Source organism: Accipiter gentilis, chromosome W (genome assembly GCF_929443795.1).
Source record: "Accipiter gentilis chromosome W, bAccGen1.1, whole genome shotgun sequence".
Classification (NCBI taxonomy): domain Eukaryota; kingdom Metazoa; phylum Chordata; class Aves; order Accipitriformes; family Accipitridae; genus Astur; species Astur gentilis.
The window spans coordinates 28,886,098-29,462,813 of NC_064918.1; the positions used below are offsets into that span (position 1 = coordinate 28,886,098).

A 576,716-nucleotide genomic window follows, 5' to 3' on the forward strand; every position below is an offset into this window, starting at 1 on the left:
TCAGAGAAAGGGAAGAGAAGGAAGATTGCCAGTTTTCTCCTCTTCCTTTTAATTTACCTAGTTCCTTCTTAGAATAAACTTTCTTTGCTGCTCCCTGGTTTCAATTATTATAAATTGCTGTAACCTAAAGCATCAACTTGCTAATGGTGAGGTATAAACCCAGGTGAGGTGCAGAGCATACCTGGTTGTTGTGGTTTAACCCCAGCCAGCAACCAAGCACCATGCAGCTGCTCACTCACTTCCCCCCCACACCCAGGTGGATGGGGGAAAGAATTGGGAAAAAGAAGTAAAACTTGTGGGTTGAGATACAAAAAGTTTAATAGAACAGAAAAGAAGAAACTAATAATGATAATGATAACACTAATTAAAAGACAACAGTAGTAATAAAAGGATTGGAATGTACAAATGATGCACAGGGCAATTGCTCACCACCCGCTGACCGACACCCAGCTAGTCCCCAAGCAGCGATCCCCCCACCCCCACTCCCCCCAGTTTATATACTAGATGTGACGTCACATGGTATCGAATACCCCTTTGGCCACTTTGGTTCAGCCATCCTGGCTGTGTCCCCTCCCACCTTCTTGTGCCCCTCCAGCCTTCTTGCTTGCTGGGCATGAGAAGCTGAAAAGTCCTTGACTTTAGACTAAACACTACTTAGCAACAACTGAAAACATCAGTGTGTTATCAACATTCTTCTCATACTGAATCCAAAACATAACACTATACCAGCTACTAGTAAGACAATTAACTCTATCCCAGCTGAAACCAGGATACTGGTGAAGCTGTCTTGGCCCTGAAGAAGCAGTCAGGGTGTCTGTATTGGGTCTGTGTGGCAAGGTTTTGAAGGAATAATTATTAGAAGGGTTACATTTAAGAATAGACATAGTATGCATTTTTATGTAAATTAATATAGATGATGGTGAGAATCATACTGTGCAGAATCACCTAAGAGAGGTCAAGAACCGGACAAGTGAGGAAGACTATGGAAGACCACCAGAGGGCTTCTGAAGACCACCAGAGACCTTCACTGCGCCTGAGTGAAGATACATTTACATATGCTAATGATTTATCGGAAAGTTAATGATTATGTATAACATTTTCCAGAAATTTGGTATAACAGGTCTGTATTTAACCTGCACAGTTAGACTAGCCAGGTGCACACAATACGTGGAGCAATCCCCTGTGTGCCCAGTGCTGCAATAAACGAAGTGCCTGCTTCTTAACTTCTCATTGCTGTTAAGGAGTTTTATTCCGGATTTTGGCAACAGTTTTGGCACCCCAGATGGGACCTTGCAAGTGAGACTGGACGAGATCGAGTGTTGATCGAACTCCATCCGGCACCACGGTATTCTTGGGGAAAACCATCACTCTTGACTCACAAAGCTCCTTGCAATGTTCCCTGGAAAAAAGGTAAGGCACTTCTGTGGAACTTGTTTGGATAGCCTGCCCCTAAGGCGCGGCGAAAGCTTTGCAGGGTTGGGGCTCAGAGGGTACCCATTTGCATTGGAAGCCTAGGCATCTGCCTGTAAGTCATAAGCGAAAGCTATTGCTGGGTTGGACATTTGTGTATTTGGGACAATTGTAATTTGGATTTGTTTGGTATTTGATATTTGGTATTTAAATGTATATAAGTATAATGACATTAGCAAAATTGTTTAAGAATAAGAGTGCAGGAAATATAACTGCTGATGAAAAGTTACCAAAAACATCACCGTTGGGATGTTTCTTGGCACATTGGGGTGAATTGCAGGAAAAATGGTAAACAAACAGAACTTTGAGTTATAATACTATATTGCAATTAATGTTGTTTTGTAGGAGAGAGAGTAAATGGAATAAAGTGCCATATGTAGATTTGTTTCTTTTAAGTGAAAGTGTCTGACGAAGACTGGAGGGGAGTCTCCCAGTAGAACCTCTGGTTACAGCTAAACTGGGAGAACAGAAAATTGAATTTGAATTGACACTAGAGTCACCTTTTCAGTTTTAAATACCTTAGAGGGAGAGTTAAGTTTTGAAGAAATTGGTGGTGTTGGTGCAACAAGTGAATGAGAAACTAGACCCTGTTTTAAAATTTTTAACAATGACATTAAGAAAGCAATGGGTCATTCAGCAGTTTTTGTATGTGCCAAATTCTTTTAAACTCCTGCTAAGGAGAGATTTATTTGAGAACTTAGAGGCAGAAATTAAATTTAAAAATGGAGAGATTAAAATTTTAATTCCAGAAACTAAACATATCGAAGCAGTGGCTTTGTTGTTACAGGACGGTTACTGAAAGCAGAAGATTATACGAGTCAAAGTAAATAATGCTGTAATTCCAATTGTCTGGACTGAGAAGTTCCTAGTGAATCCAAAAAGCAGAGCCTGTGAGAATTGATTTAAAGCCAGGATCGAATCTGGTAAGAATTAAACAATACCCCCTAAAACTGGAAAGTCGGAAAGGGTTAGTATCGATAATATAAAAATTACTAAGATATAAATTGTTGATAGAATGTGAATCCAAATATAATACCCCTATCTTGCCTGTTAAAAAGGCTAATGAAAAAGATTATAGATTAGTTCAAGACCTCAGAGCAATGAATCAAATAGTACAAGATATTCACCCGGTAGTAGCAGATACTTATACTTTGTTAAAAACCCTAACAGAGAAACAAGAATGGTTCACAGTGTTAGACTTAAAAGATGCCTTTTTCTGTATTCCCTTGGATCCCAATAGTCAAGAGCTTTTTGCTTTTGAATGGGAAAATCCTGAGACTGGGAGAAAATCACAATATACATGGACAGTCTTGCCTCAAGGCTTTAAGAACAGCCCTACCATTTTTGGAAATCAATTGGCACGAGAATTAGAGATCTGGAAGAAAGAAAATAATCAAGAAATCTTGTTGAAATATATGGATGATCTATTAATTGTAGCTGAGATGGAAGAACAATGCACAAAGTTAACTATTAGCCTTTTGAACTTTTGGGGAATCAGTGGATATCAAGTGTCAAAAGAGAAAACCCAAATAACCCAGAAAGAAGAAACTTATTTGAGTTTTGAAATCCTAAAAGGACAGAGACAATTAGGAACTGAGAGAAAAGAGACAATTTGTCATCTCCCCGAACCTAAGACTCAAAAAAATTAATTATGAGCATTTCTGGGAATGGTTGAGTGGTGTCACCTGTAGATAATTGTTGAGGATTTCTTGGCTGGGCGAGGGCATGTGAGCAATCCAGCCGTTAGGTGGGAACGAAGCATAAGTTTACAAAGTGCTGGAGCAGACAAGGACGCTGTGTCCTTGTACGCTGGGAAAAAGGAAGATAAGAAGAGCCTGACAAGCAACTCCTGGATGCCGAAGAATGAGATAAGTAACTGCTGGACACCTTGTGAAGAAGCTTGCACAGCCAATAGAGGATAAGATAGTGTCACGTGAATCGGGGTATTATACCAATTAGAGTATTGTATAAGGCACGTGCGCAAGCACATAAGGTATATAACTGTGCTAAAAGTTGTAGTAAATGGACTTCACTTGATCACATTGGTCTGTGCGTGATTTCCCCTGTGGATCCTCCGCAACAGATAATAAATTGTGGCTTGCTGGTCTGACCTTTATGCGAGCAGCTCAAAACCTCAAACAATGGATTGGACTGATGCTGAGAAAGCTACTTTCAAAGAATTGAAACGGGCTTTAATAGGGGTGCCAGCCCTAGGCCTGCCAGATCTCAGAAAGGCATTTGAACCTTTTACTCGTGAAAGAAGAGGTATAGCTCTGGGTATCCTGGCCCAATATTTAGGGCCAAGTTGGCGAGCTGTGGCCTACTTCTCGAATCAATTAGATAACGTGAGGCTGGGATAGTCTGGTTGTCTGAGAGCTGTCACTGCAACTGTGCTACTGATCCAGGAAGCTCGCAAGTTCACCTGAGGACAAAGGATTACTGTGTATATTCCCGATATGATAACTATTGTTATAAAACAGAAAGGGGGCATTAGTTATCCCCTAGTAGAATGCTGAAATACCAAGTGGTGTTGCTGGAGCAAGATGATGTTTACTTAAAAACTACTACCATTGTTAATCCTGCTGTGTTTTTAACAACTGATCAAGTTGAAGGAGAACTGGAACATGACTGCCTGCAGACAACTGAAGAAGTCTCCTCCAGCCGACTGGATCTCCGAGATGCGCCACTGGAAGAAATGGATTGGGAACTATATACCGATGGAAGCAGTTTCATCCGTGAAAGAAAATGTTTATCAGGATATACGGTAACCACTACTGAGAAGGTAATTGAATCATGAGCTTTGCCTTTGAATGTATCTGCCCAAAAGGCTGAATTGATAGCTCTTGCTCGAGCACTGGAACTAAATCAAGAAAAACAAGTCAACATTTGGACAGACTCAAAGTGCTTTTGGAGTAGCACATGCACATGGAGCGATATGGAGAGGAAGAGGACTGTTATCTGCACAAGGAACCACCATTCAGCATGCAGAACAAATACTGAAATTGTTAGAAGCCATTCAAAAGCCAACAGCAGTTGTGATAATGCACTGTAAAGCACATCAGTCAGGTAGGACTGTCCCTGAAACAGGTAACTGATTGGCTGATAGAGCTGCTAAAGAGGCTGCAGAAAAAGGCATCCTAACACTAGTTCCAGAGAAAAGTGTACATTTACCTAAAGACGCTCCAAATTATAATGAAAAAGATGAAAAATTAATTATTAAATTGAAGGCTAATAAAAATGAAACAGGATGGGCTGTAACACCAACAGGTAAATAATAGTCCCACCCGCAATAATGAGAGAAATTGCCCGGGCTGAACATAACAAAGTACATTGGGGAACAGAAAACCTTGTTAAGCATTTACAAAAGTGTATTTTGAGTAGAGATATGACAAAGACTATTCGAACAATTACAATGGGATGTGATGACAGTCACTCAGTTGCACAGATCCTTGTCCATTAAGCAATGGATTCTTAAAACAGAGGGCTGGCTGGCGTGATAAAGCAACTGAGTGACTGTCGTGGTTTAACCCCAGCCAGCAACTAAGCACCACGCAGCCACTCACTCACTCCCCCCATCCAGTGGGATGGGGGAGAAAATCGGGAAAAAAGAAGTAAAACTCATGGGTTGAGATAAGAATGCTTTAATAGAACAGAAAAGAAGAAACTAATAATGATAATGATAACACTAATAAAATGACAACAGTAGTAATAAAAGGATTGGAATGTACAAATGATGCGCAGGGCAATTGCTCACCACCCGCCGACCAACACCCAGCTAGTCCCCGAGCGGTGATTCCCTGCCCCCACTTCCCAGTTCCTATACTAAATGGGACATCACATGGTATGGAATACACCGTTGGCCACTTTGGGTCAGGTGCCCTGGCTGTATCCTGTGCCAACTTCTTGTGCCCTGGCTGGGCATGAGAAGCTGAAAAATCCTTGACTATAGTCTAAACACTACTGAGCAACAACTGAAAACATCAGTGTTATCATCATTCTTCACATACTGAACTCAAAACATAGCACTGTACCAGCTACTAGGAAGACAGTTAACTCTATCCCAGCTGAAACCAGGACAACCTCATCCTTTTAAACATAAACCGTTGACCAAGTCTGAGACTAGGAGTGAATCTAGCTGCCCCTGAGCTCCTCTTTGAGAAGGAGTCCAGAAAGCAAGGGGGTCTGCTCTGAACCTCGTGACTCAACGGGAGGGCTCTCCTTCTGACACAGTTTCATGTTCCTTTTTCCACTTTGTTTTTCTATACTTCCCTCCTCTTCTCAAACAGCAGCTTAATGACATATTGCAAGGTTCATATTAACAAGTTCATGTGTACTTGGACAAAGTTAGCTAGGTTGAATAAATGTTGATTGTTGTTTGAACTCCCCTGGTGTCATTTCACCTTAATTCTGACAAAGGAAATCCACGAACCTGAGTCACTCCAACTTTGGGATGCGACACACCAACAAAGCAAGAGAAATAGTTAAAGTCTTGCTCAAAGAGATAATACCAAAATTTGGGGTGCCTGTAAGAATGTCATCTGACAATGGCTCTCATTTTATAGCAAAGTTTATGAGACAAGTTGAGCAAAGTATTATCTATAGATTGAGACTATCACACCCCATATAGACCACAAGCAAGAGAAAAAAAAAAAAAAGAAGGAATGAACTATACCCTTAAGCAACAGTTGAGTAAAATTTGTCAGGAAACCTAACTCACATGGGTTAAAGCCTTACCCATGGCTCTATTAAGAATCAGAGTATAGCCAAAAGGGAAAGAAAATTTAAGTCATTATGAAATGTTATATGAAAGACCATATCAAGAGTCCTATGTTCTGAGTATCTTGAGTGCCTTTGGAGATATGTTTTTTAAAGGTGTTATGATTTCTTTAAGAAATTCTTTTCAAGAACTTCGTCAGTATGTCTCCACAGCTGGACCCTTAGAATTGGACACAGCAGCGCATCCCTTCCAACCAGGATATTGAATATATATAAAATCACTGAGAAGTGGAAAGGACCGTATCAAGTCATTTTAACAACGCTTATAGCAGTAAAGGTCCTGGAAAAGAACCTTGGCTTCATTATTCAAGAATAAAGAAAGCACCAACAGGAAATTGGAAGTCTAAAGAAACTGGTCCTTTGAAATTGAAAATCTATAAATAAGTTTCATGCTATGCTCTTGGGAAAACAATTGTGTAAAGCTTATAATATTAGGGTTGCTATTAGGAATATTGTCAAGGGCAGTAATCTTTTTGTGTGTTACAGGTTTTAAGTATTTTTTTTAAGTTGTTCTAAACATAAGATAAACAAAATGAAACAATTATTGTTAGAGCTACTAATCTTGATATTAACTGTCTGTAATTTTGATTAAAAAATAATATAGTTTTGTAATTGATTCAAAGTTTTGTAAAGACACAAAAATCAACCTCAATAACAGCCTGCCTTCTGATTCCAAAGTCAGATGAAAATCCAGTTCCATGGAGAATATTGACATTGAATTTAACCAAAACTTGAGAAAAGATGTGGGACAATGAAAATCATTTTAGCAAATTAAATTGGATGGATTTAAAAGGCAATTATTTTTTTTTAAATTTGAAAGAAGGAATTATAGCATTTTGAATTATAACATTATCAAACCATCTACCTCATGGGCAAAAGAATTAATTCATCGCCCTTCAGGAGAAACTTGTACAAACACCCTTGGGGCTGCCAATTGCCAAAACCATAGAGACAAGTGCAAAAATTAACTTGAGATCATATTCAAAATATAAAATGATGTTTAGAATTTATTGGAGTTCCAGGATCCTTGTTAGATCCACCCAGAGTCAGGACCATCTATGGAAGTTTAGATTGGTTTAGACAGAGAAAATCACACATCCTAAATAGAACTGTATGAAAGTTTATACTTGTAACTCCTCTGACCCAGAAATCCAAAGACTTTATGCAGTAGCTAAAGCTCTAAGATGGAGATGTACTCATAGAAATTATAATAATATTTTAAATTATATTTGGTCCCTTTTTAATAATGGAAGGAGAATTTGGCCTGGAATTGACTGTATTAAAGGACAGGTGAAAAGTTTACAGTTAACTGTTTGGGTGAGTAGTGATGGTACATGATCCACTCATCTTTCCATGAAGGACAAAAGCAAATAATGGACTTTAGACTTAATAACTCTATACCCTCTCCGGAAGAAAAAAAAATCCAAACCACAAAACAAACAAAAAACCCCAACCCAAAACACCTCCCTTGTGGCCTTGATGGTGGAATTGGGTAAAGTGAGAAGATGATACCTTGGCAATTACCAAGTACTGGAACTAAAATAGGATGGGTATTAAAGTCTATATTTTTACCACAGTTAACAACTCTTTAAAATAAGATGACTCCTCACAATCTTTCATTCCAAGTAGAAACATTAGCTAATGTTACTCAAAGTAGGTTAAATAAACTCAATGTATAAATACAAGCTACTAGTAAAATGACATTGTAAAATCAATTAACTTTAGACTTATTACTATTAAGAAACATGGAGTATGTAGGTACATTGGACTTCTCAATTATTTATGTTATATCTACAAACCAAATGTGACAGATGATCTAAATCATCAGAGAGACAAAATAAAACATGTAGCTCAAAATAGTAGAGAATTAAGATCAAACAAAGTTTTTAGCTAAACAAAATATTTTAAAACTTTAGATCTTCTCCAACTAGATGGATGCCTGAGCTTTTATAAAATATAATTCTGATAGTTATCATCATTGTTATAATCTGTGTCACTTTTGGCTGTCTTCAATGAACTGTCACATAATCCCTGTTCAAGTGAGACTACTAAAAAAAATTAGTAGCCTCAAACAGAAAAGATGAAAGTATTGAAATGATTTTCAAAACTTTCAAAGGGGGGAAACGTCAATCTGCCAGGCTTCCCCATATTTATATTTCAGCCATCGCCCTCCATACCACAGGGGCTTTAACCGCTTTGCTTGCTTAATTGCAAGACTTCCACATACTGTAGAAGGAGATAAAGTCCCTGTAGTGCACATAAAAAATATGTTAGGGAAGACAGTCTCGGTTACTCCTGCCTCACGCAAAGGTAAACCCATTTGTGGGATTGCTTTTGCTCAAGGACCTGGGTACACTTGGTGGGTGATGCAGAAGGATGGGGAAGTTTGATGTGTACCTCAAGATTTGATTTTGGGAGAGAATAGCCAGTGAATTAGGCTGTATGATGTTAACTGCTAAATAACCTGCCAATATATGTCATTGTATCTATAGTGTCTATGTTGCAAATATTCTGGTAAAGAAATCAAAATTTAATCACACAGAAGAGTCAGGTTTGATTAAGAAGTAAGATTGTGAAGCATAATGTATAGGATTGTTAAGTTTGAAATGTAGCCATAGAAGCTTTAGGAACTGTGTTATGTGTGACTATAGGAACCTTAACATTGTTAAAGTTTGAAATAGCTAACCATAGAAACCTCACCAGGAAGTTACTGGTCTTTCTATGTTTTGTTTCAAGAAACTAAGGAAACCGTCATGGACACCAGTTTGCTGCTTGGAAACCCCCTGACCCTTCCCATCTCAATTTGAGTATCGAAGATTCCAATCAGTAGAGCTAAGTGTAACTGACCAATGATTGTTTTTTAAATAAGAATATTGATAAGGTTATATAATCAAAGGACCAATCATTATAAAGGTTAAATTTAAGAATGAGCATAGTATGCATTTTTATCTAAAGAGCTTATGTAACAATGACCTGACAGAAAAAGTCTATAAAAACTGATGGATTTTGATACTAAGTTGGACATGCCTTTGGAGGAGCGATCCCCCGTGTCCCCAGCGCTGCAATAAACAAAGTGCCTGCTTCTTAACTTCACATTGGTGTTAAGGAGTTTTATTCCGGATTTCGGTAACAATGCTCAGTATATAAAGCTGGGTGAAGAAGAAGGAAGGGGGGGACTTTTGGAGTGATGGCGTTTGTCTTCCCAAGTAACCATTACGCATGATGGAGCCCTGTTTTCCTGGAGGTGGCTGAACACCTGCCTGCTGATGGGAAGTACTGAATGAATTCCTTGTTTTGCTTTGCTTGTGTGCGTGGCTTTTGCTTTACCTATTAAACTGTCTTTATCTCAGCCCACAAGTTTTCCCACTTTTACCCTTCTGATTCTCTACCCCCATCCCACTGAGAGAGGTGAGTGAGCGGCTGCGTGGTGCTTAGTTGCTGGCTGGGGTTAAACCATGACACCTAGCAATTAAAAAGAAATAATTATGGAAGTGTCTTCTCGCAAAAGAAAGTTACATATTAAATTCTGATTTATTTTACTGCCCAATTGGAAAAGAGTTTCTTTTTGTTTCTTTAAGAGCTATGCTATTGATTTCTTTATAGATATAATTCTTCAAGACTGACTTACTGTGTTTGTCACTGTGCTATATTCCTTCTGAAAAATTAAAGTGACATATAAGTTAGAAAAAAAAATTTTTATGAACAAGAAACTGTGTTTAGGTGCAATAAGTCAGTTTAATATTTGTTTTATTCATTCCTTTGGTATGCTGAATTTTAGAACTGATGGATAGTTCAGCACAAGTAGCAATTTCCCAGAACAGAATCCATGAATGAATGATTATTGACATGCACACTGTAATGTTGCCTTGATGTTCATACAGTGTTTTGGAAATTTGTGCCATGGTAAAACATGTTACATCACCTATGTAAGGGGGTCGAAGAAAGCAGAAATGGAACTCATGGAGTAGCATGCTCTTGGGTGTTCATATGGGTGGTGGATTTTTAAGGGCTCAGTCTTGCATATTCTCACTCCTGTGAGTGAGTTTTACAAATGCAAGTTGTTCTTTTAGTTGCAATTCTATCAATTAGGACTGCCTGTGGCAGTCAGATTAGAAATTGGCACAGTAAGTGAAGAGATTACACGATCACAGTGGACCAAGAGGAACATCAGTTCTCTGTGCATTTCATCCATCAGCCTCTACAGTGAAGTTGCAAGAAGGAAGGAGAGGTTACAAAGGAAGGATGGCCACCAAAACCTGTCTGTTAGGAGTTTCAATAAATGTTTCTAAGGCAGGCAGGCAATATAAGGTGAAATGATGCAGATCAAGTAGAATAATGCAACAGTAAGAGAAGGTGAAGACAGTCCCACTAATGTTTGTTGACTCATGTTTGTTAACCTGAAGCTGCATTCATTTTGCAGATGGGGAACCTCAAGTAATACAGATTCTACTTGATGTCCATTAACCTTTAATGCATTAGAGACTACCTGTTTTGGGAGCCGTATTTGAGTGGACTAGAGCAAGATATTCTGAGCTGCTGATCACTTCTATCTTCATTTGTTTCAAGCTTGTCTAAATGAAGAATTTTGAAAATGGATGCCTTGGTGACTTGGCAGCATCACCCAGGAAGTCTTTGGGAGAGCTCCCAATCTCACTTAAATCTATCAGTTTGATACTGAAAAGCCGGTCAAAGAAACTCTCTAAGACTCGTTTTGGAGTTTTAGAAAGCAGGCATTCTGTATTGCAGCGCTGGATGCACGGGGGATAATTCCACCTAGCGTGCATACCACAGCTTTAGCACTAACAGGTTATATAGAATAACTAATTGCATATTCATCAGATTAGTATACATATACATAAAAATAATTGCAACTGATTATCTTAGTACTGCCTACATCCGATCATGCGCAATGAAGGATCCATTTGGGTCGAAGGGCTGCTTTTGCGACCACCGACCCATTTGAAGTTCTTGCTGGCTGTCCTTGAAGTCTTTGTTCTTGTCCTTGTTCTTTGATCTTGAAGCTTAACGCAGCTTCAATCACATGTGGTCAGTTACAACATTGTTCTCATCTAGCGTACAGGAACATCTAGTCATAAGAGCCAAGAACTGCCAAACTTATGAATAATTACTAGTTAATCACTTGACTAGACTTTGTAATTATCTCCCCAGTTACCCTTTGTCTATTGTTTCAACCATAATGTTAATATATGATCATTTATCAAATCTCACTTGCACAGTCACCTAGCAGCAAACCAGTTTTCATAGAAGGTACGAAATATTAAAACCATAAAAGTTTGAACAAACCATACAAAATGTATGGACATATGGTATCAGGTTCTGACACCTGTACTTTATAACCTGTATTGGTTTTGTGTGGCAAGGTTTTGGTAGCGGGGGGGGGGGGGGGGGTTATAGGGGTGGCTTCTGTAAGAAGCTGCTGGAAGCTTCCCCTGTGTTCAAGAGAGGGCGAGCCTATACCAGCCGGCTCTAAGATGGACCCGCCGCTGGCCAAGGCCGAGCCAATCAGTGATAGTGGTAACGCCTCTGTGATAACATTTTTAAGAAGGAAAAAAAAGTTGGGACAGGGAGAAACAGCTGCTGGAGAGAGGAGTGAGAACATGTAAGAGAAACAAGCCTGTGGACACCAAGGTCAGTGAAGAAGGAGGGGGAGGAGATGTTCTAGGCGCCGGAGCGAAGATTCCCCTGCAGCCCGTGGTGAAGTTCCTGGTGAGGCAGGCTGTCCCCCTGCAGTCCAGGGAGGTCCACGGTGGAGCAGATATCCACCTGCAGCCCGTAAAGGACCCCATGCTGGAGCAGGTGGGTTCCTGAAGGAGGCTGTGACCCCGTGGGAACCCCGCGCTGGAGCAGGCTCGTGGCAGGACCTGTGGATCTGTGGAGAGAGGACCCCACGGAGCAGGTTTTCTGGCAGGACTTGTGACCCCGTGGGGGACCCGTGCTAGAGCAGTGTGCTCCTGAAGGACTGCACGCCGTGGAAAGGACCCATGCTGGAGCAGTTTGTGAAGAACTGCAGCCTGTGGGAAGGACCCACGTTGGAGAAGTTCGTGGAGGACTGTCTCCCGTGGGTGGGACCCCACGCTGGAGCAGGGGAAGAGTGTGATGAGTCCTCGCCCTGAGGAGGTGAAGCGACAGAAAATAACATGTGATGACCGTAAACCCCATCCCCGTCCCCCTTGTGCCGCTGGGGGGGCTTGGTGAAGGAATCCGGGAGTGAAGTTGTGCCCAGGAAGAAGGGAGGGGTGGTGTGAAGGTGTTCTGAGATTTCATTTTATTTCTCATTACCTTACTCTGGTTGATTTGTAATAAATTGAGCTAATTTTCCCCAAGCTGAGTCTGTTTTGCCTGTGACGGTAATTAGTGAATGATCTCTCCTGTCCTTATCTCGACCTGCAAGCTTTTTGTTATATTTTTCTCTCCCCTGTCCAGCTGAGAATGGGGGAGTGATAGAACGGCTTTGGCGGGCACCTGGTGTTCAGCCAGGGTCAACCCATCACATAACCACAAAAATGAGGACTTCTCTTTCTTATCTGTCATCAGCGTTCAGCCATTGTCTTTTCTTGTTCCAGTGTTGTCCATTATTTAACAATCACCTTGCAGATGTGATTTGTGTTTACATTTTTGTTCTTCCCTTTCATTGCTGAGAGCAGTAAGAGGCATAACACTTGCATGCCATTTGTCCTTCAATGAAGGCAGTTGATGTACATTCTTCTCCCAAATAAAGAGCAGTTTAATGAGATTTGAGTGCTGACCTCTTGCTCTAACCTCCTTTTCATTCACTTCATGTTGGCATGTGTAAAGGTTAGAGCCAAATATTTAATGATGTTTCCATGATTCCATACCCAAATTTTCACTCACAAGTATCTTTATGCATACAGCAGGCTTACTAAATGTTATTTGATTTCCAAAGTTCATCACTGAAACTGAATATGCGGACATAGATGCACAGCTGTGTACAGGTCCTATGCCTCACCTTCTAGAAATTATCTTTGATTTTGCATATTTTGAAGTATCTTTAAAAATATTTCAATAGTTAAGATTAATTTGTTCACCAAGTGGTTAAACATGACTTTAAAAAAAATACTATATGTTCGGATTTTTCTTCACATGTTGGACTATACCTGTGCTGGTATTTCTCATATTTGCAAGATAAAATTCCAGAGGAATACCAGAGTCTTTTAAACTCCATGAAACTGATTTTTAGACCTGGCTTGCATTAAAGTAATGGATATAAAAGGGTTACAGCAGACTACATCTATAAAAATTCTACACTAAATCAAACTATGCTGGAATGTAACAGTTGCTGCCTTTGTGAGTGTCAATGCTATTTGCTGATGCAGCTCAGTGCGGTTAAACCATCACAAGGGAGACATTTCAAGAGCTCAGTGTTCAAGCATCTCTTGGATGAAATTCATAAAAGAGCAGACAAGAACTGAGTAATAAATCCTGGAGACATATATGCTGGTGCCATGAAATCCTATCCACAGTTACAACTAAACTATCACAGAGGAAGTCTGTTCATATTTTTCCTTTTAATAAAAACCCTAATCAATAAAGCAACAAAGAGATGATAGAAATTTTTATATAACAATGATGGTTTTTTCCAGTTATTAATATTTCATAATGGTGAAATATATGACTGCCTTTCTCCCCATAAAGGCTGAAACATAAAAAATATGCCAATAAAGGCCAGGCCCTTAGAGTTTTTATGTACAAAGAGGCAAGCCTGAAAGATTCTGCATATATACACTAAGGTACTGGCATTCTTAAATTCCATAGGAGTATCTAAGAGCTGGTTGTATATACTTGAACATCTGAAGGCAGCTTATGGCACTGCAGATTGAAGGCTCCTAACTCATTAAAATCTACAGAAGACTTCAAAGCATAAATAACTAGAACATTGCAGCCTGCTTTTTGCAAGGCCATGAGTCAGAGTTAGGACATGCTTTTCAGGGCTGGGCATAATAATGGACAAATAATTCAGAATTTTGTTACTATGCTACCATCGTGACCACTGTTACTAGTCTATTACAGAAGTAAATCCATTCTGAAGCACCTGTGATGCTCTCGGTCTCTCCCAGGACTTCCGAGGTTCCTCTGACAACTGTTGTCTTTGACAGAATATTTCCTAATGATCACATCTGAGGACATGAAAGTTATTTTGCCAAAACCAGGTAGCATGCAAATTAAAACAAATAACAGAGATAATCTTCAATGGCAGATATGTAAACATTAATTAGATTGCATTACAAATAATGAAATCCTAAATCACACATAGATAAGTTAGAAATAGCAAGTACTTATTAGGTATGCACAGAAGAGCTTTCAAATCATCTCCATCGTGATCCATTAATGTGTTTCTGTATTAACCTTGCTAACCTACAGATTCTGGGTAGCCATTATTTGGGCAGGAGAAATAAGGTTCCTTTCACATAGAGTATTTAATGATTAAGAACAGCTAGATATTATTTTTATATACTTTGCATCTCATTCCACTTTCTTTGCTTTTCTGACTGGTTCCACTGATTTCACACTTGTTTTAATGTGAATTTGACTGAACTAAATTTGACCCTTCATTTCTAAGTCAACATTTTAATTTAGTTCCTATAGTGGGCTAGGGTCCCACATTGTGCGTTCAGAGCAACACTGGCCATCTGTGTGCTTACATTTTCCTGTACATATGCTTTTAAAAGAAGTGATACTAGCAATACCATTGTAATGTGCAGCATGTTCCTGGTGAAAAGTGCAAGCAAATTTGAGACTTACATTTGAATGCGTGTTTTGATTTATTTTCCAGTCCCCCAGTCAAAGGGTAGCTTCTGTTGTGTGATAGATACAGGAAGGATTTCAATGTCTGTGTGTATAGATTTTAAGATATCTGCATGTTTGTGTGGCAGTACACAACCCCCACCCCCCCCCAACAGGAAACGAAACTTCTCCAGGAAGGGAGGAGAGGAAAAAAACCCCATACCCTAGAGGCCGCAGGTTGAAAATTGAGCTGACCAATCGAGATGCACCAGGTACACTGAAGTGACCTTTTGGCCAATAGGGATTAAAATGACCACAGATCAGATTCAACAAGGGTATAAATGGGGTCCCACTGGAGGACATGTTGGAATCAGTCCTTCTCAGAGCAGTGGGTCTGCAGTCGGGGACTCCCCCTTGGGTCGGGATGCTGCCCTAGGTAACTTCTCAAGGTTGAGAGCCTTCATCTTTTAGGTGAGTGATATGCGCATTTTGAGTCATCATTTTAGATCTTAAGAATTCTTAAGTAAATCGGCTGTGTAGTACTAATTCCCCTTACATCATTGAGCCTGTGGTTTACAAATGTTACTGGAGTTCTAACTAACTTTTTACTGAAGAAGAAATCTGACTTTTAACAGCTGTTTTATTTGATTGTGCGTGCCTCCATAACAATGTTGTGAGACTATCTCTTCTCTAAAATTTCCTAAAGTTATTTCTTCCCAAGAAATGCAGAGGGATCAGTGGGTTTTGCAGTTGCCTGCTGGTGAGTAGGTCTATATTATGTGCCATACTTTCTCTGAGAGTCCTGTGGAATGGACTTGCTTCCTCTGGTTGGAGCATGAGATCTTGCAGAAGGGGCATTTTGGTTTGCGAGAGGGAATTTAGAGGAGTCTTTTCCCTTTGCTACAGTTTTGACCCTTTGTGCTGAATTTGGTATAGCTGGGGAAACACATGGGCCTTTTTCTGCACTATATCCCAGGAATAACAAGACTGTAAATTGCCAAGTGAAAATGAAGTTGACTTTGTTAAAGCTGTTGGAGGAATGTTGGAGGAGGGGAAAGTAGTCAAGATAAAGACATATTTGAAATTCATTTGGGAGTAGACTGAGTGTAAAAGGAACTAGGCCTTAAGCCTCATTGTTTCTAAGACTATTTGTATCAGACATATAACTAATGATTAGAGATTGCTTTAGATGTGATTAATAGAATGCAGGTGCTTATAAAACAATATGCATAAGCTGCTTGTTTGTCCTATGTGTAGCCCCCACCATGGCTTGCTAAAAACCCAGTCAAGCTGAATCAACAGAAGAAGGATCAAACATCTTAGACCTAAGACATGGGAGTAAGTGATTAACTTTAGAACAAGATAAATTAATAGAATAGCCTGAGTGATTTTCAGAAATTCAAAGGTGATCTTTGATGTGTAAGAAGATAAGTGATTGTAGTGACCCAAGACCTTCTGCCTACGACCACTAACTTCAGAAGAACCCGGACATGAGAACTGATGAGATAAATTGATGAATGATAACGACATGGGAACTGAGATTGACTGGAAAATTACAAAGACTTTGGACTGGGATAATGGGTGGTAAAAGGTATATAAGACTGAGAAATTTTTGGAAGCTTGCCATTCACTGCAGTGGTGGCCCAACTCTGAGTTGTTAATAAAGCAAACCGAGAGAAACCCATGACTGAAAAATCCTTTAACACGGGGTAACAAAAACCCCCCTACACTAAGACTACTTGGTAGAGTCAGTGCAAGATATTTTTAAAGGAGTTTAAGAATTTTAGTTTTACTAGTCTTTTTGTGCTTCATTGTATTAATGATGAAATCCACACTAAAATGCATCATGAGTTAAATACATGTAGGCCAACAGTTGTTATCTTGATTTAATAATAGTTTTTGTAAAATCTGATTAATTTTTAATTTGTAACAGACCTACGTTTCACAGGGATAATTGCATAATCCTACAATAACCTGGAGATAATCTGTTGATGACCCTAACCCAGATTGCACTGTGTTCTGTACTCCTGTCTGTTCATGAAACTTTTTTAATGACATGATTAAGAAAACGGTCTTTACTATAAAAAAATAAAGGCACAGCTCCCTTTCATAATTGTAAAAAACAGATTTATACTGTTAATATATTAATGAAATAATAAATGCTCTAAGTAGCCCATCAAGAAGACCAGATGATAGCAACATAACAATATTGATGCCTTTTATTTATAATGGGGCTCCTTGTCCCATTTCATCAGTTGAAGAATGACATACTTATACAGTGTCTTTTTTTTCCTGCTTACTGGTTCTTTTACTTTTTGAGTGGGCGAAGAGAATGTTTGGCCATAGGATAAGAAATATCTTCAATTTTTTAAAGATTAACCTGTTTTAGTCCAACACATGCAAACATATTGGCTTAATTCCTTGGATAGCTTCTAGCTCCTAATAAAAGAACAGCTGACATTTACTTTTAAAAACTAACTTTTTCGTGTTTAGAGACATGATAACATATTCAATAAAAAATGTAAAGGAAGAGAAGAACCACCATTTTGTTAATGAGATGTGCATTATTTTATTGATAAAATATAAAGAGATTACAGTAAAAACTGTAATTTATCTTTTTAAGTAGTTTGCTATTTTCCTGCTAGTTGCAACAATATCTGAGTTATCAGATCTGACTGAGTGCTTCAGTAGTTTGTTTCTCTCATGGCATACTCCTTGAGAAGCTGGCAGCTCATGGCTTAGACAAGTGTACTCTTTGCTGGGTAAAAAAACTGGCTGGCTGGACGAACCCAGAGAGTTGTGGTGAATGGAGTTATATCCAGTTGGCGGCCAGTCACAAGTGGTATTCCTCAGGGGTCAGTTTTGGGGCCAGTTCTATTCAATATCTTTATCAATGATATGGACGAGCGGATCTAGTGCACCCTCAGTAAGTTTGTGGATGACACCAAGTTTGGAGGGAAGGTTGATCTGCTTGAAGGTAGGAAGGCTCTACAGAGGGATCTGGACAGGCTGGATCGATGGACGGAGGCCAATTGTATGAGGTTCAACAAGGCCAAGTGCTGGGTCCTGCACTTGGGTCACAACAACCCCATGCAGCGCTACAGGCTTGGGGAAGAGTGGCTGGAAAGCTGCCTGGTGGAAAAGGACCTGGAGGTGCTGGTTGACAGTCGGCTGAATATGAGCCAGCAGTGTGCCCAGGTGGCCAAGAAGGTCAAAAGCATCCTGGCCTGCATCAGAAATAGTGTGGCTGGAAGGACTAGGGAAGTGATTGTTCCCCTGTACTCGGCACTGGTGAGGCCGCACCTTGAGTACTGTGTTCAGTTTTGGGCCCCTCACTACAGGAAAGACATTGAGGTGCTGGAGCGTGTCCAGAGAAGGGCAACCAAGTTGGTGAGGGGCCTGGAGCACAAGTCTTATGAGGAGCAGCTGAGGGAGCTGGGGCTGTTTAGTCTGGAGAAAAAGTGGCTGAGGAGAGACCTTATTGCTCTCTACAACTACCTGAAAGGAGGTTGTAGTGAGGTGGGTGCTAGTCTCTTCTATCAAGTAACTAGTGATAGAACAAGAGGGAATGGCCTCAAGTGGCACCAGGGGAGGTTTAGATTGTATATTAGGTAAAATTTCTTTACTGAAAGGGTTGTCAGGCACTGGAACAGGCTGCCCAGGGAAGTGGTTGAGTCACCATCCCTGGAGGTATTCAAAAAGCGCGTGGACAGGGCACTTCAGGACATGGTTTAGTGGGCATGGTGGTGTTGGGTTGACGGTTGGACTCGATGATCTTCAAGGTCTTTTCCAACCTAAACGATTTTATTTTTCTATGATTGGACAAACAGTTCAACTACTTTTTAAAAAACAATCTTCCAACAGCTACTCAAGCTACTTAAAACAATGTTTATTTAGCCTGTAAATGTCTAGATATATTTTGGATATTAATATTATGGAAAACATAATAAAAAAGCAGGATTCAGTTTATCTGAATTCTGGGAAACTTTTGTGACATAAGATGATATATAATTCCAGTTATTAATTTTGGGGTAGAAAATTGCCATGCTGATAACATCATGAAATGCTGAAATTCCAAATGCTGATAAGAGTATTTTCTCTTTAGTTTATAGCTATTTGTTAATTAACATGGCAACCAAAGCAAGCCTGTATACTAAAATAACTGGTTAATTATTAAAATGATAATGTAGCATCATCTGCGGAAGTTTCTTTGGAGCATAAGAATGTAAAAACAGTTTTAGACAAATTGCTTTTACTTTATTTTCAGTTACTTTGCTTAAAAAGTTTGCACTGGCCCTGTACTAGAGGATTAATGTGAGGCTTTAGAGCAATCAAAGATGAGCAGCTGAGGTTTTGAACAGAACCAGAGTTAAAATTTTAAACTTATAAACCATTCAACTATTGAAAGTCCCATCTGAAAAGAAGTGGTTGGGAATAAATTAGACAGACCGTAAAGTGGGAATACATAGTTACCTAGACTTAATAGAACAAAAATATACATATTTGCTTTACCAGGATAATGAGCCAGCAGAGGCTGATTATTGCTACAGGTATAGTTAATTACCTAAAAAATTATTTTTTAAATTTCTTTTGTCCCATACCTATCTATTCCCTTTCTACTTCCTCCACACATATCTAACTTGTCCCTATCTTTTGAAAGTTCAAGATGCCAATTCTGAACCAGCCTACAAACAACAAAATGCTGGGGAAGCCATCCTCCTAAAAGAGTTCCCAAAGTTTCTGCCCCCTGTGATACCCAAAGAAATCAAAAACAAGTGCTGAAGAACAGAAAAAGGTCTGGTTTGTGAAAAAAAAGGAGGCGCCAATTCAGGTGCTTGGTATTTGGGAGGCTGGCTTCTGATAGTAAGGATCTCTCTGTAATAACCAGAATAGTAAATCCAAATTTTATTTCCTTATCACTGAAACACCCAAGCTAGTGAAATTCTTTCTCTGGGGATATCAACAAACAATGACACATTGATGATATATCAGATTGCCAGACAGTGTGAATTTTTTCTTCCTCTTCATGTACATATGCTTACATTATACAAGACGAGCATAAAAGGAAGACTTTCACTTTTCAGCCTTCACTCCATTCTCATCAATAAATTGCCTTGGTAAGACTCTGTTAATAAATCATAGGACCTCTGTGGGTTTATGAGCATTCCATCTGTCAATGTGCCTTGAGCATTTACAAGACACCTAACTCAGCTATTCCAAAGAAGAAAGAAAAATTCAGACTAACCCTTGCTCTAGCTGTTTATCTCATTAGTCAAGCAAATCAGCTTCATGGGTAAATGTGATTCTGAGCCCCGAAATTGTTCTGGCATTGTTATTGATTTGTTATTGATTTGTAATTAGTTAGAATTAATCATATTTAATTTTAATAGGAATGTAGAATTATAAGAAATATTTTAACAAAACTATACATATCTATTACATTCTACACATTTAACCATGGGAGTGTTAAGTCTGAAATATAGTCATAGGAACTTAGGAACTTTAGAAAATGTATTATGTGTAACCATAAGAATTCAAGTATTGTCTAAAATCATTTAAGCACAGAAACTTTGACAAAGATTTGTTGATCAGTAGTGTTTTGTTTTAAGAAACTAAGGAAACCGTTATGGACACCAGTTTGCTGCTTGGAAACCCCTTACCCTTCCCACCTCGATCTAATTATCGAGGATTCCAATCAGTAGAGTTAAGTGAGATTAACCAATGATTGTTTGAACATCAGAATATTAATGAGATGGTGTGACGGAAGGACCAATCATTAGAACGGTTATATTTAAGAATAGACATAGTATGCATTTTTATGTAAATGATGGTGAGAATCGTACTGCGCAGAATCACCTGAGAGGTCAACTATCGGACAAGTGAGGAAGACTACGGAAAACCACCAGAGGGCTTCTGAAGACCACCAGAGGCTTCACCACGCCTGCGTAGAAGGACATTTGCATATGCTAATAACTTCCCAGAAATCTAATGGATATGTATAACCTTTCTCGGAAACCTAATGAATATGAATGAATAAGTTTAATATAAGGTGTATGATTTTGGTGTTCAGGTGTGCGTGGTTTTTTGGGAGGACTTGCCCGCGCACCCGGCCGTTAATAAAGAAGTGTCTGCTTATCTACACTAAATTGGTGTTGATAAGTTCTTTATTCCGACTTTTTCGGCAACAGTTTCTGGCAACCCAGATGGGACCTTGCTGAGAGAGACCGGAGGAGTCGGGGACCTGATCGGTTCCAGCCTTCACCGAGGATTTCTCAGGGATACCCATCGATCCCCAATCCATAAGGCTCTTTAAGACGTCCCCTGGATTTTGGTAAGACACTTCTTTTCTTTGAAATATTAGGGATAGTGGGTTAGAGTCCCACTAAAGTGGGTTAGAGTCCCACGGAGTGGGTTAGAGTCCCACCGTATCGTCTGCCTGTCAGACGTGGTGAAAGCTGCGCAGGGTTGGACTGAAGGATCCTGAAGGAAGTGGAAGCCTAGGTGTCTGCCCGTAAGACATAAGCGAAAGCTATTGCTGGGTTGGACAATTTGGGAGTGGGTTAGAGTCCCACAACTTTTGAGGATTCTGGGTTAGAGTCCTAGCTTCAAAAGCATTTTGGAAACTTTGGGTTTGAGTCCCAATTCCAAGGAATCTTTAAAAGTATATGTGTATTGTTGTGAGATATTTAGTGTATTTGGATGTATCACAAATCAGAATTAAGAGTTGTGTTATAGTGTGTTATATAGCTTTGTTTAAACTAACAATTGTGGAAAGGTGTGAGTGTGAGTGTTGTAAGTGTGAGACGTGCACGAAGCGAGTGTGGAGTTTGGAAGAATGAAGTGACAGATTTGAGAAATTGTATATTGTATGGTACAGCTCTGACTGAGGCTGGAAGTTATAAAGTGTGAATATATTTTGTTGGTTAATAATTTGCCAGGGGATATTGGTTATGACTCTTGCCTAGGGAAGTCGGCGTTGTCCGTGCCCTAGTCGAGCAGGTGGACTCCATTACCTGGCAACAATTGTTATTTGTATTTATTTGATATCTGGTATTTGATGCATACATCTGGTATTTGAAATTTTGTATTTGATACTTGGCATTTGATATTTGGTTTGGCAGTTGGCATTTGATAATTGATTATTAACTTCTGATATTTGATATTTGATATATATCTAATAGATATTTGGTATTTGGTATAAACATAATGGCATTGGCCAAATTATTTAAGAGTAAGAGTATGGGAAATTTGTCCACTGATGGAAAAATCCCGAAAACTTCTCCGTTAGGATGTTTATTAGCACATTGGGGTGAATTGCATCATGATTTATGTAAAAGTCAGATGATTGAATATTGTAATCATTGCTGGCCTCTGTATACATTGGAGGATCAGGAAAGGTGGCCCATGAATGGGACACTGAATTATAACACCATTCTGCAGTTAATGTTGTTTTGTAGAAGAGAAAGGAAATGGAGTGAATTACCATATGTGGGTTTATTCTTTTACTTAAGGCAGAGACGGGATTGGCAGAATGAATGCAAGCTAACTAGTAGGCACATACAATAGCTCCCCTGCGGCAAGGAGTTGGTAACGATGGGCCGGTGTATGTAAAAGTGCCCTTTTCAGTTACGGACTTGATGGCTTGGAAGCAGGCAGCTGGAGTATATAGAGAAGATCCTGAGAGAGTAGGCAGAGTGGTGGATACTATAATTAGAACGCAGAATCCGGATTGGAGTGATTTACAGGTGATCTTGGATAATGTGTCGGATGATACAGAAAAGCAGATGGTACTAAAGACTGGCAAAGCACAGGCAGAAGTGGCTGTACTGAGTGGGACAACAGGTGGAATATTAGAGCAGAATTTTCCATCTGGGGATCCGCAGTGGGATCCAAATAATGTGGAGCATAGAGAAAGGCTGAGTCGGTATCAGAAATGGATTTTATATGGAGTTAAACATGCTATGCCTAAATCTCTGAATTGGTCTAAAATATATGAGGTGAGACAAGATAAGAATGAATCTCCCTCAGTGTTTCTGGAAAGACTGAAGGAAGCTGCTGGAAAATATACTGATTTAAGAGTGGATACAGAGGCGGCTCAGATACAGTTGGCTTTGACTTTTATGGGACAGTCAGCACCAGACATAAGAAAGAAACTTCAGAAGCTGGAGGGAGAGGATTCAAGGAGTTTGAATAAAATGCTGGAGGCAGCATGGAAAGTATATAATAACAGGGAAAAGAGGAAAGGAAAACCAGAGAACATAGATTACTGGCCATAATAACAGGAACGGCAGGCAGAGGACAAGGTGGAGGAAGAGGACGAGGTGCCTCTGGACGGGAAGGAACTATGAATTCTAGAAATCGGAATTTTAACACCCCCTTAGGAGTGAATCAGTGTGCTTTGTGTAGGGAGGAAGGACATTGGAGAAGGGATTGTCCTAAGAATGAGCAGTGTTCAGGAGGAAATATTCAGAAGGAGGTAGCCAGAATGATGGTTTTGGATGAATGAAGGGGACCGGATGGGGAACCCAGCTGAGCCTCTGGTTATAATTAAGCTGGGAGAAAAAGAAGTTAAATTTCTAGTGGATACAGGAGCGACATTTTTGGTATTAAATACTTGTAAAGGAAAAATTGGAACAAAAACAGCAAACATAATAGGAGTAACAGGGAAAGGAGAAAACAGACCATTCCCGCAACCTCTGGATTTGAAATTTGGAAATAAAATAATTACACATGAATTTTTGTATGTACCAGAATGTCCGATACCCTTGTTAGGAAGGGATTTGTTATCTAAATGAAATGCACAAATTGTTTTTGAGAAAGGAGAACTCTTTTTGAAGGTACCTGAGTCAGAAACAGGAGAAATCCTGATGATACAGGAAAAAGTGGAGGAGCAGGAAATTCCACCAGAGGTGGATTTTGCAGTGATTCCTATAGTATGGGAAACAGATACTCCTGGTAAATCAAAATTAGCAGCACCTGTAAAAATAGATTTAAAAGAAAATGCAGGTATAGTACAAATTAAACAATACCCAATCAAACCAGAAGTAAGGCCCTCGGGTGAATACAGGTTAGTGCGAGATTTGAGAGCAGTGAATCAAATAGCCAAGGATATATATATCCTGTGGTAGCAAATCCTTATATGTTGTTAACAGCGTTAAAGGAGACTCATCAGTGGTTTACAGTACATGATTTGAAAGATGCTTTCTTTTGTATACCCTTGGAAAAGGAAAGCAGAAAGTTGTTTGCTTTTGAATGGGAAAATCCACAAACTGGGCGAAAGATGCAGTTGACATGGACAAGACTACCCCAAGGATTTAAAAATAGCCCGACAATTTTTGGAAACCAGCTGGCAAAGACGCTTGACATCTGGAAACAGGACAAACCAAGGCCTGAACATTTACTTCTACAATATGTGGATGACATACTGATTGCTACAGAAGAAAGATTCACCTGCATACAGGTAAACATTGACCTCTTGAATTTTCTAGGACTAAATGGGTACAAGTGTCCTGGTTTCAGCTGGGATAGAGTTAACTGTCTTCCTAGTAGCTGGTACAGTGCTATGTTTTGAGTTCAGCATGCGAAGAATGTTGATAACACTGATGTTTTCAGTTGTTGCTCAGTAGTGTTTAGACTATAGTCAAGGATTTTTCAGCTTCTCATGCCCAGCCAGGGCACAAGAAGTTGGCACAGGACACAACCAAGGCACCTGACCCAAACTGGCCAACGGTGTATTCCATACCATGTGACGTCCCATCTAGTTTAGGAACTGGGAAGTAGGGGGGGAGGGAATCGCTGCTCGGGGACTGGCGGGGTGTCGGTCGGCGGGTGGTGAGCTATTGCCCTGTGCATCATTTGTACATTCCAATCCTTTTATTACTACTGTTGTCATTTTATTAGTGTTATCATTATCATTATAATTTCTTCTTTTATGCTCTATTAAATCGTTCTTATCTCAACCCAGAAGTTTTACCTTTTTTCCCGAGTTCCTCCCCCATCCCACTGGATGGGGGAAGTGAGTGAGCGGCTGCGTGGTACTTAGTTGCTGGCTGGAGTTAAACCACGACAGTCCATTTTGGCACCCAACGTGGGGCACGAGGGGTTGAGATAACAACAAACCTGACCAGAGCTTGTTAAAACAAATTTGTTCCAAGCGTTCATTATGTTGATTTATGAGTTCTTAGAGTTGTTGCTCTGGCTTTTAAAGCTCTGTTATGTATCACCTCGCTTGCTGTATATAGTTCCTATTCTACTGCTTATCATCCGTGGGAGGTGGATTTTTGCTTTGATGTGTGGTATAACACTGGTTTATGGTATGATAAAGTCATCGGCTGTGGGATTAATCCGGTATTTGCACTTAGCATTGTCACCTTTATACGGCAGGAGCCACCTGTGGGAAATTATTGATAATTATACCATTTACCTTTCCTCCATGGAAAACCAGTCTATGGGTGGGGTATCTTTCTTCCCCTCTCCTTTCTCCTTTAGTCCAGTTACAATGGTGTTGGAGAATTTTGGAAAATTTGAATATTCCTGGGGTGTTGGGACTAGCACAGTCCTAGCCCTACTGCTAGGAATTAGCATACTTCTGAATGTGGTTCAGCTCTCGTTTAAGGTTAAACAGCTATTTAAGAAGATCACCCAGAGATGTGCCCCAAGGCTAGATAATTATGAGTGGCAGGGTGTGTGGGGTAGTATGGGCAAGTACCTAGAAAAGTGGGCACCTCCAACGTTTTGGAAATTCACCCCTGAACAAGTGCGGGATCCAGAAGAACTAGTAAAATATTTGGAAAAGGTATGCTGTCACCCCGGCAGCTCCAGATACAAACAAATCACTGCAACATGCTGGGGCCTGGCCCATGCCTATCGAGCCCTGTTCGACACTACTCAGTACCCTCAAGGGGAAGAGAAAGTCTCTAGACCTAACAACGAAACGATGACCACCGCGGCCACCCAAACCTCAACAATGGGCGCTGCGGCCCCTCCAGGCCTAGCAAGGAGCACTGCTGCTACCCAAACCTCGGCAACAGACACTGCGGTTATCCAGAACCCGGCGAGCGATACTGCAACTGAACCAGAGGACCAACCTGGACCAGTATCGGTTGCCCCCGTACAGAAAAGGAAATATACAAAAAAATCAGTTCGCTTAGCAAAGGACAATGGTGAACCAGGGTCATCACGGGAACCGGAGGAAGAGGCAGAACCAGAGGTAATAACCCGGTCCCTATCCTTGAGTGAGCTGCGGGATTTGCGAAAAGATTTTGGCCGCCGTGTAGGTGAGCATATTATCACCTGGCTCCTCCGATGCTGGGGCAATGGGGCTAATAGCTTGGAATTAGAAGGTAGGGAAGCCAAGCAGCTGGGATCACTTGCCAGGGAAGGTGGCATTGACAAGGCACTTGGAAGAGGGACACAAGCCATCAGCCTGTAGAGAAGACTCCTGTCAAGTGTGAAGGAAAGGTACCCCTTCAAGGAAGATGTTATATGTCAATCAAGCAAGTGGACCACCATGGAAAAAGGTATTCAATATCTGAGGGAATTAGCCGTGCTAGAGGCGATTCATCATGACCCGGACAACCAACAGTTACCCAAAGATCCAGACGAAGTCCAATGCACACGACCCATGTGGCGGAAGTTTGTACGGAGCGCACCATCGTCCTATGCCAACGCATTGGCAGTAATGTCCTGGAAGGATGAAGAGGCACCAACAGTGGAGGAAGTGGCTCGCCAGCTGCGTCAATGTAGACATTCGTCTGATCACCCCGTGGGACTCGGCACAGGGTCCACCATACCCTGGGCCACAGAGCACTGACACCAATATGAGGATGCTGCAAATGGCGTTTATTCAACTGCGTCACGCCCTTATATACTGTCTGTCGGTCATCCCGCCTCCCTTAACCCTTCTCTTTCCGTACATCGCGAGATCTTCCGAGCGCCAATCCCTACAAGTCCCCCCTCACTATGGCGGATGACCGACGGTACAAACTGGCGTTACAGCTATAAGTGATCCCACCACCTCATGGTAATTCGTGTACTGGTGGGTACCCGCACTCTGTATAAAGAGTTTCCGCACGCAAACAGTCAGTGCTGGTATCCCACAACAAACCATAATAACCACCACCAAAAGGATTCCAAATAGGGTCAACGTTTTTCAGTCAATCAAAGACAGGAGCCATTGCCAGGTCGACGAGAGGAGATTGTCAAGCCACTGTCACCTGCCTCCTGTAATTGATTGGCTTTGTCTAAAAGCATATCATAGTCCCCTGCTTATGGGGTACACACAGCGGTTGCTGTAAAGTGGATCTGCGGTGTTCAAAACATCGGTCACACCATTTTGATGTTCGGCTGGTGCGTCTCCAGAGTTGTTGTCCACAGCGGTCATACTTGACAAGCACCCAAGGGTCACAACGACCACAGTGCAGGTACTCAGACGATCTTCTGAACGGCATCCTGCAAAATAACTCACAACAAATCGTTATTGACTGAGGTCTGGTTTCAACCACCGTGACGGCACCCAGCGCACACGTGAGTCTGGGTGCTCTGATGACTGTACTGCAGCATACCCTCTTCCCTGTGTCACCAAGCGCCTCCCACCTTCCCACTTTCCTGTTTCTGGGTCTTTCTTGTTGGGTCTCAACTAGTGCTGCTTGTAATCTGTTTGTCCAAGCTTCTTTCTAAATCAAGAAAAAGGTGTGAGTCAAAATCATACTGCAAAACTGTCGCGAATCCCAGGGAGTCAGTGAACCTGAAAAAACCACATCTAAAAGAGAGCCTGTCATGGGATGTCCTAAGCCGTAATCATCCACGGTCTTCTTCACTTGTTGCAAAAGCTTGCTATCTAACGGAGACCACTCCACCCCTACACCACCTGGACCAGCTCGGACTGGGCAAACTAAAGGGGGTCCTTCAAAACGTATGCCGTCCATAACACATTCCTTTGCTACAATTTTCCAGTCTGGCAACGTGACCTTCGGTGAATCGGGAACTCCTTTCTGTTCCCCAGCTGCTTGTAGCAGCTGCCGCTGTTGCTTCACCTGCTCCTGTATCTCCTCTACTACTCGCTGCAGCATCTGCAGCGGATCTGTAGCTGGGTCGGGCACAGGTATTAAAGACATAGGCGTTGCCGTTTCACTGGCTGCTGCCGACTGCGCCTTACAGCCGGAGATAGCCTTTTGTTTTACCGCTGCGTGCGGCGGACGACAGCGGTGTCCGCCCACCAGTTGCCACGCCTCCTCTAACCGTTGAGCCGACCCCTCGATTGAGTCCGGACCACTCTCTTCCTCTTCCGCTACGCGCGTAAGAGGGGGTGTCCTGACTTTCCTTCCTCCTTCCTTTGGCCGTGCTCCGCCTCTCCCGACCTCCGGAGAGACATCCGGGGAGAAGGCGGATGTCGGCGCCATCTTAGGGTGAGCTTGTGGCGCGGTTCGCAAAACACGTCCCGGCACCCAATCCTCCGGATCATACAGGGGAACCGCTCCCTCCTCTACCTGCTCCTTTTCTGATCCCTTCATCACAGCCCTCTCCGCCTCCTCTAGTCTCCGCCTCTCCTTCTCCCGTCTCCTTTGCTCAGCCACGGGTTCCTCTGCCTCCTGAATTAACTGTCGCTCTTTCTCCCGCTCCTCCTCTCTCGCCCGTTCACGCTCCCGTTCAAACTCCTCCCAAGGGTATCCCGGTGGTTCGGCCGGTGCTGACGGCTGCACTGGGAGCACCAGAGGCGTCTGCTCCGCTACCTCCGTCAGCCCTTCTGTCCGTGCCCCCCCATCCGCCTGCACGCCCCGCTCCGCCTGCGCGTGCATCAATCTCTTTGCTTCCTTCCATGTTAAGCCCTCCTCCCGCACTTTCCTGAAAATCGCCCTAATCCGCCCCCACGTCTTTAACTCCGGACCATGCTGCGTCGCCATAGCCCGTTCCGCTAAAGCCGCGGTGCATTTCGGCCAGCACTCAGGAGACAATATGTCCCCCGGGCGCTCTATCGCTTCCTCTTTCAGGAGCCGCTCTAGGCAAGCTTTCGCTTCTTTTTGTCCCATAGGGATTTTTACCTCTCTAGAGCACGAGTCCAACACCTTCAGGACTCCTTCCATGCCTGGCCAGGCCTTCGATTACGCCCCGCGTAATCCGCCGATGTCCAATCACGTCGGGGTCACCACTTGTAGACATTCGTCTGATCACCCCGTGGGACTCGGCACAGGGTCCACCATACCCTGGGCCACAGAGCACTGACACCAATATGAGGATGCTGCAAATGGCGTTTATTCAACTGCGTCACGCCCTTATATACTGTCTGTCGGTCATCCCGCCTCCCTTAACCCTTCTCTTTCCGTACATCGCGAGATCTTCCGAGCGCCAATCCCTACAGTCAATACGAAGAAAATCTCTCCTCCTCCCTACAAGCCTGCATTTCAGCTGTGGAGAAGCTGTCCGAGGATTTCCAGCAATTCAAAAAGGATATGTCCTATTCCCCACCTGGAAGGACCAATGTCTCAGCTATTAGGAGTGAGCGGTCTTCTGCCCAAGAGAGAGAATATAGAAGGTACACACCGCGAGGTGCCCTGTGGTTTTACCTATGTGATCAGGGAGAGGACATGAGGAAATGGGACGGAAAACCCACCTCGGTCCTAAATGCACGGGTACGTGAACTGCGAGGAAAAACCCCCACAAAAGGGGATTCTACCAGGAAAAATGCCGCTCCAGTTTCCAAACAGAGTAGAAGGGCTGACTTCATTTCCGATCCTCTTGAAGGGACTTCTGAGCCAATTCTACGAGAAGTGAATACTGAATACTCTAACCAGAATTAGAGGGGCCCTGCCTCCAGCCAGGTGGAGGAAAGGGATAACCGGGTCTATTGGACTGTGTGGATTCGATGGCCTGGCACGTCAGACCCACAGGAGTATAAGGCTCTAGTAGACACCGGTGCACAGTGCACTCTAATACCATCAAGTTATAACGGGACAGAATCCATCTGTATTTCTGGTGTGACAGGGGGATCTCAAGAGTTAACTGTATTGGAAGCTGAAGTAAGCCTAACTGGGAATGAATGGCAAAAACACCCCATTGTGACTGGTCCAGAGGCTCCATGTATCCTTGGCATAGACTATCTCAGGAGGGGGTATTTTAAGGACCCGAAGGGGTATCGATGGGCTTTCGGTATAGCTGCCTTGGAGACGGAGGTCACTGAACAGTTGTCTACCCTGCCTGGTCTCTCTCAAGACCCTTCGATTGTGGGGTTGCTGAAGGTTGAAGAACAACAAGTGCCAATTGCTACCACGACGGTGCACCGGCGGCAATATCGCACCAACCGAGACTCTCTGATTCCCATCCACAAGTTGATTCGCCAACTGGAGAGCCAAGGAGTGATCAGCAAAACTCGCTCACCCTTTAATAGTCCCATATGGCCAGTGCGGAAGACTAATGGGGAATGGAGATTAACCGTTGACTATCGCGGCCTGAATGAAGTTACCCCACCGCTGAGTGCTGCCGTTCCAGATATGCTAGAACTTCAATACGAGTTAGAGTCAAAGGCAGCCAAGTGGTATGCCACCATTGACATTGCTAATGCATTTTTCTCAATCCCTCTAGCAGCAGAGTGTCGTCCACAATTTGCCTTTACTTGGAGGGGTGTCCAGTACACTTGGAATCGATTGCCCCAGGGGTGGAAACACAGCCCCACCATTTGCCATGGACTAATCCAGACTGCACTGGAAAAAGGTGAAGCTCCGGAACACCTGCAATACATTGATGACATCATTGTATGGGGCAACACAGCAGAAGAAGTCTTTGAGAAAGGGAAGAAAATAATCCAAATCCTTCTGAAAGCCGGTTTCGCCATAAAGGAAAGTAAGGTCAAGGGACCTGCACAGGAGATCCACTTTTTGGGAATAAAATGGCAAGATGGACGTCGTCAGATCCCAATGGACGTAATTAACAAAATAGCAGCTATGTCTCCCCCAACTAATAAAAAGGACACACAGGCCTTCTTAGGTGTCGTGGGGTTTTGGAGAATGCATATTCCAAATTACAGTTTGATTGTAAGCCCTCTCTATCAAGTGACCAGGAAGAAGAATGATTTTAAATGTGGCCCTGAACAACAACAAGCCTTCGAACAAATTAAACGGGAGATTGTTCATGCCGTAGCTCTTGGACCAGTCCGGGCAGGACAAGATGTTAAAAATGTGCTCTACACTGCAGCTGGGGTGAATGGCCCTACCTGGAGCCTCTGGCAGAAAGCACCTGGGGAAACCCGAGGCCGACCCCTGGGGTTTTGGAGTCGAGGATATCAAGGATCCGAGGATCGCTATACTCCAACTGAAAAAGAGATACTGGCAGCGTATGAAGGAGTTCGAGCCGCCTCAGAAGTGGTTGGTACTGAGACACAGCTCCTCTTAGCACCCCGACTGCCAGTGCTGGGCTGGATGTTCAAAGGGAGGGTCTCCTCTACACATCACGCGACTGACGCCACGTGGAGTAAGTGGATCGCACTGATCACACAACGGGCTCGCATAGGAAACCCCAGTCGCCCAGGAATTTTAGAAGTGATCACGGACTGGCCAGAAGGCAAAGATTTTGGGATGTCACCAGAGGAGGAGGTGGCACGTGCTGAAGAAGCCCCGTTGTATAATAAACTGTCAGAAAATGAGAGGCAATATGCCCTGTTCACTGATGGGTCCTGTCGCATTGTGGGAAAACATCGGAGGTGGAAGGCTGCTGTATGGAGTCCTACACGACAAGTCGCAGAAACTGCTGAAGGAGAAGGCGAATCGAGTCAGTTTGCAGAGGTGAAAGCCATCCAGCTAGCGTTAGACATTGCTGAAAGAGAAAAGTGGCCAGTGCTCTATCTCTATACTGACTCATGGATGGTGGCAAATGCCCTGTGGGGGTGGCTACAGCAATGGAAGCAGAGCAACTGGCAGCGCAGAGGTAAACCCATTTGGGCTGCCGCACTCTGGCAAGATATTGCGTCCCGGCTAGAGAATCTGGTTGTAAAGGTACGTCATGTAGATGCTCACGTACCCAAGGGTCGGGCCACTGAAGAACATCGAAACAACGAACAGGTGGATCAGGCTGCCAAGATTGAAGTGGCTCAGGTGGACCTGGACTGGCAACATAAGGGTGAGCTATTTATGGCTCAGTGGGCCCATGATACTTCAGGCCATCAGGGAAGAGATGCAACATATAGATGGGCTCGAGATCGAGGGGTGGACTTGACCATGGACGCTATCGCGCAGGTTATCCATGAATGTGAAACATGTGCTGCAATTAAGCAAGCCAAGCGGTTAAAGCCCCTGTGGTATGGAGGGCGATGGCTGAAATATAAATTTGGGGAAGCCTGGCAGATTGACTATATCACCCTCCCACAAACTCGCCAAGGCAAGCGCTATGTGCTGACGATGGTGGAAGCAACCACCGGGTAGCTGGAAACATATTCTGTACCCCATGCCACTGCCCGGAACACTATCCTGGGCCTTGAGAAGCAGGTCTTGTGGCGACATGGCACCCCAGAAAGAATCGAGTCAGACAATGGGACTCATTTCCGAAACAACCTCATAGACACCTTGGCCAAAGAACATGGCATTGAGTGGGTGTATCATATTCCCTATCATGCACCAGCCTCTGGGAAAATCGAGCGATACAATGGACTGTTAAAGACTACATTGAAAGCAATGGGGGGTGGAACTTTCAAACATTGGGATACACATGTAGCAAAAGCCACCTGGTTAGTCAACACCAGAGGATCTGCCAATCGGAGTGCCCCTGCCCAATCAGAATTTTTACATACTGTAGAAGGGGATAAAGTCCCTGTAGTGCACATGAAAAATATGTTAGGGAAAACAGTCTGGGTTACTCCTGCCTCAGGCAATGGTAAACCCATTCGTGGGATTGCTTTTGCTCAAAGGGCCTGGGTGCACTTGGTGGGTGATGCGAAAAGATGGAGAAGTCCGATGTGTGCCTCAAGGGGATTTGATTTTAGGTGACAATAGCCAGAATTAAACTGTATGATATTAGTTGCTATATAACCCTGCTACTGTATGTTATCATTACTATAATTGTTATATGCTATATCCATAGTACTATAGCAAGAAAGAACTGTGATAAAACTGAGCAAAGCGCAATAGTGATGGAACCAGAACTGACTCCAGCATGCAACAATCCAACGATGCACACCATCCTCCTGCTACGTCAAATGTCAGCTGCTCGTCACACCGCACTGAAGCCCAATTCTGCTCTACCGACTGAGAGGACTTTGCACCATTCCTCCTGCCCAGACAGACTGGTATGACAGATGGAGCCCAGAGTCGGAAACTAATTGAACTCAACAAATGTTTTATGAACATAACTCATGAACTAAAGGAATAATATCTCTGTGTGTGTATATATATATATATATATATATATATCTCATTGTTCATATGTCTCAAAGGACTGGAAAGGTGGTGATGATTAATCAGGATGTAACTAAAGGTATAGGAACTGAGCATGACGTCAATGGTATAGAATAAGGGGTGGATACTGTCCTGGTTTCAGCTGGGATAGAGTTAACTGTCTTCCTAGTAGCTGGTACAGTGCTATGTTTTGAGTTCAGCATGCGAAGAATGTTGATAACACTGATGTTTTCAGTTGTTGCTCAGTAGTGTTTAGACTATAGTCAAGGATTTTTCAGCTTCTCATGCCCAGCCAGGGCACAAGAAGTTGGCACAGGACACAACCAAGGCACCTGACCCAAACTGGCCAACGGTGTATTCCATACCATGTGACGTCCCATCTAGTTTAGGAACTGGGAAGTAGGGGGGGAGGGAATCGCTGCTCGGGGACTGGCGGGGTGTCGGTCGGCGGGTGGTGAGCTATTGCCCTGTGCATCATTTGTACATTCCAATCCTTTTATTACTACTGTTGTCATTTTATTAGTGTTATCATTATCATTATAATTTCTTCTTTTCTGCTCTATTAAATCGTTCTTATCTCAACCCAGAAGTTTTACCTTTTTTCCCGAGTTCCTCCCCCATCCCACTGGATGGGGGAAGTGAGTGAGCGGCTGCGTGGTACTTAGTTGCTGGCTGGAGTTAAACCACGACAACAAGGTATCCAGGAAGAAAGCCCAAATACCATGTCAGACTGTGATATATCTGGGCTTTGAGATTTCAAAAGGGCAGTGACAATTGGGAAAAGATCGCAAAGAAACCATTTGTAGTATACCTGAGCCGAAAAATATCCATGAACTTAGAGCATTCCTGGGAATGGCAGGGTGTGTCGTCTTTGGATCATGAACTACGGTCTAATAGCTAAACCGTTGTATGAGGCCCAAAAGAACTCTCCTTTTGAGTGGGGTCCAAAACAGCAAAGGGCCTGTACAGAGTTAAAACGTGCTTTGATGTCTGCACCTGCTTTAGGCCTTCCTGATTTAACTAAAGATTTTCAGCTGTTTGTTCATGAAAGACAATGCTTGGCACTTGGTGTGTTAACCCAGAGGATGGGAAGCTGGAAACGACCGGTTGGATACGTCTCCAAACAACTGGTCACAGTGAGTAAATGGTGGCCAACATGCCTTCGTGCAGTGGCTGCAATGGTAATGATCATACAAGAAGCTCGGAATTTGACTTTGGGAAAAACAATAACAGTCTATGTCCCACACATGGTGAAAACTGTTCTAGAACAAAAGGGGGGACACTGGCTATCTCCGAGCGGAATGATGAAGTATCAGGTAATATTAACTCAACAAGATGATGTAACTTTAAAAACAACTAACCTGGTAAATCCAGCAGTGGTTTTAAGTTCCATACAGGAAGAAGGACAATTGGAACATGATTGCTTGGCTGCTATTGAGTATGTTTATTCCAGTTGTGAAGATTTGAAGGATGTACCATTGGAGCGACCGGACTGGGAATTGTATACAGATGGTAGCAGCTTTGTGGAGCAAGGAGTTCGATACGCTGGATATGCAGTAACAACAGACACCACAGTTATAGAAGCAGGAACATTGGCAAGTACCACCTCAGCTCAGAAAGCGGAACTTATTGCCCTGATTCGAGCTTTAGAACTAAGTGAAAAGAAGAAAGTAAATATCTGGACAGACTCAAAGTATGCTTTTGGGGTAGTACATGTCCATGGAGCATTGTGGAAAGAAAGAGGATTATTGTCCTCTCAGGGATCAAATATTAAACACCAAGATGAAATTTTACAATTATTACAAGCAGTTCAAAAACCAGATCAGGTAGCAATCATGCACTGTAAAGCCCACCAAATTGGAAACACAAAGGAAATTACTGGAAATAATTTAGCCGACCGAACGGCAATAAAAGTAGCAAAGGAACGAGCATTGCAAATGGCATTAATTCCCTCCAAACCAGTAACTCTTCCTAGGGAAGAACCAAAATACTCAGAAGAGGATGATAAGTTAGGTCAATTATTACATGCTAAGAAAAACCTAGCCGGATGGTGGATAACACCTAAAGGACAGGTAGTAGTTCCACCCTTTCTGATGAGAGAAATAATTCAAACAAAGCATCAGGAATGTCACTGGGGAGCAGAAGCCTTAGTAACTTCTTTGCAAAAACAAGTGGTATCGCTCAAAATGTTAGGAATGGCAAAAATAATAACTCCAAAATGTGAAGTATGTTTGAAAAATAATCCAGTAATCAGGAAAAAGGTTCAAATGGGTCGAATAAAATCTGGTACAGAGCCTGGAGATTATTGGCAAGTAGGTTTTTCAGAACTACCTAGGCAAAATGGGTATCGATACATTCTGGTGGCGGTTGATACTTTTACAGGATGGCCAGAAGCTTTTCCCTGTCGCTCCACACAAGCAAAGTAAGTAGTAAAGTGGTTGCTACAAGAAATAATTCCAAGGTTTGGGGTTCCTATTGGAATTTCTTCTGACAGAGGTCCACACTTTGTTGCAGAAGTAGTCCAAAATGTTAGCAAGATTCTGGGTATCACATGGGATTTGCATACCCCATAAAGGCCACAATCCAGTGGGAAAGTAGAAAAAAATGAATCAAACCTTAAAGAGACAAATAAGTAAAATTTGTCAAGAGACTAATTTAAAATGGCCTCAAGCACTTCCATTGGCATTATTAAGAATTAGAGTACATCCAAAGAGACGAACCTCAGTCAGTCCTTATGAATTATTGTATGGAAAACCTTATGAATCCCCAGAACCAAACCCAAACAAGCATGTAAATGGGAAACAAGATGTGTATAACTATTTGCTTTCCTTAGGAAAATCTTTGACTGTAATTCAGAGAGCAGTGGTGTGGAATAGACCATTTTCCCTGGAAGCTCCGGTGCATGACTTTCAACCAGGAGATTATGTCTATGTGAAAACATGGGCTTCCGAACCTCTGCAGGAACACTGGAAAGGACCCTTCCAGATACTGTTAACCACCTTCACGGCTATTAAGATTGCGGAATCGGATGCTTGGATACACTACACTCGAGTGAAGAAGGCACCTACTCCATGGAAGATTATTAGCCGTGATCCAAAGATTTTAAAACTGACTCTGAAACATGTTTAATTTCTCATATCAGTTTGTAATTGTTCTCTTTATACTAGTTCGGCAGATGATGTTGGTGGGGACCTGGACTGATTTGATGATTAGAAACAAAAGACAAGTAGAAACAGAACAATTGATTAGTATTCCTAAAAAAAGAATGTCTGAAGAAAAATTGATGTAGGATTGATTAAGAGATTCACCAGCTTGCAAAATGTTACCCAGATTACTGCTTGTTTGCCAATACCAAGAGCAGTAGGGGAATCTATTCCGTGGGGAATTCTAACTATGAATTTAACCACCCTGGAACATAAAAACAAAACAGCTTGTTGTAAACAAAGGCCAGTGACTCAATGGTCTGAACAGGTGAAGGTCATCAGAAAATAATGGCGACTTCTAGCATGACTCTTCAAAATAGAATGGCTTTAGACCTACTTTTACTTAAAGAACATGGAGTGTGTGGATACCTCAAGGATAGATTGGACCATTGTTGTATTCATATTCCTAATGTCACTCAGGACGTAGAACATGATTTGGAGTTATTGAGCAAAATTGAAAAAGAAACTGAAACCATTTGAGAGGATATGTCAAAAGATTGGCTGGGAAAAGTTTTTAGCGGATTAGGATGGAATCTGAGCTCTTGGTTATAATCTATAATCAAAACTCTGTTTCTGTTACTAATTGTCTTTTTGATGATCATGCTGACATATGCTTGTCTGAAGAGACAATTTACTAATAGAATTGCAGTCAATCGCATGATCATGAGAGAGGTTCCAATTATTCCACCAGAATACAGTCCACCACCAAAATATGCTGAAACAAATATTAATTCTTAAAATAGTAGTGGATAAATGTTATGTAGATAATGTGAAAATATTGAAATAATTTTTAGCACTTTCAAAGAGGAGAAATGTTATTCCATACAATAATTCATAAGGACTGACTGAGGTTCGTCTCTTTGGATGTACTCTAATTCTTAATAATGCCAATGGAAGTGCTTGAGGCCATTTTAAATTAGTCTCTTGACAAATTTTACTTATTTGTCTCTTTAAGGTTTGATTCATTTTTTTCTACTTTCCCACTGGATTGTGGCCTTTATGGGGTATGCAAATCCCATGTGATACCCAGAATCTTGCTAACATTTTGGACTACTTCTGCAACAAAGTGTGGACCTCTGTCAGAAGAAATTCCAATAGGAACCCCAAACCTTGGAATTATTTCTTGTAGCAACCACTTTACTACTTACTTTGCTTGTGTGGAGCGACAGGGAAAAGCTTCTGGCCATCCTGTAAAAGTATCAACCGCCACCAGAATGTATCGATACCCATTTTGCCTAGGTAGTTCTGAAAAACCTACTTGCCAATAATCTCCAGGCTCTGTACCAGATTTTATTCGACCCATTTGAACCTTTTTCCTGATTACTGGATTATTTTTCAAACATACTTCACATTTTGGAGTTATTATTTTTGCCATTCCTAACATTTTGAGCGATACCACTTGTTTTTGCAAAGAAGTTACTAAGGCTTCTGCTCCCCAGTGACATTCCTGATGCTTTGTTTGAATTATTTCTCTCATCAGAAAGGGTGGAACTACTACCTGTCCTTTAGGTGTTATCCACCATCCGGCTAGGTTTTTCTTAGCATGTAATAATTGACCTAACTTATCATCCTCTTCTGAGTATTTTGGTTCTTCCCTAGGAAGAGTTACTGGTTTGGAGGGAATTAATGCCATTTGCAATGCTCGTTCCTTTGCTACTTTTATTGCCGTTCGGTCGGCTAAATTATTTCCAGTAATTTCCTTTGTGTTTCCAATTTGGTGGGCTTTACAGTGCATGATTGCTACCTGATCTGGTTTTTGAACTGCTTGTAATAATTGTAAAATTTCATCTTGGTGTTTAATATTTGATCCCTGAGAGGACAATAATCCTCTTTCTTTCCACAATGCTCCATGGACATGTACTACCCCAAAAGCATACTTTGAGTCTGTCCAGATATTTACTTTCTTCTTTTCACTTAGTTCTAAAGCTCGAATCAGGGCAATAAGTTCCGCTTTCTGAGCTGAGGTGGTACTTGCCAATGTTCCTGCTTCTATAACTGTGGTGTCTGTTGTTACTGCATATCCAGCGTATCGAACTCCTTGCTCCACAAAGCTGCTACCATCTGTATACAATTCCCAGTCCGGTCGCTCCAATGGTACATCCTTCAAATCTTCACAACTGGAATAAACATACTCAATAGCAGCCAAGCAATCATGTTCCAATTGTCCTTCTTCCTGTATGGAACTTAAAACCACTGCTGGATTTACCAGGTTAGTTGTTTTTAAAGTTACATCATCTTGTTGAGTTAATATTACCTGATACTTCATCATTCCGCTCGGAGATAGCCAGTGTCCCCCCTTTTGTTCTAGAACAGTTTTCACCATGTGTGGGACATAGACTGTTATTGTTTTTCCCAAAGTCAAATTCCGAGCTTCTTGTATGATCATTACCATTGCAGCCACTGCACGAAGGCATGTTGGCCACCATTTACTCACTGTGACCAGTTGTTTGGAGACGTATCCAACCGGTCGTTTCCAGCTTCCCATCCTCTGGGTTAACACACCAAGTGCCAAGCATTGTCTTTCATGAACAAACAGCTGAAAATCTTTAGTTAAATCAGGAAGGCCTAAAGCAGGTGCAGACATCAAAGCACGTTTTAACTCTGTACAGGCCCTTTGCTGTTTTGGACCCCACTCAAAAGGAGAGTTCTTTTGGGCCTCATACAACGGTTTAGCTATTAGACCGTAGTTCATGATCCAAAGACGACACACCCTGCCATTCCCAGGAATGCTCTAAGTTCATGGATATTTTTCGGCTCAGGTATACTACAAATGGTTTCTTTGCGATCTTTTCCCAATTGTCACTGCCCTTTTGAAATCTCAAAGCCCAGATATATCACAGTCTGACATGGTATTTGGGCTTTCTTCCTGGACACCTTGTTGTCGTGGTTTAACTCCAGCCAGCAACTAAGTACCACGCAGCCGCTCACTCACTTCCCCCATCCAGTGGGATGGGGGAGGAACTCGGGAAAAAAGGTAAAACTTCTGGGTTGAGATAAGAACGATTTAATAGAGCAGAAAAGAAGAAATTATAATGATAATGATAACACTAATAAAATGACAACAGTAGTAATAAAAGGATTGGAATGTACAAATGATGCACAGGGCAATAGCTCACCACCCGCCGACCGACACCCCGCCAGTCCCCGAGCAGCGATTCCCTCCCCCCCTACTTCCCAGTTCCTAAACTAGATGGGACGTCACATGGTATGGAATACACCGTTGGCCAGTTTGGGTCAGGTGCCTTGGTTGTGTCCTGTGCCAACTTCTTGTGCCCTGGCTGGGCATGAGAAGCTGAAAAATCCTTGACTATAGTCTAAACACTACTGAGCAACAACTGAAAACATCAGTGTTATCAACATTCTTCGCATGCTGAACTCAAAACATAGCACTGTACCAGCTACTAGGAAGACAGTTAACTCTATCCCAGCTGAAACCAGGACAGTATCCACCCCTTATTCTATACCATTGACGTCATGCTCAGTTCCTATACCTTTAGTTACATCCTGATTAATCATCACCACCTTTCCAGTCCTTTGAGACATATGAACAATGAGATATATATATATATATATATACACACACAGAGATATTATTCCTTTAGTTCATGAGTTATGTTCATAAAACATTTGTTGAGTTCAATTAGTTTCCGACTCTGGGCTCCATCTGTCATACCAGTCTGTCTGGGCAGGAGGAATGGTGCAAAGTCCTCTCAGTCGGTAGAGCAGAATTGGGCTTCAGTGCGGTGTGACGAGCAGCTGACATTTGACGTAGCAGGAGGATGGTGTGCATCGTTGGATTGTTGCATGCTGGAGTCAGTTCTGGTTCCATCACTATTGCGCTTTGCTCAGTTTTATCACAGTTCTTTCTTGCTATAGTACTATGGATATAGCATATAACAATTATAGTAATGATAACATACAGTAGCAGGGTTATATAGCAACTAATATCATACAGTTTAATTCTGGCTATTGTCACCTAAAATCAAATCCCCTTGAGGCACACATCGGACTTCTCCATCTTTTCGCATCACCCACCAAGTGCACCCAGGCCCTTTGAGCAAAAGCAATCCCACGAATGGGTTTACCATTGCCTGAGGCAGGAGTAACCCAGACTGTTTTCCCTAACATATTTTTCATGTGCACTACAGGGACTTTATCCCCTTCTACAGTATGTAAAAATTCTGATTGGGCAGGGGCACTCCGATTGGCAGATCCTCTGGTGTTGACTAACCAGGTGGCTTTTGCTACATGTGTATCCCAATGTTTGAAAGTTCCACCCCCCATTGCTTTCAATGTAGTCTTTAACAGTCCATTGTATCGCTCGATTTTCCCAGAGGCTGGTGCATGATAGGGAATATGATACACCCACTCAATGCCATGTTCTTTGGCCAAGGTGTCTATGAGGTTGTTTCGGAAATGAGTCCCATTGTCTGACTCGATTCTTTCTGGGGTGCCATGTCGCCACAAGACCTGCTTCTCAAGGCCCAGGATAGTGTTCCGGGCAGTGGCATGGGGTACAGAATATGTTTCCAGCTACCCGGTGGTTGCTTCCACCATCGTCAGCACATAGCGCTTGCCTTGGCGAGTTTGTGGGAGGGTGATATAGTCAATCTGCCAGGCTTCCCCAAATTTATATTTCAGCCATCGCCCTCCATACCACAGGGGCTTTAACCGCTTGGCTTGCTTAATTGCAGCACATGTTTCACATTCATGGATAACCTGCGCGATAGCGTCCATGGTCAAGTCCACCCCTCGATCTCGAGCCCATCTATATGTTGCATCTCTTCCCTGATGGCCTGAAGTATCATGGGCCCACTGAGCCATAAATAGCTCACCCTTATGTTGCCAGTCCAGGTCCACCTGAGCCACTTCAATCTTGGCAGCCTGATCCACCTGTTCGTTGTTTCGATGTTCTTCAGTGGCCCGACCCTTGGGTACGTGAGCATCTACATGACGTACCTTTACAACCAGATTCTCTAGCCGGGACGCAATATCTTGCCAGAGTGCGGCAGCCCAAATGGGTTTACCTCTGCGCTGCCAGTTGCTCTGCTTCCATTGCTGTAGCCACCCCCACAGGGCATTTGCCACCATCCATGAGTCAGTATAGAGATAGAGCACTGGCCACTTTTCTCTTTCAGCAATGTCTAACGCTAGCTGGATGGCTTTCACCTCTGCAAACTGACTCGATTCGCCTTCTCCTTCAGCAGTTTCTGCGACTTGTCGTGTAGGACTCCATACAGCAGCCTTCCACCTCCGATGTTTTCCCACAATGCGACAGGACCCATCAGTGAACAGGGCATATTGCCTCTCATTTTCTGACAGTTTATTATACAACGGGGCTTCTTCAGCACGTGCCACCTCCTCCTCTGGTGACATCCCAAAATCTTTGCCTTCTGGCCAGTCCGTGATCACTTCTAAAATTCCTGGGCGACTGGGGTTTCCTATGCGAGCCCGTTGTGTGATCAGTGCGATCCACTTACTCCACGTGGCGTCAGTCGCGTGATGTGTAGAGGAGACCCTCCCTTTGAACATCCAGCCCAGCACTGGCAGTCGGGGTGCTAAGAGGAGCTGTGTCTCAGTACCAACCACTTCTGAGGCGGCTCGAACTCCTTCATACGCTGCCAGTATCTCTTTTTCAGTTGGAGTATAGCGATCCTCGGATCCTTGATATCCTCGACTCCAAAACCCCAGGGGTCGGCCTCGGGTTTCCCCAGGTGCTTTCTGCCAGAGGCTCCAGGTAGGGCCATTCACCCCAGCTGCAGTGTAGAGCACATTTTTAACATCTTGTCCTGCCCGGACTGGTCCAAGAGCTACGGCATGAACAATCTCCCGTTTAATTTGTTCGAAGGCTTGTTGTTGTTCAGGGCCACATTTAAAATCATTCTTCTTCCTGGTCACTTGATAGAGAGGGCTTACAATCAAACTGTAATTTGGAATATGCATTCTCCAAAACCCCACGACACCTAAGAAGGCCTGTGTGTCCTTTTTATTAGTTGGGGGAGACATAGCTGCTATTTTGTTAATTACGTCCATTGGGATCTGACGACGTCCATCTTGCCATTTTATTCCCAAAAAGTGGATCTCCTGTGCAGGTCCCTTGACCTTACTTTCCTTTATGGCGAAACCGGCTTTCAGAAGGATTTGGATTATTTTCTTCCCTTTCTCAAAGACTTCTTCTGCTGTGTTGCCCCATACAATGATGTCATCAATGTATTGCAGGTGTTCCGGAGCTTCACCTTTTTCCAGTGCAGTCTGGATTAGTCCATGGCAAATGGTGGGGCTGTGTTTCCACCCCTGGGGCAATCGATTCCAAGTGTACTGGACACCCCTCCAAGTAAAGGCAAATTGTGGACGACACTCTGCTGCTAGAGGGATTGAGAAAAATGCATTAGCAATGTCAATGGTGGCATACCACTTGGCTGCCTTTGACTCTAACTCGTATTGAAGTTCTAGCATATCTGGAACGGCAGCACTCAGCGGTGGGGTAACTTCATTCAGGCCGCGATAGTCAACGGTTAATCTCCATTCCCCATTAGTCTTCCGCACTGGCCATATGGGACTATTAAAGGGTGAGCGAGTTTTGCTGATCACTCCTTGGCTCTCCAGTTGGCGAATCAACTTGTGGATGGGAATCAGAGAGTCTCGGTTGGTGCGATATTGCCGCCGGTGCACCGTCGTGGTAGCAATTGGCACTTGTTGTTCTTCAACCTTCAGCAACCCCACAATCGAAGGGTCTTGAGAGAGACCAGGCAGGGTAGACAACTGTTCAGTGCCCTCCGTCTCCAAGGCAGCTATACCGAAAGCCCATCGATACCCCTTCGGGTCCTTAAAATACCCCCTCCTGAGATAGTCTATGCCAAGGATACATGGAGCCTCTGGACCAGTCACAATGGGGTGTTTTTGCCATTCATTCCCAGTTAGGCTTACTTCAGCTTCCAATACAGTTAACTCTTGAGATCCCCCTGTCACACCAGAAATACAGATGGATTCTGTCCCGTTATAACTTGATGGTATTAGAGTGCACTGTGCACCGGTGTCTACTAGAGCCTTATACTCCTGTGGGTCTGACGTGCCAGGCCATCGAATCCACACAGTCCAATAGACCCGGTTATCCCTTTCCTCCACCTGGCTGGAGGCAGGGCCCCTCTAATTCTGGTTAGAGTATTCAGTATTCACTTCTCGTAGAATTGGCTCAGAAGTCCCTTCAAGAGGATCGGAAATGAAGTCAGCCCTTCTACTCTGTTTGGAAACTGGAGCGGCATTTTTCCTGGTAGAATCCCCTTTTGTGGGGGTTTTTCCTCGCAGTTCACGTACCCGTGCATTTAGGACCGAGGTGGGTTTTCCGTCCCATTTCCTCATGTCCTCTCCCTGATCACATAGGTAAAACCACAGGGCACCTCGCGGTGTGTACCTTCTATATTCTCTCTCTTGGGCAGAAGACCGCTCACTCCTAATAGCTGAGACATTGGTCCTTCCAGGTGGGGAATAGGACATATCCTTTTTGAATTGCTGGAAATCCTCGGACAGCTTCTCCACAGCTGAAATGCAGGCTTGTAGGGAGGAGGAGAGATTTTCTTCGTATTGACTGTAGGGATTGGCGCTCGGAAGATCTCGCGATGTACGGAAAGAGAAGGGTTAAGGGAGGCGGGATGACCGACAGACAGTATATAAGGGCGTGACGCAGTTGAATAAACGCCATTTGCAGCATCCTCATATTGGTGTCAGTGCTCTGTGGCCCAGGGTATGGTGGACCCTGTGCCGAGTCCCACGGGGTGATCAGACGAATGTCTACAAGTGGTGACCCCGACGTGATTGGACATCGGCGGATTACGCGGGGCGTAATCGAAGGCCTGGCCAGGCATGGAAGGAGTCCTGAAGGTGTTGGACTCGTGCTCTAGAGAGGTAAAAATCCCTATGGGACAAAAAGAAGCGAAAGCTTGCCTAGAGCGGCTCCTGAAAGAGGAAGCGATAGAGCGCCCGGGGGACATATTGTCTCCTGAGTGCTGGCCGAAATGCACCGCGGCTTTAGCGGAACGGGCTATGGCGACGCAGCATGGTCCGGAGTTAAAGACGTGGGGGCGGATTAGGGCGATTTTCAGGAAAGTGCGGGAGGAGGGCTTAACATGGAAGGAAGCAAAGAGATTGATGCACGCGCAGGCGGAGCGGGGCGTGCAGGCGGATGGGGGGGCACGGACAGAAGGGCTGACGGAGGTAGCGGAGCAGACGCCTCTGGTGCTCCCAGTGCAGCCGTCAGCACCGGCCGAACCACCGGGATACCCTTGGGAGGAGTTTGAACGGGAGCGTGAACGGGCGAGAGAGGAGGAGCGGGAGAAAGAGCGACAGTTAATTCAGGAGGCAGAGGAACCCGTGGCTGAGCAAAGGAGACGGGAGAAGGAGAGGCAGAGACTAGAGGAGGCGGAGAGGGCTGTGATGAAGGGATCAGAAAAGGAGCAGGTAGAGGAGGGAGCGGTTCCCCTGTATGATCCGGAGGATTGGGTGCCGGGACGTGTTTTGCGAACCGCGCCACAAGCTCACCCTAAGATGGCGCCGACATCCGCCTTCTCCCCGGATGTCTCTCCGGAGGTCGGGAGAGGCGGAGCACGGCCAAAGGAAGGAGGAAGGAAAGTCAGGACACCCCCTCTTACGCGCGTAGCGGAAGAGGAAGAGAGTGGTCCGGACTCAATCGAGGGGTCGGCTCAACGGTTAGAGGAGGCGTGGCAACTGGTGGGCGGACACCGCTGTCGTCCGCCGCACGCAGCGGTAAAACAAAAGGCTATCTCCGGCTGTAAGGCGCAGTCGGCAGCAGCCAGTGAAACGGCAACGCCTATGTCTTTAATACCTGTGCCCGACCCAGCTACAGATCCGCTGCAGATGCTGCAGCGAGTAGTAGAGGAGATACAGGAGCAGGTGAAGCAACAGCGGCAGCTGCTACAAGCAGCTGGGGAACAGAAAGGAGTTCCCGATTCACCGAAGGTCACGTTGCCAGACTGGAAAATTGTAGCAAAGGAATGTGTTATGGACGGCATACGTTTTGAAGGACCCCCTTTAGTTTGCCCAGTCCGAGCTGGTCCAGGTGGTGTAGGGGTGGAGTGGTCTCCGTTAGATAGCAAGCTTTTGCAACAAGTGAAGAAGACCGTGGATGATTACGGCTTAGGACATCCCATGACAGGCTCTCTTTTAGATGTGGTTTTTTCAGGTTCACTGACTCCCTGGGATTCGCAACAGTTTTGCAGTATGATTTTGACTCACACCTTTTTCTTGATTTAGAAAGAAGCTTGGACAAACAGATTACAAGCAGCACTAGTTGAGACCCAACAAGAAAGACCCAGAAACAGGAAAGTGGGAAGGTGGGAGGCGCTTGGTGACACAGGGAAGAGGGTATGCTGCAGTACAGTCATCAGAGCACCCAGACTCACGTGTGCGCTGGGTGCCGTCACGGTGGTTGAAACCAGACCTCAGTCAATAACGATTTGTTGTGAGTTATTTTGCAGGATGCCGTTCAGAAGATCGTCTGAGTACCTGCACTGTGGTCGTTGTGACCCTTGGGTGCTTGTCAAGTATGACCGCTGTGGACAACAACTCTGGAGACGCACCAGCCGAACATCAAAATGGTGTGACCGATGTTTTGAACACCGCAGATCCACTTTACAGCAACCGCTGTGTGTACCCCATAAGCAGGGGACTATGATATGCTTTTAGACAAAGCCAATCAATTACAGGAGGCAGGTGACAGTGGCTTGACAATCTCCTCTCGTCGACCTGGCAATGGCTCCTGTCTTTGATTGACTGAAAAACGTTGACCCTATTTGGAATCCTTTTGGTGGTGGTTATTATGGTTTGTTGTGGGATACCAGCACTGACTGTTTGCGTGCGGAAACTCTTTATACAGAGTGCGGGTACCCACCAGTACACGAATTACCATGAGGTGGTGGGATCACTTATAGCTGTAACGCCAGTTTGTACCGTCGGTCATCCGCCATAGTGAGGGGGGACTTGTAGGGATTGGCGCTCGGAAGATCTCGCGATGTACGGAAAGAGAAGGGTTAAGGGAGGCGGGATGACCGACAGACAGTATATAAGGGCGTGACGCAGTTGAATAAACGCCATTTGCAGCATCCTCATATTGGTGTCAGTGCTCTGTGGCCCAGGGTATGGTGGACCCTGTGCCGAGTCCCACGGGGTGATCAGACGAATGTCTACATTGACGCAGCTGGCGAGCCACTTCCTCCACTGTTGGTGCCTCTTCATCCTTCCAGGACATTACTGCCAATGCGTTGGCATAGGACGATGGTGCGCTCCGTACAAACTTCCGCCACATGGGTCGTGTGCATTGGACTTCGTCTGGATCTTTGGGTAACTGTTGGTTGTCCGGGTCATGATGAATTGCCTCTAGCACGGCTAATTCCCTCAGATATTGAATACCTTTTTCCATGGTGGTCCACTTGCTTGATTGACATATAACATCTTCCTTGAAGGGGTACCTTTCCTTCACACTTGACAGGAGTCTTCTCTACAGGCTGATGGCTTGTGTCCCTCTTCCAAGTGCCTTGTCAATGCCACCTTCCCTGGCAAGTGATCCCAGCTGCTTGGCTTCCCTACCTTCTAATTCCAAGCTATTAGCCCCATTGCCCCAGCATCGGAGGAGCCAGGTGATAATATGCTCACCTACACGGCGGCCAAAATCTTTTCGCAAATCCCGCAGCTCACTCAAGGATAGGGACCGGGTTATTACCTCTGGTTCTGCCTCTTCCTCCGGTTCCCGTGATGACCCTGGTTCACCATTGTCCTTTGCTAAGCGAACTGATTTTTTTGTATATTTCCTTTTCTGTACGGGGGCAACCGATACTGGTCCAGGTTGGTCCTCTGGTTCAGTTGCAGTATCGCTCGCCGGGTTCTGGATAACCGCAGTGTCTGTTGCCGAGGTTTGGGTAGCAGCAGTGCTCCTTGCTAGGCCTGGAGGGGCCGCAGCGCCCATTGTTGAGGTTTGGGTGGCCGCGGTGGTCATCGTTTCGTTGTTAGGTCTAGAGACTTTCTCTTCCCCTTGAGGGTACTGAGTAGTGTCGAACAGGGCTCGATAGGCATGGGCCAGGCCTCAGCATGTTGCAGTGATTTGTTTGTATCTGGAGCTGCCGGGGTGACAGCATACCTTTTCCAAATATTTTACTAGTTCTTCTGGATCCCGCACTTGTTCAGGGGTGAATTTCCAAAACGTTGGAGGTGCCCACTTTTCTAGGTACTTGCCCATACTACCCCACACACCCTGCCACTCATAATTATCTAGCCTTGGGGCACATCTCTGGGTGATCTTCTTAAATAGCTGTTTAACCTTAAACGAGAGCTGAACCACATTCAGAAGTATGCTAATTCCTAGCAGTAGGGCTAGGACTGTGCTAGTCCCAACACCCCAGGAATATTCAAATTTTCCAAAATTCTCCAACACCATTGTAACTGGACTAAAGGAGAAAGGAGAGGGGAAGAAAGATACCCCACCCATAGACTGGTTTTCCATGGAGGAAAGGTAAATGGTATAATTATCAATAATTTCCCACAGGTGGCTCCTGCCGTATAAAGGTGACAATGCTAAGTGCAAATACCGGATTAATCCCACAGCCGATGACTTTATCATACCATAAACCAGTGTTATACCACACATCAAAGCAAAAATCCACCTCCCACGGATGATAAGCAGTAGAATAGGAACTATATACAGCAAGCGAGGTGATACATAACAGAGCTTTAAAAGCCAGAGCAACAACTCTAAGAACTCATAAATCAACATAATGAACGCTTGGAACAAATTTGTTTTAACAAGCTCTGGTCAGGTTTGTTGTTATCTCAACCCCTCGTGCCCCACGTTGGGTGCCAAAATGGACTGTCGTGGTTTAACTCCAGCCAGCAACTAAGTACCACGCAGCCGCTCACTCACTTCCCCCATCCAGTGGGATGGGGGAGGAACTCGGGAAAAAAGGTAAAACTTCTGGGTTGAGATAAGAACGATTTAATAGAGCAGAAAAGAAGAAATTATAATGATAATGATAACACTAATAAAATGACAACAGTAGTAATAAAAGGATTGGAATGTACAAATGATGCACAGGGCAATAGCTCACCACCCGCCGACCGACACCCCGCCAGTCCCCGAGCAGCGATTCCCTCCCCCCCTACTTCCCAGTTCCTAAACTAGATGGGACGTCACATGGTATGGAATACACCGTTGGCCAGTTTGGGTCAGGTGCCTTGGTTGTGTCCTGTGCCAACTTCTTGTGCCCTGGCTGGGCATGAGAAGCTGAAAAATCCTTGACTATAGTCTAAACACTACTGAGCAACAACTGAAAACATCAGTGTTATCAACATTCTTCGCATGCTGAACTCAAAACATAGCACTGTACCAGCTACTAGGAAGACAGTTAACTCTATCCCAGCTGAAACCAGGACACTTGTACCCATTTAGTCCTAGAAAATTCAAGAGGTCAATGTTTACCTGTATGCAGGTGAATCTTTCTTCTGTAGCAATCAGTATGTCATCCACATATTGTAGAAGTAAATGTTCAGGCCTTGGTTTGTCCTGTTTCCAGATGTCAAGCGTCTTTGCCAGCTGGTTTCCAAAAATTGTCGGGCTATTTTTAAATCCTTGGGGTAGTCTTGTCCATGTCAACTGCATCTTTCGCCCAGTTTGTGGATTTTCCCATTCAAAAGCAAACAACTTTCTGCTTTCCTTTTCCAAGGGTATACAAAAGAAAGCATCTTTCAAATCATGTACTGTAAACCACTGATGAGTCTCCTTTAACGCTGTTAACAACATATAAGGATTTGCTACCACAGGATATATATATCCTTGGCTATTTGATTCACTGCTCTCAAATCTCGCACTAACCTGTATTCACCCGAGGGCCTTACTTCTGGTTTGATTGGGTATTGTTTAATTTGTACTATACCTGCATTTTCTTTTAAATCTATTTTTACAGGTGCTGCTAATTTTGATTTACCAGGAGTATCTGTTTCCCATACTATAGGAATCACTGCAAAATCCACCTCTGGTGGAATTTCCTGCTCCTCCACTTTTTCCTGTATCATCAGGATTTCTCCTGTTTCTGACTCAGGTACCTTCAAAAAGAGTTCTCCTTTCTCAAAAACAATTTGTGCATTTCATTTAGATAACAAATCCCTTCCTAACAAGGGTATCGGACATTCTGGTACATACAAAAATTCATGTGTAATTATTTTATTTCCAAATTTCAAATCCAGAGGTTGCGGGAATGGTCTGTTTTCTCCTTTCCCTGTTACTCCTATTATGTTTGCTGTTTTTGTTCCAATTTTTCCTTTACAAGTATTTAATACCAAAAATGTCGCTCCTGTATCCACTAGAAATTTAACTTCTTTTTCTCCCAGCTTAATTATAACCAGAGGCTCAGCTGGGTTCCCCATCCGGTCCCCTTCATTCATCCAAAACCATCATTCTGGCTACCTCCTTCTGAATATTTCCTCCTGAACACTGCTCATTCTTAGGACAATCCCTTCTCCAATGTCCTTCCTCCCTACACAAAGCACACTGATTCACTCCTAAGGGGGTGTTAAAATTCCGATTTCTAGAATTCATAGTTCCTTCCCGTCCAGAGGCACCTCGTCCTCTTCCTCCACCTTGTCCTCTGCCTGCCGTTCCTGTTATTATGGCCAGTAATCTATGTTCTCTGGTTTTCCTTTCCTCTTTTCCCTGTTATTATATACTTTCCATGCTGCCTCCAGCATTTTATTCAAACTCCTTGAATCCTCTCCCTCCAGCTTCTGAAGTTTCTTTCTTATGTCTGGTGCTGACTGTCCCATAAAAGTCAAAGCCAACTGTATCTGAGCCGCCTCTGTATCCACTCTTAAATCAGTATATTTTCCAGCAGCTTCCTTCAGTCTTTCCAGAAACACTGAGGGAGATTCATTCTTATCTTGTCTCACCTCATATATTTTAGACCAATTCAGAGATTTAGGCATAGCATGTTTAACTCCATATAAAATCCATTTCTGATACCGACTCAGCCTTTCTCTATGCTCCACATTATTTGGATCCCACTGCGGATCCCCAGATGGAAAATTCTGCTCTAATATTCCACCTGTTGTCCCACTCAGTACAGCCACTTCTGCCTGTGCTTTGCCAGTCTTTAGTACCATCTGCTTTTCTGTATCATACTCCAGCTGCCTGCTTCCAAGCCATCAAGTCTGTAACGGAAAGGGCACTTTTACATACACCGGCCCATCGTTACCAACTCCTTGCCGCAGGGGAGCTATTGTATGTGCCTACTAGTTAGCTTGCATTCATTCTGCCAATCCCGTCTCTGCCTTAAGTAAAAGAATAAACCCATATATGGTAATTCACTCCATTTCCTTTCTCTTCTACAAAACAACATTAACTGTAGAATGGTGTTATAATTCAGTGTCCCATTCATGGGCCACCTTTCCTGATCCTCCAATGTATACAAAGGCCAGCAATGATTACAGTATTCAATCATCTGACTTTCACGTAAATCATCATGCGATTCACCCCAATGTGCTAATAAACATCCTAACGGAGAAGTTTTCGGGATTTTTCCATCAGTGGACAAATTTCCCATACTCTTACTCTTAAATAATTTGGCCAATGCCATTATGTTTATACCCAATACCAAATATCTATTAGATATATATCAAATATCAAATATCAGAAGTTAATAATCAATTATCAAATGCCAACTGCCGAACCAAATATCAAATGCCATATATCTAGTATAAAACTTTAAATACCAAATATATATATATCAAATACCAGATATTAAATAAATGCAAATTACAATTGTTGCCAGGTAATGGAGTGCACCTGCTCGACTAGGGCACGGACAACGCCGACTTCCCTAGGCAAGAGTCATAACCAATATCCCCTGGCAAATTATTAACCAACAAAATATATTCACTCTTTATAACTTCCAGCTTCAGTCAAAGCTGTACCATATAATATACAATTTCTCAAATCTGTCTCTTCATTCTTTCTAACTCCACACTCGCTTTGTGCACGTCTCACATTTACAGCAGTCACACTCACACCTTTCTCACAAAAATACACATATATTCTTAAAGATTCCTTAAAATTGGGACTCAAACCCAAAGTTTCCAAAATACTTTTGAAGCTGGGACTCTAACCCAGAATCCTCAAAAGTTGTGGGACTCTAACCCACTCCAAAATGCTTTTGAAGCTGGGACTCTAACCCAGAATCCTCAAAAGTTGTGGGACTCTAACCCACTCTGAAATGCTTTTGAAGCTAGGACTCTAACCCAGAATCCTCAAAAGTTGTGGGACTCTAATCCACTCCCAAATTGTCCAACCCAGCAATAGCTTTCGCTTATGTCTTACGGGCAGACACCTAGGCTTCCACTTCAGGATCCTTCAGTCCAACCCTGCGCAGCTTTCGCCGCGTCTGACAGGCAGACGATACGGTGGGACTCTAACCCACTCCGTGGGACTCTAACCCACTTTAGTGGGACTCTAACCCACTATCCCTAATATTTCAGAAAAGAAGTGTCTTACCAAAATCCAGGGGACGTCTTAAAGAGCCTTATGGATCCGGGATCGATGGGTATCCCTGAGAAATCCTCGGTGAAGGCTGGAACCGATCAGGTCCCCGACTCCTCCGGTCTCTCTCAGCGAGGTCCCATCTGGGTCGCCAGAAACTGTTGCCAAAAAAGTCAGAATAAAGAACTTATCAACACCAATTTAGTGTAGATAAGCAGACAGTTCTTTATTAACGGCCGGGTGAGTGGGTGAGTCCTCTCAAAAGACCACGCACACCTGAGCACCAAAATCATGTACCTTATATTAAACTTATTCATTCATATTCATTAGATTTCCAAGAAGGGTTATACATATACATTAGATTTCTGGGAAGTTATTAACATATGCAAATGTCCTTCCGCGGAGGCGTGGTGATGTCTCTGGTGGTCTTCAGTAGCCCTCTGGTGGTCTTCCGTAGTCTTCCTCACTGTGTCTGATAGTTGACATTTCTTATGTCATTCTGCGCAGTACGATTTTACCATCATATATTAGATTTACATAAAAGTACATTCAATGTTAATTCTTAAATTTAGTGTTTCTAGTGATTGGTCCTCAGTCTCACTATCTTATTAATATTCTTATGTTCAAACAATCATTGGTTAATCTCGCTTAACTCTACTGATTGGAATTCTTGATAATTAGATCGAGGTGGGAAGGGTAAGGGGTTTCCAAGCAGCAAACTGGTGTCCATAACGGTTTCCTTAGTTCCTTAAAACAAAACACTACCAATCTACTAATCTCTGTCCAAGTTTCTGTGGTTAAATGATTTTGGACAATACTCTGAAGTTCCTTTGTTCCTATGACTACATCTCTAACTTAACATTCTCATGGCTAAATAAAAAATAGATATGTATCGTTTTGTTAAAATTCTTATAATTCTATATTCTTATTAAAATTAAATATGATTAATTCTGATAAATCAATAACAAATCAGTAACATTGTGGTTTAACCCCAGCCAGCAACTAAGCACCACGCAGCCACTCACTCACTCCCCCCCACCCAGTGGGATGGGGGAGAAAATCAGGAAAAGAAGTAAAACTCATGGGTTGAGATAAGAACGGTTTAGTAGAACAGAAAAGAAGAAACTAATAATGATAATGATAACACTAATAAAATGACAACAGTAATAATAAAAGGATTGGAATGTACAAATGATGTGCAGGGCAATTGCTCACTACCCACCGACCGACACCCAGCTAGTCCCGGAGCGGTGATCCCCCCCACTCCCCCTAGTTTATATACTAGATGGGACGTCCCATGGTATGGAATACACCGTTGGCCACTTTGGGTCAGCTGCCCTGGCTGTGTCCTGTGCCAACTTCTTGTGCCCCCCCATCTTTCTCGCTGGCTGGGCATGAGAAGCTGAAAAATCCTTGACTTTAGACTAAACACTACTTAGCAACAACTAAAAACATCAGTGTTATCAACATTCTTTGAATACTGAACTCAAAACATAGCACTGTACCAGCTACTAGGAAGACAGTTAACTCTATCCCAGCTGAAAAACGGACAAAAACCATTACCCCTTGTCCTATGGCTACATGCCTGTCATGTCCCTGTGAGAGACTGAAAGACTTAATGCCTCAAACATTGTGGTGGGACCAGTTCTGCTTAAAGACAAACTCTGCATAACAAGGAACCCTGCACAGCAAGGAACCATTGGTGAAAAGCAGCTGCTGAGCACCCATGAGCAACAGAGTGGGGAGGCCATGCTGGAGAGTGAGCAGCTCCCTGTTATATGCTGTTCTGATAAGCTGTTCGGATACAAAGATCAAACAATGGCCATGTCTGCAGGGAAGGGGAAGTTACTCCCCAAACGACCCCCAAGTCCCAAAGGCTCACAAACCACTTATGATGCCTAATTGGCCTAATAAGTTCGAGTGCCCGCCTGAAGGAGGGGTGTAGTGCTTTCAGCCCAGCTGGTAACAAAGGACCACGCAGCTGCTCGCTCACTCCTCCTGCCCCCTCCGGTGGGATGGGGAGGAGAATCAGAAATGAGAAAAGAAAAAAAAACCCAAAACGTGGAGGGTTGAGATAAGGACAATTTACTGGGACAACACAAAAAGAGAAGTTACAACAACAACAACAACAACAACAACGGTACTAATAAAAGAATATACAAAACGAGCAATGCACAGTGTAACTGCTCACCACCCAGAACCCCATGCTCCACCACTTCCCCCACCGAAAGCCGAGAAGGCACCCCCCATCCCGCTCCCCATTTATATATTGGGCATGATGCCACATGGTATTGAATAGCTCCTTGGCTAGTTCAGGTCAGCTGTCCTGGCTGTGCCCCCCCATCCCAGGTTCCTGTGAAAATTAACTCTATCCCAGCTGAACACATGACATTATCCACCCCTTATTCTGTAAAATCTACATCATGCCCAGATCCTACATTTCCCAATTAATCACCACCACTTTAGTTGTCTTATATACATATATATATGTATATAAACACCCCCCCACACACACACAAATAGCATTCCCTTAGTATATGGGCTATCCCTCTAATGTGTCCACCAATTTTATTTAGTCCATGACTTTGGGGCTCCATCTGTTGTAACAGTCCTTCAGGATAGGAGAGATGGTGTGAGGTGTTGGACTGTTGCATGCTGCCTCTGGAGCTTGCGGCTGGTACATTTAGTGCAACCCATGCCCTTGCTCTGCAGGTCGAAGATGTTGATCTTGAGGAAATCGCTGGGCGCCAGTTCAAGTTCTATCACTGTTGTACTTGGCTTGGTTTCAAAGTTCAACCTTCAGTCATTTGGGTAATTCTTACAGTAATACCCTTGTGTCCTGGTTGGACAATAGATGTTACTGAAATCCGGAATAAAACTCCTTAACACCAATGTGAAGTTAAGAAGCAGGCACTTTGTTTATTGCAGCGCTGGGGACACGGGGGATCGCTCCTCCAAAGGCATGTCCAACTTAGTATCAAAATCCATCAGTTTTTATAGACTTTTTCTGTCAGGTCATTGTTACATAAGCTCTTTAGATAAAAATGCATACTATGCTCATTCTTAAATTTAACCTTTATAATGATTGGTCCTTTGATTATATAACCTTATCAATATTCTTATTTAAAAAACAATCATTGGTCAGTTACACTTAGCTCTACTGATTGGAATCTTCGATACTCAAATTGAGATGGGAAGGGTCAGGGGGTTTCCAAGCAGCAAACTGGTGTCCATGACGGTTTCCTTAGTTTCTTGAAACAAAACATAGAAAGACCAGTAACTTCCTGGTGAGGTTTCTATGGTTAGCTATTTCAAACTTTAACAATGTTAAGGTTCCTATAGTCACACATAACACAGTTCCTAAAGCTTCTATGGCTACATTTCAAACTTAACAATCCTATACATTATGCTTCACAATCTTACTTCTTAATCAAACCTGACTCTTCTGTGTGATTAAATTTTGATTTCTTTACCAGAATATTTGCAACATAGACACTATAGATACAATGACATATATTGGCAGGTTATTTAGCAGTTAACATCATACAGCCTAATTCACTGGCTATTCTCTCCCAAAATCAAATCTTGAGGTACACATCGAACTTCCCCATCCTTCTGCATCACCCACCAAGTGTACCCAGGTCCTTGAGCAAAAGCAATCCCACAAATGGGTTTACCTTTGCGTGAGGCAGGAGTAACCGAGACTGTCTTCCCTAACATATTTTTTATGTGCACTACAGGGACTTTATCTCCTTCTACAGTATGTGGAAGTCTTGCAATTAAGCAAGCAAAGCGGTTAAAGCCCCTGTGGTATGGAGGGCGATGGCTGAAATATAAATATGGGGAAGCCTGGCAGATTGACTATATCACACTCCCACAAACTCGCCAAGGCAAGTGCTATGTGCTTACAATGGTGGAAACAGCCACTGGATGGCTGGAAACATATCCTGTGCCCCATGCCACTGCCCAGAACACTATCCTGGGCCTTGAAAAGTAGGCCTTGTGGTGTCATGGCACCCCAGAAAGAATTGAGTCAGACAAGGGGACTCACTTCCAAAACAACCTCTTAGACACCTGGGCCAAAGGACATGGCATTGAGTGGGTATATCACATCCCCTATCATGCACCAAGCTCCAGGGAAATTGAATGATACAATGGACTGTTAAAGGCCACATTGAGAGCAATGGGGGGTGGAACCTTCAAACATTGGGATACACATTTAGCAAAAGCCACCTGGTTAGGCAATACCAGAGGATCTGCCAATTGGGGTGGCCCTGCCCAGTCAGAATTTTTGCATACTGTAGAAGGGGATAAAGTCCCTGTAGTGCACATGAAAAATATGTTAGGGAAAACAGTCTGGGTTACTCCTGCCTCAGGCAAAGGTAAACCCATTCGTGGGATTGCTTTTGCTCAAGGGCCTGGGTGCACTTGGTGGGTGATGCAGAAGGATGGGCAAATTGGATGTGTGCCTCAAGGGGATTTGATTTTAAGTGAGAATAGCCAATGAATTAAATTGTATGGTGTCAGTTGCTATATAACCTTGTGTCCTGGGTTCTGCTAGGATAGAGTTAATTTTTACAGGAACCTGGGATGTGGGGGCATAGCTGGTGCATCTGACCTGAACTAGCCAAGGAGGTATTCCATACCATGTGACATCATGCTCAGTATGTAAATGGGGAGTGGGCCGGGGGGTGGTCTCTGTTTTCAGTGGGGGAAGTGGTGGAGCATCAGGTCCCAGGTGGTGAGCAGTTGCACTGTGCATCACTCTTTTTGTATACTTTTTCATTAGTACCGTTGTTGTTGTTGTTGTAATTTCTTTGTGTTTGTCCCAGTAAACTGCCTTTATCTCAACCCTCGAGGTTCCAGTTTCTTTTTCTTTTCTCTCCTCCTCTCCTCCATCTCCTCCCTATCCCACCGGAGGGGGGCGGAGGAGTGAGCGAGCGGCTGCGTGGTCCTTTGTTAGCGGCTGGGCTGAAACCACAACACCTTGCCACTGTAGGTCATCATTACTATAATTGTTATATGCTATATCAATAGTATTACAGTAAGAATCACTTGGATCAAGCAGGAAAGAACTGTGATAAAACTGAGCGAAGCGCAGTAGTGATGGAACCAGAACTGACTCCAGCATGCAACAATCCAACGGTACACACCATCCTCCTGCTGCGTCAAATGTCACCTGCTTGTTACACTGCACTGAAGCCCAATTCTGCTCTACCGACTGATAGGACATTGCACCATCCCTCCTGCCCAGAAAGACTGGTATGACAGATGGAGCCCAGAGTTGGAAACTAAATAAACTCAATGAACATTTAATGAACATAACCCATCAAATAAAGGAATGATATCTCTGTTTGTGTATACATATATATATCTTATTGTTCATATGTCTCAAAGGGACAGAAAAGGTGATGATGATTGATCAGGATGTAACTAATGTAACTAAAGGTATGGGAACTGAGCATGGCGTCAATGGTATAGAATAAGGGGTGGATACTGTCCTGGTTTCAGCTGGGATAGAGCTAACTGTATTCCTAGTAGCTGGTACAGTGCTATGTTTTGAGTTCAGTATGAGAAGAATATTGATAACACTGATGTTTTCAGTTGTTGCTAAGTAATGTTTAGTCTAAAGTCAAGGATTTTTCAGCTTCTCATGCTCAGCCAGCAAGAAAGATGGGGGGGCACAAGAAGTTGGGAGGGGACACAGCCAGGGCAGCTGACCCAAAGTGGCTACAGGGTATTCCATACCATGTGGTGTCCCATCTAGTATAGGAACTGGGAAGTGGGGGCAAGGAATCACGGCTCCGGGGACAAGCTGGGTGTCGGTCGGTGGGTGGTTGTCGTGGTTTCAGCCCAGCCGGTAACAAAGGACCACGCAGCCGCTCGCTCACTCCTCCGCCCCCCTCCGGTGGGATGGGGAGGAGACGGGGGAGAAAAAAGAAAAAAACCTGGAACCTCGAGGGTTGAGATAAAGGCAGTTTACTGGGACAAACACAAAGAAATTACAACAACGGTACTAATGAAAAAGTATACAAAAAGAGAGATGCACAGTGCAACTGCTCACCACCCAGGACGCGACGCTCCGACGCTTCCCCCCACCGAAAGTCGAGAGACACACACACACCCCGGCCTGCTCCCCATTTATGTACTGAGCATGATGTCACATGGTATGGAATAGCTCCTTGGCTAGTTCAGGTCAGCTGCCCCAGCTATGCCCCCCCACATCCCAGGTTCCTGTAAAAATTAACTCTGTCCCAGCTGAACCCAGGACATTATCCACCCCTTATTCTATACCATCTACATCATGCCCAGATCTTACATTTTGCCCCACTAATGTGTCCATTGATTTTGGGGCTCCATCTGTTGTAACAGTTCTTCAGGATAAGAGAGATGGTGTGAGATGTTGGGTTGTTGTATGCTGCCTCTGGAACTTGTGGCTAGTACAGTTGGTGCAACCCACGCCATTGGTCTGCAGGTCAAGGATGTTGCTCTTGAGGAAATTGCTGGGTGCCAGTTCAAGTTCTATCGCTGTTGTACTTGGCTAAGTTTCAAAAGTCCATCCTGCAGTCATTTGGGTAATTCTTACAGTAATACCCTTGATATGGCATATAGACACTATAGATACAATGTCATGCATTGGCAGGTTATTTAGCAGTTAAATATCATACAGCCCAAATCACTGGCTATTCTCTCCCAAAATCAAATCTCCCTGAGGTACACATCGAACTTCCCCATCCTTCTGCATCACCCACCAGGTGTACCCAGGTCCTTGAGCAAAAACAACCCCTTGAATGGGTTTGCCTCTGCTTGAGGGAGGACTAACCCAGACTGTCTTTCCTAACATGCTCCTCATGCGCACTACAGGGACTTTATCCCCTTCTACAGTATGTGGAACTCTTGGTTGGGCGGGGCCAGCCCGATTGGCAGATCCTCTAGTATTAACTAACCAGGTGGCTTTTGTTAAATGTGTATCCCAATGCTTGAAAGTTCCACCCCCCATTGCTCTCAATGTAGTTTTCAGCAGTCCATTGTATTGTTTGAATTTTCTGGATGCCAGTGCGTGATAAGGGATGTGATATACCCACTCAATGCCATGTTCTTTGGCCCAGGTATCTATGAGGTTGTTTCAGAAGTGAGTCCCGTTGTCCGACTCGATTCTTTCTGGGGTGCCGTGTTGCCATAAAATTTTCTCTTCCAGGCCCATGATACTGTTCTGGGCAGTGGCATGGGGCACAGGGTATGTTTCCAGCCATCCAGTGGTTTCTTCCACCATTGTAAGCACATGGCAATTGCCTTGGCATGTTCGTGGGAGCGTGATATAGTCAGTCTGCCAGGCCTCCCACTGTTTATATTTCAGCCATCGCCCTCCATGCGACAGGGGATTTTGCCGCTTGGCTTGATTAATTGCAGCACATGTTTCACATTCATGGATGACCTGTCTGATAGTGTCCATGGTCAAGTCCACCCCTCGATCTTGAGCCCATCTATATGTTGCATCTCTTCCTTGATGGCCTGAGGTATCATGGGCCCACTGAGCCATAAATAGCTCACCCTTATGTTGCCACTCCAGGTCCACCTGAGAGACTTCAATCTTGGCGGCCTGTCCCTACACGATGATGTCATCAATGCATTGCAGGTGGTCTGGAGCTTCATCTTTTTCTAGCGCAGCCTGGATCAGTCCATGGCAAATGGTGGGGCTGTGTTTCCACCCCTGGGGCAGTCAATTCCAGGTGTACTGGACGCCCCTCCAAGTGAAAGCAAACTGAGGCCTGCACTCCGCTGCCAAAGGAATGGAGAAAAATGCATTAGCAATGTCAATTGTGGCATACCACTTAGCTGCCTTTGATTCCAGTTCATATTGAAGCTCTAACATATCTGGTACAGCAGCGCTCAGCGGTGGCGTGACTTCATTCAGCCCATGATAATCTACTGTTAGTCTCCATTCCCCATTAGATTTCTGCACGGGCCATATGGGACTATTAAAGGGTGAGTGAGTCTTGCTGATCACTCCTTGGCTCTCCAATTGGCAAATCAGCTTATGGATGGGGATCAGGGAGTCTCAGTTGGTGCGATATTGCCGCCGGTGCACCGACGTGGTAGCAATTGGCACCTGTTGTTCTTCAACCTTCAGCAACCCCACAACCGAAGGGTCTTGGGAGAGACCCGGCAGGGTAGACAGCTGTTCAATCTCCTCCGTCTCCAAGGCAGCTATACCAAAGGCCCAACAGTACCCTTTTGGGTCCTTGAAATACCCCCTCCGGAGATAATCTATACCAAGGATGCACGGGGCCTCTGGGCCAGTCACAATAGGGTGTTTATGCCATTCATTCCTGGTTAGACTCATTTCAGCTTCCAATACGGTTAGCTCTTGGGATCCCCCTGTCACACCAGAGATACAGATGGGTTCTGCCCCTTTATAACTTGAGGGCATGAGAGTACATTGTGCACCAGTGTCCACTAGTGCCTTATATTCCTGTGGGTCTGATGTGCCAGGCCATCGAATCCACACTGTCCAGTAGACTCGGTTGTCCCTCTCCTCTACCTGTCTGGAGGCAGGGCCCCTCTAATCCTGGTTAGAATATCCGTTACTCACTTTTCACACACGTGAATCAGAAGTCCCTTCAAGGGGATCAGAAATGAGATCAGCCCATCTACTGCATCTGGGGGACTGCTCACGGGAAACTGGAGCAGCAGTTTTCCAAGAAGAATCCTCTTTTCTGGTTGCTTTTTCTCACAGCTCCTGTACCCGTGCATCCAAGACTGAGGTAGGTTTTCCATCCCACTTCCTCATGTCCTCTCCATGGTCACGCAGGTAAAACCACAGGTTAGCCCATCATGTGTACTTTCTCTCTCCTCTCTCTTGGGCAGAGGAACGCTTACTCCCAATAACTGCGATGCGGGCCTGTACAGGTGAGGAGGAGGACATATCCGCTTTGAATTGCTGGAACTCTCAGGACAATTCCTCTACAGCTGAGACACAGGCCCGTAGGGAGTAAGAGAGACCTCCTTCGTATTGCAGGAGTTGGACAGCCAATTCATCCACCGTTTGTCCATAGCCTTCTCTTCAGGACATTACTGCCAATGAGTTGGCATAGGTTGGTGGTGCACTTCGTAGAAACTTCCACCACATGGGTTGTGTGCATTGGACTTCATCTGGATCTGTGGGTGACTGCGCATTTTCTGGATCATTATAAATCACCTCCAGCACGGCTAATTCTCTCAGGTACTGGATACCTCTCTCCATGGTGGTCCACTTGCCTTGGTGACATGTAACTTCATCCCTGAAGGGGTATCTTTCCTTCACACCTAACAGAAGTCGCCTCCAGAGGCTGAGGACTTGTGTTTTTCTCCCAATCGCCTTGTCGATGCCCCCTTCCCTAGACAGAGATCCTAACTGCTTAGCTTCCTTACCCTCTAATTCCACACTACTAGCCCCACTATCCTAGCATCGGAGCAGCCAGGTAACAACGTGCTCACCTGGGTGGCGGCTAAAATCTTTTCGCATGTCACGCAACTCACTCAGGGATAGAGATCATGTAATTATTTCAGGTTCTGCCTCTACCTCCTGTTCTCGCGATGACCCTGGTTCATCTTCATCTCTCACTAAGCGAACTGATTTCTTTGTGTGTTTCTTTTTCTGTACAGGGGCGACTGATACTGGCACAGGTTGGTTCTCTGGTTTAGCTGCAGTATCTGTCACCGGGGTAGGGGCAGCCATGGTACCTGTTGTTGTGGTAGGGGCAGCCACAGTGTCTGTTGTCGGGGTTTGGGTAGCCACGGTGCACGTTGTCCTGTTTTCCATCTTTTCCCCCTTTTCCCCCTGAGGGTGCTGACTAATATCAAGCAGTGTTTAGTAGATACTGGCCAGGGCCCAGCACAGTGTAGTGAGTTGTGTGTCTCTGGGATTGCCACAGCATTTTTCTTTCAAATATTCTATCACTTCATGAGGGTTCTGTAGTTGTTTGGGAGTGAACTTCCAAGTCACTGGCGGTGAGAAGTTCTCTAGATACCTGCCCATATCCTCCCACATGCCGTGCCACCCATGAGTATCCAGCTTTGGGGGAGATCTCTGAGCGGTACTCTTAAAGAGCCTTTTTGTAGCCCTAAGCAAGACCTGAAAAATATTCAGGAGGCATAGCACTAACAGCACACTGGCTTGCGCATCCCAAGGATATTCAAAATTCTCAAAAGCTGTTGTAATTTGTCAGAAGGAGAAAAGCGGTGCGAACGGACGGGGGGAAGTGTCCCCCCCTAATTTCCCCATGGATTGGGTGTAATTACCAATAAAATCCGACAGAAGGTGCCCGAAGTATGGAAATGATATCACTGCCTCATACAGATACCAGCTTAACCTCGTAACCAGTGATGTAATCATTTCACAAGTCGACATTGCCCAGTACAGCAAAATGATAATCCCAATCACTCTCCCAGAGATGAGATACGCAACTACAGGCAATACATAGAGCATATAAGAGCTTACAAAACGCCACCATGTAAACAAATGAAACAACATTGTGGCTAACATCTATTTATCTAGTATAAGAAATGTGTATGATGAATTTGTTTCAACACGCTCTGGCCAGATCTGTCATTATCTCAACCCTTCTCGCCCCACGTTGGGCGCCAAAAAAAGGACTGTCGTGGTTTCAGCCCAGCCTGTAACAAAGGACCATGCAGCCGCTCGCTCATTCTTCCGCCCCCCTCCGGTGGGATGGGGAGGAGACGGAGGAGAGAAAAGAAAAAAACCCTGGAACCTCGAGGGTTGAGGTAAAGGCAGTTTACTGGGACAAACATAAAGAAATTACAACAACAACAACGGTACTAATGAAAAAGTATACAAAAAGAGTGATGCACAGTGCAACTGCTCACCACCTGGGACCAGATGCTCCGCCACTTCCCCCACCGAAAACAGAGACCACCCCCCGGCCTGCTCCCCATTTATATACTGAGCATGATGTCACATGGTATGGAATACCTCCTTGGCTAGTTCAGGTTGTTGCTGAAAAACTCGGAATAAAGAACTTTTCAACACCAATTTAGTGTAGATAATCAGACACTTCTTTATTGACGGCCGGGTGCGCGGGTGAGTCCTCTCAAAAAACCACGCACACCTGAGCACCAAAATCATACACCTTATATTAAACTTATTCATTCATATTCATTAGATTTCCAAGAAGGTTATACATATCTATTAGATTTCTGGGAAGTTATTAGCATATGCAAATGTCCTTCTACGCAGGCGTGGTGAAGCCTCTGGTGGTCTTCAGAAGCCCTCTGGTGGTCTTCCGTAGTCTTCCTCACTTTGTCCGATAGTTGACCTCTCAGGTGATTCTGCGCAGTACGATTCTCACCATCATTTACATAAAAATGCATACTATGTCTATTCTTAAATATAACCGTTCTAATGATTGGTCCTTCCGTCACACCATCTCAGTAATATTCTGATGTTCAAACAATCATTGGTTAATCTCACTTAACTCTACTGATTGGAATCCTCGATAATTAGATCGAGGTGGGAAGGGTAAGGGGTTTCCAAGCAGCAAACTGGTGTCCATAACGGTTTCCTTAGTTTCTTAAAACAAAACACTACTGATCAACAAATCTTTGTCAAAGTTTCTGTGCTTAAATGATTTTAGACAATACTTGAATTCTTATGGTTACACATAGTACATTTTCTAAAGTTCCTAAGTTCCTATGACTATATTTCAGACTTAACACTCCCATGGTTAAATGTGTAGAATGTAATAGATATGTATAGTTTTGTTAAAATATTTCTTATAATTCTACATTCCTATTGAAATTAAATATGATTAATTCTAACTAATAACAAATCAATAATAAATCAATAACAAGGTCAGCTGCCCCGGCTATGCCCCCCACCTCCCAGGTTCCTGTAAATATTAACTCTATCTCAGCTGAACCCAGGACAGTGGTGAGTAATTGCACTGTGCATCATTTGTACATTCCAATCCTTTTATTTTTACTGTTGTCATTTTATTAGTCTTATCATTATCATTATTAGTTTCTTCTTTGCTGTTCTATTAAACCGTTCTTATCTCAACCCATGAGTTTTACTTCTTTTCCCGATTTTCTCCCCCATCCCACTGGGTGGGGGGGAGTGAGTGAGTGGCTGAGTGGTGTTTAGTTGCTGGCTGGTGTTAAACCACAACAAAGATATACACTGTCGACAGAGGGTATCTCAAGGGGAATCCTCAGGGAGGTGATGGATGGGTTGCCCACTCCCAACCTGGAAGGTCTGGTGAAAGGCTGGGACAAAATAAAAGGGGCCCTATCTCCCTCAAACTTTAAAGACCTTTCTCCCCCATCCCGGGAAGCCAGGGACATGGGCCTGTCTGCTCCTCGGGAGGCTGAATTGATTGATTTGGATATCCCCAAGTCAGGAAATTCCCCTCTGCCATCCCCAACAAGTGAGCTGGGGGGTGGCCAGTGGGTCCATTTGAGAAGACTCACAGAAAGCGATAAAGGGGACCTGTTAATTACCTTTCCCGCAGGCCCCTTTAAGACCCCAGTCACATTTTTGGTAGATACAGGTGCTCAGGTGTTCACACTCCGAATGGATGTTGCCAACCATAATGGCCTAGTTGCTGACAAGAAACAAATTTGGGTAACAGATGTTTTTGGAAACTCTCAGCCCCAGGCAACTGCCCAGGTTAAGTGCTGGTTGCCAGGAGATGAGACTGTGACAGAAACTATAATGATCTTGGGACCGCTACTAACAAACATTTTGGGGCTCAACTTATTGAAAGGGAGAGCATGGATAGACTCCAAGGGGAGAGAATGGAAGTTCTGACTCCCTGCGGCTTCCATGAGGCTTTTGCAGTCAGCACCTGCACTCCCACCTTTAAAAATAGTCAGTGTGAATCCCTATGCCTTGCCCTTAGGGGCGAGAGAGGGGATTGCCCCTGCAATAACTGAGCTATGGGAACAGGAAATAATTGTCCCAACCCACTCACCTTACAGTTCTCCAGTGTGGCCAGTCCGCAAACCAAACAGAAAATGGCAGTTAACAATTGACTATCGGTGCTTGAATGCTAATACAGGTCCCTTAACAGCTGCAGTGCCTAACATGGCCGAGCTGATCGCAACAATACAAGAATAATCCCACCAGATCCTAGCCACCACTGATGTAAAAAATATGTTCTTGGTTAAACTATGACAATTGGGACTCCAAATTCCAAACAAAAAGATAGAATTCCCATCTTCTGAAGTGAAGTTCTTGGGCATCTGGTGGAGGGGTGGGACAGCATGCATTCCCCCTGAAACTTTGATCACCCTTGAACTATTGAAAATGCCTGCAAACAAGAAAGAATTCCAACATGCCTTAGGCCTGTTGGTGTTTTGGAGGAAACACACCCCCGACTTCTCTATCATAGCCCAATCCCTGTACGATCTAACACGCAAAAGGGTCTCTGGGATTGGACATCAGTGCATGAAGAAGCCTTAAAATTGCTAATTTTCAATGCTGGGGTATACCACGCCTCAGGGCCAATCAATCCAACAGACCCACTCTGCATTGAATGGGGTTTTGTAATCCATGGGCTATCAGTACATATGTGGCAGCATGGACCTGAAGGCCCAACTTGACCTATCAGATTCTATTCACATAGCTTTAAGGATGCAGAGAAATGATTGGGACTTACACAAGTGGCAGCTGTTAGGATAGCAACTGGGGACAACAGGGTGAAAGGAGTGAAGCTATGGTTTAGTTATCTGCCTAAAGTGGAGTCAATCCAATCAGACAACAGCAGCCACTTTACTGCCGGGGTAGTGCAGCAGCCACTTTACTGCTGGGGTAGTGCAGGAATGGGCAAAGGGTGAAGGAATGCAGTGGGTATTTCACACCCCCTACTATCCTCAAGCTACTGCAATAGTGGAGAGGACAAACCGGTTGCTAAAATGTGTCCTTAGGCCCCACAATTCCAGATGGCCCTGTCGTCGGGGGGGGGGGGGGGGGGGGGGGGGGGGGGTGGGGGGGTGGGGGGGGGGGGGGTGGGGGGTGGGGGTGGGGGTGGGGAATGAAAGAGAAAAGAGTTCAGATCACTTAAAGAATCACCTCCAATTGCATTAGCAATAGAAAAATGATTTAATAGAAATTTATATAGAAGTGCAACTTCACAGAATTTGATGGCAAGGTTCACTCTATTGCTTAGTACATGGATGAAATGCACTCAGGAAAATTTAGAATCAGACTAAACTTATATAGAGAGAGACTGAAACATAATAGGGTAAAAGGAAATACTACAAAGAAAAATCGAGTTAGAATTAATTTCTTGTGATTTGTGCAAAGATCGGGAATGTGGAAAAGTAGGCAAGTCCTATCCATTGAGTCACAAGGTTCAGAGAGGACCCTCTTGCTTTCTAAACTCCTGCGGCTGAATCGACTCCTAGTCTCAGACTTGGTCAATGGTTTATATCTAAAGGGATTATGAGGATAATAGCAGCCTAAAATTCATTCACAGTTGAATAAAATTCATGACCGAAATTTAAGTATAAATTTGAAGGTATTAACTTATAATATACTTGCTATGATATAATAGACTATTCCGATTAGTACACGTGTGTGCATAAAGACACTAAGAGATATACATAAGAGAGTAAAAGAGAGAGAAAAAGAGCTATACCTGTTAAAAATTCCCCTTGAGGTCAGTGAAAATATTCATGTCGAATGCTTCAGCATCTTTCTCAATGGGTGAAGGGTCAAGCCTCAAGGAGCGAAGAGAATCAGCCCAGGTCATGTCAGCTTTTGACAACAGACCTCCGATTTTTGCAAACAGGAAAGTTTGTGAGCTCTGAGAGGCATCCCACTCAGAGGGAGATGCTGGTTAAGCACGCTGCGGTCCAGGAGAGCTCAAAGGGCCTCACTTAGTACTGCTGTTTATAGGTTCAGAAGATGATTGGCTTTCGTCATTAACAAATTTCTAGAATCCCAGCTGCGTTGGAAAATTCGCAGGCTGTTGGAGAATAACTCAAAACAGAGATACGGGATGCTCCAAGATTGTGAGGGGAGGATTGTAATGTCTCAAGGTTGTTATGAGAGAACTGGCTGCACGTTGTTGTGAGAACTGGCTATCTCTACTGCTGTCCCCTGCTTCCACTGGCAGCAGGAGTCCTTCAGATGCACAGCATATCTCCCTGTCTTAGCTGTGTAAGAGTTCCTGGCACAGTCAAGGGTCGCTTAACTGTCCGATTTGATGCCTTGAACAAAGGCAGGAGAAGGAAAATTTTACTGTATCTCTGTACTAATGAACTTTTGCTTGCTTGAAAACTTCAAAATTTTGGGATGTACTAATTAGATAAGAAAAACCTTGAGCTTTGTCAATGGTATGTGTTGGAGGCGCCAACAGGCAGGAGGCCTCGGGCCTGATGTGCCTTGGGCCCTGATGATAAGCTTTGAGTTCTGCTGAGTTTTTGTAATTAAAATTTGCCAAGGCCAGTTAACTAGGAGAAAGAGATGAACCACACTGCACGTGACCAAAGGGTGGACACTATGTAAATGATAATATGAATATGTATGACTGGAACAATATAAATTTTGCTTGCTGTAGGTAGCAGTGTGCACGATAGGTGGAGCAATCCCCCATGCACCCAGCGCTGCAATAAACAATGCCTGCTTTCTAAAACTCCAAAATCAAGTCTTAGAGAGTTTCTTTGACCAGCTTTTTCAGTAACAATATCGTCTGTCCACAGTGCAGATCTTTTATTGTCAGCAGGCTGTGACAGCCTCGTCGGAGGTGGGGGTTGAGAATTGTATGGGGGCTTAGGTTTTATTTCCCCATGCCCTTCCATCCTCCCATAATTAATCAACTCCAGTGGTACTTCTCCCCATGTGTCACGTCCCAAAGTTGGAGCGACTCAGGTTCGTGGATTTCCTTTGTCAGGATTAAGGTGAAACGACACCAGGGGAGTTCAAACAACAACCAACATTTATTCAACCTAGCTAACTTTGTCCAAGCACACATGAACTTTTTAATATGAACCTTGCAACATGTCACTAAGCCGCTATTTGAGAAGAGGAGGGAAGTACAGAAAAATGAAATGGAAAAAGGAACATGAAATGTATCAGAAGGAGAGCCCTCCCGTTGAGTCACGAGGTTCAGAGCAGACCCCCTTGCTTTCTGGACTCCTTCTCAAAGAGGAGCTCAGGGGCGGCTAGATCCACTCCTAGTCTCAGACTTGGTCAACGGTTTATGTTTCAAAGGATGATGTGTAGGGACTGTGGAAAAGAGAGAAGGAAAAGAGGGAGAGAGGGAATGAGAGAAAGAAAGAAAGAGAGAAGAGAAGGGTTTCACCAGTCCTGGGTCCAGCGTTGGTCCAGCCAGCGTAGAGATCCAGTTCTGGAGGGCGCGCACTGAGGATTCGTTCTCTCCTCTTTTATAGTGTGTTAGTTGATGATCTCAACATGCGCAGTTCCCACACCTGGGGTTCACTGGAATCAGTCAGTGAGCTTTGGGGGCGGGGGGTTCATTGTGGAGTTGCCTCTCTTTTCCTCCTGGCATGACCACTTAAGATAGAAGCACAGTCCCAACTTCCATGGGGCCTTCTTCCTCCAGGAAGGCATAAATTGTGTTCCTTCTCCTGGTCACTTAAGATAAGGAATTGGGGCTTTGGAGAAGTGCGTTCCCACCCTCTGTGGGGCCCTCTCCTCTGTCCACATTGTCCTGTTCACAAAACTCCAGCATTTTTGCAGAGGTCGTTTTGTCCACCAAAGCTCTTTTAGCAGATGTTTGAGACATTGAATTTGTCAGACCATCACACCATGTCATCTCTGGGGGGCCTCCCCTTCTTCTGGGTCAGGGTGCTCTCAAGATATCTTGTAATTGCACCACATAAAATTTCAAGGCATCGGGCAGTCCCTTTATAAGAGGATGAAACCTTTCAGGGTGTGCCACACATTGCATGGGGAAGGACTGTTGAGAACCAGGAATTGATCATGCATCAGCTGGAGACACGCAGCTTTTTGTATGGTCTCCAAAAGGTGACCTGCCATAGGCATTTTAATCAAGAAGGGTTCTCCCCTCTCCATAGGGTCCATTCCACCTACCCAATATGCTACTCTTTGGATCAGGGACCATGGCTCTCTATTGTCATTTGTAGTTAGGAAAAACCCTGGACCCCATTATCCCTTTGCCTCGTCCTCACTTATTAGGGTATGGTTGCCCCTGGTAAGGGATACTCTCCACACATACTCGGGTTCTGTTTCTCAGGGTCCCCAGGAATATTTTTCTGAATTTTAGCCAAATCAGTGGGCAATATGGGACAATGTGGGTGGTAACTTGTTGGGCTCCTCCTTGACCACCATCCACGGTCTCAGTCTTAATCAAAGGCCGCATTGTGACTTCCCCTGTCCCAAGAGAAAACATTTCCCTTATCTGTCCTAGATCTTCAAAAGCATGTAATTTTGATTAATTTTCCCCATTAGAGTGCATCCACATTTTCTACACCAATCTGGCAGTGAGTTTCATCTAATTGCTCCCTTAATACTCTTTCCCGCTCTAAAGCCTCCATCAAGGCAGTATATAGTCTCTGGTTAGTCACTCACTCAGTGGTGAGTTGATCAGAGACACTTCTTGTCTCATTTTCTGAATGCTCCTGCAAAGCCTTCACTAAATCTTGAAGGGATTTTATCATCTTCCCTTCTGCTTGTCAGGCCACACGTTTTTTCCATTGTGCTGCCACCAGAATGGCTCCTAAAACCACACAAACCAATGTTATACCAAGGGGGAAGACTTGGGTACTGTAGCCCTCTAATCCCTCCAGGAGAGAAATAGAGTCTACAGTCGGATTTCCAAGGGGGGGCATAATGGGCATCATACCAAGGGGAAAGAGCTGAGCACTGTAGACCTTTAATTTCTCCAGGAGAGAAGTAGGGTCTAGGGTCAGATGTCCCAGGTGGGCATAATGAACACACAATTACAGGGATCAGATGCTTCTAGTAGTCCCCTGAGGACTACCTCTACACATGGACCTCCCAGGCAGACCGCAAAGAAATCAGATCGAGTCCCCTGAGGACTACCTCTACACAGTCTGAAAATAAAGAAAGGCTGAGCAGGCAGGAAGGGGAATTCCCTACATTTCTATGGGCTGTGTCAAGACATGTAACAGCAAACTAGGAAGAAAGCTCAGGGCAGGGATAGACCAGTTCACTCTAAGGGAGAGAGAGGGTGCAGGGTCTTTGGCAGTCCCAGGAGCTCTCTTCACTAAAGGCAAGGGTAACCAGGACTGTCCTCAGATTAAACAGCCAAAGATACCCTGGAAGCAAAACCCTGACCTGGCAGATGCAAGGAGTACCAAGGGGGTGGGTTCACAACTGGCTTCGGCTGGTCCAAGACTACACTGCTCTTGACAGCAACGGCCCTGTGCTTTCCATCTTCTCCTTCCCTGCCACTTCCCTTGTGTCAGGCTGTAGCTGTTATTCAGGTAGGCATGACATTGCATTTAACTGCTTTGTCTTTCCTTTTCCTTTTGTAACAACGTCAAAATATAGCTGACTATTTAATCCTTGGGAGAATAAAGCAAGTGTATTCCCTCCCACTAAATGCTACACAGCAGTGCTGCGGTTTCTAAGTGACTTGGCAAACAGAGACTATTCTTTACTTTGGGACAGGTGGCAGGACTATTTACTCACAAGGTCTCTACACCTCAGCACTGCTTGTGGGACCCTTCCTGCCCTGAGGGGTGTTAGGGCCTCATGACAGGCTGTAACCAAAATCCTTCAGGTAAGTGGCAAAAGGCACATGAAAGCAGCCCAGTTGCCCTAAGTGATGCACCTGTGTCTTGGCTTTTCATTCCCTCTGCCACAGGTAGCTCATTCTTGCCCTCCTGCTTTATTCTCTAATAGGATGTGATCTGTCTTGCAACTGCAAAGTACTTCAAATCTTATCCTTTAGTGACACTGCATTTTTATGAAGCTTGTGAAAATGATGAGACACACCAGAGACTGAGGACTGTTTGCTTAGTGGATTATGGGAGCAAATTATTAGTGCTAACACAGAGAATCTTTGTGTGTTTGATCTCTCCATGTATCTGGTTTAGTGTCAGCTGTTGGCAAAGAAGATGAAAAGGGAATCTATGTTACAGGCAGCCATGGTGTAATAAAAAGAAAAGAAAAATGTCTTCATAGTCTGTGAATTGTTTTTTTATTAGTGCATTAAAGAAGTTTTAAGAGTGTGCTATTTGCTAGTCACAATAAAAATGTTGAAAGTAACTGATAGGTAGTTCAAATCCAAATTTTACTTCTCCCCAAACCAGTAAAATAAAGGTTTATAAACCTAAAGATTATTGAAATATCTTTCAGATGAATGTGTTACTAAAAGACAATTTTTGCTTTGGATTTTGTAAGAACTAGTATATGATACCAAACCTGATTTATAAGAATGACATATCTGAGTAATCTAATTTTTCTGAACTGAATGAAGACTAACACTAATCAAACATGAGAAATAATGAAAAATATATGGACTTGAAAAAATACTACTGAAATTCAAGAATCAAATGCTCCTAGATCTGCCAGTGCAGAAACAGTTAACTGAATCTGCTATGAAAATGTCTGACTTTCCCTTGCTGGGGAGCAGGGACACTCATTTGCACAGACACATGATGGCATTCCCATGACACCTGAGCACATGCCACTTTCCACCCCTGGCCATGCATGCTAAAGGAACAGTTCAGCCATTGTATGATGTAGATGCAAGGAATTGGTACAGCATGGACAGCTGTCAGTCAAAGACTATAACTGTTCATCCCCCACCCATCCTGCTCAGTGTGGTGCAGAGCTCATCAGTAATTCTAGCCACTGGGAAAAAAAAATAATCACCTTTTTGGAGTGGTTTTTTAATCCTGTGCTGAATCACATTCCTGAAAAATGCCATCCTGTGGAAAGAGATCCAAATAATGTGCTCTTACAAGGAGAGTCCCTCTTTTTTCCTGAGCTTAGCCAACCCCCCCTTGCAGAATGACTTGATGTGTGTCTGGTTTAAAGATCAAATTCTGGTATTTTTCTTTAGCTACATCGATCCTGCAGATATTCAGACAGTATTGTGGAAACTGAATTTTGATCTCCTTCACTCAGATTTAGGGCATGTTTTAAGTTGCTACATGACAATTCTGACCCATGGAGAAGCTGTTTCCTAGGTTCTGAAACAGAATCAGACCCACCCCAAACAATCTTGCCACTTATTTCTGTTGTTAGCAAAAACCTCTCACTCCTGTCCTGGGACCTTCCCTCTCCTTCATCTGGGACATCTAAGGCTGCAGGTTTATCCAGCATGACTCCAGAATCATTATGTTTACTTAGAGTGAAGAAAATCAAGACATAGCCAGAATCCAGCATTCAGTATCTGATTTGGGTTTCGTCCTGAAAGTAGACTTTAAATGAAAAACAGCCATTTCAATAAATCGAGCTAGTTTTTTCAACACAATTCTGCCTAGGCTAGCAGTTGGAAAGGCCAGGTGTACCTGTTAGTCTAACCTCCATACCTGGAGAAATTGCAGAGAAGATCATACTGGGTGCTATTGAAAGGCATTTAAAGAACAATGCAATCATCAGGAACAGTCAACATGGGTTCACAAAGGGAAAGTCCTGTCTAACTAACTTGCTATCCTTCTACAATAGGGTCACCTGTCTAGTGGATGAAGGGAAGGCGGTGGATGTAGATTTTCTGGATTTTAGTAAGGCTTTTGATACTGTCCCTCACAGCATCCTTCTGGACAAGTTGTCCAACTGTGGGATGAGCAGGTTTGTGGTGTGCTGGGTGAAGAACTGGCTGAACGGCAGGGCTCAAAGGGTTGTGGTAAATGGGGCTACATCTGGCTGGCGATCAGTCACCAGCGGTGTTCCTCAGGGCTCAATTCTAGGGCCAGTTCTGTTCAATATTTTATCAATGATCTGGATGCAGGAGTTGAATGCACCGTTAGCAAGTTTGCTGATGATACCAAACTGCAAGGTCCTGTTGACACTCTTGAGGAACGAGAGGCCTTGCAGAAGGATCTAGATAGATTAAAGCCTTGGGCAATCATCACTGTAATGAAAATTAACAAAAAAAAAAATGCTGGATTCTGCACCTGGGATGGAGTAACGCCAGGCACAAGTATAAATTTGGTGTAGAGTGGCTGGAGAGCAGCCCTGGGGAAAGGGATCTGGGGGTGCTGGTGGATAGCAGGCTCAATATGAGTCAGCAGTGTGCCCTGGCAGCCATGAGGGAAAAACGCATATTGGGGTGCACCAGACAGTATAACCAGCCCGTCAAGAGAGGTGATTATCCCTCTGTATTTAGTGTTGGTGCAGCCTCACCTTGAGTACTGTGTGCAGTTCTGGGCCCCACAATTTAAGAAGGATGTTTAGGTACTCAAATTTGTCCAGAGGAGGGCAACAAAGCTGGTGACAGGGCTGGAAGGCTGTGATGGGTTGACCCTGGCTGGACACCAGGTGCCCACCAAAGCCGTTCTATCACTCCCCCATCCTCAGATGGACAGGAGAGAGAAAAATATAGCAAAAAGCTTGCGGGTCGAGATAAGGACAGGAAAGATCATTCACTAATTACCATCACAGGCAAAACAGACTCAGCTTGGGAAAATTAGCTCAATTTATTACAAATCAACCAGAGTAAGGTAATGAGAAATAAAACCAAATCTCAGAACACATTCCCACCACCCCTCCCTTCTTCCCGGGCACAACTTCACTCCCGGATTCCTTCACCAAGCAACCCCAGCGGCACAAGGGGGATGGGGATGGGGTTTACGGTCATCACACGTTATTTTCTGCCGCTAATCCTCCTCCGGGGGAGGGCTCATCACACTCTTCCCCTGCTCCAGCGTGGGGTCCCACCCACGGGAGACAGTCCTCCATGAACTTCTCCAACATGGGCCATTCCCACGGGCTGCAGTTCTTCAAGAACTGCTCCAGCATGGGTCCCTTCCACAGTGTGCAGTCCTTCAGGAGCACACTGCTCTAGCGCGGGTCCTCCACGGGATCACAAGTCCTGCCAGAAAACCTGCTCCGTGGGGTCCTCTCTCCACAGATCCTCAGGTCCTGCCAGGAACCTGCTCCAGCGTGGGGTTCCCACGGGGTCACAGCCTCCTTGGGGAACCCACCTGCTCCAGTGGATATCTGCTCCACCGTTAACCTCCATGGGCTGGAGGGAGACAGCCTGCCTCACCATGGTCTTCACCACGGGCTGCAGGGGAATCTTCGCTCCGGCGCCTGGAGCATCTCCTCCCCCTCCTTCTTCACTGACCTTGGTGTCCGCAGGGTTTTTTCTCTTACATGTTCTCACTCCTCACTCCGGCGGCCATTTCTCTCTGTCCCAACTTTTTGTTCCTTCTTAAAAATGTTATCACAGAGGCGTTACCACTATCACTCATTGCCTCGGCCTTGGCCGGCGGTGGGTCCATCTTAGAGCCGGCTGGTATTGGGTGTCTCGAACACAGGAGAAGCTTCCAGCAGCTTCTTACAGAAGCCACCCCTGTAACCCCCCGCTGCTACCAAAACCTTGCCACACAAAACCAATACATTCCAGCCCTCGCCTCTGTGCATCACATTTTTAAGAACTATCATTAAAATCTACTTTCATCACACAAAATCTTCACTCACATCAACAAAAAGAATTCCCCACACCAAAATCAAAATAATATCATCAGAAAACTGACAAAAAGTGGACAATTTACACACACAATCCACCCCTCGTCCCTTCACCACAAATACAACAATAAAAATTCCCCACTTACCAAGCAGCTCTTAACTCTCTAGCTGCGTTCAGTCCATGTTTTGCCTGTTACCTCTCTCAATTACTAACCTTATCTCAAATTCCTCAAATTGCCCGCATTCTCCACCAAAAAGACTGTGATGGGTTGACCCTGGCTGGACGCCAGGTGCCCACCAAAGCCATTCTATCACTCCCCCATCCTCAGATGGACAGGAGAGAGAAAAATATAGCAAAAAGCTTGCGGGTCGAGATAAGGACAGGAGAGATCATTCACTAATTACCGTCACGGGCAAAACAGACTCAGCTTGCGAAAATTAGCTCAATTTATTACAAATCAACCAGAGTAAGGTAATGAGAAATAAAACCAAATCTCAGAACACATTCCCACCACCCCTCACTTCTTCCCAGGCACAACTTCACTCCCGGATTTCTTCACCAAGCCCCCCCAGCGGCACAAGGGGGACGGGGATGGGGTTTACGGTCATCACATGTTATTTTCTGCCGCTAATCCTCCTCCGGGGGAGGGCTCATCACACTCTTCCCCTGCTCCAGCGTGGGGTCCCACCCACGGGAGACAGTCCTCCATGAACTTCTCCAACATGGGCCATTCCCACGGGCTGCAGTTCTTCAAGAACTGCTCCAGCATGGGTCCCTTCCATGGCGTGCAGTCCTTCTGGAGCACACTGCTCTAGCGCGGGTCCTCCACGGGATCACAAGTCCTGCCAAAAAACCTGCTCCGTGGGGTCCTCTCTCCACAGATCCTCAGGTCCTGCCAGGAACCTGCTCCAGCGTGGGGTTCCCACGGGGTCACAGCCTCCTTGGGGAACCCACCTGCTCCGGCGCGGGGTCCTCCACAGGCTGCAGGTGGATATCTGCTCCACCGTGGACCTCCCTGGACTGCAGGGGGACAGCCTGCCTCACCAGGGTCTTCACCATGGGCTGCAGGGGAATCTCTGTTTTGGCACCTGGAGCATCTCCTCCCCCTCCTTCTTCACTGACCTTGGTGTCCGCAGGGTTGTTTCTCTTACATGTTCTCACTCCTCTCTCCGGCGGCTGTTTTCTCTGCATCCCAACTTTTTTTTCCTTCTTAAAAAAATATTATCACAGAGGCGTTACCACTATCGCTGATTGGCTCGGCCTTGGCTGGTGGTGGGTCCATCTTAGAGCTGGCTGGTATTGGCTCTCTCGAACACAGGAGAAGCTTCCAGCAGCTTCTTACAGAAGCCACCCCTGTAACTCCCCCCGCTACCAAAATCTTGCCACAAAAAACCAATACAAAGGCATGTCCTATGAGGAGTGGCTGAGCACTTTGGGTTTGTCTAGTTTGGAGAAAAGGAGGCTGAGGGGCTACCTCATTGCTCTCTACAGCTTCCTGAGGAGGGGAAGTGGAGAGGGAGGTGCTGATCTCTCCTCCCTGATATCCAGTGATAGGATGTGTAGGAATGGTTCAAAGCTGTGCCAGGGGAGGTTTAGACTAGAATTTTCTTTGCCGGGAGGGTGGTCAAACACTGGAACAGGCTTCCTGAAGAGGTGGTTGATGCCCCATGCCTGTCAGTGTTTAAGAGGCCTTTGGACAATGCCCTGTAAACATACTTCAACTTCTGTTCAGCCCTGAAGTGGTCAGGCAGTTGGACTAGATGAGTGTTGTAGGTCCCTTCCAACTGAAAATATTCTATTCTATTCTATTCTATTCTATTCTATTCTATTCCATTCCATTCCATTCCATTCCATTCCATTCCTCTGAGTTCCTACTGCACACACAAACTGGTATATACTCATAATAGCACAGAGCTTTTCAGTGAGCTCAGTCACCGTGAAAAATAAACAGCCAGACTGGCTAAGCAGAGATGTGTCATGATGCTGAATATACATTCCTCTTGCACACAAAATCAGAACTCAGGCTGTTGGTTGGGAATGCACATAATATAGAGATGAAGACTGTATAAGAACCCTGAATTTTTAGCACTTTAAGTTTTAGCAATTTAAGTTTAAACTTTCACTCATCTTAGACTTAAAGACAAAAATAATAAAAAGGAACAATTTCATAAGTGATCTAACAACTTTCTATTAAAAAGCAATTTTACTGGGTTTATGTGGCAAGGTTTTGGTAGTGGGGGGGGCTGCAGGGGTGGCTTCTGTGAGAAGCTGCTAGAAATTGCCCTCATGTCAGACAGAGCCAATTCCAGCCAGCTCTAAGATGGACCCGCTGCTGGCCAAGGCCGAGCCAGTCAACTATGGTGGCAGTGCCTCTGGGATAACATATTTAAGAGGGGGGAAAAACTGCTGCGCAACAGCAGCCATGAGAGAGGAGTGAGAATATGTAAGGGAAACAACTCTGCAGACACCAAGGTCAGTGAAGAAGGGGTGGGAGGAGGTGCTCCAGGCGCCGGAGCAGACATTTCCCTGCAGTCCATGGTGAAGACCATGGTGAGGCAGGCTGTCCCCCTGCAGCCCATGGAGGTCCACGGTGGAGCAGATATCCACCTGCAGCCTGTGGAGGACCCCACGCTGGAGCAGGTGGATGTGCTCTGAAGGAAGCTGTGACCCCATGGGAACCCCACGCTGGAGCAGGTGGATGTGCCCTGAAGGAAGCTGTGACCCCATGGGAACCCCGCGCTGGAGCAGGCTCCTGGCAGGATCTGCGGATCTGTGGAGAGTAGCCCACACTGGTGCAGGTTTTCTGGCAGGACTTGTGACCCTGTGGGGGACCCACGCTGGAGCAGTGTGCTCCTGAAGGACTGCACGCTATGAAAGGGACCCATGCTGGAGCAGTTCATGAAGAACTGCAGCCTGTGGGAAGGACCCACGTTGGAGAAGTTTGTGAAAGACTGTCTCCCGTGGGAGGGACCCCACGCTGGAGCAGGGTATGAGTGTGATGAGTCCTGCCCCTGAAGAGGATGAAGCAGCAGAAACAACGTGTGATGAACTGACCGCAACCCCCATTCCCCGTCCCCCTGCACTGCTTGGGGGGAGGAGGTAGAAGAGTAGGGAGTGAAGTTGAGCCTGGGAAGAAGGGAGGGGTGGGGGGAAGGTGTTTTAAGATTTGTTTTTATTTCTCATTATCCTACTGCGATTTGATCGTCATTAAATTAAATTAATTTCCCGGAGTTGAGTCTGTTTTGCCCATGATTGTAATTTCTGAGTGATCTCCCTGTCTTTATCTTGACCCATATGCTTTTCATCATATTTTGTCCCCCTGTCCTGTTGAGGAGGAGCAGTAATAGAGCAGCTTGGTGGGCACCTTGGTGGCCAGACAAGGTCAACCCACCACAGCAATCGATTCAGGACACAAATAAAACCTGGATTTATTGTTATGTCATTTTGCAGTTGTCATGGTTTAACCACAGCCAGCAACTAAGCACCATGCAGCTGCTCACTCACTTCCCCCCTGCACCCAGTGGGATGGGGAGAGAATTGGAAAAATAAAAAAGTAAAACAAATGGTTTGAGATAAGAATAATTTAATAGAACAGAAAGGAAGAAACTAATAAAGATAATGATAACACTAATAAAATGACAACAGTAATAATAAAAGGATTGGAATGTACAAATGATGCACAGTGCAATTGCTCACCGCCCACTGACCGACACCCAATTTGTTCCCGAGCGGCGATCCCCCCAGCCCCACTCCCCCCAGTTTATATACTAGACATGACATCTCATGGTATGGAATACCCCATTGGCCACTTTGGGTCAGGTGCCCTGGCTGTGTCTCCTCCCAACTTCTTGTGCCCCTCCAGCTGTCTTGCTGGCTAGGCATGAGAAGCTGAAAAATCCTTGACTTTAGACTAAACATTACCTAGCAACAACTGAAAACATCAGTGTGTTATCAACATTCTTCTCATACTGAATTCAAAACATAGCACTTTGCCAGCTTCTAGAAAGAAAATTAACTCTATCCCAGCTGAAACTGGGGCAGCAGTTTAAAATGGGTTTCTAATATCCATATTTTTTTTCTTGAAATGTGGAGGAAAACAAAGGTTATAGGAAAAACAACTGATGTTTTTTGCAATGCTCTTAGCAGCACAATATATCAAAACATAGTAAATCCAAAATACATTTCTCTGTCCCAACTTTTTGTTCCTTCTTAAAAATGTTATCACAGAGGCGTTACCACTATCACTCACTGGCTTGGCCTTGGCCAGCAGTGGGTCCGTCTTAGAGCCGGCTGGTATTGGGTGTCTCGAACACAGGAGAAGCTTCCAGCAGCTTCTTACAGAAGCCACCCCTGAAACCCCCCGCTGTCGGGGGATGCAACGAGTCTATGGAATTCCTGACAGGTCGAGAACAGCGTGACCTTGAGCAGCTTGTAGTATATCCTTGAGAAGTCTGGAAAGATCCGAGAAGACCAGTACGAAAACAAGATAGTGATAAGAAGAACCGTCCTGACAAAATCACCAATCATGAATTGTTAGTTACTAACTAAGCCAATCATATACTAACACATACTCTGAAGAAGGGGATAAAAAGGTGTGTTAGAACAATAAAGTAGCCATTTTGCGTGATCTATTACTTGTCGTCTCCGTCTCTACCGTGACAAATGGTGACCCTGATGCGCCTGAGCAAACAGATCATCTAACGGTGATAAATCCAGCACTAGCGAGAAGTATACCAGCGGCGACGAGAGCTGCGAAAGAGTATACCGGCAGCGAGAAAAGCTGCGGAGACGGAGCCCGGTGAAGTTGAGAGCAGTGGAATCTGCCTGGTCTGGACCTGAGCCTAGACACCTAATAAGGTGAGCCACCGGGGACTAAACTGTTAGAATGGGGCAGCAATTAAGAAAAGAAAAGGAGACGATTTTGTCTACCTGGAAAGCCCTGTTAAAAAGAAAAGGGGTTAAAACCCCAGAACAAAGCCTGAAATGGATTTTAATACGGTTTAAGGTGCAAGGCTTTACAGCCACAACAGTTACTGCATTCAGTGTGGATGCGTGGCAAGCAGTGGGCTGGAAAATGTTTGATGAGATCTCTAAAGGACAGAAAGAGCTCTGTAAGTTGGTGATCGTATGGCGTCTATTACGTGAGACCCTGAAGGAATGGAAAGCAGAATGTGATGCGAAAGATCAGCAAAAGAAAGATGAGAAATCAGAAAATGTTATCAATGAAAAAGTTTCTGCTCAAGTAACAGCTGCGGCCGATGCTGCAATATCAGCAGTTGCGGGCAGAAAACCCCTCACGAGCAAAATCAGATCATACCCTTATTCACCTCCTCCTCCTACGCCATTAATTACTTTACCGGGCGATGAGGGGCCCTCCTCACCTACTGGTGTGTCAGCAGAAGGGGTGACTCCATCAGCCCCCCCCCGAGGAGAAAAATGCGGTGACTAACATTGAGCTGGAAAGTGTGGGCTGTAATGAAATTGAGGGCCGAAAGGACGGTGAGAGTCAAACCTAATGTGAGGGCCGAACGGAAAGTGAGAGCCAAAATGAAACTGAGGCAGAAAAAGCTCTAATTGACGCTATGTGATCCCTGCAGCTCGCAGATAAAACCATACTGAAAGAACCCCTGCCATGGACTCTCCCTCCGTCCACAGTAACTGTGGTCCCGAGATCCCCTGATCAATTTTGGGAGGGAGTTAGAAGATATGCTGCCGACTCTGGCAACTGGGATCTAGTAGAACGCCTGAGCCCGTGCTCTCTAACACCAGCATTTCTAAAGCCTCTAGATAACGCAGCAGAGGCTCCTGTTACATTTCCTGTTTTCAAAGCTGCTGCGGGCACAAACCGGCAAGATGAGCACAATCCAATCGGCTGGAGAGTAGTGCAGGATTTGCAGAATAAAGTACAAAAATGTGGAATCAATTCTCCTGAGGTGATGCAACTTCTTCGTATAATTAGCACAGATCTGCTGTGTCCATATGACATTATGCATCTGGCGCAAGTGCTGTTTCAGCCCGTACAATTGCAAGTATTTCAATCCACCTGGAGGCAGATGGCACGCGCGGCGGCGCTGCATAATTCACGACTGCCACAGGACGACCCGAGATTAGGCCTGGGAGAGGATGCCTTGCTTGGTGAAGGGCAGTATAGTAACCCTCAGCTACAGGCTACATGGCCTCCGCTGGCTCTCAAACAAGCCCAAAATATAGGCCTTATGGCAATAAAGCGAACCATGGATATGGCAGCTCCGAAGCAAAAATATGCCACTATCCGCCAAGGCCCCACAGAACCCTTTTTACAGTTTGTAGAAAAAATATCTGCTGCCCTGGAAAAACAGGTAGAAGATGAGGTCTTAAGACAAATGCTATGCAAACAGTTGGCAAAAGATAATGCTAATGAGGACTGTCAAAAGATCATACAGGCTTTACCAGGAGATCCTTCTGTTCCCGACATGGTAGCTGCATGTTCTAAAGTTGGGACACTGGAACACACGGTGGCCACCCTAGCCAATACTATGAGAAATTCTGGAAAGTGCTCTGGGTGTGGCAGTGAAGGACACATCATGGTAACTTCTCCACACAAAACATCACCAGGTAAACAACTGGTGCACCACTCACTGGAGATTACTTGCAAGAAATGTGGGAAATGAGGACATTTTGCAAAACAATGTCGTTCCAAATTTCATGCTAATGGACAGCCGCTACAGGAAAACCACAAAACGAGTGCGAGAGGGCGCGCAAGGAGAACAAATCCCCTCCCGACAGCCGGCCAATTCCTCTCTGCGAACAATTGTCAGCTGCAACAGCTGGCTCAGCAGGGTTGGATGTATCCACCGCCGACACAGTAACTCTAGTCACGAAAGACATCGTTAAGGTCCCTTTTAATGCAAGGGGTCCTATAGGACGGGGACTGAGTGCATTGCTACCGGGAAGATCAGGTAGCACGTTGAATGGAAAAATCGTGCATGTGGGAGTTATTGATGCTGATTTTACAGGTCAAATTTGCGTGATGATTTCGACCCCCTACCCACCAGTACCAATCCCTAAAGGTACTCGCATTGCTCAACTTGTTCCTTTTTCGAGTTCTATTTCAAAAGCAGAACAGCGACTGCGATGCGCTGGAGGCTTCGGCTCCACGGGACCCCCTCAGGTCTGCTGGTCTCAGACTGTCTCATCATCCTGACCACATATGATGTGCACACTGTCAAATCACGGAAGATCTCCAACTACAGTAAAGGCTTGCGGGGCTCCTGGACACCGGAGCTGATGTGATTATTATTGCCGATTATCTGTGGCCGTCTACCTGGCCAACAGAGGAGGCTGGTATGGGAGTAGTGGGGCTGGGAGGATCCACACGTGCAAAGATAGCAGCCACTCCAGTTCCGATTGCCAATCCTGAGGGCCAACAGGCAGTTATTAAACCATATGTGGTGGCAGCTCCCCTCAATTTATGGGGGAGGGATTGCTTGTCGCAGTGGGGGGTGAGAATTATCACAGATTTTTAACGGGGGCCACTGTGCTGCAGGATGTTAGACAACCCATGCTTGTTTTAACTTGGTTAACAAATAACCCTGTGTGGGTGGATCAGTGGCCCCTACCACTTGAAAAAATTAAAGGCCCTGCAAGAATTGGTAGCAGAACAACTAGCTGCTGGACACATTGAACCATCTCACAGTCTGTGGAATGCTCCAGTGTTTGTGAAAAAAAAAAAAAAAATCAAGAAAATGGCGATTTTTGCATGACCTGTGGCAAGTCAATGCTGTCATGGCCATGATGGGGGCTCTGCAACCAGGCATGCCTTCACCTGCCATGATCCCTCAAGATTGGGAAATCATTGTCATGGACCTTAAGGGTTGGGGTTTTTTTACAATTCCACTAGCTTCCCAAGAAAAAAAAAAAAAAAAAAATTAAAAAATTTTTGCATTCTCTGTGCCTTCTATCAATCATGCAGAACCAGCAAAAAGATATCAATGGAGAGTTCTGCCGCAGGGCATGAAAAATTCACCAACCACTTGTCAATCGTTTGTTGCACAAGCTCTGTCACCTGTACGGGAAAAATTCCCTACTAGTTATAGTTATCACTATATGGATGACATTCTGTTAGCGTCAGACAACAAGGAGCAGTTCAATGGCATGAACAATTTGGCCACGAATTTGCTACAACAATATGAGTTAGTTATTGCCCCTGAAAAAGAGCAAAAAATAGCACCCTGGAAATATTTGGGAATGACAATTACAAATAAGCAGGTTGTGCCCCAACCTGTGAAACTTAACCCTGCAGTTAAGACACTCAGTGATGTACAGAAATTAATGGGATCCTTGAACTGGATCAGGCCCTATCTTGGACTGACCAATTCGCAGTTACAACCTCTATTAGACTTATTAAAAAATTCCAATGATCCAACAGAACCCAGAATATTGAATAAGGAAGCGTTAAATGTAATTCACAGGGTGGAACAATGTATACACAAGAAATTTGTTTCTCAAATTGATCTGTCTCAATTGGTACAATTCTTTGTACTAATTGACAAAACTGTGCCATTTGGTGCTTTGGTGCAGTGGAATTCTGAGTGGGATGACCCATTACATATTTTAGAATGGATGTTTTTGTCATTTCTGGCCACAAAAAACTGCTCCTGGCTTGTTTGAACTTATTGCTGATGTAATCATAAAAGCCAGAAAACGATGTGTAGAACTAACAGGACGTGATCCAGCTACTATTGTTTTACCTGTTCAAAATTGGTACTTTGAATGGTGTCTGGCAAACAATTACAAGCTGCAAGTGGCTATGGCGGGTTTTCAAGGACAGATCTCGTATCATCTACCGTCGCACCCGCTCCTGAAATTTGCTCGAGAAATACCATTTGGTCAGAAAAGCTTAAGCCAGCCGGAACCTGTGAAAGGCCCTACTGTCTTCACAGATGGTTCTGGAAAAACAGGTAAAGCAGCAGTAGTATGGTATGAAAACAACAACTGGAACAGCAAAGTAGTGTATCAAAATGGTTCTCCACAAATAGTAGAGCTGCGTGCACATGGCACACTGAAGCAGCAGCTTCAAAAACAAAAAGGGGGAATGATTGGGGAACCACCACAGGCATGTTTAGATAACGTGGTTTATGTTCTTAGCTTTCTCTATGTGATGGGTTGACCCTTGCTCAACACCAGGTGCCCACCAAAGCCGTTCTATCACTCCCCCATCCTCAGCTGGATAGGGGAGAGAAAATATAACAAAAGGCTCGCGGGTCGAGATAAGGACAGGAGAGATCATTCACTATTACCGTCACGGGCAAAACAGACTCAATTTGCAAAATTAACTCAATTTATTACAAATCAACCAGAGCAAGGTAATGAGAAGTAAAATGAAATCTCAGAACACCTTCCCACCACCCCTCCGTTCTTCCCGGGCACAACTACACTCCCGGATTTCACCACCAAGCCCCCCCAGCGGCACAGGGGGACAGGGATGGGGTTTATGGTCATCACACGTTATTTTCTGCCGCTTCACCTCCTCAGGACGAGGGCTGATCACACTCTTCCCCTGCTCCAGCGTGGGGTCCCACCCACGGGAGACAGTCCTCCACGAACTCCTCCAACGTGGGCCATTCCCACGGGCTGCAGTTCTTCACGAACTGCTCCAGCATGGGTCCATTCCACGGTGTGCAGTCCTTCAGGAGCACACTGCTCCAGCACGGGTCCCCCACGGGGTCACAAGTCCTACCAGAAAACCTGCTCCGTGGGCTCCTCTCTCCACAGATCCGCAGGTCCTGCCAGGAGCCTGCTCCAGCGCGGGGTTCCCACGGGGTCACAGCCTCCTTCGGGAACCCACCTGCTCCGGCGTGGGGTCCTCCACGGGCTACAGGTGGATATCTGCCCCACCGTGGACCTCCCTGGACTGCAGGGGGACAGCCTGCCTCACCAGGGTCTTCACCACGGGCTGCAGGGGAATCTTTGCTCCGGCGCCTGGAGCATCTCCTCCCCCTCCTTCTTCACTGACCTTGGTGTCCGCAGGCTTGTTTCTCTTACATGTTCTCACTCCTCACTCCGGCGGCAGTTTCTCCCCGTCCCAACTTTTTTCCTTCTTAAAAATGTTATCACTGAGGCGTTACCACTATCACTGATTGGCTCGGCCTTGGCCGGCGGCGGGTCCGTCTCAGAGCCGGCTAATATGGGCTCGCTCTCTCTCGAACACAGGGGAAGCTTCCAGCAGTTTCTTACAGAAGCCACCCCTGTAACCACCCCCCCCCCCCCGGCTACCAAAACCTTGCCAAACAAAACCAATACACTCTATTATGGGGATAATTCTTCTCTACCTCCTTTTTTCAACACTTCTCTTTTTTCAACACAGAATTTACAAAGAGGCATCAAAGTACATGTTAAAGATTTAGTTACTGGTCAGTGGAGTGGACCATGTGAGCTGTTAACCTGGGGGCGAGGTTATGCTTGTGTTTCTACAGATACAGGCCCACAATGGACTCCCGCTTGATTTGTACGACCATCATCATCTGGAACATCCCAGAGGGCGCGGCAATATGAATACCACCTCAACCAAAAACTAAGTGTAGGTCACCTTGACCTGTTATATTGGTCAAGATTCTCTGTGCATTGCAACCGCATCACAAAGTCCATGAACCAATAGAGAGGATGACTATGACTCATGCAGCGCGCCTGGCCAGCGAGCGCATGCATCATAGGTTGCAAATGAGGCGGATTTTTGGCACCCGCTGGCCACGTGTGCTGAAATCCGTTCCTCTACAAATGTATAAATACCGGGATTTTTCCGAAGAGCATCGGACTGGTGTACGGCAAGGCCATCGTTGCCTCCGTGGGGACGCCCACATAAAGCTGGCAACTACCGATTGCTGGGCTGAATTCGCGGAGCAAGACAGCACGAGAATGTACAGATGGTTCATCTACCTCACAGTCCTCAGATGGACGTAGGCATGGATACCACCGCAAACCAAAGAAAACATCTGGATGACCCTGGCTGACGTGACTGGACAAGATTTCTTATACCTTAGTACAACACCACCAAGCTATCCCTTTTTCACAGGTTTAATAGGGGGTTACACTGACATCGACAAAGTTTAAGAACTTATTGATGGAGACCCCTGTGCAGCAGGTCATGGACTCAATGGATGGGAATGCCTGGTTTTCACGGATCGGGCATTAACCCTCATTGCCACCCCAGGAATCACAAATTCTGGGGTCCCTGAATACAGACTGGTGTAGTATTATCAGATTTACTGCTAGACATTGATACTGTCAGACATGCTACGCTATAAAATAGAGCTGGAATTGATTTCTTGCTTTTAGAACAAGGACAAAGATATTTGAGGTTTGGGGATTGTCTGGATGGTTGATATCTCTGCTCAAGACTGTGGGGGTAGTGATCTTGATTGTGATAACTATGCTTCTAATGTTGCCCTGTCTTTTCAGCCTTCTGCAAAGGGCCCTGCAGAGGGCAGCCGGGATGATATTTTTAGCACAAATACAAAAAGGGGGAATTGTCAGGGGATGCAACAAGTCTACGGAATTCCTGACAGTTCGAGAACAGCGCGACCTCGAGCAGCTTGTAGTATATCCTTGAGAAGTCTGGAAAGATCCGAGAAGACCAGTACGAAAACAAGATAGTGATAAGAAGAACCGTCCTGACAAACTCACCAATCATGAATTGTTAGTTACTAACTAAGCCAATCATATACTAACACATACTCTGAAGAAGGGGATAAAAAGGTGTGTTAGAACAATAAAGTAGCCATTTTGCGTGATCTATTACTTGTCGTGTCCGTCTCTACCGCGACACCCCGCTGCTACCAAAACCTTGCCATACAAAACCAATACAGTATGGTAGTTTGACCTTGGTTGAATGCCAGGTGTCCACCAAGCCATTCTATCATTCCCCCTCCTTAGCTGGCCAGGGGAAAGAAAATATAACGAAAGACTTGTGGGTCAAGGTAAGGACAGGGAGATCACTCACAGGCAAACCAGTCTCAACTCAGGAAAATTAATTTAATTTGTTACCAATCAAATCAGAGGAGGATAATGTGAAATAAAAACTCTCTTCTGGCTGCTGTTGTTGCACAGTTCCCCCCCCCCCCCCCCCCTTAAATATGTTATCACAGAGGTGCTACCACCATCACTGATTGGCTCTGCCTTGGCCAGTGGTGGGTCTGTCATGTAGCTGGCTGGCATTGGGTCTATTGGACATAGGGGAAGCTTCTAGCAGCTTCTCACAGAAACCACCCCTGTAGCCCCCCTGCTACCAAAACCTTGCCACACAAACCCAGTACAATAGCACATAGGGTTTTTTTGGATAAATCAGGTTGCCTTCTATATTGCAGGTCTTTAAGATAAATTACTCGTTACTGCAACGCCAATTTTCAAGCTACGATCCTTACCATATTTGTGATCCCCTCTATCACCCTTTTCATTTGACAGCATTATGTAAATATCCAATCTGCCATTTTCTTGTGATCACAGTAAAGAGGGGTTTTAGGAATTTTTTTTCCTATATCACCATGGAAACAAGATATGTATATACATGTATAATTGCTCCTTGTCTAGAGTAAAAGCCTGCATTAGCTGTACAAGCTTATGGCTAACTGTTCTGTGTAAGATATGGGTGTCTTATTCCTTGTCACTACATGGGAAATTCAACTGCATTAATGTAGTTGCACTGTAAAGTAGGTTTTATGAAGCCAATAATGCATATATAATACTTGAGGAATTCCTTTTAGTTTGGTTATATTTATTTTTCCAAACATTTTGTTTGAGAGAAAATGAGATTGCTATCTGTTGTTTCCTTATTTTTTGCAGGAAAGCAAAGAGTTGTTGACTTCCTCTCCCCTCCCTTCCTTCCTTCTTTCTGAAGGTACTGTACTCATCTGAAAAAAAGAGAACAAAATGATTGTTCCTGTTCTCTTTCTCAAGTAATTTGAAACAGTGTCTGTGCTAGTTTTCTAAGTTTCCTGCAATCTCTGCACAGGGGGGGAGGGGAGAGAAAGAGATCCATTAGCAACATGAGAGCAGGTAGAGAGTTTAAGGCAATACTCATTCCAGCTTCAATAACTGGTAAGTTAAGTAAAAATGCTTTTATGATTAACTCTTTAGAAGCGCAATATATATGTTTTTTAATTTAGAAAAGGCATTTATCAGATACACATTTAACTGATAAAATATAATAACCATATGCATTGACAAGCAGTACATTTATGCTATAGATATCTATAGCCTGGTTTTTAGATACTGGTGTTAATAGCACATGGTTTAACCAATGTAGACAAGAAAATGTTTTCCAGTGAGGCTGATAATATTAATAACATAATCTGCTGTGAATTTTGCATATAGGGCTTCTCCTAACAGAATCTTGTTACAGGCTTCGCTAATTTTATCCTGAATGTTTCAGCAAGCGTCACTGGGTCATTGCTCAAATAAAGAGAGCAGCTGTGTCACGTGCAAATTGATATATTTCATATGCTACTGCTGAAGTCTCCACCAACCTGTGCTATAGTGGGAGAAAAATTACTAGTTTTTTTTCTTCCTTAAATCGATATTGTGTTTATGATTACCTGTGTTTACTCATCCGTGTATACAATTAGTCTAGGAAAAGTGACATTTAAGACATGCTAAGACAGTTCCAGGTTCTCGCTTGAAAAAAAAAGAAAAAGAAGTTCATGTTGCATAGTATGTAACAACACCAAGGTTGATCACCATCATCAGTAATAGGATGGACTCAAATGTTGTCTATTTATTTGTCATTTACATTACTGTAGATTCCAATAATATTTTTCATGTTGGGCGTAAAGTATCAGAACGATCAGAAGTGGTGAATAAAATGAGTGATTGAATGTAAGAGTATGTTTCAAATACTGAAAGAGAAAATTCCCCCCCCCCCCCCCCCCCGGCTTTTATAAAAGCAGAATGTAGAGGTGGGAGGAAGAATTAGGTAGGACAGGTGATCATTTCTCTGCAGAAGGAGAGCTTGGTCATCTTTTGACCCAGTATTTCTTCAAGCCATGGCTCTCTGAAGTTTAAGGTCCTCTACAGGATGCATGGATCCCAGACAGAGCAGCTCCAAACAGCAGGCAGGCATTGCAGAGAGCTGGCAGGCAGCTTGAGCTGCCCCTTTCCCACTCTCACCAGGGCAGCTGGGCTGCGCTTCCGCCCTGGGACAGCCCTCTGCTCCCACCCCTTGCTGAACCAACTAGTAGAATGGATTTTCTTCCCCCTCTATTTGGTGCCCTTCTGCAAGTTTTTCCATAGAAAGGAGTGATCTATCCCAAATTCAGCACGATTTCTGGGTAAGTTGCAAATTCCCTTCACTTTAAGAGCGGCACATGGGTTCTGCCAAAGGAGGTGGAAATAACTTGTTTCTCGAACTCCGTAGCTTAATGTTGCAGCTTGGTCCAGTTTGGTACCAATTATTAAGTTCACTTGGTGATACTTAACCCACAAAGAATTCTCTGCTAATAGCAAGAAAATTCCAGATGTTGCTGTGAAAACTACTTGCCACATCTTTCATTCGGGATACCTGGGTTTATGTTTTACATGACTAAATACTGATTCAAATTAAGTAGATGATTTGGACAGCTATTTTGACAGTTATGTGTCAAACATCTGGAAAAACACTTTTTACTTCAAGTGAGAAGTAGAGGAGTCTCCTAAACATTCAGAAATATTTAAGCTCTATATTTGTTGTGGTATTTTGCTCAAATTGCAGAGTGTTTGGATTGCAGTCACCTGGAATTTTTGATCTGTTTAGTTGAGAAGTTCAGTTTACCATGTAGGTAAGAGCCAGTTGCAGCATTTAGGTACAGATTTTATTTTTGAAGATACTAAACATTAATGTATTATTGATTTAGGCCATGTATACGATAAATTCTTTCTCTGAGAGATTGTCTGAAAAACATAAGAATATATGTGGTCATATTCATAGTAGGTGATCAAAAGCACTAAATGCTATTTTTAAACCCATTCCCCAATAATGAGCACACAGAAAGAGAATTTTTAAAGGAATGCTTAATAATTTGATGGTAAAAAATAGACTTTGAGTTTTGAACTTCATTCTTAGATTTTACCTTTCAGGTTTATTTTTCCTTCAAATAATACATTTTTGCAGTCATTTGGAGTTTGTTTTCACATTGTATATTTTATTGCTAGGATAACTGTAACATGATTTAGTATAACGGTCATTTGTTAACACAACTAATATCTTTCTCCAGGAGTCAGGAAGAGGAGATTTTTGGCTGGTGTGTTATCCTTATCCCACATTGCTGAGATATTTATAAGCAGAGAATGGTATAGTCTGAGGCCAGACTGAGTACAGATCCACTACCAGCTTATGGCACAGATTAAATGTTTGTGAAATGAGTTTTCAGTTATTCACCTCAACGTTATTAAAAAAAAATTAATTGAAGTAATAAACCAAGAATAAAAAACCAAGAATGAAAAGAGAGATGCTCTGTTTATTTTGCTTAAAGTCTTATTGCTGCTATTGCTAGGAGCCATATTTATGTATATAGCATACATAAGTAAAAGGTCAGTCAATTCCTACATAATTATTCAAATCTGTTATTTCCATTTGATTTCTCAATTATAACGAAAATACAGACAGATTTTGCTTTTGTTCTGAAAAATAAAAACAAAACTACACCAATGATGGCAAAGATGATATGGAAACAAGTTGCATGGAAATCCCAAGTTAACAGGTCTTATTCAAAAAGCACAGAAACTAATAGAAGTCGTTCTGTAAATGTCAGTTGTCTTTTTATACTTACAACCAGGTTCTTTAATGGTGAAAACTACTGAAAATCTGAATTTTGGATGCAGAATACTAGCACTGAGTTATGTTCCCAGTAACATTTTGGAGTCTATAATATAGATTTTTGACCAGGAAAGAATTTGAATCTTTGAATTTTAAGGAGTTTTTATTGTTTTCTCATTCTTTCAAACAAGCACATTGATAAGAGCCTTGCCTTAGGACTGTCTGGATGTAGAGCAAATACTGGTGGACTGAGAGGCACCATGTGCATCTCGGAGATGCACATATTGGCATGTCTTTTAGGTGCCATTTCTAGTAGTGCCAGATAGATATGCAGTATTTAGAATGGAAGAAGCACAGAGGGATGAATAATGGTAGAATACAGTTTACCCCAGATAGCACTTATATTGTTTCCAATCTTTGATATTGCAAAGCCTTGATGATGCAGAAAGACATCTATCTGAATGGACCATGCCACTCACCCAGATATGTCAGCAGACTATTACCCTGAGAAACAAAAGCAGTAAATGCTGCATAAGATAATAGGGCTTTTGTGCGCTGATGGTTTAAAGATACAAGTGAGGCAAAGGTGTGTAGGGATAGTTAGCCTCTTACTAGTTGATGAGAAATAATCCATAGCTTCTGAGCACTAATGAATGTTCCCCAGTAGTAACTGATCTAATGAAATAAACTGTTCCTTCAAACAGACCTTGCAAGTGCTTTGTAGACTGCTACAGATAGCTGTAAAATTATTCATTTGTTTGATGGACTAATTTTATACCCCAACCAATTTTTTAAAATAGACCAACTGTTAAAACCAAATTAACATTTTCTTCTTAAATGCAGTAGTTTTCTCCATTCTAGTTTACCATCCCAGAAGACCAATGCAAAGGACGGAATGTCAGCTTAGACAAGAAAGAATTATAGAGAGAGACAAATAATGTGAAGCCTTTAAAAAGAAACAAGTCTGAAAAAAGATGACTTACAGCTGTCCTCTTTCTTGCTTAAAAGCTAATATTCTGAAACTGAGACTGCAGCTCTCCACTGCTGTAAAAATTTCAATGGAATTTTATAGATTATATTCAGATTTTCATCCAGTAAAGAGGTCTAAGTTAATACTTATTGGATATTTAAAACATGCACTGAACTGAATGCTGGATATCTGTTTTTTCTTTATATCTATCTGGCAGGGACCAGTCCTTCTTGCCTGGTTTCTAAAATCCTAATGATCCAATGAAAAATATTATTTAATCGTTGTTTTAGTTCCTTCCAAACTTAATACCTTTGTGACTTGTTTTTGTAAAACAAATGGTTTTATATTAGTGTTACCTTGATCTTGATAAGCAAAACACAGCATTTTCCTTCTAAACCAACAATGCTTAATATATTGTAAAGACTTCCACTGACACTGGAAGCAATTAATCTATGTAATCAAATGTTAAAAGAAAATATTTTCATGCTCTGGAGGTTACAGGAAGAAATTATGTATTTGCTTTTTTTTTTTTCTTTCACTCCTTATTTCCTGCTTCATATGTTAGAAAGACATTAATTATTTGAGTGAAGGATGAAAAAATTATTATTTTTGCTTTCTCTCCCCTCCCTCTTCTACTGTGAAAGCTAAAACACTGGCACATTTTACTTCTACTTTGTGGATGTGTATGAATTTTGCGTTTGATTTAAAAGAAAAAACTTAGAGGTTTGATTTAAAAGAAAAAGCTTAGGATAAAAAGTGTGTTTCCTGAAAACCTATTTTCCCCTTGCCCGTATTCATAAAAAGTAAACCTGAAAACATCCAACTTTCCAGCTGCTTCTGCTTATTAGAAACACCAGAATTTTGGGAACACTGAAAAACACAAATGTTCATTGAATCTGAAGGTTCATTTAATTACAAAAAGCTAAAAGGTAAACTGAGTCTCATACATTGATAACATCACTTTTCTCTAATAAATTAGAGAAAAGTGCAACTGATTTGAAATTGAAAGCAAGACTATGAGAAGGGTCATACATTTTTAGTTGTTATTCTTAGACAATGATGTACTACAAGGAATACTAATGCATGGCAAACAGGCATTAACCATGCGATCCTCTGTAGGCCTGATGAAGAATAGAAACCACCTGATTTCTCTGCATAGAAATAATTTCATGGGGTGGTGTTCCCAGAGTGGAGGAGCAGGTGTGACAGCTCTCAGATGGGAGCACGTGGCTTTACCCCTTCTCAGGGAGCAGCTCATTCTGACACCAGGTGCTCTGATAAGCCACAAGTGTGTCAGCTGGGAGTGACAAGATGTCTTCCAGTCTTCCTCTTTCTCGACTGTGCAAAAGCCACTTATGCTTTAGCCTTCTCTGATCAGGGTTGCAGTGTTACTGTTAGACTCTTTTTGCAGCGATGAAAGACCTTTTGTTTTGTGGAGGGCTCTATGCTGGATCTGCTACTGCCCCTCTAGAAATGGTTAAAATTCAAAGGTTTTCTAAGGTCTTTGTAAATTGGAACGAGTCTGTCTCTTACTAACATCTAATACACTAGATTTAAACCAAATTTAAATATACTAATTCTAAAGATATCAGGGAAGAACACAATGTGGAATGTAGTCACTATTTCAGGTTTAGTCCTTTCTCTGAAGTGCTTTCTAAAGCAAGTAGCTCCTTGGTGTTTCAACTCCAGATAAAATTATTTGAAAGCATTATTTGAAAAGGGGGTGTCTTTCATATAGTACTTCCAGGTAGCAGGATATTTTTCTACCTGTCTAATTTTTCTTGAAAGTATTTAGAATATATGTGTAATGAAAATAATATCAGGAGGTGAACAGGAAAGGGATGACCTGTTTTTAGAGCATCAGTCAGCTTCTAAGGAACAGCAGAACTTGTTTGAACCATCTGGTAGGTACCAGCCCACACTGGGTTGGTTCTCTAGTGCAGGTTTCTGAAGTCATGAAGAGCATCCTGTATTAGTCCAAAACTATTGTCCTGTGATAGGAATTACAGAAAACTGTAGAGAACCTCCTGGAAGAGCAAGTTGACAACAGGGTGCTTGTAGGTTTACTAGAAACTAAAACCATCCTTTTATAAAGGTACAGGATTATTTTTTTTTCTGCAGCACCTGTGGCAGTACACACACACACACACACACCCCCATCCTGCCAGCAGGAAACACCATAGCAAGGAATCACACCAGCATGAATGTTTGTGGTGGGTTGACCCTGGCTGGATGCCAGGTGCCCACCAAAGCCGCTCTATCACTCCCCCTCCTCAGCTGGACGGGGGAGAGAAAAATATAACGAAAGGCTCGTGGGTCAAGATAAGGGCAGTTTAATAAAATGATAGCAAAGGTTGCGCGCGAAAGCAAAGAAAAAACAAATGATGTTACTCTCTACTTCCCATCAGCAGGCGATGTCTGGCCACTTCCTGGGAAGCAGGGCTCCAGTACGCGTAGTGCTTGCTCCGGAAGACAAAAATGCCCCCCCCTCCGTCTCCCTTCATTTAGCTTTTATATCTGAGCTGACGTCATATGGTATGGAATATCTGTTTGGTTAGTTTAGGTCAGCTGTCCTGGTTATGTCCCGTCCCAAGATCTTGCCCTGCCCCAGCCTGCCATTGAGGGGAGGGCAAAAATGTTGGAGAGACAGCCTTGATGCTGTGCCAGCACTGCTCAGCAGTAGCCAAAACACTGGTGTGCTATCAACACCTTTCTAGCTACAGAGCTGCAGAGCACAGTGCTATGAGGGCTGCTATAGGGAGTACTAACTCCATCTCAGCCAGACCCAATACAATCTCCACCCCTTATTCCATACCATTTGCGTCCTGCTCAGGTCCCACATAATTTAATACAGATATCTTCTAACCATACTATTGTATTTAATTCTCATTACTGAAATCCTTTCTTACCAACACTTACAACTGAAACTACATACTTAAACAACTTTTATACCGAACGTACAGATTTATACATTCTTATTAATTACTATCCCTTGTCCTTTAAGAGATAGATATTCCATGGGCTTCTTCCACTCCTTCAGATGTTCACACACAGGTTATGACTTGGGCCCCATCCATCAAGATGAGTGGTCAGGACAGGAGAAGCAGTACGTTCAATCGTTGGGCACCAACGTCGGCTTGGTTTGGGTCACCGATGCACTTGTCTGGTTCCTTGCGAAGTTCACTCCTCTGCAGTTCAGGTCATTCCTGCTACATTACTTCCTGCAACATACAACTCACATCACAGATTATTTTTCCCCCAAAGTTAAATGTCCTTGAGGCACACACTGGGTCTCCCCATCCTTCCGCATTACCCACCAAGTACACCCAGGTCCCTGAGCAAAGACAATCCCACAAATGGGTTTGCCTTTTCCCATGGGAGGTGCAATCCACACTGCCTTCCCCAGCCACTTCCCCATGTGCACCACGGGGACCTTATCTCCTTCCACAGTATGTAGGGGTTTTGTTTGGGCAGGACCAGGACGGTTAGCAGATCCTCTGGTGTTAACTAGCCAAGTGGCTTCTGCTAAATTTGCATCCCAATGCTTCCATGTACATTGCCTAGCGCTCTCAACATACTCTTCAACAGTCCATTATATCTCTCAATTTTTCCAGATGCCTGCGGGTGATAGGGTATGTGGTATACCCACTCAATGCCATGTTTCTTTGCCCAGGAGCTTATGAGGTTATTTCGGAAATGAGTCCCATTGTCTGATTCAATTCTTTCTGGGGTACCGTGTCACCATAAAATTTGCCTTTCAAGGCCTAAGATGGTGTTTCGGGCAGTGGCATGGTTTACAGGATATGTTTCTAGCCAACCAGTAGTTGCTTCCACCATGGTGAGTACGTAGCACTTGCCTTGGCGTGTTCGTGGCAGTGGTCCAATGTAGTCAATTTGCCAGGCCTCCTCATATTGAAAGCCCAACCACCGCCCTCTGTTCCAGGGAGACTTTACTCTGGTGGCTCTTTTGATTGCAGCACATGTTTCACATTCATGAGTGACCTGTGTGATGGCCTCCATGGTCAGGTCCACCCCTCGATCACGAGACCACCTATATGTTGCATCTCTCCCTAGATGTCCCGATGTCTCATGGGCCCATCAAGCTACAAATAGCTCACCCTTACGCTCCCAGTCCAGGTCCACCTGAGCTATATCTATTTTGGCAGCCTTGTCTACCTGTTCATTATTTCGATGTTCTTCAGTGGCACGGCTTTTGGGCACGTGAGCATCTACATGACATACCTTTAGAGTCATGTGTTCTACACGGGCAGCAATGTCCTGCCACAATGCTGCTGCCCAGATGGGTTTACCCTTGCGTTGCCAATTGGTGTTTTTCCACTGCTGTAGCCACCCCCATAGGGCATTAGCCACCATCCAGGAGTCGGTATAGAGGTAGAGTACTGGCCACTTTTCTCGTTCAGCAATGTCTAGAGCTAGTTGGATGGCTTTCACTTCTGCAAACTGACTTGACTCGCCTTCTCCTTCAGTGGCCTCAATGACTTGTCGTGTGGGACTCCACACAGCAGCTTTCCACTTCCGATGGTTCCCTACCACACGACAGGATCCATCAGTAAACAAAGCATAACACCTTTCATCTTCTGATAACTCATTATATGGTGGTGCCTCTTGGGCACGAGTCACCTCCTCAGGTAATGCTCCAAAATCTCTGCCTTCTGGCCATTCCATGATCTCTTCCAGAATTCCTGGGCGGTTAGATTTCCCCAGTCGAGCCCATTGCGTGATCAATGCTATCCACTTACTCCATGTAGCGCTGGTTGCATGATGTGTAGAGGGGATGTTTCCTTTGAACATCCAGTGTAGCACGGGCAATCGTGGTGCCAAGAGGAGATATGTTTCTGTACCAACAACTTCTGAAGCGGCTCGAACCCCCTCATATGCTGCTAATATCTCTTTTTCAGTCGGGGTATAGTGAGCTTCTGATCCTCGGTACCCCCGACTCCAAAACCCTAATGGTCGACCTCGGGTTTCTCCTGGTGTTTTCTGCCACTGGCGCCAGGTGAGACCATGCTCCCCAGCTGCAGTGTAGAGTACATTTTGTACATCTGGTCCTGGTCGGACGGGCCCAAGAGCTACTGCACGAGCTATTTCCTGTCTGATATGCTCAAAGGCTTGTTGTTGTTCAGGGCCCCATTCAAAATAGTTCTTTTTCCGCGTTACTCGATAGAGAGGGCTCACAAGCTGACTATAACCTGGAATATGCATTCTCCAGAACCCCACAAGGCCTAGGAAAGCTTGTGTTTCTTTCTTGTTAGCTGGTGGAGACATAGTTTCTATCTTGTTAACCACATCCATAGGGACATGACGGCGACCATCCTGCCATTTTATTCCCAAGAAGTGAATCTCCTGTGCAGGTCCCTTGACCTTGCTTTTCTTTATGGCGAAACCAGCTTTCAGAAGAATCTGAATTATTCTTTTTCCCTTCTCAAACACTTCTTCTGCCTTGTTGCCCCATACGATGATGTCATCTATGTATTGTAAATGTTCAGGGGCATCGCCTTGTTCCAGTGCCATTTGGATTAATCCGTGACAAATGGTAGGGCTGTGCTTCCACCCCTGGGGCAGCCGATTCCAGGTGTATTGGACACCTCTCCATGTGAAAGCAAACTGTGGCCTGCACTCTGCTGCCAAAGGAATGGAGAAAAATGCATTGGCATTATCAATTGTAGCATACCATGTGGCTGCCTTTGATGCCAGTTCATATTGAAGCTCTAACATGTCTGGTACAGCAGCACTCAATGGCGGTGTCACTTCATTCAGGCCGCGATAATCTACTGTTAACCTCCATCCTCCATCAGACTTCTGCACTGGCCATATAGGACTATTAAAAGGTGAATGAGTCTTGCTGATGACTCCTTGGCTCTCTAGGTGATGAATCAGCTCATGGATGGGAGCCAGGGAGTCTCGGTTTGTCCGGTATTGCCGACGGTGCACTGTCCTGGTAGCGATAGGCACCTGCTGTTCTTCAACTTGCAGCAATCCCACAGTGAAGGGATCTTCCGAGAGGCCAGGCAGGGTAGATAGCTGTTTGATCTTCTCTGCATTTACAGTGGCTACACCAAAAGCCCACCGGCACCCCTTTGGGTCCTTGAAGTACCCTTCTTGAGGTAGTCTATGCCAAGGGTACAAGGGGCCTCTGGACCGGTCACAATGGGGTGCTTTTCCCACTTGTCCCCTGTCAAGCTCACTTCAGCCTCCAGTATAGTCAATTCTTGGCATCCCCCTGTCACTCCAGAGATCCAGATGGATTCTGTGCCCCTGTATCCTGATGGCATCAGTGTACACTGTGCACCAGTGTCTACCAAAGCCTTATACTTCTGTGGGTCTGATGTGCCAGGCCATCGAATCCACACAGTCCAGTATATCCGATCATCCCTTTCCTTCTCCTGGCCGAAGGCAGGGACCCTCTATTGCTGTTCCTCATCAGAATATTCACTGTCCGATCCTTGCGGTACCAGACCAGAAGTCCCCTCACCAGAATCAAGGGAGGTGGTTTCAGTTCTTCTATGCCTGGAGGATCGCTGAGTGCCTTCTTGGGCCTCTACAGCAACTACGCTGACAGCCTTCTTCTTGGGTGACCCCTTCTTAACAGCTGTCTTCCCTCTCAGTTCACGTACGCGGGCTTCCAGCTTAAAGGTGGGTTCACCATCCCACTTCCTCATGTCCTCCCCTTGGTCACGCAGGAAGAACCAGAGTGTACCACGTGGCATACGCCTTGGGCTCCCTTTCCCTCTGACCGGGGCAGGGGAGGACTGATTTCTTGGAGCATCCCTAACAGCCAAGGCACTGTCCTGTAGGGATGAGGAGACACAGAGATTTTCCTCAAAGTTTTGGAGCCAAGACGACACTTTCTCCACAGTTGGTGTTTCCCTATCTGGACAATACATTGCTGCCAAGCTGTTAGAATACGACGCTGGGGCACCTTGAATCACCTTTCGCCACATGGCTCGTGTGCACAGGACATCCTCTGGGTCTTTGGAAACTTCCTCGTCATCTAGATCACTGTAGATGACTTCCAGCACTGCTAACTCTCTCAGGTACTGAATGCCTTCATCTGCAGTAGTCCACTTTTCTGATGAATTTACAAGATCTTCCTTGAATGGATATCTTGCCCTCACACTTGAGAGGAGCCGGCTCCAGAGACTGCAAATTGCTGCCTCTTTCCCAATTCCTCTTTCAATTCCCTGGTTTCTAGCGGGGGATCCCAGCTGTTGCGCTTCCTTGCCTTCCAGTAGCTGACTATCAGCCCCGTTATCCCAGCATCAGAGCAGCCAGGCAGCAATCTGCTCACCTGGCTGGCGGCTGTAATCTTTCTGCAAGTCCCGAAGTTCTGAGGATGTCAGGGACCGGGTAGTTTCTGCTTCTTGTTTAAGTTCCCTCACTCCTTCCTCCAATTTCTTTATCGAAGGACCAGCTTCTAAATCAAGCCTTTCCTCTTCTTCTTCTTCCCTCACTAATCGATGGTATGGACCCGTTGATCTCCTTGTCCACTGTTTCCGTTTCACTATTGGGGCAATTACTGTAGTTGTTGTTTGGGTCCCTATCTCGAGCATCGTGTCCTTAGATGCAGTCTGGGTCCCTGCCTCAACCATGGTCCTCTGAGAGTGTTGAACTGTGGCTCGGTAGGCATAGGCCAGGCCCCAGTACAGTGCGAGAAGCTGCTGGTTTTCATTGGGGTAGGCAAGGCACCCTTCTATCAGGTGACGTGTCAGTTTGCCAGGGTTACTTGCCTGTTCGGATGTAAAATCCCAGATTATGGGAGGTGATAACCGTCCTAGGAATCTGCCCAAATCCTTCCATATACCCTGCCACCCAGGGACTGGTCGCTTGAGGGCACATTTCAATATTGCCTCACCTAAAACTTGCCTCCTCTTATACCAGGAAGAGACCAGGTTCCACAATACCCATAATATGCCACCAGTATTAATTATTAGTATTAAACAGCTCACGTAAGGGTGAACAAGGACCTCGGGAGCCTGCATAATAAAACCATTCACATCAATGCCTGGTAGGGAGAGGGAGATGTGTTCCCTCATCTCCTCCACAAGATAGCTCCCACAACACAGCAAAGCCATCACTGCCAGGACAAAGCACATAGACACTATTTGTATTAGCACATTCCCACGTTCCTTCATTCTCCACACAAGATAGCTCCCACAGCACAACAAAGCCATCAGTGCCAGGACAAAGCACACAGCCATTATTTGCATTAACATGTTCCCAAACTCAGCAAGCTAGAGATAAGCAAGCAGCTAACAAGCTCTGTGACCTGCACAGGAACTTGCCACTTAATAACTAGCTATAGAACGCTTAATGCAAAACTGCCGTTGTCGTGCCCCACGTTGGGCGCCAAAAAAGGACTGTGGTGGGTTGACCCTGGCTGGATGCCAGGTGCCCACCAAAGCCGCTCTATCACTCCCCCTCCTCAGCTGGACGGGGGAGAGAAAAATATAACGAAAGGCTCGTGGGTCAAGATAAGGGCAGTTTAATAAAATGATAGCAAAGGTTGCGCGCGAAAGCAAAGAAAAAACAAATGATGTTACTCTCTACTTCCCATCAGCAGGCGATGTCTGGCCACTTCCTGGGAAGCAGGGCTCCAGTACGCATAGTGCTTGCTCCGGAAGACAAAAATGCCCCCCCCTCCGTCTCCCTTCATTTAGCTTTTATATCTGAGCTGACGTCATATGGTATGGAATATCTGTTTGGTTAGTTTAGGTCAGCTGTCCTGGTTATGTCCCGTCCCAAGATCTTGCCCTGCCCCAGCCTGCCATTGAGGGGAGGGCAAAAATGTTGGAGAGACAGCCTTGATGCTGTGCCAGCACTGCTCAGCAGTAGCCAAAACACTGGTGTGTTATCAACACCTTTCTAGCTACAGAGCTGCAGAGCACAGTGCTATGAGGGCTGCTATAGGGAGTACTAACTCCATCTCAGCCAGACCCAATACAATGTTATATCAAACAGTTTTTCTGCATAATGCTCCACTCACAGTATGAAGTCACCAAGGTTTCCAGAACCATTTTATATGTCTGTAGGTAGCATTTTGTCAAGATACTATGGAAGCAGTCACATGCATCAGAGAAATGGTGCTGACTGATGACTCCTCCATATCTCCTCTTCTCTCTGCCAGAGAAATCAAAATACTAATTAAAGTCTTTTAATCCCAAATACATTAATTTCTTTTTTACTATCCTACAAACACAACACCCCACCCCACCCCACCCCCCCAAGCTTAAGCCACAGGTAAAGAAATGTGATTGAATAGATGTCACTGGATTCTGTAGGCAAATGGTCAGGACTCAGGATTCCCTCTAATGGCTGCAGCGAAGATTTTCACTAGCTCGTTCACTACTAGACTCAGAAAAAGAACCATGAACAAGCACCCAGTGGAAGGCACTGAACGTGGTTAGGCCAGTAAATCAGAACAGAATTCACACGACAGTTTATCCTTGGGTATTATCCCCCTGTCCATAGCACATCCTCGCCTGCCATTCCTCCCAAAACACAGCAGTAAGTTCTATCAAATCTTCTAGGTTTTTGTACGTGGCACTTGGCATTTTTCCCAGAAAAAAAGCTCTGAATAGAATAATTTATTTATTTAGTTATGCATTGGGGGATTGAGAGAAAGAGTTATATTAATATATAAGGTGTTTTTTACAAAACTTCATTTTATATTGCTGGTTGGCCATTAGACATGGGGTAGAGTCACAGTGGTATGATGTTTTTTTGGTTTCCTTTTTCTTGTGATGAAAATCTGAATTGAGTTAGTATCCAGAACAAGCCTTTGGCACCACTAACGGTGAAGGATTAGTACTAGACTGGTTTGGGAAACATTCAGAATTTCAGATTTCAAACTATTTTCAGTTTCTTCTCTCTTTTTTTTTTGGGGGGGGAGAAGTAATTTCTTATTTGTTCGTAGCTCTAGTCTCTATTCCAGTATCTGATGATCTGCTATGCCCACTCTGTATGCTAGTTTATTGAATTCTGTAAAACTGGCATTTTTAAATCTGTTTTGGTTTAAAATAATTTCAGGAATGTCTCCCTGTTAGTTGATTTACATAGAGGTTTGTTTTCCAAGTGATCAAAATCACAGAAGCAATATAAAATTTGTTTTAAATTTCAGATTTCCTTTAGTTACTGCAACAAACTAATGCTTATTTTTAAAACTTTTTAGAAGTTAACAGAATAATTAATTGCTATATACAGGATGCATTTTGGGGATCAGAGAGGGAAAGAATTTGCTTCTTGCTGTTCAGTCAATGAGAAGATTCAAGTTTGGCATCAGAGATGAAAGGCAAAGCCAGAGAGGAAGTTACCTTAAATTACTTCCTTGCAGGCACTTCATATGATCAGTCAAAAAAATACCATTTTATGCTGGAACTGAAGAACCAAGCACATTGCTCTTAAAATTTTTTTTTTTTTTTTTTTTTTAAAATGAACCCTCATTTGAATGCAACTGTGAGATGTATGTGAAGGTGATCTTTTTTCTGAACAATAAACATATATTTTAGTTCAGCATGGTTTGAATGCTTTAAGACACATTTTATGCTGTGGTGGTCTGGAAAGCAGAGCTCCCTAATCATGGTGCAGACATATCAAAAGTAGTTTTCTCCCAATGCCCCAGTAATTTGCCTTAAGAACCATTTTTAACTCTGTCTCATTTCCCATGATTCTTAGTTTTTTCTACTCTTGTTTGGGTATCAACGGGATAAACACAGTGGTGTCCTAGGAATGGCACTGACATCTCTAATTCTTTTGTTGTGTTTCCTATTGAACTTCTGTTCAGAGGGAAATGACTAAGTCACTACTGGGACAGCTTAATTGCAAATGAGTAATAGAGGTTAATAGGGACTAATTAAATTAGTCTTTTCAGCCAAGCAGCTTTTTCAGTAAGAAGTCTGCTCAAACTTCAGCTGAAACCAAATTTATTCATCTTTCCGAAATGACTAGGAAAGCATCATCTGGTAATTCATTTTAAGGAACTGGACACCAAGAAAAGTGTTCAGTAGCAGATACATTTTTCCTAATTCTGTCAATTTCTGGATGAAATCCTCTTCTTTCAGTTCTTGTAGGATATAGCATCTCTTACTGGAACACAATACCTACTACTTCAGCAACCTTCAGTTTCACTATGAGTTTTGAACTATGTGAAACAAAGAATTGAAAGCAAAATAAACACAGAAAGCAAAATCTTGGTCCTGCTGAAGACTAACAATACTCCCCATGTTTAAGTAAAACTAGACTTTCATTAAAAAATTAATCTGTTTTTGGAGACATATGAAAACTCTCCCATAAAATCCTCTTCTTCTCCACCCTTCTTCAAGCATATGCACACATTTTACCTGGTACTTACCTGTTGCTTTACATGTACAATGCTCAAAAGGTGCAATTGCTTTCCCATATATTAACTGCTAATGGTGTGGGAGCATGTCAGTGAGCTTGCCAGTGAGGGCTTGAAGAACCAAGGCTGAAGGTGGTCCTCAGCTACCCTTTAAGATAACAAAGAGGTGGGAGGAGACCAGACCATCTCTCTGGCCTCCATAGAGGTGATAATGACACTGGGACTACAGTAGGAAGGAAAGCTAATCTATTTCCTTTTTAAAGGTCATGAATGCCAGTGAAAGGCTTACTTTCAAAACAACACCCCAAGCAGGACAGCATGAGGGTCATGGAAGGGCATGCTTTTTTTGATCATTCTAATTCTAGGTGTTCTGCATAGCTCCATTATTTGTTTTAAAATAATACTACTGCAGAGCTCAAAACCCCTCTGTCTCCACTTCACTCTCTAGTGTTTAATTATTGTGCTTTGTAGGTAGAAAGATTCTGTTGAAAGTGTTCTTTCAAGGACTTCAATATTACTATTTTACCACCAGATCCCTTCTTATATTTATATTATTTATTTGTTCTTCAGTTCACCCTGTCTCTTATAATATCTGAATGGTGAGGAAAAAAACCAACTAAAACTGTGTTAATGTAATTTTTTAATATTCCAGAGGAAAAATTGTTTAATACATCAGATGATTGCCAAAAATGCACTATTTTAATTTGCAGTGGCAGATATGGAAATAGACAGGAAACAGGGATGGAGCGATAGGACTTCTATCAACAGTGATTAAAGTGACTCCACATACTTTATAAAGGCGGGGGAGATCCATGGTTCCAGCCTCTGACATGAGAGCTCTTTATCCACTTAAGAAAAGGAAGAAATTTGTCTTATTGGCATCACCTCATAACAGCCAAATCCTAAATCTTGTTCTCAGCTACACCCCAGATTTTCCATAATGATTTCAGTACAATGTGGATGATGCCAGGGAGAGAGTTAGGACAGTTACTTAGGATGAATTACTGCCATTGTTTAATTGAGTAATTAACCAAGCTTGCCAATCCATTCTTGATTCTAATAAGTAGGGAGGGCAGGATCAAATTGCATTTCCACCCAGTCTCCTGGCACCAGTTAAGCTTTGCACATTTGAAGTTCTGCTACTGTATGTACTCCTGATGTCACCATCCTGGCCAATCTGACCTTGTCAGCCCTGAAGTCTGGGCAGGGTCTGGAAACTCAGTATACCTATGCCCAAATGGGGACTCAGTCCTGTAAGAATATTTATATGAAAGAGAATATACATTAACAGCATCAAATTCAGTGCAAATTCACTTCAGCCATGAAGTGGGAGACTGATTCATTTCCCTCTTCCCACCCTGAGGGATTTGGACCCCCCTCTCTAGCCTCTTAAGGGACTGCCTTAATGTTGCGGTAGAGACGGACACGACAAGTAATAGATCACGCAAAATGGCTACTTTATTGTTCTAACACACCTTTTTATCCCCTTCTTCAGAGTATGTGTTAGTATATGATTGGCTTAGTTAGTAACTAACAATTCATGATTGGTGAGTTTGTCAGGACGGTTCTTCTTATCACTATCTTGTTTTCGTACTGGTCTTTGAGGATCTTTCCAGACTTCTCAAGGATATACTACAAGCTGCTCAAGGTCGCGCTGTTCTCGAACTGTCAGGAATTCCGTAGACTTGTTGCATCCCCTGACAATTCCCCCTTTTTGTATTTGTGCTAAAAATATCATCCCGGCTGCCCTCTGCAGGGCCCTTTGCAGAAGGCTGAAAAGACAGGGCAACATTAGAAGCATAGTTATCACAATCAAGATCACTACCCCCACAGTCTTGAGCAGAGATATCAACCATCCAGACAATCCCCAAACCTCAAATATCTTTGTCCTTGTGCTAAAAGCAAGAAATCAATTCCAGCTCTATTTTATAGCGTAGCATGTCTGACAGTATCAATGTCTAGCAGTAAATCTGATAATACTACACCAGTCTGTATTCAGGGACCCCAGAATTTGTGATTCCTGGGGTGGCAATGAGGGTTAATGCCCGATCCGTGAAAACCAGGCATTCCCATCCATTGAGTCCATGACCTGCTGCACAGGGGTCTCCATCAATAAGTTCTTAAACTTTGTCGATGTCAGTGTAACCCCCTATTAAACCTGTGAAAAAGGGATAGCTTGGTGGTGTTGTACTAAGGTATAAGAAATCTTGTCCAGTCACGTCAGCCAGGGTCATCCAGATGTTTTCTTTGGTTTGCGGTGGTATCCATGCCTACGTCCATCTGAGGACTGTGAGGTAGATGAACCATCTGTACATTCTCGTGCTGTCTTGCTCCGCGAATTCAGCCCAGCAATCGGTAGTTGCCAGCTTTATGTGGGCGTCCCCACGGAGGCAACGATGGCCTTGCCGTACACCAGTCCGATGCTCTTCGGAAAAATCCCGGTATTTATACATTTGTAGAGGAACGGATTTCAGCACACGTGGCCAGCGGGTGCCAAAAATCCGCCTCATTTGCAACCTATGACGCATGCGCTCGCTGGCCAGGCGCGCTGCATGAGTCATAGTCATCCTGTCTATTGGTTCATGGACTTTGTGATGCGGTTGCAATGCACAGAGAATCTTGACCAATATAACAGGTCAAGATGACCTACACTTAGTTTTTGGTTGAGGTGGTATTCATATTGCCGCGCCCTCTGGGATGTTCCAGATGATGATGGTCGTACAAATCAAGCGGGAGTCCATTGTGGGCCTGTATCTGTAGAAACACAAGCATAACCTCGCCCCCAGGTTAACAGCTCACATGGTCCACTCCACTGACCAGTAACTAAATCTTTAACATGTACTTTGATGCCTCTTTGTAAATTCTGTGTTGAAAAAAGAGAAGTGTTGAAAAAAGGAGGTAGAGAAGAATTATCCCCATAATAGAGTGTATTGGTTTTGTTTGGCAAGGTTTTGGTAGCCGGGGGGGGGGGGTGGTTACAGGGGTGGCTTCTGTAAGAAACTGCTGGAAGCTTCCCCTGTGTTCGAGAGAGAGCGAGCCCATATTAGCCGGCTCTGAGACGGACCCGCCGCCGGCCAAGGCCGAGCCAATCAGTGATAGTGGTAACGCCTCAGTGATAACATTTTTAAGAAGGAAAAAAGTTGGGACGGGGAGAAACTGCCGCCGGAGTGAGGAGTGAGAACATGTAAGAGAAACAAGCCTGCGGACACCAAGGTCAGTGAAGAAGGAGGGGGAGGAGATGCTCCAGGCGCCGGAGCGAAGATTCCCCTGCAGCCCGTGGTGAAGACCCTGGTGAGGCAGGCTGTCCCCCTGCAGTCCAGGGAGGTCCACGGTGGGGCAGATATCCACCTGTAGCCCGTGGAGGACCCCACGCCGGAGCAGGTGGGTTCCCGAAGGAGGCTGTGACCCCGTGGGAACCCCGCGCTGGAGCAGGCTCCTGGCAGGACCTGCGGATCTGTGGAGAGAGGAGCCCACGGAGCAGGTTTTCTGGTAGGACTTGTGACCCCATGGGGGACCCGCGCTGGAGCAGTGTGCTCCTGAAGGACTGCACACCGTGGAATGGACCCATGCTGGAGCAGTTCGTGAAGAACTGCAGCCCGTGGGAATGGCCCACGTTGGAGGAGTTCGTGGAGGACTGTCTCCCGTGGGTGGGACCCCACGCTGGAGCAGGGGAAGAGTGTGATCAGCCCTCGTCCTGAGGAGGTGAAGCGGCAGAAAATAACGTGTGATGACCATAAACCCCATCCCTGTCCCCCTGTGCCGCTGGGGGGGCTTGGTGGTGAAATCCGGGAGTGTAGTTGTGCCCGGGAAGAATGGAGGGGTGGTGGGAAGGTGTTCTGAGATTTCATTTTACTTCTCATTACCTTGCTCTGGTTGATTTGTAATAAATTGAGTTAATTTTGCAAATTGAGTCTGTTTTGCCCGTGACGGTAATAGTGAATGATCTCTCCTGTCCTTATCTCGACCCGCGAGCCTTTTGTTATATTTTCTCTCCCCTATCCAGCTGAGGATGGGGGAGTGATAGAACGGCTTTGGTGGGCACCTGGTGTTGAGCAAGGGTCAACCCATCACATAGAGAAAGCTAAGAACATAAACCACGTTATCTAAACATGCCTGTGGTGGTTCCCCAATCATTCCCCCTTTTTGTTTTTGAAGCTGCTGCTTCAGTGTGCCATGTGCACGCAGCTCTACTATTTGTGGAGAACCATTTTGATACACTACTTTGCTGTTCCAGTTGTTGTTTTCATACCATACTACTGCTGCTTTACCTGTTTTTCCAGAACCATCTGTGAAGACAGTAGGGCCTTTCACAGGTTCCGGCTGGCTTAAGCTTTTCTGACCAAATGGTATTTCTCGAGCAAATTTCAGGAGCGGGTGCGACGGTAGATGATACGAGATCTGTCCTTGAAAACCCGCCATAGCCACTTGCAGCTTGTAATTGTTTGCCAGACACCATTCAAAGTACCAATTTTGAACAGGTAAAACAATAGTAGCTGGATCACGTCCTGTTAGTTCTACACATCGTTTTCTGGCTTTTATGATTACATCAGCAATAAGTTCAAACAAGCCAGGAGCAGTTTTTCGTGGCCAGAAATGACAAAAACATCCATTCTAAAATATGTAATGGGTCATCCCACTCAGAATTCCACTGCAACAAAGCACCAAATGGCACAGTTTTGTCAATTAGTACAAAGAATTGTACCAATTGAGACAGATCAATTTGAGAAACAAATTTCTTGTGTATACATTGTTCCACCCTGTGAATTACATTTAACACTTCCTTATTCAATATTCTGGGTTCTGTTGGATCATTGGAATTTTTTAATAAGTCTAATAGAGGTTGTAACTGCGAATTGGTCAGTCCAAGATAGGGCCTGATCCAATTCAAGGATCCCATTAATTTCTGTACATCACTGAGTGTCTTAACTGCAGGGTTAAGTTTCACAGGTTGGGGCACAACCTGCTTATTTGTAATTGTCATTCCCAAATATTTCCAGGGTGCTATTTTTTGCTCTTTTTCAGGGGCAATAACTAACTCATATTGTTGTAGCAAATTCGTGGCCAAATTGTTCATGCCATTGAACTGCTCCTTGTTGTCTGACGCTAACAGAATGTCATCCATATAGTGATAACTATAACTAGTAGGGAATTTTTCCCGTACAGGTGACAGAGCTTGTGCAACAAACGATTGACAAGTGGTTGGTGAATTTTTCATGCCCTGCGGCAGAACTCTCCATTGATATCTTTTTGCTGGTTCTGCATGATTGATAGAAGGCACAGAGAATGCAAAAATTTTTTAATTTTTTTTTTTTTTTTTTTCTTGGGAAGCTAGTGGAATTGTAAAAAAAACCCAACCCTTAAGGTCCATGACAATGATTTCCCAATCTTGAGGGATCATGGCAGGTGAAGGCATGCCTGGTTGCAGAGCCCCCATCATGGCCATGACAGCATTGACTTGCCACAGGTCATGCAAAAATCGCCATTTTCTTGATTTTTTTTTTTTTTTTTTTTCACAAACACTGGAGCATTCCACAGACTGTGAGATGGTTCAATGTGTCCAGCAGCTAGTTGTTCTGCTACCAATTCTTGCAGGGCCTTTAATTTTTTCAAGTGGTAGGGGCCACTGATCCACCCACACAGGGTTATTTGTTAACCAAGTTAAAACAAGCATGGGTTGTCTAACATCCTGCAGCACAGTGGCCCCCGTTAAAAATCTGTGATAATTCTCACCCCCCACTGCGACAAGCAATCCCTCCCCCATAAATTGAGGGGAGCTGCCACCACATATGGTTTAATAACTGCCTGTTGGCCCTCAGGATTGGCAATCGGAACTGGAGTGGCTGCTATCTTTGCACGTGTGGATCCTCCCAGCCCCACTACTCCCATACCAGCCTCCTCTGTTGGCCAGGTAGACGGCCACAGATAATCGGCAATAATAGTCACATCAGCTCCGGTGTCCAGGAGCCCCGCAAGCCTTTACTGTAGTTGGAGATCTTCCGTGATTTGACAGTGTGCACGTCATATGTGGTCAGGATGATGAGACAGTCTGAGATCAGCAGACCTGAGGGGGTCCCGTGGAGCCGAAGCCTCCAGCGCATCGCAGTCGCTGTTCTGCTTTTGAAATAGAACTCGAAAAAGGAACAAGTTGAGCAATGCGAGTACCTTTAGGGATTGGTACTGGTGGGTAGGGGGTCGAAATCATCACGCAAATTTGACCTGTAAAATCAGCATCAATAACTCCCACATGCACGATTTTTCCATTCAACGTGCTACCTGATCTTCCCGGTAGCAATGCACTCAGTCCCCGTCCTATAGGACCCCTTGCATTAAGAGGGACCTTAACGATGTCTTTCGTGGCTAGAGTTACTGTGTCGGCGGTGGATACATCCAACCCTGCTGAGCCAGCTGTTGCAGCTGACAATTGTTCGCAGAGAGGAATTGGCCGGCTGTCGGGAGGGGATATGTTCTCCTTGCACGCCCTCTCGCACTCGTTTTGTGGTTTTCCTGTAGCGGCTGTCCATTAGCATGAAATTTGGAACGACATTGTTTTGCAAAATGTCCTCATTTCCCACATTTCTTGCAAGTAATCTCCAGTGAGTGGTGCACCAGTTGTTTACCTGGTGATGTTTTGTGTGGAGAAGTTACCATGATGTGTCCTTCACTGCCACACCCAGAGCACTTTCCAGAATTTCTCATAGTATTGGCTAGGGTGGCCACCGTGTGTTCCAGTGTCCCAACTTTAGAACATGCAGCTACCATGTCGGGAACAGAAGGATCTCCTGGTAAAGCCTGTATGATCTTTTGACAGTCCTCATTAGCATTATCTTTTGCCAACTGTTTGCATAGCATTTGTCTTAAGACCTCATCTTCTACCTGTTTTTCCAGGGCAGCAGATATTTTTTCTACAAACTGTAAAAAGGGTTCTGTGGGGCCTTGGCGGATAGTGGCATATTTTTGCTTCGGAGCTGCCATATCCATGGTTCGCTTTATTGCCATAAGGCCTATATTTTGGGCTTGTTTGAGAGCCAGCGGAGGCCATGTAGCCTGTAGCTGAGGGTTACTATACTGCCCTTCACCAAGCAAGGCATCCTCTCCCAGGCCTAATCTCGGGTCGTCCTGTGGCAGTCGTGAATTATGCAGCGCCGCCGCGCGTGCCATCTGCCTCCAGGTGGATTGAAATACTTGCAATTGTACGGGCTGAAACAGCACTTGCGCCAGATGCATAATGTCATATGGACACAGCAGATCTGTGCTAATTATACGAAGAAGTTGCATCACCTCAGGAGAATTGATTCCACATTTTTGTACTTTATTCTGCAAGTCCTGCACTACTCTCCAGCCGATTGGATTGTGCTCATCTTGCCAGTTTGTGCCCGCAGCAGCTTTGAAAACAGGAAATGTAACAGGAGCCTCTGCTGCGTTATCTAGAGGCTTTAGAAATGCTGGTGTTAGAGAGCACGGGCTCAGGCGTTCTACTAGATCCCAGTTGCCGGAGTCGGCAGCATATCTTCTAACTCCCTCCCAAAATTGATCAGGGGATCTCGGGACCACAGTTACTGTGGACGGAGGGAGAGTCCATGGCAGGGGTTCTTTCAGTATGGTTTTATCTGCGAGCTGCAGGGATCACATAGCGTCAATTAGAGCTTTTTCTGCCTCAGTTTCATTTTGGCTCTCACTTTCCGTTCGGCCCTCACATTAGGTTTGACTCTCACCGTCCTTTCGGCCCTCAATTTCATTACAGCCCACACTTTCCAGCTCAGTGTTAGTCACCGCATTTTTCTCCTCGGGGGGGGGCTGATGGAGTCACCCCTTCTGCTGACACACCAGTAGGTGAGGAGGGCCCCTCATCGCCCGGTAAAGTAATTAATGGCGTAGGAGGAGGAGGTGAATAAGGGTATGATCTGATTTTGCTCGTGAGGGGTTTTCTGCCCGCAACTGCTGATATTGCAGCATCGGCCGCAGCTGTTACTTGAGCAGAAACTTTTTCATTGATAACATTTTCTGATTTCTCATCTTTCTTTTGCTGATCTTTCGCATCACATTCTGCTTTCCATTCCTTCAGGGTCTCACGTAATAGACGCCATACGATCGCCAACTTACAGAGCTCTTTCTGTCCTTTAGACATCTCATCAAACATTTTCCAGCCCACTGCTTGCCACGCATCCACACTGAATGCAGTAACTGTTGTGGCTGTAAAGCCTTGCACCTTACACCGTATTAAAATCCATTTCAGGCTTTGTTCTGGGGTTTTAACCCCTTTTCTTTTTAACAGGGCTTTCCAGGTAGACAAAATCGTCTCCTTTTCTTTTCTTAATTGCTGCCCCATTCTAACAGTTTAGTCCCCGGTGGCTCACCTTATTAGGTGTCTAGTCTCAGGTCCAGACCAGGCAGATTCCACTGCTCTCAACTTCACCGGGCTCCGTCTCCGCAGCTTTTCTCGCTGCCGGTATACTCTTTCGCAGCTCTCGTCGCCGCTGGTATACTTCTCGCTAGTGCTGGATTTATCGCCGTTAGATGATCTGTTCGCTCAGGCGCATCGGGGTCACCATTTGTCACGGTAGAGACGGAGACGACAAGTAATAGATCACGCAAAATGGCTACTTTATTGTTCTAACACACCTTTTTATCCCCTTCTTCAGAGTATGTGTTAGTATATGATTGGCTTAGTTAGTAACTAACAATTCATGATTGGTGATTTTGTCAGGACGGTTCTTCTTATCACTATCTTGTTTTCGTACTGGTCTTCTCGGATCTTTCCAGACTTCTCAAGGATATACTACAAGCTGCTCAAGGTCGCGCTGTTCTCGAACTGTCAGGAATTCCGTAGACTTGTTGCATCCCCCGACACCTTAACTAGAGCCCTGGGCTGTGACAGTAACCATGCTCTCCTTTGGCTGGAGCTGGGCCATTATGCAGCCAAAAATGCAAGTGCCAAGGGGCAGGAAGCAGAGAAATCAGACAGGGTAGTTAGGGGCTGCAGACTCCATCTTCTCTAGAGATAGGTCTGGGCCCCACTTCAGGTGTCACTTCTGCAGGCTTATTGAACAGTCACAAGTTAAAGGTACTTCACCCTCCTGTGTGATTGTACTTATGGATTGGCTATGAAGTCAGGCTCCTTTCAGTTCATTCTTCCCGATAACCCTTTGTCTGCAGTGCCAAAGCTCCAGAAGAAGGGACTCAGAGTCCAGTATGGGTGAGTGCAATTTTTTAAGGTACTTTTCTAGGCCTGGAACATCCTCAGCCTAAACTCAGACCTATACTCACTTCCTGGACAAAAGCTCTCAGAACTCAGCCTTGCTTTTTTGTTTTCTTTTTAAAACAGATGAAACTAATCTGGGGTACCTAAGATAATTTCATCTTGACATGAACATAGGAATGCCTTCAAAAACAGCTGAGTGCCACACACTGGTTAGCCTGCTTGTACATTAAAAAAAAAAAAAAAAGTAACCAATTAAGACTATGCAGTTCAAGGGTTATCAGAAAAAAATGATGCACCTTTGCAGTGGCAAAAGATCAGTTTCAAAAGCTGGGAGAAATTGAAGCAGGACTGCATCAGCTGTTGGGGGAGTGGTGGGGAGATGGAAAACAGGGCATAAGTGAAATAACTTACAGTACACGTGGGTTTCGGGGTACTTTAAGAAGAAACACCCAACTGTCTTGTTAGGCAAGAAAAAGGTAATGAGAATGATAGGACAGGTTTTGCTAAACTAAGGACAGAGCACACATAAAAGCAATGAGAGGCATAGCAAAACATTATGCTAAACTGAGAAAAGAGCACTCATATTGGAGAGAAGAAAAATATCTACAGCTACCTCACTACAGCACCAGGCAATTTTTTTTAAACTAATAAATGCCACCATTGAAAAGCAAATTATGCCATAACCCACTCTATAAGCACATCTGATGCCACCAACAGTGCCCCAGCTTTGGCAGCATAGGTGGTAGGACTGCTCCAGATTTTCAGCACAGGAAATCTCAGAATCTAGTTTAACATTTTTAATAACTAACAAAACAAAAATTATCTGTAAATTATGGAAAAGTGAATGTGTATTCATTTTTATATTATTTTAAGCATTTTCTCTATTACAAGAAATACCAAGGTAACTATACTCCTGTAAAAGTGCTTACAGTGTCTTGCTCCCTGAAAATAGAGTAGAAAAAGGAGTTACACATCTATTCAAGATGATTCCAAAAGCTTCTCTATAAGCAGTGCAGGCAAATGGGTATGTTTCCTAAACATCTGTATATCCCAGCTAAAATAAAACAAAAATTATGTAACTTAACATGTTAAAATTTGGGAATAACAAAGACAATGCAGGGAAGGTATTTCTCTTGCACAGCTTTTTGAGAGAAGACCCATTTCTTCATATTGGTATCATCCCCTAGACAATATGAATGCAGCTACACTGCATAGGAAGCCCTTAAAACAGACAGAATATCTAAAATGATCAAACCTCAAACATGAAGCAAGGGAAAAAAAAGGATTATTTAATATATGAGATATCTTTGAAAGTTCATTGCTTGTTGCATGTCTACTGTGTCATGTTAAGCTGTTTAAATATTTCAGATTTTTTAATCAATTAAGCTTCTTAGGTGTGTGTATGATTTCCATTAAGTTTGTCTGCAAAGGTTACCATCTGTTAACATATTGTCTCAGGATATAAGGGGTTTTTTTTCCATAGTTATACAACAAATTTGTCAAAAGTATCACATATCGGTCATGGCTTAGATGGGATCATATCTCATTGGACAACAGAACCCATAACAAATTCACTCCCATGACTGGAGTGCTGCAATGGATGACTATCAGCTCTTCAGAAGGGATAGGCAAGGAAGGAGAGGTGGTGGGGTGACTCTCTATGTTAGGGAGTGTTTTGATTGTACAGAGCTCCACGACTGTGATGATAAGGTTGAGTGCTTATGGGTGAGGATGAGAGGGAAGGCCAACAAGGCAGATATTGTGCTGGGAGTCTGTTACAGACCACCCAACCAGGTTTAAGAGACGGATGAATCATTCTACAAGCAGCTGGCAGTAGTCTCACAATCGTCTGCCCTTGTTCTCGTGGGGGACTTCAACTTTCCAGACGTCTGCTGGAAATACAACACGGCAGAGAGTAAGCAGTCTAGGAGGTTCCTGGAGTGTGTGGAAGATAACTTCCTGACACAGCTGGTAGGTGAACCTACCAGGGGAGGAGCCTCGCTAGACCTACTGTTTACAAACAGAGAAGGACTGGTGGGGGGTAAGATTGTCAGAGGCCGTCTTGGGCTTAGCGACCATGAAATGATAGAATTCTCAATTTTTGGTGAGGCAAGGAAGGTGGTCAGCAAATCCACCACTATGGACTTCTGAAGGGCAAACTTTGGCCTTTTCCAGACACTGGTTGAGAGAGTCCCTAAGGAGACAGTCCTGAAGGGAAAAGGGGTCCAGGAGGGATAGACATTCTTCAAGAAGGAAATCTTAATGGCTCAGGACCAGGCTATTCCCATGCGCCTCAAGATGAACTGTCGGGGAAGACGATTGGCCTGTCTGAACAGGGAGCTTTTGCTGGGACTCAGGAAAAAAAAGGAGAGTTTACCATCTCTGGAAGAAAGGGCAGGCAACTCTGGAGGAGTACAGGGATCTTGTTAGGTCATGCAGAGAGGAAATTAGAAAGGCAAAAACTCAGCTAGAACTCAATCTGGCCACTATTATAAAGAGACAACAAAAAATGTTTTTACAAATATGTTAACAACAAAAAGAGAGCCAAGGAGAATATTTATCCTTTAATGGATGCAGACGGGAACATTGCCACCAGAGATGAGGAAAAGGCTGAGGTACTTAATGCCTTCATTCCCTCAGTCTTTAATAGGGAGACCAGTTATCCTCAGGATACTCCATCCCCTGAGCTGGAAGACAGGGACGGAGAGCAGAATATACCCCCCATAATCCTGGAGGAAATAGTTAGTGACCTACTACGCCATCTGGACACTCAAAAATCTATGGGGCCAGACGGGATCCATCCAAGAGTACTGAGGGAGCTGGCAGAGGTGCTTGCCAAGCCACTCTCCATCATTTACCAGCAATCCTGGTCATCGGAGGAGGTCCCAGACGACTGGAGGCTTGCCAAAGTGATGCCCATTTAGAAGAAGGGTCAGAGGGAGGATCCAGGGAACTACAGGCCTGTCAGCCTGACCTCGGTGCCAGGGAAGATTATTGAACAGTTCGTCCGGAGTGTGCTCACATGGCATGTGCAGGACAACCAGGGGATCAGGCCCAGCCAGCATGGGTTCATGAAAGGCAGGCTCTGCTTGACCAACCTGATCTCCTTCTATAACCAGGTGACCCGCCTAGTGGATAAGGGAAAGGCTGTGGATGTTGTCTACCTTGACTTCAGCAAGGCCTTTGACACTGTCTCTCATGGCATACTCCTTGAGAAGTTGGTGTCTCATGGCTTGGACAAGTGTACTCTTCGCTGGGTGAAAAAACTGGCTGGATGGACGAGCCCAGAGAGTTGTGGTGAATGGAGTTAAATCCAGTTGGCAGTGGGTCACAAGTGGTGTTCCCCAGGGCTCAGTACTGGGGCCAGTTCTGTTCAATATCTTTATCAATGATCTGGATGAGGGGATCTAGTGCACCCTCAGTAAGTTTGCAGACGACACCAAGTTGGGAGGGAGGGTTGATCTGCTCGAGGGTAGGAAGGCTCTACGGAGGGATCTGGACAGGCTGGATCAATGGGCTGAGGCCAATTGTATGAGGTTCAACAAGGCTAAAGTGCCGGGTCCTGCACTTTGGTCACAACAACCCCATGCAGCGCTACAGACTTGGGGAAGAGTGGCTGGAAAGCTGCCTGGCAGAAAAGGACCTGGGGGTGCTGGTTGACAGCCAGCTGAATATGAGCCAGCAGTGTGCCCAGGTGGCCAAGAAGGCCAATGGCATCCTGGCCTGCATTAGAAATAGTGTGGCCAGCAGGAGCAGTGAAGTGATTGTTCCCCTGTACTCGGCACTGGTGAGGCCGCACCTTGAGTACTGTGTTCAGTTTTGGGCCCCTCACTACAGGAAAGACATTGAGGTGCTGGAGCGTGTCCAGAGAAGGGCAACCAAGTTGGTGAGGGGCCTGGAGCACAAGTCTTATGAGGAGTGGCTGAGGGAGCTGGGGCTGTTTAGTCTGGAGAAAAGGAGGCTGAGGGGAGACCTTATCGCTCTCTACAACTACCTGAAAGGAGGTTGTAGTGAGGTGGGCGCTGGTCTCTTCTGTCAGGTGGCTGGAGATAGGACGAGAGGAAATGGCCTCAAGTTGCACCAGGGGAGGTTTAGGTTGGATATTAGGAAAAATTTCTTTACTGAAAGGGTTGTCAGGCATTGTAACAGGCTGCCCAGGGAAGTGGTTGAGTCACCATCCCTGGAGGTATTTAAAAGACGTGGCACTTAAGGACATGATTTAGTGGGCATGGTTGTTGGTTGGACTTGATGATCTTCAAGGTCTTTTCCAACCTAAATGTTACTATGATTCTGATTCTATGAATTCAGCATAGTGAAGCCCCTTTGGTTAGATCCCGAGACTGATGCAAGTTTTGCATAAATAGTGACTGAGTGAAAACTAAGTAAAGACTTTGGTGCTTAGTTCAACAGCTGTATGACTGGATACATTTAAAACCAAAAACTATACTGAAGGGTGTACTGAATGAAGGAGATCCCTTCAAACCTATTAAGACAAGCATAACCACCTCTATAATAAGAGTTTACAGAAGTCAGTGACTGAAAAAAAAGCTGGTTGTTCAATAAGACTGGAGCTCTCCAGCTGTTCAACTTTAGCTTAAGAAATGTAATAGTGTGTCATTTGTCACTGATCCTCACCACATCCTATGCAGAAACAGCTGTTAGATTTCATTCTTTCCTTATAGATGCCAGTATGTCAGGCCTCAAGAGGAGAGCAGAAATGTAGTCTTAGAGTGCACAGTTTCTACAGTTATAGATGTTCATTTAAACATGGAATTTCTCTTCCAGCTAAGAGCAGCTGTTCAGCCTATTCAGCCTTTAGCCTTCCTACACTTTCCTCTGTTTCATCTTCTTTTGAAATAGAAAACAGAAGTGGAAACCTCATAATAAATAAGTAGCCTGTTTGTCAGAGGTTACATATCATTTTCACTTGTCTTGGTCTCATTTCAGTTTTTACCACTGTGTTGCCCACGAGCAAAATCAGAACAGTAGTAGTCAGTGTTTAAGTTGGAGCAACTTCATAACCTCCCATTTTTATTGCTGAGCTTATATTTATTCTATAGATAGAAGGCACTTTCATACTGGAAGCAGAACCTTGGTTCTATTGAAGTCTAAAGAAAATTTGCTGTTGACATCAGTATGGAATATTAACTGGGGACTATAACAATGTGTATGCTTGTAGAGTGAATAGCATGATTTACATACTTTTTAAAAAACCCTTTGTCTGTAGAAATATGATGAGTGGAAATGAGAAAGTAAATGGTGTTTCATATTCTGTGTTAAAATCTCTTCCCCTTTCATGGAAGCTAACTCAACAACATTATTAGCTACTGCATAGATATTCTATTTTGGAAATACCTCAGCAACTATCTGAACTCACTATAGCCTTTCTTTTCTTTTTTAAAAGGGCAGGGAGAGAGATTATTTGTGGTTCTATTTTTCAAAATAGTGTATTTCCAAATATACTTATTTACATAAAGAAAGAAACTGTGAGGATGCTTGTCTGTTCTAAAGAAATTAACTATTTTATAAGCTCTGGAGTGCTAGGTTTAGGGTTTTTTTATGTTTAAGTGCCAACATAGCATGGAAACATCTGTCTCAGTGAGGTTTCCAGACCAAGTTTTCAAAACTGAAAAGCTGAAATACTGCTGATAAAAGCTAGAATTTTTAATGTCTATTCAGGTTTAAACTAAATGTTTAGAATCACACACTACTGCACTAGATAGCATTCCATGTTAAATAACTAGGTGCTGGAGAAAGAAAGAAGTTTTAAAGTGCTTATATAGGAAAGACAAAAGGTCCCTAGGAGATATTTAATACAAAAATCCTTCACTTCACCCCCCCCCTTATTTATTGTTGAGTAATAAAATGAGATCAGCTACTCCAGAGTCAGAACAAAATTAATGGGGAACTGTGATATTAAATGCTTTAAAGTTATCTACTGAAGTTATTTAAAGAAGGGATTGCTCCTTAACTATTTATCGCATGGTGGTCAAATCTGCAGTCTCTTCTATGGTTTCCTCAGGACTCACGTTTTTATGGATTAAGTTCTGATTAATGTGAAGATCATGCCTCCATTCAAATTAGCAAGGGTTTTCTACCAACATGAAAGGAGATGAGAAGAGAGGCTAGATTTAATCTTTCCTTGATGAATTTCTACATCATGGGGCTTGGCAGTTTGAAGGGAAAAAAAAGCAGCAAGGTGATCCATATTTAGACTGTAAATCTGTACTTTCCCTCCCCTTTTAGGTGCTCTTCTGTCAGATTATACAGCACCTCTCTGACTGATCTGGTCACTGACTGATTAAACATTTTCCCTTGTAGGCTTGGTCCTGTGATGTGTGTGACCGTGGACAGTGGAATAAAACTATATGCTCAGTGAAAGCAACCAAAGGTCAGTAGTGCAAGGAAATTATTTGTTTCTAGTAATTTCAAGCAGTTCTAGAGCCTCTGCCATAACTCCATGTTCCAGATATAGACTGAAATTTTGCATAAAACAGGCTGTGGAAGAAGGGAGGAACCAGCAGCCAAGAGACAAGAGAGTAATTAGACACAACTCACTGTCACTTCTATGTATTTTTGGCAGCATTTCAATAATCTAACAAAGCCAGTAAAGAACATAGCTGGGTTCTCAATTGCTATGGGCATTCTGAAGCATTTTATACTCATTTTGCTGGGAAAGAATCAGATACACAAGATAAAAGACATTTGAAGGACAGGTCCATACTTTGAAGGGGAGATTTTGGTCTACAGGCATATTTTATGTTCAAATTGTGTGATTTTAACATTGCTCAAGATGAATTTTGAAAAACTTTTTTTCCCTTTTGGAAAGAAGTAAAGTCTTTTTTGGTATTCAGAGGATTCCCTTCCCCTTCTCCCTTTTTAATAAGTCAATCCTTTGTACCCAAAGAGTCTTCAAGATCTAACTGTTCCTCATTTTGTCCAGGGAGTTAGGGTGACAAGGAAACATAACAAAATGCATACTCCCTAACAATCCTCTCTGACAGAACACACACATGCTCATATATATATATATATACATGCATGCACACACATATATATTTGTATATATATTGTGTGTGTGTGTGTGTATATATATATACACACACACACTCTACTGCCAATCAATGAGCTAGGGACTGAAAGTCACATCCTGGTATAATTATTAGATACTTATCCCAGTTTTAAGCAAATTTTTTTTTTAGGCTTTTGCCCTATCACGGGTGTTTTTAAAATCATCATTTTAGAGATCCTACAATTTTCACTTCAATTACCATTCCTTCTTTGTGCATTGATTGATCCCTTTGTCTAAAGTTTCCATCTTAAAGTTTTGTCACTGAGCCTTTGGCTTCACACAGTATCTCAAAGATAATTCCACAATCTACTCTATTAGAAGGAAGTAATCTGTTTGCAAGCAGGTTTTTAAGATGCCTTCTCTTGTCCACAGCCTAACTAGGTCAGAGATGTGCTTTTATCTATCCTTAGAAACAGATTTGTCCAGCATGGATCTTCCTGAAACAAAACAGGAGTGTCTTTAGTACTCTAACCACCTTCATGCTCTCCACCCAATATTTCCAAGAATGGTTTTATAAATAGCATCAACATATGCATGTACACAGACATACACACATACACACACACACACACTTTCAGATAAGTGCATCCCTAGAGAGCCAAGGCAAAAGGTAGAAGCCTTATTTAAGATGAACCAAAATTCATAATCAGGATTTTAGATGAACCCCAAATTCAGGAGAAGCTCCCTGTACAATCAGTAGAATATAAAATTTTGCCAGAGGACAATTATTAATCTGCCTTGTCACACTGTACCATAGAAAGGATTAGAGCATTCTTAGTTGCCAATTACTCTGGAGACCTGAGGGGTTGTTGACATTAGTTCTATATTTAGTTTTAAAGTGGGGTTTTTGCCCACCTGTTTAGAAACAAACACCACCACCCCCCACCCCCCACCCCCGATTATGTCTGTAAAACTGAAAGTAATTCAGAGAGTGGTCAAAGGTCTTTCCTCCCCCAAATCTGCCAATTCTAGAGCCTGTGCATGCACAGCCAATGACAGGATTTTGCCCACAAATAGCCTGGCTGAATTAAATTAAGCAGAAACATTGCCATACAGATTCATCTACTAAGTAGTATGGGTCAAACTTGATTTAAACCACCAATTCTACCACAGGAAGACCAAAGCTGCTTTGTTCTCCACTAGCCAATTTAATTCTGCTTTAAAAGGCATTTTTCTTATATGGGCCTAAGACATCCTTAGTTGCATTTAATTAAAAACCCCAACAACCTATAAACTAATAAACTAGACAATAAAATGTTAACCCCAGGAGAACAGGAAGAAAAAAAGATATTTGGGGTTTTTTTTTGTTTGTTTTAAGGAATTTTGGCAACACAGAAAAAATTAAATATGATGAAGAATGAAGAAACGAGTTTTAATGTGGACAGTACACGAGCCTCTCCCTTTTCCTGCTGCCTGCAGCCCCTGAGCCCTGTTACAAAGCCACAAAGAATGACTCCATTTGGTGAAGAATTCAGACCACACCTCTCACATTTCCACTATGGACATCCTCCTCTTGGAGACATGGAAACTTTCCAGGGGTCCTTGGAAGGAAGGTCTCGGAAACGCAAGAGCATGCCAACAAAAATTCCACCTTCTATCACTCTTGAGGGTTCCTCATCACCACCAGACAGACCTGAAGATCACAATGATATAGGCCCTTCCAGTCTCCCCATGGTGTTTCAACAGCCAGCACAGCCCAAATACAGTTCTCAGATGATCGACCTCTGCAACTTTGGTTTTCAGTTCTACAGAACTCTGGAGCACTTTGGAGCCAAGCCCATTAAGCAAGAACCAGTGAAGCCTAAGATGGCATGGCCCAGTAGCCCAGCATTCATGCAGGCTCCTTACCCTTATTATCCTAAAGTCCATCCTGGCTTGATGTTTCCTTTTATTGTGCCCCCAAACTTTCATTTCAGGAACCCCTTTCAAATGAAAAGGCCTCCAGAGCCACCCTTCAGGAGGGCTGAAGTAAGAGGATGTGGTGAAAATAAACAGAAAGTGGAAAGAGTAGATGTCAACCTTCAGATAGACGACAGCTACTATGTTGATGTGGGGGGTGAACAGAAACGCTGGCAATGTCCCATGTGTGAGAAGTCCTATACATCCAAGTACAATTTGGTCACCCATATCTTGGGGCACAGTGGCATTAAGCCACATGCTTGCATCCGATGTGGCAAACTTTTCAAGCAGCTGAGCCACTTGCACACGCATATGTTGACACACCAGGGCACTAGGCCACATAAGTGCCAGGTGTGCCACAAGGCTTTCACTCAAACCAGTCATCTTAAGAGACACATGATGCAACACAGTGACATCAAGCCTTACAACTGCAAGATCTGTGGCAGAGGTTTTGCCTATCCCAGTGAGCTGAAAGCACACGAGTCTAAGCACGAGAATGGCCGAGAGAACATTTGCGTGGAGTGTGGTCTGGACTTCCCAACCTTGGCCCAGCTGAAAAGACACTTAACAACCCACCGTGGCCCCATACAGTACAATTGCACTGAATGCGATAAGACCTTCCAGTACCCGAGTCAGCTGCAAAACCACATGATGAAGCACAAAGACATCCGTCCATATATCTGCACTGAATGTGGCATGGAGTTTGTGCAGCCTCACCATCTCAAACAACACTCCCTAACTCACAAGGTAAGCCATCACGAGTTGCACTGTCACCTTACATCAGAAGGTAGCACAAGGATTACAGACTACTAGATACATGTACCTCCTTGGAAAGAAGGTAATCAGTCTATAGAGCCTCATGCTGGCCCTTTGCCAGTGGGAGAATTTTATGCAGAGCAAAAGCCCCAGAAGCACTGGCAATACTAGAAGCCAGATGTCTCTGTCAGTCTTAAGAAAGTACATGCAAAAATGTTTTGCTATAAACAGGAGTTAAATTTAAACACCTGTATTACTTCCCAAAATTGTATTCACATCTCTCTGTTTCTGGGTTTTATCTTCAGAATGACCTTCTGTAAAATAATATAATTTTGTAGAGCTGTCTAACCCCCCTGAAATTTTAACAGAAATTGTCTACTGAAAAACAGATCTATTGCTTTGCTTCCCTTAACTGGGAAGTAGGTGGATATGCAGTAGGCTGTATGTATGCAGCAAAAGAAAGTATATTATTACTCATCAGAATTTGAAGAATCATTATAATGAGACATTTAGGGAAAAAAAATCCAACCTAAGAAAAATTCCCCTTTGTGCATAAGTTATCCAGAATGCCAGTTAATAAAAGTGGACAAGCAGGACCATAATCCCAAGCAATTTGTATCAAGTGGCAGTCTTGACAGCAGTGTCAGTAATGACAGCAGTGTCAGTCAGACTAGGAGCAGGCTTTGGAACACATCCAAAAGGATCACTTTAAAAAATAGGAAAAATATAAGTGTTCCATTCAACAATATCTGAAATTAGTTTATCCACCTTTACAACAATGTTATTAAGACAAGTCAAAAAATCCACACATTTTATAAAAATTTGCTTCCAGTCTTGCATTTTTTTTTCCTTTGACACTTGAGTTTTGGCTTTTATATGAAAAATGGAAAGCTACAGCATTTTAGTCTAATAGACAGATTTTCTTTTAAAAAACAACCATCTCTACTTCCACATTTGCTTGTTCTTCCCTACTACACTATTATAATTTCTGTTCTTTCTGGAAATTCCCTGGCCTTTGGATTTACCAAACAAAATTCTACTAATTCAATACTCGATAATTTTTTGTCATAGGAAATGCAATGCCCTTGAGCCTTTAGAGAGCTTCTGCTTCTTTGTCCACAGCTGCAGCTGTGAACATAATTAACAGTACTTAGCTGCCCAAATGTAGCCTCACAGCAGATAAGCAGTTGCTGTTGGTGTTCACAGTTTTAGCTTTGCAATTAACTATGAAAACCACTTACTGGTACAAAAGTAGAGATTGTTTCAAGTCATCTTTGTAATGGGGGCCTGCAGGAGGAGTAATTGCTCTTGGCACTTCACTAGTAAATCCTCATTACCTTCAGCAAGTTATACTCAAACTCTGAAAGTGTTTAGTGGTAAATTCATTGATTTTCATAGGATCTAAATGACTTTTTGAGGAGCTGGCAGTTAGACCACATGGTGTGACCAAGAATATTGAATTATGCATTAGTAAATTGGCATACAGGGTACGAGAAATGCTCTGTAAACACCAGATAAAATGGGGTCACTCTATTAGAGTTAGTGCAAGTCCTACTAAGAGTAAATAGTTTTTTCTCTTCCTTGAATGTAACATGTACATCCTTATTTGGTGGCATTGCTTGAATACTTCTCGGTTATTTCAGATTATTTTCTATAGCTTTCTTCAAAAGAGGGACAGGTCTTTTTTTAGAAGCTAATGACACTCAATTACCATAGGCAGGCACTACTTTAGTCTCTTAACTGGTTAGCTTTTATTCTTGCTCAATAAGTGTACACATTTGACCAATATTTTACATAAGCAGCAGAGTAGAACAGAGAAGCTCTGCTACTATGTCTCACTGATTTGTAAACTTACTGATGGAAACAAAATTCATTATTTCATTAAGCTTACATGTTGTTTTCCCTCTCTGCTTCTCAGTTCTTGTAAGAATTTGCCAAGAAAAAATACATAAGTATACGTTACTTTAGTAAATTATGTTAAAAGCAAAATAATTTATTACCTGCTTTGCTATTGAAGAATGAATAATTAATATATTGCTGTACTGAAGATGAAGTTATCTAGAAAATATTCCATCTACAGAATTTTCTGATTTTTTTCTTTTCTTACAGGGTGTGAAAGAGCACAAATGTGGAATTTGTGGCCGGGAATTTACTCTGCTGGCCAACATGAAGCGACATGTCCTGATCCACACCAATATCAGAGCCTATCAATGCCATTTGTGCTTCAAGAGCTTTGTGCAAAAGCAGACTCTCAAGGCTCACATGATTGTTCACTCTGATGTTAAACCCTTTAAATGCAAGGTAAGTGTATCTCCTTTGGTGGCAGAGGCATAAACCCACTGGATATTTCTGTGATGTTATCACCTGGTGATATGGTAGAATTAGAAAAACAAGACTTGCTAACACATTCTACAGTTGTATTTAAATTAGCATAAACAGTCTAGTTTCCTTTCTTGGTCTGGGTTCTGCTTAGGTTGCACAAAATAATGGAGGTAAATATCTGTGATTTACTCCCTTCCCCTTCGATATCAGTAACTGTCATCCTCAAATTTCTTTTTCTACTTGCATTTAAATGCCACTGTGGTTTGAGGACAATAAACATACCTGACATTTGCTCTAGTACAGCCATCCAAACAGAAGTCTAAGTGCTTAATAGCTTGAAACACTGACTAAACACATAGATCAACTTGTGCACCCTGCAGAGGACCATGAAAAAGCAGCAGCCATGACTTCACACAGTGATGCTATGCAACAGACCAGGGAAGGACTCAAAGAAAGCTACAGCAAAATTGAACTGCAGAAGGGATTTGAATGGGCCAAATGGAATTACCAGACTGAAATTCAGGGCAGGACATCAGTATCCTAATGAAATGGCCTTTGAGACCATCTGGCCTTTTTAGGATCCTCTGGGAATTCCAGTTTGCTACCTCCCTCCAGCACATTGGAGGCTGACATTCCCTTTCCATCCCCTCTTCTCCCCCCTCCCCATAAACTTTTGAATTTGAGCTTTCTTGACTGTGCTCATCTCTAATTTCTTCCTTATGAATGTTTATATTCTTATTCAGTATCGGACACTACATCTATTCCTTTTGCTGCCTATATGGTTCATTATTGTAGCCATACCTTGTGAAGTCAAAGGCTGTAGGTTTTATTCCCACTTTGATCTGCTCTAAGAGGGCTATAAATATGGAATGGAGCATATTACCCAGTTTATGCCTAAGTAACTGAAGACTGATCTGGAAGCAATTTCTAGAACTCTTTCAACCAACATCTTTATGGAATTAAATATTTTCTTAAAAGGAGTCATTCATTGAGAAGCAAAGCTGGATGAATGTTCTGGTTTTAGCTGGGATAGAGTTAATTTTCTTTGTAGTAGCTGGTATAGTGCTATGTTTTGGGTTCAATATGAGAAGAATGTTGATAACACACTGATGTTTTCAGTTGTTGCCAAGTAGCGTTTAGTCTAAAGTCAAGAATTTCTCAGCTTGTCATGCCCAGCCAACAAGAAGGCTGGAGGGATGCAAGGAGTTGGGAGGGGAGACAGCCAGGGCAGCTGACCCAAAGTGGCCAAAGGGGTATTCCATACCATGTGATGTCACATCTAGTATATAAGCTGGGGGGAGTGGGGCTGGGGGGGTTGCTGCTCGGGAACTAACTGGGCATTGGTCGGCAAGTGGTGAGCAATTGCATTGTGTATCACTTGTTTTGTATATTCCAATCCTTTTATTATTATTATTGTAATTTTATTATTGTTGTTATTATCATTATTAGTTTCTTCCTTTCTGTCCTATTAAACTGTCCTTATCTCAATCCACTAGTGTTACCTTTTTCCTTCTGATACCCTCCCCCATCCCACTGGGTGGGGGGGAAGTGAGTGAGCGGCTGCATGGTGCTTTGTTGCTGGCTGGGGTTAAACCACAACAATGAAAAATTTTAAATGGAATTATTTTCTCTTGAAAACTGTAGAACTTCAAAACGTCATAGGAAAATATGGCTTTCAGTGATAATTTTAATAGGAAAATGTCAAAATGAATTTTTTTACTTCCTCATTTTGCTTTGATAACTTTGAAACATTTAACTTTGAAAAAATAAAAGCAAAGACAGCCAGGAACTGGAGTACCAACAGTATGTTTTCCAGCCAGTAACAAAAGCTCTACAGGAACACCTGTTTTTCTTATTTATTTTTTTACTTCTCTGTCCCCACACAATGTTCCTAGGAGGAAAGAAACAAGTAAGCACAGTGAACCAGTTTCTCCTATGGCTGAAGGGGTATGAATCAACATCAATGCCCCTGAACAGAGTGGAGATCCTAACTATAAGCAAAGGGAGAATCAGGAATTGCTCTTTGGCATTACGAACATCCCTTGCCTCTCTGGCAGAGCCCTTGCAAGATTTGAGCAAGTATTTCTGGCTGGTATTCAGAGGGTTAAGGCAATGACCAGATAGCAACCTTTTGGCACCAAGCTCCTCCTCAGCAGAAGGAAGGATATAGCTGTATGAACAGCCTGCTTAACAATGGCTCACATGTCCCCCCAGGAACTGCCTGCAAATAGATTTCATCTTGCTTTCTCTTGTACTTTTCAAAGCTTCCTGTTTTCTCACGGTCCTTTTGTACAGTTTACAGTCTTTCTCCCTCTCCTTTGAGGAAAGGAACACCCTTCTTATGACAAAAAAAAAAAGAAAAAATGAGAAGAATGCAGAGGAAAGAGCACAGCAGTACCCTTTCTACTTCACCACATGCAATGGTTTTCTTTACCTTTTTCTCACAGCAAAAAAACCCATGAGGCTTTCCTATGTGTCTAATCACAGCTAAGCATAGACTATCTGAAGTAAGGGTGTAGCAGTTGTCCTTTCTGTTTCCTCATCCAGCTGCAGCCTGGATCTCTGATTTTTCTCTGGAGTGAACTTCTCTAGCTTTTAAAGGCCTGAGCCCATGCTTCCTTGTTTATTTCTGTTTTAAACAAAAACATTGGAGTTCTGAAGGAGTTGCACCAACTGAAACCAGGACATACACCTTCCTAGTTTGGTCTGCAGATTCAGGCTGTTGTTTAAGCACTAGCTATGAACCCCAGGTAGCTCTGAGTTGCCGTCTTTCAGCACATGAGCCTGAAACCTGCTCCCTTCGCCCTCTGAATCATTGACATTCATCTGAAACTCATCTTGTGCCTTTTGAAGGGGACATCTTACCCAGATACCATGCCACACAGAACCATGGTTCTGAAAAACAATTTTCATATCTGCATTTCTTTCATTTTCCTGCCACACCTCTCTACTCTGGTACCTTTTTCTCATATCCCCAGAGGAGATTTCAGGACAGGAACATATTACACATCCCTAAGACTGTGCATGACTTTGGGAAATGGAAAACCTACCCCCTTCATTCAGAGACACAAAACTTCTATGCTGTAAGGATCCTCTAGGAAGTCCTCTCTCTTTTCAATACGAAGAGAAATAAATGTTGCCTTCACAGAAAAAAAATGCTCCTACCAGACCCATTTTACTACTCAATACCTTATAAAGATATAGATTTGCATGAAGTACTCTAGCCATTCACCTGTTAAACCTGATTTTCCTTGATTACCAGTTTAGATAGAGAAATAAAGACCTAGCTATCAGAAAGCAAAAGCTGGTGAGAACACAGATCAGCCAAGCAGAAAACCAGAAGCCTTCTGCTAAGATGTATTAGAGAGGTATTATTGGCATTCTTGTAGCCAGAAAAAATACTGACACATCACAGATCGTTCCAGCAGCTGTCAAGATATAATCAGCTGGCATTCTTCCTTGTGAATTTTCTGTGCTCATCAGTGCTTCTTCTCTTTGTTTCCCCCCAGCACTTTCAGAATGTTTTTTGGTGCATTCATTTCACTGAATATGTCATCCAGCAGATTAGCTTTCTTTGAATGCAAAAGAGAGACAGTTCTCTTTCCTAAGTGGATGGATGGCCCTTGGAATCTGATACCTTACTTTTACAAATTAATAACTCATTTTCAGTGATTTTTTTTCTTTTTTTTTACTTTGCTGATAAATTTATTTGCTAGAATGTTCATTTTAGTAAAATCACAGCAACCAAATCACAGAACTAATGCAGCTGAAGTAAATATTTTTTTAAAAGCAAGTAAATATTTCTAGACTTTTCCTTTTTGCAACATTAACTCAGCTCTAGTTTTTATTTAAAAACAATACCACTGCAAAATTTTATATTAATGAACTGCTTCCATTTTCCCTGAAGAGATGGTTTAAAAAGCAAAGGATATAGTACTACTTCACCGAGGATCATTCCACTACCTACATTTCCTCCAGATATTCCAGGTGATGGCTTTGTTAATTTGAATCAAAAAGTACTGCAGCAGACCATCTGTACTACCAAAATAAATTAAATCAGAAGTCAGATTGGATCAAAAATTTGGTGGTATCTCAGTAACTGCTTTTTAATAATTTTCTTCCAGATGAGTACACTGATTGATATAAGTTTCAGTTACTCAGTAATGGTGATTCTGTCTCATATAGTAATAAAGATTGTAAAAAAAATTTCTGATGGTAAAAGTATTTCTCTAAAAACATTCCAAAAAAAGAGCTTAGTTAGAAAGCAAACACAGAAGTTTGCAGTGGATGGAAATAGCCACTTGAATGTGAATAAAATTATAAATCATGGTAGGGAAAGACCAGAAGACAAGTAAGACTAGAAGCTTGTAATAGTGATGCCAAACTCTCATGTCTTGAATCATAGAATCATTTAGGTTGGAAAAGACCTTTAAGATCATCAAATCCAACCATTAACCTAACACTGCCAAGTCCACCACTAAACCATGTCCCTAAGTGCCACATCTACACATCTTTTAAATACCTCCAGGGATGATGACTCCACCACTTCCCTGGGCAGCCTGTTCCAATGCTTGACAACCCTTTCGGTGAAGACATTTTTCCTAATATGCAATCTAAACCTCCCCTGCCACAACTTGATGCCATTTCCTCTCATCCTATCACTTGTTACCTGGGAAAAGAGACTGACACCTACCTCACTACAACCTCCTTTCAGGTAGTTGTAGAGGGTGGTAAGGTCTCCCCTCAGCCTCCTTTCCTCCAGACTAAACAACCCCAGTTCCCTCAGCTGCACCTCATAAGACTTGTTCTCTAGACCTTTCACCAGCTTCATTGCTCTTCTATGGACGGGAGAATATATTTGATTTATAAGGGACCAGAGTACAAAAGGACCCATTTAGATAAACAACAACAATGAAAAAAACCCCTTATTGTTTCATCAAATGGAAACCTGCACAATCAATGGCTCAAGCTGTCAGGAACACCCTTCAGGGAAAACTGAGTCATTCTTGCAGCCCCATGATTGTTTAAGTTCCAGCTTACTCACCAGAGACACTGAAACACAGAAGCTGGTAAACAGAAGATAAGAGGATCAGAGAAAAATGGGGGAGCAAGAAAAACAAGAAAAAAATGAATTTCTTTTTCTAGCTTTATGCAAAATGTGCAGCCATTTCATTTCCACTTAAGGAGAAGTAATATTCTGCTTGACTGTTTCACAGAAATCCTTCATTGGTTTTATCTTGTATCTCCGTCTCTGCCTGACATTGTTTTTGATTAAAGGTTAGATTTATAAACTACAAATGAAATGGTTCACCAGGGCAGAAAGTTATACTTTGAATTTCATTCAAGTTAAGAGCCTTTCAGGTTACGTACTTAAGCCTCTCCCCTCCTTACAACAACATTCCCTGATTTTGGGGAATCCTTGACTGTGTGTCTCTCCTAGTCATCAAATTAAAAAAAAATGGCAGCAGTGCAGAAGGCCCTAGATAGATCAAACTTAACCACATATTCTTGTCTGTGGGGTTTTTGTCTGTATCTTTGAAAAACAAATTGCAGCCAGAAGCTGCCAGGGTTCAAGTTGAGAAGGGTAGGTTCTATTTCCTTTTAAAATGTTTTCCTTGGGAGCACTCCTACAAACAAATAATTTTCATTTTTACTGTTTTTGACAGGTGTGTGGAAAGGAATTTAACAGAATGCACAATTTAATGGGACACATGCACTTGCACTCAGACAGTAAACCTTTCAAATGCCTCTACTGTCCCAGCAAATTCACCTTGAAGGGGAACCTAACCAGGCACATGAAAGTCAAACATAGCATCATGGAAAGAGGATTTCATTCTCAAGGTAATATTTTTCAGTTATTCTCTGAGATGTTTGAAGGTGCATATCAGTAAATCCAAATGGGCTTTGTACCACAGATCTACGATCTCGTACCACAGAATCATAGAATGGTTTGGGTTGGAAGGGACCTTAAAGATCATCTAGTTCCAACACCCCTGCCATGGGCAAGAACACCTTGCACTAGACCAGGTTGCTCAAAGACCCATCTAACCTGGCCTTGAACACTTCCAGGGAGGGGGCAGCCACAACCTCTCTGGGCAACCTGTCCCAGTGCCTCACCACCCTCACAGTAAGGAATTTTTTCCTAATATCTAATCTGAATCTACCCTCTTTCAGTTTAAAACCATTACCCCTCTTCCTATCACTACACTCCCTGATAAAGAGTCCCTCTCCATCTTTCCTGTAGGCCTCCTTTAAGTACTGGAAGGCTGCTATAAGGTCTCCCCGGAGCCTTCTCTTCTCCAGGCTAAACAACCCCAACTCTCTCAGCCTATCCTCAGAGGAGAGGTGCTCCATCCCTCTCATCATCTTTGCGGCCCTCCTCTGGACTTGCTCCAACAGGTCCATGGCCTTCTTATGTTGGGGGCCCCAGAGCTGAATGCAGTACTCCAGGTGGGGTCTCATGAGAGTGGAGTAGAGAGGGAGAATCACCTCCCTCGACCTGCTGGCCATGCTTCTTTTGATGCAGCCCACGTTATGGTTGGCTTTCTGGGCTGCAAGTGCACATTGCCGGGTCATGTTGAGCTTCTCATCAACCAACACCCCCAAGTCCTTCTCCTCTGGGCTGCTCTCAATCCACTCATTGCCAGCCTGTATCTGTGCTTAGGATTGCCCCACCCAGGTGCAGGACCTTGCACTTGGCCTTGTTGAACTTCATGGGGTTGGCACGGGCCCACCTCTCAAGCCTGTCAAGGTCCCTCTGGATGGCATCCCTTCCCTCCAGCGTGTCGACCGCACCACACAGCTTGGTGTCATCAGCAAACTTGCTGAGGGTGCACTCAATCACACTGTCCATGTTGCCAACAAAGAAAGATGTTAAACAGCGCCGGTCCCAATACCAACCCTGAGGAATGCCACTCATCACTGGTCTCCACTCGGATATTGAGCCGTTGACCACAGCTCTTTGAGTGCAACCATCCAGCCAATTCCTTATCCACCAAGTAGTCCATCCATCAAATCCATGTCTCTCCAATTTAGAGACAAGAATGTCATGTGGGGACAGTGTCAAATGCTTTGCACAAGTCCAGGTAGATGACATCTGTCGCTCTTACCTTGTCCACTAATGCTATAACCCCGTCGTAGAAGGCCACCAAATGCGTCAGGCATGATTTGCCCTTAGTGAAGCCACGTTGGCTCTCACCAATCACCTCCTTATTTTACATGTGCCCTAGCATAGTTTCCAGGATGATCCACTCCATGATCTTGCCGGGCACAGAGGTAAGACTGACTGGCCTGTAGTTCCCCAGGTCTTCCTTTTTTCCCTTTTTAAAAATGGGGGTTATGTTTCCCCTTTTCCAGTCAGTGGGAACTTCCCCAGACTGCCACGACTTCCCAAATATGATGGATAGTGGCTTAGCCACTTCATCCACCAGTTCCCTCAGGACCCGCAGATGCATCTCATCAGGTCCCATGGACTTGTGCACCTTCAGGTTCCTTAGATCGTCTCAAATCTGACCTTGTCCTACGGTGGGTGGTTCTTCATTCTCCCGGTCCTTGCCTTTGCCTTCTGTGTCTTGGATGGTGTGGCTGGACCACTTGACGATGAAGACTGAGGCAAAAATGTCATTGAGTACCTCAGCCTTCTCCATGTTCCAGGTAACCAGGTCTCCCTTTTCCTTCTGGAGAGGGCCCACATTTTCCTTAGTCTTCCTTTTATCACTGACATGCCTATAGAAGCTTTTCTTGTTGCCCTTGACGACCCTGGCCAGACTCAATTCTATCAGGGCTTTGGCTTTCCTAACCTGATCCCTGGCTGCTCAGACAATTTCTCTATATTCCTCCCAGGCTACCTGTCCTTGCTTTCACCCTCTGTAGGCTTCCTTTTCATGTTTGAGTTTGTCCAGGAGCTCCTAGTTCATCCATGCAGGCCTCCTGGCGTTTTTGCCTGACTTCCTCTTTCTTGGGATGCATCACTCCTGAGCTTGGAGGAGGTGATCCTTGAATATTAACCAGCTTTCTTGGGCCCCTCTTCCCTCCAGGGCTGTAACCCATGGTACTCCACCAAGCAGATCCCTGAAGAGGCCAAAGTCTGCTCTCCTGAAGTCCAAGGTAGCAAGCTTGCTGTGCGCCCTCCTCACTGCCCTAAGGATCCTGAGCTCCAGTCTTTCATGGTCACTGCAGCCAAGGCTGCCCTTGAGCTTCACATTCCCCACCAGCCCCTCCTTGTTGGTGAGAACAAGGTCCAGCATAGCACCTCTCCTCATTGGCTCCTCTATCACTTGGAGAAGGAAGTTGTCATCAACGCATTCCAGGAACCTCCTGGATTGCTTATGCCCTGCCATGTTGTCCCTCCAGCAGATATTGGGGTGGTTGAAGTCCCCCATGAGGACCAGGGCTTGTGAACATGAGGCTGCTCCTATCTGTCTATAGAGATTGGAAGAGACTGAATCCCATAAGCCTGGGCGGTTGTTATTAACTATCTATATTACTCCAGTGCTATAGTTCAGAGATCCCCAAGGTAGTGACCCTTGTCTCAGAGACCTTTCAGACTAGATATCTGATGACACAGAGGTACAGACCGAGACAGAGTAATAGATGGAGACAAAATGAGACAGTACTTGTGAGCACAAAGGAAATAATTTTAGTACACTAAGTTGCTGTTGCCAGGTGTTAGGGAAAATATAGTCGGTAGTGTTAGAGCAGAGGATTTATCAAGCCATACCAAACATTATTGTACTTAAGCCCAGGGCTGCCCATTACTGTGGGGAAGGTGCAATATCCACATCACCACAGAGCTTCTCCCAGCATGTGGGTACCCCTGAGACACAAACAGGAGTGAGCTGGTGGAGGCTCAGCCTTAATGAGACTCTGGCATGTGTAGTTGGCCAGGAGAATGATTGAAGGAGATGGCTGAAATTGCATTGATCTTCCTGAGGATGTAGTTCCATTATTTTTTAATAAATTTTACAGGTTGGGGGGGTTGATTCCCAGATGCTGACAAGACCACAACCTAGCGGCCATGAACAAGCAGACATTTTTCCCCAGACACATCTGGTTAAGAGTTTTTAGTTTTTCTCTCATGTTTGAGGTACATCCCCATGGTTTTAAACATGGGGATAAATTGTAAATACATTCAAAGCTGACAAACAAAAAATCTAGAAGATTTCACGGGTCTTGTTCACTGCTTATTCGATTCTAGTCTGGAATGGGAATGGAAGCCCAAATGGCTCTACATCCAAGAACCTTTCTGCTTAAGATATGTTTATTCTGTAATGTATTGACATAGCTGATGTTAGATAAAGGCCATAAGCTCAGACCCAGTTTACAAAGAAGCATGTGGACAGGAGGAGACACTCCTCCCTCATCTCAAAGTATATGGATTTTTGACCACTCAGGGTATCCTGCAAAGCATTTCCTACCTCCCGCCCACCACATACACTTCCTAAAATCACCCTCATGTGTGCACACACGCCAGTGCTATCTAAAGAAGTAGGGGAATTGGGGGGATTGTTTTGAGAGTTTGAGTATCCAAGATATTTTGTTTATTAAGACTTTCTGGATAAACAACTCCTTCATGGGTAAGATTTCTTGGTGTTCCTCAAATTCAGGCTTTAAGGCAGCCTAGCACATATGGAAAACATATAATCTAATGACATTTGGGATAAAATTTACAAAGATCCTAACAGATAATAATATAAATGGCTCTTTTTTCCCTGTAAATCTCCTACAGCACCATGCTAGTTAGACAATTACTTGTAATTGAAGACAGACTAAGTGCTTTTCAGTATACAGAGATTCTTCAGCCCTTGAGGCTTATCAGACATAAGACAGTTTGTGAAGGCTGCCACCTGCTCATGAACCATTTTAACAAATACAACCTGTTGCAAAGTAGCAGCTGTATCTAGTGAGGCTGCATAAATCCTGCAGAAACTGGATTAAATTACTGAGGAAAAAAACCAACCCCAAACTATGAAGTAAAATAGTGGATTTCATAGATTTTTGCTATTGGGTGAAATCCTCAACCCAGTACTGTCATCTTTCTTTTAATTAAGATGGACTATACCTGCAGTGTCTGAATCTTCTGTGCATCCTGATGGTCAGAGCACATTTAAGTCCACAGATACCTCCTGGGTAACATCTGGGTTTCCAGCAAGAGGAACAGAAAGGAGACGCTCTGACAAATATTAAGACAAACTAGATCCAGGACCACACTCAGATTTATACTGCACAACTCAAAATCATCATTTGATTATAATGATTTTTTCAAGCTGAAGCACTATCTAGTGCATATAGCTTTTCAATGGTACTAGATGAGAGAGGAAAAATCAAGGAGAGCAGAGGTCATAGACTGATGAGACATGATTGTGTTTTCATTTTTAAAGTAGTAACTTTGAACCAGAGGGTCCATAGAACAAATATGTTAACATGTTTTTAATCTCTTCCATTCCTCTGGAAAAAGATGTACAAAAATGGGGACTTTGATTATGGCATGTGATGGTTTAGATCAAAGTGTTCCTTTAAAAAAAAAAATAGGAAGAAGGAAGTGGGTAGGTTCACTGGCAAAAATAGTTTACAAGAGGCCAGGACACTTCACTTTTATTCCTAGCTCTCTCATCAAGTGTCTGGCATGTACAGCACAAAGTTTTGTGTGTCCTGACCTGGCTGTGAAGTGGATACAATAGTACTTCTTTTAACAGCATCTCAAAGGAGATGCCATGAGATGTAAACAGTAAAGTAGTTAGTGATAGCTGGGTGGAAGACAAAGGTAAAATATTAAATAGAAGGCCATCTCATGTTTTTTAACCACATATCACATATTAAAATTTGCTATATATAAATTGTTCCTTTTCTCCCCCCTCAAACCACTACAAGGTTTTAGAAGAAGAATTTCTCTGTCCCAGACAGATGTCTTGAGAAGCTTGGAACAGGAAGAACCCTTTGATCTTTCCCAGAAAAGCCAAGGGAAGGGAATCTCATTTCATTTGGATGGCGAGAGTGCCAAGGGAAGCTCATGCCAGGAAGAGGAAGACAACTGCTATGAGACAAAGCATTACAGCCCTGGCATGTACCATCATGACAACAAGCTGTACGTGGCTCAAGATCTTTCTGGCAAACCTGAGTGCATGATGAACTGCAATGAGAAGGAAGAAATGCTAAGTGAGGGAGGACTGGAGAAGAGAATAGGAAATTCAGACAAACAGGAGAGCCAAGGAGAGAGAGACCTTGTAAACAACAAAGAACACCTCAGCTTTAGATCCTTTGAAAAGGCCAGACTTAGCCATTCTCTCTCTGATTACTTGTATTTCAAACACAGTAACAAGAGTTTGAAAGAATTACTGGAAAGAAAAATGGAAAAACAAACAATGTTTATAGGCATTTAAATGGACATTTTAAAACAGCTGGAAAAATGGAACCAGATAGCTTTTAGCATGAACTGTAATTTACCAAAGCCTGGAAGTTTGTAATAGTCTTTAGAAATAAACAAGCCAAATGAATAAAAATATTTTAAGGTGAAACACATACATTAGAAGAATAAAGCAGTCCAAGGTCACCAAGAAATGCAATAGATATTGAACACTAATATTTTTATACTTATCTAATTGATGTAAAAGCAGACAGTGGGGTGGGTACAGGAGTTTATTTTCCTTTATCTGGGATGGTAGACACTTATACACAATTTTCTAGTTATCAAAACCCAACATACTTTAGAGTTCGACTTATTATCTGACTAAATATATATGAACATTTCTAACCATAGGTCTCAAAAAATCTGAAAATGCTAAGTATTTCACAGTATAAGCAAGAGTACTGTTAAATATGGTGTGCATGAAAGTGCTGTCACTCCCAGAACTAAATACTTTCATTTACTGAAGTTACTGTTTTAGTTCAACCACTTACAATGAGAAATGGGAAACAAGAAGAAATGCTAACATCTTGTAAGATAGTGAAGTGCAACTCTGCAAGGCTTTGAAAGGACTGGAATTTGTTATGGTCACAGAAGCTTTTCCTCTGGCACAAGAGATGTTCATGTTTTGCTATCTTTCAGTGAGTAAGGGAATATTCAGCACTTCTTCAAGTGAAATAGCATGAACTGCATTGACATTTTGTTCTACTGTCTGCTCAGACCAATACATTTAATCATCATCAGCAGCAGCATGTAGCATTTGCAAGTCTTGCTGTAATTACACATAAAACAATGAGTCATTTCATTCAGAAAATGATGTAATCTTGCTGTTTATCTGTTCAGTTTAACTTAGCTAGCAAGGATGATTTTGAAATTCCAAGGTCTGATCAGATTTTGTTTTAGAAGGGATTTTATTTTACTTTAGAGGTCCCCAGAATGGCAATGCTATTTAGGAATAATTTGTAATGTAAATCCCTTTTCTTGCATTCTTCCTAGAAAGTGGAGAATATTTCATTACAATGAAGCCTTGAGACTGTGCTTGGTCACATAGTCACACTAAGCTAATTCACAAGCACCCATGGATAATTCATGTTAGAGTAGTAAAGAACTCATCTAAACCTGTAAGTGATCAGTCAGAGGAATTGCAAACAAAACTATTACTGAGATAAGGAGGCAGTGCCAAGTGACCCAAGCAAAAGGATTAGATGATAGTCCTCCCTACTGCAGAACATAATGCAGCTGGGTCTAAGACACTTATAAAGAGGCCCCAAGGGACAAATTAAAAGTGAAATAACAGCCTTCATTGTGAAACACCTTGCTTTCCAAACATAAGTTATTTTCACACTGTTTACATTGGCACCATTTTGGGAACAGACAGTAACAGCGTTGCTTTTGTTTTTTAATAGCTTTGAAAATGCTTTATAGAAATTTGCTCTCATAACCAAGTTATTTCCCATTTTTGAAGGATTAGCTTCCTTAATTTGCTTTGAATAGAGGCCTAGAAGTCCTGTAGAGACATTGCCTGTCCCCTGGACTTTGGGACACTAATTTTTTTTTTTTTTTCCTTCTTCCTAATCTGTCTATCTACCTTTTTCTTGCAATGGTGTGGAAAAAAAAGTATCTATCTGACTCTTCTCTGTTATTTGGGTTTTCAGCTTGTGATAAAACATTAAATTAAAGACCAGTCTCCACCACGTTCATATTAAATCACATCCATACCATTTCCCTGCATTATTACATGAAGCCTAACTTCATCCTCTTGGAGAGCATCAGAGCAAATAAGAGTGACCACAAACTCATAAAACTGAGATACTTTCCAAACCAGATGCTCAAGAAGTCTTGCTGAGGAATGGTAAATTGGCAACTCTATAATGAGTCTGGGCAAGTGAAGGCACTTGGTTTGTTAAATTAGAGGCTTTTCTGCTGTAAAGGGCAGCAGGGAGAATTCTGCAAGACACTACAGAACAGAGTAGGTGGATGAAAAGTCAAAAGTTGGGTTAATAAAATTTGAGGGTAAAGAAATATGATGTATTTACTGAGAAAGTGAAGTTGTAGGTAATCTTGGACTGAGCTGTTTTGAGTCTGGCCACCAGGACTCAGCCATCTCCTTGTGAACCTGAGTTCTCCAGGCTGCTGGACAGCCTCCTGTCTGTGAAGGCAAAGACAAGTGCTATGTGCTCAGCAGCTCAAAGGATAAAACATTTTATGATAATATTAGAATAGAAGTTTATCCTGTGCTGTGTCCTATAAAACATGTTCTTGGAAAGTTACCGGAAAGCTACCACACTCACATTTTTACAACTCTGTATTGGTTTAGTGGCTATTCTCTGATTTCTCTCTTCATACGGTGCTGCTGTACTCTGCTGTTATGAGTGTACAGTTAAGAAGTAATATATAAGTACTATATTTATTATTCCAAGGAGTTTTTAATAATTATTAACAGTTTTGAAAATGTCATGTATGCTTAGCTGAACAAGATGTAACAGAGTTAACATTTTGTACTCCTAACAGATTTTGCAAATGATGTGGTATATATTTATTTCACACAGAACACTGGGTTCCTATTTAAAGACCCAACTCAAAAAATGGACCAACTATCTGTGAATATTTAGTTTATGGCTTTCTATCTCAATAGTAAAAGTATGTATGATGTATTGTATTAATTTAAGCATATAAATATATACTGGAGATGCTGCTGTACTTTGTATTGAAATAGACCTGGAGTTCTTGGCACCCTAGCTATTTTATATAGTAAATGCATGGGGCTGGTCTGACAAGGTCATACTTCACTCAGCACCACTGAAGAGTGGTCCTTGTAAAGGGAAGCCTAAATGAATGAAAGAGGACTAGTTAGGAGACAAAGGCAGAAGGGCTACCAGGTCATCTGAGACAGAGAGATCACTTTATTATTACAGACTGCAGGGAGGACATAAAGAATGCTCTGGAATGATTGTGGTATTTGGTAACTTAGACAAGCTAAAAAAGAAAGATGTAATCCTTATCTTAAAGACATTTCAAAGATCTGCATCCTGCAAAAAGAGAAGAAAAAACCAACCAGATGTGTTATAAAATTGAAGTTAAGAAAGTAGGAATACCTGTATAATTCAATGAATAAGCAGAAGACACTAAACTCATAGTTTCTTTTTCTAATGGAAAGCATCACTTCTAAGTAAACTCTTGGATTTGTTTGTTTGTTTTAATGAGATCCTGATGGACTTGGCATCATCAGACTTCACAGAGGCAATTTTAAGCTTTTAAGTTTTTGAACACAGAGAGAAAGCAACCGGAACGCTGGCTATAAAATAAATCAGGTAATAAAATAGAGGTATTGAGTTTCTAATTCTCAGAGGTATATACCTTAAAAAGAGCAAGAAGGCTTATACAAACACTAGAAATACATGTAAGAGGCTAAATGAAACAGAACTAAGCCTTTTTTGCTTTCTTGTTTTCTTATTTTCTTATTTTTTCCTTGTTTTGATTGCAGGTAAAACCACTATGAAGATTATAAACTAGTTCTACATGAGGAGGTAGATATGTTTCTTTAGCTGGGGAGTGACCTGTTCATTTCCATGTGACTCAATATCAGTGATACTCAAAGTTTCCTCTTTGCCAGCTGCAGAAATATAATTTAGAAAAACATATGTTTGGTCATTTTAATTTTTGTTGGAAACTGAGCTATGCTCACTTATGTCTTCAAACAAGCAGAAAGGAAGTAAAAGAGAGTCTCTCAGATGTTCCTGGGGGCATTTCTATGCCTGTAGTGAAATGTGGAGAAAGACCCAGTATATCTAAAGTATTGTCATGGAGACAGCAAAATTTATACAGATGTTATGACAAAAAGAAGTGATGGAAAAGAAAAACAACCCTAGTTAGATGCTAATGAGATAGGATATCTCTGACAAGAGCAAGTCACTGTCAAGTTGCAGCATGTTAGACCTTCAACAGATCAAAATCCCAGTTTAAGTAACAAGGCTGCATACACAACCCCTTGCTAAATTGGTCCCATTAATATGCTCTATGGCTTGTGTAGTGTGATACAACTAAATGTGTTTGCCCACTGGTTCATGATGCAAAGATCTGATCTAAAAACACATGCGGGGTGTCAGTCATTTCAGCACTTGTAAATGATGAAACACTAAATAGGGATCACTGCTAAAGCTGTTCCCAGATATAGAATAGAATAGTTCAGTTGGAAGGGACCTACAATGATCATCTGTCACGACCTGGGCTGAACAGACCAGGGAGTCGTGTTGAATTCGGAATTCCCTCAGGCTAAATTAAGGTGAAACAACACCACACGATCAGTTAAACATTTTATTCATGGCAGAAGCAGCCTGAACTTGGGAGGCATAACAGCAGGTAACGTGTTTTCTCTCAACAGGAACTGGCATGAAACTACCTCAGTCAACTGTGTAACCTGTGGTAACCCTATGCATCAATTCTGGGAAGACAATTAGGAGAGCCCTCCTGTTGAGTCATGAGGTTCAGAGTAGACCCCCTTGCTTTCTAGACTCCTCAGAGAAGAGCCTAGGGGCATCTGGATCCACTCCTAGTCCCAGACTTGGTCAAAGGGTTTATGTCTAAAGGGATGAGGTGTAGGGATTATGAAAAAGGAGAGAGAAAGAGAGAGCGAGACAGAGAGAGAAAGAGGAAAAGAGAAAGATTTCACTGGTCCTGGGTCCAGCATTGGTCCAGTCAGTCTAAAGATTCAGTTCCGGTGGGTGCACATGTGTGGGGCTTCAGTTTGTGCCCTTTTATCATCTCCTTGCCCCTCCTTCAGTTGGGCACTTGAACTCATTAGCCTAACTAGGTGTCATGAGCAGTTTGTGCTTTCAGAACCTTCAGGAAATGGGTCGGTGGGCTTGGGGGTCATTTGGGGAGTAACTTCTCCCTCCCTGCAGACATGACCATTGTTTGATCTTTGGCCATACATGGTGAGCTGCCCCTCTCAGCATATCCGAACATGGTGCTGCGCATCCTCCAGCACGCCCTCCCTGTCCTGTTGCTGATGTCCTGTGCTGATCTGTGCTGTTCCGCTTCTTTTCATCTGTGGTTCATTGCTCTGCAGGGTTTGTTGTTAGGCAGAGTTCATTGTTATGCAGAAGGTGCCCCACCGCAATGTTTGAGACATTAACTCTTTCAGTCTCTCACACCACCACCTTCTTAAATATGTTATCACAGAGGCACTACCACCATCGCTGATGGGCTCAGCTTTGGATAGTGGTGGGTCCGTCTTGGAGTCGGTTGGCATTGGGTCTATCGGACATAGGGGAAGCTTCTAGCAGCTTCTCACAGAAGCCACCCCTGTAGCCCCCTGCTGCTACCAAAACCTTGCCACGCAAACCCAGTACAGTTGCTTACCCTAACAGTAGCTCATACATGCTTGTTACCATCACTCTGTGGGAGGCAGCCACCCCACAGCCAACCAGCAGAATAGATCATGACAATAGATTGTGCAAGCGTCACCCACTCCAGTGAAGTTAGTCCATTTTAATTATATCATCCTCAGGTTAAGCAAACCTGCCTAATTTCACTCTGAAGGGGATGAGGCATGCTCATGCAGCCTATTCCACCCACTCTTCTTTAACAAGCAGCTGTGGGACAAATACATTTTAAATGGCTGCAGTCATTTTACTAATGAACACCTGATGAGGACATCTACTCACATGCCTGATTTCAGCAGTGAGGTCAGTAGTCCTTCTATCTGAATTGTATTAGCAGATCCAACTCCTGTGCAGCATGAACCCACCCAACTACTTGTACTCTGTTGAATAATATAGGATTTTTCATTTCCATTTCCCCAGTAATCTCATTGTGGGAGTCTAATAAACTTGCAGATGATTTGACCTGCTTCCTCTGTTTCTTACAATCACATACTTCCAAGTTTATTTTTCCAAGGCTTTGGTTCTACATTTTTAGGTTTCCACATAGAACCAATTTTTGTGTAGATCTTATCATGCATCCTGAGGAGAGTAAATGCAAGTGATTACTTGCATGCATTTTTGACAGATGTAGCAAACTAGAAAATTATATTTTACTATGTTTCTGATTTTTTATTTTGTATTTAAAAAAATATTTCCTCTTTTTCCATTTTACTTTCTCTGATTAACTCTTTGGGAGCCTAGTGCACAGACCACTAATCAGCTTTCTAAAGGGGACCCTATGTGTTCAGGATTATCTACTCTGAGACCACTGCTGCAGTGACATTTCCATCCTTTTCTTATGAAATGCTTGAAAGAAAAAAGAATACCCTGTATGATAGACAAGCAGACAGAATGACAGACCCAGGTCTACTTAGTATCATTTCCAAGAGCCAGTACCATGAGTACAGCACATTAATCCTCACTTCTAAGCAAGATGCAATTTAAACATTTTTAGATGAATTTTAGAAAAGTATTTTAGTGTTTTGGAGTTTGCACTTTTTTTCCAGATTACGGACTGAATATGTGAGTAATAGCAGGCAGTGGGAACATATAGATTCACTCATGGTGGACAAAGATTGTTAATCTCCCTTTTATCTTTATATGTTTATATCCCATGAATTAACAGTCTAGTCAGCCAGAGTATATTTACAATGCAGCTATTTCCATACATGAGTTTTTTCAGACACATGAAAAAATCCCTTTGGATTGACAGCAACCAAAAAATCCTGCCAATCAAGATATGAAGGGTGGTCTTAGCCAGTTCATTTCATCCCAAAACAACAGCTTCATAAAGCAGCACAGTCAGAAAACCTAGACTTGCTCTTTTTGTGCAAATGTGGATTTGCAACTGCACAGTTAAAGCTCCCTTTGCTAAAAATAATCTGTCACCTTCTCTTTTCTGCAGCTCAAGCACCTCAATTACAGTATTATCAAAAGGAGAGGAACATTTGTTTTTACATCAGAAGATTTTGTGTTTTCAAATGTCTTCAACTTTTGACCTTAAAATCTCAACCTGCATTGCCATATGTCATACAAAAAAAGTTGGGGAGAGGGGAAGACAGCATAACCATTTTGGAGATCTAGGTTGATAAAAAAATAGGTCATCTTACCAATATTAAACACCTTCCAATCTGTTTATTAAACATCCCTAAAATTTCTTTCATTTCAGATCTTCTTTATGATGCTAACATGAAGACGAGGCCTAGTTGCCCAGCAAGTAGAAAGCGATCCTACACTGTTCAAACCTGAAAACTCTCCGAAAACATTTCATTAAATATGTAGTTTTTCAAGCCTTACTCTGTAGGTTTTTTGTTGTATTGTATATTCACATTACTGACCCTCTTGCAGCTTTCTGAAGCAGTTATGCAGGAGTATGCCCAGAGTGCAACAAAGAGATGGTAACAAAGCCAGCAGTGCAACCACACCTCCCTCTCCCTGCAGCCTTGTCCTCTCCACCCAAGGTGTCTTCCTGGTGGGATGGGGAAGAGAATTGGAAGGGTAAAAGCAAGAAAACTCGTGGGTTGAGATAAAGAGAGTTTAATAGGGAAAGCAAAAGACACACACAGAAGCAAAGCAAAACAAGGAATTCATTCACTACTTTCCCATTGGCAGGCAGGTGTTCAACCATCTCCAGGAAAGCAGGACTCCATCATATGTAACAGTGACTTGGGAAGACAAACACCATCACTCCAAACATCCCCCCCTTCCTTTTTTCCCCCACAGCTTTATATGCTGAGCATGATGTCATATGGTCTGGAATATCCCTTTGGTCAGTTCGGCTCAGCTATCCCAGCTGTGTCTGTCCCCTCCCAACTTCTTGTGCACCCCCAGCCTACTTGCTGGTAGGGCAGTGTGAGAAGCAGAAAAGGCCTTGACTCTGTAAGCACTGCTCAACAGTATCAAAAACATCAGTGTGTTATCAGCACTGTTTTCAGCACAAATCCAAAACATAGCCCCATACTAGCTACTATGAAGGAAATTAACTCTACTCCAGCCAAAACCAGCACACAGGACCAGCCAGCTCTGTTGAATACCAGCTCCAGAGTTGATCAGGGGAGAAAAATGCAGTCATAAACTGACACATTTCTGTCTTTCACTTCTAGCTTCTCCCTGCACTTAGCCCTACCTCCATTTTCTGAGGTCCTTCACCACTGCAGGGTAGAAGCCCTTCTCATAGCACCTCTACAAACCACTCTGACAAGGATAGCCAGTCTTTACACTTCACTTCTCATTTTTCATTACAGGTTTCCAACACTTTTAAAGCAAAGTTACATATCAAAAACCTCAGTTTTTCCTCCAAGCACTGGAGAAACAATATTTATTCTCTGCAGACCACCTGACTGCCTCTTTCCACCTCACTGCTCCCACTGACGAATCTCACTGGGTGGGTAAGCTCATGAGGGCACTTGGTTTCCATGCTGATAGAGGTGCTTGAACCCATTCCTCTCCTGGTGAGAACCCACCTCACCATGCCATCTTTACTTTTTTTTTTGCTAACCTTTGGGTGTTTGACTTTGCAACTTGAATAATGTCCTGTTAGGATATACATTTTGTTATTAGGGAGCTCTCCTTTGTGAGAGGAGGAATAGCATCACTTGCCTCAAAAGTGCTATCATATTGTGCTCTATGCCTTTTCCAGCAATCTTTTTTCCTTCTGCCCTTTCTTCCTCTGCTTGTTTATTCTTCTTTCTTCTAGACAGATGCAACTGCAACATCCTCTCTTCAGGCCATAAGCAGTATGTAGTTATGTAAGTAAGTAAGTCAGACTATAAAGCCAAACAAAAATATAGAGTAAAACTTCATGCTGCCCTAACCGTGCAGCTGAAGCACATGTTAAGGTTCACTGTGCAATAAAATAATAGTAGGTTCATATTTATGGTGGATGCAATTGCACTTTCCACCTTTAAATTAAAGTTTTAATTGTCTTGTCTTTAGCGATCTCAGGGATGTTGTTTTTAAAAGGGTAAATTTTAAAACCATGATCCACAGGAAAGTTTTTCAGATTTTACTTTCACTTTAATAGAAACCAATTGTAACACATACGAGAGTAAAAAGGACTTCATGGAGACAGTTCGGCATGCATACACAGCAGCCCAGGTCTGTTCCCTGTCTTTAACAGGCAGCAGATTGGGCCTGACAGCAAGAACAGCAGTTGCCTCATCCACTGGCAATGACAATATCAACCTGACCTATGTGCCCATAGGTAAGGAATACATGCAGAACTTACAGATCAACATAGTCCACCACATAGCTGAAATGGAAAGTGGCTTTAGCTATCAGTTCAGGCTGCTGCCTGATGCTTATGCTTTCAGCCCATTAACTGAGGAAGAGATGCACCTAAAACAGGCGTCACTAGACCTTTCAACTTTGAATGCCTGACCAGCTGCCAGTTGGTTATTTACAGTAGAAGATAAAACAAGATTTCTGACAGCCGAACTTCCTTTGCTCTCTCTTCCTCCTCCCATGGCTGAGCAGACTGATCTGAAAATGCTCCTGCACCAGTGTCTGACTAGACAGCATTACCCCAGTAAAGCGCAACTCTGACCAAGTTTGACTTGGCTGTTCAATTTTGAATGGCACACAGCCAACTTGCTACCAGTTGGGTTATTCATGCTGCAATAGGAAGCAATCTTCCTGACATGCAAACTTCCTTCTTCTTCTGCCTGAGCAGCAGTGTAGGCAAAGATACTGAGTTAGATAAAGAATAATTTGACCCTGTAAAGATATGGGTCTTGACCCAAGGCTGTATTTCAGCTTCATTGTGCTACCCAGCAGCAAAAAACATAATTACCCATGGCAAAACCTGGAAAGACAGAAAGCAGTTCTTGCAATTGCTATTACAGTTCTAATAGCAGCACTTACCCCATGTTCAGGTGCAAATGTGTGATCTGGAAAACACTGGTAAATAAAATGGGTCACTGGAGGTGGAAATCTAAATCAATTCAAGATGTCACTGCAGAGTCTGATTACATTCATCTTGCCGTCAAGAATGCTAACCTATTAGAAAGGGCTTCGTCATCTGAGGGTTAAACTCATGATGTGAGATCACTTTCCTCCTCTCCCTTTCTGTCCTCATGGAAAGTCTTCATCCTATTAAAAAAAAAGGCTACACCAGCCTGCAATGGGTTTCATTGGTCTGATCACTTGAGCTGATGCACAATATTCTTCCGGGAAAACAGTAAGTTAGAAGAATTATTTGTCCCACCTAAAAACACCAAGGCACCAATACAAGCCACGTGTTTGTATAAGTCTCTCCTTAGCTAATTCTCTGAAGGGGAAGGACAGGTTTGGAGTAGGAGGAGGAAAGCAATGGTAAGCTTATATATTAGATTCTAACTGAAACAAGGATGTTCTGTGACCTCTCATACCCTCACACTCTAATAATTTTTACTCATTATCACTATTTGTTACACCATTGTATCATGAGTGTAGCTGTGGGACTGGTTTACACTCCTGTGAGAGACTGAAAGAGTTAATGTCTCAAACATTGTGGTGGGGCAAGTTCTGCTTAAAGGCAAACTGCATAACCTCTGCATAACAAGGAACCACAGGTGAAAAGAAGCTGATCAGCACCCTTCAGCAACAGGACAGGGAGGGCAGCAACAGGACAAGGGAGGGCAGCAACAGGACAGGGAGGGAGGGCGTGCTGGAGGGTGAACAGGTCTGTGTTCTGATGTGCTGTTCTGATATGCTGAGCAGGGCAGCTCACCATGCGTGACAAAAGATCACATCTGCAGGGAAGGGGAAGTTACTCCCCAAAGGACCCCCAAGTCCCAAAGGCTCACAAACTGCTCATGACACCTAGTTAGCCTAATGAGTTCAAATGCCCATCAAAAGGAGGGGCAATGATGATAAAAGGACACAAACTGAAGCCCCAGGGGTGCAAGCCCACTGGAACTGGACCCCTCCACTGACTGGACCCCTTGACTGACTGAACCAACGCTGGACCCAGGACTGGTGAAATCTTTCTCTTCTCTCTCTGTCTTGCTCTCTCTTTCCTTTTCCATAGTCCCTACACCTCATCCCTTTAAGACATAAAACCGTTGACCAAGTCTGGGACTAAGAGTGGATCCAGCTGACCCTAGACCCCTTCTCTGAGAAGGAGTCTAGAAAGCAAGGGGGTCAGCTCTGAATCTCGTGACTCAACAGAAGGGGTCTCCTAATTGTCTTCCCTGAATTGATGTATAGGGTTACCACAGGTTACACGGTTCACTGAGGTAGTGTCATAGTTTAACCCCAGACAGCAACTAAGCACCACGCAGCTGCTCACTCACTCCCCCCCACCCAGTGGGATGGGGGAGAAAATCGGGAAAAAGAAGCAAAACCCACGGGTTGAGATAAGAACGGTTTAATAGAACAGAAAAGAAGAAACTAATAATGATAGTGATAACACTAATAAAATGACAACAGCAATAATAAAAGGATTGGAATGTACAAATGATGCACAGGGCAATTGCTCACCACCCGCCAACCAACACCCAGCTAGTCCCCGAGCGGCGATTCCCCGCCCCCACTTCCCAGTTCCTATACTAGATGTGGCGTCACATGGTATGGAATACCCCATTGGCCTCTTTGGGTCAGCTGCCCTGTCTGTGTCCCCTCCCAACTTCTTGTGCCCCTCCAGCCTCCTTGCTGGCTGGGCATGAGAAGCTGAGAAATCCTTGACTTTAGACTAAATGCTACTTGGCAACAACTGAAAACTTCAGTGTGTGATCAACATTCTTCGCATACTGAACTCAAAACATAACACTGTACCAGCTACTAGAAAGAAAATTCACTCTATCCCAGCCAAAACCAGGACACAAAGGCAGCAGATTTTAGAAAAAAAGTAGCTATGAACTGAATATCGAGTTCCCTGGGCATATAATTCTGTGTTGAGCCAACACTCTTCATGTAAAACAAGTTACATCTGGAGAGTTTGGGATTTTGGGGTGTGTTGCTCTCTATTTACAAAGAATGTACACAGAATTCTGACTCCTTGAATACAGTAGAGACAAACAACAGGAGACAGTTTCTTTGTTCAGAAAATCAAATCTGTTTTGAGTTAGCATTCTGTCCAAATTAGAACTTTCTCTCCCTCTTTGGATTTCTTTCAGGACTGTGCTGCTGGTACTTCCTTGGTTGTCCCTGGATTTTTTTGACTGCATTTTTGTTAGGTTCACTTCTCACTCACACATATGCACCTTTACAATCTAGTCTGAACCCATCATCTGCATTTTCAAAATACCTCAGAGAAAGCTTTTTGTCTGATACAATCCAGGCTTTCCTTAGGACCTTGCTGGTCTGTGAATTGGGTAGCAGTTTCTACTGTTTCATTTGTTACCAAAGAAAAGGATATTCAATTATTTTCTCAGTACAGTTATATGAAAGTCTACTAGCCAGCTATATTGCGTTTTGAGATCACCAGTATATCAAAGTTATGAACCCTTGCATATACCAGCATCCTCCAGCCTAGAAGTGTTGTATTTATTATAAGAAAACAGGTTAGGATACACAGGAATTCAACTGGCAGGTTGACAACATGATCAGAATTGAGAAGATGAATCTGATTTATATAAAGGTGCGCATTTAAAGTGGAGCATTCCTACAGCTTTAGATTGTTAGGTACTAAGGTAGCCTGAAATTGTTTTGATTCAATTCCCTTTGAATTTGAATTAAGCTACATAAATTTTAATTCTGAAAAACAGTACACAAAAAGGAATTAAATGCAATTTACCTAATCTACTTTAAAATTAATTTGATTTCACATCCTTGAGGGTCACCTTGTATGTCTAAAGCATAAATATTATCTCCCTCACTCCTTTCATGACATCCGTGAAAATGAAATATGGCTGGTCAGTGTGTGGTGGGTTGACCCTGGTTGGATGCCAGGTGCCCACCAAAGCCACTCTATCACTCCCCTTCCTCAGCTGGACGGGGGAGAGAAAATATAACAAAAGGCTCGTGGGTCAAGATAAGGACAGTTTAATAAAGTGAAAGCAAAGGTCGCACGCGAAAGCAAAGAAAAAAACCAAATTATGTTATTCTCTACTTCCCATCAGCAGGCAATGTCTAGCCGCTTCCCGGGAAGCAGGGCTTCAGTACGCGTGGTGGTTGCTCTGGAAGACAAAAATGCACCCCCCTCCCGTCTCCCTTCACTTAGCTTTTATATCTGAGCTGACGTCATATGGTATGGAATATCTGTTTGGTTAGTTTAGGTCAGCTGTCCTGGTTATGTGCCCTCCCAAGATCTTGCCCTGCCCCAGCCTGCCATTGAGGGGAGGGCAAAAATGTTGGAGAGACAGCCTTGATGCTGTGCCAGCACTGCTCAGCAGTAGCCAAAACACTGGTGTGCTATCAACACCTTTCTAGCTACTGATGCAGAGCACAGTGCTATGAGGGCTGCTATGGGGAGTATTAACTCCATCTCAGCCAGACCCAATACAATCTCCACCCCTTATTCCATACCATTTGCGTCCTGCTCAGGTCCCACATAATTTAATACAGATATCTTCTAACCATACTATTGTATTTAATTCTCATTACTGAAATCCTTTCTTACCAACACTTACAACTGAAACTACATACTTAAACCACTTTTATACCCAACGTACAGATTTATACATTCTTATTATTTACTATCCCCTGTCCTTTAAGAGATGGATATTCCACAGGCTTCTTCCACTCCTCCAGATGTTCACACACAGGTTATGACTTGGGCCCCATCCATCAAGATGAGTGGTCAGGACAGGAGAAGCAGTATGTTCGATCCTTGGGCACAAACACTGGCTTGGTTTGGGTCACCGATGCACTTGTCTGGTTCCTTGTGAAGTTCACTCCTCTGCAGTTCAGGTCATTCCTGCTACATTACTTCCTACAACATACAACTCATATCACAGATTATTTTTCCCCCAAGGTTAAATGTCCTTGAGGCACACACTGGGTCTCCCCATCCTTCCGCATTACCCACCAAGTACACCCAGGTCCCTGAGCAAAGAAAATCCCACGAATGGGTTTGCCTTTTCCCACGGGAGGTGCAATCCACACTGCCTTCCCCAGCCACTTCCCCATGTGCACCACGGGGACCTTATCTCCTCCCACAGTATGTAGGGGTTTTGTTTGGGCAGGACCAGGACGGTTAGCAGATCCTCTGGTGTTAACTAGCCAAGTGGCTTCTGCTAAATTTGTATCCCAATGCTTCCATGTCCCATTGCCTAGCGCTCTCAACATACTCTTCAACAGTCCATTATATCTCTCAATTTTTCCAGATGCCTGCGGGTGATAGGGTATGTGGTACACGCACTCAATCCCGTGTTCCTTGGCCCAGGACCTTATGAGGTTATTTCGGAAGTGAGTCCCATTGTCTGATTCAATTCTTTCTGGGGTACCGTGTCGCCATAAAATTTGCCTTTCGAGGCCTAAGATGGTGTTTCGGGCAGTGGCATGGTTTACAGGATATGTTTCTAGCCAACCAGTAGTTGCTTCCACCATGGTGAGTACGTAGCGATTGCCTTGGCGTGTTCGTGGCAGCGGTCCAATGTAGTCAATTTGCCAGGCCTCCTCATATTGAAAGCCCAACCACCACCCTCTGTTCCAGGGAGACTTTACTCTGGTGGCTCTTTTGATTGCAGCACATGTTTCACATTCATGAGTGACCTGTGTGATGGCCTCCATGGTCAGGTCCACCCCTCGATCACGAGCCCACCTATATGTTGCATCTCTCCCTAGATGTCCCGATGTCTCATGGGCCCATCGAGCTACAAATAGCTCACCCTTACGCTCCCAGTCCAGGTCCACCTGAGCTATATCTATTTTGGCAGCCTTGTCTACCTGTTCATTATTTCGATGTTCTTCAGTGGCACGGCTTTTGGGCATGTGAGCATCTACATGACGTACCTTTAGAGTCATGTGTTCTACACGGGCAGCAATGTCCTGCCACAATGCTGCTGCCCAGATGGGTTTACCCCTGTGTTGCCAATTGGTCTTCTTCCACTGCTGTAGCCACCCCCATAGGGCATTAGCCACCATCCAGCAGTCGGTATAGAGGTAGAGTACTGGCCACTTTTCTCGTTCAGCAATGTCTAGGGCTAGTTGGATGGCTTTCACTTCTGCAAACTGACTTGACTCGCCTTCTCCTTCAGTGACCTCAACGACTTGTCGTGTGGGACTCCACACAGCAGCTTTCCACTTCCGATGGTTCCCTACCACACGACAGGATCCATCAGTAAACAAAGCATAACACCTTTCGTCTTCTGATAACTCATATGGTGGTGCCTCTTGGGCACGAGCCACCTCCTCAGGTGATGCTCCAAAATCTCTGCCTTCTGGCCATTCCATGATCTCTTCCAGAATTCCTGGGCGGTTAGATTTCCCCAGTCGAGCCCGTTGCGTGATCAATGCTTTCCACTTACTCCATGTAGCGCTAGTTGCATGATGTGTAGAGGGGATGTTTCCTTTGAACATCCAGTGTAGCACGGGCAATCGTGGTGCCAAGAGGAGATATGTTTCTGTACCAACAACTTCTGAAGCAGCTTGAACCACCTCATATGATGCTAGTATCTCTTTTTCAGTCGGGGAGTAAAGAGCTTCTGATCCTCGGTACCCCCGACTCCAAAACCCTAATGGTCGACCTCGGGTTTCTCCTGGTGTTTTCTGCCACAGGCTCCAGGTGAGACCATGTTCCCCAGCTGCAGTGTAGAGTACATTTTGTACATCTGGTCCTGTTCGGACGGGCCCAAGAGCTACTGCACGAGCTATTTCCTGTCTGATATGCTCAAAGGCTTGTTGTTGTTCAGGGCACCATTCAAAATAGTTCTTTTTCCGTGTTACTCGATAGAGAGGGCTCACAAGCTGACTATAACCTGGAATATGCATTCTCCAGAACCCCACAAGGCCTAGGAAAGCTTGTGTTTCTTTCTTGTTAGCTGGTGGAGACATAGTTTCTATCTTGTTAACCACATCCATAGGGACATAACGGCGTCCATCCTGCCATTTTATTCCCAAGAACTGAATCTCCTGTGCAGGTCCCTTGACCTTACTTTTCTTTATGGCGAAACCAGCTTTCAGAAGAATCTGAATTATTCTTTTTCCCTTCTCAAACACTTCTTCTGCCTCGTTGCCCCACACGATGATGTCATCTATGTATTGTAAATGTTCAGGGGCATCGCCTTGTTCCAGTGCCGTTTGGATTAATCCGTGACAAATGGTAGGGCTGTGCTTCCACCCCTGGGGCAGTCCATTCCAGGTGTATTGGACACCTCTCCATGTGAAAGCAAACTGTGGCCTGCACTCTGCTGCCAAAGGAATGGAGAAAAATGCATTGGCAATATCAATTGTAGCATACCATGTGGCTGCCTTTGATGCCAGTTCATATTGAAGCTCTAACATGTCTGGTACAGCAGCACTCAGTGGCGGTGTCACTTCATTCAGGCCGCGATAATCTACTGTTAACCTCCATCCTCCATCAGACTTTTGCACTGGTCATATAGGACTATTAAAAGGTGAATGAGTCTTGCTGATGACTCCTTGGCTCTCTAGGTGATGAATCAGCTCATGGATGGGAGCCAGGGAGTCTCGGTTTGTCTGATATTGCCGACGGTGCACCATCCTGGTAGCGATTGGCACCTGCTGTTCTTCAACTTGCAGCAATCCCACAGTGAAGGGATCTTCCGAGAGGCCAGGCAGGGTAGATAGCTGTTTGATCTTCTCTGCATTTACAGTGGCTACACCAAAAGCCCATCGGTACCCCTTTGGGTCCTTGAAGTACCCTCTCTTGAGGTAGTCTATGCCAAGGATACAAGGGGCCTCTGGGCCGGTCACAATGGGGTGCTTTTCCCACTTGTCCCCTGTCAAGCTCACTTCAGCCTCCAGTATAGTCAATTCTTGGCATCCCCCTGTCACTCCAGAGATCCAGATGGATTCTGTGCCCCTGTACCCTGATGGCACCAGTGTACACTGTGCACCAGTGTCTACCAAAGCCTTATACTTCTGTGGGTCTGATGTGCCAGGCCATTGAATCCACACAGTCCAGTATATCCAGTCATCCCTTTCCTCCTCCTGGCCGAAGGCAGGCACCCTCTATTGCTGTTCCTCATCAGAATATTCACTCTCTGATCCTTGCGGTACCAGACCAGAAGTCCCCTCACCAGAATCAAGGGAGGTGGTTTCAGTTCTTCTATGCCTGGAGGATCGCTGAGTGCCTTCTTGGGCCTCTACAGCAACTACGCTGACAGCCTTCTTCTTGGGTAACCCCTTCTTAACAGCTGTCTTCCCTCTCAGTTCACGTACACGGGCTTCCAGCTTAAAGGTGGGTTCACCATGCCACTTCCTCATGTCCTCCCCTTTGTCACGCAGGAAGAACCAAAGTGTACCACATGGCATATGCCTTGGGCTCCCTTTCCCTCTGACTGGGGCAGGAGAGGACTGATATCTTGGAGCATCCCTAACAGCCAAGGCACTGTCCTGTAGGGATGAGGAGACACAGAGATTTTCCTCAAAGTTTTGGAGCCAAGACGACACTTTCTCCACAGTTGGTGTTTCCATATCTGGACGATACATTGCTGCCAAGCTGTTAGAATACGACGCTGGGGCACCTTGAATCACCTTTCGCCACATGGCCCGTGTGCACAGGACATCCTCTGGATCTTTGGAGACTTCCTCATCATCTAGATCACTGTAGATGACTTCCAGCACTGCTAATTCTCTCAGGTACTGGATGCCTTCATCTGCGGTAGTCCATTTTTCTGAGGAATTGACAAGATCTTCCTGGAATGGATATCTTGCCCTCATACTTGAGAGGAGCCGGCTCCAGAGACTGCAAACTGCTGCCTCTTTTCCAATTCCTCTTTCAATTCCCCGGTTTCTAGTTAGGGATCCCAGCTGTTGCGCTTCCTTGCCTTCCAGTAGCTGACTATCAGCCCCGTTATCCCAGCATCGGAGCAGCCAGGCAGCAATCCGCTCACCTGGCTGGTGGCTGTAATCTTTCCGCAAGTCCTGAAGTTCTGAGGACGTCAGGGACCGGGTAGTTTCTGCTTCCTGTTTAAGTTCCCTCACTCCTTCCTCCAATTTCTTTATCGAAGGACCAGCCTTTCCTCTTCTTCCCTCACTAATCGATGGTATGGACCCGTTGATCTCCTTGTCCACTGTTTCCATTTCACTATTGGGGCAATTACTGTAGTTGTTGTTTGGGTCCCTATCTCGAGCATGGTGTCCTTAGATGCAGTCTGGGTCCCTGCCTCAACCGTGGTCCTCTGAGAGTGTTGAACTATGGCTTGGTAAGCATAGGCCAGGCCCCAGTACAGTGCGAGAAGCTGCTGGTTTTCATTGGGATAGGCAAGGCACCCTTCTATCAGGTGACGTGTCAGTTTGCCAGGGTTACTTGCCTGTTCGGATGTAAAGTCCCAGATTATGGGAGGTGATAACCATCCTAGGAATCTGCCCAAATCCTTCCATATACCCTGCCACCCAGGGACCGGTTGCTTGAGGGCACATTTCAGTATTGCGTCACATAAAACTTGTCTTCTCTTATACCAGGACGAGACCAGATTCCACAATACCCATAATATGCCACCAGTATTAATTATTAGTATTAAACAGCTCACATAAGGGTGAACAAGGACCTCGGGAGCCTGCATAATGAAACCATTCACATCAATGCCTGGTAGGGAGAGGGAGATGTGTTCCCTCATCTCCTCCACAAGATAGCTCCCACAACACAGCAAAGCCATCACTGCCTGGACAAAGCACATAGACATTATTTGTATTAGCACGTTCCCGTGTTCCTTCATTCTCCCCACAAGATAGTTCCCGCAGCACAACAAAGCCATCAGTGCCAGGACAAAGCACGCAGCCATTATTTGCATTAACATGTTCCCAAACTCAGCAAGCTAGAGATAAGCAAGCAGCTAACAAGCTCTGTGACCTGCACAGGAGCTTGCCACTGAACAACTAGCTATAGAACACTTAATGCAAAACTGCCGTTGTCGTGCCCCACATTGGGCGCCAAAAAGGACTGTGGTGGGTTGACCCTGGTTGGATGCCAGGTGCCCACCAAAGCCACTCTATCACTCCCCTTCCTCAGCTGGACGGGGGAGAGAAAATATAACAAAAGGCTCGTGGGTCAAGATAAGGACAGTTTAATAAAGTGAAAGCAAAGGTCGCACGCGAAAGCAAAGAAAAAAACCAAATTATGTTATTCTCTACTTCCCATCAGCAGGCAATGTCTAGCCGCTTCCCGGGAAGCAGGGCTTCAGTACGCGTGGTGGTTGCTCTGGAAGACAAAAATGCACCCCCCTCCCGTCTCCCTTCACTTAGCTTTTATATCTGAGCTGACGTCATATGGTATGGAATATCTGTTTGGTTAGTTTAGGTCAGCTGTCCTGGTTATGTGCCCTCCCAAGATCTTGCCCTGCCCCAGCCTGCCATTGAGGGGAGGGCAAAAATGTTGGAGAGACAGCCTTGATGCTGTGCCAGCACTGCTCAGCAGTAGCCAAAACACTGGTGTGCTATCAACACCTTTCTAGCTACTGATGCAGAGCACAGTGCTATGAGGGCTGCTATGGGGAGTATTAACTCCATCTCAGCCAGACCCAATACACAGTGTAAGATTAATATATACTGACATGCTTGAAGCAGTATGTGATAGGCATTCAGCATTTTTCTGAAAAATAACTCCAGCTGATGATATACGAAACAGAAGGGTATAACAATGTGATCCCTGTGCCAAAATTTCTCTTAGCAGCAGTGGTTGACAGATGTGACTCACAAACACTGTGATTTAGTAAATGCTTTGCCACTTGGGAGGGTGGCATAGAATCATAGAATAGTTTGGTTTGGAAGGGACCTTTAAAGGTCATCTAGTCCAACCACCCCTGCAATGAGCAGGGACATCATCTAGCACATCTCTAGCTAGTGTGGTTTGGGAATCAAATAGGAGAGTTCACTTAAGTCATCAATGGGAAAGTGGCATGAGCAAGCTACTTGGTTGGACCTAAAGCTGGCTGAAGCTTAGAAATCCAGTTTAATAGGAATGGCAGTTTGATGTTTGTTTTATTATTAATTTAAATTTAAATTAATATCTGCAGAATTAGAAACCCTATTTCCTGAAAAAAACATTTCCAAGTTTTTCAGTTTCTGAATTTTCTGAAATTATTTCACAATTAAAAGATCTTTTTACATGTTTTTCCTTCATGGATGGTTCCATTGTCATATTTTCACATTATTTTATAATGCAATAGTGTAAATATTCTATTTTCATTCTAAAAATCAATGAGGTCTTCTCAGTACTGATATGAAACACTTTCTTCAGGGTAACAAGTCCTTTTTGTGTCACTGAAAAGTAATTTGACACATTGTCTTATAAAACCACTTTCTGAGCTCAAGCTTTTGTAGGATGCCAATTTAGCAAATGGATGGCAGTAATTTTCTCACCCTCCAAATGTACTCTTCCTGTTCTTGTGAATCACCATCCATAGACATCACAGAAAACAAATACGCTTACATCTCTGCTGGCTATGCAAGGAGAGTGGCTTCCTAATAAGCAGCCAACTTACCTGGATAAAGGTAAGTAGCATAAATACCAACTACTTTTGCCCAAAGTGTTTCAGTATAAACCAAATCTATACTTAGACGAATGAAGAGCTAGAGATGGCAAGAAACACAAGCTAGCGGGTGCCCAGAAACATTTACAAGCACAACTTATGTTACTTATGTAATATAATCTAATAACATCAAATAATAAATTATTTTTCAGAATAGATTTCAAAATGAAATCTGAATCTTTTCTGAAGGAAAACCCTTTCTGATTGCAGAAAATTTCATTGAAATCAATACAGCTTTGCAGGAAAGAAATAGGTTGATTTGAAACAGCTTTTTCTGACAGAAGTTTTTCAGAAAGTGTTTCTCAGCTGTAGGCACTCCTGACGTTATAAAAACTTCAACTATTCTCTAAAACTTGAAAGCTGTGATGGTTATATATGTGCAGTACTCTGTTCCTTTGACTTTTCCCCTTTCTTTAAAATGTAAGCCCATGACAGATACATCTATTTGTTTATCTTTCACAGTACAGTCACGCACATTTCTTGTCCTATACAAATGATTAATAATATCATGACTTTTTAGCCAATGACTATGAAGAAACACTTTGCTTCTTACTCTCTGCTTCATAATTTGAAGTCTCCCACCCCCATCCATGACACAGAGGCCTGTCATTCTTTCACTGTCATTTCCTTCTATTTTATCTAAGTGTTTCAGAGTTTTCCCCAGGAAATCCTTTTCTATTACTTTTTAGTGTTTTTAAGGGAGCAAACAAGATGAAAGCTTAAGGGAAAAAATGTTGTCTTTCTTGACATTGTAAATATAGCTGATGTTTCCCTTTTTGTAGCCATGTGGGATGCAATCTGAAAACTATTAAGATAAATAGCAGTTAGTGAAGCTTCACTTTACAGCACAGCAGACACTGCTGAAACTGGGTATCTTTCTGAATCAGTTAAGCTACACAAAGTCAGAGCAACGGGGTAAGAGATTTCAATAGATATCTAAAACTTAATTGCTCCTCTCCATAGCAAGACATTTTAAATGTTTTACTATTTGTTGGTTCTTATTAGTGGTTTTTAAACCCAGGAATATAACTTGATTGCCTTCTTATGATGAACTGGATTGCCTGCTTATGGTGAAAACCAGGAATAACTCATCTGAAGTTGTGGTGTTCTCATGTGAGAGGTTGCTAATCAGACTCTGGTAAAGCAGATGAGAGTAGTTTCCTTTTCTTTGGCTACTTCTGTGCTCTAAGCAACATGAAGAAGATTAAGTGTCTCTCCACATTTTTTACGGAAACCAACAGCCACTATGCAGACTACTTGCTGAACATTGTCTTCCAAAATCCCCATCTGACAGAGTAACAGCATGGGGAAAAAAAGATAATCCTGTAGTAATCGGGAAGTCCTCCACCTTCAGTTAGGTCTTCCTTCTTAAAATATGGTAATTAATCTAACAAGTAGGGAAAATTGAGAAAAAGGAATTCCCCTTGTTACCATGGAAATTGCAACTTGGATGACTGACAAAGGAAAATAGATTTGTTGTATTAATAACTTCAGCAGCTGAAGAGGACACCATATTTATAGAATCAGAGAATCACAGAATAAAGGTTGGAAGGGACCTCTGGAGGTCATCTAGTCCAACCTCCTGTTCAAAATGGGTCCAACTAGATCAGATTGCTCAGGATATTGACCAGTTGAGTTTTGAATATCTCCCAAGGATGGAGATTCCAGTCTCTTTGGGCAACCTGTTCCACTGCCTGACCACCAATAAGAATTGTTTCTTATTCCTGTGTTTCGACTTCTGCCTGTTGCGTCCTGTCTTGTCACTGTGCACTTCCAGGAAGAGTCTGTCTCTGTCTTCTCTATATCTTCCCATGAGACAGTTGTAGACAGCACTTAAATATTCTCTGCAAAGTTAATTTCCAACCACTCATCCCCCTCTCTGTAGTGTTGCATGAGGTTATTCCATACCAGGACTTTGGACTTGTTCTTGTTAAACGATCTGAGGTTCCTGTTACCCTATTTCTCCTGCCTGTTGAGAATTTCAGGTCCCTCTCAGCATGCCCTCCAGCATATCAGCCACTCCTCTGTCTTGGTATCATCTGCAGGCTTGCTGAGGGTGAACTTCCTATCGTCCAGGTCATTAACAAAGATGTTAAACAGTATGGGTCTCAGTATCTGTCCCTGAGGGACACAGTGATTAACCAGCCAACAGTTGGACTTTGTATCCCTGATCACACAACCCCTTGAGCCCAGCAATCCTGTCAATTCTCCACCTAATTGACCATCTGCTTATCTGGTCCATATCTCACTGATTTCAATATTAGGATACTGTGGGAGACCATGTCAAAAAGACCTTGCAAAGTGCAGTGCAGTCATCTCATCATAGGAGTTGGTCGGTTTAATGTCAGTGGCCTTTGAGCTGCTAAAGATACATATTGATTTATTGATTTTTGCCTGCTTCTTTTCATCCAGTAGTTTTGACCCTGGTATTTATACTCAGTTAAAGCTTCTGGTTTCTGTTGTTCAGTTGACCTGGTACTGTTTGACAACTTGGAGATTGTGTCGAATGAGTGAAGGGAGGAACAGGAGCCCATGAAGGGAGACCTGCACCATCTTAAGGCTCCTGATAGGTGGTACAACACAGTCGCATTTGACACAGACTTTTCAGTCAGAATGCTACTTGTCTCTACTTGCCAGGATCCCTAGCTGGCTGAAGTCTCTGGGAAGGCACTATGTCCTCTCCTCCTCTGAAAAGAAAAAATATTATGTATTGTGCTTGCATAGCCAAGATGTATGATAGAAGATGTAGTTTAGTCATTGCTGATTGATAGACAACACTTTGCAAAGGGACCATTCAGAAAAGAAGTCTTTAATTTCAGATGAAATATATTAAACTTCAACCACAAAGAAAACCTTTACTGATTTTGAAGAATTCCATGATTTGGGGGGAAAAAAAAGTTTTTTATTCTTCATGGAAAACAGAAAACCTTTGGGGAAAAAATTCATCAAAAATTCAGTTTTCTGCTGAAGAGCAGTTTAGCTAGAAAATATTTCCAATCTGTCAGCTAAGGCTTGGTGTAGTGAGTCAATGGAACCTAACTGACAAGTAAGTCCTGTCATTTAAATGTAAAGATAGAACTAATGGCATGTACACTTTGTAAAAATCTCCAAAGTCACTCTAATAATAAAATGCCTGCTTGCAAGCCTCTATTGAAACATTTGTTGAAATTATTTGAATGAACATTTCCAATATATGTTTGAAAATCCAAACTGTGCACACACCACCAACAACCTTGGTAACATAATTTATTATTCATACAAAACAAGTAGGATAATGTGGATAGTTCTCTTCCTTACAACATTCCTATAATGAAGGAAAGCCACACAGATTTAGAAATGTTAACAATAGTCGTGTGATGTTAGGGGGACCAAGTAAAATAATTGCCCAATATCTCTGATTCATCAGACCTCAGAGCTGTTTACCCTGTCCCCTACATCCATGTGACCTCATAAATGCCTGACACGCTCTAACAAATGTACATTACATTCTTTCTCAGGGTATTGTAGCTACTTCCTTGTACCTTACAGTAAAAGTGTTAGAATAGTAGCTCATGTATCATTATCCTTGCATGACATCAGTTCTTGCAAATATCTTCCTAGCATTTATCTTAGTGGTTTCCATTTGAATTTGTGTAAACATTTTGTGCTATTAAACTAGAAGTCACTTAATTTTGCACCTGTCCCTTCCTCAGTTTAAATAATACACACATATTTCTCCTTCCTGCTATTGTTCTCCCATATAGGAAAACTAAGGAGGTTTAGAGTGTGCAAATTGTAAAGGAAATTACATTAAAGTATATTGGAAAAGCACATAATAAATGAGTTAGCAAGTGCCTCAGTTTGCTATAGAAAGAATCCAACCATCAGTATGTGGTGGGTTGACCCTGGATGGATGCCAGGTGCCCACCAAAGCCGTTCTATCACTCCCCTCTTCTCAGCTGGAAAGGGGAAAGAAAATATAACAAAAGGCTCATTGATCGAGATAAGGACAGGGAGATATCATTCACTAATTACCATCACAGGCAAAACAGACTCAACTTGGGGAAAATTAACTTAATTTATTGCCAATCAACCAGAGTAGGATAATGAGAAATAAAACCAAATCTCAAAACACCTTCCCTCCACCCCTCCCTTCTTCCTGGGCACAGCTTCACTCCCAGATTCTCTATCTACCCCCTCCAGCAGCGCAGGGGGATGGGGAATGGGGGTTACTGTCACTTCATCACACATTGTCTCTGCCACTTCATCCTCCTCAGGAACAGGACTCATCACACTCTTCCCCTGCTCCAGCGTGGGGATCCTCCCATGGGAGACAGTTCTCCATGAACTTCTCCAGCATGGGTCCTTCCCACGGGCTGCAGTTCTTCACAAACCGCTCCAGCATGGGTCCCTTCCACAGGGTGCAGTCTTCAGGAGCAGACTGTTCCAGCGTGGGTTCCCCACAGGGTCACAAGTCCTGCCAGAAAACCTGCTCCAACGTGGGCTCCTGTGTCCACAGATCCACAGGTCCTGCCAGGAACCTGCTCCAGTGCGGGCTTTCCACAGGGTCACAGCCTCCTTCGGGAACCCACCTGCTCCGGCGTGGGGTCCTCCACGGGCTGCAGGTGGATATCTGCTCCACCGTTAACCTCCATGGGCTGCAGGGAGACAGCCTGCCTCACCATGGTCTTCACCACAGGCTGCAGGGGAATCTCCGCTCCGGTGCCTGGAGCATCTCCTCCCCCTCCTTCTTCCCTGACCTTGGTGTCCGCAGGGTTGTTTCCCTTACATGTTCTCACTACTCTCTCTGGCTGCAGTTTCTGTGCCCACTGCAACTTTTTTCCCTTAAATATGTTATCACAGAGGTGTTACCACTATCGCTGATTGGCTTGGCCTTGGTCAGCAGTAGGTCTGTCTTAGAGCAGGTTGGTATGGGCTCTGTCGGACACAGGGGAAGCTTCTAGCAGCTTCTCACAGAAACCACCCCTGTAACCCCCCCTGCTACCACCCCCCCCCCTTGCCACGCAAACCCAATACACAGTATCAAAGACTTTTTTCCATAAATTGCATTTATGGGGGTTTTTTTTGCATGTAGTCAACATCCAATTTCTATTTCACCCAATGGGAACAGGGTTATTTGTTTTCTTTCCCCAACACCAACAAAACCCATGAAGAGCAATGATTTATACATTCTGTTTATTCAGTGTCCCCATGTATGACATTAACCATGTGAGATTATTTAACACGTGGATGGGAGGAAGGTTAAATCAATAGTGATGGAGCTGTGGGGGCTTCAAAGGAGGAGATCTCGAGACACAAAGAAACATTTTGAGCAACACAATTGAAATGTGGCACTAACAAATGTTAAGTGCCTGACACAATGAATTGCAGAGTCTCAGTGCAGAGAGATCTTGATAAATGTAAGGTTTGGGCCAACAGGTAGGTCATGAGTTTCAATAAAGAAAAGTGGAAGAAGCCCATGCACTGGTACGACTGGGAATGGACTGGCAACAAGAGTGCTCTTGTTGCATATAAGGCAAACCTGGCTGATGTGCTGGGCTACATTATGAGGGGTACAGCTAGCAGATCAAGGAAATATATTATCACACACTATTCTGTGCTGGTGAGTCTGGCTCTGGAATATTGCCTCCAGTTTTATTCATCTCCCTTCAAGAAGGATGTGGACAAACTGGAAAGAGTCCAGCAGAGGGCTACCAACGGGGCCAGGGGCCTACAGCATATAGGCTGTGAAGAAAGGCTGAAGGATTTACTTAACCTAGTGAAGAGGAGGCTAAGGGGTGATCTAATAGCTACCTATCACTACTTGAAGGGCAATTACAATGATGACAGACAAATTCATGGTAGTGCTAGATGATATAAAAGAGGCAGTGGCCAGAAATTGTGGCTTGGGAGGTTCAGGTTGTACATTAGGGGCATTAGAAAGGATGTCTTTACTAGCAAAAACTAGTGCACCACTGGAACAGGTTGCCCAGAGTTGCACTCAGACCACGGATGATTTTCAGACTTCGCTAAAAAAGCCATGGCTGATATGTTTTAGTCTGATAAATAGTCTCACTTGAAGTAGGAGATGGGACTAAATGACCACCAGTGGCCCTTTCAGCCCACATTTCTAAGTTCCTGTGAAATAAATTGATCTGAAATTTGTCTACTTTAATGCCACCAATAAATCCAGACCTGGAAGATATATAACACAATATGTTATTCATAGAATCATAGAATGGTTTGGGTAGAATCATAGAATCATTTAGGTTGGAAAAGACCCTTAAGAACATCGAATCCAACCATTAACCTAACACTGCCAAGTCCACCACTAAACCATGTCCCTAAGTGCCACATCTACACATCTTTTAAATACCTCCAGGGATGGTGACTCAACCACTTCCCTGGGGAGCCTGTTCCAATGCCTGACAACCCTTTCAGTGAAGAACATTTTCCTAATATGCAATCTAAACCTCTCTTGGTGCAACTTGAGGCCATTTCCTTTCATCCTATTGCTTGCTACTTGGCGAAAAAGACTGACACCCACCTGGCTACAACCTCCTTTCAGGTAGTTATAGAGAGTGATAAGGTCTCCCCTCAGCCTCCTTTCCTCCAGACTAAACAACCCCAGTTCCCTCAGTGTCATGACCCGGGCTGGACAGACCAGGGAGTCGCATTGAATTCGGAATTCCCTCGGGCTAAATTAAGGTGAAACGACACCACACGATCAGTTAAACATTTTATTCATGACAGAAGGGTGGCGGGGTTTCTCACAACAGGAATTGGCATAAGACTACCTCAGTGAACCGTGTAACCTGTGGTAACCCTATACATCAATTCAGGGAAGACAATTAGGAGAGCCCTCCTGTTAAGTCACAAGGTTCAGAGTGGACCCCCTTGCTTTCTAGACTCCTTCTCAGAGAAGAGCCTAGGGGCTGCTGGATCCACTCTTTAGTCCCAGACTTGGTCAAAGGTTTTATGTCTTAAAGGGATGAGGTGTAGGGATTATGGAAAAGGAAAGAGAGAGCAAGACAGAGAGAGGAAAAGGAAGAGAGAAAGATTTCACCGGTCCTGGGTCCAGCGATGGTTCAGTCAGTCAAGGGGTCCAGTCAGTGGAGGGGTCCAGTTCCAGTGGGCTTGCACCCCTGGGGCTTCAGTTTGTGTCCTTTTATCATCATTGCCCCTCCTTCGGTTGGGCACTCAAACACATTAGGCTAACTAGGTGTCATGAGCAGTTTGTGAGCCTTTGGGCTTGGGGGTCCTTTGGGGAGTAAGTTCCCCTTCCCTGCAGATGTGATCTTTTGTCAGGCATGGTGAGCTGCCTTGCTCAGCATATCAGAACAGCACATCAGAACACAGACCTGTTCACCCTCCAGCATGCCCTCCCTGTCCTGTTGCTGATCAGCTTCTTTTCACCTGTGGTTCCTTGTTATGCAGGGTTTGTTGTTATACAGAGTTTGTCCTTAAGCAGAACTTGCCCCACCACAATGTTTTAAACATTAACTCTTTCGGTCTCACACTCAGCCACTCCTCATAAGACTTGTTCTCTAGACCCTTCAACAGATTCATTGCCCTTCCTTGGACATGCTCTAGCACCTCAATGTCTTTCCTGTAGTGAGGGGCCCAAAACCAAACACAGTATTTGAGGGGCAGTGTTGGGAAGTGGCTTGCTGAAAAAGGACATGGGCCTGTGGAAAAGTTGTGCGAGCAGAGTTCTGTGTGAAAGAATGTCAGTTTGAGCAACAAGACTAGGCCTTGGCTGAAAATAGCTGGCTTTACTGATATTGGGAGAAAAACAACAGCTGGTCTCGCTGTTATCAGGAGAAAGACAGGGACGGTGTGACCTTGGCATAACTTCACAAGTAACTTTTGAAGAAGTTCTCATGAGAAAGTTACTGAACACGCGTAGCTGCCAACCACAAGTGGGTGTGTTTTAGTAATGAATAAACATTAGCAATGTACCAATCATATTAGGACTAGTAGGCATAATTATCGCAAACTGCATAAATATGAGCTATCCGTGCAAATAAAGTTGAATCACTTCTATCACTCATATTGGGTCGACTTATGTGCATTCCTCCGCCGCTCCAACAAATGGTGCCCAACGTGGGGCCGAAGAAAGGGGAATTGGAGCGACGGACACTGAGAAGCACCGGTAGCAGCGACCGGGGGGCAAAAGATTAACCGAACGCTGATCGTCTTGGTTGGTGTGTTAACTCTCGTGCCTGGACCGTCCAAAAGGGGTTCGCCGTCAGTGAGGGCTACTGGAAAAAGGCTGCAAAGACTTTTTAACCGAGGTGCCTTAATCAAGGTAGCACCAAGGAGTATCAAGAAGCCGGCCGGCAATGGATCAAGAGGTAGCCCTAAAATTATTACAGTGCTTTTTAGAAAAGCGGGGAGTAAATTGCGTTAAGCAAGTTTTGGGATTATTTGCTTTAGGTCGTGTTAAGGGATGCTTTAAGAATCCGGATTTATTATTTAAGGAGAGTGAATGGCGTAGATTAGGAGACGTATTATGGGATATGGTAATTGACGATGATAAATCAGCTAAAAAATAATGAAGCAAGGACAGAAACCTTTCAATTAGTGTGGGTACAGCTTTTGAGCTTAGTACCTGGAATTCTATCGGAACCTCCCTATGGGATGAAATTAGTGACGGGTCTAAAGAAGTTAAAGATCTTGCAACTTTATGGAAATTGATTAAGACAACTCTGTAAAAAATGAAAGCAGATCGTAAAGCATCTGCGTCTGCTTTTGCTGCTCTCTCTCTCCAACCGCAAGCGAAAGGGAAAAGCGGGGAGAAAAACATAATGCAGCGAGAGAGACTTTTTGGAGCTTGTTTGCCTGCTCTTGTGCCCTTGACTTCTGCTCTACTCCCTGGGACTGCCGATATTAATCAGCCATCTGACAGTTCCTAAGCCTCCCTAACCATACGATTAAAGGAAACCCTACAGAATCAGGGAGTGAGTAAAAATCTGCCTACGAAAACACAGCCCCCAGATACCACCGTTCAACATGAACAAATTATACCTAGCATATACCCTGATTCAAATAATGCAAACAAGGACTTGGCTACTCTAATAATAGAACAAAAAGAGACAATGTTAGAATTGTTAAAGGAAATGCGGAAAAGAGACGGGGAAACCAACCGCACCCGTGATAGATGCGGAGTCGCTTGTAATAGCTGCTGCAGAAGAAAGGCAGAGACATTGGATTAAGCAAGCCTGGATTGCTCAAAAACAAAAAGAGGGAGAAAGATTTAAACAGAGACCTACAGTGGATTCAACCTTGTTTTGGTATTACAAATACAGACTTACAGCCGCTGCTGGATTTATTGAGGGGCAGCGATAGCTTAACTTCTACAAGACAACTAAGTGCACCGGGACGGCAAGCCTTGACAGCAATTGGACAAAAAAATCACATCATCCATGTCTGGCAGATACGTTCCTGATTTACCCATAAATTTGAAACCTTATGCTGAGATTGATATGGAACACACTGACTGTAGTAAGCAGCATGACAGTGACACCGGTGATTGATCCACATCGGTTAACGCCATGGGGCAGTAAGAATGTTTGGGTGTCACTAGCTAAAGCTATTAATCAAATCTCTTTTTGTGTGTCATTGGCATTACCTGAACAGTCTTTTATTCTTATGTATTTTATTCTTACGTATAATGTTTTTACTGTGTTTAATTAATTGTGTTCACAGATCTTTGCAAAGGGCAGTACAGCAGGTGTTAAAATTTTACCTCAATCTATACACAAACAAATAGATTGGCTGAAGAAACATACACAAAGATCCAGCAAGAAACTAGTTGGTTTGATGGGGTGTTACAGTCAATATTTGGCGGGATAACACCACGGCTAATGTCATTGATTAAGGAAGCCTTACGATGGTTGGGTATATTGATATTAATCTGTGTAATAGTTAAAATCGCATATGGGTGCATGATGAAAGGAGTCTCAAAGCTGACACACCAAGCTCTACTCGCACAAAAAGAAAAAGGGGGAATTGTTGGGAAGTGGCTTGCTGAAAAAGGACATGGGCCTGTGGAAAAGTTGTGCGAGCAGAGTTCTGTGTGAAAGAATGTCAGTTTGAGCAACAAGACTAGGCCTTGGCTGAAAATAGCTGGCTTTACTGATATTGGGAGAAAAACAACAGCTGGTCTCGCTGTTATCAGGAGAAAGACAGGGACGGTGTGACCTTGGCATAACTTCACAAGTAACTTTTGAAGAAGTTCTCATGAGAAAGTTACTGAACACGCGTAGCTGCCAACCACAAGTGGGTGTGTTTTAGTAATGAATAAACATTAGCAATGTACCAATCATATTAGGACTAGTAGGCATAATTATCGCAAACTGTATAAATATGAGCTATCCGTGCAAATAAAGTTGAATCACTTCTATCACTCATATTGGGTCGACTTATGTGCATTCCTCCGCCGCTCCAACAGGGCAGCTTCACCAGTGCCGAGTACGGGGGAACAATCACTTCACTGCTCCTGCTGGCCACACTATTTCTGATGCAGGCCAGGATGCCGTTGGCCTTCTTGGCCACCTGGGCACACTGCTGGCTCATATTCAGCCAGCTGTCAACCAGCACCCCCAGATCTTTTTCTGCCAGGCAGCTTTCCAGTCACTCTTCCCCAAGCCTGTAGTGCTGCATGGGGTTGTTGTGACCCAAGTGCAGGAAGCGGTGCTTAGCCTTTTTGAACCTCATACAGTTGGCCTCAGCCCATTGATCCAGCCTGTCCAGATCCCTCTGTAGAGCCTTTCTACCCTCAAGCAGATCAACACTCCCTCCCAACTTGGTGTCATCTGCAAACTTACTGAGGGTGCACTTGATCCCCTTGTCCAGATCATTGATAAGGATATTTAAGAGAACTGGCCCCAATACTGAGCCCTGGAGAACACCACTTGTGACCAGCCGCCAACTGGATTTAACTCCATTCACTACCACTCTTTGGCCTGGCCATCCAGACAGTTTTTTACCCAGCAAAGAATACACCAGTCCAAGCCATGGGCAGCCAGTTTCTCCAGGAGAATGCTGTTGGAAACGGTGTGAAAGGCTTTATTACAGTCCAGGTAAACAATATCCACAGCCTGTCCCTCATCCACTAAGCTGATGACCTTGTCATAGAAGATCAGGTTGGTCAAGCAGGACCCGCCTTTCATAAACCCATGCTGACTGGGTCTAATCCCCTGGTTGTCCTGTATGTGCCTTGTGATGGTATTCAAGATGATCTGCTCCATAACCTTCCCTGGCACCGAGGTCAGGCTGACAGACCTGTAGTTCCCTGGATCGTCCTTCCAGCCCTTCTTGTTCCACGGACATCAACGAAGTTTAAGAACTTATTCATGGAGACCCCTGTGCAGCAGGTCATGGACTCAATGGATGGGAATGCCTGGTTTCCACAGATTGGGCATTCACCCTCATTGCCACCCCAGTAATCACAAATTCTGGGGTCCCTGAATACAGACTGGTGTAGTATTATCTGATTTACTGTTAGACGTTGATAGTGTCAGACATGCTACGCTACGAAATAGAGCTGCAATTGATTTTTTTGCTTTTGGCACAAGGATATGGTTGTGATGAGTTTGAAGGGATGTGTTGTATGAATCTATCCGATCACTCAGAATCCATTTACAGTAGCATTCAACAATTAAAGAGGGAAGTCAGGAAGTTGACAGAAAGCGATGAGTTAGATTGGCTAACAAAGATGTTCGAGGGTAGGGGATTGTCTGGATGGTTGATATCTCTGCTCAAGACTGTGGGGGTAGTGATCTTGATTGTGATAACTGTGCTCCTAATGTTGCCCTGTCTTCTCAGCCTTCTGCAAAGGGCCCTGCAGAGGGCCGCCAGAGCAATATTTTTAGCACAAATACAAAAAGGGGGAATTGTTGGGGAATGCAGCGGGTCTGCAGAATGCCTGACGATGCATGAGCAGCGTGACCTTGAGCAGCTTGTAGTGTATCCTTGAGAGTCTGGAAAGTCCCGAGAAGAGCTGTGCAAACAAGACAATGATAAGAGGAACCGTCCTGACAACTCGGCAGGGAAACTGTTACCCAATCATGAACTGTTAGTTACTAAACCAATCATATATGAACACATACTTTGAAGAAGGTAATAAAAAGGCTTGTTAGAACAATAAAGTAGCCATTTTGCACAATCTGCTGCTTGTCGTGTCCGTCTCTACTGTGACACCACCCCTGGCCATGGACTTGTTGGAGTCAAATGAATAAGTAAGTGAGTGCATTAATTACCAATGTGAGGTATCATCACTTACAGCTTACTGTGTTTTGCTGTACTTGTATATAGTATATGCTCATTAGGAAATGTTTCTAGTTTTCTTACCTCTGTTCTTTGCGGTCATCTTGATCATCTTGATAAAACAACAGCTCTTGTAAGATCTGTTTTGCCCCTGAGGCAAAGCTCTACATTAAGATTAGCCCCAGCTGAAGCTGAACCCAGGAAGAGGGTGGCAGTCATTTGGGTGTGTCCTGGGTTCAGCTGGAATAGAGTTAATTCTTACAGGAACCTAGGAGGTGGGGGCATAGCCGGGGCAGCTGACCTGAACTAGCAAAGGAGCTATTCCATACCATGTGACATCATGCTCAGTATATAAATGGGGAGCAGGCCAGGGGGGTGGCCTCTGTTTTTGGTGGGGGAAGTGGTGGAGTGTCGGGTCCTGGGTGGTGAGCAGTTGCACTGTGCATCACTCTTTTTGTATACTTTTTCATTAGTACCGTTGTTGTTGTAATTTCTTTGTGTTTGTCCCAGTAAACTGCCTTTATCTCAACCCTCGAGGTTCCAGTTTCTTTTTTCTTTTCTCTCCTCCGTCTCCTCCCCATCCCACTGGAGGGGGGCGGAGGAGCGAGCGAGCGGCTGCATGGTCCTTTGTTACCGGCTGGGTTGAAACCATGACAGTCCTTTTTGGTGACCAACGTGGGGCATGAAGGGTTGAGATAACGACAGATCTGGCCAGAGCGTGTTGAAACAAATTTGTCAAACGCATTTCTTAGATAAATAGATGTTAGTCACAATGTTGTTTCATTTGTTTACATGGTGGCGTTTTGTAAGCTCTTATATGCTCTATGTATTGCCTGTAGTTGTGTATCTCATCTCTGGGAGAGTGATTGGGATTATCATTTTGCTGTACTGGGCAATGTCGACTTGTGAAATGATTACATCACTGGTCATGAGGTTAAGCTGGAATCTGTATGAGGCAGTAATAACATTTCCATACTTTGGGCACCTTCTGTCGGATTTTATTAGTAATTACACCCCATCCATGGGGAAATTAGGTGGGGATACTTCCCCCGTCCGTTCACCTCCCTTTTCTCCCTCCGACTAATTACAACAGCTTTTGATAATTTTGAATATCCTTGGGATGCGCAAGCCAGTGTGCTGTTAGTGCTATGCCTCCTGAATATGTTTCAGGTCTTGTTTAGGGCTACAAAAAGGCTCTTTAAGAGTACCACTCAGAGATCTCCCCCAAAGCTGGATGTTCATGGGTGGCACAGCATGTGGGAGGATATGGGCAGGTATCTAGAGAACTTCTCACCTCCAGTGGCTTGGAATTTCACTCCCAAACAACTACAGAACCCTCATGAAATGGTAGAATATTTGAAAGGAAAATGCTGTGGCTATTCCAAAGACATACAACTCGCTGCACAGTGCTGGGCCCTGGCCAGTATCTACCAAACACTGCTTGATATTATGCAGCACCCTCGGGGGGAAAAGGGGGAAAAGATGGAAAACAGGACAACAAGCACCGTAGCTGCCCCTACCACGACAACATGTACCATGACTACCCCAACCCCGGTGACAGACACTGCAGCTAAACCAGAGAACCAACCTGTGCCAGTATCAGTTGCCCCTGTACAGAAAAAGAAACACACAAAGAAATCAGTTTGCTTAGCGAGAGATGAAGATGAACCAGGGTCATCGTGTGAACAGGAGATAGAGGCAGAACCTGAAATAATTACCCGATCCCTATCCATGAGTGAGTTGCGTGACATGCGAAAAGATTTTAGCCGCCACCCAGGTGAGCACATTGTTACCTGGCTGCTCTGATGCTGGGATAGTGGGGCTAGTAGTGTGGAATTAGAGGGTAAGGAAGCCAAGCAGTTGGGATCTCTAGGGAAGGAGGCATCGACAAGGCGACTGGGAGAAAAACACAAGTCCTCAGCCTCTGGAGGCGACTTCTGTTAGGTGTAAAGGAAAGATACCCCTTCAGGGATGAAGTTACATGTCCCCAAGGCAAGTGGACCACCATGGAGAGAGGTATCCAGTACCTGAGAGAATTAGCCGTGCTGGAGGTGATTTATAATGATCCAGAAAATGCGCAGTCACCCACAGATCCAGATGAAGTCCAATGCACACAGCCCATGTGGCGGAAGTTTCTACAAAGTGCACCACCAACCTATGCCAACTCATTGGCAGTAATGTCCTGGAGAGAAGGCTATGGACAAACGGTGGATGAATTGGCTGTCCAACTCCGGCAATACGAGGGAAGTCTCTCTTCCTCCCTACGGGCCTGTGTCTCAGCTGTAGAGGAGTTGTCCCGAGAGTTCCAGCAATTCAAAGTGGATCTGTCCTCCTCCTCACCTGTACAGGCTCGCATCGCAGTTATTGGGAGTAAGCGTTCCTCTGCCCAAGAGAGAGGAGACAGAAAGTACACATGATGGGCTAACCTGTGGTTTTACCTGCGTGACCATGGAGAGGACATGAGGAAGTGGGATAGAAAACCTACCTCAGTCTTGGATGCACGGGTACAGGAGTTGCGAAAAAAAAGCAACCAGGAAAGAGGATTCTTCTTGGAAAACTGCTGCTCCAGTTTCCCGTGAGCAGTCCCCCAGACGCAGTAGATGGGCTGATCTCATTTCTGATCCCCTTGAAGGGACTTCTGATTCACGTGTGTGAAAAGTGAGTAACGGATATTCTAACCAGGTTTAGAGGGGCCCTGCCTCCAGCCAGGTGGAGGAGAGGGACAAACGAGTCTACTGGACAGTGTGGATTCGATGGCCTGGCACATCAGACCCACAGGAATATAAGGCTCTAGTGGACACTGGTGCAAAATGTACCCTAATGCCATCAAGTTATAAAGGGGCAGAACCCATCTGTATCTCTGGTGTGACAGGGGGATCCCAAGAGCTAACTGTATTGGAAGCTGAAATGAGTCTAACCAGGAATGAATGGCATAAACACCCTATTGTGACTGGCCCAGAGGCCCCGTGCATCCTTGGTATAGATTATCTCCGGAGGGGGTATTTCAAGGACCCAAAAGGGTACCTTTGGGCCTTTGGTATAGCTGCATTGGAGACGGAGGAGACTGAACATCTGTCTACCCTGCCGGGTCTCTCCCAAGACCCTTCGGTTGTGGGGTTGCTGAAGGTTGAAGAACAACAGGTGCCAGTTACAACCACGACGGTGCACTGGCAGCAATATCGCACCAACCGAGACTCCCTGATCCCCATCCATAAGCTGATTTGCCAATTGGAGAGCCAAGGAGTGATCAGCAAGACTCACTCACCCTTTAATAGTCCCATATGGCCCGTGCAGAAATCCAATGGGGAATGGCGACTAACAGTAGATTATCGTGGGCTGAATGATGTCACGCCACCGCTGAGCGCTGCTGTACCAGATATGTTAGAGCTTCAATATGAACTGGAATCAAAGGCAGCTACTGGTATGCCACAAGTGACATTGCTAATGCATTTTTCTGCATTTCTTTGGCAGCGGAGTGCAGGCCTCAGTTTGCTTTCACTTGGAGGGGCGTCCAGTACACCTGGAATCGACTGCCCCAGGGGTGGAAACACAGCCCCACCATTTGCCACGGACTGATCCAAGCTGCACTAGAAAAAGGTGAAGCTCCAGAGCACCTGCAATATATTGATGACATCATCGTATGGGGCAACACAGTAGCAGAAGTCTTTGAGAAAGGGAAGAAAATAATCCAAATCCTTTTGAAGGCTGGTTTTGCCATAAAAGAAAGTAAGGTCAAGGGACCTGCGCAGGAGATCCAGTTCTTAGGAGTAAAATGGCAAGACGGGCGTCGTCAGACCCCTGTGGACGTGATCAACAAAATAGCAGCTATGTCCTCACCGACTAATAAAAAGGAAACACAGGCTTTCTTAGGTGTTGTGGGTTTTTGGAGAATGCATATTCCACATTACAGTCAAATTGTAAGCCCTCTCTACCAAGTTACTCGGAAGAAGAATGATTTTAAATGGGGGCCTGAGCAACGACAAGCCTTTGAACAGATTAAGCAGGAGATTGTTCACGCAGTAGCTCTTAGGCCAGTCCGGCCAGGACAAGATATTAAAAATATGCTCTACACTGCAGCTGGGGAGAATGGCCCTACCTGGAGCCTTTGGCAGAAAGCACCTGGGGAGACCCGAGGCCAACCTCTGAGGTTTTGGAGTCAGGGATATCGAGGATCCGAGGCTCGCTATACTCCAACTGAAAAAGAGATCTTGGCAGCATATGAAGGAGTTCGAGCCACCTCAGAAGTGGTTGGTACTGAAACACAGCTCTTCTTAGCACCCTGACTGCCAGTGCTGGGCTGGATGTTCAAAGGGAAAGTTTCCTCTACACATCACGCAACTGACGCCACGTCGAGTAAGTGGATTGCACTGATCACACAGCAGGCTCGCATAGGAAACCCCAGTCACCCAGGAATGTTAGAAGTGATCACGGACTGGCCAGAAGGCAAAGATTTTGGAATGTCGCCAGAGGAGGAGGTGGCACGGGCTGAAGAGGCCCCGCTGTATAATAAACTCCCAGAAAATGAGAGGCAATATGCCCTGTTCACTGATGGGTCCTGTCGCACTGTGGGAAAACATCGAAGGTGGAAGGCTGCTGTATGGAGTCCTACATGACTAGTCGCAGAAACCGCTGAAGGAGAAGGTGAATCGAGTCAGTTTGCAGAGGTGAAAGCCATCCAGCTAGCGTTAGGCATTGCTGAAAGAGAAAAGTGGCCAGTGCTCTATCTCTATCCTGACTCATGGATGGTGGCAAATGCCCTATGGGGGTGGCTACAGCAATGGAAGAAGGGCAATTGGCAGCGCAGAGGTAAACCCATCTGGGCTGCCGCACTGTGGGAAGATATTGCTAGATAGAGAAGCTAGTGGTAAAAGTACGTCACGTAGATGCTCATGTACCCAAGAGTCGAGCCACTGAAGAACATCAAAACAACCAGCAGGCAGATCAAGCTGCCAAGATTGAAGTGTCTCAGGTGGACCTGGACTGGCAACGTAGGGGTGAGCTATTTATGACTCGGTGGGCCCACGATACCTCAGGCCATCAGGGAAGAGATGCAACATATAGATGGGCTCGAGATCGAGGGGTGGACTTGACCATGGACACTATCACACAGGTCATCCATGAATGTGAAACATTTGCTGCAATTAAGCAAGGCAAGCGGCAAAATCCCCTGTCGCATGGAGGGCGATGGCTGAAATATAAACAGTGGGAGGCCTGACAGATTGACTATATCACACTCCCACGAACACGCCAAGGCAATTGCCATGTGCTTACAATGGTGGAAGAAACCACTGGATGGCTGGAAACATACCCTGTGTCCCATGCCACTGCGCAGAACACTATCCTGGGCCTGGAAGAGAAAATTTTATGGCAATATGGCACCCCAGAAAGAATCGAGTCGGACAACGGGACTCACTTCCGAAACAACCTCGTAGACACCTGGGCCAAAGAACATGGCATTGAGTGGGTATATCACAGCCCTTATCACGCACCGGCCTCTGTAAAAATTGAACGATACAATGGACTGCTGAAAACTACATTGAGAGCGATGGGGGGTGGAACTTTCAAACATTGGGATACACATTTAACAAAAGCCACCTGGTTAGTTAATACTAGAGGATCCACCAATCGGGCTGGCCCCGCCCAACCAAGAGTTCCACATACTGTAGAAGGGGATAAAGTCCCTGTAGTGCACATGAGGAGTATGTTAGGAAAGACAGTCTGGGTTAGTCCTCCCTCAAGCAGAGGCAAACCCATTCAAGGGGTTGTTTTTGCTCAGGGACCTGTGTACATCTGGTGGGTGATGCAGAAGGATGGGGAAGTTCAATGTGTACGTCAGGGAGATTTGATTTTGGGAGAGAATAGCCAGTGAATTGGGCTGTATGATATTTAACTGCTAATTAACCTGCCAATGTATGTCATTTTATCTATAGTGTCTATATGCCATATCAAGGGTATTATTGTGAGAATTATCCAAATGACTACAGGATGGACTTTTGAAACTGAGCCAAGTACAACAGCGATAGAACTTGAACTGGCACCCAGCAATTTCCTCAAGATCAACATCTTCGACTTGCAGACCAAGGGCGTGGGTTGCACCAACTGTACTAGCCACAAGTTCCAGAGACAACATACAATGACCCAACATCTCACCAACTGTCTCTTATCCTGAAGAACTGTTACAACAGGTAGAGCCCCAAAATCGATGGACACATTAGAGGGATATCCCATAGGCTAAAGGAACACCGTGTGTGTGTGTGCGAGGTTGGGGGGGGGGGGGGGAGTCCATATACTTATATATAAGACAAGGAAAGTGGTAGTGGTTGAGTGGAAAAAATTGTAAGATCTGGGCATGATGTAGATGGTATAGAATAAGGGGTGGATAATGTCCTGGGTTCAGCTGGGATAGAGTTAATTTTTACAGGAACCTGGGAGGTGGGGGCATAGCCGGGGCAGCTGACCTGAACTAGCCAAGGAGCTATTCCATACCATGTGACATCCTGCCCAGTATATAAATGGGGAGCGGGGGGGGGGGGGGGGGGGGTGGGAGGGGGTGGTGGTGGTGGTCGTCTCTGTTTTCGGTGGGGGAGGTGGCGGAGCGTCGGGTCCCGAGTGGTGAGCAGTTGCACTGTGCATCACTCTTTTTGTATACTTTTTTTCATTAGTGCCGTTGTTGTTGTTGTAATCTCTTTGTGTTTGTCCCAGTAAACTGCCTTTATCTCAACCCTCGAGGTTCCAGTTTCTTTTTCTTTTTTCTCTCCTCCGTCTCCTCCCCATCCCACCGGAGGGGGGCGGAGGAGTGAGCGAGCGGCTGCGTGGTCCTTTGTTACCGGCTGAGCTGAAACCACGACAGGGTGTCATTTGGGGTCAGAGTGACTAGACTGATTAACTGCAGGAGTACCCTCTCCCCATCTTTCTTGCACAGTGGAGATTTGTGTACTTTGTTGAAGGTTTGATTTGTAAACTCTTTATTGCAAAGTTTCTTAGTGCAATGGGTGTTTTAACAAGCTGGTTACTATCCCTATGGCATGTGGTAGTTTTCTGCTCCCTGGCTGAACAAACTAACTTTTCTAAATCATTTTGTTAAGTGTTGAAGTGACCTCTGTGGTATTTTGGAAATAAGTGGTGCCTGATCTATAGCATTACTGGGGATAAGAGGAAAAGAAAACCACAGTTCTTTTGCCTTTCTGGAGGATTTTTTAGGAGACCACTGAAGATGAAACAAAGAGGTTTGTTTAATGGTGGGGCCTTGCTACCTTATCAATAGAGACCCATTCAGCCTCCTGGCTTTGATAGATGAGGGTCTGTGAGCTCAGGCAATCGTCAGGTTTCTGGCAGGAAAAGCTTGGGAGAGGAAAAACCTCTTTGTGTTAGGACTGTAAGTTGTTCAAGGCCTTTGAAGAGTCGAGTGAGAAGCAAAACAGTATTAAAATGATTGGGCCAATGTATTAAAGCTTGCTGGTGCGAATGTCCTGGCCGCTGGACAGGGCAGCTGGTGCTCTTAAGCTGCCTCTTTGGAAAGGTATACACTGCAGAGGTGTTTCTGGATGGCTGAAGGGAGAGGGAAACAATACAGACTTGCTTCAGTTGCAGATGGAAAGGGGATGCTGTAGTTGCTATTAGCTCAGTCACCGGTGCCAATGTATGCAGAAATATTCTGCACATGCAAGAATGTACAAGAAATTTGGATTTCAGCAAGATTAGCTGACAAATGTTGAAAGTGGATGTGCATTTGGAAACTGTGTAAAGCTTTAGCTCTGCAAGCCCTCTGCCCAGCTGCCCTGTCCATGTGTGAAAGGGCTTTCCGGTCTGGGCAGGAACAACCTGCCAGGCACCTGCTGGCATAGCACTTGCCAATGTGAGCAGCTGCCTGGGCCAGCCCAGGGCTGCCATGCCCCTCGCCGGAAAGGAGACGGACCTGTATTGCCTTTGCAAGGAAAAATACAACTAATTATTGAGGAGTGTGAGGATGGAAAGACCCTGATATAGGTGCAATAGGGGAACCTGGCTGTTCCTCATGCTTTCCAGCAGTCCATTGGCTGATGAAGCCAGTCTAGCCCCAAACAAATTGGAGGCAGGAAGCAAGGGCTCCCTGTGGCCAGTGATTTTCAATATGCTTGTTGTCCTTGTTGTCGTGATTTAATCCCAGTGGGCAGCTAAGCCCCACACAGCTGCTTGCTTGCTCCCCCCATGGCAGGATGGGGGAGAGAATCAGAAGGGTAAAAGAGAGAAAACTCGTGGGTTGAGATAAAGACAGTTTAATAGGGAAAGCAAAAGACGCACACAGAAGCAAAGCAAAACAAGGAATTCATTCACTACTTCCCACTGGCAGGCAGGTGTTCAACCATCTCCAGGAAAGCAGGGCTCCATCACATATAACAGTGACTCGGGAAGACAAACACCATCACTCCAAACATCCTCCCCCCCCCCCCCTTCCTTTTTTCCCCCACAGCTTTATATGCTGAGCATGATGTCATATGGTCTGGAATATCCCTTTGGTCAGTTCGGCTCAGCTGTCCCAGCTGTGTCTGTCTCCTCCCAACTTCTTGTGCACCCCCAGCCTACTTGTTGGTAGGGTGGTGTGAGAAGCAGAAAAAGCCTTGACTCTGTGTAAGCACTGCTCAGCAATAGCTAAAACATCCCTGCATTATCATCAACACTGTTTTCAGCACAAATCCAAAACATACCCCCATACAAGCCACCATGAATAAAATTAATTCTATCCCAGCCAAAACCAGTACACTTGCCCACTTGTGTGATCAGCGAAGGGCATCAAGAATGCAAATAGAAAGGCTTTGGATGACATCAGTCCCTGAAGTTGCTTAATGAGCTTTTTTATCTCCTCTTGAAAATAATGACCATTCATAATACTGCCAGGTTTTTTCCTTTTTTTTTTTTTTTTTTTTTTTCAAGAATCACAGTGGAGACATCTGAAAAAGCCGAAGGAATCTGATCTTGATGGCATTTACAACACAGACAGTAGCACATACAGCTGATGCAAAGGAGCTGCAACTCTCGTCCTTTCTAAGTTAAACGTGGGAAGATGCCTGTGTTAATAACCCAATGTTAAAATTAGTGGAATTTCTTTTGAAGGGAGGGGCTGAGCCATTGATGGCTCTGAGTGCAAGAAGAGGGGTTTTTCATATGTATCTAGTAATACAACTACCTCTTTATGAATCCCTGACAGCCTGCTTGGTACTATATGGAAAGTACATGAAAGGCAGTCTTTTCTCCAAAAGGTTGACAAATTAAGTGCACAGGTTTTTTCTTAGTGTGTTTCCACACTGAGGCATGCAAAAGCAGGACTAGGTCAGTACTGGTGTAGAAAAAGCACAAGCTGTGCTGAAAAACCCCAGAGCATGGAAGAATCCTGTTTTTCCATCTGTAATCACATCTCCTTGGCCTGGCAGCCTCATGGCGTGGCCCTGTCCCCAATGAAACACGCTATTTCCTGGGTTTGACTGAGCTGGAAGCAGCAGAGTTTTGTGCTCTGCATGTTTTGTTGCTCCTGATGTGGGCCCAAAATAGGAATTGTGGCTATAGATGAAAATAGTTGACATTTAAGATCAAACTTCCTGAAAGTCAGCAGTAATTAGAAGTTGGGGTTGAAAATGCAGGTTTAGATGAATGAAAATGTGTTTCCTCTCATCTCAGCGAGAACTTCACCTGAGTAAGCCCTCTGTAAGGGGCCAAGGGTGGGATAAAGTGTCCAAATTTGCCTCTCCTGCGTGGTGAGACTGAGAGAACAAAGTTCAGCTGGGAGGAAAAAAGACTAAAGGGGGATGTAATTGCTTTCTCCAGGTACCTAATGGGGGGTTACAGAGGAGATGGAGCCAGAGTCTTTTCCAAGATGTAAAGGTCAAGGGACACAATTTGCAACAAGGGAAATTCTGATCAGATATTAGGAAAGAGTTCCTTATCATGACAGTAGTTACACTGAAACAAGTTGTTCAGGGATGCTGTGGAGTCCTGGAGATAAACAAAACCTGACTGGGTAAGGCCATGAACAACCTCATCTAATTTTGGAGTCAAATCTGTTTTGAGCAGGGAGTTGGATTAGAGATCTTCCAATCTATGAGACTAGTGAATTAATCTATTAGGTTGTCCTGGTTTTGCCTGGGATAGAGTTAATTTTCTTTGTAGTAACTGGTATAGTGCTATGTTTTGGGTTCAGTATGAGAAGAATGTTGATAACACACTGATGTTTTCAGTTGTTGCTAGGTAATGTTTAGACTAAAATCAAGGATTTTTCAGCTTCTGATGCCCAGCCAGCAAGATGGCTGGAGGGGCACAAGAAGTTGGGAGGGGACACAGCCAGGGCAGCTGACCCAAAGTGGCCAAAGGGGTATTCCATACCATGTGACATCACATCTAGTATATAAACTGGGGGGAGTGGGCCTGGGGGGACTGCCGCTTGGGAACTAACTGGGCATCAGTCGGTGGGTGGTGAGCAATTGCATTGTGTATCACTTGTTTTGTATATTAAAATCCTTTTATTATTATTATTTTAATTTTATTATTGTTGTTATTATCATTATTAGTTTCTTCTGTTCTATTAAACTATTCTTATCTCAACCCATGAGTTTTACTTGTTTTTTGCCAATGCTCTCCCCCATCTTACTGGGTGAGGGGGAGTGAGTGAGTGAGTGGCTGCGTGGTGCTTAGTTGCTGGCTGGGATTAAACCATAACAGATGGAAATAGCAATTCTTTACAGAACTCCTCAGGTTTTATCCATGCAAGTGTGTGTCTGTGTAAATACCCTGCAGCCAATCTGCTTGAAACTCAAATCCAAGAAATACACCAAGATTTCAAATCAGTGTTTGTAATAAAAACTTCTGCTTATCAGAGGATATTAAATAACCCATCTATGGCTGATTGCTGGGAAGAGTGGCTTACAGCTACAGCAAGTGTGACAAACTTAGGGAAAAGTGGGAAAGAAAATGGTGGTGTGAAGGTAATTAGAATAAAGGGGTCCAAAAAATTTAGGAAAGAGGAGGTTGGCTCTAGGCAGTGAGACTTTAGAAAGGCTTGGGGTGAATGCTGCTTGAAATCTCCATAATGAACACAACACTGGGGTCTGGATAGAAAAGGCTAGAGGGCAGAGAGACAGAAAGAGTGCTTGGAGGGTTGTGTCTGACAGCAGGCAAGCCAGTCTTGCATGCCTGGTTAGCAGAGTGAAAAATGCTAGGGAAATAACATGCTTACTAAGAGATTCTTGCTTAAAGAACAGTACTTAAGGAAAAAGTTGCAGGTATTTTGTATTGCCATATGGAATATTTCATTTGGTAAGACAAGTACAGTTTTATTGCCTCCTCTGATTTCTTTTCAGAGAAAATATTTGTTAGAAGCATAATTTGGAAAAGACAAATGTCTGAATCGGGAAATACAGATACTTTGTGAATTCTTAATTTATTATAAAAAGCTTCCTCTCATTCCTGCTCCATTTTTTTAATTCAGTGCAAATAATAAGGTTTTGGTAAAAGAGTCGCTTCTGGTCAGATGGTCTTAAAGGTAGTGGGAACATCTTTCCTGATTCCTTGTTTGTCTTATCTGCCTCACTCATTATGACAGGGACTGCTAAATAAAATGTAGTGAGAAAATCTAAACATTTCTTTTTAGGGTATTTGGGCCAGGAAAGCCTTGGAATTGCAGTGACCAAGGGCTGCTCTGCTCCTCTCGCTGATTAGCTTTGTGAAACTGAGGCTTTAAGCCTGAAGTATCCAGACACTGAAACCCTCCAAACGAGCAACTTGAACACATGGCAGTGGTTGGCCTTGTCCAATCCTGCTTTCTCAGGCCACTGCTATTTGTATCTCAGGTGTGTGGATGCCAGAGGGAGGCATACACACAGTCCTGCTTGTCTTACACTCATCCCAGGGGGGAAATTCATAAGTAGTGACGAGGAAAACTTTTTTCAGGTTAGTGCATTCCTGCTCAATCCTTGTCAGGAGGTGTCTGTTATGGACTCACTCGAAATGTATCATTAAAACCCAAACCAACCGAACAAAAAAGAACCCCTTTCCTAAATAACGTGGATTACAAAAGCAGCCACACTTCAGCTAATAACATCAGCACCTCGGTGAAGTGTTTCAGCTGCATCAACAGAGGGCATGATTCACATAAAAATCACCTCAACTCTTTATTTAAATGGGCCCTGGGAAAATCGTAGCTGCTAATGCTCTGAGCCTTCAGGTCTTATAGACAAAAGCATCTGCTGCTGCTGCTCCCCCACCTGGGTGTCCATGAGGTTTTGGGTGGGCATTCTCTCCTTCACAAGGAGATTTGTGCATGTATTAGCATCAATGGCATTATCCAGGCTAATTTCCCACAAGCTGGTGAGGTAATAGGTCTCCATTTTTTTAAATTGGTTGTTGGAAGCTGACACCAAAAAATCCTTTTAAATGTAGCCTAGTGAAAGCATCCAGCTACCTCTTTTCTTTCCTGATGGTTGTCACCAAGCTCCCGAGGAGAAAATGGCTCTGGTGGGAGCAGAGGGGAGCACGTTGGAACAAGGGGAAAAGCTCCCTACACTGGTGCCCTCTCGGGTCTCAGACCCCATAAACATTTGCAGCTACTCATTGCCACACAAATCATGTCTTCGTCCTGGGACAGCAAGGAGGTCTGATACCTATCCCCTTCCATGGGCCTTCTCCCCAGGAGGAGCGAAGTACCATACTCGGGACCACCAGCCCCTTGTGTGCTCAGTATCTGTCCCACTTCCCTTTATCTCTGTGTTTAAGGATTTCCTGTCTCAAGGATAAAGAAAAAGGAAAGGAGAGGGAGGGGAAAGGAGAGGGAGGGGAAAAGAGAGAGGACTGTCTTCCTGCAATCTGGCCCATTGCAAAGTTTTTATGCTTAGGCTCAGCTGTAGAAGTAATTTCTGGTACTCATACCCAAGACTACAGTTGCAGATAATTGCTTGCTTTAGGCTTGGCTACTACGTCTTAATGTTCTCCCAAACTGCGTCATGCCATGGGGCCATGGTGCCTTGCATCTGTTGGCTGGACATGCCTGAGCACACACACTTTGGGAGTGTCATATTTTAAACACGCCTTTGTCTCCAGAAAGGGAAAAAGTAAATTGCCAGACATGGCAACAAATCCTCAGAAAGAAAATTTTTGCAGGCATAAGTGTCACAGGGCAGAGGGGAGGTTAATAAAATGTGAGGCAACAGAAATACTTTTCTAATTTTCCCCAGTGATAGCTGGTCATTTGCACTGAAGTGAGCAAAAAAATTCAAAATTAATAAAGCATTAGACACCAGACATTGTCAGAATTACAGTTGTGGTGGGTTGACCCTGGCTGAATGCCAGGTGCCCACCAAAGCCACTTTATCACTCCCACCCTCAGCTGGACAGGGGAGAGAAAAAATATAACAAAAGGATCATGAGTCAAGATAAGGAAAGGGAGAGATCACTCACTAATTACCATCACGGGCAAAACAGACTCAACTTGGAGAAAATTAATTTATTGCCAATCAACAAGAGTAGGGTAATGAGAAATAAAACCAAATCTCAAAACACCTTCCCTCCACCCCTCCCTTCTTCCTGGGCACAGCTTCACTCCCAGATTCTCTACCTCCTCCCCCCGAGTGGTGCAGGGGGACAGGGAATGGGGGTTGCGGTCAGTTCATCACATGTTCTCTCTGCTGCTCCTTCCTCCTCAGGGGCAGGACTCCTCACACTCTTCCCCTGCTCCAGCGTGGGGTCCCTCCCATGGGAGACAGTTCTCCATGAACTTCTCCAATGTGGGTCCTTCCCATGCAGTTCTTCATGAACTGCTCCAGCATAGGTCCCTTCCACAGGGTGCAGTCCTTCAGGAGCAGACTGTTCCAGCATGGGTCCCCTACGGGATCACAAGTCCTGCCAGAAAACCTGCTCCAACGTGGGCTCCTCTCTCCACAGGTCCACAGGTGCTGCCAGGAGCCTGCTCCAGTGTGGGCTTCCCATGGGGTCACAGCCTCCTTCGGGAACCCACCTGCTCTGGCGTGGGGTTCTCCACGGGCTGCAGGTGGATATCTGCTCCATCATGGACCTCCATGGCCTGCAGGGGGACAGCCTGCCTCACCATGGTCTTCACCATGGGCTGCAGGGGAATCTCCGCTCCGGCATCTGGAGCACCTCCTCCCCCTCCTTCTTCCCTGACCTTGGTGTCTGCAGAGTTGTTTCTCTCACTCCTCTCTCTGGCTGCAGTTTCTGTTCTGCAGCAACTTTTTTCCTTCTTAAGTATGTTATCACAGAGATGCTACCACCATTGCTGATTGGCTTGGCCTTGGTCAGCGGTGGGTCCATCTTGGAGCCAGCTGGCATTGGCTCTGTCGGACATAGGGGAAGCTTCTAGCAGAAGCCACCCCTGTAGCCCTCCTGCTACCAAAACCTTGCCACGCAAACCCAATACAGAGCAGATTTGATTGGAGAATGAAATATGACAAGTTATCCATCTGATTGCAAATAGGGCAGAACAGGGATTCCTCACAATATTTCTCTCTGCAGCACTGGCCCTTTTGTTTATGTGTTGCATAATTCAGCACTTTTATCAATGGGAAAACAGTCTCATACTCTCATTATTGTTATTTTAATGCACAGACTTGCACTCCTCTGGCAAAGGTGTGGGGGGGCAAAGAAAGCACACCTATCTATGCATAAGTAGGCATGATGCCTTCGTGCCAGCACAGGTGATGCATTGCCCCATTGGTCCTTCTTGCTGCTCATGGTTTGTGTCTCCAGTAGTGCCTATTGATTCCAAGGGCAGGTGCTGGCCAGGGAATGGCACCTGCACTAAATGTCTGGGGATAGGCCAGGCTGTGCCAGGGTATGGGAGCTGCTGCCTACCCAATGTGGGCAATGCAAGACATCTCTCCTGCCACTCGTTGCTGTAGCCCCATCATGGGCCTGTGCATTTACTGACCAGCATCAGCACCCACAGCCCAGATCCCACAGCCTGGCACAGCCAAACACTTCCAGCACATTCAAAAAGTGAGGCATATATTTAAGCACTTCACTGAACCAAGACCCACATGTCCATAGTAAATGTGGTCCCTTTTCAGCCTGCATCTCATCACAGCAGCACACCTGATCCCACATACCGCAAATTGTTTCACTTTCACAGAATTTTTTGATGTATTTAACTGGTTCAGATTACTAGCCATATAATTAGCCAATAAATTATCCTTCCTTTGTCCTGAAAGTTTGTCCATCCCAGAATGTGATTCTCTAACAAGGAAGGAGGTTATTTTCAAGCTATTAGTCAACACTGAAATATCCATTTCAACTGGAGATTTAGTAGCTTAACTAGCTAATCATATGGTAACTAATGTTATTATCAATGCAGTTGATACAAGATCTTTCCTTGTCCATGCAAATGAAAAGAATGTGTGAGAATACTCACACATGTGCTTTGAAGGGGAAATTCAAATTATAACCAAATTGTAACTGTGGAGGAGCAGGTTTCTTTTTCCCTCTCCCCATCCTATCACTCAGGGTGGTTGATGAACAGAAAGAGATGCAGGGACAGCTCAGCCCTGCTGTCTGTGTTTTGGAGAAGTTATAAAACTCTTGACACTGGTCGGCAGCTGGAAATGTGTGAGATGCTACAGTAAACGTGTGGTGGGTTGACCTTGGCTGGACACCAGATGCCCACCAAGCCCCTCACACCCCCTCCTCAACAGGACAGGGGGAGAAAATAAGATGAAAACTTGTGGGTTGAGATAAAGGCAGTTTAATAAAGAAAAGCAAAGGCTGCATGCGGAAGCAAAGGAAACAAAGATTTATTCTCTACTTCCCATCAGCAGGTGATGTTTAGCCACTTCCTGGGAAGTAAGGCCTCAGTACGTGTAGCTGTTGCTCCATAAGACAAATGCCTTAATAACAAATTCCCCCCCCCCCCCCCCTTTTCTCTTAGCTTCTATTGCTGAGCACATCATATGGTATGGAATATCTCTTTGGTCAGTTTGGGTCAGATGTCCTGGCTATGTCGCCTCCCAAGATCTTGCCCACACCCAGCCTGCCAGTGAAAGAGGGGGAAATGTTGGAGAGACAGCCTTGATGCTGTGCAAGCGCTGCTCAGCAGTAGCCAAAACACTGGTGTGTTATCAACACCTTTCTAGCTACAAATACAAAGCACAGCACTATGAGGGCTGCTAGACCCAATACAAAGCGAATCATTGCCTGCACTACCTCCTGGCAAGGAGTATGCATTATGAGAGGACTGCAGTGGCAGAGTCCTTTTTTAATGCTGCTGAGCATGATCCAAAAGGATGCAGCAGTTCTGCATACAGGCAGTGGCAAAGCATGACAGACTGGCAAACTCTGAAGAGTTCTTATCCAAAGAGACTCAGCTGGGTATTAGGGACTGAAGCCCAGCTGTGACTTTCAGCAATTGCTGCTGGCTTGGGCATCTGGCTATGGCCACTGGTAACGCGAAACAGAGGCTGGTGGAAGCCATGTGTCTCCAAGATGTGTCATGGAGGAGGTCTGAGATGAGATTCTCATTCTGAAAACATACTTCAAAAAATAAAGGAACAATCCTGTAAATGCTTTCCTCATGTTTCTGCTTTCTTTTGCTCTTTCTGGATATGTAGGGCGTTTCTCTCATTTTAGTGTTCATTACTCAAAACTCTAAGCAAAAATTAATGGCTCAAAAGACAGTGTTCTCAGTGTTATAGACTGCTCTGTACCTAGTGGGGAAACAACCATGTCTCACAGCAGGCCTCCAGTTCCTGACTTGGGTATTGCTGAAATAGAACTATCTTAAAACATAATGTTTAGACATTGAAGTACTTAGTGTTTTCAACCTAGTGCTAACTTCCCCATTCACTCCTTACACTACAGCTCTCCTTGAACAGGCAGCTGTGATGGAGAATGTCATATGCTGATCCATATCCAATCCATATGCTGTGGCCTTGAGAGCCTTTAGAAAGCAGATCCTCAGTTGGTATAGGTCAGCATGGCTTGCAGGAACTGACATTTTGAGATTCACCTTCCACTGAGACTAATTAGATACTGCATGGGAGTAAGTTCACGTTTTGCTGTGTGGGGTGAGGTCTATGCTCCTTCCGGCAGGAGGAAGCTGGGGAAGAAGCTGATAGCTGGGAACACCAGACTGGTCTGGCCAGGCACCCTCCCAGTGCATGGAAAGACTTTTGGCTTCTGCAGGGTTCTCAGAAATGAAGCTCCCAAAGTAATGCAATCATGAATATTTCCGATTCGCTCCCTTTGAGGCCTGCTATGGGCTCAGAGGTCTGTTAACCAACCTGTGAGAGGAAGGATAAACCACACACTCTGCATGAGTCCCCCCTCTCCTTGGTCACTCCTGATTTGCTAAGGTGGTCTGAGAGGGGGAAGGTTGAAACTTTCTCTCTACCTGGAAGCAATCTGAAATCAGGAAAGGGCCAAAGTCTCCGAGTTGGGAATTTCACAGAGTAGCTGATGGTCTGACCAAAACCAGGCTCAACTGAAGACTGCACATTAAAAAGCTTTTTTCTTGGGCTGGCAGGAACAATACATTGTAAAAATCAAGTGCTAATACATTTATTATCTATTTTAAGTTTGTTGTGCATATAGGAAGAAAGAAAGAAACAGTAGCATCTGAGATATTAATGTGTTCATAGCTGTTTTTATTTTAACTGCTGCAACAGTGTTGCGTTAAAGGGCCCAATTCAACACTATAAGTGCAATCGCATACAATATATTGAACTACCATGATTACGGATGCACAAATAGCACAATGTACTTTCAATCTAGTCACTTTCAACAAACTATAATGGCGAGACTTAAGAAGTTTGGTTGCGTTCAAGGAACTATCACGGCTAGATTAATGAAAAGTACAGTTGTCATGGTTTAACCCCAGCCAGCAACTAAGCACCACGCAGCCACTCACTCACTCCCCCCCACCCCCAGTGGGATGGGGGAGAAAATCGGGAAAAGAAGTAAAACTCGTGGGTTGAGATAAGAACGGTTTAATAGAACAGAAAAGAAGAAACTAATAATGATAACACTAATAAAATGACAACAGCAATAATAAAGGGATTGGAATGTACAAATGATGCACAGTGCAATTGTTCACCACCCGCCAATTGACACCCAGCTAGTCCCTGAGCGACCATCCCCCGCCCCCATTCTCCCCAGTTTATATACTAGATGTGGCGTCACATGGTATGGAATACCCTGTTGGCCTCTTTGGGTCAGGTGCCCTGGCTGTGTCCTGTGCCAACTTCTTGTGCCCCTCCAGCTTTCTCGCTGGCTGGGCATGAGAAGCTGAAAAATCCTTGACTTTGGACTAAACACTACTTAGCAACAACTGAAAACATCAGCGTTATCAAAATTCTTCACATACTGAACTCAAAACATAGCACTGTACCAGCTACTAGGAAGACAGTTAGCTCTATCCCAGCTGAAACCAGTGTAGGGTTCAATTATATGGAACTTAGTTATTGGGCCTAAAAGTAGCTCAGGGTCGCAAGAGCATTCCAGATGCCTTTAGAAGGCCTTGAACAGAATAAACAAGAAGATAGAAAAAGAAAGATCCCAATTAGAAAATCACAGGTGCACATTCCACGATAAAAGGAACTTGGCAGAAACAACCTCAATTCAGGGGCTTATCTCAACCAATTGGACTAAGACAAGTTTTGCATGCTCTAACTAACATAGCCAATTATATCCTGCGTGTATGTGCATGTATAGAGTGAGTACAACTAACTGTATCTTATGTTTATACGCGTGGACAGTATCGATGTAACCAATCACTGTTTATGCTTGTGCGCGTGGACACCAAATGCTTGCATGCAGCAGCCAATCAAAGCTTCTAAACAACTTAGAGAATTGTATAAGAATGATCAGCTATAAGCTCAATAAAGTGGCGACTTTAATCATCATATTGGTGTCCTGTCGTCCGGGCCCCGCATGGAATAACCCTAAACCCTACAAACCATGACAACAGTTTATTAAAGCATCAGAAGTACAGATTCTTTTGTATTGCTGGTGATAAATACACTGTCTGCAAAGCATGTGCACGTACCAAGAAAATGATAATACAGTCAACTACAAGCACAGTAAATTATGGAAAAAAAACTCTATAGAGATTTCTAAGTTTCCCAGGGAAGCACTCCATATAACCGAGGGTTCAAATCTTACCCAATAGGCGTCCCTATGGGGGGGAAGAGAGGTTCAGCCCATCGACTGATTCCAGAAGTCAGTGATGTCCTCCCAACTTGTCTATGATGGTGTCTTCCCTAGCATTCCTCCTCCCTTAAGCCATTTTATACTATTTCTTTATTTTTAGGTGGAGCTTGAGTGACTCTAGTCATACATACCTTTATTATGATTGGTGTAAAATCTCCTCGCTTTACTTTTAAAGGTATATGCTAGAGAAAAATCAGAGCGCATGCTCAGTGAGGGGTGGTCATACCTTGAAGGTGGGTAGCTTTTGGGATGGAGATGTGTTTTGGTATTATAATGAGCAAAGTTCACCCAGAGGACATGATTTAGCGTGTCACTACTCCAGAACTGGGCACTTATGATATAAATCAGAAGTAAGACAATAGTGTTGACAGAACCCCCCTTGTTTCACCTCTTTGCTTCAGTGGATTCAATGCAGGGACCTTCCATTCTTGTTCCAGCAGTTCCAGTTCCCCATCCCTGCAGTGATATCACAGACCCTGGCTGCGGTGTCGCCACTCTGCTCCACTCTCCATGTTGTTTCTCTCAGAGTCAGCATACCAAGCTCCCCTGGTGTTGCTAACATCTAAGGTTGCAGGTTATGTTGCTTAGGGAATTATTATGGAACAGATTTCTTGTATATCCACCGCATTCCACCCTGGAGGTTTACTTTCCCTTAAGAAGGGGACATATCAATAAATCACCTCCAGCAATTTTTCCACAAACAGCTGGTGATGGATGATGCCATTTTAATGAAGAATATCCCATAGAAACGTGGTGATTTTCTTGGATGTTTATTGTCCTTTGGGCTTTGAGTTACTTGAGGTTTACTCTTTTTTCTGCATATTATATTTTTTTCTGATTTGATTAGCATTTTTCTGAGTCACAGCTTTGTTTTTAATTTCCCAGTGACTTGGGTGCTGGCAGCAGTTGTGTGGGCATATGCACTACAGTGCTGAGCAGTAGTGCAGTTCAAAATACAAGGGGCACAGCAGCAACAAAAGCAGCAGCTTGTGCTTGGCTGTAGTGTTCAGATTTGGCTATGGTGAGCTTCTCATTACTGGGTTGTAGGGCATAACAACAGAGGACAAAAGCCCCAAACACCAAAGGCCCTCCTCCCGTTGCTCCAAAACAATCTGTAAAAATTTAATTTTTAATTAGGTGTAACAGAAACCTCTGAGGAAAACAAATTGATCTATTGATATACTTCTGCCAGGGAAGGAAGATCTTTTCTAAATTGCCACTACATCTGATGCAGAAAAGGAAGGCCTCAATTTCTGTTTTAACTTTAGAGAAAGCAAATAAAACAACTGCTACATCAGCTGTGGTCTTTGCCAAGCTGTTTGCTGTAAATGAGAGGAGATGTTCTAATGCCATGATTAAGTAAATCTCTCAAACATCATACTGTCCATGACTTTTTTTTAAGTGAAGAATTCTGTAGTAACAAGACATTGCAGACTTGCTGACTTAAGTCCTCCGTGTTCCAGGGTCAAGAAGTGAGTTGCTGAATTCAATTCTAAGCTATTTGAAGACTTCCCCTTCAGGGACATATTTTGAAAAATTCAGCCTGGGGAAGAGATGAGGGACGGTGGCTGTGATTGCTGTGGCAGTGAGCATCACTGCTGGCCCACTGAATCTCATGGAGGTGTTACTGATTTGGTGTTGATTTGTTATTAGTTAGAATTAATCATATTTAATTTCAATAGGAATGTAGAATTATAAGAAATATTTTAGCAAAAACTATACATATCTATTACATTCTACACATTTAACCATGGGAGTGTTAAGTTTGAAATATATAGTCATAGGAACTTAGGAACTTTAGAAAATGTACTATGTGTAACCATAAGAATTCAAGTATTGTCTAAAATCATTTAAGCACAGAAACTTTGACAAAGATTTGTTGATTTGTAGTGTTTTGTTTTAAGAAACTAAGGAAACCGTTATGGACACCAGTTTGCTGCTTGGAAACCCCTTACCCTTCCCACCTCAATCTAATTATCGAGGATTCCAATCAGTAGAGTTAAGTGAGATTAACCAATGATTGTTTGAACATCAGAATATTAATGAGATGGTGTGACGGAAGGACCAATCATTAGAACGGTTATATTTAAGAATAGACATAGTATGCATTTTTATGTAAATGATGGTGAGAATCGTACTGCGCAGAATCACCTGAGAGGTCAACTATCGGACAAAGTGAGGAAGACTACGGAAAACCACCAGAGGGCTTCTGAAGCCCACCAGAGGCTTCACCACGTCTGCGTAGAAGGACATTTGCATATGCTAATAACTTCCCAGAAATCTAATGGATATGTATAACTGTAAGAAACTATGAATATGATATTGTTTATTAAGATTTATGTCAAACCCAGTGTAAAGATTAAACTGCAAAAAGACATGAGATCGCTTATGTAATAAACGGGTTAAATTTGTTCAGGAAATCAAGAAGGGGGAAGAGATGTTGAGAGTTAACATATGCCTTGTGTAAATGACAATACTTGCTCGAATTATGTGTGGAGGTCCCGGAAAGAGGGCACTTGCTATAACTTACTAGATAAGGGGGAAAAAGTAATGGCTATCACTCCCTAGATAAGGAAAGGAAGAACAACAGCTGCATTCCTCCACATCAAAAGACATTCCATATCAAAGGACAGTCATCCTTGAGAAGATCTACCGAATCTGCATGATAACAGACTTACACCAGTGAAGAAAGAAAAAACAGAACAAGGCGGAGACTTACAAGAAAAGGGTACATGAAATGTATATAAGGAATGTAATTGTAACCAAAAGTTACGGCAGTTGGTGGAGCGCAGACTCCCCTGCCGTCCAGCGCTGTATTTGCTCATATTCTACTTGCTATAATTAATAAAATTTTAATTGGATTATGATCCCTTGTGGTCGCAATTTATGACAATTTTGGTGCCGTGACTCGGATAAGGAACGGTGGGCTTCTGTCCTCCGGGGAGGCGCCCCGCGGCAATCCGCGGCCCCGTGACCGACAGCCTACCTCAACCTTACCGACGAACCTAAATTCTAGAATAGTGAGCAAAGGAGAGACCGGTAAAATCCCATAAAAATTCTGTGCACGGGAGTCCGGACGAAGACGCAGGACGCGTAAGTATATTGCGAATTTGTTCGCGGGTTTGCCGTTCGGGCGGGATTGGGTTTCCTGGATTATAACAAATGAGAGGTTCGATATATTGAACCAAGCAAGTGTGGACTCTTAAGTACTGCGTTTCCCATCTCCCGCGAGGGACTGGGCCAGGAACAAGGGGAGCGAGTGAGTGTGTGTGTGTGGATAATCCAGAAGATGGGGGCGAAGGGCAGCAAGCCTTCGACTCCCATGGGAAGGGTACCCACTGTACCTAGGAATACCCCTCTGGCATATATCTTAGACAATTGGAGATATTTCCCTGCAACCCTAAGGAAAGATAAGCAGAAAATGATAGAATATTGTACTAAGATATGGGGAGGGAAGAAGATTTCTAAAAATGTCTTTTGGCCAGTCTATGGGTCAGAAGAGGATTGGGTAAAACAGCAATTAAACCTCTGGGTTAATAATAAAAAACCCCTTAACCCGGAGGAAAGTCAGTATGCGGAAGTGTGGCTAGAAAGACCGGGAGCTAGACTTTACCCACTGACTGAAATAAAAACTAAACAAAAGAAAAAGAAGGAGGAGTTAGACGAAACCCTTCTAACCCCCCCCCCCCCCCCCTTACATTCCTCCTCCTGCTCCCGCAGCCCCTCCAGAGGTCCCCAGAGCGCCCACTCCCCCACCAGAGTCGGAACAAGGGTCCCCCCCCTCCTCCTAAACGCGTGACTAGAAGTCAAAAAGGGGCAGCTCAGATGTATCCTCTGAGGGAAATGCCCATGGGGGGACCTCAACCTGTGATTGGATATATTTCTGTACCCCTAAGCTCGGTTGATCTAGGAGATTTTAAAAGAACCGAGATGGGAAACTTAATTGAGGACCCACTCGGAGTGGCAGAAAGATTAGATCAATTTTTGGGACCAAACCTTTATACTTGGGATGAGATGCAATCTATCCTTGGTCAATTATTTACTACCGAGGAAAGAGATATGATTAGACGAGCAGGAATGAGACTGTGGGATGCTCAGCATGCCCAGGGACCCCAAGCAGATATTAAATGGCCACTCCAAAGACCTAATTGGGATAATCAGGATCCGGTGCATAGAACTCATATGCAGGACCTGAGAACTATAGTAATTCAGGGGATTAGAGAAGCAGTACCCCGTGGCCAGAATATCAATAAAGCATTTAATGAAATGCAAAAGAAAGATGAGAGCCCTACTGAGTGGCTAGAACGACTGAGGAAAGCCCTTCAGCTATACTCTGGGGTAAATCCAGACGACCCTTTAGGGCAAGCACTCCTCAAAACTCAGTTTGTGGCAAAATCATGGGAAGATATCAGAAAGAAAATTGAAAAGTTAGAAGACTGGCAGGACAAAGGGTTAGATGAGTTGTTGAGAGAGACTCAGAGGGTGTATGTACGTAGAGATGAGGAAAGCCAATTGGACTGGAAAGTAAAGAAGCAGGAGTTGAATGCTATTGTTGTGAGAAGAGAGGACACTTGAAGCAGAGTTGTGGAAGGAAACAGTAGGATGAACAAATGTTTGGAGGTGAATGGGGGAGTCAGGGGCTCTGCTTATTGAGGACTGGAACATCTACGGAGCCCCGAGTGGAATTGAAGTTGAGTCCCCAACGGGAGGGAGTGCAGTGTTTGGTGGATGCAGGGGCCGAAGGATCCACCGTTCAAGGGCTGCCCTCCGGCTACACCCTTGCTGGGAACACCGTGAATATTATAGGTGCAAAAAGGAAACCTCTTGAGGCCCTTGGTGATTTACTCTGGCTCCCTGGGGCGGAATACGGTTTGTTAAGAAGGGGTTTGGTTTTGAAACTGAACTTGAGCGTTTAAGGTCAGGGAGCGGAGTCCGGCTCCGTGCGGTCGCGGTGGAGCCGGCGCTGCAGTGGCAGCGGACAACGTCCTTTGTTACAGCAGCAGAGGCAGCCCCCCCCCCCCCTCCCCCCCCGCCCCGGCAACGGCCGCCGCCTCTCCTCGCGCCGCGGGGCTGTAATGAAAGTCAACTCTGTAAACAGCCAAAGAGAGTGGGGCTTTCTGTGCGACTGCTGTATCGCTATCGATAACAACAATTCAAATGGACTGTGCTACCACAAAGGTTCACAGTCACCAAATCTATTTGGACAAACTTTAGAGAAAATTTTACAAGAATTCATTTCTACCCAGAGAAGTCAAGTTATTACATTATGTGGATGATCTATTAATAACAAGAGAAACTAAAAAAAAAGGAACCAAAAAAAAAAAAAAAAAAAAAAAAAAACCGACTATGAAATTGTAAAACCCCCACAAACTAAAAAGAAAATTCGACAAATATTGGGATTACTAAGATATTGTAAACCATGACTTAAAAACTACAGTGAAAAGGTGAAATTAACTAATAACCAACTTAAATGGTCTACAAAAAATGATTAAAAATTACAGAAAATAAAAAGGGCATTAATACAGACACCTGTATTAAGCCTCAAAAAAAAAAAAAAAAAAAAAAGAAAAAAAAAAAAAAAAAAAAAAAGACTCAGAGAAAATAATTTGTCAAATAGAGAGACCCAGAAAACAGCCCTGAGGACTCAGATCACCAAAAGTAACATAGTAATCTTCTTTATGTTCCTATATAATAGTTCTAAGAGTAAAATATGTTACTCTGCTGTAAAACTTCTGTGACAAGGAATTGTGTTTTACCTCTGAATATTTAAAGTTGCCAATAAACTATTCCTGTTAGCAGGTTAATAAGAATATAAACACTACACAGTCCTGTGTTAATACCTAATTGTGTTTATAGGCAAAATTCAAAGACTTTACTAAACTATCTGAAAAGTAATACTAATTTCAAGTTGTTAAAAATGTATAACTTTTAAACTAGTTACTTGCTTCTTACTTGATTTAAAAAAGGACTGTAAGCGATTAAGGTAAAAACCAATTCATATGACTGTTATAGGTTGTCTCACAGGTATTTATAACAGCATCTTTTTCCAAATACTTTGATAGTTGTTGTAATACATATTTTAAAAATATTTCATTAAATTTATTAACTTAAGACAAATGAAAATTTATATATACACAAAACTACTTAACTTGTCAATAATGAATGTGAAACAGTGTGTATTAAAGAGTTACTTATGGAAATATCGAGGTAATCGACTCAGAGGAACACACTTTGTGTCGAAAATTGTTAAAAATCTAACAGAAAGCTTGGATATTAAGTGAGAATACCATACGCCATGGCACCCACAAAGTTCGGGAAAAGTTGAAAGAATAAACGGAGAAATCAAAGATATTTTGACTAAATTAATGATAGAAACCAAATTATCATGGATTAAGTGCCTACCTATGACACTATTAATTCTAAGAACCAGACCCCGAACAGATTTAAGAATATCAGCATTTAAAATGGTGTATGGGATGCCCTATAGAATTGAAAGTCCACAAACAAATGTTTTGATTCAAGATTGTGTAATTAATGAATATGTTTCACAATTAGCAGAACATCATAACAAGCTTTGGGAACATGGACTGATTGTGCAACGACCTCCGTTGGACTTAAAAATTCACAATTTTAAACCTGGGGACTGGATATTGGTTAAAACGTGGAAAGAAGAAACCCTAAAACCCAATTGGGAGGGACCTTATCTTGTTTTGCTTACAACAGAAACAGCTGTCCGGACTGCTAAACGTGGATGGACTCATGCCAGTCGCATTAAAGGCCCAGTGACAAGACCCCACTGGAAAGTAATCAGTACTCCAGGTGACACCAAGATAACCTTGAAAAGATAACGTAATGATAGAGACTTTATTTGATTATTTTGCTGCATTACCTTTTAGTATAAAGTGTATATTGCTGTTTATATTTGCTATAATTACTTCTTCTTTTATCTATTATACATGGAAGCATACAAAGTGTACTAAAAGAAATTGCTAAATTTATGCAAACCACACAATATTAAATACAGAAAATGTACTAATGTAAATAATATTCTAGATATACAAATTAGGTGTAATAATTTGAACTGCAATTGTTATCCATTTGCTTGTTTCAGGTGTAAGGTATACCAGAATAAATGGTGGACACACTGTGAATATGGATACCCTCCAATAGGAGTTTGCACACAGTGTTGGAAAATCCAATGAACTCTCACTGAATGAAAACTAAAACAGTTAGAGTCTAAACAAGAAATTATTTGAGAATCCCATGAATGGTGGGAAATTTTTACCAAAAGAATAAACCTTCAATATTATTGTTACCATTCCAACGAACCAATCCCCTTTGTAGCTAAAATCTTGGCTATAAAATACAGAAGGGGAATACTAACTGTGTCTTGCTTTGCCCCATTAGTTAAAGCTGCAAAGTGGGAAGCCTATATAAACAGGCAGAAAGCCCGAAACAGCTGTTCTCCTGAAGAATTCCCTTGCTGCCGAGAAGATGGTATACCCCGTGGCTCGAAGCAACCGAGTCGACGGGCGAGGCAGAGGAGGAACAAACTGTGGAGAAAAGAACCAAAACAATGGGACGCAAAAGCAACAATGGTCGAACTTCCCCAGGACTGGTAAAAATAAACTTAAATTGATAAAATTGACAAACACCCTTTTTCCTGGTATACCATTAGCTTGGTTATTAATAATAACCCAAGCAAATGGAAACCCTCATGAACCTATGGCCTGGAAATTATATAATTTACCAGAATCAAAATTAATTCAAACTCAGATTGGTCCAGGAAAGTGGAACTTCTCCGTGCATCTATATTCCCTGATACCTATAGAAGGGGGCCCCCAAGATGCAGCAATGCTTCAAGTCCAATGCAAGGCATTTTATATATGTCCAGCAAGTAACCCTGACAAAAGTTATTGTAATTATCCAGGTCATTTTTACTGTGGCTATTGGGGTTGTGAAACTATTGCTTCAAGTTGAAAAACACAGGGAGATAAATATATAGATATAACTTGAGGACCCCCAGGCTACACTCCCTCAACACATGATTTTAGTGAAGACCCTATAAAACCCTGTGTCGAAGTGTCCTGTAAAAGAATTGAAATCACCATAAAAAAACCCCAAAATGACACATGGTTAATTGGCCGTATCTGGGGAATTAGATATTGGGAACACGGAACGGATAGGGGAAGTTATTTTAGAATACTTAAAGAAAAACTTCCTCATGATCCTTTGTCAATAGGACCAAATCTGGTCCTGAATCCACCCACTTCTTCTGAAGAAAAAGTTGCCCCCGTAATTGTTGTAATCCCTTCTCCAGACTCTCTTTCAAAAACAACTAATGATACTGTGACTGAATTCTCCTTATCCAGGGATCTAGAGTTGTCAGAATCCAAAGACCCCTTATGGAATCTAATGCAAGCCTTTTATCGTGCCCTTAATGAAAGCAAACCAAATTTAACTAAGGAATGCTGGTTATGTTATAATGTTAGACCACCATATTTTGAGACAATTGGAAAACTAGGTAAGATTCAATGGTCTAATGGTTCAAACCCACGAGAATGTCCATGGAATGACCAGAAGAATCATACACAAAGAATTACTATTCAATTAGTAACGGGTCAAGGAAAATGTATAGAAACAGTGCCCGAAAAGTATCAGCCTTTGTGCAACCGAACAATCACTAACACCGATATAGAAAAACACAAAAATCAAAATGACAAATAGGCTATCCCGACACCGGGAGCTAAATGGGTTTGTTCAGACATAGGAATAACGCCTTGCCTATCCCTAAACGTGTCTAATCAATCTCAGTTTTTGCGTACAGGTGATCTATCACCTCTGAGGAGGTGCTACGCCACTTTGAAGGAGACCTGAATAGACAAAAACGAGAACCAATTACAGTGATAACCCTAGCTACACTGCTGATAGCGGGCGAAGTTGAAATAGGTACAGGCATAGCCTCCCTAGTAAAAGGTCAGGAATTACAAAGTTTGCAAATGGCTGTAGATGAAGATTTAACAAAAATAGAACAATCTATCCAGAATTTAGCCACTTCAGTAAAGTCTTTATCAGAAGTAGTGCTACAAAATAGAAGAGGATTAAACCTATTGTTCTTAAAAGAAGGACGGTTATATATAACTCTCAATGAAGAATATTGTTCTTTTGCTGACCGTACAGGAGTAGTCCAGAACACTATGTCTGAACTCCGGAAAAGATTAGATCAACGTAAAAAGAATCGTGAAGCGGGCAGGTCATAGTATAAAAACTGGTTTAATGTTTCACCTTGGCTAACCACTTTGTTGTCTGTTTTAGCAGGACCGCTTACTATGTTAATTCTAGGACTTATATTTGGGCCTTGTATATTACGCTATATTTTACATTTTATTAAAAAACGGTTTGACATAACTAAATTGCTTATTTTTAACTACGAGGTCTGAGGTAAAAGATAAAAGTGTATCTATTAATAAAGATGAAAGTTGTTGTGAATGCGTTATACCACGTGAAAACTATGCCTATTGTAATTGTGAAGTATTACCTTGTAAATGTTATGATAAATGTTGGGATTATGAGAAAAGTTTGGCTTACAGTACCGAAAGTGAAAATAACGTCTAATAAACAATAATAGGACAAAAAGAAAAAGGGGGGATTGTAAGAAACTATGAATATGATATTGTTTATTAAGATTTATGTCAAACCCAGTGTAAAGATTAAACTGCAAAAAGACATGAGATCGCTTATGTAATAAACGGGTTAAATTTGTTCAGGAAATCAAGAAGGGGGAAGAGATGTTGAGAGTTAACATATGCCTTGTGTAAATGACAATACTTGCTCGAATTATGTGTGGAGGTCCCGGAAAGAGGGCACTTGCTATAACTTACTAGATAAGGGGGAAAAAGTAATGGCTATCACTCCCTAGATAAGGAAAGGAAGAACAACAGCTGCATTCCTCCACATCAAAAGACATTCCATATCAAAGGACAGTCATCCTTGAGAAGATCTACCGAATCTGCATGATAACAGACTTACACCAGTGAAGAAAGAAAAAACAGAACAAGGCGGAGACTTACAAGAAAAGGGTACATGAAATGTATATAAGGAATGTAATTGTAACCAAAAGTTACGGCAGTTGGTGGAGCGCAGACTCCCCTGCCGTCCAGCGCTGTATTTGCTCATATTCTACTTGCTATAATTAATAAAATTTTAATTGGATTATGATCCCTTGTGGTCGCAATTTATGACATAACCTTTCTCGGAAACCTAATGAATATGAATGAATAAGTTCAATATAAGGTGTATGATTTTGGTGCTCAGGTGTGCGTGGTTCGTGAGAGGACTCGCCTGCGCACCCGGCCGTCAATAAAGAAGTGTCTGCTTATCTACACTAAATTGGTGTTGATAAGTTCTTTATTCTGAGTTTTTCGGCAACAGAGGGGTGGGGGAAAAAAGGCTGTCATAGTAAGGTTAGCATAGGAAAATGTCCCTGTGTCTATAAAATTCACAAATGAATGAACTATGTTGAAGCATTGTCTTGTAGCCATCCTGGAATGGGAGTGCTCAGGGGCCATCTTTGGGCAGTAGATCTGGGCCGGGGGATAGACCCACTGGCCAGGCTGAGGTGCCCCATGCAACTGCTTATGGGATTGGTGCTGGTGCAAGGGAGATTTACATTTCCACTAGGTACATTATTTGCAGAGTAAAGTGATGTTTGTTCCCCTTTAATTTACCAGTTTCCCCTATAATACTCAGTTCTACTACTCAGCTCCATCAGCTTTAAATCTCTAAGATGCGGCTATTCCTTTGCAACTGTTCATTTCCCTTTTCTACCTCATCCTTCACAAATTTGGAAATTGAGTTTGTAGAGAGCTCAGCCTTAGCCTGATCGTCTCAGGTTTTCTCCTGCTTTATAGCCAATATCATTATTGATTTGATAGGTGGAAGTGATCTGCTACTTACAGGAAGTCTTGTACATACTTTGGTAAGCCTCTCTTTTCATCTCCTGAACTACAAATTCCAGTCACTAGGCCTGCAGTTTGAGCCATTTACACCTCCTGTTGTCCTTCTAATGTTCTGTAAACGTCTTTTCAATCCAATCGTTCTAATTAACCAAAGATTTACTAGCACAGGTCCCCGTAAAGTTCACAAGGTTGGTTACAAATTTAACACTGTAGGCACATTAGCAAGGGATCAGTCCCCTATCACATAAGAATTATGTAGGCATAATCTCAGGAGTACTCACAACTTGACCAAATCCTGCTGGCTACAAAACTGTTAAGGGATGTCAGAAGCATGGCTGACTTCTCCAGCAGTGATCGGTCTCCACTAATCATTGCAAAATATAGCTGTAAAAGAAGAGATGCCAATACAGTTGTTCATAGGGAAAGAGACATTTACACCCTAGCAGTTCCCTCCACCCTAATGTGATCCAAACACACAATGCTATCTTGATCAACTGTTAAGTCTTGAGCAGGGAAGATCTTTCATTTTGATTAAAACAGTCTTAAAAAGATTACTGCCTCCTGTGTTGTTTTCACTGATTAGTTCATCTTTGCTGCTGTTCAGTTCTGCAATCCCATTCTCAACAGTCCCCGAACCTTTTAGCCTGAACCATAGGGAAAAGCTCCAGCACAAAGCGCAAGGACCCCAGTGCCCCTTGTGAGTTAACTTCCAAACATTTTGGAGCAGCTGGAATATTTGACCCCTTTGGGGTTGCAGTTATTGTATGGTGCCTCGGGATGGGGCAAGAAAAGGCAATATTGGAAGCTTGCATGTGTAACTTACATTGAGGGGTTATTAGCTTTGTGGGAAGCAAACTGTAATATAGCTGTGGCATACGAATATTTGATTTCTTGACTAGGGAAAGGCTTTCTGTCTCCCAGTAATTCACTGTTTCAAAACTGGAACCCACTCACAAGTATTAAGCATGAAAGTGAAGGTGAGTGGTCATCCAGGGAGGTAACAAGGGGTTACATTGTTGCAAATATTTTGATAAAGAAATTAAAATCTAATTATATAAAAGAGTTTGGTTTGATTAAGAAGTAGAAAATTCTGAAGCATAGGTATGGGAGTGTTAAGTTTGAAATGTAGCCATAGGAACTTAGGAACTTTAGAAAATGTACTATGCGTAACCATAAGAATTCAAGTATTGTCTAAAATCAGTTAACCACAGAAACTTTGACAAAGATTTGTTGATTTGTAGTGTTTTGTTTTAGGAAACTAAGGAAACCGTTATGGACACCAGTTTACTGCTTGGAAACCCCTTACCCTTCCCACCTCGATCTAATTATCGAGGATTCTAATCAGTAGAGTTAAGTGAGATTAACCAATGATTGTTTGAACATCAGAATATTAATAAGATGGTGTGACTGAAGGACCAATTATTAGAAATGTTACATTTAAGAATAGACATAGTATGCATTTTTATGTAAACTAATATAGATGATGGTGAGAATCGTACTGCGCAGAATCACCTAAGAGAGGTCAAGAAGCGGACAAGTGAGGAAGACTATGGAAGACCACCAGAGACCTTCACTGCACCTGCGTGAAGAGACATTTACATACGCTAATGATTTATCGGAAAGCTAATGATTATGTATAACATTTTCCAGAAATTTAGTGAATATGTATAACAGGTGTGTATTTAACCTGCACAGTTAGACTAGCCAGGTGCACACGATAGGTGGAGCAATCCCCCATGTGCCCAGTGCTGCAATAAAGGAGTGCTTGCTTCTTAACTTCTCATTGCTGTTAAGGAGTTTTATTCCAGATTTCGGCAACAACGTCAGGTAGTAGAAGCTAGAGTCACCCTCAGGTTTATTTCTGAACACGTTGACTGTAAGGTATTTTAGAAAGGCGTTGGGGGGGGGTAGAGTTGCTTTTGTCTCAGCACAAACTGATTTTTACAGGATTTCTCTCCCAGGGCTGAGCATCCAAGCCAGCAGGAAGCGCTTGTGGGCTGGGCCTGTCTTATCCAGAAACAATCTTGAGCTGTGCTATGGTTTGTGCTCCCTCCAAGCGAAGCACTGAAAATTAAGCCCTTGGTGAAGCATGGTGGGGAAAATGTTTTGGGAGTGAGTGGGTCTGTAGTTGAAAGTATAGGCCATGCGTGAAAGGTTTCACCAGTAACTTGCAGGGAGCTGCTGCTGCTCCACAGTCCCCTGGTACTTCTTCTGCTCTAGTTTTAATTAGCTGTAGCATGAATTCTGCTTTTCTGACATTCGTTATGTGGGTAATAGTGTGACAGTGCACTCCCCCCAACAGGAAACGAAACTTCTCCAGGCAGGGGGAAGAGAAAAAAAAAACCCCAAACCCTAGAGGCGGCAGGTTGAAAATTGAACTGACCAATAGAGATGTGCCAGGTACACTGAGGTGACCTTTTTGGCCAATAGGGATTAAATGACCACAGATCAGATTCAACAAGAGTATAAATGGGGTCCCTCTGGAGGACATGTTGGAATCAGTCCTCCTTGGAGCAGCGGGTCTGCAGTTGGGGACTCCCCCTTGGGTCAGGGCACCACCTGAGGTAACTCCTCGAGGTTGAGAGCCCTCATCTTTAGGCGAGCGATACATGCATTTTGGAGCCAAAATTCTTAAGAATTTTTAAGTTGGCTGTGTAGTATTAATTCCCTTTACATCATTGAGCCTGTGGTTTACAAAATGTTACCAGAGTTCTAACTAACTTTTTACTGAAGAATAAATCTGAGCTTTAACACCTGTTGGATTTTTTTGTGCATGCCTCCGTAATGAATAGATACACACACAGTCTGTCCTCATACAGCAAAGATGGTGTGAAACTAATTTACAAGCACTTGCAAAAACTCCAGTGTCAGCAGGCTTATTAATCAAAAAGCCCCAAAACTGCTGGGTGCATCCCGCTGCAGTGAACCTGATTATTGCTGAGATTCACCAATTTTACTACAAACTGGCTTTTGCCTTCCTTCTTCAACATACATCTTTCTGTAAGGGAAATACTGCTATAGCAACACATGAGCACTTTCAGAATGCTTAGCCTACACTAAAATAAATATGTTCTTTATTTCAGGTTTTAACCTATTGTATTGGTTTTGTGTGGCAAGGTTTTGGTAGCGGGGGGTGGTTACAGGGGTGGCTTCTGTAAGAAGCTGCTGGAAGCTTCCCCTGTGTTCGAGAGAGAGCGAGCCCATATCAGCCAGCTCTAAGACGGACCCGCCGCCGGCCAAAGCCGAGCCAATCAGTGATAGTGGTAATGCCTCTGTGATAACATTTTTAAGAAGGAAAAAAAGTTGGGACAGGGAGAAACAGCCACCGGAGTGAGGAGTGAGAACATGTAAGAGAAACAAGCCTGCGGACACCAAGGTCAGTGAAGAAGGAGGGGGAGGAGATGCTCCCGGCGCCGGAGCAGAGATTCCCCTGCAGCCCGTGGTGAAGACCCTGGTGAAGCAGGCTGTCCCCCTGCAGTCCAGGGAGGTCCACAGTGCAGCAGATATCCACCTGCAGCCCGTGGAGGACCCCACGCCAGAGCAGGTGGGTTCCCGAAGGAGGCTGTGACCCCGTGGGAATCCTGCGCTGGAGCAGGTTCCTGGCAGGACCTGCGGATCTGTGGAGAGAGGAGCCCACGGATCAGGTTTTCTGGCAGGACTTGTGACCCCGTGGGGGACTCGCGCTGGAGCAGTGTGCTCCTGAAGGACTGCACATTGTGGAATGGACCCATGCTGGAGCAGTTCGTGAAGAACTGCAGCCCGTGGGAATGGCCCACGTTGGAGGAGTTCGTGGAGGACTGTCTCCCGTGGGTGGGACCCCACGCTGGAGCAGGGGAAGAGTGTGATGAGCCCTCGCCCTGAGGAGGTGAAACGGCAGAAAATAACGTGTGATGACCATAAACCCCATCCCTGTCCCCCTGTGCCGCTGGGGGGGCTTGGTGGTGAAATCTGGGAGTGAAGTTGTGCCCGGGAAGAAGGGAGGGGTGGTGGGAATGTGTTCTGAGATTTCGTTTTATTTCTCATTACCTTGCTCTGGTTGATTTGTAATAAATTGAGTTAATTTTCCCAAACTGAGTCTGTTTTGCCCGTGACGGTAATTAGTGAATGATCTCTCCTGTCCTTATCTCGACCCGCAAGCTTTTTGTTATATTTTTCTCTCCCCTGTCCAGCTGAGGATGGGGGAGTGATAGAACAGCTTTGGTGGGCACCTGGCGTTCAGCCAAGGTCAACCCATCTCACCTATCCTTTCATATAGTTATTTTTTCAGTCTTTGGGTATATTTTCCCCAGCGCAACACATTTATTTTGTTTCTTTCTTTCAGTAAGTGGGTTATTTGTGCTTCTGTTTTTAATTGCAAAAGTTAATACAGCAGGCCAAGTTTAACTGTATTGAATTAAACGCATTTATTTATGTGCAGCATTGCCACATTTTTATATTGCTTTTCAATGTTAAATAGTAATGCATGTACCTAGCACATTGATTTAAAGGGCACTGCAGCAGTTAAATGCTCATCTATGAGATTAAAACCATTACTGGCCATACTGGGTGATGTTGGAGAAGCATTGCTGCTCTCACCAGAATCCTTGGTAATTGTGATGCTGTTTGTCAGACTCTGGGACAAAAAAACTGCAAAACAAACCAAACTCAGCAAACAGCAGTGTGAATAAATGCAGCTTTCCTCACACTTTGGCACTTGTTATGTATGTGTGACTACCAGTAGTAATGGGGAAGGAAATCAAAACTGTGAGCCACATACGGACATGAATATATGTTTTCATACATATAATGCTATTCTTCAATGTACCTTTTTACTTTTGTTGTACTTCTCAGTACTCTACCTGATTTTATAATCTGCAGAAAAAGAATTGTATAAGTGGCCTTTTATGATATGGAGAAACCTGTGTGTTCATGATGATAGGTTTTTTTTCCCTGACCATGTGTTTAATGAAGGGCTGTGTGTAAGCTGCTTGTGCCCAACCCCTTGCTTTACTGCAGCTTTGCTGGGTGCTCACCAAACCCTGCTCCCCCAGGGAGCACACAGGTCCAAGGCCAAGCTTTCCAAGGGCTATTTTGCAGGGCCTTGTATTCGTTCTCTCTGTCTGGGTGGTAGACCCTGAGAGCTGATGTCTGCGCTGCCTGAAAGGGAAAAAAGCATTAATTCCACAGTGAAATGCTGCGGCAGTGTTGGCAGCTCTTGGAGCAGCCACCATGGGGGAGTGATGTCCCCGCCCCTAGTGCCAGCTCCAGGCTCCTGAAATATTTACTCTTGCAGACTGCGGCAATGCTAGCAAATTATTGTCAGCATGAAATATTTCTGAGATGCTTGGCAACTTTCTGATGCCGACACTCATATTAGTAATAGTGATGTTGTAATTTGCATTAGAAATTAATATCATTGTGGGCTTATTGTTTGCATTTATCAGTAAAGTGTCTGGGTGCATCTCAAGTGTTAGGGCTTAGTACAGCATTATCAACATAGTTTCCTCGGGGATTGCTGGACTGAGTACAAAAAAATTGAAGATATATTTTTCTATTTCCAGGCCTAGCAAGCTTGTGGGATAAACAGTTGGTTTAAAGCAGTCCTTTAACAGTGTTGTCAAAACATCATTTAGCACTTTACCAATATCTGTTCTGCACGAAAAAAAAATGCATGATTGCATTTGTCAGCAAAAGCTTAATTTTTTACTGACTTGCCCATGATACAGGGCTCCATTATATACCTCGGCTGTATGGGAGTGAGCTGCTGAGGCCTTGCAGCCTGTGTCACAACATCCACAGTGCCCAAATTCTGTTCTCACGGGTGGCGACATCTGGGGCTTGGGCCATTAAACCTGCATGGAACAGCTCGTGGTGGGTGGTGTTGGGAAAAGTCACTTTTGTGGCTCAAAAAGCCATGTGGTAAGCTGGCATATAACTCTATGGAGTTCCTCTCCAGTAATTTCTCCCCAGGGTTTTGTACGTGAAATATATTTGCACTGTTGAGAGGATATAAATATGCAAAATGGCCTCTGGTTGTATGCTGTGTGACATGGTAGGAAATATTTTTTTCTCCTCCCTCACACATACTTGGTAATGCTGTGCTTTTCTTTTCCCTTCTCTGCATTGCCATATTTGTCCATGTCCAGTTTCCAAAGAGAAAGAGTATATTTATATTTTTTGTTTGATGAATAAAAAACCAAAAGTCAAAACTTCTCTTCAGAGAGGCTGACCAATTAAACCAATTCTGTTGCTCTCTTTAAGGTTGCCAAGGAGACCACAGCATGTTTTACTGGCCAAATTGCTTGGGGTTCTTTAATAACATAATTTGCTATTTCCCTTTTCCGTTTTATGCTTGCATATTGTGGTATAGTTACACATAAGACATTTTTCAGCTGTTCCTCCAGGATATATGCAGCAAAGCTTATGAAACTGATAAAGACAAATAAGATATTTGCATATATGCATGTGAAAAGCTTGGTATCCAATCTGTGCTGAATGCTGTACATTCATTTACCTTGTTGCACCCATGTGCTTTTATGTGCGTGTTCAGGTACTTGCACAACACACATGTAACACACACATAAACTTCTCTGTGTGGATATAGGGCACTTCATTTTACACTGCCAGTATAGCCTCAACTTATTGCCTGGTTCATCAGAGCAGGGTATAAGTTTCATAATTTTTTAAGTATGTTTTCTGAACAGGAGTGTACAAAAAGAAACACTAGGTCGACTGCTAGGTAGGGCTTTGCTCTTTACATGTACTTTTGTTTCATCAGTTTTTAGAATGGCAATAACAGCTTTGATTACTATTAGTGGTTTCATCTGAGAGGCTCTGAGCTCATTAAAATCAATTATATTTATAAACAAATTTCACTACAGCGCTGTCGTGGTTTCAATCCAGCCGGTAACAAAGGACCACGCAGCCGCTCGCTCACTCCTCCCGGCCCCCTCCGGTGGGATAGGGAGGAGACGGAGAAGGGGAAAAAAAACAACAAAAACACGGAACCTCGAGGGCTGAGTTAAGGGCAGTTTACTGGGACAACACAAAAAAAGAGAAGTTACAACAACAACAACGGTACTAATGAAAGAGTATACAAAAAGAGTGATGCACAGTGCAACTGCTCACCACCTGGAACCCGACACTCCGCAACTTCCCCAACCGAAAGTCGAGAGAACTCCCCCTAGCCCGCTCCCCATTTATATACTGAGCATGATGTCACATGGTATGGAATAGCTCCTTGGCTAGTTCAGGTCAGCTGCCCCGGCTATGCCCCCCCCCCCCAGGTTCCTGTAAAAATTAACTCTATCCCAGCTGAACCCAGGACAATGGCATAAAACAGCTCGCAGAGGTCAGGCTCTTGCCCACAGTCTCGGATCAATGCAGTGACCCAGGGCTGAACTGAACTGAAGATTTCTGACCCTTAGGCCATTTAAACCTCTTAGTCACCATAAACTAGGACTTAAGAAAATGCTACCAGTTGGAAAACAGAGGCATTTTGAAAAGAAGGGAAGTGAGGCCTGCACCTTCAGACACCTGCAGGTTCAAACTGTTGTTTCATGACCAATTTTCTACATCACTGTGAGCAAGGCACTGATAGCAACATTTTCAAAAGCACCTGCATTTCCATTTTCCAAAGAGGTGACTTCCAATGAAACAAAGGCCTGTTTATGAAGGATGTAAATCTTTGGATTTAAATTTGGTGTCTAAAGTTGCAGCTTGGTGCATGACATTCCCTTGTATATGGCTTTTCTATGCCTCAGTTCCTCTTGTTGTATAAGAGGGCTAAGCAATAATCATCAGATGCTGTGGTGACAGTGACTGTGTATGCATCTTAGGCAGGAAAGAGAACATTGTGTAGTTTTTAGGAGACAGGTAGCTGACACGGTTCCTTGTTTTATATTGGCTGTGATGAACATACTTGACAAGAATTTCTATAATGTTGAATTACTTACAGATAATATAAGGTGAGTTGGTACAGTTTCAGCTCAGTAGTTTCTCACATAAGAGCCTAACAGGCTGAGGTTTCATCAAAGCACCGGTCCCATTCAAAGAAGCAATGCTCTCAAATGTGTTCCCAGTGGCAAATATGTGGCTTGATTTCCCACGTTCTTGTATACAGCAGGCAATAGTTACACAGGAAGCGCCTACTTCGGCCTTTGTCTTCACCTCAAATGGATGTCTTGCAACTGTTTTCTGTTGAGAGTTTCCTCCTATACATTGGTCTACCCTACTGGTCTAGTAGCATAGCAAGACCAGGGAAAGCAAGTGACTGTTTTCTATGTTGCACCTCAGCCCTTCCTGAACCACACAAAAAATCAGTGTGATTCTGTTGTCTTTTGTTGCCACTGCATTGCACAGCACATCTTCCTCAGGGCATAGAAATTTTTGAATGATCACCATGTAATGCTGAACTGGTTTTGGCTGGGATAGAGTTAAATTTTCTTCATAGTAGCTTTTATGGGGCTATGTTTTGGATTTGTGCTGAAAACAGTGTTGATAATAATGCAGGGATGTTTTAGTTATTCCTGAGAAGTGCTTACACAGCATCAAGGCCTTTTCTGCTTCTCACACAGCCCCAACAGCGAGTAGGCTGGGGGCACACAAGAAGCTGGGAGGGGGGGAAGCTGGGACAGCTGAGCCCAACTGACCAAAGGGATATTCCAGATCATATCATGCCACACTCAGCAATAAAAGCTGGGGGAAGGAGGAAGAAGAAGGGACATTGGAGTTATGGCATTTGTCTTCCCAAGTAACTGTTATGCTGTATTGGCTTTATGTGGCAAGGTTTTGGTAGCTGGGGGGGGTTACAGGGGTGGCTTCTGTAAGAAGCTGCTGGAAGCTTCCCCTGTGTCCGGCAGAGCCAATACCAGCCGGCTCTGAGATGGACCCACCGCCAGCCAAGGCCGAGCCAATCAGCGATAGTGGTAACGCCTCTGTGATAATATTTTTAAGAAGGAAAAAAAGTTGGGACAGATGGAAAACGGCAGCTGGAGAGAGGAGTGAGAACATGTAAGAGAAACAAGCCTGCGGACACCAAGGTCAGTGAAGAAGGAGGGGGAGGAGGTGCTCCAGGCACCGGAGCAGAGATTCCCCTGCAGCCCGTGGTGAAGACCATGGTGAGGCAGGCTGTCCCCCTGCAGCCCATGGAGGTCCACGGTGGAGCAGATATCCACCTGCAGCCCGTGGAGGATCCCACGCCGGAGCAGGTGGGCCCCCAAAGGAGGCTGTGACCCCATGGGAAGCCCATGCTAGAGCAGGTTCCTGGCAGGACCTGCAGATCTGTGGAGAAGAGCCCACGGATCAGGTTTTCTGGCAGGACTTGTGACCGCGTGGAGGACCCACGCTGGAGCAGTGTGCTCCTGAAGGACTGTACGCCGTGGAAAGCACCCATGCTGGAGCGGTTTGTGAAGAACTGCAGCCTGTGGGAAGGACCCACGTTGGAGAAGTTCGTGGAGGACTGTCTTCCATGGGAGGGACCCCACGCTGGAGCAGGGGAAGAGTGTGATGAGCCACCCCCTGAGGAGGATGAAGCGGCAGAAAATAACATGTGATGAACTGACCATAAACCCCATTCCCCATCCCCCTGTGCTGCTGGGGGGGCTTGGTAGAGAAATCCGGGAGTGAAGTTGTGCCCGGGAAGAAGGGAGGGGTGGAGGGAATGTGTTCTGAAGATTTGGTTTTATTTCTCATTACCCTACTCTGGCAGATTTGTAATAAATTGAGTTAATTTTCCCAAATTGAGTCTGTTTTGCCCCTGATGGTAATTAGTGAATGATCTCTCCTGTCCTTATCTTGATCCACAAGCTCTTTGTTATATTTTCTCTCCCCTGTCCAGCTGAGGAGGGGGAGTGATTGAGAGGCTTTGGTGGGCACCTGGCGTCCAGCCAGGGTCAACCCACCACATATGCATGATGGAGCCCTGCTGTCCTGGAGATGGATGAACATCTCCTATCACTGGAGTGTTGGAATGGAAGGATACAGGCTCTTTAGGAAGGACAGGCAGGGGAGACAAGGAGGGGGTGTTGCCCTCTATGTCAATGACCGGCTGGAGTGCATGGAGCTCTGCCTGGGGATGGATGAGGAGCTGACCAAGAGCCTATGAGTCAGGATTAAAGGGAGGGCAGGGACAGGTGACATTATAGTGGGGGTCTGCTACAGGCGACCTGACCAGGAAGACTGAGCGGATGAGGCCCTCTATAGACAGATAGGAGAAGTCTCACCTTCACAGGCCCTGGTCCTCATGGGGGACTTCAACCACCCCAATATCTGCTGGAGGGACAACATGGCAGGGCATAAGCAATCCAGGAGGTTCCTAGAATGCGTTGATGACAACTTCCTTCTCCAAGTGATAGAGGAGTGTCGTGGTTTCAGCCCAGCCGGTAACAAAGGACCATGCAGCCGCTTGCTCACTCCTCCGCCCCCCTCCGGTGGGATGGGGAGGAGACGGAGGAGAGAAAAGAAAAAGAAACTGGAACCTCGAGGGTTGAGATAAAGGCAGTTTACTGGGACAAACACAAAGAAAAGTTACAACAACAACAACGGTACTAATGAAAAAGTATACAAAAAAAAAGAGTGATGCACAGTGCAACTGCTCACCACCCGGGACCCGATGCTCCGCCACTTCCCCTACCGAAAAAACAGAGACCACCCCCTGGCCTGCTCCCCATTTATATACTGAGCATGATGTCACATGGTATGGAATAGCTCCTTGGCTACTTCAGGTCAGCTGCCCCAGCTATGTCCCCACCTCCCAGGTTCCTGTAAAAAATAACTCTATCCCAGCTGAACCCAGGACAAGGAGCCAATGAGGAGAGGTGCTATGCTGGACCTTGTTCTCACCAACAAGGAGGGGCTGGTGGGGAATGTGAAGCTCAAGGGCAGCCTTGGCTGCAGTGACCATGAAAGAGTGGAGCTCAGGATCCTTAGGGCAGTGAGGAGGGCACACAGCAGGCTTGCTACCTTGGACTTCAGGAGAGCAGACTTTGGCCTCTTCAGGGATCTGCTTGGTAGAGTACCATGGGATACAGCCCATGGAAGGTATAGGGGCCCAGGAAAGCTGGTTAATAGTCAAGGATCACCTCATCCAAGCTCAGGAGTGATGCATCCCAAGAAAGAGGAAGTCAGGCAAAAATGCCAGGAGGCCTGCATGGATGAACTAGGAGCTCCTGGACAAACTCAAAAATGAAAAGGAAGCCTACAGAGGGTGGAAGCAAGGACAGGTAGCCTGGGAGGAATACACAGAAATTGTCTGAGCAGCCAGGGATCAGGTTAGGAAAGCCAAAGCCCTGATAGAATTGAATCTGGCCAGCGTCATTGTAATGGTTTTGTGTGGCAAGGTTTTGGTAGCAGGGGGGGTTACAGGAGTGGCTTCTGTAAGAAGCTGCTGGAAGCTTCCCCTGTGTTCGAGAGAGCCTATACCAGCCGGCTCTAAGACGGACCCGCTGCCGGCCAAGGCCAAGCCAATCAGCAACAGCGGTATCACCTCTGTGATAACATATTTAAGAAGGGAAAAATTTGCTGAGGGACAGAAACTGAATCCTGAGAGAGGAGCGAGAACATGTAAGAGAAACAACCCTGCAGACACCAAGGTCAGTGAAGAAGGAGGGGGAGGAGGTGCTCCAGGCACCGGAGCAGAGATTCCCCTGCAGCCCGTGGTGAAGACCATGGTGAGGCAGGTTGTCCCCCTGCAGCCCATGGAGGTCCACAGTAGAGCAGATATCCACCTGCAGCCCATGGAGGACCCCACGCTGGAGCAGGTGGGTTCCCGAAGGAGGCTGTGACCCTGTAGGAAGCCCACACTGGAGCAGGCTCCTGGCAGGACCTCTGGCCCCATGGAGAAAGGAGCCCATGTTGGAGCAGGTTTTCTGGCATGACTTGTGACCCCGTGGGGGACCCACGCTGGAACAGTGTGTTCCTGAAGGACTGCACCCTGTGGAAGAGAGCCATGCTGGAGCAGTTTGTGAAGAACTGCAGCCCATGGGAAGGACCCACGTTGGAGAATTTCATGGACAACTGTCTCCCATGGGAGGGACCCCACGCTGGAGCAGGGGAAGAGTGTGAGGAGTCCTCCCACTGAGGTGGAAGGAGCGGCAGAGACAACATGATGAACTGACCACAACCCCCATTCCCCATCCCCCTGTGCCACTGGTGGGGAGGAGGTAGAGAATTCAGGAGTGAAGCTGTGCTCAGGAAGAAGGGGGGGGTGGAGGGAACGTGTTTTAAGATTTGGTTTTATTTCTTATTACCCTACTCTGGTCCATTGGTAATAAATTGTTAATTTTCCCCAAGTCAAGACTTTTTTGCCCATGACAGTAATTGGTTGAATGATCTCTCCCTGTTCTTATCTCGAGCCGTGAGCCCTTTGTTATATATTCTCTCCCCTGTCCAGCTGAGGAGGGGGAGTCACTGAGCGGCTTTGGTGGGCACCTGGCATCCAGCCAGGGTCAACCCACCACGTGCATGTGTGTGTATACTAACCTGAATATTGTAGGGCAAGTATATTACAAGTTATTGCTTTTCAAATCTATACTTAAATTACTGTCATGAACTTTATTAAACTATGAATGCATCTCAGGCTGCTATTATACTCATAATCCCTTTAGATATAAACTGTTGACCAAGTCTGGGACTAGGATTCAATCTACCCACACCTAGACTCCGACAGGAGTTTAGAAAGCAAAGGGGTCTTCTCTGAACATCGTGACTCAACGGGAGGGTCTTCCTTTACCCTTTTTACATTCCCAGTCTCTGTATAAATCACAAGAAATGAATTCTAACTCGATTTTTCTTTGTATATTTCTCTTTTTTAACCTATTGCATTTTCAGTCTCTCTATACCTACTTTTAGTCTGATTCCAACTTAATTTTTGTATGTGTATTTCATCCATGTATTAAGTAATAGAGTAAACCTTGCCATTGAATTCTGTGAAGTTGCACTTTTATATAAATTCCTATTAAATAATTTTTCTTTACTAATACCATTGGAGGTGTTGTGGTTTAACCCCAGTGAGCAACTAAGCACCACAGAGCCACTCACTCACCTCCCTCACAGTGGGGTGTGGGAGAGAATTGGAAGGGTAAAAGCAAGAAAACTCGTGGGTTGAGATGAAGACAGTTTAATAGGGAAAGCAAAAGCCGCGCACGCGAGCAAAGCAAAACAAGGAATTCATTCACCACTTCCCATCAGCAGGCAGGTGTTCAGCCATCCCCAGGAAAGCAGGGCTCCATCACATGTAATGGTTACTTGGGAAGACAAACACCATCACTCTAAACATTCCCCCCCTTTCTTCTTCTTCCCCCAGCTTTATATGCTGAGCATGATGTCATATGGTCTGGAATATCCCTTTGGTCAGTTGGGCTCAGCTGTCCTGGCTGTATCCCCTCCCAACTTCTTGTGCACCCCCAGCCTACTCACTGGTGGGGTGGGGTGAGAAGCAGAAAAGGCCTTGACTCTGTGTAAGCACTGCTCAGTAGTAACTAAAACATCCCTGTGTTATCAGCACTGTTTTCAGCACAAATCCAAAACATAACCCCATACTAGCTACTATGAAGAAAATTAACTCTATCCCAGCCACAATCAGCACACATGTTTACATGCAAGCAGTCTTTGCTCTTAAGAGCTGATGGGTTTATATATGGACAGTGCAAACATTCAGCTTCCCTGTGCTGCCTTAACTACAATGGGACACTCAGCTGTAACGTTTCCCAGGTATGTTGTGTGACCAGGTCCTTAGTTTTGGTAACTGCTACAGTCTTCTGGTCATTTACAACACCCATTTTTGTTTTATTCTAAGTCCCTCTTTCCCGCTTTGTTTGTTTGCTAAACCTTATTTTTTTTTCTCACATAACTACTTGCTTTGAAATTCAGGCTTTTTTTCTGTGCGTTTTTTTTTTTTTTTTTAACTGCTTGTCGTGGTTTAACCTCAGCCAACAACTAAGCACCACGCAGCCGCTCACTCACTCCCCCCCATCCAGTGGGATGGGGGAGAAAATCAGGAAAAAGAAGTAAAACTCGTGGGTTGAGATAAGAACGGTTTAATAGAACAGAAAACAAGAAACTAATAATGATAATGATAACACTAATAAAATGACAACAGTAGTAATAAAAGGATTGGAATGTACAAATGATGCGCAGGGCAATTGCTCACCACCCGCCAATTGACATCCAGCTAGTCCCCGAGTGCCATCCCCCACCCCCACTCCCCCCTAGTTTGTACACTAGATGTGGCGTCACATGGTATGGAATACCGTGTTGGCCACTTTGGGTCAGCTGCCCTGGTTGTGTCCCCTCCCACCTTCTTGTGCCCCTCCATCTTTCTTGCTGGCTGGGCATGAGAAGCTGAGAAATCCTTGACTTTAGGCTAAACACTACTTAGCAACAACTGAAAACATCAGTGTGTTATCAAAATTCTTCACATACTGAACTCAAAACATAGCACTGTACCATCTACTAGGAAGACAATTACCTCTATCCCAGCTGAAACCAGGACAAGCTCTAGGTAATTTCTAGTATCTTATTCCAGGCATTGACTGTACTTTCCTTTTTATTTATTTTCATGGCATTTGCTATACTAGGTTTTCAGAAGCTCTGTGCTAAGCTTCTGCCTTGTCAGATGTCCCTGCTGGGAAGACTCCTCTTGGAAACACTCCAGCTCCTTGAAGGAACATGGCTTTGTCCAGCAGGAGTCCACCTGCTCCCTGTGGCCACGCAGCAGGGACAAGTTGTGCTTAAGGATTTGCATACTGAAGCCTTCCTCGCACTTCACACCTATAAGAGGTATGGGGAAAAGGAACACAGGAAAGATAGGACAAAATGGGAAGATGAAGAAGGACAGTGATATAGAGCAGCTGGAGGCCTGATGAAGCAGAGCTGACAGGTGGTAATGACTGGTTGTCCTGGTTTCAGCTGGGATAGAGTTAACTGTCTTCCTAGTAGCTGGTACAGTGCTATGTTTTGAGTTCAGTATGCGAAGAATGTTGATAACACTGATGTTTTCAGTTGTTGCTCAGTAGCGTTTAGACTATAGTCAAGGATTTTTCAGCTTCTCATGCCCACCCAGGGCACAAGAAGTTGGCACAGGACACAGCCAGGGCACCTGACCCAAACTGGCCAATGGTGTATTCCATACCATGGGACATCCCATCTAGTATAGGAACTGGGAAGTGGGGGTGGGGAATCGCCGCTCGCTCGGGGACTAGCTGGGTGTCGGTGGGTGGGTGGTGAGCAATTGCCCTGCGCATCATTTGTACATTCCAATCCTTTTATTACTACTGTTGTCATTTTATTAGTGTTATCATTATCATTATTAGTTTCTTGTTTTCTGTTCTATTAAACCGTTCTTATCTCAACCCACGAGTTTTACTTCTTTTTCCTGATTTTCTCCCCCATCCCACTGGATGGGGGGGAGTGAGTGAGCGGCTGCGTGGTGCTTAGTTGCTGGCTGGGGTTAAACCACATGACACTGGTAGTATTAGAGCATGAATGAGGGAAGAGGTAAGAAATGAGGGAGCATCTGGAGATGGTCTGATGTCTTTGCAGCAGCTGGGTGTCTGAAGTGATGCTAGTGCTACCAGTGGGCAAGCAGAACCCAAGGGACCATGGAAGAAGCTGCTGGCCATGGGGGGCAGGTGGCTTCAGGGGAGGAGGAAAGTGGCTGATCTATGCAATGCCCTCAGGCAGGAGCCCAAGGCCCCAACAGGGAGGCAGGACAAGGTAGGCAGTCTGGATGCTTGTTCCCAGACTTTTCACTGCCTTTGGATGTCTTTCCTAAGTTTGCTGGTTTGGTTTTTCTCCTGGTGACGTTTCTGTTCACTGTCTGCACTGGTCTCCAGTAGGATGGTCACCTCACCTCTTCTTGTGGTGCAACAGAAGCTAACAGCTTGTCCCAAGGGTTGTGCAGCAATCTCCAGGCTAGTTCCTGACACTGCCAACTACAGGGACTGGGGAGCCTGTCCTGTGGAAGCATTGTGCTGTGCCCGGCTCCTCTCATAGCCCTCCCTAGGCACCTGCACTGGCCTCTTGGAGAAAGATGGGTTACATAGACCTTTAAGTCAGACCTGGAACAGCTTCTGTCATGGTTTTGTAACTAGGTCATAGGAATTAACCAAGTTATTCCTACCTCAGGAGCTTAACTCCTGACACATCTTTAGAGAAAGACAGGGAGTTTTGATTTAAAACATTGAGGTGAGAGCATTAGCCTAGAAATTTGCTCTATTGGCTAATTACATTTACTGATTTTAAGGAAGGAGCCTTTTTTTGACTATGAATTCATCCAGCTTCTGCTTCTAGCCATTTGATCTTGTTAAGTCTCTGTCTGCTGAAGAGCTCTCTGCTAGTAGTAATAGCCTCCATGTGCAGCTACTCCTAGACAGGGAGCAAGTCACCCCTTAACCTTTCCTTGGCTAAATTGACTAGACTGTGCTTCTTTGGTAAATAACTTTTCCTGGACCTCCTTGTTTTCCTCTGAGCTCTTTTCAACATTGCAATGTATCCATCGTGTGGGCTCCCAGCAGAGGTGTGGGATTCCATAATGGCTATACAAATGCCACATATAGCTGCAGGATAACACCTCCCTACTTCTTCTGGCCAATAGTCCTGTGTTTATTACTTATTTTGTTAGGCATGCTTGCAGGGCAGGGCCAGTGGGTTAACCTGCTTGACCCTGAACCTTTTTGAATCCTGGCTTTCCAAACTATGACTGTATTTGTGTGTTCTACAGCCTTCACTCCTACATGCATATCTATAGACATAATGCAACACGTTGTTAATAGGAAGTTGTCTTACTGTTATGATACAGATCTGACAGTAGTTATGACCTGATCTATACACCATTCCACCAGTTCTATCTCATCTTCCAACTTTTCCAACTGTATGTTTATCATCATCTGGAGAAAAATACATGAAATAGCAATGGACTGTGAACAGACTCCTTTGGCCCACCAGAAATGCCTCCATTTATCATCTATCTTTGTAACTTTGAGATCTAACAGCAGGCAGATATCTGAATGTGGATCTGCCAAGCTGATGCACAAAGGTGTCTTCTGGCCAAGTTTATACTGGTGGGCAGGGTTTATCCAGTATCTGACTCAAAACTGGACTGAAAACTCTGCTGAAGTAATGCTTGGTAGAGATCCAGGATCTATGTACTTCATAATTCATTTCAGTCTTCAGATTATGGCCAGTCCCCTGTGGCTGATTAACAGTGATTTTTCCGGGAGTTAAACTACAAAGTCAGTCCCATGTATGAAGGCATGCTTAAAAAAACAACAAAACAACAACAACAACAAAACAACAACAACAACAACAACAAAAACCCAAGCCCCACAAAAAGCTCAAACAAACAGAGAAACAAAAAACCCCAAAAGAGCCCTTCTTGGATTTGGTAGCAGCAGAGTAAGAGCAGTGGTGGCTCTTAAGGCAGGCATTTCTAAGGAAGAGATGAGCATAGAAATGCAAGCTTGTTAGGCTGTGTGCAGGACAGAGATGCAAATCAGTTTATGTTTCATTAGGCTGGCTGTTGCCAGCTGTGTGGGTTTTGGTTGGTTGTTTGGTTTTACACCTACTGCTTTGAGCTCCTTGCCCAGCTCCTGGGACTGCTGCAACCCAGGTAGCTGGGGCTAGGAGGGGCAGTTAGTTTTGTCCCCTCTGTCCCCCAGCCCCATGATGTGGGCACAAAGGGCCTGTCCCAGTCCCAAAACACAACAAAACCCAGCTACTTACTGTGGAGTCTTTCCTAAAGGCTGCAAAAAAATACAAATGTCTCATTAAAAAGATATTCCACATCTCAGAGGCAGCATAAATAACCATATGATGTGGCAGTTTCTATAGTGACTACTTGCTTTCATTTGAAAGCTCACTAAGCAGTCAGATAAAACCAGAGCGACTGGCTGAGGTGTTGTGTGATTATTCCCCCCCTCGCTCGCCCCCCCAAATACTGAATACACAGATTTTTCTACCCTTCAATTGGAAATGCCTCTCCCTGTGAAAGAGCCTTTGTTGCACACTAGAAAGGAGGGTGAAGGCTTCAGAAACAGCTCAACAGTAGTGTGGAGAGCAGAAAACTAGTCAACTGCTAGTTTAACTGGCTTCTGGCTTGTGGTCTGGCATTTGGCTGGCTCCAGCAGGACCCTTGGTGGGACCCTTGCCCACCAGACATGCTCATCCATGCCTCTGAGGCATCACAGCCATCTCAGACTCTGTCCTTGGAGGTAAATCACAAAGCAGAATAATGTCAAGAAAATCAACAGAAGCACAGTGTTACACTTGGGCTTCCTGAAAAATCTCTGCGCTGTGGAGCACAGTTACAGACCTTGGGAGAGAAATACATGCTGGTAATTTCAAGGAAAAAGAAAAGAAGAGCTGGGTTTTTTTTCCTTGAAGCCTTTTGTTCTCCTCCAGCATCTTTGCCCTACTTTTATTTGATAGGGGTTTAACAGCAATGCTTTTTTGCTTTGTGATATGAGCACTTTATGGCAGTGCACTGCACAAAATCATGTGCTTGATTCCTGCTGTAAGTTTTCAGCTGATTTTTATTAATGCCTTGTTGAGCACTAATTCTTAGAGAACGGAGAATAAGAAACAGGCTCAACAGAAGTTTAATTTTTTTCCCCTTGTGGCTGCTCCTCCTATGTTAGTAGTGTCCCCCTTGACATTGTCACTCAGCGCTTCAAGAGCTGCCAGACAATCCCCCGTGGCTGACTGACAAGAAGTGGGCATAAGCACTTGATTCATGGAAAAAAACACAACACCCTGTGTCCAAAGAAATATGACTCACCTGACAGCACAGGCTGCAGTAACATTGAGTTTAACCTCACCCCTAAAGCAATACTGCTCCAAATGTGTTCTGGCTAGTTCTGAGTAAATAATTCAGCGGTGTGTGATTTATTTGATTCATTTCCGCTCTCATTCTGCTTACAGAATAGTGATGAGATAATCTTAATTTCCTATTATTGAGTTTCTCAGTAAAAAATCCCCTTTCTTTCTGAACTCTGGATTTATGGCAAACATTTTGCTGTGAGAATTCAGTGCTTAAGACTGGAGGAACATTGACTAGAAGCATCAATCACATCGCATTGCTTTGTTGTGTTTTGGGTTTCATGCCTTTTCTGGATGGATACAGCTTGTGATCAAAAGCTTGGGAGATATTTCTGTTCAGAGAGGGATGTTTTGGGTATCAAACCTATAAATTTAAAATTTGCTCTCTGCAGGTACCATGGGAATAAAGTTAAATTGCACCAATAATCATGGGAAATGAGCACAAAAGGACAGAGTATATTCCAAGGAATAGTCAGAGAAAAACATGTATATACCTTTGCTAGTGGCACTTTAAAAGATAAGTTGGCACATTGACCATGAACTGTTTTGAGGTAATTAGTTTATTGTTGCTGAATGATGTTCTGATGCTAAAACTGAGTACAATTATGCTGTGTCTTTGGAAGGACAATCCTGGTTTTGATGTATTAATATTCTAACATAGACAAAAGTTTTGAAAAGGAAAAAGATGCTGCAGGGTGGATTTTTGGCAAGAGAAGCATCATCAAAATTGTTGCTGCTCTTAACATAAAATGCACTTCAATAATGCTTTAATTAAAAAAAAGTGTGATATAAAAGTAGATCTTAACTGCCTTTAAATTGATGGGATTGAGTTGTGGATGAGATTATGATCTCAGTAACTCATCTTCAGTCTGATGCATTATTTTGCTTCTGCATCTGTGACAAATCCTGCTGTTCTAGACACACTTCATAAAGAAGCATGATAAATTAATATGGTGTCCACACATAAATATAGAAGGAAGGGTGACAAGCTAGTAAATATGGTGGTTGCAGCAGTGCTCCAGAAATTAGAAGAGCTGATTTTAATATCTGACTCTGCCACAGACTTTCTCTGAGACCTTGAACAAACTGTTCAAGCCTGGTCAACATGAAGCAGTCTGTGGTACATGGTCTGAGCTGCAATACTCTCACTGATATATTAGTCCATAGGGCAGGGTCCAAAGTTATGCTGGCATAAGGTGGTTTATACTGGAATGGCTTATTGCCTTCTCAGAGGGGAATATACTTTATAGCTATGAGCAATAGTGTTCATGGCTGGGATTTTCAGTAGTTCTCAGAGTTGACCTAATTTACTTCTGTGGGATCAGAATAAAGGTAATGTAAGGTGGCTTTGAAAATGTAGCCCTACAATGTCATTTCAACATTACTGCAAGCATTAACAGGTTTAGTTGCAATAGGAACAAAAAATTCCATCCACATAATTTCCATGACTTCTGTATTGTCATTGTAAAGATGTTTGGAGAATTGAGATATGTTGACCCTGGCTGAATGCCAGGTGCCCACCAAAGCCGTTCTATCACTCCCCCATCCTCAGCTGGACAGGGGAGAGAAAATTATAACAAAAAGCTTGTGGGTCAAGATAAGGACAGGAGAGATCATTCACTAATTACCATCACGGGCAAAACAGACTCAATTTGGGAAAATTAACTCAATTTATTACAAATCAACCAGAGCAAGGTAATGAGAAATAAAATGAAATCTCAGAACACCTTCCCACCACCCCTCCCTTCTTCCCGGGCACAACTTCACTCCCAAATTTCACCACCAAGCCCCCCCAGCGGCACAGGGGGACAGGGATGGGGTTTATGGTCATCACACGTTATTTTCTGCTGCTTCACCTCCTCAGGGCGAGGGCTCATCACACTCTTCCCCTGCTCCAGCGTGGGGTCCCACCCACGGGAGACAGTCCTCCACGAACTCCTCCAACGTGGGCCATTCCCACAGGCTGCAGTTCTTCACAAACCGCTCCAGCATGGGTCCATTCCATGGTGTGCAGTCCTTCAGGAGCACACTGCTCCAGCACGAGTCCCCCACGGGGTCACAAGTCCTGCCAGAAAACCTGCTCCAACGTGGGCTCCTCTCTCCACGGGTCCACAGGTCCTGCCAGGAACCTGCTCCAGCGCGGGCTTCCCACAGGGTCACAGCCTCCTTTGGGAACCCACCTGCTCCGGCGTGGGGTCCTCCATGGGCTGCAGGTGGATATCTGCTCCACCGTGGACCTCCCTGGACTGCAGGGAGACAGCCTGCCTCACCAGGGTCTTCACCACGGGCTGCAGGGGAATCTCTGCTCCGGCACCGGGAGCATCTCCTCCCCCTCCTTCTTCACTGACCTTGGTGTCCGCAGGCTTGTTTCTCTTACATGTTCTCACTCCTCACTCCGGCGGCTGTTTCTCCCTGTCCCAACTTTTTTTCCTTCTTAAAAATGTTATCACAGAGGCGTTACCACTATCACTGATTGGCTCGGCCTTGGCCGGCGGCAGGTCCGTCTTAGAGCCGGCTGGTATGGGCTCGCTCTCTCTCGAACACAGGGGAAGCTTCCAGCAGCTTCTTACAGAAGCCACCCCTGTAACCCCTCCCCCACTACCAAAACCTTGCCACACAAAACCAATACAAGAATATAAAGAAATAATTTCACACCCAAGTTTGTTGGTTTACTACCTGCCAGGGAATGGACATGCTGAAGAAGAAATCAGCCATGTGTGTTGTGGTCGAGACGGACAAACGACAAGTACGCATTCTTACAGTACAAGCAAAGAAGGTTTTTTTTATTACTACAAGCCAGCAAATTTTTACCCATTATACTTGTTGCCTTGTATATATGTCTGTCCCTTATTGGTCAAAAAGTTGTCAGAAATTTTTTTTCTCACCCCTCATTGGGTGACTTTTTCAGGTTCCTTATCACAACTGCAAACGGTCAACACATTCCTTAAACTTAGTTTCCCGGGCATGCTTCTCATCCTTTCTTGTTCTCTCACGGGAACACTGTAATCTTGTCAAGGTCAATATCCTCCCCAGGCCCCTCGGTCCAGCCGAGGTCCTCCACAATTCCCCCTTTTTGTTTTTGTGCCAAATATGCCATGTGAATTGTCTGCTGCAGGGCCCTTTGCAGCAAGGACAGCACACATGGGAGGATGCTCAATGCAATGATAATAATTGCCAATATTAATAATCCTGTTTTCAATACTCCTTTTAACCACCCTCCAATCCCCCATTGGGAGAACAAGCCATCCAACCCAAAAAAACCCCAACATCTTCTGTCAGCTTCTGCACCTCCTTTAACAGCTGTTGGATACTCTAGGACACTGACACCAAATGACCTGAAAGGTTCATACAACGCATACCATTAAGGTTTTCACAACTGTGGCCATGGGCCAAAAATAGAAAATCAATAGCTGCTCTGTTTTATATGCCATATAGAATCTATATCTAGCAATAATCCAGAAAGAGCTTGTGAAGTGGCATTGCTTTGCGTGCTTAGCCAGCATCCCTCTTGGCCCGTAGCTTTTGCAAGTGTTACTCATACGTTCATCTTGGGCTGCGATGGTACTCATATTGCAACCGCTACTCTGAGGAGACTGCAGCAGATGATGACACTTCTAAGTAGGGTTTTACCAGTCGTGCTGGCACCCATCGCGGTCCAGTATCTGTGGAGACACAAGCATAACCTCAACACCAGGTTAATAAGTCACAAGGTGCAGACTATTGACCCATCTGCAGGTCCCGTATCTGAACCTTAACCCCGGGGTCACACCAGATATACTTGTGTATTGGGTCTGGCTGAGATGGAGTTAATACTCCCCATAGCAGCCCTCATAGCGCTGTGCTCTGCATCAGTAGCTAGAAAGGTGTTGATAGCACACCAGTGTTTTGGCTACTGCTGAGCAGTGCTGGCACAGCATCAAGGCTGTCTCTTCAACATTTTTGCTCCCCCCTCAATGGCAGGCTGGGGCAGGGCAAGATCTTGGGAGGGGACATAACCAGGACAGCTGACCTAAACTAACCAAACAGATATTCCATACCATATGACGTCAGCTCAGATATAAAAGCTAAGTGAAGAGAGATGGAAGGGGGGGCATTTTTGTCTTCCGGAGCAACAACTAGGCATACTGAAGCCCTGCTTCCCAGGAAGTGACTAGACATCGCCTGCTGATGGGAAGTAGAGAATAACATCATTTGTTTTTCTTTGCTTTCATGCACGGCCTTTGCTTTCACTTTATTAAACTGTCCTTATCTTGACCCACGAGCCTTTTGTTATATTTTCTCCCCCCTGTCCAGCTGAGAAGGGGGAGTGATAGAGCGGCTTTGGTGGGCACCTGGCATCCAGCCAGGGTCAACCCACCACAACTTGTGAATGACCCAAAATGACACAGCATTGGTGGTTGTTGAACGTCATCAGTGACCTGCAAAAAATTTAAGACATATGTGGCCTTGTTAAGTTGAGCCTCCAGGCCCTCACCCATCATTTCCCCTTTTTGTTTTTGAAGCATATGCTTTAGAGTTCCATGGGTGCACTCTACAATGCCTTGTCCTGTGGGAGAATGAGGGATACCGGTGACATGGGTAATTCCCCAAAGCTGCAAAAAGGTAGTCACCTTGGTAGAAAGATAGGCTGGACCGTTGTCAGTCTTAATCTGCTGAGGTACACCAGCCACAGAAAACACTCATTGCCAGCGTCGAATAACATCCCTGTTGGCTTCACCTGTATAAGCAGTGGCAATAACAACAGAAGAAAAAGTATCAATAGACACATGTACATATTTCAACCACCCAAAGTCAGGAATATGTGTCACGTCAGTCTGTCAGATTTGCAAGGCTCAAAGGCCTCTAGGGTTGGTTCCATAATAATGAGGTACATGGTGGCCCTGACAGTCAGGGCACGTGGCAACGATGGCACAAGCCTCAGAGTTCGACAATCGAAATTGCCGCTTTAAGGCCCAATGTCCTTTGTGAAAAAAACAATGAGCTTCGATCGCCTGTTGTCTCACATTTGGTACTGGACCTATTGCCACCCCCGATACGAGAGCATCTGCACGAGCGTTCCCTTCCACAATAAAACCAGGCATGCTTGTGTGGCTTTTAATATGCATGACATAATATGGGGAGCGGCGTTCCTGAATCTCCATCCATAACAGCTTCAACACCCCAAATAACTTTTAATATCCCACCTGACCAAGCACAGCCTTATCCAATCTTTGAACCAAACCCGCCACATAAGCTGAATTGGTGACAACGTTTACAGGATCTGGAAAATGTTGAAACACCATCACCATTGCTCAAAGTTCTACAACTTGAGGGGAGCCTTCTTGCTGTTCTATCTTCTGTTGCCATTGCTGGCCATCATGCCACACAATGGCTGCTTTTCCTGTTTTTCCTGAACCGTCAGTGAACACCGTGGGACCAATCACCGGCTCTGATTGACTTAGTTGCTTTTGTGCAGAGCGTATTTGACTTCCCATTTTAATTAACGGATGAGAGGGAAGATGATACCCAATTTGCCCAGTATAATTTGCCAAGGCTGCTTGCAATGCGGAGCTATTAGTGAAACACCATTAAAATTAATCGGTTTTAACAGGCACAGTGATACATTCCAGGTCCCTGGCTATCAATTCCATACATCGAACTCGGGTCCTCATGATAATTTGGGCTAAAAGCTCAAAAAGACCTGGGGCGGTTTTGTTTGGTCTGAATGGTAAGAAGGCCCATTCTAACACATGCAATGGATCCAGCCAATCAGAATTCCATTGTGCGATCATGGCAAAAGGTACCAATTTGTCTATTAATACAAAAACCTGAATTGAAACTGTCAGATCAATTCTCCACACATGTCTATGCATAATTGCTTGCTCTGCTTCTGTAATTACTTGTTTTGCCTCAGGGGTTAATGCCTGTGGTGCAGCAATGTCTGTATCACCCTTCAATAAATCCAAAAGTGGCTGTAATTTTGATGATGGCAACCCTAAATAGGATCAAACCCAATTGATCACTCCGGCCAATTTTTGTACATCGTTTAAAGTTTTTATCTCCAATTGTAACTGAATGGGTTGTGGTGCGACCATCTCATTTAATATTTTCATACCCAAATACAGCCATGGCTGTTGACGCTGTACCTTTTCAGGTGCAATAACTAGGCCTAATCGCTGTAGTGTATCACATGCTGTGACTTCCATTTCGCTTAACATCTGTTGAGATGGAGCGGCTAACAAAATGTCATCCATATAATGATAACAATAACATGTTGGGAATGCAGCACGAACTGGACTTAAGGCCTTTGCCACAAACCACTGACAAATGGTGGGAGATTTTTTCATTCCCTGAGGCAAAACTTTCCAATGATACCTTTTTGCCGGCTCACTGTTGTTCACTGAGGGTACAGTGAAAGCAAACTTCTCCATATCAGGTGCGGCTAAAGAGATGGTGAAAAAACACTCTTTTAAGTCCATTACAATAATTTCCCATTGCATTGGAATCATAGTTGGAGAAGGTAACCCTGGCTGCAATGCCCCCATGGTTGCTATTACCTCATTAATCTTTCGTAAATCATGCAATAGCCTCCATTTTCCAGATTTCTTTTTGATCACAAACACCGGTGTGTTCCATGGGCTATGAGAGGCCTCAATATGTCCTGCGGCCAATTGTTCTGCAACTAAAGATTTCAAGGCGAGGAGTTTTTCTTGATTGAGGGGCCACTGATCCACCCACACTGGTTTATCTGTTAACCAGGTCAGTGCCAGTGTTGGGCACTCCACGCCCTGCAGCACAGTCGCCCCTATGAAAAATCCATGGTAAGATGCACCCCCTCATTGATCCAACACATCTCGACCCCATAAATTAAGTGGCAAAGTGGTGACATATGGCCTCACAGTGGCTTTCTGTCCCTCTGGGTTGCTTATTAGCACAGGTTTTGCTGCAATAAAACTATTTGAAACTCCACCTACACCCAACACTCCTTCCGCATTTACAACCAATGGCCACGAGGAGGGCCAGGTACGCTGCGCTATGATGGTCATATGAGCCCCAGAGTCCAGAAAACCTATCAATTTTATCTGTGATGGGGATGCATTTGCCATAGTGAGGGTACAGGTAATTTCTGGCCTTCTTTCCATAATGCATTGTGACCAAAATACCTGCGGCTTTCCAGTGGACCCAAAACCTTGAGTACCATGAGTTACCTGTTCTGTCGCAGGCACGCAGCTCATAAATGGTACGAGTTGAGCAATTCGTGTGCCTCCTTTTATAGTGACTGGAGGGGTTGCAGTAGATACCATTGCACATATTTGTCCGTGAGAATCAGCATCAATAACTCCCACATGCACCATTAACCCTTGCAAAGTACTACTTGATCGTCCTATTAGTAAGGCACTTAATCCTTTACCAATCGGTCCCCAGGCTTCCAGGGGCACTTTATGCACTCCTTGGGTAGATAAAGTTACTGTGTGGGCAGTGCATACATCCATCCCGGCTGCTCCTTGGGTTTGTCCCCGTAACTTGTCACAAAGGCTTGTGGTGTTTGCGCTGGCTGTTGTACCAGAAAGGGGTTGCTGGAGTGGTAGGGCATTTGTGTCTGCACGCACCCCTTCGCGCTTTTTCTGCCATTTCCTGACTGGAGGAGTTGACCGTTAGCATGAAATTTAGATTTACATTGCTTTGCAAAGTGTCCCAGCTTTCCGCACTTAAGACATGTAGCTGCTCCCACGGCCACCTGCCCGGCTCCTCCTTTTCTATTTTTAGCAGGACAGTTAGCCTTGACATGTCCAGTCTGCCCCCAGCAGTAACATTTCTGATTAGACATACGCATTGCAGACATAGCTGTAGCTAATGCAGACATCTTGTGTTCAACAGAGCCCACCTTCCCGCAAGCCGTAATCATAGCTTCTAGGGTTGGATCCCCAGGGACCGCCTCAATCACCTTTTGACAATCTGCGTTAGCATTATCACGGGCTAACTGTTTTACCAGCATTTCTCTTATATGTGCATCAAATACCTGACACTCTATAGCCCCCATCAATTTCTCTATAAACGACAGAAACGGCTCTTTAGCCACCTGTTTAATCATGGTATATCTTGCCTTAGGCTCCGCCAGCTCTGCCGTTCAGAGCAAAGCTTCTACACCAATAGTCTTTACTTGCTCCAACACAAGCGGATGCCATTGAGCCTGATGTTGAGGATTATTAAATTGACCAGTCCCAGTCAGAACATCAGCTCCGTTACCATAATGTGGATCAGTTTGTGAAAGCTGCAAATTGTGTACTGCTTGCGCCTCTGCTCTCTGAGTCCAGATACTACAAAAAGTGGTGCATTGCACAGGTTGGAAAATAATTTGAGCAATTTGAGCAACATCATAAGGTGTCATTTCTTCCATAGTTAATAGGCGTATTAATAGGGACCATATTGTACAGTTGCCTTTTGTAAATCCTGTATAACTTTCCACGAACATGGTCTATGTTCATCCATAATTCCTTGTCCTGGATCACCCCATATCATGGGGAAAGCCATCGCCCCAGTCCCCCTTAAATTCGTTTCACCGGAGTTGCCTGCTGTTACAGGAACGTTAATTTGCTCGGATAGGTCCCAATTTCCTTCTTGCAGAGCTCGAGCTTTCACCTGCTGCCAGAATTTCAGGGGGTTGTGGGGACTGACAGTATTTCAAGCTGGCGGAAGGACCCAGGGCTGTCCTCAGCAACACGAGCCTCCCTGTAATTGTCCCTCCTTTGGTGTTCCCACAGACCCCCCAGATTCAGGATTCCCCATATTATTGTCCATGGGATCATCCCAACCCTCTGATGTTTCGGCTGGCAGAGGGGGGTACAGGCATGAGGTCCCCTGTTCCCCTCCCTGGGCTCGGGGGGGTGGGGGCTATTCATCCCTTCTCAATCCTCTGAACCAGGCGTCAAGCGGGAGGTGGACAGGTTAACCAGCGCCTCTGATGTTTCAGCGGGGCATACGTCACTACCAGGAAGCAAGTGCTGGGGCCGCTTATATGTTCTATCTTTAATAGTCCGAGGATGTCCTGAGGGCCTCTCATCATCAGAGTCATCAACGAAAGGGTTCTTTTGTCGGCCCCGTGGCTTTGGCCACCCTGCACGCTTGCCAGAGGACTGGGCAACAGAGCCCACGTCCTCTGTGGGAGAGGACTGTCCTCCCCCCACGATAGGGACGTCTGGCTCCTTCATCCTATCCCTTTGTTCTTTAATGTCTTTGACGGTTTCAAGGAGCAGGCACCACGTCGCCAGGAGGCTGGCTGCCTCCTTAGACCCTCAGGACACACTGTCAAACAACTTGTCCCCGAGTCCTTGCCACACAGGCACACTAAATGCAGTCACTGTATCTGCTTTATATCCATGTTGCTTGCCCCATAACAGCATTTTCCGCAACATCAACTCTTCTACTTGAAGTCCTCTCTTTTGCAATATTACTTTCCACCTATTTACAATTCCAGCGTCCTCTTTACTGAGGGTCCCGCCCATGTTCCCGGCAGCTCACCTGTTTATCTCCAGGTGTCAAGTATCGGTCCGGACCAGCAGCTCTTCCCACTGCTCTCAAGCTATGCCAGGCTCTGTCTCCACTGGTCTTCTCGCAGTCACAAGCATTATTTACAGCATCACTTCAGGGTCACCAATTGTCGCAGTCGAGACGGACAAATGACAAGTAAGCATTCTTATAGTACAAGCAAAGAAGGTTTTTTTTATTACTACAAGCCAGCAAATTTATACCCATTATACTTGTGTCGTGGTTTCAGCCCAGCCGGTAACAAAGGACCACGGGGGTGTTTATGCCACTCATTCCCGGTTAGACTCATTTCAGCTTCCAATACAGTTAGCTCTTGGGATCCCCCTGTCACACCAGAGATACAGATGGGTTCTTCACCTTTATAACTCCATGGCATTAGGGTACATTGTGCACCAGTGTCTACTAGAGCCTTATATTCCTGTGGGTCTGATGTGCCAGGCCATCGATTCCACACTGTCCAGTAGACTCGGTTGTCCCTCTCCTCCACCTGGCTGGAGGCAGGGCCCCTCTAATCCTGGTTAGAATATCCGTTACTCACTTTCTGCACACGTGAATCAGAAGTCCCTTCAAGGGGATCAGAAATGAGATCAGCCCATCTACTGCGTCTGGGGGACTGCTCACGGGAAACTGGAGCAGCAGTTTTCCAAGAAGAATTCTCTTTTCTGGTTGCTTTTTCTCGCAAATCCTGTACCCGTGCATCCAAGACTGAGGTAGGTTTTCTATCCCACTTCCTCATGTCCTCTCCATGGTCACGCAGGTAAAACCACAGGTTAGCCCATCATGTGTACTTTCTCTCTCCTCTCCCTTGGGCAGAGGAACGCTTACTCCCAATAACTGCGATGTGGGCCTGTACAGGTGAGGAAGAAGACAGATCCACTTTGAATTGCTGGAACTCTCGGGACAATTCCTCTACAGCTGAGACACAGGCCCGTAGGGAGGAAGAGAGACTTCCTTCGTATTGCCGGAGTTGGACAGCCAATTCATCCACCGTTTGTCCATAGCCTTCTTTCCAGGACATTACTGCCAATGAGTTGGCATAGGTTGGTGGTGCACTTTGTAGAAACTTCCGCCACATGGGCTGTGTGCATTGGACTTCATCTGGATCTGTGGGTGACTGCGCATTTTCTGGATCATTATAAATCACCTCCAGCACGGCTAATTCTCTCAGGTACCGGATACCTCTCTCCATGGTGGTCCACTTGCCTTGGTGACATGTAACTTCATCCCTGAAGGGGTATCTTTCCTTTACACCTAACAGAAGTCGCCTCCAGAGGCTGAGGACTTGTGTTTTTCTCCCAATCGCCTTGTGTAGACATTCGTCTGATCACCCCGTGGGACTCGGCACAGGGTCCACCATACCCTGGGCCACAGAGCACTGACACCAATATGAGGATGCTGCAAATGGCGTTTATTCAACTGCGTCACGCCCTTATATACTGTCTGTCGGTCATCCCGCCTCCTTTAACCCTTCTCTTTCCGTACATCGCGAGATCTTCCGAGCGCCAATCCCTACAAGTCCCCCCTCACTATGGCGGATGACCGACGGTACAAACTGGCGTTACAGCTATAAGCGATCCCACCACCTCATGGTAATTCGTGTACTGGTGGGTACCCGCACTCTGTATAAAGAGTTTCCGCACGCAAACAGTCAGTGCTGGTATCCCACAACAAACCATAATAACCACCACCAAAAAAAAGGATTCCAAGTAGGGTCAACGTTTTTCAGTCAATCAAAGACAGGAGCCATTGCCAGGTCGACGAGAGGAGATTGTCAAGCCACTGTCACCTGCCTCCTGTAATTGATTGGCTTTGTCTAAAAGCATATCATAGTCCCCCGCTTATGGGGTACACACAGCGGTTGCTGTAAAGTGGATCTGCGGTGTTCAAAACATCGGTCACACCATTTTGATGTTCGGCTGGTGCGTCTCCAGAGTTGTTGTCCACAGCGGTCATACTTGGTAAGCACCCAAGGGTCACAACGACCACAGTGCAGGTACTCAGATGATCTTCTGAACGGCATCCTGCAAAATAACTCACAACAAATCGTTATTGACTGAGGTCTGGTTTCAACCACCGTGACGGCACCCAGCGCACACGTGAGTCTGGGTGCTCTGATGATTGTACTGCAGCATACCCTCTTCCCTGTGTCACCAAGCGCCACCCGCCTTCCCACTTTCCTGTTTCTGGGTCTTTCTTGTTGGGTCTCAACTAGTGCTGCTTGTAATCTGTTTGTCCAAGCTTCTTTCTAAATCAAGAAAAAGGTGTGAGTCAAAATCATACTGCAAAACTGTCGCGAATCCCAGGGAGTCAGTGAACCTGAAAAAACCACATCTAAAAGAGAGCCTGTCATGGGATGTCCTAAGCCGTAATCATCCACGGTCTTCTTCACTTGTTGCAAAAGCTTGCTATCTAACGGAGACCACTCCACCCCTACACCACCTGGACCAGCTCGGACTGGGCAAACTAAAGGGGGTCCTTCAAAGCGTATGCCGTCCATAACACATTCCTTTGCTACAATTTTCCAGTCTGGCAACGTGACCTTCGGTGAATCGGGAACTCCTTTCTGTTCCCCAGCTGCTTGTAGCAGCTGCCGCTGTTGCTTCACCTGCTCCTGCATCTCCTCTACTACTCGCTGCAACATCTGCAGCGGATCTGTAGCTGGGTCGGGCGCAGGTATTAAAGGCATAGGCGTTGCCTTTTCACTGGCTGCTGCCGACTGCGCCTTACAGCCGGAGATAGCCTTTTGTTTTATCGCTGCGTGCGGCGGACGACAGCGGTTTCCGCCCACCAGTTGCCACGCCTCCTCTAACCGTTGAGCCGACCCCTCGATTGAGTCCGGCCCACTCTCTTCCTCTTCCGCTACGCGCGGAAGAGGGAGTGTCCTGACTTTCCTTCCTCCTTCCTTTGGCCGTGCTCCGCCTCTCCCGACCTCCGGAGAGACATCCGGGGAGAAAGCGGATGTCGGCGCCATCTTAGGGTGCGCTTGTGGCGCGGTTTGCAAAACACGTCCCGGCACCCAATCCTCCGGATCATACAGGGGAACCGCTCCCTCCTCTACCTGCTCCTTTTCTGATCCCTTCATCACAGCCCTCTCCGCCTCCTCTAGTCTCTGCCTCTCCTTCTCCCGTCTCCTTTGCTCAGCCACGGGTTCCTCTGCCTCCTGAATTAACTGTCGCTCTTTCTCCCGCTCCTCCTCTCTCGCCCGTTCACGCTCCCGTTCAAACTCCTCCCAAGGGTATCCCGGTGGTTCGGCCGGTGCCGACGGCTGCACTGGGAGCACCAGAGGCGTCTGCTCCGCTACCTCCGTCAGCCCTTCTCTCCGCGCCTCCCCATCCGCCTGCACGCCCCGATCCGCCTGCGCGTGCATCAATCTCTTTGCTTCCTTCCATGTTAAGCCCTCCTCCCGCACTTTCCTGAAAATCGCCCTAATCCGCCCCCACGTCTTTAACTCCGGACCATGCTGCGTCGCCATAGCCCGTTCCGCTAAAGCCGCGGTGCATTTCGGCCAGCACTCAGGAGACAATATGTCCCCCGGGCGCTCTATCGCTTCCTCTTTCAGGAGCTGCTCTAGGCAAGCTTTCGCTTCTTTTTGTCCCATAGGGATTTTTACCTCTCTAGAGCATGAGTCCAACACCTTCAGGACTCCTTCCATGCCTGGCCAGGCCTTCGATTACGCCCCGCGTAATCCGCCGATGTCCAATCACGTCAGGGTCACCACTTGTAGACATTCGTCTGATCACCCCGTGGGACTCGGCACAGGGTCCACCATACCCTGGGCCACAGAGCACTGACACCAATATGAGGATGCTGCAAATGGCGTTTATTCAACTGCGTCACGCCCTTATATACTGTCTGTCGGTCATCCCGCCTCCTTTAACCCTTCTCTTTCCGTACATCGCGAGATCTTCCGAGCGCCAATCCCTACACCTTGTCGATGCCTCCTTCCCTAGACAGAGATCCCAACTGCTTAGCTTCCTTACCCTCTAATTCCACACTACTAGCCCCACTATCCCAGCATCGGAGCAGCCAGGTAACAATGTGCTCACCTGGGTGGCGGCTAAAATCTTTTCACATGTCACGCAACTCACTCATGGATAGGGATCGGGTAATTATTTCAGGTTCTGCCTCTACCTCCTGTTCTCGCGATGACCCTGGTTCATCTTCATCTCTCGCTAAGCGAACTGATTTCTTTGTGTGTTTCTTTTTCTGTACAGGGGCGACTGATACTGGCACAGGTTGGTTCTCTGGTTTAGCTGCAGTATCTGTCACCGGGGTAGGCGCAGCCACAGTACCTGTTGTCATGGTAGGGGCAGCCATGCTGCCTGTTGTCGGGGTTGGGGTAGCCACGGTGCCTGTTGTCCTGTTTTCCATCTTTTCCCCCTTTTCCCCCTGAGGGTGCTGCCTAGTATCAAGCAGTGTTTGGTAGATACTGGCCAGGGCCCAGCACAATGTAGTGAGTTGTGTGTCTCTGGGATAGCCACAGCATTTTTCTTTCAAATATTCTATCACTTCATGAGGGTTCTGTAGTTGTTCGGGAGTGAACTTCCAAGACACTGGAGGTGAGAAGTTGTCTAGATACCTGCCCATATCCTCCCACATGCTGTGCCACCCATGAGCATCCAGCTTTGGGGGAGATCTCTGAGTGGTACTCATAAAAAGCCTTTTTGTAGCCCTAAAGAAGACCTGAAACATATTCAGGAGGCATAGCACTAACAGCACACTGGCTTGCGCATCCCACGGATATTCAAAATTATCAAAAGCTGTTGTAATTAGTCGGAAGGGGAAAAGGGAGGTGAACGGACAGGGGGAAGTATCCCCCCCTAATTTCCCCATGGATTGGGTGTAATTACCAATAAAATCCCACAGAAGGTGCCCAAAGTATGGAAATGTTATTACTGCCTCATACAGATTCCAGCTTAACCTCATGACCAGTGATGTAATCATTTCATAAGTCGACATTGCCCAGTACAGCAAAATGATAATCCCAATCACTCTCCCAGAGATGAGATACACAACTACAGGCAATACATAGAGCATATAAGAGCTTACAAAACGCCACCATGTAAACAAATGAAACAACATTGTGACTAACATCTATTTATCTAAGAAATGCGTTTGACAAATTTGTTTCAACACGCTCTGGCCAGATCTGTCGTTATCTCAACCCTTCTGCCCCACGTTGGGCGCCAAAAAGGACTGTCGTGGTTTCAGCCCAGCCGGTAACAAAGGACCACGCAGCCGCTCGCTCACTCCTCCGCCCCCCTCCGGTGGGATGGGGAGGAGACGGAGGAGAGAAAAGAAAAAGAAACTGGAACCTCGAGGGTTGAGATAAAGGCAGTTTACTGGGACAAACACAAAGAAAAGTTACAACAACAACAACGGTACTAATGAAAAAGTATACAAAAAAAAAGAGTGATGCACAGTGCAACTGCTCACCACCCGGGACCCGACGCTCCGCCACTTCCCCTACCGAAAAAACAGAGACCACCCCCCAGCCCACTCCCCATTTATATACTGAGCATGATGTCACATGGTATGGAATAGCTCCTTGGCTAGTTCAGGTCAGCTGCCCCGGCTATGCCCCCACTTCCCAGGTTCCTGTAAAAATTAACTCTATCCCAGCTGAACCCAGGACAACTTGTTACCTTCTACATATGTCTGTCCCTTATTGGTCAAAAAGTTGTCAGAAGCTGTTTTTCTCACCCCTCATTGGGTGACTTTTTCAGGTTCCTTATCACAACTGCAAATGGTCAACACATTCCTTAAACTTAGTTTCCCAGGCATGCTTCTCATCCTTTCTTGTTCTCTCAGGGGAACACTGTAATCTTGTCAAGGTCAATATCCTCCCCAGGCCCCTCAGTATAGCCGAAGTCCTCCACATATGTGATTTATTGAAACATTTATCACCTCAGCTGAGTTTATTTGAGCACATGGGCTAGACAGGAGCTTGGAGAAACCTTGCTTTTTTTTTCCGAGATGCACAGGCAGGCTTTTGTGTGAATCAAGTCTTCCCAGGAGACAAAAGCAGTGATGGACTTTACTTCTGTGACTCATTTGACTGCTCTGTAACCCTGTACTCTCCACTACATTGGAGCAAGCTGCTACTTCACCATTTTTTATTCCTGTAGGGAGCTGGGTTTCCTGGCTTGTTTCCTCCCTGGTCTCACACCAAGTCCCTCCCTGCACAGCATAGTGCCCTGTCATCCACCAGTGCTCAGGCAAGTAGTGGACTGGACTAGGTTTTCTCTTGCTATTTGAGCCTGGCTATGCTAATGACAAATGCATCTACACATTTCTAATGTGTAGGGGAGGAGCATTGTTGACTAAGCCCTCACATCTCCCTAGGTCTAGGATCTGCTTTGTTCCACCCCAGATAATGCCTCATCCATTGCATTTTCACATCTTGCATACTTCATTTTTCAAGTACAAGCGCTTGTTTTCAATGAAATCTCACTTGTTTCCATGTTGCAGAACTGAGATTTGAATCGTTAACAAGACTGAGTCATAAGCTCAAATCAGAAGAGGAAAAAATGATAACAGAACTTCAGCTTACTAAATGCACCTTTGCTCATTGCCCTGTGCAAATACATCACTCCATAATGGTAATAAGGTTCCAGCGACCTTATAGGCTGGTCAGATGTGATGCAAAACGGGCAGTGCTTGCTTCAGGCGAGGGCAGGACAAGGTCTCCACTGATGTATATCTGGCAGGGGGGAGGAGGGTTCATTAAGAGTACTTTCCCCAGCTGAAGGTGAGCATTGTGGCCCCTCTGAGATAATTGCTGTGCCATGTTGTATGTCACGAGGAGGAGCCAGAAGCATGAGGGTAATCAAATGATAAAGTGATAAAAGACAGGAGTCACACTCGTTGCTATGAAAGCTCCCACCTCAGCAAAATCTTATTTGTTGCAGAGAATAGCCTGAACCAAAATCTGAGATGCGAGTGCTTGTGAGTACAGAGGAAATACTTAAAGGGGGCTTAAAAGAAAGATGGGGACAGACTTTTTAGTAGGGCCTGTAGCAATAGGACAAAGGGTAATGGTTTTAAAATAAAGGAGGGTAAATTCTGTCATGACACGGGCTGTACAGACCACGGAGTCACATTGAATTCGGAATTTCCTCAGGCTAAATTAAGATGAAACGACACCAAATGATCAGTTAAACATTTTATTCATGGCAGAAGCAAACTGAACTTGGGAGGCATAACAGCAGGTGGCGGGGTTTCTCACAACAGGAATTGGCATGGAAAAAGCAGATCTACCCCCCAGATTTTTGTCAAAGCAGATCTACCCCCAGTTAATATCATGTCTAGTAGCTTGCAATGTCAGCTCATGGAGTCGCTGATAAAATCCTAAAGGGCATGGTTTTAGTGCTCTCTTACTGAAAACTGTAGTTAAAAATTCGTCAAGTAAGAGGACATAGGTACTTGAGCAAAACTTATCACTGACAATGAAAGAAACACACAAAAAGCTAACTAAGCACCTAAGAATTAATTCAGCTTAAAATCTCAAGTAGTCTGGTATGCACATTTACGGGCAACATATAAATATGATTCTACAGCTGAGACACTGATAGATGGAATAGCTATTGAGTGGAGCCATTGATCAGCAGTCCTGGCTAACCAGGGAGGTCCCAGTTGACTGGAGGTTAGCAAATGTGATGCCCATCTACAAGAAGGGCTGGAAGGAAGATCCAGGGAACTACAGGCCTGTCAGCCTGACCTCAGTGCCAGGGAAGGTTATGGAGCAGCTCTCCTTGAATACCATCACAAGGCACGTACAGGACAACCAGGGGATCAGGCCTGGTCAGCATGGGTTTATGAAAGGCAGGTCCTCCTTAACTGACCTGATCTCCTTCTATGACAAGGTGACCCACCTAGTGGATGAGGGAAAGGCTGTGGATGTTGTTTACCTGGAATTTGGTAAAGCCTTTGACACTGTTTCCCACAGCATTCTCCTGGAGAAACTGGCTGCTCGTGGCTTGGACTGGTGTGTTCTTCGCTGGGTAAAAGACTGGCTGGATGGCCGAGCCCAAAGAGTTGTGGCGAATGGAGTTAAATCCAGTTGGTGGCCGGTCACAAGTGGCGTTCCCCAGGGCTCAGTATCGGGGCCAGTTCTGTTCAATATCTTTAGCAATGATCTGGACGAGGGGATCGAGTGCACTCTCAGTAAGTTTGCAGATGACACCAAGTTGGGTGGGAGTGTTGATCTGCTTGAGGGTAGAAAGGCTCTACAGAGGGATCTGGACAGGCTGGATGGATGGGCTGAGGCCAATTGTATGAGGTTCAACAAGGCTAAGTGCTGGACCGCAGTGCCTGTTGCCGAGGTTTGGGTAGCCGCAGTGCCTGTCATCTTGTTAGATCCAGAGACCTTCTCTTCGCCTTGAGGGTACTGAGTGGTGTCGAACAGGGCTTGATAGGCATAGGCCAGGCCCCAGCACGTTGCAGCAATTTGTATCTCTGGAGTTGCCAGGGAGACAGCATACCTTCTCCAAATATTTTACTAGTTCTTCTTGATTCTGCACTTGTTCAGGGGTGAATTTCCAAAACAATGGAAGTGCCCACTGTTCTAGGTACTTGCCCATACTACCCCACACACCCTGTCACATATAATTATCCAGCCTCAGGGCAGACCTCTGTGTGATCTTCTTAAATAGTTGTTTAACCTTAAACGAGAGCTGAACCACATTCAGGAGCATGCTAATTCCTAGCAGTAGGGCTAGGACTGTGCTGGTTTCAACACCCCAAGAGTATTCACATTTTTCAAAATTCTCAAACGCCATTGTAACTGGACTGAAGGAGAAAGGAGAGGGGAAGAAAGGTACCCCACCCATAGACTGGTTTTCCATGGAGGAAAGGTAAAAGGTGTAATTATTAATAGTTTCCCACAGATGCCTCCCGCAGTATAAAGGTGACAATGCTGAGTGCAAATACCTGATTAATCCCACAGCCGATGACTTTATCATACCATAAACCAGTGTTACACAACATATCAAACCTTAATCCACCTGCCACAGATGATAAACAGCAGAAGAGGAACTACATAACAGCAAGCATGGTGATACATAGCAGAACTTTAAAAACCAGAGCAACAACTCTAAGAACACATACATCAACATAGTGACCAGCGACTATTAGACCAATATAATGAATGCTTAGAACAAATTTGTTTTAACAAGCTCTGGTCAGGTTTGTCGTTATCTCAACCCTTCGTGCCCCACGTTGGGCGCCAAAATGGACTGTCGTGGTTTAACCCCAGCCAGCAACTAAGCACCACACAGCCGCTCGCTCACTTCCCTGCCCACCCAGTGGGATGGGGGAGAAAATCGGGAAAAAGAAGCAGAACCCGTGGGTTGAGAGAAGAACGGTTTAATAGAATAGAAAAGAAGAAACTAATAATGATAATGATAACACTAATAAAATGACAACAGTAATAATAAAAGGATTGGAATGTACAAATGATGCACAGTGCAATTGCTCACCACCTGCCGATCGATACCCAGCTAGTCCCCGAGCGGCGAATCCCCCTGCCCCCACTCCCCCCAGTTTATATACTAGATGTGGCGTCACATGGTATGGAATACCGTGTTGGCCACTTTGGGTCAGGTGCCCTGGCTGTGTCCTGTGCCAACTTCTTGTGCCCCTCCAGCTTTCTCGCTGGCTGGGCATGAGAAGCTGAGAAATCCTTGACTTTAGACTAAACACTACTTAGCAACAACTGAAAACATCAGTGTTATCAACATTCTTCGCATACTGAACTCAAAACATAGCACTGTACCAGCTACTAGGAAGACAACTCTATCCCAGCTGAAACTAGGACATCTGCCCACTTTTGGATGTGCTAGCGCAGTAGGAAAACCTTGCAGATGTGCTACCATGTCACAATGAAGTATTTAAACTAGGGTTGTGTTCAACCATTGTTAATAGAAAACATCCATGGACTTTTCATAGGGATGTTGCAGCTTCTTCTGACTTTGCTACCTTTTTTATTTCCCCTTAGAATCTTGATTTATAATACCACCTGGGAGCTGGAGTCGATGATCCTTATGGGTCCCTTCCAACTTGACATATTCTATTTTTCTGTGATTCTATGAAAAAAGTTTCACTGGTATCAAAACTGAAATTTAATGAAATAATGGAAGGTTCCTCAAATGTGCAAACAATGACTGAATAATTCATTAGTGCATTAATATCTCTTCAATAATATTTTTTTCCATGAGACATACCAGCAATGCAGTTTAGTTCTTCCTGTTTTCAAGGTGGTATCTGCACCACCATTCTGTTATCTCTATGCTGCGTAGGACAACCAGAGTAGCAAGAAAAGTTACTTAAGTCTTATTTGCAGTTGGGGCAGTCAGGGAGTTGAATTGAACTCTGCAAGGGTTCCCCTGCCCTCCGTGACATTGATTATAATGGAAGGTGGGAAAGACAAGCCTTCTAACTGAGGTCTCTGATATAAATGCCTACAGTGCATATGTACTGAGCAGTATGCAAATCATGCTGGATTTCTAAAAATCCTTGCCTGGAGCATGAAAGGCAAAGTTATCCCAGTCCCAGAAGAGGAGGAGATTGTGCCATGTGTTTTTACTTTCTCAGTGAAAAAAAGCTTGATGGGAATTTACCAAGCTTTCAGCTCTCTCCAGATCTGTACAATGAACCAGTGAGTCACAGTACAAAATCTTTAATAATGCCATTATTCAGATGCTCACAAGTACTGTCCAATAAGGTGTTTGAAAGAAAAATTGATTATTTGTTCTTAATAAGTCAAGGGCCTATAAACAGTTTTTCCTTGAGTGTTGCCTCTGGAACATCATTTTGTACTACTTTTTCTACACTTCAGAATGCAAATTCAGTAAATGCATTAACACAAAATTCTATGGACCAGTTACAAACAAACAATTATAAATAAGGTTTATTTTCTTTAAAAATATTTCTAACTAAAATTTGAATGGATATGTTTTATAAATTAACAGTGTTCATGGTTAAGCAAATAGCTGCAACTCGGTTTCTTCTATCTATGATGTTATCCCTTCAGAAATCCCATCCTGCTGTTTTCCCATTTTTATGCTAATTGCTAAATAAGAGCACTGATCATCCTTAGCCAGGAGGCCTGACCTGGTCCAGTATTGATGTTATTCGCTTTGTGAGTCTGTGGCTGATGGTGAATATGGTAGATTCTTAAAATAACGTATAGATCAACTGATGATAGGAACAGAGCAGAAGAGAAGAGTAAAGCCTCTAGGTAAGCTAATTCCTGAGACAGCTTTCAAACAACAAATTTGCAAATTAGTCACTTTTTTCCTAGCAAGGTTTTGTCTTGGCATTTTCCTGCTCCTTACCCTGCAGTTCACCACCTATTTGCTGAACTTCATAGGTGGTCAAGCCAAACCCTTTGGATCACCTGTTCACTAAGTCATCTTTGAACAAATTCCCAAGAGTTTGTGGGAAGGTCTTTCACCTGCATGGTATCATTTTGCTTTGTTATTTCTTTCCTGACAGTCCTGCTGGTTTGCCCTAATATAGTTATATATTTCAAGGTCACAATACGACATTAATAAATTTCAGACTATACGTACAAAGTTTAACTCATATCCACTCTCAGGCTAATAGGGTTGTATTCAGGCACAGCCACAAACACCCAAGCAGTATGGCTGTATTTCCTGGGAATATTTCACCTGCTTTTTGTAAGGTTTTGTGTCGCGGTAGAGACAGACACGACGAGTAATAGATCACGCAAAATGGCTACTTTATTGTTCTAACACACCTTTTTATCCCCTTCTTCAGAGTATGTGTTAGTCTATGATTGGCTTAGTTAGTAACTAACAATTCATGATTGGTGAGTTTGTCAGGACGGTTCTTCTTATCACTATCTTGTTTTCGCACTGGTCTTCTCGGATCTTTCCAGACTTCTCAAGGATATACTACAAGCTGCTCAAGGTCGCGCTGTTCTCGAACTGTCAGGAATTCCGTAGACTTGTTGCATCCCCCGACAATTCCCCCTTTTTGTATTTGTGCTAAAAATATCCTGGCTGCCCTCTGCAGGGCCCTTTGCAGAAGGCTGAAAAGACAGGGCAACATTAGAAGCATAGTTATCACAATCAAGATCACTACCCCCACAGTCTTGAGCAGAGATATCAACCATCCAGATAATCCCCAACCCTCAAATATCTTTGTCCTTGTGCTAAAAGCAAGAAATCAATTCCAGCTCTATTTTATAGCGTAGCATGTCTGACACTATCAATGTCTAGCAGTAAATCTGATAATACTACACCAAGTCTGTATTCAGGGACCCCAGAATTGGTGATTCCTGGGGTGGCAATGAGGGTTAATGCCCGATCCGTGAAAACCAGGCATTCCCATCCATCGAGTCCATGACCTGCTGCACAGGGGCCTCCATCAATAAGTTCTTAAACTTTGTCGATGTCAGTGTAACCCCCTATGAAACCTGTGAAAAAGGGATAGCTTGGTGGTGTTGTACTAAGGTATAAGAAATCTTGTCCAGTCACGTCAGCCAGGGTCATCCAGATGTTTTCTTTGGTTTGCGGTGGTATCCATGCCTACGTCCATCCAAGGACTGTGAGGTAGATGAACCATCTGTACATTCTCGTGCTGTCTTGCTCCGCAAATTCAGCCCAGCAATCGGTAGGTGCCAGCTTTATGTGGGCGTCCCCACGGAGGCAACGATGGCCTTGCCGTACACCAGTCCGATGCTCTTCGGAAAATCCCGGTATTTATACATTTGTAGAGGAACGGATTTCAGCACACGTGGCCAGCGGGTGCCAAAAATCCGCCTCATTTGCAACCTATGACGCATGTGCTCACTGGCCAGGCGCGCTGCATGAGTCATAGTCATCCTCTCTATTGGTTAATGGACTTTGTGATGCGGTTGCAATGCACAGAGAATCTTGACCTGTTATATTGGCCAAGGTGACCTACACTTAGTTTTTGGTTGAGGTGGTATTAATATTGCCGCACCCTCTGGGATGTTCCAGATGATGATGGTCATTCAAATCAAGCGGGAGTCCATTGTGGGCCTGTATCTGTAGAAACACAAGCATAACCTCGCCCCCAGGTTAACAGCTCACATGGTCCACTCCACTGACCAGTAACTAAATCTTTAATGTGCACTTTGATGCCTCTTTGTAAATTCTGTGTTGAAAAAAGAGAAGTGTTGAAAAAAGGAGGTAGAGAAGAATTATCCCCATAATGGAGAAAGCTAAGAACATAAACCACGTTTTCTAAACATGCCTGTGGTGGTTCCCCAATCATTCCCCCTTTTTGTTTTTGAAGCTGCTGCTTCAGTGTGCCATGTGCACGCAGCTCTACTATTTGTGGAGAACCATTTTGATACACAACTTTGCTGTTCCAGTTGTTGTTTTCATACCATACTACTGCTGCTTTACCTGTTTTTCCAGAACCATCTGTGAAGACAGTAGGGCCTTTCACAGGTTCCGGCTGGCTTAAGCTTTTCTGACCAAATGGTATTTCTCGAGCAAATTTCAGGAGCGGGTGCGACGGTAGATGATACGAGATCTGTCCTTGAAAACCCGCCATAGCCACTTGCAGCTTGTAATTGTTTGCCAGATACCATTGAAAGTACCAATTTTGAACAGGTAAAACAATAGTAGCTGGATCACATCCTGTTAGTTCTACACATCGTTTTCTGGCTTTTATGATTACATCAGCAATAAGTTCAAACAAGCCAGGAGCAGTTTTTCGTGGCCAGAAATGACAAAAACATCCATTCTAAAATATGTAATGGGTCATCCCACTCAGAATTCCACTGCACCAAAGCACCAAATGGCACAGTTTTGTCAATTAGTACAAAGAATTGTACCAATTGAGACAGATCAATTTGAGAAACAAATTTCTTGTGTATACATTGTTCCACCCTGTGAATTACATTTAACACTTCCTTATTCAGTATTCTGGGTTCTGTTGGATCATTGGAATTTTTTAATAAGTCTAATAGATGTTGTAACTGCGAATTGGTCAGTCCAAGATAGGGCCTGATCCAGTTCAAGGATCCCATTAATTTCTGTACATCACTGAGTGTCTTAACTGCAGGGTTAAGTTTCACAGGTTGGGGCACAACCTGCTTATTTGTAATTGTCATTCCCAAATATTTCCAGGGTGCTATTTTTTGCTCTTTTTCAGGGGCAATAACTAACTCATATTGTTGTAGCAAATTCGTGGCCAAATTGTTCATGCCATTCAACTGCTCCTTGTTGTCTGACGCTAACAGAATGTCATCCATATAGTGATAACTATAACTAGTAGGGAATTTTTCCCGTACAGGTAACAGAGCTTGTGCAACAAACGATTGACAAGTGGTTGGTGAATTTTTCATGCCCTGCGGCAGAACTCTCCATTGATATCTTTTTGCTGGTTCTGCATGATTGATAGAAGGCACAGAGAATGCAAAAATTTTTTAATTTTTTTTTTTTTTTTTTTTTTGTCTTGGGAAGCTAGTGGAATTGTAAAAGAAACACCAACCCTTAAGGTCCATGACAATGATTTCCCAATCTTGAGGGATCATGGCAGGTGAAGGCATGCCTGGTTGCAGAGCCCCCATCATGGCCATGACAGCATTGACTTGCCACAGGTCATGCAAAAATCACCATTTTCCTGATTTCTTTTTTTTTTTTTTTTTTTTTTTTTTTTTTCACAAACACTGGAGCATTCCACAGACTGTGAGATGGTTCAATGTGTCCGGCAGCTAGTTGTTCTGCTACCAATTCTTGCAGGGCCTTTAATTTTTTCAAGTGGTAGGGGCCGCTGATCCACCCACACAGGGTTATTTGTTAACCAAGTTAAAACAAGCATGGGTTGTCTAACACCCTGCAGCACAGTGGCCCCCGTTAAAAATCTGTGATAATTCTCACCCCCCACTGTGACAAGCAATCCCTCCCCCATAAATTGAGGGGAGCTGCCATCACATATGGTTTAATAACTGCTTGTTGGCCTTCAGGATTGGCAATCGGAACTGGAGTGGCTGCTATCTTTGCACATGTGGATCCTCCCAGCCCCACTACTCCCATACCAGCCTCCTCTGTTGGCCAGGTAGACGGCCACAGATAATCGGCAATAATAGTCACATCAGCTCCAGTGTCCAGGAGCCCTGCAAGCCTTACTGTAGTCGGAGATCTTCCGTGATTCGACCGTGTGCACGTCATATGTGGTCAGGATGATGAGACAGTCTGAGACCAGCAGACCTGAGGGGGTCCCATGGAGCTGAAGCCTCCAGCGCATCGCAGTCGCTGTTCTGCTTTTGAAATAGAACTCGAAAAAGGAACAAGTTGAGCAATGCGAGTACCTTTAGGGATTGGTACTGGTGGGTAGGGGGTCGAAATCATTGCACAAATTTGATCTGTTAAAGCAGCATCAATAACTCCCACATGCACGATTATTCCATTCAACGTGCTACCTGATCTTCCCGGTAGCAATGCACTCAGTCCCCGTCCTATAGGACCCCTTGCATTAAGAGGGACCTTAACGATGTCTTTCGTGGCTAGGGTTACTGTGTCGGCGGTGGATACATCCAACCCTGCTAAGCCAGCTGTTGCAGCTGACAATTGTTCGCAGAGAGGAATTGGCCGGCTGTCGGGAGGGGATTTGTTCTCCTTGCGCGCCCTCTCACACTCATTTTGTGGTTTTCCTGTAGCGGCTGTCCATTAGCATGAAATTTGGAATGACACTGTTTTGCAAAGTGTCCTGATTTCCCACATTTCTTGCAAGTAATCTCCGGTGAGTGGTGCACCAGTTGTTTACCCGGTGATGTTTTGTGTGGAGAAGTTACCATGATGTGCCCTTCACTGCCACACCCAAAGCACTTTCCAGAATTTCTCATAGCATTGGCTATGGTGGTCACTGTTTGTGCCAGTGTCCCAACTTTAGAACATGCAGCTACCATGTCAGGGACAGAAGGATCTCCTGGCAGAGCCTGTATGATCTTTTGACAGTCCTCATTAGCATTATCTTTTACCAACTGTTTGCATAGCATTTGTCTTAAGACCTCATCTTCTACCCGTTTTTCCAGGGCAGCAGATATTTTTTCTACAAATTGTAAAAAGGGTTCTGTGGGGCCTTGGCGGATAGTGATGTATTTTTGCTTCGGAGCTGCCATATCAATTGTTCGCTTTATTGCCATAAGGCCTATATTTCGTGCTTGTTTGAGAGCCAGCGGAGGCCATGTAGCCTGTAGCTGAGGGTTACTATACTGCCCTTCACCAAGCAAAGCATCCTCTCCAAGGCCTAATCTCGGGTCACCCTGTGGCAGTCGTGAATTATGCAGCGCCGCCGCGCGTGCCATCTGCCTCCAGGTGGATTGAAATACTTGCAATTGTACGGGCTGAAACAGCACTTGTGCTAGATGCATAATATCATATGGACACAGCAGATCTGTGCTAATTATACGAATAAGTTGCATTACCTCAGGAGAATTGATTCCAAATTTTTGTACTTTAGTCTGCAAATCCTGCACTACTCTCCAGCCTATGGGATTGTGCTCATCGTGCCGGTTTGTGCCTGCAGTAGCTTTGAAAACAGGAAATGTACCAGGAGCCTCTGCTGCGTTATCTAGAGGCTTTAGAAATGCAGGTGTTAGAGAGCACGGGCTGAGGCGTTCTACTAGATCCCAGTTGCCGGAGTCGGCAGCATATCTTCTAACTCCCTCCCAAAATTGATCAGGGGATCTCGGGACCACAGTTACTGTGGACGGAGGGAGAGTCCATGGCAGGGGTTCTTTTGGTATGGTTTTATCTGCGAGCTGCAGAGATCGCATAGCATCAATTAGAGATTTTTCTGCTTCAGCTTCATTTTTGCTCTCATTTTCCGTGTGGCCCTCACAATCGGTTTGAGTCTCACCATCCTTTCGTCCCTCACTTTCGGTACGGCCCTGGCCTTCGGTACGGCCCTGGCTTTCCGGCTCAGTGTTAATCGCCACATTTTTCTCTTCGGGGGGGGCTGATGGAGTCACCCCTTCTGCCGCTGCACCAGTAGGTGAGAAGGGCCCCTCATAGCCCGGTAAAGTAATTAATGGCGTAGGAGGAGGAGGTGAATAAGGGTATGATCTGATTTTGCTCATGAGGGGTTTTCTGCCCGGAACTGCTGATATTGCAGCATCAGCCGCAGCTGTTACTTGAGCAGAAACTGTTTCATTGATAACATTTTCTGATTTCTCATCTTTCTTTTGCTGATCTTTCGCATCACATTCTGCTTTCCATTCCTTCAGGGTCTCACGTAATAGACGCCATACGATCGCCAACTTACAGAGCTCTTTCTGTCCTTTAGAGATCTCATCAAACATTTTCCAGCCCACTGCTTGCCATGCATCCACACTGAATGCAGTAACTGTTGTGGCTGTAAAGCCTTGCACCTTACACCGTATTAAAATCCATTTCAGGCTTTGTTCTGGGGTTTTAACCCCTTTTCTTTTTAATAGGGCTTTCCAGGTAGACAAAATCGTCTCCTTTTCTTTTCTTAATTTCTGCCCCATTCTAACAGTGTAGTCCCCGGTGGCTCACCTTATTAGGTGTCTAGGCTCAGGTCCGGACCAGGCAGATTCCACTGCTCTCAGCTTCACCGGGCTCCGTCTCCGCAGCTTCTCTCGCTGCCGGTATACTCTTTCGCAGCTCTCGTCGCCGCTGGTATACTTCTCGCTAGTGCTGGATTTATCACCGTTAGATGATCTGTTCGCTCAGGCGCATCGGGGTCACCATTTGTCGCGGTAGAGACAGACACGACGAGTAATAGATCACGCAAAATGGCTACTTTATTGTTCTAACACACCTTTTTATCCCCTTCTTCAGAGTATGTGTTAGTCTATGATTGGCTTAGTTAGTAACTAACAATTCATGATTGGTGAGTTTGTCAGGACGGTTCTTCTTATCACTATCTTGTTTTCGCACTGGTCTTCTCGGATCTTTCCAGACTTCTCAAGGATATACTACAAGCTGCTCAAGGTCGCGCTGTTCTCGAACTGTCAGGAATTCCGTAGACTTGTTGCATCCCCCGACAGTTTTGGGTTCCAGCCACAGCATCCCCAGCTCTCTCCAGCCCTGGGACCACAGTGCCAGATGGGGCCAGCCTTGCTGATCAGCCTGGTGACCCACGGATCTGCGCACACACTCCTCGATGACATGGGAGCCAGCAGCTTTGTGAAGAGATGGCTCTTGGCTGCAGCCTCAGCTTGTCACCTGCTCCTCATGGGCAGCATGTGCTTCTCTTGTCTTTGTCATTTACATTGCACATCTGTGTTGGTTCACATACTTCTCAGGATATCGAAAGGAGACAAGGGATGAGTGGAGAAGGATGAAAGTTTTGGTAACTGATTAGCACAAAAGTTTTCAACATCTTGCAGTGCTGGTGGTGCAAAGGAAGCAAAATTCCACAGCATAAAGTGAGGGACCCACTTCAGCCTTGTAGTAAGGTAAGAGAGCCAAACCTTCCCAGGGAATCTGGTTTCTTACCACTTTCCTATTTCTTTCTGAGTCACCAGGAGCTGCAGGTAGCCAGCCCTGCCATGGATTTGGCCAGTGAGGACAGATCCTTGCAAGCCACCAGACTCTGCCTAAGTGGCAGTGATTCCTCTGATAGGTGTTCAGACCTTGGGGATCCAGTTTACAAACAGGAAAGAGGCAAACACTGGAATACGTTGTTCAGAGCCAGAATTAAGACCTTTCATGATTCAGAAAGGTCTAGAATTTATTGCCGTAAAAACTTTGTAGATGTACTGGAGTTCATAATTGAAATTAACATATTGTTTAATATATTATCTGATGCTAAGATGGGCAATGAATATTTTTCTTGGAGATTAAAATGACATAAAAGAGGGTGCTATAGGGACTGTGAGTATTTACATGGATATAGAATGGCATGTATATCAAGTCTGACAATGGTGGGGTGATAAGTGCTCAGATATTTGGAGTGGATAAGGAAAATGTGGGCATATTAATGTTAGCATAGATCAATTTTCAGAGAAATGAGAATGAAGCACCATCTCATAGGTATGTTAATATATAGGAATGTTAATATATAGAAGTCAAGTGGAGGAAAAGAAGTTCTGATGTAGAATGCACAGAACTGTATCAGTGTAATTAAAACTTCAATTCAGACCTAATAATTCATAGAATCATAGAATCATAGAATGGTTTGGGTTGGAAGGGACCTTTAAAGGTCATCTAGTCCAACCGCCCCTGCAGTGAGCAGAGACATCTTTGACTAGATCAGTTTGCTCAAAGCCCCATCGAACCTGACCTTGAATGTTTCTAGGGATGGGGCATCTACTGCCTCTCTGGGCAACCTGTTCCAGTGTTTCACCACGCTCATTGTAAAAAATTTCTTCCTTACATCTATTCTGAATCTACCTTCCTTTAGTTTAAAACCATTACCCCTTGTCCTATTGCAACAGGCCCTGCTAAAAAATTTGTCCCCATCATTCTTATAAGCCCCCTTTAATTACTGAAAGGCTGCAATAAGGTGTCCCCGGAGCCTTCTCTTCTCAAAGGCTGAATAACCCCAACTGTCTCAGCCTGTCCTCATAGGAGAGGTGCTCCAGCCCTCTGATCATTTTTGTGGCCCTCCTCTGAACCCGTTCTAACAGGTCCATGTCTTTCTTGTACTGGGGACTCCAGAGCTGGATGCAGTACTCCAGGTGGGGTCTCACCAGAGCAGAGTAGAGGGGGAGAATCACCTCCCTCGACCTGCTGGCCACGCTTCTTTTGGTGCAGCCCAAGATATGGTTGGCCTTCTGGGCTGCTAGCACACTATGCCAGCTCATGTCCAGCTTTTCATCCACCAATACCCCCAAGTCCTTCTCCACAGGTCTGCTCTCAATCCATAATTGAGCATAATTGATTTTATGCTCATGAATACATCCTTCCCCAAACATAGTTTGCATCCATAACTCATGTGGCTTAAAATATGACCCATACTCTGAAGATATAAATGATCCCTTAATATTTTTAAGGACTGTCTGGTGTGACATAGTTGAATGTTATAAAGTGTTTCTGAGAGTTTAATGCATTAAATGAAATATTACAATGTCAACTGAATTCTCAGTATCCCATAGCAGATAATGAAAGCATTTTATAGCATTCAAGGGAGAGTGGCAGAGGACATTTTATAAATATATTAGAATAACAGCAAACAAACTTTGGTTTGATGATACATCTATAAAATATAAGTCCACATGCTTTGACGTGAGGGAACAGCAGAGATGTGTTTACAGTTGCATATAAAGATTTAATATTCACTAACAGCAAATAGATTAAATCTATATACAATGAGAGCTGTGCCAAGGAATTTGTGGTTTTAATTTTATAGCAACCAAGCCAAGGACAGTTTGTAAATAAAAGTGCCAATTTTCTTGGGATTCTTTGATTATTTTTTTGTTATTCTTTGGCATATGAAAGAGAAAATATTTCCCTCAATTGTAACTATCATTATGAGGGTTTTACTGTTGAAGATATGAAATATTATTGTCAGGGTTTAATATTCATACCAGACAATATCTGTGCTTAGAATATGATTGGACTCTAGCCCGTATTTCGTTGTCTTCTAAATTAAAAACAGAAGCACATGTACTGTCTCACAATATTTGGGGAAAACAGGGCAAGGAAGACCTGTTGGAAATCCTGGTATCTTGCTGAGGCCTTCAAGTTGGGATGCTAGGGAGGGGGACAGAGACATTGTTCTGACATCTAAATCTGATTTATTCCTACACTCTTGGTCATTACTTAAAGCACTGGCACACGTGGCTCTGACCCACCAGGATTTTCCTGGAAGTGATGGGGAAGCAAGTTTACCAACCTCAGCAAATCTCTGATGCTTGCACACAGCTAAGCCCAGTGCCCATCATCACAGCCCTGAGAGGTTGGGTCCTAAAACTGGGATCTAATCTCCCTGTGGGTTCCTGGTGTGAAATGTCCAGAGGTTGGTGACAAGGCCCTCTCATGTCTGGGTGATATCTGCTCTCCTAGAGGGTGACCTTGGTTTGTTTCTAAACCCCTCAAGCCTAGCAGATCAGTAAATGGGTCTTGTTCTGGTTCTCTCCTTTAACCAGATGGATATGAGCAGCTTTAGGATAAGTGCTACTGAGTCGGTAGAGATAACTACAAATATATATGTTTTTCTTTTTATCTTTCTTAGCTATATGAAAAGAATAAATAACTTCTGTATGTAAAGATACAATTGCTTACCCCATGCCTACCAGCAGTCATATACAGTTCTTTCTTAAGCATTCATAAAAAATGAATGAATTTTTTCCCAATGTCCTATTAAAAATTGAGTAGCAGCATATGGGATTTAGCCCACACTACTAGGCTTGTGTGGGTAACCAACAGCTCTTTTTATAATCACTGGGTATTTATTTTTTGCCAGGTGCTTATAAAACACTCTCAAAGGCTATTTCAGTGTTGAGCTGTGCCAGTTCTGTTTCAAATGAGGAAAGGTACACATTTCTCAGGATTGGGTAAGGTTTTCATCAGTCTAGATTGGACAGTGTGGTAATGAGGAGTGTGGTATACTGAGCACATCCTCCATCACTGTGTGGGCCACAAGCTGAATAAAAGAGTCACTTTATGTATCAGCTGGAAAAAAAATCAAATAGCAAACTGGCTGTTCTTTGAAGAGGAGGTCTCCAGAAGTTACCTTTAGTTAAGAAATGCAAGTAATATAGAATGCTTTTTTTCTTATAAGAACAAAGTGAAATCTTGCCCTTTGTGCAAACATGACGTTGCCTTGCTTTGTGCTGCATGTACAGACCTAGTGCATACTGTTCGCTGTAAGGCAGATGTGGCTTAAGAGGCATATTTAGTCTGAATTTGTACAGCACTTGACTGTCTTCATGCTACTGAACTTTTGGACTTGACTTTCTTCATTTACTCTGTAGATATCCATTCTTAGACAACACACAGCATTACACCATTGTGTCTGAATCGGGAAAATGTTTTTCTTTTGATTTTTCCAGTGGTTTTCTTCAAGCCATCTTGGAATGGCCCTCCTTTTGTGTGTGTGCCTGTCCAAGGACACACTATTAGAGTTTCTGAATATCCTCAGGGAGTCTTGCCAAATGCTATAAAATTCACATTTTTGCAGCTCTAGATTCTGCAGAACTTGTTTGGGGAAACCCTACAGGATTTTTTGAGACTAGCTAGACCAAAATGAAGATGTTGGTTATTGCTAAATGATTTATACTTACAAAATTTCAATAATAAAGTCCTTACTCTATCCACTGAATTTACCACACTCCTTTGTTCTCATCTATGTGAGAGCTGACACTTTTTTTCCCCCTGTTATTTGGATTTTCTGCATATCACCTTCTTTTAAAAAACTCCCGAGTTCTCTGGCTCTCATATCCCCCAGTTGTTTTATATGGGGAAACACAGCATGAAGATAATTTCAGCAGTATGACCCTTGGGGCTACAGCTAAGAGCCTGCAGACTTGAGGACTCCTGGAGCATGTTTCCAGGGGCAATCAGTGCACAGAGATAATGGCAAAGCCTGGAGCCTGCTGGGGAGAGGAGCCAGAGACATGAAGGGACCACCTTTATAAATGAGAACATGGGATGGCTTTCTTTAAAAATCCAAACTGTTCTAGAATCGCTGATTTAAACAGAACCTTTACATCTCTAGGATCTACCCAGTATTGCTCAAGAGCTACCACTTCAGATAAATTATCAGTGTGAATCGTTATGAAAACCCCAGACAGAATATGGATGCAACACATTTTTAAATCATACAAAATAAAACTACCGTACATTTCTTTCTTCAGTGTTTCCGCTTTAATTGGAGCCCTCATTTATCTATGTCCATATCAACACATCAGCTCTTTTAATAATAATTATTTATGAAAAGAGGTTGCTCAGTGGGTGTGTGACTGTCTTTAATTATTGGAATACTTCTTTGATTAGGAAACCAAAGATTCCTTATCATCCTAGGATAACCAATTATTCCCAATATCTAAGATTTCATATTTCTGGGGGAACTAGCCAATAACCCAACCAGTTGTTGCAGAGATAGCAGGTTTCTGGCAGCAGTCTTTGCTTTCTCATTTGATGCCTAATTGTTGCTGTAGTCAGGCATGGCTGTCTCTGAACTCTGCCACTTCTATTCTTTCATTGACCTGGGTCATTCACAATCCACATGGTGGATAAAGCTCAAATCCCGGAAGCATTGTCTACCACTATTTGTCAACACTGTAAATTCAGTGAGAGGACGACAAGCAAAAGATGTAAATCCAAACTGGCACAGCTGGAATTACGCTTTTCAAACAGGTGAGTGCAGCTTTATGACCCTACTCCAAGAAATTATCTCCTATGATTATAGGAAGGAAAAAAAAAAAGGAGTGTTTAGAGAGCAGGGCAATTTCATATCTGGGCAGAGAAGGAAGAGTGATGGCTGTTTACCAGGGGGCCATGCAATGTCCCTAGTCATGAGACCTGCCTTGTTCAATAGCATGACTGTAGTCAGTATGGCTTTGAGAAGCCAACACCTCATCCCATCCCGAGTGTCTGACATGGGCTTTCACTAACAAATCATTTACCTTAAGTCACTGTCTCCCTCAGGAATCACTGTTCCAACCTTGAAATAAAAGGATTCAGAGACAGCTAGAAGACCGCAGCACTCACCAACATGGAAATCTTCATATGCATCTGTGAGACACTGAAAGAGTTAATGTCTCAAACATTGTGGTGGGGCAAGTTCTGCCTAAGGATGAACTCTGCATAACAACGAACCCTGCATAGCAAGGAACCACAGGTGAAAAGAAGCTGATCAGCACAGAACAGGAAGGGGAAGGCTTGTGGAGGATGTGCAGCTCAGTGTTCTGATATGCTGAGCAGGGCAGCTCACCATGCATGGCCAGAGATCAAACAATGGTCATGTCTGCAGGGAGGGAGAAGTTACTCCCCAAATGACTTCCAAACCCACCGACCCATTTCCCAAAGGTTCTGGAAGCAGAAACAGTGCATGACACCTAATTAGCCTAATGAGTTTGAGTGCCCGACCGAAGGAGGGGCAAGGAGATGATAAAAGGACACAAACTGAAGCCCCATGCATACACACGCCCACTGGAACTGGACCCCTTGACTGACTGGACCAACGCTGGACCCAGGACCAGTGAAATCTTTCTCTTTTCTCTTTCTCTGTCTCTCTCCTTTTCATAAACCCTACACCTCATCCCTTTAAGACATAAAACCGTTGACCAAGTCTGGGACTAAGAGTGGATCCAGCAGCCCCTAGGCTCTTCTCTGAGAAGGAGTCTAGAAAGCAAGGGGGTCCACTGTGAACCTCGTGACTCAACGGGAGGGCTTTCCTTATTGTCTTCCCTGAATCGATGTATATGGTTACCACGGGTTACAGGGTTCACTGAGATAGTTCCATGCCAATTCCTGTTGTGAGAAACCCCGCCACCTGCTGTTATGCCTCCCAAGTTCAGGCTGCTTCTGCCATGAATAAAATGTTTAACTGATCGTGTGGTGTCTTTTCACCTTAATTTAGCCCGAGGGAATTCCCAACTCAACACGACTTCCTGTTCTGTCCAGCCCGGGTCGTGACAGCATCTTTATGACTTATTCTTCAATTGTTTTGCCCTTAAAGCCTTTTTATATGAATTGCATAGTCTTTTCCATTATTTTCAAGATGATAGGTAGAACTTACTAAATGCTCCATCTAAAAAAAATTTAGGATCTTCCTCCAAAATATTCACAGTTCGGGGTGGCTTCCTGAAATGCATATTTTAATCTTGTTTAGGAATATTTCCATATATTGGTTTTCTAGATTAGAATCCTAGAGACACTGTGATCTCTGAACAACTACTTTCAGAAAGAATTTTATCTTTAAAACACATCTGATAGGTGTGAAAGAATTTAAACCCCATAAAATAGAGATAAGCAAATGTCCTGTTTTCAGCTGGGATAGAGTTAATTGTCTTCCTAGTAGATGGTACAGTGCTATGTTTTGAATTCAGTATGCGAAGAATGTTGATAACACTCATGTTTTCAGTTGTTGCTAAGTAGTGTTTAGTCTAAAGTCAAGGATTTCTCAGCTTCTCAAGCCCAGCCAGCGAGAAAGCTGGAGGGGCACAAGAAGTTGGCACAGGACACAGCCAGGGCACCTGACCCAAAGTGGCCAACACGGTATTCCATACCATGTGACGCCACATCTAGTATATAAACTGGGGGGAGTGGGGGCAGGGGGATTCGCCGCTCGGGGACTAGCTGGGTATCGATCGGCGGGTGGTGAGCAATTGCACTGTGCATCATTTGTACATTCCAATCCTTTTATTATTACTGTTGTCATTTTATTAGTGTTATCATTATCATTATTAGTTTCTTCTTTTCTATTCTATTAAACCGTTCTTATCTCAACCCACGGGTTCTGCTTCTTTTTCCCGATTTTCTCCCCCATCCCACTGGGTGGGCAGGGAAGTGAGCGAGCGGCTGTGTGGTGCTTAGTTGCTGGCTGGGGTTAAACCACGACAGTCCATTTTGGCGCCCAACGTGGGGCACGAAGGGTTGAGATAACGACAAACCTGACCAGAGCTTGTTAAAACAAATTTGTTCTAAGCATTCATTATATTGGTCTAATAGTCGCTGGTCACTATGTTGATGTATGTGTTCTTAGAGTTGTTGCTCTGGTTTTTAAAGTTCTGCTATGTATCACCATGCTTGCTGTTATGTAGTTCCTCTTCTGCTGTTTATCATCTGTGGCAGGTGGATTAAGGTTTGATATGTTGTGTAACACTGGTTTATGGTATGATAAAGTCATCGGCTGTGGGATTAATCAGGTATTTGCACTCAGCATTGTCACCTTTATACTGCGGAGGCATCTGTGGGAAACTATTAATAATTACACCTTTTACCTTTCCTCCATGGAAAACCAGTCTATGGGTGGGGTACCTTTCTTCCCCTCTCCTTTCTCCTTCAGTCCAGTTACAATGGCGTTTGAGAATTTTGAAAAATGTGAATACTCTTGGGGTGTTGAAACCAGAACAGTCCTAGCCCTACTGCTAGGAATTAGCATGCTCCTGAATGTGGTTCAGCTCTCGTTTAAGGTTAAACAACTATTTAAGAAGATCACACAGAGGTCTGCCCCGAGGCTGGATAATTATGTGTGACAGGGTGTGTGGGGTAGTATGGGCAAGTACCTAGAACAGTGGGCACTTCCATTGTTTTGGAAATTCACCCCTGAACAAGTGCAGAATCAAGAAGAACTAGTAAAATATTTGGAGAAGGTATGCTGTCACCTCGGCAGCTCCAGAGAGATACAAATTGCTGCAACGTGCTGCGGCCTGGCCCATGCCTATCGAGCCCTGTTCGACACCACTCAGTACCCTCAAGGGGAAGAGAAGATCTCTGTACCTAACAACAAAAGTATGAGCACTGCGGTCACCCAAACCTCGGCAATGTGCACTGCAGGCCCTCCAGCCCCGACGACTAGCATTGTAGCCACCCAGACCTTGGCAATACGCACTGCGGTCCCTCCAGCCCCAGCAATGAGCACTGCTGCTACTGAAACCCCGCCAACAGGCACTGCGGTTATCCAAAACCCGGCAAGCGATACTGCAACTGAACCAGCAGACCAACCTGGACCAGTATCAGTTGCCCCCATACATAAGAAGAAACATACAAAAAAATCAGTTTGATTAGTGAAGGAGTAAGATGAGACAGGGTCATCACAGGAACAGGAGGGAGAGGCAGAACCAGAGTTAATAACCCGGTCCCTATCCTTGAGTGAGCTGCGGGATTTGCGAAAAGATTTTGGTCGCTGTATAGGTGAGCATATTATCACCTGGCTGCTCCGATGCTGGGACAATGGGGCTAATAGCTTGGAATTAGAAGGTAGGAAAGCCAAGCAGCTGGGATCGCTTTCCAGGGAAGGTGGCGTTGACAAGGCAATTGGAAAAGGGACACAAGCCATCAGCCTGTAGAGAAGACTCCTGTCAAGTGTGAAGGAAAGGTACCCCTTTAAGGAAGATGTTATATGTCAATCAAGCAAGTGGACCACCGTGGAAAAAGGTATCCAATATCTGAGGGAATTAGCTTTGCTAGAGATGATTCATCATGACCCGGACAACCCACAATTACCCAAAGATCCAGACGAAGTCCAATGCACACGACCTATGTGGCAGAAGTTTGTACGGAGTGCACCATCGTCCTATGCCAACACATTGGCAATAATGACCTGGAAAGAAGAAGAGGCACCAACAGTGGATGAAGTGGCTCACCAACTCCGTCAATACGAAGAGAATCTCTCCTCCTCCCTACAAGCCTGCATTTTGGCTGTGGAGAAGCTGTCCTAGAATTTCCAGCAATTCAAAGAGGATATGTCCTACTCCACACGTGTAAGGACCAATGTCTCAGCTATTAGGAGTGAGCGGTCTTCTGCCCAAGAGAGACAATATAGAAGATACACACCGCGAGGTGCCCTGTGGTTTTGCCTATGTGATCAGGGAGAGGACATGAGGAAATGGGATGGAAAACCTACCTCGGTCCTAAATGCACGGGTATGTCAGCTGCGAGGAAAAACCACCACAAAAGGGGATTCTACCAGGAAAAATGCCGCTCCAGTTTCCAAACAGAGTAGAAGGGCTGATCTTATTGCCGATCCTCTTGAAGGGAATTCTGAGCCAATTTTACGAGAAGTGAATACTGGATTCTCTGACCAGAATTAGAGGGGCCCTGCCTCCAGCCAGGTGGAGGAAAGGGATAACCGGGTCTATTGGACTGTGTGGATTCGATGGCCTGGCACGTCAGACCCACAGGAGTATAAGGCTCTAGTAGACACCGGTGCACAGTGCACTCTAATGCCATCAAGTTATAAAGGGGCAGAACCCATTTGTATTTCTGGTGTGACAGGGGGATCTCAAGAGTTAACTGTATTGGAGGCTGAAGTAAGCCTAACTGGAAATGAATGGCAGAAACACCCCATTGGGACTGGACCAGAGGCTCCATGTATCCTTGGCATAGACTATCTCAGGAGAGGTTATTTTAAGGACCCGAAGGGGTATTGATGTCCTTTTGGTATAGCTGCCTTGGAGAAGGAGGGCACTGAACAGCTGTCTACCCTGCCTGGTCTCTCTCAAGACCCTTCGATTGTGGGGTTGCTGAAGGTTGAAGAACAACAAGTGCCAATTGCTACCACGACGGTGCACCGGCGGCAATATCGCACCAACTGAGACTCTCTGATTCCCATCCACAAGTTGATTTGCCAACGGGAGAGCCAAGGAGTGATGAGCAAAACTCGCTCACCCTTTAACAGTCCCATATGGCCAGTGCGGAAGACTAATGGGGAATGGAGATTAACAGTTGACTATCGTGGCCTGAATGAAGTTACCCCACCGCTGAGTGCTGCCGTTCCAGATATGCTAGAACTTCAATAAGAACTAGAGTCAAAGGCAGCCAAGTGGTATGCCACCATTGACATTGCTAATGCATTTTTCTCAATCCCTCTGGCAGCAGAGCGTCATCCACAATTTGCCTTTACTTGGAGGGGTGTCCAGTACACTTGGAATCGATTGCCCCAGGGGTGGAAACACAGCCCCACCATTTCCATGGACTAATCCAGACTGCACTGGAAAAAGGTGAAGCTCCGGAACACCTGCAATACATTGATGACATCATTGTATGGGGCAACACAGCAGAAGAAGTTTTTGAGAAAGGGAAGAAAATAATCCAAATCCTTCTGAAAGCTGGTTTTGCCATAAAAGAAAGTAAGTTCAAGGGACCTGCACAGGAGATCCACTTTTTGGGAATAAAATGGCAAGATGGACGTCGTCAGATCCCAATGGACGTGATTAACAAAATAGAAGCTATGTCTCCCCCAACTAATAAAAAGGACACACAGGCCTTCTTAGGTGTCGTGGGTCTATGGAGAATGCATATTCCAAATTACAGTCTGATTGTAAGCCCTCTCTATCAAGTGACCCGGAAGAAGAATGATTTTAAATGGGGCCCTGAGCAACAACAAGCCTTTGAACAAATTATACAGGAGATTTTTCATGCACTAGCCCTTGGACCAGTCCGGCAGGACAAGATGTTAAAAATGTGCTCTATACTGCAGCTGGGGAGAAAGGCCCTACCTGGAGCCTCTGGCAGAAAGCACCTGGGGAGACCCGAGGCCGACCCCTGGGGTATTGGAGTCGGGGATATCGAGGATCCGAGGCTTGCTATACTCCAACTGAAAAAGAGATATGGGCAACATATGAAGGAGTTCGAGCCGCCTCAGAAGTGGTTGGTACTGAGACACAGCTCCTCTTAGCACCCCGACTGCCAGTGCTGGGCTGGATGTTCAAAGGAAGGGTATCCTCTACACATCACGCGACTGATGCCACGTGGAGTAAGTGGATTGCACTGATCACACAGCGGGCTCGCATAGGAAACCCCAGTCGCCCAGGAATTTTGGAAGTGATCACGAACTGGCCAGAAGGCAAAGATTTTGGAATGTCACCAGAGGAGGAGGTGGCACGTGCTGAAGAAGCCCCACTATATAATAAACTGCCAGAAAATGAGAGGCAATATGCCCTGTTCACTGATGGGTCCTGTTGCATTGTGGGCAAGCATCGAAGGTGGAAAGCTGCTGTCTGGATTCCTCCATGACAAGTTGCAGAAACCGCTGAAGGAGAAGGTGAATCGAGTCAGTTTGCAGAGGTGAAAGCCATCCAGCTAGCGTTAGATATTGCTGAAAGAGAAAAATGGCCAGTGCTCTATCTCAATACTGACTCATGGATGGTGGCAAATGCCCTGTGGGGGTGGTTATAGCAATGGAAGCAGAGAAACTGGCAGCACAGAGGTAAACCCATTTGGGCTGCCACACTCTGGCAAGATATTGCGTCCCGACTAGAGAATCTGGTTGTAAAAGTACGTCATGTACATGCTCAAGTGGCCCAAGAGTTGGGCCACTGAAGAACATCAAAACAACAAGCAGGTGGATCAGGCTGCCAAGATTGAAGTGTCTCAGGTGGACCTGGACTGGCAACGTAGGGGTGAGCTAGTTATGGCTCAGTGGGCCCACGATACCTCAGGCCATCAGGGAAGAGATGCTACATATAGATGGGCTCGAGATCGAGGGCTGGACTTGACCATGGACACTATCGCACAGGTCATCCATGAATGTGAAACATGTGCTGCAATTAATCAAGCCAAGCAGCAAAACCCCCTGTCGCATGGAGGGCGATGGCTGAAATATAAACAGTGGGAGGCCTGGCAGACTGACTATATCACACTCCCACGAACACGCCAAGGCAAGTGCCATGTGCTTACAATGGTGGAAGCAACCACTGGATGGCTGGAAACATACCCTGTGCCCCATGCCACCGCCTAGAACACTATCCTGGGCCTTGAGAAGCAGGTCTTGTGGCGACACGGCACCCCAGAAAGAATTGAGTCAGACAACGGAACTCATTTCTGAAACAACCTCATAGACACCTGGGCCAAAGAACATGGCATTGAGTGGGTGTATCATATCCTCTATCTTGCACCAGCCTCTGGGAAAATTGAGTGATACAATGGACTGTTAAAGACTACATTGAGAGCAATGGGGGGTGGGACATTCAACCATTGGTGTACACATTTAGCAAAAGCCACCTGGTTAGTCAACACCAGAGGATCTGCCAACCAGGGTGGTCCTGCCCAGTCAGAAATTTTACATGCTGTAGAAGGCGATAAAGTCCCTGTAGTGCACATGAAAAATATGTTAGGGAAAACAGTCTGGGTTACTCCTGCCTCAGGCAAAGGTAAACCCATTCGTGGGATTGCTTTTGCTCAAGGGCCTGGGTGCACTTGGTGGGTGATGCAAAAAGATGGAGAAGTCCGATGTGTCAATGGTATAGAACAAGGGGTGATTACTGTCCTGGTTTCAGCTGGGATAGAGTTAACTGTCTTCCTAGTAGCTGGTAAGGTGCTATGTTTTGAGTTCAGTATGCGAAGAATGTTGATAACACTGATGTTTTCAGTTGTTGCTAAGTAGTGTTTAGACTAAAGCCAAGGATTTCTCAGCTTCTCATGCCCAGCCAGCGAGAAAGGTGGAGGGGCACAAGAAGTTGGCACAGGACACAACCAGGGCAGCTGACCCAAACTGGCCAACGGTGTATTCCATACCATGGGACGTCCCATCTAGTATAGGAACTGGGAAGTGGGGGCAGGGAATCGCGGCTCAGGGACTAGCTGGGTGTTGATTGGTGGGTGGTGAGCAATTGCCCTGCGCATCATTTGTGCATTCCAATCCTTTTATTACTACTGTTGTCATTTTATTAGTGTTAACATTATCATTATTAGTTTCTTCTTTTCTGTTCTATTAAACCGTTCTTATCTCAACCCACGAGTTTTACTTCTTTTTCCTGATTTTCTCCCCCATCACACCTGGTGGGGGGGGAGTGAGTAAGCGGCTGCATGGTGCTTAGTTGCTGGCTGGGGTTAAACCACGACAGCAGATCTTTTGCAGGGAGCGGAATGAAGGAGCACTCTCACATCTTTACCATGACTAACCACTCCAGCCACTCCTACTGTAAAGACAGCATTTAGTCATCCTTCTCGTAACAGCTTTGAGTGTCATTTAATCCTTTTTGTTCCCCCCCTACTTCCAAACAGCACTGTCATCCATGCTGTGCTGTGCATCCAAAGGATATACATCATTGCTTCTGAATACCAAAGAACGTTTCTGGCAAGAAAAATATTCCCTTCAGAGCGGGGCACTGGGGGAGCACTGGGATTTGAAATAGCCATATTGAGCCTGTGAATATGACATCAGATTTCTTTAGATGATGGCTGGGACAGTAATAAAAAGAGTACTTTGTTTCTTAATGGACCTCTGGGTTCCTTAGTGTACCCTCAGCGTGAATAGTTAGGCATTAATCCTCCCCCAACACTTTTTCCTTTTTTTCCCCTCTCTTCAGAGTTGAGTTAGGCCTAGAAAAATCATCTTTGCAAAGCAGTGGCAGAATCAGGGTTACTATTCTACCTTCCTGTTCGGGATGAGGAATGTTCAAAGTATAGCTAGCTCCTGCAGGGGCTCATCTCATCTCTTTGCATATATCAGGACGCACTTGCAGCTGTGGTGACTCAGCTAGACACAAACCCAAGGTCCTGTCCACAAAGCATCCCTTGGCATCTTGCAGAATAGTTTGTGTGTCACAACCAAATTCCTACCCAGTTTGTATTCCACCTACTAGTATCTCCCTGGCTAATATATTTGCCAGTTTTTGTGATAATTTTCTGGGTGCTGTTAATAAAGTTGTCACACATTTTGCTCCACAGCCGCACTTCAAATAAGGCAACATCTGTTTACTGTTTGTATTTCTGTTTGTAAAATTGTTTAACAAACATTTTTGAAGGACTTGTATTTTATAAATTGCTGTGCACAGGGTCTTCATTCCAGTTCTGGATATTGTGCAGATTTGTAATAAAAATAACAGAAGTACTATGGAATATAAGATCTCTGTACATAAGTGTTGAGGATTTCTTGGCTGGGCGAGGGCATGTGAGCAATCCAGCCGTTAGGTGGGAACGAAGCATAAGTTTACAAAGTGCAGGAGCAGACAAGGACGCTGTGTCCTTGTACGCTGGGAAAAAGGAAGATAAGAAGAGACTGACAAGCAACTCCTGGATGCCGAAGAATGAGATAAGTAACTGCTGGACACCTCATGAAGAAGCTTGCACAGCCAATAGAGGATAAGATAGTGTCGCGTGAAGCGGGGTATTGGACCAATTAGAGTATTGTATAAGGCGTGTGTGCAAGCACGTAAGGTATATAACTGTGCTAAATGTTGTAGTAAATGGACTTCACTTGATCACATTGGTCTGTGCGTGATTTCCCCTGTGGATCCTCCGCAACATTTGGCGCCCGAACAGGGACCCTCAGATCAGCACTTTATCGTCTCTACGAGAATCTCTGGTGCAGCTGAACCGACGAGGGAGCGGAGGAGCCGGCCGAGAGTGTTCCTGCTGCCCCGGCAGGATGGCATGAACTTCAGCTAAGCTGGGAAGCACAACATGAGCTTCAGCTGAGCTGGGATGCGTGTAAGTTTGAATCTCGCCCTGAGCTGGGAAAACGAGGCGACGCGCGGAAGCTTGAATCTCGCCCTGATTAGGTGAGCAGTCGGAGAAGGAGATGGGGTTGGACAAAAGGCAGGAAGCAGTCCTAAAGCTCCTTCATAATTTTCTCTCTGAGAGAGGACTGAAATTCAATAATTCTGTGTTAAAGGGGTTACTTTTATGGGCCTGGGAGAAAGAACTTATCCCGAATGTAAATGTCACATTTGAAGAAGCGACCTGGGATAATATAGGCAAGGCGCTGTGGGACGCTACTAACTGCAAGGGGGGTAAGGTAAAGGAGATGAAAAAATACGCAGCGCTCGGGAAAGTAATTCGAGACATGCTGGAGACAATGAGGGCAGACCAGGAGGTATCCGCCGCTACCCACGCGGCCGTGACCCCCTCTGCTGCCTCCACGGCTGCCGTGTCAGCCTACCCCGCTGGAGTTGGGGGGACATTCTCTACACAACTATCTCCACCCCCCCGACATCCATTTCTGTTAACGCTGAGATGCCTGCACAGACGCAGCCTTTGCCTATACCCAGCCAGGCCGTTGGCGCCGAAAAAATTCCCCCATCTGTTACTCCTGTTTCTCGAAATGAGCATTCGGTGATGGAGTTAAGTATTCTTTATTGCAGCACTGGAAGCACGGGGGATCGCTCCTCCAAACGTGCTTCCTGGCTGGGACTAATTGTATAGGTTAAATACATGTCTTATATACATATTCATAAAATTTCCGAGAAATAATATACATATTCATTGATTTTCCGAGAAGTCATTAGCATATGTAAATGTACTTTACGCATGCATGTTGAAGGTCCTCGGTGGTCTTCCATAGTCTTCCTCACTTGTCCGCTGTTTGAACTTTGTTGTATGAGTTTGCGCAGTACGATCCCCTTCTGGGCCCCACAAACAACTTCTCTGCTTATCACCTAGCTTTTGGCTCAGTCATCACAAGAGACAGAACATATTTTCTTATCAAACAGAATACCTCCTCAAACAGAGCATGTTATTTTGTCTTATATTACAGACACAGGAATCTTGTGCTTTATGTCCTTGGCTTGTCTACGTAAATCAACTTATGGAGGCAGTTGTTAACCTTCTAACAAATTCCTGAGTCTTTTATTTAGCAATACACTGAGTCTAAACATACGTTCTATTTCTACATCTACTAGGCCTAGTGTCAGTCTCTGCATCAGTCCACAAGAAACAGGGGAATTAGGGGGGGCCGACTGTCGCCTGACAGATCCGAACCCGACAGACTCGGGGGTGACTAATGCGGATAAACAGATTGCGGGGGTGAGGGAACCATCTCCATCGGGTAGTGCGATGGAAGAGCTAAGGGAGGTGGTGCACCAATTACAAAAACTGACAGTACGGACGGGAGAACCAGAAGTGAGGGAGAAACGTTCATCCTCCCGAAAGGATGAACCGAGAAGGCAAGAGAATGAAGATTCTGTCCGTATACCAGTCCCGCTCCCTCTTCCCCGCTTCTCGCCACCCCCTCCAGCACCTCCCTCCTCCCCTCCCTTTCCGCCCCCGCCTCCGCCTTCTTGCAGCGGCGTGTGCGCCCCCGCCACTGCCTGTTAATCCATCCTGCCTCTCGGAACCAGAGACGGTGAAACCACTTGCGCCCGCGATAGACGAGGAGCCGCTTGTAATAGCCGCTGCAGAAGAAAGCCAGAGACATTGGAGGGGTGTAATAAAAGATGCCATTATAGAAGGGACTATGCTCCAAGCATTCCCAGTTATTGCACCAAATGGACAGAAAAAATGGGAGGTGTTTGACTGGAAGGTCATTGAGAAATTATGGAATGCTGTGAGTCAGTATGGAATCAAATCTGCGTTAACTCACCAAATACTGCAATTCATTTTTTCTGCTGATATGCTGATACCTCAAGATATTAAACAGCTAGCACAGTTGGTTTTGACACCCACCCAAATGTTAGTGTTTTTCCGGCAGTGGGAGACGTTCTGTGATACGGAACAAGCAACACCACAACAACAAACAGATCCCTTATGGGGAGTAACCATGCAGATGCCGATGGGTACTGGACCCTTCGCATCAGGGAACGCTCAGTTACAATGTATCACTGAGGTTCATCATATATCACAGATCTTGGTGTATCAAGCTTTTCTTACCATACCAGACAATATGTGCAGCCATGCTTTTACCCAGGTGAAACAGGAGAATTATGAACCTTTTGCACAGTTTATTAATAGACTGCATAGGGCAATCTATGACCACCCTGACATGAACGAGAGCATGAAAGAAAACATGTTCAAAATACTCGCTTTTGAAAATGCTACTGAAAAGACATGCAAAGCATTGTGTAATTTGACAAAAAATGCAGACATCGTTGATATGATAGAATACATGGATCGATCAGTGGACTCACAGAAAGTAGCCTATGCTGCCACAGCTCTCCAAGGAGCTACAAAGAAACACAAGGCCAGTAAGACACCCTTGGTCAAGTGTTTAACTGTTGAAAACGTGGTCACATTAGGAGCAAATGTACAGTTACTGCTAACAGTAAGTGCTGCAACAAGTGTAAGAAAGATAACCATACCACCAAGAATACAGGAAGAACGGAAACTTTACACCGACCGTGAAGGCCCCTTGCACGACGACACGAATGCAAGGGGCTTGGGCTGCCAGCACTCAGGCAGCCTCGCAACCACCAGATCCGCCACTGCAGGAAGCTCCAGAGTGGATGTGGAAACCGCAGTAGACGGTTGATGGATGCAGGGGTACACTTGGTGGATAGCAACATAAAAGGGAGTATTGGGGTTTGGGCTTAGTGCATTTTTAATGGGGCGATCTTCAACAGCTCTAAAAGGAATTTTGGTAGTCCCAGGGTTTATTGATGCAGATTATTGTGGGATTGTGAAAATTATGATTCATGTTTTAATCCCTTCTGTTTCTATTCCTAAAGGTACCAGAATAGCACAATTAGTTCCATTCAGGTCGTGTGTTCCGAACCCAGGTGAAGTACAACGTGGAGATGGTGGATTCGGCTCCACAGGGAAACCGCAGGTATACTTTGCATGGACACAACAAGAGGTAAACCAGAAAAGGTAGTGCAATTGGAAGGGCCTGACGGAGTTGTCGTCAAGAAACCAATGACATTTGATACAGGTGCTGATGTTACGATTACTTCACGACGCATTTGTCCTCCATCATGGCCAGTGATCAATCCAAATTTTGGCATTGCAGGGATAGGGGGCACACAAGCCACTTTAATACGTCAGCTACCCATTACCCATTTGTGTTCCCCGACGCTGAACACGTTACGACGCGTCCGTATATCATGACTACCCCAACTGAATTGTTTGGCGTCATAGGCTGTGATTTACTGAGCCAAATGAAGGCAATGTTAGTGACCCATCCTTTTTAGGAGCGGTCACTGAGGGGCAGCCAATCCTGAAAATTAGCTGGAAAACAGATGTGCCTGTTTGGATTGATCAGTAGCTGCTAAATTCTGAAAGGCTGCTAAAAATACAAGAGTTAGTTGAGGACCAATTGAGAGCGGGACATGTTGTTCCTTCTACTAGTCCATGGAATACACCAGTACTTACCATTCCCAAGAAAAGTGGGAAATGGAGACTGTTACATGACCTTAGAGCTGTGAATGTGGTGATGCACAGTATGGGAGCCCTGCAGCCAGGTTTGCCGTCTCCAGTTATGCTTCCAGAAGAATGGGATTTGTTAATTATAGATCTAAAGGATTATTTTTTCACCATTCCCTTGCACCCAGATGACGCTGCACGGTCGCCTTTTCGGTACCATCGATTAACAAGGCAGAGCCCTATAAGAGATACCATTGGGTCATGTTACCGCTATGAACGCGCAGTTCCCCCACGATGTGTCAGGAGTATGTGGCCTGGGCATTGGAGCCTGTAAGAAAGCAGTTTCCTCAGTCAATTATTTATCATTATATGGATGACATTTTGATAGCAGGAAGGAACTTGCCACAGGATGAAATTTTAACTCAATTGCAGGACATCTTAAGCCATCGTGGAGTAATAATCACTCCTGAAAAGGTGCAAAAGGCAGCACCTTGGAAGTATTTGGGGTGGCACGTAGATGCTAGCAATGTTAAACCTCAGAAGGTTCAAATAACATGAGAAATTTCAACATTGCATGATGTCCAGAAGCTTGTGGGAGATATCCAGTGGGTGTGCAATCTTTGCGGTATCACTAATGATGATATGGCCCCTCTGGTAGAACTCTTGGGTATGAGCGCACTGTGCAGATGAGAAACAGGAAATGACAGAGCTGACCACTGGGTTGCAGCGGCATGGGAGCCACTGATCCGACAGATTCTGACTAATAGAGTATTACACTTTAGAGGACTAGCGGACATTGAGTCCTTCAGAGAGGTTTTTAGAACAGCGTGCCTTATTGTATATAGAACTTGCTTTAGGTAAAAAGTGTGTTAAGCATAATTTGATTAAACATAGTGTGATTACGGGAAGACAGTGTGGGGTAAATGTAAAAGTTAGTTAAAGCCAAAATTAGGGGTAAGGTCTATTTCCATTAATAACCTGGGAACGAGGTTGATTGTGTTTCCACAGATACAGGCCCACGACGGACTCCTGTTGAATTTGCATGACCATCATCATCTGGAGCAGCATAGATGATGTGGCAATATGAATACCACCTCAGTCAAAAACTAACATGTAGGTCACCTTGGCTAACATAACAGGTCAAGATTCTCTGTGCATCGCAACTGTATCGTGAAGCCCATGAACCAATAGACAAGATGGCTATGACTCGTGCAGCGCGCCTGGCCAGCGAGCAAATGCGTCATAGATTGCAACCGAGGCGGACTTTTGGCACCCGCTGGCCACGTGTGCTAAAACGCGTTCCTCTGAAAATGTATAAATACCGGGATTTTCCAAAGAGCATAGGGCTGGTGTACGGTGAGGCCATCATTGCCTCTGTGGGGACGCCCACGGAGAGCTGGCACCTACCAATTGCTGGGCTGAGATCGCGGAGCAAGATGGCACAAGAATGTATGGATGGTTCATCTTCCTCATAGTCCTCATGGTCTGGGTCATTAGGGGTAATGGGTTGGCTCAAAGAATTATGGGCATTGTTGTAGTTATTGTGAGTTTAGCTATTGTAATAATTTTACCTTGTTCAGCTTGTTAAGAAAAAATGGCATCCCAAGTTATTAAGCAAGCCTAGATTGCTCAAAAACAAAAAGGGGGAATTGTTGAGGATTTCTTGGCTGGGCAAGGGCATGTGAACAATCCAGCCATTAGGTGGGAATGAAGCATATGTTTACAAAGTGCTGGAGCAGACAAGGACGCTGTGTCCTTGTACGCTGGGAAAAAGGAAGATAAGAGCCTGACAAGCAACTCCTGGATGCCAAGGAATGAGATAAGTAACTGCTGGACACCTCGTGAAGAAACTTGCACAGCCAATAGAGGATGAGATAGCGTTGTGTGAACCGGGGTATTGTACCAATTAGAGTATTGTATAAGGCGCGTGTGCAAGCACATAAGGTATACAACTGTGCTAAAAGTTGTAGTAAATGGACTTCACTTGATCACATTGGTCCGTGCGTGATTTCCCCTGTGGATCCTCCGCAACACATAAGAACAATATAATTCAACTGTTTATATTTCTCATGCACCACCTATCACAGATGCTGGAAACAGAAGAAACATCCTAAGTTACACAGAGTAAGGGCTGATCCCACTGGTCTTCAGACAAAAGAACTTTTTCCACTGACTTCAGTGGGAGTTGGATAAGCTAACTAGAGAGAAGGAGTCATTAAAAATACATCTAGAAAATATGTTTTACAAGATAAAAATACAGGTTTTTTCACACTGTCAAAAATATTTTAACTTGCTAATTGGTAATCCCATGGAAACTGCGTTGACAGATTTTCAGTGAATTAATACATTCACCATGCACCACAACCTGAATTTTCCCATGGCTTCAAGAGTAAGTTAACTATGGTTTGGTTCTTGGTCTAATATTGTGAACTCAGACATAAGTTATTCATACTCTCTCTTATAGAATCATAGAATATCTCAAGTTGGAAGGGACCCATAAGGATCATCAAGTCCAACTCCCTGCTCCTCGCAGGACTACCTAACACTAAACCATATGACTAAGAAAGAGCATCATCCAGATACTCCTTGAACTCTGACAGGCTTGGTGCCATGACCACTTCCTTGGGGAGCCTGTTCCAGTGACTGACCACCCTCTCAGTGAAGAACCTTTTCCTAATGTCCAAGCTGAACTTCCCCAGATGCAGCTTCATTCCCTTTCCTCGTGTCCTATCGCTGGTCACCAGAGAGAGGATATCAGCACTTCCCCCTCCACTGCCCCCCTTGAGGATGTTGTAGACTGCAATGAGGTCACCCCTCAGCCTTCTCTCCTCCAAGCTGAACAAGCCAAGTGACCTCAGCTGCTCCTCATAAGTCTTGCCCTCGAGACCTTTCACCATCTTGGTCGGTCTCTTCTGGACACACTCGATAGTTTGATGTCCTTCTTATATTAAGGCACTCAAAACTGCACACAGTACTTGAGGTGGGGCTGCACCAGTGCAGTGTAGAGTGGGACAATCACCTCCCTCGACCAGCTAGCTATGCTGTGCTTGATGCACCCCAGGACATGGTTGGCCCTTTTGGCTGCCAGGGCACACTGTTGACTCATATTGCCATCAACCCACACCCCCAGAGCTCTTTCTGTGGGGCTGTTCTCCAGCCTCTCATCCCCCAATTTGTACGTATACCCAGGATTACCCCATCCCAGGTGCAGAATCTGGCACTTGGTCTTGTTAAATTTCATATGGTTGGTGATTGCCCAGCTCTCTAGTCTATCCAGATCTCTCTGTAAGGCCTCTCTACCCTTGAGGGAGTCCACAGCTCCTCCTAGTTTAGTATCATCGGCAAACTTACTTAATGTACATTCAATTCCTGCGTCCAGATCATTTATAAAAACATTGAAGAGCACTGGCCCTAAAACTGAGCCTTGGGGAACCCCACTGGTGACTGGCCACCAGCCTGATGTAACCCCATTTACTACAATTCTTCGAGCCCAACCCGTCAGCCAATTGCTCACACAACGTATTTTGGACTTGTCTAGCTGTGTGCTGGACATCTTGTCCAGAAGGATACTGTGAGAGACAGTATCAAAAGCTTTGCTAAAATCCCCAAAAATCCCCCATATACTGACTTCCCTTGGTCAACTAGATGGGTGACCTTGTAATAAAAGGAAAAAAGTTGGTTAAGCAGGACTTTCCCCTCGTGAACCTGTGCTGGCTATGACCAATGACTGCATTGTCTCTCAAGTGTTTTTCAGTAATTCCCAGAATGACCTTCTCCATAATTTTACCAGGCACTGAAGTGAGACTGACAGGCCTGTAATTACCAGGGTCTTCCTTTCTTACTCTTCTTGAAAATTGGGACAACGTTTGCCAATTTCTAGTTGACTGGGACCTCTCCAGACTCCCAGGACCACTGAAAAATAATGGAGAGAGGTCCTGTGATAACATAAGCCATGATTTGATATCATGGTCTGATATCATGATTTGATAGAAAACAAACCTTTTATAGAATGACCTGCATCACAAAATGGCTGACCTGTGTGTGTTGCTAGAGAACCAGGTGATATTTGGTGATAACAAACCCAAATCAATATTATAGGATGAGGTTATGGGTCAGCTTCTACCAATATGATATGGAGGCAGAGGAAAAAAGGTAAAGTAAATGAGCTTTCTTTCATCTAAAGTATACATCAGTATTTTTTTCCCTCTGGACAGCCTGGTGATTGATGAATATTTCAAGGAGCAAAATCAGGGTGTTAATCTCCAGTCATTTCATTAGCTACCATTTTATTTGGGCATTTAAGTTTAGATGAAACTCAGCAATGAGTCCACTGAACAAGTGACAAAGCGTTCATTCACTTCAGCAGGGCTTCATATTCCACCTTTATACACCAGCAATGGTGGACATTCAGTATCTTCTAAGAATCAATGCCCTTTTGACTTGTCATCAGCTGAGCACCCAAAACTACTTTAGTCTTCATTCAAAATTGTTAACTCAGTCACTTTCCATACACGATATAAAATTTTAACATTATAAGCTTAAGTTACCACAGTTAGTTTTTTAGGCATCTAATCTAATGGCCTGAATTTAAAGGTTCATCTTCCTCAGTCCTCATTGCAATAAGTGGAGGAAAAGCAGCACTCCCGCAGATTGCTGTTCACAGCACCCCAGTTAGGTTCCTGCTCTGAACGCCATCTTGTCCTCTCCTGATGATACAGGGAGCAGACAGAGATTTCCTTCCTAAACTGGAAACCCAAGTTTGGTGTCTTAGAGAGAATGACTGTTCCCAATATTCACAGTGCGGTTTTCAAACTTAGCTTGTAATTGTTATTGTTGCAAAATCCTAATGTGATCATTATCCAATGCACATGTATGCACTGTGGATAGTAGTAAGTAATAATGCACAAGGACAGACCATTACATCATTAAGGCTGCAATGAAGATGAGATGCAGTTATTGTGGTCTGGACTAGATAAATGCTACAAATTTTAATCTGCTAGTATCCTGAAGCTGTAAAACAACCAGGCCTCAATTCTCATCCCATTAAAATAAGTCAGATTTTTGCAGTGACTTCATTAGGCCCCAGATTAGACCCAGTGTGAGCTAAAGCTTGGAAAGGTGCACAAGCAAATTTGAAAATCATGGAAATAATTGATATAAGAGGATTTAGTGTTCATATTAAGGATATCCCTTTTTTTTTTGAAATGTAACCTTTTAGGACAGGTTAAGTCAATTGAATGCAAATATATTATTTCAAACAAGAAGACTAGAAGCTACTCAGGGCAACTTACACATTATTACAACCCCTATGAAATGTTGAGCATGTAGCTCATGCACACCTTGTTCCCTAGACATACCCTACGCTTACCCAAGGATGTTGCCTTATTGTGGCCCTTCATCCAAACCTGAAATACTTGCAGTCAGTCTCAGTTTACAATAACACCCACAGCTGCATTTCAGGGGTCTGCTTGGAGACTAATGGCCTATTGCTATGCCTTGGGCCATGCGTTTATCCCTGTCAGTCATTAAACCAGCAGCAATGTTCGCTCCTGATCATTATTACTTAAGTCAATATCAGTCTAGTTACTAAGCAGATGAGCTCTTATCATGGTGGTTAGGATGAGATAACTGCATAGCTGCAAACAAATCAGATCATTCCCTACCACTATCCACATTACATATAAAAATAATTCTTCCAGGTGGTTCAAAGCAGTTGTAGGTGTGCCTAACAACTCACCTAGGCATTCTGGGATTGCATACTACTTGTCATGTCTTATTGCTTAATTATTATCAGCTTCCAGAATTTCAATAAACTCAGTGTACTGCACAATGAGGTTATACTAAGCCAGAGGCACTGTATCACAAGTACAAAGAGAGCTATACTACTATATTGTACTGGATACACTATTACCCCAACACAGTAAACTTTTCAGTCTCTTATATTTTTTCTAGGAAAAAAAAATAATCTGTTTACAGTAGACTCTTCTGCAGTGTGCCTGGATCTTAAATTCTCTGAGATACTATAAACTCCTTTTGTTAATATTATGAAAGCATGCTTAAAATGTATCTGGAGAGTAGATGAGCAGACCCCTCAGGCTAGGAGACAGCAAAAGGGAAAGCAAAAGGAGAATGATCATCCTCTCGTGTTATGAAATCTCACTTTCACTCATTAGCTTTTTAAATTAATGACATCAAGAGCATAAATGCTTAAGGTAAAAAAAAAAAAAAACAACTGAGCAACATTAGGAAAAAATTCCTTAAAAGCAAAATATACATCTAGGAAATTGAGCAGAAGAAAACAAATGTAAACAAAAATCCAGAGAAGAAATACCTCTGTTTTTGCTGTTCTCTAAGAACTGAACATCTTCTGGCAGAACATGGCCACATATGTCTTATAATTTGAAAAATTACTAATCCTTGTTATATCTACCTTTTCTCCCATGTATTTCAAACAGCTTTCCAAAGCTGAGCAAGTACTACTAAATGCAGTCTATAAATGAGAAAACAGGAGAATACTGAAGGTCAGATACATGATTTAATATAAATACATTTATGTGACAAAAACAAAATACATTGTTTCCCTTGGTAGATTGGCTCCTCTCATTCCTTCATAATTACCTAAGCTTACTTTACTCACTAAAATAAGATTTTATTAATTTTTACTGCCATTAGAAGTAGAGAACAAATTCAGCTCTTGGAAGATGAGCTGGATTTTATTCTGGTTTATTTATCATCAAAAGAATTGTTAATTAAATTCTCAGTGCAAAATATCACTGTAGATGCATCAACCCAAAATAACCTAGCTTGTCTTTCAGTGTTTATTAGATTCTAGAGTATGTTTTCCTGCTCATGCTCAGGAAAAAAATAACAAAACAAAACCCTAAAAAAAGCTTTTAAATGGAAATTTGTCTAGAAGCCACTGGAAAACAATTCTTATGGAATGAAACATTTAGTAGCTACTCCTAGTCAGACAGCAAGGCAATGCCAAGCTGGAGATAGGTTAGATGCTCCTGATTAGTCTTTGTACACTTGTTGCTGGTGCATTAGTGGATGGACAGGCCAAGCCATCACTGGCATGATGCAGAGAGAGAGGGAGGCAAGGGTCTGCAAGCAATCCTGAGAAATTTCTTCCCAAAGGAGTGGAGTTCAGAGAGGTCACAGTACACTCAGTCTGGAAAATGCTTACTCATGAGAGCATCCCATTAGCTTTCAAACTTGGAGCCAGAGTATGTTGGCACTGCTTGAAAAGAAGTTGAAGAGCAGCATGCTCTATAGCAATCCTGTGATGTGATGTTGTGCTCCTGCTTTAGACAAACAGTCCTGTTGATTACAGCAGATTTTTTTAGTGTGGTCTGTAGGTCCATGGAAATCTGTAGGCACCCTCTCAGGGGCCGTGGAAGGCAACTTGGAAAATCTAGGCTGTCGTCAATAGGTTTAAATTCTCAGTGTGGTAATCTGCATCTCCACAGGACAGTCCATACATTTAATAAAAGCTGAAATTGCATTAAAATCATAAGGAGCTGTTTGATCTTAAAATCCTGGAGGCAGTTAATGAGTGCAGTCCATACCAGTCACCTTTCATAAGTCAGAGGGGAAAATGAGAGCTGTTGCAGGGATCCTGAGAGTCAGGAGCTCACAGAAGTGCTGACTGCATGGCCAGTGCTCTGCTCCATGGGGAAAGCAGATGACTGCTGCTGCAAGAAATTATTCTGCTTTTCTGAGGGGATGAAGTGACTCTTTTGGCCAGTGACCACCTTGATTTACCTTTTGTGCAATCCCTTGGATTTTGCAGGGTTGAGGCAGAAGGGGAATTGTGCCAGAATCAACCCTCTCCCCTTTTTTTCCCCTTATTTTCCCCCAAATGATGAATTCCCACCCTGCATCTGGGACACTGATTCTCCTGAGGAGAGAGCGTGGGAAGAGAAGTGATCAGCTTTAATGTTTGTTTAGATTCTTACTACATCTGTCCAAATCTCTTTCTACAGTTTCCCATCCTTTATTTATGCAATTACATTCCAAATTCCATTCACAATGCCATGGCCCTCTTCCTATTCACCTCTTATTTTACTTTTCCCTCAGTGCCCACAGCCTAAGAGCAGGTACTAATAGATATCATCACAGAAAGATGCACACTATCTGGGCATCTTTATCAGCCAAGCTGAACATGGCTCTTTCTTGATTTCATGTTGTTCTAAGTGAGAAACTTTTCCTCTTAATAATATTTCACAATCCTTAGTGTTTACCCCTTTTCTGTGCTGACAGAACATGGGCTTTGCAGTCAGCAATGCCTTTCAGAGCCAGACCAGCATGCTAGCCACCTAACTTGACCTTCTGAAAAGACAATAGCAAGAAAGCTTATCAACCTTATCATGCTTGGATCATAAAACCAAAACCCAGACTTCAGAGAGATAAGCAAAACTTTTCATTGAATGAATTATCTAAAATTCTTTTAATGATGTTAAAAATAGAACGTGTGAATGCAGGAATATAGCAATGAACTATTTCATGGCCCATGGGTCATAAGGAATTGTTTGGGTGCTTTTTCTCAATGATGACAAAAGCTACTGTGACTGAACTTACCTAGTGCAAATCCTCCAAAGAAGACATGCAGTGCTTGTGGTAAGGATGTCCAAATAAATAACACTGTTCCCTTAATTTATTAGCAAACCTATTTCCTATTAGAGAGTTGACATATTAAGGTTTGCAGAACTGGGATTTTCTCAGTGATATGTGAAAACACAGCTCTCACCACGTGTTGCTAAAATCCAGAGCCTTTGTATTACTTAAAAATGGGGATTATATTCTACCTGTGCAATGTAATTATATGATGTTGCTTGGAAAGGATATATTTCTTCATGTCTTCACAAAACTGAGTGCAACTGCAGCATACTGTGTTTTATCCTAGAAATAGAAGCATTTCAGTGCTGGACAAAATTATTCCTGTATGTAGAAAGTTGTAGTTGCAGAATTACTGGGAGCAGAAAGAGGCTTTACATATATGATATACATCATATGTACAAATACATATTATTGTGCCACATAATGACAATATAGAATCATAGAATCATTTAGGTTGGAAAAGACCTTGAAGATGATCGAGTCCAACCAACAACCATGCCCACTAAACCATGTCCTGAAGTGCTTTGTCTACGTGCTTTTTGAATACCTCCATGGACGGTGACTCAACCACTTCCCTGGGCAGCCTGTTCCAATACCTGACAATGCTTTCAGTAAAGAAATTTTTCCTAATATCCAATGTAAACCTCCCCTGCCACAACTTCAGTCCATTTCCTCTCGTCCTATCTCCAGCCACCTGACAGAAGAGACCAGCACCCACCTCACTACAACCTCCTTTCAGGTAGTTGTAGAGAGCGATAAGGTCTCCCCTCAGCCTCCTTTCCTTCAGACTAAACAGCCCCAGCTCCCTCAGCCGCTCCTCATAAGACTTGTGCTCCAGGCCCCTCACCAACTTGGTTGCCCTTCTCTGGACACGCTCCAGCACCTCAATGTCTTTCCTGTAGTGAGGGGCCCAAAAGTGAACACAGTACTCAAGGTGTGGCCTCACCAGTGCCGAATACAGGGGAACAATCACTTCCCTAGTCCTGCTGGCCACAGTATTTCTGATGCAGGCCAGGATGCCATTGGCCTTCTTGGCCACCTGGGCACACTGCTGGCTCATATTCAGCCGGGTGTCAAACAGTACCCCCAGGTCTTTCTCTGCCGGGCAGCTTTCCAGCCACTCTTCCCCAAGCCTGTAGCGCTGCATGGGGTTGTTGTGACCCAAGTGCAGGACCCGGCACTTTAGCATTGTTGAACCTCATACAATTGTCCTTGGCCCATCGATCCAGCCTGTCCAGATCCCTCTGTAGAGCCTTAATATAATAGCTGCTATCTCAAAAGTCTGTATATAGGGTGACTGCAGTAAAATACATCATATCTGGCTAATATAAATCTTGCCTTCCTTGAGTTTTAAAGACTAAACTATGACCTTTTAAATGTGGAATTTAAAAAGTTGTTCAAACCAACATAAATAGAAGTTGGGAAAAAAAAAAACACAACAAAAAGTTCAAGCTATCTTGGGTAAAACTGTATTAAATATTTGGAGAAGAATATTAAAATAATGCTTTTTTTCTGTATTTTTGGAGCTATATTTTTGTATTAGAAATCATACTTTTCAGCCACAGCTCTAACATTGTCACTTTACTTCAATTGCAAATAACAAAGAACAAAACTTTCTGTATTTCGGAAATATGACAGCAGCACTCTGGCATTAACCAAAGAATTTCTCATGCAACATCTGGCAAACGGGATACCTATTAAAAATCAGGACAATTCTTAGGGAGAGACTGTGGAGGACCCTTGCCCATCCCCTGGCATGGTTCCAGCTCCACAAGGGCTCCTGGGGCACTGCCGTGGCAGGACCAGCAGAGACTCACATGAGCACAAGGCAAACACTGTGACCCCCTGTATATCAGAATGCACAGTGGTGATCTCTACCCACTCCCAAAATAGGGACCCTTGAGCATAATGCTCTGCTTGCTGCTCTCTCTGGGCTGCCCTGCTGCATGCCTTCTAGTTAGGCCATTGACTAAATTTTGCAATGTGACCCTTAGTCAGAAAAACCCAATCATCTACTGCAAAATAATGATGACTAGGAATGACATTAAATTAAAGAGCAGATAAAGTAGAAAAAAAAAAAAAGAAATGAGGAAAAACATCCTTAAATCATCTTTACTTTGTATGAGCCTATTGGAGTGCATGGAATAGATAAACAGACAGAAACCAAAGGGAAGCCAAAACCAAGCCAAAATGATGCTGCAAAATTGTACTGATAGTAATGTTGCTATTAAGCCACAACAGAAAGTGTAAGACTATGTGCTGGTTTTGGCTGGGATAGAGTTAAATTTTCTTCATAGTAGCTTGTATGGGGCTATGTTTTGGATTTGTGCTGGAAACAGTGTTGATAACACAGGGATGTTTTCATTACTGCTGAGCAGTGCTTACACAGAGTCAAGGCCTTTTCTGCTTCTCACCCCACCCCACCAGCAAGTAGGCTGGGGGTGCACAAGAAGTTGGGAGGGGGGACAGCTGGGACAGCTGAGCCCAACTGACCAAAGGGATATTCCAGACCATATGACATCATGCTCAGCATATAAAGCTGGGGGAAGAAGAAGGAAGGGGGGGACGTTTGGAGTGATGGCGTTTGTCTTCCCAAGTAACCGTTATGTGTGATGGAGCCCTGCTTTCCTGGAGATGTCTGAACACCTGCCTGCCAATGGGAAGTAGTGAATGAATTGCTTATTTTGCTTTGCTTGTCTGTGTAGCTTTTGCTTTATTTATTAAACTGTCTTCATCTCAACCCACAGGTTTTCTCACTTTTACTCTTCTGATTCTCTCTCCCATCCCATTGGGAGGGGGAGTGAGCGAGCAGCTGTGTGGTGCTTGGTTGCCAGCTGGGGTTAAACCATGACAGATGGAAAGGAAGCAGATGGTCACTCTTGTAGGTAGTTTGCATGAACAACTCTGGTGTTTTGTTCTGAGATATGTAAAATGAAGTTAACCATTCCTCCTCTTTATTCTGTAAGCGTATCAAGTTCTATGGAAAAAGTACAAGGTTTTTTGTGGTTGAAATGGTTAAAGAACTGGACTATTGGGGTAGTAAGACTAAAGAGTACATTCGTAGAATGACTAAAACCTGTTTAGGCAATATCAGAGTCGCAAATTATTCTCATGGGAATAGGCCACATTTCATTGTAACTTATTAAGCATCTTTAGGTGAAATCTAGATTCGCTGAAGGAGAACTAGAATGAAAGTGACGTGTGGAAAACAGACTCCACAATCAGTGAGATTGTAAAGTAGGTATGTTCATTCAGCGCTGGGCGGCACGGGGGGTAGTCCCACCAAAGTCATGCGCGCGCGACTCGGCAGTTTGCCTCAAGTTTATACAGTCAGGTATTACATATTTACAATACGCCTATACATATGCATGACCTATCCCCGCTCCATATTAAAATTAGCTCCAAGAGGTTATTTCCATAGTCCCCTCCCAACTGCGCCTGCGCAGGGCCTCTTTATGGTGGTCGTCTGGTGGTCGCAGAGATGAAGATAGATGACTCCTCTTCATCACCGCTAGTAACCTTTTTCCTTGCGCAGGCTCAGTGATTTCTTGGTATTCACCCAAGCCGCAAGACCAGCCTTAGCTGGCTCTTGGGGCCTGCTCCTGCTTCTTATCAAGGACTGTCTTTACCTCATTGGCTGGTTCTTGGGACCAGCTCTTCTTATCAAGGACTGTCTCTACCTCAGCTAATTTCAACAATGTAAGCACTAAACATCTTCTTTCACCCCCCTTTATTATGTCTACTAAGACTCTTTTGACTCCCCTTGTCTCAGTCCCCCCTTTTCTAGAAAATAGTAAATTCTTTTACTATATTTAATCCTAGTACTTCTAACACATTATTTCCCTATCTAGCATCCTCTCAAAGTATTTGTTGGTCTCAAGTTTTTGTCGTAACTGATTCTTTTTCCATTCACTGTAAGAGTCTCCTGTACTCTTACAGCACAAAAGGCCACATCGAAAGGACCACAGACAACAGAATGATGATTATTATTGTGACAAACAAATGCTTTAACCATGTCAAATTTGGCAACCAGGAGGTTAGTTTTTCTAATATGCCTGTCAAGCCCCAAGAAGTGTCATCTTGGGAAACTTCATGTAGTATTTTAGTTCTTTCCCATATCTCCTCAAGATCTGTTTCAATTCGTTGGTTTTGATTGATATAGGTACAGCAAGTTTGGTTTATAACTACACATAAGCCCCCTTCTTTTGCTAAAAGCATGTCCAATCCCATTCTATTTTGGAGCACTACTTTACTCAGGGATTGTATTTCCAGTTGCAACCCTTGAACTGCATCAATTGTAGCACTTTCTATAATCTCTAATGTAGCAGATATATTCACGATAGCTTTCTCCAACTCGCTTACCCCTAAAGAGGGGAATAGCCATCGGACAAAACTATGGTACCTAGTACCTCGAATAACTAGTGGGTTTTCAGCCTGTTTTACACGGAGCCAAGGTGTTCTCAAAAACCCTCGGGGAGGCGAAGCTCCCTCGAATATACTGGCCTGAGTTGCAAGGTATCCTCGAACAGTGTCCCTTCCAGTTCTGAGGTAAACTCTTTCTGGCCTTGCCATCCCCACAGAGCCACCAGTATCCTGGCCCTGTGTTGCATCTTGGACCAAAATGCATCTCCCTTCTGTCTTGCTCTTGCCCCTTCTTTTCTGGCCCACCCTTTGGTTTCCGGATATAATAGAAACTGATACTTAAGTTTAGCCCAAGACGTTCTAATTTTCCTTTATTGAAAGTTCCCAGATTTTCCACAAGGCTACAATTATCCATGTCTCCCCAAATATTTTCAGTAATATTTAAGCAACGGCCAGTAATTAAGATCTCTTTAGGGTTGGGCACCTCCAAATCAAAGTTGGGTCCCCGCTGGGTATTCCCTTTTCCATGAGGGCATGATCCATTCCTGTCTGGCCCGTCTTTAATGAGAGATGTCCAATTTGTGGTCGGGATTCCTAAAAAGGGGAGTTCCATGTTCCGTCGAGGAAGGGGATTACATACCCAACAATCTGATAAATTTAGTACTTTCGAGATACTCTCTGTCATATTTAAGTAAGTATTTCGATCCCAAGCCTGCCCCTTGGACAAGGTCCAACTCAGGAACATAACAATCAATGTCTCACAAATTTTAGCTTCAAAGGTCCTTTTTCTTGTGAAGTCCATTGTCCTTCGGGTGCCGCCTTCACCCTAGTGTGATGGATCCAGGTGTTCTGTTCCTTGATCTTAATTGCGGTGAAGGAGGTAAGTAATACTTGAAATGGTCCTTCCCACTGCGGCTCCAGAGTTTTTTCTGTAAGAGACTTTACATACACATAATCTCCTGGTTGTATATTATGCACAGGCCCATCCAAACCTCTCCCTCGAGTCCCTACCACATGCCTCTTGATTTTATTAAGTTGCTTACCTAATGCCACCATGTAAGAAGTCATAATTTCATCCCCTGCTTGTAGAGACACCCCTCTCTGTATCCCATAGGGTTGCCCATACAGAATTTCAAAGGGGCTCAGTCCTTCTTTCGCCCTTGGTCTTGTTCGTATACGCAGAAGGGCTAAAGGGAGAGACTGAGGCCATGTCAAATTTGCTTCTTGTCCTAATTTCACAATTTGCTGTTTGATTAAGTGGTTCATTTTCTCCACTTGACCACTCGACTGGGGGTGATATGGAGTATGAAGCTGCCAATCTATACCCAAGTGGCGGCTAATTTGTTGTACTATTTTTGAGACAAAATGTGGTCCTCTGTCAGAGGATATGGTTGCTGGAACCCCAAAACGTGGTATTATCTCTTGTACCAGTATTTTAGTTACCTCCCGAGCTTTAGCTGTTCTTGTTGGGAATGCTTCTGGCCAACCTGAAAAGGTATCAGTTAATACCAATAAATATCGATACCCCCCTTTTCTTGGAAGTTCTGTAAAATCAATTTGCCATTGTTGTCCAGGCCCATTGCCTTTTCCAATCTGGCCCATTTCCAGCTTGGGGGTATTCTTAGGATTAGTCTGGAGGCAAAGATCACATTGTTGTGTCACCTGTCTTACCGTGGTGTATAAATTTCTAGCCACAATTTCTCTTATCAAATGATTATACAGAGCTTCTGTTCCCCAATGTCTTTTTCTATGTTCCTCCCGTATCAAATGCCATAATAAGCAAGAGGGAACAATTAGCTTTCCCTGTGGGGTATGAGCCCACCCCTCTTCATTATATGACCCTTCTAAATCTGTAATGAGCTTTTGATCTTCCTTAGTGTATTCTGGCTTACCTTCTAGGCAAATCTGCCTATCGGGAATTAAGGCCCCTTCTGTTTTTACCTTTGTTTTGGCCACTTGTTTTGCTTCTCTGTCCGCCAGCTCATTCCCTTTTTCTAAATCTGAGCTCACTTTCTGGTGTGCCTTAATATGCATAATTGCTACTTTCTTAGGGAGCTGGACAGCTTCCAGTAACTTCAGAATTTCTTCTGCGTGTTTGATATTTTTCCCTTGAGAACTCAATAGTCCTCTCTCCTTCCAAATTGCTCCATGTGCGTGTACAACTCCAAAGGCATATTTTGAGTCTGTATAAATGTTCACAACTTTGCCCTGGGCCAATTCCAGGGCGCGTGTTAGAGCAATTATTTCTGCCTTCTGTGCGGAGGTGTTCGTGGGCAAAGCCCCTGATTCTATTACCTCTTGGCTGGTGGTGACGGCGTATCCCGCATGTCGATTACCATTCAGGACGTAACTGCTTCCGTCTGTGAACCAAGTTTCCCCGTTTTCCATGGGGCTGTCTTTCAGGTCTGGGCGGCTGGCGTATGTTGCTTCGATGGTTTCCAAACAGTCATGATGTACCGTTTCTCCTGTGTTCCCGCTGAGAAAAGAAGCTGGGTTGACAATGTTAGTGACTACAATCTCCACGTCATCCTGTTCTACCAATATAGCTTGATATCTCAGGAATCTTTGTGGAGAGAGCCAGTGTCCACCTTTTGCTTCCAGTACTGCTGATAATGTGTGAGACACCAAAACAGTCATTTTCTAGCCCAGAGTAAACTTTCGGGCTTCCTGTATATTCAGTATCACAGCCGCAACCGCCCGCAGGCATCCAGGCCAACCTTTTGCAGTCGTGTCTAACTGCTTAGAGAGGTAGGCAACTGCCCGTCGATATGGGCCCAGGTTTTGTGCTAATATTCCCAGGGCAATGCCCTGCTTCTCATGGGAGTAAAGAAGAAAAGGCTTACTCACATCTGGGAGTCCTAAGGCCGGGGCCGACATCAAAGCCTTTTTCAGTAGCTCAAAGGCTCGTTCGGTCTCCTTATTCCACCCAAGGTGTTTCTGCTCAGTGGCTGTCAATGCATACAGTGGTTTAACAAGCAATTCATAATTATAGATCCACAATCGGCACCACCCTGTCATTCCCAGAAAATTCCGTAACTCTTTTACTGTCTGAGGTCTCCGAGTTTGACATATTGCCTCTTTACGGGCCTGTCCCAAAGTTCTCTGTCCCGCACTAATTTCATAGCCCAAATAATTCACTTTGCGTTGCATTACCTGTGCCTTTTTCTTGGATACCCGGTACCCCTGGAGTCCCAGGAAATTCAACAGACTCGCCGCCCACGTCGTACAATCTTTCTCTGTTTTGGTGGCGATCGGGATATCATCCACATACTGCAACAGCTTCCCCTCCTCAGACGGGGCTTCCCAGGATTCTAAGTCTTTCGCAAGCTGATTGCCAAAAATGGTAGGACTATTCTTAAATCCTTGTGGCAACACCGTCCAAGTGAGCTGGGTCTTTCGACCACTCTTGGGGTTTTCCCATTCAAATGCAAATAACTTTTGGCTGGCTTCATGGAGAGGGAGGCAAAAGAAGGCATCCTTCAAATCTAAAACAGTAAACCAAGTCAATTCAGGTGTTAATACAGTTAACAGGGTATATGGATTCGCCACTACTGGGTAAAGATCTTCAGTTATCTTATTCACCACCCGTAAGTCTTGGACCACCCGATATGATCCATCAGGCTTCCGAACAGGTAATATAGGGGTATTGAATTCAGAGTCACACTCTTAATAATCCCAACTGCAAAAATTTTTCTATCACCGGCCGGATTCCTTCTCTGTCGTCTTTCTTTAGGGGATATTGTTTAATTCTTACCGGCTTTTGGCCTTCCTTGATCCTAACTTCAACAGGTGGAGCATTTTTCGCTCTTCCAGGTGCATCAGTAGCCCATACCCCCGGATACACTTGGTTTAAGATGTCCTCGTTAATGCTTCCTTCTAGGGGGAGACTCGTTAGGGTTAGGCTCAATATTTGAATATATTGCTGATCTTTTACCTCCAGAGTAATTTCTCCCTTTTTGAATACAATTTTTGCTCCCAATTGTTCCAACAAGTCCCTTCCCAAAAGTGCCTTTGGGGAGTTGGGCATATATAAAAATTTATGAATGCCCCACTGTTTTCCTAATTTATATTCTAAAGGTTTACAAAAATATGCCTTTTCACTTTGGCCAGTCACTCCTTTCACCGTGACATAATCATTTCCCAGGGGCATCAAAGCCTGATTCAAAACCGAGTATGTTGCTCCTGTATCTACCAAAAATTCTACCTCTTGTTGTGTTTTCCCTAGCTTAATTATAACCAGTGGATCCGCTAGGGTAGATTCCCCAGGTTCCCGTCAGTCTCCCTTCACAGGGGCTACCGTTCTTCCTGTTTGAGCCCTCTGATCCTCCTTGTTCCTTGGGCATTCCCTTTTCCAATGACCAAATTTCTTACACAAAGCACATTGATCCTTGCCCAGTCGGGGCAAGTCTCGTCTAGGCCCTCTTCCTCTTTCTTCCTGAATAACAGCCATTAATTTCCTCTGCCCTTGCCTATATCTTTCTTCTCTATTACTAAATACCCTCCATGCTTCATCCAACAATATTTCTAAATTCCTACTCTCTGTAGGGCGTAATTTCTGAAGTTTGCACCTTATATCCCCTGTAGACTGACCCAAAAACAGGGAGACTAATTGTTGTATTCCTACCTCTGACCCAGGATCCAGCGGTGTGCTGCGGCGCATTACATCCCTCAGTCGATCCAGGAATTCAGATGGAGACTCAGAAGGACTCTATTTGACTGCATATAAAGCTGACCAATTTATAGTTTTGGGGATCGCTCTCTCCATTCCTTTTATAATCCTCTCCTGATACCCCTGCAATCTTTCCATATGTGCAGATCTATTAGCATCCCACTTTGGGTCTTGGAGAGGGAAATATTCCTTAATGTCCCCTCCTGTAATCTTATAATGATCTTCAGCAAGGTTCCCTGCTGTTTTTAAAATCAGCTGTTTCTCTGTCTCAGTCATATATTCCAATAATAGCTGTATATCCTTCCAATCAGGGTTATGCTGTTTTACAATAAATTGGAAATGCTTAGCTACACTTATCGGATCTCTCCTATAATCTTTTGCAACCTCTTTCCATTCCCCTAGGTCAGCAGTAGAAAAGGGTACTTTAATTAACATCGTCCCACCATCTGGCCCCACCGCCTCTCGGAGAGGTGCTTGTAAAGCTGTTGAGGTAGTTTTCTTCCTAGTATGGGAAGATACAGGACTGCTCGGGGGGGTCGGAGTTCTGTCCGAGTCTGCATCCTGTTCCTGTGGTCGAGGGGGAGGCTTAAACAAATCATTTAGATCTTGTTCTGGTACCTGATGAATTTTATTTGTCTTTGTACATCTTTGTCCAATACTACATGCCGAACAACACCGCCTCAGTTTACCTCTAAGCTCCTTGTTGTTCTCTCGCTCAAGTGCAAGCACCATGGGGTCCTGTGGGGGTACCATTCCACAGTCCCTTTGCCACTCCGGATGATTTCGGAGGGTGAAAAACATGTCTGCATACGAAACCTCATCCCATTTTCCTTCTCTTCTTAAAAACAGCATTAGTTGTAATAGAGTATTGTAATCTAGTGACCCATTAAGTGGCCACTTAGCATCACTTTCTAACTTATACAACGGCCACCATTGATTGCAGTATTTAATAAGGTTCTTTTTACTTTCCGTACCTCCGGTCCCAACAAGATCTTTCCAGTGAGCAATTACACAACCCAGAGGACTTTTCCTCAATATTCCTCCTTGATTGTTTCCCATTTTATAACTCCTCCCACACGTCCCAAATTTCTGGAATTAAATTTTCCTTTACACACCAATCTCACTATTTTGGATTCTTAGTGAGCTCTTTCCCAATCATAAAAGTGTGGAATTTGGAGAAAACACTCAAGGCAATTTGGTTTCCGTCTGCTAGATGTACAGTACCAGCTTCTCCCCCAAGATTTACACTTCAACAAAACCCAAGCTGGATGCTAATTATTATATAGTCCAGTTGCAAGCCCACATACAAAGCAAGGAATCACCCCTATTGATACATAAGGACATTCACACATTAACAAACATACATACACCTATAAATTTCAACATATCATTTCCGCACACCCACACAAATTCTTTAACATAAATTTCCAAGCATTCACATCATACAAGCATCGCTCCAGTTGACAACCTTCAGCAGCTGCAAAAATAAACCAAGCACAATTGCGAGGGAGTCCACTTACCCCATAAACCGAGCGCAATTGTGAGGGTGTGCGCTTACCCTTCTCCTGCCTCTTATATACCAGTCATCGACAGGTCCGTCCTGGCTCCCGATACTGGGATGCAGCAGTCACCCCGGATTTGCTCGATCTACCCCCAAGATCGCTAGCGGCCGCTCTATCAGTCAGCAAATCCCTCCATACAGGGTACCCTCCTCCCATACGGGGACTACGCTGCACGCCAGACGTCTCTGTGCGATTTACCAGCTGCCCCGGCCCGTACTTTTACAGGGTCCCCTTGTAAAACATACCATTTGGTCCGCGGCTCCGCAGGAGGTTGTTGTCTGCTCCCGCAGTGAGCGGCTGGCAGCGGAGGCTCCTCCAAGGAAAGTGCTCGGGGCGCGCCGAGGGGCGTCCGCTCCGCAGTCGGTCCCGCAGTCGAGCAGAGAGTCTCCTGGCTGGCTCGCCAAACTGACGTGCGGAAAACAGACTCCACAATCAGTGAGATTGTAAAGTAGGTATGTTCATTCAGCGCTGGGCGGCACGGGGGGTAGTCCCACCAAAGTCGTGCGCGTGCGACTCGGCAGTTCGCCTCAAGTTTATACAGTCAGGTATTACATATTTACAATACGCCTATACATATGCATGACCTATCCCCGCTCCATATTAAAATTAGCTCCAAGAGGTTATTTCCATAGTCCCCTCCCAACTGCGCCTGCGCAGGGCCTCTTTATGGTGGTCGTCTGGTGGTCGCAGAGATGAAGATAGATGACTCCTCTTCATCACCGCTAGTAACCTTTTTCCTTGCGCAGGCTCAGTGATTTCTTGGTATTCACCCAAGCCGCAAGACCAGCCTTAGCTGGCTTTTGGGGCCTGCTCCTGCTTCTTATCAAGGACTGTCTTTACCTCATTGGCTGGTTCTTGGCACCAGCTCTTCTTATCAAGGACTGTCTCTACCTCAGCTAATTTCAACAATGTAAGCACTAAACATCTTCTTTCACCCCCCTTTATTATGTCTACTAAGACTCTTTTGACTCCCCTTGTCTCAAAAGGCTACATCAAGATCCCTGCAGGAATGTAGTTTGCATGCATAAAAAGTCCTGGGCAAGGGTGCAGAATAACACACTACCCTGGTTGCAGCTACAGATTATGTGAAATTGCTGTGGCCTTGAAGAACTGGGATGTTCCCAGTGCAGGACCATGATCTGCTGGACCTGTGCAGTAGGCAGATCCAGCAGTTCCCCAGTTTCCATGTTCACAAACCTGTCAGTGCACTCTGAAATAATGCTTGCCTGGATTTCTTTCTTCCTATTCTCTATGCAGTAGCAATATGGCATTTCTGTTGTAGTGTGCTCAAGACAACATGAGAATGGCCCTTTGTAAAATAATTAGTTTTAAATCCTACAGAACTAGCAGAGCTAGGCAACCTCTGCAAAGTATTTTAAGGCAGGTCTTAAAGCTACATGAGAATATCATGTAAAATATCTACTTGCTGTTGGGTCCCCAGAAGCAGCTTTAGATGATTCAGCCTGGGAGAAAAACCAAAAAAACGCCTTTTGCTCTGGAGCACCTCCATGTGCTTTTGCCACCCAAGTAGCTAGGATACAGTAGCGTGTGACCGAGAGCTCATAGATATTTATCTCCTTTGTGCCTGCAGTGAGTTACAAGACTAACACCTGACATACAAGACAGCTGATGATCTTCCAATGGGGCCACTAATAGGGCATGCTGCAAGGGTTTCAAGCAGCTTGTGTCCAGGCTGAATGTAGGCTGTATGGTGGCCAACACCACCTTGCAGGAACTCTCAGCTTCCAGCCACCCCCAAAATTAAGCAGATGATAGGGTAAATGTAGCCATTCAAAACCCATGGCTTGATTCATCTCCCTCTTAAGTTGTGTGAGCTCTAAAACTGGCTGGAAAGGAAGCATATGTTGAGCCTCTGCACAGCAGTGCTCCTCAGGCTGGTGTGATAGGAGAGAAATTATATTTTGTTCTTAGAAGCCAAATATAATTCTGTAACTTGTAGTCCTTTGAGAAGAATTAAAAACCAACAGAACTCACTGCCTTAAACCCAAGATATCGTAGAATCATAGAATCATTTAGGTTGGAAAAGACCTTTAAGATCATCAAGTCCAACCGTTAACCTAGCACTGCCAAGTCCACCACTAAAACATGTCCCTAATTACGATGTTTGGTTCCCACACATATTGTCTATGAAAGCGAAGATCCCCTAGAAGTATCCTGAAAAGTAATGAGCTGTAAGTATCAATACCAGAATTAATACTAGCCATGCTTTGTATTTCCTCTGCACTTACTTTGGAGAGGATTGCAAAATACCTTAGTTTCAAGCACTGTTTAGATATTATTCCATACCCAATTATCTTTTGGCACTTACAAGTATTTTACTTCTTCCAATAATTTTGAAGAATAAAAGGTATTTTGATGGCTTACATCTTCACATCTCCCTCCACACCTATTTAGTTTCCTGGTACCTCAAATCGAATTAAAAAATTATGAATAGCTCCAAATTCTATCATCCTACCTTAAGTCCCTTTAGATTAAGTTCATCAGAACTAACAGCCATATATCCCATATCAACAGACCATTATTCTCTCTCTTGTTCAGAAGGGTTATAAACTGCTCAAAGGAAACTCAAAACTACTGCCTGATGCTGTTTTACACTCTCCATTAGTTTTGTTGATGATGATGTTTTAATTATACATCCAGCTTTGCAGTACAATGGATATCATTGCAGTCAATGTCTTTATTATCATTTATCACTGGTTTTTAAGTGTCATCCCAATTAGCAAACAGGATCTAATTACTTAATACTGTTCTATTTTCTCTCCAACACTGGAGAAGAAATAATTTTATTTTCATGTAAAACTATGTGTTTTTCATACCAATTTTCAGGATAAATTTATTCAAAATCATTCATTTCTAATTCGTCTTTTTTAATAGTCTAGAGGAAATTCCTTTTTTTTCCCCTGTTTCATTCTCAGTAAAGTCAAATAAAGTATTTTTCCACTTTCCTCCTTTTTTTACTTCTAACTTCCTTTTCCACTGAACAAAAAGGGGGAAATTACTCTGAAAAAAAAAATTAAACTTTTTCCATTAGAAACTAAAGCAAAATGTTACATGGTGTTATTTTTATCTCACTTCAAGAGAGAAAGTTGAATGTGAGAGAAAATGTTATTTTTAAAAGCAATAGCATTGCTTTCCTCACTTTTTAAAAAAATATTTAACTCCCCCTTTTCTATGGGGAAAGTGGGAGGAGTGGGAAACAGCAGAAATACTGAATGAAATGGATATTTCGCCACAAGGAAATAAAAACTTTCTTGCTTTTGCTGTTTAAAAAATAGCCATTAAAATTGAAATAATATAATTTAAAATGCTTGAAATGAATGTCAGCCAAGTAATTTTTATTTAGCATGTAGTTAAACATAAAGCTTGCCATCTTAAAAAGTAAAGTAATATTTCCCTTCTTAAAATGTCTTTCCCTGAGTCTGAGTCCCTCACTGCTCACTCAGGTACAGTGCTCTCATGCCCCTGACTTTTGCTATATCACTGCTGCAGAAGCTCCTCCAGCAGTGCCAGCTTGAGGATGCTTCTGTTAGGGATGAGGATGCCTCCCTGTCTAAAAAAATGGGGGAAGGCAAGAGCAGTTGTCTCTATGAACCACACGTCCTGGTTCTTCCAGGGACATGCAGAGCTCCTGACTAATCAGGTCATGGCCAGTGGCTGCAGAATGACACATCTGCTCTGCTGAGGTCAGGGCAACGTGCTGACTGTCCCTCCATGCCTGCGCTGCTGCTGCATGCTCTGCTGAGTTGCTGTAAAGGAGCAACACAAGGAGGTGACTCTGGGAGGTAAAGGCTGAATCATGTGGGGATCATGGAGCTGCTGACTGCAGGAAATGAGGAGTGTAGGGTCATGTATGAGGGAGCGGGAGTATTGAGAGTGATGATAGGTCACACTGGGAAGACATCAGGTGAGGTACAAAATGTTATGGGTATTATTTGCTATAATATTGGTGGCATATTCTTGACTTCATCATGCATCAGGAAACACTTTTTCATTGTGAGGGTGATCAAGCACCGCACAGGTTGCCCAGAGAGGTTGTGGAGTCTCCCTCCTTGGAGATATTCAAAAGCCATCTGGACATGGTCCTGGGCAACCGGCTCTAGGTGGCCCTGCTTGAGCAGGGGGGTTGGACCAGATGACCTCCAGAGGTCCCTTCCAACCTCAGACATTCTGTGATTCTCTGATTTATGGTGTAGGCTGGCAAAGCTTCATCTCTGAAATATATTATGTCTTATTGCCTCTCCTTATGAAAACCTACCCACTTCATGAACCCAGTTCATGACTCATTGTGCAGTCTTCAGATTAACATTTCACTCAGTGAAGACAGACTATTGTTTTGGGTTTGTGTGGTGGGATTTTGGTAGCGGGGGAGGGGCCACAGGGGTGGCTCCTGTGAGAAGCTGCTAGAAGCTTCCCTGGCTCCAAGTCAGACCCGCCTCTGGCCAAAGGCAACCCAATCAGCGATGGTGGTAGTGCCTCTGGGATAACATACTTAGGAGGGGAAACCTGCAGCAGGGGAGGAGAGTGGAATGTGAGAGAAACACCTATGCAGTTACATAGGTCAGTGAAGAAGAAGGGGGAGGAGGTGCACCAGAGGAGGTGATTACCCTGCAGCCCGTGGTGAGACAGCAGGCTGTCCCCCTGCAGCCCATGGAGGTGAATGGTGGAACAGATGCCCACCTGAAGCCCGTGGAGGACCTGTTGCATTAAAGCGTAACGTTTGTCAGAGGGGCTGGGGGTGGCTAAGTTTAAATTATGAGTGATGTCCAATTCAGTGCTATAAATCCGGTCACGTTCAATATGTTGAACTATCATGATGATGGATGCACTAATAGCATACTGCACTCTCAGCTTAGCTGCATTCAACACACTAGAATTACCAGACGTAGGGAGTTTGGTCGTGTTAACGAACTATCACAGCTAGATTAATGAGCAGCACAGTTTATTAAAGCAACATTACGGGTTCTTTTGGATTGCTGGTGATAAATACACTGTCTGCAAAGCACGTGCAAATAATTATACAGTTGACTACAAGCACACTAAATTATGGAAAAAAACCCTAGAGATTTCCAAGTTTCCCGGGGAAGCACTCGGTATAACCAAGTGTTCAAATCTTACCCAATAGGCATCCCTATGGGGAGGAAGAGAGGTTCAGCCCGTCGACTGATCCCAGCAGTCAGCGATGTCCTCCCAATTTGTCTATGATGGTGTCTTCCCTAGCATTCCTCCTCTCTTAAGCCCTTTTATATTTTCTTATTTTTAGGTGGAGCTTGAGTGACTCTAGTCATACATACCTTTACTATGATTGGTGTAAAATCTCCTCGCTTTACTTTTAAAGGTATATATGCTAGAAAAAATTTAGAGCGCATGCTCAGTGAGGGGTGGTCGCAGCTTGGAGGCAGGTAGCTTTTGGGATGGAGGTGTGTTTTAGTATTGTAATGAGATTATAATGAGCAAAGTTCACCCAGAGAACATGATTTAGCGTGTCACTACTCCAGAACTGGGCACTTATGATATAAATCAGAAGTAAGACAGTAGTGTTGACAGAACCCCCATTGTTTCACCTCCTTGCTTCAGTGGATTCAATGCAGGGACCTTCCATTCTTGTTCCAGTAGTTCCAGTTCCCCATCCCTGCAGTGATATCACAGAGCCTGGCCAGGGTGTCTCCACTCTGCTCCACCCTCCTCCGTGTTGCTTCTCAGAGTCAGCATACCAAGCTCCCCTGGTGTTGCTAACATCTAAGGCTACAGGTTATGTTGCTTAGGGAATTATTATGGAACAGATTTCTTGTATATCCACTGCATTCCACCCTGGAGGTTTACCTTCCCTTAAGAGGGGGACATATCAATAAGTCACCTCCAGCAATCATTCCACAGCACCCCATGCTGGAGGAGTTGGATGCCCCCAAAGGTGGCCATGACTCCATGGGGAAGCCTGCATTGGAGCAGTCTGTGACTGAAGATCGGCCCGCAGAAAGGACCCATGCTGAAGAAGTTCATGAAGGACTGCAGCCCATGGGAAGGACTCACATAGAAGTTTGTAAAGGACTGTCTCTATGGGAGGGACTCCACACTGGAGCAGGTGTCATGGTTTAACCCCAGCCAGCAACTAAGCACCGCGCGGCCACTCACTCCCTCCCTGCCCACCCAATGGGATGGGGGAGAAAATCGGGAAAAATAAAACCCATGGGTTGAGATAAGAACAGTTTAATAGAACAGAAAAGAAGAAACTAATAATGATAATGATAACACTAATAAAATGACAACAGCAATAATGAAAGGATTGGAATGTACAAATGATGCACAGTGCAATTGCTCACCACCCACCAATCGACACCCAGCTAGTCCCCGAGCCATGATTCCCTGCCCCCACTTCCCAGTTCCTATACTAGATGAGACGTCCCATGGTATGGAATACACCGTTGGCCAGTTTGGGTCAGGTGCCCTGGCTCTGTCCTGTGCCAACTTCTTGTGCCTCTCCAGCTTTCTCGCTGGCTGGGCTTGAGAAGCTGAGAAATCCTTGGCTTTAGTCTAAACACTACTTAGCAACAACTGAAAACATCAGTGTTATCAACATTCTTCTCATACTGAACTCAAAACATAGCACTGTACCAGCTACTAGGAAGACAGTTAACTCTATCCCAGCTGAAACCAGGACAGTATCCACCCCTTGTTCTATACCATTGACATCATGCTCAGTTCCCATACCTTTAGTTACATCCTGATCAATCATCACCAGCTTTTCTATCCCTTTGAGACATATGAACAATGATATATATATATATGTATACACACACAGAGATATCATTCCTTTAGTTCATGGGTTATGTTCATAAAACATCTGTTGAGTTCAATTAGTTTCCGACTCTGGGCTCCATCTGTCATACCAGTCTGTCTGGGCAGGAGGAATGGTGCAAAGTCCTCTCAGTCGGTAGAGCAGAATTGGGCTTCAGTGCAGTGTGACGAGCAGGTGACATTTCACGCAGCAGGAGGATGGTGTGCACCGTTGGATTGTTGCATGCTGGAGTCAGTTCTGGTTCCATCACTACTGCGTTTTGCTCAGTTTTATCACAGTTCTTTCTTCCTTGATCTAAGTGATTCTTACTATAGTACTATGGATATAGCATATAGCAATTATAGTAATGATAACATACAGTAGCAGGGTTATATAGCAACTAATATCATACAGTTTAATTCTGGCTATTTTCACCTAAAATCAAATCCCCTTGAGGCACACATCAGACTTCTCCATCTTTTCGCATCACCCACCAAGTGGACCCAGGCCCTTGAGCAAAAGCAATCCCACGAACGGGTTTACCTTTGCCTGAGGCAGGAGTAACCCAGACTGTTTTCCCTAACATATTTTTTATGTGCACTACAGGGACTTTATCGCCTTCTACAGCATGTAAAATTTCTGACTGGGCAGGGCCACTGCGATTGGCAGATCCTCTGGTGTTGCCTAAACAGGTGGTGTTTGCTAAATGTGCGTCTCAAAGTTTGAAAGTTCCGCCCCCGTTGCTTTCAATGTAGCTTTTAACAGTCCATTGTATCGCTCAATTTTCCCAGAGGCTGGTGCATGATAGGGGATATGATACACCCACTCAATGCCATGCTCTTTGGCCCAGGGGTCTATCTTTAGATTCCTAAGAAATGGATCTCCCGTGCAGGTCTCTTGACCTTACTTTCTTTTATGGCAAAACTGGCTGTCAGAAGGATTTGAATTATTTTCTTGAAAACTTCTGTGTTGCTCCATACTGTAGCATTCGCTACATATCAAGGTGCCACGATTAGATCACTGGTCGGCCCGGACCAGGGAAAGAGACAGATAACACACACAGTATGAGCACCAACTTCCGCCTTTTATTGCGCGGTCAATTCCTTTTATACTAACAAGGGTAGGTTGGATTACAGATACGTCATAGGGCTGCGACTATCCCTCCATCTTTCCGTGGCATCGCGAGATCTTCCGAACACCATTCCCTACATCTCCCCCTCCCTATGACTAGCTAGCTTCTATGGTTATGAACAGTTCTACACAAAGAAATAACTGTGTAAAGTACTATGAGCATAAGAATATTTCTACAACTAAGTTGAAACACTGTATCTTAAACACACATAAATGTCCCATTTACCTTGCAGAGCAATGAGCTCCTTTACAGAGAATTCACACAAGGGGTAAATGGAAAGTTACGGCTAGGAAAGAATTACTTCTATTACTTTATAAAGTTTATCATTGGTATGCTGATGTTAAGGCTTATTGTCTGGGGCATCCAGATTCCCGGCTGTGAGCGATTTTGACTGTTCTGTTGACACTTGTTCGTACACAATATTTTCAGCTCCGTCTCTGACGACCGGATCCCATAAGGACATGTATTGATGGGCTCTGAGAGGGATGTCATCCGGATACACATCGGGCCCCCCAATTGGTTTTACATTCACTACCAGAAAATTGTAGCGGATACCCAAGGTGTCACAAGCCAGGAAAGGATGACAGCGATCTGTAAGGAAAAAACACTCAAACACTACGAGGTTAAGGCAGGATGAACCATACAACTAGGGACCCATTTCAGTAGCCCTTCAGGCGTCTGTACACAGGCATACCCTCGCCCAAGACAACACAGCTCAAACGGCCCATCCCATTGGCATGTCTGAGGGTCACGCACGCAGACCAGCGGGTAGGGACCTTTCTCTTCCATGCTCGTAAAATGTCGTTGCGTCGCTGTCTGTTCCAGGCCCCCTCGAACTGTCTGATTTAATGAAGTTAGCGCAGTTAACAGAAGACGCTGTGTACGGAGAACAGGCGTGTTATCCTGTAACCAGAAGGGCTCCTCCTGCTCCCCCTCCCTAAGCCAATCGAGCAGGGTCTTTAAGGTTCGATGTGCTCGTTCTACAATGGCCTGGCTGGTGCTATTATAAGGGATGCCATTTTTACTTAACAAGCTGAACAAGGTAAAATTATTACGATAGCTAAAATCACAATAACTACAATGCCCATAATTCTTTGAGCCAACTCGTTACTCCTAATGACCCAGACCATGAGGACTATGAGGAAGATGAACCATCCATACATTCTTGTGCCATCTTGCTCCGCGAACTCAGCCCAGCAATCGGTAGGTGCCAGCTTTCGTGGGCGTCCCCACAGAGGCAATGATGGCCTCACCGTACACCAGCCCTATGCTCTTTGGAAAATCCTGGTATTTATACATTTTCAGAGGAACGGGTTTTAGCACACGTGGCCAGCGGGTGCCAAAAGTCCGCCTCGGTTGCAATCTATGACACATGTGCTCGCTGGCCAGGCGCGCTGCACGAGTCATAGCCATCTTGTCTATTGGTTCATGGGCTTCACGATACAGTTGCGATGCACAGAGAATCTTGACCTGTTATGTTAGCCAAGGTGACCTACATGTTAGTTTTTGACTGAGGTGGTATTCATATTGCCACATCATCTATGCTGCTCCAGATGATGATGGTCATGCAAATTCAACAGGAGTCCATCGTGGGCCTGTATCTGTGGAAACACAATCAACCTCGTTCCCAGGTTATTAATGGAAATAGACCTTACCCCTAATTTTGGCTTTAACTAACTTTTACATTTACCCCACACTGTCTTCCCGTAATCACACTATGTTTAATCAAATTATGCTTAACACACTTTTTACCTAAAGCAAGTTCTATATACAATAAGGCACGCTGTTCTAAAAACCTCTCTGAAGGACTCAATGTCCGCTAGTCCTCTAAAGTGTAATACTCTATTAGTCAGAATCTGTCGGATCAGTGGCTCCCATGCCGCTGCAACCCAGTGGTCAGCTCTGTCATTTCCTGTTTCTCATCTGCACAGTGCGCTCATACCCAAGAGTTCTACCAGAGGGGCCATATCATCATTAGTGATACCGCAAAGATTGCACACCCACTGGATATCTCCCACAAGCTTCTGGACATCATGCAACGTTGAAATTTCTCATGTTATTTGAACCTTCTGAGGTTTAACATTGCTTGCATCTACGTGCCACCCCAAATACTTCCAAGGTGCTGCCTTTTGCACCTTTTCAGGAGTGATTATTACTCCACGATGGCTTAAGATGTCCTGCAATTGAGTTAAAATTTCATCCTGTGGCAAGTTCCTTCCTGCTATCAAAATGTCATCCATATAATGATAAATAATTGACTGAGGAAACTGCTTTCTTACAGGCTCTAATGCCCAGGCCACATACTCCTGACACATCGTGGGGGAACTGCGCGTTCATAGCGGTAACATGACCCAATGGTATCTCTTATAGGGCTCTGCCTTGTTAATCGATGGTACCGAAAAGGCGACTGTTCAGCGTCATCTGGGTGCAAGGGAATGGTGAAAAAACAATCCTTTAGATCTATAATTAACAAATCCCATTCTTCTGGAAGCATAACTGGAGACGGCAAACCCGGCTGCAGGGCTCCCATACTGTGCATCACCACATTCACAGCTCTAAGGTCATGTAACAGTCTCCATTTCCCACTTTTCTTGGGAATGGTAAATACTGGTGTATTCCATGGACTAGTAGAAGGAACAACATGTCCCGCTCTCAATTGGTCCTCAACTAACTCTTGTATTTTTAGCAGCCTTTCAGAATTTAGCAGCTACTGATCAATCCAAACAGGCTCATCTGTTTTCCAGCTAATTTTCAGGATTGGCTGCCCCTCAGTGACCGCTCCTAAAAAGGATGGGTCACTAACATTGCCTTCATTTGGCTCAGTAAATCACAGCCTATGAGGCCAAACAATTCAGTTGGGGTAGTCATGATATACGGACGCGTCGTAACGTGTTCAGCGTCAGGGAACACAAATGGGTAATGGGTAGCTGACGTATTAAAGTGGCTTGTGTGCCCCCTATCCCTGCAATGCCAAAATTTGGATTGATCACTGGCCATGATGGAGGACAAATGCATCGTGAAATAATCGTAACATCAGCACCTGTATCAAATGTCATTGGTTTCTTGATGACAACTCCGTCAGGCCCTTCCAATTGCACTACCTTTTCTGGTTTACCTCTTGTTGTGTCCATGCAAAGTATACCTGCGGTTTCCCTGTGGAGCCGAATCCACCATCTCCATGTTGTACTTCACCTGGGTTCGGAACACACGACCTGAATGGAACTAATTGTGCTATTCTGGTACCTTTAGGAATAGAAACAGGAGGGATTAAAACATGAATCATAATTTTCACAGTCCCACAATGATCTGCATCAATAAGCCCTGGGACTACCAAAATTCCTTTTAGAGCTGTTGAAGATCGCCCCATTAAAAATGCACTAAGCCCAAACCCCAATGGTCCCTTTATGTTGAATGTGTACTGCAGTTTCCACGTCCACTCCGGAGCTTCCTGCAGTGGCAGATCTGGTAGTTGCAAGGCTGCCTGAAGGCTGGCAGCCCAAACCCCTTGCATTTGTGTCAGCGCGCGAGGGGCCTTCGCGCTCGGTGTAAAGTTTCCCTTCTTCCTGCATTCTTGGGTGGTATGGTTAACTTTCTTACAACTGTTGCATCGTCTTTTTGTTAGCAGAAACTCTACATTGGCTTTTGATGTGTCCAAGTTTACCACAATTAAAACACTTGACCGAGGGTTTCTTACTGGCTTTATCAATAAGCCGATTCCATACTGACTCACAGCAGTCCTTAATTTCTCAAGGACTTTCCAGTGAAATGCCTCCCATCCTTTTTGTATAACAACGGGGAATGCTTGGATCATAGTCCCTTCCACAAGGGCATTTTTTATTACTCCCCTCTAATGCCTCTCCCTCTCGTCTGCAGCGGCTACTGCAAGTGACTCCGCGTCTGTCGCGAGCGCAGTTGGTTTCACCGTCTGTGGTTCCGAGAGGCGGGATGGATTAAACGGCGGTGGCGCGGAAGGATCTGTCCGGGGGACGGCCGCGGCTGGAGGCGGACATTCCATGGCCGGCTGACACACGCCGCTGCAAGTGGGCGGAGGGGAGGGCGGAAAGGGAGGGAAGGGGGCGGTGGAGGAAGTGCCGGAGGGGGGTGTAGATGACGGCTCAGCAGGCATAGGCTCAGGCAAAGGCTCAGGAGGCTCAGTCCGCTCTCCCGGCAAGGGCGCCTGATTTCCCCTGCGGGGGGTGGGTGGGGTGGGGTGGTGTGTTTCCTCCTCTGCCACAGTCTCCAACTCCCGCTGCCTCCCCGTTATCACCTCCGCGGGTGGCCGTTCCTTCCATGGATACTGCGGAGGGGGCACATCCGGCCCCGCTGGTGCCGTCCCTACAGGAAAAACTTCCGTCTCTGCCGTACCGTCCGCGTCCATGCCCTCAGTCAGAGATGGACCACTGTGAACCCCGCTCCACGGCCGCCCACCCCGTTCGAGTCTGACTCACTGTCCCTGGGGGCACTATCTCCCGCTGTTCCTGAGGCGGTGCCTCATCTGCAAACAAAGCAGCTCGCACCGACAACCAGCACGCCCCAGCCTCCCGTCCTTCCACGACCACCTTCTCCACCTTTCCCCAACTTTGCAATTGTTCAGCAGTTCCGCACTCGCCCGCGAGCGCAGATTGGAGCAAAGACTCCCGAATCTCTCCCCGCTTTGGGGGGCTTAAAACTTCTCTAGGAGATCCAATGCCTCCCCGGCGCAACATCCATTGGATGCATTCGCCCGTGGGGCCCTTCCTAATCGTTCCGCGGGCACCCACCTCATCAGCCAATACCTTCAATACCTTAATCACTTGCGCAAGTTCCATCGTCACCTGTGCGACCGATCACGTCGGGGTCACCACTATGAAGCGTTAGCTACATATCAAGGTGCCACGATTAGATCACCGGTCGGCCCGGACCAGGGAAAGAGACAGATAACACACACAGTGTGAGCGCCAACTTCCGCCTTTTATTGTGCAGTTAATTCCTTTTATACTAACAAGGGCAGGCAGGATTACAGATACATCACAGGACTGCGACTAACCCTCCATCTTTCCGTGGCATCGCGAGATTTTCCGAACACCGTTCCCTACACCACGCGATGATGTCATCAATGTATTGCAGGTGTTCTGGAGCTTCACCTTTTTCCAGTGCAGTCTGGATTAGTCCATGGCAAATGGTGGGGCTGTGTTTCCACCCCTGGGGCAATCGATTCCAAGTGTACTGGACACCCCTCCAAGTAAAGGCAAATTGTGGACGACGCTCTGCTGCCAGAGGGATTGAGAAAAATGCATTAGCAATGTCAGTTGTGGCATACCACTTGGCTGCCTTTGACTCTAGTTCGTATTGAAGTTCTAGCATAGCTGGAACGGCAGCACTCAGTGGTGGCGTAACTTCATTCAGGCCATGATAGTCAACTGTTAGTCTCCACTCCCCATTAGACTTTTGCACTGGCCATACAGGACTATTAAAGTGTGAGCGAGTTTTGCTCATCACTCCTTGGCTCTCCCGTTGGCGAATCAACTTGTGGATGGGAATCAGACAGTCTCGGTTGGTGCGATATTGCCACCGGTGCACCGTCGTGGTAGCAATTGGCACTTGTTGTTCTTCAACCTTCAGCAACCCCACAATCGAAGGGTCTTGAGAGAGACCAGGCAGGGTAGACAGCTGTTCAGTTCCCTCCGTCTCCAAGGCAGCTATACCAAAAGCCCATCAATACCCCTTTGGGTCCTTGAAATACCCCCTCCTGAGATAGTCTATGCCAAGGATACACGGAGCCTCTGGACCAGTCCCAATGGGGTCTTTCTGCCATTCATTCCCAGTTAGGCTTACTTCAGCTTCCAATACAGTTAACTCTTGGGATCCCCCTTTCACACCAGAAATACAAATGGGTTCTGCCCCTTTATAACTTGATGGCATTAGAGTGCACTGTACACCGGTGTCTACTAGAGCCTTATACTCCTGTGGGTCTGACGTGCCAGGCCATCAAATCCACACAGTCCAATAGACCCGGTTATCCCTTTCCTCCACCTGGCTGGAGGCAGGGCCCCTCTAATTCTGGTCAGAGAATCCAGTATTCACTTCTCGTAAAATTGGCTCAGAAGTCCCTTCAAGAGGATCGGCAATAAGATCAGCCCTTCTACTCTGTTTGGAAACTGGAGTGGCATTTTTCCTGGTAGAATCCCCTTTTATGGTGGTTTTTCCTCACAGCTCACGTACCCGTGCATCTAGGACCGAGGTAGGTTTTCCGTCCCATTTCCTCATATCCTCTCCATGATCACATAGGTAAAACCACAGGGCACCTCACGGTGTGTACCTTCTATATTCTCTCTCTTGGGCAGAAGAATGCTCACTCCTAATAGCTGAGACATTGGTCCTTACAATTGGGGAGTAGGACATATCCTTTTTGATTTGTTGGACATCCTGGGACAGCTTCTCCACAGCTGAAATGCAGGCTTGTAGGGAGGAGGAGAGATTTATTTTGTATTGATGGAGTTGGTGAGCCACTTCATCCACTGTTGGTGCCTCTTCGTCTTTCCAGGTCATTATTGCCAATGTGTTGGCATAGGACAATGGTGCACTCCGTACAAACTTCTGCCACATGGGTTGTGTGCATTGGGCTTTGCCTGGATCTTTGGGTAATTGTGGGTTGTCCGGATCATGATGAATCGTCTCTAGCACAGCTAATTCCCTCAGATATTGGACACCTTTTTCCATGGTGGTCCACTTGCTTGATTGACATATAACATCTTCCTTGAAGGGGTACCTTTCCTTCACACTTGACAGGAGTCGCCTCCAGAGGCTGATGGCTTTTGTCCCTTTTCCAACTGCCTTGTCAATGCCACCTTCCCTGGCAAGCGATCCCAGCTGCTTGGCTTTCCTACCTTCTAATTCCAAGCTATTAGCCCCATTGTCCCAGCATCAGAGGAGCCAGGTGATAATGTGCTCACCTATACGGCGGCCAAAATCTTTTTGCATATCCCACAGCTCACTCAAGGATAGGGACCGGGTTATTACCTCTGGTTCTGCCTCTTCCTCCTGTTCCTGTGATGACCCTGGTTCTCCTTCATCCTTTGCTAAGCCAACTGATTGTTTTGTATATTTCTTTTTCTGTACGGGGGCAACTGATACTGGTGCAGATTGGTCCACTGGTTCAGTTGCAGTATCGCTCGCCGGGTATTGGATAACCGCAGTGTCTGTCGCCAATGTTTGGGTAGCAGCAGTGCTTGTCGCTGGGGCTGGAGGGACCACAGTGCCCATTGCCAAGGTTTGGGTAGCTGCCGTGCTCTTTGCCGCAGCTGGAGGAGCTGCAGTGCCTGTTGTTGAGGTTTGGGTAGCCAGAGTTCTCATCACCGTGGCCGGAGGGGTCACGGTGCCTGTCGCCAAGGTCTGGGCGCCTGCAATGCTCGTTGCCGGGCCTGGAGGGGCCGCAGCGCCCATTGCCGAGGTTTGGGTGGCCGCGGTGCTCATGGTTTTGTAGTTGGATCCAGAAACTTTCTCTTCCCCATGAGGGTACTGAGTGGTGTCGAACAGGGCTCGATAGGCATGGGCCAGGCCCCAGCACGTTGCAGCAATTTGTATCTCTCTGGAGTTGCCAGGGAGACAGCATACCTTCTCCAAATATTTTACTAGTTCTCCCTGATTCTGCACTTGTTCAGGGGTGAATTTCCAAAACATTGGAGGTAGCCACTGTTCTAGGTACTTGCCCATACTACCCCACACACCCTGCCACTCATAATTATCCAGCCTCCCGGCACATCTCTGGGTGATCTTCTTAAATAGCTGTTTAACCTTAAACGAGAGCTGAACCACATTCTGAAGTATGCTAATTCCTAGCAGTAGGGCTAGGACCGTGCTGGTTTCAACACCCCAAGAGTATTCACATTTTTCAAAATTCTCAAACGCCATTGTAACTGGACTGAAGGAGAAAGGAGAGGGGAAGAAAGGTACCCCACCCATAGACTGGTTTTCCAAGGAGGAAAGGTAAATGGTATAATTATTATTAGTTTCCCACAGATGCCTCCCGCAGTATAAAAGTGACAATGCTGAGTGCAAATACCTGATTAATCCCACAGCCGATGACTTTATCATACCATAAACCAGTGTTACACAACATATCAAACCTTAATCCACCTGCCACAGATGATAAACAGCAGAAGAGGAACTACATAACAGCAAGCATGGTGATACATAGCAGAACTTTAAAAACCAGAGCAACAACTCTAAGAACACATACATCAACATAGTGACCAGCGACTATTAGACCAATATAATGAATGCTTGTAACAAGTTTGTTTTAACAAGCTCTGGTCAGGTTTGTCGTTATCTCAACCCTTCGTGCCCCACGTTGGGCGCCAAAATGGACTGTCGTGGTTTAACCCCAGCCAGCAACTAAGCACTACGCAGCTGCTCGCTCACTTCCCTGCCCACCCAGTGGGATGGGGGAGAAAATCGGGAAAAAGAAGCAGAACCCGTGGGTTGAGATAAGAACGGTTTAATAGAATAGAAAAGAAGAAACTAATAATGATAATGATAACACTAATAAAATGACAACAGCAATAATGAAAGGATTGGAATGTACAAATGATGCACAGTGCAATTGCTCACCACCCACCGATTGACACCCAGCTAGTCCCTGAGCCGCGATTCCTTGCCCCCACTCCCCAGTTCCTGTACTAGATGGGACGTCCCACGGTATGGAATACACCGTTGGCCAGTTTGGGTCAGGTGCCCTGGCTCTGTCCTGTGCCAACTTCTTGTGCCCCTCCAGCTTTCTCGCTGGCTGGGCGTGAGAAGGTGAGAAATCCTTGACTTTAGACTAAACACTACTTAGCAACAACTGAAAACATGAGTGTTATCAACATTGTTCGCATACTGAACTCAAAACAGCACTGTACCATCTACTAGGAAGACAGTTAACTCTATCCCAGCTGAAACCAGGACATGTGCTTGCGAGGCAAGTAATTGTTTTACTTTTATGTCCGGGAACCACTACCAGTCTATTCTGCAACCAGTTAGCAAGTCCCCTTGGAAAGCTACTTCCACACTCCAGAGACCAGATGCTTTTGTTGGTGATTGAAATAAAGGCATATTATAAAGCCACGTACTGCAGTGAGGGAAGCCAGAAGCTGCCTACCTCCAGTGGGCACCATGTGGCAAGTCTTGAGGATATCTATAATCACAATACAGACTATTAGGATGGGGGTCATATAGGACATGGCCACAGAGGAGTGGACATTTCTAGGTAGACATCTACACTATCTCATGGAAACTGCTGGGCTCAACAAAGAAACACCAAAGTTATAGCTGGGCTCATACAAATGGGGGCACCCGAAGAGCAACACTGTACCCATGAATACCTTCCCAACTTTAGAACTGCTACCAGTTCTTCTGCATCTATGCCATTGCATTTGTTCTATTAGCTGTGTCAGCTCTAGTTAAGAATGAGCACCACTGCTCTTTATTGCTGTGTCATCTCAGCCACCTGATCTGGCTGTAAAAATGCTTGTCTTCAGTCTATAACCTTCAGTGTAATGGCAGCTCAGAAAAATATTCTACTTTGGATGCACCATCCAAACACATCACACTATATTAGTCAAGGCTCTCAATGCTGTATTTATGCAGAGAAATTATTCATATTAAAAACACTAGGTGCTATAGGCAGATATAACATTATATAACATTAACTAGCACCTACAACAATGGGGTTTCAATCTTTGTGGGTTGCTCTAGGCAAATAAGACATGTTAATTAGAATGAGTGCAGTGTGCCCTGAAACAAAGTACATATTCTAAGAAAACAGGACTGATGTATTGGTTCATCCAGGCAAGTACTCTGTGTTTCAGAGGAGCAGGTAGGGAATTTGAGCAGTCAGTACTGGAAGGAGCTGCACACAGAGGAAGTGTCTTCTCAGTCAGGGACCAGAAGTTATCTTAAAAACCAGGCTATAAAAGTTTATATCCTTTCCTAGGTCACAGTGAGATTTCTTCCACATCACTTTAGCCATATAAACAAGATACTTAGTGTAAATCAGTGCCTGGCTTCTGTCAGTAAAGAGGAACACCTTAGGCTGACTTATCTCAGACTGCTCTATCCCATTTTAGGGGAGGATAAAATACTTTTAGGAGGTGATTGAATTTCTCTCTTGAGTGGGTCTCAGTATCAGGGAGCAGATATCTAAATTTTATGTGGTAATCAAGAGGAATCAAGCCTTTGTTTTGGTAATTGTAGATGTTTTCTGATACCATTGCTCCCTGGAATTGCTTGAGCCCAGTCAAAATTAGTTACCCAAAGCCCTTTGAACTTCTAGAGCCTTCAGAATATGGGTTTTAGCAGCTTGTCAAGAAACAGTGCTTTTCTGGGGTAAGTCATATATCCATGGGCCTTGAATATGTGCAGAAAACCTGTTTGAAGTATCTTAAGTGAACTGTTTTCAAACAAAAAAAAAAAAAGGTAACAAGAATATTTAGATTGCCAGTTGGGAGGGGGGGAAATATGGCTCAAATTTTGCTGCAGTGCTACAGTGAGATGCAGGAGACTGGACTCTCGGCCTTGGAGTGTGCAGCTGTGGAGCTGCTTTTTTCATCCAGCATCAGGGTGCAGCTGGAGCCCTGATGCTGGCTTTCCCAGATGAACTCACCAGGTCTGCCAGGGCATCACCTGCAGCTCCTCATGGCATGGACACCATGCTTCAAGACTGAGACCCTGGGAGGGCCTCGGGGAGCAGGAGATGGCCAGGCCAGCAGGGTGAGGCCCTGGGGGAACAAGGGATATGGGATGACCAAACCAGCAGGGTAAGACAACAGGAGGGCACAGGGAAAGGGTGTGTGTGTGAGGGACGTGGGACCTGTGCCAGCTGGGGCAGCACGGGCAGAGGGGTCACGCGGCGGACTGGGGCACACCCCGAGGCCGCCATCGCGGTGGCCCCTCGGGGCATTGTTCACACCCCGCGTCCTTCCTGCTTCCGGGGGCCGCCGCGGGGAGAATTTGCCGCAGATGACATCAGCTGTGGATGCTGGAAAAGTGGCGGTGGGGGGATGCGCCGGCTCCCCCCCCTTTTTCTTCTTCTCCTCCTCCTCCTCCTCGTCATCCTCCTCCTCCTCCTCGCCAGGTCCCTGCCCTACACCGTCTCCGTATAAAAGCGCCGCCGCCTCCCCACCCACCTTCACTCCCTGCCTCCTGCGGAGCCGCTGCCGAGCTGCCCTTTTCCCCCCGGAGCCGCGGGGCGGAGCGGGGCGCCCGCGATGGCCACCGTGGTGGTGGTGGAAGTGGGCTCGGAGCCCTCCTGTAGCATCCCCAACCCCACCTCCCTCTCGCCCAGCCTCTCTCACCGCTTCCTGGACAGCAAATTTTACCTGCTGGTGGTCATCGGCGAGCTGGTGACCGAGGAGCACCTGCGGCGGGCTATCGCCAACATCGAGCGAGGTGAGGCGGCGGGGAGCGGGGCCGCCGCAGGCAGCGCCGCAGCCCCCCGTAGCCCCCCCCCCCCCCCCCCCCCCCCGACACATGAGCTGCGAAGTCGTGGTCTCCGGTTTCTTCTTTTTATTTCACGAGGGGCTCGTCGTCCGGTCTGCGCGCACGCCCCTCCCACCCCACCGGACTCGGAGCCCCTCTGTCGGGTGCGAGCGCCGGGGAGCCGCCCGCGGCGGTCAGCGGCTGTGGGCCGGGCTCCGTGCGGCGTCCGGCGGCGGCTCCCTGCTGCCGCCCGCACAAAGATCCGCAGTCGGCTCGGCGCGTACCGCGCCCCGCTGTCCATCCCCAGGAGCGTCTGCCCCGCCGCTAGCAGCGGGCGAAGGGGCAAGTCCCATCCTCACCATTGTTGGGGCGGAGGGGCTGCGGCAGAAGCCGAGCGCTGTCGAGCCTGTCTGCCCAGAAACAGCGGCGGGTGGGCGTGGCGCGGTCCGCACTGCGGTCCCTATGGCAGCCCGGAGCGGACAAAGGGTGTCCGCGCCGCCGAAAAAAAAACGGCGTCTGGGGCTGGGGCGGCCGGGCTGCCGGGCGGCTGTTCGGCATTTCCCTCGGTTCTCCTTCAAACCCCTGTCCCCCACCGCGAAACCAAACCAGAGGGATTCGGGGAGTTTTCCTTCTCGGTGACAAAGACTCCCTGAGCAGGAATGCAGCTGTGCCTATTGTGTCTAACTTTCGGCAACAAGACTTTTCTCTTGGCTGGAGAATTTTTCAGGACCTAAGCTTTATATGCACATATATATTTCAATAAAGAAAAATATACGGGTAATAAGGCTAATACCTGAGTGCTCAGCCTCATTATTGTCCAGCTACGGGATGCTATGACTCACTGTTTATTTGTCCTTTTCTTAAGACAGCAATACAGGAAGGTATCGCAAGTGAAATGACAGTTTTATAAGTTCTCGATGTGGTTTCTGATGCAATAGATTGCAGTGTACATGGAGAAGGGAAAAAAGCTCTGTTGCCATAATAGTGGTATGAAGCACAAAGAAAATTATTGCTGGACCCTATAGTTTGTTAAACTCAATTGATACATGATTTTGTAACATATTTTTATTCTGGGCTGGTGAAAGCAGAAATATCAGAAACTTGCCATTGTTAGAAGGGAGAAAGAGACCTTGGAAAGGGGAACTGGTAGCAGCCTTGCCATGTAGGTGTGGTTCAGCAGTCCAGCTAGGGCTTAATTTGTCTCTATTGTTGTTTTCTCAACTATTGTTGCTTTAGTTGGCCATTTCTCTTGATTCTTTTTTCATGACTGTTTGTGATAAAGGGCTGCCTCGTCACAGCTAATCAGCTTCACCATGACCTGTTCATCATTTTTGCTACCATTGTCTCCTAGGGAGAACTACTGAGGCAGATGCTTTGTCATTCAAAGCCTCTTCAGCATTGCATTTTCCTAATGGTATCTAATTTTTGGTTGTGTCAGAAATAAATTGGCTGCATTTAATTCAATTATTAAAATGTATAGAGCAAATGGATAAAACTTATGCCCTTAAGACATTTGATGTCATCCTTCCTCTGAAGAAATGCTCTTCAGTCTCTTCTTGAAGCTTCTATTGTACAGTTGCTGCTGCGTAGCTCTGTTGCTGCTACCTCTTGCCACTAAGCATAACACCCACTTACAGTTTTAGATGTTCAGAAGGGATGCTTTGGCCTTTTTATTCATCATTTTGGATTAGAGGTCACCTCACTGCTCCTAGTGTCGGACAGTCTGACTGGGATTTTGCCTGCCAGGAAAAAGCCTTGATCAAATTTTGAGGTGTATTGTTCTGGACGAGTACACTGGGAGTCTGAAGCTCTATCTGTGTGAGGCAAATATGGGCTTAATTAATCTCTCATAGGAAAGTATGCTGTAGTCTGGAAAAAATGGCTTCTTCCAACTTTTATTCTAAACAGATCCTTAAATGCGTTTAGGGTTCTTGATAACTCTGCCTCGCTGTCTTCTCTGGTACATCTCCTAAGTACCATCACTGAAAAGTGTGGATTCATGCACTGAACTACAGCACAATGTGTCAAAGAAAACATCTGCTGATAACACATCAGTGGCATGATGCTATGCAACCTGGTGGAATGCAGAGTCATTTCTTAATATATCATGAAGAGGGAATGGTGTGGCAAGCTGCATTTTCAATAATTACATTTAGGATGTCACTTTGCTAAGGAGCAATCCTCCAACCCACCGTCCACCAAAAAAGAAGGTGGGATCAAAGAGAAAGCTTCAAGATTTTTCCACTGATTTGGCAGATGCCACTGGGTGTGCCCTGTCTGCTGTCTGATAAGTCCTGTGTCTAGTGGCACTGCACTCCTAAGCCTGCAGAAAGAAATAGGTCCAGTTCAGTCATACTTCCAGTAGTTACTTCCATGCTGTTAATGATATACATCATTGGATTGACCTTGAATTTTAGTTCCAGAATTACCTCCATTCTACCCAAACCTGATTTGGTTATATAATATATATAATACATTATACTACATTATAATGTATATGAACAATTTTTGCATCCAGAATGCTGAATCACGCAGCTGCAGATTTGGAATATTCTATTCAAATCCCAAATTCAGCTTCTAGGACTACTGTGTGCATGGTATGTCTAGGCTTTTTTTTTTTTTTTTGGGGGGGGGGTGTATTTATTTCACATCGAGTCCTGTATTTTGGACATTTCCTGGCTTAGCAGTCTGACTATGCCTAATCAGAATCTTATCCCTACTGCAAATTTGGATTCACAACAGAAGCAGCTAGGGATGGATGGTGGACAGATCCTATCACTAGCAGCATTGCTGAATCATAGTTCATATTGCTTAATTGACCTCCAGAAAGTTTTGTAGTTTCCCCACACAAGCTTGCTGTCAGAGGCCAGCGAGCTGTTTATCTTCTAGCTTCTTGAAGTCCAGCACTCATTCGTTCAATGTACTTCAGCTTTGTGATCAATGTCAGCTTACTAGTCATAGTTTTCATATGCACTGTACATGTGTGGTCTTATATCATGTTTACTTTCTTGCTCTCAAATATTCCAACACCTGGAAAACATTAAAGTCTGTTGAGCTGTATTTGTCTGCCAAAACTACGCTCCAAAAATGTACCATATGGCCAAGAGATTTTTGAGAAATGAAAATAAGGAGACTTACAGAAGAGACTCACTGATTATGCCTCTGAACAATGATGCATAATTCAGGAAGTGGAGGTGGCTGGTTATAGTTCAGTTATTTTTCTCCTGAGTGGTTATGAAACACACAGGTGATACTGTATTTCCAAATTTATTTAGTTTCTAATGGCAGCTACTTAATAGCTGGTAGCATATCCCAGTAAGAAGCATGCTCCTACCTTGACTGGGATGCTGACAAGGAAAAGCACTGGATGAATTCTCCCTGAAGAGGCTTCAGGCTCTTGAAATGCAGGTGTTCATATTTGCATGGAGAACCTACCCAGAGCTGCAATGGGAGACCGGCAGCACAGATCTGGTTTCTCTGCTCTTCCCCCTCTTTCTCCTCCTCATCCTTCAGCCCTACAACATGGTTTCTGCCAGCACAAGGCTTGACATTTCTGCTGCCTTGAAAGAGAATAAAGCATGAGAGAGGCAGCGTTGACAGTAAAGTTCACAGCCTGAAATCCTGACAGTTACCAGCAGAAGTGTTAGTGCTAGTCTCATGGTAAGGGCTTGGCCACACACCTCTTCAGGCATCTCCTGCACCCCAAAGGTACCAAACCCCAAAGTGATTTAACTCAACAATTTCATGCAAAGACATGGTCAGGCATGTGGAGAGGGGCCACTAGACACTTCCTCACCTGCAGTCCCTTCTGTGTTTGCCAGCTAATTTGTGTAAGTCTAATGACATTCCTTTAGGAAAAAAAACAAAAATCACTATAATGTTGGTGTTCAAAATCGCAGCATTGCCTGGACTTACCAGTAATGCAACTGCCTGCTCATTATTTTCAAAACAAAACAAGAAAACTATAGAAAAATCTTAAAACATGTCCTCCTGTTAATTTGTTGTGGGTTTTTGTGTTATTGTGTTGGTTTTTTTTTAATTTAGTCATCAAAATCTTATGGTAGGAAACTATAAATTTGTCTTTTGGCTGCAGTGATTTTTTTTTTCCTGGTCAAATTTTGATCCTTAAAAATATATTTTGGAATAATATTTTATGATCATATATGTGTCAAGTGTCTCACTTTCGAAGTAGCTGGAGGGAAAAACAGTAGGGAATAGAGATGTGATGTTTATTTTTTAAAAGAAAAAAGATCAAGCATAGCATTTTAAAATATCAAAATTAGAATTTTGATATTTCATAAATAAAAGATCACTTACATTTTAATTTAAAATATGGGATGCTTCAAAGCTTTTGAATGAAGAAGTCAGCAATTTAATAATTTGTATTTAAATATTAATTTGCAACATGCTAGGTGATGCTGTCTTTTTGTTTTTCTCGGGAGGACAAATACAATGGTCTTGCAATAGGGCTAACGTACCCCCTGAGTGATTCACTCTTTTCAGTTTTATAAATCAGTGTATTGCTATTTTAAAGTCAATTCTGCGACAAAAATAACTTGTCATAATGTGGCTACTAGGATGTGGGAACCAGCAGTCCTAAAGCAGGGGCCTTAAAGGATTGTTACCTTTTGGAAGGGCAGATTTCCTCTTGCTTGTGACTGATCCCTATCCAGAGTGCTTCTTCTGAGCACTCAGCACTTTGCAAAGGATAGCTGTGTGGTGTGAAAGGAAGAGAGGCTGGTTTTGGAATTTAGAAATATGCAAATAACATGAATGTAAATGGAGAAATAATAAATTAAAACTTCCAGTGATCATATATCAAGCTAGATGTGTTTTGCATTTTGAATTTTAGGAGTCCGATCATGGGACACAAACTTGATTGAATGCAACTTGGATCAAGAACTGAAACTTTTTGTGTCTCGCCATTCAGCTCGATTCTCTCCTGACATTCGAGGTGAGTTTTTGGAAGTGTTTGACAAAGTTTTGTTTTGTATGTTTTTTTAAGAGCAGAATTAATAAATACACTCAGGTATTGGATGGCCCACTTTCATATGATGAATACTTTTTTCTTTCTTTTAAAATATGGCTTGAAAAATATAGTATGTTTTAACTTTCTGACAACAGGAAATGTCTGAAAATTTAAAATTATCAGCCTTTTAGGTTAGCTTCATGTATCTCACCATGATTACTTTGGCAGTGGATGTTAGTTTTAGGGCCCCATTAAAGTTAAGTGAAACTCACTTTTTGACTGAACAGTTTGTTCATGTAGCACCAATCTAGTAGTCCTGGAGACTGAAGCTGTTCCTCACTGTGGTAGGTAGAGCACATACAGAAAATAACCCCCAAAAAGTTAGCTCCACAGTTTGATAGAGCCAGAAATCATCTCACAGCTGTTGTATGAGTGTGGCTCAAGCCCCATGTTTGTCCCCAAAGGGCATGGACTTTCCTCTTCATTGGTATGAAAAAGCTGAGGGGTGGAGAGTCTACCTTGAATCACAGGAACTTTCTTTGGCTTGTATGAAGAAATTAGAATTTTACAAGGCTCATGATACTAAATCTTCTCTTCTACTGCCTTTTCTTCAAGCCTGTGCTTCCTTTAGATGATTCATAAAATAAATAAAAAATCCAACAATTTTGTGAAGTGTTGTCGTGGTTTCAGCCCAGCCAGTAACAAAGGACGATGCAGCCTCTCACTCATTCCTCCTGCCCCCCTCCGGTGGGATAGGGAGGAGATGGAGGAGAGAAAAGAAAAAAAACCTGGAACCTCGAGGGTTGAGGTAAAGGCAGTTTACTGGGACAACACACAAAAAAAGGTTACAACAACAACGGTACTAATGAAAGAGTATACAAAAAGAGCGATGCACAGTGCAACTGCTCACCACCCAGAACTCGACACTCTGCCACTTCCCCCACCGAAAGTCAAGAGCACCCCCTAGCCCACTCCTCATTTATATACTGAGCATGATGTCACATGGTATGGAATAGCTTCATGGCTAGTTCAGATCAGCTGCCCCGGATATGCCTCCCCCCCCCCCACCTCCCAGGTTCCTGTAAAAAAATTAACTCTATCTCAGCTGAACCTAGGACATTATCCACTCCTTATTTTATACCATCTACATCATGCCCAGATCTTACATTTTTCCAATCAACCACTACCACTTTCCTTGTCTTATATGTATATATGGACACACACACACAAATAATGATCCCTTAGTCGATGGGCTATCCCTCTAATGTGTCCATCAATTTTATTTAGTCCATGACTTTGGGGCTTCATCTGTTGTAACAGTTCTTCAGGATAAGAGAGATGGTGTGAGGTGTTAGGTTGTTGTATGCTGCCTCTGGAACTTGTGGCTGGCACAGTTGGTGCAACCCATGCCCTTGGTCTGCAGGTCGAAGATGTTGATCTTGAGGAAATTGCTGGGTGCCAGTTCAAGTTCTATCACTGCTGTACTTGGCTCAGTTTCAAAGTCCATCCTGTAGTCATTTGGGTAATTCTTACGGTAATACCCTTGATATGGCATATAGACACTATAGATACAATGACATACATTGGCAGGTTATTTAGCAGTTAAATATCATACAGCCCAATTCACCGGCTATTCTCTCCCAAAATCAAATCTCCCTGAGGTACACATCGAACTTCCCCATCCTTCTGCATCACCCACCAGGTGTACCCAGGTCCCTGAGCAAAAACAACCCCTTGAATGGGTTTGCCCCTGCTTGAGGGAGGACTAACCCAGACTGTCTTTCCTAACATGCTCCTCATGCGCACTACAGGGACTTTATCCCCTTCTACAGTATGTGGAACTCTTGGTTGGGCGGGGCCAGCCTGATTGGCGGATCCTCTAGTATTAACTAACCAGGTGGCTTTTGTTAAATGTGTATCCCAATGTTTGAAAGTTCCACCCCCCATCGCTCTCAATGTAGTTTTCAGCAGTCCATTGTATCGTTCAATTTTTCCGGAGGCCAGTGCGTGATAAGGGATGTGATACACCCACTCAATGCCATGTTCTTTGGCCCAGGTGTCTACGAGGTTGTTTCAGAAGTGAGTCCCGTTGTCCGACTCAATTCTTTCTTGGGTGCCGTGTTGCCATAAAATTTTCTCTTCAAGGCCCAGGATAGTGTTCTGGGCAGTGGCATGGGACACAGGGTATGTTTCCAGCCATCCAGTGGTTGCTTCCACCATTGTAAGCACATGGCACTTGCCTTGGCGTGTTCGTGGGTGTGTGATATAGTCAATCTGCCAGGCCTCCCACTGTTTATATTTCAGCCATCGCCCTCCATGCGACAGGGGTTTTTGCCGCTTGGCTTCCTTAATTGCAGCAAATGTTTCACATTCATGGATGACCTGTGCGATAGTGTCCATGGTCAAGTCCACCCCTCGATCTCGAGCCCATCTATATGTAGCATCTCTTCCCTGATGGCCTGAGGTGTCATGGGCACACTGAGCCATAACTAGCTCACCCTTATGTTGCCAGTCCAGGTCCACCTGAGACACTTCAATCTTGGCGGCCTGATCTGCCTGGTGGTTGTTTTGATGTTCTTCAGTGGCCCATCTCTTGGGTATATGAGCATCTACGTGACGTAATTGTACCACTAGCTTCTCTATCCGAACAGCGATATCTTGCCACAGTGCGGCAGCCCAGATGAGTTTACCTCTGTGCTGCCAGTTGCTCTACTTCCATTGCTGTAGCCACCCCCATAGGGCATTTGCCACCATCCATGAGTCAGTATAGAGATAGAGCACTGGCCACTTCTCTCTTTCAGCAATGTCTAATGCTAGCTGGATGGCTTTCACCTCTGCAAACTGACTCGATTCGCCTTCTTCAGCAGTTTCTGCAACTTGTTGCATAGGACTCCATACAGCAGCCTTCCACCTCCGATGTTTTCCCACAATGCGACAGGACCCATCAGTGAACAGGGCATATTGCCTCTCATTTTCTGGCAGTTTATTATACAGCGGGGCTTCTTCAGCCCATGTTACCTCCTCCTCTGCAGACATTCCAAAATCTTTGCCTTCTGGCCAGTCCGTGATCACTTCCAAAATTCCTGGGCGACTGGGGTTTCCTATGCGAGCCCGCTGTGTGATCAGTGCAATCCACTTACTCCACGTGGCATCAGTCACGTGACGTGTAGAGGAGACCCTCCCTTTGAACATCCAGCCCAGCACTGGCATTCGGGGTGCTAAGAAGAGCTGTGTCTCAGTACCAGCCACTTCTGAGGCAGCTCGAACTCCTTCATATGCTGCCAAGATCTCTTTTTCAGTTGGAGTATAGCGAGCCTCGGATCCTCTGTATCCCCGACTCCAAAACCCCAGGGGTTGGCCTCAGGTCTCCCCAGGTGATTTCTGCCAAAGCCTCTAGGTAGGGCCATTCACCCCAGATGCAGTGTAGAGCACATTTTTAACGTCTTGTCCTGTCCGGACTGGCCCAAGAGCTACTGCATGAACAATCTCCCGCTTAATTTGTTCAAAGGCTTGTCATTGCTCAGGCCCCCATTTAAAATCGTTCTTCTTCCGAGTAACTTGGTAGAGAGGGCTTACAATTTGACTGTAATTTGGAATATGCATTCTCCAAGAACCCACAACACCTAAGAAAGCCTGTGTTTCCTTTTTATTAGTTAGTGGGGACATAGCTGCTATTTTGTTGATCACATCCATAGGGATCTGATGACGCCCGTCTTGCCATTTTACTCCTAAGAACTGGATCTCCTGTGCAGGTTCCTTGACCTTACTTTCTTTTATGGCAAAACCAGCCTTCAAATGGATTTGGATTGTTTTCTTCCGTTTCTCAAAAACTTCTTCTGCCATGTTGCCCTATACAATGATGTCATCAATGTATTGCAGGTGCTCTGGAGCTTCACCTTTTTCCAGTGCAGCCTGGATCAGTCCATGGCAAATGGTGGGGCTGTGTTTCCACCCCTGGGGCAATCGATTCGAGGTGTACTGGACGCCCCTCCAAGTGAAAGCAAACTGTGGCCTGAAATCTGTTGCCAAAGGAATGGAGAAAAATGCATTAGCGATGTCAATTGTGGCATACCAGTAGCTGTCTTTGATTCCATTTCATATTGAATCTCTAAGATATCTGGCACAGCAGCGCTCAGCGGTGGCGTGACTTCATTCAGCCCACGATAATCTACTGTTAGTCTCCATTCCCCATTAGATTTCCGCACGGGCCATATGGGACTATTAAAGGGTGAGTGAGTCTTGCTGATCACTCCTTGGCTCTCCAATTGGCAAATCAGCTTATGGATGGGGATCAGGGAGTCTCGATTGGTGCAATATTGCCGTCGGTGCACCGTCGTGGTAGCAATTGGCACTTGTTGTTCTTCAACCTTCAGCAACCCCACAACCGAAGGGTCTTGAGAGAGACCAGGCAGGGTAGACAGCTGCTCAATCTCCTCCATCTCCAATGCAGCTATATCAAAGCCCCAACGGTACCCTTTTGGGTTCTTGAAATAACCGTCCTGATATAATCTATACCGAGGATGCACGGGGCCTCTGTGCCAGTTGCAATGGGGTGTTTATGCCACTCATTCCCGGTTAGACTCATTTCAGCTTCCAATACGGTTAGCTCTTGGGATCCCCCTGTCACACCAGAGATACAGATGGGTTCTGCCCCTTTATAACTTGGTGGCATTAGGGTACATTGTGCACCAGTGTCTACTAGAGTCTTATATTCCTGTGGGTCTGATGTGCCAGGCCATTGAATCCACACTGTCCAGTAGACTCGGTTGTCCCTCTCCTCCACCTGGCTGGAGGCAGGGCCCCTCTAATCCTGGTTAGAGTATCCATCACTCACTTTTCGAAAATGTGAATCAGAAGTCCCTTCAAAAGGATCAGAAATGAGATCCGCCCATCTACTGCATCTGGGGGACTGCTCACAGGAAACTGGAGCAGCAGTTTTCCAAGAAGAATTCTCTTTTCTGGTTGCTTTTTCTCGCAACTCCTGTACCCGTGCATCCAAGACTGAGGTAGGTTTTCCATCCCACTTCCTCATGTCCTCTCCATGGTCACGCAGGTAAATCCACCGGTTAGCCCATCGTGTGTACTTTCTCTCTCCTCTCTCTTGGGCAGAGGAATGCTTACTCCTAATAGCTGTGATGCGGGCCTGTACAGGTGAGGAGGAGGACAGATCCACTTTGAATTGCTGGAACTCTCGGGACAATTCCTCTACAGCCGAGACACAGGCCCGTAGGGAGGAAGAGAGACTTCCTTCGTATTGCCTGAGTTGGACAGCCAATTTATCTACCATTTGTCTAGCCTTCTTTCCAGGACATTACTGCCAATGAGTTGGCATAGGTTGGTGGTGCACTTCATAGAAACTTCCACCACATGGGTTGTGTGCATTGGACTTCATCTGGATCTGTGGGTGACTGCGCATTTTCTGGATCATTATAAATCACCTCCAGCATGGCTAATTCTCTCAGGTACTGGATACCTCTCTCCACGGTGGTCCACTTGCCTTGGGGACATGTAAATTCATACTTGAAGGGGTATCTTTCCTTTACACCTAACGGAAGTCGCCTCCAGAGGCTGAGGACTTGTGTTTTTCTCCCAGTTGCCTTGTCAATGCCCCCTTCCCTAGACAGAGATCCCAACTGCTTAGCTTCCTTACCCTCTAATTCCACACTACTGGCCCCATTATCCCAGCATCGGAGCAGCCAGGTAACAATGTGCTCACCTGGGTGGTGGCTAAAATCTTTTCGCATGTCACGCAACTCACTCAGGGATAGAGATCATGTAATTATTTCAGGTTCTGGCTCTTCCTCCTGTTCTCGTGATGACCCTGGTTCATCTTCATCTCTCACTAAGCGAACTGATTTCTTTCTGTGTTTCTTTTTCTGTACAGGGGTGACTGATACTGGCACAGGTTGGTTCTCTGGTTTAGCTGCAGTATCTGTCACCGGGGTAGGGGTAGCCACGCTGTCTGTCGCCATGGTAGGGGCAGCCACGGTGCCTGTTGTCGGGGTTGGGGTAGCCACGGTACCTGTTGTCGGGGTTGCGGTAGCCATGGTGCCTGTTGTCCTGTTTTCCATCTTTTCCCCCTTTTCCCCCTGAGGGTGCTGCCTAGTATCAAGCAGTGTTTGGTAGATACTGGCCAGGGCCCAGCACAGTGCAGTGAGTTGTATGTCTTTGCAATAGCCACAGCATTTTTCTTTCACATATTCTACCACTTCATGAGGGTTCTGTAGTTGTTCGGGAGCGAACTTCCAAGTCACTGGCGGTGAGAAGTTCTCTAGATACTTGCCCACATCCTCCCACATGCCGTGCCACCCATGACTATCCAGCTTTGGGGCAGATCTCTGGGTGGTACTCTTAAAGAGCCTTTTTGTAGCCCTAAACAAGACCTGAAACATATTCAGGAGGCATAGCACTAACAGCACACTGGCTTGTGCATCCCAAGGATATTAAAAATTCTCAAAAGGTGTTGTAATTAGCCAGAAGGAGAAAAGGGAGGCGAACGGACAGGGGGAAGTGTCCCCCCCTAATTTCCCCATGGATTGGGTGTAATTACCAATAAAATCCGACAGAAGGTGCCCAAAGTATGGAAATGATATCACTGCCTCATACAGATACCAGCTTAACCTCATGACCAGTGATGTAATCATTTCATAAGTCGACATTGCCCAGTACAGCAAAATGATAATCCCAATCACTCTCCCAGAGATGAGATAGGCAACTACAGGCAATACATAGAGCATATAAGAACTTACAAAACGCCAGTATGTAAACAAATGAATCAACATTGTGACTAACATCTATTTATCTAATATAAGAAATGCGTATGACATTTGTTTCAACACACTCTGGCTAGTACTGTCGTTATCTCAACCCTTCATGCCCCACGTTGGGCACCAAAAAGGACAGTCGTGGTTTCAGCCCAGCCGGTAACAAAGGACCACGCAGCCGCTCGTTCACTCCTCCTGTCCCCTCCGGTGGGATAGGGAGGAGATGGAGGAGAGAAAAGGGAAAAAAACCCCAACAAACCAGAACCTTGAGGGTTGAGATAAGGGCAGTTTACTGGGACAACACACAAAAAAAGGTTACAACAACAACCACGGTACTAATGAAAGAATATACAAAAAGAGTGATGCACAGTGCAACTGCTCACCACCCGGAACCTGACGCTCTGCCAGTTCCCCCACCGAAAGTTGAGAGCACCCCCCCCTGCCCGCTCCCCACTTATATACTGAGCATGATGTCACATGGTATGGAATAGCTCCTTGGCTAGTTCAGGTCAGCTGTCCTGGCTGTGCCCCCCCCCCCCCCCCCCAGGTTCCTGTAAAAAATTAACTATCCCAGCTGAATCCAGGACAAGTGTAAAATTTGATTTATTCTGAGTGCATGGAAATCAAGTGTTTGGTAAGTTTTCTAACATCTCATTACTTTAACACAACTGCTGAGTGTGTGTGAAATTAATCTCTTTTTTTGTATAAAAATATATAGCCTTCTGCAAGGAGTATAGGTTGCTTTCATTGGTGAAATTATTGTGGCCATGTGCACATTGACTAGTACAACCTAATATTGATGAATGTTATAAATTCCGGCTTCAGGATCAACTCTTAAGTATGGTGAAAAGGGATATGAAATGTTGTATCATACTACTGCATCACATTCCTAAGGTCAGTTGCTATACACTGTTGACAAAGAGATCCTGACGTCTTGCTAGCATGACATCATTGACCTGATGGTCTTGAATAATGTACCAAAATGTCTTGTGTTACTAATTCTTCCTCTGGCAGCATAGATTATAGCAGATCTTGCCATATCTACCCATATCTATAGAGAGTAAAACATTGCCAGATTTAAGAAGAAAATACACCTCTATGATTCTTCCCTTGGTCTGTAAAACAACAGAACCAATACAAGAATACTCAGTGTGAAGTTTTAGGGTCAAGGCATGTAGTTTCTGAATTACACAGAAGTAAACTCAGGCCTAGAATACATCTCTTTAATTTCAATTTAAATGTCATGAGGCCAATTCAACTTCTCAGTGACATCAGTTGCCTCATATTACAGAGAGGGTATTCCAATAAGTGAAATTAGCAGAATTTATTCTTAAGGAATGCAATATGCACTGCACCTCATTTTTAACATGTACGTGTTTTATTTTAAAATGTCTGGAAAAAAAAGATCTTGTGCTTCTTGTTTAGCAAAAATATTCCAGTGTGTCTAGGGTTTTTTTGCTATCTTGTTTAGATGATACCTCTTGATAGCGTTTGTGATGGGTTGACCCTGGCTGGATGCCAGGTGCCCACCAAAGCCATTCTATCACTCCCCCATCCTCAGATGGACAGGGGAGAGAAAAATATAACAAAAAGCTTGCGGGTCGAGATAAGGACAGGAGAGATCATTCACTAATTATCGTCACGGGCAAAACAGACTCAGTTTGGGAAAATTAACTCAATTTATTACAAATCAACCAGAGTAAGGTAATGAGAAATAAAACCAAATCTCAGAACACATTCCCTCCACCCCTCCCTTCTTCCCAGGCACAACTTCACTCCCGGATTTCTTGACCAAGGCCCCCCAGCAGCACAGGGGGACGGGGATGGGGTTTACGGTCATCACACGTTATTTTCTGCTGTTAATCCTCCTCAGGGGGAGGGCTCATCACACTCTTCCCCTGCTCCAGCGTGGGGTCCCACCCACGGGAGACAGTCCTCCACGAACTTCTCCAACGTGGGCCATTCCCACGGGCTGCAGTTCTTCACAAACTGCTCCAGTATGGGTCCTTTCCACGGCGTGCAGTCCTTCAGGAGCACACTGCTCTAGCGTGGGTCCCCCACGGGGTCACAAGTCATGCCAGAAATCCTGCTCCGTGGGCTCCTCTCTCCACAGATCCACAGGTCCTGCCAGGAGCCTGCTCCAGCGCGGGCTTCCCACAGGGTCACAACCTCCTTCGGGAACCCACCTGCTCCAGCGTGGGGTCCTCCGCAGGCTGCAGGTGGAGATCTGCTCCACTGTGGACCTCCCTGGACTGCAGGGGGACAGCCTGCTTCACCAGGGTCTTCACCACGAGCTGCAGGGGAATCTTCGCTCCGGTGCCTGGAGCACCTCCTCCCCCTCCTTCTTCACTGACCTTGGTGTCTGCAGGCTTGTTTCTCTTACATGTTCTCACTCCTTGCTCTGGCGGCTGTTTCTCCCTGTCCCAACTTTTTTTTCCTTCTTAAAAATGTTATCACGGAGGTGTTACCACTATCACTGATTGGCTCGGCCTTGGCCGGCGGTGGGTCCCTCTTGGAGCCGGCTTGTATGGGCTCTCTCGAACACAGGGGAAGCTTCCAGCAGCTTCTTACAGAAGCCACCCCTGTAACCCCCCCACTACCAGAACCTTGCCACACAAAACCAATACAGTGTTGCATGAATTACAATATAGCAAATACTTGGCTTTCATATGATAAATGAAATAAGATTGTGCACCTCTTTTTTTCAACAGAAAAATTATAGAATCCTCTAGGAATTTTTCTCTAGGAATAGTATTTTTGGTTGTTTTTTCTTGTTTGTCTAGACTTGCCTATTTAGTCTGTCATTGTGTTGAATTGCAGCTTAATTGCATGTGACTGGAATTCATCAACATCTCTATGATAAGTAGTAATGAATGTGTTTTTCAGCACTTTTCAATCTTTAAACAACAAGCTGCCAAAATCTATGTTGAAAGAGCATTAAGGGAGCCTGAAACCAGGAAAGAAGGAATATCCAGAAATAAAGCTAGCCCTCTTGACCAATTTCATGTCTCAAATTTTGTGGAGAAGCCCATTGACACCTTCAGAATCCCACTCCACAGATCAGAGGACAATATTTTAGTCTCTCTAATCTCTTTGTGGTTCTCTGATGCTGAATCTGCATGAGGCTCCTTTGTGTCTTCTCTACTGTTTGATAGGAAGGAGAGTTTTTTCTTGCCATTTGTTAATAAAATTTCAGAATGTTTGATTTCTGTTCAACAAATGTTGAATTTTGAGTGTTTAGCCAGGGAAACTGGCAACATTTATACTAAAGAGGATTGTAAGTACGTATTCTCTTATGGTCCCAAACTCAGAAATTCTCTGGTATTTGGGTAACTAGGTGACCTCTTGTCCAAGGAAAGTATTCATCCAAGGTGATGGGATAGTCTGTGGGATTGAATTAAACAGCCTTTTTTTCAATCTTTTGAGACTGAACTCTTTGTGTGACTCAAACATAGGGACGGTTTACTCTTGAGGAAGGGTAGAGTCATTTAGTGTGTCTGCACAGCTCTTAGTATAGTGAGGTCTGACTACTGGCTGAAACCTTTTTGATTATAATGTTTGTTATGGTAATTGCAGTGCCAATTCAGTACACGCTTGTATGCTTCTCAAAGCAGCTTGAGGATACATGCAGCAGCAATGTAAAGGGTAGGACTCTTTTCCAAAAGGAAGCTTGGCGGAAACAGGGCCAACCCTGTCCTCATGCCATATGCCTGCACTGTCAAAGGGGAGACATGCAAGAGAATGTCTGTCAAAGCATTTGTGTGTTTTCACTTGAGGAATTTGAGGTCTCCGTGTGTAGTGAATAGCAATGTATATATTGATATTGCAGAGAGCGTGACCAGATCCCAACGCTCTCTTTGTGCTCTTATCAAGGGAATGGATTGTCACAGTGATGTTTCTGCATTGTATATTCAGCTGCTAGGCAATTTATGGATGATTTATGATTCCCTGGAAAATAGGATTCAGAATGGAAATGCCAGCAGATCTTTTCTGATCCCTTGTAAAGCAGGTGAGTTAGTAGACTCCTTAATAATAATACCAAATCTTGCGGAGATGTTGTTGTCAGGTGCTGGTGAAAAATGAGTAAGAGATCTTATTAACTGGTTGCCAAGACAACAGGCAACATGACTTAAAATGGGTACTCCAGTGCTTGCCTGTTTTCTCTGTCATGTACTGATGATAACTTCCATCTTATGTTAACTTCACAAAGACAAAAAATTCAGAGTTGTAACACATATGTGCTGGAAAAAGAACTGTGTATCTGGTAGTGAGGTGGAGCAAGTGGAGAGTCTTGGAAAGAGCTCTGTTGAAATTGCAGCTGTTGCTACCAATCTTAATTTTAAAAAAAATATTCACAGCTGCATAAAGCTGCATGAATATCCTGCTTCACAAAAGACCGAGTAAAAGGATTTTGTGTGTGGATGAAGCCACTGAGGGCCCTTCTGCAAGACTTCCACAGCTGCTGTTTTGTCCCTCAGCTTCCACCCGAGGACACTTGACTGTTTCATTGGTGTGTGTTCAAATCCTTGTATAGATTAAAACCTGGTTTATTTCAATAGCTGTGCAGTAGCTAGTTACCCCAAATCTAAGAAATACTGCTCAAGCAATTCACTGTGGCTACTTTGTATTTTGTCCTGTTGTTATGAAGAACATGTATCTGTGGAAGGCACATTTCCTATCTGAGCAGTACCAGAAGGTCTCCTATTGCCCATAAGTCAGTGGTCGGTGACTGACTTATGTCACTGACTTAAGTGAGTCCTTCTTTACCTGTGCCCAAGACTTTATTTTCACCAGCCTGCATGTGGCCAGGGAGGACCTTGGCAAAGTGCAAGACATGTTTGGTGTCCCCTTGGCAGCTCTTCCCTCGGCAGCAGTGGACTTGCCTCCTTTGGGCTTCTTAGAGAAGGCCATTGTTCTTTGAAACTGTCATTACCCCAAAAAGACTTAACAGCTTTCATTCTGAAAGTTACCATTTCAAAAGTTACAATTAAGGATTGTTAGTGTCTGGGAATTTTGGTCATCAATACCCATAACTCCATAGTTTGCCAAAATGCTGTATAGTCCTTGTCCTGTCCCACTTGGTGGGCTCGGGGGAGGTGATCTTTTAGATAGTCCATCACTGCACAGAGGAGTCACAACAATGACTCAGGAGGGACAGGGAAAATTTCAACACCCTGTTTTGCTCAGCAAATCCCAGGGCAGGAGTCATGAAAATGGCTCCTATATGCTCAAAATGTTTTATTTCACGTCGACTTATAACACAAGTGTGGCTAAATTTTGCGTAGCAGATATTTCGCATAAAAAACTTGACACCTAACAGCCATAGCAAAATATTCCTAACAACAAGGTAGGAGGAAGAGAAGAGATAGAGAGAGAGAGAAGAAAGAGAAAAAAGGCGAGGTAAATATCACCACCCTTGGATCCAATGAGGAAAGAGTCTCAGTAGTAACTGTCCGGATTCCTCAGGCAGTGGGCGCGCACCTGGGGGTTGATCTCCCCCCCCCTTTTATACCCTCGTCTGAGAGCCCTTCATGCAAGCGTTGTGGGGTTTTCTTGAAAGTTCTTGGGAGGGGGGGCGGTGTGTCGCTGATGCCCCCTTATCCCATTTAACTTGTTTACACAACTGCCGTGGTAAGGGCCTGTGGCAAAACTCCGAACCTGTGACAAAAAGTCCAAAGCGCAACCGCTAGAAAACTTCCCAGAAAGATCATTGCCAGAAAGCCTCTTTGAGGTACAACCGCTAGAAAGCCTCCCAGAAACAGTTCACTACCCCACCTCCACAGGGCACATACTGCTTCGGCTGCTTGCGGCTATCTGCTTGGTTGTTTGAGACAAAATGGTTGCCATTCTCTCACAGTCTCTCAGTCCCTCACAGTGCTATTGCATTTGTCAAAGCAGATCTACCCCCAGTTAATATCATGCCTAGTAGCTTGCAATGTCAGCTCATGGAGTCGCTGATAAAATCCTAAAGGGCATGGTTTTAGTGCTCTCTTACTGAAAACTGTAGTTAAAAATTTGTCAAGTAAGAGGACATAGGTACTTGAGCAAAACTTATCACTGACAATGAAAGAAACACACAAAAAGCTAACAAGTCAAGGCCAGATTTCTCAACCGGTATCTGAGCACCATCACTAAGCACCTAAGAATTAATTCAGCTTAAAATCTCAAGTAGTCTGGTATGCACATTTACGGGCAACATATAAATATGATTCTACAGCTGAGACACTGATAGATGGAATAGCTATTGAGTGGAGCCATTGATCAGCAGTCCTGGCTAACCAGGGAGGTCCCAGTTGACTGGAGGTTAGCAAATGTGATGCCCATCTACAAGAAGGGCTGGAAGGAAGATCCAGGGAACTACAGGCCTGTCAGCCTGACCTCAGTGCCAGGGAAGGTTATGGAGCAGCTCTCCTTGAATACCATCACAAGGCACGTACAGGACAACCAGGGGATCAGGCCTGGTCAGCATGGGTTTATGAAAGGCAGGTCCTCCTTAACTGACCTGATCTCCTTCTATGACAAGGTGACCCACCTAGTGGATGAGGGAAAGGCTGTGGATGTTGTTTACCTGGAATTTGGTAAAGCCTTTGACACTGTTTCCCACAGCATTCTCCTGGAGAAACTGGCTGCTCGTGGCTTGGACTGGTGTGTTCTTCGCTGGGTAAAAGACTGGCTGGATGGCCGAGCCCAAAGAGTTGTGGCGAATGGAGTTAAATCCAGTTGGTGGCCGGTCACAAGTGGCGTTCCCCAGGGCTCAGTATCGGGGCCAGTTCTGTTCAATATCTTTAGCAATGATCTGGACGAGGGGATCGAGTGCACTCTCAGTAAGTTTGCAGATGACACCAAGTTGGGTGGGAGTGTTGATCTGCTTGAGGGTAGAAAGGCTCTACAGAGGGATCTGGACAGGCTGGATGGATGGGCTGAGGCCAATTGTATGAGGTTCAACAAGGCTAAGTGCTGGACCGCAGTGCCTGTTGCCGAGGTTTGGGTAGCCGCAGTGCCTGTCATCTTGTTAGATCCAGAGACCTTCTCTTCGCCTTGAGGGTACTGAGTGGTGTCGAACAGGGCTTGATAGGCATAGGCCAGGCCCCAGCACGTTGCAGCAATTTGTATCTCTGGAGTTGCCAGGGAGACAGCATACCTTCTCCAAATATTTTACTAGTTCTTCTTGATTCTGCACTTGTTCAGGGGTGAATTTCCAAAACAATGGAAGTGCCCACTGTTCTAGGTACTTGCCCATACTACCCCACACACCCTGTCACATATAATTATCCAGCCTCAGGGCAGACCTCTGTGTGATCTTCTTAAATAGTTGTTTAACCTTAAACGAGAGCTGAACCACATTCAGGAGCATGCTAATTCCTAGCAGTAGGGCTAGGACTGTGCTGGTTTCAACACCCCAAGAGTATTCACATTTTTCAAAATTCTCAAACGCCATTGTAACTGGACTGAAGGAGAAAGGAGAGGGGAAGAAAGGTACCCCACCCATAGACTGGTTTTCCATGGAGGAAAGGTAAAAGGTGTAATTATTAATAGTTTCCCACAGATGCCTCCCGCAGTATAAAGGTGACAATGCTGAGTGCAAATACCTGATTAATCCCACAGCCGATGACTTTATCATACCATAAACCAGTGTTACACAACATATCAAACCTTAATCCACCTGCCACAGATGATAAACAGCAGAAGAGGAACTACATAACAGCAAGCATGGTGATACATAGCAGAACTTTAAAAACCAGAGCAACAACTCTAAGAACACATACATCAACATAGTGACCAGCGACTATTAGACCAATATAATGAATGCTTAGAACAAATTTGTTTTAACAAGCTCTGGTCAGGTTTGTTGTTATCTCAACCCTTCGTGCCCCACGTTGGGCGCCAAAATGGACTGTCGTGGTTTAACCCCAGCCAGCAACTAAGCACCACACAGCCGCTCGCTCACTTCCCTGCCCACCCAGTGGGATGGGGGAGAAAATCGGGAAAAAGAAGCAGAACCCGTGGGTTGAGATAAGAACGGTTTAATAGAATAGAAAAGAAGAAACTAATAATGATAATGATAACACTAATAAAATGACAACAGCAATAATGAAAGGATTGGAATGTACAAATGATGCACAGTGCAATTGCTCACCACCCGCCGATCGATACCCAGCTAGTCCCCGAGCGGCGAATCCCCCTGCCCCCACTCCCCCCAGTTTATATACTAGATGTGGCGTCACATGGTATGGAATACCGTGTTGGCCACTTTGGGTCAGGTGCCCTGGCTGTGTCCTGTGCCAACTTCTTGTGCCCCTCCAGCTTTCTCGCTGGCTGGGCTTGAGAAGCTGAGAAATCCTTGACTTTAGACTAAACACTACTTAGCAACAACTGAAAACATGAGTGTTATCAACATTCTTCGCATACTGAATTCAAAACATAGCACTGTACCATCTACTAGGAAGACAATTAACTCTATCCCAGCTGAAAACAGGACATTTGCTTATCTCTATTTTATGGGGTTTAAATTCTTTCACACCTATCAGATGTGTTTTAAAGATAAAATTCTTTCTGAAAGTAGTTGTTCAGAGATCACAGTGTCTCTAGGATTCTAATCTAGAAAACCAATATATGGAAATATTCCTAAACAAGATTAAAATATGCATTTCAGGAAGCCACCCCGAACTGTGAATATTTTGGAGGAAGATCCTAAATTTTTTTTAGATGGAGCATTTAGTAAGTTCTACCTATCATCTTGAAAATAATGGAAAAGACTATGCAATTCATATAAAAAGGCTTTAAGGGCAAAACAATTGAAGAATAAGTCATAAAGATGCTGTCACGACCCGGGCTGGACAGAACAGGAAGTCGTGTTGAGTTGGGAATTCCCTCGGGCTAAATTAAGGTGAAAAGACACCACACGATCAGTTAAACATTTTATTCATGGCAGAAGCAGCCTGAACTTGGGAGGCATAACAGCAGGTGGCGGGGTTTCTCACAACAGGAATTGGCATGGAACTATCTCAGTGAACCCTGTAACCCGTGGTAACCATATACATCGATTCAGGGAAGACAATAAGGAAAGCCCTCCCGTTGAGTCACGAGGTTCACAGTGGACCCCCTTGCTTTCTAGACTCCTTCTCAGAGAAGAGCCTAGGGGCTGCTGGATCCACTCTTAGTCCCAGACTTGGTCAACGGTTTTATGTCTTAAAGGGATGAGGTGTAGGGTTTATGAAAAGGAGAGAGACAGAGAAAGAGAAAAGAGAAAGATTTCACTGGTCCTGGGTCCAGCGTTGGTCCAGTCAGTCAAGGGGTCCAGTTCCAGTGGGCGTGTGTATGCATGGGGCTTCAGTTTGTGTCCTTTTATCATCTCCTTGCCCCTCCTTCGGTCGGGCACTCAAACTCATTAGGCTAATTAGGTGTCATGCACTGTTTCTGCTTCCAGAACCTTTGGGAAATGGGTCGGTGGGTTTGGAAGTCATTTGGGGAGTAACTTCTCCCTCCCTGCAGACATGACCATTGTTTGATCTCTGGCCATGCATGGTGAGCTGCCCTGCTCAGCATATCAGAACACTGAGCTGCACATCCTCCACAAGCCTTCCCCTTCCTGTTCTGTGCTGATCAGCTTCTTTTCACCTGTGGTTCCTTGCTATGCAGGGTTCGTTGTTATGCAGAGTTCATCCTTAGGCAGAACTTGCCCCACCACAATGTTTGAGACATTAACTCTTTCAGTGTCTCACAGATGCATATGAAGATTTCCATGTTGGTGAGTGCTGCGGTCTTCTAGCTGTCTCTGAATCCTTTTATTTCAAGGTTGGAACAGTGATTCCTGAGGGAGACAGTGACTTAAGGTAAATGATTTGTTAGTGAAAGCCCATGTCAGACACTCGGGATGGGATGAGGTGTTGGCTTCTCAAAGCCATACTGACTACAGTCATGCTATTGAACAAGGCAGGTCTCATGACTAGGGACATTGCATGGCCCCCTGGTAAACAGCCATCACTCTTCCTTCTCTGCCCAGATATGAAATTGCCCTGCTCTCTAAACACTCCTTTTTTTTTTTCCTTCCTATAATCATAGGAGATAATTTCTTGGAGTAGGGTCATAAAGCTGCACTCACCTGTTTGAAAAGCGTAATTCCAGCTGTGCCAGTTTGGATTTACATCTTTTGCTTGTCGTCCTCTCACTGAATTTACAGTGTTGACAAATAGTGGTAGACAATGCTTCCGGGATTTGAGCTTTATCCACCATGTGGATTGTGAATGACCCAGGTCAATGAAAGAATAGAAGTGGCAGAGTTCAGAGACAGCCATGCCTGACTACAGCAACAATTAGGCATCAAATGAGAAAGCAAAGACTGCTGCCAGAAACCTGCTATCTCTGCAACAACTGGTTGGGTTATTGGCTAGTTCCCCCAGAAATATGAAATCTTAGATATTGGGAATAATTGGTTATCCTAGGATGATAAGGAATCTTTGGTTTCCTAATCAAAGAAGTATTCCAATAATTAAAGACAGTCACACACCCACTGAGCAACCTCTTTGTCATAAATTGGTCCTTGAAATACTTAAATGTTCTTTGCCAAAAATATTGATTTAAAAAAATGACAGAAGAAAAGCTGCTTTCTTCAAGAAGAGGCTTTTCTTTTTGCCTGTTGGTAGCGCATTTGAATGCTCGATAGCAATAACTTGCAGCTGAACTCATTGAACAGATTGGTACTGTTGACTGACTACTGGATATATTTTTCCTTAAGCGAAGTCATGGGTGAACCCATTTATTAGGAGCTTTGGATTCCACTACTGTTGCAAGTGTAGTATATAAACAGGAGGTGTATTCTTGTTCTCTTTTATTTTATTGACGTTTTCAGCAATCCTGGTTTTAAATTTCACTGCTGTCCAGAGTCTCCGTGAAATCAATAATGAAATCCCTAGGAGACACGGTTTAGTTTCTGTGGCATATCCCCTTTTGGCAGATAAACCTATTTTAGTAGCTGTCCTGGTTTCAGCTGGGATAGAGCTAACTGTCTTCCTAGTAGCTGGTACAGTGCTATGTTTTGAGTTCAGCATGCAAAGAATGTTGATAACACTGATGTTTTCAGTTGTTGCTCAGTAGTGTTTAGACTATAGTCAAGGATTTTTCAGCTTCTCATGGCCAGCCAGGGCACAAGAAGTTGGCACAGGACACAACCAAGGCACCTGACCCAAACTGGCCAATGGTGTTTTCCATACCATGTGACGTCCCATCTAGTTTAGGAACTGGGAAGTGGGGGGGGGGGGGGGGGGGGGGGCAGGAAATCGCTGCTCGGGGACTGGCGGGCTGTTGGTCGGCAGGTGGTGAGCTATCGCCCTGTGCATCATTTGTACATTCCAATCCTTTTATTACTACTGTTGTCATTTTATTAGTGTTATCATTATCATTATAGTTTCTTCTTTTCTGTTCTATTAAACCGTTCTTATCTCAACCCAGGAGTTTTATTTTTTTTCCCGATTTCCTCCCCCATCCCACTGGATGGGGGAAGTGAGTGAGCGGCTGCGTGGTACTTAGTTGCTGGCTGGGGTTAAACGATGACAGTAGCCATTAAAAATATAATATATAAACTTGTATTGTTGTTGTGCTTTAGACTGATTTGCTTCAACTTTTTTTCAAGAGTACTTTTTGTAGTATTACTTTGATCAGAAGAGACTTTTAGTGCTTTAGCAGCCATTCATAGAGCCCTGAAATTGTAAAACACAAAGAATTATGTGAAAAATACTGTTTCTGAAGGTGAGGAATAAAAGCTGAGGGTAGTAATTTGCCCCCGACAATAAGAGGTGGGAGTGAAAGGCCAGCAGTTTGCTTCCACTTGAGAAATGGCTGTAGTTTCACAGCAAATTAGATGTCACATGAAGTTGGCAAATGGTGCAAGAAATATTTAGCGTGAAAAGTTGATACAATTAGCTTGTTGATCAACAGAGTGTGTGAAAAGATGATTTAATGCCTTGAATTTACTTCAGGAGATTTCAGTGAGAATGGGTCACAGAGCTGTGGAGTCCCCAGTGATTATTTGAGACAGAGGTATTTCTTGCAGCAGCTCCTGGCACATCTAAGTTCTGCGAGTATTAGTGTTGTGTCCCAAGGGTGGAGTGACTCAGGTTCATGGATTTCCTTTATCAGAATTAAGGTGAAATGACACCAGGGGAGTTCAAACAACAATCAACATTTATTCAACCTAGCTAACCTTGCCCAAGTATAAGTGAACTTATCAATATGAGCCTTGCATCATGTCATTAAGCCGCTGTTTGAAAAGAGAAGGGAGGTGTAGAAAAAGAAGCGGAAAAAGGAACATGAAACTGTGTCAGAAGGTGAGCCCTCCCATTGAGTCATGAGGTTCAGAATGGACCTCCTTGCTTTCTGGACTCCTTCTCAAAGCAGGTTTAAATAATTACAAGGAAAACAGTAACACTCTGCAGTCACACTCTTCCAAATCTTTGTCACTGTCAGAGGGCTCAGCAATGTTACTAGAGCTGACATTTTGTTCACAGCTGTCATGCCAACTCAGCATCCTAGCAGGTATTGTTGTGAATGAGATTTTGTGACACAGCTTTGGTTTAGCAGGAATTTAAGATTTATTAATATTTTTTAGATAGATCACAAGATTAGATTGTATGACTTTAACAGTACTTAATTATGAGCCAATTTAACGGACTGATTCAATGGAATTTGTTACAATCAAATTTGCAACTTAGTTAAAGATTACAAAATGGCAAGGATCACCCAAAACTTACAGCAGGGTTGCACACAGATGGAGGTTAAATCAAATCACACACACGCAGACAGATAAAACAGTTCTGAACCACAGAGACAGACAAAATAGTTCAAAATCAAATCACACAGAGATGGGCAAAATGGTTCCAAACCAAACTGCAAATGCACATGCACAGATACAACCCACATATATATACACACACACGCACACATACACATACACAGAAGTTAATCTATGATTAAAATTTCCCTCTCATGAGTTTCACGAATTACTCACTTCTGTGTGCCCGTATTCATCAACGGATGGTCAGTAAACCTCACAAAATCTGGCTTTTAAGTCCTTGTGAAATCGTCGACGGACGATCTTTCAGTCCTCCTGAAATCTACCCTGAGAGGCATCCCAGCTCAGGGGGAAGATACTGGGTCACACAACCTGCTGCAGTCCTAGAGAGCTCCAAAAGTCTCTCCTTGGATCGCAATTTATAGGGTCTTGAGATGATTGGCTTTGGTCACTGTTTTACATTCTGGCCACAATTTGTGCTGAGTCATTCTGATATAAAATTCAGGCACCAGCTGGCCCAAGTGTGGCCAAAGAATGCCTGACTCCCAAAAGTCTCTGCACTTGTAGTCAAGATAACAGCACAATGGGAGGTTTGCCCAAAGCATGCATGGCTTATCCTGAGATCTCAGACTGGCCCGGGGGTGGGGGGTGTGGCTGCACCACCACAGGTATGGATTCTATTTTCACCTAGAAATGTGTAAAGTACTCTGATATTCATACATATATATGAGTTCTTGCTGGAAAAAAAGATTTTTCTTTCTTGGCTCCCAGCTTAAATTTAAGAAGTCATTGGGCTGAATTGAGCCCTGGAGGCAATGAATCTATCTTCTCTGATGTAAATGGAGTTATGCCTGTGTTATACACTCCCCATCATGTCAGCTAGTTGCAAGACTGACTGATTAGCTTTTGCACACCCCAGCATCACCTGCAGGGCTTTCAGAGTGTGCCTAGAAGGGGCTTTCTGAAGTTTTGGTCTCATAGTCCAGTGCCTGGACATTATGCGGCCATTTCTCCATCAAGTCTGCAAATCATTTTTTTCTCACTTGCAGACAGAGAACTCCAAATTTTTACAACTTCAGAATTTGCTTTGGCAGCTGTGTAAAACCCACTACCTTGCTTAATGCTGTAACCTTACCTATTTCTCCACCTTGCAGTTTAGGTCAGCAGGAAACTTAAAAGTGCTCTGGTGGCCCCATCTCAATGGAGATGATACTGAAAAGCCAGTTGAAGAAACTCTCTAAGACTCGTTTTGGAGTTTTAGAAAGCATGCATTCTTTATTGCAGCGCTGGATGCATGGGGGATAATTCCACCTAGCGTGCATGCCACAGCTTCAGCACTAATCAGATTAGTATGCATATACATAAAAATGATTATAACTGATTATCATAGTACTGCCTACATCCAATCATGTGCAATGAAGAATTTGAGTTGAAGGGCTACTTTGACAACCACCGAGCCATTTGAGATTCTGTTGGCTGTCCTTGAAGTCCTTGTTCTTTGATCTTGAAGCTTAATGCAGTTTCAATCACATGTGGTCAGTTTCAACATTGTTCTCATCTAGCATACAGGAATATCTAGTCATAAGAGCAAGGAACTGCAAAACTTATGAATAATTACTAGTTAATCACTTGGCTACACTTTTGTAATTACCTCTACTAGCTAGTCCCCTAGCTACACTTTTGTCTATTGTTTCGATCATAATGTTAGTATATGATTTCTTATAATCATTTATCAAATCTCACTTTTACAGTTATCTAGCAGCAAACCAGTTTTCATAGCAGGTACAAAATATTAAAACCAAAAAAAATATTTAAGCAAACCATACAGAATGTATGGACATATGCTATCAGAGAAGGTGAAGGGGATGGAGTGCTCCATATAATTTACACAAGATTTCTTCGGATAATTGATAATCTGCTGTAAAGGGGGATCTTGATCCTTTCTTCTTGCTCTGGAATCATTGTTGCAATATAGTGCCTCCACGTTGACAGTGAGGAGGTTTGGGGGCTGGTCACAATGTCATGACCTGGGCTGGACAGACCAAGACTGGACAGACCAGGGAGTCGTGGTGAGTTCAGAATTCCCTCGGGCTAAATTAAGGTGAAATGACACCACACAATCAGTTAAACATTTTATTCATGATAAGCAAACTGAACTGGGGAGGTGTGGTAGTACGTGGCGGGGTTTCTCACAACAGGAATTGGCATAAGACTACTTCTGTAAACCGTGTAACCCGGGGCAACCATATACATCAATTCAAGGAATAAGGAGATCCCTCCCATCGAGTCACGAGGTTCAGAGCAGACCCCCTTGCTTTCTAGACTCCTTCTCAGAGAAGAGCCTAGGGGTGGCTGGATCCACTCTTAGTCCCAGACTTGGTCAAAGGATAAGTCTTAAAGGGATGAGGTGTAGGGATTGAGGAAAAGGAAAAGGAAAGAGCGAAGAAGAGAGAGAGAAAAAGGAAGAGAGAAAGATTTCACTGGTCCTGGGTCCAGCGTTTGTTCAGTCAGCCTAGGGGTCCAGTTCCAGTGGTCTTGTGCACCTGGGGCTTCAGTTTGTGTCCTTTTATCATCCTTGTCCCTCCTTTGGGCAGGCACCTGAACTCAGGCTAATGAGCAGTTTGTGAGCCTTTGGGCTTGGGGGTCCTTTGTGGAGTAACTTCTCCTTCCCTGCAGATGTGGTCATTGTTTGATCTTTGTATCAGAACAGCTTATCAGAACAGGGAGCTGTGCACCCTCCAGCATGCCCTCCCCCTCCTGTTGCTTTTGTCTGAGCTGATGGGCTTTTCACCTTGGATCCTTGCTGTGCAGGGTTTGTCTTTAAGCAGAACTTGCCCCACCACAATGTTTGAGACATTAACTCTTTCAGTCTCTCACACACAATTACAGCATTATTTGACAATTTATGTCCATTGATCTTTGTGTTGAAAAGAAGGAAAAATAGATTTATTCAGATAGTATAAGAAATAGCAACCATCAGATGACCAGTCATCCAGAACTCCGAATACCCCTACAAACAACCAAGCTGAACACAAGGTTAACACATCCTTTTTAGAAGCCAAATTTGAAATCCTCACTAGAAAAAGATGGTGAAACAACAAGCAGTTTGAAGTTATTTAGAATGTAAGGGTTTCTGATGGGTTAACCTTGGCTGGCTGCCAGGTACCACAAAGCTGCTCTATCACTCCCCCCCTTCAGCAGGACAGGGGGAGAAAGGAAGATGAAAAAATTCATGGGTTGAGATAAAGGCAGTTTAATAAAGAAAAGCAAAGGCCGTGTGTAGAAGTAAAGGAAACAAAAAAAAAGATTTATTCTCTACTTCCCATCAGCAGGTGATGTCCAGCCACTTTCTGGGAAATAGGGCCTCAGTATGCATAGTGGTTGCTCCAGAAGACAAACACCTTAATAACAAATGCCACCGCCCCCTCCCTCCCCCTTCCCCTCCTCTCTTAGCTTTTATTGCTGAGCATGACATCTTATGGTATGTGTCCTGGTTTCAGCTGGGATAGAGTTAACTGTCTTCCTAGTAGCTGGTACAGTGCTATGTTTTGAGTTCAGTATGCGAAGAATGTTGATAACACTGATGTTTTCAGTTGTTGCTCAGTAGTGTTTAGACTAAGTCAAGGATTTTTCAGCTTCTCATGCCCAGCCAGCAAGAAGGCTGGAGGGGCACAAGAAGGTGGGAGAGGACGCAACCAGGGCAGCTGACCCAAAGTGGCCAAAGGGGTACTCCATACCATGTGACGCCACATCTAGTATATAAACTGGGGGGAGTGGGGGTGGAGGGATCGCTGCTCAGGGACTAACTGGGTGTCGATTGGCGGGTGGTGAGCAATTGCACTGTGCATCATTTGTATATTCCAATCCTTTTATTATTACTATTGTAATTTCATTAGTGTTATCATTATCATTATTGGGGGGGGGGGGGGGGGGGTCTGTTCTATTAAACTGTTCTATCTCAACCCACGAGTTTTACTTTTTTTCCCCCGATTTTCTCCCCCATCCCACTGGGGGTGGGGGGGAGTGAGTGAGCAGCTGTGTGGTGCTTAGTTGCTGGCTGGGGTTAAACCACGACAGTATGGAATATCCCTGTGGTCAGTTTAGGTCAGCTGTCCTCACTCTTTCCCCTCCCAAACTCTTGCCCACCCCCAGCCTACTGGCCTTTGGGGTGGGGTGGGGGGTTCAAGAGACAGACCTGATGCCGTGGGAGCACTGCTCAGCAGTAACCAAAGCATTTTTGTGTTATCAACACCTTTCTAGCTACAGATACAAAGCACAACACTACAAGGGCTGCTATGGGGAAAGTTAACTCCATCCCAGCCAGACCCACTACAGGGTTATTGCACTATTGTTTACTTTAAATGGATGATGTGCAAGGTATATGATAAACTTCCAATAACCTTCATCAGGCATGATACATCTGAAAAAGATGTAGTGGAGACAATTCTTGATCAGTTATTGCTTTCTAGCATAGTGGCTGACAAACCTCGGTACTGTCTTTCAGATTCTTAGCAGCTCAAAGACTGTGCTCCATCTGACATCTTGTTCAGTGGTAAAGATCTTTGGCATATTTTCTTCTATCAAATTAATTAATGTAAAAGAGTGCCTGACTTACCCATGCCTTGACCTTTAGTGCATGGATGCATAGAAACGGAGTGTAAAAATCCTTCCTCTCTTCTCCCACCTTTCCTCCAAGCCCCTTATATACTCACATATATGTGTCGTGGTTTCAGCCCAGCCGGTAACAAAGGACCACGCAGCCGCTCGCTCACTCCTCCGCCCCCCTCCGGTGGGATGGGGAGGAGACGGAGGAGAGAAAAAAGAAAAAGGAACTGGAACCTCGAGGGTTGAGATAAAGGCAGTTTACTGGGACAAACACAAAGAGATTACAACAACAACAACGGCACTAATGAAAAAGTATACAAAAAGAGTGATGCACAGTGCAACTGCTCACCACCCGGGACCCGACGCTCTGCCACTTCCCCCACCGAAAACAGAGAGCACCCCCCCGGTCTGCTCCCCATTTATATACTGAGCATGATGTCACATGGTATGGAATAGCTCCTTGGCTAGTCCAGGTCAGCTGCCCCGGCTATGCCCCCACCTCCCAGGTTCCTGTAAAAATTAACTCTATCCCAGCTGAACCCAGGACAATATGAAATCCTTACCTGGTAATATTTTCAGTCATCTAGCTCTTGCTTACTATGGATGTAAAGGCAGTGGGAACTAATGCTTTTAAGATGTGACTATGTGTGGATACAAATAAACAGGGTATTGTCCTAAGTAGGAAATAAAATACACCAGGCCTTTCCTGCCATGTATACCCAGAAGCATGGAGGAAAAAGGTTGCACATTCCTGCTTCTCAAACACAACATTGCCCATTTGGGAAAAATTTCTTCCTCAGTGACTATTTGTTAAAAATGTCTTCTCAGAGTCGAAGAATGAACTCTAGGAATGGATGTTTTATGGTTCATTTAGAAGGATTTTTCTCCCCTCAGTGTCCAGAAATTCTTCCAAAAGACACAGGCAGCTAGGGGGCTCTGAAGCTATTTGCAAGTGCAGAACGATGAATGTTTCCAGCTGTGGAATTCACTGTCTATTCATGGCTTGTGGGAAGCTTTCTTATAAAGCCTTGCAAGCTTTGCCACCTGCTAATGACACCCAGGAGGTGACTGGCATAACAGGGCAGTCATGTCTTCTGAAACAGAAATGATACTTTAAAGTTCTTTACAATGAAAAAGAAAAGATGCTTAAAGTTGTGAAAGTGTTGTATTTGAATGTCAGCTCAGGTGCGAAACAGTCATCAGCTTGTTGGGGAATTGTTATGAGCAGGAAGAGTCGTAGACATATTGGGGTCTCCAAGCCCTGCAAATGCCAAATGCGGTAGCCCAGGTTTGCTTCCAATCGCATGGATTGATCGACAGTGAAAGTAAATTGACTTCAAGAGCACATCATATCTTAGCTCTCCATTCCTGCTCTCATAGCTTTAGGTTTTTTGTAAGCAAACGTGATGCTTTGCTATGATTTTTCAAGGCAAAACATACACCTGAATAATTCAGGCCCCACGTGTTTATTATTACGTTTCAGAATTGGCCCTATCTATATTTTTGACTGCTAATTTACACTCCATAGCACCTTTTTGGCTTCACAAGGGTCCCACAAGTTATGAGGCCATAAACGTGTTGCTTCCTTTTTTTTGGTGTTAGCTATAAGCAATTACGGATGTCCTGCCCTGACACTATTCTTTCCCCAAGGTATTCCTCCATGTCAAAAAACCAAAAAATCTCCTTTAAAAGCCAGGGTGGGAAAAAATACCAAGCTCTGAAAGACTACAGGGGACACAATACCCACACAGGCATGCATGGATTTTGGGTGAGGGGTGGGAGCTGGGCCCCTGCTCATTGCTTAACAACAGGAGAGGAGCAGAGTCCATTGCTTGCATATAAATATGTAGGTGAGCTCTGTGACAGAGTGCAGGGATACCTTCCCGTACTCCAGCAGCCTCCTAGATGTCCTCTGCCTGCAGAAAAGCCTTGGGGTTTGGGTTTGTAAATGCCACCATCCTCATCTCTGCTGCTTTCTTTTGTCTTGCTACGCTTGATTATTACTTTGTTCAATCCATCTTTCACTTTCTCTCAATGCTGTTTTCCTCTTCCCACTTTTCTTTTTCCTAACTAGACACTTCCAAGATGCATTTTTTTTAACAGCCTTAGATACTGTCTACACTGTCTTTTCCAACCTCTATTACTTTGCATGCTTACTGTCAGGAGAATGTGAGCACAAAAACTTTTGTGATGATCAGGGACTTTCAAAATTGACCAGACCACCCTCTCCTCATTTTTTAATGATTTACACCTTAATTTTCATATTCCTATTCTGCTAAATGAGATTTTTAACTTACCTTTTGCTGTCTATGCTTTCTAATGACTTTTTAATTACCAAAATTTGTAGAGGAAATTTTGTTTAATAAAGCTGATGTTTACTTGCTCAACACAAGAGGACATTTGCTAATAAGAGAGCATTTAAATAATCATCAACACAGCCCTTGGGGGCAATACAGGAAAACAGGAAACTGCAAGTCACAGTGGATTTGTAATGAAACGTTACCCACCATCTGAGCACGCCGTGCGAGAGGAGCACCTGAGCACTACAAAATCAACTAATCAGGGCAATGGAGGCCCTAGTCACATGTAATAAAATCAACAGATAAATAGATTCTCAGGACAAGCTAGGAAAACAAATTAATGAAAAGGGAAGATCTTAAGCCTGGTGCTGCAGCCTTTTCCAAGGTAAGGGCATTCATACTGTATGGCTTCAGACAAGATACTGCCCAGGCAGCTCTTGCACACTGTCTGGATGCAGTGACAAGAAGAGTCCTATTTCCTGCCCAGACCTGTAAAGTTTTCTCAGATCCTCCCCATCTCATTTCAAAAGCATTGTACTTAACTTTCAAAGTTCTGGGATCATTTTCCATCAATATATTTAGTGTCATCTACCAGAATCTTTGGAGACTCTTAGGTTTGCTCTCTTTATATTGTTGATGAGTGTTACAACTGAAGATTAATCATGGAATCATAGAATCATAGAACGGTTTGGATTGGAAGGGACCTTAAAGATCATCTAGTTCCAACCCCTCTGCCATGAGCAGGGACACCTTCCACTATATCAGTTTGCTCAAAGCCCCATCCAAGCTGGCCTTGAACACTTCCGGGGAAGGGGTATCCACAACCTCTCTGGGCAACCTGTCCCAGTGCCTCACCACCCTCACAGTAAAGAATTTCTTCCTTACCTCTAATCTAAATCTACCCTCTTTTAGTTTAAAACCGTCACCCCTTGTCCTATCACTAAACTCCCTGATAAAGAGTCCCTCTCCATCTTTCCTATAGGACCCCTTTAAGTACTGGAAGGCTACTATAAGGTCTCCCCAGAACGTTCTCTTCTCCAGGCTGAACAACCCAAAATCTCTCAGCCCGTCTTCATAGGGGAGGTGCTCCTCTGCTCATCTTCGGGGCCCTCCTCTGGACACGCTCCAACAGGTCTATATCTTTCTTACGCTGAGGGCCTGTCGTGGTTTCAGCCCAGCCGGTAACAAAGCACCACGAAGCCACTCGCTCACTCCTTCCACCCGGCCCCGGTGGGATGAGGAGAAAATACAAAGAAAAGCTCGTGGGTCGAGACAAGGACAGGGAGGGATCACTCACCACTTATGGTCACAGGCAAAAGACAGGCTCAACTTGGGGAATAAACAAAATCAATTTAATTTACTACAAATCAAATCAAAACATGGATATTGAGAAGTAAACCAAAACTTTAGAACACTTTCCCCCCACCCCTCCCTCCTTCCCAGCTCAACTCCATTCCTGGTTCTCTCTACCTCCTCCCCCCCCCCCCCCCCCCCAGGGCCATCTGACTGCTCCGGCGTGGCGTCCTCCACGGGCTGCAAGTGGGCATCTGTTCCACCATTCACCTCTATGGGCTGCAGGGGGACAGCCTGCTGTCTCACCACGGGCTGCAGGGGCATCGCCTCCTCTGGCACACCTCCTCCCCCTCCTTCTTCACTGACCTTGGTGTCTGCATAGGTGTTTCTTTCACATTCCAATCTCCTCCCCCACTGTAGGTTCCCCTTCTAAAATATGTTATCCCAGAGGCACTACCACCATCACTGATTGGGTCGGCCTTGGGCAGAGGCGGGTCCGACTTAGAGCCGGGAGAGCTTCTAGCAGCTTCTCACAGGAGCCACCCCTGCAGCCCCTCCCTGATACCAAAAACCCTGCCACACAAATCCAAAACAGGGCACCAGAGCTGAACACAGTACTCCAGGTGGGGTCTCATGAGAAAGGAGCAGAGGGGCAGAATCGCCTCCCTTGACCTGCTGGCCACGCTTCTTTTGATGCAGCCCAGGATGTGATTGGCTTTCTGCACTGCGAGTGTACATTACTGCCTCATATTCAGTTTTTCATCCACTAATACCCCCAAATCCTTCTCTGGACTGCTCTCAATCCACTCATCGCCCAGCCTGTATTTGTGCTTGGGATTGCCCTGACCCATGTGCAGGACCTTGCACTTGGCCTTGTTGAACTTCATGGGGTTGGCAAGGGCCCACCTCTCAAGCCTGTCAAGGTCCCTCTGGATGGCATCCTTTCCGTCCAGCGTGTCAACTGCACCACACAGCTTGCTGTCCTTGGAAAATTTGCTGAGGGTGCACTCAATCCCACTGTCCATGTTGCCAACAAAGATGTTAAACAGCACCCGTCCCAATACCTACCCCAGAAGAACGCCACTTATCACTGGTCTCCACATCAAGCCATTGACCACAACTCTTTGAGTGTGACTGTTACCGAAAAACTCGGAATAAAGAACTTATCAACACCAATTTAGTGCAGATAAGCAGACACTTCTTTATTGACGACCGGGTGCGCGGGTGAGTCCTCTCACGAACCACGCACCCCGAACTCCAAAACCATACACCTTATATTGTACTTATTCATTCATATTCATTATATTTCCAAGAAATCATTAGCCTTCATTAGCATATATTAATGTCCTTTACACATGCGCATTGAAGGTCTCTGGTGGTCTTCTAGAGTCCTCTAGTGGTCTTTCATAGTCTTCCTCACTTGTCCGCTTCTTGACCTTCTCCAGGTGAGTCTGCGCAGTTGGATCCTTGGTAAATCACTAACTATTATTGGCAAATTACTACAGGTCACTTTATTCGACCTTTATCAATTCCATTAATTTGTAATTTTGACATCTTCTCCATTCTTCTAGTTTGTTATTCTATACTCCCTCTGACACACACTACATCACTAGTTTGCTATACTATACTCCTGCTGACAAACACTTCATCACTAGTTTGCTATAATCTACTCCTACTGACAAACACTATGTCAAAATCATTCTTAAATCTCAAGCTTGTCAGCTAAGTTCTAAATGTTCCTTCTAAATGATTCTGACCAATTCCTTCGGCCTTGGTATCAGGTTATACAAAGGGTTTCACAGCAGCTGTCGGTTATTAATCAAATGTGCAAAATGCAATAGAGGTATCTTTACTAAACTGTTTCTTATCATTTTACGATTTTTATCATACATCAGTTATTCTAACCACTATCAAATCAGTAAGAAATTAAAGCTACCAACCAATCAATAAAAAATCAATAACTTAATCAATAATCAATCAGTAACATTTCCCCCCTTTGAAAGTGTTGAAAATTATTTCAATACTTTCACATTAACTACATAACATTTCTCTACTAGTACTTGACAAATCGGTATTTGTTTCAGCATATTGTGGTGGTGGACTGTACTCTGGTGGAACAGTTGGAACCTCTCTCATGATCATGCGATTGACTGCAATTTTATTAATAAATTGTCTTTTTAAACAGACATATGTCAGCATGATCATCAAAAAGACAATTAGTAACAGAAACAAAGTTCTAATTATGGATTTTAACCAAGAACTCAGATTCCACCCTAATCCGCTAAAAATTTTTCCCAGCCAATCTTCTGACATATCCTCTCGAATGGTCTCGGTTTCTTTCTCAATTTTGCTCAATAGCTCCAGATCATGTTCTACGTCTTGAGTAACATTAGGAATATGAATACAACAATGGTCCAATGTATCCTTGAGGTATCCACACACTCCATGTTCTTTAAGTAAGAGTAGGTCTAGGGCCATTCTATTTTGAAGAGTCATCCTAGAAGTTGCCTGCAGCTGGATATTTAATTCCTTAAACCCTTTCTTTGTAATGTTCGCCAATTTTTCTACCTGGCCTGTTAGATGATAAAGCCATTCTCTATTTCTATATAAAGCTATGGGGTTCAAAAGAGATTCAAGAGCCCAGCCAATTTTTACTCCCGATGATGGTTCGTTCCATATCTCTTCATCTGTCTCAGATCTCTTGGTCCGTTTTAACCTTAAATTCTCCAAAGGCCCTTTAAATGGTGATTTCTTCCAAATCGGACACAATGTTGGCATGCCTAAAATAATTTGTTTTACTGTACCATCCAGTGATAACTGAGTTGTCCAGGTTCCATCACTTAGTGCCCAAACTAAATGTCCTGGACTCTGAATGGTAGTTTTCCTGCAACTAAAAAAGGTTCCCCTTTTAGGTAGGAATGTTTCAGTTAATTTGAGATCATTTTTAAGTCCTCTACACAAGCAGCCATATTTCAAGGCCGCAGCCAAAGGGGGAATTCTTTCTATTGCTGGGTCTGTAGTACTACAATTATAAACTTTCTCGCATTTCCACCAAGGTACCATTTTCTCTTTTATCCGCAATGTACTCTTTCTGTCATTTATAGATGGCCAGGCTATAACAACTAATCCATCCCAAGTAATACACCAAGAAGTTTTGGCCATATATTGAAATTGAAACATTATGGCCATAGACCATATCGAATCCCAGCTAACTGTGTTTTCTGGGACGGCCTGATTAGTCTCATTACATCTCCATTCCATAATACTCCGACTTCCGTTAGTTTTGACTTGTACATCATACGAGCACCAACCCATAGGACTACCCATAGCAAACATATCTCCTAAAGGGGAGGCCGGGGTGAATTGATGATTCAATAATTTCAGACAATCTTCTTCCCTGCCCATCCATTTCCATTGTTTTCTGATGACCTTTACCTGCTCGGACCATTGTGTCACTGGCACTTGTTTACAGTGAGTGGTTTCGTTTTTGTGTTCCAGGGTGGTTAAATTCATGGTTAAAATTCCCCAAGGGATAGTTTCCCCTACTGCTCTTGGTATTGGTAAACAAGCAGTGATCTGAGTAACATTTTGTAAATAGGCAAATCCTTTAATCAATCCTAACATCAAATTTTCCTCAACCGATTTTTCTGGAATGCCAATCAATTGCTCTGTTTCTACTTGTCTCTTGTTCCTATTCATCAGTTCCGTCCAGGTTCCCACCAACACCATCTGCCAAACCACTATAAAAAGAATAATCACAAACTGATATGTATAATTAGACATGTTTTAGAGTCAGTTTCAAAGTCTTCGGGTTACGGCTGATGATCTTCCATGTAGCAGGTGCTTTCTTCACTCGAGTGTAGTGTATCCAAGCCTCTGATTCGGCAATCTTAATCGCCGTGAAGGTGGTTAACAGTACCTGGAAGGGTCCTTTCCAATGTCCTTGCAAGGGTTCAGAAGCCCACGTTTTCACGTAGACATAGTCTCCTGGTTGGAAGCCATGGACCGGAGCTTCCAAGGATAATGGTCTATTCCACACCACAATCCTCCGAATCACGGCCGAAGTTTTTCCTAGGGAAAGCAAATAGTTATACACATCTTGTTTTCCTTTTACATACATATTTGGGTTTGGTTCCGGGGACTCATAAGGTTTCCCATACAACAATTCATAAGGACTGACTGAGGTTCCACTCTTTGGTTGTACTCTGATTCGTAATAATGCCAATGGAAGTGTTTGTGGCCATTTTAAATTAGTCTCCTGACAAATTTTACTTATTTGTCTTTTTAGGGTTTGATTCATTCTTTCTACTTTCCCACTGGATTGTGGTCTCCATGGGGTATGCAAATCCCATGTTATACCCAGAATTTTACTAACATTTTGGATTACCTCTGCAACAAAGTGTGGACCTCTGTCAGAAGAAATTCCAATAGGAACTCCAAACCTTGGAATTATTTCTCGTAGTAACCACTTTACTACTTCCTTTGTTTGTGTAGAACGACAGGGAAGAGCTTCTGGCCATCCTGAAAAAGTATCAACCCCCACCAGAATGTACCGATACCCATTCTGCCTAGGTAATTCTGAAAAATCTACTTGCCAGTAATCTCCAGGCTCTGTACCAGATTTTATTCGACCCATTTGTACCTTTTTCCTGACCACTGGATTATTTTTCAAACATAATTCACATTTTGCAGTTATCATCTTTACCATTCCTAACATTCTGAGCGATACTACTTGTTTTTGTAAGGAGGTTACTAAGGCTTCTGCTCCCCAGTGACATTCCTGATGTTTCGTTTGGATTATTTCTCTCATCAGAACGGGTGGAAGTACCACCTGTCCTGTAGGTGTTACCCACCATCCGGCTTGATTTTTCTTAGCATTTAATAATTGACCCAACTTATCATCCTCTTCCGAATATCTTGGTTCCTCCCTGGGAAGAGTTACTGTTTTGGAGGGAATTAGTGCCATTTGCCATGCTCGTTCCTTGGCTACCTTTCTTGCTGCTCTACCGGCAAAATTATTTCCAGTAATTTCCTTTGTGTTTCCAATCTGGTGTGCTTTACAGTGCATGATTGCTACCTGATCTGGTTTTTGAACTGCCTGTAATAATTTTAAAATTTCACCTTGATGTTTGATATTTGATCCCTGAGAGGACAACAATCCTCTTTCTTTCCACAATGCTCCATGGACATGTACCACCCCAAAGGCATACTTTGAGTCTGTCCAAATATTCACTTTCTTGTTTTCGCTTAGTTCCAAGGCTCGAATCAAAGCAATAAGTTCCGCTTTCTGAGCTGAAGTATTACTTGCCAATGCTCCTGCTTCTATAACTGTGGTATCTGTTGTTACCGCATATCCAGCGTATCGGATTCCTTGTTCCATGTAGCTGCTACCATCAGTATACAACTCCCAGTCCGGTTGCTCCAGTGGTACATAATTCAAATCTTCACAGCTGGAATAAACATACTCAATAGCAGCCAAACAATCATGTTCCAATTGTCCTTCTTCCTGTATAGAACTTAAAAACACTGCTGGATTTACCAGGTTAGTTGTTTTCAAAATTACATCATCCTGTTGAGTTAGTACTACTTGGTATTTCATCATTCTGCTCGGAGATAACCAATGTCCCCCCTTTTGTTCTAAAACAGTTTTCACCATGTGTGGGACATAAACTATTATTGTTTTTCCCAACGTCAGTTTCCGAGCTTCTTGTATAAGCATTACTGTGGCAGCCACCGCTCGAAGGCAATTTGGCCATCCTTTACTCACTGTGTCCAATTGTTTGGAGAAGTATCCGACCGGTCGCTTCCAGCTTCCCATCTTCTGGGTTAACACACCAAGTGCCAAGCGTTGTCTTTCATGGACGAACAGCTGAAAATCCTTGGTTAAATCAGGAAGGCCTAAAGCAGGTGCAGACATTAGAGCACGTTTCAACTCCATAAAGGCCCTCTGCTGTTTTGGACCCCACACAAAAGAAGAGTTCTTTAGGGCTTCATACAACGGTTTAGCTATTAAACCGTAGTTCATGATCCAGAGACGACACCACCCGGTCATTCCCAGGAATGCTCTGAGTTCGTGGATGCTTTTCGGCTCAGGTATGTTACAAATTGTCTCTTTGCGATCTTTTCCCAATTGTCGCTGCCCTTTTGTGATCTCAAAGCCCAGATATATCACAGTCTGGCGTGCTATTTGAGCTTTCTTCCTGGATACTTTATACCCATTTAGTCCCAGAAAATTTAAGAGATCAATGGTTACCTGTATGCAGGTAAATCTTTCTTCCGTAGCAATCAGGATGTCATCCACATATTGCAAAAGTAGATGTTCAGGCCTTGGTTTGTCCTGCTTCCAAATTTCAAGCTCTTTTGCCAGTTGGTTTCCAAAGATTGTCGGGCTATTTTTAAATCCTTGGGGTAATCTTGTCCATGTCAACTGCATCTTTCGCCCTGTCTGTGGATTCTCCCATTCAAAAGCAAACAGCTTTCTGCTTTCTTTCTCCAAAGATATACAAAAGAAAGCATCCTTCAAATCAAGCACTGTAAACCACTGATGAGTCTCCTTTAACGTTGTTAGCAACGTATAAGGATTTGCTACCACAGGATATATATCCTTGACTATCCGATTCACTGCTCTCAAATCTTGCACCAACCTATATCCACCTGTGGGTTTTTTAACTGGTAAAATAGGAGTATTGTACTCCGATTCACATTCCTCCAAAATTTTGTACTCTATGAATTTATCAATCAATTTCTTCAGCTCCTGCCTAACTTTTGGTTTAATTGGATATTGTTTAATTTTTATTGTTCCTGCATCTTCCTTTAAATCTATTTTTACAGGTGCTGCCAATTTTGATTTACCAGGAATATCTGTTTCCCACACTGTAGGAATTACTGCAAATTCCACCTCCGGTGGGATTTCCTGTTCTTCCACTTTCTCTTGTATCATCAGAATTTCTCCTGTTTTTGACTCAGGTATTTTCAAAAAGAGTTCTCCTTCCTCAAACACAATTTGTGCATTTAATTTGGATAACAAATCTCTTCCTAACAAGGGTATCGGGCATTCTGGTACATACAAAAATTCATGTGTAATCATTTTATTTCCAAACTTCAAATCCAGAGGTTGCAGGAATGGTCTGTTTTCTTCCTTCCCTGTTGCTCCCACTATGTTTGCTGTTTTTGTTCCAATTTTTCCTTTACAAGTATTTAATACTGAAAATGTCGCTCCTGTATCCACTAGAAATTTAACTTCTTTTTCTCCCAGCTTAATTATAACCAGAGGCTCAGCTGGGTTCCCCTCCGGTCCCCTTCATTCATCCAAAACCATCATTCTGGCTACCTCCTTTTGAATATTTCCTCCTGAACATTGCTCATTTCTAGGACAATCCCTTTTCCAATGTCCTTCCTCCCTGCACAAAGCACACTGATTCACCCCTAAGGGGGTGTTAAAATTTCAATTACTGAAATTCCTAAATCCTTCCCGTCCACTGATACCTCGCCCTCTTCCTCTACCTCTTCCTCTGTCTGCTGTACCTGTCATCACAGCCAATAATCTATTTTCTCTGATTCTCCTTTCTTCCTTTTCCCTGTTATTATATACTTTCCATGCTGCCTCCAGCATTCTATTTAAACTCCTTGAATCCTCTCCCTCCAGCTTCTGAAGTTTCTTTCTTATGTCTGGTGCTGATTGTCCCATAAAAATCAAAGCCAACTGTATCTGGGCTGCCTCTGTATCTATCCTTAAATCTGTATATTTTCTGGCAGCTTCTTTCAGCCTCTCTAGAAACGCTGATGGAGACTCATTCTTATCTTGTCTCACCTCATATATTTTAGACCAATTCAAAGATTTAGGCATAGCATGTTTAACTCCATATAAAATCCATTTCTGATACCGACTCAGCCTTTCTCTATGTTCCACATTATTTGGATCCCACTGCGGATCCCCAAACAGAAAATTCTGCTCTAATATTCTACCTGTTGTCCCACTCAGTACAGCCACTTCTGCCTGTGCTTTGCCAGTCTTTAGTACCATCTGCTTTTCTATATCATCCAACAAATTATCCAAGATCACCTGTAAATCACTCCAGTCCGGATTTTGCGTTCTGATTATAGTATCCACCACTCTACCTACCCTCTCAGGATCTTCCCTATATACTCCAGCTGCCCGCTTCCAAGCCATCAAGTCCGTGACCGAAAAGGGCACTTTTACATACACCGGCCCGTCATTACCAACCCCCTGACGCAAGGGAGCTATTGTCTGTGCCTGCTGTCGAGTCCTCCGAGAAATGGGGGTATGAATTACAACTTCAGACGGTCCTTCCCCCAGATCTTCTATTCCACTACTTTCTGCTTCTATCTGTTCCCTATGCCCTTGATTCCAATTCCTTCCCCTCCTAGGAGGGGATATATCCAACTCCGGCCCTTCATCTTCTCTGGGGACAATTTTCTCCTTTAAACACTCTTTTCCAGTGTCACACGCCAAACAACATTTCTTCCCTTTCCTATTATCAGACGTTATAGCCATCACCAAATTGTCTCTACTAGTTAGCTTACATTCATCCTGCCAATCCCGTCTCTGTCTTAAGTAAAAGAATAAATCCACATATGGCATTTCACCCCGTTTCCCTTCCCTTTTACAAAACAACATTAATTGCAAGATAGTGTTATAATTCAGTGTCCCATTCATGGGCCACCTTTCCTGATCTTCTAATGTATACAGAGGCCTCCAATAATTTCAATATTCAATCATTTGATTTTTCCGCAAATCATCCTGAAAATCTTTCCAGTGTGCTAATAAACATCCTAACGGAGAATTTTTCGGTATCTTTCCATCAGTGGACAAAGTTCCCAAACTCTTACTTTTGAATATTCTGGCCAATGCCATTATGTTAATGCCCAATACCAGGTAACTATTATATATCAAATATCAAGTATCAATATTCAATTTTCAAATATCCGATACCAAACCAATATCAAATGCCAGATGTCAAATAAATATTGATAACAATTGTTGCCAGGTAATGGAGTCCACCTGCTCGACTAAGGCACGGACAAAGCCGACTTCCCTAGGCGAGAGTCATAACCAATATCCCCTGGCAAGTTATATATCAGATGCCAGATATACCAATTAAAATTGTTGCCAGGTAATGGAGTCCACCTACTCGACTAGGGTACGGACAAAGCCGACTTCCCTAGGTGAGAGTCATAACCAATATCCCCTGGCAAGTTATATTCACACCTTATAACTTCCAACCTTAGTCAAAGCTATACCATACAATATATAATTACTCAAACCCGACACTTTATTCTTCCACACTCCACACTCAGTTCGTGCACGTCTTACACTTACAGCACTCACACCCACACCTTTCCACAGAAATACACATATATTATTAAAGATTCCTTATAAATTGGGACTCAAACCCAAAATTTCCAGATTGCTTTTGAAGCTGGGACTTTAACCCAGAATCCTCAAAAGTTGTGGGACTCTAACCCACTCCAAAATGCTTCTGAAGCTGGGACTCTAACCCAGAATCCTCAAAAGTTGTGGGACTCTAACCCACTCCAAATTGTCCAACCCTGCAATAGCTTTCGCTTATGTCTTACGGGCAGACGCCTAGGCTTCCACTTCCTTCAGGATCCTTTAGTCCAACCCTGCGCAGCTTTCGCCGCGTCTGACAGGCAGACGATACGGTGGGACTCTAACCCACCGGTGGGACTCTAACCCACTTTAGTGGGACTCTAACCCACTATCCTTAATATAGAAAGAAAAGAAGTGTCTTACCAAAATCCAGGGGACGTCGCAAAGAGCCTTATGGATCGGGGATCGATGGGTATCCCCGAGAAATCCTCGGTGCCGGCTGGAACCGATCAGGTCCCCGACTCCTCCGGTCTCTCTCAGCGAGGTCCCATCTGGGTCGCCAAAAGCTGTTACCGAAAAACTCGGAATAAAGAACTTATCAACACCAATTTAGTGCAGATAAGCAGACACTTCTTTATTGACGACCGGGTGCGCGGGTGAGTCCTCTCACGAACCACGCACCCCGAACTCCAAAATCATACACCTTATATTGAACTTATTCATTCATATTCATTATATTTCCAAGAAATCATTAGCCTTCATTAGCATATATTAATGTCCTTTACACATGTGCATTGAAGGTCTCTGGTGGTCTTCTAGAGTCCTCTAGTGGTCTTTCATAGTCTTCCTCACTTGTCCGCTTCTTGACCTTCTCCAGGTGATTCTGCGCAGTTGGATCCTTGGTAAATCACTAACTATTATTGGCAAATTACTACAGGTCACTTAATTCGACCTTTATCAATTCCATTAATTTGTAATTTTGACATCTTCTCCATTCTTCTAGTTTGTTATTCTATACTCCCTCTGACACACACTACATCACTAGTTTGCTATACTATACTCCTGCTGACAAACACTTCATCACTAGTTTGCTATAATCTACTCCTACTGACAAACACTATGTCAAAATCATTCTTAAATCTCAAGCTTGTCAGCTAAGTTCTAAATGTTCCTTCTAAATGATTCTGACCAATTCCTTCGGCCTTGGTATCAGGTTATACAAAGGGTTTCACAGCAGCTGTCGGTTATTAATCAAATGTGCAAAATGCAATAGAGGTATCTTCGCTAAACTGTTTCTTATCATTTTACGATTTTTATCATACATCAGTTATTCTAACCACTATCAAATCAGTAAAAATTAAAGTTACCAACCAATCAATAACAAATCAATAACTTAATCAATGATCAATCAGTAACATGACCATCCAGCCAATTCCTTATCCACCGAGTGTTCCATCCATCAAATTCATGTCTCCATTTTAGAGACAAGGATGTTGTACGGGGACAGCGTCAAATGCTTTGCACAAGTCCAGGTAGATGACGTCTGTTGCTCTTACCTTGTCCACCAACACTGTAACCCTGTCGTAAAAGGCCACCAAATTTGTCAGGCACAATTTGCCCTTAGTGAAACCATGTTGGCTGTCACCAATCACCTCTCTGTTTTCCATGTGCCCTAGCATAGTTTCCAGGAGGATACACTCCATGATGTTGCTGGGCACAGAGGTAAGACTGACTGGCCTGTAGTTCCCTGGGTCTTCCTTTTTTCCCTTTTTAAAAATGGGGGTTATGTTTCCCCTTTTCCAGTCAGTGGGAACTTCCCCAGACTGCCACGACTTCCCAAATATGATGGATAGTGGCTTAGCCACTTCATCCACCAGTTCCCTCAGGACCCGCAGATGCATCTCATCAGGTCCCATGGACTTGTGCACCTTCAGGTTCCTTAGATCGTCTCAAATCTGACCTTGTCCTACGGTGGGTGGTTCTTCATTCTCCCAGTCCTTGCCTTTGCCTTCTGTGTCTTGGATGGTGTGGCTGGACCACTTGACGATGAAGACTGAGGCAAAAAAGTTGTTGAGTACCTCAGCCTTCTCCATGTCACTGGTACCGGAGGGCAGCAGAGACAACTCCTGTGTGCAGTGTGACCAGGTGGATGATCTGCTCAGCCTGGTGGCAGAGCTGAAGGAGGAAGTAGAAAAGTTAAGGAGTATCAGGGAGTGTGAAAGGGAGATAGATTGGTGAACCCACACCCTACCATCCCTGAGGCAGAGGCAGCAGATGGAGGCTCCACAAGAAGCAGAGGATCCCCTGCCCTCTTGCCACTAGGCAGGAGGGGACCTAAGAGATGGAGGGGAATGGATACCTGCTCGGGGATGCAGGTGAATCCCCTCCTGGTCTCCCTCACCTTCCCAGTTACCCCTACACAACAGGTATGGGGCTCTGGAACTTGAGGGCCAGGCCAATGAAGATCAGAATGTAGATGAAGGCCTATCCAGGGGGCTGCCTAGGTTGAGTGAGTCAGCCCCATGCATTCTGACAGCCTCTGTTAAGAGAAAAAGGAGAGTAATTGTCATAGGTGATTCTCTTCTGATGGGAACAGAGGGCCCAATATGCAGACCTGACCCATCCCACAGGGAACTCTGCTGCCTCCCTGAGGCCCGGGTAAAAGACATTACTAGGAAACTCCTTGGTTTGGTTTGGCCCTCTGATTATTACCCACTATTGGTTGTGCAGGTTGGCAGTGATGAGATTGCAGAGAGTAATCCAAAAGCAATCAAAAGGGACTTCAGGACACTGGGGCGATTAGTGGAAGGATCGGAAGCACAGGTAGTGTTTTCCTCAGTCCCTTCAGTGGCAGGGAAATACACTGAAAGTAACAGGAAAACACACCTGATTAATAAGTGGCTCAGAGGCTGGTGCCATCAGTGGAATTTTGGGGTTTTTGATCACGGGAAGCTTTACACGGCACCAGGCTTGCTGGCGACAGATGGAGTCCGGCTATCTCAAAGGGGGAAAAGGATTCTCGCTCATGAGTTGGTGGGGCTCATAGAGAGGGCTTTAAACTAGGTTTGAAGGGGGAAGGGGATAAAACTAGGCGCACCAGAGATGAGCCTGTGGGTGGCGTGCTAATGTTGGGGGTGGAATCCATAGCCCAGCTCAAGTGCATCTATGCCAATGAACGCAGCATGGGCAATAAACAGGAGGAGCTAGAAGCCATTGTGCAGCAGGATAGCTATGACTTAGTCACCATCACAGAAACATGGTGGGATGACTCCCATGACTGGAGTGCTGCAATGGATGGCTATCAGCTCTTCAGAAGGGATAGGCAAGGAAGGAGAGGTGGTGGGGTGGCTCTCTATGTTAAGGAGTGTTTTGACTGTACAGAGCTCCACGACTGTGATGATAACGTTGAGTGCTTATGGGTGAGGATGAGAGGGAAGGCCAACAAGGCAGATATTGTGCTGGGAGTCTGTTACAGACCACCCAACCAAGTTGAAGAGACGAATGAATCATTCTACAAGCGGCTGGCAGTAGTCTCACAATCATCTGCCCTTGTTCTTGTGGGGGACTTCAGCTTTCCAGACGTCTGCTGGAAATACAACACAGCAGAGAGTAAGCAGTCTAGGAGGTTCCTGGAGTGTGTGGAAGATAACTTCCTGACACAGCTGGTAGGTGAGCCTACCAGGGGAGGAGCCTCGCTAGACCTACTGTTTACAAACAGAGAAGGACTGGTGGGAGATGTGGTGATCGGAGGCCATCTCGGGCTTAGCAACCATGAAATGATAGAATTCTCGATTCTTGGTGAGTTAAGGAAGGGGGTCAGCAAAACCGCCACTATGGAGTTCTGAAGGGCAAACTTTGGCCTGTTCAGGACACTGGTTGAGAGAGTTCCTTGGGAGACAGTCCTGAAGGGCAAAGGGGTCCAGGAAGGCTGGACATTCTTCAAGAAAGAAGTCTTAAAGGCTCAGGACCAGGCTATTCCCATGCACCTCAAGACAAACCGTCAGGGAAGCCGACTGGCCTGGCTGAACAGGGAGCTTTTGCTGGGACTCAGGAAAAAAAGGAGAGTATATCATCTTTGGAAGAAAGGGCAGGCAACTCTGGAGGAGTACAGGGATCTTGTTAGGTCAAGCAGAGAGGAAATTAGAAAGGCAAAAACTCAGCTAGAACTGGCCACTGTTGTAAGTAACAACAAAAAATGTTTTTACAAATATGTTAACAACAAAAAGAGAGCCAAGGAGAATATCTATCCTTTAATGGATGCAGAAGGGAGCATTTCTACCAGAGATGAGGAAAAGGCTGAGGTACTTAATGCCTTCTTTCCCTCAGTCTTTAATAGGGAGACCAGTTATCCTCAGGGTACTCCTCCCCCTGAGCTGGAAGACAGGGATGAAGAGCAGAATATACCCCCCATAATCCAGGAGGAAATAGTTAATGACCTGCTACACCTCCTGGACACTCAAAAATCTATGGGACCAGATGGAATCCATCCAAGAGTACTGAGGGAACTGGCAGAGGAGCTTGCCAAGCCACTCTACATCATTTATCAGCAATCCTGGTCAACAGGGGAGGTCCCAGACAACTGGAGGCTTGCCGGTGTGACGCCCATTTACAAGAAGGGTCAGAGGGAGGATCCAGGGAACTACAGGCCTGTCAGCCTGACCCTGGTGCTGAGGAAGGTTATGGAGCAGCTCTTCTTGAGTGCACTCACACAGCATGTGCAGGGCAACCAGGGAATCAGGCCCAGCCAGCATGGGTTCATCAAGGGCAGGCCCTGCTTGACCAACCTTATCTCCTTCTATAACCAGGTGACCCGCCTAGTGGATGAGGGAAAGGCTGTGGATGTTGTCTACCTTGACTTCAGCAAGGCCTTTGACACTGTCTCTCATGGCATACTCCTTGAGAAGTTGGCAGCTCATGGCTTAGACAAGTGTACTCTTCGCTGGGTAAAAAACTGGCTAGATGGATAAGCCCAGAGAGTTGTGGTGAATGGAGTTAAATCCAGTTGGCAGTGGGTCACAAGTGGTGTTCCCCAGGGCTCAGTACTGGGGCCAGTTCTATTCAATATCTTTATCAATGATCTGGATGAGGGGATCTAGTGCACCCTCAGTAAGTTTGCAGATGTCACCAAGTTGGGAGGGAGGGTTGATCTGCTCGAGGGTAGGAAGGGTCTACAGGGGGATCCGGACAGGCTGGATGGATGGACCGAGGCCGATTGTATGAGGTTCAACAAGGCTAAGTGCCAGGTCCTGCACTTGGGTCACAACAACCCCATGCGGTGCTACAGGCTTGGGGAAGAGTGGCTGGAAAGCTGCCCAGTGGAAAAAGACCTGGGGGTACTGGTTGACAGCTGGCTGAATATGAGCCAGCAGTGTGCCCAGGTGGCCAAGAAGGCCAAAAGCATCCTAGCCTGTACCAGAAATTGTGTGGCCAGCAGGAGCAGGGAGGTGGTTGTTCCCCTGTACTCGGCACTGGTGAGGCTGCCCCTCAAGTACTGTGTTCGGTTTTGGGCCCCTCACTACAGGAAAGACATTGAGGTGCTGGAGCGTGTCCAGAGAAGGGCAACCAAGTTGGTGAGGGGCCTGGAGCACAAGTCTTCTGAGGAGTGGCTGAGGGAACTGGGGTTGTTTAGTCTGGAGAAAAGGAGGCTGAGGGGAGACCTTATTGCTCTCTACAACTACCTGAAAGGAGGTTGTAGTGAGGTAGTGTATTGGGTCTGGCTGAGATGGAGTTAATTCTCCCCATAGCAGCCCTCATAGCACTGTGCTCTGCATCAGTAGCTAGAAAGGTGTTGATAGCACACCAGTGTTTTGGCTACTGCTGAGCAGTGCAGGCACAGCATCAAGGCTGTCTCTCCAACATTTTTGCCTGCCCCCCCTCAACGGCAGGCTGGGGCTGGGCAAGATCTTGGGAGGGGAGATAACCAGGACAGCTGACCTAAACTAACCAAACAGATATTCCATACCATATGATGTCAGCTCAGATATAAAAACTAAGTAAAGGGGGGCATTTTTTGTCTTCTGGAGCAACCACTACGTGTACTGAAGCCCTGCTTCCCAGGAAGTGACTAGACATCGCCTGCTGATGGGAAGTAGAGAATAACATCATTTGTTTTTTCTTTGCTTTCGCGCGTGCGACCTTTGCTTTCACTTTATTAAACTGTCCTTATCTTGACCCACAAGCCTTTTGTTATATTTTCTCCCCCCTGTCCAGCTGAGGAGGGGGAGTAATAGAGCAGCTTTGGTGGGCACCTGGCGCCCAGCCAGGGTCATCCCACCACAGGTGGGTACTGGTCTCTTCTATCAAGTAATTAGTGATAGGATGAGAGGAAATGGCCTCAAGTTGCACCAGGGGAGATTTAGACTGGATATTAGAAAAAATTTCTTTACTGAAAGTGTTGTCAGGCATTGGAACAGGCTACCCAGAGAAGTGGTGGAGCCACCATCCCTGGAGGTATTAAAAAACCACATATATGAGGCACTTCAAGACATGGTTTAGTGGGCATGGTGGTGTTGAGTTGACAGTTGTACTCGATATTAAAGGTCTTTTCCAACCTAAATTATTCTATGATTCTATGTCCTGGATAACCAGGTCTCCTGTTTCCTTCCAGAGAGGGCCCACATTTTCCTTAGTCTTCCTTTTATCACCGACATACCTATAGAAGCTTTTCTTGTTGCCCTTGACACCCCTGGCCAGATTTAATTCTATGAAGGCATTGGCCTTCCTAACCTGATCCTTGGCTGCTCAGACAATTTCTCTGTATTCCTCCCAGGCTACCTGTCCTTGCTTCTGTCAGGACCCGGGGTTTTCCAGACCAGGGAGGAGTCATGGTGAGTTCGGAATTCCCTCGGGCTAAATTAAGGTGAAACGACACCACGCGATCAGTTAAACATTTTATTCATGACAGAAGCAGCCTGAACTTGGGAGGCATAACAGTAGGTGGCAGGGTTTCTCACAACAGGAATTGGCATAAGACTACCTCTGTAAACCGTGTAACCCGGGGTAACCATATACATCAATTCAGGGAATAAGGAGATCCCTCCCATTGAGTCACGAGGTTCAGAGCAGACCCCCTTGCTTTCTGGACTCCTTCTCAGAGAAGAGCCTAGGGGTGGCTAGATCCACTTCTAGTCCCAGACTTGGTCAATGGTTTTATGTCTAAAGGGATGAGGTGTACGGGTTATGAAAAAGAAGAGAGAAAGACAGAAGAAGACAGAGAGAGAATAAGGAAGAGAAAAGAAAAAGATTTCACTGGTTCTGGGTCCAGCGTTGGTCCAGTCAGCCTAGGGGTCCAGTCAGCCTAGAGGTCTGGTTCCAGTGGGCATGTGCAGGGCTTCTTGTGTCTGCGCCTTTTATAGCCCAGTTCCCACCTTTTTACACATCAGTCATGTCCCCTCTTCGTTTTCTGTGTACCGCCCCTAAGGACTTATGTAACTCTCAATCTTCTGCGCAGGTGCCATTTTGGGGGGTAGTTGTGAGCTCCTTCCCCAAATAAACTCTGGGTGACCCCTGACTATATACTGTGAGTTGTCCTGCTCAGTTCATCAGGGCGGAGGGCTGCGCATCCTCCGACACACCTCCTGCATCCTGTGTCACGTGGTGTTGCTATGCAGAACTTGCCTTTTTGCCAGATCTTGCAAGCAAGGTCCATTCCTCCCCTCAACTGCAAAAGCCAGGCCCCGGTCCCTGTCAATCACAACAGGTGTTTGAGGCATTAACCCCGTCTAGTGTCTCACATCTTCCACCCTCTGTAGGCTTCCTTTTTGTGTTTGAGTTTGTCCAGGAGCTCCTTGTTCATCCATGCAGGCCTCCTGGTGGTTTTGCCTGACTTCCTCTTTCTTGGGATGCATCGCTCGTGAGCTTGGATGAGGTGATCCTTGAATATTAACCAGCTTTCCTGGGCCCCTCTACCCTCCATGGGCTGTATCCCATGGTACTCCACCAAGCAGATCCCTGAAGAGGCCAAAGTCTGCTCTCCTGAAGTCCAAGGTAGCAAGCTTGCTGTGTGCCCTCCTCACTGCCCTAAGGATCTTGAACTCCACCATTTCATGGTCACTGCAGCCAAGGCTGCCCTTGAGCTTCACATTCCCCACCAGCCCCTCCTTGTTGGTGAGAACAAGGTCCAGCATAGCACCTCTCCTCATTGGCTCCTCTATCACTTGGAGAAGGAAGTTGTCATCAGCACATTCTAGGAACCTCCTGGATTGCTTATGCCCTCCAGCAGATATTGGGGTGGTTGAAGTCCCCCATGAGGATCAGGGCTTGTGAACGTGAGGCTGCTCCTATCTGTCTATAGAGGGCCTCATCCGCTTGGTCTTCCTGGTCAGGTGGCCTGTAGCAGACCCCCACTATAATGTCATCTGTCCCTGCCCTCCCTTTAATCCTGACTCATAGGCTCTCGATCAGCTCCTCATCCATCCCCAGGCAGAGCTCCATGCACTCCATCTGGTCATTGACATAGAGGGCAACACCCCCTCCTTGTCTCCCCTGCCTGTCCTTCCTAAAGAGCCTGTACCCTTCCATTCCAACACTCCAGTCATAGGAGCCATGCCACCAGGTCTCCATGATGCCAATAAGATCATAGCCCTGCAGGCGTTCACATGGGTCTAACTCCTCTTGTTTATTCCCCATGCTACATGCATTTGCATAGAGGCATTTAAGTTGGGCCCTGATGAAGCTGACTTACTGGCTGGAATTCCTTTGTGCTGCTCTTCAGGTGCTCTCCTGCTGACCTGTGATCCCTCTCCAGACTCTGGACATCTATCGCTGGCACTGGCATCAAACTGGTAGGAGTGGGATGGATTGAGGTTCCCCTCCCCCAGAAACTTTAGTTAAAAGCATTCTGAACTATCCTACAATATCTCTATAGTACATATCTCTATATATCTTACAGTATCTCTCAGAAAGACTCATTAACCAATAGCAGCATGATTTGAATCCCAATATGCCTAAAGTTGCTTGATAACAAAATTTTCTGATTTTCCATTTCTAATATTTTTTGGGGCACTGCCACCTGCCTTAGAGTCCTTGGCCATTTGCCATGACCCTGAAAGGGGAACTGCCACAAAAATCAGTGGGAAATTAGCATAACACTCAGTGACAGACTTGGCATGTTGCATTTCTAATACTGAATTTACTTCAAGGGTCGCAAGATTTAATCACTGTTCATAACAACCCCCTTTGGCCATGTGTCCTGGTCTCAGCTGGGATAGAGTTAACTGTCTTCCTAGTAGCTGGTACAGTGCTATGTTTTGAGTTCAGCATGCAAAGAATGTTGATAACACTGATGTTTTCACTTGTTGCTAAGTAATGTTTAGTCTAAAGTCAAGGATTTTTCAGCTTCTCATGCCCAGCCAGCAAGAAGGCTGGAGGGGCACAAGAAGTTGGCACAGGACACAGCCAGGGCACCTGACCCAAACTGGCCAACGGTGTATTCCATACCGTGGGACGTCCCATTTAGTATAGGAACTGGGAAGTGGGGGCAGGGAACCGCCGCTCGGGAACTAGCTGGGTATCGATCGGCGGGTGGTGAGCAATTGCCCTGCGCATCATTTGTACATTCCAATCCTTTCATTATTGCTGTTGTCATTTTATTAGTGTTATCATTATCATTATTAGTTTCTTCTTTTCTGTTCTATTAAACCGTTCTTATCTCAGCGCATGAGTTTTACTTCTTTTCCCGATTTTCTCCCCCATCCCACTGGGGGTGGGGGGGAGTGAGTGAGCGGCTGCGTGGTGCTTAGTTGCTGGCTGGGGTTAAACCATGACACATAGCGTTGTCCTAAAAGCGGATTCGTTACCCGGCGTGCAATAGACCAATCTCACACACTCAGGAGATATATTGCTTTATTTTGCGCAGGGTGCTCGGTGGACTTTCCACAAATCAAGCACACCAGATTTGTCAGGTGTGTTCCTTCTATACAATAGCAATTGCATCTAATTTATTAAACTACTCCTACCTAATATGTATTCAGACTGTCTAATGCATATGCATAGGATTACATAGCCATGACACATCAGGTGCCTTCTCCGCATGCGCCGGGGTCTCGGGTGGTCTTCGGTGGTCGTTTGAGGATGTATCCCCTCCTCACTTTGACCGCTAAGTCCCTCTGTATCAGGTCAGTGGTTCATTTTCCTGCCAAGAGCATTGCACCATCAATCAGGAAGAATAGAAAGGATCAGAATTGGTGCTCCAGCTGAGGCACCATTAAACAGGAAGAATAGAAAAGATCAGAATGATCTTGGCTAACTAAATTTAAAACAGGACTTTCTAATCTACCACAGGATTTTCTGTATCTGACATCAATTTCAGACAGCTAAATGCATGTTGTCTTGCCTGATGGCTCAAAAGGCCCTTCTTGTTCAGTAGCCTTTTTGGCTACTGCCGTAAAAGACAATAAAAAACGTTTCTACAACTACATTAGCAACAAAAGGAGGGCTAAGGAGAATCTCCATCCTTTATTGGATGCCGGGGACAAAGGATGAGGAAAAGGCTGAGGTACTTAATGCCTTCTTTGCCTCCATCTTTAATAGTAAGACCAATTGTTCTCAGGGTACCCAGCCCCCTGAGCTGGAAGACGGGGACAGGGAGCAGAATGAAGCCCCCATAATCCAAGGGGAAATGGTTAGCAACCTGCTACACCACTTAGACACACACAAGTCTATGGGGCTGGATGGGATCCACCCAAGGGTACTGAGGGAGCTGGTGGAAGAGCTCACCAAGCTGCTTTCAATCATTTATCAGCAGTCCTGGCTAACCAGGGGAGGTCCCACTTGAGGTTAGCAGATGTGATGCCCATCTACAAGAAGGTTCAGAGGGAGGATCTGGGGAACTACAGGCCTGTTAGCAACCAAAACCAAAAATTTACATGGGATGGGAGCCCTCGCAGTCACTCACACTGTACCAGTGCTGGGTCCCCACCCTGTAAGATAAGTAGCAACACATGTTTATGCCAAGGAGTCAAAGAGGGAGGCAGGGACACATGCAGCTCTAAACAGGCATGTGTACATGGTGTAGACCGCTACACTTGCCTCTGGAAATCAATCTCAAGTTGCATGAAACCATGCAATCACTGGAGCTGGGCACCTGGTTCACGGGAGCACAGGATGTAAGTAACCACCATCAGTGCTGGTCAGTGAGAGTTGCAACTCCACAGATCAAATCCCTCCCAGCTACACAGATACATGACTTAGAGCAGCTTCAGTAAAGTCCAAAGTCGATGTTTTGAGTCAGATGGACACTATGCATCTTTGTCTAACTTTGCATGTGGGTAATTGCATTTCTTTTCTATCTATGTTTAATGTGTTAATATCTAATCATATATGAGGCTTAGTCTGGCCTGAAGCAAAGTGTGTTCTGTGTCACCAACTATTAAGCAAGAAATTTCTGTGGCAACTGAAGGGTGATAATTTCTTTTGTTTCCTTCCCAATGCTAAAGACTAGATTCAATAAACTGCTTAATGTCTTAATTTGAGAGAAACCTGCAGCATAACTAAAATATCAGATCACAGGGCATCTTCTGAAGGAATCTGTGGTAACAGAGCCATCTGGATGTTTTATTGAATGTAGTCTTATATATGCATTCCTGTTAGGCAAGGAAGCAGAGCTATTAAATTGAATTACAAAGGGTAATGCCAGAACTGAATGCTGCAGAGGGAGACTTGCCCTCCTCCCCTTTCATAATATACAGTCTGACTCCTTTCAAGCAAGCACAGCAAAAAGAATATGTGTTAAGAAAACTAGGTTTCTTCAAATTAATTAAATTATTATCCACAAGTCTCTAGGCATTTTCACGCACAAGAGGGTAAACTACAACTCCATCTCATTTTACCTGAGAATATTCTTTTTTTCCCTCTCCTTCACTTTCTATCATTTGATTAAAAGCTCTTACTCTGCCTGGGGGAGGGCTTGCCAGGGGAAGGGCCTGGGGCAGTAGCGAGCCTGCCCCGAGGCCAGGGCATTGTGGGAAAGGCTGGTTGCCCACCCTCCCAGACTGCCTCCATGCCGCTCCTGTGTTTTCAGGAATGCAGAGCTCTTTTCACCATTGGGATTCTCATCCTTGTCCTTGTTTCTTTACAGGGGAATTTTTCTAAGTTGGCAAATAGGTGACTTGTTCTGTGTCCCTTGTACTTCCTTTTAATCATAATGAATTATTTAATTGATTAATATTACAGTTTGCTTGGAAGGGACAGTTCTTCTGGTTTTTGGACTAATTACCAGTCAGATTCCTGAATGACAATATGGCTGCTAATTAATCTCACTGCAGTTCTTACAGAAAGAGACACTGATAAGAACTTGCTAATTACCATAGGAAAAAAATCAAGAGTCCTGTTGTGTTTTTCTGGCATTCACTCCCAGTCAGATCACTATTAAATACAGAGAATACATTAACTACTAAGTATGAAAGCCAATGGACTGTGAGGCTGCTCCAAAATTGCTCAGATGTTATTCATTCAGGAGCTAGCTGCATTTTGTACATCTGTTCACTCTTGTTGCCAAACATTGCTTGCTATAGTTTTTGTAAGCAGGAGAAAGATGAAGCAGGGCAGCATGGCAAGTGTTCGACCATGCCGATAAGGAATTTCTCACAGTGTCCCAGTGTTAATCAGTATTAGTAGAAAGCTGAATGGGGAGTTTTGGCAGGGCGGGTCCCAGCTTTCGCCTGGTTTGTTTGGTGTGGCTGTGGACCTGTGGTCTGCGTGGGGTGCTGCCTGGCTTGGGAACACTCCCACAGTGTTCTGAGACTGAAAGAGTTCACGTCTCAAACATTGTTATCAGAAACAGTGTGGCCAGCAGGAGCAGGGAGGTGATTGTTCCCCTGTATTCAGCACTGGTGAGGCTGCACCTCGAGTACTGTGTTCAGTTTTGGGCCCCTCACTACAAGAAAGACATGGAGTCGCTGGAGCATGTCCAGAGAAGGGCAACCAAGTTGGTGAGGGGCCTGGAGCATAAGTCTTATGAGGAGTGGCTGAGGGAACTGGGGCTGTTTAGTCTGGAGAAAAGGAGGCTGAAGAGAGAACTTATTGCTCTCTACAACTACCTGAAGGGGGGTTGTAGTGAGGTGGGTGCTGGTCTCTTCTGTCAGGTGGCTGGAGATAGGACAAGAGGAAATGGCCTCAAGTTGTGGCAAGGGAGATTTAGGTTAGATATCAGGAAAAATTTCTTTACTGAGAGGGTTGTCAGACATTGGAATAGGCTGCCCAGGGAAGTGGTTGAGTCACCATCCCTGGAGGTATTCAAAAAGCAAGTAGATGGGGTACTTCAGGACATGGTTTAGTGAGCATGGATGATGGTTGGACTCAATGATCTTGAAGGTCTTTTCCAGCCTAAATGATTCTATGATTGTGGTGGGGCAAGTTCTGCTTAATGACGAACACCGCATAACAATGAACTCTGCCTAGCAAGGAACCACAGGTGAAAAGAAGCTGATCAGCACCCTTCAGCAACAGGAGGGGGAGGGCATGCTGGAGGGTGCACAGCTCCCTGTTCTGATATGCTGAGCAGAGCAGCTCACCATGCATGGCGAAAAATCATGTATGCAGGGCAGGGGAAGTTACTCCCCAAAGGACCCCCAAGCCCAAAGGCTCACAAACTGATCATGACACCTAATTAGCCTAATAAGTTCGACTACCCACCTGAAGGAGGGGCAAGGAGATGATAAAAGGACACAAACTGAAGCCCCAGGTGCACAAGACCACTGGAACTGGACCCCTAGGCTGACTGAATGAACGCTGGACCCAGGACCAGTGAAATCTTTCTCTCTTCCTTTTTCTCTCTCTTCTTCGCTCTTTCCTTTTCCTTTTCCTCAATCCCTACACCTCATCCCTTTAAGACTTATCCTTTGACCAAGTCTGGGACTAAGAGTGGATCCAGCCACCCCTAGGCTCTTCTCTGAGAAGGAGTCTAGAAAGCAAGGGGGTCTGCTCTGAACCTCGTGACTCGATGGGAGGGATCTCCTTATTCCTTGAATTGATGTATATGGTTACCCCGGGTTACACGGTTTACAGAAGTAGTCTTATGCCAATTCCTGTTGTGAGAAACCCCGCCACGTACTACCATACCTCCCCAGTTCAGTTTGCTTCTGTCATGAATAAAATGTTTAACTGATCATTTGGTGTCATTTCACCTTAATTTAGCCCGAGGGAATTTAGAATTCAACACAACTCCCTGGTCTGTCCAGTCTGGGTTGTGACAGGTGTGTGATGGGGAGCACGTGTGTGCCGTGCAGGATGGTGCTGGTGGTGGTAGGAAGCAGGGACATCCTTGAGCTCCTTTGCTTGCCACAAATTGTGCTTGTTAGCCATGATCGGCAGCACCGGCATACAGCCCAAGTATTCACTTCTTGCAGTGGAAATTTGCAGCCCTTGCTGACTTTCCTCCAGCTGCAGCTAAGCCACCAGTAGTTCCTGGAAAAGCTCATTTAAAACCACCTAGGTATGTTACAGGACTGTGTAACCTCAGCTGTATCTGTGGTATAGATATGTCCATGAAAATCCAGGGCCAGATGCTCAGCTGGTGATGGTTACTCCAGTCCCTGATCCACATCAGCTCAGTAGGACCAAGGTGAGTAACAGGGACTCCTCCTGCCAGGGGGAAGGGACAGGACCCATCGCTGTTGCCAGTTTTTTTTCATTACCTTGAATTTTCTGGAGTGGTGTTTCTGGCCCATAGGACCACATGCCATGGGTATTGCTGAAGACATAAGCCAGCACAGTAGTTGCTGTGGCTGGTGCGCACTGCCCTGTATAACCAGAGGGCTGTCGCACAGTGGAACGTATAACTAGCTCAGGGAAAGCACTGGTTTAAACCATGCTGGTTGAATTTAATGTCTTTTTTTTTTTTTCTCTCTGTGCTTGCAGGTCAGAAGATTCTTCACCACAGAAGTGATGTCTTAGAAACTGTAGTCCTGATTAATCCCTCAGATGAAGCAGTTAGTACTGAGGTAAGTCAGTCAGAAATACTTCACTGGATGTGTCATAAAAGCTCCATTAAGCAGACAGGTTGAGAGCAGCTCCTAACTATGGACGAAAGGACATGTTAGGAACAAATATCATCAAAAACATCAGCTATCCCTTGATTTTCTTCCTGGTTTCCCAGACTCCTGATAAAGCATCAAAGGCATATGTTGTGTTAAAGCATAACGAAGTGTGGCAGAAAACAAACCCCCTTGCATTCCAGCTTGCCCTCAGATATCAGAGGGGCTGGGGGCGGCTAGGCTTAGATTATGAGTGATGCCCAATTCAGCACTATAAGTCTGGTTGCATTCAATATATTGAACTATTGCAATGACGGATGATCTAATAGCGCACTGTACTTTCAATTTAGTTGCATTCAATGAACTATCACGGCCAGACTTAAGGAGTTTGGTCATGTTCAACAAACTATCACGGCTAGATTAATGAGCAGCAGTTTATTAAAGCAACAGTACGGGTTCTTTTGGATTGCTGGTGATAAATACACTGTCTGCAAAGCACGTGCAAATAATTATACAGTTGACTACAAGCACACTAAATTATGGAAAAAACCCCTAGAGATTTCCAAGTTTCCCGGGGAAGCACTCGGTATAACAAAGTGTTCGAATCTTACCCAATAGGCATCCCTATGGGGGGGAAGAGAGGTTCAGCCCGTCAACTGATCCCAGCAGTCAGCGATGTCCTCCCAATTTGTCTATGATGGTGTCTTCCCTAGCATTCCTCCTCTCTTAAGCCCTTTTATATTTTCTTATTTTTAGGTGGAGCTTGCGTGACTCTAGTCATACATACCTTTACTATGATTGGTGTAAAATCTCCTCGCTTTACTTTTAAAGGTATATATGCTAGAAAAAATTTACAGCGCATGCTCAGTGAGGGGTGGTCGCAGCTTGGAGGCGGGTAGCTTTTGGGATGGAGGTGTGTTTTAGTATTGTAATGAGATTATAATGAGCAAAGTTCACCCAGAGAACATGATTTAGCGTGTCACTACTCCAGAACTGGGCACTTATGATATAAATCAGAAGTAGGGCAGTAGTGTTGACAGAACCCCCATTGTTTCACCTCCTTGCTTCAGTGGATTCAATGCAGGGACCTTCCATTCTTGTTCCAGTAGTTCCAGTTCCCCATCCCTGCAGTGATATCACAGAGCCTGGCCAGGGTGTCTCCACTCTGCTCCACCCTCCGTGTTGCTTCTCAGAGTCAGCATACCAAGCTCCCCTGGTGTTGCTAACATCTAAGGTTGCAGGTTATGTTGCTTAGGGAATTATTATGGAACAGATTTCTTGTATATCCACCACATTCCACCCTGGAGGTTTACCTTCCCTTAAGAGGGGGACATATCAATAAGTCACCTCCAGCAATCATTCCACAGCATAGGACAGAAACACACCACTTATCCCAGAACTCATTTCCTCATAACAGACCAAATTCCCTTCTTGATGAAGGCAGCTGTAGTGAAACTGCATCTGCTTTTCTTCTGCTCCTCCATTGTTTGGTAGCTCTGGATGCCTATTTTACATATGAAAAAGTGCTTGAAAAGAAACCAGGTGGTCTGAGATAAAATTAGGTCTTCGAGAAGAATTACCATCTATGTGGTGGTGACTCTAGGTTGATCTACATGATCTGTCCTTCAAAAAGTATGTGACATGATCAATGGACTCTGGAGAGTGCCCAGAAAAGGACTGTCAATTCCTCATGAACTGGCTAGAGTAGAGTCAAAGCAATGAGCATGTAGCTGAAAGACAAAGTTGATAAATTTATCTAGTGAGACTGAATGTTGTAAAAAATAGGGATAATTACATTGCTAGCCAGTGCTGGGAAGCACTGACATAGTACAAGTTCTTTTGGGAAATGAAGTGGCTCTGCCACTTTGTGAAAAATCTATTTTGATACCAACTTTAAGTGATATTAAATACAAACAGGAGGAAACATGCCAAAACAAATGGAATTTCTGAAGTTTTAAAAGTTTAAAAAAGTAAGTAAGCTTAGTTAATGGCAGCTCATGCACTAAAAAATTATGTGCGAAAATCTCTTACATTGTGTTAGAGGTACTTAGTAAAGAACAAGGGTGTCAGCTGGGTAGCACCTCTTAGGTTTGTCTTTAATACGCTCAGGCTTTCAGAGTAAAAAGCTGTAAAGGATGGGGGAGGGGAAGAGCTGAAGGAACTGCCAAAAGTAGGGAAATGCTGCTTCTGTCACTGTTGCTTGTCATTCCTTTGATGGATGACCACATGGAAGAACATGGTCTGAGGTTGATTAATGCCTTCTGACCCCTGGCTTTACTCCTTTGGCTCTGGAAGATGTTTGGCTAAGTTACTGTTAATTTGCTCTTGCTAGACTGTGAAAGGCAATCTTTTCTTCACTTTCATCTTGCCAGACCGGTCACAGCCAGAAGTTACAAACTGAGGTTTACCTTGGCTGGCTAAGAGAGACTCTCACTGGACAAAAGCCAGAACATGATGATAAGAAAGAGGCAGAAGAATTAAATCAGAGGTTGGAATAGACATGCTTTGCCCATTATGGCAAATAGAAAACTTAGTTCCTACATATCAAGAGATTTCCAGGTTGCATCTGGGGAGACAGTGATATACCATGGAGCTCTGATTTTCACTAGAAGAGGAAATTGAATCTATCGGTTCAGGAAAAAACAAAGGCAAAAGATATTAAAACAAATTCCTGTTAATCTGGCTGGAAATAGCCATGCTGGTGGTAGTCAGAGCATAGTTCTGCCCAAAGCTCCTATCATATTCTGTCAGCTGCCAAATACCTCCGAACAGAAGCCCAAAGGGAGAGAGACCACAGTTACCCCAAAAAAAAAGTTTCTGAAAACCCCATGAGCAGTTACTTCCTTTTTAAGATGATCCCACTCCATTGCTCTAACACTCCTGCATCTGTACCATAAGTCTTAGAAACAGCTGATCTGCTTATGCTCCTGTCTCAGTTTGTTGCCGAAAACCTCGGAATAAAGAACTTATCAACACCAATTTAGTGCAGATAAGCAGACACTTCTTTATTAACGGCCGGGTGCGCGGGTGAGTCCTCTCACGAACCACGCACCCCGAACTCCAAAATCATACACCTTATATTGAACTTATTCATTCATATTCATTAGATTTCCAATAAATCATTAGCATATATTAATGTCCTTTACACATGCGCATTGAAGGTCTCTGGTGGTCTTCTAGAGTCCTCTAGTGGTCTTTCATAGTCTTCCTCACTTGTCCGCTTCTTGACCTTCTCCAGGTGATTCTGCGCAGTTGGATCCTTGGTAAATCACTAACTAACTATTTATTGGCAAATTACTACAGGTCACTTTATTCGACCTTTATCAATTCCATTAATTTATAATTCTGACATCTTCTCCATTCTTCTAGTTTGTTATTCTATACTCCCTCTGACACACACTACATCACTAGTTTGCTATACTATACTCCTGCTGACAAACACTACATCACTAGTTTGCTATAATCTACTCCTACTGACAAACACTATGTCAAAATCATTCTTAAATCTCAAGCTTGTCAGCTAAGTTCTAAATGTTCCTTCTAAATGATTTTGACCAATTCCTTCGGCCTTGGTATCAGGTTATACAAAGGGTTTCACAGCAGCTGTCGGTTATTAATCAAATGTGCAAAATGCAATAGAGGTATCTTTACTAAACTGTTTCTTATCATTTTACGATTTTTATCATACATCAGTTATTCTAACCACTATCAAATCAGTAAGAAATTAAAGCTACCAACCAATCAATAAAAAATCAATAACTTAATCAATAATCAATCAGTAACATTTCCCCCCTTTGAAAGTGTTGAAAATTATTTCAATACTTTCACATTAACTACATAACATTTCTCTACTAATACTTGGCAAATCGGTATTTGTTTCAGCATATTGTGGTGGTGGACTGTACTCTGGTGGAACAGTTGGAACCTCTCTCATGATCATGCGATTGACTGCAATTTTATTAATAAATTGTCTTTTTAAACAGACATATGTCAGCATGATCATTAAAAAGACAATTAGTAACAAAAACAAAGTTTTAATTATAGATTTTAACCAAGAACTCAGATTCCACCCTAATTCGCTAAAAATTTTTCCCAGCCAATCTTCTGACATATCCTCTCGAATGGTCTCGGTTTCTTTCTCAATTTTGCTCAATAGCTCCAGATCATGTTCTACGTCTTGAGTAACATTAGGAATATGAATACAACAATGGTCCAATGTATCCTTGAGGTATCCACACACTCCATGTTCTTTAAGTAAGAGTAGGTCTAGGGCCATTCTATTTTGAATAATCATCCTGGAAGTTGCCTGCAGCTGGATATTTAATTCCTTAAACCCTTTCTTTGTAATGTTCGCCAATTTTTCTACCTGGCCTGTTAGATGATAAAGCCATTCTCTATTTCTATATAAAGCTATGGGGTTCAAAAGAGATTCAAGAGCCCAGCCAATTTTTACTCCCGATGATGGTTCGTTCCATATCTCTTCATCTGTCTCAGATCTCTTGGTCCGTTTTAACCTTAAATTCTCCAAAGGCCCTTTAAATGGTGATTTCTTCCAAATCGGACACAATGTTGGCATGCCTAAAATAATTTGTTTTACTGTACCATCCAGTGATAACTGAGTTGTCCAGGTTCCATCACTTAGTGCCCAAACTAAATGTCCTGGACTCTGAATGGTAGTTTTTCTGCAACTGAAAAAGGTTCCCCTTTTAGGTAGGAATGTTTCAGTTAATTTGAGATCATTTTTAAGTCCCCTACACAAGCAGCCATATTTCAAGGCCGCAGCTAAAGGGGAGATTCTTTCTATTGCTGGGTCCATAATACTACAGTCATAAACTTTCTCACATTTCCACCAAGGTACCATTTTCTCTTTTATCCGCAATGTACTCTTTCTATCATTTATAGATGGCCAGGCTATAACAACCAATCCATCCCAAATAATACACCAAGAAGTTTTGGCCATATATTAAAATTGAAACATTATGGCCATAGACCATATCGAATCCCAACTAACTGTGTTTCCTGAGATGGTCTGATTAGTCTCATTACATTTCCATTCCATAATACTCCGACTCCCGTTAGTTTTGACTTGTACATCATACGAGCACCAACCCATAGGACTACCCATAGCAAACATATCTCCTAAAGGGGAGGCCGGGGTGAATTGATGATTCAATAATTTCAGACAATCTTCTTCCCTGCCCATCCATTTCCATTGTTTTCTGATGACCTTTACCTGCTCGGACCATTGTGTCACTGGCACTTGTTTACAGTGAGTGGTTTCGTTTTTGTGTTCCAGGGTGGTTAAATTCATGGTTAAAATTCCCCAAGGGATAGTTTCCCCTACTGCTCTTGGTATTGGTAAACAAGCAGTGATCTGAGTAACATTTTGTAAATAGGCAAATCCTTTAATCAATCCTAACATCAAATTTTCCTCAACCGATTTTTCTGGAATGCCAATCAATTGCTCTGTTTCTACTTGTCTCTTGTTCCTATTCATCAGTTCCGTCCAGGTTCCCACCAACACCATCTGCCAAACCACTATGAAAAGAACAATCACAAACTGATATGAAAAATTAGACATGTTTCAGAGTCAGTTTCAAAGTCTTCGGGTTACGGCTGATGATCTTCCATATAGCAGGTGCTTTCTTCACTCGAGTGTAGTGTATCCAAGCCTCTGATTCGGCAATCTTAATCGCCGTGAAGGTGGTTAACAGTACCTGGAAGGGTCCTTTCCAATGTCCTTGCAAGGGTTCAGAAGCCCACGTTTTCACGTAGACATAGTCTCCTGGTTGGAAGTCATGGACCGGAGCTTCCAAGGATAATGGTCTATTCCACACCACAATCCTCCGAATCACGGCCGAAGTTTTTCCTAGGGAAAGCAAATAGTTATACACATCTTGTTTTCCTTTTACATACATATTTGGGTTTGGTTCCGGGGACTCATAAGGTTTCTCATACAACAATTCATAAGGACTGACTGAGGTTCCACTCTTTGGCTGTACTCTGATTCGTAATAATGCCAATGGAAGTGCTTGTGGCCATTTTAAATTAGTCTCCTGACAAATTTTACTTATTTGTCTTTTTAGGGTTTGATTCATTCTTTCTACTTTCCCACTGGATTGTGGTCTCCATGGGGTATGCAAATCCCATGTTATACCCAGAATTTTACTAACATTTTAGATTACCTCTGCAACAAAGTGTGGACCTCTGTCAGAAAAAATTCCAATAGGAACTCCAAACCTTGGAATTATTTCTCGTAGTAACCACTTTACTACTTCCTTTGTTTGTGTGGAACGACAGGGAAGAGCTTCTGGCCATCCTGAAAAAGTATCAACCCCCACCAGAATGTACCGATATCCATTCTGCCTAGATAATTCTGAAAAATCTCCTTGCCAGTAATCTCCAGGCTCTGTACCAGATTTTATTCGACCCATTTGTACCTTTTTCCTGACCACTGGATTATTTTTCAAACATACTTCACATTTTGCAGTTATCATTTTTACCATTCCTAACATTTTGAGCGATACTACTTGTTTTTGTAAGGAGGTTACTAAGGCTTCTGCTCCCCAGTGACATTCCTGATGTTTCGTTTGGATTATTTCTCTCATCAGAACGGGTGGAAGTACCACCTGTCCTGTAGGTGTTACCCACCATCCGGCTTGATTTTTCTTAGCATTTAATAATTGACCTAACTTATCATCCTCTTCCGAATATCTTGGTTCCTCCCTGGGAAGAGTTACTGTTTTGGAGGGAATTAGTGCCATTTGCCATGCTCGTTCCTTGGCTACCTTTCTTGCTGCTCTATCGGCAAAATTATTTCCAGCAATTTCCTTTGTATTTCCAATTTGGTGTGCTTTACAGTGCATGATTGCTACCTGATCTGGTTTTTGAACTGCCTGTAATAATTTTAAAATTTCACCTTGATGTTTGATATTTGATCCCTGAGAGGACAACAGTCCTCTTTCTTTCCACAATGCTCCATGGACATGTACCACCCCAAAGGCATACTTTGAGTCTGTCCAAATATTCACTTTCTTGTTTTCGCTTAGTTCCAAAGCTCGAATCAAAGCAATAAGTTCCGCTTTCTGAGCTGAAATATTACTTGCCAATGCTCCTGCTTCTATAACTGTGGTATCTGTTGTTACCGCATATCCAGCGTATCGGATTCCTTGTTCCATGAAGCTGCTACCATCAGTATACAACTCCCAGTCCGGTTGCTCCAGTGGTACATCCTTCAAATCTTCACGACTGGAATAAACATACTCAATAGCAGCCAAACAATCATGTTCCAATTGTCCTTCTTCCTGTATGGAACTTAAAAACACTGCTGGATTTACCAGGTTAGTTGTTTTCAAAATTACATCATCCTGTTGAGTTAGTACTACTTGGTATTTCATCATTCTGCTCGGAGATAACCAATGTCCCCCCTTTTGTTCTAAAACAGTTTTCACCATGTGTGGGACATAAACTATTATTGTTTTTCCCAACGTCAGTTTCCGAGCTTCTTGTATAAGCATTACTGTTGCAGCCACGGCTCGAAGACAATTTGGCCACCCTTTACTCACTGTGTCCAATTGTTTGGAGAAGTATCCGACAGGTCGCTTCCAGCTTCCCATCTTCTGGGTTAACACACCAAGTGCCAAGCGTTGTCTTTCATGGACGAACAGCTGAAAATCCTTGGTTAAATCAGGAAGGCCTAAAGCAGGTGCAGACATTAAAGCACGTTTTAACTCCATAAAGGCCCTCTGCTGTTTTGGACCCCACACAAAAGAAAAGTTCTTTAGGGCTTCATACAACGGTTTAGCTATTAAACCGTAGTTCATGATCCAGAGACGACACCACCCGGCCATTCCCAGGAATGCTCTGAGTTCGTGGATGTTTTTTGGCTCAGGTATGCTACAAATAGTCTCTTTGCGATCTTTTCCCAATTGTCGCTGCCCTTTTGTGATCTCAAAGCCCAGATATATCACAGTCTGGCGTGCTATTTGAGCTTTCTTCCTGGATACTTTATACCCATTTAGTCCCAGAAAATTTAAGAGATCAATGGTTACCTGTATGCAGGTAAATCTTTCTTCCGTAGCAATCAGGATGTCATCCACATATTGCAAAAGTAGATGTTCAGGCCTTGGTTTGTCCTGCTTCCAAATTTCAAGCTCTTTTGCCAGTTGGTTTCCAAAGATTTTCGGGCTATTTTTAAATCCTTGGGGTAATCTTGTCCATGTCAACTGCATCTTTCGCCCTGTCTGTGGATTCTCCCATTCAAAAGCAAACAGCTTTCTGCTTTCTTTCTCCAAAGATATACAAAAGAAAGCATCCTTCAAATCAAGCACTGTAAACCACTGATGAGTCTCCTTTAACGCTGTTAGCAACGTATAAGGATTTGCTACCACAGAATATATATCCTTGGCTATCTGATTCACTGCTCTCAAATCTTGCACCAACCTATATCCACCTGAGGGTTTTTTGACCGGTAAAATAGGAGTATTATATTCCGATTCACATTCCTCCAAAATTTTGTACTCTAAAAATTTATCAATCAATTTCTTCAGCTCCTGCCTAACTTCTGGTTTAATCGGATATTGTTTAATTTTTACTGTTCCTGCATCTTCCTTTAAATCTATTTTTACAGGTGCTGCCAATTTTGATTTACCAGGAATATGTGTTTCCCACACTGTAGGAATTACTGCAAATTCCACCTCTGGTGGAATTTCCTGTTCTTCCACCTTCTCTTTTATCATCAGGATTTCTCCTGTTTTTGACTCAGGTATTTTCAAAAAGAGTTCTCCTTCCTCAAACACAATTTGTGCATTTAATTTGGATAACAAATCTCTTCCTAACAAGGGTATTGGGCATTCTGGTACATACAAAAATTCATGTGTAATCATTTTATTTCCAAACTTCAAATCCAGAGGTTGCAGGAATGGTCTGTTTTCTTCCTTCCCTGTTGCTCCCACTATGTTTGCTGTTTTTGTTCCAATTTTTCCTTTACAAGTATTTAATACCGAAAATGTCGCTCCTGTATCCACTAGAAATTTAACTTCTTTTTCTCCCAGCTTAATTATAACCAGAGGCTCAGCTGGGTTCCCCTCCGGTCCCCTTCATTCATCCAAAACCATCATTCTGGCTACCTCCTTTTGAATATTTCCTCCTGAACATTGCTCATTTCTAGGACAATCTCTTTTCCAATGTCCTTCCTCCCTACACAAAGCACACTGATTCACCCCTAAGGGGGTGTTAAAATTTCAATTACTGAAATTCCTAAATCCTTCCCGTCCACTGATACCTCGCCCTCTTCCTCTACCTCGTCCTCTGTCTGCTGTTCCTGTCATTGCGGCCAATAATCTATTTTCTCTGATTCTCCTTTCCTCCTTTTCCCTGTTATTATGTACTTTCCATGCTGCCTCCAGCATTCTATTCAAACTCCTTGAATCCTCTCCCTCCAGCTTCTGACGTTTCTTTCTTATGTCTGGTGCCGATTGTCCCATGAAAATCAAAGCCAACTGTATCTGGGCTGCCTCTGTATCTATCCTTAAATCTGTATATTTTCTGGCAGCTTCTTTCAGCCTCTCCAGGAACGCTGATGGAGATTCATTCTTATCTTGTCTCACCTCATATATTTTAGACCAATTCAGAGATTTAGGCATAACATGTTTAACTCCATGTAAAATCCATTTCTGGTACCGTCTCAGCTTTTCTCTATGTTCCTCCTTATTTGGATCCCACTGCGGATCCCCAGACGGAAAATTCTGCTCTAATGTTCCACCTGTTATTCCACTTACTACAGCCACTTCTGCCTGTGCTTTGCCAGTCTTTAGTACCATCTGCTTTTCTGTATCATCCAACAAATTGTCCAAGATCACCTATAAATCACTCCAGTCCGGATTTTGCGTTCTGATTATAGTATCCACCACTCTACCTACTCTCTCAGGATCTTCCCTATATACTCCAGCTGCCTGCTTCCAAGCCATCAAGTCCGTGACCGAAAAGGGCACTTTTACATACACCGGCCCGTCATTACCAACCCCCTGACGCAAGGGAGCTATTGTCTGTGCCTGCTGTCGAGTCCTTCGAGAAATGGGGGTATAAATTACAACTTCAGACGGTCCTTCCCCCAGATCTTCTATTCCACTACTTTCTGCTTCTATCTGTTCCCTATGCCCTTGATTCCAATTCCTTCCCCTCCTAGGAGGGGATATATCCAACTCCGGCCCTTCATCTTCTCTGGGGACAATTTTCTCCTTTAAACACTCTTTTCCAGTGTCACACGCCAAACAACATTTCTTCCCTTTCCTATTATCAGACGTTATAGCCATCACCAAATTGTCTCTACTAGTTAGCTTACATTCATCCTGCCAATCCCGTCTCTGTCTTAAGTAAAAGAATAAATCCACATATGGCATTTCACCCCGTTTCCCTTCCCTTTTACAAAACAACTAGGGCACGGACAAAGCCGACTTCCCTAGGCGAGAGTCATAACCAATATCCCCTGGCAAATTTTAACCAACAAGATATATTCACACTTTATAACTTCCAACCTTAGTCAGAGCTATACCATACAATATATAATTACTCAAACCCGACACTTCATTCTTCCACACTCCACACTCGGTTCGTACACGTCTCACACTTACAGCACTCACACTCACACCTTTCCACAAAAATACACATATATCCTTAAAAATTCTTTAAAATCGGGACTCAAACCCAAAGTTTTCAAAATGCTTTTGAAGCTGGGACTCTAACCCAGAATCCTCAAAAGTTGTGGGACTCTAACCCACTCCCAAATTGTCCAACCCTGCAATAGCTTTCGCTTATGTCTTACGGGCAGACGCCTAGGCTTCCACTTCCTTCAGGATCCTTTAGTCCAACCCTACGCAGCTTTCGCCGTGTCTGACAGGCAGACGATACGGTGGGACTCTAACCCACCGGTGGGACTCTAACCCACTTTAGTGGGACTCTAACCCACTATCCCTAATATAAAAAGAAGTGTCTTACCAAAATCCAGGGGACGTCGCAAAGAGCCTTATGGATCGGGGATCGATGGGTATCCCCGAGAAATCCTCGGCGCCAGCTGGAACCGATCTGGTCCCCGACTCCTCCGGCCTCTCTCAGTGAGGTCCCACCTGGGTCGCCAGAAACTGTTGCCGAAAACCTCGGAATAAAGAACTTATCAACACCAATTTAGTGCAGATAAGCAGACACTTCTTTATTAACGTCCGGGTGCGTGGGTGAGTCCTCTCAAAAGACCACGCACCCCGAACTCCAAAATCATACACCTTATATTGAACTTATTCATTCATATTCATTAGATTTCCAATAAATCATTAGCATATATTAATGTCCTTTACACATGCGCATTGAAGGTCTCTGGTGGTCTTCTAGAGTCCTCTAGTGGTCTTTCATAGTCTTCCTCACTTGTCCGCTTCTTGACCTTCTCCAGGTGATTCTGCGCAGTTGGATCCTTGGTAAATCACTAACTATTATTGGCAAATTACTACAGGTCACTTTATTCGACCTTTATCAATTCCATTAATTTGTAATTTTGACATCTTCTCCATTCTTCTAGTTTGTTATTCTATACTCCCTCTGACACACACTACATCACTAGTTTGCTATACTATACTCCTGCTGACAAACACTACATCACTAGTTTGCTATAATCTACTCCTACTGACAAACACTATGTCAAAATCATTCTTAAATCTCAAGCTTGTCAGCTAAGTTCTAAATGTTCCTTCTAAATGATTCTGACCAATTCCTTCGGCCTTGGTATCAGGTTATACAAAGGGTTTCACAGCAGCTGTTGGTTATTAATTAAATGTGCAAAATGCAATAGAGGTATCTTTACTAAACTGTTTCTTACCATTTTAAAATTTTTATCAAACATAATTTATTCTAACCACTATCAAATCAGTAAGAAATTAAAGCTACCAACCAATCAATAACAAATCAATAACTTAATCAATAATCAATCAGTAACAAGTTCACACTCCGTCTTTAAGTCTGTTTTGACTGAGGCTAAGTCTTGCTGTTCACTTTCTTCAAACAATTTGGAACTTCAACCAAGGGTAAAGCTGAACAGAATCATCACCTTGCAATATTTCTGTAGTGGTCTTGAAATCAGCAAAATTCTGGTAGTCCCTCAGGAAGCTTTGATTATACCCTGACACAGAATTTATGTTTCTCAAAGTTTTTTCATGTGTATCATTATGCTCTGTAATCTGCAAGCATTTATTTACTTTTTTTTCCTGACATAGTTTTCTAGCACTGCAGAACCTATTTCACCATCAATTAATAAAATAGATTGAAGGGAAATTATGTGACAGTTGCATATCAGTGATTCACAAGTGTTTTGGGTTTGTGTGGCCCAGGCCGACCCAATCAGTGACAGTGGTAGCGCCACTGGGATAACATCTTTAAGAAGGGGAACCTGCCGTGAGTAGTGAGATTAGAATGTGAGAGGAACACCTATGCAAATACCCCGGTCAGTGAAGAAGGAGGGGGAGGAGGCATGCTGGAGGAGGCTGATGCCTCTGCAGCCTGTGGTGAGACAGCAGGCTGTCCTCCTGCAGGCCATGGAGGTGAATGGTGGAGCAGATGCCCACCTGCAGCCTGTGGAGGATGCCACGCTGGAGCAGTTGGATGCCCCCAAAGATGGCCATGACTCCATGGGAAAGCCCACACTGGAGCAGTCTGTGACTGAAGGACTGCATGCCATGGAAGGAACCCATGCTGGAGCAGTTCGTGAAGAACTGCAGCCTGTGAGAAGGACCCATGTTGGAGAAGTTTGTGAAGGACTGTCTTCCGTGGGTGGGACCCCATGCTGGAGCAGGGGAAGAGGGTGAGGATCCTCCCCCTGAGGAGGAAGGAGCAGCAGAGACAATGTATGATGAAATGACCGCAACCCCCATTCCCTGTCCCCCTGCACCACCAGGGGAGGAGGTAGAGAAAACCGGGAGTTCAACGGGGAAGGAGGGAGGGGTGGGAGGAAGGTGTTCTAAGGTTTGGTTTAACTTCTCAGTATCCTTGTTTTTTATTTGATTTGTAGTAAATTAAATTGATTTTGTTTCTTCCCCAAGTTGAGCCTGTCTTTTGCCTGTGACCATAAGTGGTGAGTGATCCCTCCCAGTCCTTGTCTCGACCCACGAGCTTTTCTTTGTATTTTCTCCCCCTCACCCCACCGGGCTGGGGGGGGGGGGGGGAGGAGTGAGCAAGTGGCTTCGTGGTGCTTTGTTGCCTGCTGGGCTTAAACCACAACAAGAAGTCAGGAAAAAATTTTGCTGTTGGAAAATCTGCTGAGTTTATACATAAGTTGGCAGACTGCCCAGAACCACTGCCAGCAATGAGAGAAAACACAGAAGAGGAAGCCAGTTCTTTTATGGTTTTAATACACCTAAACCAGACAAGATTTCAGACACACATCAGCCAGCCAGCTGCACTTATCTATATTTTTGTCTGAAATAAAAATGAATATACTTGATCCAGCAAGGATTTTGCTGAATTTATAGTCATTTAGTATAATTAGTGACAGACCAGCATTAGTCCTGCATTTAATTAAAGGAACTTTCTGCTGCTCAAAGTCAAGACCACTTATTAAATAAAATAACAATGAAGATGTGGTAGAGTTGGCATCTTCTTTCAGATAGATACTCTTCAGTGGCTGTTTTCTACTTGTACTGAAAGCATGAGTTGCTCAGCAGAGATTTCGGTCAAGCCTTCCTGGCTCAGTCTCCCTGGTGTGAGCAGGAATTGTTTAGAACAACTGATTGCTTAACAATCAATATAAAAATTTGAAATAATAGCTTGCTGGGACAGCTGAGGTGATTATGTTATCTCCATGGAGATGGAATTTGGATGCAATATCTACATGTGGAGTTGTTCCAGATCGACTCTGCACATTTAGTTTAATACATGGATAGCCTTATTCTGGAATCACTATTATGGTTTAACTTAATTCTCCCTGAACAGAGGAATTAGTGCACTTGAAATTCATACCTTATCTGAATTTGAATTCATTTTTCAGTGTTGGACAAGACTTTTGAAATATTTGCTGTATTGGGTCTGGCTGGAATGGAGTTAACTTTCTCCATAGCAGCCCTGGTAGTGCTGTGCTTTGTATTTGTAACTAGAAAGGTGTTGATAACACACCAGTGTTTTGGCTATTGCTGAGCAGTGCTGGCACAGCATCAAGGCTGTCTCTCGACCCCCCCCACCCCACCCCAAAGGCCAGTAGGCTGGGAGTGGGCAAGAGGCCAAGAGGGGACAGAGCCAGGACAGCTGACCCAAACTGACCAAAGGGATATTCCATATCCCATGTGAATGTCGTGATCAGCAATAAAAGCTAAGAGAAAGGAGGGGGGGCATTCATTATCAAGGTGTTTGTCTTCCAAAGCAACTGCTATGTGTACTGAGGCCCTACTTCCCAGGAAGTGGCTGGACATCGCCTGCTGATGGGAAGTAGACAATCTTTTTTGGTTTCCTTTGCTTCCAAGTGTGGCCTTTGCTTTTCTTTATTAAACTGCCTGTATCTCGACCCATGAGTTTTTCATCTTATTTTCTCCTCCCTGTCCCCCTGAGGAGGGCAAGTGATAGAGCAGCTTGGTGAGCACCTGGCAGCCAGCCAAGGTCAACCTACCATATATGCAAAAAGTTTACTCGATAGTACAGAATCTTACAAAAGTTTTGTTTAGTTCAGTTTTGTTCTTCAATTTAAGTTGAATTCAGCCAACAGAAGTATACCGAATATATGGATTTCTCTTAGCATGCAAATAAATCTCCCCCAGGGGGAAACAGGAATTATTACTAGCTGTAGTGAGGGTCAAGTAAAGTAATGAGGACCTGGTTTAAAATAGTTAACAGTTATTTCAACTTGCAGAAGTTTATTTCTCAGTAGCAAGCTCCTTTGAGCCATCAGGCATCTACATAATTTATTACTGTGTATTGAAAAAGGTCTTGAGCTGGCACACTTAAAAAAGTTCTAGTGTCCATAGTTAGTGACATCATGAGATGTAAATGGTGCATGCGACTGTATCTGAGTGCTTGATTATGATTATGGGTGAAACAGAAACACCCTTTAACTTTGTAGATGATTCAACAGGATGACAGTCTAAATGTGTGACTTTTATGTGTGATTTGTGGCTATGTCACAACCCAGACTGGACAGACCAGGGAGTTGTGTTGAATTGGGAATTCCCTCGTGCTAAATTAAGGTGAAATGACACCAAATGATCAGTTAAACATTTTATTCATGACAGAAGCAAACTGAACTGGGGAGGTGTGGTAGTACATGGCAGGGTTTCTCACAACAGGAATTGGCATAAGACTACTTCTGTAAACCGTGTAACCCAGGGTAACCATATACATCAATTCAGGGAATAAGGAGATCCCTCCCATTGAGTCACGAGGTTCAGAACAGACCCCCTTGCTTTCTAGACTCCTTCTCAGAGAAGAGCCTAGGGGTGGCTGGATCCACTCTTAGTCCCAGACTTGGTCAAAGGATAAGTCTTAAAGGGATGAGGTGTAGGGATTGAGGAAAAGGAAAAGGAAAGAGCGAAGAAGAGAGAGAGAAAAAGGAAGAGAGAAAGATTTCACTGGTCCTGGGTCCAGCGTTCGTTCAGTCAGCCTAGGGGTCCAGTTCCAGTGGTCTTGTGCACCTGGGGCTTCAGTTTGTGTCCTTTTATCATCCTTGTCCCTCCTTTGGGCAGGCACCTGAACTCATCAGGCTAATGAGCAGTTTGTGAGCCTTTGGGCTTGGGGGTCCTTTGTGGAGTAACTTCTCCTTCCCTGCAGATGTGGTCATTGTTTGATCTTTGTATCAGAACAACTTATCAGAACAGGGAGCTGTGCACCTTCCAGCACGCCCTCCCCCTCCTGTTGCTGATGTCTGAGCTGATGGGCTTTTCACCTTGGATCCTTGCTGTGCAGAGTTTGTCTTTAAGCAGAACTTGCCCCGCCACAATGGTTCAGACATTAACTTTTTCAGTCTCTCACAGGCTGTTTGTTAGTTTTTAGTGACATTTTTGCAACTGAATGGGAAGTAATGCTGTACACTGGGAAGAGATCGGCCTTCCAAAAACATTCTGACACATGTAGTTGTCCCTCATTAGCATGTTGGGGACAGTTGGCCAAGGCTGTCCTGATACAGTGCTATTAAAATTCAATGAGAGTTATACAAGGAATGTATTTGTTCATTGAAAATATTATTTCTTCATTCAAATTTTGTTCTTTTCTCCTCCTTGCTCTTTCCCCCCCATGTCATTAGTTTGATTTGTTCATCAGACTTTCTCTTTAATCATTTCTTCTGCCTCCTTTTTTCCCCTTTTGCTCCTTTCTTGTTGTCTTTTGTAAACAGGACTATAACTTGAAAATGTTTCAACAGTCCTGGGAGACACTGGTGCAAAATATGTTTTAAATTAGACGAGGTAAACTGTATGTTCTCAGAGGAATGTACAAACGTGGTAATTCCCATTATTGATGTGTTTCTCTCCTTCACTCTAGGTGCGCTTAATGATCACAGATGCTGCAAGACACAAGCTCCTTGTACTAACTGGACAGTGCTTTGAAAACACAGGAGAACTCATTCTTCAGTCAGGGACATTCTCCTTCCAGAACTTCATTGAGATCTTCACGGATCAAGAGGTGTGTTCAGAAAAGTGTCTTCCATATGTTGTCATGTGATGGCAAAGGTTTTTAGAAGACTAAAAATGACCCTCTGTGTTGTTAGAATTAGCATTGGCTAACTAATGTGGATGTTTTTTACTCTTCATTATAGGCTTTCTTTCAAGACATTTATTTAATTTACTTTAGTTTTGATGTAAATTGCTTAACAAAGGAATTACATTTTAAATTGGGGCATTAAATTGTAACTTCGAGAAACAGAAAACCAAGGAACATTTTGACAATGGAAGGAGATAGTGTTGTGTTTAAAATATACAGCTTGTTTATCTAAGGTGCATATACAAAGCAGTCAAATTGAATTTGACACCAGGTTCTTGCCTGTTGGCAGCTAAGTAATAGGTGACATTAAATAAGACAGAGGCTATCCGTTGGAATGGCTATAGTTTTCTGTACCACCTACCTGCTTGGCTTCTTTACTGTAGTGTTTAAAATTTTGCTAGTGAAATCTGTAAATCTTGTGATTTTTACATACCAAAAATATAAGAATGAAGTATACCAATATTTAATGCTGTTTCTTTCATGATTCGTTATTTTGCTGTCTTGCTTAATGTACTGTGTCTGAAAGCTCCCATAGGGCAAGAATCCATAGTAAACAAGCTGTCACACTTAATTTGGCTGCTGTGTAAAATATATATTTAAATAAACTATATGGCTATGTATTTAGTTTCCAAAATTATTTAGGAGCATTTCAGTGGAGTGAGATTTGAAAGTTCAGCACTGAAAAAGCAATGTTTGCATGAGCTCCAGTGTGACCTTACTGTATCCATTTGGGGACAGACTTTTTATCAGGGCTTGTTGTGATAGGACAAGGGGTAATGGTTTTAAACTAAAAGAGGGTAGATTTAGACTAGATATAAGGAAGACATTTTTTTCGCTGAGGGTGGTGAAACACTGGCACAGGTTGCCCAGAGACATGGTAGATGCCCCATCCCTTGAAATGCCGAGTGATTGCCACAGTGGTGGGCGTGCAGGGCATATTCCCATGGTCTCTGAGTAAAGCTCACTTGGCTCATCTCTGCTGCTGGCAGCATGCTCACCAGCCAGCCAGCATGGCTGTTTTAAAGTGTTGGCTTCCAGCTTATTGTCTCTGAAACCTTGGGTTCCCGCTGCTTCTAAAAGATTTCACAAAAGCAAAGAAAGATCATATTTGCCATACTGCAGTCTGTGTATGTGACATTTTTTAAAGGGTCCCATTAATGGGAAATTTTTAGGTGGTCTACAAATTGGAAAAAAGGTTAGACAAAATTTCAGTCTTTAATAATACTGATAGACCTTGGGCTGCCCACTTCTGTGAGTCAGAGAACCATGAGTGCAGGAACAGTGACTTTCCATTTGTGGACACTGAAATTGTAAAGGATCGCCTGTATCAGCTGAATGTTCATAAGTCCATGGGGCCTGATGGGATTCATCCCAGAGTACTGAAGGATCTAGCAGATGTTATGGCAGGACCCCTCTCGATCATCTAACCAAAGGTCTTGGGAGTCTGGGGAGGTCCCTGTTGACTGGAAGCTAGCCAACATTATTCCAATTTCCAAGAAGGGCATGAGGGAAGGCCCAGGGAACTACAGACCTGTTAGTCTAACCTCCATCCCTGGAAAAAATATGAAGATCATATTGGGTGCTATTGAAAGGCATTTAAAGGACAATGCAATCCTCAGGCACAGTCAACATGGGTTCACAAAGGGAAAGTCCCGTTTAACTAATTTAATATCCTTCTATGATAAGGTCACCCACCTAGTGGATGAAGGGAAGGCTGTGGATGTATTTTTTCTTGATTTTAGTAAGGCTTTTGATACTGTCCCTCACAGCATCCTTCTGAACAAGTTGTCCAACTGTGGGATGAGCAGGTACATGGTGCGCTGGGTGAAGAACTGGCTGAAGGGCAGGGCTCAAAGGTTTGTAGTGAAGGGGGCTACATCTGACTGGCGACCAGTCACCCACAGTGTTCCTCAGGTTCAATTCTAGGGCCAGTTCTGTTCAATATATTTATCAATGGTCTGGATGCAGGAATTGAATGCACCATTAGCAAGTTTGCTGATGATACCAAACTGGGAGGTGCTGTTGACTCTCTTGAGGGATGAGAGGCCTTGCAGAAGGATCTGGATAGACTGGAGCATTGGGCAATGATTAATGGCATGTAATCTAACAAGGACAAAGGCTGGATTCTGCACCTGGGATGGAGTAATGCTGGACACAAGTATAAATTGGGAGAGGAGTGGCTGGAGAGCAGCCCTGGGGAAAGGGATCTGGGGGTGCTGGTTGACAGAAGGCTCAATATGAGTCAGCAGTGTTCCCTGGCAGCCAAGAGGGAAAACCCACATCCTGGGGTGCGTTAAACACAGTGTAACCGGCCCGTCAAGAGAGGTGATTATCCTGCTGTATTCAGCGTTGGTGCAGCCTCACTTTGAGTACTGCAGTTCTGGGCCCCACAATTTAAGAAGGATGTTGTATTGGATATGCATGGCGAGGTTTTGGTAGCAGGGGGCTACAGGGGTGGCTTCTGTGAGAAGCTGCTAGAAGCTTCCCCTGTGTCCCATGGAGCCAATGCCAGCCAGCTCCAAGACAGACCTGCCACTGGCCAAGGCCAAGCCCATCAGCAACAGTGGTAGCACCTCTGTGATAACATATTTAAGAAGGGAAAAAAAGTTGCTGTGGGACAGAAACTGAATCCAGAGAGAGGAGTGAGAACATGTAAGAGAAACAACCCTGCAGACCCCAAGGTCAGTGAAGAAGGAGGGGGAGGAGGTGCTCTAGGCGCCAGAGCAGAGATTCCCCTGCAGCCTGTGGTGAAGACCACGTTGAGGCAGGCTGTCCCCCTGCAGCCCACGGAGGACCCCACGCCAGAGCAGGTGGGTCCCCGAAGGAGGCTGTGACCCTGTAGGAAGCCCGTGCTGGAGCAGGCTCCTGGCAGGTCCTGTGGACCTGTGGAGAGAGAGGAGCCCACACTGGAGCAGGTTTTCTGGCAGGACTTGTGACCCCGTGGGGGACCCACGCTGGACCAGTCTGCTCCTGAAGGACTGCACGCCGTGGAAGGGACCCATGCTGGAGCAGTTCCTGAAGAACTGCAGCCTGTGGGAAGGACCCACATTGGAGAAGTTCGTGGAGGACTGTCTCCTGTGGGTGGGACCCCATGCTGGAGCAGGGGAAGAGTGTGATGAGTCCTGCCCCTGAAGAGGATGGAGCAGCAGAGACAACATGTGATGAACTGACCGTAACTCCCATTCCCCATCCCCCTGCGCCACTGTGGGGGGTAGGTAGAGAATCCGGGAGTGAAGTTGTGCCTGGGAAGAAGGGAGGGGTGGGGGGAAAGTGTTTTAAGATTTGGTTTTATTTCTCATTACCCTACTCTGGTTTGATTGGCAATAAATTAAGTTAATTTTCCCCAAGTCAAGACTTTTTTGCCTGTGGCGGTAATTGGTTGAGTGATCTCTCCCTGTCCTTATCTCAACCCACAAGCCCTTTGTTATATTTTCTCTCCCCTGTCCAGTTGAGGAGACGGAGTGATAGAGCAGCTGCGTGGTACTTAGTTGCTAGCTGGGGTTAAACCATGACAGATGTGAAGGTCCTTGAATGCATCCAGAGGAGGGCGATAAAACTGGTGACAGGGCTGGAAGGAATGTCTTATGAGGAGTGGCTGAGGACTTTGGGTTTGTCTAGTTTGGAGAAAAGGAAGCTGAGGGGCAACCTCATTGCTCTCTACATCTTCTGGAGGAGGGGAAGTGGAGAGGGAGATGCTGATCTCTTCTCCCTGGTATCCAGTGATAGGATGCATGGGAATGGTTCAAAGTTGCATCAGGGGAGGTTTAGACTGGAGATCAGGAAGCATTTCTTTACCAAGAAGGTGGTCAAACACTGGAACAGGCTTCCTGGAGAGGTGGTCGATGCCCCAAGCCTGTCAGTGTTTGAGGTCTTTGGACAATGCCCTTAATAACATGCTTTAATTTGGTCAGCCCTGAAGTGGTTCAGGCAGTTGGACTAGATGATCGTTGTAGGTCCCTTCCAACTAAAATAGCCTAGTCTAGTCTATTCTATTCTAAGAAAGGGCTAGAAAAAAGTGGCTAGTGGTTTGTTGACTAGTGATTAGAAAAAAGAATTCCTGTGCTGTCCTGATCCATAATCATGTATGGTTTGATGAGTATTGTAGTAAAGTTGGTATTTCTGGTCTCTGTCCATTTTTATTTCACTGGACCAAACCTGGACTATGGTCATGGGATGTGCTTACAAATAATAAATACTCTTTGAGGGATAATCTTATGAAGTCCTATTCAGAAAGCCATCTCTAGCTTTCAGAACTCCCTGCAGGCAATGTGTTGTTTTCAACTTCTCCCATGCCAGATGTCCCATTCTACTGCCTCTGCAACAACAGCTAGCAGAGGAAAACCTTTTTTTTTTTTTTTTACCTTTATGGTCCAGGGTATGAAACAATCTTGTGTTTTCTCTGAGCAGCCAACTTGTTTGCCTTCACCAGCTGTAACAACTTTAAAACTTGAGGATTCCTCAACAGAAGTATCTCAGTGCTTGAAAAGATGATCATGTTCACAGATACATTTCTTTGCTCCCAGAGTGACTTTGAATTCAAAGAAGAGAATGAGAAGTTACATCTCTGTGTTATCAAATAGGATAAGCAATGGAACTGTCAATATCCTTTGTGCCATCAGTTGAAATGCAAATCCTTTAAAGCCTTTTCTAGGGCATTCCTGAACTCCCTATTCCTAACAGATATGATCTGTCTGGAATAATTTTTCTCCAATGTTTCATTCGTCTGCGCTACCAGTGGCTTAATACTGTCTGCATTATGTGTACCAACTTTTAGGAGCAAATAAAGTCAGAATTTAGGAGTATGAAGCAGCAATCCAAATATGGTATAATATAAACTGGATAGGACTAACCCCAAACCTTGGCCCAGTCAGTATATTCATTAGCCCGGCATATGATTTTTTTATCTAGCCAGAAAATTTGCCCTACATGAGAAAAGGTCTCTACTCAAGTTATCTCCTTATGTATGCAACAGACTTGGATTTATTCTTCCAGAGGAAGTGATCTTTTACTACTTCTGATTCACCCTAATACTGTGTTTTCAACCCTGACCAGAGACACTGTATAAAGTAGTATGCTTGAGATCCTAATTCTATTTCAGAGCTGTGGTCTGTGCTGCCCCTCTTTTCTTATTTCTGTGGTAAAAAACAGGAATGGTTCTCCTATTTTTCTTATCTTTCATCCTTTTCTGCATTTACTCCTTTTATTTTGTTTTGCTTTGGTTTCTTTCTTTGCTCTTTTTCAGACTGTGGTGGGTTGACCCTGGTTGGATGCCAGGTGCCCACCAAAGCCGCTCTATCACTCCCCCTCCTCAGCTGGACAGGGGGGGAGAAAATATAACAAAAGGCCCGTGGGTCAAGATAAGGACAGTTTAATAAAGTGATAGCAAAGGTCGCACACGCGAAAGCAAAGGAAAACAAATGATGTCATTCTCTACTTCCCATCAGCAGGTGATGTCTAGCTGCTTCCTGGGAAGCAGGGCTTCAGTACGCGTAGTGGTTGCTCCGGAAGACAAAAATGCCCCCCTTCCGTCTCCCTTTACTTAGCTTTTATATCTGAGCTGACGTCATATGGTATGGAATATCTGTTTGGTTAGTTTAGGTCAGCTGTCCTGGTTATGTCCCCTCCCAAGATCTTGCCCTGCCCCAGCCTGTCATTAGGGGGGGGGGCAAAAATGTTGGAGAGACAGCCTTGATGCTGTGCCAGCACTGCTCAGCAGTAGCCAAAACACTGGTGTGCTATCAACACCTTTTCTAGCTACTGATGCAGAGCACAGTGCTATGAGGGCTGCTATGGGGAGTATTAACTCCATCTCAGCCAGACCCAGTACAATCTCCACCCCTTATTCCATACCATTTGCGTCCTGCTCAGGTCCCACATAATTTAATACAGATATCTTCTAACCATACTATTGTATTTAATTCTCATTACTGAAATCCTTTCTTACCAACACTTACAACTGAAACTACATACTTAAACCACTTTTATACCCAACGTACAGATTTATACATTCTTATTATTTACTATCCCCTGTCCTTTAAGAGATAGATATTCCATGGGCTTCTTCCACTCCTCCAGATGTTCACACACAGGTTATGACTTGGGCCCCATCCATCAAGATGAGTGGTCAGGACAGGAGAAGCAGTATGTTCGATCATTGGGCACCAACACTGGCTTGGTTTGGGTCACCGATGCACTTGTCTGGTTCCTTGTGAAGTTCACTCCTCTGCAGTTCAGGTCATTCCTCCTATATTACTTCCTACAACATACAACTCATATCACAGATTATTTTTCCCCCAAGGTTAAATGTCCTTGAGGCACACACTGGGTCTCCCCATCCTTCCGCATTACCCACCAAGTACACCCAGGTCCCTGAGCAAAGACAATCCCACGAATGGGTTTGCCTTTTCCCATGGGAGGTGCAATCCGCACTGCCTTCCCCAGCCACTTCCCCATGTGCACCACGGGGACCTTATCTCCTCCCACAGTATGCAGGGGTTTTGTTTGGGCAGGCCCAGGACGGTTAGCAGATCCTCTGGTGTTAACTAGCCAAGTGGCTTCTGCTAAATTTGTATCCCAATGCTTCCATGTCCCATTGCCTAGCACTCTCAACATAGTCTTCAACAGTCCATTATATCTCTCAATTTTTCCAGATGCTTGCGGGTGATAGGGGATATGATACACCCACTCAATGCCATGTTTCTTTGCCCAGGAGCTTATGAGGTTATTTCGGAAATGAGTCCCATTGTCTGATTCAATTCTTTCTGGGGTACTGTGTCACCATAAAATTTGCCTTTCGAGGCCTAAGATGGTGTTTCGGGCAGTGGCATGGTTTACAAGATATGTTTCTATCCAACCAGTAGTTGCTTCTACCATGGTGAGTATGTAGCGCTTGCCTTGGCGTGTTCGTGGCAGTGGTCCAATGTAGTCAGTTTGCCAGGCCTCCCCATATCGAAAACCCAGCCACCGCCCTCTGTTCCAGGGACACGTTACTCTGGTGGCTCGTTTGATTGCAGCACATGTTTCACATTCATGAGTGACCTGTGTGATGGCCTCCATGGTCAGGTCCACCCCTCGATCACGAGCCCACCTATATGTTGCATCTCTCCCTAGATGTCCCGATGTCTCATGGGCCCATCGAGCTACAAATAGCTCACCCTTACGCTCCCAGTCCAGGTCCACCTGAGCTACTTCTATTTTGGCAGCCTTGTCTACCTGTTCATTATTTCAATGTTCTTCAGTGGCACAGCTTTTGGGCATGTGAGCATCTACATGTCGTACCTTTAGAGTCATGTGTTCTACACGGGCAGCAATGTCCTGCCACAATGCTTCTGCCCAGATGGGTTTACCCCTGTGTTGCCAATTGGTCTTCTTCCACTGCTGTAGCCACCCCCATAGGGCATTAGCCACCATCCAGGAGTCGGTATAGAGGTAGAGTACCGGCCACTTTTCTCGTTCAGCAATGTCTAGGGCTAGTTGGATGGCTTTCACTTCTGCAAACTGACTTGACTCGCCTTCTCCTTCAGTGACCTCAACGACTCGTCGTGTGGGACTCCACACAGCAGCTTTCCACTTCCGATGGTTCCCTACCACACAACAAGGATCCATCAGTAAACAAAGCATAACACCTTTCGTCCTCTGATAACTCATTATATGGTGGTGCCTCTTGGGCACGAGCCACCTCCTCAGGTGATGCTCCAAAATCTCTGCCTTCTGGCCATTCCATGATCTCTTCCAGAATTCCTGGGCGGTTAGATTTCCCCAGTCGAGCCCGTTGCATGATCAATGCCATCCACTTACTCCATGTAGCGCTGGTTGCATGATGTGTAGAGGGGATGTTTCCTTTGAACATCCAGTGTAGCACGGGCAATCGTGGTGCCAACAGGAGATATGCTTCTGTACCAACAACTTCTGAAGCAGCTCAAACCCCCTTATATGCTGCTAGTATCTCTTTTTCAGTCGGGGTGTAGTGGGCTTCTGATCCTCGGTACCCCCGACTCCAAAACCCTAATGGTCGACCTCGGGTTTCTCCTGGTGTTTTCTGCCACTGGCGCCAGGTGAGACCATGCTCCCCAGCTGCAGTGTAGAGTACATTTTGTACATCTGGTCCTGTCCGGACAGGCCCAAGTGCTAGTGCACGAGGTATTTCCTGTCTGATATGCTCAAAGGCTTGTTGTTGTTCAGGGCCCCATTCAAAATAGTTCTTTTTCCGCGTTACTCGATAGAGAGGGCTCACAAGCTGACTATAACCTGGAATATGCATTCTCCAGAACCCCACAAGGCCTAGGAAAGCTTGTGTTTCTTTCTTGTTAGCTGGTGGAGACATAGTTGCTATCTTGTTAACCACATCCATAGGGACATGACGGCGTCCATCCTGCCATTTTATTCCCAAGAAATGAATCTCCTGTGCAGGTCCCTTGACCTTACTTTTCTTTATGGTGAAACCAGCTTCCAGAAGAATCTGAATTATTCTTTTTCCCTTCTCAAACACTTCTTCTGCCTCGTTGCCCCACATGATGATGTCATCTATGTATTGAAAATGTTCAGGGGCATTGCCTTGTTCCAGTGCCATTTGGATTAATCCATGACAAATGGTAGGGCTGTGCTTCCACCCCTGGGGAAGTCAATTCCAGCTGTATTGGACACCTCTCCATGTGAAAGCAAACTGTGGCCTGCACTCTGCTGCCAAAGGAATAGAGAAAAATGCATTGGCAATATCAATTGTAGCATACCATGTGGCTGCCTTTGATGCCAGTTCATATTGGAGCTCTAACATGTCTGGTACAGCAGCACTCAGTGGCGGTGTCACTTCATTCAGGCCGCGATAATCTACTGTTAACCTCCATCCTCCATCAGACTTCTGCACTGGCCATATAGGACTATTAAAAGGTGAATGAGTCTTGCTGATGACTCCTTGGCTCTCTAGGTGATGAATCAGCTCATGGATGGGAGCCAGGGAGTCTCGGTTTGTCCAATATTGCTGATGGTGCACCGTCCTGGTAGCGATTGGCACCTGCTGTTCTTCAACTTGCAGCAATCCCACAGTGAAGGGATCTTCTGAGAGGCCAGGCAGGGTAGATAGCTGTTTGATCTTCTCTGCATTTACAGTGGCTACACCAAAAGCCCATCGGTACCCCTTTGGGTCCTTGAAGTACCCTCTCTTGAGGTAGTCTATGCCAAGGATACAAGGGGCCTCTGGGCCGGTCACAATGGGGTGCTTTTCCCACTTGTCCCCTGTCAAGCTCACTTCAGCTTCCAGTATAGTCAATTCTTGGCATCCCCCTGTCACTCCAGAGATCCAGATGGATTCTGTGCCCCTGTATCCTGATGGCATCAGTGTACACTGTGCACCAGTGTCTACCAAAGCCTTATACTTCTGTGGGTCTGATGTGCCAGGCCATCAAATCCACACAGTCCAGTATATCCGATCATCCCTTTCCTCCTCCTGGCTGAAGGCAGGGACCCTCTATTGCTGTTCCTCATCAGAATATTCACTGTCCGATCCTTGCGGTACCAGACCAGAAGTCCCCTCACCAGAATCAAGGGAGGTGGTTTCAGTTCTTCTATGCCTGGAGGATCACTGAGTGCTTTCTTGGGCCTCTACGGCAACTACGCTGACAGCCTTCTTCTTGGGTGACCCCTTCTTAACAGCTGTCTTCCCTCTCAGTTCACGTACGTGGGCTTCCAGCTTAAAGGTGGGTTCACCATCCCACTTCCTCATGTCCTCCCCTTGGTCACGCAGGAAGAACCAGAGTGTACCACATGGCATACGCCTTGGGCTCCCTTTCCCTCTGACCGGGGCAGGAGAGGACTGATTTCTTGGAGCATCCCTAACAGCCAAGGCACTGTCCTGTAGGGATGAGGAGACACAGAGATTTTCTTCAAAGTTTTGGAGCCAAGACGACACTTTCTCCACAGTTGGTGTTTCCATATCTGGACGATACATTGCTGCCAAGCTGTTAGAATACGACGCTTGGACACCTTGAATCACCTTTTGCCACATGGCCCGTGTGCACAGGACATCCTCTGGATTCTTGGAGACTTTCTCATCATGTAGATCACTGTAGATGACTTCCAGCACTGCTAACTCTCTCAGGTACTGGATGCCTTCATCTGCGGTAGTCCATTTTTCTGAGGAATTGACAAGATCTTCCTGGAATGGATATCTTGCCCTCACACTTGAGAGGAGCCGGCTCCAGAGACTGCAAATTGCTGCCTCTTTCCCAATTCCTCTTTCAATTCCCCGGTTTCTAGCGAGGGATCCCAGCTGTTGGGCTTCCTTGCCTTCCAGTTGCTGACTATCAGCCCCGTTATCCCAGCATCGGAGCAGCCAGGCAGCAATCTGCTCACCTGGCTGGCGGCTGTAATCTTTCTGCAAGTCCCAAAGTTCTGAGGACATCAGGGACCGGGTAGTTTCTGCTTCCTGTTTAAGTTCCCTCACTCCTTCCTCCAATTTCTTTATCGAAGGACCAGCTTCTAGATCAAGCCTTTCCTCTTCTTCTTCTTCCCTTACTAATTGATGATATGCACCCGCTGATCTCCTTGTCCACTGTTTCCTTTTCACTATTGGGTCAATTACTGTAGTTGTTGTTGTTTGGGTCCCTATCTCGAGCATGGTGTCCTCAGATGCAGTCTGGGTCCCTGCCTCAACCATGGTCCTCTGAGAGTGTTGAAGTATGGCTCGGTAGGCATAGGCCAGGCCCCAGTACAGTGCGAGAACATGCTGATTTTCATTGGGATAGGGAAGGCACCCTTCTATCAGGTGGCGTGTCAGTTTGCCAGGGTTACTTGCCTGTTCGGGTGTAAAGTCCCAGGTTATGGGAGGTGATAACCATCCTAGGAATCTGCCCAAATCCTTCCATATACCCTGCCACCCAGGGACCGGTCGCTTGAGGGCACATTTCAGTATTGCCTCACCTAAAACTTGTCTTCTCTTATACCAGGACGAGACCAGATTCCACAATACCCATAATATGCTACCAGTATTAATTATTAGTATTGAACAGCTCACATAAGGGTAAACAAGGACCTCGGGATCCTGCATAATAAAACCATTCACATCAATGCCTGGTAGGGAGAGGGAGATGTGTTCCCTCATCTCCTCCACAAGATAGCTCCCACAACACAGCAACGCCATCAGTGCCAGGACAAAGCACACAGCCATTATTTGCATTAACATGTTCCCAAACTCAGCAAGATAGTGATAAGCAAGCAGCCAACAAGCTCTGTGACCTGCACAGGAGCTTGCCACTTAATAACTAGCTATAGAACGCTTAATGCAAAACTGCCGTTGTCGAGCCCCACGTTGGGTGCCAAAAAGGACTGTGGTGGGTTGACCCTGGTTGGATGCCGGGTGCCCACCAAAGCCGCTCTATCACTCCCCCTCCTCAGCTGGACAGGGGAGAGAAGATATAACAAAAGGCTAGTGGGTCAAGATAAGGATAGTTTAATAAAGTGATAGCAAAGGTCGCACGCGCGAAAGCAAAGGAAAACAAATGATGTCATTCTCTACTTCCCATCAGCAGGTGATGTCTAGCTGCTTCCTGGGAAGCAGGGCTTCAGTACGCGTAGTGGTTGCTCCGGAAGACAAAAATGCCCCCCTTCCGTCTCCCTTTACTTAGTTTTTATATCTGAGCTGACGTCATATGGTATGGAATATCTGTTTGGTTAGTTTAGGTCAGCTGTCCTGGTTATGTCCCCTCCCAAGATCTTGCCCTGCCCCAGCCTGTCATTAGGGGGGGGGGGGGGGGGGGGGGGGCAAAAATGTTGGAGAGACAGCCTTGATGCTGTGCCAGCACTGCTCAGCAGTAGCCAAAACACTGGTGTGCTATCAACACCTTTTCTAGCTACTGATGCAGAGCACAGTGCTATGAGGGCTGCTATGGGGAGTATTAACTCCATCTCAGCCAGCCCCAATACACAGACAAAGCCGTGTCTGACATAGGGGTGAGATTTATTTATGCTCCTGTCAAATGTTTTGAATACAAAGTAAGGCCAACAAAGAAAGATAGAAAATATGTATTTTCTGCTTTATTTAGGTATTGGCTGGATTATTTTTGTTTAGATAACAGCCACTCTATCTTTGTTGCATTTTATTTTTGGTAAATGCTGAAAATAAATTATGTAACACAAAGAAAGAAAACAAGACATACACACACAGAGGCCCACAGAGATGTACTGCAATCAAGCATTATTATTTTTTTTTTATATATCCATTTCTTCTGCTGATTCGGCTTGTGGTCTAAGACTTTCAAATTATTCAGCTGTAGCCTAATCTGTCTATTCTTTATGAAAACTGTTCCTGTAGCTTGAACTAACAATTGAGGCTCTGCAAAGAAGTTTGTGGTATTTTGCATGATACTGTGTGGGCATATTTTGCACTGACATTTTATGTCTGAATTACTTCTTTAAAGTTTACATAATTTGGTGGTCGCTTTGTTACGAGCAATTAGAACAGAAATGGGCTACATTTAACCTAATTTCCTGTAAAAAAAAAAAAAAAAAAAGTCAAATGAAAGTATCTGTGGAACTGGGAGAAGGTATAAAATATATCATACTTTTTCATGTTTGTTTGTGTACTAATCTGGAACCACCAAATATTGTTTTTTATTTCAGACTAGAAGAGAACAATAGCTCTTCATACTATGGCATAGAACTTTTTGTTTTCTGTGCCTTCATTTCAGTAGCTGGTTTTGCTACTAGCATGTTATCAAACACTGTCAAAATTAATGGAGTTATTCTAGATTTTCATTTTTGTGGTCCATAAATTTAAAATCAAAATAATGACAAGAGCATTTTTAACTTGCTCTTTCTTTAGCCCTGAGTTTATATTTTTTATTTATAAAACTATATATATAAAAAGCATTATGAATATATCATATATTGCCTGATATGATATAATATGTATTTTTATATATATTTGTCATGGTTTAACCCCGGACAGCAACTAAGCAACACACAGCCGCTCGCTGACTCCCCCCAGGTGGGATGTGGGAGAGAATCAGAAGGGTAAAAGCAAGAAAACTTGTGGGTTGAGATAAAGACATTTTAATAAGTAAAGCAAAAGTCGCACACAGAAGCAAAGCAAAACAAGGAATTCATTCACCACTTCCCATTCGCAGGCAGGTGTTCAGCCATCTCCAGGAAAGCAGGGCTCCATCATGCACAACGGTTACTTGGGAAGATAAAACGCCATCACTCTGAACGTCCCCCCTTCCTCCTCCTTCCCCCAGCTTTTATATGCTGAGCATGATGTCATATGGTCTGGAATATCCCTTTCGTCAGTTGGGCTCAGCTGTCCCAGCTGTCCTCCCTCCCAGCTTCTTGTGCAACCCCAGCCTACTCACTGGCAGGGCAGTGTGAGAAGCAGAGAAGGCCTTGACTCTGTGTAAGCACTGCTCAGCAGTAACTAAAGCATCAGTGTGTTATCAACACTGTTTCCAGCACAGATCCAAAACATAGCCCCATACTAGCTACTATGAAGAAATTGAACTCTATCCCAGCCAAAACCAGCACAACAGAACACATATAAATATATGTACCTCACAATCTCACAAATACTAAACTTGCAACTGTTTGGATTTCTGATGCAATAAATAATTTCTTAGTGTTCTGGAAAACTGTCCTGCAGTCTGGGAGTCAGGAGCCAGCCTGCAGAAAGAACTGTAGTAATGCTGGTGGTGTGGAATGCATCCTGTGTGAGGAGGGGGTGAGGAAGGCAGCTGCCCTGGGAGGATGCTGGCCTCCTCTGGGTTGCAGTTATTCTCTGCCTGTTAAGAGGATGTGCTATTTCCCTTAGATATTTGGCTGGCTCTTCTGGATGGGCAGCAGCACCAGGGATACTCATGAGCCGACAGCAGAGATAGTGGCAGCTCTGGCAGCGTTAGCCTCATAGTCCTCATCCCTCTAAATATAAAAGCTTGTACTGTCCTCCTATAAAGGGTGGAGGAGGGAAGGGGGAACCTTGGGGCATTTTCCTCCTTTGGGCAATGAGGAAGGGACCTTTCCTCATAAGCTGCTCCTTTGTATTTAAAAAAATACAGTAGTAAACTAATTGTGCTAACAGGTTCCTTTAGCTTCTAGGGTGGGTACTCCACTCAACAGTGCAGAAGTGAATGAAAAAGGTTTTATCTATCTGCTCAGGAAATATAATGTTCTGGCATTAATTGTCATTAAAAAATTAATTTACATGCATCTTCTTGTGTTTTTGTTTTACAACCCTAGATTGGAGAATTATTGAGCACCACGCACCCTGCCAACAAAGCCAGCTTAACTCTTTTCTGCCCTGAGGAAGGAGACTGGAAAAATTCCAACCTTGACAGACACAACCTTCAAGACTTTATTAACATTAAACTCAACTCAGCTTCCATATTGCCCGAAATGGAAGGACTCTCTGAATTCACAGAGTATCTGTCAGAATCAGTAGAAGTGCCATCACCCTTTGACATTTTGGAACCTCCAACTTCAGGAGGCTTCTTGAAACTCTCCAAACCCTGCTGTTATATTTTCCCAGGTGGAAGAGGGGACTCTGCATTGTTTGCAGTGAATGGATTCAACATGCTTATCAATGGAGGATCCGAAAGAAAATCTTGCTTTTGGAAACTTATCCGGCACTTGGACAGGGTAGATTCCATTCTACTCACTCACATTGGAGATGATAACCTGCCAGGAGTCAATAGCATGCTTCAGCGAAAGATAGCTGAATTAGAAGAGGAACAATCCCAAGGGTCTACTACCAACAGTGACTGGATGAAAAATCTGATCTCACCTGATTTAGGAGTTGTATTCCTTAATGTACCTGAGAACCTGAAGAACCTGGATCCTAACTTTAGAGTAAAAAGGAGTGTAGAAGAAGCTCGTTTTACTCTCCAATATTTAAATAAATTGTCTATGAAACCAGAACCTCTTTTCAGAAATGTAGGAAATACCATTGATCCCATAATTTTATTTCAGAAAATGGGAGTTGGCAAACTTGAGATGTATGTGCTTAATCCTGTCAAAAATAGCAAAGAGATGCAATATTTTATGCAACAGTGGAGCGGTACTAGCAAAGATAAAGCTGAATTCCTGCTACAAAATGACCAAAAACTAGACATTCCATTATCCTATTTTACCTCTGTCTCATCCCTGATTGTGTGGCATCCAGCTAATCCTGCAGAAAAAATAATCCGAGTTCTGTTTCCTGGAAACAGCACCCAATATAATATTCTAGAAGGACTAGAAAAACTCAAACACTTAGACTTCCTTAAACAACCAATGGTTACACAAAAAGACCTAACTGGTAACATTGCTAGTCCAGCTGTGAAACAAGCAAAGTTGAAACAACGAACAGACAGCAAGGAGACTCTGAAGCCTGCTGCAAAGACACCAAGCAAGCCTGTCAGAAAGGAATCTAAAGAAGAAACATCGGAGCCTGCAAAGCCTAGTCCAGCACCAGAAAAGCTTCAGAAATTGGAAAGCAAAGAAAAAGTTCCAGTTAAAAAAGAGAAACCAGCAAAAGTGGAGACCAAACCTATAGTGGCAGAAAAAGACGTAACAAGTAAAGAAGAGCTGTTAGTAAAATCTGAAACTTCTGAAAAACAAGCTACAGATGTAAAACCAAAAGTGGCAAAGGAGAAGCCAGTGAAAAAGGAAGTCAAAGCAAAACCTGAAGAAAAGAAAGAGGAAAAAGAAAAATCAAAGAAAGAGGTTTCTAAAAAAGAGGAGAAAACACCCATCAAAAAAGAGGAAAAACCCCAAAAAGAAGAGATCAAGCAAGACGTTAAAAAAGACGTGAAAAAGGAAGAGAAGAAGGAAACTAAGGAGGAAGTAAAGAAAGAAGCTCCACCAAAGGAAGTTAAAAAAGAAGGTAAAAAAGAAGAGAAGAAAGAAATTAAGAAGGAAGAAAAAGAAATCAAAAAGGACATTAAAAAAGTTCCTAAAGAAACAAAGAAGACAGCTGCTCCTTCGACTGAAGTCAAAAAGCCAGCAGCAAAGCCTAAACCACAAAAGAAGGAGGAACCTGCTAAAAAAGAAGCAGTACCTGCTGGAAAGCCAAAGGAAAAAGGAAAAAATAGGACTGTGAAGAAGGATATCAAAGTCAGTGGAGCGCAAGCTGCCCTTGCAGCAGTTGGAGCCACTGCCACAACTGTAGCAGCTGCAGAAATTACAGCTAGTGGAAAAGAACTTGAAGTGGAGAGATCCCTTATGTCTTCACCAGAGGATTTAACAAAGGATTTTGAGGAATTAAAAGCTGAAGAAGTAGAAACAATAAAAGAAACAAAATCTCAAGTTGCACTTATAGAGGATGAACTGAAACTCCCTGGCACAGAACAAAAAAAGGCCTTTGAAGTCCAAAAAGAAAAATTAGATAATGAAGGACCTGCCGAGTCCTCTGATGAAGGCATAACTACCACAGAGGCCGAGGGTGAGTGTGAACAAACACCTGAAGAATTGGAACCTGTGGAAAAGCACAGGGTTGATGACAATGAAAAGTTTGAAGATGAGGGAACTGGCTTGGAAGAATCATATGAAGCAGGAGATTATGAGGAAAAGGCAGAGACAGAAGAAGCTGAAGAACGAGGTGAAGATGAGGAACTAAAGACACCACTGGACACCACAAAACTATATATGGAGGAAGCAAGAAAAATGGAAGAGCGTTCAGAAGAAATAATGGCTGAAACAGATGCTAACATTAAAGCCAAAAAATATATTGAAAAGGCAGATGATGAGGCATCAGGTGAACAGGCTGAGGAAGACAGGGAAGAAGCAGTAGAAAAGGCAGAAACTGAAGAGACTGAAGAAGAGGAGGAACACAAAGCAGAAGACATCAGAAATGAAGAGGAGACTGAAAAAATAGAAGCTGAAGAAGATTATGTGATGGCTGTGGTAGACAAAGCTGCAGAAGATGGTGAAGTTAAAGATAAATATGGCCTACTCATAATTACACCAACAAAATGCTCAGAGCCTCAGTCTCCAGCAGTTGAACTGGCCTCTTCTATCCATGATGAAACATTACCAGGTGGTTCAGAAAGTGAAGCCACTGTTTCTGATGAAGAAGATAGAGAAGATCAACCTGAGGAATTCACTGCTACTTCAGGTTATACACAGTCTACCATCGAAATATCCAGTGAACCAACTCCAATGGATGAAATGTCTACGCCCCGGGATGTCATGAGTGATGAAACTAACAATGAGGAAAGTGAGTCACCTTCTCAAGAGTATATGAACATTACCAAGTATGAGACATCACTGTACTCTCAAGAATTTGCTAGACCTAAACTTTCTCCACTTCCAGATGCTTTTAATGGATTATCAGAAGGATCCAAAACAGAAGCCACAGAAGGTAAAGACTATAATGCCTCAGCTTCTACCATCTCACCACCTTCTTCATTAGAGGAAGACAAATTCTGCAAATCTGCATTCCAAGATGTATATTGGCAAAAAGGAAGTGAAATCCAAGGCACTGCCAAATTAGAAATCAAAGAACCCTATCCAGAAGATGGTGGAAAACGCAGTCCAGCCAAGAGTCCAGCTGAGAGTTTGTCCCCTCCATCACCCATTGCCAAAACACCACTGAGTGAACGTAGTGTGAACTTTTCGCTCACTCCCAATGAGATCAAGGTCTTGGCTGAGCCTGTCCCCATTGCTACAATGCCTGATGTACATCAAGAAGTTGCTGAAGAGCACTGTGCAAGCCCTGAAGATAAAACATTAGAAATAGCATCTCCCTCCCAGTCTGCTGCTGGTAGTGCTGGCCACACACCTTATTATCAGTCTCCCACTGATGAAAAATCAAGTCAGCTTCCTTCTGAAACCAGTGAAAAGTCAACAGAAGCTCCTGTTAGCTTTGAACTCAGTGAAGTCAAAGATGAGTCTGCAAAACCTAGAATAAGCCCTATGGATGAGCCTGTGCCAGATTCAGAATCTCCTATTGAAAAGGTTCTCTCGCCTCTACGGAGCCCACCACTGATAGGTTCAGAGACTGCTTATGATACATTTTTGAGTGCTGATGTAAAGTCTCCCACCAGAGATTATGCAAGTCCTTCTGAGGGGAAACCTGAAAAAGAAAAATCACCTGTTCAGATGAGCCCAGCTTCTGAAGCCAGCTCTGTGGGCCTTTTCCAAGAAAAACAAGATGAAAAAAGCATGGAGTTTATGGTAATTAAGGAAAGCTTCAGCCTAGAAAGGAAAATGGAGGATACAGAACCCAGCAGCTCCCAGTCTTCACTGGTCTTGGATGAGCGGAAGTTAGCAGGTGATCTCTCACCTACTCAAATAGATATCGGTCAGTTCAGTTCCTTAAAAGAAGACACCAAAATGTCAATTTCTGAAGGCACTGTTTCTGACAAGTCTGCAACTCCAGTTGATGAGGTTGTAGCAGAAGACACCTATTCCCATATAGAAGGAGTAGCTTCTGTCTCTACAGCATCTGTTGCTACTAGTTCATTTCTAGAACCAACTACTGATGATGTATCTCCTTCTTTGCATGCTGAGGTTGGATCCCCCCACTCTACTGAAGTTGATGATTCCCTTTCAGTGTCAGTTGTACAAACACCAACAACATTTCAGGAAACAGACATGTCTCCATCTAAGGAAGAGTGCCCAAGGCCCATGTCAATTTCTCCACCAGATTTCTCACCTAAAACTGCAAAATCAAGAACCCCAGTGCACGATCACAGATCTGAGCAGTCAACTATGTCAGTAGAATTTGGTCAGGAGTCCCCTGAGCAGTCTTTAGCAATGGACTTTAGTAGGCAATCTCCAGACTATCCTACTGTAGGCACTAGTATACACCATATATCTGAAAATGGACCCACAGAAGTAGATTATAGCCCTTCAGATATACAGGAGCCTATTTTTGCACCGAAGATTTCCCCTGTGGAGCAGTCATCTTACCCTCAGGAGAAGGATGTTTCAGAAATTATTTCAGTTTCTCAAATTGAAGCTTCATCCTCAACTTCATCAGCTCATACACCTTCCCAGTTAACTTCGCCACTGCCAGAAGAAACTTTTTCAGGTGCTGTTCCACTCAGAGATATGTCACTACATTCTTCTTTTACCTCAGAAAAGGTGCAGAGCCTAGGAGAAAAGCTGTCACCAAACTCCGACCTATCTCCATTAACTCCAAGGGAATCTTCTCTGTACACTCCTAGTTTTACAGATTCACCTCCTGCAATCACAGAAGCAGTATCAGCTAGTCACACATCTTCGTTGTCGCTGCAAGTGTCTTCTGTCAAAGCATTTGGTTACCAGGAACCCCTAACAAAGCACAGTCCACAACCTTTAATCAGCCCAGAAAAAGAAGATTCAGAGAAAAGCAGAAGGTCACCAGAAGAACTTAGTTATTCTTACAAGGCTACAGAGAAAACTACTAGGTCACCAGAGGATATTAGATACTCCTATGAGGCAGTTGCAAAATCTAGATCACTTCAGGCCACAGATTATTCCTATGAGATAACAGGGAAAGCTACTAGGTCACCTGAGGCCAGAAATTATTCTTATGAGATGACAGGAAAAACCATGAGGTCACCAGGAGTCACAGATTATTCCTATGAGATAATTGGGAAAGCTACCAGATCACCCGATGCTATGGATTACTCCTATGAGACAACAGGGAAAGCCACCAGCTCACCTGAAGCCACAGATTACTCATTTGAGATAACTGGGAAAACCATCAGGTCATCCAAAGCTACTAGCTATTCCTATAAAGCAAGTGCACATTTTACTCCAGGAAAATTGTTAGCAGAATCCAATCAAGATGTTGACTTATGCCTTGTGTCCTCCTGCGAATATAAACATCCTAAACCTGAACTTTCACCCTCATTTATCAACCCAAATCCCCTTGAGTGGTTTGCAAGTGAAGAACAGTCTCAAGATCAAGAGAAGCCATTAACTCAATCTGGGGGAGCCCAGCCACCTTCTGGGGGAAAGCAACAAGGGCGGCAGTGTGACGAAACCCCTCCCACATCCATGAGTGAGTCTGCCCCATCTCAGACTGATTCAGATGTTCCCCCCGAGACTGAGGAATGCCCTTCCATCACTGCAGATGCTAACATTGACTCAGAAGATGAATCAGAAACCATTCCAACAGACAAGACAATTATGTACAAACAAATTGACCCACCACCTGTCCTGATGCAGGATCACAGCCCTTCCCCTAGGCACCCTGATGTCTCCATGGTTGATCCAGAGACTTTGCCCACCAATCAGAATTTGGGTAAACCTTTGAAGAAGGACCTCAAAGAAAAGGCAAAGACAAAAAAGCAGGGTACCAAGACCAAGTCATCTTCTCCTGTTAAAAAAAGTGATGGTAAATCAAAACAAGTGGCTTCACCAAAACCAGCTGTAAAAGAATCTTTAGACAAAATTTCCAAAACAGCTTCTCCAAAAAAGAAGGAGTCTGTGGAGAAGGCAACCAAAAATCTCTCTAATCCAGAAGTAAAGTCTCGAGTCGAAGATAAGGACACCAAGAATGCAGCAAATACAACGTCCAAGTCAGCAAAGACTGCAACCACGGGTAAAGACAGATAGGAGTTCCCTAATGTTAAGATTTTCTTAGTTGTTGCAGTGAAGTTAGGTTGCCTTTATATCAGCTGAGAATGTGGTTTGTAGCAAACCCCCAAAGAAAGTCCATGGTTTAAATATAAATATGATATTAAGGCCACATTTAAATGAATGAAATTCACTGAATTAACTTTTGCAATCTGAGAAACTTGATTTGTCAGTTTGCTCAGATGTAAAGAATTAGAGTACATCAAATATAAAGAACTTAATACTAGCTGTCTGAATTGTTAACCAACTAATAGAATTAAAAGTACCACTTTCGTAGGTGAAGTGAAATCAGTAGTAAAGTGAACCACTTTATTCATTGTAAGAATCATGTAGGCACAACACTCTTAACATAAAATAATGCAATTTAATATTGTGAGAGGCAAAGGTACTATCAGACATTGGATGCTTTTATTACTTTGCTGGATTAATTTTAAAAAGAGTATTTAAAAAAATTATAACAGTAGTAAGAGCACTTTCAGTGAACTGAGCATGTATATCACATAATCCAGTTAAAGTCTTATGTCATCAGTGATGACTAAACATACAGAAAATTAATGTCATTTTGAATCACTGTTGTGTATTCTAAGTAGTAATAAAATATGAATTAGATTACTGAAGGAGGCATTGTGCTAATATGTTGTTTCTGGCAGATCTTGTTAGAGAGTGTTTTGGGGATACTTTGATTTTGCTGTTGTCAGGACTGATGTTCTATTGAAAGCTTTTTACAAGGAGCAGGTCTAGGATTCAGTACAAGCAAACCAGCATTCAGCTATCTGTAGCTTTCCCATTTTAAGTGGTCTGCTGTTCCTTTCTTACACCATCATTTGCATGTCTCCATTAGTAGATGCTTTTCAAAGCAGCAGTACAGTTCCTCATGCTGTACATTTCTCCAGCACTTTAGCTTTAGATTAGATTCTTCTTTCTTGAAGCATACTTCTCAGGTATACGCTAGAGCTGAAGACAAGGCCCTATTTGATAAAGACATTTAAGTGTAAAATGTAATGTTTAATATTTTATCCAATGTTGGTATCCACAATTCAGAAAGATGTATCACAGATTTTTAATGATGAAAGATGATAAAAGATTTTGTAACATACCCAATAGTTAAAAACTCTCTAATTCAGGAAATCTTATTATGATGCTTATTTGGCATATTGCCCTATGATGAATGTGGCAGGTCACACTAGACAATTGTATTGGATTTTCCTGGCTTTACAATATGTGATCCTAAATAGAGTGTATTGCTCAGATAATTTAGTTTACCAAACTTCATCCTCTGTGACATCATGAGAAGACCAATTAAACATAAATGGTGATCATCTGGATACAATTGCTGCTTTAATCCTGATTGTCAGTTCACACCATGATTGAGTGTAGGAAAAGCAGCTTTTTTGGGTAGTATTTTTAATGTGTTTAAACTTTGAACTTCCTTTTAACTGAATCTCTTCTTAGAACGGATACTACACTATGTATAGCAGCAAAAACATACTTCCCTCTACTTTTCGTGATAAGTGGCTAGTTTGTGTATGCAAATAAGGATCCAGCAGGCAAAAAACCACTTGTTCTCAGTTTCCTGAAGTAATTGCATTAGGAAGTTTCTCTGTTCTCCCAAATTCCTCTTTTCCCCTCTTTCTGCTCACATGTAGTAGCTTCCTGATGCACCTGTAAGACAGTCTAAGCATATCAACAGCTACTATGTCTTGGTATGTGCTGATTCCCCAAATCTCAGGATCACTTCTGCATGGCTCCCTGTGTGACCCTAGCTTTTATAATCGTGCATACCTGAGGCTTTTGAAAAGCTGTCCTTCTTAACTTGAAAAATAATACTGCCATTTATTGAATGGTAATTCTGTAATCACAGCCCTGTGCAGTAATTGTTGGATAATAGTAGTATATTATACTGGGAAAGGTTCAGTCAAATGTTGGTTATGTGGTAATGAGTTTTTATTGTATTATATAGTTAATTACTTTTATTCCATTTTTATTCCTCCCAGTACAATCGTAATTGGCATACAACAAAGCTGGAATGTGTCATTAGATGTAGGAGGGTAATGCCATAATTGTTTCAGGGGACACAGAAGTACAATTGTAGCTATGAAATGCTTAACCAACACTAGCAATTTTAAGAATATAATCTCAGTGGTTATAATGGTAATTAATAAATGCATGTTTTTAACCAGCCTGTGATATATTATTTTGTTGTTTGATTTCCAAAGGACCTGGGAATAGTAAGTCAGCAAAATCTACAGTGGTGCCTCCAGGACCTCCGGTGTATTTGGATCTGGTGTACATTCCCAACCACAGCAATAGCAAGAATGTCAATGTTGAGTTTTTCAAGAGGGTGCGTTCATCCTACTATGTGGTGAGCGGGAATGATTCTGCAGCCGAGGAGCCAAGCAGGGCTGTTCTGGACTCCCTGCTGGAGGGCAAGGCCCAGTGGGAGAATAACATGCAGGTAGGCTCTTCACTAGTATTTCTACCTGGAAATTTAATCTTCTCTGGGAAGCAACTACAGGAAGCCAGAGTGCCTCTGGAGTGGGCGGCGGCTGCTGGAGACAGGAGTTCCTCGTCTGGGCACCTTGTTTCACCAGTGATGTGAGTGGACACCCAAGTGAAGCACAGAGCTGCACCATACTCAGCTGCTCCCCCATTTTTGGCCCTTCTGACCTGTCTCTGGAGAATAAAACAGTTGGGAACTGGTTTACAGGGCCATTTGGCTATTTCATCTTGTTGCTATACCATATATGATCCAAGTTTGGAAACCTTGCAGTTTGTATGTTGGAAAGAAAAGTGAATGTTTCATGGTTTATATGGTAATCATGTACACTTGGAAACTTCATGTGCCTTTCCAACATGATAAATAAGTAAACAAAATATTTGGCCATAATCTGAAGAGCTATTGGTGCAGACTACAGACTGCTACTTCTCTGGAAAGTTGCATCTCAGCACCTTAGAGAACCAAGGTTTTATTTTGATAAACTGCTTCTTTACAGTCATTTTATCTTATCTACATGTTTATTTCCTTTTATCCATCCATTTATTTAAGTATTTATTGCATAAAGACCCACTCTTTCCAAAAGGGAATCATACTTGTTACTTACAAAGACATTTTTCTTATCAGTTGTTTCTGTTGTGCATTCCTCAGGAGTTCTCCTGTTTTGTGTTGCAGGTGACCTTAATCCCAACCCATGACTCAGAAGTGATGAGGGAATGGTACCAAGAGACCCATGAGAAACAGCAGGACCTCAACATCATGGTTTTGGCAAGCAGCAGCACTGTTGTTATGCAAGATGAATCTTTTCCTGCATGCAAGATTGAACTGTAAGAACAAGACCATGCACCACAAGATTTAACTTTGTTTCCAGAAATTCTTCAGTTTGAAAACACCTTTTCTAAAAATTCAACCCATCTTTTTCAACTGCTGAACTGTATACCTGCAAAATGCTATACTGTATCACGGTGATGCAAGTCACTAATATTTTTCAGTCTTTGCTGATTGCTAAGGGAAATAACAGCATTCCCATAGTAGGGTTCAAATTACTGTGAAAATACAGATCCAGTTTCATCTCTGCTGAACGTTTGGAAACCATGTACTAGCAACCCCAACTGACTTCTGCCAGGTAGAGGCATTTGTCCTCTAAAGAAACACAAAGAGAGAGAAAGAGAGAGAGGAGTAGGAGGATAAAGTAATAAATAATTAGATCTCCAGTAGTCTCATGGCAATAGCTGTATCACTTACTGCAGTTTGTTTATGCACTCACATGAAAAGGAAGTTTTAAATTTGTATCAGTCTGAGCTATCACAAAGGAGGTCCTTACTTTACAGAATTAAGTTAGCTGGAAAATAAGAAACAGCAGAATGTGGCTAGGAAGGGATGTACAACCTAAACACTCATTAGCAGTTTTCCACTTTAATTTTAACTCTGCATACTGACATACCATAACAATCGTAGGCCAAATACACACGTAGTCTGAACCCCATTCAGAATTCTAAAACCTTTCTTTCAACATGCAGAATTGTTGGTCTAAGGCATGCTCCCAGTAAAAATCTGCTCACTCCAGTCAGAACTGACCAGTCCACATGCTTAAACACCCATGTCCACTGTCAATTAACTGAAGCAAAATACCAAAGCAGTTGGGAGTACATACAGTAGACAATTTGCCTTAGAAAGTGACTTGAATGTACAAAGAAACTTGATGCACTTATTTTTTAATGTTGAGACAGCAAATTTATAAAACATCTGTGTAGGATCATAGTTACACCAGTAAAGAAGTGTGAGTGTGCATGTGTAGTACTAGAAACCTAGCTGACTGCTCAAACAGCTTGGTGCTATGAATTACGTATGTTAGTTCTATGAACAATTCATTGATGCACCAGGACAGATCAACAAGGCAAGATGAGCATTTTTTTTGAAAGCTTCTTCTGTACTGTGGAAGCAAGATTGATGTGGTGTCCAGTAGCAGAGTTGTAAAACTTAGTGAAACATTCAGGATGATGAAAGAGGTTACCTGCGAGTCTGTACAGTATTCAACCTTCCTTTGTCTTACCTTATTTTGTTTAATTTAAGAGTAAATATGGGAACAAATGTACAGAAACCTTTTTTTTTTTTAGTGCTGCGTGAACTTTTAATAGCTTTTTGACAGAAGTTTTCATTTACAGGAAAATGCAAAGAAAAATTTTTCAGGTGAAGGTAATTTTTTTAGTAGTTTTGTAAGATTAATTAATAATGCTGTTTAAGGTTCTAGTGAGAATGGATATTGAGGTAAGATTTATTGAAAATAGTCAACTGCCAATACCTTTTTGGGGATGGGGGGAGGGGCACTCTGGTGGTAAAATTAACCTATTGATGATGACAGAAAATGGGATTTGAAATGTTGATTGCCTAATATTTACAAGGGTGTAACCTACATTCTCAATCCTCACAAGATCATGAAAAAAGACAGAATAAGCAATAAGCAAAAATAAGTCCCTCCCCTCCCCTTCCCTTCCCTCCCCTCCCCTCCTCTCCTCTCCCTCCTCTCTCTCCTCTCTCTCTTCTTTCTCTTCCTCTCCCCCTTCCTTTCCTTCTCTAGATTGCTTGCAGAAGAACAGCATGTAGAACAGTTCAGTCATTTAAGACAGTTTGGATTTCTTAGTCTCAGAAGTTTTATCCCAATAAAAAAAAATTGTTACATTGTAAGTGGTTTGCAAATCTGAATTTAAAGAAGGTGTAAAGGCCTCCAAAATGAAGAGATGTGCTGGTCTGTATGATTCACCATTATGGCTGGTATTAAGTTTCACAGTGTAGGGAACTATGACCTCATTTTATTTTATTTACTTATAATTTATTTCAATTTTACATTGTTAGGATATTTTTGTTTAGCAAGTACATGTTTGCACTCCTAATTTTTATAAGTTTTTTTTTTATATACTGCTTTAGGGCCCTTTAAATGTGGGCTCCTGAGGCCTGTTTAATGCTGTGAATTACTGTTTGTCAGTTGTTGGGGGTTTTGATTTATTTTTAATGTCTTCTTTTTTTTAGGTATCTCTAGTGATGCTGTTTTATTTATTGCTATAGCTTTTAAGTCATTAAGAATAACTCAGAATGACTGTGGCAGAAAAGGCAGATGGAAATGTGAAAACAAGCACGTTTGCTGGGTTCATAATCATTCACTTAAAATTGCTTTTATAATACATAGTCTTCAAAGTTATAGGCAAAATGTTTGGCAGAATAGTTGTACTATTTCTACAATTCTGCTTTGTCTACTTTCTTATATAGGTCAGATTTCAAACTTTTTGAGTGGGTGGGAACAGACTTTATGACAATATCTGAAATGGTTTGTACCTCTGCTTTGGTAGAAAATCTAAGTACAGCAGTGGCCCTGAGACTAATCTCACTTATGCCATTTACTCTTGTGAATCAGGAGCAATTTCACTACAATCAGGGAAGTTACAGTCATTTGGTCCTACTTGTAAATGAAATTAGAATCAAGCCTTAAATCTCCCCAAGTAAGTTTGTGATGGCTCAAGCATTTGTTTTACTTTAAAATTAATAATAATTAGGCAGCTACAGCTGATCTTAAAATGTTAATTCATTTTTTGCTGCTACAAGAGTATTAAAACCCCAGTCTGGCTATTCTGAGGTATTGTAATGCCTGTTCCATCCATTCCCTTTTAAATGGTAATCACACCTGGGTGTAACACAGCAATGAACTCCATTAGCTCCTCTTGCCCTTAATGTCTTTCCTGCCTGTGGAACTAATCTAACTGTGCTAATCATAATACTACACAATTAGTTTATTAACAGTCATCAAAATGTACCATGTACATTAATGATGAGTGTTGTTGATCAGCATAGATTTCTAGGAGCATGGTTTGTTATTGGTTAATTATAAAGATTCAATAGGACACTCCATGTAAATGATGGTATTACCCATAACAGCATCCCCAGTCATGATCTTTATGCTATTACTATACTGCTTCATAAATCCAATGAAGAATTAACTTTAGAGATCACACCCCACTCCTGAACTTGGACAGGGCCTCTCTTGCATGCCTTTTCAAAGTCCTGTGGTGGGTCTGACTTCACTGACCTGTACTTTCACCCCATCTTTCATAGAATTCACTTTTGATTTTTTTATTATTATCTTACATACTGTGGTGAATGGAGGTAACTGTGTATATGAATGGGTTTTTTCTTAATTGTCTACAATAGCTTATGCATTTTAGGAGAGTTCTGGTACACATTTACTAAGATTTAATCAGTTTTTTAATTGAATTTTCAATCCTTCCCACCACAAGCAAGTCAGCTCCAAAGAGCACTTACTGTGCATTTAGGACATTACTGTCATATCCTTCTCTTTGTTCATTTGTTGCAAGAGGTTCTTGCTCAGTAATGATGTTTTGAGAGAAATAGTAATTTTGTTGGTTTATTAGAAAAGGAAAAAGTATAATGTTTACACTTGTAAGAAACTGTAAGCTTTCATCTTTTCACTTAATTGAACAAAACACTAAAAGCAACTAAGGGTAAGCATTTCTTAGAATGCAATTATATTATTCACCTGGTTTAAAAATGTTTGCTATTTAAAATAAAAAAAAGAAAAAAGTCTGTGTGTTGTGACTTTACAAAAAATCTACAAAAATAAGTAACTAAATAAAACAATGGCATAAAAATATTGAAAGGAAAAAAAAAAAAAAGAAGAAAAAAAAAAAGCTTCTCTGCACTAGACTAGCTAGGAGCTCCAGATGGCAGAGCTACCTCTTCAAGACTGGGCTGTAATCACAACTGTAAAAGAGGAAATCTGAAATATGCTTTCAGGCATTTGCATGCAGCCATCACCTTCCAAACTATTGAAAGAAACAGTCTTGTTGCTGGCTGAGAAGCACCTCACACACCTTCTCTCGTTCTGAATGGTGTTTGTGTCAGTCTGCAGCTGTGTATGGTATTATGTCTTCTAATCCTGCATCACTTCTATCCAGTCATATCTAATGTAGAAAATTAGTTTCCAGTGAAAGTAATATGTAGTGCTTTTATGATATTTGTGTGCAATGTCACCTCTTCCATTGAGGATATTTGATGTAAAGGAAACAAACTCAGTTCCACAATAAAATACAAAAGCGGTAAAGTGGTGTTGACATTTCTTGTCTTTGTGTATGTACACATTTTTTTAAGTTTTCCCTTTCCTTCAGTCATGATTACCTACTATATGGGCTTTTTCTCAAAAGATCAGTGACTACTTAAATGCTAGATAAGAACTAATCTTTATTTAGAAACTGAAAAATAAATGCTAAAGATTACTTTTATCTCTTGTGTTGTAAAACATTACCATGATGTCGCTTCTTTTTGTTCTCATTTCTGTATCCCTCAGCAGCAGGAGAAAACACCTCATTTTCAGTAAGTACATGTTCAAGGGGCTGTGTCAGAGATGATACCCAATAAAACTACATCGCTGAGGCGAGCAGCTCTGGTGCCGGCACGATCCGCAGCGGAGCGCTCTAGCGCGATGCACAGACAGGTTTCCTGAACCTGGGAAACCTCAGGGGAGCCTAGAGAGCTGCCAGGAGCCCGCAGCTCGCGCAACAGCGGCTGATGAGACCTGGGCGGGGCCAGGAGCAACAGCAACCAAGCCGCACCCCCCCATATAAAAGAAGCCCCTAGAGAATACTAGCGACTAGGGCGGGCAAACAGGGTGTGGCATGGCAGTTTGTGCAGAAGGGCGTGTGGGAAGGGTGCTGACGCTCTGCCAGCTCAACCAGGGAGCAATGGTATCCACCTGGCAGAAGGCCATGGCCTCTCTAAGCTCTGCACCCACCACGACTGACGCAGCTTCCCAGAGAGAGCTCCGGTGGGAACATGCTGCCACCCAGGTGTCAGGCTGCAGGCTGTGCCCTGCTCTTATGCCAGTACCTGATGGCAGTAGTGAGCACACCTGTGGGAGGTGCACCCAGGTATAGGAACTCCTCTGCTTACTGACAGAGCTCTGGGATGAGGTGAGTAGGTTGAGGAGTATCAGGGAGTGTAAGGGAGAGATAGACTACTGGAATCGCACACTACCTTCCCTGAGACAGGCCCAACAGGTAGACAGGATGCATGATACAGAGGATTCTCTATCCTCTCTTCACCTGGCTAAACACAGTGACTTAAGGGATAGGGGGCAATGGCAACAAGTTCCTGCCTGGTGCAGCAGGTGTGTCTCCTCTGTGACTACCCCACCTTCCCAGGTGCCCTTGCATAATAGGTACAAGGCTCTGCAAGTGGAACCGAACAATAATGAGGATGATGGTTCATCTAGCTTGGAGCTGTTGCCAAGGTTAAGTCAGCCTAAGGCCTGCATCAAAAGTGCTTCCGTAAAGAAAAAAGAGATCACTCTCATAGGAGACTGACTCCTGAGGGGAACAGAAGGCCGCATATGCAGACCAGACCCACTTCTTGGGGAAGCCTGCTGCCTTCCTGGGGCCCAAGTTAAAGATGTGAAGAGAAAACTTCCTACCCTGGCATGGCCCTCAGATTATTATCTGTTATTGATTTTTCAGGTAGGCAGTGATGAAGTTAAAACAAGAAGTCCAAGGGCAATGAAGAGAGACTTCAGGACGTTGGGATGAGTGGTTAAGGGATCAGGAGCACAAGTAGTGTTCTCTATAATTCCAGTTGCAGAGAATGATGAGGGAAGAAAGGGGAAGAGCCAGCAGATCAATACCTGGCTCTGAGCCAGGTGTCACCAGCAGAATTTAGGGGTTTTTGATCATTGCCATGGTTTAACCCCAGCCAGCAACTAAGCACCACGCAGCCGCTCGCTCACTCCCCCCCCATCCAGTGGGATGGGGGAGAAAAATTGGGAAAAAGAAGCAAAACTACTGGGTTGAGATAAGAAAAGTTTAATAAAACAGAAAAGAAGACACTAATAATGATAATAACATTAATAAAATGACAACAGTAGTAATAAAAGGATTGGAATGTACAAATGATGCGCAGGGCAATTGCTCACCACCCACCGACCAACACCCAGCCACTCCCCAAGTGGCAATTCCCCCGCCCCCACTTCCCAGTTCCTATACTAGATGTGACATCCCATGTTATGGAATACACCGTTGGCCAGTTTGGGTCAGGTGCTCTGGCTGTGTCCTATGCCAACTTCTTGTACCCCTCCAGCTTTCTCGCTGGCTGGGCACGAGAAGCTGAGAAATCCTTGACTGTAGTCTAAACATTACTTAGCAACAACTGAAAACATCAGTGTTATCAACATTCTTTGCATACTGAACTCAAAACATAGCACTGTACCAGCTACTAGGAAGACAGTTAACTCTAACCCAGCTGAAACCAGGACAGTATCCACCCCTTATTCTATACCATTGATGTCATGCTCAGTTCCCATACCTTTAGTTACATTAGTTACATCCTGATCAATCATCACCACCTTTTCTGTCCCTTTGAGACATATGAACAATGATATGTATATATATATATGTATACACACACAGAGATATCATTCCTTTAGTTCATGGGTTATGTTCATAAAAAGTTTGTTGAGTTCATTTAGTTTCCAACTCTGGGCTCCATCTGTCATACCAGTCTGTCTGGGCAGGAGGGATGGTGCAAAGTCCTCTCAGTTGGTAGAGCAGAATAGGGTTCCAGTGCGGTGTGACGAGAAGATGACATTTCACGCAGCAGGAGGATGGTGTGCACCGTTGGATTGTTGCATGCTGGAGTCAGTTCTGGTTCCATCACTACTGCGCTTTGCTCAGTTTTATCACAGTTCTTTCTTGCTTGATCTAAGTGATTCTTACTATAGTACTATGGATATAGCATATAGCAATTATAGTAATGATAACATACAGTAGCAGGGTTATATAGCAACTAATATAATACAGTTTAATTCTGGCTATTCTCACCTAAAATCAAATCCCCTTGAGGCACACATCGGACTTCTCCATCTTTTTGCATCACCCACCAAGTGCACCCAGGCCCTTGAGCAAAAGCAATCCCACCAATGGGTTTACCTTTGCCTGAGGCAGGAGTAACCCAGACTGTTTTCCCTAACATATTTTTCATGTGCACTACAGGGACGTAATCCCCTTCTACAGTATGTAAAATTTCTGACTGGGCAGGGCCACTCCAATTGGCAGATCCTCTGGTGTTGACTAAACAGGCGGCTTTTGCTGAATGTGTATCCCAATGTTTGAAAGTTCCACCCCCCATTGCTTTCAAAGTAGCTTTTAACAGTCCATTGTATCACTCGATTTTCCCAGAGGCTGGTGCATGATAGGGGATATGATACACCCACCCAATGCCATGTTCTTTGGCCCAGGTGTCTATGAGGTTGTTTCAGAAATGAGTCCCGTTATCAGACTCAATTCTTTCTGGGGTGCCATGTCGCCACAAGACCTGCTTCTCAAGGCCCAGGATAGTGTTCCAGGCAGTGGCATGGGGTACAGAATATGTTTCCAGCCATCCAGTGGTTGCTTTCACCACTGTAAGCACGTAGCGCTTGCCTTGGCGAGTTTGTGGGAGTGTGATATAGTCAATCTGCCAGGCTTCCCCAAATTTATATTTCAGCCATCGCCCTCCATACCACAGGGGCTTTAACCGCTTGCCCTGCTTAATTGCAGCACGTGTTTCACATTCATGGATAACCTGCGCGATAGTGTCCATGGTCAGGTGTGGGGTTTAGGGATTAATCCGTGCGGGGCCCGGATGACGGAACACCAATGTGATGATTAAAGTCGCCAGTTTATTGAGCTTAGCTAATCATTTTTATACAATTCTCTAAGTTGTTGAGAGACTTTGATTGGCTACTACATGCAAGCACTTGGTGTCCACACGCACAAGCATAAGCGGTGATTGGTTACATCGATACTGTCCACGCGCACAAACATAAGACATAATTGGTTGTGTTAATTAGAGCATACAAGACTTGTCTTAGTCCAATTGGTCAAGATAAGCCCCTGAATTGAGGTTGTTTGTGCCAAGTTCCCTTTATCGTGGAATGTGCACCTGTGTTTTCCTAATTGGGATCTTTCTTCTTCTATCTTCTTATTTATTCTGTTCAAGGCCTTCTAAAGGCGCCTGGAACAATCTTGTGACCATGAGCTATTTTCAGGTCCAATAACTAACTTCCATATAACTGAACGCTACATCTCCCCCTCTCTCACTTTTTTTTTTTTTTTTTTTTTTTTGATAGCATATTGCTGTCTTGTTCCACAAACTTAGCCCAGCAATCAGTAGGTGTCAGTTTTATGTGGGTGTCCCTACGGAGGCAACTATGGTTTTGCTGCACACCAGCCTGATGCTCTTCAGAAAATCCCGGTATTTATACATTTTCAGAGGAATGGATTTTAGCACACGTGGCCGGCGGGTGTCAAAATCCACCTCAATTGAAAACCTATGACGCATGCACTCGCTGGCCAGGCGCACTGCACAAGTCATAGTTATCTTATCAATTCGTTCATGGGCTTTGTGATGCGGCCGTAATGCACTGAGAATTTTAATCTGTTATGTTAGCTAAGATGACCTACGCATTAGTTTTTGGCTGAGGTGGAATTCGTATTGCCGCACCATCTATGATGCTTCGGGTGATGATGGTCGCATAAATCAAACGGAAGTCCATCAGGGGCTTGCACCTGTGAAAACATAAGCATAATCTCGCCCCGAGGTTATTAATGAAAAATGGACCTTCCCATTGCCCTATTTCTAGATTCTTAACTAAGTCTATGACCTTACTTCTAATTTCAGTTTTAACTAACTGTTTAGCAAAAAAAAATTTTTTTTTTTTTTTTTTTTGTTAATGAATGACTACATATCAGGTATCTTAAAACTACTTCCACACTCGGCTTCTGTGAGTAATGTTTCGCCGAGGACTGATTAACATTAAACTATATATATATTTACTTATTCTCTACAGCACTTATTCTAAACAGCTTATCCTCTATACAATTAGTTATAGGTTAGTAGGTTAGTTGATTATGATTAGTTGAATGTCTGTTACAGTAGTTAAAAAAATTTTTTTGTTTTTTTTTTCTTTTTTTTTTTTTTTGATGATTTACTCTCTTTTCTACCCACTTGCACTAAAATACATAACAAAAAACGATATCATACTCCATGTTTTTTACACGCATTCTTATTCTCCACATTGACTGCCGGTCTCCGTCGTGATTTGTCTAGTTGGTCTATCTAGGGCTTCAGGTCCTGCTGACGTCTCCGCTGCCTCTTGCTCTTCTGAGTTGTTTATGGCATCTGGTCGCTCAATCCACGGCTTGACCCATTTCGCCGGTATCCAATGGGGTTGTTCGTTACCTGTGGAAACACAAGCATACCCTCTTCCCCACGTAAATAATTTGCAAGGTCCTTGCCACTGCTGTAAATCTGGATCGAATACTGAAACTTGCGGCTGATTTTTATCAACATTTTTGTTCCCACACATATGCCTATTAGTTGGGATCTGATCGTCAGTACCACGTGGCTGTAGCCAATTCAAAACATACAGTGCTTTGCTTATTAACTCTTGGGGAGTACAGTGCCACATATCTTCCCCCATTTTTAAAATGTTTAAACGATCCTTTAAGGTCCGATGTGCACGTTCAACAATAGCTTGACCAGTGGAATTGTGGGGTACGCCAAAATTATGAGCTACCCCCCACATCTGTAAAAATGTTTCTAATGACTGTGCGCGATATCCCGGGCCATTGTCTGCTTTAATTTCTGTTGGCACTCCCATGGCGGCAAATGCTGCCAAAAGGCGCTTAATTACGGCTTTAGCATTGGTTGATATATGAACAGTAGCCCACATAAGGTTCGAATATGTGTCAATAGATACATGAATAAATTTATATCTCCCAAAACTGGGATATTCCGTAACATCTGTTTGCCAAATTTGCAATGGTGATAATCCCCGGGGGTTCACCCCCTGTGGTTGTAAGTTTGGAATATTCGCACAGTCTGGGCAAGCAGCAAGAATAGCTCTGGTTTGCTGCAATGGAAGATTAAATTGTTTACTCAGCGCTTTTGCCGACTGATGATAAAATTTATGGGATAGCAGTGCTTGTCCAAACAAATCAGGTTTGGGTGTATTAAAATAGATGTTTGCATTGGCTACTACCAGTTGATCCGCGCGCGCATTAGCTTCCACAATGAATCCCGGCAGCGTTGCATGGCTACGAACATGATCGATAAAAAATAAGTCTGTCCGTTCTTCTAGTAACATCCATAATTTTAAAAGTGTCATAAACAGCTGCTTATTGTTTACAGTATTTAGTAGGGACCTATGCATACGTTTGACTATCCTCATGACATATTGAGAATCTGAAATAATGTTGACAGGTGTTTTATCCCATTTTTTAAAAACAGAGCATACGGCTAATAGCTCGAGCACTTGTACTGACCCCTCTGACAGAATGACTTCGGATTTCCAGGATCCATCCTGTAAATATACAAATCCTGCTTTACCTGTCTTGCTGCTAGCATCAGTAAAAACGGTAATGGCTTCCAGCGGCTTATTGCTGCAGATAGAGTGCAGTTCCATTGTTAACATTGTTTTAAATAATGGGTGGGGGGGGTAGTGATTATCTACTTCCCCCTTGAAGTCCAGCAGAGCTACTGCAAGGCAGTCATTTTTCATCATGGCATTACTCACAATATCAAGCGACACAGGTAAAATGATTTTGTCCATTTGCCTCCCTGAAATTTGTATCGCCCTTACCCCTGCTTTTTGAATGCACATCCCCAGAGCTTCAATTCTAGTGACTACCGTTTTTGACATGCTAGCAGGCAAGAATATCCATTCTAGTATTACCAATGGGTTTTGTTTTTGTTGCTCATCCCACCGACCCAGAATTCCCGCAACTTCCTTGTCTGAGTTATATACATACAAATTTATGGGCAAATCAGGGATATATCTGCCAGACATAGATGATGTGATTTTCTGCTCAATTGCTGTCAAGGCTTGCTGCCCGGGCGCACTTAGATGTAGTACAGAAGTTAGGCTATTGCTGCCCCGCAATAAGTCCAACAGTGGTTGTAAGTCTGTATTTGTAATACCACAATAAGGCTGGATCCACTGCAGGTCTCCGACAAGTTTTTGTACATCATGTACATTTCGTATGTCTTTGTGTAGCGATAGCTTTTGTGGATGTACAGAGGCTTCTGCAACCTGCAAACCCAGATATAGTGTTAATGGCATTCCATCTTTTTTAAACCTTGATCGACAGTCTCTGGCTTTGTGTCTGAACTTGTCGCACCTCTCACAGACCCCAGGAAAGTTTGACCAGCTGCTGTTAGTCTGTGCCGGCACAGATCGAGGCTGTGTTGCTATGTGTTGAGGGCACGCACGTCTCAAATGCCCTGGTTGACCGCACCAATGACACGTGGGGGGGTCTTTGTATGGGCCGTAGTGTCCTTTTCCCTGTCGCACCATCAGTTGTAATGCTACCACGAGTGCTACAGCGTGACCTTCAGCACGTATTTTAGCTTTCTCTTGTTCTTGTATTATAGTAGCCAAATACTTGTTTGCATTATTTGAATCAGGGTATATGCTAGGTATAATTTGTTCATGTTGAACGGTGGTATCTGGGGACTGTTTTCTCATAGGCGGATTTTTGCTCACTCCCTGATTCTGTAGAGTTTCCTTTAATCGTACAGTTAGGGAGGCTTGGGAACTGTCGGATGGCTGATTAATATCGGCAGTCCCAGGGAGTGGAGCAGAAGTCAAGAGCACAGGAGCAGGCAGACAAGCTCCAAAAAGTCTCTCTTGCTGCATTATGTTTTTCTCCCCGCTTTTCCCTTTCGCTTGCGGTTGGAGAGAGAGAACAGCAAAAGCAGACACAGACACTTTACGATCTGCTTTCATTTCTTGCAGAGTTGTCTTAATCAATTTCCATAAAGTTGCAAGACCTTTAACTTCTTTAGACCCGTCACTAATTTCATCCCATAGGGAGGTTCCGATAGCTTTCCAGGTACTAAGCTCAAAAGCTGTACCCACACTAATTGAAAGGTTTCTGTCCTTTTTAATATTTGTCTCTGTTTTTTCAACCAGCCTCATAAATATCTTTCCGGCTGCCTTTTCCCTCGCAGATGCTGCGATACCCATGCCGCCCTTTTTATCAACATAAGCTTACAATTTTACCTGCTTTTCCCAAGCAGTGTCCTGCCACTCTTGAGCAGTGCCGGTGCTGTCTTTCAAGCCATCGTGGTCCGCGGCAATTCCCCCGCCTTTTCAGTAGCGTTGCCTCTTGTTCCTCTTCGGATCACGTCAGAGGTCGCCAAATGTAGGGTTTAGGGATTAATCCGTGCGGGGCCCGGACGACGGAACACCAATGTGATGATTAAAGTCGCCAGTTTATTGAGCTTAGCTAATCATTTTTATACAATTCTCTAAGTTGTTGAGAGACTTTGATTGGCTACTACATGCAAGCACTTGGTGTCCACATGCACAAGCATAAGCGGTGATTGGTTACATCGGTACTGTCCACGCGCATAAGCATAAGCGGTAATTGGTTACATCGGTACTGTCCACGCGCACAAACATAAGACATAATTGGTTGTGTTAATTAGAGCATACAAGACTTGTCTTAGTCCAATTGGTCAAGATAAGCCCCTGAATTGAGGTTGTTTGTGCCAAGTTCCCTTTATCGTGGAATGTGCACCTGTGTTTTCCTAATTGGGATCTTTCTTCTTCTATCTTCTTATTTATTCTGTTCAAGGCCTTCTAAAGGCGCCTGGAACAATCTTGTGACCATGAGCTATTTTCAGGTCCAATAACTAACTTCCATATAACTGAACCCTACAGTCAGGTCCACCCCTCAGTCACAAGCCCATCTATACATTGCATCTCTTCCCTGATGGCCTGAAGTACCATGGGCCTACTCAGCCATAAATAGCTCACCCTTATGTAGCCAGTCCAGGTCCACCTGAGACACTTCAGTCTTGGCAGCCTGATCCACCTGTTGGTTGTTTTGATGTTCTTCAGTAGCCTGACCCTTGGGTACATGAGCATCTACATGATGTACTTTTACAACCAGATTCTCTAGCCGGGACGCAATATCTTTCCGCAGTGCGACAGCCCAAATGGGTTTACGTCTGTGCTGCCAGTTGCTCTTATTCCATTGCTGTAACCACCCCCACAGGGTATTTGCCACCATCCACGAGTCAGTATAGAGATAAAGCACTGGCCACTTTTCTCCTTCAGCAATATCTAACGCTAACTGGATGGCTTTCACCTCTGCTAACTGACTCGATTCACCTTCTCCTTCAGCAGTTTCTGCAACGTGTCGTGTAGGACTCCATACAGCAGCCTTCCACATCCGATGCTTTCCCACAATGCGACAGGATCCGTCAGTGAACAGGGCATATTGCCTCTCATTTTCTGGCAGTTTATTATACAGCGGGGCTTCTTCAGCCCGTGTCACCTCCTCCTCTGGAGACATTCTAAAATCTTTGCCTTCTGGCCAGTCCATGATCACTTCCACAATTCCTGGGCGACTGGGGTTTCCTATGTGAGCCCGTTATGTGATCAGTGCAATCCACTTACTCCACGTGGCATCAGTCACGTGATGTGTAGAGGAGACCCTCCCTTTGAACATCCAGCCCAGCACTGGCAGTCGGGGTGCTAAGAGGAGCTGTGTTTCAGTACCAACCACTTCTGAGGCAGCTCGAACTCCTTCATATGCTGCCAATATCACTTTTTCATTTGGAGTATAGCGAGCCTTGGATCCTCTGTATCCCTGACTCCAAAACCCCAGGGGTCGGCCTCAGGTCCCCCCAGGTGCTTTCTGCCAGAGGCTCCAGGTAGGGCCATTCACCCCAGCTGCAGTGTAGAGCACATTTTTAACATCTTGTCCTGCCCAGACTGGTCCAAGAGCTACTGCATGAACAATCTCCTGTTTAATTTGTTCAAAGGCTTGTTGTTGTTCAGGGCCCCATTTAAAATCATTCTTCTTCCGAGCAACTTGATAGAGAGGGCTTACAATCAAACTGTAATTTGGAATATGCATTCTCCAAAACCCCACGACACCTAAGAAGGCCTGTGTTTCTTCTTTATTAGTCAGTGGAGACATAGCTACTATTTTGTTAATCACGTCCATTGGGATCTGACGATGTCCATCTTGCCATTTCATTCCCAGAAACTGGATCTCCTGTTCAGGTCCCTTGACCTTACTTTCTTTTATGGCAAAACCAGCTTTCAGAAGGATTTGGATTATTTTCTTCCTTCTCTCAAAGACTTCTTCTCCTGTGTTGCCCCATATGATGATATCATCAATGTATTGCAGGTGTTCTGGAGCTTCACTTTTCTCCAGTGCAGCCTGGATTAGTCCATGGCAAATGGTGGGGCTCTGTTTCCACCCCTGGGGCAATCGATTCCAAGTGTACTGGACACCCCTCCAAGTAAAGGCAAATTGTGGACGACGCTCTGCTGCCAGAGGGATTGAGAAAAATGCATTAGCAATGTCAATGGTGGCATACCACTTGGCTGCCTTTGACTCTAGTTCATATTGAAGTTCTAGCATAGCTGGAACGGCAGCACTCAGCAGTGGCGTAACTTCATTCAGGCCACGATAGTCAACTGTTAGTCTCCACTCTCCATTAGACTTTTGCACTGGCCATATGGGACTATTAAAGGGTGAGCGAGTTTTGCTGATCACTCCTTGGCTCTCCAGTTGGTGAATCAGCTTATGAATGGGAATCAGGGAGTCTCAGTTGGTGCGATATTGCCGCTGGTGCACCGTCGTGGTAGCAATTGGCACTTGTTGTTCTTCAACCTTCAGCAACCCCACAATCGAAGGGTCTTGAGAGAGACCAGGCAGGGTAGACAGCTGTTCAGTTCCCTCCGTCTCCAAGGCAGCTATACCAAAAGCCCATCAATACCCCTTCAGGTCCTTAAAATACCCCCTCCTGAGATAGTCTATGCCAAGGATACACAGAGCCTCTGGACCAGTCCCAATGGGGTCTTTCTGCCATTCATTCCCAGTTAGGCTTACTTCAGCTTCCAATACAGTTAACTCTTGAGATCCCCCTTTCACACCAAAAATACAAATGGGTTCTGCCCCTTTATAACTTGATGGCATTAGAGTGCACTGTGCACCGGTGTCTACTAGAGCCTTATACTCCTGTGGGTCTGACGTGCCAGGCCATCAAATCCACACAGTCCAATAGACCCGGTTATCCCTTTCCTCCACCTGGCTGGAGGCAGGGCCCCTGTAATTCTCTTCAGAGTATTCAGTATTCACTTCTCATAAAATTGGCTCAGAAGTCCCTTCAAGAGGATCGGAAATAAAATCAGCCCTTCTACTCTGTTTGGAAACTGGAGCGGCATTTTTCCTGGTAGAATCCCCTTTTGTGGTGGTTTTTCCTCGCAGCTCACGTACCCATGCGTTTAGGATCGAGGTAGGTTTTCTGTCCCATTTCCTCATGTCCTCTCCATGATTACATAGGTGAAACCACAGGGCACCTCACGGTGTGTACCTTCTATATTGACTCTCTTGGGCAGAAGAATGCTCACTCCTAATAGCTGAGACATTGGTCCTTACGATTGGGGAGTAGGATATATTCTCTTTGATTTGTTGGACATCCTGGGACAGCTTCTCCAGAGCTGAAATGCAGGCTTGTAGGGAGGAGGAGAGATTCTCTTCGTATTGATGGAGTCAGCGAGCCTCTTCATCCACTGTCGGTGCCTCTTCGTCTTTCCAGGTCATTATTGCCAGTGAGTTGGCATAGGATGATGGTGTGCTCCATACAAACTTCTGCCACATGGGTCGTGTGCATTGGACTTCATCTGGATCTTTGGGTAATTGTGGGTTGTCCGGGTCATGATGAATTGTCTCTAGCAAAGCTAATTCCCTCAGATGTTGGATACCTCTCTCCATGGTGGTCCACTTGCTTGATTGACATATAACATCTTCCTTAAAGGGGTACCTTTCCTTCACACTTGACAGGAGTCGCCTCCAGAGGCTGATGGCTTGTGTCCCTTTTCCAATTGCCTTGTCAATGCCACTTTCCCTGGCAAGCAATCCCAGCTGCTTGGCTTCCCTACCTTCTAATTCCAAGCTATTAGCCCCACTGTCCCAGCATCGGAGGAGCCAGGTGATAATGTGCTCACCTATATGGCAACCAAAATCTTTTCACATATCCTGCAGCTCACTCAAGGATGGGGACCGGGTTGTTACCTCTGGTTCTGCCTCTTCCTCCTGTTCCCGTGATGACTCTGGTTCACCTTCATCCTTCACTAAGTGAACTGATTTTTTTTGTATATTTCTTTTTTTGTATGGGGGCAACCGATACTGGTCCAGGTTGGTCCGCTGGTTCAGTTGCAGTATCGCTCGCCGGGTTTTGGATAACTGCAGTGTCTGTCACCGAGGTTTGGGTAGCAGCAGTGCTTGTCGCTGGGACTAGAGGGACCGCAGTGCCCGTTGCCAAGGTTTGGGTAGGTGCTGTGCTCGTTGCTGGGGCTGGAGGAGCTGCAGTGCCTGTTGCTGAGGTTTGGGTAGCCCGAGTTCTCATCGCCGGGGCTGGAGGGGTCATGGTGCCTGTCGCCAAGGTCTGGGTGGCCGCAATACTCGTTGCTGGGGCTGGAGAGGCCGCAGTGTCTGTTGTAGAGGTGCTCATGGTTTTGTAGTTAGGTCCAGAGACTTTCTCTTCCCCTTGAGGGTACCGAGTGGTGTTGAACAGGACTTGATAGGCATGGGCCAGGCCCCAGCATGTTGCAGTGATTTGTATCTCTGGAGCTGCCGGGGTGACAGCATACCTTTTCCAAATATTTTACTAGTTCTTCTGGATCCTGCACTTGTTCAGGGGTGAATTTCCAAAACATTGGAGGTGCCCACTTTTCTAGGTATTTGCCCATACTACCCCACACACCCTGCCACTCATAATTATCCAGCCTTGGGGCAGATCTCTGGGTGATCTTCTTAAATAGTTGTTTAACCTTAAACGAGAGCTGAACCACATTCAGAAGTGTAGCGTTTGCTACATATCGAGGTGCCGCGATTAGATCACTGGTCGACCCGTACCAGGGAAAGAGACAGATAACACACACAGTGTGAGTGCCAACTTCCCCCTGTTATTGCACAGTTGATTCCTTTTATAGTAACAAGGGTAGGCGGGGTTACAGATATGTCATAGGGCTGCGACTAACCCTCCGTCTTTCTGTAACATCGCGAGATCTTCCGGACGCCGAACCCTACATCTCCCCCTCCCTATGACTAACTAGTTTCTATTGTTATAAACAGCTTCGCACAAAGAACTGTGTAAAGTACTGTAAACATAAGCGTATTTCTACAACTAAGTTTAAACACTATATCTTAAACACACATATATGTAATCCACACAAATGGTAAATGGAAAGCCAAGGCTTACTGTCTGGGGCATCCAGATTCCCGGCTGTAAGCAACTCTGCAGCTCCGTCCCTGACAGCTGGATCCCATAAAGGCATGCATTGATGGGCTCTGAGAGGGATGTCGTCCGGACATGCATTGGTCTCCCCAAGTGGCCCTGCATCCACTGCCAGAAATTGTAGCGGATACCCAAGGCATCACAAGCCAGGATAGGATGACAGCGATCTATAAAGAAAAACACTCAAACACTACGAGGTTAGGGCAGGACGAACCATACGACTTGTGACCCATTTCAGTAGCCCTTCAGGCATCTGTACACAGGCATACCCTCGCCCGAGACAACGCAGCTCAAATGGCCCTTCCCATTGGCGTGTCTGAAAGTCACGCACACGGACCAATGGGTAGGGACCTTTATCTTCCATGCTCGTAAAATGTCACTGCGCCATCGTCTGCTCCAGGTCCCCTCGAACTGTCTGATTTAATGAAGTTAATGCAGTTAACAGAAGACGCTGTATACGGAGAACAGGTACATTATCCTGTAACCAGGAGGGCTCCTCCTGCTCCCCCTCCCTAAGCCGATCGAGCAAAGTCTTTAAGGGTCGATGTGCTCCTTCTACAATGGCCTGGCCGTTGCTATTATAAGGGATGCCATGTATAAGGTTAATACCCCAGGTTGCACAAAACCGTTCCACCTTTTCCTTAGTATAAACTGCACCATTGTCTGTCTTAATCTGTTGTGGAATACCTAGTTGAGCTATGCAAACACGCCAGTGTTGTATAACTGCCAAACTATTCCATTTAGTGTGCAGTGTAGCAAAAATATATCTACTATAAATGTCTACTGTAACATGTAAATGGTGCTGTGGCTTAAAAGGAGCATATTCTGTAATATCTGTTTGCCAGATCTGATTTGGCCGCAAACCACGAGGGTTGACCCCCAGCTTCCCAAAGGGGTCCTTGGGCACAATGAGGGCAAGCTGCGACAATTTCTTTGGCTTCAGCATGAGAAATATCCGTTAGTGTCACCAGGCCTCGTGGACCGCAATGCAAAAGGCGGTGTAACGTCATCGCGCATGCCCTTGCTGGCGTAATGTTATCATCACTAACAACAGCCAACAACGCTTGTGCTGCCTGGTCAGCACAGCTGTTCCTTTCAGCTAATGGTCCAGGGAGACCAGAGTGACTGGTAACATGAGTAGGGAAAACGGGTGCACTACGTAACTGTAAGGCGTTCAGCAGCATACTGGCTATCTCTGTAGAAGAAGCTAGTGCCCATTCCCCTGCAACCAAAAGCTTATATACATACAGTGAATCCATGACCACATTTAAGGGCTTTGTCGGCCAACGTAACAATGCCATGGTCACTGCCATGGCCCCAAAAAACTGTACTGAGCAACTTGGTTCAGTATAGTCTACCTGGTGACATGCCCAATCTTCTTTCCAAACACAAACGGCTTTGCTGGTCTTGGAGGATGCGTCAGTAAAAATTGTGCACTCGTTATTAGGGTGTTTTGCCACCTGCTGTGCTGGAAGAATGGGTAAGGCATGCAAGATCTCCCCACAAGGATGGACTTCATGTCTCGCTATTGTCCCTGTAAACTCTGCTAATGCACCCAGTAAAGCAGACACCGCGGTCTGACAAAGAGTTGGCGAATTTTTCATGCCTTGGGGGAGCATTTTCCACTGATACCGTTGCATGGGCACTTGACGGTTCCTTTCCAGGATAGAGAGGGCAAACCACTCACGATCTTCCATGGTCAATGCTATTTGGGCAACAGGAGGAACTGCCGGAACAGTTGTTACATTGTCCTGATCCTGTCCCTCCTTCTCGGCGGTCAGTTCCACGGAAGCACCGTTTGATCCTGAGTTGTTGTTGCTGAGTCCTGTACAAAATTTAAAGGGGAGAGCCCGGACCCCATCCCTCCCCCCATCTCATTTCCCGACATCGGTTCTCATTGTTTTGCATACCACAGAGCCCCCTGCTGGGCCCCGGGTACACAGCAGTCTCGAGCTCTGTGTCTGGGCTTATCACATCTCCAACAACGGAGGTTGCCCGCCCCCACCTCCTGAGCCGACCCTCCGGGTCTGGTTGCACAATTCCTCGCTATATGGCCCCTACCCCCACATCAGTGACAAGCACCTGTACCCCCTTGCAAAACTTGCTTCAAAGGCGCCGCCATCAGACGCAATTCTTGTTGTTGCTCCCTTTCCAGTACGTGATGTATCATTTCGCCCAGCGATGAGCCCGCTGGCAAATGAGAGAGAAGCGCTGCGGGTTGGCTTGAGCCTTAGCACACTCAACCACAACTGCTTCCTTGGCCGTCTCTGGAAGTTTTGCAGCCTGTACAGCAAGCTGAAGCCGATCTAAAAAGGCTGTAAACCTCTTGGCAATCCCCTGGCGGATCTTCACCCAAGGGGGATCTGCTCTGTCCATAGCCACGACACGTTTAAATGTGGCCAAGGCGGTAGTTGCAACTGCCGCAAAGTCAGGTTCACGCATGCCCTGTGCCTGAGGTGTTGCAAACTGCCCCTCCCCCATGAGTTGCTCCATGGTCACTCCCACTAAGTGGTGACCAGGAGCCTGAGCATCAGTCACGACCTTAAGGCACTGAGCCCGCCATTCCTCCTTAAACAACAACAGCAATGATGGGGGCAGTACCCCTCTCATCAGCTGCATCACATCAAAGGGCGCAACAGGCGTTGAAAGCAGACATTCAAACAAAGTGAGCACCTGCGCGGAATTCACTCCATGCTCCTGCACAGTACTCGCGAGTTCCCGAACGGTCTTTACATCAAAAGGTGTCCACTCATACCCTCCCCGCGCCGCCGCCCGAATAGGGAGAACGACCGGCTGAAACTGAACCCCTGAAAGGCAACATTCTTGGCCACCAGTCACCAGTCTGTGCCCTCTTGGGTGCCCCCTTCCTGGCCATCCCCGGCCCCCTGTGTGGGGGGCATTAGCGGCACCACATGCTCCGCATTCTGTATGGCCCCCTCAAGCCTCCGCAACAGACCCTGTACTCTCTGCAAAGTGTTCGGTCCCTCCTCTGTCCGAATCTGTGGCGCAGGTTTCGATGGCCTCCGTATTGCACCATCCCCCTTCTCCTCCTCAGAACTATCAGAATTGCCCTGCGCTGGCACCTCGCACCACTTCCGCAAGGACACAGATGAGGGTTTAACCCGTTCCAGCAAAGGCGCAGTAGACTTGGGCTCAGCAGGCACAGGAGGCTCAATCCACTCTCCCAGCAAGGGCGCCTGATTTCCCTTGCTGGGGGGTGTTTCCTCCTCTGCCACTGTCTCCAACCCCCGCAGCCTCCTAATTGTTCCCTCCGCGGGTGGCCGTTCCTCCCACTCTCTCAACTTACGGCATAAATGTCCCTTAACATCCCTGCCTGGAACCCAGTCCAAGAAGCATTCCTCTAAGCCCTTCCGAACCACCCGCCGTAATTCTTCCCAGGGAAACTTCCGAGGGGTGGGCGTATCCGGCACCGCTGGTGCCGTTTCAATAGGAAAAACCTCCGTCTCCACCGCACCTCCCGCGTCCCCGCCCTTAATCAGAGAGAGATCGGTCTGTGAACCCCGCTCCACGGCCGCCCACTCCGTCTGAGTCTGACTTACTGTCCCCGAGGGCACCGTCTCCCGCTGTTCCTGAGGCGGCGCCTCATCCGCAAACAAAGCAGCTCGCACCGACAACCAGCACGCCCCGGCTTTCTGTCCTTCCGTAACCACCCTCTCCACTTTTCCCCAAGTTTGTAATCGTTCTGCAGCTCTGCGCTCGCCCCCGAGCGCAGATTGGAGCAAAAGCTCCCGAATCTCTCCCCATTTTGGGGGGCTTAAAACTTCTCTAGGAGATCCAATGCCTCCCCGGCGCAACATCCATTGGATGCATTCGCCCGTGGGGCCCTTCCTAATCGTTCCACGGGCACCCACCTCATTAGCTAACACCTTCAATACCTTAATCACCTGCGCAAGTTCCATCGTCGCCTGTGCGACCGATCACGTCGGGGTCACCACTATGTAGCATTCGCTACATATCAAGGTGCCGCGATTCGATCACTGGTCGGCCCGTACCAGGGAAAGAGACAGATAACACACACAGTGTGAGCGCCAAACTCCGCCTTTTATTGCGCAGTCAATTCCTTTTATATTAACAAGGGTAGGCGGGGTTACAGATACGTCATAGGGCTGCGACTAACCCTCCGTCTTTCCGTAACATCGCGAGATCTTCCGGACGCAGAACCCTACAAGAAGCATGCTAATTCCTAGCAGTAGGGCTAGGACCGTGCTAGTCCCAACATCCCAGGAGTATTCAAATTTTTCAAAGTTCTCAAACACCATTGTAACTGGACTGAAGGAGAAAGGAGAGGGGAAGAAAGGTACCCCACTCATAGACTGCTTTTCCCAGGAGGAAAGGTCAATGGTATAATTATTAATAGTTTCCCACAGATGGCTCCCACGGTATAAAGGTGACAATGCTAAGTGCAAATACCGGATTAATCCCATAGCCGATGACTTTATCATACCATAAACCAGTGTTATACAATACATCAAAGCAAAAACCTTAATCCACCTCCCACGGATGATAAGCAACAGAAGAGGAACTACATACAGCAAGCAAGGTGATACATAACAGAACTTTAAAAACCAGAGCAACAACTCTAGGAACACATAAATCAACATAATGACCAGCGACTATTAGACCAATATAATGAATGCTTATAACAAATTTGTTTTAACAAGCTCTGGTCAGGTTTGTCGTTATCTCAACCCTTCGTGCCCCACGTTGGGTGCCAAAATGGACTGTTATGCTTTAACCCCAGCCAGCAACTAAGCACCATGCAGCTGCTCACTCACTCCCCCCCATCCAGTGGGATGGGGGAGAAAATTGGGAAAAAGAAGTAAAACTCCTGGGTTGAGATAAGAACGGTTTAATAGAACAGAAAAGAAGAAACTAATAATGATAATGATAACACTAATAAAATGACAACAGTAGTAATAAAAGGATTGGAATGTACAAATGATGCACAGGGCAATTGCTCACCACCCGCTGACCGACACCCAGCTAGTCCCTGAGCAGCGATTCCCTGCCCCCCCCCACTTTCCCAGTTCCTAAACTAGATGGGACGTCACATGGTATGGAATACACCGTTGGCCAGTTTGGGTCAGGTGCCCTGGCTGTGTCCTGTGCCAACTTCTTGTGCCCTGGCTGGCCATGAGAAGCTGAAAAATCCTTGACTATAATCTAACCACTACTAAGCAACAACTGAAAACATCAGTGTGTTATCAACATTCTTTGCATACTGAACTCAAAACATAGCACTGTACGAGCTACTAGGAAGACAGTTAACTCTATCCCAGCTGAAACCAGGACACTCTGCTTCCATTGCTGTAGCCACCCCCATAGGGCATTTGCCACCATCCATGAATCTTGAAGCCTTGATGCTGTGCAAGCACTGCTCAGCAATGGCCAAAACATTGGTTCCTTATCAACGCCATTCTAGCCACAAATGCAAAGCACAGCACTACATGGGCTGCTATGAGAAAAGTTAACTGCATCCCAGCCAGACCCAGTACAACCTGAAATAATAGATAGATTAAATACAGTTAGCGGCCTGGTTATATAAAAAACAAGAGAAAAAAAGAATTCAATATATACATAATCCAGAACAGATTGATCCATAAATACCAATGTTTGTTTGCGGGCAAATTATTCCAGTATTTTACCTGTTTAATCAAAATACTTATTGAGAGTGACTAAATGGCCATAGGAATATCTGGATTATACATTTAGAGTCATCAAAACACTTGCAGATATGACTAAGTCTTTTTGAAAGGAAATAATGGAAAGCATATAAGCTCATCAAATAGTTAGAGAAAACTATTTGCATATCGGTATGGTCACACATCAAATAAGTTTATTTCTTTGGTAACATCTCTATCCACTTTACTACTTTTTAGAATAGTTAGGTGGTAAAAAAAGCTCAATTACAATGTGATTTACTAACTTCAGTACACTTAAAACTTCCTTCTGTTTCAAAGTCTCTGCCTCGTGGTTCCTTTTTCACTCCAAGTTCCTTTTAACGATTTTCCATCTACTGGGATTTAAATTCTATGGAAGATAACAACATGGTTAATGCCAATATTTTATTTCCTATATGCTATTCAACTTCAAGCAGGGTTCAAGTAGCCTTTAGGAATGATTAAACAGCTATATAACAAAATCTAGTACAGGATTTGCATAATGAAAATACAGGTGCTACAAGAACAAACATCTTGGAGAACATACGCAGTCCACCACTTATTGAATAAACACTCATCTTATGTGTTGAAGATGCTAGAAACCTTCGTAGATAAATCCCATTTGTTCTAATTGGTCAGAAAAGCCACAGGAAAAGACATAGCAAATCAAGCCCGTGGCTTGAGAAACAATATATTTAGCTAACATGTAAGGGACAAGCTTTGCATTAGTGATGTATAATTAAATCCCAGTTAATGTTTGAACCTATATGGTTATATGGTTATATGGTTTAAGGATGTCTTGCATCCCATTTTGCCTGACTGAATGCTGGCATTCCAAGCAATGAGTGGGCAAAGGCAGTATTGTGCACTTCCAAGCCCCACTAACAAGTGAACTGAAGAGATTACTTCCATCCTCAAACTGATTATTGCTTTGACAGAGGACTTGAAGGAAACTGAGGGTTCATATTGACGTGCGGAAAACAGACTCCACAATCAGTGAGATTGTAAAGTAGGTATGTTCATTCAGCGCTGGGTGGCACGGGGGGTAGTCCCACCAAAGTCGTGTGCGCGCGCGACTCGGCAGTTCGCCTCAAGTTTATAGAGTCAGGTATTACATATTTACAATATGCCTATACATATGCATGACCTATCCCCGCTCCATATTAAAATTAGCTCCAAGAGGTCATTTCCATAGTCCCCTCCCAACTGCGCCTGCGCAGGGCCTCTTTATGGTGGTCGTCTGGTGGTTGCAGAGATGAAGATAGATGACTCCTCTTTGTCACTGCTAGTAACCTTTTTCCTTGCGCAGGCTTGTTGGAGCGGCAGAGGAATGCACATAAATCAACCCAATATGAGTGATAGAAGTGATTCAACTTTATTTGCACGGATAGCTCATATTTATACAGTTTGCGATAATTATGCCTACTAGTCCTAATATGATTGGTACATTGCTAATGTTTATTCATTACTAAAACACACCCACTTGTGATTTGCAGCTGTGCGTGTTCCGTAACTTTCTCATGGGAACTTCTTCAAAAGTTACTTATGAAGTTATGCCAAGGTCACACCGTCCCTGTCTTTCTCCTGATAACAGCGAGACCAGCTGTTGTTTTTCTCCTGATATCGGCAAAGCCAGATATTTTTGGCCAAGGCCTAATCTTGCTGCTCAGGCTGACATTCCTTCACACACAACTCTGCTCGCACAACTTTTCCATAGACCCATGTCCTTTCTCATCAAGCCAATTCCCAACAATTCCCCCTTTTTCTTTTTGTGCGAGTAGAGCTTGGTGTGTCAGCTTTGAGACTCCTTTTATCATGCACCCATACGCAATTCTAACTATTACACAGATTAATATCAATATACCCAACCACTGTAAGGCTTCCTTAATCAATGACATTAGCCATGGTGTTATCCCGCCGAATATTGACTGTAACACCCCATCAAACCAACTAGTTTCTTGTTGGATCTTTGTGTATGTTTCTTTAGCCAATCTATTTGTTTGTATATAGATTGAGGTAAAATTTTAACACCTGCTGTATTGCCCTTTGCAAAGATCTGTGAACACAATTAATTAAGCACAGTAAAAACAACATTATACCTAATAAAATACATAAGCACACAAAAAGAGGTTTGATTAATAGCTTTAGCTAGTGACACCCAAACATTCTTACTGTCCCATGGCGTTAACCGATGTGGATCAATCACCGGTGTCACTGTCATGCTGCTTACTACAGTCAGTGTGTTCCATATCAATCTCAGCATAAGGTTTCAAATTTATGGGTAAATCAGGAACGTATCTGCCAGACATGGATGATGTGATTTTTTGTCCAATTGCTGTCAAGGCTTGCCATCCCGGTGCACTTACTTGTCTTGTAGAAGTTAAGCTATCGCTGCCCCGCAATAAATCCAGCAGCGGCTGTAAGTCTGTATTTGTAATACCACAACAAGGTCGAATCCACTGTAGGTCTCTGTTTAAATCTTTCTCCCTCTTATTGTTTTTGAGCAATCCAGGCTTGCTTAATAACTTGGGATGCCATTTTCCTTAATAAGCTGAGCAAGGTAAAACTATTACAATAGCTACAATCACAGTAACTACAATAATGCCCATAATTCTTTGAGCCAACCTGTTACCCCTAATGACCCAGACCATGAGGACTATGAGGAAAATGAACCATCCATACATTCTTGTGCCATCTTGCTCCACGAACTCAGCCCAGCAATCGGTAGGTGCCAGCTTTCCGTGGGCGTCCCCACAGAGGCAACGATGGCCTCACCGTACACCAGCCCGATGCTCTTCGGAAAATCCCGGTATTTATACATTTGCAGAGGAACGGGTTTTAGCACACGTGGCCAGCGGGTGCCAAAAGTCCGCCTCGGTTGCAATCTATGACGCATGTGCTCGCTGGCCAGGCGCGCTGCACGAGTCATAGCCATCTTGTCTATTGGTTCATGGGCTTCACGATACAGTTGCGATGCACAGAGAATCTTGACCTGTTATGTTAGCCAAGGTGACCTATATGTTAGTTTTCGGCTGAGGTAGTATTCATATTGACACATCATCTATGATGCTCCAGATGATGATAGTCGTGCAAATCGAACAGGAGTCCGTCGTGGGCCTTTATCTGTGGAAACACAATCAACCTCGTTCCCAGGTTATTAATGGAAATAGACCTTACCCCTAATTTTGGCTTTAACTAACTTTACATTTACCCCACACTGTCTTCCCGTAATCACACTATGTTTAATCAAATTATGCTTAACACACTTTTTACCTAAAGTAAGTTCTATATACAATAAGGCACGCTGTTCTAAAAACCTCTCTGAAGGACTCAGTGTCCGCTAGTAATACTATATTAGTTAGAATCTGTCGGATCAGTGGCTTCAGCACCCGCCGGTGCCATGCCAGTTGCCATTGGGACAATTCTGGGTCCAGCATCAGTGCGAAGCCATGGCTTGACCCACTTAGCCGGGATCTCCCAGTAAGTTTTACTTCTGCTGATCTGCACCATTTCCCAGATTCTGGGTCCTTATACATTACCATGATTCCCGTACTTTGTTGCGTCCTTTCTGCCTGTAAAAGAACATGATGCACTACCATTGGTGGGTCTTTGTGATCACCTGTCAATCTAAGATAATTTAGCACAAATAAGGCTTTGGCCAATCGTTCCTCTGGAAGTAAGCCCTGGGTTACCCCCTTTTGTCTTTGCAGCATGCTCTTTAGGGTCTGGTTGGCCCGTTCAACAATAGCCTGTCCTGTGGGAAGATGTGGAATACCGGTACCATGGTGAATTCCCCACAAATTACAAAATCGAGCAAATCGTGTAGAACCATAGGCTGGGGCGTTGTCCGTCTTAATTTCTTTAGGCACACCCAGCACTGCAAAAGAAGCGTGAAGATGTCACTCACTATGTAAGGCCTTTTCTCCACTTCGTGCTGTGGCCCACATGGCAGCAGGATAGGTAACAATACCCACATGCACAGAAGGCTTTGCACCAAACCACGTGACATGGGTGACATCCATTTGCCACAACTGCAATGGCAAAAGACCTCGTCGGTTAACCCCACAGCCCAAGCCCAGCCCCTCCTTCTGACAATCAGGGCATGCTTTAACGATACCTTGGGCATCAGTAAGTGGTAAGTCAAATTGCTTTGCTAACATCCTAGCGGGTTACTGCAAGAACGCATGTGATTGCCGTACTTTGTTGAAAACGATTCCCTGGAGGAGGCTCCCATGGCGCTGCAACCAATTGGTCAGCTCTGTCATTTCCCGTTTCTCATCTGCACAGTGTTCTCATACCCAAGAGTTCTACCAGAGGGGTCATATCGCCATTAGTGATACCGCAAAGATTCCGCACCCACTGGATATCTTCCACAAGCTTCTGGATGTCACGGTAGAGACGGACACAACAAGTAATAGATCACGCAAAATGGCTACTTTATTGTTCTAACACACCTTTTTATCCCCTTCTTCAGAGTATGTGTTAGTATATGATTGGCTTAGTTAGTAACTAACAATTCATGATTGGTGAGTTTGTCAGGACGGTTCTTCTTATCACTATCTTGTTTTCGTACTGGTCTTCTCGGATCTTTCCAGACTTCTCAAGGATATACTACAAGCTGCTCAAGGTCGCGCTGTTCTCAAACTGTCAGGAATTCCGTAGACTTGTTGCATCCCCCGACAATTCCCCCTTTTTGTATTTGTGCTAAAAATATCATCCCGGCTGCTCTCTGCAGGGCCCTTTGCAGAAGGCTTAAAAGACAGGGCAACATTAGAAGCATAGTTATCACAATCAAGATCACTACCCCCACAGTCTTGAGCAGAGATATCAACCATCCAGAGAATCCCCAACCCTCAAATATCTTTGTCCTTGTTCTAAAAGCAAGAAATCAATTCCAGCTCTATTTTATAGTGTAGCATGTCTGACACTATCAATGTCTAGCAGTAAATCTGATAATACTACACCAGTCTGTATTCAGGGACCCCAGAATTTGTGATTCCTGGGGTGGCAATGAGGGTTAATGCCCGATCCGTGAAAACCAGGCATTCCCATCCATTGAGTCCATGACCTGCTGCACAGGGGTCTCCATCAATAAGTTCTTAAACCTTGTCGATGTCAGTGTAACCTGTATTGGTTTTGTTTGGCAAGGTTTTGGTAGGGGGGGGGGGGGGGGTTACAGGGGTGGCTTCTGTAAGAAGCTGCTGGAAGCTTCCCCTGTGTTCGAGAGAGAGCGAGCCCATACTAGCCGGCTCTAAGACGGACCCGCCGCCAGCCAAGGCCGAGCCAATCAGTGATAGTGGTAACGCCTCTGTGATAACATTTTTAAGAAGGAAAAAAAGTTGGGACGGGGAGAAACTGCCGCTGGAGTGATGAGTGAGAACATGTAAGAGAAACAAGCCTGCGGACACCAAGGTCAGTGAAGAAGGAGGGGGAGGAGATGCTCCAGGCGCCAGAGCGAAGATTCCCCTGCAGCCCGTGGTGAAGACCCTGGTGAGGCAGGCTGTCCCCCTGCAGTACAGGGAGGTCCACGGTGGAGCAGATATCCACCTGTAGCCCGCGGAGGACCCCACGCCGGAGCAGGTGGGTTCCTGAAGGAGGCTGTGACCCCGTGGGAACCCCGCGCTGGAGCAGGCTCCTGGCAGGACCTGTGGATCTGTGGAGAGAGGAGCCCACGGAGCAGGTTTTCTGGCAGGACTTGTGACCCCGTGGGGGACCCGCGCTGGAGCAGTGTGCTCCTGAAGGACTGCACACCGTGGAATGGACCCATGCTGGAGCAGTTCGTGAAGAACTGCAGCCCGTGGGAATGGCCCACGTTGGAGGAGTTCGTGGAGGACTGTCTCCCGTGGGTGGGACCCCACGCTGGAGCAGGGGAAGAGTGTGATCAGCCCTCGTCCTGAGGAGGTGAAGCGGCAGAAAATAACGTGTGATGACCATAAACCCCATCCCTGTCCCCCTGTGCCGCTGGGGGGGCTTGGTGGTGAAATCCGGGAGTGTGGTTGGGCCCGGGAAGAAGGGAGGGGTGGTGGGAAGGTGTTCTGAGATTTCGTTTTATTTCTCATTACCTTGCTCTGGTTAATTTGTAATAAATTGAGTTAATTTTCCTAAACTGAGTCTGTTTTGCCCGTGACAGTAATAGTGAATGATCTCTCCTGTCCTTATCTCGACCCGCAAGCCTTTTGTTATATTTTCTCTCCCCTATCCAGCTGAGGATGGGGGAGTGATAGAACGGCTTTGGTGGGCACCTGGTGTTCAGCCAGGGTTAACCCGTCACAAACCCCCTATTAAACCTGTGAAAAAGGGATAGCTTGGTGTTATTGTACTAAGGTATAAGAAATCTTGTCCAGTCACGTCAGCCAGGGTCATCCAGATGTTTTCTTTGGTTTGCGGTGGTATCCATGCCTACGACCATCCGAGGACTGTGAGGTAGATGAACCATCTGTACATTCTCGTGCTGTCTTGCTCCACGAATTCAGCCCAGCAATCGGTAGGTGCCAGCTTTATGTGGGCGTCCCCACGGAGGCAACGATGGCCTTGCCGTACACCAGTCCGATGCTCTTTGGAAAAATCCCGGTATTTATACATTTGTAGAGGAACGGATTTCAGCACACGTGGCCAGCGGGTGCCAAAAATCCGCCTCATTTGCAACCTATGATGCATGCGCTCGCTGGCCAGGCGCGCTGCATGAGTCATAGTCATCCTCTCTATTGGTTCATGGACTTTGTGATGCGGTTGCAATGCACAGAGAATCTTGACCTGTTATATTGGCCAAGGTGACCTACACTTAGTTTTTGGTTGAGGTGGTATTCATATTGCCACACCCTCTGGGATGTTCCAGATGATGATGGTCATTCAAATCAAGCGGGAGTCCATTGTGGGCCTGTATCTGTAGAAACACAAGCATAACCTCGCCCCCAGGTTAACAGCTCACATGGTCCACTCCACTGACCAGTAACTAAATCTTTAATGTGTACTTTGATGCCTCTTTGTAAATTCTGTGTTGAAAAAAGAGAAGTGTTGAAAAAAGGAGGTAGAGAAGAATTATCCCCATAATAGAGAAAGCTAAGAACATAAACCACGTTATCTAAACATGCCTGTGGTGGTTCCCCAATCATTCCCCCTTTTTGTTTTTGAAGCTGCTGCTTCAGTGTGCCATGTGCACGCAGCTCTACTATTTGTGGAGAACCATTTTGATACACAACTTTGCTGTTCCAGTTGTTGTTTTCATACCATACTACTGCTGCTTTACCTGTTTTCCAGAACCATTTGTGAAGACAGTAGGGCCTTTCACAGGTTCCGGCTGGCTTAAGCTTTTCTGACCAAATGGTATTTCTCGAGCAAATTTCAGGAGCGGGTGCGACGGTAGATGATACGAGATCTGTCCTTGAAAACCCGCCATAGCCACTTGCAGCTTGTAATTTTTTGCCAGACATCATTGAAAGTACCAATTTTGAACAGGTAAAACAATAGTAGCTGGATCACGTCCTGTTAGTTCTACACATCGTTTTCTGGCTTTTATGATTACATCAGCAATAAGTTCCAACAAGCCAGGAGCAGTTTTTCGTGGCCAGAAATGACAAAAACATCCATTCTAAAATATGTAATGGGTCATCCCACTCAGAATTCCACTGCACCAAAGCACCAAATGGCACAGTTTTGTCAATTAGTACAAAGAATTGTACCAATTGAGACAGATCAATTTGAGAAACAAATTTCTTGTGTATACATTGTTCCACCCTGTGAATGACATTTAACGCTTCCTTATTCAGTATTCTGGGTTCTGTTGGATCATTGGAATTTTTTAATAAGTCTAATAGATGTTGTAACTGCGAATTGGTCAGTCCAAGATAGGGCCTGATCCAGTTCAAGGATCCCATTAATTTCTGTACATCACTGAGTGTCTTAACTGCAGGGTTAAGTTTCACAGGTTGGGGCACAACCTGCTTATTTGTAATTGTCATTCCCAAATATTTCCAGGGTTCTATTTTTTTGCTCTTTTTCAGGGGCAATAACTAACTCATATTGTTGTAGCAAATTCGTGGCCAAATTGTTCATGCCATTCAACTGCTCCTTGTTGTCTGACGCTAACAGAATGTCATCCATATAGTGATAACTATAACTAGTAGGGAATTTTTCCGGTACAGGTGACAGAGCTTGTGCAACAAACGATTGACAAGTGGTTGGTGAAGTTTTCATGCCCTGTGGCAGAACTCTCCATTGATATCTTTTTGCTGGTTCTGCATGATTGATAGAAGGCACAGAGAATGCAAAAATTTTTTAATTTTTTTTTTTTTTTTTTTTTTTTTTTTGTCTTGGGAAGCTAGTGGAATTGTAAAAAAATCCAACCCTTAAGGTCCATGACAATGATTTCCCAATCTTGAGGGATCATGGCAGGTGAAGGCATGCCTGGTTGCAGAGCCCCCATCGTGGCCATGACAGCATTGACTTGCCACAGGTCATGCAAAAATCGCCCTCTTCCTGATTTCTTTTTTATCACAAACACTGGAGCATTCCACGGCCTCTGAGAGGGTTCAATGTGTCCGGCAGCTAGTTGTTCCGCCACCAATTCTTGCAGGGTCTTTAATTTTTCAATTGGTAGGGGCCACTGATCCACCCACACAGGGTTATTTGTTAACGAAGTTAAAACAAGCATGGGTTGTCTAACACCCTGCAGCACAGTGGCCCCCGTTAAAAATTCGTGGTAATTCTCACCCCCCACTGCGACAAGCAATCCCTCCCCCATAAATTGAGGGGAGCTGCCACCGCATATGGTTTAATAACTGCTTGTTGGCCCTCAGGACTGGTAATCGGAACTGCTGTGGCTGCTGTCCTTGCTCGCGTGGATCCTCCCAGCCCCACTACTCCCATACCAGCCTCCTCTGTTGGCCAGGTAGACGGCCACAGATAATCGGCAATAATAGTCACATCAGCTCCGGTGTCCAGGAGCACTGCAAGCCTTACTGTAGTTGGAGATCTTCCATGATTCGACAGTGTGGACGTCATATGTGGTCAGGATGATGAGACAGTCTGAGACCAGCAGACCTGAGGGGGTCCCGTGGAGCTGAAGCCTCCAGCGCATCGCAGTCGCTGTTCTGCTTTTGAAATAGAACTCGAAAAAGGAACAAGTTGAGCAATGCGAGTACCTTTAGGGATTGGTACTGGTGGGTAGGGGGTCGAAATCATCGCACAAATTTGACCTGTTAAAGCAGCATCAATAACTCACACATGCACGATTATTCCATTCAACGTGCTACCTGATCTTCCCGGTAGCAATGCACCCCTTGCATTAAGAGGGACCTTAACGATGTCTTTCATGGCTAGAGTTACTGTGTCGGCGGTGGATACATCCAACCCTGCTAAGCCAGCTGTTGCAGCTGACAATTGTTCGCAGAGAGGAATTGGCCGGCTGTCGGGAGGGGATTTGTTCTCCTTGCGCGCCCTCTCACACTCATTTTGTGGTTTTGCTGTAACGGCTGTCCATTAGCATGAAATTTGGAATGACATTGTTTTGCAAAGTGTCCTAATTTCCCACACTTCTTGCAAGTAATCTCCGGTGAGTGGTGCACTGGTTGTTTACCTGGTAATGTTTTGTGTGGAGAAGTTACCATGATGTGGTGGGTTGACTCTGGCTGGATACCAGGTGCCCACCAAAGCCGCTCTATCACTCCCCCTCCTCAGCTGGACAGGGGAGAGAAAAAATATAACGAAAGGCTCGTGGGTCAAGATAAGGGCAGTTTAATAAAACGATAGCAAAGGTTGCGCGCGAAAGCAAAGAAAAAAAAACAAATGATGTTACTCTCTACTTCCCATCAGCAGGCGATGTCTGGCCACTTCCTGGGAAGCAGGGCTCCAGTACGCGTAGTGCTTGCTCCGGAAGACAAAATGTCCCCCCCTCCGTCTCCCTTCACTTAGCTTTTATATCTGAGCTGACGTCATATGGTATGGAATATCTGTTTGGTTAGTTTAGGTCAGCTGTCCTGGTTATGTCCTGTCCCAAGATCTTGCCCTGCCCCAGCCTGCCATTGAGGGGAGGGCAAAAATGTTGGAGAGACAGCCTTGATGCTGTGCCAGCACTGCTCAGCAGTAGCCAAAACACTGGTGTGTTATCAACACCTTTCTAGCTACAGAGCTGCAGAGCACAGTGCTATGAGGGCTGCTATAGGGAGTACTAACTCCATCTCAGCCAGACCCAATACAATCTCCACCCCTTATTCCATACCATTTGCGTCCTGCTCGGGTCCCACATAATTTAATACAGATATCTTCTAACCTTACTATTGTATTTAATTCTCATTACTGAAATCCTTTCTTACCAACACTTACAACTGAAACTACATACTTAAACAACTTTTATACCCAACGTACAGATTTATACATTCTTATTAATTACTATCCCTTGTCCTTTAAGAGATAGATATTCCAGGGGCTTCTTCCACTCCTTCAGATGTTCACACACAGGTTCTGACTTGGGCCCCATCCATCAAGATGAGTGGTCAGGACAGGAGAAGCAGTACGTTCAATCGTTGGGCACCAACGTTGGCTTGGTTTGGGTCACCGATGCACTTGTCTGGTTCCTTGCGAAGTTCACTCCTCTGCAGTTCAGGTCATTCCTGCTACATTACTTCCTGCAACATACAGCTCACATCACAGATTATTTTTCCCCCAAGGTTAAATGTCCTTGAGGCACACACTGGGTCTCCCCATCCTTCCGCATTACCCACCAAGTACACCCAGGTCCCTGAGCAAAGACAATCCCACGAATGGGTTTGCCTTTTCCCATGGGAGGTGCAATCCACACTGCCTTCCCCAGCCACTTCCCCATGTGCACCACGGGGACCTTATCTCCTCCCACAGTATGTAGGGGTTTTGTTTGGGCAGGCCCAGGACGGTTAGCAGATCCTCTGGTGTTAACTAGCCAAGTGGCTTCTGCTAAATTTGTATCCCAATGCTTCCATGTCCCATTGCCTAGCGCTCTCAACATACTCTTCAACAGTCCATTATATCTCTCAATTTTTCCAGATGCCTGCGGGTGATAGGGTATGTGGTACACGCACTCAATCCCGTGTTCCTTGGCCCAGGACCTTATGAGGTTATTTCGGAAGTGAGTCCCATTGTCTGATTCAATTCTTTCTGGGGTACCGTGTCGCCATAAAATTTGCCTTTCGAGGCCTAAGATGGTGTTTCGGGCAGTGGCATGGTTTACAGGATATGTTTCTAGCCAACCAGTAGTTGCTTCCACCATGGTGAGTACGTAGCACTTGCCTTGGCGTGTTTGTGGTAGTGGTCCAATGTAGTCAATTTGCCAGGCCTCGCCATATTGAAAACCCAACCACCGCCCTCTGTTCCAGGGAGACTTTACTCTGGTGGCTCTTTTGATTGCAGCACATGTTTCACATTCATGAGTGACCTGTGTGATGGCCTCCATGGTCAGGTCCACCCCTCGATCACGAGCCCACCTATATGTTGCATCTCTCCCTAGATGTCCCGATGTCTCGTGGGCCCATCGAGCTACAAATAGCTCACCCTTACGCTCCCAGTCCAGGTCCACCTGAGCTATATCTATTTTGGCAGCCTTGTCTACCTGTTCATTATTTCGATGTTCTTCAGTGGCACGGCTTTTGGGCACGTGAGCATCTACATGACGTACCTTTAGAGTCATGTGTTCTACACGGGCAGCAATGTCCTGCCACAATGCTGCTGCCCAGATGGGTTTACCCCTGCGTTGCCAATTGGTCTTCTTCCACTGCTGTAGCCACCCCCATAGGGCATTAGCCACCATCCAGGAGTCGGTATAGAGGTAGAGTACCGGCCACTTTTCTCGTTCAGCAATGTCTAGGGCTAGTTGGATGGCTTTCACTTCTGCAAACTGACTTGACTCGCCTTCTCCTTCAGTGGCCTCAATGACTTGTCGTGTGGGGCTCCACACAGCAGCTTTCCACTTCCGATGGTTCCCTACCACACGACAGGATCCATCAGTAAACAAAGCATAACACCTTTCATCTTCTGATAACTCATTATATGGTGGTGCCTCTTGGGCACGAGCCACCTCCTCAGGTGATGCTCCAAAATCTCTGCCTTCTGGCCATTCCATAATCTCTTCCAGAATTCCTGGGCGGTTAGATTTCCCCAGTCGAGCCCATTGCGTGATCAATGCTATCCACTTACTCCATGTAGCGCTGGTTGCATGATGTGTAGAGGGGATGTTTCCTTTGAACATCCAGTGTAGCACGGGCAATCGTGGTGCCAAGAGGAGATATGTTTCTGTACCAACAACTTCTGAAGCGGCTCGAACCCCCTCATATGCTGCTAATATCTCTTTTTCAGTCGGGGTATAGTGAGCTTCTGATCCTCGGTACCCCCGACTCCAAAACCCTAATGGTCGACCTCGGGTTTCTCCTGGTGTTTTCTGCCACAGGCTCCAGGTGAGACCATGTTCCCCAGCTGCAGTGTAGAGTACATTTTGTACATCTGGTCCTGTTCGGACGGGCCCAAGAGCTACTGCACGAGCTATTTCCTGTCTGATATGCTCAAAGGCTTGTTGTTGTTCAGGGCCCCATTCAAAATAGTTCTTTTTCCGCGTTACTCGATAGAGAGGGCTCACAAGCTGACTATAACCTGGAATATGCATTCTCCAGAACCCCACAAGGCCTAGGAAAGCTCGTGTTTCTTTCTTGTTAGCAGGTGGAGACATAGTTGCTATCTTGTTAACCACATCCATAGGGACATGACGGCGACCATCCTGCCATTTTATTCCCAAGAACTGAATCTCCTGTGCAGGTCTCTTGACCTTACTTTTCTTTATGGCGAAACCAGCTTTCAGAAGAATCTGAATTATTCTTTTTCCCTTCTCAAACACTTCTTCTGCCTTGTTGCCCCATACGATGATGTCATCTATGTATTGTAAATGTTCAGGGGCATCGCCTTGTTCCAGTGCCATTTGGATTAATCCGTGACAAATGGTAGGGCTGTGCTTCCACCCCTGGGGCAGCCGATTCCAGCTGTATTGGACACCTCTCCATGTGAAAGCAAACTGTGGCCTGCACTCTGCTGCCAAAGGAATGGAGAAAAATGCATTGGCAATATCAATTGTAGCATACCATGTGGCTGCCTTTGATGCCAGTTCATATTGAAGCTCTAACATGTCTGGTACAGCAGCACTCAATGGCGGTGTCACTTCATTCAGGCCGCGATAATCTACTGTTAACCTCCATCCTCCATCAGACTTCTGCACTGGCCATATAGGACTATTAAAAGGTGAATGAGTCTTGCTGATGACTCCTTGGCTCTCTAGGTGATGAATCAGCTCATGGATGGGAGCCAGGGAGTCTCGGTTTGTCCGGTATTGCCGACGGTGCACTGTCCTGGTAGCGATAGGCACCTGCTGTTCTTCAACTTGCAGCAATCCCACAGTAAAGGGATCTTCCGAGAGGCCAGGCAGGGTAGATAGCTGTTTGATCTTCTCTGCATTTACAGTGGCTACACCAAAAGCCCACCGGCACCCCTTTGGGTCCTTGAAGTACCCTCTCTTGAGGTAGTCTATGCCAAGGATACAAGGGGCCTCTGGACCGGTCACAATGGGGTGCTTTTCCCACTTGTCCCCTGTCAAGCTCACTTCAGCCTCCAGTATAGTCAATTCTTGGCATCCCCCTGTCACTCCAGAGATCCAGATGGATTCTGTGCCCCTGTATCCTGATGGCATCAGTGTACACTGTGCACCAGTGTCTACCAAAGCCTTATACTTCTGTGGGTCTGATGTGCCAGGCCATCGAATCCACACAGTCCAGTATATCCGATCATCCCTTTCCTTCTCCTGGCCGAAGGCAGGGACCCTCTATTGCTGTTCCTCATCAGAATATTCACTGTCCGATCCTTGCGGTACCAGACCAGAAGTCCCCTCACCAGAATCAAGGGAGGTGGTTTCAGTTCTTCTATGCCTGGAGGATCGCTGAGTGCCTTCTTGGGCCTCTACAGCAACTACGCTGACAGCCTTCTTCTTGGGTGACCCCTTCTTAACAGCTGTCTTCCCTCTCAGTTCACGTACGCGGGCTTCCAGCTTAAACGTGGGTTCACCATCCCACTTCCTCATGTCCTCCCCTTGGTCACGCAGGAAGAACCAGAGTGTACCACGTGGCATACGCCTTGGGCTCCCTTTCCCTCTGACTGGGGCAGGGGAGAACTGATTTCTTGGAGCATCCGTAACAGCCAAGGCACTGTCCTGTAGGGATGAGGAGACACAGAGATTTTCCTCAAAGTTTTGGAGCCAAGACGACACTTTCTCCACAGTTGGTGTTTCCATATCTGGACAATACATTGCTGCCAAGCTGTTAGAATACGACGCTGGGGCACCTTGAATCACCTTTCGCCACATGGCTCGTGTGCACAGGACATCCTCTGGGTCTTTGGAAACTTCCTCGTCATCTAGATCACTGTAGATGACTTCCAGCACTGCTAACTCTCTCAGGTACTGAATGCCTTCATCTGCAGTAGTCCACTTTTTTGATGAATTTACAAGATCTTCCTTGAATGGATATCTTGCCTTCACACTTGAGAGGAGCCGGCTCCAGAGACTGCAAATTGCTGCCTCTTTCCCAATTCCTCTTTCAATTCCCCGGTTTCTAGCGAGGGATCCCAGCTGTTGCGCTTCCTTGCCTTCCAGTAGCTGACTATCAGCCCCGTTATCCCAGCATCGGAGCAGCCAGGCAGCAATCCGCTCACCTGGCTGGCGGCTGTAATCTTTCCGCAAGTCCCGAAGTTCTGAGGACGTCAGGGACCGGGTAGTTTCTGCTTCTTGTTTAAGTTCCCTCACTCCTTCCTCCAATTTCCTTATCGAAGGACCAGCTTCTAAATCAAGCCTTTCCTCTTCTTCTTCTTCCCTCACTAATCGATGGTATGGACCCGTTGATCTCCTTGTCCACTGTTTCTGTTTCACTACTGGGGCAATTACTGTAGTTGTTGTTTGGGTCCCTATCTCGAGCATCGTGTCCTTAGATGCAGTCTGGGTCCCTGCCTCAACCATGGTCCTCTGAGAGTATTGAACTGTGGCTCGGTAGGCATAGGCCAGGCCCCAGTACAGTGCGAGAAGCTGCTGGTTTTCATTGGGATAGGCAAGGCACCCTTCTATCAGGTGACGTGTCAGTTTGCCAGGGTTACTTGTCTGTTCGGATGTAAAATCCCAGATTATGGGAGGTGATAACCGTCCTAGGAATCTGCCCAAATCCTTCCATATACCCTGCCACCCAGGGACTGGTCGCTTGAGGGCACATTTCAATATTGCCTCACCTAAAACTTGCCTCCTCTTATACCAGGAAGAGACCAGGTTCCACAACACCCATAATATGCCACCAGTATTAATTATTAGTATTGAACAGCTCACGTAAGGGTGAACAAGGACCTCGGGAGCCTGCATAATAAAACCATTCACATCAATGCCTGGTAGGGAGAGGGAGATGTGTTCCCTCATCTCCTCCACAAGATAGCTCCCACAACACAGCAAAGCCATCACTGCCAGGACAAAGCACACAGCCATTATTTGCATTAACATGTTCCCAAACTCAGCAAGCTAGAGATAAGCAAGCAGCTAACAAGCTCTGTGACCTGCACAGGAGCTTGCCACTTAATAACTAGCTATAGAACGCTTAATGCAAAACTGCTGTTGTCCTGCCCCACGTTGGGCGCCAAAAAGGACTGTGGTGGGTTGACTCTGGCTGGATACCAGGTGCCCACCAAAGCCGCTCTATCACTCCCCCTCCTCAGCTGGACGGGGGAGAGAAAAAATATAACGAAAGGCTCGTGGGTCAAGATAAGGGCAGTTTAATAAAACGATAGCAAAGGTTGCGCGCGAAAGCAAAGAAAAAAAAACAAATGATGTTACTCTCTACTTCCCATCAGCAGGCGATGTCTGGCCACTTCCTGGGAAGCAGGGCTCCAGTACGCGTAGTGCTTGCTCCGGAAGACAAAATGTCCCCCCCTCCGTCTCCCTTCACTTAGCTTTTATATCTGAGCTGACGTCATATGGTATGGAATATCTGTTTGGTTAGTTTAGGTCAGCTGTCCTGGTTATGTCCCGTCCCAAGATCTTGCCCTGCCCCAGCCTGCCATTGAGGGGAGGGCAAAAATGTTGGAGAGACAGCCTTGATGCTGTGCCAGCACTGCTCAGCAGTAGCCAAAACACTGGTGTGTTATCAACACCTTTCTAGCTACAGAGCTGCAGAGCACAGTGCTATGAGGGCTGCTATAGGGAGTACTAACTCCATCTCAGCCAGACCCAATACACATGATGTGCCCTTCACTGCCACACCCAGAGCACTTTCCAGAATTTCTCATCGCATTGGCTATGGTGGTCACTGTTTGTGCCAGTGTCCCAACTTTAGAACATGCAGGGACAGAATGATATCCTGGCAGAGCCTGTATGATCTTTTGACAGTCCTCATTAGCATTATCTTTTACCAACTGTTTGCATAGCATTTGTCTTAAGACCTCATCTTCTACCTGTTTTTCCAGGGCAGCAGATATTTTTTTCTACAAACTGTAAAAAGAGTTCTGTGGGGCCTTGGCGGATAGTGATATATTTTTGCTTCGGAGCTGCCATATCCATGGTTCGCTTTATTGCCATAAGGCCTATATTTCGTGCTTGTTCGAGAGCCAGCGGAGGCCATGTAGCCTGTAGCTGAGGGTTACTATACTGCCCTTCACCAAGCAAGGCATCCTCTCCCAGGCCTAATCTCGGGTCGTCCTGTGGCAGTCGTGAATTATGCAGCGCCGCCGCGCGTGCCATCTGCCTCCAGGTGGATTGAAATACTTGCAACTGTACGGGCTGAAACAGCACTTGCGCCAAATGCATATTGTCATATGGACACAGCAGATCTGTGCTAATTATACGAATAAGTTGCATTACCTCAGGAGAATTGATTCCATATTTTTGTACTTTATTCTGCAAGTCCTGCACTACTCTCCAGCCGATTGGATTGTGCTCATCTTGCCGATTTGTGCCCGCAGCAGCTTTGAAAACAGGAAATGTAACAGGAGCCTCTGCTGCGTTATCTAGAGGCTTTAGAAATGCAGGTGTTAGAGAGCACGGGCTGAGGCGTTCTACTAGATCCCAGTTGCCGGAGTCGGCAGCATATCTTCTAACTCCCTCCCAAAATTGACCAGGTGTAGGGTTTAGGGATTAATCCGTGCGGGGCCCGGACGACGGAACACCAATGTGATGATTAAAGTCGCCAGTTTATTGAGCTTAGCTAATCATTTTTATACAATTCTCTAAGTTGTTGAGAGACTTTGATTGGCTACTACATGCAAGCACTTGGTGTCCACACGCACAAGCATAAGCGGTGATTGGTTACATCGGTACTGTCCACGCGCACAAGCATAAGCGGTGATTGGTTACATCGGTACTGTCCACGCGCACAAACATAAGACATAATTGGTTGTGTTAATTAGAGCATACAAGACTTGTCTTAGTCCAATTGGTCAAGATAAGCCCCTGAATTGAGGTTGTTTGTGCCAAGTTCCCTTTATCGTGGAATGTGCACCTGTGTTTTCCTAATTGGGATCTTTCTTCTTCTATCTTCTTATTTATTCTGTTCAAGGCCTTCTAAAGGCGCCTGGAACAGTCTTGTGACCATGAGCTATTTTCAGGTCCAATAACTAACTTCCATATAACTGAACCCTACATCTCCCCCTCTCTCACTTTTTTTTTTTTTTTTTTTTTTGATAGCATATTGCTGTCTTGTTCCGCAAACTTAGCCCAGCAATCAGTAGGTGTCAGTTTTATGTGGGTGTCCCTACGGAGGCAACTATGGTTTTGCTGCACACCAGCCTGATGCTCTTCGGAAAATCCCGGTATTTATACATTTTCAGAGGAATGGATTTTAGCACACGTGGCTGGCGGGTGCCAAAATCCACCTCAATTGAAAACCTATGACGCATGCACTCGCTGGCCAGGCGTACTGCACAAGTCATAGTTATCTTATCAATTCGTTCATGGGCTTTGTGATGCAGCTGTAATGCACTGAGAATTTTAATCTGTTATGTTAGCTAAGATGACCTACGCATTAGTTTTTGGCTGAGGTGGAATTCGTATTGCCGCACCATCTATGATGCTTCGGGTGATGATGGTCGTAGAAATCAAACGGAAGTCCATCAGGGGCTTGCACTTGTGAAAACATAAGCATAATCTTGCCCCGAGGTTATTAATGAAAAATGGACTCTCCCATCACCCTATTTCTAGATTCTTAACTGAGTCTATGACCTTACTTCTAATTTCAGTTTTAACTAACTGTTAGCAAAAAAAAATTTTTTTTTTTTTTTTGATGATTAACTATCTTTTCTACCCACTCGCACTAAAATACGTATCCAAAACCGATATCATATTCCATGTTTTTTACACACATTCTTAATCTCCACATTGACTGTTGGTCTCCGTCATGATTTCTCTAGTCGGTCTATCTAGGGCTTCGGGACCTGCTGACGTCTCCGCTGCCTCTTGCTCTTGCTCTTCTGAGTTGTTTATGGCATCTGGTCGCTCGATCCATGGCTTGACCCATTTCGCCGGTATCCAATGGGGTTGTTCGTTACCTGCGGAAACACAAGCATATCCTCTTCCCCACGTAAATAATTTGCAAGGTCCTTACCACTGCTGTAAAACCGGATCGAATACTGAAACTTGCGGCTGATTTTTATCAACATTTTTGTTCCCACACATATGCCTATTAGTTGGGATCTGATCGTCAGTACCACGTGGCTGTAGCCAATTCAAAACATACAGTGCTTTACTTATTAACTCTTGGGGAGTACAGTGCCGCATATCTTCCCCCGTTTTTAAAATGTTTAAACGATCCTTTAAGGTCCGATGTGCACGTTCAACAATAGCTTGACCAGTGGAATTGTGGGGTACGCCAAAATTATGAGCTACCCCCCACATCTGTAAAAATGTTTCTAATGACTGTGCGCGATATCCCAGGCCATTGTCTGTTTTAATTTCTGTTGGCACTCCCATGGCGGCAAATGCTGCCAAAAGGTGCTTAATTATGGCTTTAGCATTGGTTGATATATGAACAGTAGCCCACATAAGGTTTGAATATGTGTCAATAGATACATGAATAAATTTATATCTCCCAAAACTGGGATATTCCGTAACATCTGTTTGCCAAATTTGTAATGGTGATAATCCCCGGGGGTTCAACCCTTGTGGCTGTAAGTTTGGAATATTCGCACAGTCTGGGCAAGCAGCAAGAATAGCTCTGGTTTGCTGCAATGGAAGATTAAATTGTTTACTCAGCGCTTTTGCCGACTGATGATAAAATTTATGGGATAGCAGTGCTTGTCCAAACAAATCAGGTTTGGGTGTATTAAAATAGATGTTTGCATTGGCTACTACCAGTTTATCCGCGCGCGCATTAGCTTCCACAATGAATCCCGGCAGCGTTGCATGGCTACGAACATGATCGATAAAAAATAAGTCTGTCCGTTTTTCTAGTAACATCCATAATTTTTAAAGTGTCATAAACAGCTGCTTATTGTTTACAGTTTTTAGTAGGGACCTATGTATACGTTTGACTATCCCCATGACATATTGAGAATCCAAAATAATGTTGACAGGTGTTTTATCCCATTTTTTAAAAACAGAGCATACGGCTAATAGCTCGAGCACTTGTACTGACCCCTCTGACAGAATGACTTCGGATTTCCAGGATCCATCCTGTAAATATACAAATCCTGCTTTACCTGTCTTGCTGCTAGCATCAGTAAAAACGGTAATGGCTTCCAGCGGCTTATCGCTGCAGATAGAGTGCGGTTCCATTGTTAACATTGTTTTAAATAATGGGTGAGGGGAGTAGTGATTATCCACTTCCCCCTTGAAGTCCAGCAGAGCTACTGCAAGGCAGTCATTTTTCATCATGGCATTACTCACAATATCAAGCGACACAGGTAAAATGATTTTGTCCATTTGCCTCCCTGAAATTTGTATCGCACTTACCCCTGCTTTTTGAATGCACATCCCCAGAGCTTCAATTCTAGTGACTACCGTTTTTGACATGCTAGCAGGCAAGAATATCCATTCTAGTATTACCAATGGGTTTTGTTTTTGTTGCTCATCCCACTGACCCAGAATTCCCGCAACTTCCTTGTCTGAGTTATATACATACAAATTTATGGGCAAATCAGGGATATATCTGTCAGACATAGATGATGTGATTTTCTGCTCAATTGCTGTCAAGGCTTGCTGCCCGGGCGCACTTAGATGTAGTACAGAAGTTAGGCTATTGCTGCCCCACAATAAGTCCAACAGTGGTTGTAAGTCTGTATTGGTGATACCACAATAAGGCCAGATCCACTGCAGGTCTCCGACAAGTTTTTGTACATCATGTACATTTCGTATGTCTTTGTGTAGCGATAGCTTTTGGGGGCGTACAGAGGCTTCCGCAACCTGCAAACCCAGATATTTCCAGGGTGCTGTCAGCTGAACCTTTTCTGGGGCTATGACTAAACCAAATGCCCCAAGGTATAACGTCAGGTCAGCTAACACTTGTTCAGGTGAAAGTTGTTGTGCACAGACTAGCAGGTCGTCCATGTAATGATATATCAGAGCCTCCTTCCATTTCTTGCGAAATGGCTCGAGAGCGATGTCAACAAACCATTGACATATAGTCGGTGAATTTTTCATGCCGTGTGGCAAAACGACCCAGTGATACCTCTTAGCCGGCGCATGCCGATTTACGGTCGGGACGGTAAAAGCAAATTTCTCACAGTCATCTGGGTGTAACGGAATTGTAAAAAAACAGTCTTTAAGGTCAACAACAATTAAAGGCCAGTCTCTGGGGAGCATAGTAGGGGTTGGAATACCAGGTTGTAGGGATCCCATATCTTGTATTACTTTGTTCACTGCACGCAAGTCCTGCAGCAAACGCCACTTACCCGACTTTTTCAAGATGGTAAATACGGGAGTGTTCCACGGGCTTGTGGAAGGAACCAAATGTCCTGCTTCCATCTGTTCAGCCACGAGTCGCTCTAAAACAGCGACCTTTTCTGTTACCAGCGGCCATTGATCAACCCAAATGGGTCTGTCCGTTAGCCATTTTAATTTTAGGGTTGGTCACTTGTCAATGGCCGCTTCTAAAAATGCGTGGTCAATCTAACCCCCCATTGCGCCAAAGCGTCCCAACCCAAAAGCCACACGGTAGTATTCAAAACATAAGGCCTTACATGTGCCGTCCTCTTGTCTTCACAGTCCTCAATCGTTATGAAATTTACGCTAATTTGTGTGGAACTCTGGCCTCCAATACCTGTTACCACGGTGCTGACATTTTGTAATTCCCAGCCCTCGAACCACTCTTCCTTTGGAACTATGGTCACATCAGACCCTGTGTCGAGGAGCATACGTTTACCGAGCAGAGATTTTCCCAAAGGTCCATATAGATTGAATTGACGAACGGGTTTGGCAGATCCAATTATTTCTGTGAAGGCCACGAATGGGGTGTCAGTAGATCCGAATCCCCCACCCCCTCGTTCGGCGTCTCTGACACAGGGGACGCTAGCCCTGAAGGGCACTAATTGAGCAATTCGGGTCCCAGCCATAATGGTTACAGGAGGAACAAACACTTTCACCATAATCGAAATAGTTCCTGTGAAGTCAGCATCAATAACTCCAGGCAAAACGAATATTCCTTGTTTAGAAACAGAAGAGCGTCCCAAAAGCAATGCACTTAGTCCAAGACCCAAAGGCCCAGTAGCATTCGATGGAACAACATGAACTTTGTCATCAGTTATTGTCGTGTCAGCGGCAATGGCCAGGTAGACTCCTGCGCTTCCTTTGGTGGCTGCCTTAAGTTTTAAGAGACAACCGGGTACTCCATCACCCCCGTCTGAGAGGCACTTGATGTCTTTGCGCCCCTCATCTTGGCGCTCGTTATCCCGTTTCCCTGATTGCTGAATGTTAATGGTGTTCCGTCTTTCTTAAACTTTGACCGACAGTCGCTGGCCTTGTGTCCGAACTTGTCACACCTCTCACAGACTCCAGGAAAGTTGGATCGGCTGCTGTTAGTCTGTGTCGGCACAGATCAAGGCTGTGTTGTTATACGTTGGGGGCACGCACGTCTCAAATGCCCTGGTTGACCGCACCGATGACACGCGGGGGGGTCTTTGTGTGGACCGTAGTCTCCCTTCCCCTGTCGCACCATCGGTCGCAATGCTACCGCGAGTGCAGCAGCGTGAGCTTCAGCATGTGTTTTAGCTTTTTCTTGTTCCTGTATCAGAGGCAAGCGATTACAAGCCTCTATAATATCCACTAACGTAGCTGTACATGGAAGCGACGCAATGATTTGCCTGCATTTCACATTCGCGTTTTGAATAGCTAAGTCATTTCTGACTGCAGCTTTCGCTTCAGGGGTTAAAGTGGGTGACGCATCGACAGCAGCTTTCAAACGGTCAAGGAATTTCATGTACGGTTCCTCTTCCCCTTGTATGATTTGAGAATAGGGTGGAACCGGCTTACCCACTTGCGGCACCTCTGAAATAGCTTCCAGAGCTAGTTGTTGTGCCAATTGTAAAACCTCTGGTCTTAATGCAGCCTGAACAGGACCAGTAGCAAACTGTCCCGTGCCGAGTAACATATCAACAGTGACAAACGCAAGTGGATTTTGTGCCCCAGCATCTAAATTTCTCACCTGGGCTTCCTCTGCTTTCTGCCTCCACCGATCGTGAAACAGCAACCTCTGAGTTGGTTCGAAGAACATCTCCACCAAAACCTTTATATCCGCGGGCACTAAGGTTTGTGCCTTGAAAAATTGTTGTATCATTTGTTGTACGTACTTATTGTCTATTCCATATTGCATGATGGCCTTTTGCAGTTCTCGAACTGTTTTCCAGTCCAGAGGCGCCCATTGTCGTTTCCCTCCTGGTTCAGTGAACATGGGAAATGAGCTGAGAGTGGGTGGCAGTATGACTCCTTCTATAGTGGCTTGCTCGATAATCCCGCACCAGCGTTGTCCCGGCAAAAAAGACGGATCGCTGGGTGGTGGTGGTGCGGGTCCTGCCTGGGCTGGTTCCGTGTTTCCTGAGGGCGGGTCTGTTAGCCATCGCATTCCTTTGTATCTATCCTCGTATCTCCCTTCAGACCCTTTCCCCTCATCGGGCATTAATTCCCCCTTTTGTACACACAGGTCAATCAGTTCTTGCATTTTGTCCCTGGGGGATTTTTCTTCCCCATTGCCCACCACTTTAGCAAAAGAATCCATACTCTCTATGATCGCAGTTGCTGCTTTCTCATATGACTTTCTCGTCAATGGCTGCCCACCTTTACCCCCGTCTCTTTTCCTCATTTCCTTTAACAATTCTAACAATGTCTCTTTTTGTTCTATTATTAGAGTAGCCAAGTCCTTGTTTGCATTATTTGAATCAGGGTATATGCTAGGTATAATTTGTTCATGTTGAACAGCGGTATCTGGGGGCTGTTTTCTCGCAGGCGGATTTTTACTCACTCCCTGATTCTGTAGGGTTTCCTTTAATCGTACGGCTAGGGAGGCTTGGGAACTGTCAGATGGCTGATTAATATCGGCAGTCCCAGGGAGTGGAGCAGAAGTCAAGGGCACAGGAGCAGGCGGACAAGCTCCAAAAACTCTCTCTTGCTGCATTATGTTTTTCTCCCCGCTTTTCCCTTTCGTTTGCGGTTGGAGAGAGAGAGCAGCAAAAGCAGACGCAGACACTTTACGATCTGCTTTCATTTCTTGCAGAGTTGTCTTAATCAATTTCCATAAAGTTGCAAGACCTTTAACTTCTTTAGACCCGTCACTAATTTCATCCCATAGGGAGGTTCCGATAGCTTTCCAGGTACTAAGCTCAAAAGCTGTACCCACACTAATTGAAAGGTTTCTGTCCTTTTTAATATTTGTCTCTGTTTTTTCAACCAGCCTCATAAATATCTTTCCGGCTGCCTTTTCCCTCGCAGATGCTGCGATACCCATGCCGCCCTTTTTATCAACGTAAGCTTACGATTTTACCTGCTTTTCCCAAGCAGTGTCCTGCCACTCTTGAGCAGTGCCGGTGCTGTCTTTCAAGACACCGTGGTCCGCGGCAATTCCCCCGCCTTTTCAGTAGCGTTGCCTCTTCTTCCTCTTCGGATCACGTCGGGGTCACCAAATGTAGGGTTTAGGGATTAATCTGTGCGGGGCCCGGACGATGGAACACCAATGTGATGATTAAAGTCGCCAGTTTATTGAGCTTAGCTAATCATTTTTATACAATTCTCTAAGTTGTTGAGAGACTTTGATTGGCTACTACATGCAAGCACTTGGTGTCCACACGCACAAGCATAAGCGGTGATTGGTTACATCGGTACTGTCCACGCGCACAAACATAAGACATAATTGGTTGTGTTAATTAGAGCATACAAGACTTGTCTTAGTCCAATTGGTCAAGATAAGCCCCTGAACTGAGGTTGTTTGTGCCAAGTTCCCTTTATCGTGGAATGTGCACCTGTGTTTTCCTAATTGGGATCTTTCTTCTTCTATCTTCTTATTTATTCTGTTCAAGGCCTTCTAAAGGCGCCTGGAACAATCTTGTGACCATGAGCTATTTTCAGGTCCAATAACTAACTTCCATATAACTGAACCCTACACCAGGGGATCTCGGGACCACAGTTACTGTGGACGGAGGGAGAGTCCATGGCAGGGGTTCTTTCAGTATGGTTTTATCTGCGAGCTGCAGAGATCGCATAGCATCAATTAGAGATTTTTCTGCCTCAGCTTCATTTTTGGTCTCATTTTCCATGCGGCCCTCACATTCGGTTTGAGTGTCACCATCCTTTCAGCCCTCACTTTCGTTACGGCCCTCGCTTTCCAGCTCAGTGTTAATTGCCACATTTTTCTCTTCGGGGGGGGCTGATGGAGTCACCCCTTCCGCCGCCGCACCAGAAGGTGAGTAGGGCCCCTCATCGCCCGGTAAAGTAATTAATGGCATAGGAGGAGGAGGTGAATAAGGGTATGATCTGATTTTGCTCGTGAGGGGTTTTCTGCCTGCAACTGCTGAAATTGCAGCATCGGCTGCAGCTGTTGCTTGAGCCGAAGCTTTATCCATGTTAACATTTACTGATTTCTCATCTTTCTTTTGTTGATCTTTCGCATCACATTCTGCTTTCCATTCCTTCAGGGTCTCAGTTAATAAACGCCATATGAGAGCCAACTCGCACAGGTCTTTCTGCCCTTTAGATATCTCATCAAACATTTTCAAGGCCACAGATTGCCATGCTCCCACACTAAACGCAGTAAGTGTTGTGGCTTGAAAGCCTTGGATCCTACACCATAATAAAATCCTCCTCAGGTTTTGTTTGGAGGTTTTAACCCCTTTTCTTTTTAATAGAGCTTTCCAGGTAGACAAAATTGTCTCCTCTTCCTTAGTTAATTGCTGTCCCATTCTAACAGTTTTAGTCCCTGGTGGCTCACCTTATTAGGTGTCTAGGCTCAGGTCCGGACCAGGCAGATTCCACTGCTCTCAGCTTCACTGGGGTCCATCTCCACAGCTTTTCTCACTGCTGGTATACTCTTTCACAGCTCTCGTCGCCGCTGGTATACTTCTCTCTAGTGCTGGATTTATCGTCGTTAGATGATCTGTTCGCTCAGGCGCATCGGGGTCACCATTTGTCGCGGTAGAGATGGACACAACAAGTAATAGATCACGCAAAATGGCTACTTTATTGTTCTAACACACCTTTTTATCCCCTTCTTCAGAGTATGTGTTAGTATATGATTGGCTTAGTTAGTAACTAACAATTCATGATTGGTGAGTTTGTCAGGACGGTTCTTCTTATCACTATCTTGTTTTCGTACTGGTCTTCTCGGATCTTTCCAGACTTCTCAAGGATATACTACAAGCTGCTCAAGGTTGCGCTGTTCTCGAACTGTCAGGAATTCCGTAGACTCGTTGCATCCCCCGACATTGGGAAGCTAATGGTATCGTAAAAAACCAGTCCTTAAGGTCCATGACAATGATTTCCCAATCTTGAGGGATCATGGCAGGTGAAGGCATGCCTGGTTGCAGAGCCCCCATCGTGGCCATGACAGCATTGACTAGCCACAGGTCATGCAAAAATCGCCATTTTCCTGATTTCTTTTTTATCACAAACACTGGAGTATTCCACAGGCTCTGAGAGGGTTCAATGTGTCCAGCAGCTAGTTGTTCCGCCACCAATTCTTGCAGGGTCTTTAATTTTTCAATTGGTAGGGGCCACTGATCCACCCACACAGGGATATTTGTTAACGAAGTTAAAACAAGCATGGGTTGTCTAACACCCTGCAGCACAGTGGCCCCCGTTAAAAATCCGTGGTAATTCTCACCCCCCACTGTGAGAAGCAATCCCTCCCCCATAAATTGAGGGGAGCTGCCGTCACATATAGTTTAATGACTGCTTGTTGGCCCTCAGGACTGGTAATCAGAACTGCTGTGGCTGCTGTCCTTGCTCGCGTGGATCCTCCCAGCCCCACTACTCCCATACCAGCCTCCTCTGTTGGCTAGGTGGATGGCCACAGATAATTGGCAATAATAGTCACATCGGCTCCGGTGTTCAGGAGCCCTGCAAGCCTTACTGTAGTCAGTGATCGTCCGTGATTTGACAGCGTGCATGTCATATGTGGTTGGGATGATGAGACAGTCTGAGACCAGCAGACTTGAGGGGGTCCCGTAGAGCCGAAGCCTCCATCGCAGCGCAGTTGCTGTTCTGCTTTTGAAATACAACTCGAAAAAAGTATAAGTTGAGCAATGCGAGTACCTTTAGGGATTGGTACTGGTGGGTAGGGGGTCGAAATCATTGCGCAAATTTGACCTGTAAAATCAGCATCAATAACATGCATAATTAGTCCATTTAACGTGCTACTTGATCTTCCCAGTAGCAATGCACTCAGTCCTCGTCCTATAGGACCCCTTGCATGAAGAGGGACCTTAACGATGTCTTTTGTGACTATAGAGACTGTGTCGGCGGTGGATACATCCAACCCTGCTGAGCCAGCTGTTGCGGCTGACAATTGTTCGCAGAGGGGAGTTGGCCGGCTGTCGGGAGGGGATTTGTTGTCCTCGCGCGCCCTCTCGCGCTCTTTTTTTGGTTTCCCTTTAGCGGCTGCCCATTAGCATGAAATTTCATTTGTGCAACATGCGTCATGTCATATGGACACAGCAGATCTGTGCTGATTATTCGAATAATTTGCATCACCTCAGGAGAATTGATTCCAAATTTTTGTACTTTATTCTGCACCACTTTCCAGCCAGTTGGATTGTGCTCATCGTGCTGGTCTGTGCCTGCAGCAGCTTTGAAAACAGGAAATGTGCCAGGAGCCTCTGCTGCTACATTTACAGGCTTTGGATATGCTGGTGTTAGAGAGCACGGGCTGAGGCATTCAACTAGATCCCAGTTGCCAGCTTCAGCAGCATATCTCCTAACTCCCAAAATTGATCAGGGGATCTCGGGACCACAGTTACTGTGGACGGAGGGAGAGGGTTCTTTCAGTATGGTTTTATCTGCGAGCTGCAGAGATCGCATAGCGTCAATTAGAGCCTCTTCTTCCTCACTTTCATTTCCATTCACACTTTCCGGCTTGGTGTTATTCGCCGGATTCACCGTATTTTCCTCCTCGGGGGGGCTAATGGAGTCACCCCTTCCGCTGCTGCACCACTAGGTGGGGAAGGCCCCTCATTGCCCCGTAAAATATTTAATGGCAGAGGAGGAGGAGGTGGATGAGGGCATGATCTGCTTTTGCCCGTGAGGGGTTTCCTGCCTGCTACTGCTGATGCTGCAGCATCGGCTTCGTTTGTTCCTTGGTCACAATCTTTTTCCTTCCTAACATTTTCTGGCTTCTCATCTTTCTTTTCCTCATCATTCGCATCACAGTCTACTTTCCATTCCTTCAGGGTCTCGCTTAATAGACGCCATACGATTACCAACTCACACACCTCTTTCTGTCCTTTAGAGATCTCGTCCAATATTTTCCATCCCACTGCTTGCCATGCACCCACACTGAATGCAGTAACTGTTGTGGCTTGAAAGCCTTGGGTCTTACACCATAATAAAATCCTCCTCAGGTTTTGTTCAGAGGTTTTAACCCCTTTTCTTTTTAATAGGGCTTTCCAGGTAGACAAAATCATCTCCTCTTCTTTTGTTAATTGTTGCCCCATTCTAACAGTTTTGTCCCTGGTGGCTCACCTTTTTAGGTGTCAAAGTTCAGGTCCGGACCAAGTAGATTCCCACTGCTCTCAGCTTCACCAGGCTCCATCTTCGCAGCTCTTCCCGCTGCCACTATACTCCTTGGCAGCTCTCCCCGCCGCTGTTATACTCCTCTGTAGTGCCAGATTTATCGCCTTTAAATGATCACTTCGCCTGCACACGTCGGGGTCACCATTTGTCGCAGTAGAGACGGACATGACAAGCATTAGATTGTGCAAAATGGCTACTTTATTGTTCTAACAAACCTTTTTATTACCTTCTTCAGAGTATGTGTTCATATATGATTGGTTTAGTTAGTAACTAACAGTTCATGACTGGTGAGTCGTCAGGACGGTTCCTCTTATCATTGTCTACATAGTTCTTCTCGGGACTTTCCAGATTCTCAAGGATACACTACAAGCTGCTCAAGGTCATGCTGCTCATGCATCGTCAGGCATTCTGTATACCCGTTGCATTCCCCGGCAACAAGTTACTTTAAAGTCCTTCTTGTCTCTCAATGCCTAAAGTAGGGTTTCCATTGTTTCTGGCGTTATTTGTACCGTTAGTCCACCTAGAAGAAAAGTCAGTTAAAATTCTCACTTATCTACAGAAAAAGTAGCAGAACATTTTAGTAGAATCTTGGCTTAGATCCTACTGGGAGGGACCCTCTCCTACAGCTCCTCAATAAACACACATGAAGTCTTATCTTGGACTCTGTCCTCCAATTACAGCATTAAATACTACATGAAATAGAAAGTTACAAAAGCTTTTCTAGTCAGACTAATAGGTCTTAACAGTTTTTTGGTATTTATGTATCAAAATATGCATTTCCATCAATACAGCAATGAAAATACTTCCAGATGTATACATCCATAAAGGAAATACATCGACTGAATTAAGTGGAGAGTTAAAACCCAATATATATCAAAACAGGTGATGACGTGATTTGTTTGCAATAGGAGCGGAGGCCCCCGAAAATGGCCGTGACTCCATGGGAAAGCCTGCGCTGGAGCAGTGTGTGACTGAAGAGCAGCCTGCAGAAAGGACCCATGCCAGGGAAGTTTGGGAAGAACTGAAGCCCATGGAAAGGACCCACGTTGGAGAAGTTTGTGAGGAACTGCAGCCCGCAGAAAGGACTCACGTTGGAGAAGTTTGTGAAGGACTGTCTCCTGTGGGAGGGACCCCACGGTGGAGCAGGGGACGAGTGAGGAGTCCTCCCCCTGAGGAGGAAGGAGCGGCAGAGACAACGTGTAGCGAGCTGACCCCCAACCCCCATCCCCTGTTCCCCTGCGCCGCCAGGGGGAGGAGGTAGAGAGAACCGGGAGTGGAGTTGAGCCGGGAAGGAGGGAGGGATGGGGGGAAGGTGTTCTAAGGTTTGATTTTACTTCCTTGCTTTGATTTGATTTGTAGTAAATTAAATTGATGTTGTTTCTTCCCCAAGTTGAGCCTGTCTTTTGCCTGTGACCATAAGTGGTGAGCGATCCCTCCCTGTCCTTGTCTCAACCCACAAGCCTGCCTTTATATTTTCCCCTCATCCCACCATGGCCGGGGTGGGGGTGGGGGGGAGCAGGCGTGGTGCTTTGTTACCAGCTGGGCTGAAACCACGACACCAACTTATTTTGTGAAGGCATACAACAATCCCATAAGATGTTGGTGGATGTACAACAGAGGCAAGCTGAACAAGCACCGTATACAAAGAGAAGAAATAGTTAAAGAAAGTGTTTGCTTCTAACATGAATTACATGCTACACAACTTTTCAATTTATTAACGGAAGATATTCCTGAAGTTTAGATCAATTTCAGTGGTACTAAAAGCAGTAGAAATTCACTTATGTCATCTTTTTTCCCAGCGCTACAAGCTTTTGCATAAATTTGTTAGTTCAGGTGTGGTGGTGCATTTCTTCCCCCTCTCTGGGCTGATCTACGAACTCGGGAAGTCTCGCTAGGCCTTAGCATAAGTGTAATGAGTTGGGCAATTAAGCGTCCCTTGACCATACCAGGAACTCTTGCATGGCTAAGACAGGGAGCTGCACTGACCGTAACAAGGCCTCCTGTTGCCTGGGGGAGGCTGGGGAGGAGAGTAGGGATACTTAGTCATTTCCTGACAACCTTGGGACATATCTCAGCCTTGGAGCATCCCATATCTGAAACTTATGTCATTCTCTGACAGACTTGGAGCCTTCCTTATCTGAATCGTAACTCACATGAAACGGTACCAGTGCTACTGGAATCCCAGTAATTTGCTGATGACTAAAGCCAATCATCTCACGAACCTATAAACAGCAGTACTGAGACCCTTTGAGCTCTCCTGGACGGCAGCAGGCTGCGACGAGCATCTTCCTCTGAGTGGGACGCCTCTCAGAGCTCGCAAACTCTTCAGTTTGCGAAGATCGGAGGTCTGTTGCCAAAAGCCAATGAGACTTGGGCTGATACTCTTCGCTCCTTGAGGCTCAACCCTTCGCCCGTCGAGAAAGATGCCGAAGCATTTGACGTGAATATTTTCACCGAACTCGAGGGGAATTTTTAACAGGTATACCTCTTTTACTTGCTTATGTATCTCTCTCAGTGTCTTTGTGCATGTGTGTGTGTACTAACCTGAATATTCTATAGCAAGTATATTGCAAATATTGCTTTTCAAATCTATACATAAGTTACTGTCGTGAACTTCATTCAACTGTGAATGAATCTCAGGCTGTTGTTATACTCATAATCCCTTTAGATATAAACCGTTGACCAAGTCTGGGACTAGGAGTCGATCCAGCTGCACCTAGACTCCGACAGGAGATTAGAAAGCAAAGGGGGCTCCTCTGAACCTCGTGACTCAATGGGAGGGTCTCCCCTACCTTTTTACAAATTCTATCTCTGTACCAATCATGATAAAACAATTCTAACCCAATTTTTCCTTTGTATGTTCCTCTTTTACCCTATTGCATCTTTGGTCTCTGTATACCTAATTTCAGCCTGATTCTAAGTTAATTTTCCTGTGTGCGATTCATCCATGTGTTAAGTAATAGAGTGAACCTTGCCATCGAATTCTGTGAAGTCGTGAATTTATATAAATTTCTATTAAATCATTTTTTGCTAGTACCATTGGAGGCGATTGTTTAAGCAGTCCAAACCACTCGATTTTGCGACATCAGGATTAGTTAATCTGTATATAGTACTTCATTAAGCACATCTACTTAGCATGTTTTTGTTTGAAGCATAGAACGGAGTCTCAAATTCATACCAGGGCTGGTAAGAGTAGAGCCATATCCATCTGGAATTCCTCCCCAAATAACAGGCCCTGTTGAGAAGTGTGACTAATCGGTCCAGATGCACTGCCATGCGACACAGCTGTATGCCTTTCAAAACCTCAAAGGTACCTCTGCACAGCTCTTTATTGTACATGTGGTTGTATCAGTTTGCTAGGTGTTGTATGGAGATGCACGCTGTTACGTATTATATATTCAGTTACCAAGACTATTTGTCTACATCTATAAATATATTGCCCAATTAATACTAATTTAAATTTGGAAAGAGGTAAAAAACTGATTATGTCTGAGAACATAAGCATTTGGAAACAAAAAGAAAAGTATTCGTCTCCATTTAATGTAACTTTTATAAAAGGTACCTAAGTGTTGACAAAAATCACCAAAATCTTATTTTGCATTTAAATTACTTAACTGTGAGAGTACTGAAATTTTGTCCAAACTATTGGGAATACATATTTTCCTTACAACCTGAACACTAATCTTTCATTTCTGCTCAAGAAATTAGATTGTTCCCCACAAGCCAAACTAGACTGCTTTCCTAGGATGTCTATTTGTTTGCATGTGATAGATACCATCCTTATTCTGCACACACACCTAGTATCTGCTTCAGTATTAAAACTGGCTCCTCTTCTAATTACATGTTCATTAGAGGAATTTATCACCTTCGTTACCTGTCAATAGAAAATTTGTCATGAAACTGACAAATCTATTTTGCAGAACTTGTGTTAAACAAGACATTTTTCAAAGAAGATCCTATGTTAAAAAAAAAAGCTCAAAGCAAGAATTATTCCCTTTTAAATAAATTCTAAAGAGTTTGTACAACAGAACTTCCCATGATTAGCTAGAAGAAAACTTCCATGCATGATCAAAAATACTATTTCAATTGAGAGGAATAAGTAAATCTGAATACCTCTGAACAAGGTAGATGTGACGGTGTGCTCCCCCCACCAACCTGACCTGTATTTCCCGTAATCCTGCTCAAGCGATAACCACCAGTGGTGATCCTAATGGATGCGTCTGGTTGCGATGGCTGCATCCTGCTCAAAGTGGTTTCGGGGAAGACAGATAACAATACAATACCCAAGGGCTAATTTGAACAATGCACCCACCTAACCACAGTGCTGGTCAATGTCCGACTCAAGCCAAATTTGGAAGAAACTAACACCTGTAGTCGCTATGCAAATATGACTATGAGTCAATTATCTTACTCCATAAGCAGTGGACAGCCCAGGGCCCGCTGAGCTCCCCTGCATGGCAGTGGGCTGCATGCCAGGATCTCCCCTTGAGCAGGGACGCCTCTCAAGGTTACTCCTCGAGGTTGAGAGATTCCTTGCCGCAACAGCTTCTCAGTAAGTGATTAATAGCATGCTAAACTTTGAAATCTTAGCTAAGTGATATAAAGGATTGATTGTGCACATACAATCCTTTAGGCATAAACTGTTGACCAAGTCTGGGACTAAGCCTGGATCCAGCCGCACCTAAAGTCCCCTCTGAGAAGGAGTTTAGAACACAAGGGGGTCCATTCTGAACCTCATGACTCAACGGGAGGGTCTCCCTGACAGTTTTGTCTGACCCTGTCCTCTGTGCAGTAAATATCAAGCGAACCTTGCCATTGAATCTTGTTAAACCACTGTTGCATTTACTATCAAACTTTGTTAAATGGCTGTTTCATGTCAATAAACATATTGCTATTTCTCTCTTGCGAGTGAAGTGTGTCACTCCATCCGCAGCAGTAGACTCTCAGTGGTGGGTTGGTTTTTTTGGTCTTGTAAGGTTAAAATATGCATTAAGCTTAATGCAGTTTACTATTGAGAGAAAGGGAGTTAAGGGAATCTTAGTAGATATGGATGTAGATTGGAACTGTTTAATAATTATCTAGCTTGTAATGAAGTTAAAGGAATTTCAATAGAAGTAGACATGGCCCAAGGGGATGAGAAATGATGTTTAAGGTTTACATTGTTGAAACTAACTAAAGCAAGAGATAGTTCCTGATAAGAAGCAGAAGTCGACCCCAAGAACCAGCCAAGACCGGCCTTGTGATTTGGATAAATGCCAAGGAGCGACTGAGTCTGCGCAGGGACAGAAGGTTAAGAGTTCACCGCGAAGAAGACATTCACCTTCCCTTGAGATTCACCTTCCCTGGGAAAGCACAGATCCCCAGTGCTGTTGTGCCTGTGAATATGCTGCATGGGGACGGCAAAGAACAGCAAGAGCTTTCAGCGCTGGCAGCTTCCTTGTGGGAGAAGGAGCCGGATGTTTGCCTTTTGAGAAAGAGGTTCTGCCGAGAACGAGTGCCATGAGATGTACTGTCTGTGGGAAAGCATAGATCCCCAATGCTGTTGTGCCTGTGGATAGGCTGCATGGGGATGGTGAAGACCAGCAAGAGTTTTCAGGGCTGGCATGTTGCAGAGGATCCACAGGGGACATCACACACAGACCAATGTGATCAAGTGAAGCCCATTTACTACAACTTTCAGCACAGTTATATACCCTATGCGCTTATGCACACGCCTTATACAATGCTCTAATTGGTACAATATCTCGTTTCACGTGGCGCTATCTTATCCTTTATTGGCTGCTCAAGCTTCTTCACGAAGCATCTTGCGGTTGCTTATCTCATTCTTTGGCATCCAGGAGTTGTTTGTCAGGCTCTTCTTATCTTCCTTTTCCCAGCGTACAAGGACACAGCATCCTTGTCCGCTTCAGCACTTTGTATGCTTATGCTTCGTTCCAGCTAAAGGCTGGATTGCTCACATGTCCTCGCTCAGCCAAGAAATCCTCAACAATTCCTCCTTTTTGTTTTTGAGCAATCCAGGCTTGATTAATAATGTGGGATGCCATTTTTCTGAACAAGCTAAACAAGGTAAAATTATTACAATAGCTAAAATCACAATAACTACAACAATGCCCATGCGACATAACTCTTTAAGCCAACCCGTTATCCCTAATGACCCAGACCATGAGGACTGTGAGGAAGATGGACCATCCATACATTCTTGTGCTGTCTTGCTCCGCGAACTCAGCCCAGCAATCGGCAGGTGCCAGCTTTCCGAGTGTGTCCCCACGGAGGCAATGGTAGCCTCGCTGTACACCAGCCTGATGCTCTTCGGAAAATCCCAGTATTTATACATTTGCAGAGGAATGGATTTCAGCACACGTGGCCAGCGGGTGCCAAAATCCGCCTCGGTTGCAACCTATGACGCATGCGCTCGCTGGCCAGGTGCGCTGCACGAGTCATAGCCATCCTGTCTATTGGTTCATGGGCTTTGTGATGTGGTTGCAATGCACAGAGAATCTTGACCTGTTATGTTAGCCAAGGTGACCTATATGTTAGTTTTTGGCTGAGGTGGTATTCATATTGCCGCACCATCTAGGATGTTCCAGATGATGATGGTCGTACAAATCGAGTGGGAGTCCGTCATGGGCCTGTATCTGTGGAAACACAATCATAACCTCGTTCCCAGATTATTAATGGAAATGGACCTTCCCATTGCCCTGTTTCTAGATTCTTAACTAAAACCATGACCTTACCCCTAATTTTGGCTTTAGCTAACTTTTACATTTACCCCACACTGTCTTACTGTAATCACACTATGTTTAATCAAATTATGCTTAACACACTTCTTAATTAATGCAAGTTCTATATACAATAAAGCATGCTGTCCTAAGTCTTCTACAAGCGATAAATCATATACTTCCTTATAATGCATTAACCAAAAACCTCTCTTAAGGACTCAATGTCCGCTAGTCCTCTAAAGTGTAATACTCTGTTAGTCGGAATCTGTCGGATCAGTGGCTCCAGCACCCGCCGGTGCTGTGCCAGTTGCCGTTGGGATGATTCCGGACCCAGCATCAATGCGAAGCCATGGCTTGACCCACTTGGCTGGGATCCAGCAAATGGCTCAATCTGTAAGCAAACACATATACCCTCTCCCAGTAAGTTTTACTTCTGTGGGTCCGCACCATTGCCCAGAATCTGAGCCCTTATACATTACCATGATTCCTGTACTTTGTTGCGTCCTTTCCACCTGTAAAAGAGCATGATGCACCACCATCGGTGGGTCTTTGTGATCACCTGTCAATCTAAGATAATTTAGCACAAATAAGGCTTTGGCCAATCGTTCCTCTGGAAGTAAGCCCTGGGTTCCCCCCTTTTGTCTTTGCAGCATGCTCTTTAGGGTCTGGTTGGCCCGTTCAACAATAGCCTGTCCTGTGGGAAGATGTGGAATACCGGTACCATGGTGAATTCCCCACAAATTACAAAATCGAGCAAATCGTGTAGAACCATAGGCTGGGGCGTTGTCCGTCTTAATTTCTTTAGGCACACCCAGCACTGCAAAAGAAGCGTGAAGATGTCGTTCAACATGTAAGGCCTTCTCTCCAGTTTGTGCCATGGCCCACATGGCAGCAGAATAGGTATCAATACACACATGCACATAATGCTTTGCACCAAACCACATGACATGGGTGACATCCATTTGCCACAACTGCAATGGCAAGAGACCTCGTTGGTTAACCCCGCAGCCCAAGCCCAGCCCCTCCTTTTGACAATCGGGGCATGCTTTAATGATGCCTTGGGCATCAGTGAGTGGTAAGTCAAATTGCTTTGCTAACATCCTAGCGGGTTGGTGCAAGAACGCATGTGATTGCCATGCTTGTTGAAAACAATTCCCTGGAGGAGGCTCCCATGCTGCTGCAACCAATTGGTCAGCTCTTTCATTTCCCTCTGACAAAGCTGGTAGTTTTTGATGACTTCTTATATGCATTATAAAATTCTCTACACTCCGAGAGTTCAAGCAGCGTAGTAATGACAAAAACAACATGCCCAATCTTTTGTTTGTGACCTCCTTTACCATTGCTCTTTCCATCCTTTGTACCACCCAGACTACATAAAGAGAATCAGATATGATATTCAGCGGCTCCTTAGCCCAATGCTGCAGTGCCCAAATCACCGCTTTTAATTCTAACTTCTGTAAAGAATCCCCAGGCTCTCCCTTTTCAACATGCTCACACCACTGATTGTTAGTATCTTTCCACGTACAGGCGGCCATACCTGTCTTCTTCCCAGCATCAGTAAACACTGTTACCCTGTGTACAGGTGTTTCCGACCTCCATGGGTTTTGCTCAAAGGTTTGCTCTTCCAATAGTGACCACAACTTATGCTTTGGATATTGATTACTTATCGTACCTCCAAACCCCGCTAATGCCACTTGTAATGCTACAGAATGCTGAATTCCCCATTCCAAATACCATTTTACCAGAGGTATTAACAACATTCCTGGTTCTGTCCCTGCAATCTCTACAATCCTCGTTCTTCCCCTAATGATCAGTTGTGCAAATAATTCCAATCGGGTTACAATAGATTTGTCCGGTCGCATGGCCAAGAAGACCTATTCCAAAATTCTCAAGGGATCTGAGCGCTTTGTGTCCCACTGACAAATTACCGCATAAGGGTGTTGTCTCTGAGAGTCCCCTGTATTAATGATCATCAATATTATCGGTAAATCCTCATTGCATCTGGATGCAAAGCTAAATGCAGTTTTCTTTGATATATATTCTAAGGCTCTTTTCTGTTCTCCTGTCATTTCCCGTTGCTCATCTGTGCATGTGCTCGTACCCAGGAGTTCTACCCGAGGGGCCATATCGTCATTAGTGATACTGCAAAGATTCTGCACCCACTGGATATTTCCCACAACCTTCTGGACATCATGTACCGTTGAAATTTCTCATGTTATTTGAACCTTCTGAGGTTTAACATTGCTTGCATCTACGTGCCACCCCAAATACTTCCAAGGTGCTGCCTTTTGCACCTTTTCAGGAGCGATTATTACTCCGCCATGGCTTAAGATGTCCTGCAATTGAGTTAAAATTTCATCCTGTGGCAAGTTCCTTCCTGCTATCAAAATGTCATCCATCTAATGATAAATAATTGACTGAGGAAACTGCTTTCTTACAGGCTCCAATGCCCAGGCCACATACCCCTGACACATCGTGGGGGAATTGCGCATTCATTGCGGTAACACGACCCAATGGTATCTCTTATATGGCTCTGCCTTTTTAATCGATGGTACTGAAAAGGCGAACCGTTCAGCGTCATCTAGGTGCAAGGGAATGGTGAAAAAATAATCCTTTAGATCTATAATTAACAAATCCCATTCTTCTGGAAGCATAACTGGAGACGGCAAACCTGGCTGCAGGGCTCCCATACTGTCCATCACCGCATTCATAGCTCTGAGATCATGTAACAGTCTCCATTTCCCACTTTTCTTGGGAATGGTAAATATTGGTGTATTCCATGGACTAGTAAAAGGAACAACATGTCCCGCTCTTAATCGGTCCTCAACTAACTCTTGTATTTTTAGCAGCCTTTCAGAATTTAGCAGCCACTGATCAATCCAAACAGGCTCATCTGTTTTCCAGCTAATTTTCAGGATTGGCTGCCCCTCAGTGACCGCTCCTAAAAAGGATGGGTCACTAACATTGCCTTCATTTGGCTCAATAAATCACGGCCTATGAGGCCAAACAATTCAGTTGGGGTAGTCATGACATACGGACGTGTCGTAACGTGCTCACCATTGGGGAACACAAATGTAATCGGTAGGTGACTTACTAAGGTGGCTTGTGTGCCCCCTATCCCTGCAACACCAAAATTTGTATTGATCAATGGCCATGATGGAGGCCAAATGCGTCATGAAATAATCGTAACATCAGCTCCTGTATCAATTGTCATCGGTTTCTTGACAATAACTCCATCAGGCCCTTCCAATTGCACTACCTTTTCTGGTTTACCTCTTGTTGTGTCCATGGCAAAGTATACCTGCGGTTTCCCTGTGGAGCCGAATCCACCACCTCCACGTTGTACTTCACCTGGGTTCGGAACACATGACCTGAATGGAACTAATTGTGCTATTCTGGTACCTTTAGGAATAGAAACAGGAGGGATTAAAACATGAATCATAATCTTAACAGTCCCACAATGATCTGCATCAATAAGCCCTGGGACTACCAGAAATCCTTTTAGAGGTGGTTTAACCCCAGCCAGCAACTAAGCAACACGCAGCCACTCACTCACTCCCCCCCATCCAGTGGGATGGGGGAGGAAATCAGGAAAAAGAAGTAAACCTCCTGGGTTGAGATAAGAACAGTTTAATAGAACAGAAAAGAAGAAACTAATAATGATAATGATAACACTAATAAAATGACAACAGTAGTAATAAAAGGATTAGAATGTACAAATGATGCGCAGGGCAATTGCTCACCACCCACCGACCGACACCCAGCTAGTCCCCGAGCCACGATTCCCTGCCCCCCCACTTCCCAGTTCCTAAACTAGATGGGACGTCCCATGGTATGGAATACACCATTGGCCAGTTTGGGTCAGGTGCTCTGGTTGTGTCCTGTGCCAACTTCTTGTGCCCTGGCTGGGCATGAGAAGCTGAAAAATCCTTGACTTTAGTCTAAACACTACTGAACAACAACTGAAAACATCAGTGTTATCAACATTCTTCACATGCTGAACTCAAAACATAGCACTGTACGAGCTACTAGGAAGACAGTTAACTCTATCCCAGCTGAAACCAGGACAGAAGATCGCCCCATTAAAAATGCACTAAGCCCAAACCCCAATGGTCCTTTTATGTTGCTATCCACCAAGTGTACACCTGCATCCACCAACATAATGTCTACTGCGGTTTCCACATCCACTCTGGAGCTTCCTGCAGTGGCGGATCTGGTAGTTGCGAGGCTGCCTGAGGGCTGGCAGCCCAAACCCCTTGCATTTGTGTCGTCGCACGAGAGGCCTTCGCGCTCGGAGTAAAGTTTCCCTTCCTCCTGCATTATCGGGTGGTATGGTTATCTTTCTTGCAACTGTTGCACCGCCTTTTGTTAGTAGAAACTCTACATTGGCTCTTAATATGTCCAAGTTTACCACAATTAAAACACTTGACCAAGGGTTTCTTACTGCCTTTATCAATAAGTGGATTCCGTACTGACTCTTTAACAAATAAATATGAGCATCCCTGAATCAGCACTGTGAAAGTGGGTAACAAGCATAATTTTTGAAAGGGATAATGCTACTTATCTAGCTTCACAGGAGCACTGTTGTGTTCATCTCATGCAAAGAAAATCCTGGATCCTGAAGTTCATCATTACACAGGGACCATCAGCAATACCTCAGATTTTCAGTGAGCATATTTTCAATATAGGTGTGGTATAAAGATACTGAAAGCAGAACTGGAACATTTTGAACTAAATAAAAATCTGAAAAATGATGACTTCAGGTAAGCTCAGAGAGTTTTCTTTCTCTTTAATGTTTAGACAGGAAATAATTTGTTTCACTCAGTCTCATCTCTCCATTTTTAGCTAGTTGACTCTTTTTAGAACCTTCTCTATTTCCATTTTGTCAATTTATAAGCAAATGCATAATTTCTAACTAAAATGCCAATGTTGTTTAAAAACACAAAGTGAAACTTCTAATAAAGAAGCCATTAATTGAGATGTATGTAAACAAACAGGCCCAACATTTATGTTTCCCAGCAATGTTGTTTTTTTAATCTAAATCCATTGCTAAATTTGACCCTCTTTTGCAATCCATTTTGAGTCTGCTGAGGACTGGGGAGGAATAGGAAAGAGGGAAGTTTGTCCAGGTCTGCAATGATCTGTTTCTCAAACCTTGTCTCCGGGGAGCTTCTAATACAAGGCCATAATATATGGCATGTGTGGACACTTATCAGACTTTGTCATTCACAGGGTCTGTCCTGCATACTTCAGAGAACAGTCATTTTCCCAAAAGTTGGTCTGCACCAAATATGGTTTTTGTTTTTAACTGAGTGTCTACACCACACACTGTCTTCACATAAATGTTCATTTACATATTTTCTGCTATTTACTGTGTATTGGCTTTGTGTGGCAAGGTTTTGGTAGGGGAGGGGGTTACAGGGGTGGCTTCTGTAAGAAGCTGCTGGAAGCTTCCCCTGTGTTCGAGAGAGCCAATACCAGCCGGCTCTAAGATGGACCCACCCCCAGCCGAGGCCGAGCCAATCAGCGATAGTGGTAACACCTCTGTGATAACATTTTTAAGAAGGAAAAAAAGTTGCTGGGACAGACAGAAATAGCAGCTGGAGAGAGAGGAGTGAGAACGTGTAAGAGAAACAACTCTGCAGACACCAAGGTCAGTGAAGAAGGAGGGGGAGGAGGTGCTCCAGGCGCCAGAGCAGAGATTCCCCTGCAGCCCATGGAGAAGACCATGGTGAGGCAGGCTGTTCCCCCTGCAGTCCATGGAGGTACACGGTGGAGCAGATATCCACCTGCAGCCCATGGAGGACCCCACACCAGAGCAGGTGGGTTCCCGAAGGAGGCAGTGACCCTGTGGGAAGCCCACACTGTAGCAGGGTCCTGGCAGGACCTGCAGATCTGTGGAGAGAGGAGCCCACGGAGCAGGTTTTCTGGCAGGACTTGTGACCCCGTGGGGGACCCACGCTGGAGCAGTGTGCTCCTGAAGGACTGCATGCCATGCAAGGGACCCATGCTGGAGCAGTTCATGAAGAACTGCAGCCCGTGGGAAGGACCCACGTTGGAGAAGTTCATGGAGGACTGTCTCCTGTGGGAGGGACCCCATGCTGGAGCAGGGGAAGAATGTGATGATTCCTCCCCCTGAGCAGGATGAAGCAGCAGAAAATAACATGTGATGAACTGACTGTAAACCCCATCCCCGTCCCCCTGTGCCGCTGGGGGGGCTTGGTAGAGAATCCAGGAGTAAAGTTGTGCCCGGGTGTCCTGGTTTCAGCTAGGATAGAGTTAACTGTCTTCCTAGTAGCTGGTACAGTGCTATGTTTTGAGTTCAGTATGAAGAAGAATGTTGATAACACTGATGTTTTCAGTTGGTGCTCAGTAGTGTTTAGACTATAGTCAAGGATTTTTCAGCTTCTCATGCCCAGCCAGCGAGAAAGCTGGAGGTGCACAATATGTTGGCACAGGACACAGCCAGGGCAGCTGACCCAAACTGGCCAATGGTGTATTCCATACCATGGGACGTCCCATCTAGTATAGGAACTGGGAAGTGGGGGCAGGGAATCGCCGCTTGGGGACTAGCTGGGTGTCCGTCTGCAGGTGGTGAGCAATTGCCCTGCACATCATTTGTACATTCCAATCCTTTTATTACTACTGTTGTCATTTTATTAGTGTTATCACTATCATTATTAGTTTCTTCTTTTCTGTTCTATTAAACCGTTCTTATCTCAACCCAGGAGGTTTACTTCTTTTTCCTGATTTTCTCCCCCATCCCACTGGATGGGGGGGAGTGAGTAAGCGGCTGCGTGGTGCTTAGTTGCTGGCTGGGGTTAAACCACGACACTGGGAAGAAGGGAGGGGTGGAGGGAAGGTGTTCTGAGATTTGGTTTTATTTCTCATTACCCTACTCTGGTTGATTTGTAATAAATTGAGTTAATTTTCCCCAAGCTGGGTCTGTTTTGCCTGTAACGGTAATTGGTGAGTGATCTCTCCTGTCCTTATCTCGACCCACAAGCTCTTTGTTATATTTTCTCTCCCCTTTCCAGTTGAGGAGGGGGAGTGATAGAACAGCTTTGGTGGGCACCTGGCATCCAGCCAGGGTTAACCCATCACAATACCCTAGTACTTTTCTTCCTTATTATAACTGTTTCTTTACCTCTACACTAGGCCCATTCCTCTTTGAATCAGATCCTTCTCTAGCAATTCAATTAATTATAATTTACTGGATTGTAACTTCACTCTTTTATGCAATGTACAACTATGTGGGGCAGGAACCAATAAGCAAGGAACAAAATCCAAAGCACATGAGTCATAAAAGGCAAGAAGAAAAGTGCAGAGAGATGTTTGGCTTCCATCAAACGTGCTAGTGAGAATAAGCAGTACTCCATTCGTTTAACTTTGCTGCATAAATGCACACATGCATTCATGTTTTGATGGGCTGAGGTCTAAGAGTAGAGAAAATAAACTTAAGGAGGGAGTAGAGAGGAGGTTTGAAATTCTAATATTTATTCAAGTGAGTTGTTGCATCTGAATTGATTCTTACTCACTGCTGTGGCATCAATCACTTTGTTGTGTGAGCAGGCTGGAGTGAAAAAAACACACATGCACACACACAGTGCTCTGTAGTGTTCTAATTCAGTAAACTCAGTGATATAGTAAAGATATTTCACACAGAGAAAAACGTGGTGAACCGCAAACCAAAAAGCAGCACTCTAGCTACCAAAGTTGAAGGGAACATGCTGTGGCTAAGTAGCAGTGGTGTCCTTAACTGAGGAAGACACTGCTGGAGCAATTCTTCTCTTTCTGTTCTTCCTTTGTTTCCATTCTTTAGGGGTTGTGACCATCTTTTATACCTCCTTTTTCTCTCTCGCATTTTTTACTATATAAGGGATTTTTACAGGTGGGATACATGTTCCTTGTTCACTTTGTTATGCCCTAAAACCAGTCTGACCGGCTCTCAAGGTTGCACTCTTTTAGCACAACCATTAATTGACCATTTATTGATTTTTTTTTAGTGCATTTATTTAGTGTAACCATTAATTGACCATGTTTGATTTGTGCTTCCACCCCACCTTTGGCCTTCAACTATTTTCCAAGACATAGTTTAAGCATTTTCCAAAAGGCAAGTTATGTAGGAAGCTATCCAGTTGGCAAGTGTGCGAGAAATATGCCAAAATTCCAATTTCATTTGCCAAACTCAAGAGTATAATATATATCTGCAAGTTTCCAATTGTCAAATAAAAGATAAGTATTAGCCACTTTGCTTACATGGTGAGAACATGTATGCATCTTCATATGTACACGGCAGTCTTTCCAGTTAACGATAGCCGAGGCAATCAGCTCCGGTGCAGGCATGTTCCAACAGTGGAGCAGGGGATCTCGGCATTAGGGGGGGTATTCCTGAGCTGGGGAAACCCCAGGAGAGCACAGAGACCTGCCAAGAGCCGACAGCTCTCACGAGGGAGAGTGGCTAATGAGACATGGGTAGGGCCAGGAGTAATGGTGGCCACCCCCTACTCCTATAAAAGGCAGTGCTAGGGAGCACTAGCAATCAGGGTGTGGTGCAGCAGTTTGTGTGGGAGGGTGCCTCTTTGAAGGAGAGGCATGCCACTGGCTGAGTGGAGAGGTTTGAAGTCCACATGACCCAGCAACCAGGCACTCTTCTGCGACCATCTGTGCAGATTAAGGGCATCCATCTCACTTGATCCTCAAGACAGAATGATGGGCACTTGCCTGACAGCAAAAGCTGCAGCTCCGGCTGGGGGGTCTGCACCATCTACCCCAGTGGTGCCTGATGCTTCCACCAACATGGAGCTGCTGAAGGGAGAGGCTGCAGTGCAGACCTCAGGCTGCAGGAAGTGCCTAGACCTTTCTCCTGTGGCAGGGACAGGCAGCAGACCTGCCTGCGAAAGGTGTGCTCAGGTGGAGGACCTCCTGCAGCAGGTACCTGAGCTGCAGGAGGTGGTGAGAAGGCTGAGGAGTTAGATAGCTGGTTTCAAGCGCAGTCTAAAGTGGTGTCATGGTTTAAGCCCAGCCAAAGCACCACAAAGCTGCTTGCTCACTCCTCCCCCCAGCCCTGGTGGGATGAGGAGGAGAAAATATGAAGAAACGCTTGTGGGTTGAGACAAGGACAGGGAGGAATCAGTCACTAATTATGGTCACAGGCAAAAGATAGGCTCAACTTGGGAAAAAAAAAGAAAAACAAAATCAATTTAATTTACGACAAATCAAATCAAAACAATGATATTAGGAAGTAAAACCAAACCTTAGAACAACTTTCCCCCACCCCTCCCTCCTTCCCAGCTCAAATCCATTCCTGGTTTTCTCTACCTCCTCCTCCCAGCGGCACAGGGGGACAGGGGATGGGGGTTGTGGTCAGTTCGCCACACATTGTCTCTGCCACTCCTTCCTCCTCAGGGGAAGGACTCCTCACTCTTCCCCTGCTCCAGCGTGGGGGTCCCTCCTATGGGACACAGTCCTTCACAAATTTCTCCAATGTGAGTCCTTCCCACGGGCTGCAGTTCCTCACAAACTTCCCTGGCATGGGTCCTTTCCATGGGCCAATCTTCAGGCACAGACTGCTCCAGCGTGGGCTTTCCTATGGAGTCACAGCCATCTTTGGGGACATCCGACTGCTCTAGCGTGGGGTCCTCCACAGGCTGCAGTTGGGCCTCTGCTCCACCGTTCACCTCCATGGGCTGCAGGGGGACAACCTGTCGTCTCACCACAGGCTGCAGGGGCATTGCCTCCTCTGGTGCACCTCCTCCTTCACTAACCTTGGTATCTGCATAGGTGTTTCTCTTGCATTCCAATCTCCTCCCCCACTGTAGGTTCCCCTTCTTAAATCTGTTATCCCAGAGGCGCTACCACCGTCACTGATTGGTTCGGCCTTGGTCAGAGGTGGGTCCGACTTGGAGCTGGGGAAGCTTCTAGCAGCTTCTCACAGGAGCCACCCCTGCAGCCCCTCCCCTGCTACACAAAAAACCCTGCCACACAAACCCAAAACAAGCATGTACCCCTTCCAACCTCTCCTACCATCTACTTAATAGACTATTCAGATGATTGGACTTGTGAAACAAGCTCTTATCTGTCACCCTTTGGTTTAGCCTGGGGCTGCTCAAATGGAAAATTCTATTCACACCTCAATTTGCGGGCACATGCTGGGCTCAAATGCGGGACTGTACTCCCCTCATTGTGCCCACGTCAAGTGTTCAATTTCACCAAGTCAAACTCACGAGCAAAACGGTCCTTAGATGCACCCAGGCATGCGAATGATTAGATACACGATGTGAGTGAACCTGACTATTATATTTGGGCATGAGAATGTCTCTTAATTTACATGCTTTGTTCAGTGTGCCCAGACTAATAGTCAAGCATCAATGGGCTTTAGAAAATATCACTTGGCAAGTACATGTATTGTCAAATTGGACCAGATACACTTTTGGAGAGTTGAATTTGCAAGTCCAACAAGTATCCAAGATGACACTCCAAAACCGCTTAGCCCTAGACATGTTGTTATTAAAAGAACAAGGAGTATGTGGGATATTAAACCTCTCAGATGCTGAATGTTGCATCACTATTCACAATGCAACTACTTCTATTGAGGAAGCTTGAGTGAAGATGAAAGAGGTTGCAGACCAAACCGACGAACTCTTTCAATCCTTGCAGCCGAAGGACTGGTTCAACGGACTCTCCCCTGACTCCTGGTTTACCTCACTTCTACGATCTTTGGGACTCACGGGATGGGGGGCATGGCTGATGAGAGTAGGTTTGATGTTATTAGGTGGTTTTATATTTCTAATGATTGCCGTGGCTATAACGTGCTGTATGATTACTCAAGCCCTTTCTTCTCTATCTTCTCTCTTCTCTCCTTCTGCCCGCTATATTGAAATCACCACCCAATAAGATGAGAACCCTACCCAAGAAGATGAGGACCTGATTTCTACAATGCCTTTGGTTGTTTGAGCCACAGGGTGATGTGAGGGACCGAGAGACTGGCAACCATTTTGTCTCAAACAGCCAAGCAGGTAAGGTAGCCGCAAGCAGCCGAAACAGGACGTGCCCTGTGGAGGTGGGGTAGTGAACTGTTTCTGGGAGGCTTTCTAGCAATTGTGCCTCAAAGAGGCTTTCTGGCAATTGTTTTTCTGGGAAGTTTTCTAGTGGTTATGCTTTGGATGTTTTATCACAGGTTTGGAGTTTTGCCACGGGCTCTTACCACAGCAGTTGTGTAAACAAGTTAAATGGGATAAGGGGGCATCATCGCCCCCCCCCCCCCCCCCCAACTCTCTCCTCAATAACTTTTGAGAAAACCACACCAAGGGCTTTTGGATGAGGGTATAAAAGGGGAGGAGACCAACCCCCAGGCATGCGCCTGCCACCTGAGGAATCCAGACAGTTACTACTGAGACTCTTTCCTCACTGGATCCAGGGGTGGTGATACTTACCTCTCCTTTCTTTGTCTTTCTTCTCTCTCTCATCTCTTCTCTTCCTCCTACCTTGTTAGGAATATTTTGCTAGGGCTGTTAAGTGTCAAGTTTTTTATTCGAAATATCTGCTATGCCAAATTTAGCCACACTTGTGTTATAAGTCAACATTAAATAAAACATATTTTGAACATTTAGGAGGCATTGTCATGACTCCTGCCCTGGGATTTGTCGAGCAAAACAGGGTGTTTAAAATTTTCTCTGTCTCTCCTGAGCCTTCGTTGTGACTCCTGTGTGCGGCAATGGACTATCTAAAAGATCACCTCCCCCGAGCCCACTGAGTGGGACAGGAGAGGAGGGTCCAGTTTTGTTATAACTGGAGAGCATTTATAGCCCCCATCCAGCATTTGTTTGGATTCATTGATCAACCACGTGTCCAAAACCACAGAAGTAGCTGTCCCCAGCTCAGGATTATAGAGGGAATTACAGAGAAGGTATACATGGTATCTGACGCCTCTTAGTATATAAGTAAAGGATTATACCTCATCGTCCCTGGCAGATAATCTCCTACCCCACATGCATATTAGATATCAGAATATTCATAAAATAGAAATTATTTTTTTTCTAATAAGAAAAAAAATTATCAGTTCCCTCAGTGCTGCATTGTTAACAGAACAGCATTAAGCTAAAGCAGGAGAACAAGAAACTCAATCAAGAAGGCCAATGACTTCCAGTCTGTATTGGTATGGGCACACTGTTGTGTACACATTTTTCATGTGTAGGCCTTTGTGGGCACCCTGGGCTCTTAGGAGTCTGTGGTGGGTTAACCTTGGCTAGCTGCCAGGTGCTCACTAAGCTGCTCTATCACTCCCCCTCCTCAACAGGACAGGGGCAGAAAAATGCAACGTAAAGCTTGTAGGCGAGATAAGGACAAGGAGATTGCTTACCAATTACTGTCATAGGCAAAACAGACTCAACTTGGGGAAGATTAATTTAGTTTATTGCCAGTTAATAACAGAGTAGGATAATGAGAAATAAGAATAAATCGAAAAAAACACCTTCCCCCCACCCCTCCCTTCTTCCCAGGCTCTACTTCACTCCCAACTCTTCTAACTCCTCCCTGAGTGGCACAGGGAGATGGAGATTGTGGGCTGCAGTCATTTCATAATGCTTCATCTCTTCCTCTCCTTCGTTCACACTCTTCCCCTGCTCCAGCATGGGGGTCTCTCCCACGGGAGACAGTCCTCCATGAACTTCTCCAATGTTGGTCCTTCCCACGGGCTGCAGTTCTTCACAAACTGCTCCAGCATGGGTCCTTTCCATGGGGTACAGTCCTTCAGGAATGCACTGCTCCAATGTGGGTCCCCCACAGGGTCACAGGTCCTGCCAGAAAATGTGCTCTTACATGGGTTCCTCTTCATGAGCTGCAGTTCCTACCAAGAGCCTGATCTAGCATGGTCTCTCCACAGGCTGCAGCTTCCTTCAGGGCACATCCACCTGCTCTGGTGTGGTGTCCTCCACGGGCTGCAGGGTCGAAGTCTGCTCCACCATGGACCTCTATGGGCTGCAGGGTGACAACCTGCATCACCATGGTCTTCACAATGGGCTGCAGGGGAATCTCTGCTCTGGTGCCTGGAGCACCTCCTCCCCCTCCCCCTCCTTCTTCACCGACCTTGGTGTCTGCATAGTTGTTTATCTCACATAGTCTCACTCCTCTCTCCCAGCTGCTGTTGTGCAGCAGTTTTTACGCTTTCTTAAATATGTTATCAGAGAGGCATTACCACTGTCACTGATTGGCTCAGCTTTCAGCGGGTCCGTCTTGGAGCTGGCTGGAACTGGCTCTGTCTCACATGGGGGCAGCTTCTGGCATCTTCTCACAGACCCCTGCAGTCCCCCCGCTACCAAAAACTTGCCACATACATAAGCTCAATACAAAAATTCTTCACCATCTGGTTATTTTGAACTAAATAATAAGAACAGTTTTAAAAGCTGCTCAAAAGGTAGTCCCTTGTTATGGCGATGTAGGAAAAAAATACAGTGGTATCCACAGGCCATGGAGAAGGGATGCTTCCTCTGGAAAGGGATATCCATTGTGTTGTGTTTTATAAAAGGACTTGATGCTTTCAGGAAAGAGAACACTGTTTGGGGGATAGCCATATGAGTCAAAAAACTCTGCAGTTCTGATCTACCAGGAAAAGGGCTAGGCGTTCTCAAAATCAAGTTGCAGTGGTTTTGCTGGGGTTTATTTTCCATCCAACATAGAAGGCCACAAAAATTATATAATAATGTTTAAAGTTGTGGTGGGTTAGCCTTGGTTAACAGCCAGACTCCCACCCAGTTGCTTCCTCACTCCCTCCTTCTGCAGGAAGAAAATAGGAAGAACAGCAATAAGTTAGTTCGAAGTCTGGTAACATTTGTAAACCACAGGGTCAACAATGTAAGGGGAATTAGTAATACACAGCCAACTGAAGAATTCTTAAGATTTAAAATGATGACTCAAAATGGGCATATCACTCACTGTATTGGCTTTGTGTGGCAAGGTTTTGGTAGGGGAGGGGGTTACAGGGGTGGCTTCTGTAAGAAGCTGCTGGAAGCTTCCCCTGTGTTCGAGAGAGCCCATACCAGCCGGCTCTAAGATGGACCCACCGCCGGCCAAGGCCGAGCCAATCAGCAATAGTGGTAGTGCCTCTGTGATAACATTTTTAAGAAGGAAAAAAAAGTTGGGACAGACAGAAAACGGCAGCTGGAGAGAGGAGTGAGAACATGTAAGAGAAAACAACCCTGCAGACACCAAGGTCAGCGAAGAAGGAGGGGGAGGAGATGCTCCAGGCGCCAGAGCAGAGATTCCCCTGTGGCCTGTGGTGAAGACCATGGTGAGGCAGGCTGCCCCCCTGCAGTCCATGGAGGTCCATGGTGAAGCAGATATCCACCTGCAGCCCATGGAGGACCCCACGCCAGTGCAGGTGGGTTCCCGAAGGAGGCTGTGACCCTGTGGGAAGCCCACACTGTAGCAGGGTCCTGGCAGGACCTGCAGATCTGTGGAGAGAGGAGCCCACGGAGCAGGTTTTCTGGCAGGACTTGTGACCCCGTGGGGGACCCATGCTGGAGCAGTGTGCTCCTGAAGGACTGCACGCCATGCAAGGGACCCATGCTGGAGCAGTTCATGAAGAACTGCAGCCTGTGGGAAGGACCCACATTGGAGAAGTTCATGGAGGACTGTCTCCTGTGGGAGGGACCCCATGCTGGAACAGGGGAAGAGCGTGATGAGTCCTGCCCCTGAAGAGGATGAAGTGGCAGAGACAATGTGTGATGAACTGACCGTAAACCCCATTCCCTGTCCCCCTGCACCGCTGTGGGGCTTGGTAGAGAATCCAGGAGTGAAGTTGTGCCTGGGAAGAAGGGAGGGGTGGAGGGAAGGTGTTCTGAGATTTGGTTTTATTTCTCATTACCCTACTCTGGTTGATTGGTAATAAATTGAGTTAATTTTCCCCAAGCTGAGTCTGGTTTGCCCCTGATGGTAATTGGTGTGTGATCTCTCCTGTCCTTATCTTGACCCACAAGTCCTTTGTTTATATTTTCTCTCCCCTGTCCAGTTGAGGAGGGGGAGTGATAGAACAGTTTTGGTGGGTACCTGGTGTCCAGCCAGGGTTAACCCACCACAGTGGCTCAGCAGAGCCTTTCCCAAAAATGGTGAAACTTGACTGTGTGGGAGACAGGATTTCCTCTAGCAGGGCTGTGACTCTGCAGGGAACTCTCCCAGCGACTAAGGACAACCAGAAAAATGCTATTCTTGACCCTGTTTTCTACAGCAAGCATATGGCAACCCTTCCCAAGCACAGCCCTTCCTGCCCACACTTCCCTCCAGGAGAGGACAAGGGAGCAATCACACGACAGATGTTTGTCAGCCACTATATGCCTCACGGTGCTGCACCGAGGAGCACAGTGTCAGGTCCTCAACAGACTGGTGCAGCTGCTGCTGCAACAGCCTGTTACTGGTCTCAAAGTTCAGCATATGGAGCAGGATTGCAGCTCAGGACTGCTTCAACAAGGAAGCTTCTGACAGATTGAGGTCTCTGGGACCCAAATGCACCCTGGCTGGCTCATGGATGTTCTTCCCACTGCTCTGTACTTCTGTGTATGTGCTGAATGACTGAAGTGATCTCTTAGGTGAGGATACAGTGGCCTCCTTTACTCCTGGGATGTCAGAGGTTAATTAGACTTTTTGCCCTTCTTGCACTGGGCCAGGTATGCAAGGCAGGGCTGGTAGCAATAAAAAAGTAGGAGAAAACTGGGGCTGGAGAGGAAGGTCCTCTGCAGACACTGCACTGACCCAGTATGAGAGATGCAATTTGTTTGTGTTACCCTAGAGGTTTTGTGCTAAATGATCCTCATCATCAGGTTTCTGCTCTACTATCTCTTCAGGCTACATTCTCCCACTTGCCAGCTCTCATCCTGATGCTCCTCATCCCTAACTCCGGTCCAGCCTCCTTGGTTTTAGGTGTCTGTTGCTCTCCTTTCTTCTCCAAATTTCTGTTTCTCCTCTAGAGTTATCCCCTAACAGTATCCTCATGGAGCTGAATGAGATTTTATCACTGAACTACCGCCAGCAAACACCTGTTTTGTGCTCCTTTAGCAGTGAAGGCAACAGGAAGGGCATTGAGCCTGTTCTGAGACAGTTGATCTTTTTTCTAACCTTGATAGCAACTTGCTGTCTTGTCTTTTTCTTTTATTTCCTTTGCATCAAACTCTTTGTTTGCCTGAAGCCAAAGGAACAAAATATTATGTGAAGCAGTAACATCTCAGAGGCCAAGCAAGCTGTAAAAGCTGTTTGTCTGACTGCACATGACAGATTTAGGAGACTGCCTGTCATCAGAAATGAAACAATGTGCTGGTGTGACAGTGGATTATGAGCAAAATGCTTTTTCTTCTCTTAAGTGCAGTGAATACAATCAGCTTCCTGGAAAGGCCTTTTATTTTGTGGAGCTATGCCCAGCAGCACGGAGTGGGGTGGAGAACAGAAGGTCATGCTGACTTTAAAGGGATTTTGTAACTGAACTCATTTACTTCCATCAGCAAAACAAGACCTTGGTGAGTCTGGAGTAGCTTCGTGAACTGCTAAGATTCACTGTAGATGTATTTAAGGGCTTAGATTAGAACACAGACAGTAGAGATAGAGAAGGGATCACACAATTACAGAGCAAACTCCAGCGGGAGACTCAGGTTTGTTTTATCTGGTTTACATTTGAGATGGGACTTTCGCAAATTCTACAGGGGAACTAGTCTGCAAGATGACACTCCCTCTAGTTTTCTTTGGCAATTTGCAGACTGTTACCATGCTGCCTTGTCCTTTTTGTCCTAACCAGGAGCATCACATTTAACCTGAATGGCATTTGGTGAAGAGTTAGCAAGCAGCAGCCAGCCTTGTCTCCTCCCATGCACAAATATAAGGGAGAAAATAATTCTTCAGGATGCCATCTAAAGCTCCATGGTGTCAGCAACTCAGGGAGGCCAGATCAGAGTCAGTAAATTAACAATGAACTAAGTTGCTTTTCTAACCAGTGATCTCTCCATAACAATTCCAAACCATGCTGTGCACATGGGCAAGCTGAGATTTGCTCTAAGCACAGCCAAAAAAATGTTCCCTTTGCAGATCTTAGGGTCAACACACTGCAGTGGGAACTGAGTCAGTAATTCTGAAGGCAAGCAAATAAAAAAGATAAAAAATAAAAATTCCAACCCTCTGCAGCAGTATTGGCTCTGTACTAGTCCCAGCAGCAAGCAGAAATAAAGTCCTTTTGGTTTGATGTGAAAGTGAACCAGAAGCACACAGTGGAAACAAATTTGTTGAATAAGATGTATTTTAGGAGGCAGACTGAACAGCAGAAACAAACATTGACAAAGCAGATACTTTCAGTTATCAATTCCTGTTTCTGAACTGCTCCAACTTCCAAATGCTTCAAACCTAAAATATTTAGTATATCCCAGTGATGAAAGGTAAGCACTTTTCTCAGCTGCAAATAAACCCTAATCATCAACTTTTTAAAAAAGAAGGGAGAAAGTAAGAACAAAGCTCAAAGGCTGGCAAAGGGAGAGGCTCTATGCTGAGAGCCCCTTCCCAGCAGGGTGCCACATCTCCCCAGAGGAGACTGCTCTTGTGGGCTCTGTGTGCCAAAGGCTAGTCAAGTTGTCCCACTTTGGCCACCCTGATTAACATCCAGAGCAGAGCCCTGGGATTGAGCCACTGGCTCAAACAGATACCCTGTTCAGGGACTTGCTTTCTAGGAGTACTCAGTACTGGAGATGATGGAGGTGTGAGGCTTTTTCTGACTATTTGGAGCATTGTTTTGATTAAAGCAGTGTGGTGGGTTGACCCTGGCTGGACGCCAGGTGCCCACCAAGCCACTCTATCCTGCCAGAAAACCTGCTCCACCATGGGATCCTCTATCTCCATGGGTTCACAGGGCCTGCCAGGGGTCTACTCCAGTGCAGGCTCTCCACAGGGTAACAGCCTCCTTTGGGCACATCCACCTGCTCCGGTGTGGGGTCTGCAGGTGGATATCTGCTCCACTGTGGACCTCCATGGGCTGCAGGGGGACAACCTGCCTCACCATGGTCTTCACCACGGGCTGCAGGGGAATCTCTGCTCTGTTGCCTGAAGCACCTCCTCCCCCTCCTTCTTCACCGGCCTTGGTGTCTGCAGAGTTGTTTCTCTTATATGTTCTCACTCTTCTCCTCTGGCTGCTGTTCCACAGCAGGTTTTTTTCCCCCTTCTTAAATATGTTATCATTAAAATACACATTTGTCACACAAACTTCACAATCTTCACAATCTTCACTCGCATCAACAAGAAGAATTCCCCACACCAAAATCAAAACAACATCCTCACAACACTGAACGGAAGTGGACAATTTACACACAATCCACCCTTCATCCCTTCACTGCAATTACAACATAAAATCCCCACAATCATTCCGCTCTTTACTCTCTAGTAATGTTCAGTCCATGTTTTGCCCATTACCTCTCCCAATTACTATCCTTATCTGAAATTCCTCGAGCCCCACATTGGGCACCAAAAAGGACTGTGGTGGGTTGACCCTGGCTGGATGCCAGGTGCCACCAAAGCTGCTCTATCACTGCCCCTCCTCAGCTGGACAGGGGGAGAGAAAATACAATGAAAGGCTCATGGGTTAAGATAAGGACAGGGAGAGATCACTCACCAATTGCCATCATGGGCAAAACAGACTCAACTTGGGGAAATTAGTTTCATTTATTGCCAATCAAATCAGAGTAGGATAATGAGAAATAAAACCAAACTTTAAAACACCTTCCCCCCACCCCTCCCTTCTTCCCAGGCTCAACTTCACTCCTGATTTCTCTACCTCCACGCCCCCCCCCCCCAAGCGGCACAGGGGGACGGGGAATGGGGGTTGCGGTCAGTTCATCACATATTGTCTCTGCCACTCCTTCCTCCTCACACTCTCTTCTTAAATATATTATCACAGAGGCTCTACCACCATTGCTGATTGGCTCAGCCTTGGCCAGCAGCGGGTCCATCTCAGAACTGGCTGGCATTGGCTCTATTGGACATAGGGGAAGCTTCTAGCAGCTTCTTACAGAAGCCACCCCTGTAGCCCACCCACTACCAAAACCTTGCCACGCAAACCAAATACAAGTAGGGTTTAGCCTAAGCCCACAAAGGCTTCTGCCCAGCACAACGTGGCAGGTCTGGCACAGTTTCCCAGGAGCTGACTCCTTTTAAGCTGGTGTTCACAGCCAAAGGCGGAGGCCTGAATTCACTGACCTGGGAGACCATTTCTGGTTCTATGTTCCTGTAAGACCTAAGGTTTCAGTAACTGTATTAGCCACATTGCATGGCATGCATATACATTCACATTTCTATGTATGTGTTTATTCCTTCCTGGCTTTGGATCTTAATCAATTGGTAGAGAGGAATTAGAAATGTGTAATATAAAACAAGCCACAGTTTTCCATTATTTACACTGCAGTAGCACTTAATACATGGAGAACAATTGCCAAATCTATAAGAAGCCAGAGCTATGGTCTTTAAAAATATGGGGGCCAGTATCAGACAGACAAACTCATTCTTAGGTAACAAAATTAGAAAATTTATATTATACTATTTTGTTCTTAATAACGGGTTATGTTACATTGGCTTTGTTTTATGCAAACTTACTGAGATATTACTAAGTCACTGAAGATGAAATGGCGCAAGAAAAGAGCTGTCAGGATGCTTTACTCACATCTCATTTTTCTTCCATTGTGAAAGGGGTGTATTGTTTCAAAAGGAAGGAGCCAGGCAGTCCAAAGAACAAAAGCTCTTAATTGTCCGGGAGAACTTCGTTACTTTTCTAATTGGTCTTCAGAGTCATGGGCTTGCAGTCTTGTCATGGTTTAAGCCCAGCCGGTAACAAAGCACCACACAGCCGCTCCCTCACTCTCCCCACCCCAGCCATGGTGGGTTGAGGAGAAAATATAAAGGCAGGCTTGTGGGTCGAGATAAGGACTGGGAGAGATCACTCACCACTTATGGTCACAGGCAAAAGACAGGCTCAACTTGGGGAAGAAACAACATAAATTTAATTTACTACAAATCAAAAAAACCCAGGGATATTAGGTAGTACAACCAAACCTTAGAACACCTTCCCCCCACCCCTCCCTCCTTCCCGGCTCAACTCCATTCCCGTTTTTCTCTACTTCCTCTCCCTGGTGGCGCTGTTATGGATGCACGACTAACCAAATCCAACAGATGTTAAAACTCAGATTTATTCTTCAGCAAAAGTTAGTTAGAAGTCCAGTAACATTTCATAAAACCACAGGCTCAATGATGTAAAGAGAATTAATACTACATGGCCAACTTAAGAATCCCCAAGATTTAAAGTGATGGCTCAAAACACGTGTATCACTCACCTAAAAGCTGAGGGCTCTCTCCCTTGAGGAGTTACCTCAGGTGGTGCCCCGACCCAAGGGGGAGTCCCCGACTGCAGACCCGCTGCTCCGAGGAGGACTGCCAACATGTTCTCTGGCAGGACCCCGTTTATACCCCTGTCGAATCTGACCTGTGGTCATTTAATCCCTGTTGGCCAAGAGGGTCACCTCAGTGTACCTGGCGCATCTCAATTGGCCACTTCAACCTGTGGTCTCCAGGGTTTCCTTCCCCTTCTCCCTTCCTGGAGAAGTTTCGTTTCCTGCTGGCAGGATGGGGGGGGGGGGGGGAAGGGTAATGCCACAGGCGCAGGGGAACAGGGGATGGGGGTTGGGGTCAGCTCACCACACATTCTGTCTGCCACTCCTTCCTCCTCAGGGGGAGTACTCCTCACTCGTCCCCTGCTCCATCGTGGGGTCCCTCCCACAGGAGAGAGTCCTTCACGAACTTCTCCAATGTGAGTCCTTTCTGCGGGCTGCAGTTCCTCACAAACTTCTCCAACGTGGGTCCTTTCCACGGGCTGCAGTTCCTCACAAACTTCCCTGGTGTGGATCCTTTCCATGGGCTTCAGTTCTTCCCGAACTTCCCTGGCATGGGTCCTTTCCACGGGCCGATCTTCAGTCACAAACTGCTCCAGCATGGGCTTTCCCATGGAGTCACGCCCATTTTCGGGGGCCTCCGCTCCACCGTTCACCTGCATGGGCTTCAGGGGGACAGACTGCCATCTCACCATGGACTGCAGGGGCATCACCTCCTCTGGCACACCTCCTCCCCCTCCTTCCTCACTGACCTGGGTATCTGCATAGGTGTTCCTCTCACATTCCAATCCCCCTACTTACTACCGGTTCCCCTTCTTAAATATGTTATCCCAGAGGCGCTACCACTGTCATTGATTGGGTTGGCCTGAGCCAGAGGCGGGTCTGGCTTGGAGCCGGGGGAGCTTCTAGCAGCTTCTCACAGGAGCCACCCCTGCAGCCCCCTCCCCCGCTAACAAAAAAACCCATGCCACACAAACACATAACAAGTCTCTACAAAAGTGAGGACTGCACAGGGTGGTTTACACAAAGACCAGGCTTCAGGCTAGTTGGGGTGCTGGTGGGGGAGAATAGAGCATCTTTGAACTAAATCTGAGAAACAAGGCATCACTTTCTAGAACCATTTAATGCTGGCTGAGGAATAAAAATCCAGTGTCTCAACCTAACAGATCATCCTTCATGTCGCATTTCCTCCTATCAAATGGAGAGAAAACCTTTTCTAAACCTTGTGGCTGATACTGAAATATGCCTATAGTTCAGATCTTTCCAACAGAGATACAAGCTCTTCACCTGATTGCTGTGCAATCACCTTATTACTACCCTTGCTCACTAGTTTCATATCAAGTCAAAAACTGTAAAGTTTGCTAAAAAATATAGGTACTTCATTGCAGAGGAAAGATAAGTATAATTATTTTCAGCACTCAACCTTTGGAAATAAAACAAGCAAGCAGGAACTAGAAGCTACTCATACCTACATCTATCCATACTCATGAGGTGGTTTTCTCTCCTTTTCAGAGGTATAACCCTAGAGTGCCTAATGACTTTTTTTCAACTCTAAGCCACATTGCTGCCAAGTGGTACACTTAAACCTACCTCTAAAACCCCCTTACAGACTGCATCTACTGCTGAACATACCTGCTTCTGGTCTGTAGGGATGAGACCACTAATAACACCTTATAAGCATACTCTGTCCTTCCCAATATCATCTGGGGCACAAATGATGGCAATGATCACCCGAAACTTACAGCAGGGTTGCACACAGATGGAGGTTAAATCAAATCACACACATGCACAGACAGATAAAACAATTCTGAACCACACAGACAGAAAAAAAGTTCTGAACCAAACTGCAAATGCACATACACAGATACAACACACACACACACACACACACAGGTTAACCTATGATTAAAATTTCCCTCCCGTGAGTTTCATGAATTACTCACTTTTATGTGCTGGTGTGATGGGTTGACCCTGGCTGGACGCCAGGTGCCCACCAAAGCCGTTCTATCACTCCCCCATCCTCAGCTGGACATGGGAGACAAAAATATGACAAAAAGCTTGCGGGTCAAGATAAGGACAGGAGAGATCATTCACTAATTACCGTCACGGGCAAAACAGACTCAGCTTGGGGAAAATTAGCTCAATTTATTACAAATCAACCAGAGTAAGGTAATGAGAAATAAAATGAAATCTCAGAACACCTTCCCACCACCCCTCCCTTCTTCCCGGGCACAACTTCACGCCCGGATTTCACCACCAAGCCCCCCCAGCGGCACAGGGGGACAGGGATGGGGTTTACGGTCATCACACGTTATTTTCTGCTGCTTCACCTCCTCAGGGCGAGGGCTCATCACACTCTTCCCCTGCTCCAGCGTGGGGTCCCACCCACGGGAGACAGTCCTCCACGAACTTCTCCAATGTGGGCCATTCCCACAGGCTGCAGTTCTTCACAAACTGCTCCAGCATGGGTCCATTCCACGGTGTGCAGTCCTTCAGGAGCACACTGCTCCAGCGTGAGTCCCCCACGGGGTCACAAGTCCTGCCAGAAAACCTGCTCCATGGGCTCCTTTCTCCACAGATCCGCAGGTCCTGCCAGGAACCTGCTCCAATGCAGGCTTCCCATGGGGTCACAGCCTCCTTTGGGAACCCACCTGCTCCGGCGTGGGGTCCTCCACGGGCTGCACGTGGATATCTGCTCCAGCGTGGACCTCCCTGGACTGCAGGGGTACAGCCTGCCTCACCAGGGTCTTCACCATGGGCTGCAGAGGAATCTTCGCTCCAGCACCTGGAGCATCTCCTCCCCCTCCTTCTTCGCTGACCTTGGTGTCCGCAGGCTTGTTTCTCTTACATGTTCTCACTCCTCCCTCCGGCGGCTGTTTCTCCACATCCCAACTTTTTTTCTGTTGCGGAGGATCCACAGGGGAAATCACGCACAGACCAATGTGATCAAGTGAAGTCCATTTACTACAACATTTAGCACAGTTATATACCTTACGTGCTTGCGCACATGCCTTATACAATACTCTAATTGGTCCAATACCCCGGTTCACGTGACGCTATCTTATCCTCTATTGGCTGTGCAAGCTTCTTCACGAGGTGTCCAGCAGTTACTTATCTCATTCTTCGGCATCCAGGAGTTGCTTGTCAGGCTCTTCTTATCTTCCTTTTTCCCAGCGTACAAGGGCACAGCGTCCTTGTCTGCTCCAGCACTTTGTAAACTTATGCTTCATTCCCACCTAACGGCTGGATTGCTCACATACCCTCACCCAGCCAAGAAATCCTCAACAATTCCCCCTTTTTGTTTTTAAGCAATCTAGGCTTGCTTAATAACTTGGGATTCCATTTTTTCTTAACACGCTGAACAAGGTAAAATTATTAAAATTGCTAAAATCACAATAACTACAACAATGCCCATAATTCTTTGAGCCAACCCGTTACCCCTAGTGACCCAGACCATGAGGACTATGAGGAAGATGAACCATCCATACGTTCTTGTGCCATCTTGCTCCACGAACTCAGCCCAGCAATCGGTAGGTGCCAGCTTTCGTGGGCATCCCCACAGAGGCAACGATGGCCTCACCGTACACCAGCCCGATGCTCTTCGGAAAATCCCGGTATTTATACATTTGCAGAGGAATGGGTTTTAGCACACGTGGCCAGCGGGTGCCAAAAGTCCGCCTCGCTTGCAATCTATGACGCATGTGCTCGCTGGCCAGGCGCGCTGCACGAGTCATAGCCATCTTGTCTATTGGTTCGTGGGCTTTACGATACAGTTGCGATGCACAGAGAATCTTGACCTGTTATGTTAGCCAAGGTGACCTATACATTAGTTTTCGGCTGAGGTAGTATTCATATTGCCACATCATCTATGCTGCTCCAGATGATGATGGTCATGCAAATTCAACAGGAGTCCGTCGTGGGCCTGTATCTGTGGAAACACAATCAACCTCGTTCCCAGGTTATTAATGGAAATAGACCTTACCCCTAATTTTGGCTTTAACTAACTTTTACATTTACCCCACACTGTCTTCCCGTAATCACGCTATGTTTAATCAAATTATGCTCAACACACTTTTTACCTTAAGCAAGTTCTATATACAATAAGGCACACTGTTCTAAGTCCTCTACAAGCGATACTCTATTAGTCGGAATCTGTCAGATCAGCGGCTCCAGCACCCGCCGGTACCGTGCCAGTTGCCATTGGGACAATTCCGGGTCCAGCATCAGTGCGAAGCCATGGCTTGACCCACTTAGCCGGGATCTCCCAGTAAGTTTTACTTCTGCTGATCCGCACCATTTCCCGGATTCTGGGTCCTTATACATTACCATGATTCCCGTACTGTGTTGCGTCCTTTCTGCCTGTAAAAGAACATGATGCACTACCATTGATGGGTCTTTGTGATCACCTGTCAATCTAAGATAATTTAGCACAAATAAGGCTTTGGCCAATCATTCCTCTGGGAGTAAACCCTGGGTTCCCCCCTTTTGTATTTGCAGCACGTTCTTTTAGGGTCTGGTTGGCCCATTCGACAATAGCCTGTCCTGTGGGAAGATGTGGAATACCGGTACCATGGTGAATTCCCCACAAATTACAAAATCGAGCAAATCGTGTAGAACCATAGGCTGGGGCGTTGTCCATCTTAATTTCTTTAGGCACACCCAGCACTGCAAAAGAAGCATGAAGATGTCATTCAATATGTAAGGCCTTTTCTCCAGTTAGTGCCGTGGCCCATACGGCAGCAGGATAGGTAACAATACCCACATGCACAGAAGGCTTTGCACCAAACCACGTGACATGGGTGACATCCATTTGCCACAACTGCAATGGCAAAAGACCTCGTCGGTTAACCCCACAGCCCAAGCCCAGCCCCTCCTTCTGACAATCAGGGCATGCTTTAACGATACCTTGGGCGTTAGTAAGTGGTAAGTCAAATTGCTTTGCTAACATCCTAGCGGGTTGGTGCAAGAACGCATGTGATTGCCGTACTTTGTTGAAAACGATTCCCTGGAGGAGGCTCCCATGCCTCTGCAATCCATTGGTCAGCTCTGTCATTTCCCGTTTCTCATCTGCATGTGCACTCATACCCAAGAGTTCTACCAGAAGGGCCATATCGTCATTAGTGATACCGCAAAGATTCCGCACCCACTGGATATTTCCCACAACCTTCTGGACATCATGTACCGTTGAAATTTCTCATGTTATTTGAACCTTCTGAGGTTTAACATTGCTTGCATCTACGTGCCACCCCAAATACTTCCAAGGTGCTGCCTTTTGCACCTTTTCAGGAGCGATTATTACTCCGCCATGGCTTAAGATGTCCTGCAATTGAGTTAAAATTTCATCCTGTGGCAAGTTCCTTCCTGCTATCAAAATGTCATCCATCTAATGATAAATAATTGACTGAGGAAACTGCTTTCTTACAGGCTCCAATGCCCAGGCCACATACCCCTGACACATCGTGGGGGAATTGCACATTCATTGCGGTAACACGACCCAATGGTATCTCTTATATGGCTCTGCCTTTTTAATCGATGGTACCGAAAAGGCGAACCGTTCAGCGTCATCTGGGTGCAAGGGAATGGTGAAAAAATAATCCTTTAGATCTATAATTAACAAATCCCATTCTTCTGGAAGCATAACCGGAGACGGCAAACCTGGCTGCAGGGCTCCCATACTGTGTATCACCGCATTCATAGCTCTGAGATCATGTAACAGTCTCCATTTCCCACTTTTCTTGGGAATGGTAAATATTGATGTATTCCATGGACTAGTAGAAGGAACAACATGTCCCGCTCTTAATCGGTCCTCAACTAACTCTTGTATTTTTAGCAGCCTTTCAGAATTTAGCAGCCACTGATCAATCCAAACAGGCTCATCTGTTTTCCAGCTAATTTTCAGGATTGGCTGCCCCTCAGTGACCACTCCTAAAAAGGATGGGTCACTAACATTGCCTTCATTTGGCTCAATAAATCACGGCCTATGATGTCAAACAATTCAGTTGGGGTAGTCATGATATACGGACGCATTGTAACGTGTTGACTGTCGGGGAACACAAATGGGTAATCGGTAGCTGACTTGCTAAGGTGGCTTGTGTGCCCCCTATCCCTGCAATACCAAAATTTGGATTGATCGATGGCCATGATGGAGGCCAAATGCATCGTGAAATAATTGTAACATCAGCTCCTGTATTGATTGTCATCGGTTTCTTGACGACACCTCTGTCAGGCCCTTCCAATTGCACTACCTTTTCTGGTTTACCTCTTGTTGTGTCCATGCAAAGTATACCTGTGGTTTCCCTGTGGAGCCGAATCCACCATCTCCACGTTGTACTTCACCTGGGTTTGGAACACACGACCTGAATGGAACTAATTGTGCTATTCTGGTACCTTTAGGAATAGAAACAGGAGGGATTAAAACATGAATCATAATTTTTCACAGTCCCACAATAATCTGCATCAATAAGCCCTGGGACTACCAGAATTCCTTTTAGAGCTGTTGAAGATCGCCCCATTAAAAATGCACTAAGTCCAAACCCCAATGGTCCCTTTATGTTGGATGTGTACTGCGGTTTCCACATCCACTCCGGAGCTTCCTGCAGTGGCGGATCTGGTAGTTGCGAGGCTGCCTGAGGGCTGGCAGCTCAAGCCCCTTGCATTCGTGTCGTCACGCGAGGGGCCTTCGCGGTCAGTGTAAAGTTTCCCTTCTTCCTGTATTCTTGGTGGTATGGTTATCTTTCTTACACTTGTTGCAGCACTTACTGTTAGCAGTAACTGTACATTTGCTCCTAATGTGACCACGTTTTCAACAGTTAAACACTTGACCAAGGGTGTCTTACTGGCCTTGTGTTTCTTTGTAGCTCCTTGGAGAGCTGTGGCAGCATAGTCTACTTTCTGTGAGTCCACTGATCGATCCATGTATTCTATCATATCAACGACGTCTGCATTTTTCGGCAAAGTACACAATGCTTTGCGTGTCTTTTCAGTAGCATTTTCAAAAGCAAGTATTTTGAACATGTTTTCTTTCATGCCCTCATTCATCTCAGGGTGGTCATAGATTGCCCTATGCAGTCTATTAATAAACTGTGCATAAGGTTCGTAATTCTCCTGTTTCACCTGGGTAAAAGCATGGCTGTACATATTGTTTGGTATGGTAAGAAAGGCTTGATACGCCAAGATCTGTGATAGATGATGAACCTCAGTGATACACTGTAACTGAGCGTTCCCTGATGCGAAGGGTCCAGTACCCATCAGCATCTGCGTGGTTACTCCCCATAGGGGATCTGTTTGTTGTCGTGGCATTGCTTGTTCCCTATCACAGAACGTCTCCCACTGCCGGAAAAACACTAACATTTGGGCGGGTGTCAAAACCAACTGTGCTAGCTGTTTAATATCTTGAGGTATCAGCGTATCAGCAGAAAAAATTAATTGCAGTATTTGGTGAGTTAACGCAGATTTGATTCCGTACTGACTTACAGCATTCCTTAATTTCTCAATGACCTTCCAGTCAAACACCTCCCATTTTTTCTGTCCATTTGATGCAATAACTGGGAATGCTTGGAGCATAGTCCCTTCTATAATGGCATCTTTTATTACACCCCTCCAATGTCTCTGCCTTTCTTCTGCAGCGGCTATTACAAGCAGCTCCGCGTCTATCGCGGGCGTGGTTGGTGTCACCATCTCTGGCCCCGAGAGGTGGGATGGATGAACGGGCGGTGGCGGGGGTGCGGATGGTTCTGCCAGTGGGCCGGCTGCGGCCACGGCTGTTGGTGGCCACTCCGTGGCCGGATGACACGCGCCGCTGCAAACGGGCGGAGGGGGGGCAGAGAGGGAGGGGAGGAGGGAGGTGCCGGAGGGGGTGGCGAGAAGGGGGGGGAGGGAGCGGGACTGGTACACGTCCAGAATCTTCATTCTCTTGCCTTCTCGGTTCATCCTTTCGGGAGGATCCTTTCTCCCTCACTTCTGGCTCTCCCGACCGTACTGCCATTTTTTGTAATTGGTGCACCACCTCCCTTAGGAGCTCTTCCGACCGTACTGTCAGTTTTTGTAATTGGTTCACCACCTCCCTCAGCTCTTCCATCGCACTACCCGATGGAGATGGTTCCCTCACCCCCGCAACCTGTTTTTCCACATTTTTCACCCCCGAATCTATCGGCTTCGGATCTGTCGGGCGACAATCGGCCCCCCCTAATTCCCCTGTTTCTTGTGGAGTAACAGACAGGGGAATTTTTTCGGCACCAACGGCCTGGCTGGGTATAAGCAAGGCTGCATCTGTGCAGGCGTCTCAGCGTTAACAGAAATGGATGTCGGGGGGGTGGAGATAGTTGTGTAGAGAATGTGCCCCCAACTCCAGCGGGGTAGGCTGACGCGGCAGCCGTGGAGGCAGCAGAGGGGGTCACGGCGGCTGCCTCCCAGTCGGCCCTCATTGCCTCCAGCATGTCTCGAATTACTTTCCCGAGCGCTGCATATTTTTTCATCTCCTTCACCTTACCCCCCTTGCAGTTAGCAGCGTCCCACAGTGCCTTGCCTATATTATCCCAGGTCGCTTCTTCAAATGCGACATTTACATTCGGGATAAGTTCTTTCTCCCAGGCCCATAAAAGTAACCCCTTTAACACAGAACTATCGAATTTCAGTCCTCTCTCAGAGAGAAAATTACGAAGGAGCTTTAGGACTGCTTCCTGCCTTTTGTCCAACCCCATCTCCTTCTCCGACCGCTCACCTAATCAGGGCGAGATTCAAGCTTCCGCGCATCTCCTCGTTTTCCCAGCTCAGGGCGAGATTCAAACTTACGCGCATCCCAGCTCAGCTGAAGCTCATGTCGTGCTTCCCAGCTTGGCTGAAGCTTCTGCCGTCCTGCCGGGGCAGCAGGAACACTCTCGGCCGGCTCCTCCGCTTCCTCATCGGTTCAGCTGCACCAGAAATTCCCATAGAGACGATAAAGTGCTGATCTGAGGGTCCCTGTTCGGGCGCCAAATGTTGCCGAGGATCCACAGGGGAAATCACGCACAGACCAATGTGATCAAGTGAAGTCCATTTACAACATTTAGCACAGTTATATACCTTATGTGCTTGCGCACACGCCTTATACAATACTCTAATTGGTCCAATACCCCGGTTCACGCAACACTATCTTATCCTCTATTGGCTGTGCAAGCTTCTTCACGAGGTGTCCAGCAGTTACTTATCTCATTCTTCGGCATCCAGGAGTTGCTTGTCAGGCTCTTCTTATCTTCCTTTTTCCCAGCGTACAAGGGCACAGCGTCCTTGTCTGCTCCAGCACTTTGTAAACTTATGCTTCATTCCCACCTAACGGCTGGATTGCTCACATGCCCTTGCCCAGCCAAGAAATCCTCAACATTTTTCCTTCTTAAAAATTTTATCACAGAGGCGTTACCACTATCACTGATTGGCTCGGCCTTGGCCGGCAGGAGGTTCGTCTTAGAGCTGGCTGGTATGGGCTCTCTCTCTCTCGAACACAGGGGAAGCTTCCAGAAGCTTCTTACAGAAGCCACCCCTGTAACCCCCCCTGCTACCAAAACCTTGCCACACAAAACCAATACAGCTGGCATTCATCAATGGACAGTCAGTAAACCTTGCAAAATCAGGCCTTAAAGTCCTTGTGAAATCGTCGACGGACGATTTTTCAATCCTTGCAAAATCTACCCTGAGAGGCATGCCAACTCAAGGGGAGATACTGGGTCACACAGCCCACTGCAGTCCTGGAGAGCTCAAAAGGTCTCTCCTTGGGTCGCTGTTTATAGGGTCTTGAGATTACTAGCTGTGGTAGGTTGACCCTGGCTGGGCAACAGGTGCCCACCAAAGCCACTTTAGCACTCCCCCTCCTCAGCTGGACAGGGGAGAGAAAATATAACAAAAGGCTCGTGGGTCAAGATAAGGACAGTTTAATAAAGTGAATGCAAAGGTCACACACGCAAAAGGAAATGAAAACAAATGATGTTATTCTCTACTTCCCATCAGCAGGCAATGTCTGGCCACTTCCTGGGAAGCAGGGTTTCAGTACACGTAGTGGTTGCTCCAGAAGATGAAAGGGGGAATTGTGGGGACATATTTAGCTAACAGTCGCAAGAGCATTCCAGACGCCTTTAGACGACCTTGAACAGAATAAACAAGAAGACAAAAAACCCAAAGATGCCAATTAGAACACAGGTGTGCATTCCACGATAAAGGGAACTTGGCACAAAGAACCTCAATTCAGCAGTTTATCTTGACCAATTAGACTGAGACAAGTTTCACATGTTTTAGTTGGTATAACCAATTATGTCCTATGTTTATGCACATGTACAGAGTTGATATAACCAATCATATTTTATGCTTGTGCACGTGTACAGCATATATGATTATAAATATGTGTGTGTTTTAGCAATAAACGTCGTCTGCTTTCAACTTTACAGGCGTCTGTTTATTTCTACCTCCTGCAGTCGCACACGAAAGCAAAGAAAAACAAATGATGTCATTCTCTACTTCCCATCAGCAGGTGATGTCTGGCCACTTCCTGGGAAGCAGGGCTTCAGTACACGTAGTGGTTGCTCCAGAAGACAAAAATGCCCCCCTTCCGTCTCCCTTTACTTAGCTTTTATAGCTGAGCTGGCGTCATATGGTATGGAATATCTGTTTGGTTAGTTTAGGTCAGCTGTCCTGGTTATGCCCCCTCCCAAGATCTTGCCCAGCCCCAGCCTGCCATTGAGGGGGGCAAAAATGTTGGAGAGACAGCCTTGATGCTGTGCCAGCACTGCTCAGCAGCAGCCAAAACACTGGTGTGTTATCAACACCTTTCTAGCTACTGATGCAGAGCACAGCACTATGAGGGCTGCTATGGGGGGAATTTACTCCATCTCAGCCAGACCCAGTACAATCTCCACCCCTTATTCCATACCATTTTTGTCATGCTCAGGTCCCACTGTGACGGACTTAACTGCAAGGTTCAAGCAAATGATTCATTTGAACTTCACTTACAGACTTAACACGCCACTATCGCAGGTTTTACAGATACAATGGAGGAATGCACTATTGCAATTTTTTAAGGCAAGAGTAGTACATTATTACAACCACAAGCGATTCACAGACAACCACAAACAAATTTACAAACTTAAAGCATAAACAATATTCACTTACCCCTCCAGGTAAGGGCTTTTAATCCCAGGGAAGTTACCTTGACCGGCATCAGGATCAAGGGGGGGGAAGGGTTTATATGCCTAAATGGTTTATGTATATCTGAGTGGTGTTTCCCCTTATCTTTCCTTCATTGGTCTGTGATTGTTTGAATACACAAGGTTGTAATTTGAAACTAAAGCTGAAACCCTCCAGGTTTTGGGATTTTTTTACCTTGCTTCCTCAGGCAACTGGATAGTGGTTGGACTGAGACTCAGGGCATACTATTTGTTAAGGGATTTCAAGGCTCAGTTCAAGTTGTGGTTCTTTAAATGGCACAGCCACTGCCCTGTTTAGTTTAGGGTTTATCAGACAACCCAGGGCTAAGCTGTCTACACAGCTTCCCGTGAGTGAGTTGTCTCTGCAGAGACACAGGGCCTCAAGGCAACCCAAGGCTGGGTCACTTTTGTGACCCCTCATGAGTCACCTGTGTGCAGTAGACATGGTGAAACTCATTTGTGAACTATGAGCTGGACAATCCACACACCTGTTGAGGATTTCTTGGCTGGGCGAGGGCATGTGAGCAATCCAGCCGTTAGGTGGGAACGAAGCATAAGTTTACAAAGTCCTGGAGCAGACAAGGATGCTGTGTCCTTGTACGCCGGGGAAAAGGAAGATAAGAAGAGCCTGACAAGCAACTCCTGGATGCTGAAGAATGAGATAAGTAACTGCTGGACACCTCGTGAAGAAGCTTGCACAGCCAATACAGGATAAGATAGTGTCACGTGAATCGGGGTATTGGACCAATTAGGGTATTGTATAAGGCACGTGCGCAAGCACATAAGGTATATAACTGTGCTAAAAGTTGTAGTAAATGGACTTCACTTAATCACATTGGTCTGTGCATGATTTCCCCTGTGGATCCTCCGCAACACACACCCACATGATTTAATACACATATATCTTCTAACCATGCCATTGTATTTAATTCCCATTACCGAAATCCCTTCTTACCAACACTTACAACTGATACTACATACTTAAACCACATTTATACCCAACATACAGATTTATACATTCTTATTAATTACTATCCCCTGTCCTTTAACAGAGAGATATTCCATGGGCTTCTTCTACTCCTCCAGATGTTCACACACAGGTTCTGACTTGGGCCCGATCCATCAAGATGAGTGGTCAGGACAGGACAAGCAGTATGGGCTTGTTGGGCACCAACACCTGCTTCGTTTGGTCACCGATGCACTTGTCTGGTTCCTTGCAAAGTTCACTCCTCTGCAGTTCAGGTCATTCTTGCTACATTGTTACGGTAGAGACGGACATGACAAGTAATAGATCATGCAAAATGGCTACTTTATTGTTCTAACACACCTTTTTATCCCCTTCTTCAGAGTATGTGTTAGTATATGATTGGCTTAGTTAGTAACTAACAATTCATGATTGGTGAGTTTGTCAGGACGGTTCTTCTTATCACTATCTTGTTTTCGTACTGGTCTTCTCGGATCTTTCCAGACTTCTCAAGGATATACTACAAGCTGCTCAAGGTCGCGCTGTTTTCGAACTGTCAGGAATTCCGTAGACTCGTTGCATCCCCCGACAATTCCCCCTTTCTGTATTTGTGCTAAAAATATCGTCCCGGCTGCCCTCTGCAGGGCCCTTTGCAGAAGGCCGAAAAGACAGGGCAACATTAGGAGCATATTTATCACAATCAAGATCACTACCCCCACAGTCTTGAGCAGAGATATCAACCATCCAGACAATCCCCAACCCTCAAATATCTTTGTCCTTGTGCTAAAAGCAAGAAATCAATTGCGGCTCTATTTTATAGTGTAGCATGTCTGACACTGTCAATGTCTAGCAGTAAATCTGATAATACTACACCAGTCTGTATTCAGGGACCCCAGAATTTGTGATTCCTGGGGTGGCAAGGAGGGTTAATGCCCGATCCGTGAAAACCAGGCATTCCCATCCATTGAGTCCATGACCTGCTGCACAGGGGTCTCCATCAATAAGTTCTTAAACTTTGTTGATGTCAGTGTAACCCCCTATTAAACCTGTGAAAAAGGGATTGCTTGGTGTTGCTGTACTGAGGCATAAGCAATCTTGTCCGGTCACGTCAGCCAGGGTCATCCAGATGTTTTCTTTGGTTTGCAGTGGTATCCATGACTATGTCCATCTGAGGACTGTGAGGTAGATGAAGCATCTGTACATTCTTGTGCTGCCTTGCTCTGCAAATTTAGCCCAGCAATCGGTAGGTGCCAGCTTTATGTGGGCGTCCCCACGGAGGCAACAATGGCCTTGCCGTACACCAGTCCGATGCTCTTCAGAAAAATCCCGGTATTTATACATTTGCAGAGAAACTGATTTCAGCACACGTGGCCAGTGGGTGCCAAAAATCCGCCTCACTTGCAACCTATGATGCATGCGCTCACAGGCCAGGCGCGCTGCATGAGTCATAGTCATCCTGTCTATTGGTTCATGGACTTTGTGATGCGGTTGCAATGCACAGAGAATCTTGACCTGTTATATTGGCCAAGGTGACCTACACTTAGTTTTTGGTTGAGGTGGTATTCATATTGCCACACCCTCTGGGATGTTCCAGATGATGATGGTCGTACAAATGAGGCGGGAGTCCATTGTGGGCCTGTATCTGTAGAAACACAAGCATAACCTCGCCCCCAGGTTAACAGCTCACATGGTCCACTCCACTGACCAGTAACTAAATCTTTAATGTGTACTTTGATGCCTCTTTGTAAATTCTGTGTTGAAAAAAGAGAAGTGTTGAAAAAAGGAGGTAGAGAAGAATTATCCCCATAATGGAGAAAGTTATGAACATAAACTACGTTATCTAAACACGCCTGTGGCGGCTCCCCAATCATTCCCCCTTTTTGTTTTTGAAGCAGCCGCTTCAGTGTGCCATGTGCACGCAGCTCTACTATTTGAGGAGAACCATTTTGATACACTACTTTGCTGTTCCAGTTGTTGTTTTCATACCATACTACTGCTGCTTTACCTGTTTTTCCAGAACCATCTGTGAAGACAGTAGGGCCTTTCACAGGTTCCGGCTGGCTTAAGCTTTTCTGACCAAATGGTATTTCTCGAGCAAATTTCAGGAGCGGGTGCGACGGTAGATGATACGAGATCTGTCCTTGAAAACCCGCCATAGCCGCTTGCAGCTTGTAATTGTTTGCCAGACACCATTCAAAGTACCAATTTTGAACAGGTAAAACAATAGTAGCTAGATCACGTCATGTTAGTTCTACACATCGTTTTCTGGCTTTTATGATTACATCTGTGATGGGTTGACCCTGGCTCAACACCAGGTGCCCACCAAAGCCGTTCTATCACTCCCCCATCCTCAGCTGGATAGGGGAGAGAAAATATAACAAAAGGCTCGCGGGTGGAGATAAGGACAGGAGAGATCATTCACTATTACCGTCACGGGCAAAACAGACTCAATTTGCAAAACATACTGAATTTATTACAAATCAACCAGAGCAAGGTAATGAGAAGTAAAATGAAATCTCAGAACACCTTCCCACCACCCCTCCGTTCTTCCCGGGCACCACTACCATCCCGGATTTCACCACCAAGCCCCCCCAGCGGCACAGGGGGACAGGGATGGGGTTTATGGTCATCACACGTTATTTTCTGCCACTTCACCTCCTCAGGACGAGGGCTGATCACACTCTTCCCCTGCTCCAGCGTGGGGTCCCACCCACGGGAGACAGTCCTCCACGAACTCCTCCAACGTGGGCCATTCCCACGGGCTGCAGTTCTTCACGAACTGCTCCAGCATGGGTCCATTCCACGGTGTACAGTCCTTCAGGAGCACACTGCTCCAGCGCAGGTCCCCCACGGGGTCACAAGTCCTGCCAGAAAACCTGCTCCGTGGGCTCCTCTCTCCACAGATCCACAGGTCCTGCCAGGAGCCTGCTCCAGCGCGGGGTTCCCACGGGGTCACAGCCTCCTTCGGGAACCCACCTGCTCCGGCGTGGGGTCCTCCACGGGCTACAGGTGGATATCTGCTCCACCGTGGACCTCCCTGGACTGCAGGGGGACAGCCTGCCTCACCAGGGTCTTCACCACGGGCTGCAGGGGAATCTTCGCTCCGGCGCCTGGAGCATCTCCTCCCCCTCCTTCTTCACTGACCTTGGTGTCCGCAGGCTTGTTTCTCTTACATGTTCTCACTCCTCACTCCGGCGGCAGTTTCTCCCCGTCCCAACTTTTTTTTCTTCTTAAAAATGTTATCACAGAGGCGTTACCACTATCACTGATTGGCTCGGCCTTGGCCAGCGGCGGGTCCGTCTTAGAGCCAGCTAGTATGGGCTCGCTCTCTCTCGAACACAGGGGAAGCTTCCAGCAGCTTCTTACAGAAGCCACCCCTGTAACCCCCCCCCCCCCCGCTACCAAAACCTTGCCAAACAAAACCAATACAACATCAGCAATAAGTTCCAACAAGCCAGGAGCAGTTTTTTGTGGCCAGAAATGACAAAAACATCCATTCTAAAATATGTAATGGGTCATCCCACTCAGAATTCCACTGCACCAACACACCAAATGGCACAGTTTTGTCAATTAGTACAAAGAATTGTACCAATTGAGACAGATCAATTTGAGAAACAAATTTCTGGTGTATACATTGTTCCACCCTGTGAATTACATTTAACACTTCCTTATTCAATATTCTGGGTTCTGTTGGATCATTGGAATTTTTTAATAAGTCCAATAGAGGTTGTAACTGCGAATTGGTCAGTCCAAGATAGGGCCTGATCCATTTCAAGTATCCCATTAGTTTCTGTACATCACTGAGTGTCTTAACCGCAGGGTTAAGTTTCACAGGTTGGGGCACAACCTGCTTATTTGTAATTGTCATTCCCAAATATTTCCAGGGTTCTATTTTTTGCTCTTTTTCAGGGGCAATAACTAATCCATATTGTTGTAGCGAATTCGTGGCCAAATTGTTCATGCCATTCAACTCCTCCTTGTTGTCTGACGCTAACAGAATGTCATCCATATAGTGATAACTATAACTAGTAGGGAATTTTTCCCATACAGGTGACAGAGTTTGTGCAACAAAAGATTGACAAGTGGTTGGTGAAGTTTTCATGCCCTGCGGCAGAACTCTCCATTGGTATCTTTTTGCCGGTTCTGCATGATTGATAGAAGGCACAGAGAATGCAAAAATTTTTTAATTTTTTTTTTTTTTTTTTTTTTTTTTTTTGTCTTGGGAAGCTAGTGGAATTGTAAAAAAAAAACCCCAATCCTTAAGGTCCATGACAATGACTTCCCAATCTTGAGGGATCATGGCAGGTGAAGGCATGCCTGGTTACAGAGCCCCCATCGTGGCCATGACAGCATTGGCTTGCCACAGGTCATGCAAAAATCGCCATTTTCCTGATTTCTTTTTTATCACAAACACTGGAGCATTCCACAGACTGTGAGATGGTTCAATGTGTCCGGCAGCTAGTTGTTCTGCTACCAATTCTTGCAGGGCCTGTAATTTTTTCAAGTGGTAGGAGCCACTGATCCACCCACACAGGGTTATTTGTTAACGAAGTTAAAACAAGCATGGGTTGTCTAACACCCTGCAGCACAGTGGCCCCCGTTAAAAATCTGTGATAATTCTCACCCCCCACTGCGACAAGCAATCCCTCCCCCATAAATTGAGGGGGGGTGCCACCACATATGGTTTAATAACTGCCTGTTGGCCCTCAGGATTGGTAATCGGAACTGGAGTGGCTGCCATCTTTGCTCATGTGGATCCTCCCAGCCCCACTACTCCCATACCAGCCTCCTCTGTTGGCCAGGTAGATGGCCACAGATAATTGGCAATAATAGTCACATCAGCTCCGGCGTCCAGGAGCCCTGCAAGCCTTTACTGTAGTTGGAGATCTTCCGTGATTCGACAGTGTGCACGTCATATGTGGTCAGGATGATGAGACAGTCTGAGACCAGCAGACCTGAGGAGGTCCCGTGGAGCCGAAGCCTCTATCGCATCGCAGTCGCTGTTCTGCTTTTGAAATAGAACTCGAAAAAGGAACAAGTTGAGCAATGCGAGTACCTTTAGGGATTGGTACTGGTGGGTAGGGGGTCGAAATCATCGCACAAATTTGACCTGTAAAAGCAGCATCAATAACTCCCACATGCACGATTATTCCATTCAACGTGCTACCTGATCTTCCCCGTAGCAATGCACTCAGTCCCCGTCCTATAGGACCCCTTGCATTAAGAGGGACCTTAATGATGTCTTTCGTGGCTAGAGTTACTGTGTCGGCGGTGGATACATCCAACCCTGCTAAGCCAGCTGTTGCAGCTGACAATTGTTCGCAGAGAGGAATTGGCCGGCTGTCAGGAGGGGATTTGTTCTCCTTGCGCGCCCTCTCGCACTCGTTTTGTGGTTTCCCTGTAGCGGCTGTCCATTGGCATGAAATTTGGAACGACATTGTTTTGCAACATGTCCTAATTTTCCACATTTCTTGCAAGTAATCTCCAGTGAGTGGTGCACCGTTTGTTTACCTGGTGATGTTTTGTGTGGAGAAGTTACCATGATGTGCCCTTCACTGCCACACCCAAAGCACTTTTCAGAATTTCTCATAGCATTGGCTAGGGTGGCCACTGTGTGTTCCAGTGTCCCAACTTTAGAACATGCAGCTACCATGTTGGGAACAGAAGGATCTCCTGGTAAAGCCTGTATGATCTTTTGACAGTCCTCATTAGCATTATCTTTTGCCAACTGTTTGCATAGCATTTGTCTTAAGACCTCATCTTCTACCTGTTTTTCCAGGGCAGCAGATATTTTTTCTACAAACTGTAAAAAGGGTTCTGTGGGGCCTTGGCGGATAGTGGCATATTTTTGCTTCGGAGCTGCCATATCCATGGTTCGCTTTATTGCCATAAGGCCTATATTTTGGGCTTGTTTGAGAGCCATCGGAGGCCATGTAGCCTGCAGCTGAGGGTTACTATACTGCCCTTCACCAAGCAAAGCATCCTCTCCCAGGCCTAATCTCGGGTCACCCTGTGGCAGTCGTAAATTATGCAGCGCCGCTGTGCGTGCCATCTGCCTCCAGGTGGATTGAAATACTTGCAATTGTACGGGCTGAAACAGCACTTGCGCAAGGTGCATAACGTCATATGGACACAGCAGATCTGTGCTAATTATACGAATAAGCTGCATTACCTCAGGAGAATTGATTCCAAATTTTTGTACTTTATTCTGCAAATCCTGCACTACTCTCCAGCCTATGGGATTGTGCTCATCGTGCCGGTTCGTGCCCGCAACAGCTTTGAAAACAGGAAATGTACCAGGAGCCTCTGCTGCATTATCTAGAGGCTTTAGAAATGCTGGTGTTAGACAGCACGGGCTCAGGCGTTCTACTGGATCCCAGTTGCCAGAGTCGGCAGCACATCTTCTAACTCCCTCCCAAAATTGATCAGGGGATCTTGGCACTACAGTTATTGTGGATGGAGGGAGAGTCCATGGCAGGGGTTCTTTCGGTATGGTTTTATCTGTGAGCTGCAGAGATTGCATAGCGTCAATTAGAGATTTTTCTGCCTCAGTTTCATTTTGGCTCTCACTTTCTGTTTGGCCCTCATATTCAGTTTGACTCTCACCGTCCTTTCGGCCCTCAATTTCATTGCGGCCCGCACTTTCCGGCTCGGTGTTAGTCACTGCATTTTTCTCCTCAGGCGGGGCTCATGGAGTCACCCCTTCCGCAGCTGCACCAGTAGGTGTGGAGGGCCCCTCATCACCCCCTAAAGTAATTAATGGCATAGGAGGAGGAGGTGAATAAGGGTATGATCTGATTTTGCTCGTGAGGGGTTTTCTGCCCGCAACTGCTGATATTGCAGCATCAGCCGCAGCTGTTACTTGAGCAGAAACTTTTTCATTACTAACATTTTCTGATTTCTCATCTTTCTTTTGCTGATCTTTCGCATCACATTCTGCTTTCCATTCCTTCAGGGTCTCACGTAATAGACGCCATACGATCGCCAACTTACAGAGCTCTTTCTGTCCTTTAGACATCTCATCCAATATTTTCCAGCCCACTGCTTGCCATGCATCCACACTGAATGCAGTAACTGTTGTGGCTGTAAAGCCTTGCATCTTACACCATATTAAAATCCTTCTCAGGCTTTGTTCTCGGGTTTTAACCCCTTTTCTTTTTAACAGGGCTTTCCAGGTAGACAAAATCGTCTCCTTTTCTTTTGTTAATTGCTGCCCCATTCTAACAGTTTAGTCCCCGGTGGCTCACCTTATTAGGTGTCTAGGCTCAGGTCCGGACCAGGCAGATTCCACTGCTCTCAGCTTCACCGGGCTCTGTCTCCGCAGCTTTTCTCGCTGCCGGTATACTCTTTCGCAGCTCTCGTCGCCGCTGGTATACTTCTCGCTAGTGCTGGATTTGTCACCGTTAAATGATCTGTTCGCTCAGGCGCATCGGGGTCACCATTTGTTGCGGTAGAGATGGACACAACAAGTAATAGATCATGCAAAATGGCTACTTTATTGTTCTAACACACCTTTTTATCCCCTTCTTCAGAGTATGTGTTAGTATATGATTGGCTTAGTAACTAACAATTCATGATTGGTGAGTTTGTCAGGACGGTTCTTCTTATCACTATCTTGTTTTCGTACTGGTCTTCTCGGATCTTTCCAGACTTCTCAAGGATATACTACAAGCTGCTCAAGGTTGCGCTGTTCTCGAACTGTCAGGAATTCCGTAGACTCGTTGCATCCCCCGACACTACATTACTTCCTACAACATACAACTCACATCACAGATTATTTTTCCACCAAGGTTAAATGTCCTTGAGGCACACACTGGATCTCCCCATCCTTCTGCATTATCCACCAAGTACGCCTACGTCCTTGAGCAAAGACGAACCTGTGAATGGGTTTGCCTTTTCCCATGGGAAAAGAAATCCACACTGCCTTCCCCAGCCACTTCCCCATATGTGGACACATATTTAGCTAACGGTTGCAAGAGCATTTCAGACACCTTTAGAAGACCTTGAACAGAATAAACAATAAGACAAAAATAAGAAAGATGCCAATTAGAAGAACACAGGTGCGCAATCCACGATAAAGGGAACTTGGCACAAAGAACCTCTATTCAGCAGTTTATCTTGACCAATTAGACTGAGACAAGTTTCGCATGTTTTAGTCGGTATAACCAATTATGTCCTGTGTTTATGCACGTGTACAGAGTTGATATAACCAATCATAATTTATGCTTGTGCGCGTGTACAGTGACTTTGAAGAATATATGATTATAAATATGTGTGTGTTTTAGCAATAAACGTCGTCTGCTTTCAACTTTACAGGTGTCCGTTTATTTCTACCTCCTGCAAATGGTGACCCCGACGTAGCCCTGAGAGCACAGAAGATGCGGCAGGAGAAGCCCTGGTTGGAGGTACTGCTGTCGGCGGGACCAAAGCAGGGAAGCTGAGCCTAGGCTAAGAAGACACCTGAAAGGATGGTGAGCAACCAGGGGCAGTATGGGGCAGAACATGTCCTCAGAGGAAAGGGCAATAGTCAGACTCCTACTGTATATACTCTCTAAGACAGGAATTAAATGTAATGAATCCTCCGTGAGAAGGTTATTGAAATGGTGCCGAGTTCAGGGCTATCCTGCTGAAACAGCTACTGCATTTGAGCCTGATATTTGGGCAGAAATTGGAACAAAATTACAGGGTGCGATCTCTAAAGGGGATCAACACGCTGAAGAACTGGTTATTACTTGGCGGTTGCTTTTTGACAATATATGATCCTTACAGGCAGAAAGAAAGGTGGCAGCGGAGGCAAATTTGATTTTGAATCCAACTGTATCGGTGTCGGTAAATGGTGATGAGGACAGACATGATACCAATGAGTCATCTTGTTCACATTGTCCCTCTGACTGTACTTGTCATAAAATGACATTACCAGATGGTTCAGTAAAAGATACACTGGAGCCGAAAAAGACATCGCCACCTATTCTACCACCAAACCCTGAGAAAGAAATACACCCGATTAAGCCGTCTACGGGTTTATATCCACCTTTACCTGACGATAATGATAATTGGCCAGAACCTCCCGAAGACGATATTTCTTTAGAAAAAGAAAAACCGCCGCCAAGTTACAATGTAGCTGAAGGCTTGGGCTGTGACCAGATAAGTTACTGGAGAGAAATACATAAGAAAGCAGCAAGCGAGGGAGTGGTCGTTCCTCATGCTTATCCTGTTATAGTGAGGGCAAATGATTCAAATGAATGGAATCTCTTTTCATGGGATTTGATAAAAGACGTGTGCAAGTCAGTCCATAATTACAGGCTGATGGCTCCTTTCACCGAAGCGCTGTTCAACAATATTTTCGGAGCTCAACTTTTGACTCTGTATGATTGCGATCAATTAGCCAGCATGCTATTAAAGCCAACTCAGAAAATGTTGTGGAGAGACAGATGGAGGGGACTGTGTGAAGAAGTTGCTATAAAAAATTTAGATAGACCCGATGATGACCCCATGAAGGCAATACGGATAGATCACCTTACTGGGACTGGCAAATTTACTGATCCAAGATTACAGGCAAGGTTTCCCATAGAGGCCTTAAGAACTGCTTCAGTAACGGTGTTTAAAGCAATGATGACTCTGCCAGAAGAGGGTAAAAATGTTATGTTGTTCACGCAGATTAAGCAGGGTCCCAAGGAATCGTACATGTCCTTCACTGACAGACTAAGAGATGCAGTAACCAAACAAGTATTGAGTGTGGAGGCTCAGAATGCTTTGGCGCTAAAATTGGCAGCAGAGAATGCAAACGCTGACTGTAAAAAGCTTTTGATGGCATTACCCAGAGATGCCAGCCTTGTTGATATGGTCGAGGCATGTAACAAGATTGGAACTACATCTTTCCAAATGACTGCATTAGCAGAAGCGTTTGCAGTTGCATTTAGAGGGGATAAAAAACATTACAATTGTGGAAAGCCCGGCCATTTTAAAAGCACATGTCGGGCTAAAGGGAAACCAGGTCAAAATCATTCGCAGTATCGACAACAAACTGTAACACCAGTTCAGGTTTGTGCAAGATGCCAGAAGGGTGGCCACACGGCTCCTGTTTGCCGTTCTAAATATCATAACAATAGCTCTCCACTACCACCTATGGCGGGAAACGGCCAGCAGAGCGCGTCGGTGAACCGCGCGACGACACAAATAGCACCAGCCACTCAGGCTGCTTGGCAAGCGTCTCCGCCCGGCAGGCAGTGCCGGAGTGGACCTGGACACAGCAGTAGAAACAACGCTTTTTGATACAACCGTGCAGTGTATTCCAACAACTGCATGTGGACCATTAGGGTTTGGACTGAGTGCATTATTAGTAGGAGGATCATCAGCAACTAGGAAAGGATTGTTTGTTTCGCCAGGAGTAATTGACTCTGATTTCACAGGACAAATTCAAGTTATGGTATGGACACCTATGCCACCGGTTAACATTCCAGCTGGAAGCCAAATTGCACAACTCGTTCCTTTTCAAGCGCATGTTCCCAATGCTCTAAAACAACATAGAGGGACAGAGGGTTTTGGTTCCATGGGAGAACCGGAGATTTTCTGAGCTCTAGATATTGGACAAAGAAAGCCAATTTTGCAAATTCAGTTTTTACACCCTCAAGATCAACCTAAATTCTGGACCTGTCAGCTATTAGTTCATACAGGAGCAGATGTGACAATAATTTCAAGCAAAGACTGGCCATCAAGTTGGTCAATCCAGCCCATGGACTCGTGGGGGTGGGTGGAACACTGTCGTATCCCAAAGTTGGAGCAACTCAGGTTCGTGGATTTCCTTTGTCAGAACTAAGGTGAAATGACACCAGGGAAGTTCAAACAACAATCAACATTTATTCAACCTAGCTACCCTTGCCCAAGTACACGTGAACTTATCAATATGAATGTTGCAACATGTCATTAAACCGCTGTTTGGGAAGAGAGGGGAGGGGTAGAAAAAGAAATGGAAGACGAAACATGAAATGTATCAGAAGGAGAGCCGTCCCGTTGACTCACAAGGTTCAGAGCAGCCCCCCTTGCTTTCTGGACTCCTTCTCAAAGAGGAGCCCAGGGGCGGTGTTGTGGTTTCAGCTCAGCCGGCAACAAAGGACCACGCAGCCGCTCGCTCACTCCTCCACCCCCCTCCGGTGGGATGTGGAGGAGACAGACGAGAGAAAAGAAAAAAGAAACTGGAACCTCGAGGGTTGAGATAAAGGCAGTTTACTGGGACAAACACAAAGAAATTACAACAACAACGGTACTAATGAAAAAGTACACAAAAAGAGTGATGCACAGTGCAACTGCTCACCAACCGGGACCCGACGCTCCGCCACTTCCCCACCGAAAACAGAGAGCACCCCCCGGCCCGCTCCCCATTTATATACTGAGCAACATGTCACATGGTATGGAATAGCTCCTTGGCTAGTTCAGGTCAGCTGCCCCGGCTATGCCCCCACCTCCCAGGTTCCTGTAAAAATTAACTCTATCCCAGCTGAACCCAGGACATTATCCACCCCTTATTCTATACCATCTACATCATGCCCAGATCTTACATTTTTTTCCAATCAACCACTACAACTTTCCTTGTCTTATATATAAGTATATGGACTCCCCCCCGCCCCGACCTCGCACACACACACACGGTGTTCCTTTAGCCTATGGGCTATCCCACTAATGTGTCCATCGATTTTTGGGGCTCTATCTGTTGTAACAGTTCTTCAGGATAAGAGAGAGATGGTGAGATGTTGGGTCATTGTACGTTGTCTCTGGATCTTGTGGCTAGTACAGTTGGTGTAACTCATGCCCTTGGTCTGCAGGTCGAAGATGTTGATCTTGAGGAAATTGGTGGGTGCCAGTTCAAGTTCTATCGCTGTTGTACTTGGCTCAGTTTCAAAAGTCCATCCTGTAGTCATTTGGATAATTCTCACAATAATACCCTTGATATGGCATATAGACACTATAGATACAATGACATGCATTGGCAGGTTATTTAGCAGTTAAATATCATACAGCCCAATTCACTGGCTATTCTCTCCCAAAATCAAATCTCCCTGAGGTACACATCGAACCTCCCCATCCTTCTGCATCACCCACCAGGTGTACCCAGGTCCCTGAGCAAAAACAACCCCTTGAATGGGTTTGCCTCTGCTTGAGGGAGGACTAACCCAGACTGTATTTCCTAACATGCTCCTCATGCGCACTACAGGGACTTTATCCCCTTCTACAGTATGTGGAACTCTTGGTTGGGCGGGGCCAGCCCGATTGGCAGATCCTCTAGTATTAACTAACCAGGTGGCTTTTGTTAAATGTGTATCCCAATGCTTGAAAGTTCCACCCCCCATCGCTCTCAATGTAGTTTTCAGCAGTCCATTGTATCATTCAATTTTTCCGGAGGCCGGTGCGTGATAAGGGATGCGATATACCCACTCAATGCCATGTTCTTTGGCCCAGGTGTCTACGAGGTTGTTTCGGAAGTGAGTCCCGTTGTCCGACTCAATTCTTTTTGGGGTGCCGTGTTGCCATAAATTTTTCTCTTCAAGGCCCAGGATAGTGTTCTGGGCAGTGGCATGGGACACAGGGTATGTTTCCAGCCACCCAGTGGTTGTTTCCACCATTGTAAGCACATGGCACTTGCCTTGGCGTGTTCGTGGGAGTGTGATATAGTCAATCTGCCAGGCCTCCCACTGTTTATATTTCAGCCATCGCCCTCCATACGACAGGGGTTTTTGCCGCTTGGCTTGCTTAATTGCAGCAAATGTTTCACATTCATGGATGACCTGTGCGATAGTGTCCATGGTCAAGTCCACCCCTCAATCTCGAGCCCATCTATATGTTGCATCTCTTCCCTGATGGCCTGAGGTATCGTGGGCCCACTGAGCCATAACTAGCTCACCCCTACGTTGCCAGTCCAGGTCCACCTGAGACACTTCAATCTTGGCGGCTTGATCCACCTGATGGTTGTTTTGATGTTCTTCAGTGGCTCGACTCTTGGGTACATGAGCATCTACGTGATGTACTTTTACCACTAGCTTCTCTATCTAGCAATATCTTCCCACAGTGCGGCAGCCCAGATGGGTTTACCTCTGCGCTGCCAGTTGCCCTTCTTCCATTGCTGTAGCCACCCCATAGGGCATTTGCCACCATCCATGAGTCAGTATAGAGATAGAGCACTGGCCACTTTTCTCTTCCAGCAATGTCTAACGCTATCCGGATGGCTTTCACCTCTGCTAACTGACTCGATTCACCTTCTCCTTCAGCAGTTTCTGCGACTTGTCGTGTAGGACTCCATACAGCAGCCTTCCACCTTCGATGCTTTCCCACAATGCGACTGGACCCATCAGTGAACAGGGCATATTGCCTCTCATTTTCTGGCAGTTTATTATACAGCGGGGCTTCTTCAGCCCGTGTCACCTCCTCCTCTGTCGACATTCCAAAATCTTTGCCTTCTGGCCAGTCCGTGATCACTTCTAAAATTCCTGGGCGACTGGGGTTTCCTATGCGAGCCCGTTGTGTGATCACTGCAATCCACTTACTCCACGTGGCGTCAGTTGCGTGATGCGTAGAGGAAAGTTTCCCTTTGAACATCCAGCCCAGCACTGGCAGTCGGGGTGCTAAGAAGAGCTGTGTCTCAGTACCAACCACTTCTGAGGCGGCTCGAACTCCTTCATATGCTGCCAAGATCTCTTTTTCAGTTGGAGTATAGCGAGCCTCGCATCCTGTGTATCCCCGACTCCAAAACCCCAGAGGTCGGCCTCGGGTCTCCCCAGGTGCTTTCTGCCAAAGGCTCCAGGTAGGGCCATTCTCCCCAGCTGCAGTGTAGAGCATATTTTTAATATCTTGTCCTGTCCGAACTGGCCCAAGAGCTACTGCGTGAACAATCTCTTGCTTAATCTGTTCAAAGGCTTGTCGTTGCTCAGCCCCCCATTTAAAATCGTTCTTCTTCCGAGCAACTTGGTAGAGAGGGCTTACAATTTGACTGTAATTTGGAATATGCATTCTCCAAAAGCCCACAACACCTAAGAAAGTTGTGTTTCCTTTTTATTAGTCTGTGAGGACATAGCTGCTATTTTGTTGATCATATCCGTAGAGATCTGATGACGTCCATCTTGCCATTTTACTCCTAAGAACTGGATTTCCTGCGCAGGCCCCTTGACCTTACTTTCTTTTATGGCAAAACCAGCCTTCAAAAGGATTTGGATTATTTTCTTCCCTTTCTCAAAAACTTCTTCTGCCGTGTTGCCCCATATGATGATGTCATCAATATATTGCAGGTGCTCTGGAGCTTCACCTTTTTCTAGTGCAGCCTGGATCAGTCCGTGGCAAATGGTGGGGCTGTGTTTCCACCCCTGGGGCAGTCGATTCCAGGTGTACTGGACGCCCCTCCAAGTGAAAGCAAACTGAGGCCTGCACTCCGCTGCCAAAGGAATGGAGAAAAATGCATTAGCAATGTCAGTTGTGGCATACCACTTAGCTGCCTTTGATTCCAGTTCATATTGAAGCTCTAACATATCTAGTCCAGCAGCGCTCAGCGATGGCGTGACTTCATTCAGCCCACGATAATCTACTGTTAGTCTCCATTCTCCATTGGATTTCCGCACCGGCCATATGGGACTACTAAAGGGTGAGTCTTGCTGATCACTCCTTGGCTCTCCAATTGGCAAATCAGCTTCTGGTTGGGGATCAGGGAGTCTCGGTTGGTGCGATATTGCTGTCGGTGCACCGTCATGGTAGCAATTGGCACCTGTTGTTCTTCAACCTTCAGCAACCCCACAACCGAAGGGTCTTGGGAGAGACCCGGCAGGGTAGACAGCTGTTCAGTCTCCTCCGTCTCCAATGCAGCTATACCAAAGGCCCAATGGTACCCTTTTGGGTCCTTGAAATACCCCCTCCTGAGATAATCTATACCAAGGATGCACGGGGCCTCTGGGCCAGTCGCAATGGGGTGTTTATGCCACTCATTCCCGGTTAGACTCATTTCAGCTTCCAATACGGTTAGCTCTTGGGATCCCCCTGTCACACCAGAGATATAGATGGGTTCTGCCCCTTTATAACTTGATGGCATTAGGGTACATTGTGCACCAGTGTCTACTAGAGCCTTATACTCCTGTGGGTCTGATGTGCCAGGCCATCGATTCCACACTGTCCAGTAGACTCAGTTGTCCCTCTCCTCCACCTGGCTGGAGGCAGGGCCCCTCTAATCGTGGTTAGAATATCCGTTACTCACTTTCTGCACACGTGAATCAGAAGTCCCTTCAAGGGGATCAGAAATGAGATCAGCCCATCTACTGCATCTGGGGGACTGCTCACGGGAAACTGGAGCAGCAGTTTTCCAAGAAGAATTCTCTTTTCTGGTTGCTTTTTCTCGCAACTCCTGTACCCGTGCATCCAAGACTGAGGTAGGTTTTCCATCCCACTTCCTCATGTCCTCTCCATGGTCACGCAGGTAAAACCACAGGTTAGCCCATCGTGTGTACTTTCTCTCTCCTCTCTCTTGGGCAGAGGAACGCTTACTCCCAATAGCTGCGATGTGGGCCTGTATAGGTGAGGAGGAGGACAGATCCACTTTGAATTGCTGGAACTCTCAGGACAACTCCTCTACAGCTGAGACACAGGCTCGTAGGGAGGAAGAGAGACTTCCTTCGTATTGCCGGAGTTGGACAGCCAATTCATCCACCGTTTGTCCATAGCCTTCTTTCCAAGACATTACTGCCAATGAGTTGGCATAGGTTGGTGGTGCACTTTGTAGAAACTTCCACCACATCGGTTGTGTGCATTGGACTTCATCTGGATCTGTGGGTGACTGCGCATTTTCTGGATCATTATAAATCACCTCCAGCACGGCTAATTCTCTCAGGTACTGGATACCTCTCTCCATGGTGGTCCACTTGCCTTGGGGACATGTAACTTCATCCTTGAAGGGGTATCTTTCCTTTACACCTAACAGAAGTCGCCTCCAGAGGCTGAGGACTTGTGTTTTTCTCCCAATCGCCTTGTCAATGCCCCCTTCCCTAGACAGAGATCCCAACTGCTTAGCTTCCTTACCCTCTAATTCCACACTACTGGCCCCATTATCCCAGCATCGGAGCAGCCAGGTAACAATGTGTTCACCTGGGTGGCGTCTAAAATCTTTTTGCATGTCACGCAACTCACTCATAGATAGAGATCGGGTAATTATTTCAGGTTCTGCCTCTTCCTCCTGTTCTCGCGATGACCCTGGTTCATCTTCATCTCTCGCTAAGCTAACTGATTTCTTTGTGTGTTTCTTTTTCTGTACAGGGGTGACTAATACTGGCACAGGTTGGTTCCCTGGTTTAGCTGCAGTGTCTGTCACCGGGGTAGGGGCAGCCACGATACCTGTTGTCGTGGTAGGGGCAGCCACGGTGCCTGTTGTCGGGGTTGGGGTAGCCACGGTACCTGTTGTCCTGTTTTCCATCTTTTCCCCCTGAGGGTGCTGCCTAGTATAAAGCAGTGTTTGGTAGATACTGGCCAGGGCCCAGCACAGTGTAGTGAGTTGTATGGCTCTGGGATAGCCACAGCATTTTTCTTTCAAATATTCCATCACTTCATGAGCGTTCTGTAGTTGTTCGGGAGTGAAATTCCAAGTCACTGGAGGTGAGAAGTTCTCTAGATACCTGCCCACATCCTCCCACATGCCGTGCCACCCATGAGTATCCAGCTTTGGGGGAGATCTCTGAGTGGTACTCTTAAAGAGCCTTTTTGTAGCCCTAAACAAGACCTGAAACATATTCAGGAGGCATAGCACTAACAGCACACTGGCTTGCGCATCCCAAGGATATTCAAAATTCTCAAAAGCTGTTGTAATTAGTCGGAAGGAGAAAAGGGATGCGAACGGACGGGGGGAAGTATCCCCCCCTAATTTCCCCATGGATTGCGTGTAATTACCAATAAAATCCGACAGAAGGTGCCCAAAGTATGGAAATGATATCACTGCCTCATACAGATACCAGCTTAACCTCATGATCAGTGATGTAATCATTTCATAAGTCGACATTGCCCAGTACAGCAAAATGATAATCCCAATCACTCTCCCAGAGATGAGATACACAACTACAGGCAATACATAGAGCATATAAGAGCTTACAAAACGCCACCATGTAAACAAATGAAACAACATTGTGACTAACATCTATTTATCTAAGAAATGCGTTTGGCAAATTTGTTTCAACACTCTCTGGCCAGATCTGTCGTTATCTCAACCCTTAATGCGCCACGTTGGGCGCCAAAAAGGACTGTCATGGTTTCAGCCCAGCCGGTAACAAAGGACCACGCAGCCGCTCGCTCACTCCTCCCCCCCCCTCCGGTGGGATGGGGAGGAGACAGACGAGAGAAAAGAAAAAAGAAACTGGAACCTCGAGGGTTGAGATAAAGGCAGTTTACTGGGACAAACACAAAGAGATTACAACAACAACAACGGTACTAATGAAAAAGTATACAAAAGGAGTGATGCACAGTGCAACTGCTCACCACCCGGGACCCGACGCTCTGCCACTTCCCCCACCGAAAACAGAGGCCACCCCCCGGCCTGCTCCCCATTTATATACTGAGCATGATGTGACATGGTATGGAATAGCTCCTTGGCTAGTTCAGGTCAGCTGCCCCGGCTATGCCCCCACCTCCCAGGTTCCTGTAGAAATTAACTCTATCCCAGCTGAACCCAGGACAGGCGGCTAGATCCACTCCTAGTCTCAGACTTGGTCAATGGTTTATGTTTAAAAGGATGAGGTGTAGGGACTGTGGAAAAGAGAGAAGTAACAGATGGAGAGAGGGAAAGAGAGAAAGAAAGAAAAGAAAGAGAGAAGAGAAGAGAAGAGAAGAGAAGAGAAGAGAAGAGAAGAGAAGAGAAGAGAAGAGAAGAGAAGAGAAGAGAAGAGAAGAGAAGAGAAGAGAAGGGTTTCACCAGTCCTGGGTCCAGCGTTGGTCCAGCCAGCGTAGAGATCCAGTTCTGGAGGGCACGTGCTGAGAACTTGTTCTCCCTTCTTTTATAGCGTGTTAGTCGATGGTCTCGACATGCGCAGTCCCATTCCCAGGGTTCTCTGGAATCGATCGGAGAGCTTTGGGGGGGCGGTTCATTGCAGAGTTGCCTCTCTTTTTCTGCTGGCATGACCGCTTAAGATAGAAACACAGTCCCATCCTCTGTGGGGCCTCCTCCTCCAGGCGCATATGCTGTGCTCCTTCTCCTGGTCACTTAAGATAAGGAATTGTGGCTTTGGAGAAGCGCGGTCCCACCCTCTGGGGGGCCCTCTCCTCCGGCCACATTGTCCTGTTCACAAAACTCCAGCATTTTTACAGAGGCCATTTTCTCCACCAAAGTTCTTTAACGAATGTTTGAGACATTGACTATAATTTGGCAGACCGTCACACCACCCCGTGGCTCAAACAGTCGCTGGACTTTGATTCTCGTTCATATCATCTTCGTCTGTGGTGATTTTGATATAGTGGACAGTAGGAGAAGAGAGAGAGAGACAGCTGAGGATAGCAAGCAGCTAATCATACATCTTACTATGGCAAGGCCTGCTATTAAACATATAAATCCAATTAATATCATAAGTCCAATATTTACAAGCCATTTTCCCCATCCCATCAGTCCCAAGGATCCTAAAATGGAATGTAGCCATGAGTTTGGACTCCAGCCATCGAACCAGTCAGCTGGTTGCATTGCATGGAAGAGTTCCCCTGTCTGGTCGGCAATCTCCTTCACCTTTGCCCGGGCTTCTTCAATTGAGGTCGTGGCATTATGAATGGTAATACAACATTCAGATTCAGTCAAGTTTAACATACCACACACACCTTGTTCTTTTAACAATAACATATCTAAGGCTAAACGATTCTGTAATGTCATTTTTGATACCTGTTGCACTTGGAGATTTAGTTCCCCAAAGGCATATCGAGTCCAATTACTTAATACATGTACTTGCCAAGTTAGGTTTTCTAGCACCCATTGGTGCCGAACGATATACCCAGATGGTGCAAAGAATGCTTCCAGCTCTAATGATACCTTCTGTCCCCAGGTATAATAATCGGGTTTTAGAATGTTTTGAATCCACTTCTGGGTGCTACTTGGGTCATCAATTTCTTTTTTTTTTCCTGTGCATAAGTGGTGTGGTATATTCAAAGATTCGCCTGGGACACATAGTAGGAATTCCCAAACCACACTGCAATCCAGCCTGTTTGATAACATTCAAGTGCGAGTACATTTTCCCATCTGAGCACCCCCAGACGGTCCCCTTAGGGGTGGCATACAAAGCGTTTTGACAAGTAGCTGCGTCTCCCTGAGGTATTTGATTATCCTCCCCCACCTTATGTCTTGCGAAGTGGTTAATGGGCATTTCACATTTTAGCCAGATATTAACATTACTGGTGATCTGATTACATTGGCTATCTCAGTTTTGGTATCCAAAATTAGGATATCTCCAACAGGTGCACATATCTTGAATTAAGGTTCTAACTTCCAAACTGATCCATGTTTCGATGGGATTGCCAGCATCTGTGGTACAATCTATAATGTGGGTACAGTTTAACAAATGGACATCATTGGTGTTGGGCGTGCTGTCCCAATCCAATATCGGGGAGGGTTCTTAAACAATCCCAAGAGCGAGATTAAGACACAAACGAGGTCAGATGCCGTACAACCATACAAGTTCTATTTCCTATAACAACTGATAATAGCAACAGGACAGAGGGAAGAAGAAAGGAAAAAGAGGCAGGCCTAAGCAAGAAGACAGGAGAGATGCAGCAAGACTAGTTACCACCACCACGAAGCCAGCAATGTCCCGTTGACTCGGTCTCGGTGCAGGTGATGGGAGTCCAAGTTCCAGGTTGCAGCAGGCAGATGATGATGACAAGTCCCAGTTTCAAGCACTGATTATCAGTCCCTTGCAGTTCCTTGCAGTTCCTTTTTCTAGTCCCTTGCAGTTCCTTTTTCCAGTCCCTTGCAGTTCCTTTTTTTGAGGGAGGAGTACGCAGTTTTTCTGAAGAGTTCAGCCATTCCCACAGAGACTGCTAGCTTCAGGTGGATATGGTGATTTCTTCAGGGCCTTCAGCACGTACTCCCCACAGCAACAGGATGCTGAGGCTAGCAAATGGTCAGCAAAGTCAAGACAAATATAGTCCAACATAGTCTCTTACACGTGCCCACGAATTCTTTCTTTAATAAGTGAAGAGGTTGGTTTTTTAACATGTGTTTCACTGACCATCCCCAAGCAGTGTGGACGTCAATCATTAAAAGATATTGTCCCTTCCTGTCAGGTATGTGAACACACCAAGCTGAATCCCATCTTACATTATATTGTAATTCAAAAGGGGTAATTTCCAGGGAAGCAGGCCAAAAGGGCACTAGATTACAAGATATATTGTGATCAGAAGGGCAACCTGTTATTCTCCACCAGGATGGAGAAGGTGGGCATCATCTGGAATAGGCTTCCTTGAATCCTGGAGGACACGGTGGGCTATGACTAACACCAATTTCACAACTGTCCTCCAATCTCCATCACTTACAAGTTTTGGTTATTAAGTCAGGCCACCCCATGTCCCGAGGGATCTCATAGAAGGCTGCTTCATCTTGCCACCATCTGCCAGAGGAGGTATAATCACTTCGATATTGATACTCAAAAGGAGCATCTACTAACCCTATAACGCCATTGGTCATATTATACTTTCCAATATTGAGCCTCATGGGTAACAAACCGAATCTAATCCCCTGCTTGGCAGAAGTAGGAATCTGAATACAGATCCCCTGATCCGTTCTATTCCAGACACGTATGAATCCTCGTATCACTTCCCAAGCTAAATTGGAGGTCCTTTCTCCTTGTCCAGATGCACCAAAGGTAAGAAAGGCAAGGAGGAAGGAGTTCCAAACCATCTTTCCCTGTTGTACCATAAAAATATCACAATGAAAATCAAACAAACAATACAGATAATGGCCCACTCATCAAGTGAAAACATAAGTCCTGCTGTGGGCTTCTGATAACCTGCAAAATATATACAAAAATAAACAATGATTAGAGGGATGGGATTGGAGGAGATGTCAAGCAGTGCTACTAGTGGTTGGGATCCATCCGAGAGGCTGAGGTGCACCCTCCAAGGTGCTCATGCAGCTTCTGTAAAACAACCTCATACAGGCCATGTGTAGGATGTGTTACTTATTATAGATGCATACAAACTAGCCTTAAACTTCAAGCTCTCTTGACTGGAATTGCTCTGATTAAAGCATCCATAGATCAGCAGAATGTGCTCATTGTGCATAAAAAGGCTAATAAGCTTATAGCAACCTCTTGCTCTTGGGTGGCATAGGTGCCACTGCAAGAACTCCAACGCAGTCTGCTGCCAAGCTCCCCCCAACTCAGGAATCCTGAGAAGTCAACACAGCATCACTAGTCAGAAATACAAAACTAACAAAAACATAAGCAAGCAATCAAGCAGCTATGGTCTTAGCGCTATAGCAGAGGGTTGGGGTTATATTGTGTATCTTAACTGATATGCTTGTTAGAATCCAGCTAGTGGGATACAGAAAAAACATATTCCCATCAGCCATTTAACATCAGAACAACCTCAATTCAGGACATGAAGGCCCACTTAGAAGGATGGGACAATCCATCGGGTATTGATACAATGTTCCTTCCCACAGGCATCTGTGACCACCCAGGAATAAAGGTTAAGGGGCATCTTTAGTGTTAGGGGCACTTGCCCCACAGTGGGCAGTTCCACTAATACTGGTTGTCCAGCATAGTGGAGCAAGCGTACAGAGTGTTTGCCACCTTTTGTCCCTGGAACAATAGAAGGAGGTGTGGGACAGAACGCTAGGAGTTGGGGGCAGCCATTTGCCCCCCACCGGCTATTAATTCGGTATACTGCTTCTGGTACTTGCGAGGCCCACCCTGGGTCATGGGGCCTCAGAGCTCGTTTTAGAAGTCCGTTCGTTCTCTCCACAATACCATTAGCTTGAGGGTAGTAAGGGGTGTGAAAAACCCACTGGATTTCCTCACCCTTAGCCCATTCTTGCACCACTCCAGCAGTGAAATGGCTCCAATTATCAGATTGAATTGATTGAGGCTTGGGTAAACAGTTAAACCATACTTTAAGATTTTCACTGTATTTTCTCCTGTTGCTCTGGATACAGCTTCAGCTTGTGTTAGTCCTGATACTACCTCAACTCCTACTAACACATATCGTTTTCCCTCTGATACCCGAAAGGGGCCAATATAGTCAATTTGCCATGTTTGCCATAAACCTTTGTTTGTCCTTAAATGTAGGGGTTGCTTTTTTAAAGGGTTATATTTTTCCAAACAAACTCGACATTGACGGCATGCAGAAATAACAGTGTTACATAATTCTCGTGTAACGGCCCATCCTCTGCTAATAGCCTCTTTGTATAGGTCTTTACTCCCTGAATGGCCACGCTTCACGTGCAGCCACTCCAGAAGATGTTCCCATTTTTCTGCTTCACCATTGATGGCAAGACTGGCTAGACGTGTTAAGGAATCTACCTGGTTATTTAGGACGTGAGCCGGGTTATCCCCTGCCTCGTGTGCAGCAACCCAGCCTACCAAGAAAGGTCTCTGCTTGGAGACCTTCTACTTGAAATTCAGTATTTCTTCCCATTTGTCTTGTTGCCACACTGGCACTTGGTTTACTTCCCATTGGTTTTGTTCCTAAACCAGTAACCATTCAGTACATCCTTTAAACACTGCATAGGAGTCAGTATAAATGTGTACTGGTTCTGTTGTCTCAGCTTCCTTAACGACTATGCTCCACACAGCAACTAACTCCCCTACTTGGGCACTACCCTCTCCCTCAGTTATCACATGCTCCCCTGAATCAATATGTAATGCTACTGCTCGATACTTCCACATTTTTCCTTCCCTTTTTGTGGAACCACATGTTTTTTAAATGGGGTTTGAAATCAGGAGCCACTTTGATGTACAATGGAGGGGGTTCTGTATCTGGGTGATCAGAAGGGAGGTCCTGTATTTGGAGCGTTTTGGGTGTTCCCTCCTCTATCTGTCTAGTGTGACGGTAGTGGTCTAGCTGGGCGTACCACTTCCTTACTGTTTCTCGTTGAGCTACTCCTGCAGGGGGAGAAGTTCCAGCCAATATTGGTTTCAGGATCTTAAAGGGTCCTCACAAGATGATGGGCTGCTGTCGTATAATTCTCTCAGCTTCCTGTAAGGCTAAGTTAACCACAAAGAGTCCTTTCTCCCAATCTGAACACCATTTTTCAGCAACCTTAAAGCTACGTGAGAAAAATCCTATAGGACGAGTAGGACCTTCAGGTCCACGCTGCCACATATGTATAGATAACCCATGAATTGCAAAACCCCATTCTATGTGGAGTGGGTCTGTTGGATGTATCGGCCCTAGGGCCTGGTAAATCCCTGCTTCAAAAATTAATAATTTCAGAGCCTCTTCATGGACAGGTGTCCAGTCCCAAGCAGTTCTTTTATGGGTTAAATCATATAAAGGGCGAGCTATGATAGAAAAGTCGGGGACGTGTTTTCTCCAAATCACTAGCAAGCCTAGGGCATACTGAAATTCTTTCTTATTTTCAGGCATTTTCACTTGTTCAAGGGTGGACAAGGTTTCAGGAGGTATACACACAGTCCCTCCTTTCCACCAGATACCTAAAAATTTTACTTCAAGTGATGGGAGTTGCACCTTTGGGCAGGAATTTGGAGCCCTAAATTCTCTAAGTGACTAATTATTTCTCTCTGGGTTTGCCCCACCACAGTGGCATCTGGTCCTCCAATTAGCACATCATCAATATATTGATATACTTTTACTCCATCTTTAGGAGTAATCTGATTTAGTTCCTGAGCCAATGCATAGTGAACAATGGTTGGCGAGTGGCAATAGCCTTGGGGAAGCTGTGTAAATGTATATTGTACACCTTCCCAGGTAAAGGCAAAGCGATCCCTATCTGCTTCTTTGCAAGGGAACCATAAAGAACATGTCTTTCACATCAATGGTTGCTAAATCTGGTGACCCTGTTCTTGTATGATTGCAATTATTTCTGCTATATTGGGGACTGCAGCTGTTAATGGGCCAGTATCGGCATTCAAGCGTCGATAGTCAATTGTCAGTCGCCACTTCCCATTTGGCTTGTGGACCGGCCATACTGGGGAATTATAGGGTGAGTGTATAGGAATAACTATCCCCTGTTCCTGTAACTCAGTTATCACTGAAGTGATCCCTTCCCTTGCTCCCAAAGGCAAAGCATAAGGTTTGACATTAACTATCTTTGAAGGGGGAAAAGTTGGTGCAGACTGCAAAAGCCTCACAGAGATTGCTGGACACCCAAATTTCCATTCTCTTCCCTTAGAGTCTACCCACGACTGGCCCTTTAAGAGGTCAAGTCCTAGAATATTGGTGGGTAGAGGACCTAGTATCATAGTAACCTCAACAGGGGATGAATCCCCTGGCAGCCAGCATTTAACTTCAGCTGTCGGCCGCAGTTGGGAGCTTCCGAAAATGTCTGTGACCCATATCTGCTTCTTATCTTCAATTATTCCATTGCGGTTAGCAACATCCGCCCGGAGTGCTGACATCTGAGCACCCGTGTCAACTAAAAGTTACTGGGGTCTTAAAGGGACCAAGGGGAAAAGTGATCAACAGGTCTCCTGTCTTATTTTCAGTGAGCCTCCTTAAATAAACCCACTGGCCGTCCCCCGGCTCACTTACTGGGGACAGCCTGCCTAGTTTCCCGTCCTGTGGACAGTAATATCTTCCTCTGGGGCAGTAGGCGTTTGGGGAGTGGGAGTTGCCAGCAACTGCAGATTCGCTCCCTTATAGCCTCGAATGTCTAACTCAGTATGGGGAGGCTCCTTGTTCTTGTCTTTCCATCCTAGGACCAACTTTTCTAGGACAGAGGTGGGCATGCCATCCATCACATCCCAGGGAATTCCCTTTTCTATCCCTTCTGCCCGCAACAAGTTCCGCTGACCCCTATATGGCTTTTTGGTGTTTACAGTCTTAGATGGGGGAGGTTGGCCAGGTCCTTCTATTCGGCAGATAGCAGGCTTAGCCCTGCTTTCTTCCCTTGTGAGACCCATTCTCTGGCCGTAGCTAATCAATTCCTGTGCCACTTGTCCCCAGGTCAGGGCCCTTCCTGCATTCCACCTGCCTCCTCTAGGTGTTATCGCATCACGTAATCTATCCTGCAGCTGGACAGCATATAATTTCAAAGAATCTGGTAAACCCCTGATTAGAGGAGTCATTCTATTGGGATTGGCATTTAACAACATCAAAGAGGGCTGTTGTGGCACTAATCGCCTATCATGCATTAATTGGAGACAAGCAGTTTTCTGTAAGCTCTCGGTTAACTGATTTATAGAAGGGATGTCTATCTGTGTTGGTTCTCCTCGTTCCATTTGGTCTATTCCCCCTGCCCAGTAAGCTGCCCGCTGCGTCGGAGACCACGGTTCCCTAGGATCATCAGTAGTTAGGAACACTCCAGGCCCCCAATATCCTTGGGCTTCATCTTCTGACAATAAAATCTGGTTGCCACCGGTTAATGACACCCTCCACACATATTCAGTCTCCTTTGCTAGTTGGATATACTTTTCCTGAATTGTAGATAATTCAGTGGCGGAATATGGTATCGTCTTAATGGTCACGTGTGGTGCTCTGCCATTTTGGCCATTGTCAATGGTTTCTGTTTTAATTAATGGCCTCATTGCTATCTCTTCATCTTCAGGGTAAAAAACCTTTCTGGTACATTCTAACTCTTGATTTGGGTATAAAGAGTTTTGCTGTTTCACCTGAACTACCTCTAGACCTTGCAGGTCTAAGTCCGGGTCAGATTGTTCATCTGCCTCGGCTCGTAAAATTCTTTCCCGATCTAATGCATCAGACAAGGCAGCATGAAGCTGTTGCGTTGTATTACGCTCAGCAGTTAACTGCTCTTGCAGGACTTTAACTAAATCCTGCAGGGACTGAATCTTCTCCTTATCTGCCTGCTCAGCTCTCATTGTTTCCTGTCTGTCTTCCTGGGCTGCTACGAGTGCGGCCCCTAAAAATGCACACACAACAGCCTTCCCTTTTCCCAGGCAAAACCTGCCTTCTTTTGCTAGCTTCTCAATTCTTCCTACAATGGCTTTTGGGTCTTGGCCAGGCTACTCTTTGTGGGGAAGGGTGGGCTTTATAGGCAATTAGATTCTCTAAAACAGGGGAAGTCAGACACAGATATTTCCTGGGTCACCATGCCTGCCACTGCTCGGATCCCTCCCGACTTATTGTTGAGAGATCCTTCCCAGATCCTCCCCGCCTGTTCTCCGGGTGGAGGTCTGGTATCCCGTTAGAATCTCCCTTCCAACAAGGGAAATCCTGTCCGCGACGCCAATTAAGATGTCGCGTCCCAAAGTTGGAGCGACTCAGGTTCGTGGATTTCCTTTGTCAGAATTAAGGTGAAACGACACCAGGGGAGTTCAAACAACAATCAACATTTATTCAACCTAGCTACCCTTGCCCAAGTACACGTGAACTTATCAATATGAACCTTGCAACACATCATTAAGCCGCTGTTTGGGAAGAGAGGGGAGGTGTAGAAAAAGAAATGGAAGAAGAAACATGAAATGTACCAGAAGGAGAGCCCTCCCATTGAGTCACAAGGTTCAGAGCAGCCCCCCTTGCTTTCTGGACTCCTTCTCAAAGAGGAGCCCAGGGGCAGCTAGATCCACTCCTAGTCTCAGACTTGGTCAATGGTTTATGTTTAAAAGGATGAGGTGTAGGGACTGTGGAAAAGAAAGAAGGAAAAGAAGGAGAGAGGGAAAGAGAGAAAGAAAGAAAAGAAAGAAAGAGAGAAGAGAAGAGAAGAGAAGAGAAGAGAAGAGAAGAGAAGAGAAGAGAAGAGAAGAGAAGAGAAGAGAAGAGAAGGGTTTCACCAGTCCTGGGTCCAGCGTTGGTCCAGCCAGCGTAGAGATCCAGTTCTGGAGGGCACGTGCTGAGAACTTGTTCTCCCTTCTTTTATAGCGTGTTAGTCGATGGTCTCGACATGCGCAGTCCCATTCCCAGGGTTCTCTGGAATCGATCGGAGAGCTTTGGGGGGGCGGTTCATTGCAGAGTTGCCTCTCTTTTTCTGCTGGCATGACCGCTTAAGATAGAAACACAGTCCCATCCTCTGTGGGGCCTCCTCCTCCAGGCGCATATGCTGTGCTCCTTCTCCTGGTCACTTAAGATAAGGAATTGCGGCTTTGGAGAAGTGCGGTCCCACCCTCTGGGGGGCCCTCTCCTCCGGCCACATTGTCCTGTTCACAAAACTCCAGCATTTTTACAGAGGCCATTTTCTCCACCAAAGTTCTTTAATGAATGTTTGAGACATTGACTATAATTTGTCAGACCATCACAAGCATCAACCACCATGCAAAGCGCAGTAACATTAAAATGCAAAAATCCTGATGGTTATGTTTGCTCAGTGCGTTCCTACATTGCTCCTATACCAGTTAACTTGTTGGGGCAGGATGTATTAGGGCAGATGAGTTGTACCATTGTCAGCAACCCTAAGCATTTTGTGGAGCAGCCATTGAAGAGTGACCAACCCTTAAATTGATATGGAAAACTGATGATCCGGTTTGGGTAGATCAATGGCTGCTAATCCAGGAAAAGGACACTAAACTGCAGGAGCTGATACAGGAGCCATTGGAAAAGGGACATATTAGACCAACAACGAGTCCCTGGAATACACCTGTGTTCGTAATCCCAAAGAAAAGTGGAAAGTGGAGACTTTTACATGATTTAAGAAAAATAAATGAGGTTATGGAAGACATGGGAGCCCTTCAGCCTGGGTTGCCATCTCCGAGCATGATTCCACGAGACTGGGACATTTTGATAATTGATTTAAAAGATTGTTTCTTTATCATTCGTTTGCATGCACAGGATGCAACGTGATTTGCCTTTTCGGTGCCATCTGTTAAAAAAGTTGAACCAATGAAATGATATCATTGGACAGTATTGCCACAAGGTATGAAAAATTCCCCAACGATGTGTCAAATTTTTGTGGATTGAGCATTAAAACCAGTACGAGAGAAATGGCCTCAGTATATAATATATCATTACATGGATGATATATTGCTTGCTGGAAGCCAATTAAATAAACCTGAACTGATCGATGAATTGACAATTATGCTAAAAGAAGTCACACGAATCTGCCAGGAGAAATAGCACAAGGAAATGCAACAGTAGATCGGTTGGTGGCTCATGCATGGACGGGACCTTCACCAGATAAGCTAGGACAAGCTAGAATCTCACATGGGTTATTTCATCAATCAGCAAAGGTATTTGCAAAACAATTTGGAATCACCATTGGAGATGCAAAAGCCATTACACAGACATGTTCCGAGTGTCAACTTGTGGGAACAAATTCACCTGGAGCCGTAAATCCATGAGGTTTGCATTCTTTACATTTGTGGCAAATGGATGTAACACACGTACCTGAGTTTGGTAAATTGAAATATGTCCATGTGTCTGTGGATAGTTTTTCTGCAGCTGTATGGGCAACAGCGCAGACAGGAGAAACAAGTCGACATGTCCAGTGACACCTGCATTCGGCTTTTGCAGCACACGGCATTCCACTTCAGATAAAGACTGACAATGGGCCGTGCTACATCGCACAGACAACTCAAAAGTTTTTTAGTCAATGGGGTATTGTACACACCACGGGTATACCACATTCCCCTACAGGCCAGGCAATTGTAGAATGCATGAATCAGACTTTGAAACGCCAACTGCAAAAAACAAAATGGGGGAGAGCAGATGGCTACTCCTCACGAACGATTGAACAAAGTTGTATATGTGTTGAATTACTTGAGATTAACAGATGGCGAAAGTGTACCACCAATTGTAAAACACGTGCAAGGCATGGTAGGAGATTTGTTTGACATTAATAGCAATGCTCAAGTTAGGGTTAAAAATGTTGAGAAAAATGTATGGGAAGGACCATTACAATTAATAACCTGGGGACGAGGTTATGCTTGTGTTGTTACAGATCACAGAACAAGATAGGTACCAGAAAAGTGGGTAAAACCCTGGACAGGTGTTACATCCTTGGAAAAACGCTGAACCTAAAAGGACTCCTTCTCGCTGCATTCGGCCTGTTATGGGTGACACACATAAGTGAAGAATGGATGATCCAACAACCAAAACAGATTGTATGGGTAACCCTGGCGAACATAACGCATCAAGAAGCTATCTATTTCGTCTGTATATGGAAATGCTACAGCTTGGTGTAACTATATCTATTCCAGAATATCACGCTCTTTTTTCTATTCCAGCTGCTTTACCTGCGGGGATGTTTTTAATTTGTGGGGATAGAGCGTGGGGGGGAATTCCATCGAAACTTAACAGGAGGCCATGTAGCCTCGGATGACTTATGTTACTAACACCCGATATCAATATGATTCACAGTGAAAGGCTCACGATAACTGACACAGGGTTAAGTGGATGGCTAGCAAGTTTGGGAATTACGGGATGGTTGAAAGATTTGCTAATGCATGGCTTAGTTATTTTAATTGTAATATTAGCAGTTGTAATGATTGTACCATGTATCATAAAAATAGTTGAACGTATGATTGCAAAAGCATTTCATGTAACTTGGCTTGCACAAAAAAAAAAAGGGGGAATTTTGGGAGATTTCATGGAAAATGGGGGACATTTCTTTGAGCCTGATTATTTAGAGTTAGCATAAGTAGGCCGCAGTTAGCATGAGTGGGCCCGAGTACATGACAGCTGCCGTATGAACGGATTTTTGAACTACCAGAAAAACAACAGACATGAGGAACTTGGACAGTGGAGCAATTAATAAACAAGATAACAGAACTGCAGAGGCAAGAAGGAGCTGCAAGAGCTTTAAAGCAATTAAGCAAGCTGTCATTTTGGCTTAGAGCATTTAGCTGCAGGATGGGGACTTAGTAGTTGGTTTGTATCTTTGCTAAAAATCGTTTGGTTTTTTTTTTGTTCCTATGTATTTTATTAGGTATAAAGTTGCTTTTACCGTGTTTAATTAATTGTGTTGACCCTGGCTGAACACCAGGTGCCCACCAAAGCCGTTCTATCACTCCCCCATCCTCAGCTGGATAGGGGAGAGAAAATATAACAAAAGGCTCGCGGGTCGAGATAAGGACAGGAGAGATCATTCACTATTACCGTCACGGGCAAAACAGACTCAATTTAGGAAAATTAACTCAATTTATTACAAATTAACCAGAGCAAGGTAATGAGAAATAAAATGAAATCTCAGAACACCTTCCCACCACCCCTCCGTTCTTCCCGGGCACAACTACCCTCCCGGATTTCACCACCAAGCCCCCCCAGCGGCACAGGGGGACAGGGATGGGGTTTATGGTCATCACACGTTATTTTCTGCCGCTTCACCTCCTCAGGACGAGGGCTCATCACACTCTTCCCCTGCTCCAGCGTGGGGTCCCACCCACGGGAGACAGTCCTCCACGAACTCCTCCAACGTGGGCCATTCCCACGGGCTGCAGTTCTTCACGAACTGCTCCAGCATGGGTCCATTCCACGGTGTGCAGTCCTTCAGGAGCACACTGCTCCAGCGTGAGTCCCCCACGGGGTCACAAGTCCTGCCAGAAAACCTGCTCCGTGGGCTCCTCTCTCCACAGATCTGCAGGTCCTGCCAGGAGCCTGCTCCAGCGCGGGGTTCCCACGGGGTCACAGCCTCCTTCGGGAACCCACCTGCTCCGGCGTGGGGTCCTCCACGGGCTACAGGTGGATATCTGCTCCACCGTGGACCTCCCTGGACTGCAGGGGGACAGCCTGCCTCACCAGGGTCTTCACCACGGGCTGCAGGGGAATCTTCGCTCCGGCGCCTGGAGCATCTCCTCCCCCTCCTTCTTCACTGACCTTGGTGTCCGCAGGCTTGTTTCTCTTACATGTTCTCACTCCTCACTCCGGCGGCAGTTTCTCCCCGTCCCAACTTTTTTTTCTTCTTAAAAATGTTATCACAGAGGCATTACCACTATCACTGATTGGCTCGGCCTTGGCCAGCGGCGGGTCCGTCTTAGAGCCAGCTAGTATGGGCTCGCTCTCTCTCGAACACAGGGGAAGCTTCCAGCAGCTTCTTACAGAAGCCACCCCTGTAACCCCCCCCCCCCCCCGCTACCAAAACCTTGCCAGACAAAACCAATACAGGGCAATACAGCAGGTGTTAATTGAAGAAAAACAAAAAGGGGGGAATTGTGGGGACATATTTAGCTAACAGTCGCAAGAGCATTCCAGACGCCTTTAGATGACCTTGAACAGAATAAACAAGAAGACAAAAAAACCAAAGATGCCAATTAGAACACAGGTGCGCATTCCACGATAAAGGGAACTTGGCACAAAGAACCTCAATTCAGCAGTTTATCTTGACCAATTAGACTGAGACAAGTTTCACATGTTTTAGTTGGTATAACCAATTATGTCCTATGTTTATGCACATGTACAGAGTTGATATAACCAATCATATTTTATGCTTGTGCATGTGTACAGTGACTTTGCAGAATATATGATTATAAATATGTGTGTGTTTTAGCAATAAACATCGTCTGCTTTCAACTTTACAGGCGTCTGTTTATTTCTACCTCCTGCAGTCGCACACGAAAGCAAAGAAAAACAAATGATGTCATTCTCTCCTTCCCATCAGCAGGTGATGTCTGGCCACTTCCTGGGAAGCAGGGCTTCAGTACACGTAGTGGTTGCTCCAGAAGACAAAAATGCCCCCCTTCCGTCTCCCTTTACTTAGCTTTTATAGCTGAGCTGGCGTCATATGGTATGGAATATCTGTTTGGTTAGTTTAGGTCAGCTGTCCTGGTTATGCCCCCTCCCAAGATCTTGCCCAGCCCCAGCCTGCCATTGAGGGGGGCAAAAATGTTGGAGAGACAGCCTTGATGCTGTACCAGCACTGCTCAGCAGTAGCCAAAACACTGGTGTGTTATCAACACCTTTCTAGCTACAGAGCTGCAGAGCACAGTGCTATGAGGGCTGCTATAGGGAGTACTAACTCCATCTCAGCCAGACCCAATACAATCTCCACCCCTTATTCCATACCATTTGCGTCCTGCTCAGGTCCCACATAATTTAATACAGATATCTTCTAACCATACTATTGTATTTAATTCTCATTACTGAAATCCTTTCTTACCAACACTTACAACTGAAACTACATACTTAAACAACTTTTATACCCAACGTACAGATTTATACATTCTTATTAATTACTATCCCTTGTCCTTTAAGAGATAGATATTCCAGGGGCTTCTTCCACTCCTTCAGATGTTCACACACAGGTTATGACTTGGGCCCCATCCATCAAGATGAGTGGTCAGGACAGGAGAAGCAGTACGTTCAATCGTTGGGCACCAACGTCGGCTTGGTTTGGGTCACCGATGCACTTGTCTGGTTCCTTGCGAAGTTCACTCCTCTGCAGTTCAGGTCATTCCTGCTACATTACTTCCTACAACATACAACTCACATCACAGATTATTTTTCCCCCAAGGTTAAATGTCCTTGAGGCACACACTGGGCCTCCCCATCCTTCCACATTACCCACCAAGAGAAATTAGTCTCATTTTTTCATAATTTCTCAGATTAAAGTTATATATTAGCTAAAGTACAGTGTTATTACTATACCCTTAGGCTTCAGAGCACATCAAGTTTTATATGTACTCAATTTTTTGTGGTTGGCAGGCAACGCCAATAACCCTCCCATGGTAATTCATAGCAGTGCCTTGAGCAATGATTTATCAACAGTAAAAACAACAGGAATTAAAGTAATGTATAAGGATTTGAACACAGGACAGTGGATGGGCGCAGCAGAAGTACAAGTAACTGGTAGAGGATATATGTGTGTCATTACAGATTCTGGACCAAAGTGGGTACCGGCTCCCTGGGTAAAACCGTAGAAATCTTCTGCCACGGTGAATGGGAGGAACACCACAACAGACAACGCAGGGGATAAGGGAGACAACGAGACCTAGTGGTCAACTTTGTCCCATTTGTCATTGCTGCAGTTTGTCAAGAGCTTTAACGCAAATAAGAAAGCTGTCATTTCGGCTTAGAGCATTTAGCTGCGGGATGGGGACCTAGGAGTTGATTTGTTTCTTTGTTAAAAATTGGAGTTTCTTTTATTCTTGTGTATTTTATTAGGTATATTGTTGCTTTTACTATGTTTAATTAGCTGTGTTCATAGATCTTTGCAAAGGGCCATACAGCAGGTGTTAATTGATGAAACACAAAAAGGGGGAGTAGGGAATGTCTCTCCACAAGAAAAGTTAGCTAAAGCCAAAATTAGGGGTAAGGTCATGGTTTTAGTTAAGAATCTAGAAACAGGGCAATGGGAAGGTCCATTTCCATTAATAACCTGGGGGCAAGATTATGATTGTGTTTCCACAGATACAGGCCCACAATGGACTCCCGCTCAATTTGTATGACCATCATCACCTGGAACATCCTAGATGGTGCGGCAATATGAATACCAACTCAGCCAAAAACTAACATATAGGTCACCTTGGCTAACATAACAGGTCAAGATTCTCTGTGCATTGCAACCGCATCACAAAGCCCATGAACCAATAGACAGGATGGCTATGACTCGTGCAGCGCGCCTGGCCAGTGAGTGCATGCGTCATAGGTTGCAACCGAGGTGGATTTTGGCACCCGCTGGCCACATGTGCTGAAATCCATTCCTCTGCAAATGTATAAATACCGGGATTTTCCAAAGAGTATCGGGCTGGTGTACAGCGAGGCCATCGTTGCCTCCGTGGGGACGCCCACGTAAAGCTGACACCTACCAATTGCTGGGCTGAGTTCGCGGAGCAAGACGGCACAGGAATGTACAGATGGTCCATCTTCCTCACAGTCCTCGGATGAACGTAGTCATGGATACCGCTGCAAACCAAAGAAAACATCTGGATGACCCTGGCTGACATGACCGGACAAGATTGCTTATGCCTCAGTACAGCAACACCAAGCAATCACTTTTTCACAGGTTTAATAATGGGTTCCACTGACATCAACAAAGTTTAAGAACTTATTGATGGAGACCCCTGTGCAGCAGGTCATGGACTCAATGGATGGGAATGCCTGGTTTCCACAGATCAGGCATTCACCCTCATTGCCACCCCAGGAATCACAAATTCTGGGGTCCCTGAATACAGATTGGTGTAGTATTATCTGATTTTACTGTTACATGTAGATAGTATTAGACACACAACCTTACAAAATAGAGATGCTCTTAAATCATTAGTTAAGATAGTTTTGATTTATCTTGTAGTGGGGTTTTTTTTGTATTTTAATTTGTGTGCCTTGTATGTTGCAATGTGTTTAAAAATTGATAGATCAAGTAAGGCTGTGTTAATTGACGGAAAACAAAAAAGGGGGAATTGTGGACACATATTTAGGTAATGGTCACAAGACCATTCCAGATGCCTTTAGAAGGCCTTGAACAGAATAAACAAGAAGACAAAAAAAGAAAGATGCCAATTAGAACACAGGTGTGCATTCCACGATAAAGTGAACTTGGCACAAAGAACCTCAATTCGGCAGTTTATCTTGACCAATTAGACTGAGACAATTTTCGCATGTTTTAGTTGGTATAACCAATTATGTCCTATGTTTATGCGCGTGTACAGTGTTGATATAACCAATGATTAAGTGTAACTAGGTGCGTGGACAGCATGTGAATAATGTGTGTAACCAATAGTAAAATAGCTAGGTGCATGTACAGATGTAACCAATGTATAAAATGATGTCTGATGCTCTAGTAAAGAGTCTTCAACTATGATCATATTGATCTGTCGTTGAGTCCATGATTATGGTCCCACACTCCTGTACCGTTATTGCAGTGAAATGAGTCCCATTATCTGATTGTATAGTTTTCGGTTTGGGGAAGGAGCTAAACCAGATCCGTAAGCCCTTCACCGTATTTTCTCCTGTGGCTCGTGCTACAGCTTGTATCAAACCTGACACTACTTCTACTACAAGTACATACTGTTTTACTTCTGATCATCTAAAAGGCCTATATAGTCGATTTGCCAGGTCTCCCACAAACCCTTCCCATCTCGCAAATGGAGCAGGGGGTTCTGCAAAGGGTGTTTTCCTAGTCTGGTGCGGCACATGCCACAAGCAGAAATTACTGTGCTGCACAACTCTTGGGTTACAGGCCACCCCTGGCTTCCTGCTTCTCTAAAGAGATCTTTAACTCCTGAGTGCCCTCGTTTGATATATAGCTGTCGCAGTTGAGACGGACAAACGACAAGTACGCATTCTTATAGTACAAGCAAAGAAGGGGTTTTTTATTACTACAAGCCAGCAAATTTATACCCATTATACTTGTTGCCTTGTATATATGTCTGTCCCTTATTGGTCAAAAAGTTGTCAGAAGTTGTTTTTTTCACCCCTCATTGGGTGACTTTTTCAGGTTCCTTATCACAGCTGCAAACAGTCAACACATTTCTTAAACATAGTTTCCCAGGCATTCTTCTCATTCTTTCTTGTTCTCTCACGGGAACACTGTAATCTTGTCAAGGTCAATATCCTCCCCAGGCCCCTCGGTCCAGCCGAGGTCCTCCACAATTCCCCCTTTTTGTTTTTGCGCCAAATATGCCATGTGAATTGTCCGCTGCAGGGCCCTTTGCAGCAAGGACAGCACACATGGGAGGATGCTCAATGCAATGATAATAATTGTCAATATTAATAATCCTGTTTTCAATACTCCCTTTAATCACCCTCCAATCCCCCATGGAGAGAACAAGCCATCCAACCCAAAAACCCCAACATCTTCTGTCAGCTTCTGCACCTCCTTTCGCAGCTGTTGGATATTCTGGGACACTGACACCGAATGATCTGATAGGTTCATACAACGCATACCATTAAGGTTTTCACAACTGTGGCCATGGGCCAACAATAGAAAATCAATAGCTGCTCTGTTTTATAGCGTAGCATGGCATATAGAATCTATATCTAGCAATAATCCAGAAAGAGCTTGTGATGTAGCATTGCTTTGTGTGCTTAGCCAGCATCCCTCTTGGCTCATAGCATCTGCAAGTGTTACTCATACGTTCATCTTGGGCTGCGATGGTACCCATATTGCAACCACTACTCTGAGGAGACTGCAGCAGGTGATGACACTTCTAAGTAGGGTTTTACCAGTCCTGTTGGCACCCATTGCAGTCCAGTATCTGTGGAGACACAAGCATAACCTTGATCCCAGGTTAATAAGTCACAAGGTGCAGACCATTGACGCGTCTGCAGGTCCCGTATCTGAACCTTAACCCCGGGGGTCACACCAGATATACTTGTCAATGACCTAAAATGACGCAGCATTGGTGGTTGTTGAACATCATCAGTGACATGTAAAAAATTTAATACATATGGGCCTTGTTAAGTTGAGCCTCCAGGCCTTCACCCATCATTCCCCCTTTTTGTTTTTGAAGCATATGCTTTAGAGTTCTATGGGCATGCTCTACAATGCCTTGTCCTGTGGGAGAATGAGGGATACCGGTGACATGGGTAATTCCCCAAAGCTGCAAAAAGGTAGTCACCTTGGTAGAAAGATAAACTGGACCGTTGTCACACATCTCCTTCTCCCTAACGGTCATTGATGTGAATGGTTTCATTATGAAGGCTCCCGAGGTCCTTGTTCACCCTTATGTGAGCTGTTCAATACTAATAATTAATACTGGTGGTATATTATGGGTTTTGTGGAATCTGGTCTCGTCCTGGTATAAGAGAAGACAAGTTTCAGCTGAGGCAATACTGAAATGTGCCCTCAAGCGACCGGTCCCTGGGTGGCAGGGTATATGGAAGGATGTGGGCAGATTCCTAGGATGGTTATCACCTCCCATAATCTGGGACTTTACACCCGAACAGGCAAGCAACCCTGGCAAAATGACGCGCCACCTGATAGAAGGGTGCCTTGCCTATTCCAATGAAAACCAGCAGCTTCTCGCACTGTACTGGGGCCTGGCCTATGCCTACCGAGCCATAGTTCAACACTCTCAGAGGACCACAGTTGAGGCAGGGACCCAGACTGCATCTGAGGACACCATGCTCGAGATAGGGACGCAAACAACAAAAACAACAACTACAGTAATTGCCCCAATAGTGAAAAGGAAAGAGTGGACAAGGAGATCAACAGGTCCATACCATCGATTAGTAAGGGAAGAAGAAGAAGAGGAAAGGTTTAATCTAGAAGCTGGTCCTTCAACAAAGAAATTGGAGGAAGGAGTGAGAGAACTTAAACAGGAAGCAGAAACTACCTGGTCCCTGACGTCCTCAGAACTTCGGGACATGCAGAAACACTACAGCCACCAGCCAGGTGAGCGGATTGCTGCCTGGCTGCTCCGATGCTGGAATAACAGGGCCGACAGTCAGCAACTGGAAGGCAAGGAAGTCCAACAGCTGGGATCCCTCGCTAGAAACCAGGGAATTGAAAGAGGAATTGGAAAAGAGGCAGCAATTTGCAGTCTCTGGAGCCGGCTCCTCTCAAGTGTGAGGGCAAGATATCCATTCAAGGAAGATCTTGTGAATTCCTCAGGAAAGTGGACTACCGCAGATGAAGGCATCCAGTACCTGAGAGAGTTAGCAGTGCTGGAAGTCATCTACAGTGATCTAGATGACGAGGAAGTTTCCAAAGACCCAGAGGATGTCCTGTGCACACGAGCCATGTGGCGAAAGGTGATTCAAGGTGCCCCAGCGTCGTATTCTAACAGCTTGGCAGCAATGTATTGTCCAGATATGGAAACACCAACTGTGGAGAAAGTGTCGTCTTGGCTCCAAAACTTTGAGGAAAATCTCTGTGTCTCCTCATCCCTACAGGACAGTGCCTTGGCTGTTAGGGATGCTCCAAGAAATCAGTCCTCCCCTGCCCCGGTCAGAGGGAAAGGGAGCCCAAGGCGTATGCCACGTGGTACACTCTGGTTCTTCCTGCATGACCAAGGGGAGGACATGAGGAAGTGGGATGGTGAACCCACCTTTAAGCTGGAAGCCCGCGTACTTGAACTGAGAGGGAAGACAGCTGTTAAGAAGGGGTCACCCAAGAAGAAGGCTGTCAGCGTAGTTGCTGTAGAGGCCCAAGAAAGCAATCAGTGATCCTCCAGGCATAGAAGAACTGAAACCACCTCCCTTGATTCTGGTGAGGGGACTTCTAATCTGGCACCACAAGGATCAGACAGTGAATATTCTGATGAGGAACAGCAATAGAGGGTCCCTGCCTTCGGCCAGGAGGAGGAAAGGGATGATGAGATATACTGGACTGTGTGGATTCGATGGCCTGGCACATCAGACCCACAGAAGTATAAGGCTTTGGTAGACACTGGTGCACAGTGTACACTGGTGCCATCAGGGTACAGGGGCACAGAACCCATCTGGATCTCTGGAGTGACAGGGGGATGCCAAGAATTGAATATATTGGAGGCTGAGGTGAGCTTGACAAGGGACAAGTGGGAAAAGCACCCCATTGTGACCAGCCCAGAGGCCCCTTGTATCCTTGGCATAGACTACCTCAAGAGAGGGTACTTCAAGGACCCAAAGGGGTACTGATGGGCTTTTTGTATAGCCACTGTAAACACAGAGAAGATCAAACAGCTATCTACCCTGCCTGGCCTCTCAGAAGATCCCTTCACTGTGGGATTGCTGCAAGTTGAAGAACAGCAGGTGCCAATTGCTACCAGGATGGTGCACCGGCGGCAATATCGGATAAACCAAGACTCCTTGGGTCCTATCCATGAGCTGATTCATCAACTGGAGAGCCAAGGAGTCATCAGCAAGACTCATTCACCTTTCAATAGTCCTATATGGCCAGTGCAAAAGTCTGATGGAGGGTAAAGACTAACAGTAGATTATCGCGGCCTGAATGAAGTGACACCGCCACTGAGTGCTGCTGTACCAGACATGTTAGAGCTCCAATATGAACTGGCATCAAAGGCAGCCACATGGTATGCTACAATTGATATTGCCAATGCATTTTTCTCCATTCCTTTGGCAGCAGAGTGCAGGCCACAGTTTGCTTTCACATGGAGAGGTGTCCAATACAGCTGGAATTGACTTCCCCAGGGGTGGAAGCACAGCCCTACCATTTGTCACAGACTAATCCAAACAGCACCAGAAGAAGGCGATGCCCCTGAACATTTACAATACATAGATGACATCATCGTGTGGGGCAACGAGGCAGAAGAAGTGTTTGAGAAGGGAAAAAGAATAATTCAGATTCTTCTGAAAGCTGGTTTCACCATAAAGAAAAGCAAGGTCAAGGAACCTGCACAGGAGATTCATTTATTGGGAATAAAATGGCAGGATGGACGCTGTCATGTCCCTATGGATGTGGTTAACAAGATAGCAACTATGTCTCCACCAGCTAACAAGAAAGAAACACAAGCTTTCCTAGGCCTTGTGGGGTTCTGGAGAATGCATATTCCAGGTTATAGTCAGCTTGTGAGCCCTCTCTATCGAGTAATGTGGAAAAAGAACTATTTTGAATGGGGCCCTGAACAACAAGCCTTTGAGCATATCAGACAGGAAATAGCTCGTGCACTAGCACTTGGGCCTGTCCGGACAGGACCAGATGTACAAAATGTACTCTACACTGCAGCTGGGGAGCATGGTCTCACCTGGAGCCTGTGGCAGAAAACACCAGGAGAAACCCGAGGTCGACCATTAGGGTTTTGGAGCCGGGGGTACCAAGGATCAGAAGCCCACTACACCCTGACTGAAAAAGAGATACTAGCAGCATATGAGGGGGTTTGAGCCGCTTCGGAAGTTGTTGGTATAGAAGCATATCTCCTCTTAGCACCATGATTGCCCGTGCTACACTGGATGTTCAAAGGAAACATCCCCTCTACACATCATGCAACCGGCGCTACATGGAGTAAGTGGATAGCATTGATCATGCAACGGGCTCGACTGGGGAAATCTAACCACCCAGGAATTCTGGAAGAGATCATGGACTGGCTAGAACGCAGAGATTTTGGAGCATCACCTGAGGAGGTGGCTCGTGCCCAAGAGGCACCACCATATAATGAGTTATCAGAAGATGAAAGGTGTTATGCTTTGTTTACTGATGGATCCTGTCGTGTGGTAGGGAACCATCGGAAGTGGAAAGCTGCTGTGTGGAGTCCCACACAAAAAGTCCTTGAGGCCACTGAAGGAGAAGGCGAGTCAAGTCAGTTTGCAGAAGTGAAAGCCATCCAACTAGCCCTAGACATTGCTGAACGAAAAAAGTGGCCGGTACTCTACCTCTATACTGACTCCTGGATGGTGGCTAATGCCTATGGGGGTGGCTACAGCAGTGGAAGAAGACCAATTGGCAACACAGGGGTAAACCCATCTGGGCAGCTGCACTGTGGCAGGACATTGCTGCCCGTGTAGAACACATGACTCTAAAGGTACGTCATGTAGATGCTCACGTGACCAAAAGCCGTGCCACTGAAGAACATCAAAATAATGAACAGGTAGACAAGGCTGCCAAAATAGAAGTAGGTGGACCGGGACTGGGAGCATAAGGGTGAGCTATTTGTAGCTCGATGGGCCCATGAGACATCGGGACATCTAGGGAGAGATGCAACATATAGGTGGGCTCGTGATCGAGGGGTGGACCTGACCATGGAGGCCATCACACAGGTCACTCATGAATGTGAAACATGTGCTGCAATCAAACGAGCCACCAAACAGAGGGCGGTGGCTGGGCTTTCAATATGGCGAGGCCTGGCAAACTGACTACATTGGACCACTGCCACGAACACGCCAAGGCAAGCACTACATACTCATGATGGTGGAAGCAACTACTGGTTGGCTAGAAACATATCCTGTAAACCATGCCACTGCCCGAAACACCATCTTAGGCCTCGAAAGGCAAATTCTATGGCGACATGGTACCCCAGAAAGAATTGAATCAGACAATGGGACTCATTTCCAAAATAACCTCATAAGCTCCTGGGCCAAGGAACACGGCATTGAGTGGGTGTACCACATACCCTATCACCCGCAAGCATCTGGAAAAATTGAGAGATATAATGGACTGTTGAAGACTATGTTGAGAGTGCTAGGCAATGGGACATGGAAGCATTGGGATACAAATTTAGCAGAAGCCACTTGGCTAGTTAACACTAGAGGATCTGCTAACCGTCCTGGTCCTGCCCAAACAAAACCCCTACATACTGTGGGAGGAGATAAGGTCCCCGTGGTGCACATGGGGAAGTGGCTGGGGAAGGCAGCGTGGATTGCACCTCCCATGGGAAAAGGCAAACCCATTCACAGGTTCGTCTTTGCTCAAGGACGTAGGCGTACTTGGTGGATAATGCAGAAGGATGGGGAGACCCAGTGTGTGCCTCAAGGACATTTAACTTTGGGGGAAAAATAATCTGTGATGTGAGTTGTATGTTGCAGGAAGTAATGTAGCAGGGATGACCTGATCTGCAGAGGAGTGAACTTCGCAAGGAACCAGACAAGTGCATCGGTGACCCAAACCAAGCCAGTGTTGGTGCCCAAGGATCGAACATACTGCTTCTCCTGTCCTGACCACTCATCTTGATGGATGGGGCCCAAGTCAGAACCTGTGTGTGAACATCTGAAGGAGTGGAAGAAGCCCATGGAATATTGTTGGGAATTGGCTTGATGAGAAACGACATGGGTCTATGGAAAAGTTGTGCGAGCAGAGTTCTGTCTGAAAGAATGTCAGCCTGAGCAGCAAGATTAGGCCTTGGCCGAAAATAGCTGGCTTTACTGATAGCAGGAGAAAAACAGCAGCTGGTCTTGCCGTTATCAGGAGAAAAATAAAAACGGTGTGACTTTGGCATAACTTCATAAGTAACTTTTGAAGAAGTTCCCATGAGAAAGTTATGGAACATGCATAGCTGTCGCGGTAGAGACGGACACGACAAGTAATAGATCACGCAAAATGGCTACTTTATTGTTCTAACACACCTTTTTATCCCCTTCTTCAGAGTATGTGTTAGTATATGATTGGCTTAGTTAGTAACTAACAATTCATGATTGGTGAGTTTGTCAGGACGGTTCTTCTTATCACTATCTTGTTTTCGTACTGGTCTTCTCAGATCTTTCCAGACTTCTCAAGGATATACTACAAGCTGCTCAAGGTCGCGCTGTTCTCGAACTGTCAGGAATTCCGTAGACTCGTTGCATCCCCCGACAATTCCCCCTTTCTGTATTTGTGCTAAAAATATCCTGGCTGCCCTCTGCAGGGCCCTTTGCAGAAGGCTGAAAAGACAGGGCAACATTAGAAGCATAGTTATCACAATCAAGATCACTACCCCCACAGTCTTGAGCAGAGATATCAACCATCCAGACAATCCCCAACCCTCAAATATCTTTGTCCTTGTGCTAAAAGCAAGAAATCAATTGCAGCTCTATTTTATAGCGTAGCATGTCTGACACTATCAATGTCTAGCAGTAAATCTGATAATACTACACCAGTCTGTATTCAGGGACCCCAGAATTTGTGATTCCTGGGGTGGCAATGAGGGTTAATGCCCGATCCGTGAAAACCAGGCATTCCCATCCATTGAGTCCATGACCTGCTGCACAGGGGTCTCCATCAATAAGTTCTTAAACTTTGTCGATGTCAGTGTAACCCCCTATGAAACCTGTGAAAAAGGGATAGCTTGGTGTTGTTGTACAAAGGTATAAGAAATCTTGTCCAGTCACGTCAGCCAGGGTCATCCAGATGTTTTCTTTGGTTTGTGGTGGTATCCATGCCTACGTCCATCCGAGGACTGTGAGGTAGATGAACCATCTGTACATTCTCGTGCTGTCTTGCTCCGCAAATTCAGCCCAGCAATCGGTAGGTGCCAGCTTTATGTGGGCGTCCCCACGGAGGCAACGATGGCCTTGCCGTACACCAGTCCGATGCTCTTCGGAAAATCCCGCTATTTATACATTTGTAGAGGAACGGATTTCAGCACACGTGGCCAGCGGGTGCCAAAAATCCGCCTCATTTGCAACCTATGACGCATGTGCTCGCTGGCCAGGCGCGCTGCATGAGTCATAGTCATCCTTTCTATTGGTTCATGGACTTTGTGATGCGGTTGCAATGCACAGAGAATCTTGACCTGTTATATTGGTCAAGGTGACCTACACTTAGTTTTTGGTTGAGGTGGTATTAATATTGCCACACCCTCTGGGATGTTCCAGATGATGATGGTCATTCAAATCAAGCGGGAGTCCATTGTGGGCCTGTATCTGTAGAAACACAAGCATAACCTCGCCCCCAGGTTAACAGCTCACATGGTCCACTCCACTGACCAGTAACTAAATCTTTAATGTGTACTTTGATGCCTCTTTGTAAATTCTGTGTTGAAAAAAGAGAAGTGTTGAAAAAAGGAGGTAGAGAAGAATTATCCCCATAATAGAGAAAGCTAAGAACATAAACCACGTTATCTAAACATGCCTGTGGTGGTTCCCCAATCATTCCCCCTTTTTGTTTTTGAAGCTGCTGCTTCAGTGTGCCATGTGCACGCAGCTCTACTATTTGTGGAGAACCATTCTGATACACTACTTTGCTGTTCCAGTTGTTGTTTTCATACCATACTACTGCTGCTTTACCTGTTTTTCCAGAACCATCTGTGAAGACAGTAGGGCCTTTCACAGGTTCCGGCTGGCTTAAGCTTTTCTGACCAAATGGTATTTCTCGAGCAAATTTCAGGAGCGGGTGCGACGGTAGATGATACGAGATCTGTCCTTGAAAACCCGCCATAGCCACTTGCAGCTTGTAATTGTTTGCCAGATACCATTGAAAGTACCAATTTTGAACAGGTAAAACAATAGTAGCTGGATCACGTCATGTTAGTTTTACACATCGTTTTCTGGCTTTTATGATTACATCAGCAATAAGTTCAAACAAGCCAGGAGCAGTTTTTCGTGGCCAGAAATGACAAAAACATCCATTCTAAAATATGTAATGGGTCATCCCACTCAGAATTCCACTGCACCAAAGCACCAAATGGCACAGTTTTGTCAATTAGTACAAAGAATTGTACCAATTGAGACAGATCAATTTGAGAAACAAATTTCCTGTGTATACATTGTTCCACCCTGTGAATTACATTTAACGCTTCCTTATTCAATATTCTGGGTTCTGTTGGATCATTGGAATTTTTTAATAAGTCTAATAGAGGTTGTAACTGCGAATTGGTCAGTCCAAGATAGGGCCTGATCCAGTTCAAGGATCCCATTAATTTCTGTACATCACTGAGTGTCTTAACTGCAGGGTTAAGTTTCACAGGTTGGGGCACAACCTGCTTATTTGTAATTGTCATTCCCAAATATTTCCAGGGTGCTATTTTTTGCTCTTTTTCAGGGGCAATAACTAACTCATATTGTTATAGCAAATTCGTGGCCAAATTGTTCATGCCATTCAACTGCTCCTTGTTGTCTGACGCTAACAGAATGTCATCCATATAGTGATAACTATAACTAGTAGGGAATTTTTCCCGTACAGGTGACAGCGCTCGTGCAACAAACGATTGACAAGTGGTTGGTGAATTTTTCATGCTCTGTGGCAGAACTCTCCATTGATATCTTTTTGCTGGTTCTGCATGATTGATAGAAGGCACAGAGAATGCAAAAATTTTTTAATTTTTTTTTTTTTTTTTTTTTTTTGTCTTGGGAAGCTAATGGAATTGTAAAAAAAAACAACCCTTAAGGTCCATGACAATGATTTCCCAATCTTGAGGGATCATGGCAGGTGAAGGCATGCCTGGTTGCAGAGCCCCCATCATGGCCATGACAGCATTGACTTGCCACAGGTCATGCAAAAATCGCCATTTTCCTGATTTCTTTTCTTTTTTTTTCTTTTTTTTTTTTTTTTTCACAAACACTGGAGCATTCCACAGACTGTGAGATGGTTCAATGTGTCCGGCAGCTAGTTGTTCTGCTACCAATTCTTGCAGGGCCTGTAATTTTTTCAAGTGGTAGGGGCCACTGATCCACCCACACAGGGTTATTTGTTAACGAAGTTAAAACAAGCATGGGTTGTCTAACACCCTGCAGCACAGTGGCCCCCGTTAAAAATCTGTGATAATTCTCACCCCCCACTGCGACAAGCAATCCCTCCCCCATAAATTGAGGGGAGCTGCCATCACATATGGTTTAATAACTTCTTGTTGGCCCTCAGGATTGGCAATCGGAACTGGAGTGGCTGCTATCTTTGCACGTGTGGATCCTCCCAGCCCCACTACTCCCATACCAGCCTCCTCTGTTGGCCAGGTAGACGGCCACAGATAATCGGCAATAATAGTCACATCAGCTCCGGTGTCCAGGGGCCCTGCAAGCCTTACTGTAGTCGGAGATCTTCCGTGATTCGACAGTGTGCACGTCATATGTGGTCAGGATGATGAGACAGTCTGAGACCAGCAGACCTGAGGGGGTCCCGTGGAGCTGAAGCCTCCAGCGCATCGCAGTCGCTGTTCTGCTTTTGAAATAGAACTCGAAAAAGGAACAAGTTGAGCAATGCGAGTACCTTTAGGGATTGGTACTGGTGGGTAGGGGGTCGAAATCATCGTGCAAATTTGACCTGTAAAATCAGCATCAATAACTCCCACATGCACGATTATTCCATTCAACGTGCTACCTGATCTTCCCGGTAGCAATGCACTCAGTCCCCGTCCTATAGGACCCCTTGCATTAAGAGGGACCTTAATGATGTCTTTCGTGGCTAGAGTTACTGTGTCGGCGGTGGATACATCCAACCCTGCTAAGCCAGCTGTTGCAGCTGACAATTGTTCGCAGAGAGGAATTGGCCGGCTGTCGGGAGGGGATTTGTTCTCCTTGCGTGCCCTCTCACACTCATTTTGTGGTTTTCCTGTAGCGGCTGTCCATTAGCATGAAATTTGGAATGACACTGTTTTGCAAAGTGTCCTGATTTCCCACATCTCTTGCAAGTAATCTCCAGTGAGTGGTGCACCAGTTGTTTACCCGGTGATGTTTTGTGTGGAGAAGTTACCATGATGTGCCCTTCACTGCCACACCCAGAGGACTTTCCAGAATTTCTCATAGCATTGGCTATGGTGGTCACTGTGTGTGCCAGCGTCCCAACTTTAGAACATGCAGCTACCATGTCGGGAACAGAAGGATCTCCTGGCAGAGCCTGTATGATCTTTTGACAGTCCTCATTAGCATTATCTTTTACCAACTGTTTGCATAGCATTTGTCTTAAGACCGCATCTTCTACCTGTTTTTCCAGGGCAGCAGATAATTTTTCTACAAATTGTAAAAAGGGTTCTGTGGGGCCTTGGCGGATAGTGATGTATTTTTGCTTCGGAGCTGCCATATCCATTGTTCGCTTTATTGCCATAAGGCCTATATTTCGTGCTTGTTCGAGAGCCAGCGGAGGCCATGTAGCCTGTAGCTGAGGGTTACTATACTGCCCTTCACCAAGCAAAGCATCCTCTCCAAGGCCTAATCTCGGGTCACCCTGGGGCAGTCGTGAATTATGCAGCGCCGCCGCGCGTGCCATCTGCCTCCAGGTGGATTGAAATACTTGCAATTGTACGGGCTGAAACAGCACTTGTGCTAAATGCATAATATCATATGGACACAGCAGATCTGTGCTAATTATACGAATAAGTTGCATTACCTCAGGAGAATTGATTCCAAATTTTTGTACTTTAGTCTGCAAATCCTGCACTACTCTCCAGCCTATGGGATTGTGCTCATCGTGCCGGTTTGTGCCTGCAGTAGCTTTGAAAACAGGAAATGTACCAGGAGCCTCTGCTGCGTTATCTAGAGGCTTTAGAAATGCAGGTGTTAGAGAGCACGGGCTGAGGCGTTCTACTAGATCCCAGTTGCCGGAGTCGGCAGCATATCTTCTAACTCCCTCCCAAAATTGATCAGGGGATCTCGGGACCACAGTTACTGTGGACGGAGGGAGAGTCCATGGCAGGGGTTCTTTTGGTATGGTTTTATCTGCGAGCTGCAGAGATCGCATAGCGTCAATTAGAGATTTTTCTGCCTCAGCTTCATTTTTGCTCTCATTTTCCGTGCGGCCCTCACATTCGGTTTGAGTCTCACCATCCTTTCGGCCCTCACTTTCGGTACGGCCCTGGCCTTCGTTACGGCCCTGGCTTTCCGGCTCAGTGTTAATCGCCACATTTTTCTCTTCGGGGGGGGCTGATGGAGTCACCCCTTCTGCCGCTGCACCAGTAGGTGAGAAGGGCCCCTCATCGCCCGGTAAAGTAATTAATGGTGTAGGAGGAGGAGGTGAATAAGGGTATGATCTGATTTTGCTCATGAGGGGTTTTCTGCCCGGAACTGCTGATATTGCAGCATCGGCTGCAGCTGTTACTTGAGCAGAAACTGTTTCATTGATAACATTTTCTGATTTCTCATCTTTCTTTTGCTGATCTTTCGCATCACATTCTGCTTTCCATTCCTTCAGGGTCTCACGTAATAGACGCCATACAATCGCCAACTTACAGAGCTCTTTCTGTCCTTTAGACATCTCATCAAACATTTTCCAGCCCACTGCTTGCCACGCATCCACACTGAATGCAGTAACTGTTGTGGCTGTTAAGCCTTGCACCTTACACGGTATTAAAATCCGTTTCAGGCTTTGTTCTGGGGTTTTAACCCCTTTTCTTTTTAACAGGGCTTTCCAGGTAGACAAAATCGTCTCCTTTTCTGTTGTTAATTTCTGCCCCATTCTAACAGTTTAGTCCCCGGTGGCTCACCTTATTAGGTGTCTAGGCTCAGGTCCGGACCAGGCAGATTCCACTGCTCTCAGCTTCACCGGGCTCCGTCTCCACAGCTTTTCTCGCTGCCGGTATACTCTTTCGCAGCTCTCGTCGCCGCTGGTATACTTCTCGCTAGTGCTGGATTTATCGCCGTTAGATGATCTGTTCGCTCAGGCGCATCGGGGTCACCATTTGTTGCGGTAGAGACGGACACGACAAGTAATAGATCATGCAAAATGGCTACTTTATTGTTCTAACACACCTTTTTATCCCCTTCTTCAGAGTATGTGTTAGTATATGATTGGCTTAGTTAGTAACTAACAATTCATGATTGGTGAGTTTGTCAGGACGGTTCTTCTTATCACTATCTTGTTTTCGTACTGGTCTTCTCGGATCTTTCCAGACTTCTCAAGGATATACTACAAGCTGCTCAAGGTCGCGCTGTTCTCGAACTGTCAGGAATTCCGTAGACTTGTTGCATCCCCCGACACATAGCTGCAAACTACAAGTGGGTGTGTTTTAGTAATGAATAAACGTTAGCAATGTACCAATCATATTAGGACTAGTAGGCATAATTATCGCAAACTGTATAAATATGAGCTATCCGTGCAAATAAAGTTGAATCACTTCTATCACTCATATTGGGTCAACTTATGTGCATTCCTCTGCCGCTCCAACAGAATATCTATCTCTTAAAGGACAGGGGATAGTAATTAATAAGAATGTATAAATCTGTACGTTGGGTATAAAAGTGGTTTAAGTATGTAGTTTCAGTTGTAAGTGTTGGTAAGAAGGGATTTCAGTAATGAGAATGAAATACAATGGTATGGTTAGAAGATATCTTTATTAAATTATGTTTGACCTGAGCAGGACGCAAATGGTATGGAATAAGGGGTGGAGATTGTATTGGGTCTGGCTGAGATGGAGTTAATACTCCCCATAGCAGCCCTTGTAGTGCTGTGCTGTGCATTGGTAGCTAGAAAGGTGTTGATAACACACCAGTGTTTTGGGTACTGCTGAGCAGTGCTGGCACAGCATCAAGGCTGTCTTTCCAACATTTTTGCCCTCCTCTCAATGGCATGCTGGGGCAGGGCAAGATCTTGGGAGGGGACATAACCAGGACAGCTGACCTAAACTAACCAAACAGATATTCCATACCATATGACATCAGCTCAGATATAAAAGCCAAGTAAAGGGAGATGGAAGGGGGGCATTTTTTGTCTTCTGGAGCAACCAGTACACATACTGAAGCCCTGCTTCCCAGGAAGTGGCTAGACATCGCCTGCTGATGGGAAGTAGAGAATAACATAATTTGTTTTCCTTTGCTGTTGCGCACGACCTTTGCTTTCACTTTATTAAACTGTCCTTATCTCGACCCACGAGCCTTTTGTTATATTTTCTCTCCCCCGTCCAGCTGAGGAGGGGGAGTGATAGAGCGGCTTTGGTGGGAACCTGGCACCCAGCCAGGGTAAACCCACCACACAATAACATTTGGCTGATCATTTTCCCTATCTCCCCCCCACACTCAACCTCCGTTTTAATGAGAGATCACATCTTCGGATTAGACATGGATTTAGCCTTAGCCTCTTCCATTCCTTTCCAGGGGTAATCGGGATCACTTTCTTGGCTGACAATATCAGCTTCTTTTGCAAAGCTAGAGAAACCAGATTTGCTATTTAAATTGTTTTCATACTCTGCTAGTTGCACCTTCAAGTCTCTTTCCCTAATATAAGCTTCCCGCAGGCTGTCTCAAAGGTTTTCCATAACCCTCTTTCCTTCTTTTACTGTTTCCTCAGCCTGTTGCCATTTAGCTGGTTCTACCTTTGTGAGAGACTGAAAGAGTGAATGTCTCAAACATTGTAGGGAGGGGGCAAATTCTGCTTAACAACAAACCCTACACACCAAGGAACCCTCAGACATCAGCAACAGGAGGGGGAGGGCGTGCTGGAGGGTGTGCAGCTCCCTGTTCTGATAAGCTGTTCTGATACAAAGATCAAACAATGGCCACATCTGCAGGGAAGAAGTTACTCCCCAAACCACCCCCAAGCCCAAATGCTCACAAACTGCTCATTAGCCTAATGAGTTCCCAAAGGAGGAGCAAGGATGATAAAAGCCACAAACTGAAGTCCCAGGTGTGCAAGCTCACTGGATCGGGACTCCTTGGCTGGCTGGACCCAGGACTGGTGAAATATTTCTCTCTGTCTTCTTCTCTCTTTTCTTTTACTTTTCCACAATCCCTACACCTCATCTGTTTCAAGGCATAAACCGTTGACCAAGTCTGAGACTAAGAGTGGATCCAGCCACCCCTGGGCCCTTCTCTGAGGAGGAGTCTAGAAAGCAAGGGGGTCTGCTCTGAACCTCGTGACTCAACGGGAGGGATCTCCTTGTTCCCTGAATTGATGTATATGGTTACCCTGGGTTACACAGTTTACAGAAGTAGTCTTATGCCAATTCCTGTTGTGAGAAACCCTGCCACCTACTATCCTGCCTCCCCAGTTTCAGTTTGCTTCTGTCATGAATAAAATCTTTAACTGATCGTTTGGTGTTGTTTCACCTTAATTTAGCCCAAAGGAATTCCAAATTAAACACTACTCCCTGGTCTGCTCAGCCCGGGTGTGACACGACCCACGAGCCTTTCGTTATATTTTCTCTCCCCTGTCCATCTGAGGGCGGGAGTGATAGAGTGGCTGTGTGGTGCTTAGTTGCTGGCTGGGGTTAAACCACAACAAAGCAGATTTCCCCAAGTCGGTTCTTGAAACAGTCTCTTAGTTGCATGTGAATTAGGCCTAGGTTCTCAAAAATATTTAGATTCTTTATTTGTGTTGATTTTAGTGTTGTCCAAATACTTTGGAAGATATTGGTATATTGGCAAGAAAGCATGCAGAAGCCTATACATCAGGCAAGGCAACACTCACCTTTCAAATATGGGGACCTCCATGAAGCGTTTGTGTTCACAAGGAAAAAGTTTGGGCACAGTGCAGCAAGGGTGCTTGTTGTGAGTGTTGAGCACTGGGTTGCAGTGCTGCACCCAGGACTCTCCTACATTTTCCATTTGACCTTTAGAAACTTGCAAAAAAAGGTTGAAATCTTTTCTTTTGAGCCATTGGAGCAATTCAGAGCTTCCCAAAACCAGTGAATCTAAGGCAGGGTCATTAAACTTTAGTGTCTGCGGTTCTGAGGTATTAAATTGGAGGTTTTCTGCCTGGAAGAATTTCTGGAGTGAATTCCTGGCCCTTCTGAAATCAGTAAATGTTCTGTCCTTGGCTTTAGTGGGGTCAGAAGGTCGTCCTGGTTATCTGTCCTGCTAAGCAGTTCCACCTTCTGTTATGGAAGCAGTGGTAGAAGACTCTCTTTATCAGTATTCTACACAGCTCCAGAAATGTAAAATGTGGAAATTAAAAGATAGCTGTATCCATAGTCCTGTTCCTGTTGTTTGGACTCCTGTACCCTCTGTGCCTGAGTGCTTTTAACCATACTGCTGCTGAATGTTTACCTCTCCCTTCTGCACAGGGAAATTTGCAGGTGATTCATGTCTTATGAGATCCGACATACAATCAGTCCCTCCGGACTGAGCTGTACAAGTCAAACAGTTTCATCCTGTCACAATGTGAGTGTAAAAGTCGTAAAAGGCTAGATACGGCTCTGTAGTGCTTGAGATGACAGACCTTCTAGGAATGGAAGTTGCTAAGACTTTGATACATGTAATTCAACTCCAACCTAATTAAAGCCCTCCATATAGTGTCCTGGGTGCTGGCAAAGGGTGAGACCATGCTTGCCTAAGTCTGCTGGATTCATCAGTCAGGCTCTAGGTGGAGCAGAAACTACAAGGCATTTTGTACCTTTGATACTTTTTTTTCCCAGTTAGGATGGATCTCTTGTTACTTGTGCAGGAGGAAAGCAAAAAATATATAAGGATAAACTTTTGTTTTAATATTCCTTAGCAACAAGTGGAGGCAAATCTTTAAAGGTATTGTGTGTTTTCTTTGTTTAGATTAAATTGAACTTTTTGAGTGTAGTGTATTTTTCCCTATACTGTAACCAGGTCCTAAAAACAAGAGGGTTTTTTCACTCCTTATCTTTCTTTGTCCATTCTTCCTGAATTTCTCTTCAACTGCCTGGAGTGCATGTGGTTGAGTTTTTATTTATTCATTCTTAAATACAGTAATATTGTCTGGACTATTGTCTGGCATGCATTTCTCCTAAAATAAACAAATAAATAGAAATGTCTTCTTTCCTGATAAGTCTTCTGCAGGAAAAGGCAGATGAATGATAAATCACTTCATGGTTCTGGCAGTACTGCTCCCCCTGAGGACTTGCTGTGCTACATACTCACAGCAAGGTAAATGTCTGAACATTTGCTTTTTTATTTGGAAGCCATCTACAACAACTGAAGCTTTGGACTTGCTCATTTGTAAGTCTCCTGTGATTAAGCAACGTTACACACTTAATCAAATTATTGTCTTTAGTAAGGTGATGAAGCAACTTGTATAATTACCTTTTGTAACCCCATCATGGAAAATTGCCTGTTGAATCAATAACTTGCAATAATATGAAGACAGAGCATATTTATTTATCTGCTCCCTCTCTGTCTCATATGGTTTTGATCTGTAATCTGTCATCTTTAAATAATTTATTTCCTCTTTGACAACTTTTATGCTTTTTTAGCTCTTCCCTTCACTTTCCCTTTCTTGCTTGTCTCATCTATGAAAACTTTAGGACTTCTGTCGGCTCTTTTCTGGTTCTGCCACAAAATCCCAGGACCAGATTTTTATTTCTTAAACTTCACATATGTATCTAATACAAAGAAAAAAGCAAATATGCATATTCCAAGGGAACAAAATTGAATATAAGAATAACTTTCCAGAAGGCTGTGTATTTTAAGGTAAAAGTACTGATTGCACACTTGCTGCTGGCAATAGCATTGGGCATGCCTCCATTAAAAGAAAGAAAAAAGAAAAAAAAAGAATATTTTTAACTGAATTTTCTGTGACCACCATTAAGAAGGCAAAACTTGCTAAACTATGGTCTTCATTATAGAAGTATTGCCTTAAGTTGGTGAAGGAGGGAGAGGGGTTTGGGGTTTTTTTTGTATGAATGTACTTGGTATCATACCAAAGGGGTAATGTATCTGTTTCAGACTTTTTTGCCTCTCTTCAACCTTGAAATTCATGTGTTCATGCTCCATTCAACCAAGGTGCCAGTTCCTCAGTTCTGAGACTCTATTATCAATGCCCCTAGATTGACAAAACTTTGTAATGCAGGCAAGTCCAAACAGTTACTGCATTACAATAACTTGGTCACTTGTTTTCACATGCAGTTGTTCAGGAATAAAATTAGTATCTGTTGTTAATAATAAAGCTGTTCATATAATCTGAGTTAACTTTCAAGTTAAAACAAGTCTTAAGATGCCTTGGTTATTTGACTTTGCTAGGAGGGGAAGATTATAACTGTGAATGCTACAAATATTTCTACATGTGTAAATTATACTACAAAAGTCTTTAAGTCCCACATTGTAACTCAGTGGTCTTCAAGATCTTGGCTATATCCTTAGCTATATTGTTTCTTCTGTTTGTTGGTACTGTGTATAAGCCCTGACTGGTGATCTAGACTCTCTTATGCCAGGCTCTGAGGAAAACAAAATTGTGTGAGGTCCCAAGTGATATGTCATCTAAATAAAAGGAGATAGTGGAGGGACACTCATACAGATGGAGAAAAAACAGAAACCAATGAGACCTGGGGTTTTTTGTCAGGTTAATTAAATATGGCAGGTGAAACTATTCTCCATGGTGAGAAACAGGATGAGCTTTTAGCTTGAACAAAGAGAGACAGATGTGGAGAAGAGAGGCAAGCTCATCGTCAATTCAATAGGCAATGCAATAGTGACGCTTGCAATTAGAACTGGCCAGAGAAGGAGCAGAAAAGATGATAGGGAAATTCAGAAGATACGCAGGGTTTTCTTTTAATGGTGCACACTGAAAAAGGAAGGAGTTTCTGCCAACTGGCTGGCTTTTCTTTCAGGTATATTTGTTTCCTTTCCTTGGGAGTCTTATTTTGCACCTATGGATTTCACTGAGAGACTAGCCAGGTCACTTCCTTTATGTTTGTTTATTTGTGCTGGGCCCATCTGTCTTCAGCACTGCAGAAAGAAAACACAAGAATGGCAAGGGTCTAGAGCTTTAGATCAGCCACCTATTTGCATATGCAAAATAAGATCCCCTCAGAGGCTTGGTACGTGGTGCTTCAGGTAACAGGATGATGAAGGTACAGGTCAGGCTGACCAAAAAATGAGCAGCTAAGATTACATAATGGAGAGGAACAACATTACAGTCAATTCCTTAGCATAAGTGGAATTTTAACAGCCTTTATCTTGTTCTGATGGTGAAAATCTGTAGAATGTGGGGATATGAAGTGTGTCTTGTCATACCTTCCCATAACATAAGATACTTTGCTTCCACAGTTAATTTTACGGCTCACTTTGTTGCTTTGGCTGTTCTGGCTCCCTGCCTGGGAAGTCCTTGGCATTGAAGCTAACAATATTTCTGTTTTCCAGTAAAACCTAAAATTGCTGCTTCCTCATTATTTAGGCAAGTGAAATTTATCCCCAGGCCTTCCACTTTGTTTATTCAGTTCCGGGCATCCACTAGTTGTCATAGGTGCTGGATTTCCTTGTGGTAGTGTAAAACTGATGGCCATTATTTTTTTACTCCTTGCTGTTCAAAAGTAACTGTCAAGCAGGAGATCTGTTTTTTTAAAGACCATGTCATAACCATGGCCAAAAAGGAAATTTTACTTCTGCAAGTGAAACATTACAGGAGACACTAATGCTGTCAAATTCTGCTTTCATGTAATTACACATGTTCATCTTTTTCAAGTAATTATATATTAAGGTTGCAGTGAGAATTGATAGAAGAGTGTCGTGGTTTCAGCCCAGCCAGTAACAAAGGACCACGCAGCCGCTCGCTCACTCCTCCCACCCCCCTCCGGTGGGATAGGGAGGAGACAGAGGAGAGAAAAGAAAAAAGAAACTGGAACCTGAGGGTTGAGATAAAGGCAGTTTACTGGGACAACACAAAAAAAAAGTTACAACAACAACAACGGTACTAATGAAAGAGTATAGAAAAAGAGTGATGCACAGTGCAACTGCTCACCACCCGGAACCCGACGCTCCACCACTTTCCCCACCGAAAGTCGAGAGAGCACCCCTGGCCCCCTCCCAATTTATATACTGAGCATGATGTCACATGGTATGGAATAGCTCTGTAGGGTTCAATTATATGGAACTTAGTTACTGGGCCTGAAAGTAGCTCATGGTCACAAGAGCGTTCCAGATACCTTTAGAAGGCCTTGAACAGAATAAACAAGAAGATAGAAGAAGAAAGATCCCAATTAGAAAAACACAGGTGCACATTCCACGATAAAGGGAACTTGGCACAAACAACCTCAATTCAGGGGCTTATCTTGACCAATTGGACTGAGACAAGTTTTGCGTGCTCTAGTTAACATAGCCAATTATGTCCTGTGTTTATGCGCGTCTACAGAGTGAGTATAACTTTATCTTATGTTTATACGCGTGGACAGTATGGATGTAACCAATCACCGCTTATGCTTGTGCGTGTGGACACCAAATGCTTGCATGCAGCAGCCAATCGGAGCTTCTGGGCAACTTAGAGAATTGTATAAGAATGATCATCTAAGCTCAATAAACTGGCGACTTTAATCATCATATTGGTGTTCTATCGTCCAGGCCCCGCATGGAATAACCCTAAACCCTACATAGCTCCTTGGCTAGTTCAGGTCAGCTGCCCCAGCTATGCCCCCTACCTCCCAGGTTCATGTAAAAATTAACTCCATCCCAGCTGAACCCAGGACAAAGAGGAAGATACGTGTGCATATATGTGTGTGTATACTTCTTCCTCAAAAACTTTTTGGGATACCACAATCCTGTTTCTGAGATGAAGTGTTTGAACAATGATTGATTTCTCCCTCCAAGCATATCTGAAGAAGCCTATGCCAGTAGTTTCCTCCAGATCAAAAGCATGTGGTTTTCATTTTGCTTTGACTTCCAGTACCTTTTAAAATGGAATGGATTAGAAATATAGGAACAGAGTTTGTAGATTATTTGCTAAAAGAGAAAATTCTTTCTTCCAGTGTTTTTTTTATAGGTTGATACTAATGGTACAATATATATTTTGCTCCATTTATTCTTTAATTATAGGCTGGACTTGTATAAACAACTATGCTGTGTCAGTGTCTGTATTCGCATAGTTAATAAATATACTTATGCGGCGGAGGATCAGCAGGGGACATCACACACAGACCAATGTGATCAAGTGAAGCCCATTTACTACAACTTTCAGCACACTTATATACCCTATGCGCTTATGCACACACCTTATGCAATGCTCTAATTGGTACAATATCTCGTTTCACGCGGTGCTATCTTATCCTTTATTGGCTGCTCAAGCTTCTTCACGAGGCATCTTGCGGTTGCTTATCTCATTCTTCGGCATCCAGGAGTTGTTTGTCAGGCTCTTCTTATCTTCCTTTTCCCAGCGTACAAGGACACAGCATCCTTGTCCGCTTCAGCACTTTGTATGCTTATGCTTCGTTCCAGCTAAAGGCTGGATTGCTCACATGTCCTCGCTCAGCCAAGAAATCCTCAACAACTCCTCCTTTATGTTTTTGAGCAATCCAGGCTTGATTAATAACGTGGGATGCCATTTTTCTCAACAAGCTAAACAAGGTAAAATTATTACAATAGCTAAAATCACAATAACTACAACAATGCCCATGCGACATAACTCTTTAAGCCAACCCGTTATCCCTAATGACCCAAACTATGAGGACTGTGAGGAAGATGGACCATCCGTACATTCTTGTGCCATCTTGCTCCGCAAACTCAGCACAGCAATCGGTAGGTGTCAGCTTTCCATGGGTGTCCCCACGGAGGCAATGGTAGCCTCGCTGTACACCAGCCTGATGCTCTTCGGAAAATCCTGGTATTTACACATTTGCAGAGGAACGGATTTCAGCACATGTGGCCAGCGGGTACCAAAATCCGCCTCGGTTGCAACCTATGACGCATGCGCTCGCTGGCCAGGCGCGCTGCATGAGTCATAGCCATCCTGTCTATTGGTTCATGGGCTTTGTGATGTGGTTGCAATGCACAGAGAATCTTGACCTGTTATGTTAGCCAAGGTGACCTATATGTTAGTTTTTGGCTGAGGTGGTATTCATATTGCCGCACCATCTAGGATATTCCAGATGATGATGGTCGTACAAATCAAGTGGGAGTCCGTCATGGGCCTGTATCTGTGGAAACACAATCATAACCTCGTTCCCAGATTATTAATGGAAATGGACCTTCCCATTGCCCTGTTTCTAGATTCTTAACTAAAACCATGACCTTACCCCTAATTTTGGCTTTAGCTAACTTTTACGTTTACCCCACACTGTCTTCCCGTAATCACACTATGTTTAATCAAATTACGCTTAACACACTTCTTACCTAATGCAAGTTCTATATACAATAAAGCACGCTGTCCTAAGTCTTCTTCAAGCGATAAATCATATACTTCCTTATAATGCCTTAACCAAAAACCTCTCTTAAGGACTCAATGTCCACTAGTCCTCTAAAGTGTAATACTCTGTTAGTCGGAATCTGTCGGATCAGTGGCTCCAGCACCCGCCGGTGCTGTGCCAGTTGCCGTTGGGATGATTCCGGACCCAGCATCAATGCAAAGCCATGGCTTGACCCACTTGGCTGGGATCCAGCAAATGGCTCAATCTGTAAGCAAACACATATACCCTCTCCCAGTAAGTTTTACTTCTGTGGGTCCGCACCATTGCCCAGAATCTGAGCCCTTATACATTACCATGATTCCTGTACTTTGTTGCGTCCTTTCCACCTGTAAAAGAGCATGATGCACTACCATCGGTGGGTCTTTGTGATCACCTGTCAATCTAAGATAATTTAGCACAAATAAGGCTTTGGCCAATCACTCCTCTGGGAGTAAGACCTGGGTTCCCCCCTTTTGTCTTTGCAGCATGCTCTTTAGGGTCTGGTTGGCCCGTTCAACAATAGCCTGTCCTGTGGGAAGATGTGGAATACCGGTACCATGGTGAATTCCCCACAAATTACAAAATCGAGCAAATCATGTAGAACCATAGGCTGGGGCGTTGTCCGTCTTAATTTCTTTAGGCACACCCAGCACTGCAAAAGAAGCGTGAAGATGTCGTTCAACATGTAAGGCCTTCTCTCCAGTTTGTGCCATGGCCCACATGGCAGCAGAATAGGTATCAATACACACATGCACATAATGCTTTGCACCAAACCACATGACATGGGTGACATCCATTTGCCACAACTGCAATGGCAAAAGACCTCGTGGGTTAACCCCGCAGCCCAGGCCCAGCCCCTCCTTTTGACAATCGGGGCATGCTTTAACGATGCCTTGGGCATCAGTGAGTGGTAAGTCAAATTGCTTTGCTAAAATCCTAGCGGGTTGGTGCAAGAACGCATGTGATTGCCGTGCTTGTTGAAAACAATTCCCTGGAGGAGGCTCCCATGCTGCTGCAACCAATTGGTCAGCTCTTTCATTTCCCTCTGACAAAGCTGGTAGATTCTGATGACTTCTTATATGCGTGTTTCTGTACCAACAACTTCTGAAGCGGCTCGAACCCCCTCATATGCTGCTAATATCTCTTTTTCAGTCGGGGTATAGTGAGCTTCTGATCCTCAGTACCCCCGACTCCAAAACCCTAATGGTCGACCTCGGGTTTCTCCTGGTGTTTTCTGCCACTGGCGCCAGGTGAGACCATGCTCCCCAGCTGCAGTGTAGAGTACATTTTGTACATCTGGTCCTGTTCGGACGGGCCCAAGAGCTACTGCACGAGCTATTTCCTGTCTGATATGCTCAAAGGCTTGTTGTTGTTCAGGGCCCCATTCAAAATAGTTCTTTTTCCGCGTTACTCGATAGAGAGGGCTCACAAGCTGACTATAACCTGGAATATGCATTCTCCAGAACCCCACAAGGCCTAGGAAAGCTTGTGTTTCTTTCTTGTTAGCTGGTGGAGACATAGTTGCTATCTTGTTAACCACATCCATAGGGACATGACGGCGTCCATCCTGCCATTTTATTCCCAATAAATGAATCTCCTGTGCAGGTCCCTTGACCTTACTTTTCTTTATGGCGAAACCAGCTTTCAGAAGAATCTGAATTATTCTTTTTCCCTTCTCAAACACTTCTTCTGCCTTGTTGCCCCACACGATGATGTCATCTATGTATTGTAAATGTTCAGGGGCATCGCCTTGTTCCAGCGCCATTTGGATTAATCCGTGACAAATGGTAGGGCTGTGCTTCCACCCCTGGGGAAGTCAATTCCAGCTGTATTGGACACCTCTCCATGTGAAAGCAAACTGTGGCCTGCACTCTGCTGCCAAAGGAATGGAGAAAAATGCATTGGCAATATCAATTGTAGCATACCATGTGGCTGCCTTTGATGCCAGTTCATATTGAAGCTCTAACATGTCTGGTACAGCAGCACTCAGTGGCGGTGTCACTTCATTCAGGCCGCGATAATCTACTGTTAACCTCCATCCTCCATCAGACTTCTGCACTGGCCATATAGGACTATTAAAAGGTGAATGAGTCTTGCTGATGACTCCTTGGCTCTCTAGGTGATGAATCAGCTCATGGATGGGAGCCAGGGAGTCTCGGTTTGTCCGGTATTGCCAACGGTGCACTGTCCTGGTAGCGATAGGCACCTGCTGTTCTTCAACTTGCAGCAATCCCACAGTGAAGGGATCTTCCAAGAGGCCAGGCAGGGTAGATAGCTGTTTGATCTTCTCTGCATTTACAGTGGCTACACCAAAAGCCCACCGGCACCCCTTTGGGTCCTTGAAGTACCCTCTCTTGAGGTAGTCTATGCCAAGGATACAAGGGGCCTCTGGACCGGTCACAATGGGGTGCTTTTCCCACTTGTCCCCTGTCAAGCTCACTTCAGCCTCCAGTATAGTCAATTCTTGGCATCCCCCTGTCACTCCAGAGATCCAGATGGATTCTGTGCCCCTGTATCCTGATGGCATCAGTGTACACTGTGCACCAGTGTCTACCAAAGCCTTATACTTCTGTGGATCTGATGTGCCAGGCCATCGAATCCACACAGTCCAGTATATCCGATCATCCCTTTCCTTCTCCTGGCCGAAGGCAGGGACCCTCTATTGCTGTTCCTCATCAGAATATTCACTGTCCGATCCTTGCGGTACCAGACCAGAAGTCCCCTCACCAGAATCAAGGGAGGTGGTTTCAGTTCTTCTATGCCTGGAGGATCGCTGAGTGCCTTCCTGGGCCTCTACAGCAACTACGCTGACAGCCTTCTTCTTGGGTAACCCCTTCTTAACAGCTGTCTTCCCTCTCAGTTCACGTACGCGGGCTTCCAGCTTAAACGTGGGTTCACCATCCCACTTCCTCATGTCCTCCCCTTGGTCACGCAGGAAGAACCAGAGTGTACCACGTGGCATACGCCTTGGGCTCCCTTTCCCTCTGACTGGGGCAGGGGAGAACTGATTTCTTGGAGCATCCCTAACAGCCAAGGCACTGTCCTGTAGGGATGAGGAGACACAGAGATTTTCCTCAAAGTTTTGGAGCCAAGACGACACTTTCTCCACAGTTGGTGTTTCCATATCTGGACAATACATTGCTGCCAAGCTGTTAGAATACGACGCTGGGGCACCTTGAATCACCTTTCGCCACATGGCTCGTGTGCACAGGACATCCTCTGGGTCTTTGGAAACTTCCTCGTCATCTAGATCACTGTAGATGACTTCCAGCACTGCTAACTCTCTCAGGTACTGAATGCCTTCATCTGCAGTAGTCCACTTTTCTGATGAATTTACAAGATCTTCCTTGAATGGATATCTTGCCTTCACACTTGAGAGGAGCCGGCTCCAGAGACTGCAAATTGCTGCCTCTTTCCCAATTCCTCTTTCAATTCCCCGGTTTCTAGCGAGGGATCCCAGCTGTTGCGCTTCCTTGCCTTCCAGTAGCTGACTATCAGCCCCGTTATCCCAGCATCGGAGCAGCCAGGCAGCAATCCGCTCACCTGGCTGGCGGCTGTAATCTTTCCGCAAGTCCCGAAGTTCTGAGGACGTCAGGGACCGGGTAGTTTCTGCTTCTTGTTTAAGTTCCCTCACTCCTTCCTCCAATTTCCTTATCGAAGGACCAGCTTCTAAATCAAGCCTTTCCTCTTCTTCTTCTTCCCTCACTAATCGATGGTATGGACCCGTTGATCTCCTTGTCCACTGTTTCTGTTTCACTACTGGGGCAATTACTGTAGTTGTTGTTTGGGTCCCTATCTCGAGCATCGTGTCCTTAGATGCAGTCTGGGTCCCTGCCTCAACCATGGTCCTCTGAGAGTGTTGAACTATGGCTCGGTAGGCATAGGCCAGGCCCCAGTACAGTGCGAGAAGCTGCTGGTTTTCATTGGGATAGGCAAGGTGTAGACATTCGTCTGATCACCCCGTGGGACTCGGCACAGGGTCCACCATACCCTGGGCCACAGAGCACTGACACCAATATGAGGATGCTGCAAATGGCGTTTATTCAACTGCGTCACGCCCTTATATACTGCCTGTCGGTCATCCCGCCTCCCTTAACCCTTCTCTTTCCGTACATCGCGAGATCTTCCGAGCGCCAATCCCTACACAAGGCACCCTTCTATCAGGTGACGTGTCAGTTTGCCAGGGTTACTTGCCTGTTCGGATGTAAAATCCCAGATTATGGGAGGTGATAACCGTCCTAGGAATCTGCCCAAATCCTTCCATATACCCTGCCACCCAGGGACTGGTCGCTTGAGGGCACATTTCAATATTGCCTCACCTAAAACTTGCCTCCTCTTATACCAGGAAGAGACCAGGTTCCACAATACCCATAATATGCCACCAGTATTAATTATTAGTATTGAACAGCTCACGTAAGGGTGAACAAGGACCTCGGGAGCCTGCATAATAAAACCATTCACATCAATGCCTGGTAGGGAGAGGGAGATGTGTTCCCTCATCTCCTCCACAAGATAGCTCCCACAACACAGCAAAGCCATCACTGCCAGGACAAAGCACATAGACACTATTTGTATTAGCACGTTCCCACGTTCCTTCATTCTCCACACAAGATAGCTCCCACAGCACAACAAAGCCATCAGTGCCAGGACAAAGCACACAGCCATTATTTGCATTAACATGTTCCCAAACTCAGCAAGCTAGAGATAAGCAAGCAGCTAACAAGCTCTGTGACCTGCACAGGAGCTTGCCACTTAATAACTAGCTATAGAACGCTTAATGCAAAACTGCCGTTGTCGTGCCCCACGTTGGGCGCCAAAAAGGACTGTGGTGGGTTGACCCTGGCTGGATGCCAGGTGCCCACCAAAGCCGCTCTATCACTCCCTCTCCTCAGCTGGAACGGGGGAGAGAAAAATATAACGAAAGGCTCGTGGGTCAAGATAAGGGCAGTTTAATAAAATGATAGCAAAGGTTGCGCGCGAAAGCAAAGAAAAAACAAATGATGTTACTCTCTACTTCCCATCAGCAGGCGATGTCTGGCCACTTCCTGGGAAGCAGGGCTCCAGTACGCGTAGTGCTTGCTCCGGAAGACAAAAATGCCCCCCCCCTCCGTCTCCCTTCACTTAGCTTTTATATCTGAGCTGACGTCATATGGTATGGAATATCTGTTTGGTTAGTTTAGGTCAGCTGTCCTGGTTATGTCCCCTCCCAAGATCTTGCCCTGCCCCAGCCTGCCATTGAGGGGAGGGCAAAAATGTTGGAGAGACAGCCTTGATGCTGTGCCAGCACTGCTCAGCAGTAGCCAAAACACTGGTGTGTTATCAACACCTTTCTAGCTACAGAGCTGCAGAGCACAGTGCTATGAGGGCTGCTATAGGGAGTACTAACTCCATCTCAGCCAGACCCAATACAATGCGTTATAAAATACTCTACACTCCGAGAGTCCAAGCAGCGTAGTAATGACAAATACAACATGCCCAATCTTTTGTTTGTGACCTCCTTTACCATTGCTCTTTCCATCCTTTGTACCACCCAGACTACATAAAGAGAATCAGATATGATATTCAGCGGCTCCTTAGCCCAATGCTGCAGTTGCCAAATCACCGCTTTTAATTCTAACTTCTGTAAAGAATCCCCAGGCTCTCCCTTTTCAACATGCTCACACCACTGATCGTTAGTATCTTTCCACGTACAGGCGGCCATACCTGTCTTCTTCCCAGCATCAGTAAACACTGTTACCCCATGTACAGGTGTTTCCGACCTCCATGGGTTTTGCTCAAAGGTTTGCTCTTCCAATATTGATTACTTATCGTACCTCCAAACCCCGCTAATGCCACTTGTAATGCTACAGAATGCTGAATTCCCCATTCCAAATACCATTTTACCAGAGGTATTAACAACATTCCTGGTTCTGTCCCTGCAATCTCTACAATCCTCGTTCTTCCCCTAATGATCAGTTGTGCAAATAATTCCAATCGGGTTACAATAGATTTGTCCAGTCGCATGGCCAAGAAGACCCATTCCAAAATTCTCAAGGGATCTGAGCGCTTCGTGTCCCACTGACAAATTACCGCATAAGGGTGTTGTCTTTGAGAGTCCCCTGTATTAATGATCATCAATATTATCGGTAAATCGTCATTGCATCTGGATGCAAAGCTAAATGCAATTTTCTTTGATATATATATTTTAAGGCTCCTTTCTATTCTCCTGTCATTTCCGATTGCTCATCTGCGCATGCACTCGTACGCAGGAGTTCTACCAGAGGGGCCATATCATCATTAGTGATACCGCAAAGATTCCGCACCCACTGGATATCTCCCACAAGCTTCTGGACATCATGCACCATTGAAATTTCTCATGTTATTTGAACCTTCTGAGGTTTAACATTGCTAGCATCTATGTGCCACCCCAAATACTTCCAAGGTGCTGCCTTTTGCACCTTTTCAGGAGCGATTATTACTCCGCCATGGCTTAAGATGTCCTGCAATTCAGTTAAAATTTCATCCTGTGGCAAGTTCCTTCCTGCTATCAAAATGTCATCCATATAATGATAAATAATTAACTGAGGAAACTGCTTTCTTACAGGCTCCAATGCCCAGGCCACATACACCTGACACATCGTGGGGGAATTGCACATTCATTGCGGTAACACGACCCAATGGTATCTCTTATATGGCTCTGCCTTTTTAATCGATGGTACCGAAAAGGCAAACCATTCAGCGTCATCTGGGTGCAAGGGAATGGTGAAAAAACAATCTTTTAGATCTATAATTAACAAATCCCATTCTTCTGGAAGCATAACTGGAGACGGCAAACCTGGCTGCAGGGCTCCCATGCTGTGCATCACCACATTCACAGCTCTAAGGTCATGTAACGGTCTCCATGTCCCACTTTTCTTGGGAATGGTAAATATTGGTGTATTCCATGGACTAGTAGAAGGAACAACATGTCCCGCTCTTAATCGGTCCTCAACTAACTCTTGTATTTTTAGCAGCCTTTCAGAATTTAGCAGCCACTGATCAATCCAAACAGGCTCATCTGTTTTCCAGCTAATTTTTAGGATTGGCTGCCCCTCAGTGACCGCTCCTAAAAAGGATGGGTCACTAACGTTGCTTTCATTTGGCTCAATAAATCACAGCCTATGAGGCCAAACAATTCCTTTGCGTAGTCATGACATACGGACGTGTCGTAACGTGCTCACCATCGGGGAACACAAATGTAATCGGTAGCTGACTTACTAAGGTGGCTTGTGTGCCCCCTATCCCTGCAATACCAAAGTTTGGATTGATCAATGGCCATGATGGAGGCCAAATGCGTCATGAAATAATCGTAACAGCAGCTCCTGTATTGATTGTCATCGGTTTCTTGACGACAACTCCATCAGGCCCTTCCAATTGCACTACCTTTTCTGGTTTACCTCTTGTTGTGTCCATGGCAAAGTATACCTGCGGTTTCCCTGTGGAGCCGAATCCACCATCTCCACGTTGTACTTCACCTGGGTTCGGAACACACGACCTGAATGGAACTAATTGTGCTATTCTGGTACCTTTAGGAATAGAAACAGGAGGGATTAAAACATGAATCATAATTTTCACAGTCCCACAATAATCTGCATCAATAAGCCCTGGGACTACCAGAATTCCTTTTAGAGCTGTTGAAGATCGTCCCATTAAAAATGTACTAAGCCCAAACACCAATGGTCCTTTTATGTTGCTATCCACCAAGTGTACACCTGCATCCACCAATGTAATGTCTACTGTGGTTTCCACATCCACTCTGGAGCTTCCTGCAGTGGTGGATCTGGTAGTTGCAAGGCTGCCTGAGGGCTGGCAGCCCAAACCCCTTGCATTTGTGTCATTGCGCAAGGGGCCTTCGCGCTCGGAGTAAAGTTTCCCTTCCTCCTGCATTCTGGGGCGGTATGGTTATCTTTCTTACAACTGTTGCACCACCTTTTGTTAGTAGAAACTCTACGTTGGCTCTTAATGTGTCCAAGTTTACCACAATTAAAACACTTGACCAAGGGTTTCTTACTGGCTTTATCAATAAGCGGATTCTGTACTGACTCACAGCAGTCTTTAATTTCTCAAGGACTTTCCAGTCAAATGCCTCCCATCTTTTTTGTCCATTATTTTGTACAACAACTGGGAATGCTTGGAACATAGTCCCGTCCAAAAGGGCATTTTTTTATTACTCCCCTCCAATGCCTCTCCCTCTCGTCTGCAGCGGCTATTACAGGCAGCTCCGCGTCTATCGCAGGTGGGGATGGTTCCACCGTCTTCAGCTTCGAGAGGCGGGATGGATTAAAGGGCGGTGGCGCGGTGGTTCCACTGTCTCTGGTTTTGAGAAGATGGATGGATTAAAGGGCGGTGGTGGGGGCGCGGACGGTGCTGCCCGGGGGCCGGCGGCGGCGGGTGGCGGCTGCCACTCCATGGCTGGCTTACACATGCCGTGGTGGGCGGGTGGAGGGGAGGGGGGGTACGGGGCGGGGCTGGCATACAGCCAAAATCTTCATTCTCTTGCCTTCTCGGCTCACCCTTTCGGGAGGATGAATATCTCCCCCTCACTTCTGGTTCTTCTGACTGTAAGCAAATGCAGATGCAGATGCTTTACGATCTGCTTTCATTTCTTGCAGAGTTGTCTTAATCAATTTCCATAAAGTTGCAAGACCTTTAACTTCTTTAGACCTGTCACTAATTTCATCCCATGGGGAGGTTCTGATAGTTTCCCAGGTACTAAGCTCGAAAGCTGTACCCACACAAATTACTCGGAATAAGTTCTCTCTCCCAAGCCCATAAAAGCAATCCCTTTATCACAGAGTTATCGCATTTCAGTCCTCTCTTAGAGAGAATATGAAGGAGGTTTAGGACCACTTCTTGCTCTTTGTCCAATCCCATCTCCTTCTCTGACCGCTCACCTGATCAGGGCGAGATTCAACCTTCTATTCACTTGTGCGCACCTCTTCATCTTCCCAGCTTAGCTGAGGCTCGTGCCATCCTGCCGGGGCAGCAGGGATAGTTTCAGCCGGCTTCTCCACTCCCTCGCTGGTTCAGTTGCACTAGAAATTCTCGTAGATGGTAAAGAGCTGAACTGAGGGTCCCTGTTGGGGCGCCAATTGCGGCGGAGGATCCACAGGGGACATCACACACCAACCAATGTGATCAAGTGAAGCCCATTTACTACAACTTTCAGCACAGTTATTATATACCCTATGCGCTTATGCACGCGCCTTATACAATGCTCTAATTGGTACAATATCTCGTTTCACGCGGTGCTATCTTATCCTTTATTGGCTGCTCAAGCTTCTTCACGAGGTGTCTTGCGGTTGCTTATCTCATTCTTCGGCATCCAGGAGTTGTTTGTCAGGCTCTTCTTATCTTCCTTTTCCCAGCGTACAAGGACACAGCATCCTTCCTTGTCTGCTTCAGCACTTTGTAAACTTATGCTTCATTCCAGCTAAAGGCTGGATTGCTCACGTGTCCTCGCTCAGCCAAGAAATCCTCAACATACTTATAAAGTATTTTTTGCTTCCCTTGATTGATCAGGGATTGTTATAACTACTGCTTCTCTTAAGCCTTTAATTTCCTATAGCTAATGTAAAGATCCATATGAAGGGAAACTGCTGCACAGAAGTTAGTGCACAGCAGGCACTGCAGGATTAATTGAAAAATTATTAGGATATCTGATTGCTGCCAGGAACATCTATAAAAATGTAGATTCTCAAACTAAATTTCCTGAATTCTTGTGTTTCTGCCAGTAATATTCTCTAAAAGTGTCAGATAATCATTGGGTCAGTGGGTGAAGCACATCTGGGAGAAATGACTGGAGGTGGCAGTTCTGTGAGAAGGAGCTACTGAGGTCTCTCAATCCAGGCTGTCCCTGAGGACTGTGGCTACAGTGGAGTAGGAGTGCCCAGAATGAGTTCTGTTTTATTAAAACATACAGTTATTTCTGTGATTTCTTTTCTGTGTCTTGATCAGTATCAGCATTCTGACCCTGTCATTTATAACAAGCAGAAGCATCTTGGAAAGCAACTGTGGCAAAAGAAAAAGCCTAGTTACTTGGCCATTTCAGTTCCCTGGCTTCATTAACAACCAGATCAAGTTTAGGGTTGGGGTTTTTTGTTTGTTTGTTGTGGGGTTTTGTGGGGTTTTTTCCTTGTTGTTGGTGGGTGGTTGGTTGTTTTTCAGGGAGGAGAGAAGATACGCATCAGTGAGTGCCATATTTCATCTCTTCCAAGAGTTAGTTTTTTTGGGGAGGGTGACAGAGCAGACATCTAAAAAGAGGGACCACTCATAAGGTGATCTGTAGTTTTCAGCAGGCTAGTCTTCTTAAGGAGCCTTTCCTTTCCTGACACCAAAAGGGACTTCAGTCAGACTTTTAAACTTTAGTTTATCCTGGGAATTAAACCCAGGCCCACAAAAGGATGGAGGTGCCATTATTAACTAAGTGTCTAATTCCAGTAGAAGAATCCACAGCCCTGACTACAGTACCTAAGCTCTGTGTAGAGCAACCAGGAATGTGCCTAATACTAGACTATCATCTGAGCTAGCTAGTGAAGGGAAACTCATAACCCATCCTGTTCAAATACGTGATTTGCATTAACTAATTTAATCTTAATTAAGTCAGAGAGCAAAAATGAGCCTGGATTTTCTGCCCTAATGATTAGAAGGGTTGCTGGGGGTTGGGATTTCTTGAGATTCAGTCCCTGTTAATACATTATGTTGTTCCTCTTCATAAGACTGTAAAGGGAAGGATCAATATTCCCATAAAGTAGCTAATAAATTGAGGGCATAAAGAAATTAAATAACATACCCAGTGTCACGGTGGGGGACTATTGAGTAGATTCAGGAACCTCATTCTAGCCTGCTGATGCCTAAAGATGAAAGATTATCTTTGCTTTTGATATCAACAGCGTGGACCTTGATCCCTTTTTTTTTTCCTTCAGAACTGCCTGGAACCTATCTTACCTCTAACCACTGTTGTTTCAGATCTGCTTTGCAACTTGGCCATATTTGAAGGACTAAAGCATGCATAAACATTCATATTTTTGTGTCCTTTTTGTGCTCCTAGAATCCCTCATGTTTCCAGTAATGTACCTTAACATTTCCAAGGATTTGGCTCTTCAGCGTCTGCTGGTGGAATGGGATGCTGGCAAGTCAGAGCATGATGCTGAGATGGCAATGTCTTCTGAAATACAAGTCTGTCAAATGGATGAAAATACTACTGTATGGACAGTAAGTGTATTTAAAAAAAAGTTATAGTATTTATTTACAATATAAAGGAAGCTAAAGGAAAACCAAACGTTCAGATGCATATGCAGATAGCTTTGCTGTATAGGTTTATGATTTACAACATAGTATTTACAAAGCTATACTAGAAATATCTCCATATGTCACTAGGTGACAGACTTGGTCTAATGTTATGCCCAGTTTTTGTGAAAACAAAATATTGGCTCAGATGAAAAAGTATTTTCCATCTGTGCAGAATGTAGATATGCCTTGCATACCCTTATTGAGGAATTGTGATGGGCAGACTTCGGAGATCTGATTTTAAAGGCCTCTGTTTCCCTTCCAAGGTGCAGGTCCCCTAAGTAGCCTCCCAGAAAAATCCCTTCCATTGCTCCTAAAGGCAGGCTTTTTTTTAGCATGATGACTACCTTTCACTGGGGACTAACTGAGCATGAGTCATGTTGCTCCAACTCCTCCCATCTTACAAACCAAACAGGAGAATCTCAGTGTGAGTGAAGCCTTTTAAGCCCTCTGCTTGGCAAATAAGGAAATTGACAGTTAGCAATTACCTTATACCCACCTGTTGTGGTTTAACCCCAGCCAGCAACTAAGCACCACACAGCCGCTCACTCACTTCCCCCCATCCAGTGGGATGGGGGAGAAAATCAGGAAAAGAAGTAAAACTTGTGGGTTGAGATAAGAACGGTTTAATAGAACAGAAAAGAAGAAACTAATAATGATAACACTAATAAAATGACAATAGTAATAATAAAAGGATTGGAATATACAAATGATGCACAATGCAATTGCTCACCACCCGCTGACCAACGCCCAGTTAGTCCCCGAGCGGCGATCCCCCCACCCTCCACTCCCCCAGTTTATATACTAGATGTGATGTCACATGGTATGGAATACACCATTGGCCACATTGGATCAGGTGCCCTGGTTGTGTCCTGTGCCTACTTCTTGTGCCCTGGCTGGGCATGAGAAGCTGAACAATCCTTGACTTTAGTCTAAACACTACTGAGCAACAACTGAAAACATCAGTGTTATCAACATTCTTCACATACTGAACTCAAAACATAGCACTGTACCAGCTACTAGGAAGACAATTAACTCTATCCTAGCTGACACCAGGACACCACCTCTTCCAGTTAGGGAAGAAGGTAGTGATGTCTCTTTTGCAAAGTCCCTATCCTGCTAGTTTTCCTTAACACCTAAACCAGCCAAATTTTTTTGAAGAGGTGGAGATATCACCCAAATCATAGGCTTAGGCCAGCTCCTGATTTTTTTCCCCAGTCCATGACTTCAGTGTGAGAACTTTTGTCTCCCAAGAAAATTTCCTCTCCTTTGGATCTGACAAAATCTTTTGGGAACTAAATGCATGTCTTAGGGATATTATATCTTATTATGAGTCATCTGCTGATTGAACTATGGAAGAATATTAAATGCACATGTTAAAACTTAGTAAAATTGGAAAACTGTTCTAACTCATTTAAAGCTGCTATTTGTGAGAAAGCACATAAAGCAGAGGAGGGCTTATTTTTCTGAAACCAGGAGTCAATAAAATAAGATGGGCACTGTTAAGAGTCAAAACTTACTGCTGATCAGCCAAGTTGGTAGTATTTTGTCTCGGAGTTTGAAGAACCATATCTTCACTGCAGATGAACTCTATGCAGTTCAGAAGATTTTGACCACTTCTATACATGGGCTGGGATTTTTAACACCCCATGAATAGATCTAACCCTGAAGTCTGAAACTGAGGCCATAGAGCTCCAAACAATTAAGTGGGTTTTTGGAGCATCCTTCCAACAAACTCTTGTTAACTTGCTGGAAGAAAGATAGATTTTTTTTTTTTTTTTTCAAATCCAAGGATGTAGTCTGTACTGTTAGTCATAATAAACAAGACAAGGAAAATAAATAGGATATTTTGGATGTCACTGCCACACAGGAATGTATTTGCTTCTGTGTTTTTTTCTGAAGAATGTGTACCAATAAAGAAACTCTGTGAGTCTGCTCATACCAAAACATGTACAGTTGTATTGGCTTTGTGTGGCAAGGTTTTGGTAGAAGAAGTTGCTGGAAGCTTCCCCTATGTCTGACAGAGCCAATACCAGCCAGCTCTAAGACGGACCCGCCACTAGCCAAGGCCAAGCCAATCAGCGATAGTGGTAGCGCCTCTGTGATAACATTATTAAGAAGGAAAAAAAGTTGCGGGGCACACAGAAACGGCAGCCAGAGAGAGAGTGATAATATGTAAGAGAAACAACCCTGCAGGCACCAAGGTCAGTGAAGAAGGAGGGGGAAGAGATGCTCCAGGTGCTGGAGTAGAGATTCCTCTGCAGCCCGTGGTGAAGACCATGGTGAGGCAGGCTGTCCCCCTGCAGTCCAGGGAGGTCCACGGTGGAGCAGATATCCACCTGTAGCCCATGGAGGACCCCACGCCAGAGCAGGTGGATGCCCAAAGGAGGCTGTGACCCCATGGGAACCCCGCGCTGGAGCAGGCTCCTGGCAGGACCTGTGGATCTGTGGAGAGAGGAGCCCACGGATCAGGTTTTTTGGCAGGACTTGTAACCCCGTGGGGGACCCACGCTGGAGCAGTGTGCTCCTGAAGGACTGCACGCCTTGGAAGGGACCCATGCTGGAGCAGTTCGTGAAGAACTGCAGCCCGTGGGAAGGACCCACATTGGAGAAGTTTGTGGAGGACTGTCTCCCGTGGGAGGGACCCCGTTCTGGAGCAGGGGAAGAGTGTGATGAGTCATGCCCCTGAGGAGGATGAAGCAGCAGAAATAACGTATGATTAACCAACCGTAAACCCCATTCCCTGTTCCCCGGCACCACTGGGGAGGGGTAGGTAGAGAATCCGGGAGTGAAGTTGTGCCCAGGAAGAAGGGAGGGGTGAAGGGAAGTTGTTCTGAGATTTGGTTTTATTTCTCATTACCCTACTCTGGTTGATTTGTAATAAATTGAGTTAATTTTCCCCAAGCTGAGTCTGTTTTGCCCCTGATGGTAATTAGTGAATGATCTCTCCTGTCCTTATCTTGACCCACAAGTCCTTTGTTATATTTTCTCTCCCCTGTCCAGCTGAGGAGGGGGAGTGATAGAACAGCTTTGGTGGGCACCTGGCATCCAGCCAGGGTCAACCCACCACAACAGTCTATATAACTTCTAAAGCAGTGAATAAGTTCCTCAGTGCTATAACTGAGAAATTAAACTGTAAACTGATTGTAGAGTTTTTCTCAGAGTGGTTGTATTATGAAAGTATAGGTGTTGCTGATGGAGAGCAGTTCTCTAGTTGTCAGTGTGAGTCAGGGCTCTGGTGCAACTCATTGGAGCAGCACGGATCTACATGCTGAGAATCTGGTACAGTTGCTTTAAGAAGCACTGAAATATATGTTCTGTTGTAAAATGTATTCATAATTACAGATGAGTAATATAATTTTTGAGCTATTTTTTCCTGCTTCTTATAGGCTCTCATGCCAGGGGAGATTCAAGCTTGGGGTACCTTTTCATCTGTCTTTGTGGCTACACGGTGCCCTGGTTAGTCTGAGCTGCAATGCCATGTATTAGTAAAGCCCACTAAGCACCCAAGTACGCCTTAGTAGGCACATGCTGAGAAAAATTTGTAGGATATCTTCTCTTAAAGAGCAGCAGAACATTTTATATTTTTTGCTGTTTGTCTCCATTTATGTAATTTGATATAAAGATGTTTGCCAAATTACAGAGCATTTTGCTCTCATGATTTTTGAACTCCATTTTATATTTTAGGCCATCCTTCTTCTGTTACTTTCATGGAGCTCTAATACTTTTGGATTGTATTGGGTCTGGCTGAGATGGAGTTAGTACTCCCTATAGCAGCCCTCATAGCACTGTGCTCTGCAGCTCTGTAGCTAGAAAGGTGTTGATAACACACCAGTGTTTTGGCTACTGCTGAGCAGTGCTGGCACAGCATCAAGGCTGTCTCTCCAACATTTTTGCCCTCCCCTCAATGGCAGGCTGGGGCAGGGCAAGATCTTGGGAGGGGACATAACCAGGACAGCTGACCTAAACTAACCAAACAGATATTCCATACCATATGACGTCAGCTCAGATATAAAAGCTAAGTGAAGGGAGACGGAGGGGGGGGGCATTTTTGTCTTCCGGAGCAAGCACTACACGTACTGGAGCCCTGCTTCCCAGGAAGTGGCCAGACATCGCCTGCTGATGGGAAGTAGAGAGTAACATCATTTGTTTTTTCTTTGCTTTCGCGCGCAACCTTTGCTATCATTTTATTAAACTGCCCTTATCTTGACCCACGAGCCTTTCGTTATATTTTTCTCTCCCCCGTTCCAGCTGAGGAGAGGGAGTGATAGAGCGGCTTTGGTGGGCACCTGGCATCCAGCCAGGGTCAACCCACCACATGGATGTATTTTTTTCATGTTTCTTGCATGCGTGCATTACAGTGGTCAAGTATTTTGGGGAAATCAGTAGCTATTTTTCCTGCTCTGCCTGTCACTGATGGTAGTGCTGTCCTCAGATGCTGAGCCTCAGAACTAGATTGAGATAATATCTGCATAATTCCTTACTGGCCAGTGCAGATACCTGCTGTAATCCAAAATCAGAGATATTTAACCCAGAGCATCAGACAAAGTGCACCTGCAGGCAGCAGCATGTGTACAGACTGATATAATAGCAGGCACAAATAACCCACTGAAAGTGTCTGAGAGTTAATCCATTTCTTGAGAAGCAGGGCCTGACTCACAACTATGTTGCCAGCATCTCAGTCACTCCACCACTGCTAGTGCAGATTTGTGAGCAGTTACTCAGCTTACTAGTTACTTAGTGCGAGATCATGTGTAGCAGGTAGGATTTCAGAGACTCATTTTTTCAAAAGCGTTTTCCTCCTTTGAGACCTCTCTCTGCTTTTGATTGTACTTCCCAAGTATCTACACATTGCTGTGTTTTCAATACTTTTGCCTTACTGGCCTTTGTAGGAGTTTCATAACGTCACACTTGAATAAATCAGGAAAGCCTCTTCATTGGATATGGGATTCAGACTTACCTTTGGAGTGTATGTCACACTCTGAGAATCAGGAGCAAAGCAGAAGCATCAAAAATCTGGAGTCAGTGGAGTCTGTGGGAGACTGTCCTATGTAAGCAAAACAAGGCTGCAATATCGGTTTTATTTTTTCTAGTACAAAGCTAGATTTTAATTTGCTGGTGACATTAATGGTAAAGTCCAATTCAGAAGAGACAGCATCAAATCAAGAATCCATTTTGAACTCTTTAATCTCTAAGCACTAACCAACTCTTTTTTTGCTGGCAATAATAGCAATGCTTCAGCCATTGTTTTAATTTGGAGATTATCTTCCTAAACTAGTAGACTAAAAGATTCAGCTTTTCTTGCTCACACATTAAAACAATGTAGTACATTGAGTGGTATTGGAATTTGGATTTGAGTAGAATTTGGCCTCCTTTCTTCACACAAGCTCTTGCACAAGTCATCAGCCTTGGCTCTAGCATAGCCTATCACCAGGTCAGATGCAGCTGTTACAGATGCATGCACAACCAAATCCAACAGGTGTTAAAGCTCAGATTTATTCTTCAGTAAAAAGTTAGTTAGAACTCCTGTAACATTTTATAAACCATGGGCTCAATGATATAAGGGGAATTAGTACTACATAGCCGACTTAAGAATCCTTGAAAGTGATGACTCAAAATGCACATATCACTCACCTAAAAGCTGAGGGCTCTCTCCCTTGAGGAGTTACCTCAGGTGGTGCCCCAACCCAAGGGGGAGTCCTGGACTGCAGACCCACTGCTCCAAGGAGGACTGGTTTCAAAATGTCCTCCGGTGGGACCCCATTTATACCCTTGTCAAATCTGATCTGTGGTCATTTTAATCCCTATTGGCCAAGAAGGTCACCTCTGTGTACCTGGCACATCTCGATTGGCCAGTTCAAATTTCAAGCTGTGGCCTCTAGGTTAGGGGTTTTTTTAGGGGTTTTTTTCCTCTTCTCCCTGCCTGAAGAAGTTTTGTTTCCTGCTGGGCGGAGTGTACTGCCACACAATCCACCCCGTGACCACAGTCATGATTCAACTGGTTTCCTTGGAGCGGTGGTACAGTCACCTCTTGCCTCCAAAGTTAAAAAGGGAGCGCAGTCTGATGAATTTGACACTCGCTGTGGGGCATCATTTCATTTTGGTCTAGAATTAAAGTGGAATATCTGACACAGGAATATCCAGTGCATGAACAGGTTTTAAGGGTGTATACTTAACCGTTAGTACAGGCTTCGCTACCAAGGGTTTGATAGAACTTATTGCAATACAGATTACAGTAATCATAACTACAAGCATTATTAGAGATTAGAGAAGGCTGGTCACCCACCCCGTGAAAGAAAATCTGAACATATCAAAATCTTTTCTCCAGTCAGTTAGTCCCTGGTGCAGAAGCAATTGCCTCTAGGTCTCTTGTCATTATTTTTTTGTTGATTTAATCTTGAAGCTATATTGACACATTTGGAGTGAACACAGCAGTTGTCTACCAACAGATTCAAACTTCACATGCACCCTTCTCTTTCCCAAATTTTGATAGTCATTTTACAGGTGTGCTATAACTGATTGTTCAAGACTCCCCAAATTATCAGATGTAACATTGGCTAAGGTTGATAGTTGTAAACTCAGTTCTGGAGAGCTCTGTCGGTGTTTTCTTGGGTATCATACATAGTCCCCCTATGGAATTTCAGGGCATAGTGTAGTACCTTTCCAACTCCACCCCGTGATCTCATGGGCTAGTTGGAGAGTATAGTCGCATCTGGAGACCAACTATAAACAACATGAGTATAACCTCCTCCCCCATCCAATCTGAACCTCCAGCTATAATTGTTACATTGCTCCCATGCGAGGTCAAGGGCTCACGATATTGATGTCCATAATTTTTGCCACGACATTATCATCCAGATCTTCACCATTATCACTACCAATAGAAGCACTGGAATAGCTTGTTTCTTCATGGTCCTGTAAGAAAGCACAAACTAGGCCTCGGTCTTAAAACCAGGTCACAGGGTTAGAAGTCCGGGATTATCCAGCGGGCACTGATGCGGTGAGTCTTTCCGCTCCCATGAGATGGTCTCAGAGGACCAATGTAATCAACCTGCCACATGCTCCAAAGAGCCTTGCCTTGTCTGATATGGTGGGCCGGAGCTTGGTTTAGGTGATTAGCCTTAAACCTTATTCGGCATTGCGGGCAAGCTGTGAGAATTGCTTCACAGGTTTTCATAGACACTGGCTAACCCTGAGATCGGCATTCATAATAGAGATCTGATTTCCCTGAGTGGCCTCGTTTGATATGCAACCATTCTGCTAGTCTGTCCCAATCTTCCTTCTCACTGGTGACCATCCTGATTTGGGCCAGGTGGTCCACCTGCTGATTCCATTTCGCATGTGGGGTTCCATCCCTAACATGTCCCTTCACCTATCCCACCTTTAAAGGTCGGGATCTCCCTATTGCCAGGAGATGTTGCCAGTCCTCTGACCTCCACACTTTCACATGACCTACTTCCCACTTACTAGATTCCCACTGACAGATCCTCTCTTAAAGGTTGCGTAAGAGTCAGTATAGATGATGGTAGCACCATTCTCTATGTCCAGTAATAAAGCCCATAGTTCTCCTATTTGTGCACTACTTTCACCCTCTTCCTCAACTGTCTTACCAGTACCAATCTCCAACGCCACTGCTTTATATTGCCATTTTGATCCCACTCGACAGGCAGATGCATCTGTGAACCACACTCCTTGCACATCTGAGCCTGCCACAAATTCAGGTGCCCCCTCAATCGGAGAAGGTTTATAAGGTTGACCCAACAAGGTCGGATCAGGGTTTACAGGTTGCTGTAGTTTGAAAACCTTAGTCGGACCCTCCTTTAGTGGGAGCAATTGGCTTGTCCCTTCTAGGTATGCATAACATTTTTTAATTGTGGCCTTTTGGGCTACTGGGCTACTCCCTCCGGAGGAGGTGACCCATTGAGGATTGAATTTAAGAGAGGGAAAGGACCCTGTACTATAACATCCTGTGAGGTATGCAGCTTTTCAGCCTCTTTAACTGCTCTAGTGAGGGAGAGGACCCCCTTTTCCCAATCTGAATATCATCACTCAGTCTCTTTAAATGCAGTGGAAGAGAATAATAATGGTCTAGCTGGTCCCTGTGGCCCCTTTTGAAACATGCCACAGTATGAGGCATGTTCAGCAAATCCCCATTCCACCCTTAAAGGATTTCGTGGGTGCAATGGGCCTAGTCTCTGATAAGCCTTAAGATCATCTTTCAGAGTGTTAAGGGCTTCCATATGCTGCAAAGTCCAATCCCATTTTCTGTTTTTTCGGAGCAAGTCATAGAGACGGTGGCCAATCACCGAAAACCCTGGTATATGTTTTCTCCAGTAGCCCAAAGTACCTAACAGCTATTGTAATTCCATTTTATTGCCTGGAGTCTGTCCCTTTTCAATAGCTGATAGAGTGTTGTCAGGTACTGCAACTGCTCCAGCTATCCACCATGCCCCCAGGTATTTGAGTTCTTGTCCAGGACCTTGACATTTAGAAGATGGAACGTCTAGCCCATTGTTGACTAATAGATTCCAGATGACCTCAGCCACTTGCCCTACCTGTTCCTTGTTACCCCCACCGACTAGGATATCATCTATATATTGATATATGTGAATGCCTGATGGTACTTCCACAGCATCAAGGAGCTTGGCTAAAGCATTGTGAGCAATAGCGGGGGAGTGCTTATATCCCTGGGAAGTCGATTGAAAGTGTATTGGGTCCCTTCCTAAGTGAAGGCGAAATGGGGTTTGTCCTTTTCCCTTAGGGTGAGACGGGGAGCCAAAGAACCTTAGTAGATATAGTAGATATATGGATGTAGATAGGAACTTTTTAATAATTATCTAGCTTATAATGAAGTTAAAGAAATTTCAATGGAGGTAGACATGGCCCAAGGGGATGAGAGGTGATGTTTAACGTTTGCATTGTTGAGGCTGGCTGGGGCAAGAGATAGTCCCTGATAAGAAGCAGAAGTCGACCCCAAGAACCAGCCAAGACCGGCCTTGTGATTTGGATAAATGCCAAGGAGCAACTGAGTCTGCGCAGGGACAGAAGGTTAAGAGTTCACCGCGAAGAAGACATACAGCCTTCATCTTCACGACCCCCAACGACCACCACAAGGAGGCACTGCGCAGGTGCAGTTGGGAAGAACTTAGGGAAATGACTTGGAACTAATTTTAATATGAAGCAGGGATAGGTCATGCCTATGTATAGGCGTATCACGAAACTCTATGTATATGTAACACTTGACTGTATAAATTTGAAGCGAACTGCTGAGTCAGGTACACATGACTTTGGTGGGACTACACTGTTATAAGTTACGACGAAAAATTGTATGCCAGTTCGGGGATAATCCAATCAAGGTTTATTGTAGCAAGCAACAAGCAGGCAAAACAGCACTGGGCGGCCAGGGAGTCTCCACTCCACCAATGGCTCGCACCTGATACGGTAACGTGTTTCACAGTTAAACAGTTAAGTGTTACATATGTATGGGATTTCCCGGTACGCCTATACATATTCATGACCTATTCCCGCTTTGTATTAAAATTAGTTCCAAGAGGTATTACAATTAGTTCCAAGGGGTATTACAATTAGTTCCAAGAGGACACTCCCTCAAGTTTATCTGTCCAAGCCACGGAATCGGCCTTGGCCGGTTTCTGGGACCAGTTCCTTATTTTCTCAGAAAACTGCTCTTGAGGAGTTATATGATAAGGTAATCAAGACTGGCACATCCTGCTTACTTAGCTCAATATCTAGTTTCTGCAATTGTTACTGTGGTTATTGCCTAACAAGTTATTGCAGTTAAAAGCAGCTTAGTTACTTAGTTGTAGAGATCAATATATTTTAACAACCAACAGGTTTGATTAACAAATTGGTTATGCAGAGTTTATTACATACCCCCTGTGCTGCCCAGCACTGAATGAACATACCTACTTTACAATCTCACTGATTGTGGAGTCTGTTTCCGCACGTCAAGGGAACCATAAAAAACATATCCTTGACATCTAAAGCAGCCATCCATGGGTGGGCCGCAGTCTGTATTGCTGTTATTACTGTGGTAATACTTGGAATGGCAGAAGTTAATGGTGGGGTATTACTGTTCAATCTTCTATAATCAATTGTTAGTCGCCACCTTCCATCTGATTTACAGACTGGCCAAACAGGAGAATTATAAGGCGAATGTGTGCAACTGATGATCTCTCTTTTCTCCAGATCATTAATTACTTCCGAAATGCCCTGTTTGGCCGCGGCTGGAAGTGGGTATTGAGACACACGGGTTACTTTAGATTGTGGTAGTGCAGGAGCAACCTGCAATGTTCTCACATGAATACCCTCTGCCTCCCTGCCCCCAAAGCTCCACACCCTACCATTGTGTAGGTCCCATTGTCTGCCTGCCAGCACATCAAATCCCAGTATATTTCCCTCATAGGGGCTTAAAGCCACTTCCACAGCCATCATTCTCTTTTCCCCAGGTAGCCAAAGTTGGGTTCGAGCTATGGGGCATTTTTCTGTCACCCCTGTTACTCCTCTAATGGTTATAGCCTTTCCTGATGGCCTAATTCCCAGCTCACTAGCTTGTCGTTCGTTTAAAACACTAATTTGGGCTCCTGTATTGATTAAGAATTCTAAACTTATCCGTTATGGGCCTGCAGGAATGTGTATATAAGGATCTTTATCAGCAAGACCATTGGCAAGTATTCACCATGTGGATTGGGCGGCCTGAACCCCAAACAGCGGCTCCTAGTTTTTTAGCCCATCCAGTTCCTCTCGCAGTGCCGTGAAAGGGTCCTGTTTCTCTTCCCGAGGGGGTGGGTTGCTGATGCTTCCCTTAGGTCTCTAGTTTTCCCCTCTGACAATTCCACCAACTCCCGGATACCGCCAGCAGACTACCCGTGCATCATGGCTCAGGCTGCCCCCAGTGCCAGTGCCTTCCGCCAGAGATCGTTCCTTTCGGGATCATAGTTCCGACCCAACCGACCGCGAGATCGAGACCGCTCGGGGCAGGGTTTACAACTGGCTGGCCGGACCTTCCTGCTGCCCTCCGTGCCACCACTCGGCTCCGCCCATCTCATCTCAAGCCCGTGAACTACTATGCTGTGCAGTACTTCCGCCCAAGTTATCACGTGCATGGGCAGCCTCTGGGGATTCTGTCGGTTACGATCAATGGCCCCCTGGATTCTTTCTCTGAGGTACTGGACGTGTATTTTTAAAGCGTCCGGCAGACCTCTAATAAGGGGTCTGAGGTGGCGGGGATCCACCGGTGCAGTCATCGGTATCCCTTGCTGCCCTCTATCATACATGGTCTGAACACCAGCGGCCTTTTGCACTCCCTCTGTTAACTCCGACAGTCCCTTTACCCAGATACTAATAGGTTCTCCTCTCTCCCTGGGGTCCACACCCCCAGCCCAGTAAGCTACTCGGGACATTATCAACTGATCACCTGCCGATCCAGCACTCAAAAAAACTCCTGGTCCCTAGTAATTTCTTGCTTCATCATCACTCAACAGTATCCGATCCTCCCCCGTTAGAGAAACTCTCCACAAATACTCAGTTTCGGTTTCACCCAGCTTGCACGAAAGCTTAGCTTGTAACTCACTGAGTTAGAGTCCTGACCAAGGGGTTGTGCGAATAGTGGTTTGGGGGTTTCCACCGTGTTGCTGAAATCCGGAATAAAACTCCTTAACAGCAATGAGAAGTTACGAAGCAGGCACTTCTTTATTGCAGCGCTGTCCACACAGGGGATCACTCCACCTAGTGTGTGCACCTGTCTGGTTTAATCATGTAGGTTAAATACACACCTGTTATACATATTCACTAAATTTCTGGGAAATGTCATACATAATCATCAACTGTCCGATAAATCATTAGCATATGTAAATGTCCTTCTACGCAGGCATGGTGAAGTCTCTGGTGGTCTTCAGAAGCCCTCTGGTGGTCTTCCATAGTCTTCCTCACTTGTCCACTTCTTGACCTCTCTTATATGATTCTGCGCAGTACGATTTTCACCATCATGTATTAGATTTACATAAAAGTACATTCAATGTTAATTCTTAAATTTAACGTTTCTAGTGATTGGCCCTCAGTCACACCACCTTATCAATATTCTTATACTATAACATTCATTGGTTAATCTTACCTAATTCCACTAACTGGAATCTTGATCAAAGTGGGGTTTCTAAACAACAGAACTAAGGTCCATAATGATCTCTCTCTTAGTTTCTTAGGACAAAACACTACAAACTAACAAATCTGTCAACGTTTCTATGGTTAACCGATCTTAGACAATACTTATTCTTTTTATGACTGCATACACCACATTTTGTATGTTCCTAAGTTTCTATAACTATATTGTGAGCTTCAAACCCCTATATTCTACAATCTTCACCCTTTTATCCAAACCCGACTTATGTAAAATTTCAACTTTTATCAAAATATTGGTAACAACCGTGCGGACCTGTGTGCCTTTCTGTTTTAATAAGGGGTCGCACATCCCTTTCTTGAAATTCCTCTACTGTTGGAGCGGTGGAGGAATGCACATAAGTCGACCCAATATGAGTGATAGAAGTGATTCAACTTCATTTGCACGGATAGCTCATATTTATACAGTTTGCAATAATTATGCCTACTAGTCCTAATATGATTGGTACATTGCTAATGTTTATTCATTACTAAAACACACCCACTTGTGGTTGGCAGCTACGCGTGTTCAGTAACTTTCTCATGAGAACTTCTTCAAAAGTTACTTGTGAAGTTATGCCAAGGTCACACCGTCCCTGTCTTTCTCCCGATAACAGCGAGACCAGCTGTTGTTTTTCTCCTGATATCAGCAACGCCAGCTATTTTCGGCCAAGGCCTAGTCTTGCTGCTCAAACTGACATTCTTTCACACAGAACTCTGCTCGCACAACTTTTCCACAGGCCCATGTCCTTTTTCAGCAAGCCAGTTCCCAACACTCTACCTCTTCAGAGCTGTTTCCATCAGAGTCTCTCCAAATGTTCCCATCCCAGTCCTCAGGGTCCATATCTGTGATTAAGTTTCGGATTTGAGTGATGCTGGGGTTTATTTTTTGCTTGTGCCAGCCAGCACCTTTTCAATCTTTTTCTCCAAAAAACGCCTCTGCTCCTTCCCTTTTCTCAATTCCACCTTCAAACAATCTATTTCTCCTTGCTTTTTAGCATTATCCCTTTTCAATCTATCCATTTCCCCCGCCATTGAGCAAATTCACTCTTTTGGTTTTGCACTTGAATCAAGCAGGCGCCCAGGAAGGCACACACACTGCCTTTCCCTTTACTGTCTTGACAAGGTCTGCGGCACAGTTCTACTCTCTCCACGACCGCTGCTGGGTCGGACCACTTCTCCTTCACCCATTCCAGACCTGGAGGAGAAGGGCTGCAGCCGTGCCTCCATAATAATTCCTCCATTAACACCATCCTGCCGACTACGCCAATTTAAAATGTTATGGATGCACGACTAACCAAACCCAACAGGTGTTAAAACTCAGATTTATTCTTCAGCAAAAATTAGTTAGAAGTCCGGTAACATTTTATAAAACCACAGGCTCAATGATGTAAAGAGAATGAATACTACCTGGCCGACTTAAGAATCCCCAAGATTTAAAGTGATGGCTCAAAACACGTGTATCACTCACCTAAAAGCTGAGGGCTCTCTCCCTCGAGGAGTTACCTCGGGTGGTGCCCCGACCCAAGGGGGAGTCCCCGACTGCAGACCTGCTGCTCCGAGGAGGACTGCCAACATGTCCTCCGGCAGGACCCCATTTATACCCCTGTCGAATCTGACCTGTGGTCATTTAATCCCTATTGGCCAAGAAGGTCACCTCTGTGTACCTGGTGCATCTCGATTGGCCAGTTCAAATTTCAACTTGCAGCCTCGAGGGTTTCCTTTCCCTTCTCCCTGCCTGGAGAAGCTTTGTTTCCTGCTGGGTGGGATGGGGGGGGGGGGGGGGGGGGGGGAGTGTACTGCCACAGTGATAGAGCAGCTTTGGTGGGTACCTGGCATCCAGCCAGGGTCAACCCACCACAGGGACTTCAAGCACCCTGATATCTGTTGGAGGGACAACACAGCAGGGCATAAGCAATCCAGGAGGTTCCTGGAATGCGTTGATGACAACGTCCTTCTCCGAGTGATGGAGGAGCCAAGGAGGAGAGGTGCTATGCTGGACCTTGCTCTGACCAACAAGGAGGGGCTGGTGGGGAATGTGAAGCTCAAGGGCAGCCTGGCTGCAGTGACCATGAAATGGTGGTGTGTGATGGTCTGACAAATTATAGTCAATGTCTCAAACATTCATTAAAGGGAAAAAAAGGAACTACAGGCCAGTCAGTTTCACCTCTGTGCCTGGCAAGAGCATGGAGCGGATCCTCCTGGAAACTATGCTAGGGTACATGGAAAATAAGGAAGTGATTGATGACAGCCAACATGGCTTCACTAAGGGCATATCATACCTGACAAATTTGGTGGCCTTTTACGATGTGGTTACAGCGTTGGTGGATAAGGGAAGAGCAACTGACGCCATCTACCTTGACTTGTGCAAAGCATTTGACACTGTCCTGCACGACATCCTTGTCTCTAAATTGGAGAGACATGGATTTGATGTATGGACCACTCAGTGGATAAGGAATTGGCTGGATGGTCGTACTCAAAGAAATGCCGTCAACAGCTTGATGTCTGGGTAGAGACCAGTGACGAGTGGCATTCCTCAGGGGTCGGTATTGGGACCGGCACTGTTTAACATCTTTCTCAGGGACATAAACAGTAAGACTGAGTGCACAATCAGCAAGTTTGCCGACAACACCAAGCTGTGTGGTGCTGTCCTGGGTTCAGCTGGGATAGAGTTAATTTTTACAGGAACCTGGGAGGGGGCAAAGCCAGGACAGCTGACCTGAACTAGCCAAGGAGCTATTCCATACCATGTGACATCACGCTCAGTATATAAATGGGGAGCGGGCTGGGGCGGAGCTCTCGGCTTTCAGTGGGGGAAGTGGCAGAGTGTCAAGTTCCGGGTGGTGAGCAGTTGCACTGTGCATCACTCGTTTTGTATACTCTTTTATTAGTACCGTTATAGTTGTTGTAGCTTCTCTTTTTGTGTTGTCCCAGTAAATTGTCCTTATCTCAACCCACGAGGTTCCTTTTTTTTTTTCTTATCTCCTTTCTGATTCTCCTCCCCATCCCACCGGAGGGGGGTGGGAGGAGTGAGCGAGCGGCTGCGTGGTCCAGCTGGGCTGAAACCAAAACAGTCCTTTTTGGCGCCCAATGTGGGGCAGAAGGGTCGAGATAACGACAGATCTGGCCAAAGTGCGTTGAAACAAATTTGTCATATGCATTTCTTATATTAGATAAATAGATGCTAGTCACAATGTTGGTTCATTTGTTTACATGGGGGCGTTTTGTAAGTTCTTATATGCTCTATGTATTGCCTGTAGTTATGTTTATCACCTCTGGGAGAGGGATCGGGATTATCATTTTGCTATACTGGGCAATGTCGACTTATGAAATTATTACATCACTGGTCATGAGGTTAAGCTGGTATCTGTATGCAGCAGTGATATAATTTCCATACTAAGGGTGCCTTCTATCAGAATTTATTGATAATTGCACCCAATCCATGGGGAAGTCGGGGGGGATACTTCCTCTCATCCGTTCATCTCCCTTCTCTCCTTCTGGCTAATTACAACAGCATTTGAGAATTTTGAATATCCTTGAGATGTGCAAGCCAGCGTGCTGTTAGTGCTATGCCTCCTGAATATGTTTCAGGTCTTCTTTAGGGCTACAAAAAGGGTCTTTAAGAGTACCACCCAGAGATCTGCCCCAAAGCTGGATACTCATGGGTGGCACGGCATGTGGGAGGATATGGGCAGGTATCTAGAGAACTTCTCACCTCCAGTGGCTTGGAAGTTCACTCCCGAACAACTACAGAACCCTCATGAAGTGGTAGAATATTTGAAAGGAAAATGCTTGGCTATTCCAGAGATGCACAACTTAGAGCACTGTGCTGGGCTTTGGCCAGTATCTAACAAACACTGCTTGATATTAGGCAGCAACCTCAGGGGGAAGAGAGGGAAAACAGGGCAGCAGGTACCGTGGCTGCCCCTACCCTGGTGACAGATACTGCAGCTAAACCAGAGAACCAACCTGTGCCAGTATCAGTCGCCCCTGTACAGAAAAAGAAACACACAAAGAAATCAGTTCGCTTAGTGAGAGATGAAGATGAACCAGGGTCATCGCGAGAACAGGAGGAAGAGCCAGAACCTGAAATAATTACCTGATCTCTATCCATGAGTGAGTTGCGCAACATGCGAAAAGATTTTAGCCACCACCCAGGTGAGCACATTCTTACCTGGCTGCTCCGATGCTGGGATAATGGGGCTAGTAGTGTGGAATTAGAGGGTAAGGAAGCCAAGCAGTTGGGATCCCTGTCTAGGGAAGAGGGCATCAACAAGGCAATTGGGAGAAAAACACAAGTCCTCACCCTCTGGAGGCGACTTCTGTTAGGTGTAAAGGAAAGATACCCCTTCAGGGATGAAGTTACATGTCACCAAGGCAAGTGGACCACCATGGAGAGAGGTATCCAGTACCTGAGAGAATTAGCCGTGCTGGAGGTGATTTATAATGATCCAGAAAATGCGCAGTCACCCACAGATCCAGATGAGGTCCAATGCACACAACCCATGTGGCGGAAGTTTCTACGAAGTGCACCACCAACCTATGCCAACTCATTGGCAGTAATATCCTGGAAAGAAGGCTATGGACAAATGGTGGACGAACTGGCTGTCCAACTCCGGCAACACGAAGCAAGTCTCTCTTCCTCCCTACGGGCCTGTGTCTCAACTGTAGAGGAATTGTCTCGGGAGTTCCAGGAATTCAAAGTGGATCTGTCCTCCTCCTCACCTGTTCAGGTCCGCATCGCAGTTATTAGGAGTAAGCATTCCTCTGCCCAAGAAAGAGGAGATAGAAAGTACACATGCTGGGCTAACCTGTGGATTTACCTGCGTGACCATGCAGAGGATATGAGGAAGTGGGATGGAGAACCTACCTCTGTGGACACATATTAAGCTAACGGTCGCAAGAGCATTCCAGACGCTTTTAGAAGGCCTTGAACAGAATAAACAAGAAGACAAAAAAAAGAAAGATGCCAATTAGAAGAACACAGGTGCGCATTCCACGATAAAGGGAACTTGGCACAAAGAACCTCAATTCGGCAGTTTATCTTGACCAATTAGACTGAGACAAGTTTCGCATGTTTTAGTTGATATAACCAATTATGTCCTATGTTTATGCGCATGTACAGTGTCGATATAACTGTCCTGGTTTCAGCTGGGATAGAGTTAACTGTCTTCCTATTGGCTGGTACAGTGCTATGTTTTGAGTTCAGTATGAGAAGAATGTAGATAACACTGATGTTTTCAGTTGTTGCTCAGTAGTGTTTAGACTATAGTCAAGGAATTTTCAGCTTCTCATGCCCAGCCAGCGAGAAAGCTGGAGGGGCACAAGAAGGTGGCACAGGACACAGGCAGGGCACCTGACCCTAACTGGCCAACGGTGTATTCCATACCATGTGACATCCCATCTAGTATAGGAACTAGGAAGTTGGGGCAGGGGATCGCCGCTCGGGCACTATCTGGGTGTCAGTTGGCGGGTGGTGAGCAATTGCCCTGCACATCATTTGTACATTCCAATCCTTTTATTATTATAGTTGTCATTTTATTAGTGTTATCATTATCATTATTAGTTTCTTCTTTTCTGTTCTATTAAACTGTTCTTATCTGAAACCACGAGTTTTACTTCTTCCCGATTTTCTCCCCCATCCCACTGGATGGGGGGGGAGTGAGTGACTGGCTGCGTGGTGCTTAGCTGCTGGCTGGGATTAAACCATGACAGTCCATTTTGGTGCCCAACGTGGGGCTCGAAGGGTTGAGATAAGGACAAACGTGACCAGAGCTTGTTAAAACAAATTTTTTCTAAGCTTTCATTATATTGGTCTAATATTCGATGGTCATTATGTTGATTTATGCATTAGA

General features: G+C 44.8%; 3 protein-coding genes across 4 annotated transcripts; 2 read left to right on the forward strand and 1 right to left on the reverse strand.

Moving 5' to 3' along the window:
- The first annotated feature begins 88,965 nt into the window (after nucleotides 1-88,965).
- LOC126035451 (zinc finger protein 366-like) lies at nucleotides 88,966-135,699 on the forward strand. Its single transcript, XM_049794047.1, has 6 exons — nucleotides 88,966-89,016; nucleotides 118,326-118,395; nucleotides 120,395-121,722; nucleotides 123,841-124,032; nucleotides 129,720-129,894; nucleotides 134,923-135,699. The coding sequence occupies exons 3-6, from the start codon at nucleotides 120,424-120,426 to the stop codon at nucleotides 135,429-135,431; spliced, it is 2,175 nt and encodes a 724-aa protein (XP_049650004.1). The 5' UTR covers nucleotides 88,966-89,016; nucleotides 118,326-118,395; nucleotides 120,395-120,423; the 3' UTR covers nucleotides 135,432-135,699.
- On the reverse strand, nucleotides 93,767-386,907 carry LOC126035452 (uncharacterized). Of its 2 annotated transcripts, none has more exons than XM_049794052.1 (2): nucleotides 386,820-386,907; nucleotides 93,767-99,736 (listed from the first exon to the last, which is right to left on the reverse strand). In XM_049794052.1, the coding sequence occupies exon 2, from the start codon at nucleotides 97,183-97,185 to the stop codon at nucleotides 95,548-95,550; it is 1,638 nt and encodes a 545-aa protein (XP_049650009.1). In that variant the 5' UTR covers nucleotides 97,186-99,736; nucleotides 386,820-386,907; the 3' UTR covers nucleotides 93,767-95,547. The 2 variants fall into 2 exon arrangements, with proteins under 2 accessions (XP_049650009.1, XP_049650008.1); XM_049794051.1 differs by lacking the exon at nucleotides 386,820-386,907 and adding an exon at nucleotides 102,818-102,930 and having other exon boundaries at nucleotides 93,767-100,587.
- On the forward strand, nucleotides 301,584-403,730 carry LOC126035433 (microtubule-associated protein 1B-like). The gene is made up of 7 exons (XM_049793975.1): nucleotides 301,584-301,802; nucleotides 306,685-306,786; nucleotides 358,759-358,841; nucleotides 375,372-375,512; nucleotides 389,811-396,084; nucleotides 398,336-398,574; nucleotides 399,289-403,730. The coding sequence occupies exons 1-7, from the start codon at nucleotides 301,622-301,624 to the stop codon at nucleotides 399,442-399,444; spliced, it is 7,176 nt and encodes a 2,391-aa protein (XP_049649932.1). The 5' UTR covers nucleotides 301,584-301,621; the 3' UTR covers nucleotides 399,445-403,730.
- The last annotated feature ends 172,986 nt before the right edge of the window (nucleotides 403,731-576,716 follow it).

Excerpts from the sequence above, each read along its gene's own strand:
- LOC126035452 (XM_049794052.1), bottom strand. The coding sequence starts at position 97,185 with ATGTTAGAGCTTCAATATGAACTGGCATCAAAGGCAGCCACATGGTAT.
- LOC126035451 (XM_049794047.1), top strand. The coding sequence starts at position 120,424 with ATGATGAAGAATGAAGAAACGAGTTTTAATGTGGACAGTACACGAGCC. Across the intron at positions 124,033-129,719 it reads TTAAACCCTTTAAATGCAAG|GTGTGTGGAAAGGAATTTAA; the intron begins GTAAGTGTATCT and ends TGTTTTTGACAG. Across the intron at positions 129,895-134,922 it reads AAGAGGATTTCATTCTCAAG|GTTTTAGAAGAAGAATTTCT; the intron begins GTAATATTTTTC and ends AACCACTACAAG.
- LOC126035433 (XM_049793975.1), top strand. The coding sequence starts at position 301,622 with ATGGCCACCGTGGTGGTGGTGGAAGTGGGCTCGGAGCCCTCCTGTAGC. Across the intron at positions 358,842-375,371 it reads ATGAAGCAGTTAGTACTGAG|GTGCGCTTAATGATCACAGA; the intron begins GTAAGTCAGTCA and ends CCTTCACTCTAG. Across the intron at positions 398,575-399,288 it reads AGTGGGAGAATAACATGCAG|GTGACCTTAATCCCAACCCA; the intron begins GTAGGCTCTTCA and ends TTTGTGTTGCAG.